General features: G+C 41.6%; 1 protein-coding gene and 5 long non-coding RNA genes across 10 annotated transcripts; 4 read left to right on the top strand and 2 right to left on the bottom strand.

Moving 5' to 3' along the window:
- Window positions 1-49317: 49317 nt before the first annotated feature.
- Window positions 49318-444011, bottom strand: LOC309531353 (uncharacterized protein). 3 transcript variants are annotated; one of them, XR_014219215.1, is made up of 6 exons: window positions 443924-444011; window positions 442548-442673; window positions 411997-412101; window positions 244609-244662; window positions 179710-182097; window positions 179105-179333 (listed from the first exon to the last, which is right to left on the bottom strand). XR_014219215.1 is itself a non-coding variant. In XM_082220827.1 (5 exons), exons 1-4 carry the CDS (start codon window positions 412021-412023, stop codon window positions 52624-52626), a joined length of 291 nt encoding a protein of 96 aa, XP_082076953.1. In that variant the 5' UTR covers window positions 412024-412096; the 3' UTR covers window positions 49318-50103; window position 52623. The 3 variants fall into 3 exon arrangements, 2 of the variants coding, with proteins under 2 accessions (XP_082076953.1, XP_082076952.1); XM_082220827.1 differs by lacking the exons at window positions 179105-179333; window positions 179710-182097; window positions 442548-442673; window positions 443924-444011 and adding exons at window positions 49318-50103; window positions 52623-52691; window positions 365228-365369 and having other exon boundaries at window positions 411997-412096; XM_082220826.1 differs by lacking the exons at window positions 442548-442673; window positions 443924-444011 and adding an exon at window positions 365228-365369 and having other exon boundaries at window positions 411997-412096.
- LOC309531635 lies at window positions 75795-87903 on the top strand. Its single transcript, XR_014219361.1, has 3 exons — window positions 75795-75886; window positions 78568-78674; window positions 87428-87903. It is a non-coding gene; the product is annotated as an uncharacterized lncRNA (long non-coding RNA).
- On the top strand, window positions 176133-184347 carry LOC309531398. The gene is made up of 3 exons (XR_014219294.1): window positions 176133-176228; window positions 177186-177302; window positions 183806-184347. It is a non-coding gene; the product is annotated as an uncharacterized lncRNA (long non-coding RNA).
- LOC309531150 lies at window positions 193639-198607 on the top strand. 2 transcript variants are annotated; one of them, XR_014219110.1, is made up of 4 exons: window positions 193977-194021; window positions 194061-194107; window positions 196391-196460; window positions 198472-198607. It is a non-coding gene; the product is annotated as an uncharacterized lncRNA (long non-coding RNA). The 2 variants fall into 2 exon arrangements; XR_014219109.1 differs by lacking the exons at window positions 193977-194021; window positions 194061-194107 and adding an exon at window positions 193639-193785.
- On the top strand, window positions 199582-205701 carry LOC309531384. Its single transcript, XR_014219280.1, has 4 exons — window positions 199582-199698; window positions 202662-202750; window positions 203849-203970; window positions 205527-205701. It is a non-coding gene; the product is annotated as an uncharacterized lncRNA (long non-coding RNA).
- LOC309531362 lies at window positions 385217-399660 on the bottom strand. 2 transcript variants are annotated; one of them, XR_014219250.1, is made up of 8 exons: window positions 399443-399660; window positions 399195-399251; window positions 397514-397653; window positions 394200-395406; window positions 392580-392664; window positions 388717-388814; window positions 386834-386877; window positions 385217-386143 (listed from the first exon to the last, which is right to left on the bottom strand). It is a non-coding gene; the product is annotated as an uncharacterized lncRNA (long non-coding RNA). The 2 variants fall into 2 exon arrangements; XR_014219251.1 differs by lacking the exon at window positions 397514-397653.
- Window positions 444012-516829: the final 72818 nt, after the last annotated feature.

Below are 516829 nucleotides of genomic sequence, written 5' to 3'. Positions count from 1 at the left end.
TTATTCACTGACCTGTGAGTTCAGTCAATTATGAGATGAATTACTTCACATGAGTAAAGTAAAACTTGTAGGGATTTTATATCATTAAATCCAGCAGAGTAAGTTAGATATAAATTAGGTAAATCAGCTGGTTAGTTCAGTCACAATACGCTTTTGAAGAATAATTTTTCCTTTTGAAGAAGATTACAGGACAAGCTACCAGCAGGACTTTCACTTCGAATGGGATTGCTCTTCAAGCATACAAGCTACTTAACTCCTGGAAATGCAGGTTCAGCTTCATGCAAAATTAAATATCAATAGGGCAATAGCACCAAGGAAGTTGGCTTTGTGGGCAGGTAAGCAAATGGAAAAAGGTTCAGGTCAGGTAAACTTTCTAAAATGGTTATTTATATAGCACAGTAAAAGTATCTGACATTTCAGGAAACCTCTGTTCAAGGAAGATCGCTTCCCTAAACAGTTGGAAAACAAATACAGATGTCATGAATTGGCGGTTATCTTGGATAACATTTTCTATGAGATAAGCAAACACCACTGTGCGAAAGCTTCACCATTATGTTAAGGAAGCAATAACATCAGCACAGCAACCCCAAACGCAATGGCATAGAGCTTATTAATGCAGCCAGTATAACGTACTTCTTTAGTTTTTTTTTATTGGAAACATTTATTTAAAACTTTTGAAGACAGGGGGTGATTATTTGATTTCCATGGTCTCCTTGAAAATGCTTGACAGCGACACCAGCAACCATAGCACAGCATGTGAATTTATTCCCTAGCCAATGCCTACTAAGATTTACAAGACTTAAGTTTAATCATGAACCCGTCAAGACAATACTACAAATTAAAGGATTATCTGAGCTACTGTTGTAACTATGACTCTGGGTACTTGTTATGTTGTCCCCATATTTTTAAAACCAAGTTTTAGTGAACTGTGACTATGATGTTCCTAGTATTTTACAATATTCTTAGCTGTGGGGGAATGTGCACTTTTTATTCATAATGTTAGAATCCTTTTGTGTCATTTAAAATGCTGCAGCTGTTATTATAGGAAATATAAATACTGCAATGAAACTTTTTGGTATATAAAAAGTACAGTATTATACTGAGGTTCTTGGTAGTACTAGGGTTCTCAAATGTTCAGACTTGTAGAAACCAACAAGATTCTAATAGGAATTCTAATAGTGAAATTATATATTGATGCTACAAAGGATAGTGGAGAGTGTTTAAAACTTAAAAATTGAAATCTGACTTAAATGTATTTAAAGCTTTTTTTGATAGATTTTTCTTTTTCTTTTTTACTGTAGCAGCAGGTAATGAGTTTTATCCAACTCTGATTTTAAATATATTACCAAAATGTTTCTAAATGTAGTTTTCTGCCCTGTTAAATGCTGAGGACTCAGACTTGGGTGTTAGTGTTGTTCCATATAAAAACACCTCCATGTCCTAAACATTCAGAGAGCATCAACTGGTCTCTTAATAAATAAATGTGTTATCAGTGTCATCAGTGTGCAAAGATATCTTTGTTGATTCACTCTGTATTTTTAATCTATAATGCAATTATGAAAGTGTTATGCACTGAAGTTCTCACCCTGGGCCAGCAGGGGGATACTGTAGATAGTTTTCACTCAGGTCCACATATGCAAATAAGGGATTGAAAGTGATGTTCAGTGATTGGATATTTACAGAAAGTGGTTACTGTTGCATTGTAGTGGAGCTCTATATATGCAGGTTGGCTGAACCCTTCAGTTCTGTTCTGTTCTGGCCTGTGAATAAACAAGAGCTGTTTGAAGAATAACTGTGTTGTCTGATATGTTCACCCTCAACTTAACAGAAAGTGTGCAAACAAGAAGACATTTCTGCGCTATAGACTGATCCTTTTTAAAAGTGAAAGTTAAATTTATTAAAACCATACATTAATGGCTTGAAGGCATTTAATTATTGGAGAAGCAATAAAACCTCTATAGAGACATTTCTTTACATTATTACTGCCACATCTCATTTTAGCAGATAAGCTATTTTGTGCAGTTTTCTTGCCTTCCCCCCTTTTTTTTGAATGACAAGAACTTTCACCTAAAAAGAAAGACAATGGAACTGGAGTCGCGGAGAGAGTGAGACAGACTGGAAAGTTATTTTCTTCATAAAAACCCATTGAATTGTTTATTCTGAAGGGTAGCATTTTTAGGGGAGGGGACTCAGCTCACTGCTAGTGCAGATTCTATGCATGCAGAAGGTTCCAGGTTCTGTCTCTGGGTTCTTCTAGTTAGGGCTATAAAGGCCCTAGAGAGTTAGTGTGCACCATTACAAACAATACAGAACTAGTTAAGCTAGGATTACCAGACATCCCAAGTTCCCAGGGACAGTCCCCAGATTTGCAAATCTCTCCCCAGGAAACGTGGCAGCGGCAGTCTCAGCAGCTCGGAGCGCAATTGGCTCTGGCTGGCTTCAGGATCTGCTTGCTGCTTGCTGCCAGTGTCACTGCCAAAGGGGAACTGAGGATGTCCGGTGGTACAGATCTCCTGCCCCCTTTGTTTTGACAGATTGGGGAGCCTTGGGAGGCTCAGGCATGTGGGCGTTGCTCAGTTTTTTAAAAAACTGCGCATTTATGTTTCACAGGGTGTGAAAGAAGGGCTTTGCACCTTGCCTGGCAGACAAACCACATTCCTTGTGCCCCTCCTGGGCAACGGCCACCCGCCCGTCACAAGTATTTATGTTTCACAGAGTGCGAAAGAAGGGCTTTGCACCTTTATACAATATGCACGTGTGCTTGGGCCCAGGGCCTTTTGCCTCAACATCTACGCTACTGACTCCCTGTTGCTATTCAGCTTCAAAAAAAAAAAAAAAAAAAAGGGGGGGGGGGAGAAAGTATCCCCGGATTCATTGAAAAAAAAATCTGGTAACCATAAGTTAAGCTAATTGTTCCAGTAACTGGTATAAGGTAGTTTGTTCTGTGGCTATATTTTAAAGGCAGCTTGGTACTTGAAATAGCATATTTGGAACATTCAGTATGTAATTAAGGCAATGAAGGAAAAAAGAAAGAAGAAATCCTCCATAGTGCTGAGGGAGCAGGAATTTTATAAACTGCCCTGCTAGCTGAACTGTTGCTTGTGACGTTTCTTAATGCTATATTTCAAATGCTATTAGAAGCTTCTCTTCCTTCGACTGAATGATCCCTGAGCCCCCTGAAAATGGAAACTAAGCATGCTTGAATTGTTTTTGGTCTATTACAGCAGACATGGCACAAATGAAACTGACTTCCAAAGTATGATTTGTGCAGCGCTATATAACATGCACACATAGGAAATTTATAGCATGCCACGAACTGCTTAACACTCAGCACTCAAACGACTCTCTTTCCACCGCATGCTCTAATAACTGGAGATTTAATACAGAACCTAATATTTGGACAGTTATTAACATTGTTTTCCTTCTGTTTTACTGCCTTCTTGTAAACAGCAGCTTATTTAAATATAGTAGTAGATCCACGGGTATACAATATTCAATTGCTGCCCCCAAGACAGGCGCTGGAGATCAAAAAGAAAATATATCTGAACTACAACAATGAAGCACTCACTTTTTACATAAAATAAAAAGGAATGGAAGGGAGAGATCTAAACAGGCTATTGATCTTATATATTTTTTCTATGTCATTTGGGAAAGCATTTCATTCTTATATTAATAAATAAAAGACAAAAATGCATGGAAGATATGAGATCTTTTTCACAGTGACACCTTAAGGCATTGAGTGACTGAATCTGCCGAACAAGCTGGTGAACTGTCACAGTTAGTTTGGTGGAGCTGAGGCAGCAGTTAGAGCATCCCATTCTAAGCACTTGTTTTATGACTGTATTCAGGTAGTCAGTTTCTTTTATGTGGTTTTTGTATAGCACCACATTTTCGAGGAAAAATTGCTTCTCTCTTGCCTTTTTGAAGGATTATTTTATCTTAGGGCTCAGCAAGATGGCACCCACAGATACCAGTATGCCCATCACTACCTCCTATGCAAATATTCCTGCTTTTACTGGCTCTCTAGTTTGGACCCCCACCCCATTAAACATGCCCACATTTCATGAGTTGCTAGGATTCTGAAGAGAGGAGCTTTTCTCTGTGAGTGAGTGCAATTGTGGCCAATTTAGCTGTCACATTCACACCGTTGTTGTGGCTCTCTCTCTTTTTCTGCTCATTCAGGTATAGCATCCATTTTATGTTATGCCATATGGGTATGGCAGCCATTTTGTGACTGGCATCCACACAACTTCCTAAAAATCCAAATGTGTCCAGTGGTCCAAAAATGTTGAGAAATAATCCTTGCTTTGTTGTAAGGGAAACACCTTAAGACTTCATATTCAAGGAAACATTGAATGGGTCATTGTGTCTGTTTGTTAACCAGAAGGTTGGTGGTTTGAGCCCATTCAGGGATGGCTGTGGACAGGATTAGATGTGGACTAGATGACTCTTGAGGTACCTTACAACTCTTCAATACTATGATTCTATGAATCTCAGATCTACACCAATGAGTTTGATAAGAGCAGGCAGAAGGGGATGACAGACATGAACCTTATGATTCCAAAACTTGAGGGAAAGGATAAACTGAGCTATGCCACTACCCCCCCCTCCCCAAGAGTTTGACTACTTCTATCTTACTTCCATCAGAGGGCAGAACTGCCTCAGACGGTCTCCTGAAGAGTCAGGCGCCATTGATTATTAGGACCCCTGTAGCTGAGACAGTGGTGTCCTTATGAGCTTTGGCTTTCTATCACTTGTTCTGTTGAATGGACAGTTGATTATGTAGGAGGCAAGTGCGCAGTACATCTCAATATAATTTGTGTGCAATGATTTCTTGGGCAGAAAAGAGAGGACAACAACAAGGGAACAGATATGCTTAAATCGCACTCAGTCTCCCTTTCAGCTATGCTGACAGGATATTTTGTTCCTTTCAGTCTCTGAATCCCTACTGTTGTATGTGACCAACAACCATATTATTTTTCATGAAGTTTTTCTCTGCTCCAGTGACACCGAGTCTGGCTGCAACAGCTGTAGCATAGGGAATGATTGTCACAGCATAGCCTGTTAACGATGAGTGTTTGTTCCAGGTCATGTGAAGCAGAGATTTGGATTCTTGCCAGTGGCTGTGGAAAGGCAGCATTTATTGGTTGGATAAATGTTTAGGACATAGGGGTGTCACAGGGTGTGTCACAGCAGGCTGCCCTATGCAAGGAACAAATTGTACTTGTCTCCCCAAGGTAGCTGGAAGAAACCAAAGACAGCTCAGCTACTGGGCTTACTCTTATTCTTTGTCTGTGAGCAGGCATCTTTTAATCGCTCAGAGACAGTAAACAACAGGGAAGTTAAAAATCTCAGGGTGGGGGGCATAGGTGGCTTCCCTCTGGTGCTAGAAATATAAATTAGGATAACATAAATGGTATGCTTTATCTGTGTGCACAGAACAGGTATCTTTAAGGGGGAAATCCAGTTAGGAATATTCCATTAGCCTATATTTTTAATTGAACCAACCTAATTTATACTTCCAGAACTGTTATACAGATTAGAAAGAGTCATCATTTGCTTTTTGCACTTTTCTGAATGTTGTCATGCATTTCTTGGTTTAAAAGTGTAAAAAAAAGAGTTTAAAGCACATAGAAAGCACATTAAAGTACATATAAAATATTTATTTTATGAATATATTGAGTAAAAACACATAAATGTGTATTTATCTCATTTAACAGAAATATTCCCTTCCTCTAAGTAATCCAACAGAACTACAAATGGGTTCAAGGGGATTATATACTCTGTGTCACAGATAATCCTGGGGACCCAGATACCTCAGAGTTTAGGGCTGCTGCTACTCCTTGCTTTCTTTTCTGTTTTCCTGTCAGATTAGAGAAGCCCTGCTCATCATAGGAAGTAGTGTAGCAGTGAGAGGATAAGTAACCCAGCCAACCACTCCCCGCCAGTTTCTTTATCTTATGGCAAGAGGCAACCCTCTTTTCTTCAAATCTCTTATTTCCATGAAGAGAAGAGCTTTTGCAACACCTTACCAGTCCCACCATTACCCACTTGCTGTCCATTCAGGCTGATTACTGATCAGCCTACTCATGATTAAGCAGTTTGTTCCCCACATGTTATAAAGGACTTCATGTGGCCAAGCAACCCTGCCCTGAATCAGATGATCTTAGGGCAGTTTTCCCCAGCTTTCTACCTTCCAGATGTTTTGACTACAACTTCAAAAATTCCAAGCCAGCATGGCCAAAGGGAGAGAAGGTCCAAAATATCTGGAGGGCAGCATGTTAGATAATACAGCCTTTGGGCAATACCACTAAGTAGGTAGATATGTTCCCTTGTTGCCACATCTCTTCCAACATTTATGAGGACATTTTTGGTCAATATAATGCATATTTACCTAAGTTTGATATGCATCTTGTCCCCTGATGGAAAAAAGAGAGGGTTTAATAACCTCATTATCTTCTGATTCTCTGCTTCCTCCATTTCTTTGTCCCGTTTCATTACAAATCAATTTATCTTATTCCAGGAACATGAATTGAGAGGTACGGTATGTGCAGAAACGAGACAGCACCTTTGGAGTTTGCTTCACTGAGCAGGCAAAAGCTAGAAATAGGAACAGAAACTTTATTATCTGTAGGAATTGTATTTATCCATTAAGGTGTTTTTATCTGTTGAAAGGAGAGTCTATGATGAGTCAGTGGCTACTCATCTTGATGCATATATATTACTTGAGGTATCAAGGCAGCATGACTCTGCATGACAAGTCACTGGGGAACCACAGCAGGAGAGGGACATTGTGCCCAATCCTGCTTGCAAGTTTCCCACTTCCATCTGATTGGTCACTCTGAGAAACAAGATGCTGAACTAGATAGGCTTTTTGTCAGATTCAGCAGGGCTCCTTTTATAGGAGATTCTGGAACAGGCTTATCTAGAGAATTTCTTTATGTAAAATGGGCATGCAAAAGCTGAAAAGCCTGGAAAGTTCAGGAATTAATGCACGTATGGTAACAATGTCTTAATAATTCATCTGGAAGCCCAAAGGCTGCTGCTAAAACTTCTGAAGAGGTTCCTGGCTAACAATCTTTTCCTTTAGGAAGTCGGAAACAAGACAAACAATTATAAATCAAATGTTTTCTGCATGGTAGATTGAGGAAACTCTTTGATCTTTTGATCTTGGAACTGCATTAATTCATAACCCGAATGCTTTTACTTCCTGGCCTGAATCCCAGATTCCAGATGCCATTCAGAGGATATGTTTTCATGATCTATTGTTTGATAGTCTACATCCATTTTTTAAATCTGTATTTGCTATTATCAGGATTACAAGGTTTTCCTTGTGGGACTAGAGACCATTTATTAGGCAAAACTAATTAAAATAACCTTTCCTAAGAAACTATTTCTCATGCAGAAATGTCAGGTGCTTTCTTTAAAAACAACATAGAAGTATTTATTTGTCTGCTTGTATGGCTTGCTCAACATGCAGGATTTGCCCCTGTCCCTGGACACAATGTCACTACACTATATCACAGAACAGATCATGAATACTTGATAAATCCACAGCAGCAGCAATGATGGTAAGATAATAGCTCCATTGTTATTTAAACAAACAGAATGCTTTAAGGATTTATATTGCCAGGTACCTTTTCTCACAGAGCTCGTTGCAAAGAAAATTCATATTGTCCATTACAAAATATTAGCATCCCCAAGTTTAATGAGGCTTTCTCCTTTTTTTATTTTTTTTGGCAGAATAAGTTACCTAGTTGATTAAAAAATCCCAAACCCCAAAGTTCATGTTAAAGCCTTTTCTGTCTTTTTGTGCACATCTGTTTTTAGCTTCCATGGCTGACAGCAAGTTCTGCAGATAAGATAACATGGATTTATTCAGCCAATCTGATATCACACAGTAAACAGACTGATGTTGCACAATGGCATTTGGCTTCATGACATCTCCATGCTTCGGAAAATCAAACCATGTAAATCAATGGAACTAATCTTTCCATTCCTTCTGTTATCCTGTGTCTTTTTGTCCTGTCTAACTTACTGATCAACAAAAGTGCATGTGCACATTGCTGATGCACAGCTCAAAAAGGAACCTTGTTGTGATTGTGCACACCACTGCATCAGCATTCCTGAAGACTTAGCAGACAGTCCCCCCCCCCCGCCACAAATTGCACATATGCTGCTGTCTTTATAAAGCCCAGAGAACAAAATGGGAGGTTTATAAAGATACTGCCTCTAAGCAAGAGCAGGTGATTCAGAACTCCCAAATTAGGGATGTTGTGTGCACTCAAACATGAGCACTTACAAAAACTAGTATGCCTATGTGAATGTTTGCAAGCAGCATTGAGGCCAGAAGGGCCCTGCAAGTTCCATTTCTATCCTTGGGGAGAAAAAAATACACTTTATGAGTTAGTACGGGTTAGTACTACCAGCTATGCACATTATTTCTGCTAGGGAGAAGCACAGAAATAATGCACGAGTGAAAATGATGCACACAGCATCAATTTCATGCTGAGAATTCTGAAACAGACAGTTTGTATCCTATTGCCAGTAGGGAGGGCCTGCCACTGCTGCTTGTCTTCTCCCCAAGGTTACAAGGCTTTTGGATGTTTTGAGTTTTAATAATAGTTGCAAAAACCTTGTCCCTTTTTGGGAGTTGGGGTACTTTAGTTCTAATACATGTGATTTTCTCTCACAATGATCCAATAAATCATAGGTGCAAGATGGCTGTGTGGGAGGCAGGGCATCTGTTTGCATTTGAGATAGCTATATTGTCTGCAGTATGTGGTGTAATTATTTTTTTCCAATTTTTCTTCCAGTGATTAGTAGACCCACATAGTTCTGCCAAAAGTATATCCTGCCAATGCTTTCCCTTTGTTAGAATCAGTTCACATCTTAGTGAATTTAAGGGATTCTAATATGATTTCAGCAAAGTGTTGTCCAAATTCCTAATGATATTTTGGTTGTCCAACTGGTTTAATACAAGTTAGATGAAAATACCACCCAGTGGATTCATAGCTGGTTGGACAACTGTATTCAAAGAATGCTCATCAGTGGCTCCCCATCAAAGAGGAAGGATGTTTTGAGTCTGCTCTTGAACCCAGCAGTCTGCAGCCTTTTTATCTTCTTTGCCATTCTTGCTCTCATATAACACCAAAAAGATAGATCTACTTAGGAAACTGATTTATACAAAGACAGACCATTCTAGATCAGAAGTTTCTATGCAGATAGGCAGCGGCTCTCCAGGATCTCCCGGAAGGAGTCAATCTGGATTTCTTAAACGATTCATTCCTGTAGATCATGCCATCAATGCAGTTGGCATAACTTGATATAAGAAGATATCCCCATTATGAACTGTCTTAACCCTACTCTACTCTTTATCTGAAGCATATCCTGTAGATTGTATGACTGTCCTGACCTCTTAACACTTAATGCAAAGATCAACACACTAATCCTGCATTCCAACATTCCTCCTGTAAGATAGAACTGGGTTCCACATAGACAATAGATTATTTTTCCAATGGTAAACTCATGATACAGGAAGTATATGGATAACCAGTTAATCATTTTTTGCTAGGATCATGTCCTTTCAAGTTCAAACTTAGCAAACAGAATAATAATCAGATAGGAACTTGTAGGAAATAAACAGGAGTACAATGGTTGGGTAGCTCACAGGTTCTAATGGGACCCCTCTCTTTACTCCTCAACAATCTCATGGATCAGCCTTATGCTTTGCTGAAACATGGACCAAAGAATGGGTGAGAGGTTTCTGTTGCTTACAGTAGCTGGTATAGGATTTTAAAGGAAGAGTTCTAATTTTGCAAAAGGCACAGATCTGTGACTCTGTGTTGTATTGGGCTTCAAGATCAGAGATACCCCACTATATTTTCTTCTTTGCTTTTAGTGTGGGTTCTGGAGCAAATTGGCATGCTCACTCCTCAGGCTTGGCTAATTGGAGACTGTTTTACTCTTTAAGATCAGTATGTGTTTGTGGTGTATGATTTGGTGCCTGCTATTTGCTGGCCATCCTACTCAGTTCTTGGTGGGTCTAGAGCACTCCTACACACTTTCTAGGGTAATGGTCACAATTGAGCCACTTTGTATTGTAGTCATCTGTTTTCCATGGTGGTACAATGTTGGCATTACATACTCCAATGCAGGTCTGGTGCCACTTGAGCACTGATTGATAGCTGCAGGGACTGAGGAAGCCCCTCACCAGTCTGACCTATCCACATGGCCACTCATTAGCTTCCTTGCCTGGTTCCTAGATGGCTGTTTTAGCAATAGACTAGTGTCGGTGATGCTTTAGAATGGTAACAAATATTGGCTGCCATCCACAGTGGCTACTTTCTATCTTAAAAGGTAAAGGTAAAGAGATCCATGACCATTAGGTCCAGTCGCGGATGACTCTGGGGTTGCTGCGCTCATATAGGCCAAGGGAGCTGGCGTTTGTCCGCAGACAGCTTCCAGGTCATGTGGCCAGCATGACCAGAGCAGTGCACAAAAACGCTGTTTACCTTCCCGCCAGAGCAGTACCTATTTATCTACTTGCACTTGATGTGCTTTTGAACTACTAGGTTGGCAGGAGCTGGGACCGAACAACGGGAGTTCACCCCATCGTGGGGATTCAAACTGCTGACCTTCTGGTTGGCAAGCCCTCGACTCTGTGGTTTAGACCACAGCACCACCCACATCCCTTACTTTCTATCTTAAGAGGACTATTACCCTGCTTCTTGGCCGCAGTTCCCTATCCTCCTTGGCTCATGCAAATAACTAACAAGATCAAACAAATTGGCCTAAACCCTGAAAATCTTTTTATTGGAACTTTGAACAAGGCAAAAGCAATTATCACTAGGAGACTTTATGATATCGAACTGCAACAAGAAGGCGCCCTACTCCCGGAGACGTATAAATGTTTAAAACCCTCGCCTAATTTTGCAGCTGCCCCTTACTTAACTAACATCACTAACGAAGCCTATAGATGGGCTTTCTCTAGAGCCCGCTTTGAGACAATGCCCTCAGCAGTGCTGTACGGCAAATTCACACGGGTCCCAATGCATGCGCGTCTCTGCTCTTCTATGTCCAATAAGGTAGAATCTGTCACACACATTCTTCTATTTTGTGAATTTTATAGTGAAGAACGAGTTCAACTTATTTTACCGCTTCTATCAAAATTTATACCCCTTCAATATTATTTGGAATCCTCCCCCGAAATTCTTCGAAAATACCTCCTGGAAGATTCCTCAAGCTCAATATCATATGAGGTGGCTAAATTTTGCACTTTAGTAATTAGGAAGCGTAAATCTCTTCTGTTGAATGGCACACTGCGAAGTTCCCTTGTGTAACCTTCTTTCCCTCCCCCCTTTCTTTCTGAGATTGTTGTTGATTTCCTGTTGTTTGATCTTGTGGTGTTTAGTGTCACTGGCCTTGGCCGCAATAAAACTTGGTACTTGGCATCTACTTTCTATCTTAATTTACCCCAAATGCATTGCTTGGGGCTATTGATCTGTGGATAGTTCGAGAAAAGCTAAGCACTTCATAGATATATAGACAAGGGGATTGTACTTTTGGTAAATTAAGATGATGGGCAGTTACCATGAATGGAAGCTGAGTTGATTCCCATTTTTTAAAAAGGTAACCATCACCTGCCCAGTACTAAAATACTTCCAGGGAGGGTGGTCAGTTCTGATGCTGCAACTGTGGAGACAGCAGCAGAAAAAATAATGCATCTATGGCTGTGTGGTGGGTCTATCAGTGGCACTGCACCAAAGGCTTCCTGTACTCTGGTGCTGGCCCTGCTCTGGTATCGCAATGTTCCTTTTAAGCCCCGTTCTGTGCCAAATTAGCATGGGATGCTTTTGCCCAGTGGCACTGTGGCCCATAGATTGAAGCAAAATACTGGGCAAGGTTTTGCTCAGAATCTTCTCTGTGTGATGTGCTCATGGGAAAAAGCTGTCCCATGAGCCCTTGCTGAAGAGCGGAGGGGAAAGGCTATATAAGGCTGCTTCCCTGGGAGTTCACAGCCATTCTGTTTGGACAGCTTCCCACCTGCCTACCCTTGGGTTTGAGCCTTCACTGAGCAATTTTGGGTCGTTGGTTGACAGGGCCAGAAATGATTCCCAACCCCCTCTCAACCTGGTTGGCACTTGGTTGGGATTTTTTCCGCCTTTCCCTCAGAGAAATTATGGCTTTCCTTTGTTAGGTGGAAGAACAATGCATGTAAGAGGGTGGAAATGGCATTGGTCAGGATCAGCATAGTATGGGGGGGGCATAAGGAGCCTGAGGGGAAAATTGACCATGGCAAATCCAAGTGTGGGTTCGGTATCTGCCTGGTTGGAATCTGCACCCTGGTCCCCCAGTGAGACCTTGCTTGCTTGGTGTCTACCATGGCAAGGTTCAACACTGGCCAACTCCCATCATACAGGTTTGGAGCAATCCAAACCCAGCGGATCCATTCCATCAATATGGGGCTTGAGGAATGATGAACTGATCCTGGGACCCAATGCCATGCCAACTCTTGCCCTGCCTGCTGCCGCCAAAAAAGATTTGGCCTGATCTTATCCCATCACTGTTGTACAGTCTGCTTATTTTGCTGCTCTTGTGGGTCACATAATGTGCTTGCCTGGGCAAGTGAAGTACACAGTATCTCAAATTTTGCATTACTGTTTCCTACTATGATAAAGCTATAGGAAACATGAACTGACTTTTAGATATGCAACCTTTTTATTACCCCAAGGAATTCCAAAGTGGAGAAATGTCTTTCAAAGGGCTGCAGGATTAGAAACACAATTCCTGGGCTAGATAAAGCCCAGGGATAAAATGTTCTCTTTACAGATAGTGGTCAGCACTGAGCATGCTTTCCCCCACTTATAAATCCTGGGATTCTCTGCATAAATTTGGTAGATTTTAGCATATAGAGGAAACTTTAAAATTGCATGTGATGTGACTCAAATTTCTAATTTACTGTTTTTATGTAATATCTGAAATGGGTAAAAATCGCAGATCTCATGTAGGATATGATTTTTGAGTTCCAGATGCCTCTGGAAAAGAAAATACATGCTTGAACTCTAACTGTTCCACTTTGACCATTGCATCAGGAGAGGTGAGCCAGAAACACTGATCATTTTCACTTCAACCATACACCTCATATAGTCTAAAATGCAATCTCACCCACAACTTCAGGCTCTCATACCAGAAAAATACCTTGGAGAGATCCAAGTGCACAAGCATCCAAACAGTATATATAGTGACCTGAATGTTTTGTTATTAAAGGTGTTGTACTGTAACCATCTATTTATGCAGCAGTATTGGGTATTTGCAGCAAGACATTTTTCAGCATTTTATGCTATATCTACAAGTTATGATAAATTGGAAGTGATTAGCAATGGAATCCAGGAACTAGATTTTTCTGATGCAAGTCACAAATAATCTAATTCAACTCCTGCTTAGATGCCAGTGAGGCTTATAATAATGGTCTCCCCAAGATAAGTTGAAAATTGGCTATTTTTCAAAGAAAATGGATCAGCTGTAATGATAATATACAGAATGCTACCGTGATGATGACAACTAGAAATGCAAAGAAATTATACTCATCTGACAGAATGAGATTTAAATAGGATCCAAAGATTGGACAAGGGGAGCTACTAAAATGTCATTTCACTCACACTTGCATTATCAATTTAGAATAATATGGGGGGAATTCTAAGAATATTTGTCTTAATAAAGAGAAAATGGAGATTGTTGTCACCGTCATTTTTAACACTCCAGACCTTGGAGCTTTTCTGTCATTGATTAATTGATTGTAGAAGTTCAAGTTCAATTTTTCAAGTGGCAATTTTAGGCACCAGAATCCTGGCAGAAATGGGAAATAGATTTTTCTGATGTTTTTCTGCCTTGCATTAGGTAGGGATCACTGTGGACAAAACACTGAATGAACAATGGATACACAACGATTCCATTCTTTCATAAATATAAATATAGAGTACGTCAGATGCAAACAAAGAAAATCTTGATAAAACAGAAGCTATTAATTCAGAATGCTTTTCAAGTCCCCGGAAAGGGACTTAATTTGAAGGGAAATAAAAAAAAATCCTTCCAGTAGCACCTTAGAGACCAACTAAGTTAGTTACTGGTGTGCGCTTTCGTGTGTATGCACACTTGAAGAAGTGTGCATGCACACGAAAGTTCATACCGATAACTAACTTTGTTGGTCTCTAAGGTGCTACTGGAATGATTTTTTTTATTTTGTTTCGGCTATGGCAGACCAACATGGCTACCTACCTTTAATTTGAAGGGATATTAATTTGTCCTGAGAAAAGCAGTTTCATTTGTTAAGTTACATTTCACACTTAACATGCTTACATGTATATTAACTCACAGGAATGATGTTGAGGGACTCCTGTTTAGTTATAGGAAACAGCCTTATACCAGGTTAGAGCACTTGTCTGTGTAACCTTGTATTATCATTTCTGATTGGAAGTAGCTGTCCAGTGTTTCAGGCTGAGGTCTTTGCCATCACCTGCAACTTGAGATCCTTTTAAATGAGATCCTTGAGGATGCCATGGATTGAATCTAGAAATTTGTTTAATGTTCTCTTTTACTGAGAGATGGCCCCATACTGTGTGTGTGTGTGTTTACTTCTAATCCACTTTGAAATACTTTTGCAGCGGCTCCGGCTCCCAGAACAATATATATAAAAAACACATTAGCATTACACTAAATATAAAATACATAAAAGCCATTCATCAATCAATCCGGGTAAGGTAATACATTTTGCTTACATGTACAAGAAACAGAAGAGGAGACAACTGGAACAGGTGCTGGCAAATAATTTATTATGATAAAATTTAGTAGCTTGACAGATTTTGCTTAAAATATCCCTTATATCAGTACGCTCAAATATTTGTACTCTCAGTTGGCTTTGCTTGTCACTAGAGATATTGCCAGGCGGCACATTGGCTACATAACACCCTGATTCTATGTGACACTCTCTAAGTCATGGAATTCTCTCGCTGTAGAAGTGCACCTGGCTCCCTCATTGTATGCATGCTGAAAACACTTCTCTTTACCAGTAGCAGTTGGCAGGGAGGCACAGGTAGGGCAGCACTAATCACCTAGCTGCCCAGTGCTGAGCATCACTGCCTGTTACTGAGGAGGGCCAAGGCAATGGGCGGGGGGCTTGGGGCAGTGTGGGTGCAGGTGTTGGATTGGCTCCACATCTGTGCCCACACAGCAACTGCACTACACCAAGCTTCTTGCTGCCTCACACTTCCCCCCTCTCCTTCTTGTTTACCAGCAGTGGTGATACTTGGTGTTGGGAAGCCAGGGGAACAAGGGTGCCCTGCCCACTTCTGCCACCCCACCAACTGCTACTGCTCTTTACCCTGACTTTTGACACCTGTGATCTGTTTTTTAGGGTCTAAAGCTCCCTGGGCTTCATCATTGCAGTGCCGAGCCTCACTCTCACCCTAGCAAATGCAAATACTGCTGCTATGAAAATGCCACTGCTGCTTTGTTCCCCACTGCTATAAACTAATGCAATCTACCTTTTCCTCTTCTTGGCTTATTTGGAGGTGCAAAAGGTGCATGCAAAAGACTGGCAAATAGCAAGAATACATCACCTTTCCTGCTGTGAAATAAGTTGTCTTTACCTCCCTCTGCTATACCAGACCTCTGTCACCCTGTAAAAAGGAGAGCTGGAGGAAAGGAGAGAGGGCGTGGGGTTCAGAGGAAGACTTGGGGAAGGAAATAAGCCCATCATGCTCTCGGTGAGTATGGGACCACAACAGTTTTTGGTTCATAACTGACTTAAATAATTGACTATTTGGGGTGTGGGCGGGGTGTAGTTCACTTTGCTAAGTGCAATTGGAAACAGAACTGGGATGGCATGAGGAGTTGCCTATAACTCTTCTCAACCTAATCTTCCTCACATAGTTGCTCTGAAGTTAATTTAAAATCATAAAGTGTGCTATATGTGAAATGTGCAAGAGAATTATAAAACACCTGAGCTTGAGCTTGAACTTGATAATAAGAATACAAATTTGAGAAAGTTTGTAGGATACCAGGAATATTTCATCATTACTGATACAATATGGGTGAAGAATTTATTTCTAGAGCATCTGTGCATTCATTAGATAATAAAGGACTGTCAGTCACTAGTTCCCTAAAATTTCTTTGGAGAGTAATGTTGTTAAGCTATGTCATCTGTATCCAGATACTATCCAGGTATTGCGCAGTTCCCATTAGCACCACCCAGCATACCCAGAGCATTCACTTATTTTATGTAAATTTTATATCTTACCATTCATTGCCAAGTGTCTCCAGGCTGGGTCACACTCTCTCTCTCTCTCTCTCTCTATATATATATATATATAGAGAGAGAGAGGTTAGAAAACCTTAAAATAACAGTTCTGTCATTAAAGCTTGTTGTTGAAGGAGAGCATAGCTAAAGAGTAGACTGTGAGTTTCTGCTACTAACCACAGTAGTGGCAGTTGGAAGATATATTGGTGAACTGGGAATATTGAATTGGATCCAGACTTTGGTCCTGTTTTGGGGAACACTCCCTGCATGCACACAGACAGAAGAGGGAGAGACAACTTTTACTAATTCCCCCGCAATCCCTTGCACTTTCCAAAAAGATTTCTCCAGAGGATTGAAGGAAGGGAAGACAAGGGGAAGATCAGTCAAAATCACCTCTTTTCCCTTCTGCTTGTGGAATTCCTCTATTGAAGCAAAAGCCCCTGGATCTTCAGTCCACTCCCCCCACCTGCTTGCATGTGGGAGAGCATGTGGGCATGTTTGAGAATGTGTGCAGGAGCAGCGTGTGTTCGTGTAAGTGGTTGAAGCGGTTATGCGGTGCCTACAGCAGTTTCTCTGGTTTGCAAATGCATCTACAGACCCCAAAAGGTTGCCAATCCCTGCCCTACACACTAGATGCAAGTTTGTAAGGCTTAGTTTCTCCTAAGGGCACTAAAATGTACTTGGGAGAATAACATACCACACCTATGCAACTGTGAACTGATGGGAGTGTTGTCTTCCGGTATAAATGTGCAGAATTCCTCTTTGTTCTGTTCAGTTGTAGAAAAGAAATGTATTGGATCCTGTAATTACTGTATGCTGCAGGAAGCAAAATCCTGAGGAACATTAGCTCCAAATAATACGTTCAAGACAAAATATTTCTAAAGATTGGCTATATGTTTTAGAAGACTGAAGGGTGGTATACAATATAGAAACACTGCTTTTGGCAAGCTTAGCTGTCATAAGTTGCAATTCAGTGGAAAATAACAGAACGGGAAATTTGCAAGAACACTAATATATAAGTCCATATTGTTTTGGCACTGCATTGCCTTTGCAATAAAAATGATAAGCAGATGCATCTGATAGCAATTTGAGTCTAGGAGGCAGATCTAGTGTTCCCTCCCATCCCTTGTTGACTGCAACCCCCCTCCCCTTTGTGGAACTTGCTAACTACATATGGTATGCCTGGGGTTATAACTTTCTTCCTTGACAACACTACACTGTAAATTACAGAAAAATATGGGTATAGGTTTGATCTAAATGCAGGGTGAGGGAGGAGAATCAAAGCTCTGTTTTATTATCAGCATAGCTGAAGTATTCATGCAACCTTTGAAATGGGCCATTACCAAGGTTAAACTAAACATAAACAGGAAATGTAGCTATTTTTTGTGGCCTCACTTTCTGTTTTTCAGACAAAAGCACTATTCAAGTCAAGCATCTGCTATGTTAATTTTCAAGATATTGCTGAGAACTCAATTTCCTTGCTGAAGTTGCTTTTCTGTTAGAAAGCTATGTCATGCCATGGATTCAGGAATATATCATGTGGGTAGCTGAATTTATACTCCATCTAAGATCCATCACACTATCCAGATGGGGTTCATAAAAAAGCTGTAAAGAAGGAAGCAAATTAAGACCCACAAGTATTGAGAACATACAAAATATCTGAGGAAAAGGGTCACCTGAAGACCTGCATGCAATATGGCTGGAGCATATGAGCAGTTGCACGGGCACGGTGGTAAAAGGACTGAGTAATTGGAGTAATGCCATGTGTGCAGCTGTGCTGGTAGAGAAATTAAACCCCAGCTGAGCAATAAATATTAGCAACCATTGCCATTATTTCTTTCCATATAACATGATGCGGAATCAAGAGGCTTATTCAACGTGGCAATGATACAGGTGAGGTAGAGAAATGAGCTATGAAAAGCAGGGATGGGAGAATCTGTTGATTTAGGTCATCTCAAGTTCAGTTCTCCACATTTACACATCAGTTTGCATTTTTTAAAGAATCCTCCTGAAAATGCACCAACATTTTGGGTGCAAATATCTCACAATTTTGCTCTCACCCCCCCCCGACATATGCATTGGAGCTAAATAAACATATCCTCCCTTCCCAGCTAGGACTTTCCCACATTGTTGTAGATAATGGATTAGAGCCAATATCTGCCTGCATTACTTTTGGCCATTCAAGTACATGGAGCAGAGAAGAAACTGAAAATCAAAAGGGAATCTTCTGCTCAGCTATAGCCTGTGTCCTAGGATAGCTGGAAAGTCTGGTGTCCACTGCAAAGGCAAGAAAAACTCCACATTTTCTGACATCTAGCAGGGAAGAGAAAATATAACCTAAATCTTTTCCCCAAAGGCTTATTGCATTAATCCTTATTCACAGTTGTCAAATAGCTTAAGTGTGCTTAGTCTGCACCTCCACCTTTTTTTTTTGTTGCCTCTAAGCTCATGGTGGCAGGGACCTGACAAATGTTAAAAATAAGTATCAGTCAGGATATTGGACTCCATTGTCCAAATTCACGGTCATGCAATTTTAGTAGCAATATAACAAGCTCCCAGCTTTTAAGAATTCCCTATACTACACTGCTTTCCAGTGTAATTTACTGCTATCCTACTGGGGCACTATCTTCATTTTGGCTCCAAAACATGCGCAAGCTTCCTTGATAATTCAGGTGCTTGAACTTCCAGATTTTTCAAAAATATACATAATGTGGCTTCAATCAAGATAGGTTCTATGGAAGTTACAAGGATAGAAGCAGCATAACCAGACAAAAAATTTCAGCCTGTCAAATCTAACTAGGCTCAAACAGCCAGGTTTAAATTCCTTGGCTCTTGGCTTATGTTTCTCTGTTAAACAGAATTAATACTTTGATGTAACTAAGAAAATTAGGAGTAATTACCGTAATAAAATGTATGCAACATGTATATCAAAGCTATGTACTTCAGGAATGTTACCTTTTTTCTAGAAAAGAAAGAAATAGCGAATTTAGGCTCATTAGTTTTGATGAGAGTGGTTTGATGTGCCTGTGAAAAGTATGTGCTGTGTGCATATTAAAAAACTGAATTAAGAAGAATTGCTTCCAGGCTAAGTCCTTGTATGCCAAAACCCAGCCTTCCACTGTTTTATAGCCAAGATATATATCCCTGGGAATGCACAGCTATAATTTGTTATGTGCTATGACATTTTGCAATCAGTGAATCATAGTCTACAGATTAGGGTTTAGTGCTTCCAATCAGTACAATCACGCTGCATTGGCTAAAACTTCAGCTGAGACCCTCATAGGTTGACCTTCTTTTCTAAATTCCCTTTGCTGATAATGGAAGTTTTGAATGTGCCATGAATGGGTAATCATTGTAAATAATAGAAATTTTACGAACTGAGATAAACTTTAGTATCTCTCTGTACTTCTACCTGTCTTGGTACTCCTGAAAATTACTTCAGGCAGAGTTTTCATTTTTCTAAGATTACAAAAGAAGGAAACAAGGTGTCAAATTATAGCCCAGATATGTTTTGACAGTCTGATAAAAAGGCCACATGATTGCTTTTATGTGAGTAAGTGCAATAGTAAGTGTAGCTTTTATACATTACATCTTGGTAAGTGAACGGTGAGAGAACATGGGATGTGCATATGGTTGTGTAATAGAGGGTTATAACGGGCGGAAGTTACAGCAATCGTGCTGGTCACCAAAACTTGCTCACCTCTTCTACATGAGGCATTGTGTGCATGTAAACATTGCATGTAAACATTTTTATTCTTTAAAAAGCAAAGGAAGAGGAGTAGGATTAGGATCATAATGAATGAGGAGCTCCACCCCCCGCCCTGTGCACCACAGTGATGCCAAAAATTAAACAAAAGCTAGTAGACGGTCCCCTTCCAGGACTAATATTTGTGTTGGAAGGGTAGGGACTTTTGGTGCACAAAACAGAGTTACAGTACAGTCGCTGCATGCTGCAGTACTAATTCTCTCCAGTTGCTGTATACGGAATGAAAACCATGCACAATAAATGCTTACATGCTAACTCTTAGCCAAAGATAGAGTGGAGTCAACATCTGTTCATGTATTTTGGATATAGTAGTCTAGTCAACTGCTTGCCTGGAAGGCAAACTGACTTCATTAAAATAAAGCTGCTGAAGTGCTTCAGTTCTGTGGCTAAGGTTGGTGCCAGACATACCTGGCTTCTCAGTTCCTGGTTCAAGTGCCGCTATTGAGTTTCATGAGGGTTGTTGTTCCAGCTGTTGCTTCTTGTGTAGCCTACAACCACCAATAATACTGTAGTTGTCCTTCACTGTTGTAGCTGGTGCTCTTATTCCCTTTCAATTTCACCTTCACATTTTACAGAATTCTTATATGTTCAAAACCCACAGGAGATATGCTTAACAAATGACACAGTGCATGTGGTATTAATTTCCAAGCCACATTATTTTGACATCAGAATCAGGGATCACAAGGGTCATCTAGTTCAACCCCCTGCAATGCAGGAAACTTTTGCCCAACATGGGGCTCGAATCCATGACCCTGAGATTAAGAGTCTCATGCTCTACCAACTGAGATAGGGGATTCAAAATGTTAAATTTTCAACAAGATATGCTGCTGTTATATAATATCGGTAATAGTGTGTTCATGACTTTCTCACAACATGTACACAACTGGATAAGCAAACTGAAAGGTGGTTTGAAAGAGAGAATTTGGTACAGTAAGAGAAAACACTAATTTTATATCATTTCCAGTGGTCCTAGTGATTATAGATGGATCAAACAACTATAGTTTTCTGCTAAATATGTTTCCTTTTTTATCATGTCATTTTAAAAGCAGATATCACAGTAGTCTACAGATGCAAGAGTATGAAGTTAAAGAAAGAATGAGAAAATATTATATATATGTATCCCTAGCTAAAAACTGCTGAAGAATTTCATCTTTTTCTTATCGTGATCTGATATTTAATGGTATTCCGACACTATTGATTGTAATACTAAAATTATATTGAATGCATTCCTTGAGTTAGTCAAGTCATAAAGATTCATAGGGCAGTGCCCCAGAGGCATATGTTATCTTATGGCAACACAGAGCTCTTATCTAACTCAGTATTAGCACTGTCCATTTGGAATGTACCATATCTGTTTAAAAGTAAGATTGGCAAGGTTTGTAATTTGATGCGATGAATGGTGCCAGAAGCAAAAACTTTGTTGATATTGTGATTATAATGTTGCATTTTTTACTTTGAGGATTATTCTCTCTGTTTACTTACACAATTCAGACTGGTTTGTGTACATACAGCTTAAATAATTGTGGTGTGTGTACACAAGGATTCCTGAGATTTCTATACACATATTTAATTTTGATGCACTGAAATGTGTTTGGGTATATGGTTTTTATTAGGAGAAAATGGTGTTGTTTGCTCGATATGCAGGAGCAAGGGCAAATGATTCCTGTCCCCAAAAATTCTACCTTCTCTCAATAAGTGTTTTATGGCTCTGGGTGTTTGGAAACTGCCAAGCACACTTCATCTGTCACCACAGGCACAAATATTGTCTGGGTTCTACATTCTACCCTACCATACATTGGAACTTTTCATTGTGGTAGAAAATATACCCTAAAAACATTCTGTGTGGTATTTTTCAGATTGTATGAAGGTGAATATATTTGTTATATGCTAAAAATCAATAAATTGATAAAATTCTCACAGATGAACAGTTATAGAAAAGTTAAAAAACAAATGTCTCTGAAAAACTGCATGAAAATGCCCTCATTTCTGTTCCTTTAATGAACTATTTTTGAATTTTCAATTGCAAACAACAAAAACTATCTTTTAAAATAAAATATTCTAAAAAGATTTTAAAATGTATAGAAGAAACCTCATTGCAACTAAGAACTAATGATTGCTAATGTTAATCTCCCCCCCCCCCCGTGTGTGTTTCTAATCTCAAGAAACCTACAAGAAAACAGTCCTTGGTTAGTGAAATGTCCTCACATAACATGATGTCCCCGCATGCCAATCTACTAACACTTTATTGCTCTTTTCTGAAGGAAAATGCTAATTGGTACTGGTTACAATTTAGGGATACTGTCACAAATTGTTTCCCATACAATGTACTAGAGGGACTACCCTGTAGATCTACCTAAGTGTAAACTGCACAATGAAAAGTGCACCTGGAATGTATTACTCTACAAAGTTGGATTTGGGTTAAACATGAAAATAAAGAGAATGAAAACTTTAAAGAGAAAATAAGAAATGATTGCTGATCCAAATGTTCACAGCCTAGGGACCGTTATCTCTAGTAGCTGAAGGAGAAGTTGAAGAGCTATTGAATCTATAATCTAGTCTTTGTAGGGATATTGGAGTGACTGGTCATATGCATAAATCTATACTGTAAAATATTAAGGCACTGCTTTGTCTTTTTCATCTAAGTATAACTGTGTTATGTTTTCAGAAATGCTGGGCTAAACAGCTAAAGAAATTATACTTCACAATGGCATGCAGTACTTTATTCTTGTCTTAACTGCCCAGCTATTCTACATAGCAATTAAAACCTAAAACACAAAACAACATGGGAATGCAGTAAAATGTTAAATAGCAGTAAACGGCATGTCAAATAGAAAACTAAGGCAGACATGTGCAAAAATCAAGTATTAGCTTTATATATTAAAGTGTTTTTAATACTGACAGCTGGGGTGGAGGTTAAATGTCAGGGGGCTCTCATTGCACTACTTAAAGAAGAGTTTCAATTTAAAAATACAGAGGACTGTAAAGATATTTTTTTACTGATCCTAGGTGATATCTTGTCCTTTCCTGCTAAGTGCTTTTTCTCCTGTATTTGGCACAGAGATCAATCTCTCATGAGATGCAATGAAATTTCATAATCAGCCCACTATTGTATGTGGATTTGTAGTCTGATGAAAGAAAGCACTTCTTTGTTCTCAGAAACTTCCTAGGAAGTGCAGTCACGCGCCTCAGAAAGTTTTTGGCCATTGCTTTTATTCTGAAAATGTTCTATTAATTCTAAAATCTAGCTTGGAGCACCATATTGTAGAAAATAAGAAAAACACATGCTATATTAACTTGTAATGAGATTATTTTTTGTTTGGCATGGAGTTTGAATTGACTTGCTTTCTCCCCTAACTTACTGTGCTGATTTCAAGATGTGATGAATGGGCCGTATCTAACATTGGGAGCATGGGGTTCTGCTTGTGTAACAGTACTACTTCTACCTTTTCATTCCTCTTGTGACCTCAAAATTTGCTCTGGGGAAGCTGCAGGTGAGAGGAGATGAAGGGAGAGTCCCATTGTGCAAGAAGAAGCCTGTTGTGCAAGTGGAATGATAGTGTTGGATGCAACCCAATACCTATACATATAAAGTTAGGGCTGACCCAAAAGTTTGAGTTGATGATTTGGGGGGGGGGCAGGGATGTTAAGTAAAAGTGAGAGAGAAAGAGAGATAGAACTCAGGCTGCTACCCTACTGCCAACAACAAGAACTCTCTGCAACAGAAATTGCTCCCACAGGTTTCTGGTATCCATATAATAGAATCATAGAATTGTAGAGTTGGAAGGGATTTCAAGGGTCATCTAGTTGCAGAGGTGTGGGGGGAGTTAGGGTAGGTGTAGTAGCTCTGGCGGAGGAACCGTCATGCTCCTTCTTGGGTAGTTTGTTCACCTTTAGTGCCCACCCTGGACTCAGCTCTCACCAATGGTTCCTAGAAGGTGTCAGCATGTGACATCAGCCACACCCCATGAAACGGCTTTGGCTGGCTGGCTATACCAGGTAAGGGTAGCTGATGGGTCTCAAGCCCTTGCACCTGCTTGGCTGCAGGAGTTGCTGGAAGGAAGCTAATAAGATGCTGTGAACCGCCCTGTTATCTATGGATGAAGGGCAGGACACAAATCTAATAAGCACAATAAATAAATGAACAAATAAATATGCCACCCAGCCATCTTAGGGACTCCACAACAGATTTGTGAAGGGTTTACTGCTTAGTGTTTTCTTCTCCCGAAGGTGTTCCACAAGGCAGCAGGTACATATTTTAGCTTGGGGTTTACTCCCAAAGGCTTTCTCACAAAAGAGTATAACTGCAAGACAGTGGAGGTTTAGGACCATTATCCATGGTGGCTGATGCTGATAGGACCTGGAGTCCAACAATATGTGTCATGAACACTTCTGCCTGAGGTATAAGAGCTCCAGAGGAGTTGGGAAGCAGCCAACAACAGAGAGGCTCGCATTCTTCCCAGACAGCTGCAAACAGTTGTTTATCAACTCCCTGTGAGAATGACAGGAATGCAGAGAGTGTGCTAGACAGCAACAGACTCTCTCAAATGACAGGAATGCAGAGAGTGTGCTAGAGATCAACAGACTCTCTCAAATGACACAGGCCATGTCAGAAGGCGGCAGGGAAAGCAGTTCCACACTGGAAAGGGAGTTAAGTCATCCAAAGAGCAGATGTATGGGAAAGGTCTTAGATAGAAAACAAAGCCGGAAACGGAAAGGGCATAGATTCCGGATATTCTGCCATACCCGGAATCACTCCTCAGAAGGGTCAACTGATTCATAAGTCATGGATGTACAGATAGGTGTCCAAAGCTGAGTGTTTTATTACAATAAATCTTCAAGCTAATTATAACTTGTAATCAAATTGTATCAAGACGGCAGCCTGGCTCCTGACAATATTCTCCACATTGGTTGCCCCTGATCTATGCATTACAAGTACGTAGCAACAAATTCCAAACAATAAGCTCACAGGCTGTCAGGTTTATTATTTTATTTTAAGATACTTAGTGTTTTTTCCAAGATGCTGTTTTGGATTTGCTTTAGTCTAGCAAACTCTGCAATCCATAATTGTTCCATAATCAATATAATTGCAACATATAATCAGTTTTAAAGTTACAGAATGTTGATGGTATTATTTCAAACAGATTTACTTTCTTTTTTCTCTCTATGAAGTGTGCTCCTTAAATGTGTCAATTCATATTCATGTGGCCTTGTCCTCCCTTCTTCTTTTATGTCCTTTAATGAAAAAACAAACCAACTTTACCATAAGCGAAACAATGTTATTTAAACACAATATTGTGCAATACTGTAGGGTCCACATTGTTCTGCATTCAAGCAAGGTATGCTTCATCCCCACTCTTCATCCCCAGAGACCAAGGAGTTGAGATCGGCTTTTATTTGGTTCTTAACACTCTGTGATCCTCCTGGAGTTTTTGCCTGAAAACATGCAGAGGGCTGGACTGCAGAAACACTTGACAGTAAACTGCTCAAGACATATATTACACTCAAAGCTTTTCAAGGTGCACATCAGAAAGATTAATAACTCTAAATTAACCACAGTTCAGGTCCTTCTGCTTTGAGTCACTTTTTGAAATGTTGATAAACGGTTCTGTTCAAACACTGCTTCTGCACTACTGCTGGTCGGCTCCCTTTGCCCTTTAGGAGAGTAGTTACTGTTAATATTAGTGTATCCTGCTGTGACCATGATACTGTTTAGTCTATGACAGGCTTTAAAAAATGTGGTTGGAGGCTGTGCAACATTTTGCTTTAGCATCCCTCTCTATTGCTATTACAGTATAGTGTCTCACTCGTACAGACACTTTAAAAAAAAAATTTTGGACTTACTTTTTGAGTTGCATTTTACATGCAGAGCTGGAGTGATTAATATTTCATCCTATTCCTCTGCACAGCCTGATATGGGTCTGCTTCTGTTCAGCTCTTCTGCCACTATGATGCCAGTGAATGGTGACGAATAGCTGGAGCTGGCCCTCTGATGGTTTTGTGAGATCTATTGTGAGAACAGAAACAAACAGTGGCTTGCTACACCATCAATCTAGACCGAGTTAATTAAATGCATTCCCTTGCATTTGAAATGCACTTCCTGCTGTACTATAATATCTTGGCACAGTTAGCAAATGGGTTGCACTTGATGTTAGATGAGCATTTTAATTTAAGGGAGATCCACAAAAGGCAAAAAATATACTTGGTGCTTCAAAATGTAGAAAAAGAGGAAGAATATTATATACCAGATTACCACCCACTTTGTTAATTTTGAGTGGTAAAGATGCAATACTTAGCAGTAGCCCCAATGCTTCATGTGTTTATTATGTTCTCATGAATTATATAAATGTTTGTTCTGATGGATTAAACTGATCCCTAGTTAGCATATTTAAAGAAAAACATAATAAAAAAATCTATGTTGCAATACTGGTTTTATTCTCCATTATCTACACAGATCTGCTTAGGAATATGTGTCTTTGTGGTAAATGTAGTAATTTATTTTTAATATACTGGGAAAGAGTCTGTCCATTTATTTTGTAGGAAATTAGTTTGAGTGGGAAAGTATTTCTAGAAAGAAAATAAAGACTGAACCCAGTGTAGTTAAATCTGTAAAGAAAGGAGACTGTGTTGATTATATTTGTTAGATAACCTATTTGAGCTAGTGTTTAATGGATAATCAATTTAAATGCTCTTATCAGTAGCCCTTTGGCTGTATGTAGTGTTCTCAAGAGGCTACAGTTATCCTACTGAAAATTCAATTATCAGATTTATTATAGGAGCAAAAAATAAGACATTTGTAGTTATAGGTTAAATATGTAAATATTCAACTTCACCCATTAAAAATAAGCATAATTCTGATCTCAGATACTCAGAATAACTGAACTGAAAACACAATGACAATTTGTTATTTACATTATTTTATTAATAATGCATATGGCATCAAAAATGCCAAAAGTACTGGTAATTTGCAATCCCTTCATTCAGCTTCAGAATACTCTTGTGTGAGAGAGGCTGCTATTAGTCCCATTTTATAGGTTGTCAGCCTATGAGTCCATTTTCACAGAGAGATGTAAACCAAAGGTGTGAAAAAGTGAACCTAATAGGACCAAGGCTCTAAGGCTTGATGGCTCAGTCTATTTCCAGTCTGGGTCAATTTCACATGTGTTCATAAGTTCATCCTGTAGCATACCCACATTAATCATATGCATGAGGGGACAAGCCTGCTAACCCAGAAAATCAGGTTCATCATGTAGGGGAGCCCACATGAGTAGAAGCAGGCTACCTCATGGAGGGCAACACCCAGCACATGGTGTGAATCTAGCAAGAGGGCTTTAGTTTAGTGAGATTTCCTTCCTGTTAACAGTGTCTAGCATTGCAGCCTTATCCTTTCACTACTTGAGAGCCTGCTTCAGTTAGAAGTGGAAGACACTAACTTTGTTTTCAGTAGTTCCACCAAGCTAGTCACCCTTACTTCAGCTGTTCCACTAAATATGCAGAGGGATTAAAATGAAAATTGGTATGCTGAAACACATCCATATTTTAGAAATCTTACTATCATGGTAAGGCGTCAGAACTTGATTCCCTCAGCAGTGAATGGCTGTATAAAAAAATAAGCCTTTGTATATTTAACAGTATACAACAGTAAATGCATAAATAGGTTTTTAAAACATGGAAACTGTATAAATATTTCCATACTTCATAACTCTCAAATGAAATAATTAACATAAACAGAGATGGGAATCTATTCCAAGTTGTCAATTATGCATTTATATCCATTACATTATTTAATATTCTGTAACAAGCACTGTTGCCATTGCATTATTATTTTTTGCAGCTGTATTTTTTGCCTTTCCTGTGCATTAGCTTACCTTTCTAGTATGATCAACATCAAGGGGGAACATAATATTTGATTCTCTACTTTTAATTAATAAAATCCACCCTGTTTAGTGCAGTCTCAGTGGTTGAGCCAGATTGGCACTGGCTAAAGCAACAATAACAGTGAATCATGATATTGAAGCTTAAGCCCATTTCTGTGTCTTGAAGCCTGGGAAGAAGCAGCTAAGGCTGCAGTAGGGGAACCCAGAGCCCTCCAGGTGTTGTTGGACACCAGCTCCCATCAGACCAGCCTGTACCTGCTGAGGATAATGGTAGTTGTAGCACAACAACATCCAGAGGAACACAGGTTTCCATCCCTGAGCCAAGAGGCTCCTGGAACACTGTGTAATGGGAGGGGTCCTACTTATTCCACTCTTAATACTGATCGCCTTGGAAAGGGTTTTCATAACCATTGCCCCATGAAAGAGCATGGTTAACAGTCTTTGAATGGCCCAGTTATACTTTGGCAGTTATACTTTGGCAGCCACCAGACCATGTCCCAGCTGTTGCTCATCTGCCAGGGTCAAGGATGGGGTCGGATCCCTGCTCAAGGACACTAATTCTGTCCTCATGCCATTGCCAATATTGTAACATCAGCATACAATCCCAGGAGTAACTTCCTCAATGTCAAACTCAAAAGATTAGGTCAGGACTCATTAGGGTATGTATATATCAAAACTAACAAAGAGTCCCATGGCACTTTATCGAGCAACAAATGTATAGTGGCACAAGCTTTTTCTAAAGCTACAACCTGCTTCTTAGGGCTCATAGCTCACATGCTTTGAATGTTAAAGGTCCTAATTTCGACCCCCAGCATCTCCCCAGGTACTGGGAAAGGCTCCTGTCTGAAAGCCCCGGAGAGCTGCCGCCAGTCAGCATAGACAATACTGAGATAGATGGACCAATTAAATGGTCTGACTTGGTTTATGGTAGCTTCCTCTGTTCATGCCACAACTCATTTGTTCACCTTTAAGGTGCAATCTTAAACAGTGTGCTACACTGAAATGGGCACATTTTGGCTCCTCTTCTGAGATTCACCCTGTCTATTGTATGTCTTGTGATGCACTAAATAACTTCTTATATATGATGATTTTGCTAACAAAATTATACAGAATTGCCTGAGGTAAAAAAAAATCTAAGAACACAAAATTGCATTTTGTCCCAGTCTCCCTGCACCACAAAATTTCTGTTTGTCATCTTATTTTCTGCATGTGTGAAGGAGAAAGAGACTCAAGAATGCTGGAGTCTCAAGCCCAGAACTGTTACCTGGATTCCTGGATTCTTAGAGATGTAAAAAATGAGGAAGTTTGTAGGAGATGGAACTAGGAGCTGGATCTTCTGCCGAAAGAATACTGGGAGATGAATGAATCACTTTTTTATTATTTTATTGTTTGGTTTATGTTTTTGCATTGTGGTAAACTGCTGTGATTTTTTAATGATACAGTGGTATGTAAATATGTTTTATAAGCAAATAAATATGGAAAGAGAACCCATGTTGTGGGTTCCACCTCATGCTAGTGTTAACTCCATTTAACTAGGCAGATAGCATGGCAAGGAGCTCCGCTACTGTAGTGTTCAGGAATGTGTATATTTACAAAGGCTCTAATTATACATACATACATACATACATACATACATATAGACAGACCACAAACAGACATTGACATCACATGAACCCAAACACAATATGTTCCATTATACCACAGATCAGGTCAAACATGAATGCAAACATATAATAGAATCCCTATTTGACATATAAGGGACTATGAATTAAATTCCAGCCTTTTGCCATTCTTTATCATGATTGTAAGGATTGTACGTTGTGTAATCCTGACTATACATAGCTTGATTCTGAACATGATTTTTCAAAGGTAAATCCCACTGCTTACAGGTGGACTTAGTTGAAGGCAAGTGTCTTTAGGACCAAAGCCTAAGACTATTCTCCCCACCCCTAAGTTATTACTATGGTCTCAAAAGAGATCTTGGCATCTTTTCACGCTCCACTTTAGTATTCATGATAGATGCTATAAAATTGCATTTGCTTTGGTAACAATTTCCAGAGGGGTAGTTTTGCTTTAGTAAATCAGTAGTGATTAACCTGCAGCTTTCTGAGGCCAAGTAGGATACAGGAGTATCTTTATGCCTACATAGTATTCCCCCAAAGTAATTTGAAACACAATCCATTCACTGACTGAATAGTAATGTGTGGTCTTGTTAGCAAGCTTCAACTCCTAAGTAATATTAAAATAATGACTTTAAAATTTGCACCAGTCTGTATGCCAAATATTTGTAACATTCTTTCTGGATAGCAAAGGGCCAAAGTAGACATTTACACCTTGTTTTTCCTTAGTTAAAGGTAAAGGTAATTTCCTTAGTAAATTACCGGAACACAGCATGGGAAGAGGAGGCTTATCTCCTAACTTCCCCACTTGTGATTATATGGAGATCACCCTCTCTGATAGGGAGATGTGCTTCAGTAACGATTTAGATGGTGAAAGGGTAAAATGCTTATCTGTTACACACACACACACACACACACACACACACACACACACAGCCCACAGCTGCTTCAAATTTTGGGAGATCCAGTCCCAGATCTCTTGCAGACCAAGACTTCTGGCTTTCTGAAGCAGAGCACAAGATGATGCCCTTGCTCCCTCCCTGCAGTCAAAATACAGCTATGCTACTCTGACATCTAAGGCAGAAAGCCCCACAAGTGCCCTTCCTCTTTCCTGGCAGTTTAAGTATGTTGATAAATTGAAATAGTGCTCTTTCATGAGACTCAATTAGCTGCCTGAGGGGGTTGCCTCATGCTGCTCAGTGATAGGATCAGCTGTGTGGTGCATGCTGTAGCGTCTGGTGAGGTGGGACTGGTGAGGCTGTGTTGTTTTCCTGGCTTCTAAATGACACGTGCTGCTACCGGTTACCCAGAGGGAGAGGGGCAAAATAGCTGGACCTTGGCATGGTGTGAGCACACCCAACCCCATCCCTCATTCTGTGCTGCTACACTGGCCATTGAATCAGTTAATCTTTGTTAACTATATCCCCGCAAAGCATGTGTTGTGTGATTGAGAGAGCTTGAGGAGGTGATTTTTTTAATTTTAATTTTTAAGGAAAGCAATTGCATTGGTCTCTGTGCTTTCCTTCTCTGATCCCAGAGTTGCATTCATGACAGCTACAGAAAGTGGATGTCAAGTGTACTGCTTCAGAGTGTCGGTGAAGGTCCACTGTTTAGTTCAATCAAGAACTGGGGTTACAACAGCAGGGTGCAGGAGCTCACATCCAGAGTAAACCTGGGAAGCTGAATTACTTCGTGGACTATGTCAGCAGCAGCAGCTGGTGATTTAAAGTCGACAGCTTAAATATATGCTACTCTGTGAGCCCGCTGGCCTCTCCATGAGACTCGGAATACTTTGGCCTTGTCTCTTTTACCACCCACTGATACATGTTGAAGACATATTTAATTGACATCCAAGCTACAATTCAAATACTCCCTCTTTCACTGAGTGTCACTGGAGATGGAACTGAATGTGCTGGATGAACTGCTTTCCTTTGGAACACAGGTCTGCCGTGGGCAGCCCAGGACTCACATATCTACTTCCCAGAATTGTGTCCCAGCAAAAACAATGTGGGAAGTAGCAGTTAAAAGTTACCAGTCATTGCAGCTGCAGCAGGCGCTGTGATTTTCCAGCTGTTTGGCTTCACTCCCAGAGGTGTACTCCATTGTCTCTCAAGACAGACTGATGCCAACAACATTGTATGTATGTATGTACGTACGTACGTATGTATGTATGTATATCACTCAAATGGACCAGACATTCTTTGAAAGTATCTGTCTTTTGCTGCTGCTTGGGACTGAAGAAGGAACTACATTAATAAAGATTGTACCCTCCTTACTGTTAGTTTGCAACCATCCTCTGCTACCACTTGTTAGTTTGCAAGCCCACCTCCACAGAGGCTGGCTCCTCTCACTGTCTTCGGAGCTTGCATACTGGTAACCTCCTCTGGCTGACATCCAGACAGACCAGGGAGATTTTGATAGGCGACATTTTCCCAAGCATGGGCAAAATGCACAACCCCTTCCTCCTGCTTGCGCAGGGGAAAGAAAATAAGTCAGAAATCTATTTACATGATGTTTATTTCTGACATTACAGCACTAGAGAAAAACATGTCCTTTCAGTTCAGTTCTTCTAGCACGTCTGACAAACTTCCTGAACATGCGCAAATGGAAGGTTTCAAATTACACTCTTCACAAAGACTTATCCAGCCTGTGAAAGTCCTGGGAAATTCTTCTTTCTCACAGATAGCCGCATCATGTGATGTCAACAATCTGGCTGTCTGCAGCAGTGATGTTTCCATATACTGACACTTACAACTTTTAGTTCTACATTCTACTAGGCTGCAGTTACAGATAGGTAGCCGTGTTGGTCTGCCATAGTCAAAATAAAAAAGTTCCTTCCAGTAGCACCTTAAAGACCAACTAAGTTAGTTCTTGGTATGAGCTTTCGTGTGCATGCACACTTCTTCAGATACACTGCACACTTCTTCAGATACTAGGCTGCAGCAAGCTTTCATTGAAATAATGTTAAAAGAAACTGATCGCCCCCTGTTCCATTGGGGCTCAGCTCTAAAAAAATATTTTGGGCTTAAATTCAGTGGTATTTTCATTGAAAGAAATATATGGTCCTTAAATTGTGTGGACAAACCATATCTCTTTAAAATATATTTTTTAATATTCTCCTTTTGAGAAGTGCTGAACATTTTAAAAAGTAACCCCAATGACTTAATAGCACAAAAATTAATACAATATATTTTTAAAAGAATATTTCAGAGGTGGAACAGAGACCCAGATGCTCTCTTTTGAATTACATATCCCTTTAAAAAAGAAAGGAATATCAAGTCATGAATAGAATAATCACAGAGAAAGGCTTCATAAATATATTTTTGGCAGAACTGCTTCATGAATACTGCAGAGTGGATATAATCATTCTTAAGAGGCTATTTAAAAATTATTCTCTGTAATGATAGTTCTATTCATTTCCACTCCTTATCTAGATCAGAGCAGTATCTTTCTCCTAAGTCTATTTTTCTCCACGGTGGTATTTTATTACCAGTATTTTTCAATTGCTTTTTACTTTGTCTTGGCTCATTCTCAATTTTGAAGCAGGCAATAGTAGAATTTCGGCTTGCATAGCCTATTGTAATACATGAATCTTCTATCACTGACCCTGAAGTGCATTCATGTAGTACAGATACACGACTGAAAATGCGTTAACCTTTGGGTGGCTGCTTTGAACTGCACCCCCCCAATGAGGAAGAGGACAAGATAGAAAAGCACAAGCAGTCAGATGGTTAATGACTCCAAGACACTTTTTCATGTTGCTCTAATTTTGAGCAAAAGTACATTGGCTTCCTGTGAAGCAGGGGATTGATTTTTAAACCTGGTATTTGCAGACCAAGCACTCTTATGGCTCAGGTCCAGGTTTTTAGAAAGACTGATTTTTTAAAAAAAGTCCCACACAATTTCTTTGTTCTTCTGAAAGCCATCAACTACCACAACCTCCTGTGGCAACTTCCTAGGGCTCATCAGCTGCTGTTTCTTTTATGTTCATGTCTCTCTCCTTCTTTTAATCGAGCAATTTATCATTTAATTGGTAAATAAAAATGCATTAAAATAAATTTAAAATACATTTAATTTGTATTTTTAGACAAATGTAAAGATAAAATTATAGGTGACCTCTTTATTTAGCTTAGATGCATGCATTCCCCTGTATATATTTCAGCCATTCCTTAATTGCCTCTCAAAAATTCAAAATGGTAAGCCTGAATTGATTAGCTGTTTTGTGGTGCTCTAATTTTAAGTAAGAATTTTGACAAATAGGAAATAAGTTAGGATAGACTCTGAGAATGTGGGGTTAACTTTTCCATGCGGCAATCAACATTATTCTGTTGTTGTTTTTAAAGAAATCAGCTTAGGACCACTGGGCATGTGCAGAGTGCCTTTCCTCAAAGACAGATTTTGAGAAATAAGCAAGACGTAGGTACACACAAGATGCAACGGTGTGCATTTTAGAGGAGTGGGGGAGAACCTGGCATCTCATGTACTACATTAGCTAAAATGACTGTGAAAGCATGCGTGCACAAAATGCTGATTTGGGGGGCATTGCGGTTCCCATACTGCAAAAGCCAAGATACACTGAGATTCACTGCAAAAATGAAAATCTGCAAAATGTCAAGTTTGGAATCAAGTTGAAATGACAATGGAAACCATTTAAAACTCTGCCCCCTCAGATAGCTCAGTTATTATTATTATTATTATTATTATTATTATTATTATTATTATTATTATTATTATTATTAGATTAAATGTTTATACCACCCTTCAGATCACTGGGCAGTTTACAATATAAAAATTCAAAAATACATACCATAATAAGAAACAAAACAAAACAAAAATAACACCTCCCCTTTAAAAGGCCATAGATTTTAAAAGAGGATTGGATAAATTCATGAAAGAGAGGGCTATCAGTGGCTTCTAGACATGATGGCTATGCTTTACATCCATTAAACTTAAGCTACTACTTTCAAAGTATAAAGGGCCTCTAACTGCAAGCATGTTGTATGGTATTGCATGTTGCCTATTCTGTTCTAAAAGAAGTAACTTCAACCTTTTTTTCCCATGCATCCATTCTATTTAGCTTCAGAATGACTCTTTGTTTCTTTTATTTATGTGTTTTAAAATCTTGCTTATCTATTGAAAGTGTTTCCAGTCAAGCCTGTCTACACTGTGGATCAGAAGTGTTTATACAAGATAAAATTGCTTTAGACATTCGTTTAGACTGAGTGCCAGAGCCTGTCCAGGTCTCTTATGATGGCCTCAGAGAAACTAATTTTCTGCATGTCTTTCAGAAGGCAACTTTTCTCCTACTCTGTCTTTTAGAAGTCAACCAGTGAGATCGATTTCATTTGGAGGATGATTTAAGGTAGGTCACTCACAGTTGCAGGTACACCGGGCTCTGGATTCAGTTTGCGGCATTTGCATCAACAGCTTAATTTCAAACTTTTCAAGCTTACCAGTGAGAAAAAAGCCGCACTTATTAATTTTAAATAATTTTCACCTTAAAGATAAGTATACACATTTTCAAGCACTCACAATTAAAGGCTGAAATACCACTGTTTTGCCATCCATTCCATGAGTTTGCCACTTTATAAGACAGAACACAATGGAATTGCAAATATGGGAAACTATTCTAAATGTTTCCACCTATATAATTAGCTGTTATCTGCCTTTATCTTTTGCAGAGCTATTATATACTTTACATAATTTATAATAGTACAACTAAGGGTTGCCTGGCAAGCTTTTACTCAATTTACTTATATTATATGAGGGAAGCAGGGCTATGAATTAGACAGTGGCAGAGGAATAAATAAATATCAGGGAGTCCTCTTACAAATCAAAACTGTTATGTTTCCATTTATGCTGAAGTGGATGTATGGGGTGGAGGAAGCAATTCCCATTCAGCTCACAAGCATTTCTAGTGATAACTAACCATTAAAATGAATAGATTATACATCATTTTAATTCTTCTGCCATTTAAACAGCCACCACTCTGAGAAAATCACAGTTGCACTGGGTAGCTTCATAATGAAGAATAGGGCATCCATCCAGGCAGGCAAGCAAGCAAGCCTCTAAACATTAGATTGCCTGCATGAAGTTATGGGTAATGTACACTTTAAATAATATTCACCTTTATAATAGGCAAATTGATTTTCAAGCACCCACAATTAAATGCTACAAGTGAAGATGTATTTTAAGTAATGGGCTTCCTTTCTGAAATTGCATCTGCATTGTGAAATAATCAGCTCTGGCCTCTTTTCTCAAATGATTTGGAAAGGAAATTTTACATCTCTCATTTTTATCGTATCAACCCTCATTTTTTTCCTGCATTTTCCCCAGCAGAATTTTTGTCCCATTTCTTAGTTAAGTCACTCAGACCTTAGGGTGAGGGTGAGGAAGCTCCAGTCCACTGGCCTAAATTAGCCCTGCAGGACTTCCCCATTTTGCCTATGACCCCACTTTGGCCTGGCCACACCCACATGCCCTATGCCTGTGTAGGTGTGGTAATGTTGGCGCTTGGATGAAAGGTTCTTTGCATCAGCCATCAGTGGATTTTTGGTGCTTGGAAAGTGGACAGGGCTTCCCCACTGCTAACCACCAGCTGATTCTTGGGTAGTACAGCACTTAGGGCTTCCTCAATCGTGAACACACTCTTTTGCCTGCTCAGTTTGATTTCAAATCATGCAGAGGGGAAAACAAACAGGTCATCTGATGGCACTGTGACATCAGATAATTGAGAGATGGGAGGTCTTGTCCATCTGTCAAATTTGGCTTGTGGGGGCAAGTGGAGATAATGATTTCTCCCACTAGGAAGATCCGGTTTCCTATGTTTGCCCACTTCTTAGCAGCACACTTACTAGCAGAATTAATGCTTGGATAGCCTTCATTTTAATGTTCAGCCAAAATGGCCCCCCTAATTTTGCTGCTCCATTTGCAGGTGGCAAAGTTGTGCGATTGTGAGTATGGTGGTTTTCATAATTTTAGGGTGGAGAAAAATCAAGAAAAAACTAGCTGACAAAATGAAAACACTGGCTACTTTATTTTAATAATAATCATAATAATAAATAAGCGACCATGTTCTCATAGGATTTGTGATAATGAGGAAAGAAAAATCTGAATGTGGTCTGACTTATGTCCTGCAGCTTGGGAAAGCTAATTTCAACAAGAATAAAGGCATGCTGATCCAATATACTCGAGGGGAAGGGACTTCAGGATAGATGTGGATTTCTAAAAATGAGATTTTGAAGGCTCATTGGAAGTCAGTGGAATGCTCACTGAAAATGGGAGACTTTTATTTTTTTTTAATAATTTCTTATTGCTTTTTTTTTTCAAGGTCAGAATACATCGTCAATAACACAACAAAAGCGATTTTACAGAAAAAAAGAAGAGATTATAATAGAAAATTCACTTTTTCAAATCTATTTTCATGATCAACTGGACTTCCCCACGTCCTCCATCCCCTGCTTTCTTTACAATGAAAATAAACAGCAAATTAATACCTTATTTTATGTGTTTTTGTACTTTCATTTAGTTATATAATCTGTAATTTATACTTTTCAAAATCATAACTTAATTTCCATCATTTACAAATCTCAATACTGAAGCATGTTTTTCCCAAAAGCTTAGCAAATTCTCAACATTCATATAACTTATAGTGTTTTTGTAGATAGTCCTTAAATTTTTTCCAATCCTCTTCCACTGCCTCTTCTCCCAGATCTCAGATTCTGCCGGTCATTTCGGCTAATTCCATGTAGTCCATCAGCTGCGAATGCCATTCTTCCAGCGTGGGTAACTCCTGTGCCTTCCAATATTTGGCTATAAGGATTCTTGCTGCTGTAGTTGCATATAAAAAGAAAGTTCTATCTTTTTTTGACACTCTCTGGCCTACAATGCCCAGGAGGAAGGCCTCTGGTTTCTTATGAAAGGTGTACTTAAACACCTTTTTCAACTCATTATAAATCATTTCCCAAAAAGCCTTCACCCTCGGGCATGTCCACCAGAGGTGAAAGAATGTTCCTTCAGCCTCCTTACATTTCCAACATTTATTGTCAGACAGATGGTATATCTTTGCAAGTTTGACTGGGGTCATGTACCACCTGTATACCATTTTCATAATGTTTTCTTTTAAGGCACTACATGCCGTGAATTTCATACCGGTGGTCCATAACCTTTCCCAGTCTTCAGACATAATGTTGTACCCAATGTCTTGTGCCCATTTTATCATAGCTGATTTAACTGTCTCATCTTGAGTATTCCATTTAAGCAACAAGTTATACATTCTTGAAAGCACTTTCGTCTTAGGTTCAAGTAGTTCTGTCTCTAGTTTTGATTTTTCCACCTGGAAACCAATTTTTTTGTCCTTTTTAAAGATCTCTAAAATTTGGGCATAATGAAACCAGTCTCGCACCTTTCCTTTCAATTTTTCAAAACTCTGCAATCTCCAGGTATCACCATCTCTTTCTATTATCTCACAGTATTTTACCCAGCCACTCTCCATATTACGTAGTTTTATGGCCTTCGCCTCCGTCGGTGATAACCACCTCGGGGTCTTTAGTTTCGAGTAAGTCCTTATATTTAGTCCAGACAATGAATAGAGCTTTCCTGAGAATATGGTTTTTAAACAATTTATGAAACTTTATCTTGTCGTACCACAGGTATGCATGCCACCCAAAAGCATTGTTAAACCCTTCCAGATCTAGGACATCAGTGTTTTCTAACAAAAACCAATCCTTCATCCAGCAGAAGGATGCAGCTTCATAATACAATCTTAAGTCCGGCAGGGCAAACCCCCCTCTTTCCTTTGCATCTGTTAGTATCTTAAATTTTATTCGGGGCTTTTTGCCCTGCCAGACAAACTTCGTGATATCCCTCTGCCACTTTCCAAAACATTCCACTCTGTCCACGATCTGAAGGGTTTGAAACAGAAACAACATTCTTGGCAATACATTCATCTTAACTGCTGCAATTCTTCCCAACAAGGAAAGTTTCAATCTTGACCAAGTTTCTAAGTCCTTTTTAATTTCCGACCAACATTTTTCATAATTATCCTTGAACAAATTCAAATTTCTCCCAGTCAAGTTGACCCCCAGGTATTTCACTTTTGTAACCACATTTAATTCTGTTTCCTTCTGAAACCCATCTATTTCTGAAGGTGTCAAGTTTTTTGCCAAAACCTTAGTTTTTTGTTTGTTCAACTTGAATCCCGCCACCCGACCAAACTCAGAAATTAGTTCTAAAGCTCTTTTTGTGCTAGTTTCTGGCTCCTGTAATGTCAAAACCAAATCATCTGCAAAAGCCTTCAGTTTATATTGTTTTTCTCTGACCTGTATTCCTTCTACCTGCTGGTCCTTCCTAATCAAGTTCAGCAACACCTCCAGGACAGAAATAAATAAAAGGGGTGATAGGGGGCACCCCTGTCGTGTCCCTTTTTCAATTTTAAACTCCTCTGTCACCACATTATTTACTATCAATTTAGCTTTTTGTTCTGAATAAATTGCTTCGATACCATTTTGAAACGCCCCTCCCACTCCCATCCCTTCCAAATTTTTCTTCATAAATTTCCAAGATATATTGTCAAAGGCCTTCTCGGCATCTATCAAAATCAAGACTGCTTTCGTATTCAAATTTGTCTGTAATAACTCCAAAACATCAACAATATTCCTGGTGTTGTCAGACAAATGCCTACCAGGGAGAAAGCCTGCTTGGTCTTTATGAATTACTTCATTTAAAACTTTTTTCAGTCTGTTTGCCAAAATATCAGCAAAAATTTTGTAATCCACGTTTAGGAGTGAGATGGGACGGTAGTTCTTAAGTTGAGTCTTTTCGGATTCCAATTTTGGTATCAAAGTAATGAATGCCTCTTTCCACGATTCTGGTGCCCCCTTCCCTTCCATAATTTGGTTACATACCTCCATTAGTGGCTGAACCAAATATTCTTTCAATGTCTTATAATATTTGGAGGTAAGTCCGTCTGGGCCTGGGGATTTGCCTAATTGCATGTTCTGAATGGCACTTTCAATTTCCTGTTGTGTTATTTTATAGTTCAGGGCTGTTTGTTTATCTTGTGTTAACTTTTGCAGGCCATAACTCTTTAGAAATTTGTTTATCTCTGTCTCTACTTGGGGTCCTTGAGTAAACAGTTTTTTAAAATATTTCTGGAAACACTTTCTAATTTCTTCTGGTTTCTGAATACATTCTCCTTCAACCTCCAGGTTGGTAACAAAGTTCAATTTTTGTCTCTTTTTCAGCTGCCATGCCAGCAGCTTCCCACATTTGTTTGCCGATTCGAATGATCTTTGTTTCATCTGTTTGATTTTCCATTCAATTTCTTGATTTATCAATTTCGCATATTGTGCTTGATGGAATTTTATTTCTCTTAAAATTTCTTTTGATTTTGGGTTTAGTCTCAGCTTTTTCTCTCCGCCTCTTATCTTCTCCATAATCTTGTCCTTTTTACCATTCCAAAGTTTTTTCTTAATAGTGTTCTGTTGTATCAGGAACCCTCTCATAACAGCTTTGCTCGCGTCCCAGATTGTTTTCTTTTCCACCGAAGTATTCAAATTTATTTCAAAATAGTCTTTCAACGTTTTTTGGGCCTTCTTCACGATCTCCTGATCTCTAAACAAATAGTCATTCATTCTCCATCTGAAGGATCCAGCTGGTGTAAGTCTCAGGTCTATTTTTAAGGCGTTATGGTCGGAGCAGGTTTTAGGGCAGATCTCTACTTTTTTTGTCTTAGGTGCCAGTCCTCTAGATGTCCAGATTTGGTCGATTCTTGTCCAGGATAGATGGGCCTCAGAAAAGAATGTTCCCTCTTTACCTAGAGGGTTCTTTGTCCTCCAAATATCAATCAAGTCCATATTGTCTGTAAGTTCAAAGAAAGTCTTCGGAAGTCTGCCATCTTTGGTCAAATTCTGATTTTGTGACTTATCCATGTATGTGGAGACAACCCCATTCATATCACCCATCAGGATGATGTTAGTATAGTCAATGTAGTCCAACATTATCTCATGCAACTTCTTATAAAATTCCGATTTCCCATCGTTTGGTGCGTAAATTCCTACTATCAAAAATTTTTCTCCTTGTGATTGAATTTCGATCGCCAAAATTCTTCCTTGTTCATCTTTAAAGACCAACTTTGGTGCTAGGCTCTCCTTTGCATAAATCACTACTCCTCTTTTTTTAACCTTGTCTGATGAAATAAATTCTTGGCCTAGTCTCTTGTTAATTAACACTCTCCTGTGGAGCCTAGTCACGTGTGTTTCTTGGAGGCAAATGACGTCTAATTGTTCTTTTCTCAATATATGAAAAATCTTTTTCCTTTTTTCGGGAGAATTTGCGCCATGAATGTTCCAGCTAAGGAGCTGCAGAGACATCTCGGACTAGTTTATTGGCCTGTGGGGATGTCTCCTTTGTCGTTTTTGTCTGGAGGTGGAACCGGGTTCAAACCAAACGAAGGAGGTGGCCAGGCTCCTGCTACTCCTTTCCGAAGATCCTCCCCGTGATCGTTTAGGAACTTTTCTTGCTCCTCAGCTGTTCTGATTCTTACCTTCTTCCCTTTCAAGGTAAAAGATAGTCCTTGAGGAAATTCCCACCTGTAAGGGATTGTGTTGTTTCTCAATAAGCTTGCCAGGTCTTTATATGTAGTTCTTAAATCCAGTAGCTGTTTTGGTATGTCTCTGAAGATTTCTGCCGTCTTTCCCTGAATCACCAATGAATTTTTAAAGTGCAGGCCGAGTATGTTATCTTTTTCTTGCTTAGATCTCAAAATGATCAAGCAATCTCTTGGTTTGTCCTTCTTGGCCACTCTTCCTAATCTAAAAGCGGTGACAATTTTAAAGTCCTTCTCTTCTGCCAAACCCCAGAACTTGGATATTTCTGTTGTCAAAAAACCAATCAAGTCCTCTTTTTCTGATTCTGGGATGTTTCTAAGCCTGAGATTGCTTTCCCTGTTTTTCAGTTCTGCCAGGGACAGGTACGCTTGCTGTTCAGTAACCTGTCTACTCAGTGGTCTTACTTCCCCTCTTAATTCCTCTATCCTCTTTTTATTTTCGTCTGCTTTTGTGTTTACTTCCTCGACTAACTTTCGATTTTCTGTTGTAGTCTTTTCAATGTTACCTATTGCCTGTGTATTTTTAGTGACTTGGTCTGTCAATTTATTAATTGAAGCTGTCACCTGGTCAAATTTAGCAGCTTGTTCATCAAATCTAGCTGCTTGTTCATCAGCTTTCTTATTCAATGCTGCCAGCTGGTCCAATATTTCTTTAGAGACAGGATCTAACCCTCCAGCAGCCATCTCCCCAAGAGCTGGCTGTATGGATTGCCCTTCTTGCAGACCTGTCACAATTGGGACAGATGATCTGCGTGGCTGCACAGGCAAAGTTGATTGCAAGAGTTCAGTTTGTTTTGCTTTCTTTCCAGCCCTTGTTTTTGCTGCACACTCATTCCACAGCTGTCCATGTGTCAAGGTCAAATTGTAAATCCCATGGGAAAGACAATCCAAAAAAAAGTAAACATCCAGACATAAAAATTCCAAATCAAACAGCAGTTCTCAGAGACTAATAATTCTACAATCCAGCAGGGGGAGCTCCTCAGAAATTAGGGAGAAGGATAGAAAATTTCCACCATTAAGTTCCCACAGAAAAAATTAAATAAAATCCAGAACAGGGGGGAGCCCTCCACATTCAGTTTTAACTGCAGAGAGTAAAAGTTCTTTACAAAGGTGCATGCAACAGTTCCTTTTTACAGCTTACAAAGTAGCCCAATGTGACTTTATATTTTTATATACAGTTACCGCAGTCCGATGTTACTTGTATCCAGACAGACCGAGAGCAGGGTTTCATAACTTTGTAATCCACAGGAAGATAGAAAGAGGAATCACAGTCTTTGTCCACTTATAAAACTGTTATAACTTTTCTTTAGCTTTTAAACAGTCAAAACCGAATTTGCAGAGTAAATTCCAACTTCTTTTAAACTCCTTTCAACGCTTCCGCTTTAAAGAGTCTTTGCTCGATACTTTAAACAGAGCCGGAAGACTGACTTCCTTTTTAGCGTCTCCCGCTTTCAGCCAAAATTCGCCAAATTAGGTTCAGATAAAGCCTCAGATTTCTTACTCACGAGTAAGTTGTTTCAATTCAATTGTTCAAAGAAGAAAGGTCAACGCTGATCAGCAGCAGCCGCGCGGCTTCACTTCCGCGGAAAGAGCGATGGATTCACAGCACCGCTACCCCCTCCACGTTCCGAAACCCCTTACGGGGTCTCTTCTGCGTTTCCGAGGTCGCTTCTGGTGCCCGCCGAACCCCACGGCCATGGGCTCACTCTACCCGTGGTTTCTCTAAGTGGGTCGTCGCTGTGCCGCAGCGCACGACCCTTTTCCGCAGAGCCCCTCTTCAGCAGCTGAAGAGGACCGCCATTGCTGAACACGCCGCCTCCGGAAGTCTCGAAAATGGGAGACTTTTAAAGAAACTGGGAAAGTTGCATAAAGAACTTTCTGATAAGTTCACATTTAAAAGGGAGATGTATAGTAATATAGAAGAGATGGTAAAAACATAAAAACAAGTATCTTTTGGGCTGTTGTTGAAGGCATAGCTCCTCTCCACTGAGAGAATAAGATAGTGAAATGTTAGCAGGTGATAAAGAGAAGTCAGAACCTACTTTGACCTAGTCTTCTCCCACAAGAAAAAATGTACTCAATGTGGCAAAAATAGATCAAATGATGACGTGAAGGAGCTGCAGCCCAAGGCAAAGAGGTGGTACCAAGAGGTGGGCAAAAGTCTTCATATTCACAAAGGTTGGGGAGAATCCAGAGACCTACCAATCAATCAACCAACTTGCTTTTGATGCCTGGAAAAGTTGAAGAACAGACTATTCATTTATAGCACTTACAGATAAAAAGGCAGTGAGCACTAAGAGAGCTTGAGTTTCTCAAGAGCACGTGATTCCAGTCTAACCTTATCTGCTTTTGTGAGTATTAACTAGGTAGATCAGGGGAATGCAGATCAAGAGAATGCTGTGGATTTAGTGTACTGTATTTTGGTTTCAGCAAGGCCTGTAACAAGATCCCACATTCTTCTCCTTCCTGGCAAACTGGTAAAATGTGGACTAGATGATGCTGTTGTTAGATGAATTTGTAGCTGGTTGAAGAGTGCTAATCAATATATTCTGCCTGTTTCCACCTGGCTGATCCTTGTTGCCCTTTTGAATGAGATGTCCCATTCATCCAGGAAACCCGGTCTGACAATGCCTTCCAAGAAACAGTCTAACAGATAAGTAAATAAATAAATCTTAGTACCCAGCTGAGCAGTTCTGAAGCTTATTAATGAAAACAATCTTGTAATATTTTTGGATGCTAATTAAATACTGCAATTAAGTTAAATGTCATAATTTATGCTGCAAGCACTTTTTTCATTTCCATTAGTGGCTGCATTTTATTTTTGTTGATATGTTTGTCATCATGAGAATGTTATAATTACATTCCATTAAGGATGTCAATGAAAGACTAAAAAACAACAGCCAATGCACGGGAATAGAATCCATTATCCATTATCATCTGCATTCTCAATTAATCACCTTGGCAAAGAACTGAATTGAATGCTTTGCTGAAATGTGCCATACTGAAAGAGATTGTGAACCTGGGATCTGCCAGACAAAGGTTTCACATACCTTGGGCATTATCACTGCTATGCTTGTCATGTTAAAGATAAGCAAAAGGCCTTCTTGGCCTAGCTGTTGCAGGAAAAAAAGAAGAAAAAAGATCCAGAAGCAAAACCTTTGTTTGGAGATAGGGAGGCCTGTGATTTGCAATGTAATGCACTAACAGAGATGGAAAACCTTTTTAACCCAGCCCACCTGTCCAAGTTTCTTCTGCGCTGCATACCAGGCATCTGACAACCAGGCATCATAACAGAGCACTGAACTCTCTCATACCAAAATTGTACCATACCATCCTGTTTCTGAAACAGTGGAGAACCATTGCTTGTTGGGCTGATGTAGCAGAAAGCAGCTTCCTAATGCTCACAATAGCTTCTTTTACAATATCTTCTTCTGTGCACCTGAGCATGCAGGAATATATTCCCCCTTATCCTCAATTATATTTGTTTATGAACATATGACAATATGTTTTTCTTCTGCTGTCTGTGAGTGGCCTCAAACTACTCAGCAGTCCCAAAATTTAAGTTTTGCCCTCCTTGTTCACCCTGCTGCCTGTTTTGCTTTTCTTCTAGAAAAAAGGTGCCTGTGCTGTGCACCCTTGAGTACAGTCAGAAAAAACCCTGGTTTTACTTTTCAAAACTGAAATAGCTGTATATCTGGGAGCAAATCCCTCATCATAGCCTGGAGCACATTATTTCATGCATATCCAACAATCTGAAAAATCTGAAGAGAGAATCTGTTTCTTTAAGATTGAGAGAAGCTAAAATGCATTGAAAGGCACATTCTTGGATGCTAACTCCACCTCTGCTATTCAGAATTTTCAGTCCTGCTACATAATATGGAGTGGGAATGGGAGATTATAAATATTTAAAAACCTGGATTCTAAGATAAAATTTGCTAGTTTGCATATGTATGTACAATCTAAATAGCTGAAACACTGAGACAACTTAACCAGTCCCATTCAATGCTGGGACTCCCTCATGCTGACAAAATCATAAAAAGAGACTTCTCTCACATACTGTACACAAAGAATGTAGCTAAGCCTCAAAATTCATTACCTTGGCTTTCTCAGAAAGGTGCTAGGTAATGAGGAGAACTGCTCATTTAGGAATACTAGGAAAACTTAAACTTCATCTACAATTGGGCCTTACTCACTTGTGAGTGCCTCATCTCATGTAAATCAATGCAGAAATTCCAGTTGATATTAATATATTGATATTAATTGAATTTCCCAACTTAATAAATAAGACATTTGTTTTGATGAACATATGGAGGAAAAGAGGATTCATCGCTTGGAATAGGTAGCTATCTAATCTCTTGAATACCTCCATGGTTATTAATAACTCTTCCATTGTACCTTCATATATTTTTTCTCCGTTTTCTATTTGGCACTGTGTTTTCTTTTAAATTTCCTTTGTTTTCAACACCATTTTATTTTCTTCATTGCTCTATATTTTCTGTCCCTGAGTTTCTTCCATTGCGTAACCAAAATCTTATTTCAGTTCATTCCCATATCATTCCTCCTTGTCTTTCAAGTCTCTTCCAGAGCTCATTCACCTAATTACTTGTCTATTCTGGTTAATTTTTAATATTTACCTGCAGTGTATTTGTTTCTCTGACCCTCACTCATCCTCTGTTCTTATTCTCTGTGAAGATTTTCTTTTGTTTCCTCTTTGTACTGGCTTTTGAAAACAGCCACTGTATATACTGCCAGACATCATGGATAGCAATTTTAGAAGCAATCCCAGCATAATTTTAGAAGCAATCCCAGCATGCCACTTTCTCATGCATAGTTATGTGTGACAACATTCTAGATGCAGTCATGATTATATGGCTCTCTCTGTGGTGCCGTTCCATTTCTATGGCAACACTGCCTATGTACCATTTTAGCGTGATGAAGCTCATCACACACTAGTGGTAGTTGAACACCTTCATCAGATCAAAGGGATAATAATATGCAGCATTCTATGAAGAAATTAGGTAGCACAGCTGGTATCTCCAGATCTCTGCAAGTTTTGAAGTTCTTCTTTACTGCACTTATCAGACATAATTAAAATACAGTCATAACAGTTTATTCTTAAAACAATATACTAATAAAACTAAGACACAATTGCATCTGACGGACAGTGTGTCTACCATCACTGGGGTGGCAGAAGATAGGGACAGAAGATTTCTGGATTTAGGCCTTAGATCATACAAGTTTAGAAGTTTTTCATATCAGTTTTGACCAGCAGTACAGAACCTGTGATACTCCAGGTGATGGCAGCAGGAGCCCCACAAACCCTGAAGTTCCACATACCATAGAACCTAAGCTTTGCCCTGAAAAACTGATAGTAAAAATGAACTATTTATTTAATTAAATCTTTTATGTACTGTTCTTCAAACAAATGGAAAGTCCAAAACTTTACAATATAACAGTTTAAAAAACAGCAGTGCCGGTCAAATTAACATCCAAGTATCCATTCTGTAGACATACCGTACTTTCTGCAGAGATTTAAGTTTTTCTGAACATTCTGAGGTTAAGTTTCTAAATAGTGGATCAGATATTAAATAGAAATTCATTTCACTTAAGAAACACCATCAAGTGTCCCTCGACAATTATTCTTCTGTAAGGGTTGATATGAAGATGGGGATGGGGCGAACAGACATACTTAGTTGTAAGTGATTGGTGGAAAGACCAACATTGAATCCATATGAAAGAAGCAGCCTTTTTGGTGTTCTCATGGGACTGAATGCCTGCATTAGTTTTGAGGCATCCGGTATACTTGCCATATCCATTTCCTTGAAAGATTTCAAAGCAAAATATTCTTGCTATGCGATGTAATTGAAATGAATGACATAAGTCATAAATTAGCACAGCTACAGGCAAAATTAAGGGGGAACTACAGTTTCCCAGCAGAGCTCTTCTTGACTTGTAATGTAGTAATGCTTAACTCAGCTCAAAATCTGATGAGCCAGTCGAGTTAATTAATGCTACAACTCCAAAGCCCAACTCCTTAAATGGGCAGCAACAGACTCCCACATAAGAACAGTTGGATGATGCATAATGCACAAGTCATATTTGTAGCGGAAATGTTGTTAAAAAAAAGTCATCCAGGACAATAATGTGCCCAGCTGACTATGAATCAGATAAAGATTTATAGATTCCTGCTTATTAAGATATGAATGAAGACTAAATAGTTGCCATGGAAACACAGACTTTGTGATTTTTTTAAATGCTGGGACTTCCCACATATGCTCAATGATGAATTCTCATTCCCTTGCTGTCTGATTATTCTGCCCAGTCACATCCCCAAGATCTTTTGATTATCTTAAAAATAAATAAAATCTTTGCAAGTGTATTACTTTATATCTCTTCATTTTCCAGCTTTGCTTGCCTCCAACTCCACCCTCTTATACATTTCAGTGTCTTTTTAGGATATTTAGAGCAGACATTCTAGAGTGTCATTTTGGCCAGTCAGGAGGAAGACCTGACACAGTCTTTAAGACTACATGTAGTTATTCTTCTGGAACACCCATAGTTCTGGCCAGCTCTGATTCTCTGTTGTTGTTGTAGTTGTTGTTGTTGTTGGCATACTGCCCTTCATCCATAGATCTCAGGACGGTTCACAACATAAAAATACAAGATAAAAATACAAAACACACAGCGTGATTACTATTTCATGAGACTAATTACTATTTATGCATACCAAATGCACACACTTGTGTCTGTATGAGATAATGTGTGTGTGTATGACTGTTTGCTCCTGTCTTGATTATAAAAAGTAACTGCATCAAAGACTCTTTTAAAAAAAATCCCCCCTCTCTCTGTAATTTAAACCTGGGGCCTCTGAACCTTGCTGTGAATCTTGTCCCTCCTTCACATCTGAAATGGCACCCTCAAAGACATTTCCTCAATGAATTGAGGTTTTAAAAATACTGAGTCAGCTACAAGCCAGACGTTTGGCTTGGCCATGAATTTCATGCCCATTAAAACAACCAGCCTTCCAAAGCTAGAAAATTGCTGAGCTATAATTTTCTGGCTGTCTTGTTCATGGTACAACTTTCCTTAAGATTAACAGCCCCTTCCAAGTCAGGGCTAAGTGAAGCTATGCTTCTCACAGGCACCTTAACTAATTTACAAATAATAGATATTGAGCTAGTGAAATACACTTCAGTCAGACATTACCCCAATAAAGAACATGAGGGCGAACACCCACCAAAGCACTCCAGCTTGTGCATAATGGAATTCCTGGTGGGTTGTCTGAGGAATCTATATAAATATCCAATGAAGTGATAATAATGATAATGACAAAGGGGATAAATATGGTGAATGTAGCTAGCAGGAAAAAATTTAATGAAGATTTACTGGCCTTCACATTAGGAAAAGAGAAGCTACTGTAGAGCTATAGATTTCATTCTAAATTTACCATCATCATTAACTTGTATTAAGCTCATTAACATTAAGTTTATATTACTTGGAACAACATTGTGGGGAATGGAGCAGCAGCAGCATGTGTTATGCACATACTTGGAAGCTGAACCTGCCTTCAGCTAGCCCAGAGAAATACAGGATATGTACTTGATTGTAGTAATCATGGAAACAGAGAATCTACACAATTGCAGTTCTTCTGCAAAGCAAGGGATCTGGCTGCAAAAGTGGAAAGTGATTCCTGAAGTTCTCAACCTTTGCTTTATTGCTTCTTTGGAGTGACTATAATGAGAACCAGGAAGAAATAATGAAAAAGCCAAACTGAATCATTCAGTGGAATTCATTGTGTGAACCACAACTATCAGTTTCCTGAACTTTTTAAAGGTACTGAAATAGCACCTAAAAGATGAAGGTGGGTAGTGGGGAAAGAGGGGGGAAAGACCCAGTCTTTCAGTACATCTGTTATTTGGACTTCAAAAGCTGCAATTTCAGAAGAATATAGAAACTCACTTACCCAAGTGAGTTTATGGGCAGTGGCTTCAGTCTAGAATAATGTTGAACTTAGTTCCTATTGAAGTCCTATACATGCCCACTCTGAAGCAAGTCCTAGTGAGGTTAGTGGGGTTTACTGTCAGGTTCGGTGTGTATAGGACTGTAGCATAATATAAAACTGGAATTCATTTAGTTTTGATCTAAGTCAGTTACCTTGTTTGGTATAGCTCCATATGTTTCATGCATCATTGCAGTAAAATTTCAAATTGTGGTGAATAAAATTGGCAAAAACAAAACAAAAACCCTCAACAAATTCTGTAATATTGAACTTGTGTCAAGTCTTTTACATTCCCTTCTACTTACATTGCCAAATGAAGGGTATAGGAATTTCCCTTCTTTTGGTTTACGGCTGGGATAATCACTAATGCAGCAACATATTTTAGCCAAGGAGTGAATGTATTCTATGTTAATGTCCAATGGTAAGTTCATACATGAGCCATTGCACAATGTGAAAATATATTTCTGGTGACACTGGGGGAAAACTTGTTGCTCAAATAAGCTATAAATGAGACAGGATTTCTTTAATGATGAGAAAACATGGATTAAGATCTCTAGGGATGTAATGGCAGAATCAATGATAACAGTCTCGGATAGAAAAGCCTATTAGGCAGATGGTATCATGCATGAAAAAGTGATCAAGCTGAGAGAAAGAAGGCCAAATCTGCTTATTGTGATAATTAGAAAAGAAAGAGCCCCCAAGGAATAGGAAGACAGTGAAATGCAACATCACAGCTAGAGAGCCAGTGGAGATGATAATATGAATCCAAGAGAAGGTCAGATTACCATAGGATGGATGAAGGCGTATGAAAATGAGTTGTCAGAACTTTGAAAGAGTTTGGTGTCACACTGTGGGACTTCAATTTGCTCTCTGTACGTCTGATCAATAAGATGCTTGATTGGCTGCCTTTTTATTTCCAGTGATAGACTGGTATTCCAATCTGTAGGAAAATGACACACAGGACAAGATAGCATTTTCAAGGAAAAAATATGTAATTTCATCTGAAGAAATATCAGTTCCCTAGCAGGAACAACAAGATAAATAATGAGTGTGAAAAATAAGCTACTGTAAATAAGCATGGAATTAGATACCTGCCTGTAAAAAATAATTAAATATATTCTGGGCCTGTTCAACTCCTGGGGTCCCTACTTTCTACCTCTGTGATTCTCTTTCTTCCTAAATACAATGGCAGGAAATCTGTTTTAATTTTAAACCAAACAAAATAACTCAAGAGTGGGGAAAACATACTCTGCAACTCCAGTATAACAGTTGCCAATTTATTGCTCATTCATAAGCAGCCTGTTAGATTAAAAGTTGTGAAAAAACCTAAGGGCATGATCCAGCCAAAGTTAAACAATTTAAATCTCATTACAGTAGAGATTTAAATGTGTGTTTTATTTCCCCACTGAAATCAATGGGGCTTAAAGCAGTTTAAGTCTATTTGGATTGTGCCCCATTTGTTCAAATTCTGCAGATTTATTATCTATAGTTATGTGAAATTAAATGAGCTATTTGTCCCAGAATAGTGTTAAAAAATCACACATTTTCTTACATTTAGCATGCCATTCTACCCCTTGTTATCACACATAAACTAATTTGGCTGTTAGAGTGAAATCCTTCAGATTGCTTTTATAGAAACACAGTGCAACTGTGATATAGGTGAGCTCAGTCATGGCAAAATATCTTTTGTGTGCTGTGTGAAAATGGAAGATTTGAAATATTGGGTTTTACCCAATGCTAATCCTACTCAGAGTTAACACATTGAGATTAATGGCCATGACTAGCGTAAATTTATTAATTTCAGTGTGTTTTCTCTATGGGATGTCCAAAACGTACTGGGCTGGAAAGGAAGAAAAAGGTGCTGAAATTTACTTGGAGTCCTGCAGTGATTTCATGCTCTTTATTGCAGCTTGTAAAACAGTGATTGAATCCCCCCCCCCACAAACCTCAGGCTTTTATATACATTATTTACACAATGAGTCCCGTCTGATTGGCTGATTCTGCTTCCCTCCTGGAGTCTGATTGGTCTTCTCCTGCAGGCCAATCAGTTGTTGCATTCTACAATCCTACCAGCCTAATAGGCTGATTAACTTCCTCCTGGAGCCTGATTGGTCTTCTCCAGCAAGCCAATCAGTTGTTGCATTCTAGGATCCTACCTGCCTATTGTTCTAGGGTCCAAGCTTAGTACATAACAGGTGCCAACTTGAGCAGGGTACTCAGCTTCCCCACAAGTCCTACAGTCGCTCTACCTGAATGATACATGTGACTGTCCAATCCTGTTATTCCACCTTTCTCCCAGTCAGTCTGGTGGTTTTACATAGACAAATAGGGACCGTGAGTAACCCTTACAGAGCTTCATCAAGAACCAAGGTGTAGACATACACCTATGTTTCCTGACCTCATGTATAAGGTTAGGACCAAACTATATGTGACATTGTAGCTTGCCATGAGTGCAAGGTTTCCCAGCTCCCAAATGCCAGTATGGGGCCCTGATGTGAAATGGGAGCATAGCATGGAGAGTAGGGGACTTTAATCCTTTGCCCTTATGCTAGGGTTTCATTGGAAAAAAGAAGCTTTTTATGAAGTAAATGTTACATGTACATTTCAACATGTATGTATAGTTCTACAACATTTATGAAAGAATGTTTAAGCTTTGTCTTAGAGCAGAAATGGTAACATAAGCTATTTGTCCTTATGCGGGACAATACTTATTTTATTGTAAATTGCCCTGAAAAAATTATTAAAGGACAGTATACAAATACTGAAAATAAACTAATGAGTGCTGATAGTTCCATACATATAGCAGCAGTTGAAAGAAGGTTTCTGCTTTGATTTTAGCCAGCTAACAAAGGAAATTAAAAGAAATGTAGCTCCTGATTTCATCCAAGCTGAGTTCAGAGTAATCTGAAACTATTTCTAATTCTCGTCAAAGGTACTGAATACTCATCTCTAGTTTGAGTGAGTTTCCTCTAAATTGTTAAGTGGGATGCCATCAAATTCTGTATTGTATTTAATGCATGCAGTGTAATTAATTTCCCCAACATTGTAAATGCCCTGTATAATTAATCATGCAAAAGAATTCATAATGTAATGTAGCTTAAGAGGAACTGTCCTTTCATAAGGGAGCTGTACAGCATAAAACAATGATCAGACTGATTAGTTAGAGAAGTCATGACCCAATGTAGGATTACTGTGATTCTTCTTTATGAACCCAGCATTGTAAATAATTTAGTATTCTCTCTAAATCAACTGAATGTGAATGACTACACAAAGGACAGTAAACAAAAAGCTATGTAAACACCATTATTTCCTTATATGTGAGCATAAATCTGAAATGTGTTTTGTTCCTGTTATATAATGTGCATTCATAGGTAAGTAAGAAATGAAAGTCAAATATAAAGACCACAAATTTGGAAGTAGCATAACGTATTAAATGTTAATCTTTTGTTTCAGTCCTACCTTACTGAGGCAGAATTTCCTCTGAAATGTGGATGTATTCAGTGAGATATTTTGCTTTCTCCATGAGACCTCAGATAAAAACATTAGAATGGATCAATTTTTCTGCTACCGACAAAAATACACAACATAGTAACAAAGAAAACCAATTGTAATGAACAAAGCCCACTGTTTAAAAGGCCATAGATTGTTTAATTAGCCAAAAGCCCGGGAGAAGTAGGATAAAAATATGGAACTCTTGATGAATTTGTGTGCCATCATTGTACAGGAGCCATGCTATTCTTCTCTGTATCATTCCAATTTTAGTTTATATGCTGCCTGAGTGAGTTTGCAGCCTTAGCCACTAATAGTACTTGTCTACCCAGAAACAAATGAGATCAGCAAACAACCTATGTTCCTATCCTGATCACACAGGGTAATCACCACTCCGTCTATCACAGGGAAAACCACACCTTTCAGACCACTGGGATTACTTACCATGCTTTCTCTGGATTAATTTTCACCTCCTCTAAACTCATAGCCATCAAAAACTGGTTTAGAAGCACAACAGTAGTTTCTGGATGTTTTGATAATAATATGAGAGAGCTTTTCTTTTTCTTAAGGGAAAATATGCTTATTTTTATTCCTTATCACTTCTTTAAACATTTTAAGAAATTACTCAGAATATGCAACAACTCATACAGCTGTTTTGCCTTATGTTGACTTTTCCATCTGCTTTCAATGACTTGTTTTGTGTCTGGATTATAGATGTTCCCTACTTTTGTGTATAATTATGGAACTGTGTTGCCAGATATCTCATATTTAGGCATTCCAGTGCACAATAGCTCTGGCAGTAAAAGATGCAACTCACTTTAGAACAGTACAGCTTGAAAGGAAACAAGAGAACGACATTCACTACTCTGATTAATGTTTTCATATATATTCATATTCATTCACAAGAGATGCTCATGTAAGCTAAAGGGTTTAATACAGTTCTTCAGTTTGCATAATTCAGTTCAGTGTAAGTGAATAAAACTAGGCTTTGATTCTTGAGAATTGTGTTCTTCAGCTTTAGATGAAACTTCTGTTTATAGGCTTCAAATAGACACAATATAACTAGTCAATCATTTCCCTTTGCACTACTGCTCCCATGTAATAATTAGAATTCTCTTTCATGTCAGTATATTTGTACTGTGTGCATTTCTCATGTTTCACCTGGCTGACTCCAACTCCCACATTTCATTTGGGAAGCACTAATATTTTTAATTTATGATGCTTACACCATCGCCTCTTACCCCTTTTATTCCTCATATGTTATTTCCATCATAGGCTTGTCTATTAAAATCTTGTCAAAGTTGTCTTGGTAAATTGAGATATTTGCCTTTTGTCTTTCTGTTAGGTACAATCTATGGATGGCATCTACAACCTTGCCCACAGAATGACACGTGTTTTTGTTCTCTGCTCTTTCCCCTCTTCAAATCCATCATCTTCATCTATATTCAATTGTCTTTGCCATCCATTTATTCTCAGGAGACTGATTTTCAAAGTGCTCCTCAGGAAATATGCGCCTCCATACCACTATTTATTAATATGATTTAGACCCGTTCTGCAGAGTACTTTCATGCCATTTTCTGAAAACATTCTTCTCTATGTGCTGCGTGTTTGCATATAGACCTAAAGATTGTTCTCCACTTAATGAAATTTGGCACAGTTCCTTTGAAGTCTTTATGATGAGTGACTGTGCTTTATTCTGTCAACTGAAACTTATTTCTCCTTCATATTATCATTCACATCACCTCCAAATACCTAGATGAGTAATAATTTATTAACATTTTGCTTTTTTGCTTTTGATTAGAATATAAATAAGACTAAAACAAAAGGAATTCAGGACACATTACTTTTGTCATCTCTGACAAATGCAGCCTTCTAACCCTCAGGTAATTAGAATACACTAATTAATTTAATGGGTACAAATTATGAATTTAGTCATTGCTTAGGTTACCAAAAATAGTCCCGTGATAGACAATAAAGCCAGAAAGCCAACTTAGCAAGCTTTATCATCAGTTCCCTGATGTTATTTATATATTTTAATTGACAGTAAAATGCTTTTTACATTTCTCATAGCGAATGATGCATTTTGGGCTATTCTTTTTATTAATTCTGAATTGCACTTTTAGTGCAACCCCATACATGTCTACTCAGAAGCAAACCTAACTGAGTTCCATGGGATGTATTCTCAGATAAGTGGGGATAGCGATGTGACTTTACTCCTTATCTTATATTTATAATGGAACATACTGTTATAAAAAGCTGCTATGCACCAATGCATTGCTAAAAACCACCATAATACCCCCATTTTCCACATGCTGTTTCTCACAATCTTGGACAGCATAAAGTAAAAAATAAAATAAGATGCACACATGAAGCTTCTTTCTTTCTGACATTTAAAAGGATCTCATGCATAGGTGAAGAATCTTTTCACTACTCCAGAACAGGATCCTGCTGCATCTACCACACCTTACTCAAGATATCTAGTGTGGCAGCTTTTATGGTAGACTCCATGAAGGACGCATCAAAGTTTTCAGCATGCTCCATGGCTGCAGGTGTCATAGCAAGCTGAACCTTATGGCTTAAACAGTGAGAAGCAAAGACTGCTTCAAAAATCAACTTCTCTACAGTGTCTTTCTAAGGATTGATGGTCTTTGGGGAAAAAGCACTCAAAGACATTCTTATTGAATCTAAAGACAAAAGAAAAGTTATTGTCACCCAGTGGGACGAACAGGCTTTATACCCTGCATCAGAAAAGAAGTCCTTTTGTCCCTACGGACAGCAAGGCACTCCAAATAAATACAGGCTAAAACAAATCTGGAACAAATTTGGATTCTTTTTTCCTCCAAAGGGACATCAGGGAGACAAGTTCAACATCTCCAAGCCCCCACACCAAACTGAAAACCACCAATGACTCCTTCAGGGTTCAAGAGGGGGATCACCTACATACTTGGCGGCACTCGACAATGGATCAATGGGTCCTCTATACCATCTCCTATGGTTACTGCATAGAATTCACCAGTCACCCTCAACATTGGTTCATCGATCTCCACGTCACCCTCCAAACACTAGATTGTGGTGGAATGTGTCCTTCATCTCCTCAGCATGGCAGCAATAGAGCCAGTACCCACAGAAGAACACTTATTAGGCATCTACTTGATCTCCATTGTAGTTCCCCCACAAAGCCTGGAGAGTAGTATTCTATCTGAGGTGTGACAGGGGGAGAGGGAATGCTGTTATGGAGGAAATGTGATCTGGGAAGAGTACCATGGGCTATGGTGGTCTGAGAAAACTTCCAAGTGCCATGTGACCGTGTTCTTCCTCAGAAGGTTTTCCATAATGCTCTGCACACAACATATTTTCTAAGCATTGCCGTTTCTTCCTTTGCCTGCTGATTTGTCCCATAGCAGTTCTTTACCCTAGATTGAGTCTTCTGAAGAGCATCTAATGTTGCCATGTCATTGTCACAGGCTAAAATAAATAAAATGGTTTGTAAACAGCACCATTTATCTTGGAGTGTTATGCTATATGAAGATTTCAGTGTCTAGCCATCTGCTTGGTAAGTTTGGCCACAATCTGTATGTCGAATCTTCATGTGTATGTTGCAAAGGTTATAAATTTTATCACCTTGATATGATAACTGTCATGTAGTAATGGCTCTGTTTCTGGTCTCAGCAAGAATCCAATCTATTTAGGCCTAATGGTTTAGTGATTACTGCAATGATACATTTATAAGTAGCTCTTCAGCTGCTATGTGGAAATACCTACAACACTTTTCCTAACCAGTATAATATAAAGTTGGTCAACATTTACAATCCTATAAAGTCCTATAAGTTGTTTGTGTCTCTTCAGCAAGTGTATCTTGATGTCTTAAAAGTACAGATCATTCTTCACTTTGTTGTTGCTGTTTTCACACAAAGCAATACCTGGTAATACAACAAAGCATATATAAGCTGTTTAAATTATCTCAGAATTGTCCTTGAGAATCTGAATATGTCCTTAAATTGTATTGTTGTCCCTAATGGACAGTGATACAGCTAAATGCCAAATGTGAGCAGTACATGCAAGAGTGTTTTAATAAATCATGTTATTAGGATAGAGTATACATAACCATGTATTTTTATTGAAAGAAATATAGATTTTATTTACTTTGTATTTTTCAACAGTATTTTTCTAATACTATTAGGCAGCAAAACTTTCAAGTCATTTACAAGGAGACCATTAACCAAGGTGAAATATAAAGTACTCTAGTAGATCTGTTTGGCTTGTCTCCATCTGTGCATTTTTGTCCTTTGTGCTATTTTTATTTAGTTCAGTTTGTCCTTCTATTTTATTCAGCATGTCCTTTTCTCAATGAACACTTGTGAGTGGGTTCAGATGAATAGCTGATATGGGGACTGATGTGGTAAAGCAATACATAGGGTGATTTGGGGGAGGATGTATGTTGAGATCATTTGTTTGAATGTTCTAAGGTATCACAGACCTGTAGTGAAATTTCAGCCCTCCATTTTCTGGTGGGGTGGGGGATGGGAATGAAATTTGGATTGATCCAGGAGTTGGTGAGCTACATCATACTATTTCTAGGTTGCATCAACAGAAGTACAGTGGTACCTTGGGTTACATACGCTTCAGGTTACATACGCTTCAGGTTACAGACTCCGCTAACCCAGAAATAGTACCTCGGGTTAAGAACTTTGCTTCAGGATGAGAACAGAAATTGTGCTCCAGCAGCGCGGCAGCAGCAGGAGGCCCCTTTAGCTAAAGTGGTGCTTCAGGTTAAGAACATCCGGAACGAATTCCCGAGGTACCACTGTATAGTGTCCATATCAAAGGAAGTAATAGTTTCACTCGATTCTGCCTTGGTCAGACCTGGAGAACTGTGTCCTGCTCTTGGGTCCTTCTAACTATACAGTTCCATGATTCTATTTGGTTGTGCCTTCAAATCATTCAAGTGAACTATCACAAAAATATTCTTGCTCAGCTGCCACCACTGCTATTTAGTCTTGTTGGCCGCATGACCCAGAAAGCTGTCTGTGAACAAACACCGGTTCCTTTGGCCTGAATCTAGATGAGCGCCTCACCCCATAGTCACCTTTGACTGGACTTAACCATCCAGGAGTCCTATACCCCTCCTTTTTTACCACCAAAGAATCCCTAAGAAAGTATCTTAACATCATTTAATGCTTCATGCAGGCCTCCAATGCCTGAAGAAAGACATCGAAAAGCAAATCACCCTTCACTGACACTTTACTAGGGAAGTAAGTAACCTAGAGTGACGATGACATCCACCCACCCTAAGTGAAACTAGTTCAATGTCAAAATACTGTGATTACACACTTTACCTTGATGGCCCAACTTAGAGTAGCAACCATTGTCTGACATCATTTTTTATTTTTTCAATCCCCCAAAGTTGGCTTTGCTTTGAAGATATACCAAGCCTGTTTAGCATACCTCTAGACAGCTCCTTCTCATAACTCGTAATACTGAAGGAAGTATCATATCCCATATCAGCATGGAACATCAGTCATGGGTCAGTTGAAGACTTCCTGCTTAACAGTACAGTGAGCATGTAAGGGAAATAGGCTGTTGTTGGGATCCTCAGAGAAGATAGAACTGTTATGAAACCTCAAGCGCCCTACCTGAGTTGAATCTGTGCTATACATAGGTGAACAATGATGGCAGTACAAGCAAAGGGTGAAAGTGCAACTTTTACTGCAAAAAAGGTAACCATTTTAGCTTGCAGCTTAACCCTTTACTGAGTGGGCAAAATGAAGAGGTGCATATGACCAGGAGGAGGAAAAAAGATGAAGAAGTTTGAGTTTTATATATTGATTTGAATCAGCCAAGCAAATTTTTGTTATCAGGCTTCTAGCATTTAAAGTGACATATTCAGTACTGATATTATAGTGCTGAAATGGGTAGAAGGTGGTGGGTGCATCTCTTTCTATGACCTGTTACACATTTCTGCATGCATTGGTTTCTCACGAAAGAAAGACTTAATGTATAGCTTCAGGTTATGTGAAAAATCCCTTGTCTCACTGCTAAATGAGGGTGAACCAAAGAACTGCTATATTTATGCACTTTTTTATTATGGATGTCTACAGTGATTCAATTTTCATTTGTGACATTGTGTGCAAGGTTTAATTTTTATTAGCTCCCAAATGCAAAACAAGACATGATTGATATATTTGTGAAAAAATCATATTCCCTTTGCTAGAAGTTGCCTTCAGCAATCTTTCTTGTAGTTTTAGATTTTCATAGGTATGTCCAAATGTTACTTGGTACAGAGGAGAGCATTAATGGGTGTACTTCAGTAGTGATGTACACAAATTTCCTACAACAGTTCAATTCACCCAAAAGATAGCACAGCACAGTCCTAAAACCCAATAGCACCTGGAATTTGGAATGTTGAAAAAAATGGTTTCAGAGAATATAATTTTAAAAAGATACATTATTAGGAAATGTATGTTAGAATTTCTTTGAGAATTTCTCTCATTCCAGCTCTAATGTACTCTTTATTCTTATTTAGGCTGCAAGTCCGCTCCACTTCCTCATGGGGGGGGTTGCGGTCAGACCATGTGGCCTCTCACACCCAGCGGGGGCTGGGCTTAGCCCCCATGTCAGTGGAGATCTCTTGGCTGCATCATGGACCCCGGCCAGCCAATCCTGGTGGCCAGGGGGCATGCCTTGGTGGAGTTAAGCAGCCCCCCACTAATCTCCCTTGTTGTCCAGATCCCAGTTGAGGTTATTCCTGAGCAGATGAACAGTATAGGATTGCACTGTGAGTAGCAATCATTACTGAACCATGTAATTGTTGAAGGCAGGGTTGTATGACTTGTTCAGGCAAATGGGACCCATATATTGTGCAAGAGAATTGGATGTAATTTTTGGTTATTAGCTCTATGCAATAACCATTGATGTTGGATGTTTAACCACAGGATGTATTTTATTTATTGTGTGGTGTGGTTTTGGATTTATGTACCACCAGGGTAAGATTAATTAACTCCTAGCACATATTTTAAAACCATAATGTATACTTTTCTTTATTTAACTTGAGATATTGAAAGTTTCTGGATTTTAAAAAATCCTTATGCAATTTACATTTTGAAGCATTATGTTCCACCACAATATTTATAATAAATTTAACAAAATTATATCTAGTTACAAGTACAAGCTAGGATACCATGGGATTTTTTGGGTTCTCTCTGCCTCTGCCAATCTAATTGTTTCTGTGTCACTACACAGCATTCAGACATAAAGATAGCTGGATCATTTTGGTTGTGCCAGCCTTCCTGAGTACACGTTTGAATGTTGAAGAGAATAAAGAGCCTGCCTGAATTCACATGCTGAGGAAGAATTAATTACTGAGATAGTTTCTCAGAAACACCATACTTTGTTTGGGCAGAAGCTTTTTCTCGTGGAGTAGGAAAGTAGGTCCAGAGATGGATTTCTTGCCTTCTTGGATCCCTTCCATGGTTATATTCTACCTTTCTTTAAGAATGTTCTGAATGGCCTTGGTTGGTTCTCTTAACGCCTTGGTTGACGGTTTTCAGTGAGTAATTGTTGGGAATAATTGACCTTATAAACATGCATGGCAACTATGCAAGCAGGATTGTGTGATTGGTGTAATTGTGAGGGGGGGGCGGGGGAGGTTAGTCATGATTCTAAATGATCCTTGCCCTTACTCTTGTTCAGACAACAACTGGATAGGAAAGACCAACATGGTTACTTCAACCTTGAATAGATACAAATGGAAATGGATTGTTCAGTGGGGAAGCATTTCTGTTTCCATTGTGCGTGAATATGAACAGGAACAACTGTACTATATCGATCATGCAACTTCATCGTCTATTTATTTATTTTATTTGACTTTTTAATTATTATTCTTCCTCAGTGTGGCACACAGTACAATTAAAACCATCAACGTAAAATATTGCACAGTACCATTGATGGTTTTAATGCCATTGATAGTTACATGTTAATGTTGTGGCAGTGTCTTTTGGCATGTTCATATTCAAGGAGTGTTGGACAAAATGATAACTATTTTTTTCTAAGAACCAAACTTTCTTTAAACATATAATTTCCTTACACATGCATTTTCCTTCATAGGTATAACCACCATGCAGGAGTATACAAGTGGAAAATATGCATGCACTGTGCATGATAAGGCACATGTATTCATCTTGCACATACTGTATATGGCAAAATACCAATGTGAGCAAAATCTATGCATGCAGTAAAGCAGATGTCCAATCTTTGCTCCCGATATTATACACATTTTGTGTCTTTTAATACATCCATGTAGAGAAAGCAATGTGTGAGAAACAGCTCTAAAATTCCCAGGCTTTTCAATGTATGTATTTTATTTTTGTAAATGGCCCTGAAAGCTCTGTTAAATGACATTATATGAATCTTTCAACTAAATATGTGAACTTGACAATGTGGTTGAAACACTGGTGTGCATTCTTCTCACCAGGATCTTCATCTTATTCTGTACCTCATCAACGGAAGAAACAAAATGGTATTTCATCAGGAAGGCAACATCAATCAATTAATTGTTCTTGGAACCATTATGTTCTCTGTAAATTGATTAGAGAGAATTGCCAGATGTGCATCTAACCTGGCATTATAACAAGATCACCCCTCTTTGTATTATGTATTTGTATTTCTTTTGGAAAAGAAAATGTTATTCATGTTTTTAGGGGAAAAGAACAAACAATTTGGAAAGAGTAAGTTAATTAGCCAAAAACAGAAGAGCAAATAGATCCCATTAACTGTAAGAGCTATTCAAGGGACAGATGGATAAACAAAGCATTCCCCCCCACCACCTTGGCTTTAATTTGAAATATATGGGAGAAAATGTGCACCCTCTTCCAACACACCATAATTTAGGGTGATATTCAAAATGGAAGAGTAGCACACAATGATGAAACTTTGGCTCCAGCTCCTGTGTACTTTGCCCCATTCTATATACTTATTACTACTGTTACTATCAAATGTTTATAAATGCCAATAACATGCTTGGCAGCAGAAGATAGTCTCCTCGTGGAACGTGGTGCTGTTTTTTCATTCCTGAAGGAACACATTTCTAAAATGAATATATATTCGTACATATTTTTTTTGGTTGGAGAACAGCATTGCAAATGTTAAAGAAATGCAAATTTCAAAGTATAGCTGCTTTTTGCTTAATGTATTGTTTCAGAAAGTGAAAACCAAACTGAATTTCTGCCTCATCTCTAGCATTCAGTAAATATGTGAGAGGAATCACTATCTTCTCCCACATTATCATCCACAAGTTGGAGGGTGGTGACTGAAGTTGGGTGCCTCCTGCAGCTTTGAGGATCTCTGCATATTTTAGGGTCCAGGAAAATCAGAGTTCTAAAACATGGAGAGTCTCCACAACTACAGGACTACAGAAGAGCACTGGTAAAGATGACCAGAAGTGGGGCAGAGTTGAAGCTAATGTGTTTGTCTCCACAGCCATCCCTCACATGTTTATTGATGGAAAATACAAAATGTCTGAAGGGGCCTACAAAGAGAAATTCTTTATGCATAGATGAACACCAAGTCTGTGGAATGGGGGAGAATAAGCTTGAATCGCTATAATTTTCCTTAACGTGAAGTCGCCCTTGTAGTTATCCTGTCTCCCTGTGGAGAGAATCCAATAAATGTCCTTAAAGGCTTGGGGAAATTGGTTGTTCTCATTGTTTGCACAGTGATGTAGAAAAGTCTTATGTGTCTAAGTTGAATTAGTGTGTAATAGCAAATAAGTGCTTTACATGTTTGAAATGGCAAAATATACCTTTGATATAAGTGCATAGTTTTATGTAGTGCTTTGTTTATACTTGAATTCTGATTAAAGCTGCATGAAATATTAATGGGTGGAAAGGGAGAGATTAGTTCATTAACTATAAATTAAAAGTTGGCATCCATTATTTAGTATGGCAGTTCAGGCTCCCAGTTGATGTCATTTATGTTGCTTTAATTACTATTCCAGTTTGCTAGTCTTACCACACAGGTCAATCAAAACTACATGCAATTAGAGTAAGTTTTAAAATCTTAGCTTAGGCCATCAGGCCTGACCCTGATGCATGCCAGTTTTGTGTGTGTGTGTGTAGTGTTTTTTCAGATGGAAAACTCTGGTGTGGGGACAGAAGGCACAGTAGGGGTATCCATGCATGCTCAGGCCTGGTGGGCACCTTCCTCAACCAGTGCTGGGGCTTGTTTTAAACTTTAAAAAGGAGGGAGGGAGGGAGGCATGGACAGGGGTGTGTGCTTCCTTTGCTCCAGAGAAGAGATTTTCTGAATGGAATGGGAATAAATGTCCAAGTAGCATGTGTGTGTGTCAGGGCTGGAGTCAGATGCAGGTCAGCACAAAGAGGAAGAGTCCGTTGTCAGGGAAGTTAACTCGTTATTTAAGGAAACAGCCTACAACTCAGCAACACTTTTTAAATCCTATTGCCAAAAGCAGGCAATAGGAACAGAAGATGTGGAACTGGTTGCATATCAATGAATACATTATAAGAAAAGAATTGTGGAATATTATTTTACTATATGATCACAGTGGAGAAATCCTTGTGTGGTCAAAGATGGAAGGACTTATTGTTTAACATGGAGGAATGATTGTTGAAGTTTTTGGAGACAAAGTTGATATGTTTATTTAAAGAAAAACTATTTCTGAAATTTATTAATAACAATAATTAGAGAACCCCTTTTGACTTCACGTGTAAAAAGGAAAATGAATTAATCTGAGACATTTGAGTTGGGAGAGTGGGAAAATATTGCCCAACAGAAAGGAGGTTAGTTGGATGTAATTTTAGAGTGACTATATTGAATAATTTCTTTTATGTTATGGATGGACAGAAAATTGGAGGTCCTTGTAATTTTTTCTCTTCTTCTGTTTCTTTTTTGTTTTCTTTTTGGGTCATTGGTTGACAGGGCCAGAAATGATTCCCCCCCCCACCTGATTGGCACTTGGTTGGGGGTTTTTTCTGCCTTTCCCTCGGTGAAATCATGGCTTTCCTTTGTTAGGCAGAAGAACATTGTTTTATGAGGGTGGAAATGGCACTGGTCAGGATCAACATAGTATAGAGGGGCCCCCAGAAGGTGCCTGAGGGGAGGATTGGCCACAGCAAACCCAAGCCTGGGTTTGATATCTGCCTGGTTGGAATCTGTGCCCTGGTATCCCAGTGCGACCCTGCTTGCCTGGCTTGCACCATGGCAAAGTTCAACACTGGCTGACTCTTGTCATACAGGTTTGGAGCAATCCAAACCCAGCAGATCCATTCCATCAACATGGGGCTTGAGGAATGATGAACTGATCCTTGGACCCAATGCCAACCCTTGCCCTGCCTGCTGCTGCCAATAAAGATTTGGCCTGATTTTATTCCATCACCATTGTACAATCTGCTTACTTTGCTGCTCTCATGGGTCACATAATGCACCTGCCTGGGCAAAATAAGATTAAAGGTGTTCATAGCCAAACCAAGATGATATGGCAAATGGGGGCAGGGGGATTGGCAGTAAACGTACCTCTCTGAAACTGCCCATATTTGCAATCTTGCTCCAGGAGTGGGCAAAGTCACACATACATGAGCTTGGATCTTCGTCTGTTTTAAACTGCCATAGTTTCAGTAAAAAGCAGTCATTTACAACTGGAAATTGACTCTAGATTTCCTCAGAAAGTCACAACAGAAACCCTTTTTTATCTAAAATAAAAGGTCTTTTTTTTTTTAGTTCTATCATTTTACAGTGATTGCCAAAATGTAATTTGGAACATGCAGCATTTATTGAATCATTCCATGAGCATATGGGGGAAATGTAATATTCTTATACAAAAGGTTAAGATTATTCCTTGTGTGTTCCTTTCCTAGTGCTTTAAGTAACACAATATGCTCAGAGTTCAGCCTAAAGAAATCAGATGCAATCATTACATTAAAGAAAAGAAGATCAATAGGTTTGACGACAGCTATTCTTTCTCCAAATGAGAAGGAGGCTTATAGGAGCACATCATGTGGCGGAATGTTCTTGGATGCGGCAGTGACTTTAAAGTATCAACATATCTCTTTTATGTAATGCTAATTATACTTTGTCCAGCTGTACAATGGAAAGCCTATCAATAGAAGCAGCATTGCTCATGCATGACCAGCTAATTCCTCCTGTATCAGTAGGTAGACTTTGAAATATCCTGGGGCACGAAAGGTGAAGACTGTTGTCACTTCATTAGCTGGTGGAAACGTACGGCACGTTTCTTGGGTCACACTTTTGGTTCTGCATATTCATCTACTTCATAAATGCAGACGTGTCTTCATCATAAATAATGGGGCAATTGTTTGGATTTCAACAGGCTGTTTGCATAGGAAAATGCAGCAGAGAACATAATTCTTCCATTCGCTTTTCCTGACTCTTTTTAAAAAAAGATTATTGGATTAGTTGTATTGCTCATGTTTTCAGTGCAGCATAAATTTCTAATTACCAATTCCCTACTAGTTACTGAATAACGAAGCTTATTGGACAGCATGTATTGTAGCAAAATGTTTATTCTTTTCTTAACCTTAATTTAAATGTAATATAAATTCCTATCTATTTTTACAATGATCTGATGGAAAATTATGATGACTCTAAATTTCCCAATTAGCTTTACAACCACCCTCAAGTAGTTGCGTAACTCACATCAACAATTAATCAGTGTGCTGTTGTTAAATCTGCAGGCTCTAAGCTATAAATGGTCCTAACACAATCTAGTTGGCTGATGAGGCTTATCAAGGGGAAATCTTATTCTGGTTAAAGCTGGTTTCATGGATGGCCCTTTCTCAAAAACTGTCAGAATGTGACTCATGCAGAATGCTTGGCCCCATCTTCTGATGGGACACAATGTTTTTGTGAGTCTTGCCACACCAGTTTTCCTTGCAACCTTACAGACATAACCAAATATATTTTTTATCAACACAAGTAGATGTCACATGTAGAAAGAAGCAGGATCCAGAAAGCACCTTGCGCATATTCCTAACTGAATGAGAAAATGGGTGCTACATACATGATTCTTCAGATTGGTCTTGCAAGTTGAGCTGCATGTGTGAGGTCCTGGCCTGCAAAATACAAGTTGCAATTGACCAGTCATCTTGTCTAAATAAGCAACAGAAGCTCCTTCCTGAAGCCTCCCTGACAATTCTCCCTGTGGAGGATCATCCCTGACAACAGGCCTGAGAGCGCCCCAATTGGAGAACAGCCTTTACCAAAGGTGTCACGGACTTTGAAGATGCTCAAACTCAGGAAGAAAAGGAGAAATGTGCTAAGAGGAAGGCATGTTTGGCAAACCCTCACCGTGATCCACTCTGCCTGGAAACCTATTTCCCCACTGTGGAAGGACGTGTTGATCCAAAATTGGCTTCCACAGCTACTTACAGACTCACTGTTCAGACCGTATTCATGGAAGACAATCTTACTCGGCTACGAGTGATTGCCAAAGTAGACGAAGAGGAGGCATAATTGAAGCTTATTTTACGGGACTGGCTGCTTCACATTTGCATAATTGGATTGCAACTTCTGTTTCTTTCAGGAGTGGCTCCTTACTTGTGGAATGTCCGCCTTAGGAAGGCTTGCCTGGTGCCTACTTTAATGTAGTTTTGATACCTGGCAAATAGGTTTCCTCACAGACCTTTTAAATTGCAACATTTTACCTTAAGACTATTTTAGGCTGTGATCATCTGCTGTTGGTTTGTTCCTCTCTCTTTTTTATTGGTCTCCCAGGTCCTAGAGAGCCAGTGTGGTGTAGTGGTTAAGAGCGGTAGTCTCGTAATCTGGGGAACCGGGTTCGCGTCTCCGCTCCTCCACATGCAGCTGCTGGGTGACCTTGGGCCAGTCACACTTCTTTGAAGTCTCTCAGCCTCACTCACCTCACAGAGTGTTTGTTGTGGGGGAGGAAGGGAAAGGAGAATGTTAGCCACTTTGAGACTCGTGAAGGGGAGTGAAAGGCGGAATATCAAATCCAAACTCTTCTTCTTCATATAATTTCAACAATGCCAACATTATAATATTTTAAATTGTACTACAATGACTGTCATCCAGACAGTAAGTGTATTTCATTAGCTGGTGTATTAGCTGGTCAGTCTTTCTTGAGAGGAAGTTCCTTTTCAACACCAAATAGGCAATGTATGGACAGTATATGGGTATATCCAATGGGAATCTTTTTCTTGGCATACTGTTCTCCCAATGGTCAAGCAAATGGCTGTGGGAAATCTGCAAGAGCAACAGCACTCTCCTAGCAACTTGGGATTCCCGGTAACTGGTATTCAGAAATGATCCAGATTACAGCTTCTTGTAGTGTCATTCTTAAAACTCCAGAGGAAAAGAGGGCTGAACCAAATAATAGGCTCCCAGAACCTTCATAATACAAATGATACAACTGTTTTTGAAAACAATAGTTTGCCTATCTAACCGCTTTGAGACTCCTGAAGGGGAGTGAAAGGCGGGATATCAAATCCAAACTCTTCTTCTTCTTCTTCTTCTTCTTCTTCTTCTTCTTCTTCTTCTTCTTCTTCAGGGCTATTTTACATTATGTAAATAGAAAATCTATTTCTCCATTAAACTAAAAGCTAAAAAAAACCCATATTCTATTAAAATCAAAGGAGTTGCACTGATATAAAATTCATGTAAAAACTGGAAAAGTCCACCCAAACTAACCCTGCTTTACAATAATTCCAGGAAACGACGCTGCAAAATTATATATGTTGTTTTAATACAGGCTGAAGAGTAGGTTTTGTATCCCTTGTTTTTGCCTTACTGAGGATTCATATCAGAACTTTTATTTTATTTTATTTTATTTATATACTGTCCTACACCATCAGGTCTCTGGGCAGTTCACAGAATAAATTTATCACACATCTCTTCTTCCCCTGAATGACATTTTGAAATTGTAGTACATTAAAAATTACCAATCAGTATCAATCCGAAATTGCTTCCAGAGTGTGGTAGGAGTCCATTAATATCTTCCATATGGACATAAATCCAAAGGCTTTCATTGCCAGAATCATTTTTGGCACAACTCTTAGGTGTGTGTGTGATAATTAATTATTCTCATCATCCCTTTTCTTTTTTCCTGCTTGTTTCCCATTCCTGATTTTTAATTATTTCTGGTTATGAGGTGAATTTTTTCACTGCCCAGCATATTGGAGGGTACATAATATAAGTAATATGTGGGGAAGGAATAGTAGTTCACACCCACGTCAAGGGCAGACTTTGGGAAATTGACCCCATGAACGAAGACAGAATTTGGTGCCCCCCCAAAAAAATTATTTCTTATTTTCACAATAATTTATTTGGGTATAGTTACTTTTATGGATTTTCTCAGTAGGTAGCCAGATAAATACAGTTGCTGCTGTTATTATTGTTGTAATAGCAGTGGTAGTTATTTTGTGCCCCCTCAGCTCTGTGCCCAGTTCAGGGGAACCACCTTCATTTCCCTAAATCTGGCACTGCACACACACGCACATACTGTATTCTGTATCCTATATGTGCAAACCTCTCCATTCTAAAGAATTTGTGTGTTCTCTACTCCCACCCTCCATGTTCTACCTTGCATGGTCATAAAAGACACTTGAAAAATACTATTACAGAATATGCAATGCATAGTGATAGGTATCATGGGAAGAATATGGGATTATTATACCCAACTGTACTCACATCTAAACAAAATCAATTTTATTTTATACCAATCTTCAGAACAGTATCCTAATTACTGCAGTGGTAATAGTTCTGCTAATTGCACGAGTGCTGTTATGAACACAACATAACTCAGACAAAAAAAAACTCAGTTTACAACTCAGTAGAGAATCACCATGCACACAATACAAAATTTAATTGGAAATTAATAAACAAATTAGTGGCACCTTTCTTCATAATAAGCCAGCTAGCCTGCAGGCAACCAAACTAAGCACAAAAGTACCCATCCAATTATGCAAATGAGTGCTGTCTAAATAGAGAAATAGTAAATTCAGATATTTAATTCCTGTGAGATTGCAATCCTAAATATATTTACTAGTAAGTAAGCTCCGTGGTATTTACTTCTTTACTGTAAGTCTGCTATGTCTCCTGTAATTTATAACATGCAAAATGTATGATATATGCTCTGGATGGTAATTGTTTGCAGTTCCACTTTTTTTTGAGAAACCCTCCTCCAATAATAATGAAAATGTAGTTTTGTATGTAGTAATTCATTTTAAACAAATGAATAAATAAATAAATGCATAAAACATGCATTCAAATTTTATTGCTATGTGTTAAGCATCAGTGAATCTCTGTAGTGGCTAGGATCAAAATAACACTGGAGAGATTCACAGACAGAGAAAGACAGTCATTCCAAGCTATAGGTATTTGTGCTGGAAGCCTACATTGCTTTACTTAGCTGGTCTGTATGACTTGTATTTTTGGTAAATCTCGTTGCCCATTTGTATGAGTAATTGGCCATGTGTTGTGAAATTTATGGCTAGTAATAAAATATAGAGTTGGAAAAGATCTTTTAGGTCATCTAGTCCAGCCCCTGCCCCATACAGGTTCTGCAAGTCAGGATGCAACTACACTACCCTTGACAAATGATGGACTAGCCTCTGCTTGAATATCTCCAGGAAAGGAAGGCCCATCACTTTCTAAAGCAATCAGTTCTATTGTTAGGCAAATTTCCCCTATGGTTACCTCAAAACTGCACCCTTTCAATTATCCAAACATTTTTTTCTGCTCCATCTTCTACATGACAACCTTTTTAGTATATGTGAAGACTACTGTCTTGTCTTTCGTTAACCTCTCTTATCCAGGCAAAACATGCTCAGTTCTTCTAACTATGTGCCTTACAGGACTTGGTTTCCACACATCTCACAATCCTGGTTGCCCTCCAGTTGGTCAGTGTCTTTGTTAAAATGTGGTACCTAGAATACATCACAATATTCTAGAACAGTGGTTCTAAATACTGTAGACCATCTTTTTTGCAAAAGCAAAGCTATGGACCACCTACTTTTAGAATTGTTGATATTTCTATGGTAGTTTGGTTATGTGAATGGTGCCATGGATCCCCTGAGTGGGTTACGAGGAACTCCTGGGGTTCATGGACCACCAACTGGGAACTTCTGCTCTAGAGGCAATCTGACCAGTGCAGAATAAACTGGAACTTTTACTTCTGATGGTCTGGAGACTGTTTCTGTTAATGCATTCTGAGATTGCATTGACTTCTTTAGCAACTGCATTGCACTGCTGGCTCATGCTCAATTTATGATCAACTAAGACACCTACATCCTTTTCATATGTCCTGCTGTCAAGCCAGATATCTCCCATCCAGTGCCTTTGATTGTTGGTACCTTAATGGAGGACTTTATACTTATTTCTGTTGAATTTCATCTTGTTGGTTTCAGCTCAGTGTACCAACCTGTCAAGAATATTTTGAATCTTGCTTCTGTGTTGCAGCTCCATTGTATGATAAATGAAAGCTACTAGAGTGTCATGACATAGTTGTTTTTCAACTTGTGATCTCTGTCAATTGCATAAAGCACTGATTGTCATTAGGCTGATGGATAGATACATTTTGGAATTAACAGGTCAATGTCTTTTCTCTATGTATGCTTCTAAAATATTCCTCATCTAATCCCCCCCCCTAGATTTTGCAGTTTCCAAATTCCCTTATCATATTTCATAAAGCCATTGCACTGAGCAGCTTCCATTAAACAAAACATACACACTTGTACAAGGCATACTGCATGCAGAGTTTACCAGCTTTTTCTGTCCCTTCATCTCTTTCCTTAGCCCTCCTAAATTAAATATGTGCATATGTGCATTGATTAAATACTGCCAATGAGCAATCCTTGTGTAATTGCACGTAAGGCTTTATCAAGATATGTGTGTGACATTTCACCAATGAGCAGTAGCAGACATGCACTTCAGTAGAACATTGAACAAAATATAATCTTGATGGAATTATACACATGGAGATTGCTTTTCCTCCCAGGTGTTTTATCAATGCACACATTTGCATTGGTAATGCAGAAGGGGAAAAGATGCAAATGAACTGAAGAAATGGAAGGCAGTGTCTAGCAGCTCATGACCGAACTCCAGAACTAACATTAGAACATCTTAATTAAACTAGAATTCAGAACGCATAGAACACAGTACAGAATGTTTCACAGAATAATTAAGGAATGGAATGGGGAACATATGTTATTCTCAAGCTTTCTCTATACTAATTAGACAAGCCACCTTATTGCTTCTTCTCAAAGCTCTTCTTTTTGTTCTGCTTCCTCCCTCTATCATACAGCCCCGATTGCATCCTTGCCCTCATCTGCTTTACTGACGTGCCTAAGGGCCCATATCCACTGGCTTTGATTTCTAAACATGGCAGCCCATCATGTATCTAAATGTGCTGTTTCTTGATTTGACAGTCTTTGCCATGGCCTATCAAAAGTCCGTATGAAGGCTGACTTGCATTTTTCTCTTGGGGTATTAGATTGGAAGTCATGAATCTGTCATTAGTGGTAGTCACCTGCTGTAGATTGAATATGGGTGACAATTTGCTAAGTAGTAACTTAATATGTTGTGATTAAAATTACTTGCATGCCAAACAGTGGAAAAAACCTCACTACTTTTCTGAAGGTGAAGCAAGAGACTAGCAAGAATAAGAACACCCTTACTACTTGGCAGGACAATACAGATGACAAATGATAGTTTATCATGGAATTGCATGCATACTATGGAAGGTTACCGCTTAGCAAATTGTTGTTTTGCATTGTCTGGTGTTCACACTATGGTTTATAGAAGCCTTCCACAACCAGGTGCCCTCTAGGCGTTTGGGAATACAACTCATCCAAGTCCAAGCCATCATGATCAAGCCTCCCATGACAATGGGAATTCTAGTCCAAAATATCTGGATGGCTCCAGGTTAGGGAAGGTTAGTTTACAGGAAAAAGCTGAGGTACGTGTGTGCTACGATGGGGTAAGAAGGTCAGAGATTCCTTTCTTAATAAGTAATTTGCTATTGTGTTAGTATGTCAGATTTCAGAGACCCATGTCTCCCATACACAGAGGTGACATTTAGAATTCAATATATCAGATATACAAATATGAATGCTAGGTAAAAATGAATACTGCTGGTGATCACTAACGTGAGAGACTTTTCTTATGGCAGATCATTCATAGGGAAATCTAAGAACATTTATTAGATTTAAGAGTAGGTAACTTAATAGACTCAACCAGTCCTGAAATATTTGGTAATCAGTTTTTAAAATTTATAGTTACTTTAATATAACAGATTTTCTAAAAATAGAAAATAGCATGGAGACACAATGTGTGTGTATATAATCAAGTTCCATGCCAACTAACGTGATAGAGCTTATTAAAAATAGTGGCCCCAAACTGCCAGAATTAACTTGGCATTTATTAGATGTCTAGGAATAAGCTAAAATGTAGAGTATAAGAGTGAGATTTTTGACTTCCAAAAGCTCTTGGCATCCATCAAAATGAATGAATGGGAATCTGGCAAAATAATGATAGCAAGCGTATTGCTGTTGGAAGGAGGGGAAAGAATTTAAAATGTTTGTGAGAAGAAATTTGACCTTTCATATAAAAGACATGATAGTTTTCTATGGAAAATTGGCCCATGAACCTGAATTTAAGGCACACACAGATCCTCCCTAAAATACACCTTCCCATTCTATTGAGAAACAATTTCAAGTTATGGTGCAGTGAAACGTTTCCTTACCTTACTTACATTATAATTTTGTGTGCCTGGAAAAGCACCTGGAATCAATTATGCACATAGACACTTAAGTCCAGGGTTGGTTATCTTCACAATTGTTTTTCTTTCTCTAAAAAGTAGTCTAATATCCTGATCACAGACTGATTTCACTGCCCGTATTGTTATGTACCCTTTCTCCACCTCTTTATCTCCCTGTTGTTGTTTTTTAAAAAAATAGGAGATAGAGAAGTGGAAATGGAATTCTCTTGTTTCTGCATTTCCCAAATATGTTGGGCGTGTGGAAGAAATCCTCATGTAAGAAACAGGGCTGTGCACAGCCTCCAGATCTGAGTCGGGGCCTAATCTATTACTTGGAATTAGCCCTGATCTGACTGGGGCCAACCTGACCTGGATCTGGGCCCCGAAGCAATTCAGGGGCTAGCACTAATGTGTAATTAGAGTTTAGGGTTTAATATGCAGACAGGAAGGCATGGGGGAAAGAAAGACCTCTGTGTTTGGGAGGAAAACACAACTGGGTAGTCCCGGTTTAAATAGGGTTGCCATATAAGACCTCATACTGATTTTAAGCTTTTGGAGCTGTTTCCACTGCTTTTTCCATCGCGTTGTCATACTTCTGGGTTTTCTCTGGCATTTTGCTGATTTGGCAAAATTCCTCCCTGACACCATTTTTGCACCTGAATACCAGGACTGTCAGGAATTTTCCTGATATATGGCAAGCCTAGGTTTAAGGGGGAAGAGAGAAAGCAAGCGGAGCACAGTAGTAGCTGCCCCCCCCCTTGACACCTCCTCCCTTCCTTCCCTACTTTCCCCTCTATTCATTATTAGGTTCCTGCCATCTCTGCCTCCATCTTGTGTTCCCTTGCTCTCTCCATCCTGCAGCCAGAGTTGTGCAGAGCTGGTAATAGGCCCAGGCCAGATGGGACATGTAGGTCCCATTTTAATAATATTTACCAAAGGGCCTCTTCCCCTTTGCCTCTAGCAAGGGAACTGTGAGTAGCCCCCCTCAAAATTGTAGGCCCATGCCAATTGGACCCCTGCCCCCCTCTCTGTTCTGTCCTGCAATGGGAACCACAATGGAAGGACTCAAGGCAGTGGCAGTGGCGCCAAACAGATTAGGAGCCATGGGTATGAGATGATAGAGCCAAGGAATAAGTTGAGCCAACATATTCTCTGTGGTCAATGGTACAAGCCCATCTGTTGCACAGAGGATCTGCCTCTACCCAGGAGGGGGGGGAGGCAGCCTAGGTAACATATGATACTTCCTCTCCCTCTGCCCTGCCTCCTTTTTGACAGCCCTAGATAACTCTTGATACCAGGCAGGTTATTGTACCGTCTTCCAGACTTAATAGCACAAACTGGTGAGGTTGGCATGATGTTTCTTTGCTAAAACAACAAATCACCCAGACTTCCAGTTTCCCTGTTTTTGAAACAAGGAGTGAGTGATTCAATCAGGTCACAAATTCATTTCCTGGCATCTCCAGTTAAAAGGATCTGATATGGCAGGGATGGGATAGACCATGGCTCAAAATGTTGGAGAGCCAAGCAGTTCTCTGAAAAGCCACCAAAAGTCATGCAGTTGAGAAAGTCCCACCACAACTGAATCCCATATTTGAACAGTCTCTGGCGCACTGCTGCTGTGTGTAGGATTATGGCATAAAGCAGAAATTCATTCAGAGCTGAAAGATATTCATATTAGGGTAACCCATGAATAAAAAGACTAGTGCAGGGAATGGAAAAGAAGCATGGTAGACTAATGTAATACAACAATGAAGAAATTGTATAGGGCAAAGTTGGTTGTGTGGGAGTGTATGATGAAGATAAGGAGGTGTGAGAAGTACACGTGAGCTTTCTATAGGAAGACTGGGGTCCAAGTATAAAACCCAAATAATGCAAAATATCAGAAGGTGAAGAAAGATATACTGAGTCTGAAAAAGGCAAATGAATTGTGGTGTATAAGTATAAAAGTGTTGAAAGAGCAACTAAGATTTTCATATACTCTGGAAAGTATGTGGGATAAAGATACCTCTCTCTGATCATGTGGTTTTTCTTCTCTTATTTTCTTTCAGAAAGGAGTGCAGTAATTTTCACAGCGCTGTGGTTTATAATAGAAGGGATTTATTAGAGAAGGTGTCCAGGAATAGCCTATTACATTACCATCTAATCTGACTCAATTAAAAGTACCAGGGAAAAATACTTCAGCTTTTCCCTCTTTAAGCCTTTTCTTTCTGATTTGCAAATGAGTTACTAAAAAATCACATCTGCAGGCATTAATGTAAAACTGTCATTTATGCTGTACCTTGCAATTATGTTGAAATTCAGTGGAATGAATTTATGTTAATGTTATTTGAAAAATAATGCACACAGGTCTTTCTCTTCTTGTTTTTGTGCCATCTTGACATAGTCTGTCAATCTGAGGTAAATGTGGTCATCTTGAAGTGGTGTAGTAGAGCAGGAATTCAGGGAAACACAGCTCTTACATTTTTCACAGTAATGACATAATCTTCGGGAGCAGTCTTGCCAGTATTGCTGCTGGTTGAAGGAAAGCTCTGGCCTGGCACATAGCCCTTTTGTTAGCTAGACTAGGCTGACAAAGTCTGCTAGTGAGCATCATGCTTGATCAGAGATGTGAACCCATATCTCCTCAGCTGAGAAGTCCAACATGCTAATTGCTAAGTTGGATCCTCCTAATTGAGGGTCCGTGTTGTGCGTGGGCCCGAGGCGCACCCCCATCCATGGGGTGGGGTGGGGTGGGGATGAGCTCAAGCCTTGTGGTGCCCCACAGTCGCGCCACGGCATATTGGCCAATCAGAGTGTTGTGATCGTGTGGGCCATTAAAAGCCAGTGGCGTGTCGCTGGGGCTTTACCTGGCTTCACGCTGCCGAACCCCCCCCCCCCCAGTGTTTTAGGTTTCTGCTTTGGCCTTGCTCTGGACTTCGGCTGGTCGCCTGTTTTGGAACAGGGGCTAGGTAGGGATTTTTTTCCATTTGGCAGATTGGCACTGTCCATTTTCACCTACCTCTTAGCAATTGTCATAACTTTGTAAGGTTTGGCAGTTAGGCATTGGCTTAGTGAGCTGTGGGGGAGGGGAGGTGTGGCCATCACCTGCCCCTCCAGGTACAAGGGTATTCTGTTAAAGGAATCTACGGGTCTGAATTTTGTCCAAAGTCTGCTTGTGGGGCTAGGGCTATGCCAGGACCCTGCAGGTGAGCTTCAGTTGGTCGCCATCAATGGAGCTCCCTCTGTTGGTGGTTTGCCCTTCTAGACTTCCTGCAAGGCGGGCAGGAGTCAGACATAGTTATTGCCAATGCCTAAGCCAATAGCACTCACATTGCTGTAATCAATAAAGTTGTGACCTAAATTTTGCCCATTAACCTTAAACTAAAATTCTGTGTCAATGTGTTTTTATTATTTTATTAGGGGTGCGTTGGGCCTTGTCGCGCAAATCAGCCTTTGCCAGTTGATGCCTTTTCCAACTCTTTTTGGGACTGCAGTTATGGACTCTCTAATGGTATGTGGCTCTGGAAGCCATTATGATAAGCTCCTGCACTTCAAAATTAAACACAACATCACTGGTGATCAATTAAGTGGTTCAGGTTTTTCCTAACTCTCCAATCAGTTAAGTTGAACGGAATAGCCTTTTTCAATTTCTATAAGATAAGAAACTTAAAAGAAATGGAACTTAAACAATGGCTTTATTTCTTGAAGGGCACAATTCCCCCACATAGTGCATGCCATTTAAATTTATACATTCTTGACATATTGTTGGATTAATTGAATTGTATTCTATTTAAACAAAGTGGCAGCCCTGTTTCTTGGCCTGATTAAAGTTATTGAGTTTACAGCATCGTATTCTTTGGCTCTGGTGAAGGAAGCATTTCTTTAATTGCTTCCTTAATGCACCCTGCCTGTCTCCTTCCAGAATAAATGGGTGAGATTGTCAGGTTTCACTCTATGTGTGTTTTAGAGAAATTTATATAATAGTCAATTTTGTATTAAAAGTGATTAGATCACAGGATACAGCTGTCCACAGATATTACTGCCATAATTTAAAACATGGAGTATCAGCAGAATTCTAACACTTATATTTTGAGGTGATAACAGTGTGAACTACTATTTCAGGAAGAAAAGAAAAGAAAGAGACTACTAAATGACATTGATATCACATAAATTTTTTTTAGCTTTTCAACTGAATCCAATAATACAGTTCTACCAAATAGCCCTTTTATTAAATCTAATTATATTCAATTATAATGTTCACATTAACTCTTTTATTTTCTAGATCCTTGACTTTAAAGACAAACCCATATTCCCATTACAATACCTCCCCCAAAGAAATGTGTTTACATGGTGTACAATTATTTTATTTTCATAAAAATTGAGTATTGTATTCCTTTACAGCTGTTATTGTAAAAAAAGAAAATAAAGCCTCTTTATTTTAACCACAGTTGACCTTGAAACGTGGTTGTGAAATGTGTCTTTATTAAATCTGTCTGGTCTAAGTGTCAAAGCTATCTTTTATTTAGAGCACTTCATAGCAACATTTGTAACAATCTTTTTTCTTCTTCAATTGGTTAAAAGTGTCAACTTTCTCCTCAGTCAAGACAGTCTTAAATTTGCACATAATCTTTCAAATGTTAGTGACTGCTTTTGCAACCAGAACTTTGTGGCATGGCATGTTGGCAAACTTATAACTCAGATTTGTCATAAAACCACAGCGGTAGACATAAAACGCTATCATGAATCTTACTGCAAAACTTAAAACTGTGCATTTGGAAGAAGCAAATACGCTATTCATAAGAGTGGTAAATGGCTGTACTGTTTTAAGATTCCAAATTAATTTCACAAAGCAGAAAGCATTCTGGTACTCTGGCTGAGCTCCAGTTCCCCAATCTCCTTTGAAGTTTTGATTGGATAAAGTGTTTTTAACTTCCTTTGCCAAAAACGCTTGCAGAATGTTGCTTAGTATTGTTAAGTGCACCACTGTGCTCTGTTCCAAGGATGGCTGCCTTTCACCTGCAGTGGAAGTCACTCTTCTGTATGAATAGTTTATAATTAGCTAAAGTGCTCTTGGCTTTGTGGCTTTATTATATAGTTCTTATGTTTAGTTCATGAGTGATTCAGTTATATTGGAAAAAGAAATATTTTATTCTTTCAGTTAACATAAGTGCTACTATTGTTTATTTCTCTCGTTATATATTTCTTTATTATGATGAGCAATTTAGCCTGCCCCTCATTTTAGGATCCCAAGTCAGGGTTCAAGATACAAATCACATAAAATTACACAAAACAGCCATAAATCATACAAAATAAGAAGTAAAATCACAGAGCAGGCTCCCTACCACTGTTAATGCTAAAAGGTAAAGGTAAAAAGATAAAGGACCCCTGGATGGTAAAGTCCAGCCAAATTTGACTATGGGGTGCGGTGCTCATCTCCCCTTTCAGGCCAAGGGCATTTGTCCACAGACAGCTTTCTGGGTCATGTAGCTAGCATGACCAAACTGCTTCTGGCTCAACAGAACACTGTGACAGAAGCCAGAGTGCACGGAAACGCCGTTTAGCTTCCTGCTGAAGCAGTACCTATTTATCTACTTGCGCTGGTATGCTTTTGAACTGCTAGGTTGGCAGGAGCTGGGACAAAGCGACAGCAGCTCACCCCATTGTGTGGATCTGAACTGCTCAAGAGGCTCAGTAGTTTAGACCACAGTGCCACCTGTGTCCCACTAAAACACTGAATATATCAAGGCAAACACATACACTTGGGATCACAAGGACAAAATAATTGATGACAGGTGGGGACAAATTCCACAGATGGGGCACCATTGCAGGGAAAGCTTAAACATTTTCCAAATTAAGTCAGCAGTAATAGGCAAGTGCTTGCAGATGCATTTGCATTTTCAAATGAACCCCTCATTTCATTAACTGGTAGACAACATCCAAATGCAAATTCTGTTATGTGTCCTTACCTGTAGATATGCTTATTGCAACATGGTTCCCCATGTTGTTGGCCTCCCACTCCCATTAGTCCCAACCAGCATGTTCAATGGCCAGGGATGGTGAGAGATGTAGTTCAGTGGCATCTGGAGGGCCACAGATTTCCCCACCCCAATGCCTAGGCTATACACTGAAACCAGAATTGAGATATTCATTTGTTCTTCATTTTTCTCCACTAAGATTTTTTTTTTCAAAAAGCAACCGCTCCAGAGATCTCTGGGTGTATCTGTGTCCATCACAGTTGAATCTGGCATCTAGAGTACTAATGGCTGCCATTAAGACATAGCCCTTGCTTCCAGTTTAAGGTAAAGGAACAGATGACATGATTATTTTCCACCCTTAATCCACAGGTTGCAGGGCAGTTCGCAAGATAAAAATACAGTATAAAAGCACAAAATGAATAGGTTTTTTAAAAAATCAACCCACTCCCACAAAGGATGAAGAGGAACATTTTTGCCTAGTGCCTAAAGATGCATTATGAAGGTGCGAGATGAAACTCCCTGGGGGAGAGCATTCCACAAATGGGGAGCCTCTGCAGAAAAGGCCTGTTCTCATGTTGCCACTCTCTGGACCTGTTATGGAGGAGGCACGTGAAGAAGGGCCTCAGATGATGATCCCAGAGTCCAGGTCAGTTTATATCGGGAGTAGCGGTCCCTGAGGTATTGCAGTCCTGAGCTATTTAGGTACACCCACCCATAGATTTGAAGGCAGAAAAGCAAAAACCTGCTTGTCTCTTTTTGCCCAACAAAAATGAATTAATGCAACTGAAAGCAAGGAAACCAGCACACCTATTCTGTTATACTCCTATGACTTTGATGCATATGCAGTTTGTTGTTTTCACTAGGCTCTGGACAGCTAATGAAGGTTTGGATGATCAGAAATTTAAGAATCTATCTCTGTTTTGTTGACATGGTTGGTAAGACAGCAGGATTATCGGTTATATTCATGAAGATTGTTCTTGTGAATATCAGCCACCAAGCTGTCTCAGAAATGATTACACTTATTATTTGTTTTCAGTTTTGCCCTGACAGTTTTTCACAAAATTACTGATGCTGGAAGGTTTGAAAAACATACTGTATCACTGACAATACATGGAGGAATAGCAACCCACTCCTGCTGTCTTTTCTTTAAAAAAAGGATATTACCACCGTCTGGTAGGCTGTAGGGAAAGGAATAAAGCAGTGTTTGAAAACAAAAGAATAGCACAGAGAGGTAGGTGGAAAAGATGCTAGGGGGAACAAAAACTGCTGCAAGCAAGACTTACCATAATCATTCAAGGAGGGCTTACAAAAGGATATTAAAACTACCTGGGAGACCACAGCCTAGGGCCATTTTGGCAAGGAAAGGAGTAAAGAGAGACTGTAATGCAATAATAGTGGAGGATTTGATCACAGACAAACATTTAGAAAGGAAAATGGGAGGGAATAGCTTAAATTCATTGAATCAACCTCACTCTGTTTGGGTTTCCCTACCTTCTTTTTGCCTATTGTTTGTGCAGGTTTCTTTTGTCAAATGCAGATATTCTCCCCCGCCCCCACCGGAATATCTAAAATTGCTTTAATACTTAGAAACACAATGCATTAAGTCTTTTTTTAAAAATATAATTTATATTTTCAATGGAAAAAGGGGCAAGGGGGAGCACCTTTCTCCCATTATTTTTTTTCTGTTTTGCCATATTGACCACAGCCAACATTGACCAGGTGTGTTTCTTGGACCTCACAGGCTTTTAGCAAATCTGTTGTCTTTGTTTTAAGGGAAAACTCCACTGTTCCACACTAAATGTTGCTAGTCCTTGCCTTACAAGCTTCTGTGTATTGTTTTCCCTATGTGTTTTTCATTGTGACTCTTCTAAATATATATAGAGAGAGCAGCTCATCAGACAGTACATTAAATTTGTTATTATGTTGTAAATAACCAGAGGTTACTGAAAGCTCAGTTGCATACATGCACAGTGTGAACAAAGGTTTCCCCACATCTATTTCAGTACCAGGGACAGTGAACACAAAAGTGAAGGGAAAGTCTTGATCACATGGGAGCTCTGTGCATATTCAACTGCTTTCTGCTCTAGGAGATACTAATAGAACAAATAAATAAATATGAAGTTGTGTAAGTTCTTTTCACACATAAATTCAGGAATGTCTTCAGTCGAAGTCTTGCTATAGGTGAAATGAATAACCACTTTATGTATTTAAGCTATAGAATTTAATATTGTTTCCTTTTATGATTACTTTCAAATATGATATTCCTATACCTGTGCACAGCATATACTCTGGATCAGATAGTAGTCTCTTGAGTGCAGTTGTGAATATTGTATCTGTTCTGTACTGATGCAGAAAGAAGTAGTTTTGGAATATTATTTGCTTTGTCTTAGATGATATCCAGAGGTCACCTTTATGTAAGTTCTAGATTCAAAGGCACTGTAAAAGAATTGTGCCTGCCTGCACTAGGAATGGGAGCCTTATCTATGTTGCCATAAAGGTGCTCCAGTCAGTGGAATTTTGCAATCTTTAAATTTCAAAAACCCTCATACACCTATTGATATTTGTGGTGTGACCAGATTATCTGTAAAGCTACACATGAACCTTGGGCATGTGGAAGTGACCACTGGCTATTTTGACCAACATTAGCATACAGTTCTCAAGAGAGTTAGCCAATATTCAATATTTCCAAAATTTTAGCCACCCCATCTTAATGGTTGATGGAGCATTAGAAAGAAGACAAATCAAATACGTCCATTTTGGGGAGGATTTCATAGGCCATAATTTGAGCCACAGATTGTATCTGAAAGATAATAAGTACCTTGTATAGAGATTGGAGGGCTAGCCATCATATTTTGTACCCAGGGTTGTCCCTATGGTCATGGGGGATCCAAGACAAATCATACTGTGAATCTTTCCATCTTTCTAACTTGCACACTGTGTATCACAAAAAAGTTCATTGCAAAACTCACTAAACACTAGTTGGCTGAATCGGGTGTTTTCAACTTTCCTTCCTTTTGTGGTGCCTTTTTACATTAATTCTAAATTGACCTTGGTTCTTTCAGCTTAGTCTGTATTTAATTATTTGTTTGAGCTCCACATTTATTCAATCTAATAGTGCTACTATCTTAACATTGCCAGTGAATGTTCAAATTGAATAAAAGCTCCATCTAGGTTTATATATATATATATATATATAATGCAGTGTAAAACAAAGGGTATCTTTTTTCAGAACTTCATCTCTGATTTTTTTCTAATTCTGAGCTGAGCTACTGTATTCAGTGTTTTAAATGTCTACACTAATTAACTTTCTAGCTCAGCTTCTATCATAGACTACTCAAAGATTTATAACATTGAGGATCAGAAGGTTGAATCAAGGATTTAATAAAATGTGTTGGACAAAGAACAAGTTGTATAGCTGCACAGAATAATAAGAGTTCATTAAAGCATTGCTGATGTGGACATAATGATAATTGCTACTCATCTATTGAAATTGATTTAGTGCTTAGCCTTACTTAAACATGTCATTAACTAATTACTTTAACTAAACAGACTTTGCTGACAAACCTTTGAGTAACATACATTGCTAAATGTTTAAAGAGTAGCTTTGCTGAAACAGATTATAACATGTCAAAATGGAAGCTGATTCTAGAGATTCTGTGTTCCTTTCTCAAAAGAGTATCAGGGGTCCCTAATAAGGGTGTGTGTACATACAGTTTTTTTCATGTATTAGATTTAACTCTGCTTTCCTCACTAGCAACCCCTTGTTGTGGACAGAACAATGGGATCTCGGTTCAAAATGTAGCAGCATGAATAAAGGGGGAGAATGTCAGGGTCTCAAAATAGCACAGTGCTTCCAGTTTACCTGACCACGGGTTTCCTGCAGGATTATTGTTCAAAAGCCAATGGGAAACTTAATAGAATAGGAAAAAAAACCCTTGCTTTCCAAGGAGAAAGCAAGAGGAACAACTCAGATAATTATGCACTTTAAAGTAAGTATCTATAGAAAACAAGGGAAAGCAAAAAATGAATTAGTTTATTCCAATAAAATAATCCAGTCCGTGGCTACACAGTCCCATTCACATTCTAGCTTTGGAGCTTAGGCTCTTTTTCCTCTATCAAATATTCATCTCTCCATTTCTGAATTTCTTCAAACAATTCTTCTTATAATTTTTTCAGAACTCTGCAAAAACTTTCTAAGAAAAACAAAGCCTTTGGTCTCCTATGGACCCATTGCTTCTAATTGCCAAAAAGGGCTTGGTTCCATGTGAATTTGTTCCCCTGATCTTTAACCAAAAGGCTTCCAGAACAGTTTCCACTTAAAACATCAAAATAAATTATTACATGAGGAGCACCAGCACAATCTCGGATTAAGCAAATAAAGCTGCAGATTAAAATAATTCTACAAATTGAAGCTAAAAGGACTGAGTGAATTAAAAAGGTCTTCATCTGAACTAGAAAGGCATCAGGGTCAACAGCAGGCAACATTCCTGGGGAAAGCCTTCTACAGCAGGACCCCATGAAAAATACATTTTCTTTGGTTACTTTTCACCTTACTTCAGAAGATGGAGGAAGTTTGCGGGTGAAGAGCCCTTAAGGATTATCTTAGTCCTATATCAGTCCACATTCAAGCCTTTCTAATTAGTAATGGGTCCAATTAATTAATCCTATGTGTCATGGAGAGCGAGTTATTATATATGTAAAATTATAATAGGGAGCACCAGAAGTGACAAGAGGTGTGTGAGAGAGCATGAGAATGAAAGAGAGTGCTGTTATAAGACTGCTGTTATAGTAGCACAGGAAAGTACAGAAGCCAGATTTGCTGGGAATATAAGGAAGAAATCAGGCAGGGGCTAGGCTATAGGATCCATGTAAGTATGTCCAGTGAGCTTTCTGTTTTGGGTGTAGCATAAGATCTAGTAAGAGATGCAACATTGCATTTCCATAGAGTTGTGAAGTTTCAGGGACCCCTGACAGGCCTCTGGCCACTAGAAGTTACTGAGGTACCGTAAATATCCCAGCCGTCTCCCTTAACTTCTTCCAAAATACGTAGCCACCACCTACTGGGTGAGAGAGAGCAGTAAGAATCTCTTCTTATAGGGTTGACTGCATAAGCCAAAACAAGCACATGGGATAATAGGTGCTCCTCTCCTATAATGTTCCAGTCTAGAAGATGTTTAAAAACAACAACATTCAGATCAAGTAGTCATTTGAAACAAAATAAGAGATAATGGTTCTTTTCAACACCTTAACACAGATTTCCCTCTTCATCATTTTGTGCCTAGCATGAAAAGTATAAATGGCAAGTGGCTGAAATTTGGGGGAAATTACCTTATATGTATGTGATATGTCCTAGAACAGGTGTGATGAACTCATGACCCTCCAGATGTTGCTGGACTACAAACTGCTTCACCCATGATAATCCCTGATTAGCCTGGGGCTGATGGAACCCAACAAAATTGGAGAGCCATGGGTTCACCATGCATCTCCTAGAAGGAATGTGCTATAGTTTTACATCTGAGTAAATTCTGTGGTGATGTACTGAGGTGTAATTTTGCCCATCAACTTTTGAGAGTGGGCAAAAATTGATCAAAAGGGGAAAGTGAATAAGGCACCACTTGTAGAGGGTGCAAGCAGGGGCGTAGTAATGTGGGGGCGTGGGGAGTGGTGTCATGCCTAAGAAGGGTGACAAAACCACGGGTGGATTGCAGTTGTGGCGCTCGCACGCCCCCGGCAGGCGTATTTTTGCGATCAGCACAATAGTTGCCGTGAAAATCTGCCTGCAATCGTGCAAATACACCCAGCAGGTGGCACTTTCACCCCTGGTGGTGGGCGCTTGCATCCCCGGCAGTGTACAGTTGCACCCCTTGCGGGCACTCCCCCAGGAATGCGGCGGTAGCCCCTGCGCAAGGATCGTGGCAGCCGCCCTGTGGGCGGGTCGCTCTGCCCCATGGTTGAGTCGCCCAGCCCCCACTGCACCGGGTAGCGGAGGAGCTAGCTACGCCCCTTGGTGCAAGTGTTTGTATTACCATGTTCATTTATTTGATACCCAGTGTATGGGAGAGGGGGATTCATTACAGCAATTTAACCAGACAACCCCTCTATCTTTCTGTGTGTATGTAACATAGTCCTTAGGCTTGAGATGGAACAAAAAATGGTTTTTATCTTTTGTAGGAAAATTAAAAAAAAATAAAAATAGATTTGATTTGAAATAATTAAAATAAAGAAAAAATAGAAAAAAAACATAATTTGTAAGAAGGCAGAAGGAGAATTATAAATTAACAATTGTACATTTTTTTCAGATGACAGCTGCATTATAGGAGAAATAATTACTTGAAATATTGCTGCGTGTTCCCTTAAATACGATATTGATTTTTGTTTCTCTTTTTGGTGTATTTTTAATAATGCTAACAGTTATTCCCCCCCCCCCATGCTCAGAAAATGCAATAATAGTTGCAGTAGCTGGATAAATGACCTCTCTATTATGAGAAAAAGAAAATCTTTTTGTATTGTGAGGAGGCTAGTAAAAATGTAACTTGTATGCCTTCCTGCAGCCTGTAGCTGAGGTCAATACAGTCATGCTAACATTGAGGCAGCTGTGTGGAATAGTTCACTTGCTCTATTTAGATTCCATTTAGATAGAGAGTCACTGAAGATGACAGAGATAATTGCTATAGCATACATGGAGACAAATTCATTCTTTTTCTTTCATTCACACTAGATGAACTAATCACAAAAAGGCCACACACTCTGTGTTGAGCAAGTGCTGAGTGTAACCTTGAGATGGACAGATCAGTCTATATCCCATCTGGGTCACTTTCACATCTGTTCACTCATTCAAATCTGTTTCCTTACTTATTAGTCAGCTCTAATCCACACAGAAATGTGACTTAAAAGATGTGTTTGAATACATAATGTTACACTATTTTCTCTCATAATACATATTTTAAATGCATGTTGACACATATTTTTGAGTCAAGGAGTGTGTCTCAATGTTCAGAGGAGTGAACTATCTAATTGATAGCTGCTTTCAGATCCACACTTGAGCGTGGGATGTGCGGATTAGGTCAGGTCATATCACGAATTCACAGAACTGAATTCCTCAAGCACCCCATACTAATCCATCACAAAACATTAACAAATTACAACTGGTACAAAGTGAAAGCAATTTCCAAGAATTGTTCACACTACAAAACACACTGGGGTCTCTTGCATCCCTTAAAGGAGCCTTGAATCTGAATCACACATTCTAAATCTGACAAAAGTGAAATATTTAATTGAATAATATGTGCATTGGTTGTATTACTTCTACATACTGGCAAACAGTGTGCTCATGTATCAAGTAAAGCTCACAGTCTTCACAAACTGCCACAGACTATCCAACCCTGAACCCTAGAGAGTCTTATCCCTGAATGCCAGCTGCCACAGACAAATGTACAGTACCCAAATAATGAAACCTATGAAGGAGAGGCCCTCTGTCTTCCATATATCAAAAGCAATCCCAGAGAACATGACCAACCATTTCCTTGATCCTACAAAATGCACAACATCCAGAGTCAATCCTTCCAGTCCTAAGAGCAGAATGCCGTGTCAAAACTCTGAACATATTCAGAGTGGAGATATGGGATGTAAATGTGATTTGTTGAATGAAATATGGCATTAGAATACAGAATTGCAACTAATGGGTCTTTTTGTTTTGTTGGGTTCCAGCTCATGTGCACATTTTGGGGAATGAGATGACTAGGAAGGCTCTAGGTCAGAGGGTCATTTATCTTGTACTGTTGTCTCATTCAGAAGTTAAGCATTTTAGTTTCTGATATGATGCATTTACTGTAACCTGTTTTGAGTAAAGCTTTAACCTTATTACAAGATCACCACATGTGAAAAAGGTGCCTTCTTTTTCTTTACATTTCCAGCACTTATTTGACTTTGGTTTATACATTTTTGCCTATCTACTAGGTGTTAGGTACTATTTATATAGCCCATGGGTAGGCAGACTAAGGCCCGGGGGCCGGATCTGGCCCAATCGCCTTCTAAATCCAGCCCGCAGACAGTCCGGGAATCAGCCTGGTGTTTTTACATTAGTATAATGTGTACTTTTATTTAAAATGCATCTCTGGGTTATTTGTGGGGCATAGGAATTCATTCATTCCCCCCAAAAAAAAATATAGTCCAGCCCCCCACAAGGTCTGAGAGACAGTGGACCAGCCCCCTGCTGAAAAAGCTTGCTGACCCCTGATATAGCCTTTCCATATAATTTTCTCTTAAACCATAACATGTTTATATCCATATTCCATAATTGTTCCCATGCTTCCATTCCTATATTATGACTAATGAAGATTTCACTTGTTCATCCTTTGTCTGCCATTCCAATAACATCTTGTACATTTTAGAAATCACTTTAACACCACAATTTAACAGGTCTCTCTCTAAGTGTGATAGTTGTTCCCCAAACCCCTGCTTCATTTTCTTTTTAAATATTTCATTCAAATGATGATATTATAATCATGTTGTTAAGATTCCTGGTACATCCTTAAATTCTTTTAATTTAAATTCTCTGCCCTCCAGTTAATCCACACTTTAATAATAGCCACAAAACCATAAGGTCCAGTCCCATACATGTCTAAAAAAGAGGATAAACAAGCCAAATACATCCACAAGAAAGAAAAAGAAAGGAAAGCTTCAAAAGTTTTATTTGCTTACTGTTAGACCCAATAAAAATAGCTGTTTTCAAGGTTTTTAGAATTAATCCCAGGCAATTCAGGGAAATTAAAACTATAAAGCCCACTCTTTCAATGTCTACGTCTTTTAACTCCCAGAGACAAAAGAAAAATAAAAGAGAGAGAAAAAAGAGGAAAAGCATTCACAAGACCCTGATTCTGCTTTCCCTCCTTCTTTCTAGAGTTCAAGTTTAATTTAAATGCTTTTGCAGCTAAGCAAACTTACTGGAAATAATCATGAAGGTGAAAATAAAAATATCACATCCAGATCTCCAATTCATGGTCTTAACGCAGTTCATTTACTGGTGTGCTAATATTTAAGCACATTAGTAGTTATTTGTTCTTTTATTTCCCCTGCAGATTACCTTCCATGCAGTTGAGTGCCTGTGTCCAGGGGGGCACCTCCTTTTTCCCTTCCTGGTGTGGATCCAATTAAATCATAAACAGGAATTTAAAAATGTAAGTCCTTTTACCTTTTCCAGATTGGTCCCAAATCCTTTTATTTTAGGGAGGTTGCCGCTTTAATGACGGATCTCAAGGCTTCTTGCCGTGGGGTCGTGATTGGGCCGTGTGTCTGTGCTCAATCTTGGAGCCTCCCCTGGCTCTCCCTGGAGCTTCGGGGACTCCATGAGAACATCTACTAACACCGCTGGACCCTCCAGAACCTGAAATAAAACCCTCCGATTTTTAAAGAGAAGGTGTGTTGCCCTCACTGCCTTCCCATCTCCTCACTGCTCAGTGCTACTTATCTCTGCTGTCCGCCATTGCCCACGGCAGACCCAGAAGCTTGTGGATGTAATCTCACAGCTTCTGTCTATAATCTTTGAGAATTTTTGGAGAACAGGTGAGGGCCCTGTGGACTCTGCTTCCTTGGAGGTTTTTAAGCATAGGTTGTATGGCCATCTGTCATATGATCTAGTTGAGATTCTTGCATTGCAGGGGGTTGGACTAGATGACTCTACAATTCAATGATTCTGTTATCATTGTATTTGCTTGCTTCACCTTGCCTCACCCAATCCTCTAGGAATATAAACTGTCATCTTTGTTTTTTCTTCTGTGTGATTCCTTCACTCCAGCAAGGGTGTTCACCCAGAGCCTAGAAACAGGCTTCCATGCATATATTCTGCTTTATGGTATGATCCTGTACATGGGAATGGGTGCTTCATGGCAGTAACAACACATGTATCCTACAGCAAAGTGTTGTGCGGATGCCTGATTATTGTCTTCCAAAGCAACTACTCTATTCTGAACTTAAAAATGGAAAGCGTAATGCTGGTGGTCAACAAAAGAGGTTTAAAGATTGTCTCAAGTAAAAAAAAAAAAAGTAGTATAAACACCGACAACTGGGAAACACTGACCTGCGAGTGCTCCAGTTGGTGAACAGCTTTTACCAAAGGTGTCATGGGCTTTGAAGACACTCAAACTCAGGATGCAAGGGAGAAACGTGCTAAGAGGAAGGCACGTTTAGCAAATGCACACCGTGATCAACTCCTGGCCCAGAAACCAATGTCCCCACTATGGAAGGACGTGTGGATCCAGAATTGGCCTCCACAGTCACCTAAGGATTCATTGTTAAAACTGTGTTTATGGAAGACAATCTTGCTCGGCTACGAGTGATCCCCAAAGAAGAAGAGGAAGAATAGAAACACCCACATGTAAAATGATTAATCATAAGTACTTAGACATCTCTGATTAGCTTTGTGAAGGGAAAGAATTGATTGTGTTTGTTTCCCAAGAAATAGTAAGCTCAGCCAATGAACAATGAACAAGTGCTCACCACCTTTTCAGATGGGATATTTCTCTCATGCAGCACTCTGGTGCACGTGAGGCTCTCTGGATAGGGGGCAGTTTTTATATTGAGAATAATGCTCTAAGATATTATGCTAACATTGCTACTGCTGGACTCCAGTACTGGTGGGGTCAGAGAGGGATAAAGATGGGTCTTAAAAGCCCCATCACACTCACATTCCCCCCCCCAGGTGATGCAGCTTTGAACTGTGTAGGTAAGCCAGAATTGCTTGACTATTCTGTATTTCTCTAAGGCTATATCTGTTACTGAGTGAGCTATCCCTTCCTACAACACATTCAGTTGGATCATTATGGCCTGTCTGGAACACCATGTGGACCTACTATTGAACAAATATTGGATTATACTATGCTTATAAACCCCAGGCATACCGCAATTTTGTCAGTTATTCACACATAAGCACTCTGGGGGATTGTACTGTAGGTTGATGGGAAAATGCCTTAAAGCATACAACCATGAAGTACTTTTATCTTTCAGTGGTGCTTTTAGACTAGATTTGCTTTGAAGCCACTGAAGTTTAATCCTAAAATATATAGTAAGTTTTGTCTTTTACAAAATTTTCGCCACATCACAAAGTTTATAAATTGCTCAAAAATTGCTAGAAGAGAATTTATGTTTTCCTTAGTGGCTGTATTCCTTCAGGAAACACAATCAGTCATTTTTTTGACCACAGGAAAGCTCTATCATAAATAATGATGGTTGCAAGTTAGATTCCTTAAACTACTAGTATTCTATTACTATTGCTAATAACACCATTTTTGCTTTGAGAAACTGTGGTGTGCCTCTGACAGACTGAAAGATGATCTGAAAGAAACAGAATATGTTGATATACATACTTCTTTTTATGTATGTGATGAACATTTAGTGATTATAGGTATATTAAAAATAAGGATAAAGGAATAGTCTATCATTGTCCAACATGGATGATCTATTTGTTCAATGCAAAGAATTAATGCAGACACAAGTTATAGACATGCTGATTTAATTATGGATACATTTTCCAAATACAAGAGCTCCTAATTATGTATCAGGTGCAGAACCATGTATTAGGTCCAACCCAATTTGAAATAAGGTTCCTCACACTAAAAAAAGAAAAGAAAAGCCCTCTAACTGGTCTTCTCTAGTTTTCACCAAGATTGCCTGTTAAGCACAACTCAGATAGTGGCTTAAAACCTGGTCCATTTTGTACTGTCATCAATAGGGCTGCAGTACAGACTTTCTGTAATAACTGGTGTTAGCTCACAGAGGAAACAGGACATCTTTGGACACCATTTGGTATTATTTTGGGGTGTTTGTGGTCTCAAGGGTTCCTCTTGATATAATATAGTCTGTGCTAGACCCTAGTTGGTTCTGCTGCTTGTTCCCTCTAACAGTGACCTCAGATGTGAAGTGCCAACAGAATTGTAACCAAAACAAAGTTGTGAAAAGAATAGGAAAATGTTATCATGCTGAGGAGAATCTGAAAGTTTGCAGTACAAAACAAATTTTGAAGGGAAAAGATCAAGGGCTAAACCTTCACTCCAAAGTCCTAATGGGAACTGAGCATGTTCAGGCAATCTGGTGGAGCACATGGCTAGCTGGCTGGAATCCTAAACAGAAAGCACTCTACTGTGCAACATTTTTGGCAGGCCTCACTTGGTGAAAGTTCTGTCCCAGCCATTACTGCAAATATTCAGTTCCAGGAAGGCAACACTCAAATTGCCTTTGAAAAAGATGTTCATCGGTAGAAGGAGAAATGCAATGTCATTCTACACTTGCCTGAACTTGCTTTGTCTGTCTTTTGGGGGTCACTGACTGGGTCCTGTGGGCATCAGTAAGGTGACAGACCACCAGCTGCTGTGATGTGGGAGGTGGAGATGACTTCACCCAGGGTTCATAGTAGATGCATAAATATATCCTGTGTCTTGTGAAATGATACGCCTGGATGCAGATGTCATTTGTGTCATATATTCTGCTATTTGAACAGCATATTTGTTTTTTTAACCTGAGATAGAAATGCTAAAGATGATTCTAAATAAAGAATATATGACTTTAGAAGATTTTTAGCCTGATGCTGCAAAAATACACAGCAAAACATACTAAGGGCACAGCCCAATCCCAGAGAATATAATATATAGATATATAGTAGATAAGATAATAGATAATATGAAAATATGAAAACATAAGTTAAAAAAATAATATTAATTAAGACAGGGCTAAAAACCTTCAATGGCGTTAAATAGACATTAAATTTGCAAAGGGCTAGATCCATTTTAAATTAAAAATCCTGACTGACTACAATGCTGCCTTGTGAGCACATTCTACAAGCATTAATAAAAGCATGATGAGTACAGATTTGTGTCAGTAGTTTTGTGGACACATCCACCAAGCCTCAATGGCTGTGTCATCCCATCTCCTAAACCTAGAAATAGCAGATCATATTTAACTGGACAGCCACAAGTTACATTTTGCTGCCTATCAAAAGAAGTCATGTTGTCCAGAAATAAAAGAGGAGCAAGACAGGTCAAGATAGCTGCCTTTTCCCCAAAAACCCTCAAGCAAGAGAGTAATTCATTGGTGATAAAGGCCATTAAAAGCACTGTGCCCACAATTTTCTTAGGCTGACAAGGTTAAGGGGATGGTTCCAGGCTTGTTGGATTCCATAATTACATTCCAGTATTAAGTTATAAAGCCCCACAGGAAACTGTGAGATCAAAACCATCCAATATCTGCTTAAATGACTTGACACATGGATGCTATGGAGAGCTATGGCATAAATGCCTGGAGAGAATGCTGGACAAATTTAAATATTCAGGCTGCTCTGTGGTAATTCTACACAGACTATTACGGTGACTGCTTGGACAGCTACTTTTAGCCAGTGAAACAAGAGAGCATACAAAATGAGTAAAGCGACTGAGTGGAATACTTTGGCAATGCAGCCCTTTTCATGTTTCTGAGTAAATAATCATCTGTGAGAATGCCAGCCATTGAAGAAATACCTTAATAAATAAATAACTAGATTTAGGCCTTTTCTCTCCCCATTCTCAGAACATATTATTTCCTTTTTGTGTGCAGGGCCGGGTCATAAATGACTTTAAATGTCAAATGTTTTTAAAATAGTGTGTTGTATTTCTTTAGGGGGGGGGGAGGCCAAATAAGCATGATAAATAAATTAGAGTTTTGCATAAATTCCTTTGCAAATACTTTGCGAGCCAAAGAGGTAAGAAGACACAAGTCACTTATGTGCAGAAATAAAAAATAAAATAAGTAAATAAAATAAAATATTAAAAGTATTTCTAAGTAGGATTCATTTGTCAAGAAGATCCAGGCAAACATAATGAATGTTTGATCAACATTAGCTGCGCTCTCTCTCTCTCTCTCTGTGTGTGTCTAATAACGGAAAACCTTCCAATGCAGGGAGCTGAGATAACTGGAGCCAATGTGAATGAATGACCTTGACTTTCTCTACATCCTCATTTTAATTCCAAAGGCACCAAGACCACTAGAACTTTTGAAGCACAGGTTAATGCTACCATTCACAATCATTTTTGCAGGTTATAAGGCGAGAATAAAAAGTAACTCTTTACCATGCTGGGAAAAGGCTCACTGGTATCTTTCAGCAAAGATTCCATAAGCGTAACTTAAGTGGTGACAAGTCTGGTTTATTTCAGTCATTTACAAGCTTCAAGAATCCACACACAGTTGCACCATTTAAATAATTAAGTAAGTATGACTATTCTAGTTATCGTGTCTTCCTTGTATTACATCAACCACTGTTTTTACACAGAACTATGTGTTATAAATCAGGGTTGGAGAACTTTAGCCCTGCAAATAGAATCATAGAATCATAAAATTTTAGAGTTGCATGGGACCCCAAGGGTCATCTAGTCCAACCCCTTGCAATGTAGGAATCTCATCTAAAGAAACTATGACAGATGGCTGTCCAACCTCTGCTTAAAAATCTCCATTGATGGAGAACCCACCACCTTCTGAGGGATGCTGTTCCACTGTCAAGCAGCTCTTACTGTCATAAAGTTTTCCCTGATGCTTAGTCAGAATCTCAGAAAACAAGCTTGCTCCATCTTCCATTTGCCAGCCCTTTAGGTATTTTTAGATGTCCATCATATCTCCTCTCAGTCTCCCCCTTTCCAGGTTAAACATACCCAACTCCTTCAACCATTCCTGATAATGAAAGCTAATTTCTGAATAAGCTCCTGAACTGTTGTGAGAAAGGTTAGTTTTATCATACTGATGATGGCCTGCTGCAATTATAATCCTCTGCACACATTGTAGCTGGTCAATATCCTTCTGAAAATGTGGGGCCCGGAACTGGGCACAGTTCTCCAGATGTGGCCTGACCCAGGCAAAATAGAGTGGGACTATTACTTCCCATGATTAGGACACAAGATTTTTGTTGTCTTAGAAGAGCATTAGCCTTTTTTTTTGCTGCTGCTTCACACACTGTTGACTCATGTTAAGATTGTGGACCTTTTCACATTTACTACTGGCAAGCTAGGTGTTCCCCATCTTATATTAGTGCAGCTGGTTCTTCCTGCCTAAGTGCAGAACTTTACTTTTGTCCCTATGGAAATTCATTTTGTTAGTTTTGGCCCAGTTCTCCAATCTGTTATGGTCATATTAAATCCTGATTCTGCCGCATTAGCTGCCCCTCCCTGTTTGGTCTCATCTGCAAATTTGAGGAGCATTCCCTCAGTTCCTTCATTCAAATCATTTATACAGATGTTGAACAACAACAGGCCCAGGACAGGACCCTGCAGCATCGCACTTGTCACTTTTCCCCCAGGATGATGAGGAACTATTAATGAGCACTCTTTGGGTATGGTCAGTCAACCAGCTACAAATTCATCTAACATTTACCTCATGCAGCCCACATTTAAACAGCTTCTCTGCAATAACATTGTGGGGGGCTTTGTGAAAAGCCTTACTGAAATCAAGATCCAGCCTGATCCACCAGGCTTGTAAATATTTAAGAAAAAGATCATCATGCTCAGAAAGGACCCATTGAAATCAGTGGATTTCAATAAATCAAGCCTCTTTGTTTCAATGGGTCCATTCTTTTCCTCAAATGGTGTTGTAATGTGTTAGGTCTTGCTTCAAAGTAAAGTTCTGATTAAGCTGAGCAGATTGTTCCTATGAACACTTGCAGAGAAGTATCAGACTTTTTTTACATGTCCTACAATAAATCTTCTGCCTGTGATGCTTTGAAAGAAAATTACTGCAGCATAGTAATTGAAGACTGTGCTACTATAACTTGTGAACTATACAAGGAATATAATTGCAGTACATGAAGAGCAAAAAGCAAATCTGTTCTAGAAATAATTTTACTACAAAAGAATTAATGCAACGGCCAATTAAAGTGTGCATTTGAGTGTGGTTATTACACTGTTTGTCATGCAGAAGTACATCAGCTTAGGCTAAAGGTGTTATTAAAAACATTAATTTAATTCCTTATACCTAACATAGATAATTGTAATAAAATACTGCAAATGATAATGAGAAGCACTATAATGAAGTCTTGGCTTAATTAGAGAGAGCTATAATGTATCCCCAGTAAAATTGCAGACAATATATTTTATTTTCATTATGGCACATTTAAAATGGTTTATTTAACAATTTCCAGAAAAACATTTGTTGTAATTTGCAGTACTTGCTATGTGCAGATGTGACAAATTACATAAATACATGAGAAAAATTACAGTGGACCACAAACAGAAACCCAATTTAAGTGGTGCATGTACAAACCAAAGGCTACTGATCCTTTTGTAGTCACTGGCAGCTAGTCTCAGGAAGAATCAAAAGGAGTCCTAGTTGTGTGTACATTTTAATGCAAACCTACCAGATTCACACTTCCCAAAGCAATATGCTATCCTTCAAATCACACACTTCTTTCAATTTTGTGATGTAGTTCTCCAACCAAAAAGGATATTTTAGAGGAAAGTGTGCTAAAGAAATGTGTATACAGTTGTACCTTGGTTTTCAAACAGCTTAGTTCATGAACTTGGAACTTGAACACCACAAAACCAGAAGTACCATATTGGCCCGAATATAAGCTGCACCTTTAAAATTCAAGGGAGAAAAAGGAAAAAATACAACACCCAATATAAGCCACTCCCTTAAAATTCCTCAGGAAATTTTCCACAGGAAAATCCTGTTCCATTTTACCATATGTCTGTTTCAGCATCGATGTCGTAAAAGCCCATTTTTGTAAGGTCGCGAATTTAAGCTACACTTTAACTTTTCATGATCGGAATTTGGGGGAAAAGTGAGGCTTATATTCAGGCCAATACAGTAGGTGCAAACTTTGCCTTGAAAGCCGAATGTCCGGTGTGGCTTCCGCATGCTCCTGCAGCCAATCAGAAGCCACGCCTTGGTTTCTGAATGTTTCGGAAGTCGAATGGACTTCCGGAACGCATTCTGTTCAAAAACCAAGGTATGACTGTAATAGTGAAAATACCACCCCAAAATGCATTAAATACAGAGAAATTGCTTGCAAAAGTGTATATGGTTGAGGAAGTGCACTTTAAAATGTATATGAATTTTCATGCTAAGAGTGGTTTAGAAACTGATAGGGAAATGGGAAACAACTGAACTCCAAGAGGAAAAAGAGAGAAACGGAGAGAAACCAACACTGAGAGATTTGTCCATCCTTGTGCATGTTTATTTCATTTTCATCATATAATGCATGAAGCTAGTTCAGTTAGCATCTCACTGTGGATGGGTAGGTGCACCAAAATGCACATTATGATTATCCACACATTTCCCTCCCTATTAGGTTGGAACACTTTTAATTAACAACCGAGAAGGTGTTCTCATGAAGGTGTTCAATGCATGAAGCGTAATGTGAATCTGTGTGCATGTAATAATTATAAATAAATAAAAACTGCTGTACACATTCTCTTGGTTGAAAAATGAAGGCATGCTATTGCATGCTATACTTGATATGTCAAATTTCAAAAAAGAGAGAAGAAAGTAGAATAATATCTAAGAAAGAAGTGCATTGTACCATTCTATTGGTGTCTGTCAACAGTTTAGACGCTTAGTAACAATGAGGTGTTTTGAGAAACATAGCCCTTTACTGAAAAGCCTAATGCATCAGGCTTAATTAATGAATTGCCAAATACATTGCTGAATAAGGAACATAGAGTATTGGCATCTACAATGTATTTTCATTATTAATTCAGATGCATTCTGTGAGTGCTACAGAACAAAGTTAAGTGGGTACACAGATATAGTGAAGTTGAGTAACTCTCAATCCTGCTCATTCATGCTTCCTTTAATCTAGATGCTACATATTGTCAAGCCATCCTCGTCTCCTCCAGAACTACCTGCTGATTAATATAAAACCTACCCAGTATTTCCAAATGCCCCATTTTTGCAGACCGTGGAAAATGAGTGATTCCATGATTCCTAGCAGGAAATGATGCTCCATCTTTCATTTGCAGGCAACAGATGCTTTCAAGAAACACTCAAAGTCCTAAATTTGCTTTTAGGATAAGGGAATACGTGAGCCACATTCCTAATTTCAAACCCAGCTACCCATGTTAGTTGTTTAGCACCCACAGGGTAATGTAGCTGGCTTTTTTTTAAAAAAAGTACTTACCGGTACTTAAGGTAATACCCAACTAAAATGTCCTATCAGTGCAATAATCTATGCTTGTGCAATGAAACTCACCCCCTACCCCAAGCTTCCTCAACCTCGGCCCTCTAGATGTTTTGAGACTACAGTTCCCATCATCCCTAACCACTGGTCCTGCTCGCTAGGGATCATGGGAGTTGTAGACCAAAAACACCTGGAAGGCCAAGGTTGAGGAAACCTGCCCTACCCCTGCAGGAGCCCAATACCCTCTCCAATCTGCTCTGGAGGGTTCGGGAAATCCCTTGAAGAGATTCAGGGAGCATGTAAGAAAGGAAGGTATGAGAGTTTCATAGTGCAGGTGGAAATCCTTGCACTGATGGGACATTTTTGTTGGATAACTCCATATTTCTATCCATATTTCTTCCTTTCAAAGACCTCTAGGAAGGCAAAACATTTCTTTTTGTTGTTGTTCATAGTTTAGTCCCACTTTGGCAGTTGTGGACAATGAAAAAATCTTTAAGGTATTGTTATGAAAGTTAATTCAACCCATCATTACAATTCCAGAGACACATAGAGCTGACCCAAAACTTCTTAGAATAGTTTTTTTATGGTAAAACCTGAGCATTGTTTTCACTGCACCTAAATTGCTGGGAAATTTCAGATCCTCTGGAGAATATTCAATGAAATGCCCCTTCTCCATTTTGTCACTCATTAACAAGGTACAGAATAATATTGTTTAATTTAATTTTAACATTATTTCAGGAAGCAACTGGTTTGAATCCTAGTGCTCCCGGTCCCCTTCTCTTAGTTAATTTCTCCAATTATTCACCAGCAAAAACTTGTGATTCAGTATTAACTGAGTTGACATTTTTCCCAGAAAGTTAATTTTTTTGAGAATTGTTCTGATGATTTTTTCCTCCATCCTCCCCTTCCCAGAATATATGGCAAATAACTGTCTAAAGTCTATTCAGTAAACTAGACACATATTTCACTGCCCACAAATAGAGTGGACAACCATAGTCTGTGGGGTGGACCTGTGTTACTCAACTGGCTTCCCAACATTGAGATTACTGCTGGTAAGCAAGAGGAGAAGTGGTAAGACAGTGGGTGGAGCCACACACTAGTGGAGCCTATCTGATGCTCTTGCCATTGCACCCACACCATACTGACCTGCCTGCTGCCTCCCACTTTCCCTGCCAGTTGCTGCCAGTGACTTCTGCATTGAACAGCCAGAGAAGCAACCTTTCCGATCTGCCCTGGTAACCATTCCCAGCGGAGAATTTTGAGAGGCTATTTTTTCCTGTAAAGTAACAAAGCGTGTTCTCCCTAACAGAGAGCACGTGTTGCGGTTGGGGGAACAAGCCACCCTGAAGTGACTAGGCAGATTTGGCAAGGAACCCAAGCCTTAAGGGTTAAAATTGGGTTGCTGGGGATTTTTGATTGTTGCCAATTTTGGAGGAGGGGTCAGAGGCTTTAAATATAGGGGCCAGACGTTGGGGCTTTCTCTTGGCCGCCCTCCCTCCCTTTTATTAGGGTGGTTTTTCTTGCTCGCTTGACCTTGCTATGCCTGTCATGGGGTCGTCCGCCTTGGAGCGGGGGCCTGGTAGGAATTTTGCCATCTGGCTGATTGGCTGGTGCCATTTGGTTTTTGCCTACTACGTAGCAAATCGTCACAACTTGTAAGGTTGGCGGTTAGGCATTGGTTAAATTGGTGCTTGGAGGGGTAAGTGCCTATCCCTCCAAATGATGCGGAAAGGGAATTCCGTTAAAGGAATCCAGGGGCTTGCCATTCTTTTCGTCCTTGTCCCCGGAGTCGGACTTGGGCCGTGCAAGCCCCACAGGAACATGAGGGTGAGAAGTGAGGGTCTGATTCCCAGCTTCATTTTTCACCCAATACTTGTTTCCCACGCTGGCTTCCGTTGGTGTCCGGAAGGGCCAGCTCTGTCCTTGAGGGCAAGGACAGATAGTCATAACCAATGCCTAAGCAACCACTCACATTTTTTGTATTTGAATAAAGTTGTGGCCAAAAATTATGCCAAGAACCTTAAACAAAAATTGATGTGTGAAGTGTGAATTTTTTGGTGGGTGGCATTGTGGGACTCAACACGCAAAAGGTTGTATCCCGGTCAGATTCCTTTATGGGAAAGGAGGCAATTTCTCCATTGACAGAAGCCTTCCTGTGCTGGAGGAAGTGTCTTTCTTTGAAGAACACCTATGAATCTAACTCACAGTTCACTAAACCACATACATCTAAACAAATTAATTTGTATCATCAAGAGCTTACTGTACTGATTATGAGAAAAGTATTTTGTTAATACTATTGTGATGTACTTATGTTGCTATATGTGACACATGCTGACTAAACCTCCACTATTATCACTAGCTGTTTGCAAATCAGGAATTCTGGACTGGAGGGACATACCTGTCTCTGCCAGTGAGGCAATTCCTGTGTTCCTGTCAATGTTCCCTTACCAGAGGATGTGCGTTTTTATATATACTTAGTTTAACAGTTCTCTTCTAAAACATCTCTTGATGCTGACATCCCAGTCAATTACTACCCATTGTCAGATTCAAAGGTAAGACACACAGAAGTGCATATAATACTTTTGTCAGTAAGCAATATGGTATAATTTTTGTGGCACATGGTTTTGAAAACATAGAACATATAAGACCAGGATGCTGACCAGAGATGGAGTGGATAGGCCAGGGAATCTTAATACAAACTATTTTTGTAGGTCAATAAGAAATCATATCTTTGTTTATTTGTCTGATGTTAAGTCAGAAATGAATATGGATTTTTGGGTTATCCCATTGAGTTGGTCATCAACACAAGGCATTATGTGTATCCCTTTCCTAAAACATTATTATTTAAAATATTAATTCTCTGAAAGCATCATAGGCTATTCCTATGGTAGCTGTCATTATATTACGGTGTCTTGAGTTTACTGGGTCAGAGATTTATCATAGATATTTCTGCTGCTTTGATTTTTCTGTGGTCCAGACTCATATTTGGCCTAGACAAGGATGTGGATTCTGCATGTTTATTACTTCCACCTTGTACAGCAGCTCAGTCTCCATCTGTAACAGTGGATCCCTCTGTCACAGCTGATCATGATCTGATTTTTAATTCCGAGATTCACTCCTTGACATATATTTGCTGTTTTAACAACCATCATTGAGTAGGTGTTTTCCTATTGTGTATTTGGAAGATTTACATATATAATTTCCATTATAGCTAATGGGATTTAAATACATTAATGTGATAAGCTAGTTAGAAAAAAAGGACTATTATTTGTAAAGTGGCCATTTAAAAACCTGCATGTAAAATGTAGACATAGAATACTTGCCAATTTGTATATACTTAATAATTTTTGGATTTATTATTTGACCAACAATTACAAGCATGATCTTTTTATTGTATTTTAACAACTAGTCAATGGGGGGATCTAATAAATTACAGACCAATTATAATTATAGGAAACTGACAGAACCTATGCCTGTTTAAATTAAGATGTCATAAATTATACCTATTCCAAATTCTATTTAGGAGTGGCCTAGGCCTTGGAAAGGGGAAAACAAGCATTTAAAATAGAGTTTGATATACATCACTCTTTTTGGTGGCCTAAGATTAGTTGGCTATAATCTCTCACTGCCTCTTTTTGATGACTACCCCCCTACCTGTCTTCTCAGGAGCTTTCCTCTCCATCTCTCTCATGCTGACTTGACATTGTTGCTGCTCTGACAGCAGTGGAAAGGCATTTTCTGATGCTATAGTAGCATGCAAGGTGTCAGATAAGGGAAGGCAGGGAAAGACCCCCTCCTTCATATTCCCATCACCACTGGAGCAGAAGAAAAGTAAGTGGGTTGGAGGGTTGGCAGCAGGAAGGCTTAAGTACCTCCTCAGGTTTGGATTTTAATTCAACATTGAGGAAAGCTTTCAGGATGTAACTGTTTCTTTGTGTTGAGGGAACCGCTATGAACTTGTCAAAATCACTATTTCTCAAGCAAAATATGATTTTTAGTTGCATCGGTAGGCATTGGTCATATTTGACAATGTTCTCACAAGAGACACTGGCAACATTCACATGGACATTTATCTGGTGTGTTCTGTTGGATAACTGACTGAACACAAGGGTTAAGATTCTGACTGCAGTTGAGGGATTCAAAGCAGATGAGGGTCTGACCGAAAATGGCAATGATTCAGAGGTACTGATGTGAACATTCCCAGGATTTAGGTTCTCCCCTTTGTGGCCTCTCACATAGATAGTTTATCTTTGCAAACAGTATCCTCAATGCACGGTTAGTGAGACACAGAACTTTCCCCCAATAATTATATTTGAAACATGCAATTTATGTGTGGATGGAAGGGAAATAGGATGCTGACATCTGTGTTAAGAATTGCATCTGCTAGATGTTAGAACTAGATAAACCGTGCAACCTGTTACGTGATATATAATTAACTTAGCAGCTTGACCTGATCTGGAGCACTAGAAAGCAATTTTCTACAGAAAGGCTGAAAAAAATCCATATTGATCAGTGCTAAGTAGTAAAAATTTATTGCAATGTTGTCAGTTGCCTTATTCCAAATCGATATAAACTTCACCCAAAGCTTCTTAAATTCAATAAGAGCCTGACAAGGCATTTTTTGTGTGTCACAGATTAGTGTTAGAACAATGGAAAGCCCCCTCTCAGGAAAACTGCCCATCTGACCAGAATGCTTTTTGTGTTTCTGTTGTTTCACGAGTACCTCATTTTGGAACAGAACATTTTTACTGGCAATTTGGAATTGGGAAGAGAAGCTCTGAAGTTTTATCTGTTATCCGATGCAAATGCCCCAGGAGCGTTTGCCAAGCTAGATAGAAAGCATAAGTAAAGAGATTTAGCTTTACAAAGAAAAATGTCTGTTAGCAATCAAAAGGAAAGAAATGAGAAGCATATATATTCATTTTCCAGTCTGGTGTGCTAATGAATAAAAAAATATGATCACAAAAAACCATGTGAATATAATTCAAGAAACAGAATCCTCTGCCCCATATTTCTATGTATTTGCTTCACACCAGAATGAGAAAATAATTGTCCTCTTTCTTGAGGCATGGGGAATAGATTTCAGTAGTCCGGCTGTGCTGTGTGCTGCATTCGGAATGATTTCAATTCAGCCGCAATCTAAATGTAGATTGTACAACACGAAGCAGCTACCTAAAGTCGTGAAATCTAATTTGAAGCTACAACAGGAGCAAAACAGAAGCCCTTAGACCTTTGAGACAAGTGATGTTTCATGAATCCTGATCCTGCCAAAATTTAATAAACTTGGCAGCTCTGACATGCTAGTTTGCATAAATGTGTCCCAGGGAGACTTCCTGTTCTGATGGTCATTTTAATAGCTTTTTAATTATTAGGGCAGAAAATGAAGACATATGTCTTCATAAAAACTGTACAACTGAAAATATGGCAATGCATTCAGGAAAATCAAATTTTCCCACCAAACATCAACAAAACAAATAGGTGTACAGATTAATTAATCATATAATAGTGTCAATGAGATAATTAATGAACACAAATCTTAATAATGGTCCATGCCAGTTTCTTGTAATATGGACAAAGAATAAGTAAACATATCTGATATTTCTTCTAGAGTAATTGACTATGGAAGCTATTTGTGCTTTTCAAAACTGGCTTCTTAAGGCATTCAGAATGTGCCGAGTGATATGCATGGCAAGTGCAAAAGATAATGCCTAATGAGAAAAACTGCTATCCATGCAGTGGGCAAGTACTGGTTGTAAAACAGAATTAAATGAGGATAATTCTGAATGGATTTCTAATTAGTTATTAAGCATTTATTTATTGATTGCATTATATCCCATGATAAGTATATTTCATACTCAAAACAACCCTGTTGGTTAGGTTGGGCTGAAAAGCAGAGATCTGAGAGAGGATTTGAACGTGGACCTTCCCAGTACTCTTGCAATACTCTAACCGCTACACCACACTGGCTCTCTGTAGCAAAGTTTGATTTTCAAAAGATTCTTCATACAAATCTCTATCATGACATAATAGCTCCAAAATTGAGCTTACACGTTTGGACAAGAATCTCCCTTCAGTTTAAATTACCTTGAATTTTCTGATTACCATATCAAATTTAAAACCTTGTAGCTAGGACAAGAATGATGAGCATAAAGTGTGATGAGAACCTGGCTTTATGTTTGTACCTCCAACATACATCTGTACATGAAAAGCTATCAGAAATTTGTTTAGCTTGAAAAGACATCACATCTCAATTGGGGAAAATAAATTACGTGGAAGGCGCAGTGTATATTCAGTGTACACTGAGTTTCCTACAGGACATATAATTGATTTTCATGTCAAACAAATTTCCTAATATTTTCTGTTTGTTTATTTATTTCATAAAATTTATACACCACTTGATTGTTTTTTTAAAAAACCCTCTAAAGTGGTTTACAAAAGGATTAAACGATAAAATGCCATCTCTATAGGAGGCGTAAACTGTCTGGGTTCTCAGAATTCCCACAAAAGTTGTGCTTAGGTTCTGTCTTACTTTAGTGTTTGGGGATTTATGCCATAAAGGATTTATTGGCCCAAGCCCTCTTCTTAGTTGTGACTGCTGCTAGGCATATTTCCAAGCATATGAAGCGTATGGCCGTGCCCATTACTTTTAGTCCCTGTAGAAATTTATGCTGGAACAATATGTGTTCTTGCATATTTGCATGAATCTGAAGATGACACAGGTTGCCCTTGTCCAATCTGCTACCTGAATGTTCCCCATAGTGCAAGTGCACTGCTTTTTGAAGCTCATGGTTCTGCAGAACGTAAGGAAAGGTAACTTGCTTTTGCGTGAAAGAAAGAATGGATGCATGGCTTTGTTATCAGGCATCTGCAAGCCCTTGCCATCTCTTTAGATAGTTTACTTACTTTACACATCAGATTACAGAAACATCCTTATGTTCTGTGAGGAATAAAAGGAAGATTTGCAGCCTTGGACAAAGGGAGTCATGCAGCCCAATACTAAGCAACATCTGCTGTTTACTTTAATGCTCCTTGTACATTGTAAAACACATCTCAGGGATCCATTAGAAAGGAGAAAGATTTCAAGGTCCAGAATGTAAGAGCAGATAACAGATGTCCAGGTCAGATGGTTAAGCTAAAATATGTGATTTGTAACAAAGCGTATAAAAGATTTATGACAAACTTTTTACTCTGTGCTGGGTTTGGGAAGTTTAGCTGGAGCGGATGCAAAAATACATGTTTATTTTTCCTGCTCAATTTGATTAAGCTACAAATTAATCTCGTGTTTTAGTTTGAGCAATACCAAGATTTTTGGTGCATATTTTGACTTCCAAGGACATCCATATTTGCTTTAGATCTCAAGAACATACAAAGCTATGTTGGATCAAGAGCATGCATCTATAGAGTACAGCATCCTATTCTCACAAGATGCCTGTGGGAATCCTGCAAGGAGAACCTGAATTCAACAGCACCCTCCCCATGTGTGAGTTCCATGCAATTTTTTCCTCTGCTTCTCAAACTTCAGGCTAAGATCAAGCATATTTCATCAAATGATATTCAGAGGCATACCACCTCCAACACAGGAGGTAGAACATAATGTACTAGTCATCAGAGCTAGTAGCTGTAGATAGCCTTGTTGTTGTTTAGTCGTTTAGTCGTGTCCGACTCTTCGTGACCCCATGGACCAGGGCACGCTCCATTAATTTGTCCAATCCTCTTTTAAAGCTGTCCAAATTGATGGTTCTCAGTTGGAAGCAAATTCCATAGTTTGCACTATGTAAAGAAGTTTCTCCTTTTGTGATCTAAGTTTTGCAATACTGACCGGTAAGGGCAGGCAGAGTGTATGTTGTGTGGTGGGGAACTGACTGGAAAGTCCAGGTTGGATGGCAATGACTAGAGAACTCTTCTCTTGAGCAGGACAAGCATTTTGGATTTTTAAAAACTTGTGTCTTGCTTGAGTACACTTTAAAGAACTCCTGAAGTTCATTTCTAAGCTCAGCTTAGAAAAACTTTACTAACCACTCTTAACATATCCACTAGTAGTGTCTGCTTCTCCCAAGCTATTATTTCTCTTCCTTGGCAGTGTAGTTCCCACCATGCTGTTTATCTGTCCTATCAGGCTGGGGCATTAGCAGGCTTTTCCATAGACCCTGCCTAAAGTCTAACAGGACAGTGGATTTTATGAGTGTTCTGCTTCATGCAGCACTTACTTCTGGGGAAAAGTATCTGGTCCAGGTGGGACACAGCTGGGTCCCTTTTCCCGGTGAGTGAAATGTCAAACACATCCACATCTAGGGTCCGATGAAGAGAGTCCAAGTAGGAGTGGAATAAGCAAAGACAGACCTTTTTTTCTTAAAGCTGTCATCTATACAAAAATAATTACATCTAATATTTCAGATTTCATTTGAACTCTGTCAGGGAAGAAGACAGGGTATGAATAAACACATAATAATAATAATCACAATAATAATATGATGGATTGTGAAGAGGAAGGGAGATATGCATTTGTTAACAGCAAAACTGTAAAACATATTTAAGATACAGTTGAAAATGTTGATGTGTTTTAATCAAAAACCATTCTGACTTTTAAATTTAAATTAAGAAACATTTTTAAGGTTACAATTAATGACATTCAATTCCTTGTATTGTTGTCTGTCTTTCTGTCTTGCACATCATGCCCTAGTAATAATTCATTTATGTCTGGTGTTAGACAACAACACTCTCTCACCTGGTGACAGCATGCTAACTCAGTGTCCATTATAATGTTAACATTACTGAGAATCTCTCACAAATAGATGAAGTCTTTTCCCTTTATTAGCTTTTTGATCTCACAGACTAAGTGCAGTCAGTAAAGGTGTCATTCTTGTTCTTCAGAAAGAAGTAGATTAGTCCATTTCCTCATGGGGGCTTGCAAAGTCCTTCAGTAGACGTGACTGGAAGAGGAAGAGGCTGGAGATAGTGGCCTAAGGGAATAAACTGCTGACTTGATAAATCTTTAGGTCTTAAGAGGTCATCTCTTGATGTCTGGAAGAAAGATTGACTTACCAGCAAATATGAACAAGAGCTTCTACTACTATGTGCATTTAAAACAGAGAGAGTGAGTGAGGTGGGGGAGAGAGGAGTAAGCGAACATCCTTTTTCGAGATGAACAGTAAAAAAACACACACAAGTGGAAGTAACTTCATAAAGGAAGGCAGCATTATTGTCTGACTTAATGTTAAATGGCATAATCTATTGGAGGTTTTCCTGATCCATTGAGATAAATGGGAGAGCACTATTCATTTAAATCAGGCTTGAACTGGAAAGACTTCTAGTGGAACATTTTGCGTTTTGCTTGCTCATCCTTTGGTGGAATAGTGGGAAGGGAAACTCTAGTTCTAAGTTCTGCTCTAGGTTTGAGTCTTAATATGAAGCCAGTGTAGATACTTACCATCAAGTTGCGTGTTTTTCTCTTTCTCAACTTGATGTTCAGCTTATTCAAAGTCTAGTTCTGGGTTTTTGCATATTTCACTGGGAACCTTTTCTCTGTGTAATTGAGAAGGCACTCATTTCTTGCCTTATAACGAAATATTGTACCACAGCCATGGCTGGAGTAGAGAAATAGGGATCTAAAGTGCATCCCTTGCTTCCAAACTAATACTAATACAACATCCCTGGCTAGCAAGACCAGTGCTTAACTTCCTTATTATGGCTCTTGTTTATATGGATCTCAGCAAGAACCTAGTGTTGCAACTGGACAGGCAGCTATGAGTCTGCAGCTCATAGTGTCTTTTACCAACTTTGGATTGTGTGCCAGCTGTGCCCGGAGATGATTGGGCCACAATTATTAATTGGGAACAATTAATGTTCTAGTCATATTACTCTAGTTAAATGTACATACTGCTCTGGTGTTATGTACATAGGGCTGCCTTTGAAAAGTTTTCCAAAACTGCAACTGGTATAGAAAACCAGTGTGAAAACATCTTACCTGGCTGCCAATTTATTTCCTGAGTCAATTCAAAGTGCCAGTTTGTCTTGACCTTGAAAGCCCTAAGTGGCCTGGGAATGAGGTGTCTACACAGCTGTCTTTTCCCACAAGAACCTGCCTGCCAATTAAGGTCTTTGTCAAAGGCTTTTTTCTGGTTGCTCTGATCCTTAGATGTGACATGAGCAGATATCAGAGAGAGGTCTTGATGGTGACCAAATTGTGGAACTCCCTTCTAGACATGCTTACCTAATGACTTTCTTGGTATCCTTATCGGAGAAATCCACTATGTTTTCTTGTACTGTAATGGCATTAGAGATTTTTTTAATTGCATGATTTTTTTATCTGAGCTTTTATTTGCTAGCTCAGTATATTATCTGCTGTTTTTATCCACTATTCTTATGATTTGTTTTTACTGAATTTGTAAGTTTGTGATCTACCTTGAAATTATCTGTCAAAAAGTGGGCTACAAATGCTATGCACAGAAAACAAATACATTTTTAAAAGGTCTTGCTAATAATCCTTCAAGACAAATGGGACTATTTTGTTCAAAGTTTTGTTCCTAATATATGCGATATGACATGCCCTTGCTTGATGTCATGCCACAGAGAAAGAATTTTACATTTTCCAATGTACAGGTCTTTAAACTGAACTTTGCCTGTAAGCATCAGTCCATCTAGAACAGTGTTTCCCAAACGTTTTTGGGCAACGGCACACCTGTTTACCGGAAAAAAATCTCGCGGCACACCACCATTAAAGCCCCGCCCCGTGATGTCAGCGCGCAGCGTCACGCCGGGAGGGACGCACAAAAGTGAACGTTTTTTCCCTTCCCCTTGCCGGGGTGGGAGGAGGCAGCAGAGCGAGGGACTGAGGGACGGCGGCAGCTGAGGCGGCGGCGGCTGTTGTGGTGGTGGCGGCGATAGCGGGCGGAGGAGGAGCCGTCGCCGGGAGTTGCTGCTGCTGCTGTTGCTGCTGCTGCCCGGACATGCCGGCCTCCTCCTCCTCCGCTGTCTCGCGCTCCTCCCTTTTGCGCGCGCTGCCCCGCCGCTCGGCACCACCACCGCGGAGCCGCCCCCGGCTCGACGCGGATCCTCGCCGCCGCCGCCTCTCGCCGCCCGACTCGCCCGCCTCCCTCCCACGGCACACCAGCCGGTGTCTCACGGCACACTAGTGTGCCGCGGAACACCGGTTGGGAAACACTGATCTAGAAAATGTTGGCTTACATCAAAATCTCACCTGCTACAAGATTATTTTCAATAAAGGTAAAGATATAATTTGAGTGATAATGAAATAACATTTTACTGAAAATCTCCAAAGAATCTGTATAATTTTTTTTTGGGGGGGGGCGAGTGCCATGTGCACCAATCTCCAAACTAACACTCTCAGCTATCAGCTGTATATATGTTTGAAATCCACTAGGAAGAAAATAGTAATATAATCAATAAGAGTAGGAAGCTAGAAGAATACAGTCTCGAGTAGTTGCAATAGGACTACATGAATCCAAATAATGTGTTTGTGCCATGACTTAGTGGATATCCAATAATTTGTTTGTAGCTTTTGAAGCAAAGTTGTAGGAAAGGAGGGAAAGCTTTCTGAAGAATACTGAATTTATATGAGTTTGGGTTCTTTTTCATTTGGAAGAAACAAAATTATGCTTTATATGCTTTATGTTCAGGACCGCAATACCTCAAGGACCACCTCTTTCCATATGAACCTACCCGGACCCTGAGATCATCTTCTGAGGCCCTTCTTCATGTTCCCCCTCCTTGAGAGGTCCAGAGGGTGGTTACATGAAAAAGGCTTCCCATTCTCTGTAGCGGCTTCCCATCTGTGGAATGCTCTGCCCAGGGAAGTTCACCTGGTGCTTTCATTATATACCTTTAGTCGCCAGGCAAAAATGTTCCTTTTTAACCAGGCCTTTGGTTGATCCGATTTACATCCTATGCCCTTTTAAAATGTGATGGGGGGGACTATTGGGTTGTTGTTTCATTTTTATTAGGTATTTTATTTCATGAACTGCCCTGAGACCCCCAGGTATAGGACGGTATATAAATTCAATAAATATAGGAGTATATATAGGAGTAGTGTAAATTTATTAACAGTTTGCCATTTCTACAAAACTTGTGAAGTTGTTTGAACTACAAAAATTATAACAAAAGCAATGTTCTCAGTTGGTTGCACAGTATGGAAAGAGAGACCCGGTTCTGGGCATCTCTCACACTCTGAAGCAAACGCCTGAAGTAAGGCTGCGAAGGAGAAACTGCTGATCTTCCCCGGGCTGCTCCATCAATTGGATACGAGAAGGGGAAAAGACATGCAAATCCCCCTTCACTTAGATTTATAAACTATTATATATATATAGCAATAAAATACAACCCAGAAGCAAAATAACAATTAAGGTTAGTTTGAAATTTAAGTCCAAATTGGGAAATCTCTGAACAGAGGCTGTTGAATCAAATATTATGCTTTACTGAATCTGCAAATGAATGGAGGCTTCCCAGAAACAGGCACTGCTTTACAGATTTCCTCTTCAGTATCCATCTGAGTGTCTTCTAATTTAAAGTGAACTCTGATCTCATTTGCTGAGAAAATAAACATGTAGGATGGCACCTGCATAGTGATTTGCAGCGATAACAGCTGTAAAATACTGCAGTTGGTGAGAAAAAGCTTGACAACTAATCGATGTGGACATTAGCAACCAGGAAGGACAAAAGGGACAAAAGGTGGCAAGCAGTTGAGTGTAAAGGGGGCAGTAGAATGTGTTCTGGTAAGCCAGAGATGTGGAAACTATGGCCCTCCAGATACTGCCTAACTTTCATCAGCCCTAGCCAGCATGACCAGTGGTTAAGGAAGATGGGAGTTACAGTTCTGCAATATCTGGAAGGCCACAGGTTCTCCACCCCTGTGGTAGACCTATTAGACACTAAAAAATTGTTACATTTAACTGTGATGTTTGGGTACACTCAGGCCGCATTCAGACAGCACTTTATTCTGCTGTCCCAACATTTCCATACCTGATAATTTCCATGTTTTATGTGATCTTTCACACAACGTGAAAGCCATTTCTGGAAAACTAGCAGAATTTAGTGCAAGTTTAGTGCTCATTTCCATGTTATTTGCTTTCAGTAAAAAAAATAAAATGCAACTTTGTTAAACCTGGAAGATTGTGGCAACATTTAAGGGAGTATTCCAGCATACACTTATTTCCCACAATTGAAAATTTAGTGTGACATGGTGGTACATTGCTCTGAAAGCCCCAGTTCTGTAACACAACCGGTAATGTAATGTAAAAGGAATGTTAGATCATGGGATAGAAGAGCTAGCATTGTAACCAGGAAAGCTAACATAACAATCCCCATATCTGAATGTATCCTAAGTAATACATTATCTCTTAAATGACTGAATGTGTTCTCTTTCATTATGGCTTCAGAAACTGGGAACTCAGGCCAGCTATCCTTTCAGGAAAATGGAAATGAGGCAGCACTGTTTCAGTTAATGCCTCCCTAGCTCTAAGAATTATATCCACCCCACCCGATCATGATTAGTCTAGATTACAGGCACCACCATAATAAAGCAAAGTATGGGGGAGTATAATGCTTCATTTCAATTATACCCTACAGTAAGTTTGTCATAAATTGGATTCACTGCTGTGAGCCTATGACTGCAGTTACTATGCATTTTCAGTAAAATATTTTTTGGGCTGTGTGTAGAAAAGGATGTGGTCCAATTTCATTCCTGTAATAATCTCCATAGGAAAAGAATGGTTCTTACACCAGGAAACGAGCTGGCCCAAGGAACTGACACAGTTGCTTTAAAGAGAGATGACTTTTATAAAAAGCTATTTTCCTCTTTGTTGCTCTAGTACTTACATATGTCTGAATAGAGAACACTGACAAAAACCAGCTGCATCTTAATGGAAATATGATGTGAAGTAATGTTAAATAACTCTGAAGCTTTCAACCCAAATGATTTGTAATGCAAAATATATCTCCCCCCCCTTCCCATATGAGTAAGAAAGTGCAGATGCATAGTCTACAGGAAATATGTCAGACTACAGATGTCAATCACCAGGCCTGTATCAAATGCCAAATACACAAGTTGATGCCTTTCCCCTCCAGATTAATGCGTATGATAACTATCATTCCTTGGCACACACCAGTGCAAATTAAAACTGCTCCACTCATACTCAAAAGGGTGACACCTATCCTTTTCTTCCCCATTCTGTAATGAGCACTTGACTATAAGTAGTACATGGTTGTTGAAGTGGGTTTAAGGCAACATATCTCTCTTGTCAATATGTGTGTGGGGGGGGATGTGACTATATGAAGTGATCTTGGGAATACATATATAAAAAGTGAAATCAATGCACTGCCCCATCTGCATATTTTGCTTTTCACAGGCTGGCTGCAAATTCTCTGCCTTACCTCTAATTACTGCACAAACATAACCAACTGACGGATCTGATCAACACTCAAGGTTGACGGGGAAATGGGAAATGCCTAATTGTACATTCTTTCCTTTACTTCTACTCTACAAACAAGTTTTGTATTGGAAAGTGCTCATCATGTGTATGGTATCAGGAAAACACAAAGCGTCACCAGATGCTAAATGCAAGACATTTCATCTTGAAGCCCCCATTGGCATGAATGAAGGATATAAGAAACAGGTGATCTATGTACAAAAATCAGTTTTGAATTTTTTGGGTTGGTTGAGTTCCTTTAATTTATCTATATGAACAGTGGGGTGTACAGGAATGCATAACGTATAGTACGGGTGTGCTTCAGCTCTGTGTGTCCCCAAAATAAATGAGGTGTATTAGGGTAGTATTTCATGTTGCTGAGAGTAGGGGAAAATGTCCCTTAAGTTAAATGCATAGCTGTCATTATAACCCTCTTCACATTTCTCAGCTCAAACCAATATAGCTATGGAAATACTAAGCGGGGATGAGTAGAAAGGTTGGGGTATTTTCTGATTTGATTGACAGGTCTAGCTTTTAATCACAGTGAATCATTCCCTTCCTCTCTGCCAGTGCAGTAAGACTTAGACCATTTTCTGTGATCTTCAGGTATCTGAATAGTTTCTGTAGGATTGCTGCCTAAATAACTTTTAATCAGAATGGGGAATATGTAGCCCTCCAGATGTTATTGGGCTCCAGCTCCCATCAGCCCCTGCCACTATGAGGGGGCACAGTTTCCCCATTCCTGTCTTACATATATTATTAATTGAGTATTTAGTAAAGGGACTTCCTTTTTATTCCAACAAGTTTATCAGATTTTCCTGCATAGATTTAGAATTATACTTGCATGCAGAGTGCATAAATCCTGCAAGAGACCTTTCTAATACCTTTTAATTATGTTCATAAACAATATTATTTCAATCTTGCAGGGTTTTCTCTCTCCACCTATTCATTTTACAAGTTGTGTGTGAAGAATTCACAAAAATTAAAAAGGGGTAATTATCTCAATCCCAAATTGAAATAAACGGGGCTTAAATCTGGTCTTCATTATACAGTGGTACCTTGGTTTAAGAACAGTCCTGTTTATGAAAGATTTAGTTTATGAACTCTGCAAAACTAGAAGTAGTGTCCCAGTTTGTGAACTATACCTTGGTCTAAGAACGGAATCCGAACGGTGGAAGGGCACTGGCGGTAGGAGGCCTCATTAGGAAAAGCATACCTTGGTTTAAGAATGGTTTTGGTTTAAGAACGGACTTCCAGAACGGATTAAGTTTGTACAATATGCTAGCCTGAGCCTTGTGAGAGTTTGGACCCTAAGGATGTGGAAATCAACTGTGGGAATTTGAACTTCAGCTGCTTTAAACTGGGCACATTTTTGTTAGCTGGCCTCCTTGTCACTGTTTTCTATTCATCTTCATTCCTTTCACGCTATTGTCAGCATTGTATCAAGATAAGATTTCTTTATCTCTGATATCAATCATTCACACACTTGGATACTTTCTCCTAGCAGATAGCTCTTTAAGGTTTCTTTCTCAAATTTATCTTCCTCTGTATAGTCCTAGAGTCATGCTGACACAATTGCTTCACACAAGGAACAGGAGGTTTGGCTATTTAAGCATCTTACAATTGTGTATCAATATTTACCTAACTAGGAATGTTAATGAAACTGGTTCCAGGTTGTAGAGGCCTTCCTCCTGTGTCCTATAAAAGCCCAATTGACTATTTTGCATGGAACTAACCCCAGGTCATATGTATTTTGCGATCAGTACCATAGTGAAAAAGAACAGTCTTTTGGCACTTCAAATACTAAAAAGAAAAATGTGGGGAGAAAGACTGTAAAAGATCATGGCATAAACTTTTGTGGACTAGAGCCCAATATGATAATATGCATGGAGTATTATCCTCAGAAGTTGAGAATATATTGTAGACATGTGGATTTAAATCAGCAGGGTGGCAGGGGGAGATAAAGGAAAGGCTGGAATTAAATGGCAGTGAAATTCAGAAGTGCACTCTGTGATAACTGAACTCACAGCTCCTACTGCTGCACCTTTCTCATTTCCTAGTTTTATCCCAGAATATTTTTCCAGTTTCTTCTGTTGACCTTCATGCATTTTACATTGTCTTTTCTTTTGAACATTTACAGTATAATCCTAATTCTTGGGTGGCAGCCATGGTGTTTGATGAAACTTGCAACAGCCAGGTCAGAAGGTGGGAGGACAAGGGAAAATGTCCACTCACTGTTGCAGTTCCCACGCTGGCACAGTGAAAAGCCTGCACAATATACAGGGTATCCTCTGCCACCACTGTCAACAACACCCTGTCTGGCTACTGACCTGCCAGCCATTTCTATGGGTACATTCAGACACTCACTGGCAGCACTTACCTGCTGATGATGGAATTCCCAGTAGAACCAGGCAGGGCTAGACAGAGGGACACCATTTAATTCAAACAATCTTCAGCATGTTGGATTGAGGATTTGGATTGTTCTGTTACTTACTTCTTTAAGAGAGCTTCCACAGAGCTTCCAGGGCAGTTTACAAAAACAATATAAAGTTCATGAAGAAAACCTGAACAACATGTTTTTTTAATAATAATAATAATAAAATACATTAAAATATTGAAAACGTGGAATAATATGGATTTTCTTGATGCTGAAAGGATAAGGATGTTGGTGCTGGGTGGGCTTCTCTTTGGAGGGAATTCCACAAAAGTGGCACTACTTCCTTTAAGACTCTTCCTCTGGACTCCACCTGCCATATCAAAGATGGCTTAGACACTTGGAGAAGACGCTCTGAAGATGACCTCAGTGCTTGGACAGATAGAGGTGGGAACAGACTTTCCTTCAAGTACCTGAATCCTAACCTGGATAAAGCCTTAAATGTGAGCATCAGAAATTGACTGAATGCCTCTGAAGTTATTTCAATACTGATAATTTTCTATCGACCAGTTCCAGTCATCTGCCTAGCAGCTGGATTTTGAATTAGCCGAAGTTCCTGAACATTCTTCATATCTCTTTGCTATGATTAACTTGTCATATCCTGGGGCGGTCCATGCATCATCTTATGTAGGGCCTCTTCCATCAGTCCTCTTACTGATGTGAGCATCTTGATTTCAGTTGATATTCTGATTGTTCAGTGATGGGTGTTATCAGCAGACACTAGTGCAGTTTGTAATCTATTTTAAATTGCTTCAAAAAAATAATCTCAACTAATGACCTCTTACAAGAGTGAGCCACTCACACATCACAACATCCTCTCCCCTACAATGCATATGTGTATTGTGCAAATGTTTGTAGAGACAGCAATATGCTTTTTGTAGGTGCAAATGCTCCTCCTTGTAGACATCTATGCCCTACTTTCAGGCACCAGGGGCCAGGGCTACTTGGAGGGCACTATGCCAAGGGTGAGGATGGTCTGTGCAGCACCACTCCCTGTTCATCCATTAAATTAATTCATGGATCAGTTCCCCTGAACATGGCAATAACCACTATTTATTATTTATTATTACCTGTTCACTCAAATTACCTATTATTTCTCCTGTCCTTCTCCTCCTCCTCTTTTTCTCAAAGAACATTTGCCCCATAACTGTGGAAGCCTCCCCCACCCACCACCAGCATCTAATATTTATCAAAGTGCAATGTAAAGCAGCATGCAAGATTCCATATAACCCCAAAGGAGTAATTAAACATTGAGAGATAGGAAGATCAACAAATACTTGAGCATAGGTTCTGATGCTTAAGAGTCTCAGTGCTGTATATTAAACAGACCTTAGGATACTGACCAGCCTTTAGAATAGTAGCCCAACACAGATTTAGTGCTGGCAGATCTCTGCTTATTGTGTACATTCATGCTCCAGTATGCATCATTACACTCTTATTTCATGTTTCCCATTTAGTGACATTCTGTTTCACTCTGTTGCATCACTGTTTATCCCTCCTTTAAATTATAGTATCATCCTAATCTTTCCTATTTGGAAGAAAGTATAAATGATTTCAAATGTGGGAACAAATCAGTATATTTAGGACCGAATCCTAGATATAATATTCTATGCCAAAGAGCTGCTGCAGCAGATTGTATGCCCTGGTATAACCAGAGATGTTCAGGTTAAAAAGCTGCCAAGTTTGGGATGCAAGCATTTGTAATAATCTAGCGTGTAATCTGGTGCTTCAGTAATGCAATTACTGGCTCAGAAAGGTTGACTTGTTCTTTTCTGTGTTGTAGGCCCAATACATAACTGCAACAAGCTGGCCAGAGGGGAATTGTGTCTACCTTCTCTGGCCTCAACCCTGACAACCTCCAAATCTCTGAAAACCAGCCTCAATTTATCAGTTATTCTGTTGGGTGGTAAATTTTGCAGAAACACAGTGTGTTGTTCTGTGTTTTGGAGAACTGCCAAGGTAAAAGTAAAATCTAATGCCAGATTTCGGCACAAGGCTACTTTGAATGACAGACTGAAGTGTGCATAAAAATGGAAAAACAGGTGCTTAGGGATGTCTGATATCAGCAGAGCATCTGGTCAATGAAGTGTGACTACATTATACTTTGCCTTGGTTATTCAAACCAGCATTAGTCAGTGAGCGAAATAGCTGCTACTGTCTCAGCCCTTTCATTTTTAAATATATTTTGGATATTAAAAATGGCATATATCACAAAAATATTTCAACCAATAATTTCTCCACATGATGTGGGTTTTTGGGGGTCTTTTTTTTTAAGGTGGTAGAAGCTTTAACATATTTGCATATGCCACACTATCTGACTAACCTGGTTCCAGTTTTATCTGCAAGTGGTGCTTGCTGTGTTATTATTCTCTTAATCTATTTGTTCCACTGTGAGTGACAAACTATGATTGTCACATCTCAGGCCTGGAGGCCAAACATGCCTCTGCAGTCCTCTCTATCTGCCCACAGGGCTTTCTCCAAGTCAGTCCTTAAGTGAATTGGCTGAAACATGCCCTTGAACTTGCTTCTTGCTTGTGTGCTGTGGGCAGACGTAGAAACCCAGTGGCGTAGCGTGGGTTGTCAGAACCCGGGCCAAGGCAAGTAATTTGCGCCCCCTAACCCGTGGATTTGCGCCCCCTAACCCTAACCCCAAGATGTTGCGCCCGGTGCAGTCGGCCCCCCTGCACCCCCCACGCTACGCCACTGTAGAAACCTCAGGTTTTTGACTGGGTAGAATGTAGCCCACAATGCAAATGTAAAAGTCACAATCATGCCCACCCACATTTGCCTCTGGTCCTACTTTGCATCTGGTCCTGCCCACTGCAGGTATATGACTTCCAGAAAGCTGCAGCAAGGAGGTTTGACCCTTGGACTGAAACACAGTCCTATCCCACCCCAAGATAAGGCAAAGTACATTTATTCCAGTTTAATGTTAAATGACTCTGCATTAGAAGATTTTTTTAAAAAAAGCACAATCTTTTTTTTTTACTTTGCAACTAGTGGTCACAAAAAGCAGAATGAAGTAAGAGCCTAGTAATTATATGTTATGTTTGTTGACAAATGAAATAGTTGTGAAACAGTTCAAAAGGAAGGCAAACTGTATTTCCCTTAGAATACTTGTACATGCCTGGCATGTTTTGATCCTCTGCAGGAAAAGTAATGAACTTCTGGACATAGAAAAATGCTGATGGCGCATGTATCCTTTGGAAACATCTGTTAGCGCTAATTTTATGTTCAGCAACTTGATCCTACAGACTGGTCCTAGTACAAAGCAGTTTCTTAGCTCCATTTGCAAAAATTATAGAAATATACATGAGCATCACTGACACATTGATATTGAAATTAATGTACTTACACAGTACCTAGACACTGGGTATGTGGAGGAAGAAACCCGCTTAATGTAACATCAGATTAGATTTGTTTGAGAGGTACCTGTAATGAATATGGGTTGCTCGTGCCTCTCCTGGCTTTGTTGCCTTGTTAAACCTTTCAGTCTGGACAGCCCTTCACTTTGTGGCTGCCTCAGTCGCTAGCAGAATCCATCAGTGGGCGTTTCTTAAACCTTTTCCAACATAAAAGTTGTTTGACACCCAGTCTCCTCCTACTCTCTCTGCGCGGAAGTCTTCTGCGCAGGGAGGGCGTGGGTAGCGGAGGACCCATGCTCTCCCCGCTGGTGTCCGGTGAAGAGTCTGGGAGCCCTCTCACCGATTCCCCCATCTGCCCGCCTTTATTCCTGGTGTTGCGCTGAATTGCTTCCCCATCTGCTGAGCTGCCTCTCTCCCTGCTGGGCCCTTCTCCAGCATCATTTGAGAGCCTTCCCTCCGCCTCAAGCTCCGATGTCAGTTCCCTGACAGTACCCAAAGGTGAGGAGGAACTTGGAGGAAACTATAGTGTGATAGAGGGCAAAGACTTTACTTCTGTTAGCATATATTCCCCAACATGATGAGTCCCAAACTGGGACACACATCTGTCCAGCCGTGCTCCTGCAGGAGTCACGTGACCTGCACACGCTCATGAAGCACTAAAGACACACTTTGGGAGAGACACACATGCTCTTGAAAGAAAGCGCTGCACTGCAAAATGTGTAATTAAGGACACTGTGTGAGATTGTGGTCCCAAAAAGTGGTTCCACGGGGCTAGATCTTGGTGTGAGATCATGGCGTCCAAAATGGCCTTTTGTGAAAAAACAGGATGTCCCGTTTTCCCAGCACATTTGCAGGGTATGTTATGGCATGGAGAGAAGAGATGGAGCATAGCACACAGCCAACAACATATAGCCCAAGGTTGATGAGTAGATTATAGTCCTGCCATGAAAATAAGTTACTAAATTCAGCAGGGATCCATTCAAAGCACCTGTGCTATTTGCCAGCCCACATTTTCACAGAAACTTCCCAGTCTGTATAAACAGCATCAAGAAGGCCTCTTGCCCTTCTGTGGCAACTTCACCTGTCATACTGCCTCAGTGGTCACCATAGTAACAGAGTTCACACTACTATATATTTGTCATGGAGGTGCTACAACTAGTAGGCTCAAAAATACAAGCTGGAGAAACAAAAATTGTTACATATTAAGCGCTTGTTCTCCTGAAAAGTAAATGATCCTAGACTCCCCCCCCCTAATATTAAATGTTCTCTTTTCATAAATAAATTGCCATACTTTTTTCATCTAAGAGCAGCAGATAAAGTTCAGCATCAAGATCATGAAGTAAAATTAGCATAAAGTGGTCTCCATTAATTTTGCTAGAACTGGGAAAAAAAGAATTAATCCTTACAAAGAAATTTCACATTGAGAGTAATAAAAGACTGAACCAGAATCTATTTTAGTTTCTAAATGAGATTTTTATAATAAATGCTAAATTGTAATGTCATTACAAAAAGGTTACCATCTTTTATTACACAAAGTTGGGAACTTAAATTTTACTAATGGTGCAATTTTCTCCCTAATTTATCTTCTACTTAATAGTGCATAATTGTTTCAATAATGTTTTAGTCCTTATAAAAAAAGAAGGCATTATTGGCATAGAAAATTCATGTTGCAGATGATGTAAAAAAAAGTATAGTTAAAAAAAATGGGTTACCTTACTGTTTCTGGAAATACTGTATTTTATTTACAGAGCACACCTGGTCTATTTTGATGTTCTATTTTCACACACATAAGTGTGTTGACTCTAAATGTATATTGAAATGTTTTCCACAGTGATTTTTCTCCCATGGACTTTTCCAGTGGAGGCATTGGTGCTAAGGAATGCTCTCCATGCCTACTTTACTCACCAAGGTACTTGTACTGTATGATTCACCCACTCCTATTTTTCACTGATTGTGTTACCTTGAGCTCCTTCATGTAATAAATAATTTTATTATTATTTATTTCAGTATTTTATATTTCACCCTGTTGATAGTCCAGGGAGACATATGTAAAACTTTTTTTTTTGGGGGGGAGGCAATAAAACACCCAGAAAGGTAGCTGTGTTAACCTATTGGAGCAGAAACAACAAAGAGTCTTGTGGAACCTTAACACCCAACCAATATATGTTTTTGTGGGCCAAAATCTGATTACAGACGTATCTTGAATCCCAAACTCCTTGGTACTTGGACATTTTGGCTCCTGGACGCCGCAAACCCAGAAGTGAGTGTTCCGGTTTGTGAATGTTCTTTGGAACCTGAACATTCAACAGGGCTTCCATAGCTTCCGATTGGCTGCAGGAGCTTCCTGCAGCCAATCAGAAGCTGTGTTTTGGTTTCCAAATGTTTTGGAAGTCAAACGGACTTCCAGAACGGATTCCATTCGACTTCCAAGGTACGACTGTACTTATATAAATGCATCACAACAGTTACACAAGATTCTGAGATACTATGAGGTACGAGGAAATGGTGCTCACTATCAGAATGCAGAAATGTTAAATATATGCACATTTCTTGAACATAACAGCATTTCTACGCCATGTGCCTTTTGCTGGCATAGTTGCTGAGGATCATGGCAATCAAATCTGATGTTGTGCTGGCATAGCTGTTGTTGCATTCCAGCCTAAGTCTGCATGTCATTAGAACAAATCTCGGCACAAGCAATACTAACCCAGAAAATGTTGCTTTCTGGATGTTAGAGCTTTACCTTGTGTTCCTTAAAGAGGAGCTGTTAAAATGATTCATCAGAGTGTAGGCTTTCGTGACTGGTGGACTATTTGCTTCATCAGCAGAAGCGCAGATGGAATCAATCACGCTTGTGGTCGAAGAGTACCCTGAGGCTTGTGTTGCTTAATTCCTACAGAATTCCTTAAATCACGTCCTAGATAGAGTGTTGGGGAATAGAGATCATACAGAGTGCCAATTTGTGATGTTTATTTCCCTGTTATTGAGTTTGGATTGCTTGAGAACAAGACATAATTCAAGTGCTGATGCAGAAAGGAAGATAGGAAGTTGCCTTTGGTTGAATCAGATCAGGTAATTCAGTGTTTGCACTGACTGGAAGCAGATCTCCAGGTTTCAGACGAGTCTTTCCCAGCTTGACCTGGAGATACTAAGGATTAAACCTGGAAAATTCTACTTTTAAAGCATACAATAACTCCCCATGTCAGTGTTGGGGTAGATCTACAGCATATGATAAAAGCTCTACAAAGAGGGTGCCAGGCATACCTCTGTGAAGAGGAAATTCCAGAACGTAGGAATGCCCTCTCTTGTGTCACATTGTCACCAAACCTCTGAAGGTGGTGGAACAACCCAGAGCCCTACCTTCAGATCTTAACACCCAAGCGGGTAGGGAAGAAGACAGCCTTTCATCTAGAAGGGTCTGTATCCACCTTGAATTGTGGCTGCTCTAATTCAAGCAGGGGTTCTCACATTCTTGAGCATTGGCACTTGGAATAATCACAGCATCTCGGTTTCTAGCATGGCTGACACTTCTGTCAATATGAATATGTTGCCGAAGAAATTTGGAAGACATTTGTTTTGGGTCACATATGTTAGGCATGTCCAACAGGTAGATTGTGATCTACTGGTAGACCACTGGACGCCTGTGGTAGATCACTGGTAGATCACTCACTGGCTCCCCTCCCAAAGAAGCTCAACAACTTTGGCTCTCCTAAAAAAACCACAACATCTTTGACCTGAACCCCCTGTGAGTAGATCACAGTCTCTTGGGAGTTGGCCACCCCTGATAAATGTAATCGCTCATATGCAAAATATTTCTAAAGTACACACGTATGAATTGTTTCTTGTTAAGGTTTTTAAAATGTGTCTTTAATTGACTTGAAATGTCTCTGTACCCTAATTTGGTAGAGTGTTCTCTCTCTCTCTCTGTGTGTGTGTGTGGTATGAGAGCGAGAGCGAGAGAGCGAGGGCACTCTTCAGCTTTACAGAACTGATGGTGAATTGAGCAGATACAGTGCTGTGTAGCTTCTTTTGTTGTTCAGTTTTGAGGTGGCAAAAGAAAACCTCCCCTTACCTGAAAAACTTTTAAGATGCCTCAACTTGGAATGCAGGCAATTAAAGCTGGTCCTACCAACAGGCAGTCTGAGTTGGTCAGCTGAGGCAGTTGATTTTGGGTGCCAGCAAATAGTTAGTTATTTAATTTATTATCATTGTGTTTTTAGTGGCTGGCAGGGGGAGAGGAGCTTGTGGGAGCACTGCCATTCAGTGTTATGCAACTTTTGTGGAAGAGGGGACACAATTTGTTGCCCCACCTCAGGCAGCAAATAATCTTGGACCTGCCCTCTAGGTCATGACCATCTGATAAATCCTGAACAAGAATGTCACAGACAGGATAAGCAGGTAAGTGTCTTCTTAGGGTTTTGAGTGACTGCTTAATATCCAAAGCAAATATTGGATGGTCACTGAACTTGAATATAAAAGCATATTCCTCTTGCTGACTCCCTCAGTTAAACTGCTCAGTTTTCAGCTCCGTCTCCTTCCAAGTCATTTTTCTCACAAGGGTGATAAATCAAAAAGGAAAGACACCTTCTTTGGTTTCATAAGCTCTTAATAATTGTTGCTGGAGGTGCTGCCACTTGAAGGTTCACTTGTTATTTTAAATTTCCTTTAAGTCTTGCCTCTCTATGTGGCATGAAAAGTCAATTCAGTAACTTCCTTCATTTATCGGTAACTGTCTGACACTTTGTCTCTGCCATGCATTCCTTTATTCTACTCTCTACTCAATCACATTGTTGGATGGATGGTGTACTCAAGGCAGACCAGGCAATGGAAATTTATTGAATCAGGCTTGGTAAGTGAAGATAATTAACAAACAAACCAAAAACTTGACCTGAACTCAAGTCACCACTTGTGTAATAAAAGAGATGGTTCATTGCCCTAATATAGTTATTTGCGTTTCAAATTACCTGAGATTATTTGGTATATCACCAATACAGTCTGTATCAGACCTAACACAATGATATTGCTCTGCTTTCATACAGTGGCAACTCCTTAGTGATTACTTCAGCTACTATAGAATCAATGGACCAGTTATTAAACACATATACAATTATGTTTAGAGAATATCAACAGATATTGAATAACTTATTCTCTCATACATTACCCATATCTATTTTTCTCTCATACATTAATAGCCTTAATATACAATTAAGCTTGCAGATGTAATTCCAGAGCCTCTGTCTTTGAGAATTCTTGGAGAACAAGTGAAGTCCCTGTGGACTGGAGATAGACAAATGTTGTCCCAATCTTCAAAAGGGGGGGGGGGAGAAGACCACGGGAACCATTGACTGGTGAGCTTGACATCAATACCAGGAAAGGTCCTAGAACAGATAATTCAACAGTTGGTCTGTGAGCACTTAGAAAAGGATGTTGTGATTACTAAGATCTCACACGGCTTTCTGAAAAACAAGTTATGCCAGATGAATCTCATTTTGTTTTGATAAAGTTACAAGCTTGTTGGATGCTGTGGACATAGTGTATCTTGATTTCAGTAAAGACAAGTTAACTGTTAGGTGGATTTGTAGCTGGCTGACTGACCGAACCTGACAAGGTTGGATGGTCATCTGTCATAGATAGTTTAGTTGAGATTTATGCATTGCATGGTGTTGAAGGGGCTTGGGATCCCTTCAACTCTACAATTCAATGATGTTTCTTTATAGCCATGGCCACACCAATGGGAGTCTGCAGCTCTTCATTATTATCTTCTAAAAACATAGGGGAAAATATTAGGATGTGATCAGACTCCTCTTGGATATATATGGTTTCCTTGAGTTTATCACGGAAGCACTTCGTAATGTTGGACTGTGTCTCTAGTACACTGACTAGAGAGCAAACTTCATTGGAGAGATGAGACTCTCAGAGGAGAGTAAATATGCATAAGACTGTGCTGCAGATTACTTCTCTTTTTTATTCCCAATACTATAGAATAAGCTCACTGTGCAGCACCAACAATTTTTTTAAAGAGAGTTAAAAGTAGCTGTGAAGGGAATCCTTTCCCATCACTCACACAGACACTTTTGTCTCAGTGTCACCTCTGGACAAAAAGGATTTTTGTGGGGTTTTGAAACAATTAAAATAACCCCCAGGAAATGCTGTTTATAATAGGTATATAAGTATATGCACCATAGGAAGTAACCTCTTTTTCAACCTGGCATCACCTCTCTGAAATAAAGCTCATCTATCTCCAGCCATAATTAAGGGCTGAAAAGCAGTTAATGATTATTAAAGAATTTGTGTGCATTCATGTGAATAGCAAATAATGATCACAGGAGAAGAGTAAAAGAGAACATTTCAAAGGTGCACCATCAACTTTATTTCATTAAAGGGGGAAGGGGAACAACTTTCCCATTCAGCTAGATTTAAGTCCCTTTCAATAGCATATTGGACCAATTGTATAACTATCCTAACAAGTGCAAAATGGCTAGGCTCTACAGCAGACACTGCCAATTTTTCACTTCCTGTTTGTTACTCCAGTCCCAGAGTTACTAGATACAAAATCTAAATTAGGCTTGAGAAAGAGGATTAACCTTTCCAATCACAGTTGAGGTGAAATTGCTTAACTACAATACACAATGTCATGCTGCAGATAATCCATGTCCTTGATTAATGCTTTTATAATCAATTGCTGTCTGGAAGTGACTCCTTCCCATCACCCTCTTCGCAAAAAGAGCAGATGGTATTTAAAAGGTTATGGCAAGAGGGCATCCCAGAGGTCAAATAGAACATCAATCAAGTGGGCAGAAAAATTGCTTTTTTCCTTCCCTTTCCCCTTATCCTCAGATTCCATAGGGGAACGGGGCATATGAATTATAGCTTGATCTATATACTTCGAGCACTAAAATGTTTTCTTGTTTCAAATTTCTGTGTTGTTTTGGGTAATGAACCTGGAAATTGAATTCCTTTTGTGCCAATAAAAAATGTGCCAATACAAGCATCTCGGCAGAATAATTCTTAGACCAAAAAAGGCTTTCTGGCCTCTATCCTTAAAGTGGCCAGGATACTGAAACTTAACAGATATTTTATATGGGACATAGATTAATTTTAGGAATGACGAGGGCATATTTATGAAAAGGTTGCATGCCATTTTGAAGATCTCTTCTACACACCCATAGAAAGTGCATTTGGAGATATTTTTAATAGTCTCTGGTTGCCATTCTGCAATGCAATTCAATAATTTATTTCCATGTATGTATTTGTGAACTTTTACAGACTACTTCTAGGTATCTCAACTTAGATATACAGTCATACCTCGGGTTACAGATGCTTCAGGTTTCACGATTTTGGGTTGTGCACTATGCTGAACCTGGAAGTACTGGAATGGGTTACTTCCGGGTTTTGGTGCTTGTGCATGCACAAAAGCGCAGGATCACGACCCGTGCGTGCGCAGACACGGCACTGCAGGTTGCGGATGCTGCGGGTTGCAAACGTGCTTCCCGCACGGATCACGTTTGCAACCCGAACGTCCACTGTAAATCCAAATAGTTGAACTGAGTATGTTAACTAATAAGCAAGGGAGCTTACAAACTGGCCAAAGAAAGATCTACTTGCAAATCTCAGAATTTTACAAACCATTCTGAAAATGCAGTGTCATCTTTCCTTTCTTTCTTTTTGTCTAATTCAGGCTGCAATGCTGGGGACATTTTGTTAGAAGTAACTGGGACTTGCTATAAGCAAATATAAATCAGATCAGGCTGATAGGTAAAAAAAAGTAACTGGTGTTGAGTACGCAATTAACATGGTTGAAATATCAAAGAATTTCATTATTAACAATTGTATTTATCCTTGCTCTGGTTTTTAAGAGATAAAGTGTTAGACAGATCCCTGAGGCAGTATAACTATTGTAGGCTTTTTATGAGACAACTAAAGCTGGGTGATTGACTCACAACCAAGTCAATAATGGGGTGCAACATAATGACAAGGCATAAAATTATGGCCACTTTTATTGACTAACTTTGGTCAGGATATTTTATGAGCTACAAATTATACATCAGGGTCAAACTTGCCAGACCTAAGCTTATGTAACTCATAAGAAACAACACCAAAGTCTTATCATGATGGGAATGCATAAGTTTCCAAAATTAAGATCTTTTATCTACTACAGTGATTACCAACTACCCTGTGTCATAATGTTGAAACAGTGAATCACTGACAACAATAAACCCAAGACAATTTCAAGTCCTACAGACTCTAATGATCATGCCAAAGTTATATTTGAATGATATAAAAAACCTAGAAGACTTTGGAAACTAGAGTTTGGCACATCCTGTTTTTAAACCAATGCTAACTTACAATAAAACATTGCACAATTGTGACCTAGGGCTGTTCAGCCTCAAATATTCCTTGGAGACATTATCCCATGCCTATAGCACATAGCTTCGTGCAATCTAGACCAAGTGATACAAGATGTAGAGAGAAGGGCTCACCCCAGGAGCCACCTAAATCTGCTATGAGGTACCTATTGCCCAATTCACCTGGACTGGAGCCCACCACATAATTTCTCTAATGTTCTCCTGCCCTGTCCCGGAACAACAATTTTTAATGGTCTTCCCAAAGCACACAAGTATTCCTTTCCACCTCTTTCACACAAAGCCAGGGGCACCATCACCTAGGGGCCCAGCCCTTTTGGATCCCTCCAATATTTGGGGGTGGGCACCCCAATTTTCTGATCAGTGACTGTGGAGCTGAGTGTGGCACAGTTTCAGTGGCTGGCTCTTCCTTGTTCTCCTCCTGCCAAGGAAGAAAAGACAGGTGAAGCCAGTGGCTGCGGCAGGAGGAGGAAGAGGAGACTGATCATGGAGTCAAACATGGCACAGCTTCAGTGGCTGGTGGCTCCTCCACTATCACTCAGCCTCCTCTTCCTCCTGCTGCTGCTGCCACTGGCCAGGCACTGCTACCTAAGTCTTTCCCGGTACCGGCAACAGGAAGAGGATGAGGAGGCCGAGCATGGAGCCAAGTGTGGTACAGCATGGCTTCAGTGGCCTGTGGCTCTGGCTCCTTCTCTCCTGTTGTCACTACCAGGAAAGACAGGGAAAGCAGCCCTGGGCTGGCAGCAACAGGAAAAGGAGGCTGAGTGTGCAAGAGGAGGAGCCATTGGCCATTTAAGCTCTACTGCTGCCACATTTGGTTCTGCCTCCTGGCTCCTCCAAATGTTGTGATGTCATGCGTACAATGTGACCCCTTCTAATCTTCAGTGCAGGTTGGCACCTATGAACAAAGCCCAATGATACAACAGGTCTTCCTTAGTGGTTTGTTAGGATTCGATGCTTCTGTTTGGTACCTGAAAACATGGTATGCAACATGCCCACCTAGGAAAAAGTAAGAAGGATTTTGGCTCAGATATTCAGTGCATGGCCAGGTGTGCTCTTTCATTTGTTGCTTCAGAGTCATTCGTAAGTACTAAAATGCTGCTGTTGATTTGTGTGTGTGTTGCCTTGATTAGAAAAGAGAATAAAAGGGCATGCATTTCAAAGCAAACCTGGGAAGCAACCAGGTTTCCTTTCTGGCTTTTTATTAAGGTAGTGTGTGTGTGTTTGTATGTATGCAGTTTACGGAACTAAAACACAAACATGGGTGGTTCAGAGACATACGTTGTGAAATATGCTTATAAATGACAACCTTCATTTCTCCTTTACACATTTCAAGGCACGCACCATACAAAAGTAAGTAGATTGTACCTTGCCAGGTGTTGTTTTTTTTGTAGTAAAGAAAGATATCTCCGCTTCCTTTCTTAATGTATTAAGTGGCATTTTGACTCCATCCCCCATCCAACTATGCTTTAGATTTTTAATAGAAAGTGTAAATAGCATTTTATAGTGAAGGGAGACAGGGCAAAATAAGAGCATCATTTACCATCAATCAAAAAATGAGAGCAGAAAACACAGAGAACATTAAAGGAGTCTTCCAACTATCGTTTTGCAGCTGAACCTATTACACCCCAGCACTCTCCCTTCTATCACTTTATCTCCACTCTGTCACTTCCCAAGCCATACTTCATTGTTATCTTTCATTACCTTTCATAACCATTCACAATCAGCCCACTCTTATTTCTGCCTCACAGCATAGTGCATGCAGACTTTTCACTCCCAACAGCTTAGGTTCCTGTTGTTCTTAGACACTGTATCAATCATAAGCTCTATTGCATATATCTGCCAGGCGATCATTCTTCTACACCCTGAGAGTATTTTCTTGGCCCAATTATATTCCTGGTTTAGCTGTCTGTCTCTTTCTCAGAAATCTATGACACCCAGTGTCCATTGGGGGGGACGGGACGCCTGAGGCTGCTTTGTTGTTGTTGTATTACAAAGTTTACATTGATACTAACCTCATAAATGTAACACTAACATGAATCTATAGCACCAATGTATACATGACTATTAAAGCGCACAATGTTATGGTGCGATCAATAACTTATAAGGAAACAACGCATTATGTTCCAGCTGTATAGAAACGCTTGGCTAATAAAGTTCCATATTTTCAAAGCAGACAGTTACCAGTCTGTGCAAGCAGGCATAGATCTTGCATATGTAAATGCCTGACTCTGGAAACCCGAGTCACTTGTACAAAGACAATAAATTTTATACCAATAATCTCATTAAACATACAAGTAATTATTTGCAAGACTGTAAGTCCAAACTTCTGCAATAGTAGCCTAGTTTGCACATCACGTTAAGCCATAGTGTAAAACAAATGATGGCTTAATTTGAATGAGCAGTGTGCTGGTGCATGCTACTCAGAACTTCCTACAGCACTCTTTCCTTGCACCCGCCATTCCACAAACAGAACCAGCCAGAGTTTGTTATGTTATTGGAGCTGGTCATGCGTGGTAATCAAGATTTGTTCTTGGCTTGCCACTCATGGGTTGTTTAAGGGAAACCAACCACAGGCCTGCATTGAGGTGACACAAGAAACCAGATTGACTTGTGTCATTCATGGCATGGAAGCAGCAGGAGGAGCACCATGGGAACTTTTGAGTAGTGTGGACCAGCATACTACTCAATCACAATAAACCATAGCTTGTTTTAAAATATGGCTTATGTGATGTGCAAACTGCACCAGTATGCTTGTACACATCTAATATATGGAATTGTCAGAAGTTAACCTGAGCTGATTTGGTATTGTTGCTGCTGGCTAAAGAGCAGCAGAGTAAGACAACTTTTTGCCCATTCAGGTTTCTGTGTTTGTGGCCAATAACTGGCAATGTCCAATGTACTGCAAATAAAAAGTGATACAAAATCCTAAAGACCAAATTGAAAATGGGCATGTCATGTCGATGAAGAACAAGAAAACTTTACTGCCACTAAGGTTGTCAAGTGGCTGGAAAATTACCGGCTCAATTAGTTCTTAAGATACTTTTCTTGTAGCCTATTGCTTGAAGTAGGAGATAAATTAAGCATTTTCTGCCTTTCCCTATATACTTTTAAATTTCTAAATGTAAGAACATAATTTGGACAGCATTCCTATTCTTGTAACTTCCAGATCACTCTTCTGTACATGTGCTGAATGACAACTACAAAATATCACATCAAAATATCATGTGATCTTGATGGTTTCAAATAAGTCACAAGCTTCTATAACTTAAGTTTAGGTCATATGCACACAGTTCATGGGAATGTTCATGTGCACTTAGTTCATGGGAATGTAGTGCAGAAAAATACCCAGACTCCTATGGGGAAATTCGTGCTCAGAAGCTTTCCTAATTGGCCTGTGTAGGTAGAGGCAGCTTTTCTGACAGGTTTTCCAACTCAAATACCAGATGTAGCCTACAGATTCAGCTCGGTGATATGAAGCCCTTGACATCTACCTTTTTCTTTTTCTTTTGGTACATACAGTCACTCCTATTAACAGGGGCCTGCAGAGTGCTTATACAAGGTTCGCTGGTCAAGAGTGCGCACTTAGCTTCTTGGTATGGACCTGCACAACAGAGTTGTTCTTTTGCTGCTCCTGAACACAAAGTGCTTACAGCATATCATTTGAGATATACCATCCTTTTCTTACTATTGCTTCAGAATTCCCCCACCTCCAGATACAGCTTTCAGGAATGACATTTGATTCTGATCCAGTTTAAATTAAAAAAGAGAGAATGCAATAACTGCCATGTCGACTGATAGACTATTGGCCGTCATTGCTGGTGGAGTCACTTGTAATGGCATACAAGAGTTTGGTGCTGTTCTCTCAGAAGAGCTTTTGAATGTCACTGATGTATGTTATCTACACAGCATGCTGCTATTTTGCAATTCAGTTTGAAATTGTCTGTCAGCAGTTTAAAAGGCAGCAATGGGATGTGTGGAAATAGTGCACTGACAAGCCCCTATTTAGCCTTATTAATACTTTATTGAGCCTACGAAAATATCACAATGATTTCAGTGGCATGTAGCTATTCTTTTCTCTGAGATACCAAACTCCTGATGTGGCCAACATATTCCTCGCACAGCAATGAATGTTTTTCACTGAGAACAGTGACAGTGATACTGAAAAGAAAATGAAATTTTATACTACAATCTAGCCCAGTTTCCTTGCATAGTTGTAGGCAAGCAAATTCCACTCAGGTGACCAACTGGGCTTTGCTTCCAGCAAATGTGTTTTGGATGAATGTGTTAAGATGAGAGCATATTCAATTTCCAGCCATCTTGTAGGATCTCACACCTTCCTCAGTGTTATATAGTGAAATCTTCAAACCCATTCTTGTGTCATCAAAACCACTTCATTATATTGTCGCACCTAACTTTCCACATGGAAAAAAAAGAAAGACATGTCTGTATTTGCTACTTTGTTATCTGGTCTGTCAATTCACACACTGTTGTTCCTGAAACAAAGCTAACTTTCATCTGTTCTGACTGGTCTTTGCTTTCATTAACGTTGTAGATTCATTTTGTATATAGTCAGTGATCTTCTAACCTGCCACAGATTTCTTTTTAAAGTAAGTTATTATATATATGAATGAAAATGTTTTGAATGGGTCTCAGGTGTTGCAATAACTGTTGACCCCCAGGGGTAGTAGCATCTCCCTGCTTCACCTTTATTGCTATTTCCATCACATCATTCTATCAATGCCCATATTGACTGGCCAGTTATATCCCCCAAGGGGTGGGTCTCCTTGCCTACCAACCAATAGTGTGTGACTTATACAACATTCTTAATTAGCCTCAGAACCTTATTGCCACAACAAAATTTGAACTAGAGATGTTAAATGCATCTCAAAGTCCAGCCTGGATAGCTGTTGGACATACTTGACATGAAAACATTGTTGTTAACAAGAGAGGTCACTTCATGTTTATATTGTTTGCAATATACCCCTTTCTTATTAAACATTTTAAAGGCCTTTTAGTGAGCTTGTATAATTTGCACCATAAATCTTCAAAATTAGAGATCGTTTGGACAGCATGCATTTATGAACTAAAGAAATGTTTGGATTTTATACTGAAACATATATATTCCATTGGCTATAAAATTAGTCACATTGTGTAGTTCTATGCTTTGATGATGTGAGATAGTTTAATAAGAACATAGATGTTAACACATCACTTAACTTTGTATACACCATCTGGGCTTATAATGCTGGCTATCTTGAGTAATGCACTTGAGAAGCCAATTGATCCCAATTACTTACTTTCAAGCATAACACCCAAGTTACCCCAGGAACCAGTTCATATGACCTTTACTTTCAGCCAACATACTTTTATCTAAATTTCTTCAATTGGCATAGAAGGGGAGATGGGAAGCATAGCCACTTGATTGAGTCTGCTGCGAGGCTGGCTCTTCCTCTCCCCGAACTGTTTAGATATCAGCTGGTCATCATCAGAAATTTGTAACTTTAAAAAAGTAGGGCTGCCATATGTCCCAGATGCTACTGGGATTTCAAAGGCGGAATTGACATGGGGGGGGCAGGATTTCCGAAAGGTGGTGCTGTCATGGCTAAAAATTGGCCGCAGTTTCTTTAATGCTAAAAGAACTAAGTCAGCATGAGTCAGCGGCCTACAATGACTCATGCAACCTTTCACCAAATTTTACCTGTATATATAGAGTGGTCAATGGTAGTGTGTGGTGTGGGTTGGTTGGATGGTAGAAAGCTGGTTGCGTTTGGTGTGTGTAAAAGCTGTTGGTCGTGGTTGAAGAAGGCTTTTTAAGAATAAAAGCAGCAACACTCTGTGCCAACTAAGGTCTGAGGACAAGGCAAAGAAGTAAAAAGGAGGTCAGAGCCTTTTCTTTTTCAAACACTGACAGGTACTTTGTCCTGGAGCTTAGGCACGTCAATCGAAAAATTGTGGGTTTTTTGGTGTTCAACAATTTTGGCGGTTTCCTTTTTAAAAAAAGCTTTTTGAAATATGGCAACCCTTTAAAAAGGGTGTTTGTGTTTGCTTTTGTCCCTCCTTCTGCCACACTTCTGTGCCCTCTGAGGGCAGAGACTCTCTTTTTAAAAAACAGTAACCTGTAAGCCATCCTGGGAGCCTTTTTTGGTAGAAGAATAGGGGGGAATTATTTTAAATAGTAAATAACAATTAATTGGTAACAAACCTTCAAATAGCATTCTATGGGTAGAACTAGAAAAGTTAGTGTAAATGTTCTTAAAAAGACTTAGACATCCAAAGTATAGAATTTGGTTTCAACATTTGTGGTATGTAAACACAAAATTTCATTAGAATGTTCATTAGAGGAAAAAAATCCCATGTACTTCTGGGTGACTAATGTAAATACTTTCAGGTCAGTGAACAGGTGAACTCTGTTGGTTTAAGTATATGACACCCATCTTGTTTCAATGTAAAATTAATCAAGTTTTTAATTTGCCCATAAGTAGCATGCACGTCCACTGTGCATAACATTGCAAGATAAGCAAAAATTTGAAATTACTTTCTTAAGGGTCAGTTCTCACAAATACCTCTTTATTCATGGGCTCTCCATCCTTCATAGTGTGTGAGTTGCAACTGAACTGACTCTTATGCAGTAGTTCAACAAGCACCAAAGGATATCACACTGAAGTAGATGTTCGGGTCCCATTGGCATAAAGTATAATAAGCTGCTTTGGAAACTAGGCTTTAAAACATTAAACTTTTAAATAAATAAATAAATAAGTAAGTAAATAAATAAGTAAGTGAAACTTCTCCTCCACCACCATGTTGGAGGGGGTTTGGATAGAATGGAGGTGCTCCTTCACCCAGACTTACTGGCTCTGCCAGCTTCTGATGGCAGGGGAGCTCTTTCCTTGGTGGGGAAGTCTATCCAAATGGGGGGTGACAACTACCACCCGCGACACTCCAGCATTTCAGGAGTGGAGCTGAGCCAGCACAGGATGGGTCTTGTGATGACAATGGGTCCAGTTTGGGCTTATTCACTGTACCAGTCTGGGATCTGGCTAGTGGATGTTGTTATTGCAGAGTCCTTTGCACAACGGAATGACGAACAGTACGTGCCACATGCTTAAAGTTGCTTTATTTTCAGTTCAGTATTGAGAAATCACAAACATGCATCTTGCCTCTGCTGGAGCAGAGAAGCAACCATCCTTCTCCTCGGAATGAAGAACACCGAGAGATACAGTGAAAAACAGGAAACCAGTGTACGTCACATCCAGCTTCCCATTCCCGTGGGAAAACCCAACAGTGCTCTGACTGTGGAATGTAAACATTGTCTTGTGACAAGCACTTCGCTGCACAGTGAAGAGAGCAGAAACCAACATCCTCCCCCTTTCCGTGAACATCACTGGGCAGCGTGTTCGTACAATATCAGTACAAACCCAACTTCTGTACATAGGTACAGTGTTGATCCCTTGATACAATCTTGGACAATACATCAGCAGGAATTTCATTACCTGGCATATAGGACACCGTTACGAGTCCCTTCTGAATATGTTCCCTAGCATGTTGCAACTTCAATTGCAAGTGCTTCGTGCTTTGCTTACAACCTTCCGAATTCAGCAAAGCCAAACATGCTTTGTTGTCCTGGTAAACCTGGATTGGACATTTGACAGGAATTTTCATGTCTTTGCACAATTGTAACAACCATTCACAATCCTTAAGTGAATAAGACAGTGCATTCAGTTCAGCTTCACAAGTACTTAAGCTAATTGTTGTTTGCTTCTTGCATGACCAATCAAATAGACCCTGATTGTACATGTAGCAAACTCCAGACGTACTTTTCCTGTCTGTAGTGTCACTTCCAAAACTTGCATCTGCAAAAATCTCAAGACCACCAGACTTCTGATTGTTAAATCTCAGTCTGTAATGCATAGTGCCTTTCAAATAGCATGCTATGCGTTTCAGAGCTTTCCAATCCTTAACAGTAGGATTGTTGACTTGTCTGCTTAGCAAATTACAACTAACAGCAATGTCAGGTCTTGAACATCTGGCAATGAAGTTTAGCTTGCCTAGCACACTTCTGTACAGTGTAGTGTCAGAAAATGCTTCTTCAGTGTCTTCTACCTGATAACCTGTTGTCATCGGTGTGTCTACAGGGTTAGCATCCATCAGGTTTAGCTTGCTTAACACATCAGCAATTTTCCTTGACTGGTGTACTAGAATGTTACCACTTTGATCTTTCTCTATTTCCAGAGATAGGTAGTTGTTTACCTCACCAAGATCTTTCATGTCAAAGTGCTCTTTCAGTTGAGCTAGGGCGTTATTGTACATTCTGACATCTTTCCAAAAGAATAAAATATCATCAACATAAAACAAACAATACAGCTTCTTTTGCCCCTCCTCTTTGACAAACACACATGGATCAGCTTTCCCTTGCTGAAAACCTAGAGAAAACAATGCTTCAGTGAGTTTTGTGTGCCAACACCGTGCACTTTGTTTGAGACCATAAAGGGACTTTTTCAGAGCACAAACAAATCCCTGTTTTACCTGTACGCCATCAGGTGGAAGCATATATAGTGATTCACCTAGAGATCCATACAAAAACGCTGTATTCACATCGTGGTGACTAATGTGTAGATTCTCCTCTGCAGCTAGCTTGAGCATAAGCCTAATGCTCTCATATCTCACCGTGGGTGAGTAGGTCTCGTGATAGTCTTCACCTGGTACCTGTGCAAAACCTCTGGCTACCAATCTGGCTTTGTGTCTGACTATCTTGCCATTTTGATCAGTCTTCGCTTTGAAGACCCATTTGCTTCCAAGCAGTTTCATTCCTGGAACTACGGGAACTAGCTCCCAAGTTTTGTTCCTTTCTAAGGAATCAAGCTCAGCCTTCATAGCATTTAACCATGGCTCAGCTTCCTTAGAATCCAAATCCTGGATTTCTTGGAAACTTGAAGGTTCAAATACCTTCTTGGAGCTTTTAACAGCTGCTACTGCTGTCTTAGCAAATTCATCAGCAAATCTCTTTGGAGGTCTGCCTTTAGTGGCTCTTTGTGACCTACGAATTAGCCTTTGGTCTTCAACACTCTCCTCTTCCTTCTTGGGAGAAAAGTGACCTATTGTGAACAATGGTTCTTCCAATTCCTGATCAGAGCTTTCAGAGGGTCGCATAGAGGCTTTCGCACTCTTGAAATCCTCTGAATTATCCGATTCAGTTTCAGACTCAGAATCAGAACCTTCATCAGTGGGTGTGGGTTGTTGTTGCTTATCCTCAGTCTCATCACTGTCATCAGGATAACATTGAAAAATTCCCACATTCTCCCCCCACTTGGCATTGTACTCAACACTTCTTGTGAGCCTAATTGTCTTAGAGTCAGACATCATTATTCTGTAAGAACCTTTCTGATAACCTAGAAAGATACCATGCAATCCACGTTTGCCTAACTTGGAGCTTTGTGGCGAGTGAATCCACATGTCAGAACCAAAAATTTTCATGTGTTTGATGTATGGTTTCTTGCCAAACATCTTCTCATAGGGGGTACAACCAATCGCTGAAGATAACCTGCGATTGTAACTGTAAACAAAACACGAGAGAGATTCGGCCCAATAACTCTCTGGAAGATTGGCATCATGCAGCAAGGTTTTTAACCCTTGAAGCAATGTCTGATTTGCCCTTTCGCAAAGTCCATTCTGCCATGGCGAGCGAGGACTGGACAAATCGTGTTGAATTCCTTTCTCAGTCAGAAAAGCTTCAAACTGCTGAGAAGTGAATTCTCCCCCGCGATCTGTGAAAAGAATTTTTATCTTCTTACCATGCACATTTTCCAACCAAGCACAGAATTCCTTGAACCTTGGAAAAGCCTCTGATTTCTGTTTGAGATTGTACACGTAAATATACCTGGAAAATGCATCAATGAGAACCATGAAGAACCTATTGCCACCCAAAGAGGGCGATAGTGGACCAACTAAATCAGCATGAACAATCTGGTATGGTTCTGTAGCTTGCCTACTAGACACCTTACCTTTTGCAGCCATTTTCACCTTGTTTGCTGCGCATGCTTTGCACTTCATGTGGTACCTGCAGGGTTTAATAGTCATACCTTCAACCAAGGTAGGCATTTTAGATACGGCCTCAAAATGCAAATGACCAAATTTCCTGTGAAAATCATGAATACATCCTGCATGCAAACTTTTGTTAGAACCTGCAATGCAACAAGTATCATTCTGCACAACATCATCATAATACAAAACAAACAAACGATCAACACATTCAGCATGCAATACATAATCGTCTTTCTTTGTGATGGTGCATTTCTTGTTCTTGAAGGAAACGTCAATGTTCCGTTCATTCAGCTGCATCACACTTAGAAGATTGTGTGTGGCATCTGGAACATAAAGTACATCCTGTATCGATAAGTCCAAACTGTGAAGAACAACAGTTCCGTAGCCTTGACTGGGGATCGTGTGGTCATCCGCCTGGTGAATCGCACCTTCCTGCGGTGTAAAAGACACGAACAGTCTCTTATCGTTGCACATGTGGTGGGTAGCTGCTGAATCAACAACGAAGAAAGATCTAGACGTCTTCTGGACCATTGCGACGTTTGGAGTGAAGCGTGAGACCATTGCCTTGTGCTGCGTTGTCCTGGACACTGGACCTTTGCCTTTGCTTTGGCCTTTTCCACGCGATGAGCTTCCGCTGCGCTGCTCTGTCTTGGCCCTGGGATATTTGCATTCCCTCTTCATATGGCCTAGACGCCCACACGAGTAGCATTTCACTGCCTTCAAAGCTTTGGCGCCCTCTGGTGGTTCCACTGCACTCTGGGATGACGTCTGTGAAGACTCCCCCTTATCCATGCAGCTAGCACCCCGGCGATCTGCTTCATTCTGGATCACGGCAGTAACATAGGCTACTGTGAGTTGAGCAGTTGGTTGAACAGCAATCTGAGTGGCAACGGACTCCCAACTTGGACCCAAAGAATGTAGTATCATGAAGGAATACACAGCCTCTGGAAAGTTGAGACCTCTCTGTTGCAACTCATGTCTCAGATTCTGCATCTCCATCAGGTGTTTACGCACATCTCCACCTTCAGCAAGAGCCATGCCATGCAGCTTGGCATAATAATACATTGAGGAACCAGCTTCTGTCCTCAAGTGAGCTTCTCTTAAAGTGTTCCAAATTTCTTTGGCTGTGGTCTTGCCACGCAACAGACAGAGCTCTTCTGGGGATACTATCAACGTAAGCGTTCCCCTTGCTTTGGAATCCTTAGCAGTCCATTCAGCTGTAATTGGAGCTGGGGGGTTGTCTGTAATAACATTAAACAGACCTTCTTTCCGCAGAATTGCCTCTGCATAAAGTACCCACTCCGTGTAATTTTTCTTATTGAGCTTAGGAATCCCAAAAGCATCAGCCAGCTTTGCTTCAGCCATCATTGCTGCTTTAAACAAGCTGTGTCACAGTACTGCAGCTTCTTCCAAAAGCACTTTTAAAAAGTACTTTCGTTTTCCCCAGCCATCCAAGCCTGTGAGCTTGTGCCTTAAACTGTATCGCGGCAAAACGGCTTTAAAAGTTCAAAGTCCAGCCATAAAACCATAAATTAGAAACCGGCAGGCTGCCAGGCTGCTCCGGGCAGCATGAGCACATACCTTCATCAATCAAACTTGACGCGCAGAGCAGATAACGCGATCCGTTCCTCTGTACCTCTGCCGGCATTCCTCAGTTTGATTTACGTCTTTCTGGGCCCGGAACCAAAATGTTGTTATTGCAGAGTCCTTTGCACAACGGAATGACGAACAGTACGTGCCACATGCTTAAAGTTGCTTTATTTTCAGTTCAGTATTGAGAAATCACAAACATGCATCTTGCCTCTGCGGGAGCAGAGAAGCAACCATCCTCCTCCTCGGAATAACGAAGACCGAGAGAGCAGTGAAAAACAGGAAACCAGTGTACGTCACATCCAGCTTCCCATTCCCGTGGGAAAACCCAACAGTACTCTGACTGTGGAATGTAAACATTGTCTTGTGACAAGCACTTTGCTGCACAGTGAAGAGAGCAGAAACCAACAGTGGAGGAGTATTTTTTCAGACCCATTCTTCAGCTCTGGGTGGAGGGAGCACTGGGGTTGTAGGTGCAGTCCTGGCACCAGCGCCATTCCACTGAGTCCCACTGATGCCAGCCTATGGAATTGCAGTGGGCTGGCTTTCAAAGGGGAAGCAAATGTAGAATAAAGTGGCATTATTTATAATGTAACATTGTACCTCTTAACATAAATATTTTCGTATGTTGTTCCTTTATTCTATTTCCCCCCTCACATTACATGTATGTGAAGTTCTGGAAAGGTGTCTCTTGTGCTAGTCACTTGCACATGCTTTCCCTGTATGCATCAGCATGGAGCAGCAAGTCATAAATTGTGATTAAAATTCACAATATGTTCCCACAAATAAAATGAATGGTAGCATATGGTCCTAAGTGATCATTTGGACAGGTTATATAAAGCAGAGGTTCCCATGAGAGCAATGGCTGTAGAGTGTAATAGCATGAATGCTGATCAGGAATGCAGGGCTGGTTGATATGTTTGGACTTATAGCACACAGTGGTGGTTAAGACAGGAAATTATTATAGATCCCTTTGTAGACTTGCTATTGAGCTTCTGTGTGACTTTCTTTAAATAGCCCCACCAAACTAGTTTGCCAGTTTTCAAAGAGGAAGTAATAGCAATTGATCCCTTCAAGATCAACCAAGGTGTTTTACAGGTGCCACCAAGTTTCACCTAAACTAAAAGTTGACTTTTGAGGGTCTTTCACAGGTAGAACATCTGCAGGGATTCTAAATTTGGAGGGCCTGGTGTGCTCTGGTCCATGGGCTCACGAAGAGTCGGACACGACTAAACAACAACAAATTTTGGAAAGGTTAAGCAAAAATTTCCCAGGAATCTTTCTCATATCTCTGTGGACTCAGATAAGTGTATTTTAGGCAATCTGGTGTGTGTGTGTGTGTGTGTGAATGCTAGTTACTTTACTGCCTCTGCTCACTATTTTAGGAAAGATGGAAAATATAAATTGTTAAAGGATTAGAGGATTTGCTGGATGACCTCTCAGAGTCTTTTTCAATGCTTTGCTACTTTGACTGTTAAAAAGAGATGGTTATCATGGGTCAATAGGACAAGTTTAGCTTGGCAGACCCCCCCTCCCCCAATTTGGATAATCATAGACCAGTGTCTTATCAATGACCAGCAAAGATATGTATGGGATTGTTCTTTCCCCCCATTCTCCCAGCAGTGTTTGTGAAGCAGATGGCACAAGAATAGATGGAGAAGAGAGCCAAAGAGCTGAGTTTGAAGAGCGCCATATCTTCCTACTCTACTCTTTTTATCTTTTGGAAGGGGTATGATATGAGAAATAAAATAGCAGTTTCTGCTGTGCTCAGAGTACAACCACCTCTGTAGAATCATAGAATTGTAGACTTAGAAGGGACCGTGAGAGTCATCTAGTCCAACCCTCTGCAATACAGGAATCTAAATTAAAGCAACCATGACAGATGGTCATCCAACCTCTGCTTAAAAACCTGTAAGGAATGAGAGTCCACAACCTCCAGAGGGTGATATAGAATACAAAGGAATTAACCCACCAGAAGACAACCTCAAATTTTGCTCCAAGCCTAATCCCTGTCTCTCACCCAGTGAGAGCTTTACAGTTGTACCCACATTGTGCTTGACCAAGCTGCAGTGCCAGACTCTTACTCTAGTCCACCTCTATCTTTTCCTGTTAAGACTATCTACCACAACCACATGCCTGGGTTCATGCCCCCGTCTCTATGGCACTCCCAAGCAGTGACCCCCCCAACCCATGTCTGGCCATGTTTTTATCCGTTTTACCCTAACTAGCTAGTAGTCACTGGAAACTGGGATTAGATATTCCCAGTAAGTCTCTCTGCCAGGTGCTCCTCCACAACTCTTTCTCTTAGGCTTTTATGTGATATTTTGTTTTTTCCCCCTGATATTTCCCTAACTGTTAATTTCTACATTATATAACACTTTTGCATGGTGTAAAAGCCACTACCAGAAATCTAGCATAATACAATACAATACAATACAATACAATACAATACAATAGAATGCTCACTTCTATGTTACTTGCATCTAGAAAAAAATCCATTTGCAACCCCATTAGCCCCAAAAATCACAGAAGTAAAGTGAGGAAATTTGGGGCAGTATATTGGCATGTGGCTTTTTCCTGATGTTTTCATGGGTGAATCATGGGGGAACAGAGGCATGCTTGTGTGGAAAGGGTAGGATGTAGCAATGTTATCCAATTATGTTCATTGATGTGTTACACCATGGCCAATGGTGTGAATGAAATTTAGTATGACATGCTGGTATATCAGTCAAAAAGCCAAGTTACATAAGGCAACAGGTAGTGTGAAAGGAATGTCAGAAAGCAGGGCAGAAGCATTAACCTTATAATGAGGAAACCTAATGCAGTATTTCCCTTGTCTGAATGCACCCTTTCTCTCAAGTGGACCAGGTGGCAATGACTGTAATCAGGAGCTCCACAAATAATAATAATAATAATAATAATAATAATAATAATAATAATAATAATAATAATAATAATAATAATATCTTTATTGTCATTGCCCCCTCTCGGGGACAACGAAATTACTTGGCTGCTCCATCCACCCAAGTAGGGCACCCATTCAGGGCCGAGATCGCTCTGGGGAAGAAGCTGTTCTTAAGATGGCTCGTTCTTGTCTTCATCATCCTGTATCTCTGTCCCGACGGCAGGAGCTCGAAGAGACAGTGACCAAGATGCGATGGATCTTTTACTACGTCCAGTGCCTTCCTATGGCACCTTGTGGCATAAATCTGCTCTAAGGTGGAGAGTGGGCAGCCAACAATGCTCTCTGCTGCCTTAACAACTCTGCACAACCCCAACCTGTCCCGGGTAGTACAGCTTCCGTACCACACACATAAGCCATAAGTGAGCACGCTCTCAATGGCACAGTGATAGAAGGCAAGCAGCAGTTTCTGCGGAAGATGGTTTTTCCTTAGAATTCTCAAAAAGTACAGTCTCTGCTGCGCCTTCTTCACAAGCCCCCTTGTGTTGACACTCCAGGACAAATGCCACAAGCCCCCTGCCCTGACACTAGAAGAAGAAAAAGAAGAGTTTGGATTTGATATCCCTCCTTTCACTCTCTTTAAGGAGTCTCAGAGCAGCTAACATTCTCCTTTCCCTTCCTCCCCCACAACAAACACTCTGTGAGGTGAGCGAGGCTGAGAGACTTCAAGAAGTGTGACTAGCCCAAGGTCACCCAGCAGCTGCATGTGGAGGAGCGGAGACACGAACCCAGTTCCCCAGATTACGAGACTACCGCTCTTAACCACTACACCACACTGGCTCTCACCACTACTGACTCCCTTTTGATCTGTCCCACCCTAGCTGGTTTGCAGATCTTGGGTAAGCTACACATGTTTGCCCTCTGCATCCTTGGCATTTATGGAGTAACTGCAGAGCTAGAAAATGCTTGGCAGAATTATACACCTTCATTTCCCCTTGGTTTTTGTTAATCCGTGATGGAATTTCAAAACACTTTGAATCAGTGAATAAACACTACGTCTCCTGTGCTCCCTTTCTACCTGAGCTTCTAGTCTTCCACCAATGTTGAAGATAAGATTGAAAACCCTGCCAGTATGCGTTATCTAGCTTGCCTATTATGTGCTATAAAACAAAGTTATCTTTCATATTTCCTTTCCATTAAAATGGAAACAGGTGATGATCAAGTGTGCATGAGCATTGTTTTTCTGCCTGCATTCCCACTTCCCAGTTTCTCCAAGAACAATGGGTTTTACTCAGTGAACAGAGACTCAGAATAAAGAAAGAAGAAAAGATTGATGTCTTTGCTCCATGTGTTGGGGCTTTAAAAATGCTCGAGTTTCTTTCTTATTAGTTTGAGATGTTGTCACAAAGTCAGGCACTCATTGCTCTCCATTTCTCACTGTCCTTGGGAAAGGTGGATAGATAATTTATAAACATAATTATGCCCACTCACAGGCCTAATGAAGAGAATTAGAGAAAGTGTATACAATAGCAGGGTGGGGAGGATCCATAATTTGTAACTATTAATCTAAGGGTGAGAGGCAGAGACAGGTAGGATGATTAAAACATGCCACACTTAGTGATCATTTGTGATAAAGATGTTGGAAATGATGGTGACAATACTTAGTTTGTCTCGACAAGAGGCAAAATTATACAATTGCAAGAGCAAATAAACTCAGTTATGATTAAAATTAAATACTGGATGAGCAATATATTATCTACCTCACAGCCTGAAGAAATACTTTGCAGTTTCCGTTATTTCTATTCTTTTCTTTTTAATTTCCAACTCCCGCACATATTTTAAATATCATCATCATCATTTTATTTGTATGCAACCTTTCCACACTTAAAAACAATGCTCAAGGTGGCTTACAGCATTTTGGAGCACTTTATTAACATTGTTGGGATACAAAATCTTATTATTTCAACAGTGCTAACTGCTTGGCTTCACTGAGTTTAATAAATTAAAATGTTATACTGATTCAACAGGACACTTGTTGCATCTCTTCCATGGCAGGGACTTAACTTCTTTCTTGGGGAGCAGCTCTGTAATACTGATATTTTAAGAGCAGGAAGAGCTGAGCAGTGGTTTACATGTGAATAAAGCTTGTGCCTTCCTTTTTGCAGAATCCACAATTTGCAATCTTATAAGGATGGAAATTCTTGCACGGGACAGTAGCAACACCTGCATCAGCAGGGCCACCACTGATCCAATCCTGCCTGAGTGCCTATCCACTGTCATGGATTAGGGTCACCCTGTAGTCTTATCCGAGAGCATCACAATTGATCCTTTGAAAGCTGAACACTTGCTCAGCATTGATTGGTGCCAATTGACTCTAATCACTTAACATCCCATAATGCAATGCTTTCGAGTGCCTGACACATGAGACGTACATCAGAAGTTCCAGATGAGGCTGTAGGGTAGGGAAGCTGATCATTGGCAGCAGCAAGAGACTTTTTTCTGAGGATGCACTCAAGACTGATGCATGCTATGGATGACCTAGAGCAGACTTTGCCAACCTGCTGCCCTTGAGGAATTTTGGACTACAACTCCCATTAACCTGATGGGACTGTGTACAGCAGTGGCAAAGCTGGACCACAACCATACAATAAAAATCTACATGTTTGTTCTGTTCTGTTTGTCAGCCTCTCCCCCCCCCCCCGCCCCATCATTTTCATCTCTCCGCATTCTGGTATATTCTTCACTAATGCTGTCACTGCCTCCAGTTCTTGTTTGTCATGGTGGGTTTTTGAATAAATATATAAAAACAATTGCAGAATGGAGGAGATACTCAGAAAGGACATTAGATGGCAACTATCATTACACAGTGGTGATCACAAAAAAATAATGGAGGAAAAAATCTGTCATGTAAGCCGTTTCTGGTTCTTTGCAGGGAGAATATTTACTCCTGTGAAAATAGGGAGAAAGTCATGAAACAAGAAGTCACATCTGCTGCTTTCAGATCATCAGCACCTTTCAGAATGAGTTGTGTGTATTATTCAGGCCACAGTGGCTGCACCTATATTTAGACAGAGAAATGGCTCTTGGGAATACACCTGTTTCTCTTAATTTTAATGCAAGAAAGCAGTCCATCTCCATGAGCTATACCTACAATGGCAGGTAGCCATCTGTGATCCAGGTGCATAGATCATAGGATAAAATGAAAGAAGCAGCTGAGTCAAGCGATGAAAGCAAAGGCAGCATGCACAAGGTGTAGGCAGGTGCAAGCACCAAACAGTTGCAGTGTAGGAAGATGAGGATATATACCTGCATTGCCAAGTCTCTGTAGAACACTTCCATGTCTTTCTACATTGAGAAGGAAGGCAGGGAAGTGTCCACAGGTTGCCAAGTGTAGTATCTTCCAATACTTTGCTTTATTGAAGCACAGAAAGACAACATAATATTTTTTTTAATGACGCCCCACTCTAGTTTTTTTGTCACTTTGGAAAGAAGCAAGCATAGCCCACATTGCCTAGGTATCTGGGTGACTCTTCTAATCCACCACTGAAGAAAAAAAATAAGGTTATTGTGGCTGTGAACTGTGGTCTGCTCAGGTTGCAATTGTACACTCACTCACCTGGGAGTAGGTGTGTCTGATCCAGCAGTGCTCTTACATTTTTTAACCAGGAGATTGGTCTGTGCATATATTTTTGTGCACATCAGGTTGCATTCAACTAAATCTTACTCATGGCTAAGTTAGGTCTTTTAATTTCAGAGTCTACTCAAAGTAAAACTTAATTTTATACTATCCTCGGTTCTTCTCCCTTCTGCCACTTGACATACCCATAGCTCTTGCTGTCATGAACATAGACTTAGGCTCCCTAAAGTGCAGCCATACATTCCCACAACACTGCCTAGTTGTATGCCTCATGTACAGTTTCCAGAGTAATTCTTTTCAGACTTGACGCTTTTATGTTAAAAGCATCAACCTTAGTATACTGAAGGCTCAAGCTAAATTCAGTTTTGTACAGTTGAAATTACAATGTTGTTATTCCCCACCAGCTGGAAAGGAATAGCAGATAGAATGACAAACACAATCCCTTAATCTCTTCTTCCTTCCCAATGGGTTTTTGTATCGAGTTCAGCTTTTAAAACCCATAAAAATAGCTGTGCATGTCCCATAAATGGACGTGCGATAGCAGTTCTGATGAAGAGAATGCTGCAAAAATTCAAAAATAGCTCCACCAAAAAGAAATCTACACAGTCTGATGTAAGCTCTAGACATCCAAAAGTACATGCTGTAATAATAATAATAATGTTAATAATGATGCTAACACTGTAAGTAATGATCTAATCTCTAGGATAACTCTTGCCATGTATTGTAACATGAATCATGAGGAACCCAAACACTCACAGAATAAATCTATTTGGCTCTTGTATGGATTGCTGATGAGTTTGAAACATAAAACCCATGCTGGGAATGAAATGAGATTGCTAGGTGTTGGAAGGCTGCTGCTCCCCTCCTTCCTTCGACCCAGAGTTGGCTGTCATTTTGAACTCTTCTTTCTTTTCTATTAAATGGCAGGTACAAATAGAAGAATTATTTTTGTCAGTCTTATTCTATTTCCTTGGATCTCTTTGTTGTACAGAAGAGAGCAAAACAGGTGCTAAAGCTCTGGTTAAATGAAAAGTAGACTAATTTAAGTACAGTTTTGTGCTTTTTCTTACAACTGTGCACATAAAAGAACCTGCCTCTAATTAAACACACATTCATAACACAGATTTAAAGTACATCCAATGCACCTTTAAAACACATGACTTTCCTCAAAGCTTCTGGATGGTGGTGGGGGGAATGGCATCTTTGTGAAGGGTAAAGTAAAGTTCCCAGGATTATTTGGGGAAACCATGGACTTTAAATTTTGCCAGAGTAAACAGTGAGCCAAATTCCATAGTTTTGGGCAGAAGATGAACTGCAATGGAAAGGAAACATTGCTGCATGCAAGAAACGTGGCAGAAAGCAAAATATTGCTGCTTACATACCCAGTTGCACCATAGACTTTTATTATCAATCCCATCCTAATAAATTTCCCTTTTTCAGAGCTGCCCCACACTGGTTCAATATCTTCATCAATTAATTAATTAATTAATTAATAATAATAATAATAATAATAATAATAATAATAATAATAATTTATTTATACGCCGCCCATCTAGATGGGTTTCCCCAGCCACTCTGGCAGGCTTCCAGACTTCAAACTCTCAAGGCTCCCATTGCAAATTATCTCCTAATACGTTTCTGATTTTACCAACCAACAAGATCAAGATAAAAACAATATTATTTTGATCCGTTGTCACGGGACCCCTAAAAGGCATGGGTCCCATAGGCCAGTGCCTACTCTGCCCATTTGGTAATCCGACACTGCATTTTACACTTGTGTACCTTGAATCACCTTGAATAACGGCGTTTCCGTGCGCTGCGCTGGTGCTGGCTCGCCAGAACAGCTTCATCACGCTGGCCACATGACCCGGAAGTGTCTGCGGACAGCGCTGGCTCCCAGCCTCTAGAGCGAGATGAGCATGCAACCCCAGAGTCGGACACGACTGGCCCGTACGGGCAGGGGGTACCTTTACCTTTACTTACCTTGAATCACACTTGTTTTGTTAATGTCCACTCAGTTTGGAAACATTCTTTTGGAGCTCCTCACAAATCCTCCCCCCGCTTAGCACCCGAATAATTGGATGTGATGCTCCTCAATGGAGAGGCTATGCTTATGATTGCTTTCTTGTAGAGAGAGATTTGTGAATGATCACATGGTTTTCCTCCATTATTATTTAGTGAGGTTTTACCCATTTTAATTATTACTCTTTTATCAACATGCTGTGTTCTTGACATCATGAGCCCAGACCTGTTATCTGTATTTAAATTATGCCAAATAGAGTTATGCATCAGCATGTTTAAGACATTGTTTCCATTGTTTCTACGGTTGGTGCTGAGAATAGTGTAATCCTTTGCAGTTAGACTTTTCATTCAAACCTCTTTTTTATTTTTAAAAAAACCGCTCACAAAATTAGCTCTCTGTTTAGCCACTGAAAGGTGACAATAATCTCTCCTATAGAAAGTCTCATCTGCATATCTTAACATATAATATACCTCCCTGATTGACATTCCCATTAATCTTGACATTATAAAAGACTGCCTGTTAAACAAGGTAAACAGTGCTTAATGTAACTGCTACTGATACTCGGGCTTTAAAGGACAGAATATTTAATAGCTGCTGTTTGTGGAGATGAATTCTTAAAATGAAATCGCCTCACTATGAAATTGATAGGAAGCCATTGTTAAAGTGTATGAAAGAACAAAAGTAATGATTCAAACTGAGATGAGCTCAGTACAAAGTAGATTCAAATTAAGGAACCATATACTTAAACTGGATCCCTCTAGCCCCACTTCTCCACACAATTCTTGTGGGATCTTGGTGACTTGGGGGCAGGCTAATCCGAAGGATTCTCAGTCAACTCGTTTCTTTTCCTCTTCAACAACAATGAAATACCTGCTGCCACTTCAGGAATTCCTGGGACAATGTCCCATGGAAACTATGTTGGCTGCTAGCCATGATAGCTAAGCTCTGCTCCTACAGTTGGAGGAAGCAATGCTTTTGAATACCATTTGTAAAAACCACAGGAGAGTTTTCCACAGGCATCTGGTTGGTCACTGTGAGAACAGGTTGCTGGATGAACTGCATCCAAGAGTATTAAAAGAACTGGCAGATGTGATCTCAGAACCACTGGCAGTCATCTTTGAGAATTCCTGGAGAACAGACGAAGTCCCGGCAGACTGGAGGAGGGCAAATGTTGTCCCTATTTTCAAAAAGGGGAAAAGAGAGGATCCAAATAATTATCGCCCAGTCAGTCTGACATCAATAGCAGGGAAGATTCTGGAGCAGATCATTAAGCAAACAGTCTGTGAGCACCTAGAAAGGAATGCTGTGATCACCAATAGTCAGCATGGATTTCTGAAAAATAAGTCATGTCAGACTAACCTGATCTCGTTTTTTGACAGAATTACAAGCCTGGTAGATGAAGGGAACGCAGTGGATGTAGCCTACCTTGATTTCAGCAAGGCATTTGACAAAGTGCCCCATGATATTCTTGTAAAGAAGCTGGTAAAATGCGGTCTTGACTATGCTACCACTCAGTGGATTTGTAACTGGCTGACTGACCGAACCCAAAGGGTGCTCATCAATGGTTCCTCTTCATCCTGGAGAAGAGTGACTAGTGGGGTGCCACAGGGTTCTGTCTTGGGCCCGGTCTTATTCAACATCTTTATCAACGACTTGGATGATGGACTCAAGGGCATCCTGATCAAATTTGCAGATGACACCAAACTGGGAGGGGTGGCTAACACCCCAGAGGACAGGATCACACTTCAAAACGACCTTGACAGATTAGAGAACTGGGCAAAAATAAACAAGATGAATTTTAACAGGGAGAAATGTAAAGTATTGCACTTGGGCAAAAAAAATGAGAGGCACAAATACAAGATGGGTGACACCTGGCTTGAGAGCAGTACATGTGAAAAGGATCTAGGAGTCTTGGTTGACCACAAACTTGACATGAGCCAACAGTGTGACGCGGCAGCTAAAAAAGCCAATGCAATTCTGGGCTGCATCAATAGGAGTATAGCATCTAGATCAAGGGAACTAATAGTGCCACTGTATTCTGCTCTGGTCAGACCACACCTGGAGTACTGTGTCCAGTTCTGGGCACCACAATTCAAGAAGGACACTGACAAACTGGAACGTGTCCAGAGGAGGGCAACCAAAATGGTCAAAGGCCTGGAAACGATGCCTTATGAGGAACGGCTAAGGGAGCTGGGCATGTTTAGCCTGGAGAAGAGGAGGTTAAGGGGTGATATGATAGCCATGTTCAAATATATAAAAGGATGTCACATAGAGGAGGGAGAAAGGTTGTTTTCTGCTGCTCCGGAGAAGCGGACACGGAGCAATGGATCCAAACTACAAGAAAGAAGATTCCACCTAAACATTAGGAAGAACTTCCTGACAGTAAGAGCTGTTCGACAGTGGAATTTGCTGCCAAGGAGTGTGGTGGAGTCTCCTACTTTGGAGGTCTTTAAGCAGAGGCTTGACAACCATATGTCAGGAGTGCTCTGATGGTGTTTCCTGCTTGGCAGGGGGTTGGACTCGATGGCCCTTGTGGTCTCTTCCAACTCTATGATTCTATGATTCTATAAGCAATTGGCCTGATCATCAGGCTTTTCTTATATTTTTATGCTATGGCAAAATGCATGGCAACCCCTATTGGCCTACTGGTTATTCCCAAGGGGGATTCTGAATCAGGAATGTAGCTGGGCTGCTGAGGATAGCCAAATTACTTCCTGGAGCAGTGACAAGGCTTGTTGTAAAAGAAAAAGAATGAATCTGTCACCTCATCTTAAAACAGAAGACTGCATCCAGAAAACAACATTAGAATTTGCATGCCCCACAGATAAAATATTAATGCTACTCTTATCACACACTGAAACTTTTAATATACTGATTCAGAAAATGCTATGCTTATTTTTTGTAAGCAGCGCTTCCAAAATTCTCCTCATCCCCAGATTTTGGACTTCCAAAATGCCTAGTCTTGTTTCCAAAATGAAACCAATGCCCGAGGAATTGTTTTGTGTTCATTTATATACAAAACATGGTGCATAGTTTGCTGCAGCTTTCTGTTCCTTAGTTCACTGATATCTGTTCACTCTTCTTTTTTTCCGGTAGCATGCCTAAAGTTCTATCAACATTTTTTATCAATATTCTTCATGTGTGATATTTTCTTAATATGCTGCAGCATGACTGAAATGCATGCTTCTTTCACTAATATTTTCATTTTTATGCACGTTTTCCTAGTTTATGCATTTTGTACACATTACTTGACTGTAGAACTGCATTGCAAATTTCAGGGACGTGCAAATTTCGGGTGTGTTTCATTTTGTATATTGTTACAGAAACTGCAAATTATGTAGGCTCACCTTTAAACAGGAAGTGAACTTTAGTTAAATACAACTGTGGAGAGAACCTTTATTTCTGGATTGCCTGTAGATCTTGTTGTACATAGAAATCCTTCAGTTTATCATTTATTTGTTTTTGAATCTGCACTCAGGAACAGTTCTTAACAGCCTGGGGAATTATATCAAAAACTATCATTTGCTGCTCACAGTTTGCTACCCAAGAAATCTCCCTTAATGGTTTCAGTCATTCCATAAAACATTTTTTATTTATTTCTGCAAACTTCCATATTAAGAGGTTTAATATAGTACATGTAAAACCGTTAAATATGAAACTATACTGACATAGTTTCAATCTCTGCTCAAATACAAGCTGCAGGTGTGATGGAGAGTAAACCAAGTCGTATTCTGAGGAATTTCTTTTGAGTAATTTGACTTATCTTAGCCAAACCCCAGATTTCTCTCCCATAAATCAACCGTAGCAGTACCTTACTAATATATGTTCTCAGAGAAGGGGCAATCCTATTGCCGCTTTAGTTCTGGTAAGACAAAGAATTGCTTGTGTAGGTGTGCTGTGAGGATAAAATGGGGATAGAAGGAGCCATGTATGCCCTGAGATCCTTGGAGGAAAGATGGAAAACAAATGATAATGATGGTGATGATCATAATGTATACTTGTGAAACTCCTTTCCTATAGCAGTCTTCCAAAAATCAGAACTTGGACCCCTTCCAGAACTGTTGTAAACTGGCATTCAATACCCAAGGATGAGCTGGAAAGGAGTTTAATTTTAATTTCTATATAATTTACATGTTAATTAGGTTTTCTGCTTTTCTTTTAAGCTCAGGAGCTCTTGGGAATGAATGGGATAGGCATTGAACTAAGCAAATATACTAAGAACTCTGAATTCATGAGCACAACATTTGCAGTGCCTGATGGTGTTTCTAAGGAGTCTCTGAACTTGGCAGCTGCCAAATCCACAGTGAATGCAAGCGAGAGGGGAAAAAAATCCAATATGGTAAAGGAAATCCAATATAAGAATACAGAACAAGTCAGAACACCTTAAAGGAAGTGCACTGTTCTCCAAAAATAACTTTTCTCTGAAAAACTTATATAGGTCTACTCAGAAGTATATCATATTGAGTTCAATGGTTAATCCCAGATTAGTGTGTACAGAACTTCATCCCCAATGCCAAAATAATTCAATTGTGAAGGTAAAAATGAGATTAGCAATCACGCCATGTGTTAATTAAATTAGACCCCAAGCATGGATAGGGGATTGTTATTAATATCAGATGCGGGGGAGGTAGGTTTAAACCTTCCCAGCTACAATCTCCCCACTGCCAGCAATAGGGGGAAAAGATTATATTGGCATTGCGAGAATTTCCCGGAGATTGCTGCTAGAGGGAAATGGCTTAAATCTGCCTTCTTCACATGCTGCAATCTTGATAACAATTGTATTTATTTATTTTAAAAAGCAATGGCATGATTCCTGATGACATCATTAACTTCAGTTAGGCCCTTGATCTATTAAAGTACCATTCATTCAAGTCTATGAAAACATGAATCAAAAACTGATACCTCTGAACCATGAATCATGACTTTGGAAGATCTTGTTTGGGTCTAAAAGTCTTTATCTTCAAGCAAGAGGTTGGGGAGTGCCATAGGTGCCAACTCCCTGGGGCCCTGGGTGCCCGAACACCCACAAAATCCACCCTGAAGGGGCTGGGCACCCACAAATTTCAGTGCCAGTGCCCTGCATGCTGCAAGGCACCCACAGCCCCAGGCACCCGCAGTCATGGGACCAAGTTAGCACTCCTGGAGTGTGCTACTGGAGAAGGCAGGCATCACAACTCAAATTTTTGTTTGGCAAGGCCTGCTGCATATGAATCAAGTTACAGTATGAAGGAACTACTCACCCCTTGATGATGTTACACGTGCTTCCAGACCACCGGTGGTGAATCGACTCAAGCAGGTAAATCTGTGCACAGAATTTAGGGAAGAGTGGTTGCCTGCCACAGCACTCATGTTCAGGCTTCCTATCCCAACCACTATTAAAGCTAGATGAATCGAGGGCACCAGGCATAGCTGTAAACTGTAGCTGGTTGCTCAATCACAGGACAGAGAAGCAACCTATACAGTGGTACCTCCGGTTAAGTACTTAATTTGTTCTGGAGGTCCGTTCTTAACCTGAAACTGTTCGTAACCTGAAGCACCACTTTAGCTAATGGGGCCTCCTGCTGCCGCTGCACTGCCAGAGCACAATTTCTGTTCTTATCCTGAAGCAAAGTTCTTAACCTGAGGTAATATTTCTGGGTTAGCGGAGTCTGTAACCTGAAGCGTATGTAACCCGAGGTACCACTGTACCAACAAATGTTGACCTTCTCTTTTTAATTATTTAGTTTGTAAGATTTCTTACCTGCCTTACATCCTAAGAGTCCAGGGTGCATTATAACAATATATTCAATCACAAGATGGAGGGAGTGAAGGGCTTTGTATTATAGCCAATGAAGTTAATCTGAGGCATGATTATTGCTAATTGGAAAAAAAAAAAACAGGTGGTATTTGAGATTTAATAGCTATTTATAGAAGATGCAGCCATGGTCATCAAAGGAGAATTTGTCTCTTTGAGAGGCTTTGGGAGCTAAAACAACTCAAACTGAAAAGTTTCTGGAGAAAGAACTCCAAACTGCACTTCAAAGGGCTGGTAAAGAACAGGTTCAAAAGGTCTTACGGATCTAAATGCTGCAATCTGCAGGCAAGGCCTTAGTTCCAACATGTCCATCACAGCAACCCTTTCCGCAGAACCTTCCAGCTTCATCTATTATGTGTTGAAGTGTGGAAACAATGGGAGCAAGCTGGAGAATGCAGTTCTGGCTGTAGATTACTGTGTGTTGCGGGTAGTGACAGCTGAGTCCTCATGTCACTAAGAGAAAAACTAGTGAAATAGCTATTGATGTTACGCTCCCAGTTATGGCATAACCAGACCAAGCTCCTTCAAGCAATCCCAGAAACTATCCATTCCATTCCATTTTTATTATTGTTAGTATTACTACTACTACTACTACTACTATTTTGCTCAATCTCCTACTCATCTCAAGCATATTTGTTCATGTATTGAAGTCTTTAGTCATAGGATTAATATAATTTTTAACTGTTTGAAAATTGTATTTATATTAACTCAGCTACATTATAAGCCACTTTATGAAGGCTTTCTTGCCTTGAAAAGCAAGGTATAAACCCGTAAACCAGCAACTCAATAACATGTGTTAGGCTTTTCTGACGCATCCCTTTCTTTGGGGAACTAAACAGCATGCAGGCTGCAAGGTAGTTTGCAGCTATGGAAGGTCATGCCACGTCCTGTCTTGTGCTTATGAAGCTTTCAACATCTACTGTACATGCTATTTCCAGTAAAATTGTTGATGTGGTTCATCCCACTTTAGTGTGTATCTCTATTTGTGTGCCCCCTCTCTCATCTTCCTCTCTTTTCATCTTTGCTCCAGGCACAATAGACTTCCCTTGCAAGGGTACTCTGATAAGCAGGGGATGTAACTTTCAAAGGAAAGGAAGAAATTGGATGCCCATGCGTGGGCAATCTCACCTGTACGCTAATAAATGAGCACATATATTTTGTCTGGTGAGTGATTCTAGAGATGGCAAGACAGTGCCAAGTAGCAGCTATTACAGCACGGTACTCATGACATTGGGAGTTCAGGGTCAGTTGTTTCCATTATAAACCCCATTTTTCAGAATTGATAATTTGGCTGCCTTTAAATCATATCCATCTGAAACTGGCGGATCACTTGTCAAGGCAGATGCAAGAGTTCCCTCCCCATTTCATCTAAAAAGTAGCTGCTGCGTTTAAGCAATTTTTCTTGAGTTTTAAGGCAGCCAGGAAGACTGTCAAGAGATTCACAGTTACTTTAGGGAAGACAAAGCAATAGATTTAAAGAAGAATTGATATTCCTGAAATAGTTTCTTCTAAATGCATACCACAGCTGAAATGTATATATACATATTGCAGGCTGGCAGCTACTCAAGAGGAATCAATGAACTCATGTAAACACTCTTGTTTCAAATATCAGGAAAGTAGGGTTTCAAATCAGCTACGATTGTGCATTAGGTAGCATCTGACCACCTGATCTTATTTGTAAGCAAATGCCTTTAGCTGCATTCAAACTGAGCTCCATATCTGCATATTAGACCTATAGATTCGTTCTGTGTCTTGCACAGACACTAAAGTCAATGTAGCTTGCACAGGAACGGCCTTTCACGGAATGTGCCCGTCATCTAATTCCAGGGTGTTTGCTTCACTCTGATGGGCAGTACACAGGGAAGCTGCTTGTGATAATCAGATGGTTTTCTACCTACATGAAACCATTCTTTTACAATCACACATATTTGACACGTATGAAAAATAATAAAGTCGAGCTACTTTGGGCAGAAATTCTATGCATACTGATTTGGGAGTAAGCACCATTGAACACAGCAGGACTTACCTTCTGAGGAAACATGCATAGGACTGGGTGAAATGATTGCAATACTGTTAAAGATGATGCTCTCTCCATTTTCACCAGCCCACTCTAGGTAGCAAAACTTGAGTGTTTTGGGGGGGGAGGCAGGAGTGGATGGTGAAAGGGTACAAAAAGTAAGTCTTTCTGCTGGAGTTCTATCATTACAAAGGTAATTATGAGAAAAAGGTTTTCTGTCATCTAGAAGGATTTGCAGTTTTTTAAGAGATGTTAAAACAACCCTATACAATTAATGGGTTTTTACTGTCTTTATGAGGATATTGCAAACAGGCAGCAGCTGAAAGTTCTGTAGAATGCTATTAGAGACATACACTCAAGACTTCGGAGCCTGAAGGATATCCTCTGTGAAAATATATTTGGGGCCCTTCAGGACAGGTGGTTGTAATCTTGACCTTATAGGTAAGAAATCCCAGGAGATGGCATCCCTAAAGTCTCTCTTTAATATTGTTCAGGTTTATTAGAGAAGAGCTGAGCTATGTATAATAAAAGGCCAGAACCCAAGGCAACAAAACAGACCAAATATATGAAGATTAGAGTATATGAAGAAAAGGTGAGAATTTTCTATTTCAATGCCCGTTTTTCTCATTATATGGCAATATTACAGCAATAACGTCTAAGGAAAATCCACTGACTTTTGTCTGACTTCTGTTTTTTGTTTTAATGGCATAACTGGACTCTAGGATGCTTATTCATAGGGATCACTTTCTGGTGAGTTTTGCAGATACCTGTCAGAAAACAGACAATATGAAGGTTAGGGCTTGTATTTATTCCAGCATCTCATGTATTTTACTCCATTGTTTCCTACAATGTATTGTTTGTAAATCCTACCGTATCCAAGGTATTAGTTATGTTAACATCTCCTGTGCCTAAGTGGAGAAAAACACTTGCATCTTTCTTCTCATTGTTCTTATTTATATAATTCCTACTCATATAAAATACCAAGGCAGTGCATGACAGCATATACAAATACTATGAGATGCACAAAAACAATATAAAATAATAACCAAAATGACTGGTTATACTAAAAAAATGTAAACAATTGAACAGACCTGCCTGCTGAATCTGCTGGAAGAGGATTCCACAATATGGGACCAGTAACATTAAATGTTCAGCTTGTAGTTGAGGCCAGTTGGACCTCTGTAACAGGTGAGACAAGTAACAGCATTCCTTTGGATGATCTCAGTGATGCAGCCAAGCTATATGGGCTCAGGTGGTCCTTAACATATCCTGAACCACCAATCCAGTTCAGCCAAAGATACACTGCCATAACTTGTTTACCCCAGTCAGCTGATCCAAAGGTGGCTGAGGTTGGTATAAGTCACAAAAAGGGGCCTTCTTGGGGGTGAGACGGGGGGAAGCTTAGGCCTGTACAGTTTGGTTATATGACCTGGAAATCTGGTATTGAAAACTATATTAAAGGTTTATTTTCCCTGTGCCAGGCTTACAAAGAGCTGCAGCATCTGTACCCACTGCTGAATGAGGTTTGGATTTGGTGTAACTTTATGCTGACTTAATTTACAGCAGAGACACCACCTTGCTGACAAAGGTCTGTATAGTTAAAACTATGGTTTCCCCAGTAGTGATCTATGGAAGTGAGGGCTGGACCATAAAGAAGGCTGATTGCCAAAGAATTGATGCTTTTGAATTATGGTGCTGGAGGAGACTCTTGAGAGTCACATGGACTGCAAGAAGATCAAATCTATCCATTCTTAAGGAAATTAGCCCTGAGTGCTCACTGGAAGGACAGATCCTGAAGCTGAGGCTCCAATACTTTGGACACCTCATGAGAAGAGAAGACTCCCTGGAAAAGACCCTGATGTTGGGAAAGATGGAGGGCACAAGGAGAAGGGGACGACAGAGGACGAGATGGTTGGACAGTGTTCTTGAAGCTACGAACATGAGTTTGACCAAACTTCGAGAGGCAGTGGAAGACAGGAGTGCCTGGTGTGCTCTGGTCCATGGGGTCACAAAGAGTCAGACATGACTAAATGACTAAACAACAACAAAACAACAAAATTTACACCGGCATGCTTTCTGCTAGCTTCCTGTGCACAGGATTAATCCCTAAATATGTAACTGTGGCTGATTTTCATAGTAGGCATGTCCTGCTATGGAGCAGAAAGCCAGATAAATGTAATAATTGCTTTGAAGAATCACATTTGGAAGAGAAAGTTTATCTGGAAGGCTTAATTCTAAAAATAGTGCTGTTAAGCACTAGGATTTGGCCTCATTTATGCAGATTTCTGTAGCTATGTATATGAGGAATCACAAACCAAAACCTAAATACCCTCAACATAATGATTTAACCACTACCAAAATAAACATGAATAAATATTTTAACTTTTAATTCCCTCCTTAAAATTATTATACATCAGAGATTTGCCTGAAATTATTATCTAGGCAAAACAAAATATCTATTGTGAACAAAAGAGCTCCAACCAAACATAGCAATTTCACATATAGTAAAATGAGTGTCAGATATAATTTGCAGTCATATGGGAAACTGGGATCAGTAGGGAATATTTCTCGACCATTTCTTACATTTCAAAGCAACATAGCTGTTAATTGTAAAACTCTACCATTCCAATCTTAATAAAAGTATCCCCAGTGGTCATGTTAATTTTTACTTCACAGTAAAAAATAAAATAAAATAGAGAGGATGAGAGGGAGAAGCAGTACCAAGTTGTAATTTGCTTAGAGAGGCAGCAACGCCATTTTGAAGACTAGGTCATTAAAACTTTGTGTCCAGAAGATCTAGAGATTTCAAATATGTACTATAAAATATTATGTGTGAATATTGGTGACATAAACCCAACAGACTTAATATTGCAACTATGAACTAATGAGGAGCTTACCATAAAATGGCTATGTTTAAGAATCGTGCCCTAAATTAAAATTTGGGATTATCACCACCGTTGAATTTCTTTCTATATGCTACAAACATCTGCACGTATGATCTCGAGAAGATGCAGTTTACTTCAGTGCATGAATTAAATCATTTTCGCACTGCCTGTAGGCTACTGGCAATCCAGTTTACTTCCACACTAAGCATATTAGGGTAGAATGCCCTCTAAAACTGAAGTGACTCTGACAAGAAGCTATTGCTGTGTGAGAGTATAGGCACAAATGCATCCATTATTTCTCCAACATGATTAGCTATTCATCTCCTACCAAATGCAATCTTTCCAAATGAACAGTGGTATAGCATTGTAACAATCATGTACATAGCAATTTTATGCTGTTTGTGGTGGGGGGACCCTGTTACTCTCCCAAAAGAAACTGTAAGGACTATATTTGAACCCAATTAAGAATCACTGAAATAAGGGTTTTGTGATGGGTCTCTTGGGGGACTTGTCTTTTGCATCTATGATAAATACATGATTATAAGGACAAATTATATGAGCAGCAATAATTCCCCAGTAATGTGATCATTAAAAGCCTTGCAACTGCAATGCATCAATATTAATTGGGAACAGATGATCACTTTAGCAACATGTTGAAGTCATTATCCATATATCACTATGCCATGAATGAAGTGATTATTTTTTCCACTAAGATTCTTTATCCATTGATCCTAATACTATTGTTTATTTATTTCAATAATGATGGTGATGGTGATAATAATGGCGCACTGGTGCAGCATTTGAGTGCTTATTTTACAAAAGCTTTAGCAAGTATACTTCCAAAACTATAACTGCTGGTAATATTTTAATTGAAATATTTGTTGTGTGACAGGAAATTTTTGTTGCTTCATTTTTAGCATTTTTAGCAAACATATTCATAAAGTTCCTGGCAACTCTAATTCCTATGAAAAGTATCTGTTTTAGTTGCGTTTCATATGCAGAACAACCTTCTCTACTAGATTTCTGTAGCAGGCCAGTTTCTTGATTGAGATTTCCCTATAGGTAACTTGGCTTTTTTGTGAATCATATTACTGCACATACTAATTCAAAATGCAGGAAGTGCTACTCTTCCAGTTTCTACACCCTAGGGGACTCCTATAGTGAGTTTTACAGCAAGGCAAAAGGCAATTCTTACATTTATTTATTCATATAAAGGTGCGGAATAAAGCCTACTCTGTAACCAAGATCTGAACTGTGTGGTTCTCTAAAGCAGTTTTATTCTAGCAGGCAACTGCATTTTTATTTTAATATTTATACTGTAACTCAGTATCTTTAATTACACAATTTGGATCATTTTTTTTTATTAGATACTTTGTATAATGCTGGTATTTCTCACACATATTTCCTCACTAGTCATTTCAGTATTTACTTTGTAGTGCATAATTCTGTGCTGTTTACTGTTCAGGTAATAATGATTTTTCACTTATTAATGGCTAAAATTACTTTTATATCCCAGTCTAACTAATCCTTTAAGATGCAAGCATAACTAAAGACATGTTACATAAACCCCCAAGACAATATATAAATAGATTATAGATAGATAATGTTCATTAAGATGAATGTATTCAGGTTCAATCCTCTGTTATGTGACAGGTACATGTAAACAAGCTACTCTTAGGGAGAAGGTAGATTGGGATCTACTAGGAGATCTTTGGATGATTTGTATGAGATCTGCAAGGCTTACTGAGTGTCTAATTGTTTAATAACAATGCTTTTCTCCTTGCTAAATTAGGCTGATAAAATGAAGAAAGTTGGGGGGTAGGGGAGCAGGCATGGTTTTTGTGAAAAGGACTGGGAACTTGGTTCTGAAAATGGAAATAAAATTAGTCTCTGGCCTGTATTCAGAGGCTTCCTGTTCCTTAACTTTAGGTGTAGGTATGCCATCCTGAGCCACTATTTTGCCCCCAGCTCCATTTGGTGGTCCTTGAGGTTCTAGTAGTAAGCAAAGTAAAGCCCTCAAGTCTAAAGACTGCCCAGCCCTACTCTGTAGGTGTTTTTCACCGAACAACATCACTGCCTCCCTTTTGAGTACATACACAGCTCCAAATCTAGGTTTTCCTCCGCGTAGTGTATAAAATAGATCATGTTTATTCACGCAGTGGGTCCTAGCAGCATCCCCTAGGACCATCTATCAATCATTCCTTTGTCATATCTTCCCACCTTGCTGTATGACTTTATAGACTGTCTCTTGCTTGTTCTATTGCAATTACATTTAAGGAAGCTTATATAATTGTTTCCCTAACTTAGGAAGGTTCAATTGGTATAATTCATCCTCTGTAGTTAAGGCATTATCAAATATGAATATACAAACTTTGTGATCAGGAAAATCATGAAGGCTACATAGACCCCATGCATTTAAAGCATCCCCACCTGGAAATCTAGGAAACTGCCATTTTTTAAGAGTGCAGGGAATTCTAGCTGTTAGGGGCAAATTACAGTTTTCAAGATTGTTTGGGTGTGTGTTTTAAATGTGTTTTAATTTATGATCTGTACAGCCATAAAGTGCATGGAAAAGGCTGCAAAGGAGTGTCTAGAGGTGCTGTCCCTTATGCTTCAGCTGCTGTCCCACATTTAGAGTGGATCAAGGCCATGTCTTCATTTCCTGCCCCAACTTAAATGTCACCCATTCCACAGTCTTCAGCCTCTTTGACATTTGGGAGTTTGGCATGTGTTTGCATGCGACACTTCCTCATGTTCAAGAACCAGAGGGAATGTGAAACCCATCAGATCTCCTCTAAGGGATCATCCACACTTCCCGTTTATCATCCTGTGGTAGTCTGCTAGTGGTTTGTACCAAATTTAATTCTGAAAATTCAGTTACACTGTTGTGTTCTATGCACACACAATTCTGAATGTGCTAGTAAAATCAAAGCCTCACTTCATTTATCCACTTATTTATAAGGAGATATCCGTAAGTAATCATTTATTTATCTCCCACTCTTCAACAATTAGACTCAGAGTGGTTTACATATAAAGAAACAAACAAATGCCAACACCATTGAACACTCAGGAAGCCTGCTATATTCTATATTGTAAAATACATTAGATGCCATCTCAGCATGAAGCTTACAAGAACAAAATAAAAAAGACTGACCTCCTTGTTGGGTGCTCCTCAAATACCCTCATACTCAATCACTGCTTCAAGCTTCATCTCTGAATAAAAGTTTACATTGAACTAGAAAAAAATTCTTTAGTTAGAGTCAGAACTAAAGAAGCCATCACTCTAGTAACAAAAAGAAGTTGATGGTTAAAGTCTATGTGATGTCTCCATATGCTTAATGCTGAACGATTCAGCTTAGCATTGTTGTTGTTGTTAAATTTATATACAGTGGTACCTCGGGTTAAGTACTTAATTCATTCTGGAGGTCCGTTCTTAACCTGAAGCTGTTCTTAACCTGAAGCACCACTTTAGCTAATGGGGCCTCCCGCTGCCGCTGTGCCGGCAGAGCACAATTTCTGTTTTCATCCTGAAGCAAAGTTCTTAACCCGAGGTACTATTTCTGGGTTAGCGGAAACTGTAACCTGAAGCGTATGTAACCCGAGGTACCACTGTACTGCCCTATACCCAGGGTCTCAAGGCGGTTCACAGAATTACTATCATTTGATAGATTTTATCTGTTTGTGTTTTATATTTTGTTGCATTGAACCTTAACAAAAGGAAACTAAAAATGTGATTAATAGCAATACTTTCTAAATAAATATTTTCTAAATCAACTTTCTGGAACCATCCCCAATGAATGTCTCTGTAGTTTTAAAACAAAGCATCTTTTCTAGGAAGGCTAGAAATTCAGAATAATGGAAATATGAGAGGTGCAACTGGTTGCAAAGAGAAAACATATATACTTCCTGCAGTGAAGAGAGGCCCACATTTTCACACAACTGCTGCGCATTTGCAGTTTATGTAACTGGAATGCAATTTTCAAACTTTCAAAAAGCATGTTTTGCTTTTCAGTTCCAGCTGAGAACATGTTTGTTCATTCCGGCATTTGCAGGATTTTCGTGCCTAGACCATGTATCAAAAGGTGGTCATCTGTGTTTTATAGGCTGTTGTTTTATTGATCTGTTTTATCTGCTTTCGTTTTATTGTATTATTATATCTATTGATGCTGTTGTTATGGTTTTAAATTGTTTATTATAAACCATCCTTGGATTAGTTGCAATGAAGAGGCATTTTATAAATAGTTTCAATACATAAATAGAAATAGAAATAAATCACAAAATTAGGCACCTTTCCGTTTTTGAAAAGTAGTAAGTGAGATGATAAGCTCTTGAGCCCTTTCGTCTAATAAAACAGAACACTTTGCTTCAAAGATAGATGTATATGAAATGTTAACATTTATTATAATCTAAACTATATAACATATAACGTAATATTCTAGAATGAAGGTCAAGGAAACATTGGCCTATGAGAAGAGGAGAGAGTTAAAACATAATATTTGCATACAGAAAGCATAACAATAATATAGACTTCATGGGGGAAAGACAAGTGAATAGCACTATACACATATTCATAATATTGTCTAATTTAAATAGGGTCCACAGGGTGCTGAATCTTTGCCATTGGTGTCACAGAAGCCTTAGACTAGCTGATGGGCAGGTAGAAGTGTGCAACAAACAGGAGCCCATTTCAACTTCTGACTGTTCCTTGGAAAACATGTCATTACCTGCCCCACAACTGGTGTCAAGGGTAGGAAGTGTGGGCTTGACTTTTCCAAAATGGCTTGATGGGCTAAATGGAGAAGACTGGTGGGCCAAGTTTTTTTTTTAATAGATATTTATTAGGGATTTTCCATTTTAAACAGCTTAAAAGAAGAAACAAAAAGAAAAATTAAAAAAATTAAAAACATATACAATTTGTAATCCTTATTTTCAATAACATCTTTCCCTAACTTCCCCACACCTCCCCTTCTTATATTCCCATTCAAATTATAAATCCAACAAGTTCTTATCCCCAGTTTCTAACCTTTTTATACTTAATTCATTTTAAAAAACCAATTTTACCTTAAAAACCTCAAAAATTATACCTCAGTCCTCATTCTTAAATCCTTTTTTCTAAAGTCGACCCAAATTCCCTTCCACGAATTCCCCACTTTTCGTACTGATATCAAAACAGAATAAAAGAAAGAGACAAATTATATTTATACACCCTTTGGATACCCAAATCCCACCCCATCCCCTTTCCCGGTTTCAATCCCCAACAAATGTCCATCAGTCTTAGTCTGCTATCAGCCTGGAGATCTCACATCCGAGGCCCTTAATTGTCTTTCAGTTCCTCTCTGCCGGATTTTTTGATAGTCCTTAATATTAGACACCAGGTCTCGGAGATGCTCTAATCCGATGGGGGCAATACTTCCTCCAGCCAGACCACCATACTTAAAAGTGGAGCCCAAATCTTGTTTCTTACTCCTTTCAAATCCAAATGTCCCCAGAGCTCCGACTTTCACCTTGAACAAATTTGTAATCCTTAGATCTTCAGATCTCCACCTATAGAGATCTCTCCATTCTTCAGTCTCAAATTTAGACCAAGTTTTCATCATCCAATTCTTATTTTCCTTTGTAGCCATCATGTTAGGACTCTGGCTCTCCTTTGTCATCTGCGAAACCACATCTCCTCCTTCCCTTTCCTCAGAAACAACATATGTCTCTATCTCCACACTCTCAAAGTTCTCAACTTCCTCCTCTTGTGCAGCTGCATGAACTTCCTGGATCAAATCCTTGTCAAATTCAATACACTTGTTTACTGTTAAGTCCAGGGTTGCAACGTTAGTAGCCAAAACATCAATTTGGCCTTGTAACTTTCCCAAGAGAAAGAAAATTCTGTCCAATTTAGCTTGAGTTTTTCCTCCTTCAGCCATTCTTGTAATGTCCCAAAACCCCCTCTAGAGGGATTTTGGTTACTTAGTATTCCATCCAGTTCAAGTCCAAAAATCAAGTTAGTTTGTATCAGTTCTTCCTTGTTTTCAACAAAATATAACCAGATTGTAACAAATATATCCAACAGAGATAGAAAACAAAGATCGCTTTTCCCTCTTGACAGCTAGTTTGACAGCTGTCAAGCTCTTCAATATCTTTCCAACAGGCTTTCTCGCGGATCACTCCCGGGTCCGGGGGGGGGTGACACTTCAGCTCCAAAAATTAACTCTTATCCTCCAGTAGAAATTACTTAAACTGCCAACTCGTGAAATTAATATCTTTTGCCCAATATGAAGGGGAAAAAACCTCTTGACCTTAGTTAGTTAGTCCTTGCTTTAAATTGTTTATAAGACGGGGAGACGGACTTCCTGTTTACATCTTCCCCGATCGTGCCTAATTCAACAAAAAAAATTCCTTTAAAAGTCCAATTTCCGTACTACTCACGGGTTGCTGCTTTAGGGTCCAATTATTCACAAGAAGAAGTCAGCGCTCTCCGACCATGGCATGCGGCTTCACTCTGTAGGAGAAGCAGTCGACTCACAGCACCGCACCACTCACCCCGTCTCCCGTTCCAAAGCCTTTAAAAAGGCTCCTTCACAAGTCGGGGGGCGCAAATGGTGCCCGCCGAGTCACCAGGTTCACAGGCTTCCCCGCCTGTGATTTTTATGGGTCCTCGCGTCGCCGCAGCAGCAAGACCCGATCCTACGGAGCCGATTCCCTCCGGAGCTCAGAGGGAATCCGCCATTAGCCGATCGCGCTAACCCGGAAGGTGGGCCAAGTTTGACCTATGGGCTGGAGGTTTCCCACACCTGCTTAAAGTCAGAAAGCTAGACAGTAACTTTATTATCACTCTTAACAAGAACAAAATATATGGAGACAGCTCCTGACCAATCAGATACAATTCCACCTAGTGACCAAGTATAGATAGATAGATGATAGATAGATAGATAGATTCTTTATTGTCATTACACTAGTGCAACATTGCACAAGTGCAACGAAATTGGATGCCATCCCTTAAAAACAACAAAGCAAAACAACAGCAACAACCAAACAAACCACCTTCCAACCACACCCACACCCATCAAACTCCCAGGTCTCACTATCGAGTTACAGCATTCAAAAAGGCCACAGCTCTTGGATAGAAACTGTTTTTTAGTCTATTTGTCCTTGACTTGATGTTTCTATACCTCCTGCCAGAAGGCAGTAGTGCAAACAGACTGTATCCCGGGTGAGATGGATCCTGCAGGATGTTGTTTGCTTTCCTAAGGCAACGGGAACCGTACAGTTCTTCCAAAGGTGGGAGAGGGTGACCAATAATCCTTTGGGCTGTGGTTATGACCTTCTGGAGCACCTTCCATATAATGACATTGTCCACACAGTTGCTAAGGTGGAGCAAATAATGTGACTTATGTTCATGATTTCTAGCCTTTCATCACTGGTTCTGTTGAAAAGCAGAATATGTTTTGAAAGAACAGCAATAGTCTGATGTATACTGTCCATTTATAGAAATTTACTTTCTACAGTATTCCTTCATTGCTTATTGGAGTTCAAAATTCACATGTAGGAAGGCATTGGTTAACAGAAGAAGAGGAGACCAAAAATGCCACAGAGCCCAACCCCTTGCTTAGGACCATCCGCTTAGCAGCTCCTACAGATTAATGTATGCAAATCTATGCTATGGACGAAGAGCCAGACCACTGCCAAAAAATATCTGTGATTAGGTTCTAGAAAGGATCACTTCTGACAGGTGAGATCAAGTCTCCTAGGAGCACTAACAAGAAGCAAGCCAAACTGCTTCCACATTCATTTAGAACCTGCACATTCTGCTCTGCTCTGACATACTAACCACCAATGCCAATATATATAAATACTACTGTGCGTGCTATTTAATCAAAGGAGAGTTAAATGTGGCTTTTCATTAAAATTCTTTTATTTCTTCTTTTAAAAACAAAAATCAGATAGGTATCTCTAGCATTTTATTTGTGGGAAATCCATGTATTGCACTATTGTCACCATACTGTGAGATTACTAATGGTTATTCTGGACTGCATTATTATTAAGGAGGACCAGCAAGAAAGAATTATAAAAGACAAACACTGCTGTTAAATATATGATTCAGCATCACTGACTATTAGAAAATATTGTCCTGTTTTAATTAAACAACATTAAAGCCAGATTAATGCAGAACAATTTTTGTCTCATAACAATATGAACATTGTGAGATCATTGTTCTCTACAGATATCATCAATTTATTTCTATCAAGTTCTCTTTTTGTTGTAAGACTAATACAAGCAGTGATTAAAACAGGGTCCCCTATGCTTTTTGAAGGAGCTAATGGCCCCCTTTGGAGATGCTAATTGGCAAATGCTGTATCTGTAGGCTTTTGAGGTATAGTTGCCATGGAAAAATTGCTTTGAAGTTGTCAGTTGTGAATATTTGACCACAGGTTTTCCTAGTTTTGAGTGTGGATGAAAAGCACAGTGTTCTGTCCCACAGGGCAGGAAAAATCCTGAGAAAGTCTGCAAAATGATAACCCATTATAGTGGGCAGAGCTGAGATGGATAGAAAAAGAAAAAGCAGGACTATCCAGCCTTTTATTATTTTTCAACCATCTTTGATGCACGTATTGGTGCCATGTTAGAAAAATATTAATAGGATCTGTTTAACTAAATATCTGTGAAGAAAAAGCTGCTGTATTTTAATTTTTGACCCACTGACATTCAATTTAGAATTGTAAATATACAGTGTTATGTGACATTCCATTCCTATGTAATAATAATGCTGAAATAATACTGATCATTCTTATCTATATCTACATCCGCACACATACACATTCACACATTCAGATACACACATGCACACACTGCAAATGCAGGATGATAGGAACAAACTCTGCTTTTAAGATGTTATGAAGGAAGAAAACAGCATCACAAAACAAGTATTTTATATGTGGTTCCTTAAACAGAAACTATAAGAAATACTGGTATCATTATCAAATGGAAGCATTTACATGCATCAGCAGAGAGCATTTTTTTAATTAGGTAGGGATCAACTATCAAAGGCAGCAGGATGATTTGATAGGATTTGCAAGCAAGACCCCCACACTGTGGGGCTGCATGCAAAAGCCCTGTGAGAAGGACTCCATCAGACTGAAACTACAGTGGTAATTCTGAGAATTTAAAAACCCCTGATGTAATATACATGTGAGACCTTCCAATGCATATTTATTTTAGTTCCTGTGTACACCAGCTAATTCTAGAAGATCAGTGTGTTTACCATCTTGAAGATTTCAGTGTGTGTGAGCATGAAATACAGACAAGAGTTGCAAAAATGGCTCCAGTACAAAGAGCAGAATATGTACACATTCTGATGGTTATGAACACTACTACAGTTAAGATTTTTTTTTTATGGTAGAATGATTGTGTTTACATCTCTTGTTGCTTCAACTGTAATTCAAGGCAAGACATAATGGGTCAGTCTGAAATTAGTGTGCAGGAGGCACAGGGTCGCAAAATAACATAAGCCCTATTGATTTTTCTTAAGTGCTATAGCTTTTAAGTGAATTCAACTAAGATGCATACTTACTGAATGGAAGAGGACTCTGTGCTTTTATCAATTTAGCTCACTGCTGAAAAGCAGAAAGTGACTGGGAAAAGTGAACAAATAGAGGGACCTCTGGGGTTAATAAAAGTGAAGGCGAATTTCTACAGAATCACTTTGCCAGCAATTGGAAAGGCATCACAACTGTTCAGCCTCACTCCAGTGGAGCACCATGTGCTGAGGACATTATCAACTCTCGTCATCAAGGGTAACAAAGAGAGGCTCAGATAGCTTGCAGGTAATGTTACGCTCCAATAATCCACAAACACAGGAGATATGGCCAGCTCACCAATCATGTTCATAACCTCGAGATCCACATCAAACATATGCATGACAAGAATATCACACACAACAGTGTGTTCACAAATACTGTCACGGAGCTAAATGATCAGATGCAGCTTTCCATTACTATTGCTGTTTCCTTCCTGACAGATTACTGTTTACAGCATCCAACACAGCCTAAAACCCATACATTTCCAAAGCTATTAATGGATCTGGATGGCAGGTCCATTAATGATTTCAAAAAAGTACTGTGATCTGATTATTTTTTTATTTACTTTGTTGGTTAAGGGGGAAAAACAATTATTGAATTGATTCAAAATCAATTCATAAAACATAAATTTCAGATGGAAGAGTTGCCTCTAGACTCTGGTAGGAACAGCCTAACAATGAGGAAAGGTTGACTTTCAGCAGCTAATGATAAAACACCATGAAATGAGAGGTGTCCAGGTTGATATATTCATAAAATATCAATTATGAAAGCTCATTATGCAAATAAGTACTTTCTTTTATTCTTCTTGAATCTGCTGCCAATCGGTGTCAATAGTTACTGCTAATTCTAATTTATTATTATTATTTTTTGCATTGTTAGTTGTTTTATCTTGCCCAGGGGAGCCCAAAGCAATTTACAACCAGCCAACCAAGCAAGCAAGCAGACAGACAGACAGACAGACAGACAGACAGACAAAAAGCCCCCCATTTAGACATTAGAACCGGAGGGGGGAAGAAATATATTAAAAACATTCAACCACTTCTAAAAGGCCACAAGTGGTTGAAGGTGAAAGGCTTGGTCATAGAGGAAAATTTTGCCTGGCGCATGAAGATATATAATGATGGTGCCAGGCGATCCTCCCTAGGGAGAGCATTCCACAAGCAGGGAGCCACTACAGAAAAGGCCTGTTCTCCGATTGCCACCCTATGGACCTCATGTGGAGGAGGCACATGGAGAAGGGCCTCAGATGATGATTGTAGGGCCCGCGTCAGTTCATATGGGGAGAGATGGTCTTTGAGGTATTGCGGTTCTGAGCCATTTAAGGCTTTATAGGTCAAAACCAGCACTTTAAATTGGGCATGGTAACTAGAGTAATTGGCAGCCAGTGCAGTCTGGGAAGTATTTAATGACAAAAGGAAAATGTTCTCTTTATTCATTTTCTCCATATCATTAACACTATGTTAATAGGTTTATCATGTAGTCCCCTGACCAACTTTTTTCTAAACTACCACGCCGCCTTTCACCATTCATTATGGGATGTTGCTTTATTCCTTTATCAGTTGTGCACTCCCCTTTCTGATCCCCTTTTCTAGCTCTATGACAGGGTTAACCAAATTTTTGCTCACTAGATGTTTTGGACTACAACGGTCATCAATCCTATTGGTCATGCAGGTTGAGAGTGGCTGAAGGTCACCAGGTTGGTGACCTCTGCTCCATGGTATAATTCCTCAGTTTGATTGGTTAAATGCCACACAGGATGATGGTGGGATGTTGGGTCCAATGTATACCCATTATCAAAATGATGATAAACAGATAATGCTTATTAGACGTTGTATCTAATACAGACTACCTTTCTTTCATAAACATCTCTCATATACTGTATGATAAACACTGACGTTGCCATGAAGATGGCAGCAGTTATGGTAATAGTGTTACTATATCTATATATTTTCAAATCCATTTCCTCATATATTTGGATCTGGCTTGGATTTAGTCTTGGTCTCTCACCAAATGTATTTTATTGCTCCTCTCCTTCCTTTGGACATTAATGCTTAACGGAATTCTTCAATACAATATCATTAAAATATGCTAAGTAAGGTAAATGCAGGAGTGGAGGAAGCAATGGCTTTTCTTTACAAAAAGAAAAAGGTTATGATCTGTGATAATGCTTTTTGGCTTTAAGCTGGCTTAACTGAATTAATTGTAGCACTGAAGAAACTAAAGAACAAAGAGCACCCTGACTCTGAATGTTTTAATGGAAGAGTTGTGACCTTTTCAATATGTTAGCTTTTGATTGGCAGACCATGCTATTGGTCTCCCGGAATTGTCATTTTAGGATGATTGGGCTTTTTTTTTCACTCTTGGAAAGAGCAGGGCCAAAATGCTGAACTACAGCTGATATGCTTGAATGTATGAAAGAGTGAGAGAGAAAGAGAGAGCGGACACACTATTCCCAGAAGGTGTTCTTATTCACATCTGTCAGGGGTTCAGGAGCAGAGGCGAGGGCAAGGGAGGAAACAGAGAGCGAGGGGGAGGAGGCAGAAGAAAGGATGAGTGATGACGACGACCCGAGATCTCCAAGTCTTTCCAGTGAATCAGAAGATTCACAAAAAGGAGCACCAGTGGCCAGGGCAAGGGGGGAGACTAGGGGGACACCCCAGGAAGAAAGAGCCAGAGGGGACTCAGAGGGGAGCAGTTGGAGATCGGGACCAACGTCACCGCCAGAGAGTAGGAAAGAGGAAGAGCGCCAGGGAGCAAGCGCTGGCAGCTCGCAACAGGAGGGAGGGCACGAGTCAGGAGTGGCCACACCTTCATCGGGGAGCGAAGTGACGGTTAGACGGAAAGTGGAAGGTTGGGCGCGCGCGCCAAGTTCAAATGCACAGGAAGGTGGCGCAGTAGGCAGCCCGGAAAGGGAGCCAGGTCCTAAAGCCCGGCGCAAGGAGACAGGAGAGTCAGGGGGGTCAGCGTCAGAAGAATCCCGGAAGGAAGAGACCCAGGGGGGCAGAGGGACCCAGAGGAGAACTGTCAGGCGGAAAAGGTGGAGCAGGGCTAGGATATTAAGTTGGTGCGCAAGGGGCGGAGACTCAGATGGAGCTTCGCCGATCTAAGCATAAGACGTAGGGTTGCACGCAGCAGCTCGAGAATGGAGACTGTAACTCAATAAAGACTTTTATTTAACGATCGCTGGCTAGCGTGATCCTCTGTGAGCTAGGATCTGGAAGTAACCCTGACAGTAAGCTCCGTCTCCTCAAATTGTGGGCATCCACGGCCTCGCGGAGAGGAGGGAAAGCGGGTGCCTACAAGAGAGCTCACGAACGGCAGACAATATGACGGCCGAACAGCAAATAACGGAACTCAGAGAAGCAGTTTCACGACTGAATGCCGAGGCGCTGGCGTCCAGGAAGAGAGAGGAGGAAGCAGCTGCCGCCTACAGGGATCTCCAGGTCAGGTTGGACGTGCTTACGAAGCAAGGGCAACAGACACCCAAATCAGAGGGGATTGGGTTGGGGAGACGCACAGGCGGTCTGGTCTCGCACTTCGATGGGAATTTGCAACAGTACCCCAACTTTAGAGCAGACGTAATGTGTGCACTGCAACTACTGCACAAAGACTTTAGAGATGAACAAGAGAAAGTGGGGTTCATCATGTCCCATTTGCATGGAGATGCAAAAGCATGGCTGCGCAATTTGTGGAGAGATAAGGATCCTGCGCTCCAAAATGCGGACGCCTTTATTAAAGCGATGGATGGCTGTTTTTTATCAATCATTGACGTGGATCTTGCCCGAAAGGAGGTGCATGGACTAAGGCAAGGGAGGGCCAGCGTAAGGCAGTATCATGCCCGCTTTTTCGCTTTGGTCAGTGCCCTGGAATGGGACAGAGATTCGGCTCCTGTCAGAGACCTTTTTTGGGAGGGCTTGCACAACTCGGTTAAAGATGAGATTGCGAGGGGGGAGAGACCCCGGACCACGCAGGAGATCGTTCAGAGGGCGCTGGCGGTGGGGGTGCGGCTGGAAGAACGTCCGTGGAGCAGGGACGAAGGGCGCAGCGGGCGCGAACCAGCCAGAGGCTCCTCCTTCCTTCCCAGAGAAGCAGCGCGTGCGCAATCCACGCCTCCAACAGGGGGAGGGGTGGAACCGATGGAGGTTGGGAGTGCAAGGGCTCAGTCAGCAGCCAGAGCCCTAGCACCGGCAGCAGTGAAAGCGAAGCCTCCTAGAGGGAACAGGAAGTGTTATATCTGCGAGGATCCAGGGCATTTGGCGAAAGAGTGTCCCCGGAGGCTCCACAAGCACACTGCAGCCTCAGCAATGGTGACTGCAGCAACGCAGCACGGAGAACCACAGCAGGGAAACGACGATGTCTGGCTGGAGGAAGAGGCACTGGGGCCCAGCCAGACGTGTCAGTGAAGCAGTCCCCAGAGATTTTACCGCCCATGGACCCCCTCCCGCCCAAGCCAGTAGTGAGGCTCACCGCATCGCTCCAGCTACCCAATGGAATCACCATGGACGTGCCAATCACCGTCGACTCGGGAAGCAATGCAGACTTCATAGGGCAGGACTTTGTCGACCGGCACGCTATACAGTTGCTGCCTGCCACGCTGCCCCTGCAGGTTGTCACGGTGGATGGCAGGGAGCTGTTAGGGGGGCAAGTGGTGAAGCAGACGCCACCTATGGTGCTGCGGCTTGGAAATCACAGGGAAATCATCAGCTTCAACGTCACTCAACTCTCGGACACGCCTATTGTATTGGGCATGAGTTGGCTGGACAAGCACAGCCCGACGCTGGCTTGGTACCAGAGGCAGCTGACCTTCGGCTCTTCCTTTTGTGCTGAACACTGCATCATGCCCCAGCAGGAAGGGGAGCAAGAGGAGTCACAGCTGCTGCTAGGCACGCTGCAAGCGATTCCCCACAAGTACGCAGAATTTTTGGAGGTTTTCTGCGAGAAGGAGGCAGACAAGCTACCCCCCCACAGACCATATGACTGCAAAATTGACCTGCTGCCGGGGGCGGCGCTGCCCAAAGGGAAGCTGTATTCCATGTCTGAAGACGAACTGCAGGAACTCAAAGAGTTCATAGATCATAATTTGAAGCGCGGTTTCATCCGGGAGTCCCAGGCAGCGGGGGGCAGTCCTGTATTCTTTGTGAAGAAGCAAGACACGCCCCAAAAAAGACTCGTAGTGGACTACCGCATTTTGAACAGTGTCACCAAGCCATCGGACTTCCCCATGCCCCGAATCGACGACCTCCTCGCAAAAGTACGCAAGGGCAGCGTGTTCACCAAGTTGGACCTGCGAGGGGCGTACAACCTCATTCGCATGCGGGAAGGAGATGAGTGGAAGACAGCCATGTTCACGCCCCTGGGCACCTACGAATATAGAGTTATGCCTTTTGGATTGCAAAATGGCTCCCACGTTTTTCAAGCTTTCATGCATCACGTGTTGGCGGGGCTCCTCTACAAGACGTGCGTCTGTTTCTTGGATGACATCCTGATCTTTTCGGAATCGCAGCAGGAGCATGACAGACACGTCAGGGAAGTGCTGAGCAGGCTACAGCAACATAGGCTTTACGCCAAGCTGGAGAAGTGCCAGTTCGACGTGACGGAGGTGGATTTCCTGGGCTACAAGTTGTCTGACAAGGGGCTCGCCATGGACAGCGCCAAGGTTCGAGCGGTGTTGGATTGGAAAAGCCCACGCAACCGGAAGGAGGTCCAACGGTTTGTCGGCTTCGCGAACTTCTATCGCAAGTTCATCAAAGGCTTCGCTATGCAGACAGCGGCCATCACGGACACGCTCAGTTCCAAGAAAAAGAAGTTCATCTGGACAGCGCAGACAGAGCAGTCCTTTCAGGCACTCAAGCGTCTTTTCGCGTCGGAGGAACAGCTGTTTCATGTCGACCCCAGCAGGCCGATGAGAGTTGAAACAGACGCCTCGGACAGGGCCGTCGGAGCAGTCCTGCTGCAGAAGGACCCGCAGGGAGTTTGGAGGCCCGGAGCGTTTTACTCCAGGAAGCTCAGCAAGTCCGAACAGAACTACACCATCTGGGACAGGGAGTTGCTGGCTATTCATGCAGCGTTCAAAGCATGGAGGCACTTCCTGATTGGAGCCAAGCACACGGTGCAGGTCTGCACGGACCACAAGAATCTGGAGCACTGGCGCACGGCACAGTTCCTGAACCAGAGGCAGATACGTTGGGCTGAGTTCTTTGCGAACTTCGACTTCCGAATAGAGTATGTCCCGGGGGACACCAACATCATGGCGGACGCGCTCTCCCGTAAGCCACAGTATCTGGAGGACGCCACGCCAGCGGCCGCCATGCACATCTTCGCACCAACAGTGTGGGCGTGCGCTGCGGCGACAGTGGACCTGGAGGCGGTGCGACGAGCGTTGCAGAATGACTCCTTCGCGCAAGCAAAGATGGCAGAGATGCAAAGGGGCACGGCAGCGACCGACGGGTTCCAGCTGAGAGATGGATTGCTCATCCGCAAAGGGGCCATCTACGTGCCGGGAGACGAACTTCGCGCCAAGGTACTGCATCAGCTGCACGACGCGCCCACTGCCGGGCACTTTGGCAAGGAGAAGACGGTGGAATTAGTCGCCAGGGATTTCTGGTGGCCCGGAATGAGAGGGGAGGTTGCGGACTACGTGGCGAGGTGCGACACCTGCCAGAGGGCCAAACCAGTGCACAGACCGCCGGCCGGACTGTTGGAACCGCTGCAAACTCCGGTCGAGCCATGGGAGAGAGTCGCCCTGGACTTCGTCACGGATCTGCCCAGCTCGAGGGGCAAGACGGCCGTGCTGGTGGTGGTGGACTTGTTCTCCAAGATGGCACATTTCATTCCGTGTGCGAAGGTGGCCACGGCGGAACAAACCGCCAAACTGTTCATAGACCACGTGTTCAAGGTTCACGGTCTGCCACGGTCTATTCTGTCCGACCGCGGGCGGCAGTTCATCTCGAATTTCTGGCAGAAGCTGATGGGCTTCCTAAACGTCAAGATCAACCTGGCGTCGGCGAGACACCCGCAGACCAACGGGCAAGCGGAGCGGGTCAATGCCATCATGCAGCAGTACCTGAGATGCTATGCGAATCAACAGCCTGCGACGTGGGTGGATTACCTGCCGCTCGCCGAGTTCGCCTACAACAACACGAAGCACGTGTCCACGGGGGTCACGCCGTTCTTCGCCAACAACGGGAGGCACCCCAGAACCTTCCCGGGACTGGAAAGACTGGTGGAGGGGGAGCCGCAGACAGCAGATGCGTTCGCGTCGGAGTTGCAGGAGGTCCACGATCAGCTGCGGCGGCACCTGGAGCTGGCCAAACACGCATACAAGGTGCAGGCAGACAAACACAGAAGGGTTGGCGAAGAGATCCATGTGGGAGACTGGGTCTGGTTAGCAGCCCACGCAGTGCCGGCCAGGTCGTTGGCCAAAAAGAAACTAGGGCATAAGCAACTGGGGCCCTACCAAGTCGAAGAGCAGGTCAACCCGGTGGCCTTCAGGCTGGCGCTTCCGGAGGGTTCCAGAATGCATCCGGTGTTCCACAGATCGGTGCTCACTCCCTACAAGGCACCGCACAGGTTTCAGGAACCCGGAACGGCGCCGAGTCCGCTCCGAGAGGGAACCAGGCAACGGGAAGTGGCACAGGAGGTGCGCCTCAACGAAGTCACGGAGATTTTGGACTCCAGATGGGGGGAAGAGGGGGTAGAATACCTTCTCGCTAAGGAGGGCACCCCGGCCAGTGCCAACAGCTGGGTGCCGGGCTACGCTTTAGATGAACCTCTGCTCAAGGAAGAGTTTCATGCCCTCTTCCCCCATAGGCCAATGCCAGCGGACTTTTTCGACGACTGGCTTTTCACGCCCACGCTTTCAGCCAGCACGTTCCGGGGGTTCGACTCGGATGAGGAACCGACACGAGACGCCCGTTCCCCGGAGGGGTCGCCCTTGGGATCTGCTTCAGAACCCTCGTATTGGTGGGATGATCGACCAGAGGAGCAGTGGCGCAGGAAGTGGCTGGAGGGTCCAGGACGAGCAACGCCTCCAGAAGGAAGCGAGGGAGAGACGGACATGGACGTTTTCGGGGACGACCAGGGTCTCGAGCACGGCGGCACAGAGATGGAAGCAGAGGTGACCGTCGTCGACGAGAGCAGGGAGGAAGAACCGGAAGACTTCGGATGGAGGCCCGCCACGGGAAGCGAACTGTACCCGACATTCGTCCCCTTGACACTGCAGCACCCAGTTCCCGCACCGGAAGGAGGGGAGGGGGGAAGAGGGGGCTTCGAGGGGGGGATGGATGTCAGGGGTTCAGGAGCAGAGGCGAGGGCAAGGGAGGAAACAGAGAGCGAGGGGGAGGAGGCAGAAGAAAGGATGAGTGATGACGACGACCCGAGATCTCCGAGTCTTTCCAGTGAATCAGAAGATTCACAAAAAGGAGCACCAGTGGCCAGGGCAAGGGGGGAGACTAGGGGGACACCCCAGGAAGAAAGAGCCAGAGGGGACTCAGAGGGGAGCAGTTGGAGATCGGGACCAACGTCACCGCCAGAGAGTAGGAAAGAGGAAGAGCGCCAGGGAGCAAGCGCTGGCAGCTCGCAACAGGAGGGAGGGCACGAGTCAGGAGTGGCCACACCTTCATCGGGGAGCGAAGTGACGGTTAGACGGAAAGTGGAAGGTTGGGCGCGCGCGCCAAGTTCAAATGCACAGGAAGGTGGCGCAGTAGGCAGCCCGGAAAGGGAGCCAGGTCCTAAAGCCCGGCGCAAGGAGACAGGAGAGTCAGGGGGGTCAGCGTCAGAAGAATCCCGGAAGGAAGAGACCCAGGGGGGCAGAGGGACCCAGAGGAGAACTGTCAGGCGGAAAAGGTGGAGCAGGGCTAGGATATTAAGTTGGTGCGCAAGGGGCGGAGACTCAGACGGAGCTTCGCCGATCTAAGCATAAGACGTAGGGTTGCACGCAGCAGCTCGAGAATGGAGACTGTAACTCAATAAAGACTTTTATTTAACGATCGCTGGCTAGCGTGATCCTCTGTGAGCTAGGATCTGGAAGTAACCCTGACAACATCAAAATATTTTTTAAACAGAAACTTTTTTTTTGAAAAAAGACAATTACAATATGTATTCTCAATATTCTTTAAAGCCAGCAGACTTTGCAGGCATCCAACTGGCTCCATACATTTGAAGTGAGTTTACAGTGGTGTTTACACAACTGATTGAAACAGAAAGGGCCAGGGCTCAGTGGTGAAGCATTGTTTGCAAGCAGATGCTGCTTTCGGTCCCTGGCATCTCCAGGTACGTATGTCCCCTGTCTGAAACCCTGGTGAGCCACAACCAGTCAGGGCAGACAAAACTCTCGTTCAGAGTAGATGAACTAAAGGTCTGACTTAATATATGGCATCTTCCTATTTTCCCCTCTATACCAGTTTTTTTCATCTCCAGTTGTTACCTCTAAGAATTAGAGATTATTCAGAAAATAAGGTATTTTTAAAAAAATTGTATTGATATCATGTCTTTCATCCAAGGAGTTCAAGACAGTGTGGATGATGTTGTCTGATTTTATCGTAACAAGACCACTGTGTTAAGTTTTGGCTAAAAGCCACAACTTGGCCAAGACTACCAACTGCGCTTCAAGGCTTTTTCCAGTGCAAGTCTAAAATCAATCCTATGCTACAAGCTCACTTTTCAAACACACACATCTCATTGTTAAAAGCTATTGAAGTTATATGTTTTATGTGAGCAACTCTTTTCTCATTAATTGATCTTGAATGGTTTTAAATAACCACCACCATCACCCAGGACCACTTTTCTTTTACACATTACTAATTAGTGGAGGGCAGTTCATGAGAAGAGAAGACTCCCTGGAAAAGACCCTGATGCTGGGAAAGATGGAGGGCACAAGGAGAAGGGGACGGCAGAGGACGAGATGGTTGGATAGTGTTATCAAAGCTACCAGCATGAGTTTGACCAAACTGCGGGAGGCAGTGGAAGACAGGAGTGTCTGGCATGCTCTGGTCCAGGGGGGTCACGAAGAGTTGGACACAACTAAATGACTAAACAACAACAACAATTAGTGGAGGCAGGAAAATGCTGGCTTGTTATGATTGTAAGCCACTGCCATCAGTAAGGGTGCTAGTCACTTCGCAATAATGTCCTTGCATGGTGCTAACTGAATTCTCCTCTGCATCTAGCAGTTCCTCAAGGTGGCCAGTGAGGATCTGGTTTGCTTACTCCAGTCAACCAATTCACAGCAGCAATTACTATTGGCAAGGTACTTCACTGGCCACTATTGTTCACCACTGGATTGTTTGCCTTGCTTATTCAGTTTTTCAACTATACAGTATAATCCAGCAATTATATTCGGCAACAGTGTCTAGAGCAAGGCTGATATCTTCTCTTGCCCAGTTTATATTAGGGCAGTCTTCATTTTCGTTATCTAAGTCTGGTAATTTAGAAACTGACTTCAAATATTAAATTAAGCCCCTAGTACAAATATTACTCCTGAGACACAATGCCAACCGCTTTGCTGCCACCCTGTCCATATCCTTCCTACTATAATTTCTTTTTGTTTATATGTTTTCTTTCCTAGCACAGAATTTGGTAGTGCACTGGTTAAAAGTGAGATGAATTAGCTCTGGAGAGAAATGCATTATGTCTGAAGACAGGACAGTGAATATAAATGGGGAGAAACCTCACATTCTTCCACTATACTATTTTGGCCTGAAATCATATGAATTGTTGTGTGAGTATAAATAAATTGAATCCAAAGCAGCATCAGTTTATGGCCTTGTGAATGTATGACTTTCTTCAGGAAAAATACATGGCAAAATGAAAGAGTATGAAATATGGATTAGATGGCCTTAAAGGCTCTTTCTTCCCCAAGGATTTACCTGCATACCTTTATTTATATTCTGATGTAACAGACATCTGGGGGAGGATCATCTGATTATTGGAGAGAGGGGGTTAAATCAATTTGAGAATTTAATGCTCATTCAGATTTAAATAGAAATCTGTGAGTTTAATGGCTTTTTATTTTGTATGCTACAGTAAACCAATGCAGTTATGTTATCGCTTCATTTTTGCCCATATTGCTTTTCATTCATAATACCCTTAGGGGAGCTCCTGCTGCCCAACATACCATTCAGAGTCCTAGAAATGTGATTTATTTGCTAAGATCTACTGTGATTTATTTACTTTTTTAAGCATAAGAGCATACTCCTAGTGCCTTAGCTAATAAAACCACTTCAAAATGAAATAAGAAAAAAATAGTCTCAGTAAAGTGTAATCTGTTCAAAATTACAGAACTATGACAACCATTCTGAACAGTTAATTACCAGTTACTTTGAAGAATGAAATATTTAACATTATATTGCGCTCCAAAAGTCTAAACATGCTTACTTAGAGACAAGTTTGATTAATTTGAATGGAATTGATTTGAATGTTGAAGGATTTCAAACACAGAGGGATTTAGATCAGGTATGAAATAATTCCATTGCATTCTGCACTGACCTTTGTTAACTCAGTGTTCATGCTAAAAATTAAAACAAAACAATGCCGTTTATCCTTCCCGCCTCATAGGAATTCCTCATCTTCTGTTCTTATAGGTATGAATTCTTCAACCCCTATTTGACCCATGTAAATTCTTCTTCTTCTTTTTACTGCTCCTTTCTCCTTTTATGTTATATCTTTATTCTTACAGCTACAGGCTGTCAAATCCATGTTCAGCTTTGCCTTGAAGCAAGATGCCCTGACACAACCTTGAAGGTGAGAGGCAAGTCACCGAAGTTATAAAAGTAGCACAAATAAGTGGCGAGAGGTAGGTGACGGAAATGAAGGCTTGATTGATAGCTAGGCAGTGGGAGAATCCAATTGCTAGGAAGTGAGGAGAATCCAAGCTCATTAGGAAAGTAGGAAGACGCTTGTAGACAAGCAGATTTTATTAACTGGAACCTCATACATTATGTATACTGTGCTTATTAATACTACAGTGGCTGTTATCAAAGAGCTACCAGGCAGACCTTCATGGTCTCTTCTCTACCTTCTTGGGTGAAAGGATATTTACAATATCACAGGCAATCTCTGTTCACAACACTATACAGATATTGAGTTATATAATAGATATGTTATGGTAAAAGTCAGAATGGTTTGGAGTACCAAAAGTTATGTGCGAGTGTTGACAATTGCTGGAAAATTTGGGGAATATCAGAATATGTGCACGTAGACCGATAAATGTTTACCATTGTCAAAAAGTGATTTTTCAGCACCCAGTTACAGAAGAACGGAAAGGTAGGATGTTAGGTAGGTAAGATTGAGTATATTAGCATGAATGCTGATGTGTGTAGAAGGTTGGGTGTATTGAAACCATCTCCAGCATCTGTTGTATGCTGGGAATGCCACCTCTACTCAGCCTTCATGTGTCAAGCATGAAGATCTACATGGGGCTTCTAACCACATAAAGCTGATTTCTGGTAGCTAAGGGTTCTTATTCACCTGGAGGCTTCCCATTACCTTCCCTCATGTGATTATCATTGCATGGTTATGAACACCTGAAGAGGACTTTGACTTCAACTCAGGATCTTTGGGATTCAACTTTACATTTTGTGCTTTCCCCATTGCACCATCTCTATGCACAACCCAAGGAACAGATCATAGATAGGTGTGTGATAGTGAATCAGACCATTGCTCCATCTAAGCTCAATATACTGTCTATGATGGCAGACAGTAGCTCTGCAGGTTTTCAGATGGTAGGGTTTCCATCCACCACAGAATATGCAGGATATGCTAGGGTTGGAACCAAGGCCAGATTTAGGTATGATGAGGCCCTAAGTTACTGAAGATAATGGAGCCCTTTATATGTCCAGCTTTGTCAACAATAAATGTCGCTGGTTTTTGTGTTGAATATATGCTATGTGGTAATTTATTGACCTAATAGGTATCTAAAGCCATTTGCACATAACAAAATGTGTATTTATCAAAGTAATTGTTGAACTGAAATACAATTAAGAAGAAGTATATGGGGGGGCAAGAGAGTGGGGGGTCTAAGCTATAGCTTGTTTAGCTTATATGTAAATCTGGCACTGGATGGAACCTGAAACCTTTTGAATGAAAAAAAATGAGCTATTCCATGTAGCTCCAGCACTTTCCTACCAATCATTTCACTTCACCTCAGGTGGCTGCTGTGGCAAAAGCAATGCTCATCCATAATAAGGGAAAACAAAACAAAACAAAAAACAGTTTCTGAAGGAATAACTAAAAAAGTATTTTGAGATTTCTGCAGTATGTTTGTGCAGCCAGGGCCTCAGCTACTCTAAAGCTATGTACTTTTAAGTGGCTTTGAGGGAAAGAGACTGAGGCACAGATCAATTGAAGACTTACTCTTGGATGTAATTCCAAATAAGATATGAGAGAGATATGGGAAGTACTCATCTCACCACCAGTCTGTCTCTACAAACCAGTTTTTATTCATATGTAATATCTGCAGTGAATCTAGAGTAATCCTCTTGGCTTTAAAAAATTCATTCAGAATGGACACATGGCTCCCAGAAACCCAAGACATTTTTAAAATAAATGATAGGCTCTTCTCCAAACCCTTATAATTGTCACTCCAGCAAGACAGGGCAGCATTTGGTAAAAGCTATAAAGCAAGTCTAAGGTAAATAAAACTTAGCAAGTGTTTCACAAGGTGAACTGGTTTTTATTTTAGTGGGATACAAGAACAGTTCCTTCCCTTTTGATGGAACTTTAAATCATAACTTGGATATAATCTGACACAAAATGAAATAAAAAGTACATAAAGAAACTTTTTATCTAGTGATTCTTCTGGGGGAAATGAAGTATTTGGTTCTTGCTATGCCCTGTGACGCGGACGCGGGTGGCGCTGTGGGCTAAAGCCTCAACGCCTAGGGCTTGCCGATCGAAAGGTCGGCGGTTCGAATCCCCGCGGCGGGGTGCGCTCCCGCTGCTCGATCCCAGCGCCTGCCCACCTAGCAGTTCGAAAGCACCCCCGGGGGCAAGTAGATAAATAGGTACCGCTTACCAGCGGGAAGGTAAACGGCGTTCCGTGTGCGGCTCTGGCTCGCCAGAGCAGCGTTGTCACGCTGGCCACGTGATCCGGAAGTGTCCCCGGACAGCGCTGGCCCCCGGCCAATAGATGTGAGATGGGCGCACAAACCCCAGAGTCTGTCAAGAGTGGCCCGTTCGGGCAGGGGTACCTTTACCTTTACCTATGCCCTGTGAAGACATCAGTAGGAGGCAACAGTGTTTCCAAATTTTAGAATTACATGCAGAAAACCAAGCTATTTTTTAATTATTATTTTTATGCAAATTCTGAATTGAACCAAGGAGAGTTTGCCCATTACTAGAATACCACTTTTGGTTTGGAAATGTTTAATATACAGTATTTTGATGTGGATTGATACTCCAGTTCAGTAATCGGTTTTGGGTGAAGGAACTTCAGTGTTCATACAGAGTTCCCCAGCCTATTAACAGCTTCCCCATTCACTGAAACTAAAGAGCTGGCTTATGTTCTCCTTCCTCTGAAATGAATAGGAACCTCAATTCATGAGCCACTAAGCCAAGATGGATATCTGGGTAGGTCTATCAGGATTCAGTCAAAATGTCAATTCCATTTTCCTGTACATATTAGCCAGTATCTGTGAGTTCTTTGTGATTCTTCCTCCTCTTCCATTTCCAAAGACAACAATACTATTGTGAACATCATGGCTTTTTAGGGAACCAAAGCCTATTTTAAAAATAATGGAGTCCTTCATCACTCTTATATGTCTCTGCTTGCACTTAGCAACTTCTGAGTCGCGTCACTTGGGGCACACTCGCAATCCAAATACCAGTTAGTGAAACAGAAGTTGATGCAGTTATATCTGAAAGGCTGGCCTGAGAAATTTAAATAGCTCTTTATATTCCAGGTTCATAATATTATGCAGTTTTATGCTCAGTATATTTAAGCACTGAAACCTAAGACATAAGGCATATCTGAAAAATTAACAACATCCTGTAAGGTAATGATCACTGGCAAGGGCTATTAAACTCTAAAATGATCTGTGTGGATATTATTATGGTTAAAATGTTTGAGGATTATTGCATTTCTCCTTACAATTACATTTGGAATAGCATTAGTAGGATTGTTTTAGAGGCCTTCTACTCTCATTCGAGAGAACTCATTCAGAGGCGGCTGGCAGTGTGTACACTGCTTTACATAATATCCTGCCTTGCAAAACACATGGTCAGCACTGTCAGCTTTGATCATTTGCTGTGGAAGGTATGTTGCATATATGGCAACATGTCACAGCAGGTTTTCACAGTATTGCTAATACAATATTATACAGTAAAACCACACAACAACCAGACTGGTTGCTGGTGACCACCATGTGGAAAAAACACAAGGCCATTTGAAGGAAATCTAGGGTTGTAGAAACTAGAGGGTGATGCAGAGGTTCTCTGAACTCTTTTGGGCCTCATATGGTCTAGGAGTTCCCTAGTGATAAACAATGCATTAATAGCTGTAGGTTAGGAAGTCTCATGCAGGTACTATACACTGATGGAAGAATCTATATCACCTTTAAGTTCTCAAACTACTGAGAGCAAAATGCTCCTGGTTCAATTCTGAATGAGCCCAGTTGAAATGTAGTATTTGAAAGAATATTCATTAGTTTTCCAAAAAACTAATCTTGCAATCTCTCTCTGCTATGGAATTGTGCAATACTAGGATCAAATAACTTGAAGGGATTCCATGGATCATTCGTGGCATATGACTCTTACAATCATCTCACTAAGACAAGATGAAGTCTATGGTTACAGTGCACAGAGTAGACCTAGTGATTTTATCAGCTTTCAGCATGCTTACCTCTGCAAAACCAGCGTAGTGTGTGCAGGGTGTGTGTGCGTGCAGTGATGCTATTGAAAGTGTAACTCCTCCTCTGAAATGTCTCCTTTTGCCATTTTTGGCTCTTTGGGTAATATTTGCCTGTAGTGGAGAATCTAAAATGACTGAGCTCAGAAAACAGTGAAGGCATATCTCAGCTTTAGAACAGCTGGTGTTCAAGGGCAAGTAGACTTTAGGTTGTATCCACTAGGGAACGAAGAAAGGAGGGACAATAGGCTTTATCGTAAGAATGGGATGAATCGACAAGCTTTATGTAAGAATCCTTGGAATGAGTTGAGCAACCAGGGGAAAATAAATGCTTGAGACAAAAAATGATCAATAAGGTCAAACACTGGATAACCTTGTGCTTTTGCATATCAATTCTCTGCTTATCCTTCCCATCTCTTAGCATCTCTCTTCTTAAACTGCTTCTCTCTTATTTTGCTTTCACAGGCTTGCAGAGAAAGGTGGCACACTGTGAATAAAGGCAGAAGGAATGTGCTCACAGGGCTAAACTGTCATGATGCATAATCAGGCAATTAAGATATTAAGAGAAAGTAAACAGCCACAGTCCTGATCTCCTGATCATTGCTCTTCAGGCTGTGATGCTGAGTACAGGGAGGAAAAATGAGCTCATCTTTCCCCTTATGTGAAAAATTGTTTGGAGAGAGATGGTGGTGGTGATGGAGTTCTGGTCTGCAAGTTAATCTTACTTCCTGGAGATGTTGTTCAGCTGAAAAAGAAGAACAAGGAATGAAGCACCACAAAGAGTTTATTTCATGAGTCTATCCCACTGTTGAGAGCTGAAGTACAGAGTAAACATTGGCTGCTACTAACAAATAATTTACTAGTGTTAGATGGTGTATCTGGCCCAGACTTTGTTGCTAGTTCTCCAGGGTGGGGTGGGGGGATGGACCCCTGATGATTGGCGTAATCTTAACGGGCTTGCCAGTACTGTACACATGTGGGAGAGGGATAGTTCCAACAAGGTGACTGAGGGTTTTTTTCTCCCTCCCATAATTAAAAACCACTTTTGCTGCTGCTTCAGGCAGTGACAGATCAGTGTTATATCTTCATTTTGATTAGAACACACCAATGCTGTTTTTTATTTTAGTAAAGTTAAAGGACCGCCTGGACAGTTAAGTCCAGTCAAAGGTGACTATAGAGTTGTGCCGCTCATCTCGCTTTTCGGGCCAAGGGAACTGGCGTTTGTCCAGGTCATGTGGCCAGCATGACTAAACCGCTACTGGTGCAACAGAACACTGTGACAGAAACCAGAGCGCATGGAAACACCGTTTATCGTCCCGTCACAGCAGTACCTATTTATTTACTTGCACTGGTGTGCTTTAGAACTGCTAGATTGGCAGGAGCCGGGACAGAGCAGCGGCAGCTCACCCTGTTGCGGGCATTAGAATCGTCAACCTTCTAGTCAGCAAGCCCAAGAGATTCAGTGGTTCAGACCATAGCGCCACCCGCATCCCTTTTATTTTAGTATTTATAAATGGCTGTACATTTTTTTTAAAAAGTAGCCAGACGGTATACAAAAAAAGACTATATAAAGCCTACGTATTACAAATCATAAAACAATGTTAAAAACATGAAGCTAACAAGAATTAAAAGCTGCAGAAACAACATTTGTCATGACATAGCACAACTTTTGCCAAACAGTTTTGTTGACTACAACTCCCATCAGCATGCTAACATAGCGTCACCCCTGGGAGCATTCTTGGGGGGAAAGATTGCTATCTCATTTAACAGGCAGGAGTTGAAATGTCCTAAACAAACCAATGAATAAATAAAACTTTCTGGAATATGTAAAATTCTTCCACCTTCAACCATTTGGCTTTCGACATGATCACTTTTGTTCTCATATTTGGACTCACAGAAAAAATGAAACATATATTTGAAATAAACCGAGCATTAATACTAGACACAACATATTTTATAGTCAAAAATGCTTCTGTTCAGCCACATGCAAGGTTATGCCTAGTGGTTCACATAAAAATGTCCTGTGTGTAAATTGTAGTCTTAATTTCTATTCATAGTACAAATAGCATATATTTTACCTAATATATAAAATGCCAAACCTTGAAGACATGTTCGAAAGGACGTTAGGGAAAGATAAGCAGCTCCAAATCCCAGCAATTTTATGGAGACTCATAAAGAACAAATGAGTGCATATATTTTTGCATTGATTATTGTTGCTCACTGGCCTTATCTGTAAAAGTTTCATATCAGAAAAGCTGGAACACAGCTCAAAAGGAAAGCCACATTGCTTTATTGTCACAGAAAAGCAACAGAGAACATAATTTTCTGTGTTATCTCTGACTTATAATTAATTTTGCAAATAAATTGAAATTAAATTGTACATTATACTTGGATAAAGGTTTCCTGCAGACTCTGAAAAAAGGTTTTGCTTGTTTTCTGTTTTGCTTTTGAAGGGCATAGATGCACCACTGCATGTGAACAGACCCCAATTTGAAGAAAAAAACATGACATTCCATCTCAATATAACACAATGAGAAAAGGTACAAAAGCAGAAATGGCCGTGGAGACCAGCTGCCTTCTTCCACTTTTGCCTTCTTCTGTGCACAAGCATTTCATAATTCACCAATTCATCAAATCCAAACAAATCCCTTTTGATTTCTCCACAGGTTCCCAAGCATTTTTGTGATTTTAAGTTGTTTTAAGACGTTTTTAATATTGTGTAATATTGTGTTTTCATATCAATGTATTTTAAGTGTTGTAACCTGCTAACAACTACTACTACTTTGGGAAAGTTCATTTCACTGCCTGAGATGAAATGGGAAAGTGCCATTGCTGGTACTCCACCACAGAATCATAGAGTTGGAATCTCAACTAAAGTATTGGTGGCCATGCAACCTCTGCTTAAAACCAGAACCTCACATACTGGGGTTGTATAGCGGTGGCTTCGGATGAGATCTCACTGGAAACTTCTTCTTCTTCTTGCTTTACTGGCAGGCACTCATCAGGGCATTGCCTCATGTGATCCTGCTACCCGAGGTGACTGCCTCAGTCTGTCTCATGGGTGGGCCAGCCCTGATAGGCATAAACATTAGGCAAAGCTCTCAAAACAGACTCTCACACTTTCAAAATAAAACAAATTCCCAATTCTCCAAACTTCTGCTCACCAAAACATGCACCTCTCAAATGTTTAATACAGAGCATCATAATCCTAAAGAAAAACATAAATAGGCACCTGCAGTCATAGATCTTCCAGGTGGCTGCATCTCCTAAGGTACAGCTTTGCACCGATGACAGAAACATGGTTTCTAAGAAATAGAATGTATAAAAGTGATCTGCAACAAAACTAAACTGAAATGTTGCAGCCTATTTCTATACCTAAGAGAACTGTCTTTGGTCATGATTCCAGGCATTCTGGTAGAGGCTAGTGGAGTTTAGGAGTTGAAGAGGTTGGTTCCCCCCCTTTCCTGTTCCGGAGGTCTTCTAATGTGCTCTATCATACTAGAGGGTTTAGGTGCGGAGATGGTGCCCAGGCTGCAACTTTAGTGTTTTATTGCTGGTAGAGTATGTGTGAGGGAATATGTTTCTGGATAAAATGGGGAAATAACACTCAGTGCTCCCACCAGAACTCTCCCTCTTTAGTGCTTGGAGGAGTTTATTTTTTATTTCCTGAGACACATCCCCATGTGCCTAGTTCTCTCTCCAGGATGCTTATAAACTGGATTTTTTTTTGAAAATTCAGGACAGACCAATGAAAGTGCTTCTTCACACAGCACATAGTTAAACTACAGAATTGCCTCCCAGAGTAGGCAGTGGTGGCCACCAACATGGATACTTTTAAAAGAGGATTAGGCAGATTCCTGGAGGTATACCAATAGCTACTGGCCACAATGGCTATGCTCTGCCTTTATGGTAGGAAGAGGTATGCTTCTGAATGCCAGTTGCTGGAATTCATGCCCACATCTTGCTTGAGGGTGAGAATAGGACCCTGGACCAGATGGCTCACTGGCCTGATCCAGAAGGCACTTCTTCATAGCTAAAGGACCGAAGAGAAGAAGAGTTCAGGAGCATTTCCTCCCTTCACTCAAATAATTTCTTTAATAAAGAAAAATTCAAATGCAAAGATATAGCACACAGCCATAGTCAAAGTACAAGAAACAAACAAAGCAAAATGAAAGGGAGGATTTATAAACAACTTACTGTGAAAGAAGAGGGATCAACATTGTTAAAGCAATTCTCAAGTTTGGTTGTTGTATGGAAAATGCATTTTTTGTTTTGTTCTAACTCTGAATAGATTCATGATTTTTTAAGGTCTTTACACATAATGTCAGGATGTAATGAGACTGTTATAATAAATTATAATAGAGGTATTAGTCTGGAAGTAATATGGATTTTAAAATGCTTGGATTGCTCAAAGCTGTCAGCGGTAATTCAGTATTTTGTTAGTTGCCAGCTAGAAGGAACTTGAGAATCTCTTGCATGGCATTGTTTGTGAAATAGCACCATTTTCTTACATTTTCTTTTAGTGTGATATGAAAGCACATCACACCTATTATTAAAACGGATAAATGAAAAGGTATATTTCCTTCTTTAACTATGGATTACAAATGAGGGCTTAGAAGATTCATGGAGCAGAATGGACAATGGTGTTCTAAGTTATTTTCTATTGCTCTGTGTAACTTCCCCACTCTCAGTGCTTTTACTCATTGACTGCAGATACCTTAAATATATTTCCATGTGCATTATGGCTTGGATCTGGCCACATTAGGTTTTTTTAAATAGAACTTTGGATCCAAACTATATAGGAAATAATATTCTTTGATTATTTTTATCTGAGCACTTTTACAGGTGGCAGCAAACACACCTGTAATAAAACTGGTTGTTATTTTAAAATAGATCTCTTACCTATACCTCATTCTAGCTGGAAAGGGTATAGGCATTGTATTCAGCCTAGTGGAGAGCCAAGACTCACCAACATATAGCCGCCCTGAGCCCGGGTTCGGCTGGGGAGGGCGGGATATAAATAAAATTTATTATTATTAAATAAATAAATTTATTATAGCACCCTTGGCCAGGTTGCTCACTCCTTTTATGGTACCCACCCACTTGTGCCTGGGTACAATGCAGACTTTGTCTTGTTGTTTACAGGCCAAGTAGGATTTTTTGTTTTGCCTCGTGAACTGACTGGCTGATATTCTGATATTTGTGGAGTTGCTGTTTCTGTTGCTGTTGGCTACTCTGCATTACAAGCCAGGTAGGTGGTAGGGTATATTCCATATACAGTGGGTTATGTTAGTCACCTTTTGAAGAAATGTTCAGGAAAAAAGATATACAAGCAGGGTCAGGAAAACACTGAGGCACATTGGGGAGGTGGGATTCTTGACATTTGCAACTCAAGGCTGCAAGACCCAGGATAAGGCTTCTATTTATGTCCAACGTATGTCAGAGGTTTAGGAGCAGGGAGGGAGTAAATCAGCAAGGCTTTACTTAATATCTGACCAGCACCTTAACACCCAGCTAAGTGGAGGGATTAAGGAGTCACACTACCCCCAGGTCAGGCTTGGCCTAATTTTGAAGGAGCATTTGTGTTGCACCTCTCGTTTGTTGAAATGTTGAACAAAAGGCGAATGAATTGTGGCCATTCAGCCAATCTGCACGTCTCATATCTATTTTAGTTGTTACAGGAAACTGCAAACAAATCATACAGGAAGGTTCAGAAATAGGTGTGGTGTATGTTTAAAATCAGAATCAATTGTTAATTTCATATATGGCTCTGTTGAAGTTAAATAAATTGGAAAAGAATGTCACACACTCTTTTGAATTCCACTTAAAATGCAAGTTGGTCTAGAGTTCAGTTCAGATAATCATCTGCAGTTTGTGGTCTAGAAGGCATGAAGTGTCTACTGTGCTATAACGCTAATGATTAATGAGGCTGGCCATGATTCCAGAGTCTTCCAGTGGTTCTGTACAGTGCATAGACTCTTTTATTGTCATTTGGAATTCTGCTACTGAAAACGATGATGATACATTGACATTTATTTTAAGGAAAAGCCAACCGGCCTTTTGAAACAAATTACCGCAGAACATTTGGAACACTACCACTGATGCTTCTAAATGACACAAAGCTTTGCCAATACCATTTAAAATGCAGGGACAATTACAATTCACTGTTATCAGCCACCTCAGTCTCTTCATTTTTTGCATTCACATTAGGGTGAACACCGCACATCATCTCTTTATACTTCCAGCAGATACATGTAATGCTGGTTTAAAATATGGGTATTAAATGCACCCAACCCAACATGATAATCACTTTTCACTGGGTTGGACCCCAGTGAAAGTGTCACTTGTGTGAATAGAAGGGCTACTCTGTTCATAGTAGCGACTGAAATCCAGTAGAAGGAGTGCAAAGGGGGTGCAAAGGCAATTTTTGCATACCCCCCCCCCACATCTCGTGCCCCCTCTTATGATGTTCTGGAAGGCCCTCAATCTTCCAAGGCAGATTGTGAGGAGGCACAAGTGACTGTAGGGAGAACAAAGAATTAGTAAATATCACCCCACCACCACTTCCTTCAGCATCAGCAGAACTCTGGATCAAACCCATTACCTCTATTCCTGTAAATATGATTTTGAATAACTAATGTTCTTTTTTAAAAAAAATTATTTGTAATAATAATGTTCCAGATGCCTTCAAGTGAGTGAGTCCATTCATAACTGTCTCTTGAACTGCCTCACTGCTGAGAGCAACTGAAGCACCATCACAAAACTGAAAGGGTGAAAACAGATATTGCAGCAACCTGTGATTTTTACACAGGGGGAAAAAACCCCAATTGCATCTGTTCCCTATGGACAGCAGCAAGGAAAGGTGTTTTAGCACCAGCAAGCAGTAAACCAATAGCCTTTGTATGACCTGCTCCCTCTTTGCATGCTTGAAAATTCCACCTGAGGGCGCATTCCAATGAAGGGTATATATTATATTAGTTTTCCTAATTATAATGCTAGTGCTTCTGTCCTGTTTTCTAATGTTCCCTTCACACAGCAGAATATATTGTATTAGGGAGCTATGGCTTTTTCACCAATACACCAGCATGTCATACTAAATTTCATTCACACCAGTGAACATCCTTCGACAATGTTGCTACTCTCCCAGCCTTTCTGCACATACATGATTCCCCCATGAAAACACCTGGAAAGAGCTATATTCTCCTATGCAACCTCAAATTTTGTCACTTTACTCCCACGATTTTCCAGGTGAATAGGACTAAAGATACCCCCCCCCCCCGAATCAAATAACATGGAAATTAGTTCTAGATATTTGCTTCTTTCCATTAGTTTTCTGGAAGTGACGTTTACATAATGTGAAAGTTCAAATATAATGTGAAAATTAAGTTTGGGAAACATTGGGGGGGATGGAATAAAGGTCCATGTCAATGCTGCTGAACAATATCAATTTGGACTATACTCAGAATTTGCATAAAGGAGGCATCAAAATATAGTTTTTATATAGAGAGAAAGAGAGAGAGAGTGTGTGTGTTTTTGGTGCCATAGTTTTCTCTGGCTGCTTTTACTTAGATACATTTCTCTGCTCTGTATTTTTTGTGAGTTCTTTATTATTTTTTAAAATTGCATCCTTCCTTTCCACCAAATGATGCTCCTTTCTTCTTTGGACTGATCACATACAGGCAATCTTCTGCAATGGTGCTTTATAGGGCATAATAGGGAGCTGCAGTTTGGTACGCCACCTTCCTCATGCAATCAGGTGCCCTTCCTCTCATAGACTTCCGATGCACGCTCTCCCTGCTTTCTCAGCTGAAGACACTGGATATTGTTATTGTGGCATGGACTTTCATGGAAAAGAAAAGTGTCAATAGTTTTAGGATTCATAGAGCAGTGACGGACCTCCGCGGATAGCACATGCTTTTAAAAAATTTATTTTATACTGAAGTACTCAGGAGAGAAATTCAAGGAGATGATTGGCTACTCTTGGGGATTCAGACTTCTAAAAGCACAGCGGGATAAAATGACAGTATCCCAGCATGTCTCTGATCAGTTTCAGCAGCATCTCAATAGATTCAAAGAGCATTCTTCTTTTGCCAGACCAATTGGCTTTTTGAAGTACTGATAGCAAGTTGGGAATTGCTGGAGTTGAAGGAGAAGGACATATTTAGAGCTTCAGGAAATGAAACAGTATTTTTTATGAGGAATAAATCATCATCGCCCAAAGTAGATGTTTCATTAGTTGTTAGCAAAGGTCAATAAGATAAAATAGCCTTGTAAATATGAACTGTTGAATGTAAAATCTGATCCTACTAGGAGCTTAATTTGGTAATGTGAAATGAATGGCTGCACCTATAGTCATTTATATGAGTGATTTATACATATAGAGTGAGATTTCAGTCTGCTGTTTTAATTAGTATCAGAAATATTTCACCACAGATTCTAAGATTCTATGAGTTGTAGAAATGTAAGAGAAAGGAAGGGTTGTGGAGAAGATTATTAGAATACTTAAAGTTGGTGTGGCAATGCTCTCTTGATGGTAAAAGATGCGTGAAGTTCGTGTTCGATCAAACTTGCCACAGGGTTGCTTTGACTGCAACCCTCTAGTATTTTAAAGAGGTACAAGATCCTAAAGTAATATTACTGAAAGGTTGTAATATTTCAGAAACAGCTCTGTGCTCATTTGCCCTGAATATGCAGAATATACTCCTCTACTGAAGGACATTACTAAATATGCCACATACCCTATGTCCATACATTTGAATGCAGTTTAAAATGATGAGCCTCCTTATTCTTGCCTATTGCTCATTCCAAAAACCTTTAAATTACTGCTGATGGTGTCATTCTTAACCTCATCAGCCTGCATTGTTCCTTAAGAGCATGTGATCGGTCCATTGACATATTTGTCTATATCCAAAACAAGGATGGCTTGGCCTGGATAAGGAATTTTAATCTAGTGCAGATAACCATGCAAGTATATTTGCTAGATTTTTTTATTTTTATTTTTTGCATAGGATTTGTTTATTCAGTAGGAAAGAGAGAAGCCATATCAGACACCTACTATAAAGTCGGGGGGGGGGAGATATCTTTCTGCATTTCTGATTCAGAACCTCTTATTGACTTTTTGGAGGTTAGGGTTTGGAGGCAGGTGTCAGAAAGGTTTACCTGAGAGACTTCATTTCTCCAGATCATGGTTTTGTTTTTGTTTTTTTTCTCCTTGTGCTTTTTTCTATCATCTGTGTAGTGTGTGCATTTTAAATAACAAAAGAGGCATAGTTTAAATGATCCAGAATTGTAAAGGATGACCTCTTACCTATAATGTTGCAAATGGCGAATCCTTTCAGAGTGAAATAATGTTGTTCAAGCCAAAGAATGCCAAGGCATTCTGACCTGCAATACCTCTGCCATTCCAACACTACCTTCCTTTTAATTAAACTGCCACTCATTGCAAATTAGGTACTAAAGTCAGACTAACACAGTCTTTCACTTTTGATCTAATTAGGATTTGAATGTAGATGTCCACTGGTGAAGCACTAATGCATCAACCCATCAGGGGCCCTGTAACCAGTACTCCGATAAAAAGTCTTCATTTCTGCCAGGTTCCTATTGACCTATATAAAATTAGATCTGAGTTATGCATCCGATTCCTAACCTCTATTAACCCATCCTGGGGAAAAATAGACACCAATATGCAGAGAGATGGCTGACATTCATTGAGCCTGACAATGTGAAAAAAAAACAACCTATGTTACAGAGATGTTTTCTAAGGGCTTGAACACTTTTATTAGCAATATGCCACCCATCTGTTTCAATAAGGCATGGTGTTGGTGGCAACATACACACGCAGTAGATAAAGATAGTGATGCCATTAGAGAATCCATAAAATGCTGAAGTCATATGCCACTGAGAGTGCAATTTAATAGTTTTCAAGAAAAGTAATTACTTGCTGTAGAAGTGAAAATTAAGAGAAAGGGCATCTTGTAGAAGAATTAATATCTGTGTGTCATGGCTGATTGCTACATGGGATTTTGTTGCTACTGATACTACTTACCTATGGCAGTGTAAAATACCCTTAAGATTAGTTTTCTGAAATTCATTAATGGACCAAATATTTGGTTCTTCTTTATCTAAAAATTCACAATAGAAATAAATTGTTGCAAATATGCTTACTCTCATTTCCCATTAGTGCCCAATAAATGGCTTATCATCATCATCATCATCACCACCACTACTGAGTACTGTTTCTGTCTGATTTGAAGGATATTTAGAAAAGCCATCACAGTATTCAGTGTTCATAAAATTAAATGATCCACAATTGTACTTGTAAATGCTGACCTCTTTCCTATAAGGTAGGAAAGACTTAATATATGATAGGTAAAGGTAAAGGTACCCCTGCCAGTACGGGCCAGTCTTGACAGACTCTAGGGTTGTGCGCTCATCTCACTCTATAGGCCGGGAGCCAGCGCTGTCCGCAGACACTTCCGGGTCACGTGGCCAGCGTGACAAGCTGCATCTGGCGAGCCAGCGCAGCACACGGAACACCGTTTACCTTCCCGCTGGTAAGCGGTCCCTATTTATCTACTTGCACCCGGGGGGGGGTTTCAAACTGCTAGGTTGGCAGGCGCTGGGACCGAACAACGGGAGCACACCCCGCCACAGGGATTCGAACTGCCGACCATGCGACCGGCAAGTCCTAGGCGCTGAGGTTTTACCCACAGTGCCACCTGCGTCCCTTAATACATGATACCCATAGCTAAAAACAACATACAAAAAAAAATCAGTATGTTGTAAGGATTGATTGCAATATGCATTATATAGAATTGAATTGTGGTTACATTATATAACTTGTGCTGTGTCCAAACTAAGAATATTGTGAAAAATATCTAGGGTCAACTACAAGTTTAACATGATTCAACAGCTAATGCTATTCTAGACTGCATCAACAAAAGTATAGTGTCCAGATCAAGTGAAGTGGAAACCAAACCTTATAAGGAATGGTTGAGGGGGTTGGGTATGTTTAGCCTGGAAAAGAGGAGGCTGAGAGGAGATATGATAGCCATCATGAAATATCTAAAGGGTTGTCCCATGGAAGATGAAGCAAGTTTGTTTTCTCCTGCTCCAGAGGTTAAGACCTGAACCAATGGTTTCAAGTTAAAAGAAAAGAGATTCTGACTAAACACCATTCATAACTTTTTGACAGCAAGAGCTGTTCAGCTCTCCTTCCTTGGAGGTTTTTAAGCAGAGGTTAGATAGTCATCTGTCATGGATGTTTTAGTTAAGATTCCTGCATTGCAGGAGATTGAACTAGATGACCCTTGGTATCCCTACCATTCTACTAGTCTATGACCTAATTCAAAAAATGGAACATAAACAGGTGAATCTGCACACTAGAATCCACCTCTTTTAGGCAAGATACAATGCTATTCCCCACACTTATTCCAGGATTTGGGGAAGGCAATGCATTAATACAATTAATGCCATCTCTGTTTTGTCCTTGATTTGAACAGTTTAAGATACAAAAGGAAAAAAAAAGGTGTTTGCAATGTTTGTATGCATGCTCAAAGAACTGACAATGTGGGACTGAAATGAAACAGACTCATAGATGCCCTTGTTGTTCTTATTTGGATAACATTTATGGACTGTTTTCAAAAGTTCTTTGAACAACATGTTTTCTGAAAAATTGTGTGATTTTTTATTTTTTTGGATTATGGCAGCAGGACTGTGGGAGGTGTAAAGATACCACAGTTTTCACTGGGTGGCCATATGTTTTTTTCATTCTTGCTGAGCCATAGTTTGGCTTAGTGGTATGTGCAAACCAGGCCTTATTCATCAGATTACAGTTGCATTTAAAGAAGGTGACCTCAGTAAGTAACCAAGAATGACTGAGATATGCATTTTGTGAATTGACATAATTTTGATGCAACAGTTAAGCCAGAAAAAAAGAAATGTATACCCTTCCTTTACAGGAATATTCCAAACCCATTCTGCTTATGTAATAAGCATAACATACATATTTACTATTAAATAAAACAGGTCTGTTATCCATAAAATTACTTGAATTAGTTCAAAAATTATATTCTTAAACTAGTAAAAACAGCAGAGCATAATATACTGACATAGCAAATGCTTTAAAAAGAATAGACAGTTGCAAAGTGGCTGTCAACTTAATATTTCACTTGGAAGAATTAAATCCTTATGTGTGTGTATCTGCTGAAGGATTATGATTTATTCTCAATTTCAAGAGGGCATTAAGGTTACTCATGGTCTAGAATTGATGTCAGTGGTGATAATATCCAAAATTATATTCAAAGTGTTCTATCATTTCCTATCATAAGCCGATTGAAACTCATTAATGTTCTTCTTTCTCGCAAGACACAGCTGGGCAAGAGGGATGCCCAGAAGACTCTTAACAGCAGAAATATCTGCATCATTAACAGAGGTATGAGTCTTCATAGTTTCTTGGAACATTCTAACTGGAAAATGAGAAAAGGAAAATCACAATATGTTTTCTGTAACTCAGTTGGGATATATTTTGCGGAAAGTTTGGATATGTTCAGTAACATAAACAGAGTTGTAAAGAAATTGTGTTCATTTTAACAAGACAGTCGTATTTATGTGACTGTGTCCCCAGGTTTATCACTATCAAGATTTCATGCAGAGACTAAGGATAAGTTAGTGAGTTATATATAGTTCTCAAGGATATACTTCTCAGAGTGGTTTAACAGTCCATCCCTATTCCAATGGAACTCTGGGAACTGAAGGTCTATGAGGGTAATAGGTAAAGATAAAGGGACCCCTGACCATTAGGTCCAGTCGTGACCGACTCTGGGGTTGCAGCGCTTATCTCACTTTATTGGGCGAGGGAGCCGGCGTACAGCTTCCGGGTCATGTGGCCAGCATGACTAAGCTGCTTCTGGCAAACCAGAGCAGCGCATGGAAATGCCATTTACCTTCCCGCCATTTACCTTCTACTTGCACTTTGACATGCTTTCGAACTGCTAGGTTGGCAGGACAGGGAGCGAGCAACGGGAGCTCACCCTGTCACGGGGATTCGAACCACCGACCTTCTGATCGGCAAGTCCTAGGCTCTGTGGTTTAACCCACAGCGCCACCCGCGTCCCATGAGGGTAACAGGGGTCTCCTAAAACTGCCCATCTCAAGCCTCCATTGTGCCCACATTACACAGCCTGAATGCAGCCTTTCAAATCATCAATGAATATAATGACTCAGCTGGTCTGCCTAATGGGTGGCTTGAATGCTGTCCTTGGAAAAAGCACACACCATGCAGCATGGACTTCTGACTTGTCACTTTATAATGCTTATAGCCTTTATCTTGATAACATTTTATTCATTGCTGACTCCTTATCTCATGTTGCTGTTTGAAACAAGAGGAAGATGGCAGGTTTTCATGGTGTTTTCAGGGATTTGAAAGTTCCAGTGTGTCTCATAAAAATATCCTATACGCAGGTGCATTCAAAGGTGCTTCTAACTTGTGACAAGAGATTGTGCCCATGGCATATGCACTAAAACAATTTCAAGTATCGATATAATTCAATTTTGTGTTAAACAGGATTGAATTATTGATTAGTTTAGTATAGAATTTCTACAAAGAATGAGATTCCTTAGACAACTGTTATTAAAGCAACATCTATCTTTTCTTTCTATGAATATTTGTTCTGTAGGACTGCCACTGTCCCAGAGGGGGAAATTTTTATGTGCATGGTTCTCATTGATTTAAATATGTTCCATTACAACCTTAAATCAGTTCTGGTATAGAGTTTAAAATAAGTTGAAAAATTGAAATGTCTGGGAAGGTAGGAAATCAGCAAACAGAACTTGTATGGCCAAAAAGGAAAAGAAAATAAAGTAAACAAAAAGGTTTGGTTAAAAGCAGCATTTTTTCTCTGTTGACAATGAACTGTTAACAGGTGTTACACTTTTTCCAGCTGCAATATACTTCTAAGTTCTAAGCAGTTTGCTATGATTTCTTCATTTTTCCACATGGATATTTACTTCAGAAATTCTAGCCAAAAGGAGTAAAGAGCTGAGTAAATAAGAGAACAGGCAACAATCCTATATGCTTACCTGGAATAGTTCAGTTAGTAGAGCACGAGACGCTTAATCTCAGGGTGGTGGGTTTGAATGGCACGCTGGGCAAAAAGATTCCTGCACTAGGGACTAGATGATTCTTGTGGTTTCTTCCAACTCTACAATTCTATGATTCTATGAATTAAGCCCCATAAAACTCAATAGAACTTACTTCTGAATAAACCTTAGCTAGTGCTACATATGCCTCTCCTGGATTATGCACATCAAATAATAGCTGGTAATCCTAAATTTTACTTCAACCTCCAGCTGTTTTCTTTGGTACTTGTACTGCTAACAGACTTTATAGATACTCAACTGATACATGTTCTAAATCTGATTTTACTCATAAGGGAGCCGAGGATGAAAGCCATTTAAGGGTCAAGGTCAGAGATTATTTGTGGCAAAATGAAGATTAAAATCCAATCAAGGGCAGCTAGAAATAGCTACCTGGTTACAGTGCCTTTCAGGAGCATAGTTTAACCCTTTTATGTATAGCCATTGCTTTGTGCATGTATGAAAATACCGTAATATATAACTATGCCTGACCACAGCTTGGCTCTTGAATATTTTCAAAACATTACTTACAGAGCAGATAAAGGTTTATATACAAAACACCACAATTCTGTCACCGAGTTAAACATGGTAGTTTCAAAAACATTTAAAACTCAAGAGAAAAAACAATACCTAAAATTCTGGATACTTTAAGAGCTGCCTGTCATATGATATTTCTTGAACAAGTGAGAACAAAATCCTCATGTACCACATTTGTTTTGAAGGACAAACTGTGTTTTCACTCCCCTCATGGGAGCAGTATTAGAGGCTACAGGGAAAGAGAACCATTATGGCACTGGGTCTGATCCCTTTGTATATGTCTGATGGACTTGCAGCTTCCCCTCTGGTAGAGGTGCCTAGCTTCAGGTATCCACATGACAGGTGATGTTTTGCTTTGCTTTCAGAAGATAAGCTTCCTAGGGCATCCTGGAACCATTTCTGGAAACACTTTGGGTGTTTGGGACCATCATACAGGTAGTACTGAATTTGGTCACCCCAGCCACCTCCCAATCTTATATCACAGAAATTGAGTCATTTTCCTGTTTTTTGCCAAGACGACATTCACCTCTTACAGTTGAACAATGATATTTGGCTGACTGATATCCAGAATTGCCTGCAGAGGTGGTTGCAGAGGTTAGGCGGTAAGTCAAACAGTGAAGCTGCCTGTTTTTTGTGGCAGGGGAGGTCACTAGCTTACAGGGGTCTTAGGCAGTGGCGTAGCGTGGGTTGTCAGCACCCGGGGCAAGGCAAGTAATTTGCGCCCCCTAACCCATGGATTTGCGCCCCCTAACCCGTGGATTTGCGCCCCCTAACCCTAACCCTCAGATGTTGCGCCCGGTGCGGCCGGCCCCCCCTGCACCCCCCACGCTACGCCACTGGTCTTAGGGTGGCACTTCAAGAACTCACCACAGTTCAGGAGCCAGGAGTGGCTGCCACATACCCAGGCTGCTGGCAGGTGTCAGGTGCAACCTGTGCCATATTGGGGCTAAGAGTCTAGTGACTCCCTCCTGGATTCTGAACAGGAAAGCTGGGAGAGGTATAGGCAAGCAGACAGGCTGCCTGATAGGCATATCCTTGCCTGATCCTATGTCAAACATGATACACTGTAATCAATAAAGCTGTATCCATGTTTAACTCCAAGTGTGTCTTCATATATTCATTGTGTTCCTGAGCATCACGCTTAGGTGGTACATGATGAAATATCATTCTAACCAGGACCTGTACTTCATGAATCACATTCATATCTGTTCAGAAATTCAAGGATCAATGTGAATGTTTATTGCTTTAAGTAATACAACATTACACACACAAGAACTGTATATAAAAGAGCAAAGACTGTGTAACTTTCAACTTAATGATCTGTCAGATCTGTCACTAAGCCATTTGGTTTGAAAGGAAAGCAATACAGCAATCAGAACTGTATCTGACAAGAGCCACGAAGTGTGTGTGTGTGTGTGTGTGTGTGTGTGTGTGTGTGTGTATATATATAAACACATACATAGCTCTGAAAACACAAGAATATGAAATAACTAGTTTATGTGGCCTGTGACATTACCATGTGATGAGCTCCTGTCTCAATACCTCCTCATTTTATGACTGGAGGGGTCTTAGCTCTAAAGTATTTATTGTCTGGAAGCAAACTAAAGAATTTAATCTGTCAAAGTGTATATAAGTATCTCTTATCTTTCTCCATAAGTACTTCAAAACATTACAAATCCTATTTGAGATATATGCTACAAATGAAAGTTCAGGTTCAGGTCGAATTTATTCTTTCATAAAACAAAATGTGAGAAAAACCATTTTTACACAGAGTTGAATCCAAAAGTTGCCATCCACATAAGGATGAACAAATCTGACAATTTTTGTTATCTCATTTTCTCATATTTCCACTCTGAAATTCAGTTTTCCACATTCCCACAGCAATTTGCTGATTAAAAAAAAAAATCCTCATGAAAATTCACCAGCATTTTTGTGCAGTGGGAAGCAGCCCAAGGTGAGTCGGGGTGAAGAACTATGAATTAGGTCAATGGTGAGGACCAATGAACAAGACAGGCGATGGGACAAACCAGGAGTTAGAACCATAGAGCAAGGCATGACTAGAGGACAAACCAGGATGCTGGGCCAAAGAGCAACCAGAACTATAGAAACACTATAGGTGACCTTATTGCTCAAGCAAGGCTTAGCTAGAACATGAAGTTCTATACTCCTGTCTGTCCAGAAGGATCCAATGATCAGTCTGGGTGGGTAGAGCCAGTCTGAAAGGTTCCCCCATGGAGTTGGGTACCAGCTGCAGTTCAGTGATCTGCCACACAGGTGAGGCAGATCTCACTGCTTGGGGAAGTTGGAAGAAAAGTAGCAATATTTTAAGCACTCCTACAAAAAATAAACAATTTCTTATCTAGAAAAGAGACGCTTCCTTTTTCATGGGTTTGCCTAAAAAAAATTCTTCTTTGGTAATTTTATTTCTTCACATAATTCTTTATAGAACACTTTATATATTACACGATCCTTCCCTGAAGACCTTGCAGCCTAAATTTTATCTGTGGAGATGAGAAAGGTAAGGAAAAGGGACAGAGGAACACATCTGTGTTTTCAAAACCTAACATTTCAGAGGGACTTCATTTGCATTTTAGTTAGTGCTATATGTTGTGATCTGAATACGAAGGTAATTTTGAGCATCCATATGTGTTGCACTGCAAGTACAACTGGCGTAAATACTTTTTAAAGCTGCAACACATTGTAGCTTCCCAGTACACAGAATAATATCTAGGTAAGTGATAATCAAACATGATATACTACACGTGAGTTACTATGATTTCACACACAAAAATGGCTTTTGTTTCTTAATTTCTGGATATGCTATTGCTTAGTGTCCTGAGTCTGTAGTCATTTTTAAAATATATTCCTAATAAATTAGCGCTCCATATTTTTTTTTCTTAATTATACTTTGAACACTGTTTTAAACTAGCTCTCGTGTAGTAAAGCTGCACCATATATGTAAGTGTCCAATTTTCTGCAGTAGCAGAGCAAGAGAGCTCAAAAGTCTTCATTCCCTTTGCCATGAAAACTCAAAGGGTGTAGATTTTCATTTCATTATTACCGTGCAACCTTCATATGCCACGGGAGTCCTGAAATGTGAATTTAATAGTGGTTGGATGAGTAGTGAAGTCATCATGAATTTTCATGACTAGTTCTTAAGCCCAGTTCCCTGGAGGACAAGAGGCTAATGTACTGGTAAAGTACTGGAGCAAGGAGTTATGCTAAAAGCTAACTTTCTGCTATAATATTTTGTAGAGTTTATATTCCCACCCCCACGATGGAGCTGAAATGTTTTCTTTGGGTTTCACAAAGGAACACTCGCCATCATGAAAGCATTTTAATGTATTGAGCCTCCCTTGGCTAGAAGATATATGTGCTGGCAATCTCAGATGCTTATTTTGACATGTTACAAGTTTAACTAGTACCTAGCCATACTGCAATTAAGATGGGAAAATCCACAGAGAAGGATATGTGAAAATAGAAGCAGTTTGTTTTGTTTGGTTGTAATTTACAGCAAATTCATTACATTGTGTGCTTTCTTTGTTATTCTAGGATAACGCCAAACAATAGATACAGTTTTCCTGTCCATTGCTTCTAAGCTGTTCCTTGATTTTGTATACATTGCTGAAGAAGTAATAGGCAACCTTTATGGCATATTGGACCACTTTTACAGGTATCTCTGCACAATTACCTCCTCTTAGGTAAAGGGACCCCTGACCATTAGGTCCAGTCGTGACCAACTCTGGGGTTGCGGCGCTCATCTCGCTTTATTGGCCGAGGGAGCCAGCATACAGCTTCCGGGTCATGTGGCCAGCATGACTAAGCTGCTTCTGGCGAACCAGAGAAGCGCACGGAAACACAGTTTACCTTCCCGCTGGAGCGGTACCTATTTATCTACTTGCACTTTGACGTGCTTTCGAACTGCTAGGTTGGCAGGAGCAGGGACCGAGCAATGGGAGCTCACCCCGTCACAGGGATTCAAACCGCTGACCTTCTGATCTACAAGTCCGTGGCTCTGTGGTTTAACCCACAGCGCCACCCGCGTCCCTTACCTCCTCTTATATATATATATTTAAAATATTTTGATTTATTTAACTGTTTCTGTCTTGACAATTTCTCCAAATAGACTCAAAGCAGCTAATGAACAGCTGTTAGCAGCTGGTGGGACTGTATTGCTCTCCAATGTTGCATATCACTGTTGTTTACTGAGTTGGAGAGCAAGAGGGTCATGTCAGCATGGAGCTCAGATGCGGAGCAAATTTAATGCTTCCAACACTGTGACTATACTGTGCTGAGCTCCCTGCTGCCTTGCTCCTCGCCTGCTCACCCTCTAGGTTTTGCTTCAGCTCCTTACCTTGCTATGGACTTCGGTTGGTCGCCTTAATTGTCCAAGGGGCCTGGTAGGAATTTTTTTCCACTTGGCAGATTGGCACCAGCCACTTGGTTTTTCACCTACCTCATAGCAAATCATCAGAACTTTTTAAGGTTTGGCAGTTAGACATTGGAAAAAGTGTTGTGTGTTGGAGGGGAGGTTGTGGCCAACACCTATCCCTCCCCTTGAAGGGTATTCTGTTAAAGGAATCTGGCAGTCATGGTTCTTGTATGATGCCTAGGTGGTGGGAAGGGCCATGGCTTGGTTCCCAGTGACTCTAGGCCCTGGGGTCGGCAACCCGCGGCTCCGGAGCCGCATGCGGCTCTTTTACACCTTTGCCGCGGCTCCGCAGATCCTCGGGGACCCTGAGCAGAAAAGCAGAAGCGCCAGAAAGAGGAGGGGGATGGAGCTGGGCGGCCGAGCCAGAGAAGGGCTGCTGCTGCTGCTGCTTCTGCTGCCAGAGGGAAGTTCTGCCAGGTGGCTTCATGGCTCATAGCTTCCCCCGGGGTAGGACGGGCGGCGGCAGTGAGGGGGAACACTCTCCCAGGCCATGCTCTCCTCAGCCCCGCGCGCGATGCACCTGAGGCAAGGGAGAGAGAGAGCGCGCTCTCTCGAGGGAAATGGCGGGGTTTGTGTGGGGGGGGCGGTGGTGCTTCGGGATCCTTTTCCGTGCCTTGCTTCTGAGTGGCCGCCGAGTTGAGGGAGAGCACCTGAGGTGAACCACAAAATGGGCCCGCCCTCCCTGTCAGGGAGGAAGGGGTGAATTACGTCAGTGACGAGGAGGGGGTCCAGAGGTAGCCAGCAGGAGAGGCGGGGGAGCACGAGAGCAATTGCAGAGGGAGGGGGGGCTGTTAGGCACCGAAATCCTGCATGTGGGATTTCCCCCGTTCTCTCGTGCCTATGCAATTCCTGCCCTTCTCCCTTCCCCCTCGAGATTTGCTGCAGAGACAAGCAAATGAAGAAGAAAGGGAAGAGTATTAGCTGACATGTCCCCAGATCCCATGGAAAGCACCACAGATTCCTTTGCTTACCAGCTCTTTTTATTTTAAGTTGGCTTCAAACCTGTAATTGTGTAGGTGTATGTATGTATACATATACACACATACATATTCATATCTCTTCCCTCTCACCTTCCTTTCACCCAGTTTCTCTGGCACTGGTTTATAAATGCTGCTATGTAGAAATGATGAGAAAGTTGCACCAGCAAAAGAAATGGATATGTACTGTTAGTAAAAAGAGAGGGAGTTGAACTGCAGGGAGGGACAGACACTTTTCTATGTATTAATTTGTATAATGCCCTCTATGCACATGGTGCTTTGCAAAAAATGGATATGAGAGGTACCATACCCCTCTTTGCTATCTGAAATAGACTCAGGGAAAAGAGAGAGAATGGGGGAAGGGGAAGAATGTGTGGTTATTTACATTTGGCTTGTTTTGCGGCTCCCAGTTTTTTTTTCCCCTTCGGAAACGGGTCCAAGTGGCTCTTTTTGTCTTAAAGGTTGCAGACCCCTGCTCTAGGGGAAAGCTTCCAGTTGATTAGCATCAGCAAGCACCCCCTACAGGTTGTTAACCCTTGTGTGACTCCCTGCAGAGTGGGCAGGAGTCAAGTATAATCTGTTCGGATCCAATGCCTAAGCCAATACCACTCACATTCTGTAACCAATACAGTTGTGGCCTTTTTTAGCCAATTAACCCAAAATGCTTGTGTCCATGTGTCTTATTTCATCACAAAGCAGGGAGCGGGGCCTCGACTCACAACTGGCAGTGACACATGATGATGTCAGAAGAGCAATGCAGCCCTACCTGTACTGCCTCACCCACCACTACTACAAACAATAATAAAAACAGAATAAAACAAAGCTTTAAAAAAACAGAATAAAACAAAGCTCAGCTCAAAAAGCTAACAATATCCAACCAATTTAACAAATTTCAGCTTCACAAGCATAACATAACTGAGTCAGCAAATTTTCCACCACAATCAACCAAGAGTCTTTTTTTTTTTAAGTCAGTGTTTGTCAGACATCTGAATCAGTATAGTAATAAGGTGGGTGCCCCAGCAGAAAAGGCCCTACCTTCAACTGACACAAGTATTGCCTCCTAAGGTCAAGGGTTTTGGAGCAGGGCTAAAGAGGATTATCAGAGTGTGTGGAGGTCCTAGGGTAACTAGGTTCTTTTTCCTTCGGAAATAGTTGTTCCATAATCCTTACTTGTGACCCTCCTTTCTATGCCTTAGGTTTTGTCACTCTTCCCCCTCTCTTTCTCAGGAAAGACTTCCAGAATTGTACTTGGAATACAGATGTGTCATTTGGACATGATAATGGAAAATCCAGAAAATAGCAAGAAATTAGACTGAGTTGAGTAATCCAGTTTAATAAATTCATGCATCAAGATCTTTTAAGGCATAACATGGGCATAGCCAGGCTTTTTGTTGGGGGGGGCAGGCCTTTTGTTGGGGGGCAGAACCTCAGTTAGCTATGTATTTTTATTGAATTGGGGGGCAGCTGCGATGCCCATGAGGCCTGACATCATATTTGTCAGGATAGATTTGAATCTAAAATATTGTAAAAGACATGCTATTTATAGCAGTGTCGGATGAAATTTAAAATGAATATAGAAATTAAGCTATGGATGTGAAATTCTGAAATTAGCTCACAGTGGCTTTTCAGAACTGTTTTTTAAAATGTCCCAAATAGAATGAAGTGAGAATCGTTTTATAGTAAGAAGTATACTGTAATATGATCATATTCCTACAAAATATGTTAGCTATCTTATCTTTCTCCCCCCCCCCACCCCATGATCCTTGGGAACATCAAGTTATTTAAGGAAGGCATTCAGAGAATTGTCATCACCCTAATAATATTGAAATCTGTTGGGTTTCTTGAGTGCAGCCCCATTAATTGTAGTTTCAGGGAGTAGGGGAGGAAGGTTGAGGTTTGCACTGTAGATTCCTCCATATTGCAGGACAAGAAATGACCATTTCATTTCCTTGTTTCCAAGTTAGCAAATAGCTCAGAGTGAGATTAGCAAGTGGCATTAAGCCTTCTAGCCTAGGCTGCTGTGCCTAGTGTAATAGTAGAAAGTCTTGAATCAGCCAGCCCTGTGTGAGTGAGCTCTGTGCCTCAATCATTGGTCTTGTAATGGCAGGAAATGGGACATTGCACACCAGTGTGCTTCATTTGTCTCCTGCATGCTGGGATTGATCTGGCTGTGTGCTTCATTTCCACAAGCATATGAAAAAGCCTTCCATTTCCTAGGACCATAAATCTATCTCGAGGTTCTGTATCTTGTTGCTGATAAGGAAGACCCTGTAGGCAATATTTGAACACAAGCAAGTTATTTGTTTATTAATATCTTACAGCTTTTGTCTTGTCTCTCTTCTCTCTGTTTCCTTTGTTCTACACACACACACACACACACACACACACACACCCTCTTCGCTTTTTCCTACTAGGGCTTCCTAGGGACAAATGCCTGAAAGTAAAACTGGGAAAGAGTTGCAGCTCTAAGGATACAACCAGAGGGTTTCAGTGCTGCTGTGTGAAATAACGTGGTTCCAAACCACCAACTGAGAAGGCAAGCTGAATTTTTTTTAGCAACAGGTTTCCTCTCAATTCCCCAAAGCTTCCATTTCCCTAAGTGATAAAAATGTATAGAGCCAAGTGAGGGGCTGAAATGGGAAAGATACAAAATATAATTACTGCAGCAATGAGGCTGTCAAGTTGCTAACTTCAGGAATGTTTTCTTTTTGTCACTATCACATAACCATTTCAAACCATCATGAGAAATAAGAACAAGTCTTAAATCTTAAACACTGTGGTGCAGAGTCTTCAAAGGTCCATTTTGCAATGCCCTCAGAATGACGGGAAGTGCTATTTTTAGTTGGCATATTATCCAGCGGAATTATCCATTCATCAGCTCGAAATAGTTGGAGGGAGGGGAGGAATCACTTTGCGTGTGATGTAAAGAAAATCTTTTTTTCATATTGGTAAAAAGCTTCAGCGAGCCTCCTGAGATGGATTAAATGTCTCAATCTATTAAGTAAAATGGCATTTAAAGTGATGAATACCAAATGAGACCGGGAAAAATCAGACACACACACACACACACACAAAAGCCCTACAAATCCATCTCTGAGATTACTGACACACCTTCTACAGCTCCAGAGAGTACTGTGAGTTCAACTTAGGCTTTCACCAATGCTTGAGTCATTTGGGATGTCGAACAACATTTGCAATTTAGAATAGCTACAACATTGATCTAACTTTTACTGGATGAAATGGTTCTCAGGAACTGAGCACCAGTCCCTCACAGTGCTCAAAGCCCACTTTTAATTAAACATCAGAGGCTGTAATTTGCCTAGGACTCTGCAGAGGCCTCTGGCATCACCTCTATGTAGTGGGTCACCAAAGTGCCATCTCCCAGGAGCAGTCCTTTCCCCATGCCTTGCTTCCACGCTGGTTCTTTCACCTCACCCTGCTCAGAGCCCGAGGCCCTGGTACATACAGGTCACCACAGATTACACAAATGGTGTATGCACTGCATTCGGGCTTATTTACCAAGGATCCAGAAAAGCTGTTTAAGTTGGGCTTGGTCTAGTGCGCCTTCCTGGAAAACGTGTTCTATCTATCCATCTCACTTCTGAAGGAGAATTGCATCCTTAAAGTAATGGGAGTTTTCAATATAGAAGTTGAAAAATTGTCACTTCCTTAGGAACTGGAAAATCTTTTTTAAATGTACATTCAAAATAAAACAGCCTGCCATAAAACCAGGACAGGAAGGCTGTATAAACTGAAAATCCCTATTCCTTGGGATCCCATTTCTGTGTGTTTAAAATATAGCCATGTGTGTCAGCCGTGAATAGGATGTAAAATCCAGAGGCTGTCATAGTCATGGGCTGCAAAATCTTGCATGCCCACCGGAAAGTTACAGGAAAGGCATTCTCTTCACATCAAATGCTAGGCGTGAATAGATACTTTCATTCCCATCTATAATGCATTGAATAACAGGAATTGTGATAGAGGGGATGTAGCTAATGCTCACTGTGAAATGTATAGGCCAGCTTCCCCAATGCACAGTGTATTCACAGGCAGAAGAAAGATAATTGAATCTGCCTTTCCTCCCCTGTGCAGGTTTTTGTGTGAGTGAATAAGGCTGTATTGCAAGCAGAAACTCCTACTATGTGAGCAAATGGGTGCAAGCATTGTGCTTAATTCTTCATTACCTTCTGATTGTGGCATTAGCTAGAATCTTAACCTAATCTTCTGGCAGCCTGGCCACAACACTAATAAAGATTGATATTTGACATTTGTGGTGTGCTCTCCCTATTGACTGCTCATTATTCTGGTATGCTAAATAACACAGTCGCTCACACACCATTTCTTAAAGGGGGCTATTGTTAACTGCTTATGCTTTTTTTACCAGCTTGCTTTCCCCCTCCTCTCTTCAGGGCTATGCTCAAGCCTATATACTCCTGAGTGCTGACATTTAAATCTTTCTATAGTTCAGCACATCCTATCTGCCCGATCATTTCTCAGATCCTGCAGTCCCCCTAGACACTATCTCGGCTCTTTTGTTCTCAGTCAGCAGGTCTCTGATGTGTTACTAAAGCTGGAATAAAATATCAGGAGGATAGCGTTTGCTTCTTGATGAACATGTCTGCAGCCATAATAAGTTCAAAATGACTCCCTGCCCTACATTCCATCATGACATCTACAGTCCACTAAGAGCAATACCTTGAAGCTGTGCTGTGCATGACAAGGACACATCTGACAGTACTTGTGGTAACTACTTACTGGTTCAGTAATACTTTTTCACCTGAACCTCAGCCTCAGCTGGTGACAACCAGTGAGCATACTGCTAAACAGTGGATTTCATGGATAGGAAAAGGGTGTGTGCTTAGTGGTTAGAGTTGGACAAAGGAATGTAGAGTCCAAATCTCCACTCAGTGAAGAAGCTCACTGGGTGCTCTAAGGCCTCATGTACACCATCCTAGGCTCATTGGAGAATGGGTGGCCCTAGCTGTGACTTTAACAATGGAAGGTGGGAGCAAGCTCACTTATTAAGAAGCTGTTGGTCAGGACACTTCTAGCACATTTTGTCTCATATATCTGATTCCACTACAGGTAGAGACTTACTTATTTTTAAATTGAAAGCTGGGAATCTAGGTCCAAAGATGCGCTAGGTGATAGGTCCAAAATGCAGACAAAACCTAGAAAACTGGGTCAAGTTGCAATTTGAAAAAAGAGAGTCTGGGTTCCCCACTAACCAAATCAAAGTAATGACTATACCACCCTGGTGCTGTGCTGAGAAAGCAAGTGAGCAACTATAATGTAAACTGTTCCGGCTGCTTGAGATAGAAGGGCATAGAATCTCGATAATATGCCTCAAGCCTAGTTTCAAAACCTGGTTTATTACAGCTCTGTACAGTTTTTCTGTGCAATCTGTATTATGGTCTCTTTTGGGATGTGAGCCAAGTTAGCAATGCTTGAAACCTTCACTGCATCAGCCTTCTGAAGTGTTGCTGCTGGCTCAAGCAGTAAGACACTTAATTTAATTAGAAGAGTCTGCCATAGTTGAAACTGCTGAATATACTATTTTTCCAGTGGAGCCAAGGTAAATCTAATTTATTAGAAGTTTTAAACTGTGTTGTATCATTGTTACTGTGATCTTTGGCTCTCAGCAGCTGCATCATTGAATGAAATGTCCAAGTCCCACTGAAAGCGGTATTTCATCTTTCCGACCTGCATGTACTGCTAATGTGCTTGGCATCTTTTCTTCTGCTGAAGTGATGGTGTACATTGCATTATTCTCCTCCTGCATGGTGACGTGATTTTCCACCTGTGGAACCACGCCAGGTTACTGGTTTATGGGACATTTGTAGATGCACTAGGGTCTTTTTGTGATGCGGTTATGAAGAGGCATAGTAGTCCTGCAGTTTGTAGCAGTCCTTATTGGTGCCCTGTACATGGTTGCATGGGGAATTGTTTGTTCAGGTTGTCATCCCATTGAGAGCTGAGTTGTTGTTTTTGGATTTCAGCCAGTATGTGAACTGTTTCACATCAGCACCCTGTTCTCACAGTGGCCAACCTGATGCCCATGGGAAACTGGCTAGCAAGACCCAAACACAATAACATTCTCCCCTCCTGTAGCTTCCACCAACTGGTATTCAGAAATATCCTGCATAGTCTGCAACACATAGCAAGGGACTGTGAGACACTGGGCAGCGAGCTGAAGGGACTTGGGTCACAGGTAGTCCTTCCTTTTGAAGGTCGTGGCCGAAGAAGAGAGAGGAAAATACTTGAGGTAAATCACTGACTGCGCAGGTGGTGTCGTCAGGAAGAATTTGGATTATTAGATCATGGTCTCCGCTTCCTTGAGGTGGGACTTCTGCCAAGACATGGACTGCACCTCAGCAATGAAATGCTGATTGACAGTTATGGGGGTGGCAGAGAAATCCGAAAATAGAGTGAGGAATGGGAATACAATGTCCCAGAGGAAGTGAGCTGACTTGAGGAGGAACACGGTGGCTCCACACTTCAACATTTTCTTGCAAGTGTCCCAGGACATTCAGGATTAAGATAATTACACCGGTTACACAGATTACGGTAAATTCTGGCTTTCTTTTTTCAGTGGAACTTCCACTATTTTTTAATGTCCATATTTTGGCTTGCTTTGTGCTATGCACTGTGACTACTTCAGAAATTGTAATGAATGAAGCTAAAACATGATGTTTAGTCCATCACACAAGAATACCTTATTCAAATACTCTACCTGCCACGGGATGCTCATCTTTTCCTGTTATTATCTTACAAAGGTGGCTGGACTTTTTCTCTCAGCACAGCGTGAACTCATCAGTGGATAAGCTTATTACAGATAATCTTATTTACTTTACTGCCTCTCTCCAGAATAATCCTGTTATAGTTCTCTCAAGGGCTTATCACCTTGAATCCATCATGCCACCATCACTGCATAGGTATACAAAAACCTGCATATATACCGCAACTGGCAAGCGGTATTGTTGTTTAACATTCATTCTGTCATTTCTAAAAAGAACTATATAAGGAGATGGCAACTTGGATAGCTTTAAAAGCAGATTAGGCAAATTCATGGAGGGTAAGGCTATCAATGACTATAGGCTATGCTCCTCCACAGTCAGAGGCTGTATATGTCTGAACACCAGTTGCTGGAAATCCCAAGGTGGGAGGCTACTCTTATGTTCAGGTCCTGCTTACAGCTTTTACATGGGCACCTTGTTGGACCCTAGGAGAACAGGAGACTGGACTAGATGGGCCATTGGCCTGAGCCAAGCCGCTCGTCTCATGTTCCTTTGTTCTTTATGACATTATTTTACCTGAACTGTTTGCCATTCTACCCATATGACAAGCATTCTATTAATATGAATTTTCCCTTTCAACTGAGGTCCTATTCAGGTGGGTGTGTTCCATGCCTCCTTAATGCATTTGCAAAAGTTAACTTTAAAAAAGTAGTATCCATAAGATCTTGCTACAGGAATGCAGTATTGCAGTAGAGACATGCATGGTGGGATGGAGCTGCCCTCCTGACACCACCAGCCCTGCAGCTTACCTGGAAAGGACTGGGGTGGGACAGGGTGATAGCGATGTTCTGGCTGCAGGGGCATCCATTGTGGTGTTCCTGCCAGCCTTCCCGTGCAGCCAGGACCTCACTGCTGCCCTGCCTCACCTCACCCATATCTAAGTATCAGGAGAAGCAACAAGGTGTTGCAGGAGCCCTTGAAAGAATTACAGTTCCCATGATCCTATTGGACCTTGAACTCTTGCATGCTGCTATTCAGTGTATCAGGACAATGAAACAGGCGTCAGGGAAGGGACAAAACTCACTTCTTACTTCTCTCCTTCCCTAGTGCACTGCTGCAGTTACTGCCACCTGCCAGGTAAGGAAAGCAAAGGCATGGGGTGTTTTGAAAGTGGGGCCTGTCGCAGAAAGCATTGGTGACATGTGGAAATGGAGGAGAAAAGGCATCAAGCCGGTGCAGAATCTGGGGGCTTTAAAAGGTAAGTAGGTGTATAGGGTGGAATCTACACACATGTTAAAAACATTGTGAAAATGCTTTTTTTAAAAAACCACCGTTTTGAAAAATGCCTTGAATTTGCTATAGCTTACTGTTGCCCTCTGGTGTCACAATTGTATATTGCACTTTACAAAACATTTTATTTGCAGCTGTATAGTTGAGCGGCTCAACTTGAGCCCCAGGATTGGTTTAGGTTTATTAAACTGATATACTGCTTCCTACTATCCAAGGTCCATTCTCTTATTCCCTTAAAAATCTTGTGAAGGGAATTGCATAGGCAGTGTTTCATGTGATGCTGTTAGTTGAAATACGGCCCTACCATTTAAAAGTACTGTTCTTTTCTCTTAGACCATGTTTAGTTTGGGACATGTATTGTAAACCACTGGAAACAAACAAACAAACAAACAAACAAACAAACAAACAAGAAATCCCTCTTTTTCTCCAACCCATTTTTATATGGTTTTCTCAAAAAAGTTACATATAAAACTCATTTAAGAGTCAGCATGGGCACATTACTTAAGATACAAATTCTCATTCATATATGGAGTACATTAACTATATTAAAATAGTCTTTTAAGGTATTGCTCAGTTAAAAAAAAACACCTGACAGCACTTTAATTTAATTTAATTGTAGCAAAAATGCTGTATTAGCTGCTGATCCATTGAGAAACATTGAGCCAGAAGGAAATGTGGCCATTCAGTAAAAACCTGGGCAGTTTCCCACTAAGTTCTGACACCCAACATATATACATCAAACAACCACTAATTTATTAGGCCATTCATTAAAAACTATAACAACTTAAAGAGAGTGGCAATTGTATGCTCTAAAGATTTTTGTGTGTGATGTAATAAATAAAACCACAGAAGGAAATTCATCTAATAAAAATTGGCTCCATATTTCTGCTTCCTGAAGAAGGTGCTCTCTTAAGTATTGCCAACCATTTTTCTTTGTTTCTCTCTAGTCATTAAAAAAAACTGGACATTTACAAGTCAAGCAACATTATGCACTCCATGAAATAAATTACTTCCCCTCCTGACTGCATGCTGTGTTGGCATAAAACTTGCACACTGTACAAACAGGTAAAAGTAAGTCTGGCAAGTGCCTTTCGTGGGCATCTTTTGCAGCGCTGAAAAATGCTTCCCTTGTTTGGATTTTTTTCTGCATTCCTTTCAACATGTCATGTAGATTGCTCTCATTCTCTGTCACTCTTAATTAATTGAATTTGTTCTCTGCAATGTTAATTTGATTATGGGATCATCTTGCTTACTACATGGTCCTGATTTCATGTGATTTCCTTTGTTAACTGATGTACAAAGCATCATTGTGAGTGATATGGTTATATACCCAGCTTTGATTGGCTTTATAACATCATTACACTATCCAATTGACTGTAGGAACCCTTCCTGACTACTCCAGGAAGAGAAAAGGCTACTTCCCCTTTCCCAGTGGGATCCCTCCACTGGATCAAAAGCCTTTTGGGGTCACTAGTCAAAGTCTGAATCCAACTCATATGACCCATGCAGTCTGAGATTTTGGACACTAACAATGGAATCTAGTGATAATATTTTGTAGGTAGACCTTCATCTTGGTATTTGTCAAGGCAGGAGCTGGGATCTGGTGAGCAATAACTCACAAGGTATCAAAATAAAAAAATTCCTTCCAGTAGCACCTTAAAGACCAACTAAGTTAGTTCTTGGTATGAGCTTTCGTGTGCATGCACACTTCTTCAGATACACTGAAACAGAAGTTGCCAGATCCGTCTATATAGTGAGAAGGTGGGGAGGGGTATTACTCAGAAGGGTGGTGGGAATGGGTGATTGGCAGATAGCTGAGATGAGCCTGTTGACGACTCTTAACGACTGCAATAGGTCTTACAAGAAAAGGCAAGGGGTGAGAAGGTGAAAAATGGCTTAGTCATGTATAATGAGATAAGAATCCAATGTCTCTGTTCAGACCAGGTCTCTCCATGGTTTTAAGTTTGGTAATGAGTTGCAATTCAGCTGCTTCTCTTTCCAGTCTATTTCTGAAATTCCTTTGTAGTAAAACAGCTACTTTGAGATCTTGTATAGAATGTCCTGGGAGATTGAAGTGTTCTCCTACTGGTTTCTCTGTTTTGTGATTCTCTGTTTTGTGACAGAGAATCTGTCTCTGATTTCTCTGTTTTGTGACAGAGAAACCAGTAGGAGAACACTTCAATCTCCCAGGACATTCTATACAAGAGCTCAAAGTAGCTGTTTTACTACAAAGGAATTTCAGAAATAGACTGGAAAGAGAAGCTGCTGAATTGCAACTCATTACCAAACTCAAAACCATGGAGACACCTGGTCTGAACAAAGACATTGGATTCTTATCTCATTATACATGACTAAGCCATTTTTCACCTTCTCACCCCTTGCCTTTTCTTGTAAGACTTATTGCAGTCGTTAAGAGTCGTCAACAGGCTCATCTCAGCTATCTGCCAATCACCCATTCCCACCACCCTTCTGAGTAATACCCCTCCCCACCTTCTCACTATATAGACAGATCTGGCAACTTCTGTTTCAGTGTACCTGAAGAAGTGTGCATGCACACGAAAGCTCATACCAAGAACTAACTTAGTTGGTCTTTAAGGTGCTACTGGAAGGAATTTTTTTATTTTGACTATGGCAGACCAACACGGCTACCTATCTGTCACAAGGTATTAGTTAAATTAACTCTTTATTCAAGGAAACAAAACAGCTCAGGCCTTGTGAACACAGCAACTATTCCCAGCAAGTCTTGCCCCAGAAAGTATGAACTGGGTGAGTTTAACTTTAAATGCAGACTTAATCAAATTTATACCCCATGTCTACTTGTGAGGCTATAACTGAAGCAATGGATAGATGAAAGATAAGCAGACTTTGCAGTAAGAAACTAGACTGTAAGGCCTAAGAATCATAGCTCAAATTCTTGAGTACCACTCTTACCTTATGTATAGAATATTTAGATAATAATTTGTAAGTATCATTATGTGAAAGGGTCACATTTAAATGAGAATTCTTATCTTTCTTGTGCTCAAGGGTCAGTTGCTAGCAATTTTGCCACATCTTATGAAATATCTTACTGTATTGATTTAAAGCCTTGATTACAACAACCATATCCTCAAGTAGAAAAATCTTTTTTTTATTGTGTTTTCCTTAGAGGACAAGTAACAATTATTTTGAAGATTTATATCTTTGGTAAGAGCACCTTGTCAAGAGAATTTTTTTAAAGGAAACGTCTCCATTGCTAAATTGATGTTTACAACCTTTCTACTCTTTTCACTTCTAGATTTAAAAAATGGTCTTTGAAAACCATAAATTAGCTGAAGAAAAAGATGCACTTTTCTGTGAGTAGGTCATAATTTTTACTTAAATTTGCATTAATAATTTCTGCAGATCTGTTTCTAATATTTAAGAAACCCTTTTACAGTGTTATTTATGAGTTGGCAAATAAATACCAATGACTTTTACCCACACTGATCTCCAGAATGTGAAAGCAAGGAGGAAACGCACAGTTGTGTCCATGAATATGTGCAAGAGTTTCTTCTTCAAAAACCTGACTCCAATCCATTGCCATTTTGAATTTGTCCAGTTGTATTTTATCTCTACAACAAATGTACACTTATATTCATTACACATTTCATTAAACACTAATAGAAAATGCCTCTCTTCACGTTATATCTTTTTCCCCACAACAACAACACCCCGAAGTAGTTTTGACTGTCCCCCTTCCATTTTTCAAGCTCGGGTGCTCTTCCTCTCCCTCTTTGCTCCTTCCTCCCATTCTCAAATTGCAATGCTTGGCTTGAGCAATCTGTAGTTTGCTGTTAAATCCAAACTGGCAAACTATGGCTTGTGCAAACAGAATATGCCTGTAAAATGAAAACTAATATTTGATGTCACAGTATATTCTTCATGGGTGAATTGCCTTCAATAATAGAACAGGTTGCCCAGAAAGATAATGGAGTTGTCTTTCCAGATGCTTATGAAAGGGTTAGTCATTACCATGAGTGACTTCAGCTTTATGGCGGTGTATCTTATACAGGTTTGGGCTAGATAAAGCACTGGGTTCCTTTCAACTCTTACGGTTTTTACAACACAAGGAGTACCTGAATTATGCATGTATTTTTATCATGTGATTTCTCTCTAGCACGCTTTGAAAAATAGAAGTGGATAGACTTTTTATATCACTTTGCATATAAAGACAGGTTCTGGAATATCGTGTCCACCCTAAAAGTGGGCACGTGTTGCGGTGAGACCTGGAGACTGACCTTCTGTGTTGTGGGTGGGTAAATTGGACAGCCACAACACCCGATTGGTAGGTCCCTCAATGTTGGGTTTAATCTGGCCAATGGGGCGCAGTACAAACAGATCGAGGGACCTATATATACCCATGCACGTGACCCAGAGTTTCCTCTTTCGGCTCGTGCATTCGGAACACCTGCCCACCTATCCCTATTTTTAGGACATTTTACGATTGACCGTGCTATGCCGTCGTGTGTCGTCTGTTGTTGCGGCAGGGGCACGGCAGGAATTTCCCCCACTTGGCTGATTGGCTGTTGCCATTTGGGTTTTGCCTGCCGTGTAGCAAATCGTCACAACTTGTAAGGTTGCGGATAGGCACTGGTTCAGGTGATAGGGATGGGATAACGGTCTCACCATCCCTATGTGAAGGGTATTCTGTTAAAGGAATCCAGGGACTAAACTGATTTGGTCAACACCTGTGAGGGGGTTGTGCCCATGCCTGAGTCCAGGCAAGCATCTGGGTGGTGAACAGAGTCTGTTCCCAGCTTTTCACCTTCCCAGGTATTCACCCTTGGCTGACCTATGCTGGTGCCCTGGGTCAGCGCTGCCTGCAAGGGTGCAGGGAGCTAGTCGAACCAGAGCCTATGCAACCACTCACCTTCTGTAATCAATAAAGTTGTGGCCTAAATTCTGCCAAAAACCAGAACTAAAATTTGAGTCAAATGTGTCTTTATTTAGGGGGGAGGTCTCTGGATCTGAACACGCAAAATGTGCAACTTGCAGAAGTTATTTTATAGCCCCTGTCTTTAGGTTTACCATGGAAATATCTTCAGAATATGCTTGATGATGATAGATGAGAGAAATTATGTTCTAATGATACTGTTTCTAAATCATAATTTATAAAATTTAGAGGTTACCACAGCAATTGAACCATCCATCTGATGCATACTCATTTGACCTTTCTTCATATTTGCAAAATGTGTGCACCTTTCAGATTTTCATCTTTTCATACACTTCATATCTTATTCTTTGAAAAGTTGCTTACATAAATCATTCTTCTTGGGTTTAGTCATCATACAGAAGACACAAGCAATTTAATGGCAATCTAATCCTATTTTGCAAGAATATGGAAGGCAGGTATCTTTGAAATCTGCCTGACCTCATTTAATTTGCCTCATATCAAATTTGACCTAATCAAACCTCCTTTATGCAACTAAGTATCAAACTGCTGCTCTTAATAGATGTTCACATCATGTGCATATTTGAAGCTGTTGTTTGATCTCGAAAGCTCTGCACTTTCTAATTTTGAGTCTTCCAGTCAAGTAATTGCATTATGAACTGCATAAGTAAATGGGAAATTCCTGCTTAGCACATGAAAAATTATTACCTATGGTCAATCTGTGGCCAATTTTAATTGACATTGTGAAATCAAGGATCCAGGTAGATCGTAACAGATCAACATTAAGGTTAAATGGTGAAGAACCTTGGTTCCTCATCCAATTTCAAGACTCTGCCCACTACCTAATACTTTCAAAACTTCAATAAAACTAAGATAAACATAATACTCACAGCTGTTTTTCTAACAAGTTAAAACTTAGCAAGCATATCATATTATTCAGTCTAAAAATAATTATATTCTCTATCCCCCACTGCTTCTGGCATCTTAATGTTAGGAAAAAACAGCCCCTCAATTTGCAATGAATTATTTTATTTGAGGTTGACAATGATGAAACGGAAGGGCTCACGCTACAAATTCTGTGCCTCCATTTGTCTTTGTTGATAAAGAGAGCACTGTCAGACGCTAGGGAGGTCAGGCTCACAGCAAATTTAATGTGACTGTTTATCTGTGCATTGAATAAGTTTGCACAGAAATGATAAATGCAGACATCACCATGACTTCTCTTAGCATAGTAACTTAAAAAGAAAGAAGGTTACATCCTAGCATTTCTTGATTACACCCTCCCCCACTCTGAGCCCGGTTTTGGCAGGGGAGGGCAGGGTATAAATCATCATCATCATCATTATTAAAAACTTTCAAATATAGTATTTCCTGTTCAACACATTGTCAATAACCTCTCTTCAAAATCCTACAGTGCTGAATTCTGCAAACAACACGGAAGTATTATGTGATTCCATTTTGTCAAAATCTTGATGAGCTTGAGGATAATTCTGGTTGAAACAAATTTGCCTGTGGAGATTCAGTGCTACTGGTGCTGACACCACGTCTGCCACTCCCAAATCCATATGCTCTCCCTCCAGTGATTTGCTGCCAGAACCACATATGTGCTTCATGATTTATGTGCCTACAATTCAAGACTGGGTAGGAGTGTGACTGTATCATTACATGCTGCTTTGCTGTTTAGTGAGCACTGAGGCACACACACAATCACTATTGCAACACAATTACAGACAATAGTGTGTGTGCAGTCCAGTAACAAAAACTTGCCTAGTGTATCTGAGAAATGGGCACACCGCAGGTGTGCAGTGACAATAAGAATAGTAATAATCAGGGCTTTTTTTCCAGGTGGAACTCACCAGAACTCAGTTCCAGCACCTCTCAGGTGGGCACCATTGCCATTCTAAGAGAACAAGGGAGTTGTAGCACCTCTTTTTCTAGAAAAATAGCACTGGTAATACAGTGGTACCTCGGGTTACATACGCTTCAGGTTACATATGCTTCAGGTTACAGACTCCCCTAACCCAGAAATAGTACCTCAGGTTAAGAATTTTGCTTCAGGATGAGAACAGGAATCATGTGGCGGCGGTGCGGCAGCAGTGGGAGGCCCCATTAGCTAAGGTGGTGCTTCAGGTTAAGAACAGTTTCAGGTTAAGAATGGACCTTGTGAAATCATTCACTCTTATTACAAGCTACACCTGTCAATCAGTATGATGCTATCCATCCCACCACTCCCATGGGTGCTTTGGGAGGTTCCTGCTTTGACTTAGGTTGCTTTTTTACAACACAGTGGGCGGCGCTGTGGTCTAAACCACTGAGCCACTTGGGCCTGCCACTCAGAAGGTTGGCAGTTTAAATCCCTGCAACAGGGTGAGCTCCCGTTGCTCTGTCCCAGCTCCTGCCAACCTAGCAGTTCAAAAGCATGCCAGTGCAAGTAGATAAATAGGTACTGCTGCGGTGGGAAGGTAAATGGCATTTCCGTGTGCTCTGGTTTCCGTCACAGTGTTCTGTTGAGCCAGAAGTGGTATAGTCATGTGGACCACATGACCCAGAAAACTGTCTGTGGACAAAAGCTGGCTCCCTTGGCCTGAAAGTGAGTTGAGCGCTGCAACCCCATAGTCACCTTTGACTTAACCATCCAGGGGTCCTTTACCTTTTACCTTTTTACACCTCAGCAACCAGGAATCTGTCTAAAACAGCCTACTTCTTCTTTGAAGGATTTGTCTGAGCATACTAATATTTTGAATACCTGCTTTTAACTATTTTTATTGAAAATTGCAATGTTTTTGTAAACTACTTCTTTTTCACAATCAAGTGGTATATAAATCTTGTCAAATTAAATTAAATTAAATACTGATTTGCCTCTGAGTCTTTATTTGAGGGTTGTTTGGAGACACTTTTTAGAAACACATTTTGGGAATGCTAAGTCAACACCTTTTATTTAACAACCTCTGACTACCTCCTTTTTTGGGAATAGCCAGTGAAGTTTCATTACTGTGAACCTCCTACTTCACACAGTTGAGGCACCTCTATTTTATTACTAATACCTCAAATGCTATTACAAGAATGGTTTTGAGAGGTTTCTCATCGCTGCTTAGATGGTAGCAATCTCTCACACTCTATTGGCGATAAATCAAAATTATTTCACAGATCAACCCTATTCCACTTTTGATTCTGAAAATGTGCCTCAGATAATACTTTTTGAACAAGCTGAAGAGAATAATCATTTCTGAAATCTATAATATCCTTCTGAAGAGAGCCAGTGTGGTGTAGTGGTTAAGAGCGGTAGTCACGTAATCTGGGAAACCAGGTTCGCGTCTCCGCTCCTCCACATGCAGCTGCTGGGTGACCTTGGGCTAGTCACACTTCTGTGAAGTCTCTCAGCCCCACTCACCTCACAGAGTGTTTGTTGTGGGGGAGGAAGGGAAAGGAGAATGTTAGCCGCTTTGAGACTCCTGAAGGGGAGTGAAAGGCGGGATATCAAATCCAAACTCTTCTTCTTCTTCTTCTTGAAGTGTGTTGAGTGCTTTTCTCCATTGTTCAGTGTTATTCTTTCTAAACAATCAATTTGCTCTATATTGTGGGTGGGGCATATGGGACTGTACAAATTGATATTTACATAAGATAATGACTATGGCAGCTCTGCTGCCACATTTTGATGTTCATTTTTAAACATGTGTGGGCCTTTAATCAATCAATTTGTTTGTTTGTTTCACAACATTTATATAGCACTTGCTTGTAGTAGCACCTCAAAGCAGTTTCCAAAAAGAATAAAACAATAAAATTATAAGTTAAAAACAAGCATTTAAAACATTCAAAAAAGAATTAAAATAACAATAAGCTAAAGCCAGATTATTATTTTTTTTAAATAAATTTTTATTGCATTTTTTTCCAGATAAAGATAACCAGTCAGATATACAAAGAAGCAAGAACAGCAAGAAAGAAAAAGAAGAAGAAGAAAAAAGAATTGTTTCCAAGCTTATTTCAGTCTTCTATCGAACTTCCCCACATCTCCCACACAATGCATTCTTAACAATAAATTTATCAGCAAATTATAGCCTTGTTTCATGTGTTTCTTTTGTACTTTCAAGTCATTACATTTTAAGTTTAAATTACTTATTATCCAACCTAACTTCATATATCATCCACTCTCGTTGCTGGGGCTAACCATTCCAAATCGTGCAAATTTTTATAGTTCATATAATTTATAAAATTTTTGCAAATAGTCCTTAAACTTTTTCCAATCCTCCTCAATTGTTTCTTCTCCCAAATCTCGGATTCTGGCAGTCATCTCGGCCAGTTCCATGTAGTCCATCAATTGCGTTTGCCACTCTTCCAGTGTGGGCAAATCTTGAGTCTTCCAATGTTTAGCAATAAGGATTCTTGCTGCTGTGGTTGCATACATAAAAAACGTTCTATCCTTCTTTAACACCTTTTGGCCGACAATGCCCAAGAGGAAGGCCTCCGGTTTCTTAGGAAAGGTGTACTTAAGCACCTTTTTTAGCTCATTGTATATCATTTCCCAGAAGGCCTTCACTCTTGGACAGGTCCACCAGAGGTGAAAGAATGTCCCTTCAGCCTCCTTACACTTCCAGCATTTGTTATTAGACAAAGCGTGTTCTCATAAAAGAGAGAGCATGTGTTGCGGATGGGGCCGAACAAAACCCCCAGTTAGTGACCAGGCCATTGATGGCAATGGGCTGGAGCAGATTGGAAGAAGTTGTTACTGGGGCAAAATTGATGTTGCCAATTTAGGGGTGGGGTCAGACCCCTTATATAAGCAGGGTCCACAGCTTTCTCTTTCTCTTTCGCTGTGGACATCGGATCACATGGAGCACTTGGACTGTCTGGAGGACAGTGATGCAAACTTCTCATTGTCTGGTTACATTTCTTTATTTCCCCCTTCTTTTAATCCTCTTTAGTCCCTTAAATAATTTAATTCCCCTTTTTCCTGTTCAATTTCCCACTCCACCCCTTACCCTGCCCTGTGAGAAGATTCTCCCTGTATCTGTGGCTTGCCTTTCTTTCGCAAAAAGGTTTCCCCCATTTCTCCTGTTGTAAATTGTGGGGCTAGTCAGGGCTGTTCCCAGCTTAGCTGGAATCACTTTCGTTTATAGCACCCCGAAGGTTGGCTTTATTTGAGTGTGTGCAGCGCTGTTGGCCAAATTTTAATCTAGCCTTGGGCGGGAGCACTATTTTGAGTTCCTTTAATATTGCTATGAGATTAAGATTCTCAAGAGCAGAGGCATGGAGCCCTATTCAGCCTGTGCATAACTTCCAAGCCTAAGTCTGCTACAGGTAGCAGTTAATTGTTAAGTCTCTGACCTCTCTATAAGAATGTACCTGCTTGCAGGCTCAGTTGCCGCTAATGTATATCTGAGGCAGACAGAGGGCGGCAGAGGCTCTCTGTGCCTCCAATGACTATGAGCACTCCGTATATGCTCTTGAACTATGCTGTTTCTGAACAAGTTTATTTTCTTTAAGTTTGTTTTGCCCTGATAGTGGCGACTGCCATTTTAGAGGCGAGCCATTGTGGTTTAGTGGCTAAAGTGTAGGACTAGGACCTGGGAGACAGGGTTCATATCCCCCTCTTAGCCATTGTTATAACAAAACAAAACAAACTGCTCCTTTTGGGCTATTCTGTTGCTGGGTAGTTCGGCCCATTTGTGATAAAAGAACTTTGGGTTTCTTGAAGGGGTGCTTCCCGCTAAAAGGGCAAGCAGGGGTACCTGGACAAGCTGTGGGCTGCCTCAACTCTGCTATTTCACTGGAAACATTTATGCCTGGCCTAGCAGGTGATCCTAGGGCTTTGCCCTAGAATTCGATGGCCTGGAAGCATTTCCGGCCTCAATAGTGTCCCCATGTGGTCCATGAAGCATTGGTTTCACCGGTTCCTTACATTGTTTAGTTTTTACGGACTATGACTGGGCTTCTGCAAATGCCTCAAGAGCTTGCCTCTCCTGCAGGGGATGACTTGTGGACGCCCCAGGTGTCTTCTTCCAGAAGGAAGCATCTTCGAAGGCTGCAATCCAGGAGGAGGGCAAAGAGGAGCAGGGATCATGATTCAGACATCACCTTGGACCTCTACAGGGGTCAGGGTGAGGCTGTCCTGGGTCTTTAGGGATCATCCTGGATAGCTCAGCTGGTCAGCGCATAGTGCTGGTAATGCCTAGGTTGCAGGATTGGTCCCTATATGGGACAGCTGCATGCTCCCCCATTGCTCTACCTGGACACTTAGGTCCAGTCTCGAGGGCCTTTTGGTGGTTCCCTCACTGCGAGGGATGTAACAGGCGCCACGTTTGCAATATGCAAGCGGGAGAAAGCACCTTTGTGTGCCCGCACTGCAGTTTGCTCTGTGTGTTGCAGGGCTCAGCGCTGCACGGGCTGCATTTGCATTGCATTGCGTGAGAGATTTGCATTTGCATTGCACGGAGGTTGTGTGCATTGCACAGAGGGTGTGTGTGCATTGCACAGAGGGTGTGTGTGCATTGCACAGAATGTGTGTGTATTGCACAGAGTGTGTGTGCATTGCACGGAGGGTGTAGTGGCATTGCACAGAGTGTGTGTGTTTTTGTGTTGTTGTTTTTTTTTTTTGCATTGCACAGAGAGTGCATTGCACAGAGTGTGTAGTTGCATTGCATGGAGGGTAGTTGCATCGCACAGAGTGCGTTTTTGCATTGAACGGAGTGTGTAGTTGCATTGAACGGAGTGTGTAGTTGCATTGCATGAAGTGTGTAGTTGCATTGAACGGAGTGTGTAGTTGCATTGCATGGAGTGTAGTTGCATTGCATGGAGTGCGTTTTTGCATTGCACGGAGTGTGTAGTTGCATTGAACGGAGTGTGTAGTTGCATTGCATGAAGTGTGTAGTTGCATTGCATGGAGTGTGTAGTTGCATTGCATGGAGTTGCAATGCGTTTTTTGCATTGCACGAAGTGTGTTTTTGCATTGCACTGAGTGTGTAGTTGCATTGAACGGAGCGTGTAGCTGCATCGCACGGAGTATAGTTGCATTGCTTGGTTTGTGTGTGCACTGCACGGAGTGTGTTTTTTGCATTGCACAGTGTGTGTCTGAAAAGGAAGCTGGCTCGGCGGCAGTTTTGTCGGGACTTTTTTAGGGGTTCTGGCCAGCGTCGGCCCTGTAAATTTACGTATTATGATGGCAGCACAAGATGCCCCCTGCCCAAGCGGGGCTGGAAGCTGGCAAGCAATAGCTCAATACCTTTTGCCCATATTCCATTTTATTTAGGGATCCAGTTGGATATCGTTGCTACAACATACCACTTGCCTATGGAGAAGCTGTCTGCCTTGAAGGAAGTTATTTTGTAATACTTCCTCTGTAGCAAGTGATGCTTCATCAGATCCGATCTTGCTGGGTCACTTAATTAATCTTGCATGCAGAGTGGTTGCCCCAGGCCGCCCCTTCCCTTCCCACTAGGCCAGGCTGCCTGCGGCCTGAGGTCCCCTTACCTTTCTCATGCAATGGTTGCAATTCCTAAATGTTGAGGTCCCCTTACCTTTCTCATGCAATGGGATCTCATGCAATGGTTGCAATTCCTATATGTATGCAATAGTAGTTGGCCATGGCAGGATACTTGCACAGGGATTTTCAGGTTCATGCTGATGCTGCTGGATCTTTCCCCTTTGGTTTTTTATTTCAGGGGCTGCTGGTGTGCAAAGCTATGGCCTCAAGCCCGGTATGGTGAGGCAATCATGTGACCTAACTTTTGAGTTTTCCCCATTGTAGTAGCAGTTCACATGTGGCCCGAGGAGTTTCAGTGACCATCGGATCTGCTTTTGGTCTAATAACCAGGTAGTGGTGAGCGTCTTGGCTAAACAGTCCTCACGCTCCAGCAGAGTCTCCGCCCCTCCGCTCACGCTTTTGAGCTGCACCGCTTAAGGTTTAATATTGTGCTTTCTGCTCTCCTGATTACGGGATCCTCAAATGATGTCTCTGACACTCTATCCCATTTTCAGATTGAGCGCTTCAGATCCTGGGCTCCAGACACTCAGCTATTGCCAGACTTTTCCAGACCACCTGTGGCATTTTGACAACAATTAGTAATTACAGAGAGCAGCAGCTTCCATTTCCCCTTCTGCTTTTAGCTCTTATGGGAAGGCCTGGATGGATTTCTTAGCCTTAAGCTGGCAGTCCTCGGCCATTCAGATGAACTGGCCCCCATCCTCTGAGCAGATCCTGCAGTATTTGGTCCACCTGCCGCAGATTGGGCGTGCTGTTATAACTATAAGAATTCAGTCCGCTGCAATGTCTGTTATACAGAAGCTTTATTTTCAGAGACCCTTGCATAAAGTTTGTAATGCGCAGGGCCTTGGAAGGTTGGAATAGGCTCCAACCTCATAGGACAGTGGGCAGGAAGTCGGTCAATTTTACCTATGCAGGATCTGCAACAAGTTAAAACTTGTCTGCTGGTAAAAGATCAAGGCGAGACTCCTTTCAGTATTCCATTGCATTTTGGGCACTGAGGGTTGGGGAAATGATTGTTGGAGCCAGCACAGGGCTGAGAGTCTGAAGGCTTATTGCTTCAGGACTTTTCCTTATCTGCTTTGGAGCTTGTCATTAGAGTTGGGAACTCTAAAACAGACTTAGTGGGCAGGAGTGCCACAATCAGGCTTCCCATTACAGATGAGGAGGGCCCTTGCACGGTTATGGATACCAGAAAAATTTGGCTTTTCATTCCCCTGGGGGCTGGCCCACTCCTAGTGCATGAAAATGGGTTCCCATTAGCCAGGCATTAATGTGCTTACATCGTGCACCAGTTATCACGGCCTGCGGCTTGCCTACCACTGGACACGCCTCATTCCTTCCGAATAGGGCTGCTGCAACGGCTGCACACTGGGGGCCTGTCAGTAGACAGGATTTTGAATATGGGTCATTGGAAGTCTGACGCTGACAAGGGTTATATCAGGAAGTGTCACAATGATGTCTGTGCTGATGCTTGTCTGTTATTTCCTTTTCTCATAGGAGCAGCTGTGCACATTTGGGCCACAGCATTGTAGACTGGGCTGGCAAGCGCGCTGACAAGTCTGGACTGGGGCGCCATCTCAGTCTTCCTGCCCATGTGAACATAGGCTGGATGTCCAGATGGGGAATGCTTTGGGAGGACGTCCTTCCTTTGGTGCGGTCGAGTATGACCTGTGCAGGTCCTCCCGCAGTGCTGGTGGTACAGCTAGGCGGGAATGATTTGCCGTCTTCCTCCAGCATAAGTTTGCATTCCTGCATGCAAGAGTGCTTGGTTTGAGTTGATGGCAGCTCTCCCTGGACTCAAAATAATTTAAGGCATTTGGTTCAAGGTGGTCTGGAAGGGGGGTTGGAGCACCTGTCCCCTCCAATGCGCAAAGATATTCCATTAAAGGAAACCAAGGATTTGCCATGCTTTGGCAACCCCCTTTCAAGGGGTAGGGCCACGCAAGAGTCCCTGGGAGCATTTGGGGTGAGCTTGAGTCTGATCCTGGTTCATTGCTCCCCCACGCTGTTTACTTGTTCTGACGATATGGTGGGGCCCAGTCGTCAGTGCTGCTCTGCTGAGGTCAGATGCAGCTAGTCGGGAACCAATGCCTAGACAAACTACCACCGAGCAGGCCAGAAAGCATGTTAATATGGCGGTGGAAAATAAAATAAAATAAATAAAGTAAATTAAATTAAATAAAATAACATATAAAATAAAATAACAAATAAAATAAAATATGTCCTTGCTTTAGGTGGTTCTGTGATATTGCACCCTGCTATTTTCTTCAAGACTGTTCCCCTCTTTGGGGCAGATGGGGGGTGCATCTTTCCCCTATGGGGAACGACACCTGGCGGGATGCGATTGCCTTGGGATTCATTGCTCCCCCACAATGTTGCTGGTACTGACGATATGGTGGGGCCCAGTCGTCAGTGCTGCCCTGCTGAGGTCAGGTGCAGCTAGTCAGGAACCAGTGCCTAGACAAACTACCACCAAAGAGGACGGTAAGCATGTTAATAAGGAAGTGTAAAATAATAAAATAAAATAAATAAAATAAAGTAAAATAAAATAAAGAATAATAAAATTCTTCAGGTCGGGCTGCTATCCGTATCTGGATAGTAGGGCACAGTATTGTGCATTGGGCTGCGCTCTTCAGTCTGGACTGGGCGATGGCCTGGGCTTTCCGCAGCACGTACAGGTGTCCTGGATCTCCAGAAGGGGGATGCTGTGGAGGGAATTCTTACCTCTAATGCAACGGCGTGTCCTACGGTTTGGCCCTCCTTCGGCGATCATGGTGCAGCTCGGGGAGAACGATATGGTTTCCTCTTCCTGCTATGGGCTGCGTGCTGCCATATTACAGGACCTTGGAGAGCTGGCGGCACTGGTGCCGTCAACTAAGCTAATTTGGTCACAGCTATTGCAACGCCACATTTGGCGAGGTAGTCCTTGCCCAGCCGCCACCGAACGTGTAAGGAAGCGGATTAATTCTGCGGCAAGCAAGCTGGTGGTGAATCTGGGCGGGTCTGTGATCCCTCACCCTCTGATTTCATTCAAGGCGATTGAATTTTATAGGGATGACGGGGTTCATCTCTCGCCAGTTGGGAATGATGTGTGGTTGGATGCTATGGTGTCCAGGCTGAGGGTGTGGCTTAATTTGTGAGTGGTTGGCGGCGAGCGTAAGGGCTCGAATGGCGGTTAGGCATTGGTTAAAATTGGTTGGTGGAGGGGTATGGATTGGCTGTGCCTGCCCCTCCAATGCTGCTGCAGACGGGTATTCCGTTAAAGGAATTCTGAAGCTTACCATCCCCCTCGTCCAAACCCTGACGGCAGGGTGCGGGCCGTGTAAGCTTCAAGGAACATGCGCGGAGCAGTGAGAGTCTGTGACGCAGCTCCATCTGACTCTGACCATGTTTCCTCCGGGACTGGCTACGGAGTCAGTGCTGTCCCCCCAAGGCGGGGGGGGGGGACAGGTAGTCATAACCAATGCCTAAGCAACCACTCTCAATTTTTATAAAAATAAAGTTGTGGCCAAAATTATGCCAAAAACCTTAAACAAAAATTACGTGTGATGTCTGAGTTATTGGGGTAGGGGTTTTGGGGGACCTCAGCACGCAAATGGTATATCTTAGCAAGCTTGACTGGGGTCATGTACCACCTGTATATCATTTTCATAATGTTTTCTTTCAGGGCATTACATGCCGTGAATTTCATACCGGTGGTCCATAACCTTTCCCAGTCTTCAAACATAATGTTGTACCCAAAGTCTTGAGCCCATTTTAACATGGCTGATTTGACTGTCTCATCCTGGGTGTTCCATTTAAGCAGCAAGTTATACATTCTTGATAATAACTTAGTCTTTGGTTCTAACAGTTCTGTCTCAAGTTTCGATTTTTCCACCTGGAATCCTGTTTTTTTATCCAACTTAAAAACCTCATGAATTTGGGCATAATGAAACCAGTCCTGCACCTTATTCTTTAATTTTTCATAACTCTGCAGTCTCCAATTATCTCCAATTTTTTCTACTATTTCCCAATATTTCGGCAAACCGACCTCCATATTGGTTTTTTTCCGAGCCTTGGCCTCCACTGGTGATAGCCACCTAGCTAAAGCCAGATTAAAAGACATGACAACTTCTATATATCTGAATATGTTTGCCAATTCAAACATGTTTTAGCAGCCACCAAAAAGAGAACGGAACTGGTGTTAGTAAAAGATTTATTTCTTACAAGTATGGAACAAGTATTATGTGGCATCTCTAATAGGACCAGTTCCTACTCAAGTGGACATATATGAGTAAAAATTATCTCAGGAGTTCCACTTTGTCCTTAATCAAGATGCTTAAATGGTGTTGTTTTTAATGTTGTTCTTTAAATATGGTTCAAGAGAGGCCAGAGGGAAAACCCAAAGTTCATTAATCCCATTAACATTAGGCCGTAAACCACATGTAGCTAACATGGTGTTGTGCAGAGATTGTTGGACCACAACTCCCATCAATCCCAGTCAGTTTGCCCAACCACCAGAGATCATGGGAGGTGTGGTCCAACACCTGAAGGGTATCAACATTGCCTGCTCTGCCTTAACCCTTTCACCCAGCAGTCTCTTCCAGGTCAATCTAAAGAGAAGCTGAAGGACGGAGGGGGAAACTCTCTGAGCCACTCTCTGAAGAACTGACCATATTAATGCACTTAATGCAAGCACCAAGGTAGTCCTTCTAACACCTATGAGAAGAAAATCCAGCCCAGTAGCCAACCAGGACCAGCAACCCTAACCAATATACAGTGGTACCTCGGGTTACATATGCTTCAGATTACATACACTTCAGGTTACAGACTCCGCTAACCCAGAAATAGTGCTTCAGGTTAAGAACTTTGCTTCAGGATGAGAACAGAAATTGTGCTCCGGCGGCGTGGCAGCAGCAGGAGGCCCCATTAGCTAAAGTGGTGCTTCAGGTTAAGAACAGTTTCAGGTTCAGTACGGACCTCCGGAACGAATTAAGTACTTAACCCAAGGTGCCATTGTACCTTGGTTCCCATGAATACTGACTAGTCAGAGATGGTGCATGTGCCTCACTCACAGGAGTAGGCTGTGATTCCTGCTTCCCCACGGATAATGCAGAATAGCAAAGAGGGTGATAATTCACTTACTAACATTAGCCTGTAACTGACCTTAATGTGGCCATCCTTGAACAAAGGAATTTTAAACCAGTGAATAACAGTACACCAATAGGTTCGATGTCGTAACTTTTGGATTGTATTAGCACTTTAAAAAGAATATCATATTTCATGTGCTAAGTGTGCTTTGCAGTCCACAAAAGCTTATGCCATAATAAATGTGTTCATCATTCAGGTGCCATGAGACTGTTGTTTTCTCAATAAGAACATTTTTTGGGGTGGTGGACTGGTCTCATCTTGGTCTACTTATGAGGCACTCTACGAGGGTACTCTAGTATCCAGGCTTTGATTAAAGGTTATTCCTGCTGCAATCATTTTGCTGTGTATTTGCTGTGTATTTTGGCAAACGTGCTACTTTCTGGACCAGTTCTACCTGACAAACAGCTAGCTGCCTTTCTTCTGGCAGAATAGAGTGAGTGTCACAGTAGAAAATAGGTCCCTTAACACATTTGAACTAATTCTTCTCAGGCATTCATATTCAAGAAGAGCTTATTCCCAGAGAGAGTAGTTTGCAGAGGCACACATCTTGCGCAAGTGGGGTTCGAACACTTAAATGCTAGTAAGCACTTGTTGAATCTGATAATCTACCAGCTGGCAGGTTTGAGTCCATCTGAAGTCTTGATTAAGCAACACATAATTGTCCACTCACACACTCTGTTTTGCTTCTTTGTATTCATTTTGTGTCTTAACATCAGTCCAGTTGCTGGACTTCCCAAGTCTCATTGACAGTCATGTCAATTACTATTGGAGTGAACGTGACTCCATGATATTTTTAGGGCAGGCATGGATTCTCTACTGTGCTTCAGCTTAGCTTGTGTCAATTGTTACAAACAGTTAAAATGATGAACTATTCATTGCTATTCCAGACTTCTCCTTTAAGGTACACACAGGATATAAGATCTGTGATTCAGGAAGCGAGACACATGTTAATTCCTGTACAATGGAAAAATCAATATTAAAATCAGAACTTCACTGCTGCAGAGACTGTGCTGTGGTGATAGCAAAATATTGACATACCACTCTCAGCCTGGAGCACAAAAAGGCAAGCATTTGAACTTTAATTAATATGCGCATAATACGACTGCAGATCAACCTGACTGGCTTCCAAAGATGTTCTAAAAGCTTTGCCAAACAGCAACCTTGATTTGAACTTTAGGGGAATATTAAATTAAGTTGCAAGCTCCTTGTGGCCTGAACCTTGCCTTATCTTCTGTCTATGGAGCATCATGCCGTTTTACGGCAATGTATAAATAACAATCATACTGTAAGCAGAGATGAGCCAGGAGTGCCGGGAACAATATCAAGGGCTTTTAGAGGTGAGAAGTCTAAAAGAGCAGAGTGCTGAATTAGGCTGCTATCTTGTGCGCATTTTCCTGAGAGTAAATTTCACCAAACATAGCAGAGCTTGCTTCTGAGTAAACAATTGGTAACGTAGTTAGATCAGGAGTTCCCAGACTGTGGTCCATGGACGACTAGTGGCCCATGAATGTCAAGTCACGTGGCCTGTGGCCTGTCTGCATTAAACAGGTTTAATTAATATTGGGTTAATTGTATTTTAATTGCTTCTTTTATTTCTTGTATTGTATTTTAATGCATTGCAATTTGAATTCTATGGAATGAAAACTGCAATACAATACAAGAAGTATAAATATTTCTTATACATGATACAATATTAAGAAGCAATAAAATACAATTTAAAATTTAAAACCATGCAGCATCAAAGGGGGCAATCCTCTTGCAAGATCTGGCAGGATGGACAGCTTAGGATACAGCAGATCTCTGGCTCAGCTGGCTGATTCCTGGCTTAGTCAGGCTCAGCTGGCATTAAGTCTCCAATCACAGATATGCCAGGGTAACTTTCTCAGCTGAGGTTCAATTGGTTGAGCCAGGGCTAATTTAGAACACTGTTTTAAAGGCTTCTTTTCCCTCTGCCAGATTTGGGCAGAGCAGCAGCAAAGTCTTACTTCTGAGCAGGATTTGGGACTAGTCTAACCTATGCTGGCATAATTTATACTGGTGTGTTTTATACCAGCTTGTTGTGCATAGTACTGCTTCCTGGCACAGTACATTACAGTTGCTACAGCAAGCAGGAAAATCATTAAGAGGTCTACCATGACCCTCAGCAATTGTCAGGTGGTCCTTGGGGGGTGGGATTTAGGGAAACACCAAATTACATAACTGTACACTCCTTCCTAAGTAGTCCTACTGGGGTGGGTTAGAGCTTTTTAGGTAGTTATACTCATTAGGTAAAGATAAAGGGACCACTGACCATTAGGTCCAGTCACGGACGACTCTGGGGTTGCGATGCTCATCTTGCTTTACTGTCCAAGGGAGCCAGCGTACAGCTTCCGGGTCATGTGGCCAGCATGACTAAGCCGCTTCTGGCGAACCAGAGCAGCGCACGGAAACGCCATTTACCTTCCCGCCAGAACGGTACCTATTTATCTACTTGCACTTTGTGTTTTCGTCCCTGCTCCTGCCAACCTAGTTACACTCATTACTTCACTTCAAAATATGGTTACCCAGATCTGTTGTGTTTGGGGCATTTCCCGATCTTCTGCCCCAATACACGTTCTTTTGTAAGAACAACATACTTACCGGGGGGGGGGGGGACCTTCTTCTAATAAGATTAAATATTTATAGTTGTCCTAATCTTTACACTTGATAATGAAAGTAGTTTTCAATGTGTCCCTTTTCACTTTTATTTGTATTTTTGTTCTTTCTTAAACCTTTCTTCTACTATCATATTAGGTAGCAGAATTTTTGTAGTCTGATAGCTTGAGTATTATTATTTTAATAAACGATTAACTCAGAAAATATCCCATTGCTAAAGGGTAGCTTCTCCACACATGCCCCCCTTGCTGGTTACATTTAAAGGCTACCAAGAAAGAGAGAGAGAGAGAGAGAGAGAGAGAGTGTAAAATATATTGAAATGTAGCATTTAAAATAAAATAAAAAGGTGGCCAGAAATAATTGATGAACTCAGTAATTGTTAATAGTGAGGGGGAGGGAATGTTTTCCAATTCAGCAGCTCTGAACTGTGCCTGAGACACTGTACTTCTGGAAAACATTAATGCAGACATTGCATTAAGATGTCTGCTGTCACCAGACCAGATGATTGATAAAAATGATTCTGGGTGCAGACAGCCATTGTACAGTGCAGAAAAAGGGAAAAAAGTGGGGAGGGCAGGACCTCTTTTAGACTGACCTTTAACTGATAAATTGATGATGTCCTCATTAACAGCAACCCTGCTGCTTGCCCTCAATAAAAGATAATGTCCCGCTGTTAACACTATTCCCATTTCTGTGATTTAATACTACTATTACAGTACAGATACTATTTAAATGGATTAAGGTTTAAATTAAGATAAAATATTATTGTGGCCAGCAGTGTTTGTCTCCAAAGCCAACTGTATCCTTCCAATACAAGCATTCAGCAATGGGGAAGATGCAGTGACAGCCATCAGTTGATGGAAATTGTGGAACTCTAACTATGTGCAGTCTGAACAATAACAAAGCTTTTTCACCCTTGATATATAGCAAGAGATGAGGGTTTTTTGTTTCTTAAGGTTTGGGCTGTTTACTGTAGTTTAAAGGGACTCGCAGTGGTGGAAAAATCTCACCATTTAAATGATGAATCTCAGATCTTTAATTCTTTTGTTACAGGTTGTTACACTTATAAAGGCTATTCAAATACGGAACAAGAGCAGATTAGTCAGAGTTGCTTATATAACCTCCTTTTCTAGCTTCCAATGAGTACTTAGAACAAAAAGGGGGGTTGGCAAATTATCTACCCCGCCCTTCAAATTCAGGAAAATGCAACTTCAAACTTTTTCACATGTGTTCCTTTCTGTATACCAATATACAGATTTGTGTGTTGCATTTATTGCTATTCAAAATTAACCATTTCTTCAACAATATAACTCAAGGCTACACACAAAAGTCTCCCAAGGCAATCTCCCATCCAGGTGTTGACTTGACGCAGACTTTTTTTTAACCTTCAGATCATGTCCTGGTCTATAAAAACTAAGAGCTCTGAATTTTGCAAAAATTATTGGTAATAAATCAAATGGATTGCATTTCCAATGTCCCATGTAGGTATTGTAAGTAATCTGATGGATAAGAGTTATTTTATTTCTGATATTTGTATCTGGTTCTGTTGGTTATATGAATTGAGACATAATGTTTTATGATTTTAATCCGCCCTGAGATTGTTAATCGATGAAAGGTAGGCTAGAAATTTAATTAACAATGATATTTCCAGATTAAAACTAATAGGATTCATTCATCCACAATAACAGTGTGATTTCCCTACATGAAAACATTGCTAGTATAGCGAGAAAGACATTCCAAAGTTATTTATTTAAAAAATTATATCCTGCTTTTTGAATAACTACCTCCAAAAAGCAGCTTACCATCTCCAATAAAAACAAAGTCTGCCTGAAAATAAAATGTAAGCATGCAGTGCAACTAAACAATAAATGAAAAAGATGTAATTTGGGAAGGCTTGGAGGGAAAGTGTTCAACAAACACAGAGAACCAAGCAATGTTGGAGCTTGCTTCCCTTCTAAGGTAAGAACTTCTGAGAACTGGAGATGATCTACAAGCAGCTAATGTAGTGAGTGGAAGAAAGTGTACTATATATCCTCTATTTGGGTCTGTTGGATGGTGGCATCTCCAAACAGTGGGGAAAATTATATATACCTTGCCTTCTTTTCATCTCTAGCTCTTTTTATCTCTCAACTAGGGTTGCTCACAGGTTCCACTCCCACATCTTTGTTCCCAATGAAGCTGTACCATCAGAAGAAGGGCAGAGAAGTAATTTGAGTTTTTGACTTTGGGGTAGTGGATGCACTTAGTACCTAAAACTCAATGACTTTTTATCTCTTCCTTCTTCTTTTCAAAGATTACTGAAAGAGGAACACTGATTTAAGCCACTCCATCATTTCCAAAGGGGACTAGAACATGCCTGGAAATCATGCTGCACGATAACATGCTGTTGTTTCCAGGATATTGAACAGAAAAAGATGATTGTCTCCATGATGCAACCCAACCTTATGCTGCTGTTGTAGATGCAGCAGGGAAACCAGGTGGCATGCAGCTCTTTCTCCTTGAACCCATTTCTACTCATGATGTTTCTGAAGTTTATAACTCCATGGCTTGAAATACAAACTATGGCAGTTCATAATGCTTGCTTTCAATAGTGAAGAATACGTTATGCTTCTGAAGTTTTAATCTGAGCAACAGGTGCCCTTGCTCCAGTTCTTCCTGTCCTTTCCTGCCCTTACTTGGTGGTGGTCACTGCTGGTATGACCGCACCCCTAGCCATAGCAGCAGGGAGGAAATTTGGAGTAAGGGATAAAGACCCCGTCTTCTCTTCCTGCCATGGTAGCTGCTGTAGTCATTGTGGACTAGGCATGCAGGGAAAACCAGCCTACTTGTTTCCTCTCATTTTGTTTTGAAACTATTAATTAATTCTTCTCCATGAAGCAAAAGTGGCTAGAAGCAAATACTGTGCCCAAAGTGTCAAAATCATATTAGATGAAATATAATTACTCATTTCATTATTATTTTTTAGTATCTTTGACTTAATGGAATTAATGGCAAGAGCTCAAATGATCACTGATGACTTCCTTCTGATCCTATTTAACAGTAGGAGGCTATTTTATGATGTTACTAACTTACCAGGAGGGAGAAAACATGTTTTCTTTATATTAATATTATAATCACCTAATCCATCATATATATTATTTAAACTTCATTTGGTAAGTGAAACCCCTCACAGAATAGATTTGAAATCCATACTTGCTTCGTAATTAAGACTGCAGTCATTTTATTGTTGTTTAAACTTTTTAAATGAATTATCTGATCCAGTTTCCCATATTCGGCCAATATATTTTTAGATCCTCAGCTCTGCAGTGACAATCCAGAAAAAGGTAAACACACATCAGTTCCAGCAGTTTCACATTTCTTAACTTTCTCTAGATTCTGGCTTGAATATTTTTCATTCCTTGTTCTGTTGCAATGGTTTCACTTGCACGGTTCCTTTTATTTCCATTCATTTGTCAGTCTGGTTTCATATAGTAATTTCCTGGGGTATCCTTGGCAGAAAGTGCTCAAGGCAGCTAGATGACTGGTCTACAGGACAGAAATAATTGTGGCGTGAAATCTGAAAAATTGGGCTAGTTGCTTCCTGGATTTCTAAATGAACTCCAAATGAAAGTTCCCCCAGGAAAATCGCCTGTTGCTTTAAATGTTGGTTAAATCCATTTGGACCCATAACAAGCTTAGCCTCAAATATTAAGCCAAATCAAGATGAGTGTCCTGATATTCTACCTGTCCAGAATGATTATCATAAATTATTCATGGAACAAGGAGTGTATGGACCACAATCTGACATTATGACGAATTGTATGCAGGGAATACCAAAGAGATGCTCAGATCATTTTCATTGTCCATGAGGTATTATTTTGGTAGGAAATGTTGATGTGGAGGTCAAAAGGTTCATATTTTAATAAAACTGCCTTTAATAACATTAAAAAGCCACACACAATTCACATATGCTCATGGAAAACTCCACACCTTATCTAAGAAAAATCTCCTAAGGGAAACTCAGTTATTTCACATTGCTATAATGATAGCTTGCCAGGCTCAAATTAATGACTTCCTTGGGGAAAAAAGTAATAACATTTTCTCTGATTAACCAACTGGCTGGAGGACTCTGCTATAGTTCTGCTCAGATTCATTGGCAAAACCATTTTTTCTTGAATTGGAGATTTTTTGAGTCAGAGAGCCAAGGGGGAAAGATGGCAATAGCTGGTGTTCTGCAGGCTTCTGTAATTAACTATGATCACAAAATGGATTTGCTCTCATAAGATTTAGCAAAGATATAAAAGTCAGTGATATGCAATAAAACCTCAAGCTTCATGATACAGTCTTGACTCTACTAAAATCGGGAAGAGTTTAGCATGTAATGCATTGACTGTAATGCATACAGGAAAGTTCAGACCTAAACTTTGTTTTTTCCTGAGAATTTACACTGTATACCTTTTCATGAAAAGGTGTCCCCTTTATTAGTCTAGTAAAATAATGATAATCCTACATTCTAAGAAATAAATTAATGGGTGTAGAGTGGAGATACATCTCAAGAGCAGTGGGCAAGCTATTTATTCATAGTTGTCTATATATCCTTTACCTTTACCAAAACCCCATCAAAAAGAACTGAACAAAAATCACCTTGAATATTTTGCAGAAAGGCAGCATAGTATTTTCATCAGTGAACAGAATTTTTAACACCAGAATTAAAGGATTGAGCTGAATGTAAAACAGTTCAACCACAGGGCAGAAATCCGGACTGTCAGTTTCCCACACAAGATGAGGGAAAGTTGTGATTTGCCAAGGGAAGTATTGGCAGGTACTGTTCATACCCAGTCTTCCAATATTCCCCTGCAGCTATGCTCCTAGCCACCTCTTCCTCTGAATTCCATACACTGCCCTGTAATTCTTGAGCTGTCGCTCATCTTGTGCTGTCACTCATTACTTAGAAAATAATAATAATAATAATAATTTATTATTTGTACCCCGCCCATCTGGCTGGATTTCCCCAGCCACTCTGGGCGGCTTCCACAGAAACCAAAAAACACTAAAATATCATACATTAAAAGCTTCCCTGAATAGGGCCGCCTTAAGATGTCTTCTGAATGTCAGGTAGTTGTCCATCACCTTGACATCCAATGGGAGGGCATTCCACAGGGCGGGCGCCACCACCGAAAAGGCCCTCTGCCTGGTTCCCTGTAGCTTCGCTTCTCGTAATGAGGGAACCGCCAGAAGGCCCTCGGCGCTGGACCTCAGCGTCCGGGCAGAACGATGGGGGTGGAGACGCTCCTTCAGGTATACTGGGCCGAAGCCGTTTAGGGCTTTAAAGGTCAACACCAGCACTTTGAATTGTGCTCGGAAACGTACTGGGAGCCAATGTAGGTCTTTCAAGACCGGTGTTATGTGGTCTCGGCGGCCGCCCCCAGTCACCAGTCTAGCTGCCGCATTCTGGATTAGCTGTAGTTTCCGAGTCACCTTCAAAGGTAGCCCCACGTAGAGCGCATTGCAGTAGTCCAAGCGGGAGATAACTAGAGCATGCACCACTCTGGCCAGACAGTCCGCGGGCAGGTAGGGTCTCAGCCTGCGTACCAGGTGGAGTTGGTAGACAGCTGCCCTGGATACAGAATTGACCTGCGCCTCCATGGACAGTTGTGAGTCCAAAATGAGAGAAGAGAGAACTGGTGTGTGTGTGTGTGTGTGTGTGTGTGTGTGTGTTGGGGGTGGTGGTTGCACCAAAACATCAATTGTGCTGTGGGCTCAGTTTGCAATCTGGTTTAGAGTGGGGGAATTCACTTTTGAGTCTGCAATCCATTCTGAACCTTGAAAGCATCACTAAACTACACAGCATTATCCTGTCCCCTGACCCCATGGTTAGGCTTCAGACTAGTTTAGAGTTCTGCGTTGTCAAATAGGAAGCAGCGTGAGCAGGCCAAATTCCACTTTCCTCCTTCCAGTGAGCTTACACTATGTTGTTTACACATTAACTCTGCATGCTAGGTTAGGCTTGTTAAGGTCAAATGGACACTCCAAGGCCAATGTATGAGTTTAATGGGTTCTCTCAATTCTGTGTCCTGTGCAAGTAGTATACTTTTATTTACCATTTATCAGAGTATAGACTGCCCAATGCCAAATTAGGCTTCTTAGTGGTTAAAAGGAGAGGAAATGGAGAGGGAAATTTGTCTAGATAAGCATGAAGCCCTTATTGGTTGCATTTGTCAAAGATTTTGGAGAAAACTCTTTCCCCCCTATTGCGCTCTCTCTCTCTCTCTCTCTCTCTCTCTTTCTCGGCTTCAGTTCATATCCAACTATCCCACAAATGGTGGGAAAAGAGCTGGTGAAAATGTTGGGCACATCTCTATTTGAATTTCACGATAGTATTTCAGACTGTAAAATTCTATCTGTTCAAAATGGCAGTTGTAGAAAAAGCTTGTGATGATTATTTTCCTTGCTCTTTTAATGGAATTACCACACATAGCAAAATACATTATTTTTCATTACTCTTTTGCTAACATACTTTACCTTCTATTGGCTTTCTTTATAAGCAGGTATTATGGCAATCCAGTAGGATTTGTAAAGTGCAAATACAACGGTAAATCAATTCAAGTATCAAACCATTTACATAACCTGAAAGCAGTCTGGATGGAAATCATTCCAATTCTACCTGCTTAATTTAAAACACTTCATTCTCCTAAACTAATACAAAGGTGAGTTAAAAAATATGAAATTGCTGTCCTTCTAATGGAATCGCCATCGAAATAAGGCTATTTCAGCAAAGAATCATTAAGTTGGGAATCCATGCTGAGGGGGGAAAGTGAATTACATATTTCTTGATAAATCATTCCCTGAGCTGTTATTATACCAGAGTCTTTCTACCCAACAGACTCATCATTTATAGCTCTACTATCACTCCAAGATCATAATCTTACTCCAGTTCAATTCTATAAAGAGTTTTGATTGAGGAAAAATAAAGAAGCATCAATATGAACAGTTTCTGAAAAGGGGGGAAAAGGCAGTGAAACCTAATAGCTTGTATACACTGCCCAATAGATTTTGTGTAAAATAATAATAATAAAACTTACTGCTATATTCCCTCCTATTTCTAGCACCAAGAGGACAACACTCTGCTAAAACCTCTAAAGGGCTGTGAGTAGAAGAAAAATTACCACTTGCAGAGCTACATGCATGGATGAACAAGTATTACTGCAAGATGAGGCAATGGAAGGAATAGCCTCTACATTTGATGAGGTAGATTTTGTTAGTGGGAACAAAAATTCTTTCCAGTATAAGGCTTTGTTTTTCTTAGCTTGCAGGAAGTAGGGGAGGGGCCTGCCATAGGAGTGGAGCATGGTATTGCAAGTAGAACGTATGTGGATCATAACCACCCATACACATAAGTGCAATTTTAGTATTAAAATGCCAATGAACAGTTATTTTAAAATAAATTCAGCATGATACTAAATGGTACTCAGAATGTACACCATGAAATAAACGTAATTAAATAAAATGTACCTACATTAAAAAATCAACAAGATATTAAATGGTACTCACTATGTTTAATTAAATAATTTTCTTCTTCTTTACTATTTTGTTTCATGGCTATCCTGCAATATTTTTTCTGTATATCTAAGTAAGAAAAATACAGTTTTGAATTTAGATTATATTTTTAACAAGACTGTTAGTTCTAGCAGCAGCTTCAGTGACAGCGTTATTAGCTATTGATCATTCATTACCTCAGCAAACAAACTAAAGCAGATTGATTTAAGGGTAGGAATGGTAAACAGCTTTATGAGATAAAGGAAAGGAGAGAAAAATAAAGAATCAGACTTTAAATACAGGTTTTCTTGGCTCAAGAGACAATCAATGAATGTATCTCAAAGCATTAAGCCTATGTTGCTTTGTCTGGATTTTGACCACTGGGCAAGCACTGAATCAAAGTTGCAATTAATCTATGCCACTAATGAATATTGTAACAAATAGCTATGATTACACATAGATTCAAACAAGTTTGCTGCTCAGGTCTCAACACAGTCAGAGGTATGGTCAATAAGTAGTTAAGAAAACCGGGTGAAACTGAGCTATTGACTTAATGTACGTATTGTTAGCCTATAGAAAAAATTGCAGCTAGTGATGCTGCCAGGGTTCAGACAGGGATAATTAGCAATACTGAACTCAGAGAGTTCACTCCAAAAGTATTATGAGCTGAGTGCTATATACTGATGACATCCACCTCTATAGCCTTATGTGGGCATTCACTAACCTCCCCAGGATCAGGAACACTGCATGGGAATGCTTTAATAGCATTAAGTTGAATTCGCTTACAGTCCTCTTTCAAACCTTACAATATGGTAGAGGACATGGTCAGCATACATGGACCAATGGTCCCTTCATAGATAAAATTAACCAACACCTCATTTTTACTTTCCATCTGATTCAGTGTAAATGTTGAACTAATGTCTGGAATCTATACTGGGCTGGATGAGCACTAATCAAATTAAGGTCAATATAAACAAGATGAACCTTCTGTTGGCCAGTGGTTTCCCTGCTTTAGATTATGCTGTTCAACCACTTTGGAATGAGATCACACTCCCATTGAAGTTTGCTGCACTCACTGATGCAGCTTCGTCACTTGACATCCAAATGGTCTCTAGAGCCAGTGGCATGGAAAGCGTTCTATCAGCTTATGCTGGTGCGCCATCTACAATTCTCTTTGTACAGAGGTAGCCTAGGCATGGTTGCCAGTGTTCTGGGAAACATAGCTGCTACTTGGAACTGGGAATTGGGAGCATATCTTCCCAATCCTTAAACAGCTAAAATAGCTTCCAATTCATTCCCAGGCACAGTTCAAAGCGCTAGTGCTGAGCTTAAATACTTTTGTCCCAGATGAATCCTGTACTGCAAGTAGAATACGTAGAAGGTCCTCTTGGTGGTGGTGCTCCTTTTCTGGAATGATCTTCATTGGGAAGGATACCTACCTTACTATTTTTTCAGCATCAGGCAAATCTCTCACCAAACCCCCACAAGCCAGGCATAAAGAGCCTTTGAAATAATTTTAATCTCAAAACGGATTGGTTTTATTGTGCTTGAATCTGATTCTTTTAATGTCATTATTATTTTATTATATTTAATCCCATTGCAACTGGTATGTTTTGACAATTGTAGTTTCCTTCTACAAAGGTTACAAAGGCAGGGAGGACTGGCAGGAAGTTTCCATGATTCCAAGCCTCCCTTGGCTGTTTTAAGCTGAAAATAGTTTTCCCACTTCAATAAAATTCTGAAAACCTGAGCTAATTACAAGATGAGCCAAGAACAGTTCTTCCCAAACAAAATATGATGCCAAAAAGAACAATGGCAGTGGAACTTAAAGATAAACTATAGCACATAGCACCAATATTCCATGCGCAGACACTCCTTTACCAAACTCATCTTTACTTGGTTCATATTAAGTACTGTGTTATATAGTAGATACTCATTAGTCACATGTACCTTAATTTCAACCCTTAATTGTGTTATTTGTAACAAAATTAGTGCAGATAAGAAAGTATTCTGCGACTTACCAATGTAAAAAGAGCATTATTATAAAGCAGTTTGCATAAATTGCCAACCCTGAGCTTTCTCTGCAGAAATGTGCTATTGAAGAGCATCAGCTGAACACCCACACTGTCAAAATGGCTTCAAAATAATAGCGCTTTTGTAACAAGAGTTGTATTAACTGTTGGGATATGAGTACTACGCAGCTGCGAACAAGCAGTTCGATGTTTACATCACATGATGGGTCTAACCGTGGGACAGGATGTTCCAGGCAATTCTCAGAGATTTGTTCTTTGTGTAATATGAGACCTTCCTGTTGTTTGTGTCAGGGAAGTCTGATGCAGTCGCTCAGTGAAATCTGAGTGAGCAGACATGCTTTTTGTACAGTGCACAGTCAGGAATAAAGTAGAGATGAAATAGAATACTTTCTGACTGTTTTCTTTCTCCTGCTGCTATGCAAGGGGGAAGGGGGTGTGCACCTTTCATCAGGGAGGTGTCGCCTATCAAGATCTCCCTGGGCTGCCGGGATGCCAGCCAGCGTAGGTCACCGGAGACAGGCCCCGACAAGCCTGGGAAGAGGAGTCAGCCTTACCCGAGGGGGCCAGTTTCCAACGTTAACAACAAGGCAGTTATGGTATTTTCCTAATCTTATACAGTGGAACTTGCTCTTATATTATACATGTTTATAGGACTGTAGTTTTGCAGTGTGAGTCTAAGTATATTTATTCAGAATTACGGTAAGTCCCATTAAGGTCAATTATTCCACAGTAGTAAGCAGTTAGGATAGCACGGTGAGACCTAAATACATAATAATCATTATTCAAGAATGGAACCAAACTGCTTTGGTTAAAAAAACAGTTATTTGTGGGTTTTTTAAAAAAGTAATTTCAATACCAAATAGTTAAAATGCAATTTTTTTCTTATTAATGCAGGCAGCCCCTATTTACACTGGGACTATGTTCCTAGGCACCTCGCGTTTAAATGTAATCAATTTGAAACACCATTGAAAAAACCTGCAAACACGTTGTTCTGCTCCCTCCACACCTCACCCCTTTTTGGTGACATTTTTGTCACTTTTGGGGTTACTTCCAGGTTTGGCACATGTGTGCGGTCATGCACATATAGAACATGTGTAAATGGGGGAGTTGTCTACATGATCGCTTAATGTTGGATAGCCAAAAAAGAACAAAGGAAGGACACAATAAAGTTTTGATTTAAAAGTTGGATCCTCCCACCCAAGGGTCCATGTTGTACACAGCCCCTGGACTCCCCCCAAACCGGCCTGGAGGCGAGGCTTTATCCTGCAACTGGCCGGTAGTGCTGGAACCACGACAGGGGCCTTGGGGCCAATCAACAGTGATGACGTGATTGCAAAGTAAGTATATATATGGCAGCATGACATGTGCATGTCTCTTGCTTCGCACTGCCGAACACCCGCCCACCCACCGGTTGCTAGATCGGTGTCTGGCCTTGCTTTGTACTTCGGTTGGTCGCTTGTTTTGGAATAGGGGCTGGGTAGGAATTTTTTCCAGCATGGCAGATTCACAGTGGCCACTTGGTTTTTGCCTACCTCTTAGCAATCATCACAACTTTGTAAGATTTGGCAGTTAGGCATTGGTTTAGGGGAATGTGGGGAGAGGAGGTGCAGCCATCACCTGCCCCTCCATTTGATCAGGTATTCCTTTAAAGGAATCCAAAGGTCTGGATCTCGTCTGAAGCCTGGGAGGGGCTAGGGCCATGCCAGGACCCCCGGTAACCCCAGGGGTGAGACCAGTCAATAGCCATTGTTGGAGCTCCCTCTGCTACTAGTTTACTCTTTGCAGGCTTCCTTCTGGGTGAGCAGGAGCCAGTTATAGTCATTAGATACCAATGCCTAAGCCAATACCAGCCACACTTGTGTATTCAATAAAGTTGTGGCCTAAATTTGCCCATTAACCTTTAAACTAATTTCTGTCTCCTTTGTGTCTGTTTCCATGGGGGCGGGTTTCGGGGCTTGACGGGCAACTAGCCACAACTTGAACAAGTGAATCTGTTTATGAACTGGAAAATCCCTCCTGTGGCCAGCAAAACAGACACAAAAAACAGATTGGGGAAATACATACAATAACTATGGTGTATGTGTGGTGAAGATGGGCCAATAAATAAGAAGATGGGCCTAAAAATAAAAATAATATTCACATCTAAACCTAGATAAAGGAAGAAATGAAATTTCCTTACAAGGGATTAAATCATATTTCTTCCACAGTCCTTCCTTTGTCTGCAATGAGTGAAACAGAGAAAGGGAGAAAGCCCCTATCATCAAGGTCTTTCCTCTCACATTGTTAAATGCTCGCTCAGGAAAAAGAACGTGTCAAAAATAAAAAATCCATGCCATATTGTTCCAGTTTCAGATAAGTATTTTTACCAAGATGGAAACTTGCCCTTGAATCTCTCACATTTTATATACTTCCAGACCTTTATGATTTCATCCACTTGACCTGTTGGCCCCAAGCTGTTCTTGCAATTGAACTTAAGGTGAGATGTAGCTCCTGTTTATAGTTTAACTTCCATTTATAGTGGCAATTCTTCCATTGGCCCTGAAATTTATGAAAGGAGCACTCAAAACAATAAAGTAGTAGGACTCACTATCTAAGAATACTCTATCGAAAGGTCAGAAGAAAGGTGGTGGCTTGATATCATTGGTCTAGACAGAATCAAAATGATTGTGTTTCTTTGTATAAGAGAGAGAATCTTACATTCATCGTCGATCTTCATAGCAAGTTTGCCAAGGGACTTTCCACCAGAAATATTGGCTGCATGAACATAGCATAGGAAGAAAGGCCCCAACCAAACCCTTATTCACACAAACCTTTTGTCTCATTTGATCATTACTATTTTTTATGACTCATTTGCTATTTTACTTACTGCTGTTTCTGTTTGGGTTTTGTTTTTACTGTAATGGGTAGTTTTTTTAAGAGAGAGGAGGCGTTCCAGCTTCACCACTCTACTTCTCCAAAATGCAGCGTTCCCAATTGTGTGAAGGCTTGTAAATGGGTTCAAATGAGCACACTCACAAGCCCCTTCAGATCTTGCTGCTGAAGGCAAGGACTGAAGAGGGCTACAATAATTAACTTAGCATCTGGTGCTGAAAAACATGAGGAGAAACTTTAGCTTTGGAGTTGTGGTATTGCCTCTCTGTAGCTCTGGAAAGTTAACTACAAATACTGTTGTACTAAAAGAGAGAGAGAGAGCACCATATTTTTCAATTAGCCAAAGTTCAAATGTTATAGATTTCACATTAAAACTCAAATAACACTATTTCTCTCCTTAGCAGAAATGCTGAGCTGATTGTAATTCCCTGATGTACAACTTCCAGAAGGGGAGATATTTGAAACTTTTAGTTTAGATGCTGTATATTAAGAAGCACACTGTTGAACAAAATTTATTATTCCTCCTGGTTACCCGCTCAGTGCATGGATGTTGAAGCTATTGCTACACAGAGACATTTCTGTCATCAATAGGCTATATCTGAATAAAAAAAATCCTTCCAGTGGCATCTTAAAGACCAACTAAGTTAGTTCTTGGTATGAGCTTTCGTGTGCATGCACACTTCTTCAGATACACTGAATAATTTATTTATTTTTATTTTGACTAGGCTATATCTGGACACATATACATTAACAGCTTTTTTATCTTGGTTATGAGATAATTTAAAAAGAAATCCTAATTTCCTCAGCATTAGTTTCTTATTGATATAAAGTTGGAGAGTATTTTTGGGAAGTGTTTACACACAATAAAATTCTGCATTCATTACCCACTACTCATCTTCAGTCAATGGACACCTGAGTGGTAGTTCTTTGTTTCATCTCTCTGAACAGATGCTGGAACATTGTAACAGGAAATTTGCTGAGCAGGAAATGATATACAAATGTTAACGAAGCATTCATTTGTGATACAAATTGCAAAGACTGCAGGAACAGCCTGCTTTTTGTGTGAGACGACCATGATATTTTAACATCTTTATTCTTGATTAAAAATGAAACTAGTGTTTGATCTGAAATAACTGTAGATACACTCCCTGCCCCCTGAATAATCTTTTTAAAATTTCATAATTCTGATATTTACTCAGATAGGATTTCTGAAAGTATATACTGTACTTTTTTTGACAGGGTGAAGGGAGGAAAAGCAGAAATAGTAACGGAAATCTTAGTTTGATTAAGGAGATTCCCTCATAAGTTAAGTCCTCCATTCCATGGTATATGGAACCCTGCAGGACACTTGGTAACCTCCAAGCTGGATTACCGCAATGCAGTTTATGTTGGGCTGCCCTTGAAGTTTGTCTGGAAGCTGCAGCTAGTGAATAATATGGCAGCTTGACTGCTCACTGGGGCAGGATATTGCCAACATAGCTGGCAATGACTGCCAAATCAGAAGAACCAGCTGCAGTCCTTTCCCCATCCTCATGATGATCTCCCTTTTCAAGTAGGAGGGAGTGATTCAAAAGATCCTATGCCTCCTAGGATGTCTTCCCAGAGACCACAGGATTGCAACTTCACCTGTTTTATTCTTTATATATATAAACTGCTTGGGAATGTGATTCAAGGGTGGTATAGACATAGTTTTAGCAAGGAAACAAAGAAGAGAAAAAAATCATAGATTCAATCAGCACACTAAAAGAATGAGACACTAATTTTGGTGGACTAAAATACTGCTACATTTTGTCTGAAAAGCCATATAGCACATTGTGTTTTCAAGATGTTCCAAACAGGCAGCATGAATAATAAGGAAAAAAATGCACTCCACAAGCTCTGCCTGTTCTTGCAGCCGTTGTAATGAAACTTCAACTCTCATCATAATTATAAAATGTATTACTATGCAAAATTAGTTGATGAATCTTGCACCAGTGATCCATAACAATGCAAAGACGATCTAAATATTTATTTATTCCATGATAAATAAATAATGTTGGTTACCATTATGCATTTATAAAAGATATATTAAATGAACCAAAACAAATTATTGCAAGATCCTGCCAACTTCCAGCTAGGGCACAATTAGCATTTAATTTGTTAGCCATAGAAACAAATATATAATTATTTTGTTAAGAATTGCTAGCTGCCAAACAATATCTGAAAAGTAATTCTAGATTAATTAGCAGCTGATAACATTCAGATCAGCCTGTCTCTGGGGTGGGAAAAAATGCCCTTTTATCATTAAGTTGTTATTTTTTTCTCAACAGTGAATTCATTTTAACCATATTGTGCAGACAATGCAAGGCAGAATATTATGATCAGTATGCACGTTTAATCTTTGCAGCACTGAATTTGGTTACATAAATGAAATAAATGCCAGTGGGGGGGAAATAAGCACATTCTTCTTTCCTGTGCTTGGAGTATGTTCATTTCTTTCACATTTAAAAGAAAAACCATATCCATTAATCAAAATAAAGTTTCCCCTGCAAAACATCATATCTAGTTTAGCTTTATTTGGAATATATTCACTTACCCGTCACTTCAATCTTATTGGCTTCCATGGAACTTCTTGCCAGTACAATTTGTCCTAAAGAAAAGGACAAAGTTAATATTATCTATAGGTTAAAAGAAAGTGGGATTTCAATGGCAGATACTCAATGAGACCAATGAAATGTCTCAGGGAGCTTCAAGACATTTCTTCAAGACATTTCTCATTTCTTAATCCATAGGTGCTTGTTACAGTAAAATTCTATGCATGGGTCCAATGGACTTACTTCCAAATAAGTACATAGAGGATTGCAGCCTGAGGCAGTAGAAAATGGGGCTTCCTTCAAGTGTTAGAAACTGAGAAATGAACACTAGGAGCTAAATGGCACCTTAATGCTAGGTTTATAGGCACAACAAGTGATGTTAAATTCTAGAGAATAATCTTTTGGAGAATATTCTCAAGAATATTCTCTATTAATGAGAATATTGAATGGCACTGCAAAAACCAGTAAAAGGTAAAGGGACCCCTGACCATTAGGTCCAGTCGTGACCGACTCTGGGGTTGTGGCACTATCTCGCTTTATTGGCTGAGGGAGCCGGCGTACTGCTTCCGGGTCATGTGTCCAGCATGACTAAGCCGCTTCTAGAGAACTGGAGCAGCGCACAGAAATGCCGTTTACCTTCCCACCGGAGCAGTACCTATTTATCTACTTGCACTTTGGCGTGCTTTCGAACTGCGAGGTTGGTAGGAGCTGGGACCGAGCAACGGGAGCTCACCCCGTTGCGGGGATTCGAACCGCCGACCTTGCCGCCAGCAAGTCCTAGGCTCTGTTGTTTAACCCACAGTGCCACACTAAATAAAAATATGGAAATGTCAAATGTTTAAATCAAGGCCACCTCACATGCTGTTACACATAATTGTTTTTTTTTTATAAAATTTTTATTGGGTTTTCACATTTTATATAGACAAAAACAAAAACACAAGAAACAAATAAACACATAAACAAAGAAAGAGAAAAAAAAAGAAAACAACAACAAACATATATACTTTCCCGAAAATATTATTTCCTAACCCTGGTCATTGACTTCCCCCTACCCCCTCCCTTGCATCCCCATTTCCAAATTTATGTCAGCAAATTGGCATTTCCCTGTCCTAATATTAGTCCTTTTATAAAAACAAACAAAATTAATTTTTTCTAAGTTGGACCTCAATTCCCTTCCAACGATTTCCCATTTTGTCTTGAATAATGATCTTTTTAACCAAATCCCATAATCATGAGTGTTGTTAGAACTTAATTTTTCCCTCCCTCCCATCCCCGGTTTGCGTCCCTTCCCAAAGCATGTCCAAAATAACAGTTCTTAGCCCGGGTTCCTCACGTCCGAGGCCCTCCAGTCTCTTTCAGTCCCTCTCCGCCGGTCTTGTTGGTAACCCTTTATGCCAGTCGTCACATCTCGAAAGAGTTCTTTCACCATCAGTCCAAAGTCTCTTCCCATATTTGCAAACAGCTGCTGAAGAGTTTCCACAAGGCATGAATCTTGAAGGTAATCAAAGTCAGAGTCTATGTGGAGGCCCCAATTATATTTCTTTATTTTAAGTTCCTTAATTTCATAAACTCCCAGGGCCTCCACTTTCGTCTTCTGCATCTTTCGTGGATTTATAGTAGATTTACTCCAATAGTCTCCTTGTTTGTATTCCACAGGCGTCAGCTTCTGCTCAGTATTTTCCCACATCACTTCTTCTCTTTCTTGTTTTGTCTTCTCCTCTGCTTTTATTATCATTTCTGGTTCAGCTGTGGATTCTTTCTCATTGAGGTCCTCTTTAAATTCAGCAGGACTACTTGTTTCAGAAGTCAAGGTCATCAATTGTTCACTCATAGCCGTAGTCTGCTCTTGTAAGATTCCAACCAAATAAAACATCCTTTCGATTTCTCCCAGTATCTTTCCATCCACAGCCATTGTAATTCCACAGAATTCCCTCTAGAGGGAATCTGGTTACTTAGTATTCTTTTCCCCAACAGTCCTCTGTCTTGTTATTGTTTCTTTATTTCCAACAATTTTAGATCAATTGTAACTCTTTTTAATCCAGAGGTAACTTAGGTAGCAATTTTCCACTATTAACAGTCCGTTTGACAGCTTTGACAGCTGTCAAACTCTGCGCTTCTTAAACCAGCTCCAAAGCAGGACGCTCCCGGGCCCGGGAGGGGGGTTGTTTACAGCAGAACATAAAACATCCAACACTCCTCTCTCCTGCTCAAAATTTCCAAATCTTGGAAGTTACTGTCTTTTTTAGAACTCACCCTTTACAGGGTAGGCACTCCAGCTTAGTTCTTTTTTCGTTGCTCTAGATCGTCTGCAAGGTAGGGGGTGCGGACTTCCTTTTAGCACATCCCCCGATCGTCTCAAATTCAGTGGATAAATTTCTTAAAAGCCAAGTCCAAATTACTCACGGGTTGTTTTTTCAGCCGAATTTCAAGGAAGGAAGTCAGCGCTCTCCGGTCATGGCTCGCGGCTTCGCTCAGCAGAGGTAGCGATGGACTCTCAGTGCCGCGCCACCCCCCGTATCCCCTCCGCAGCCTTTAAAAAGGCTCTTCGCGAATCAGGGGGGGCACTTAAGGCACCCGCCGAGTCTTCAGTCCGCAGGCATTCCGCGCCTGCGGTTTTAAGGGTCCCCGTGTCGCCGGCACGGCAAAGACCCGTCCCCTGCTGAGCCGATTCCCTCCGGAGCTCGGAGGGAATCCGCCATTCCCAGATCGCGTCAACCCCGGAAGTCCTCACATGCTGTTACACATAATTGTATACTCTTAGGTACTTTTAAGTGTATAAAGCATTAAAGCTACTTTCTGGGGGGGTAAAATCACACTGTATGGCCAAGGGTGTAGAATTGCTATGAATAAGATCACACCAAAATAGAAAAAAAGGCTATTATATATAGTTGAAATAAATACGATTCAAATGTTCATCAAATTAAATGAATAGCATTTTAAAAACTAAATATACAGTGGTACTTCGGGTTAAGAACTTAATTTGTTCTGGAGGTCTGTTCTTAACCTGAAACTGTTCTTAACCTGAAGCACCACTTTAGCTAATGGGGCCTCCCACTGCCGCAGCACCGCCGAAGCACGATTTCTGTTCTCATCCTGAAGCAAAGTTCTTAACCTGAAGCACTATTTCTGGGTTAGCGGAGTCTGTAACCTGCGGAGTCTGTAACCTGAAGCGTATGTAACCCGAGGTACCACTGTGCATATATGTGTGTGTGTGTGTGTGTTTTCTGAAGCTCACATTTCAGAACTGCCAGTGGTGAATGACACAATGCTCAGTAATGCAACTAGATCAAAAAAAAAATCATTCATTACTTACACTGGCAAAATCACAGCTTTACTTATTATTTGCTAGATTTTTAAAATGTGGGTTGTAAAACTGGTTCTTACATTAGAATTTACTGTTTGTGGAGAATATTCTCCAGAGAATTTTCTAGCAGAGAATATTCTTGAGAATATTCGCATTCTCGAGAATATTCTTCAGAGAATATTCTCACCTCAAGCACAACAAGCTGGAAATGAATGAACTGCAGCTAAAATATTATGTTCAATTTTAACATGGTCTAGTCCTTCCCCTGCCCACCCCCCTAATATTCTTAAGAGATTCTCTTCTCCAGTCTTTAAAGAGTAGTTGGAAGTGGGGAGGCAGAAAAAGGTCCTTCTTTTCTTCCACTCTGCAGTTTTAATCTGAAATCTTAGGTGCAATACTGTGCCCAGAACTCAGAAACCGCTTGCACTAATGAAATTCCATGTCGCAAAATGCGCCTAGAACAATGCTTCCTCCTGAGTAGACATGCTTAGATTACACTATAGGATTATTTTACACGCCACAGTAGAGATCGGCAAATCAGTCTATTTCTGGTCCATGTCACTTCTGCATTTATTTTCTTTTTGACATTTATAACCCATCTTTTCCTCCCAGGACCTCAGGGTAGCGCATATGGTCGTCCCCCCCATTTAATCCTCACAACAACCATGTGAGGTGGGTTTGGCTGAGAGGCAGTGACTGGCTCAAGGTTGCCCAGTGTGCTTTATTTATGGAGATTTGAAGTCTGGTCTTGCAGGTCCTGTTCTGTTTCTGCTTATTCTGTGGCTATTAATCATGCACTAACTAAAGCATCCATGATGTTGCATATCATTGTTCTATTCTCTGTCTCTGTTTCTCACACACATCACTATATACTTTTCATATTTGTTAACTCTAATGGTATTTTCTCGGGTCCATGTAAATATGCACCGATAGCATCTGCAGGCCATAACACTTGTTGTCCCTTTCCCGTGAGCAGGGGGTCAGGCGTAACAACACTGAAATGTGCTAAGATTTTAAAATCTCTGGTGCCGGTTTTCTAAGCATGATGGAAGGCGATGGTCTAATGAATTATTTATACAGTAACCTGTTGCTGTACGCCATGGTGTTGCAGAACAGGTTGCCAACAATTCAGGTTATGCATGCAAAAGTCAATTTTGAAGTTGAGATTTTAAGGGCAGATATTTGGCTAATGCTCAGAGTCTCTCTGTGTGTCTTGGCATAACCATTTCAAAAGCTAAGAAATTATTTCTATGCTGATCTTTACCCACCAATCTTCAGAAGGATCTCACATCAAACTCTGATCTGAAAGGAATTGTATTTACATTTTTCAGCCGTATTTTGCAAAACAAGAAATCTACTAAAGATTAAAGAAGGTTAAATTAAATATTGATGATTATTGATATACAATAAAGGAGGTCAGGTTTCATTTCAATAGATTAAAAAAATTAAGAGGGTGGAAAAGTGATTTCCCCAAAGCCAAAGCGCATTTAATATTCTCTTCATCTTATTTTCAAATGGATAATGATTCCCTGAAAAATTTCAAACAGTTTATATTCACCCAGAATAGTCTGATTATTCTGCCAGGTCATGAATGCTTAAGGATAATGTTGACAATGTTTGAAGCTTATTTTATTAGATACATATACAAAAAAATCATTAATTATATTTAGTTTAAGATTGTAATCTGAATGCCACAATCTTTTTAAGGTATATTTTCATCTGTTTTACAGAAGCAAGGCAAACAACAAATCACTAGTGAATTGTGAACACAAAGCAATAAACAACTGATGAGTAGAACAATAATGTGTATGCATGAGGCAACTATTGAGCTTTCCCTCATACATATTCATATGGGGGGAGAAAGAGAGAGAGAGAGAGAGGTTATTTTCTGTACAGTGTATATTAAGATGGTGTCTCTTTGATGGAAACTTTAAGCTGCAAGTCAAAGCATACCTACTCACAAGTACATCACTCTAAGCTAAGTAAAGCTCAGACCACAGATCAGAGTGCACGTACATCTCATGCACACCGTATATTAAAGTGCTCATGCCACTTTAAAACTCACTGCTTTCCTCAAAGAATCCTGGGAACTGTAGTTTGTTGAGGGTGCAGAGAGTTGTTAGGAGACCCCTCACAGTTCTATGGTCTCCAGCACCTTTAACAAACCATTGTCTCCAGGATTGTTTGTGGGGAGCTATGACTATTAAAGCTGTATAAGAATGTTTTAAACATATGGTATATATGTGTCCATAATCACCTCAGTATAGCTGTTGTTGTTGTTTAGTCGAGCTAAGTTCCAACAACTCCATCTGCACTCTTTTCAATTGGAGCCAAAGAATATCAGGCTGTTCAAAACTCTTTGTTATCCAAACTATGTAAGTGTCCATATCTGTACTGCTCTATGAAAATAGTGGTTTAAAAAGAAAAAAAGAGGAGTATTTCATGTCTACTCCAGTGCTGAGGTTCTTTTCATTTGAGGTCTAATATAAATGTAATGCCCGGTATGTGTAAAAAGCTAACATGCAAAGCAGAGTACTTTGAATTTGGTGCCATGTCTAAACCAAGTCACCTATGCATGTATGCTAGAGATTCATCCTCGTGTGTGTGTGTGTGTGTGTGTGTTGTGTCAGCATGCTAATGCTGCATGTGTAGTAGGCAGTGTCAACAACACGGCTTAGACATTACATGATACTAGAGGTGTGGGATTTGCATAGGTAGGATTTTTTAAACAGGTTTCAATAAAGCAGAACAACTAATGCATAGGACCATTTAGGAGTAAATTCCACTGGATTAGTCTCAGGGATATGGTGAAGTCTACAGCCTAAATGAATATATTGTGGAGCTGTTTGTACAATGCAGTGGTACCTCTGGATACGCACACCTCTGGCTGCGTATCCTTTAGGATGCGAACACAGCAAACCCAGAAGTATTTTTCGAGGTTTCGCCGCGCATGCATGTGCAGAAGCGGTCCCTCTGGTTGCGGAAACCTTGGGATCCGACCGGAGCTCCAGAATTGATCCCGTCTGCAACCGGAGGTACCACTGTACATTTATCATATTTGAGAGCCCTCCCTTATATGCATGGGGTCACCATACTTTATGGTCAGCAGACACATTTGGAATTCCAAAGAACTGACATGGTGCCAGTCACAAAATGGCCACCATGCAGGCATGGTGTATCAAAAAGTATCTGCCAAGCCTAAAAGAAAAAGAGAAAATCATGCGGATGCCCCCCCCCCATCAGCTGTCCCAGATGCCACATTGGCACCCCTTCTAGTAAGCCCCCATCACTTCACTCTGCGGGTATGAGTTCATATAGCTATAAAAACCAACCGTATCCTGGAGAAAGCTGGAGAAAGCTAGATTCTATATAGATACAGCGATACCGCGGGTTACATACGCTTCAGGTTACAGACTCCGCTATTACCTCAGGTTAAGAATTTTGCTTCAGGATGAAAACAGAAATTGTGCTCCGACGGTGCGGCGGCAGTGGGAAGCCCCATTAGCTAAAGTGGTGCTTCAGGTTAAGAACAGTTTCAGGTTAGGAACGGACCTCCGCAATGAATTAAGTACTTAACCCGAGGTACCACTGTATACATATGTCTTGAAATGCGGAAAGATAACATCTACATGTTTAAGTTTAGTGTTTCATCTTTCAACAACTCAAGACAGGTCACATAAAAGCAATCACATTAAATGAAGAGTAGCAATTTTTTGGTGCGGCCACCAAAAAAAGCACCAAAAAACAAATCAACCAAATGCTTTCTGGAATGTTCAGAATGTACATTTTTTACTCCTTCTAGAAAGCAGCAATAGAAGAACTATCTGTAGTCTTGAAACCAAAGCAGTAAAGACCCCAAGTCTCAGGGATTATGTTCTATTCTGGACATTGTGCCTTGACTAGCTGTGTGTAGGCAATATCAGGCCTTATATCAGCAGAGATGACCCGTAAAGCAACATAAGATTTAAATGTAACTATTAGCACTTTGAATTGGTCCCAGAAGCCAACAGTCAGCCAGTACAGATTCCATAAAGCGGGTTCTCCATAAATGAGAGCACGTGTTGCGGTTGGGAAATACAAGCCACCCAGTTATGAATGGGCAGTTTGGCTAAACCGGGACCCTAAGGGTTAATTTGGTCACTGGGGAGTTTTGGATGTTGCCAATTTCGAAGGAGGGGTCAGAGGCTATAAATATAGGACACCCAACGTGGGTCGACCTCTTGGCTTTTGCACCGGATCACATGGAGCACTGGGACAATCTTCTCATTGTCTGGTTACATTTCTTTATTTCCCCTTTCTTTTAATCCTCTCTAGTCCCTTAAATAATTTAATTCCCCCCTTTTCCTGTTCAATTTCCCACCCCACCCCTTACCCTGCCCTGTAGGAAGATTCTCCCTGTATCTGTGGCTTGCCTTTCCCAGTAGTGAGAGAGCCCCCGTTAGGGGCTTTCTTTCGCAAAAAGGTTTCCCCCATTTCTCTTGTTGAAATTGTGGGGCTAGTCAGGGCTGTTCCCAGATTAGCTGGTATCACTTTCGTTTATAGTATCCCCGGAGATTGGCTTTATTTTGAGTGTGTGCAGCGCTGTTGGCCAAATTTTAAGGTAGCCTTGGGTGGGAGCACTAATTTGAGTTCCTTTAATATTGCTATGACATTCTCGCTATAGGAATGTATCTGCTTGCAGGCCCAGTTGCTGCTAATGTATATCTGAGGCAGACAGAGGGCCCCAGAGGCTCCCTGTGCCTCCAAGGACTATGAGCACTCTGTATATGCTCTTGAACTATGCTGTTTCTGAACGAGTTTATTTTCTTTAAGTTTGTTTTGCCCTGATAGTGGCGACTGCCATTTTAGAGGTGAGCCATCGTGGCTTAGTGGCTAAAGTGTAGGACTAGGACCTGGGAGTCAGGGTTCATATACCCCTCTTAGCCATTGTTATAACAAAACAAACTGCTCCTTATGGGCTATTCTGTTGCTGGATAGTTCGGCCCATTTGTGATAAAAGAACTTTGGGTTTCTTGAAGGGGTGCTTCCCTCTAAAAGGGCAAGCAGGGGTACCTGGACAAGCTGTGGGCTACCTCAACTCTGCTATTTCACTGGAAACATTTATGCCTGGCCTAGCAGGTGATCCTAGGGCTTTGCCCTAGAATTCGATGGCCTGGAAGTGTTTCCGGCCTCAATAGTGTCCCCATGTGGTCCATGGAGCATTGCTTTCACTGGGTCAGCGGATAGTGCCGGTAATGCCTAGGTTGCAGGATTGGTCACTGTATGGGACAGCTGCATGCTCCCCCATTGCTCTACCTGGACACTTAATTCCTTTTGGTGGTTACCTCACTGCAAGGGATGTAACTGGCGCCATGTTTGCAATATGCAACTGGGAGAAAGCACCTTTGCGTGCCCGCATTGCAGTTTGCTCTGTGCGTTGCAGAGCACGGCGCTGCACGGGCTGCAATTGCATTGCATTGCATTGCTAGGAGATTTGCAGTTGCATTGCACGGAGGGTGTGTGCATTGCATGGAGGGTGTGTGTGCATTGCACGGAGTTTGTTGTTGCATTGAACAGAGGGTGTGCAGTGCATGGAGTGTAGTTGCAGTGCATGGAGTGTAGTTGCATTGCATGGAGTGTAGTTGCATTGCATGAAGGGTGTGTGCATTGCAGGGAGTGTGTAGTTGCATTGCATGGAGTGCGTGTGCATTGCATGGAGGGTGTAGTTGTATTGCACAGAGTGTTTTTTTTTTTGTTTTGGTTTTTTTGCATTGCACGGAGTGTGTGCATTGCACGGAGTATGTAGTTGCATTGAACAGAGGGTGTGCAGTGCACGGAGTGTGTAGTTGCATTGCATGGAGTGTAGTTGCATTGCATGAAAGGTGTGTGCATTGCAGGGAGTGTGTTTTGCATTGCACAGAGTGTGTAGTTGCATTGCACGGAGGGTTTGTGTGCATTGCACAGAGTGTGTAGTTGCATTGCACAGAGCGTACTTTTTGCATTGCACGGAGTGTGTAGTTGCATTGCATGGAGAGTGTGTGCACTGCACGGAGTGTGTGTGTTTGTTTTTGCATTGCACAGAGTGTGTGTCTGAAAAGGAAGCTGGCTTGGCGGCAGCTTGGTTGGGACTTCTTTAGGGGTTCTGGCCAGCGTCGGCCCTGTAAATTTACATATCATGATGGCTGCACAAGATGCCCCCTGCCCAAGCGGGGGCTGGAAGCTGGCAAGCAATAGCTCAATACCTTTTGCCCATATTCCCATTTTATTTAGGGATCCAGTTGGATATCGTTGCTAAAACATACCACTTGGCTATGGAGAAGCTGTCTGCCTTGAAGGAAGTTATTTTGTAATACTTCCTCTGTAGCAAGTGATGCTTCACCAGATCCGATCTTGCTGGGTCACTTAACTAATCTTCCCACTAGGCCAGGCTGCCTAGATTTCACCCCTCCCATATCCAAGAATCTCCTGAGGAGTCTGCTAAGTCTCCAGAGAGGAGGAGGCGTGTTCTGGTCTCTACTTATTCTGCTCCAGCACCAAGTCAGTCAGTCAGTGTCGGAGAGAGAGAGAGACTGAGTGTTAGAGATCATGTGTAGAGATAAGGTTGCTGCTAAGGGCAGCTGCAGATACTCAGTGCAGTGCAGCATTTATTTATGCTTAGACCTTTTAAGCTCTGTATATAGTTTGTATAGTTGTAGATAGAATAAAGAAGATATTCTACAGAGCTGCTCTCCGAGTTGTTTATATACTCTGCTATACTCTGCTGTGCGACGACTGTCTTTTTGTTGGAGTGAATCCGGTGCTCACAACTCTAAGCTGTGAGTCCACAGCACTTTGACCTGTTCATGTGCAGGAGGTGGTCTCTGGAAGTGCTACCCAGCTCGCCTAGCCCAGTTGGGGCTGAAGTGGATGAGTCCAGTTGGTGGCACTGGCTCAAGGGCGATGCTGACAGAGGTCCCCTTACCTTTATGTATGCCTACCAAATGTGGTGAAGGCAGATATCAGGCGATGGTAGCAATTCCTGAATGTATGCAATAGTAGTTCGCCATGGCAGGATACCTTGAACCCGCTCAGGGATTTTCAGGTTCATGCTGGTGCTGCTGGATCTTTGCCCTTTGGTTTTTATTTCAAGGGCTGCTGGTGTGCAAAGCTATGGCCTCAAGCCCGGTGTGGTGAGGCAATCATGTGACATAACTTTTCTTGAGTTTTCCCCATTGTAGTAGCAGTTCACGTGGCCCGAGGAGTTCAGTGACCATCGGATCTGCTTTTGGTCTGATAACCAGGTAGTGGTGAGCGTCTTGGCAAAACAGTCCTCATGCTGTAGCACAGTCTCCACCCCTCCGCTCATGCTTTCGAGCTGCGCCACTTAAGGTTTAATATTGTGCTTTCTCCTCTCCAAATTATGCTGACGCTATCCGATTTTCAGATGAAGCGCTTCAGATCCTGGGCTCCAGACTCAGCTATTGCCAGACTTTTCCAGACCTGTGGCATTTTGACAACAATTAGTAATTTCAGAGAGCGGCAGCTTCCATTTCCCCTTCTGCTTTTACCTCTTATGGGAAGGCCTGGATGGATTTCTTAGCCTTAAGCTGGCAGTTCTTGGCCTTTTGGAAGAATTTGCCCCCATCCTCTGAGCAGATCCTGCAGTATTTGGTCCACCTGCTGCAGATTGGGCATGCGGTTATAACTATCTGAATTCAGTCCGCTGCAATGTCTGTTACATTGAAGCTTTATTTTTCAGAGACCCTTGTATAAAGTTTGCAGTGCGCAGGGCCTTGGAAGGTTGGAATAGGCTCCAACCTCATAGGACAGTGGGCAGGGAGTCGGTCAATTTTTACCTATGCAGTATCTGCAACAAGTTAAAACTTGTCTGCGGGTTAAAGATCAAGGTGAGACTCCTTTCAGTAGTCCATTGCATTTTCGCACTGAGGGTTGGGGAAATGGTTGTTGGAGCCAGCACGGGGCTGAGAGTCTGGAGGCTTATTGCTTCAGGACTTTTCCTTATCCTTTGGAGCTTGTCATTAGAGTTGGTACCTCTATAACAGACTTAGTGGGCAGGAGTGCCACAATCAGGCTTCCCGCCACAGGTGAGGAGGGCCCTTGTCCCGTTATGGATAACAGAATAATTGGCTTTTTATTCCCTGGGGGCTGGCCCGCTCCTAGTGCATGAAAATGGGTTCCCGTTAGCCCGGCATCAATGTGCTTACATCATGCACCAGTTATTACAGCCTGCAGCTTGCCTACCGCTGAACACTCCTCATTCCTTACGATTAGGTGCTGCTGCAAAGGCTGCACACTGGGGGCCTGTCAGTAGACAGGATTGTGAATACGGGTCATTGGAAGTCTGACGCTGACAAGGGTTATATCAGGAAGTGTCACAGTGATGTCTGTGCTGATGCTTGTCTGTTATTTCCTTTTTTATTTTTTATTTTTTTTAATAGGAGCAGCTGTGCACATTTGAGCCACAGCATTGTACACTAGGCTGGCAAGCATGTTGACGAGTTTGGACTGGGGCGCCATCTCAGTCTTCCTGCCCATGTGAACATATACTGGATCTCCAGATGGGGAATGCTTTGGGAGGAGATCCTTCCTTTGGTGCGGCGAGTGTGACCTGTGCAGGTCCTCCTGCAGTGCTGGTGGTACAGCTGGGCGAGAATGTTTGCTGTCTTCCTCCAGCATAAGTTTGCATTCCTGCATGCAAGAGGGCTTGGATTGAGTTGATGGCAGCTCTCCCTGGACTCAAAATAATTTAAGGCATTGGTTCGAGGTGGTTTGGAGGGGGGGGTGTTGGAGCACCTGTCCCCTCCAATGCGCAAAGATGTTCCATTAGGGAATCCAAGGATTCGCCATGCTTTTGTCGACCCCTTTCGAGGGGTAGGGCCATGCAAGAGTCCCTGGGAGCATTTGGGGTGAGCTTGAGTCTGATCCTGGTTCATGGCTCCCCCATGCTGTTTACTGGAACTGACGATATGGTGGGGCCCAGTCGTCAGTGCTGCCCTGCTGAGGTCAGGTGCAGCTAGTCGGGAACCAATGCCTAGACAAACTACCACCAAGCAGGCCAGAAAGCATGTTAATAAGGCGGTGGATAATAGAATGAAATAGGATCGGGGCTGCCACGACTGCAGCACACTGGGGTCTGTCAGCCGACAGAATAAAGGATCTGGGTTGCTGGAAATCGAACGCGTTTAAAGGTTATGTTCGCTAACATTTTGGTATGCTTATATTTTGTTTGCTTGTTTATCCCAGGTTTAGCGGCTGTCCGCATCTGGATGGTGGGGCACAGCATCGTGCATTGGGCTGGCATCGGAGCCCGGCAGTCCGGATTGGGAACAGGTCTCGGCCTTCCTCCACATGTCCACTTGTCTTGGCTGTCCAGACGGGGAATGCGCTGGTCAGAGTTCCTGCCATTGATTTGGAGGCAGATGTTTTTGGAAGGGCCACCCACGGCTATTGTGGTGCAGCTGGGTGAGAACGACCTGGTTTCCATGGACTGTTTTTCTTTACGTGTGGCAATCCTGGGTGACCTGGAGGTGCTGTGGTCTATGATGCCGTCAGCAAAAAATTTTTGGTCAAAGCTTTTGCAACGACGCGTTTGGAGTGGCAGTCGTTGCCCAGCCGCCACCGAAAGGGCCAGAAAACGTATCAATTCTGTGGTGTCGAAAAAGATTTTGGAGCTGGGTGGTGATGTGATTTCCCATCCTGAGATTCCTTTTCAGGCTGAATCTCTTTTCAGGGATGATGGTGTGCACCTTTCGGCCTTAGGGAATGAGGCTTGGCTGGGTGCGGTGGTGGCTAAGCTGTGGTCTTGGCTGGGTCTGTGAGTGGTTTGGCGGTGAGCTTGGGGCTCCATGGCGGTTAGGCATTGGTTAAAATTGGTTGGTGGAGGGGTAAGTGCCTACCCCTCCAATGGTGTGCGGAAATGGGAATTCCGTTAAAGGAATCCAGGGGCTTGCCATTCTTTTCGTCCTTGTCCCCGGAGTCGGACTTGGGCCGTGCAAGCCCCACCGGAACATGAGGGTGAGAAGTGATGGACTGATACCCAGCTTCAACTTCTCCCCAATACTTGTTTCCCACGCTGGCTTCCGCTGGAATCCGGAAGTCAGCTGTGTCCCTGGGCATGGACAGATAGTCATAACCAATGCCTAAGCAACCACTCACATTTTTTGTATTTTGAATAAAGTTGTGGCCAAAATTATGCCAAAAACCTTAAACAAAAATTTATGTGTGATGTGTGAATTTTTTGGTGTGGGGGGCTTGTGGGACTCAACACGCAACACATTTCTCTATCTGTCAGGAGATGAGCTTTGTCTGCTAATTACTACTTCAGAGTCATCTTCAAATGCTGCCCCACATAATGCGCATTGCAGAAGTCAAGCTTGTAGGTTACAAAAGTATTCATAAGTGTGATTCTTTAAAAAAGGGCAGAACATAAACAATAAAAGGCATACCTGGCCACTGCTGCTACAGTACCTAGAATTCTTCTCCCTGAAATATTTGCCGTCATTGGAAAGTTAAATACAGAACTATGCCGAAAGAGAAGACATTCAGAAGTAGTGCAGATTAATATGATTATGAAAAAAGAAGACATGCACAACTCCACACTTGTTATGCGTTCAGTGCAGAGTTGTTACTAATTTGTTGTAGCAAATCCAGGCACCTATTCTCCAGAAGTACTTCAGTTTTGGGGACTGCACATTTTCTAAAGTATTATTTTGCTGTTGGAAACATGCAATTTTCCTCTCAGTCAAGCACATCAATTGTGACTCTTCATGCTGTGTGGAGTGTGATTGTATGACTGTCATGGGTACCTATTATACTTTGCCTGTGACATTGCAAGTGACCAATGACCTAGTCTTTTTCTTTTGCCAGCATCCTTTAAAAATGTTTTATTTTACTTTTGCTTTAGTTTCCTATAAATTTCAGACAGTGGGTGCTCTCTTGCCAATTAAGTACAAGGGCACTCATGTAAAACACAACAAAAAGAAGGATAGTAATGCTATTGCCTTCCTTTCTAGAATTCCCCATGAGCCTTTTGTTTGCTCCTATTTTTTGTTTTGTTTTTCCAAAAAATGTACATGTTTCTCTTTCCAGTACTAAAATCTAAATATCTCCTGGTTTAAACAACAGCAAACATCAGTACACCTGCCCTTCACAGCAAAATTAAGTCCTGCATTTAGGTATAAACATAAACATAGATCAATGGAACAAGTATAGAATGAGGTTGGCAGCAGTACACACGAAAAGGATCTAAGGCTCTTAGGTGATCATAAAGCAAACATGAACCAGTACTGTGATGTGGCTGCTAAAAGTGCTAATGCTATAGTTTGGCTTAGTGTTACGTGCAAACTGAATTCCTGGAACAATAAAAGCCACTTTTTGTTATTTTTATGTTTATTATTTGATGTGTATAGTTTATATGAGGACATTATTTTTGTGCACATGCAAACACACTTGCACACATACATATATAGCCTCTCATCAAATCTGCATATAGGGAATTATTCCATTGACCTTAATAAATCCACTATTTTATGTTAAGGATGGGATACGAAGACTGATATGCTCATTTAATACCAAATGAAAGTTTAGCCAGTGGCTTTTATTAAATCAGGCTAATGAATATTCTCAAAGAATTGGAGAGTGAGAGACTTGAAGAGAAAGGTTAGAAACTGACTTTAAATAATTCAGCATGAATACATTCCTTGGTAGGGAATGTTTGATTATGAGATACACCTTTTATACAGCAGAATCATTGCAGATGAAAGCAGAATTCAGGCCAGTTTTCCAGAATATGATTCTTTTTAACCAATGGAGCAATAAGGGAACTTCTGTGTAAACAGCGTACAACCCATATTTTCTTTCATGTATATCTGAAATGCTAGATTCAGGAGCCTTCAGTTAAATGGAATCACAGTGTCCTGGAACCGCATCACTATACAAGTTAAAGGTGTGTTATGCTCTTCTACTCCTCCTTGGCAAGTTACAGATCTATGAATATGAATAAACATGGTTGCAGAAGCATGCAGATATGCTAACACTAAAACATGAATATTTTAACACCCACTGGTACAAATTATAAGGGGGAGCACCTGCCACTGATGGCATAATACAATATTTTTTTCCCCTTTCTCTGGAGCTGTTAAATCCCCAACTAAGTAAAGTACTGTCTGGCAAGTTGTCCCCAAAGAAATCAATTTATATAACTATACAGTTTCTATGAAAGGAACTTGGCTGAAATTCTTAAGCTCACTTTGAAACTATGGCAGTTGACTGCTTGAGCCCTTCCTTGAGGTCATTTTAATCCTTTAGATTAGCTGAGTGCTTCGAAATGCAAGTATGGATTTTGCCTGCGAGACAACTTTTTTAAAAACTGAGTTAGCATCTATCTCCCCCCCCCCTTTGTAACTCAGCAGAAGTTAAGGAGATAGCAACGTAAAATCTATTAATTAGAAACAATTAGTTTATGTGTGCCATATAATTGCCTAACATAGTTAGAAAGATAGTCAATCCAAAAATATTTGTGTACAGTGCTTTGTACACATCTTTTCAGAGCCTCCAAAGAGATACCCAGTTTTCATAAGGCCTTAGTCCCATTTACCTCCCCACTGCCAGAGTAACTTGCACTGTATAACCTAAAGGCACTATTATTCTGTTGGTGGTGGTGGTGTTGTTGGTGTTCACCGCTCAGAACTAAACGCTTGGCGATATAATGAAAACTTCACATTGTCTACAGGTTTATAATATAAGCCACTGGTTCCCAATCTCCCCACCCCAAAAGACCACTTCGAAATTGCTGAGGATCTTGATGTACCACTGTATTTCTTATATATTGTATTTTCTTGTATGACAAGTTGAATTCTATAGAATTCAGTAGAATTAAAATTGTAGCTTAATAATATAAAATATAAGACATAAAAGAAGCACTACACATACAATTAAAAATAAATATGGATATTAAACAAATGCAGTTTGGTTGTGTGTGTGTGTGTGTGTGTGTGTGTGTGTACATCAAGTCTTGGAACTTCTTATCTACTTCCACATAGTGAAGAATGGAAAAGTTCAGAAGAGACTATAGAAATGCTGAACTGCAGAACGAAGAACGTTTTTCTGTTTGATGGAATAACAATGTTATTGGAACTGAAAATAAAGTATATTTGTGTGACCAGGTGGAGCCCCCCCCAGCCCCCAGGGACCACCAGAATGAATAATGATCCATGATAATGCGTTATGGAAATTTTGGCCACAACTTTATTAAACTTTCAAATGTAGGAAGACCTTGGCTTCGGCACTGGGCGTGTATCCCTCCCAGCCCCCCAATTGGGGGAACTGGAGCACATCAGGGTAAATGGGATATGGGGGTGCACTGCAAGACGTAAGTGTACACAGGCAGCCCAGCCCATATCCCTGCACACAGGGTAGTTCACTGACAATCTTTCAGTGTATGGCCAGAGACACCCATTTACAACCCCTTTAAGAGGGGACCCTGGAATTGCCACCGTGGGGGGGTGAGTCACCACTTCATTCCCCCCCCCCCATTTTAGGGTAGAAAAGATGCAGGAAAATTTCTTCCCGGCTCTTCAACAGCAACCAGTCAAAAGACCGTTGCAGTGCCCGCTAAACAGGAAGAAAAAGGTTAACCTGCAAAAAGAACATTAAACTAAGGGAGGCTTGGGTGGGTGGAACTCCTGAGCTGACTGCCTGGCTGCTCCCGCCTCCACCTCCTATTTATGCAACTGGCCCCACCTCTAGCAGTGCTAAATGACTAACTGGGGTTTAGTGGGAACCTCCAAAGAATAGCATTGAGAGGCAGGCCAGTCCAATCAGCCAGTAGGTCCTCAGGAGCCCGAGGCGCCACATGCGATCCCACAAAGGGCGCCCACAGTGTAAGGTGTGAGTGCTCATTTGCAGCGTGCCTAATGAATGTTTCCTCAGAAATAAGTCTAACATTCTTCTGTGGAACTTGGGGTCAAACTCGATGTGACATTAAATGTATCTTTGGAAGTCTGTTTGGGTTTTAGAAAATAAAAATAAAAAGCAGGTACGAATGCAATGCGCAAGTTCCTATTAGCATCAATGATAGCTTTGAATGCAAGGAGGCTAGCAGCAGTACAGGGTAACATTTTCATGAGTACAATGAGTACCATGGCCAGAGAGGAAATAGTTAAACATACATGTGCACACTCCTCCCACCTGTTGTTGTTTTTTTACTGCATGACATTTTTAATTGTGTCGTTTGGCCCTTAGGGTTGTATCTAACTAAAGCTTCAATCCTCCTAATCCTAGTTACCTGGGAGTAAGCTGCATTGAATTCAGTGTGACTTACTTCTGAGTTGACAGGGTTAGAATTGCACATGTAAGTCATATTTAGAGCAGACCCTCTCAAATCAATGGACTTAGGCATGAATAGCAATTTGCTGTTAAACACCTTATTTAACATACAGTGGTACTTCTGGTTAAGAACTTAATTCGTTCTGGAGGTCCGTTCTTAACCTGAAACTGTTCTTAACCTGAGGTACCACTTTAGCTAATTGGGCCTCCCGCTGCTGCCGAACCGCCGGAACACGATTTCTGTTCTCATCCTGAAGCAAAGTTCTTAACCCGAGATACTGTTTCTGGGTTAGTGGAGTCTGTAACCTGAAGCATCTGTAACCTGAAGTGTCTGTAACCCGAGGTACCACTGTACTCTAATGCATTAACTCTTACAATTTCTAAAATAATCAACAACAATTAAAACACACAAAACCCACCAAAGCTGTCAGTTTCATCATATAATTGAGTCTAACAAGTATGATGGATTAATAATAATAATAATATCAATCCAGTGGTTGGAAGGAGGAGGTGTTGGTTGGCTTTCAAAAAGTTGCAAGCCAGACAAAATTATTTTGCCAGGGCCATATTTCAAGGAGGAATCAATTAATCAATATCTACTAGTTTCCATCATATATATTCTTTGATGTCTCTAAAAGCAGATATAAACTTTTGCCAGTTGGAAATTTTAAAATGGATGAAACTTATGCTAATATTAAAGCTACCAAATAGTTTGAAAACTATGCTTGCATGGGAGAAGAAAATGCTATAATGTTTCATAGGTAACTGAGATCATACGCACAATTTCTTGATACTTTTAAAAAATAGGTGAATTAAGGATGCTATGAACTGGACATGTACTGCTTGGCTGGCAATATGTCAAGGTGGCAGACTATGCTGTCAAATTTAATGGTTTTGTTATAAGCCAAGGTATTAAGCTCTGATATCCTCTAGTGAGAGAATGGGATTTGAAAGCACTGAACACGTTACAGCATCAAGCACATAATGCCAATGCCTTCAAATATATCTTAATAATTTAGAAGCATGGAAGTCCTTTCCATGCAAGTTTTTGTGAAATTAATTGGCTTTGTACTGGCAGGACAGCTTAACATCAGCCAGATACCCCTTTTAAGATGGCATAAGCATTCAAAGCCAAAGCCATGATCCTACACACTGCTTCTATTGAAAGCAGTGATATTTGCATTTATGCAATGGGTTTCGGAGCCGAGTGCTGCCAGTAGAATTGATGAGCGATACTCAAAAATTCCAATCTGATTTTCATTCAGATTGTATGGAGCGCACTCCCATGTGCATCAGTTCATGTTACTAACAGGAGAGAGGTCTTGATCTCCCTATCTCCTCACATACTGCCTGTTGGTTTTTGTTTCCCATTTTTCTAATCTTACATACAGTTCTCCACATTTCCACACCAGTTTGCTCTTTTCCAAAAATCTTCATGAAAATCCATCAGAATTTTAGTGTACATTTCTCCTAATATGCACATCCGTATGCAATTTCCCCCAATATACATGTTTAGCAAAGCATTTCCCCCCTGACATAGTGGAATTTGTTATTTTTGCTAATATACTGGCATCTCCCCACTTACCTGGGGCTACATTCCCGGGTACCATATGTATACCATCTTAAAAGCCTGTGAACATCCTCAACGCCAAACTGCCAAAAATCCGCTAAACTCCACCATAATTGCTCCCTCTAAACCTCCTTTCTCCAATTCCAACTCTCCACAGGACTCAAAGGTCAGTGCAAAAGCTCATGGGATTGCAGTTGCAAAGGCTTCTGTGATTCTAGCAATTTCCCCACTCTTTCCCCATAATTTTTTTTGCAGTTTTCCCGCTCTTTTCGGGCAGTTTTTGCCCTTTTCGCACCATTTTGCAGTTTAAACTGATTTATTTAATTATTTCCTGGTGTCATGCGTATACACAGCCATGCGCAAAGTGAAAGTGCAGGAGTGCGGAAATGCCAGTATGCATTTTTTATGTAAACATTACCTTAGCGTATGCATTTTTTTGTACACATTTAGGCTGAAGATGTATTGCAATATTTGTAGAAGTGTGAACTTTGAAGGATGGCGGTGGTTCTGTATGTGTACTATTGCGTATCGAGGCCCCATGATCAGCTTTTTCCCTAAGGTGCGAATAACTAGACAACACATGGCTTATTGGTTTTGGGATCAAATAAGGCCACAATTTTATTGGTTACAGATGTAAGGTTTGACCATAGGCATTGTGGTAAGCAATGGCACATGTCATTCCTGTCCGCTGGGAGTGTTTCTAAGGGTGAAGCTGGAGGGGATTCCCCATGACCTACGTCAAATCAGGGCATCTCCCGAGCAGTCCCCTTTGGAGAAGTGGTATGGCTCTTTCCCCTGTCTGGGCATTGGACAGGACCCACTCCTTTGGGATCCTTTTAACAGAATTCCCTTATCCATGGAGAGGCAGGCAGAGGCTACAACCTCCCCTCCAACCAAGGCTAGGTTTACCCAATGCCTATCTGCCTTACAAAGTTGAGATGACTGCTATGAGGTAGGCGAAAACCCCAATGGCAGTGCCAATTAGCCAAGTGGGGAAAAATTCTGCCCAGCCCATTAAAATTAGGTGACCAAAATTGTCCACATTCATGGAAAAACCCCTGATCTGAGGGAGGGTGGGTGGGAGATCCGACATGGTGAGATAGAGGCCGAAAGGCCCTGCAGGCCAGGCATTTAAACATCCCCCCGACATGGTGGCAAGGGCTACAATGTTTCAGTTGGCCATGTGCCCAGGGGAGTGCCCCCTAACTCCTGCTGCCATTGGCTGATTTGGTGGCAGGAAGATGATCCAGCCTGTGATAGGTTGGCTTACCAGGGAGGCCCGGGCCCACCTGCAAAGGTGCCCGCCCAGTAAGGGGGTGAATGGATTCTGTAAAGTGTGAATTTGGTGTGTTGGCCTATAAAAGTGAACTGAATTAAATTGCCCCCTCCTACACCTTCTGCTTTACAAAAATCTGAGAGTAGCACCTGTGGCTGCTGTCGGCTGCCAATGATTTGAAGGCAGTGTAAAGCAGTGTTCCCCAACCTTGGGCCTCCAGCTGTTTTTGGACTACAATTCCCATCATCCTTGACCACTGGTCTTGCTAGCGAGGGATGATGGGAGTTGTAGTCCAAAAACAGCTGGAGGCCCAAGGTTGGGGAACACTGGTGTAAAGGATGTGCAGCTCTCAGTCTCTGCTCAGCTGGGGAGGCTTTGCCTGGATGCTGTGGCTTCCCCCAGAAAAACACAATCTTCCTGCATACCTCAGTGGTCCTAGAACCTCTGAAAGTCTTCTTGTGCCCTTCATGATGCTCAGAATATCTGCATGAAGGTCTTTGTGCAGAAATCCTCTTTCTGAAGCAGTGTCCAGTTTAAGCCCAGTTTGAAAACAAAGAACCTTAAGAGGGGAGGAAAGGGACCCATGGGCAGTAAGCACCTGACCAGCAGACAGAGCAGACTCTTTGATCACCTGTTCACAGTCTTCCCTGCCATGGTGATATATATTGATTAATAAATTTGCATCACATATAAATTGTCTAGGCCCTCTCTTTTGGTAGAATACCTACCCTACAAGCAGCGGAGTGATGGGCTGATTGCACTTACTTATTTGATGAAATGTCATAAGAGGAACAGACTGTTCAGAAGTGTTTCTGAGGCTCGCAGACCAAAGCACACAGGTTGGTGTCTGCATTTTCAGTGGTACATGTGCTTGCGGTGAACACAAAATGAACACAAAAGACTGTCTAGGGTGTTGCTTCATTCAGATCTGCCTCTTAAAAAGAAACAGCCCTGATTTGGGGGGAGAGTGCAGTACAGGAATACCTGTATACATAAATAAATAATTTTTACTCTCTTGTAAGAGTTTATAGCAGCCTTAATCCACACTGTGGTGTAATGAATAAAGTATGGATATGAGTGAAAAGTCCTACACCAAAGATACATGCACATTGTTTATGTGCACAGAACTGAAGAGAAAGGGGAGAATTAGTCGGGCTAGCATTTTTTTCTTATAGCTTTTCAGAAGAAAATGTTAAATACAATTTTAATTATTGCAATGTTGCTTATATCCACTTTATAGTTGGATGAATGCCTTTACACTCATGCCTATGTCTGGCATTAAATCTATTTGTTCATCCGTTCATGTTCTGCAGCTTCATTTTTTTCTGTTACAAAAGTAGTGAACTAACATATATGCATTTTTCATTCTTTTAAACCTAAAACCTGCAAATACTTTTTAAAAATACATAGTTATTCTTCAGCATTCATGTCCCTGAGACTGAATCCAAATGATGATAATTTTGAAAACAAGAATGAAGCAAAGCAGTGGAGAGAAAAACTAATAGAATTGTTAAAATTCACAACCTGTACTAGTGGACATGGCTTAAATATTCATACATGCTTCCATATGACCTTCAGTTGTAAACAAAGAATATTAAGCATTGTTATTTATCTTCTGGTAATGAATATATATTAGTCTGGAATCTAATGAATAAGTAGAACAACTTTTTCATTAAATATTTATTAAAGTAATATTTTCTAGGCTTACCAATTACAGAGGGCATCATATTAGAACAGCTCACTTTGAGAATTCCTGGAAGTTCAAGCCATGAATGTGCTAAACAATTAAGGAAGGTCTTAGATCAATATACCCTATTGACTCAATATAAATAACAGCAACGAAAGTAAACATAGGGCTATAATAAAGCAACATTTGTGATGGAATAAATAACCAGTCGACGTACTAATTTGGAAGAGTTATTGTCACTTTCTTTCTCTTTGTGTGATTATATTAGTCATTTTCCTAAATATATGCAATGCATGCAGTGGGCTTGATTCAGATACCTGGAAAGCAATAAATATATTATCTTAAGAGCAACAGCTCTGAGTGTAGCCCACCAGAATGTTCTCATATATGATCCCCACCAAAACAAATTGGAAAGGTGCAAGAGCACAAAGGTTCCAGCTTTTTAACTGGGCTTATGCAGGAGGTAGGGCTATGTCTACAATGAACAGTAGGGTTGCTTGTAAAGATATATATTAGGGGTGAGCTGAAGCATCGCCTACAAATTATTTCAGAATGAGAAATGCTCATTTGGTGGTTTGGGTGGTGCAAACATGCCTTTGGAGCATCCACTCCCACGAAAAAAGAAAAAAAAAAACCCTGTGTCTGTTCATAACCACAGTGTCATGTTTCCCCCCTATAACTTTTGTGCCACCATTTTATCCTTTTCCTTACTGTAAGATCTTGGCTAATCAGGTAGGAAGTGAGATTTCATATTACTTTATAGATAGTACAGCGGCATGAAGATAGGGGGAGTGCTATCCTTCCCTAGTGATGAGGAAGCATAATCCATTTCCCACCATGGCTCAAAGGTAGAGCATCTAATTTGCATGCAGAAGGTCCTAGGTCCATTCCCCAGCATCTCCAGGTTGGGCTAGCAGAGATCCTTATCTGGAACCTTGACAGAGCAACTGTTGGACTGTGTCAAGACACTACTGAGCTACACGTTCCTCCACTGTCCTGTAAAGGAAAGCAATTAAACTCCCACAGTGTAACTCAGGAAGAGAGGGGACACTTTGTATTTGGGCATTGCACTGAGGTTGTTCTGCACAATGTTCAGTGCCAGAAGAGAAAGAAAACGTTTTCCAGTTTCTAAAATGTTCTTTTCCCCTTTACATGTATGAACTTCATTCTTGTTCACATAACTCCACCATCAGTGCTTTTTTTCTGGGGGTACGCATACCCCTAGACATTTTGTGAATCTAATGGGAGAAGAAACTAAAATTTTAAATAAATTAGTTTCTTCTCTAGCACGGTGAATCTCATTTCCTGTCACAGTGTTTCCTGAGTTGCAGATGGAATGAGAGTACCCCTAAACATTTTTTAAAGAAAAAAAGCACTGCCCACCAAGTATCACCAACAGATGGATCATTTCACAGGAACTGTAGTGTTATGTGGCTAATGTGGCCCAGCCCTAGTATTTTCCTCCCAGATAGGTCATTGACAATATGAAAGTGAATGCTATTCAGCCAGCACACAGGCATGCAAATGAAGGCAAATCTATCTGTTCTTAATGAGGGGGGGCATTGAAGTTGTGAGACAACATTCACAGAGTGCATCTAGAGGAGTGCGGGGGGAGCGCACTGCCCCCGGCAGCGCGATCCCGGTGGGGTGCCATCACGGCTGCCCCCCCGCCCACGCTGGGCGCCACGCGCCCGCCTGCTCTCTGCCCCCTGGTGCCAGAGCATGAAGCTCCGCCACTGCCCTCAACACCTGGGAATGGTGTTGCATTATGCTCACTTCAAGGGGAAGGTATTAGATCTCTTCCTCATCGATTGGATTTTCAAGATACTGGTCAGACAGAACTAGAATTGCCTCACTAATTTCAGCTGAGACATTTTTGTTGGCCCTGAAAGATATTGGCCCTGAAAAGTGGCATGGGATAGAATAATTTCAATGATGGGGGCGTTGAATAATAATTAATGCTACATGGTGGTTGAGAGATATGGGTGTTCTTTTTTTAAGCACACTCTGAGGACGCTTTACAAAGACTCGTCAACCATTTTGCCCAAGCCTGGGTGGAGTTTGGCCTCACCATCAGCCTAATGAAGACCAACATTTTATATCGCCAGCTGAAGAAGGATGTGAGAAATTGATAGGTCTCTTAGCAGTGATGGGCAAAATTGAGCTTCCTGCTCAGATGCAGTGTACCTCTGAATATTATCTGCTGGGGAAACCAGGCAAGGGTTGTTGCCTTCATTCTCTGCTTATGGCCTTCTGAGTCTGTTAGAATAATTATATTGATGAGACTGACTCTCCTTGTGCCCTTCTGAAATCTTTAGAAATTGAAAGAGAAGTTTAAAGGATTTCAATAAGGTTAACTTGGGAAATTTGATTTCTGTAAATTCCAATGTGGCCTGTTCTGCATCTCCCAGACATGTCAGGACTGCAACTAAGATTTTTCCAAGATCTGTGCTATGATCTTTGCCTCAAAAGCATACAAAAATGCAATAAAATGTGTATTTTAGGATAAATTCTATTTAGAAATGCATACACTAGCATAACATACATATGACAATACACATTTTGTGATATTATTCAAATTAAGAGAAATATTTAAATACAAATGTTCATGAGTTGTTGTCTTTTAATCTCCACCCTACCCCCAGGCAGATTAATGCAGAAATGGGATGGAACAAATTTACGAAGGAGCACATGGGAAATTGATACAGATTGGAAACAAATTGATCTCCATTCCAAGATTAACATTATTTCTCAGAAATTATGAGTTCTGGGTAAAAAATATGCACATTTCTTATTTAAACCTACCTTCTGATTACTACAGACCAAAGGCTTTACAACAGGAGAAACATTCCTGTTCATGTGAACACTACCACTGATATCCTGGGTCTTTCTAAAAAGTTTCCAGGATGTATATGCCACCAATGCCAATACTTTGGCAGCTGCTGTGCTAAACTACTTTTTTTAGTCAATTTCAGAGAGATAAGTAATGTTTTAAAACAAGGCTTCCGTGAACATTTTCTTCCGTACTATTAAGTTTGACTTTTTGTAAGTGATTGCTTTCAAATAATAGGTTTTCATTGTTGCTTCAGATCTATGACTCACAAGGGGGATTACTGTATAAAAGATAAGTATAATTTGACAGTGCAGTAATTATATTTCAAAAATAACATGCAACATTAAGTCCTTATCATTAGGGATGTGTGTTTCGTGACTGTATGGCATAGCATGCTAGAAATCCCATTTCCATAAGAAATATGCTGGAGCACTATGCAAAATATTCAGCCTTACAAATATTTTTAAAGACCTTTTACTGTAGTATTCTTGCATTATTTCAGGAATCAGAAATGAGGGTTTAATGTTACAATTTACACAAAAGCTGCATGCTTGTTCTGCATTGTAGGTTACGGGTGCCCTCTGCTGTCTGGAAAATGCCTTTCAATTCCATTTGCTTTCTAAACTGTGGCAGCTTCCATTGTGCAATGATTTGTTTGATCTGAAATATATTTGTGCTTCTGTTAACAACTGGATAACATGCATATTCATTTATTTGTTTAATTTATATTCATTTGGTCAGTATGTTATTTTTAGGAATGACTTACACAATTTGTGTTGCCATTTGTAAATTGAAGACTATACAAGGTTTATTTTCCAGTTGTTTTTGGAGGATAGGTTTACTGCATTTTCAGCACCAAAGTGACTGCTCTGGGGTTCAAGCCTGGACAGTGTGTATTAAGGTCCTGGGCTTCCCAGATGACAAGACCCCCCTCTCAGCCTCACTGATGAGGTCCAAAGGGAAGCAGAGCAATACGTTTTGCACCAACTTGGCTACAGGAGTTGCCAAAAGGAGGTGTACAAGGCACCATGCAACTGTCTTACGGACTTCACTCTTGATTTGTGTAGGGTTTACTCCTTTGCCTTTTCTTCTCCCTAAGATGTCCTGCAATGCAGCAGGTACAGATTGTTTCTCAATGCTTTCCTCATGAATGAATGAATGAATGAGTACAGCCACAAGGCAGTGTAGATTTTGGATCAGAGTTTTCCTTCTCCTAGATGGGCTACCTTCCCAGGTTGACAAACCCTATCTACCCCTCATTTCCCTCTAAGGCAGGCATCCGCAAACTTGGCCCTCCAGATGTTTTGGGACTCCCATCATCCCTGACCACTGGTCCTGTTAGCTAGGGATGATGGGAGTTGTAGTCCCAAAACATCTGGAGGGCCGAGTTTGTGGATGCCTGCTCTAAGGCATATGCAGTAACTGCCTTCCTGACCATTGGACCCACTATTGGTCTTGTCCACTCAGTCTGCGAGAGTCTTGCATCAAGGCTCATCAAGAATTTCAGACTTTACCCTCACCTGATTTTGTCCACCAGTCAAAACCATTGCCTGGGTTGTGGCCACTGTGGTGTGCTGACAGCTTCTAGCAGCCACAGATGAGAGCTGGGGGCAGCGTGGGGACCATTGGTGGAGGAACTACCCAGAGGGAGCACAATGTCCCAAACCAGAGATACTGCCGCTCCCCTAATACCTCATACACCCGAGAGTAGGGTAGGAGAATGAAAAAAGCACTTGTCAGTTAAATGTTTCAATGCATATTTGTCTATTTATCACACTCTTGCCCAAACAACTTTCTGAAGTCCCTGCAGCTGAACATTTTTACAAAAGTGAGGGCACTGAAAAGACTGGCATTTTATACTGTGGATTCTTGCTGAAAATGTCAGGAAACATGAATTAGATCTCATATGTAGATCCCTGAAAAGGGATTTTGAGCAGCTTGAGCAAGGAAATCCACTTCAGGAGATCCAGGCAGGTAGGAAACTGGATGCATATTGGAAAAAGCTCTGACAAACAGTCTCTATATACCACTAGGGGCAAAAGCTTCAAAGCAAATTCCAAAATTGATTGGATATAGCCATCAGCTTTACCGTTTCCTATAACCTAGTATAGCCCTGTGAGTACTCAGCAGGATGGGCCCGTTCCCATCCTGATAGGATCTTGTTACTTTTGTGGAGACCCTTTTACACTGTATAATTCTCAGGCCGATATAATTAAATTAGACTCTTGATTAGTGAGCCCATCTCTGCAGGGGCACCCTATTGTAGTATTGGATTGATTGGATTACATGCTAAAGCCTGTGACATCACCTCTGTTGAGGTAATCCATTTAACTGGTTTGACATTTTTTTCATGATGTTTCTAGCCTTTCTACTTTCCTTGCAGAGGAAATAATAATGAAGCCATTTAAAAAGTATAAAGGCAATTCTGGAGTGGAGCATCCTCCAGGTTATTGTAACTAGCAGCCCAACAATAGGTTGTGGAATGGATAACCCTTCCCTGATCTTTTCCAGGGAAAGCTATATTATCTTGGCTTCTTGGTTTGAAACATTACGCTAAGAGTTTGAAGCTTTCTTTCTTGGTGTTGGGTGATAGAAAAAAGTACAGTGGTATCTTGGTTGTTGAACTTAATCAGTTCTGGGAGTCTGTTCAACTCCCGAAATGGTTCAAAAACCAAGGCGCGGCTTCCAATTGGCTGCAAGAGCTTTCTGAATTCAATCGGAAGCCTCGGCTTCTGAAAAATATTAGCAAACCAGAACACTCGCTTCTGGGTTTGTGGCGTTGAGGAGGCAAGACGTTCAACTATCAAGGTACCACTGTACTCCACTGTCCCATAGATATCAAGTGCAGCTCCTAGCTTCAGGTGTCAAGAAGTGCCTCCAGAATCTCAGGATAGATGCCAGCACATTCCAGAAATTCAGGTTTGTGTGGATTACAGTATTCTGTTATCCTAGGGGAACAAATCCAGTCTTTATTTTTTTTAAAGTGACAGAATTGCAGTGAAAAGTTTGGCATGAATAAGTGATTAATTGGAAGGGGTATAAACACCCCACAAGCAAATCATTATGAATGTTCATTGTCATCTAACTACCCACAAACAAATCAGAACAAGTGCTCAATTAAGACTAAACATGGTCTAACCTCCATATAAGCATTGTGCAAGCAAATCAGAATGAATTGCTTAGAATCAACTGGCCCCTAATCACCATACTCCTCACTCTGTGGTTCACCACTGGGAGATGTAGGTCAGTGCAAGCCAAGTAATGGGAAAGTGCCAAGTTCAAACATACATGTTAGGAATAAAGCATTCTTTCATCAGTCTCCCCTGCTCATAGTTCCCAATGGCATTATGAGAATGTCATTTTAGCAAGGAAAATTGGCAATCCCGTATTCAATTTATCTAACTACAGGTGCCTGAAGAACTTGCATGAGTTTAAGCATCTGCTTAGAAAAGAAGGGGGGAAGCAGTCCCTCCCCTTATCAAAAAAATATAGCATACCTGTTGCTCCACTTATACTGGAGCTCCTATTTTTGCTATGAAGACCATATCACATTATATATGCAAAGCATGCAGTTACTGATATAAGACAACTGGGAAGTATCTGCTTGCTTATTGATCTCTTTGAGTGCTTAAATGTTGTTAAGGCTGAATCTATTAGCTCCTCATTAAAATATCTGGTATGTGAACAGCTTACTGGTTGTGCTGTTTAAGGTTGATTACTTGCATAAGGTAAAGGTAAAGGTACCCCTGCCCGAACGGGCCAGTCTTGACAGACTCTGGGGTTTGTGCGCCCATCTCACATCTATTGGCCGGGGGCCAGCGCTGTCCGGAGACACTTCCGGGTCACGTGGCCAGCGTGACAACGCTGCTCTGGCGAGCCAGAGCCGCACACGGAACGCCGTTTACCTTCCCGCTGGTAAGCGGTACCTATTTATCTACTTGCCCCCGGGGGTGCTTTCGAACTGCTAGGTTGGCAGGCGCTGGGACCGAGCAGCGGGAGCGCACCCCGCCGCGGGTATTCGAACCGCCGACCTTTCGATCGGCAAGCCCTAGGCGCTGAGGCTTTAGCCCACAGCGCCACCCGCGTCCCTATACTGGTATGGAACTCAGATACCCATTACTTTCACCACCATATCATAGTACCGATTTAAAACAAATACACAAACACTAAGTACTCACATGCAGATATGCTGCCCATGGCAGATACTGGTTAGCAGCTTGAAGCTTTCCAGTGGAACAACAATAGTGGCATACTGTTAATTTTCCTTTATGCTGAAAGAAGAAGAAAAGATAAATAGCCGTGCGTGATTTTCTTGCTATTGAACCATATTTCCCAATATGTCAAATAAAATGTATACACCATGCCTCTTAATATGTTACATCACTGAGTGAGGCAAATAAAAGCTGTAATGAAAATAAAGCTATCTTTTGCTATTGATTCTTTCAGGCCATTTCACTCTGGCTTTTCATTTACAAGCCACAGCATTTGTTAATGCACTATTTGTTTTCATCACTCAGATATTGAATTCCCCAAGACATCCCACCTAAAAGAAGGTCGGTGCCATTTTTTTGTATTTGTACAAGTATCGCAAAGACACTTGTCTTGCTTTGTCCATAATATAAAGTACATTACAATGCCCTGCGCCTATTTCACTTGAAGATGTAGAGAAACAAAAATTATTCTCTGGCTTTTAGACAGAGGCACAATATGTCGTCCTCTGCTTCCATTACAAGGGGAAGAGACTCTGAATTCAAAACACATCTAATGGCTGTGGGAGCCATTCTAACTGTCTTTGTCTATCAGCAAAACTAATTAATACTTTCTCATATAAAGGCATTTAAGAATCTTTCTGGAGACACACATATTCTCTCAAACTATTCAAGAGGCAGAATACACACAGAGAGACATCATGTATTGCTATATTTTGTACCCAGAAATCCATATTCAAAACAAGTGTCATATTCTTTAGTTTTCATGTTAATTTGAACTGAAAGATATCTAACTCTGAAGGATACCTAGGTATTCCCACTTTCGCCTGAGCAGACCAGGTTTTCCCTTGCTCCTTATTTTGCATAACAACCAAGTGCCAGAAGAATTAAAAGTAGGTATTAATCAGCTGACATATCCTTAAACATTAAAGCTGATCAAACTTGGCACTAAATTATCATCATTTTATCTGTAGAATGTGCTTCAGTGTTTATACTTCCAGTATCTGTTGATAGTTGATCTCGTATGAAGGGATGAAGGCAACAGCAGGTGGTTTAATATGTGGTTTAAATAAAGCAGCAGAAAACTGGATCCTGTCATGGGCCAGGTGTGAAAGGTGAGAATGTAGGCAAAAAAGTGTGTCTGTGCTTCCCAACCAGCATATTATTGGCAAATGGACTTCACAGGCACTGTCAGTCCACTGAGCTCTGGTGCTGGCAAACCCCCTCTTGTTCAAGCCCCATTATTTACCCTACACCTGTGGAGTATAGCTGTAGAGCACACTTTATCTGCAGGACAGATGCATGTGGTTTGTCCAAAATAACCCCCCCACACCAAATGAGGAGAGCTAGTGGGCCTAATTAGGTGAGAGGTAAGTCTGGCCCAATTTCAGGTTCCTTCTATAGATGCAAGATGCATACATACTTTTGTTACTGCCCTGATGTTCCTGCTTATGAGCCACACTTACATTTAGCTACTCTTTCCAGGCATGGTCTGCAATTTAAAGCTCCGTATCCAAGTGCGCTCTCTCTCTCTCTCTCTCTCTCTCTCTCTCTCCCTCCCTTGCTCTTGCTCTGGAGCTTTCCCCGGAGAAATCCCAAATTGAGATCTGCTCTGATTGGTTGGGAAAGCTCAGACCAACATGGCCCACCCCCAAAAAACACCACTTGGACACAGAGCATTAAAGCATGGAGCTCTGCCTGGAAAGAGCAGAACAAGAAGCAAGTGTGGACAAACCCTTCTATTGTTTGTGCCTCTTGGAAGAAAGAATCAGTTACTAAAAGCTAGATAGTGGTTGAGACTGCCACCTTGTGGACATCTCCACAAACCTCCAGAAGCACTTTATATTCTAGTCTTTAAATGAATGAGAATGTGAAGAGATTAGGCAATCAACTTAAAATAATGATTAAGTAGTCATAATTTGTTTGTCTGTAGTAAACTGATAATAAATGTACAGTAGATTAATTGTTAACTCTTTCCTGGTATAGGGCTTGTTATTTGATGGTTCTTCCAAATCAAGAAAGGCTGCATCCCTAATACATTTCTCTTGCATTCACAGTCAGAATGCGGAGAAGCAAGGAGAGAATTATGCAAGTATAAGAAGTATAATAACTATTGCCTGAGCTTGTCTCCTTTCTTCTCCCTCCCCATTCCCTTATCCTTTTATGCTATATAATTTAGATTGTTTCTCATTGATCTGTAAAACTGCTCTGGGGACCTTTGTGTGTGTGTGTGTGCGCGTGTGTGTGTGTGTGCGCGCGCACATGCTAACGTTGGAAACAACAAACACTATATAAATAAATAAGCTGGTGTACTGTGCATATATTCCTAGTATAGTCTGACCAAGTCTTCATCTGCTACTTTTAGAAAAGTCACGAATTAAAAACAAAATATTTTTAGCTCTGTCACTAAGGGCGGGGGGGGGGGGAAGGAGTAAGAGAAGGTAGAAATAAGTGATGCAGAAAGAGTAATGCATCCAGTAATATTCTTATAGCTCATGTCCTCATCACAGAGGGCACGTGTTGTGGTGAAATCACCAAGAGTGATCTCACCGTTTGTGTAGGTGGGATCATTTGGATAGCCACAACAACCCGATTGGGTCCCTCGGATGCTGGGGTAATTCTGGCCAATGGGGTTGAGAGAATTTGCAGCTGGGGGACCTATTTAGACTGCTGCACGTTTTGTTGAGCTTCCTCTTAGTGCCTCATGCATCGGATCACCCGCCCACCCTCCCTATATTTAGGGTCTTGCTATGACCTTGCTATGCCACCGTGGGTTGTCTGGCTTTTGGGACAGGGGCCCGGTAGGAATTTTCCCATTTGGCTGATTGGCTGGTGCCACTTGGGTTTCGCCTGCCGCGTAGCAAATCATTACAACCGTAAGGTTTGGTGGTTAGACATTGGTTCAAGGTGTGGTGGATCCCAATGTGCGATAGGATATTCTGTTAAAGGAATCTAGGTGCTTGCCATGCTTTTGTCTGATCCCCTTCCAGGGGTTAGGGCCACACCAGAGCACCTGGGAACATTTTGGGGTGAGGTTGAGTCTGTGGTAGGACCAATGCTCCCCCAGTATGTTTACCCTTACTGACTTCTGCCAGTGTCCAGTTGTCAGTGCTGCCCTGCCGGAGGTGTAGGTGCAGCTAGTCAAACCAATGCCTAAGCAAACCACTCACATGTCAGGAGCTCAGCCTACTCTTGAGTAGGACCCTGGCAGAGACACATGCCAGACTGGCATGTTCTCTCCCTCCTGGTCGATCGTTCGGGAGCATCAAAAGCTTTCTTCAGCCAGAACATCACAGCGACTGATGCCAACAGACACCGGCACACTTAGGGATCCACAGAGTCTTTGCAGCTTGCGTAACAGACCTCAGCAACTCAGCATTTTGGCTAATCTACTTTATTTACATATAAACACACACAGAGCACTGCAACATGGCTACCTCTCTCCCTAGCATCAGACAGCAAAGAGAAAAAGAACAAAGGACAATAGTCCCACTTCACGGAACACAGTAACACAAACATCCTGTCTCCATCATGTCCCACTCTGTGGAGTCAAAACATACACCATCATGTGATAGACAAAAATCCCATGACTGCAATCATGGAGCAGGAATTCTAACATCACATTCTGTAATCAATAGAGTTGTGGCCAAAATTATGCCAATAACCTTAAACTAATATTGGTGTCAACTGTGTCTTTCTTTGCGAAGTCTTCCCAGGCAGCACTGGGAAAAATATCCACATCAGCATAGATCCTCTGAAATTAATAATTGTGACTAAGGGGTGGTACACCGGCTACAGTACTAGCTCAAAACCCTTCTCAGACATTAAATTCAGGGAATTTAGAAGGTTGCGCCAGAGTGTTGGATTTTCAGCATTTTGGCATAACCTCTGACAAACCAGGAACACCAGTGGCAGATGAGAAGGCGCACTGAGTTCGTCAGCACTCTGGTCCAGCACTCTACTGAAGAGCACAGCATGTCCTCCCATCCGTAGCTGGTACTTTGGGTTCGTTCATGGAGGAGGTCAATGGTTGAGAAGGCTGAGCATCAGAGGCCTCCTCCATCCCCACAACATTGAGAGGGCCGGCCCCTCTTACCCAGAGATTTTGAGGAGGCCAAAGACACCTCGGCTCCCAGGAGTTGGCACTCCTACTTATTGGGGTGTTTTGGGTTTTCACCCCTGTAGGCTGGGAGCTAGAGAGATCCACTCTTGCAGAATTAGTTTACTATTTTTCTGTTTTTAAAAAGTTGCTGTTTATACAAAGTTATTCTGGCACAGTCTGATGTGGAAATTTAATAGTTTGCTCCCAAGGAGAGTGGGAAATCAAAATAATGAGTTCAGGCTGTTTTGTTTTCTCTTTGTAAGGTTCTCCATCTGAATGCAGCTCTCTTTGCCGAGAGCACATGTATGTTAGAGGCTTTATTTAATAAAGCAGTGTGTGCGCGTTCACCAGGCTTTCCCCTGAAGCTTTTCATAGTTCTAAATGCATCTGTTAGAAGGAGGTGACACAGATGGCCTAGTGGGGAACAGCAAGCACATCAATTGCAGAGACAGCTGTTTGCCTCCTTTCGTAGACAGCGGAAAAAAGTTTAATAGCAGCTGTCAAACAAAGATAAAACAAATGAAAGCCAATAGAAGAAACAAACACAGGGTGCAATTATACAAAAAGCCACCAAAGAACAATCTTTTTATCTTGCATAAAGATTCATTTGTTTTCAAAGACTGTAGCTGTTTGATAATACAGTTTTGGTTTCTATTGGCCAATTTAAGTATGCATTCTTGAAACTGCAAAATCTCTCTCTTTTTTAAGGCTATAGAAATGATTGAGCCAAAGTTAAGCATCCTTGTCTTATTGATTGCATTGGAGAGAGTTAAATCCACAAGTAGACTTCTCATTGAAATGCTAACGTCTCGCTGCATCATATCTAACAATTAAGGAATATTTGGCATGTGAGCCATCTCATATGAGTTTTGAGTCCTGCCCTGAAGTATAGGTTCCTACATCCCAGGTCAAAGCCCCATTCAGCAGCAAGTGAAAAAACATCAGGGACAGTGAAAGCAGAGGAATAGATTTATTTACACATCCATAATATATGTAGGCACATAGCTCCAGAAGTGGAAGAACAGGGGAGAGGTATAGAATCCCAGTTCTAAGGCAATTAACACATGGCAACCTTGTAAAGTATTAATCCTCCAATACCACTGAATAATGCACCTGATCATTCATAATGCAAATGAATGTTTGAGATCTTATGCACATTCCACATCACCTGACTCCTTGACTAGGATAAAGAAGCAATAATGCTGAATTACTTAACATGTCACATTTTTTTTTCTTAGAAGGAAGAGCTTTGCCCCTACAGTATTAATAAACACAGGTTCTCACTTATAATAAAGCTCTTTCCGACCCTTTCCCCCAATGTTATTTTTGTTCTAAAGATCAAAACAGGATAAAAATTTCTTGCAGCTCTGGTTAATTTAAGACTAACTTGTTCCACTTATTTCAATGGGATTTAGTCACTGTAGTCTGATTGGCACCTCCGGTCTGCTGTAGATGAAGGATAATGATATCACTATCCTGTTTAACTAAGGATGGGTGAATCTGTCAGTCTCAGTTTGTCTTTGCTTCTCATTTTTCCACTCAAGTCCAGTCATCAATTGCAGACCAGTTTGCATTTTTTTATAATAAAAAACTCAAAAAAAATCTCCCAGTTTTTGCATGCAATTTTGCCTAATACATACATTTTTGCAAAACACCTTCCCAAATATAATGCATTTTTGTATGCTATTTTCAATAACATATGCATTCAGATACACACATGCCTCTAATATACACATTTTTGTACACATTTTTAATTGGGGAACTGTATAGCTAAATTTGGAGACGTATTAATTTTGAAAAAGAGATATATTTGGGTTCACATATTGTTCAGGTTAGCTTTCATTAAAATGTGAACCAAACCAAATTCTTCTTCCATCCTTGAAAAATAGGCAATCAAGCTTCGATTTGCAATAATGTCACTAATGGCCAATGGACTCAGTTGAGAGTACAGCTGCAACAATTAGTCACATGGGTGCCGATTACACCAAATGGTCAATAAACGTTAGTGGCAGGATATCACTGAGAACAAATGGAGTAGACAGAGAGTGCAACCTTCAGAAGTTAGGAAAATAGACAGGTAAATTAATATTTCTGGGAAATTGTCCAGAATGTGAGGCATACTTTGACACTGCTGTAATGTTGCTGGAAAACAGTGAGTCATTTTGGTTGAGGCCCAATAATGATAAACAGTAGGACAAGCAGTCTACTTCTAGGCATGAAAGCCCCCTTAGATTTAATGGGGTTTGCTCCCAGATAAATGTGCATAGGGATTCATCAGTAACATTTGTTGGGTATTTGCAAGAGAAGAACATGTCAGTAAACATGACAGTGTCATCAAATATGTGGTAGACAATGGTGCAGACAGAACGTCCTATTTTGTATTTTAAAAATCTAAATGTTAATCATTCTCTGTAATATGATTAAGGCTGCAGTCCTATGCATACCCCATTGAGCCAAATTACATGTATAGAATTTCACTGCATGTGGTGTTTTAAAATTTTTCTGAGATGCTGGAACTCAAATATTGATAAAACTGCCATGGGTACCAGCACAAAATGGTTGCTATGGGCACCAAAATAACAGACGTGTCAGTATTCCATACTGGTATGTTCTGTCAGAAAAAAGGCCTGGTTTCTGCATGTAATTTTGATTGAAGTTTACAATTGTTCTCACTTTACAACAGGGAATTCAGTCTGAGGGACTATGAATTGCCTAAGGGTATAAAATGACGTATATGACTGAGCAAGGAGTAAGTAGCATAACCTGATTTATTGCTCCCTTCAGTCGAACAGATTAAGTGAATAATTATATATATATATATATATATATATATATATATATATATATGCAGGTTTTGGTGTCTTCGGGTGTCTTCCCGTGTAAGAGTCGGGGTGTCTGTGCGACGTTTCGACGAGGTCTCACTCGTCATCTTCAGGCTGGTGCTTTCGGCTTCTTGTTATTGGAACAGAGCAGAATCTGGTGTTTGAGTTCCTATAAATACTGTTGAGGGGTGTGGTGTATAGCCTCCAACGTTCTGGGCAGAGAGGAAGTTCCTAGATTAGTGTGCCTTTTCTTCTTTTGTTCCTTAATTACTTGAGGGATATCTTGAGTGATTTCATGAGTGATATTCTGAATACCACTGGGTGGGTCATTAAGTGTAGATTAGTTGCTAAAGCTTTTGTGTCTTGACCTCTTGAGCTTGTGAAGAGTTTTTCTGAGAAGATGGCTGTGCTGCATTTAGTTGTGCTCTGGCTTGGCTTCGTGTATAGGGGCGAGCTGTGGTTTTGTGCCTTGTGCCAGCCAGATCTGTGTAGGGATTGCAGGGGGGTGCAGCATCCGGAGGTGCCACTATAGTTTGGCTACTGGATGGAGTCTGTAATATGTCTGTGGAGAGGGTCTGGGTTTGGGTCTGGTGTGGTTGATTGGTGACGGCGTTCTGTGTGCCTCTGGTTCTGGTGTCGGTTTTTGTGGGGAGGGCTAATTTCCAGATGTCTGGCAGGCGGGACGTGTCGTCACGCTTGTTCATGTTGTGAGGGTGTTTCTCTATCTCGATGGCTTCCATGATTATTCTCTTGTGGTGATGTTCCATGTTAAAGAGCAATTTGGAATCTGCAAAATTAATTTCGTGTCCTGTTTCTTTCATGTGTTGGAAAAGAGAGGAAGTTTTTTCTTCTTTTTTGACGGCATTCTTGTGTTCTGCGATACGTGCATTTATTCGTCTGTTTGTTTGTCCAATGTACGTGGCTGGGCAGACTTTGCAGGGTATTTCATAGACCCCTTGGTTTTCCAGCTGGATTTTGTCTTTTGGGTTTCTGAGGATATTGGCTATTTTTTGGTTGGTGCAGAAGGCTGTTTTGATATTGTGTTTATGGAGGATTTTGCTGATTTTGTCTGTAGTGCCCTTGATATAAGGAAGGAGGGCCATGCCATTGTTTTCTTCTGTGTCTTGGTTTTTGGGGGGTGTTTCTTTTTGGATTAGCTTCGTAACCCTGTTTTTCTGGTATCCATTGGCGATTAACACATTTGAGAGATTCTGTAACTCAGTTGTCAAGTGGTCTTTGTCAGCCAGGCGTTTGGTTCTGGAGATGAGAGTCTTGGCCAGAGCACAACTAAATGCAGCACAGCCATCTTCTCAGAAAAACTCTTCACAAGCTCAAGAGGTCAAGACACAAAAGCTTTAGCAACTAATCTACACTTAATGACCCACCCAGTGGTATTCAGAATATCACTCATGAAATCACTCAAGATATCCCTCAAGTAATTAAGGAACAAAAGAAGAAAAGGCACACTAATCTAGGAACTTCCTCTCTGCCCAGAACGTTGGAGGCTATACACCACACCCCTCAACAGTATTTATAGGAACTCAAACACCAGATTCTGCTCTGTTCCAATAACAAGAAGCCGAAAGCACCAGCCTGAAGATGATGAGTGAGACCTCGTCGAAACGTCGCACAGACACCCCGACTCTTACACGGGAAGACACCCGAAGACACCAAAACCTGCATTCCTGTACCCGTGAAAATCTACGAAAGCATATATATATATATATATATATATATATATATATATATATATAACAATCTTATAATAAATGATGAGGACTTGTCTCTGCAATCAGCTCTTGGTCCAACATTTTTTCCATCAAAACTTTCATTTAAAAAATGTTACATGTCTGGAATTTAACAATAGGGTGCAAATGCCTTACCTGTAGCCTTCCAGGTGTTACCCCCCCCCCCATAGGCTGCAGAGAACATGGCCAACACTTAGGGATCGTGGAAATGGTAGTCCAGCCTTTTGGAGGGCCACCTGTGCAATAGAGGAGGGCCACCTGTGCAATAGAGGAGGAATTTCACCTTTCGAAAGATCCACCCTGGGGGCTACCCAGCATTAGGGATAAAGTAAAAATCAATTTTAAGGATCCATCCAAGTGTGCACAAAAATTATATGCAAAATATGTATATTTATTTCTGAAGAAATTTTATACTATTTTATTAAAATATTTTATTTTTTAAATAAATGTTATTATATTATTTTATAATATTTAAATATATCTTATACACATATATGCATTTATGTATGTATCTGTTTTTTACATGTTCAATAAGCCAATAATATATGTGTGTCATATGCATATAATATGTATAAAAATGAATTGTTAGCATTTTTATTCAAACCTGAAAAATGGGGTGATATTGGGATTAGGGGGGGAAACACATACAAATAAGTTTGTTACTGAAATATGCAGAAAATTCCATTCCCTATCCATCATATTGCATCATCGTTGGTGGGGTGACACTGAGATTAATATTCATTAGAAATGTAGAGTAACCTTAAACTGAAGCTATATTTTGTTAATCTGCTGGGTTCCCATATTAAACATTTAAAAGCGTATGATTTATTCTTTATTTTCTGCATTAGTAATAGAATTTAAATGAAAAGTGAAAATAAGAGGATAACATGCATATTAATAAAGTACATTTGCATATACATGACAGCTTCTAAACTATAACAACGATAAGCTCTAATAACAATAATAAACACATCTAATTAATGTGGGAAAGCACATCTATGTTTGTATCAGGAGCATAATCTAAATGGTTTGTTAGAATCTTTATCTTTTTTTCTCACCTTGTCTTATCATCCTTCCATATAAGCTATTTAAGTGGGGAAAATATACATTAATCTGCTATAGCAAGCAATTATCAAGAAGAGGGAAAGTGGAAACCTAATTGTTTCAAACTGCCCAGAACACATTTCTAGTCTTATTTTGTAAATAAAAGTGTTCACATTCTAAAAATATAGACAAAGTGTGATATCCAACATTACTCAGACTTGGAGTAGACCCATGGAAATTAATGAATTTCAGAAACGTGTTCATTGATTTAAATGGGTCTGTTCTGAGTATAATTTAGTTAGACATCACACATAAAATGGACTCCATTAAAATGAATCTAATTGCAAATCAATCACATTCTATTGTTTTTCATTGCATTGTTTGACATATTGTGATGTTACCCTAGCAACAGGAGGTAATTAGAGGTTTCTTGTAAGTGAGAAAATGCTTTTCTTGCAACTTTTATTGAAACTGTGCACTGCTAACCAAAGTCATCAGAAGAGATGGACAAAATAGCAGTTTTAGCACATGAAAATACAATATTTTGCCAATCTTTTCAGATGACTTTTATTGGCTTTCCACATTTAGTTTTGGGGCTTCCTTTGAGAACCACCAAAGCAGGCCCGAACCATGCAGCAAAATAAATGTGTACAACATTCTGTTGTGTCTTTTCTTAACATACTAGGTTGGATAGAGACTAGCACTGGCCAAAGTATTTGGCCCACCCAGATTGCCTTAGTTTGTGATTTGGAGCAAAAGTATCTCCTGACTGGTATGTGTGTGTCTGTGTGCAAATATCAAGAATCAAGTACAGTGGTACCTCAGTTTTCGAACGTCTCCGTTAACGAACGTTTCGGTTTTCAAACACCGAAAACCTGGAAGTAAATGCTTCAGTTTTCAAACGCGCCTTGGAAGTTGAACTTCTGAGGCGGCTTCCGCAGAGTGCAAGATCCTGTCAGCTGTGGAGTCCTGTCGGCTGGGAAATCGCACCTCAGTTTTTGAACGTTTCAGAACTCGAACGGTCTTCCAGAACGGATTACATTCGAAAACCAAGGTACCACAGTATTATTATTTTTGTGGGGAGGTGTCCTGCATTAAGGTACAAAGATGGCAAGGGTTTTTTCTTCTTTCTCACACACCTCTCCCATCCAAAAAAACACTTCACCACTGTGTTCCTGGGGGAAAATGTGTTAGGAAGATGAGAGAGTAACCAAGCTGCTGCTAAAATAAAAAATAAAAATCTTTTGCCACCTCAGATTTTAACGAAAGACCTGTTGGCTTTTCCTAAATACTTAAAAGGTTTAGGGGATCATGGACTCCTAGTGGAGCCTCATTTTGAGTGAAAGCTATTTCAAAAGTAACTAATTTGAGCCCATTATTTTCTGAACTGCTAAACCCCCTCTCCCAAAAGAATTGAGATGGTTCAGAACCTCATACTGAGTCATACTGAGAAAATCAGTCACAAAATTTGTAATCTTACTTCTTTGGTTCTGACCCGGTAAGGCAGCTCTATGTGCAAACAAGCAGTAGTGTATTCTGCTTCCATCTTTCGTGAGCTGGAAAAGAAAGGAAGGAAGGTGAGCCGGTAATTCTAACAACCTAAGGCACTTGCATTTGCCAGGAACATAAAGTTGGAATGAGCTTCTGAGGCTTCATGAGAATACTTTAATGCACTACATAATCTTACAGCGCTTACCTAAGTAGGTCTGAAACCATTTTTGCGTATAGCATCACTTCAGAAATAGAGATTATTCAGTAGATGAAATTATCGTATTTAGTATGGAGCCATTTTTTATTGAAATAAAAAGCATATTCAAACCCCTGGAGTGTGGCATTAAGGGGTATATTAATGCAGCTGGTTAACATGCATCATATGTCACAGATTAACAGGCATGTACCAGAGGCAATGAGTTGGCCCATGCTTGCTTGGAAGCAAGTTTACTTAGAATCAATAGCCCTTACTTTCAATTAAAGTAGTTTAGACCAATTCTAAGTCATTTGATTTCAATTTGACATAAAAGTGTTCAACTTCCTGTGGGTTGTGTCCTATGGCTTTGCATAATGTTGAGAACAAACAGTTATGACATTTAATAAAACAGTACCCAAATACACCAAAATAAATGCTGAGCATCTACTTTGACAAAGCTGAATTTGAGAGTGTTTTTTTAAAGTGTGCAGTTGGACACAAATTGCACAAATGGGAAAAGGTTTGTGCAATTGGAAAAACGGGAGGAAAACACGATACATTATATGTATACAGTGGTACCTCGGGTTACATACGCTTCAGGTTACATACGCTTCAGGTTACACACTCTGCTAACCCAGAAATAGTGCTTCAGGTTAAGAACTTTGCTTCAGGATAAGAACAGAAATCGTGCTCCAGCGGCGCAGCAGCAGCGGGAGGCCCCATTACCTAAAGTGGTGCTTCAGGTTAAGAACAGTTTCAGGTTAAGTACAGACCTCCGGAACGAATTAAGTACATAACCAGAGGTACCACTGTATGTTTAAAAATGTCTGAGTTGAAAATGACAGGAAATGTCAGGGACATTATATATACAAATCATATTTAATGTGCCAGGGGTAGCCTGAGGCATTTCGACATCTGAGGTGAAACGCCCCACTGCTGCCCATGCTGGAGTGAGGAGGCATTTCACAGAGCTTTGCCACCAGTCCTTCTCTGCCCCTGGAAGCCAAGGAGACAGGGGGCACAGCTGGGTGGCAGAATGGGCGTGCTGGCTGAGGTGACTGTGTCAGACAGCCTCATGGGTGGGCCAGCTCTGTAATGTGCTCAGTTTCCATGGTTAAACTGCCCAAAGCATAATAAGCCACTTTTTTATTTTTGGCCAAGGCGTCTTCTACTTTACCTTCACCTTTAGGCAGGTAACACTATGTCATTATCCTTAAAGCACTCCCTTTTTTTGCACCTTAGGCCTATCTTGCACCCTATGATACTTCTTCTGCAGCCAATGCAAAACAGCTGGTCTGCGGCTGCACTCAGCCTAAGGTAAATGGAATTAAAAATCTCCCACATCCATAATCAAGCGAAGTGTGATAGGAATTTTGAGGTCTTAGATATATGTTAAATGTTCATAAGTGTACCAACCAAGCACTTACATAGATCAGCACAGGAGGACCGACCTGAAATCATTTTTGATTCCCAAATTATTTTTCTGCAAGGGGGGGGGGGTGTCAGGGAGCCTTCCCATTGTCTCAGGAATTGAGTAATCAGCATTTTAATGGGTGACAGACTATTAGGAAAGGCAATCAGGAAAGGCAGTCAGATAACCTGGCAGTCAGAAAAACAACACCTTTTCTGTGATGTAGGTGTGATGTATCTGGGGTGGGGTGGTGGTCTTGAGCTACACCCCTTCTGTGAGGTATGTATGATGTATGGAGGGGTGGTCTTGAGCTTCAGGGCAGGGAATTTTAAATGTCTATATAAAGCCTTGTGCACCATTGTTCTGGGTTCCTCCTCCCTCCTGCGTGTGGTAAGTGAGGACCCTATTGCAACAGATCAATAAAGATCAGGCTTACTAGCTGCTTTGCTTCTCAATATTCTCTGGTTGGCCTCTGTTATTTTCTCCTACCAATAGGGAACCTACGTAAGGACTCTATATGGGCTCTTGGATACCCCATAAGGGAAAAGGGCAGATTTTTGTTTACAACAGAAGGCACTGTGGAGTATCTTTGGATTTTTGCTTCAATTTTCATTTAGGGTTTGTTCAATTCTGGCAGCTGATATCAGTGAGAGCAGGGCTGGGATCTTGACAAGGAAGGGAAATCTCTAAATACACTTTCTTTAGACACTGTCAAGAGACCAAGCAGACTCAGCATGACCTGAAAAGGCCTGAGTATGTTTCCTGAATGAGAAAACTCAAGAGCCTCTATTGGGAAAACCTGAGAAGACTTCGGAAAATTTAAGGGAACTAAGTGAGGCATGAATGCTTTGGAAACTGGGACAAATGTGTTTTCCCACAGATAAACCTTTACACTGCTCATTATATTGCTGCAAATGCCTTCATATTACACCCCCTTTCCCCTCATGATTACCTAGCAGTGAGGCAAACAATCACATTGTTTATTGGATTCCATGAAGGTTTTATTATCCTTTTGTGTCCCCCCCCCCAGTTTCTGACCTGCAATTATCTCCAAACTTCAGCCATGGGGGGGGGGATATTATCCAAAATGAGACTACGCTAGTACAAGTTAAAAATAGATGGGAATAACCAGAGAACGAGAGACAACAAAGCGTGTTCACATCAAAAGAGAGCACGTGTTGCGGTTGGGGCCGAACAAAACCCCATGTTAGTGACCAGGCCATAGATGGCTAGAGGCCTGGGAGCAGTTTGGAGGATGTTGTTACTGGGGTAATTTGGATGTTGCCAATTTAGGGGTGGGATCAATGGCTTTATAAGCAGGGTCCACAGCTTTCTCTTTCTCTTTTGCTGTGGACACCGGATCTCCCGCCCGCCCTCCCTTGCTTGGGCTTGCGCCTTGACCTTGCTCTGCCTGTCATGGGGTCGTCCGCCTTGGTGCGGGGGCCCAGTAGGAATTTTTCCAATTGGCTGATTAGTGCGTGCCTATTGGGTTTTGCCTACTGCTTAGCAAATCGTCACAACTTGTAAGGTTAGCGGTTAGGCATTGGTTTAAAATTGGTTGGTGGAGGGGTATGGATTGGCTGGGCCTGCCCCTCCAATGCTGCTGCAGACGGGTATTCCGTTAAAGGAATTCTGAAGCTTACCATCCCCTTCGTCCAAACCCTTGGAGTAGGGTGCGGGCCGCGTAAGCTTCAAGGAGCAAGCGCGGAGTAGCTGAGGGCCTGTTACACAGCTCCAGCTGACTCTGTCCCTTGTTCCTCCGGGACTGACTAGGGAGTCAGTACTGTCCCCCATGGCGGGAGGGGACAGATAGTCAAAAAACCAATGCCTAAGCAACCACTCTCAATTTGTATTTAAATAAAGTTGTGGCCAAAAAATTATGCCAAAAACCTAAACAAAAATTATGTGTGAGGTGTGAGTTATTGGGAAGGGGGGGTTTTGGTGGACCTCAACACGCAAAAGTGCCACCATGTAAATAAATGGAAGCCCATATGCCAAGAGTCCTGTCACTTACAGCAGTAACAAAGGAAGCTCTGTACCCAGCAGTCAAAGTAGGGAGGATATTCAAACTTCCTTGATTGTCTTTTAAAGAAGACAGAACAAAAGTAGCTTAAAATCTGTCAAGCACATCATAGACAGAAGTAATAGCAGCTTGGTATCAGCCACACCACAGGGAAGCCAACTGGTAAATTGCTCATCAGTGAAGAGTGAGCAGTGGAAGAGAGAATGATCGGGAAGAGTAGACTGAACTAAAAGCATTAACATCCAAATAAAAGTAATGTCATTTAATGAGTGACATTAATGAGTCCTACTGCTAAATGACAGGGGTTATTATGACATATGCATAAGAATGTGCATTACTCTCTGTATTTTAAGGATATGACTGACTAATAAGATGAATGCTAACACACACACAAATGTGCACACACAAAGTTTCTCTTAAATTTATTAAAACTGAAATTTTATCCTAATTATCTTATCAGTTTCAAGTAGGGGGTGTTTTCCTGTGTTAGAAGTATTTGTATTCCTCCCCTGCTGTGCCTATTAAGTATGTTGAGGTTGCCTCAAACCTAATTTGTTGTTGTTGTTGTTGTGTTGTTGTGAGCAGGGAATAAGCTTTTCTTTCCAAACCAGAGATACTGTGCTCATCAGAATTAACAACATGCAGCTCCCTCTGTCATGCGATCTCTAGAGTCCCATAATGCAAGTCACACCTTTATAGCTATGGCCCCTGTAGCACTTTGGTTTTTAGAGGTTTACCCACTGAGGGCCACAGCAAACAGAACAAAGGGGAAAAGAAGACGAGAGAGGGGCAGGAATGAGAAAACAAGCAAAAAGTTGAAGAAAGGATATGCCTTATTAGGAAGGCATAGCCCATCAATGGGCTATGCCTTCCTGATTAGTCTCCTTGCTGTGTGGAGTACATTGTCCTTCCAGCCCAATTTCAGGTGTGCAGAACTGAAGTTCATGATGTGCACTTGAGCCTAAAGTCCTGAAGCAAGTTACCAGTAAGCGTTCTGAGAGGACAAATGTCATGGGAACACAGGAGCTCCCTTATTATTCACCAGGCATATTGTCTATCTAGCCTAGTATTGTCTTCTATGACTGGCAGAAAAACACCGTCGTCTTAGGCAAAGGACTTTCACATTGTTTGCTACCAGATCCTTTTAACTGGGTATGGATTGAACCAGTAACCTTCTGGGTACAATGCATGTATTCCTCAGTGTAAAAGCATTCCTATCCTACCAAGCAGACATAATTCACAATAGGACTAATATCTTGGGTATTGGGTCTGTAGAGGTTTGAGGGTGAGGTTATGTGTTTTTATTTAGTTTCTAGGTGCCTCTGAAATATGTGATGGCATGTGCTTCAGTTCACAATATCATTTCCCATAAGGAGACGGAGCCAGTTTGCAGATATCAAGCCAGGTTTGCTTGTCTAGACCAGGGGTGACCAATGTGGAGCCTGCAAAGGCTTTCCATGATGCCACAAGGTCTCCCCACCCTAAAATTAGGGCTGAAAGAAGCATTCTGTTATAGCCAGTACAATAGTCTGTAGTTTGCTGCAGTCTCTGTCTGATGCTTACAACCCGTTTCTCTGGCTTGCAAATGTGGCCACAGGCTGCAAAAGGGTGGTAACTCCTGGTCTAGGACATGACTCCTGACTTAGGCTTGATTTCCTGGCATCCTGAAGGAGAAAGGCCATAGGTTCTAGACTGCCCATTTTGTATGTACCAGGGCCCTATCTCAGTCCCTGGAAACCCCAGCAACAGGTCTGGAGACACTTCTGCCATTCAAAGTAAAAAGTATCACACACCATTGCAAACTGTAGATTAGAGAAAAGGTATTCATTTTTCCATTAACTGGCTACATGTACTGCATACACTATCTGGAGAGAACTCGCTAGGTTCCCAGGTAGGATGCCATTGCTAAAATCTGCAGGAAAACTGTTAAGAAGACTTCCCTCTTCAAGATGGAAAAGCCCTGTTCTGTTTGACCTGGCCATCTATCGTATGCTAGATTGATTTTATTTCGTTGCAAAAAACACAAACTTATCTTTTCACCACGTTGTTGAGCCTATCCTAGGCACCTGCTGCCATCATAAAGCAGCAACTGACTGGCTTGAAAGCCATGTTAATGTACAAGTGCTGCAAAACTAGTTTTGCAGCTGTGAAGAGGCAAAGATAACAGCTGAAAAAGGCAGCAAGACACACTAGACTTGGGTTTCATAAAGCACAAAATGGCAGCAGGTGCCACACTCGTGCCGTTAAGGATCACAGATTTAGATTTCTATGCATATAAGAAATACTTAACTGAAAAAGAAAAATCTCACTAGGAGAAAGAAACAAATACTTTGCCTTTGCCTTCATGTTATTTGCTGTCCTGAAAAGCCTCACCCATCAGTAGCGGTGTAGATTTTGCTGTGCAACATGTCTGATGTTGAATTCAGGGTATGTTTATACTGCTGGAGATAAATAAGAAGTGTAGATTCAAAGAAGCAAACTGTTGCAGCTTAAATAGCTATCCAGTTTTATAGCCGTTTTCTAGCAGAAAGATGTTCAATTTTTTAAAAAAGGCAATAGAGGGCACCAGCAGGCTGCTTTCTGTGTAATTCTCCACAGAGAATGCTTTTCCTGCTGAAATGGCATTTAACATGGCAGGCTTTTTACTATTTTACTTTCAAATTTGAGAGGAAAGGAATGGTGAGGGACAATCCATAGGAGAAGAATACATCAGTAATGCTTTAGGAGAAATAGGCAAGTAAATCTCAGCTTTAGGGAAATCTGTATTGTTATATAATTCTGGATCATTGAACATGCTTATTCAAAATAAGCACAATTACATTTTATACTTTAGACTCATCCAATGTAGTGTATCACTAGGGTTGATTTTTATCCCCAGTGCTGTTTAACATTTACATGAAATCTCATCCAGAGATTTGGTGTGTCTTGTCATCAATATACTGATGACACACATCTCTGCTTCTCCTTTACATTGGCAGGTGTCACAGTGGATGTGTTAGACCGGTGTCTGGCTCAGTAATGGACTGGATGAGAGCCAGTAAACAAACTCAATCCAGATAAGGCCGAGGCACTGTTCGTGTATGGTTCCCTAGATTGGGTTGGTGAAGTTCAGGCTGTTTTGGGTGGGGTTGCACTTCCCTTAAAGGAGCAAGTATACAGTCTGGGAGTGCATCTGGATCCACTACTGTCTCTGGAGGCACAAGCTGATGGTGGCATGGAGTGCCTTTCACCAGCTTTGGCTGGTGGCCCAGCTGTGACTCTTATCTGGACAACGGATAGCCTAGCTTCTATCATCCACACTCAGCTAACCTCTAGGTTAGATTACTGCAATACATTTTATCTGGAATATGCCTTGCAATACAGTCCATAAACTGCAGCTGGTGCAGAATTCAGTGGCAAGATTAATAACTGGTACCAGGAGGTCTGAACATATAACACAGATCCTGGCTAGACTGCATTTGCTGACAATTAGTTCAATATATGGATAAAGGTAAAGGGACTCCTGACCATTAGGTCCAGTCATGGCCAACTCTGGGGTTGTGGCGCTCATCTCGCTTTATTGGCCGAGGGAGCGGGCGTACAGCTTCCAGGTCATGTGGCCAGCATGACTAAGCCTCTTCTGGTGAACCAGAGCAGCGCACGGAAACGCCGTTTACCTTCCTGCCGGAGCAGTACCTATTTATCTACTTGCACTTTGACATGCTTTCGAACCGCTAGGTTGGCAGGAGCAGGGACCAAGCAACAGGAGCTCACCCCGTCGCAGGGATTCGAACCGCCAACCTTTTGATCGGCAAGTCCTAGGCTCTGTGGTTTAACCCACAGCTCTACCCGCGTCCCTTAGTCAATATATGGATACCATTACTCTATTATACAATTTTGTCGTGCAACCACATTTGGAATACTAGCTGTGATGGTTGTGCTCTACCTCCATGGTTGGAGGCAGTCTGCTTCTGAACATTAGTTGCTGGAAACCGCAAGAAGGGAGCATGCTCTTATGCTCAGCTCCTGCTTTTGGGTTCCTCACAGGCATCTGGTAGGCCGCCATAGGAACAGGATGCTGCACTAGATATGCAGTTGTTCTGATCCAGAAGCCTCTTCTTATGCTCTTTTGTCTGTTAGTGGCTTTTAGCTAGAATTGCTATTATTGGGAGAGTGTGTTTCTGTTTTTAGCTATCACTAGCATACTCTCCTTCTGGGCTTTCCATAGGTGTTTAGTTAGCCCCTGGTGGAGACTGAATGCTGAGCTCAGTTTAACCATTGGTCTTATTGTTAGGTATTACAAATATTCATAAACAAGCCTCTCTACTGAGACTGAGATGCCCTGCTTATTAATGTTAACAGCTGACCTAGCTTTTTGTTTTGTGAATAAATTGTTCAATCAAATTATCTCCGTTTGCAAATTGTCCACCAAAAAAAAGAGCTTACTGGCTTTTGCACATCTGTTTGCTGTTGACATCTCCCCCACCCACCCAATGAATAGCATATGCATATAATCTGAACAATGTTTTTGGTGAACTGAGCATTGAGTAGTAATTGTGTCTGCCGCATAAGAAGCCACATTGTAACCTTTCTGTTTTGTGATTAGGTGAGCAAATGCTGATAATTTTCACACAGAAAAGGGAACCCTGCAGTTTGTCTGTGATAAACAAAATTAGACAAAATGGAATAGACTAGTCTGGACATCCTTTCATTCTGCTATTATACATATATTTGCAGGCGTCTCTCTCTTTTGTTTTTGTTTAAATCCTGATGAATGTTCTTGAAAATAAACCCATTTATCTTAGTATTCATGAATAACAGAATTGGAGAGATAATGAAAACAGACAGAATTGGCAAGTCTATTCAGAAGCGCCATTTTATTGTTAACCACTATGGGAAAGCACTGCCGTGGAAAACACTCAGATTTTACTACCGTTAGGACATTTATGCACCTATATTAGTGTTGCTTTGACTCTCAGTCCTTTATCTAGGATGTTATAGTGTTGTTTAACAGTTTAAACACAGTGGGTGGAACTGGTGCCCTTGCACTCATGGAAGGACCTTTGAGGCACTTGAGGGCTCAAATTATCAGCTAACAGACAAGGAGAGGGTGTGATTCCCTCCCCCCCCCATTTCCCCTCTTCGTTGTAGCCATCAGAGCCCCCTGACAATCTGTGAGTTGGGGCACCAACCAGAACAAGGTGGGAAATGGTGTGGTGGGCATGCCTGTTAAATTGGCATGAAAAATGCTAAATGGCTCCAGCTGCCAATGCTGGTGAAGGAACTGTCCTGCTTGTTTCTACCACTGTAACAAATTACTTAGATGGGCCTTTGTGATCTTCTTACAGCAGGGATCTTCTCATGGCCAGAACACTGCTTCTATATCAATTTCAAAGATGTGAGGAAACAGCTTGCTGTTGTGTTTGGCTCTGAGCTTTAGCTCTGTTCGAGAAGTGGCTATGCAGGCCTCCCTGGGCAATACATGCCAAAGCTGCAGTTCTGCCAAAGACAGAGCCCTGCACCAGATCATGCAAGTTTTCACTTCAAGTAGACAAAGGAACCCAAAACAATGCCACCTTGGCAGGTGTCAGTGGGTAACTGCTATGAGAGGCCTTCAAGACTCAGGCATCTCCTGCTGCAGAGGTGCATTGCAGAATTGCTTGTGTAGTTCCACAAAAAATAATGGCAGCTCATATCAGCAACCTCACTGTCAAGTACCAGGGGAGTAGAATCATATACACTGCAGATCCAGCACAGCTCTCCTATTCCCCACAACACAAGAACTGTTAGACAGAAGAGATGTTGCAGGATATTAACAGGATGAAAAATAAGACCAGGGTTGGACCCATTGTTGAGCAACCCCAAAGCAAAGTGCAACCCTGTGGGCCTCTCCCACCCCTCATGCCTGACCTGAGTTCCCTTTTCAAAAATGTTTATTATTGTCTTGGACTCCAACAGTGCCTGGCTTTTAGCTATGGTCTTGGATTTGCATCCCCATCAATGCCCCAGAAGTTAAGTAAGCCTGGGGGTAGGGTGGAGAGCAGCTGTTGATGGCCACCACTACTACTCAACTCCAGACAGTACTCAGCTAAAGGGATGAACACTTATCTCCAAGAATTAATGGACAGCACAAAGTAGGAAAAGACGGCTGTATAGTTAGAGCATTCCCCCCACCTCTGCATTGATACAAATGCCCAGGGGCAGCTCTTTCCAAGTGCTGCCATAATCCTCAGTATAGCGATGCCTCTTCATTCTATCATTCATGCTGTAGTGGGCAACTATTTTCATTATATGAGGGCTGGGATTGTGGTCACTGCTTCTTTGTCATACAATGAAATGCAACAAGCTTCCTCCCCTAGGACTGTGATAGGTAATTAATCACACGGAAACATTCTCAAATGGAAACATATATTTACTGATAATGAGCTTGGCTGAAGTCTCGGAGGTGATTCACACAAGCAAGCATGTCACTTGGTAATGCATCCTGGAAGGCTTATCATGCAGGGTCAGTTCCAAGGATATGTGAATGGCAAGCTTGCACAAAACCACAGCTCATGTGAACAGATAAAGGCAGGGTAGCAAACCCATGTGAGTTCACCTGCTCAGTTGAAGGACCTGCTCACTGACATGGAAAATGGCAACATGGAAGGGAGGAGAAAATTGTCAAAAGCAACAGTGACCCACAACTTTCAGGACCTTCTGCTCCAGTGTTTGATCTGTGGTGACACATAGATGTTGCCACCTTACATTGCGGTCACCATGCATGTCTGTTTGACTCCTTTTTATAAGTGGTTAATCAGCCCTCCATTATGAAACACACCCATTTCAATATACAGTGGTACCTCGGTTTTCAAATGCAATCCATTCTGGAAGACTGTTCGAATTCCGAAACCAAAAACTCAATACGGATGCCTCAATATGGAAAACTCAATACGGAAAACTCAACATGGAAGCCGCGTGGCATGTTCGACTTCCGAGGCATGATTCGAAAACTGAAGCATTTACTTCTGGCTTTACAGCATTCGAAAATTGAAATGTTCATCAACGGAGACGTTCGAAAACCAAGGTACCATTGTACGTAGATATAAGGTGCACATTTTTGTACTTAATATATTTCAGCCACTCGATTTCCCCCCTTTCATCTGTTGGAAATTCAAACTAAAATAAAAAACACACTGGTTTGAAGCATGGATCAGACTGACACCCCAAAGTGAAGGGGAAGTAAATTACCTCCTGCACTTATGTTGCAATATATAATTTTTTATATTTACAGTGATAATTCAGAGGGTTTTTAAAAAGATGCTTAAATTATTAATTTATCAGGCATACACAGAATGTGAGCTGGAGTGTTAAAAGTACCACAACAGTGGGAGGTCAAAGCAATAAAAAAGAGTAGCCTTTTTATACACCTCAGTTAATAGCTTTCCCTTCCTATCTGTTTCACTATGAGACATCACTGCTCTAAGCTGGCTAGGTTTCTTTATTTTTTATTTTTTTACCCCAAGTCCTATAGCTCCCTATGTCATGCAGTAAGTCCAGGAGATAAAATTTGAGGATTCATTCATTAAACCCTTTCCTCTGAGGGATATAAGCAATTTTTATAATCTCCAAGGGGAGTTCAGTGATGATATTTTGTCAAACTGTGATAAGGGAGGGTTAAACTGCTTTCCTCTTCAGACTGCATTCATTTGTAGCACACAGCAATAGCTAAAGGGTTATTACTCAAACTTGGGAGAAATGGGGCCAAAAGGAAATCCATCATTCCAAGACCAAAGGCAAAAAAAAAAGCAGGGGGAAAAAGGACTCCACACACATGCACACACACGCGTGCGGAAGTCACAGACAATTGTATTAAAATAGGTTGTTTTTAGTTACGAAACAAAATACAGCTAGAGAAAACAGAGCCAAAAGCATATATGGTTTTCAAAGGAAGGGCCTAGATGATACGTTTGTTAAAAGACAAAAGCAAAGCAACAGAAATTCTAGTGTATCATTTGGGAAAGTAGAAATATTGTAATCACTACAATTCCTCCACTAAATAGAAAGTGCCATGGAAAGTGTGATAAAAAACAGAACAAAATACTGTTTGCTGTTTTCCATATTCTAACATAGTTACTGAACATATTCTAACATGGCTTGCTTTGTATTTCTATTACAAAATCTGATTATATGCTAGTACAGAGATACCTTGGTTTACAACCATAATCCGTTCTGGAGGTCCGGTTGTAAACCAAAACAGTTTGTAACCCAAGGTGCTCTTTCACCAATGGGGCCTCCCACAAAAAATGGGTTGTAATCCAAAAAAGGGGACACACTTCTGGGTTTGATATGGTTGTAATCCAAAACGGTTGTAATCCAAAGCGGTTGCAAACCAAGGTACCACTGTAGCAGACATTGTTTGAGAGATCTCCCTTCAGATAAAACACTAACAACTTTTACACTGAATCTAATAAACATTGAAACATTAATACCTATTTGAGAGGACAATTGCTTGGAAATTTACTGATGAAGGCAGTAAATGGTCTCCAGGAGGGCATCCCCATGGAATCTGACAAGCCTCCTCCTGCAAGAGCAGAGAGGTCATTCTTCAGAAAGGGGTGCCTGGTGTCAGATGCCTCCTCCACCTGTCAGAGCCAGTGTGGTGTAGTGGTTAAGAGCGGTAGTCACGTAATCTGGGTAACCGGGTTCGCGTCTCCGCTCCTCCACATGCAGCTGCTGGGTGACCTTGGGCCAGTCACACTTCTGTGAAGTCTCTCAGCCCCACTCACCTCACAGAGTGTTTGTTGTGGGGGAGGAAGGGAAAGGAGAATGTTAGCCGCTTTGAGACTCCTGAAGGGGAGTGAAAGGCGGGATATCAAATCCAAACTCTTCTTCTTCTTCTTCTTCCATAAGACTACAGAAAGATCCGCAGCTCTGAGATCAGAGGTGGTGAAGAGGAGGCATTCCATAGGGAAGTTGGGGGCATTCCAGGAGATTCCATCAATCCATAATTCCATAGTTCTCCTGTTTCCCCAATATGCCTCTGGAAAGTATGGGAAGACTATGCCAGCCTGGCACAGTTTATTTCCCTCCAATTGATTCCAATGGGAGCGAACTCATTTTAAGAAAACAACAACCCAGAACAGAAAACAAACAAAAAACAAAATCCCCACTTGAATAAAATATAGAGGGGGGCAGGTAATCCCCACCCCACATAATAAATCACATGCACACCATTTGAATGCTGATGCCCATCAACTATGGGAAAGGGCAGCCCCCGCAAATATTTTTTTGGGTCAATGAAGGGACTTTGACCCCTAGGAGTTGGCTCCTATGCCACATGGACGTGCTGGGGTGAGCTTGGCAGGACATAGAATTGGGTGGTTTGTCAGCCTTCACTTCTCTCTTTTCTATTCAAATCCCAAAAGCTTGAGTTAACAACAGATCTTAATCTTAAACACCCACCCATCCACTACAAAACCTCACTGAAAATAAAATCAAGATTAGTCAACTATATTTTTCCCAAACAAAACACAAAAATCCTCTGTTGTCTTAACCACCTTCTATCCCCAGCCCTATGAAACATTCTACCCACTAATATTTATTGTGTATGGACAATTTTCATGTGTAAAATGAAACAACATGTTCCAAAAATGACAATGATAGGGTTTTCTTTCAATAGAGAAATGTAGGTGCATTTATTTACCCAGTGGAAATTCTTAGAAAAGGATTGCTGGGGATCTGAATACATGTACTGAATCTCATTTTATATATTTTGGGATGCTGAATCCAATGTTTGATAAGAAACAGGTCATCCAAGATGACTTTCATTGGCAATAGGGCCAACCTGCAAAAAATGTGCAAAAAGTAAATAGGACTTTCCATGTGTAGTTAGTAGTCATCATCATCTGCAATTTATGATTGCAGATGTAGTTATGATTACTTCACTGCCATTATACCACACTATAATATCACTGTCATGAATATTGTCACTACAGTACTTCTGTAGTCACAAATAAAATCACTTGGGTAAGAATGTGGCGTCTTCTTTTCACAGTCATCAGTATTATATTTCCATTGCAAGTAATCTTGTGAAATCATCAAGATATAATTTTTTCACCTTTTAGGTTATCATTCTGAGTCTATAGTATGTGTTTTGTTCTACAGACTCAACAGACCTACTGTTGTAGAAAATGGACAAAGCCTAGCACAGATCTGAACCAAAAGATCCAGGTTTTTGAAGACTCTTGCCATAGAGCAGACAAATCAATTTTTTCTTTTGTAAAAGTTAATCCCAAATTTGTTCAGGTTGTAGTAATCTTTCTAATGCTTTTCTATCTAGAAATGTTGGAGAAATTAAGTTTGGTCTGCATTTCAGGGCAAACCTTCCCAACTCACACCACCCAAAATAATAAGTGAACGAAACACAGACTATCCTTTGAAATGAGCATGTGTCCAAATTTTGCAATTTTCCAACAAAAAAACGAGGGAAAGTGTGTATAAAATTGCATATTTCTGTGCTTGCAAAAATGAGTATGTTTGGCCAAATCACATGCAAATTGTGTGTATTAAGGAAAATGTGCATCAAAATGCTGATAAATATTTGTCAGGGCTTAAAAAATATTGCAAAGTGATGCTGAAGTGTGGTGAATTTAAGATTGTAAAACAAAGAGTAACTGAGCAAAAGCAGAAATTGCCAGATTGATCCAGCCCTGCTTCTATACATACACTGCACAGGCAAAGCTTTCTAGGATGTTGCAAGCCATACAGCCTTTTCTCCATGATAATCAACATGGAACAAAAATTCCTTAGCAACATGTAATTCTTTGACATTTGTATCTCTCTCTCATGCAGACTTAACACAGAAATAGATGTCTTCCTGCCTATTCTTGAGTGCACACCCAGGCATACAACTGTTGGTTTCTTAATGCAGGCGTTCCCTTTAGCTACCATGTGAGCTAAATCTTCAGAACATTTTGGTTCTTGCTGTTCCTGTTGTTTATTGCTACTATGGCCAAGAGCATGATCATAAAATTATCACACCACATTGGGAGACAGCTTGTCAGGTAAATCAAAGTTATCTGATGTCGGAGGGCATGGTAAAGGTACAGAAACCTTTGACAGCTGTGGGATATCCCTTCTCAAGACATTAGCTGCTCATTTCAAAGAATTTAAATCATAGCAAACCAATTTATTCTAATACAGACCGACTCATTCCCACCTGTGGCTTATATTTTGCCCAACAGTTACAAATGCTTATCACCATATGTTTGAACCAGATGATGTTTGAGTTTACAAATGTCCTCTTGTCCCCCAAGCCTGAACCATATGTTGAATTCAATACGTGCAGTGATAACTATTGTCCTTGAGAGATGATATTTCATCTACTACTCTGCATTTCAGTAAGTAACTTGTTTATAAATTCTATCATTGTTTATAAATTCGGCACTATATCTAGTATTATATTTCCCACTAAAACTGCCTTTATTTTAATGCTTATTTGGCTTCTGGAAACTCATTTACCATTAAGTAAACTTATATTTGAGTTTTAACTTTAAGCTTATCTTCTGCTTCTGCTTCTTCCTCAGTTGGTAGAGCATGAAACTCTTACTCTCAGGGTCATGGATTCAAGTCCCATGTTGGACAAACAGATTCCTGCATTTCAAGGAGTTGGACTAGATGACCCTTGTTTTCCCTTCCAACTGTACAATTCTATAATTCTTTTATTATATATTTTTTTCCTTTGTAACTGTGTTTGCAGCTGTTTCAGTGACAACTGCATTTGGCTTTAAAATTTCCCAGTAATGCTGACAATATACCGTAGTTGCCACAAATGTAATAGCAAGGTTTACAACCAGGGAGATGTTGAGGCCCACTAATGATGGTAAATCTTGCTGGGACCACTACTGACAGTGATACCTGCAAGGGCCTCCATTCTGAGTCATATTCTTGTGGCATTCACCTTTTTTACCCACAATGCCATAGAACAATAAAAAACCAGGGCAGTGTATTTTTGAAAAACCAGTATGGCCACCACAATTATTGAGAGCCAATTTTATGACAAACACCTTGCTACATGTCCTTATATCCCTGGAATCAGCACATTCTGCATCCTTTGAGTACAGAATCTTCTATTATTATTATTATTATTATTATTATTAGCTAGTGTCAAGACACCCCCTTTTTTAAAAAAACAATCTTTCGTTAAATGCTAACATCACTGTATGTGATATCTATGGATTTTAGTGTAAAACTGAGATATTGGAATAGTCGGACATTGCTTAAAATGTTCATTCCTTCCTGCAGTGAAAAGTCTTTCTATGCCTTCAGCAACTTCTTTGTGTCTTTTTTCATTGAGGAGTTAGTGGTGTTCAGATTCCACATGTCAGTGAACACATATCTGAAACTTTCCTCTTGTTTGCCATTGCTGCACAGTTCTCATATTCAAATTTGCATTGAACCCAAAAGGGTGCAAAAGAAAAATAAAACTTTAGAATTGTGCTGCCATTGAAAATATGATCTTATCAAAAATACAGCAAAGTCACAAATATGAACATCTCAAAGTAAATAAAATGATATGATTACTTTATAATACTGACAGTAACACTTCATGGAAATTGGCAAGTTACATTGCATGGCACCCCATAAACCTGCTTTTCTCTCTTCAAATATGGCAAGACCAGCTATTTTGACAGCCAATTAACACTGAGAATCATATGTAGCACCAGAAAGTCTATAACTTAAGATGGGTGACTATACCAAAGATGACCCTAGTTTTCACTTGTCATATGTTCAGATTGCTCTTCTGAGGGAGCATAAGTGCGTACATTTTTCAGCTCACTTCACTGAATTCTGAGTGATGGTGAGTGACAGAGCTATCACACCTTCTGCCAGAGCTGAATAAGTATTTACTCAGCCTTCGTCTGGCAGCAGCCAGGAGATCTTGTGAATGGCAGGAGGGTCTGCTTTAAGACTTGCCTTTCCTGTCCACTAGTCTTTACAAGATCAAATTAAATGATACACAACAGAATAGAAAGTGTGCGCTGCATCTTGTTTGGCATCAATTGCGGCTAGTTTAAGTCATAAAGATCCTTCAAGATGATGCTTGAAGTCTCTTACCAATTCTTGGATTCTGCTGGACCATCATTTTGCATAAGGACTTAGAACTTTGCTCGTGTATTGCTTCCCTATTCGCTATAAGCCTCTCATTACCTCAGGGTTTTTTATTATAAAAAACAGAAGAAAACAAAATTTGAAACCATGATTTGTTAATTAGGATCTCTCTAAACTAGGTGAACAGACAATAAAATTGTAAATATAATTCAATCTAAATAAGTGTAAAGTGGTTCAAAATCTTAATTTCACATAAACACTCCAGAGCTCTGAACTAGTCATGGCTGACCAGGAATGAGAACTTGGGGTCAGAGTGAACAGCTCAATGAAGATGTCAGCCCAGTGTGCAGGAGCTGTGAAAAAGGGCTTGAAAACAAGACTGCCAAAATCATAATGCCATTTTATAAAGCTGTCCACAGTTATGGATGCCTCACATCACAAAGGATATTGTAGAGCTGGAAAGGATCCAGAAAAGGCAACTAAATGATAAAGGGATGGAGCAACTCCCCTATGAGAAAATATTTGGGCCTTTTTTATCTTAGGGAAAACATGAGTAAGAAGGAATATCATGCAAGTGTATACATGATGTGGAGAAAGTAGAGAGAGAGGAAGAGGTGTCTCTCCCTCTCTTATAACATTAGAACCTGGTGATCTTCACATGTCTCTGGAAAGCCCACAAATGGGACAAGGAGACAATAGCCCTCTCCTAATGTTTATCTTCTGCAGCTGGAACTTTGAGGTATACTGCCTCTGAACCCTGGATATTGCATGTAGCCAATATGACTAATAGATATGTCTTCCATGAATTGTTCTAATCCCACCAACTTCCTTTAGTGGTCCAAGCTAGTGACCATCAAATCATATTACGACAGCAAATTATTTTCTTTATTTTTCTGTGTCTGTCCTGAATCTTATGCCAATCACACTTAGCAGATGATCTCAAACCACTCTGGGACATTCTTTTTATTGGCTGAGGAGCATGATAAAAAAATTATTTAAATAAAATAAAAGTAAATACTGTATTATGAAAGAGATTAAAACTTTCCCTCTGTTTACGCTCTCCATATCATGCATCATTTTATGAGCCTCTATCACCTTTCTCCCCCTCTGTAATCACCTTTTCTGTAAATAAAGGAACCGCTGTACGTCGGCTCCCTCGGCCAATAAAGCGAGATGAGCGCCGCAACCCCAGAATCGGCCATGACTGGACCTAATGGTCAGGGGTCCCTTTACCTTTTAATTGTGTAACATTGAAAGTCCCCCAGATTGCTTGCCTTCTTCCACACCTCTTACAGCTCTGTGAGTTTCAGACTTGGTGACAAGATCTGTTCACAGTAGCCCATGGCAGCTCATTCAGCTGTTCCATGGTCCAGAATTCATTTTTTTTAATAATAATATTTATTAGTTTTCCAGCAAATTGAACACAACACTACAAAAAACCAAAAAAGAAAAAAAAAATACAACAATACAATACAAAAAAACACTACAAAACACTAACATACAACTAACAAAACAAAACAAAAACCATTTAAAACACAGTCCAATTTCAATATCTTATCTTTCTTTCACTAATTTCCACGACCTCTTCACACCTCCCTTTTTGTATTCCACTTCTATTAATTGTTTCAGCAATTCCTTTCCATCTTCCTCTTTCTATCCTATAATTGTCTTAACACATTCTAACCTTATTTTTCCCTTTAATGCTCTATTAATCTATTTATACTAATTCCTTATAACATTTCTACTAAAGCCATATAACTTCATTCCAACATTTTTCTAACATTCATTAATTTTACAGTATTTCTGTAAATAGTCTTTAAACTTTTTCCAGTCTTCCACCGACTCTTCTCCCTGGTCTCGGATTCTCCCAGTCATTTCCGCCTATTCCATGTAGTCCATCAACTCCATCTGCCATTCTTCCCTGGTGGGTAAATCTTGTGTCTTCCAATATTTCGCGATGAGTATTCTTGCTGCTGTTGTTGCATACATAAAAAAAAAGTTCTATCCTTCTTTAGCACCAATTGGCCAACCATGCCCAGGAGAAAGTCCTCTGGTTTCTTAAGGAAGGTATATTTAAATACCTTTTTCATTTCATTATAAATCATCTCCCAAAATGCCTTAATCCTTGGGCACGTCCACCAAAGGTGAAAGAATGTACCTTCAGTCTCATTACATTTCCAACATTTCCATGGTCCAGAATTCAGACACTCCAAGTGGAAAATTACTTCAAGGAGCCAATTAGCTCTCCTTTTACACCATATATTGTTAACCTGACTTCTAAGTTTCTGTGCGAATTTTCTTTTCCCAAACAGTTGCTCACTTCCATATATTTGCTAGCAGCTTCAGGATACACTAAAAAATCCCTGTTCCTTTCTCTGAAATTAGATTTACAATCTAATTGAGAGATAACTGAGTGCTTTTGCTGTCCTACATAAATGAGCAGAAGCTGTGACAAACAAACTCGTGTCTTTTATAGCTGATGTGTATGATGTCTCAGTACATTCATACTTTATAGCTTTTGTTTTCAAATATCATCACTATCCTCAAATCATTAACCAAACAGATTTTTTTTAATATAAAAAACCAGCTCTGAAAATGTGATAGCACCATTAAGTTGGCAATATAGATTAGACGGTTGTTTGTGCTGTAAAAACTCCAGTGTTATTTCCTTGCTTCTGTTCTGCTTCACAAAATGTACATAGTGCCAATGCTTTAGAAAATACCTCTGGGGGGAGACAAAGTCCAAAAAGTGTCTGGTGTCTAATGCAAAAGGAGAGTTTTTGCATTTCCCAAAACGCTGCCAAGATTATTTTAACGCTGATATTGACACACAGTAGTGTAACCTAGTTATAATGTGATATTCCTGCAACCCTTCATTTACTCTTCTTACAGTGTGAGACTTGGAAGGAAACATCAGCAAGTCGGAGAAAAACCCCACAAGGTTTCACATTAGCCATTGATGTGGTTACTTCAACTGCAAAGATAAACCAAGTGATTTGAAAGATCTGTACAGTGGTACCTCGGGTTAAGTACTTAATTAGTTCCGGAGGTTCGTTCTTAACCTGAAACTGTTCTTAACCTGAAGCACCACTTTAGCTAATGGGGCCTCCTGCAGGTGCCGTGCTGCCGGAGCACGATTTCTGTTCTCATCCTGAAGCAAAGTTCTTAACCCGAAGTACTATTTCTGGGTTAGCGGAGTCTGCAACCTGAAACATATGTAACCTGAAGCATATGTAACCTGAGGTACCACTGTATTAGTGTCAAATCATTCAAGACTAACCAAAAATTACCAAATACATATTTAATGAGAATACTTAAGTTCTGATAAGAAAACCAGATGGAACTCGATTTCTTAAAAAGAAAAACAAACCTCTTTTAACCTGCTCTGAATCGCAATAAGCCATAGCAAGACTAAACCCTTTATTACAAACTACTGTACTCAATAGCATATCATGGTACATTGGGGTTTTCATTGGAAATGTAGAGAGAGCCCTGATCATATTTGCACATAGTTCAGTCTATGATCACCACCCTCAGGACCACATTTAAAACCTGCTTGGATCTCATTCAAATGCTCATTAATATTCTAAAGCTTCCCACAAATCTCTTATGTAACTTTGACATTTTACCAGATTTTATTCTGGTTTTCCAATAAAAATGGATTAAATTTATAAAACTCACTGTCCACTACATTGCTGTCTTGCTCCTGATTATTTTTTTATATAAAAAATAGCCTATGGTTGATCTTCAGATTACTACTATATGTTAAGCAAGTAATCTATTTATATTTCAGAAGTTTAAAACACACCACATTTCAGTAAATATCTACAACAGCTCCTTCATAAACATCTGTGATTGCGTCAAACCAGGATTCTTGTTTTTTTGAATGACTTTGTGTAATGCTGTGTGGATTTTTAGAAAAAGAGATACCGGTACTTAGAAAATGCATAAATATATCAGGTCATTTGCAATGCTGACTTATTAAATAAAGTATTCCATTAGGAATGTTTCATAGATTTAAGACCATTTACATAGAAGATAAAATCATTCTTTTCAGTCTATGCTGTGCCAACTGTATGTTGAGAACAAAAAATAAAGTACAGCATTCAACTAGTAAGTTAGAATCTTGTGAACAAAGGTATATTAGCAGACCTTTCTTTTAAAGAGGCCAGTCTTGAGTCAGTGAGAGCTGCAATCTCAAATTTTATAATAACCCAAGCAAATTTTTGATTTTCAAAAGAAAATAGGAAAGTACTTCAAAATGGGAGAAGGTGATGCAGGACATTCCTAACCCAGATGGATGTACTCTTCACATTATAAGATAACAAGACAGAATCCATCTCAGAAGTTATCTTACTTATCTTCAAATAAGAGAGCTCTTATGGCATGTACCTGAAGTAGTTTGTCTCTCCTTTTCTTTTTGTGTCATATTTTTGATAGAAAAGGGGAGAAATATAGAGACATACCAGAAGCCCATTGTCTAACACCACTTACCTATAGTACATAGGACTCTTCAGTACAAAATATGATGAATAAGACTATATGTGTAAAGTCAATTTTTTTAAAAAAAACAACACCAACACCACCCAAACCTTAGTATTCAGGAATGGCTGAGTGTGGTTCAGAACATAGAAGAGGTAAGCACTACATGACTAAGTACTGTATCCTGCCCCCGCCCCCCGGAGATACAAGGCAATCGTGCCCTCCCATCTCACCAATATATTCCACTATTTTGTGCATAGTTTCCTTGCACAAGTTTTAGTTGCTTGAGAACTGTGCATTTTCTCTTGAATAATAATAATAATTTTATTATTTGTACTCTGCCCATCTGACTGGGTTGCCTTAGCCACTCATGGCAGCTTCCAGCATATACAAAAATAATAAAACATTAAAAAATTCCCTATACACAGCTGCCTTCAGATGTCTTCTAAAGGTTGACACTTGAGTGTCAGGACTTAGCCTATGTCTGAATGAAAAGATCGCATCCCTCCCTAGTTCTCAGACAGAAGCCAACTGGACTGACAGTTGAATCCTACTTCAACACTGATGATGGAATAGCATCCTCACCACATGCTGTTTAGGTCCCCAGAAAAGGCTGAGTAACATGTCAGCTCCATCTTCTAACACAACACAATGGCTGGGAGGCTCAGAAGCAACAACAGGTAGCTGCCAGTGCTGTCTGCCCAGCAGCAGGTGTTCCCTTCATTCTACCAAATGGTACGGTGAGTCCTGCTGAGCACTAAGCTCCCCTAATTTCCTGTGAAATATGTGTGGCTGTTCCCATATAGGAGACAATCTCTCCACCACCACCATATGGGGATAGAAAAGAAATGTGGCCTTGATTGCAGCTAATTCAGATACATCACTAAGGAACAAAACTTTTTAAAGCCTCTTACATAACCTCAACAACTTCAGATTTTTGCAACAACTTTTTCAGAACTAATGTCCACAAGTAGGGCAACTATAGGGTGTGTGTGTGTGTGTGTGTGTGTGTGTGTGTGTGTGTGTCTCAACCTGGTGCCTTCCAGTGGTTTTGTAACCACAACTTGTATCATCCCTCATCAAGCTGGCTCCGACTGATGAGAGTTATAGTAAAAAACCACAGGTTGTTTTAAAAGCCAGTTTAAAATATTGTGGTTAAGCTGCTAACATTTAATATACACCACTAGGTTATTTTCTTATCTTTTCAGACCCAGTATTATGAGTGCTTATTTTGCTTTCCATGAAAACATAAAGTAGGTTTGAATTCATATGTGGGGCCATTTGCCTCAGACATGTTGCTCTTCAGTTGCATGAGATCAGAATGAGATCTAGAAAATATTATTACTTCTGATTTGTCACAGGGAAGCAATATTTGCCGGAATTTATTACTAGCACTTAAACCTGACAGGGGATCAGATTCTAGCATTGGTTATACCTGGGAAACCCTATTAACTTCATGTTAATGAATTTTTCATGAACGAATTTTGAAAAATTATCACACACACAGATAGGAGGGAAAAAAAACTTCTTTGTAAACTTGATCTAGAAACTCAAGAAGATTATTGAAACAAAATTAAGATACATATGCTGGCAAGTGTGTCTAAGGATAGTTAGCACTTAGCTCAGGAATCCATAGTCTTCAGACACAGAAAAGGGTTGCAAAAATGGTTTCTTTGGGATATATAACATTTTGTAGATCACTTAATCAAAAAATGGCCCTAAGAAATAAAATCAGTATTACCAAACTATAGCTAAAATACACTTAAATTACCAAACTATAAATAAAATAAGCATCCATAATAAAATGACATGTCTAGGTAGGTTTTCCTAAATTAAATGTTTTAGGAGGTATCAATATTAATAGTCAAGGAGTTCTAGAGTTTAGGTTATGCTGAAGAATATTTTCAGATTCATTGGAAATAACAGCTGGGTGTCTGGGAATTTAGCCTGAAGATTTAGAACATCCTAGTAGAGGGGCTTAGAACAGCGGAATCAAAAAGGTCAGGTAATTTTACATTTATCTGCTACCCTCTAGGTTCTTTATCCACATGCTAACCTAGTTAACAATAATACAATTATCAGTATATTGTGAGGGTGCTGTTTGTAGTGAATGACAAACAGGTGGAACCTGTGGCAGGTGTAGAAATGCAATTAATTCCACCCTATTAAAATATCCCATTAGCAGCAGTCACATCAATCCTAGCCTACTGATTTTCACCATGTTGAGTAGGGATGGATAGGCAATATGGTATTCTCTGGATGTTGTGGGATACAACTGCCATCAGCCTTAAACAGTGTGGCCAGGGATGATATATAGTCCATAACATCTGGATAGCAGCACATTGCTGTCCCGATACAGAGTTAAAAATGTTTTCTCTGAAGAAGCCCCGTTCCTTGCCCAATAAGCACGGGACGCCTTTGCCTGTTGGTACTGTGGCCCATAGATTACAGCAAAATACTGGGCAAGGTTTTGGTCTAGTATCTTCTCTGTGTGATAGGCTCATGGGGAAAAGCTGTCCCATGAGCCCTTGCTGCAGAAGGGAGGGGAAAGCCTATATAAGGCTGCTTGCTTGGGAGCTCATAGCCATTCTGCTTTGATAGCTTCCTGCCCAGCTACTATCAGGTTAGAGCTTTCACTGAGCAATTGGGGATCAACTGGGGGCCGGAAGGATTATTTTCTTCTTCTCTTCTCAACCTTATTGGTACTTGGTTGGGTTTTTTCCTGCCTTTCCCTCAGTGACATGATGGCTTTCCTTTGTTAGGCAGAAGAACATTGTTTTATGAGGGTGGAAATGCCACTGGTCAGGATCAACATAGTATAGAGGGCCCCCCAGAAGGTGCCTGAGGGGAGGATTGGCCATGGCAAACCCAAGCGTGGGTTTGATATCTGCCTGGTTGGAATCTGCACCCTGGTCCCCCAGTGAGACCTTGCTTGCTTGGCATCTACCACAGCAAGGTTCAACACTGGCCAACTCCCGTCATACAGGTTTGGACCAATCCAAACCCAGCGGATCCATTACATCAACATGGGGCTTGGGGAATGATGAACTGATCCTGGGACCTAATGTCATGCCAACCCTTGACCTGCCTGCTGCTGTCAATAAAGATTTGGCCTGATTTTATCCCATCACTGTTTTACAGTCTGGTTATTCTGCTGTTCTCATAATGCGCCTGCCTGAGCAATGATTCTTCATAAGACGGTAACTTGCTTTCTGTTTTTCTGGTGGATCGATGCTGTCCTTTTGCTCTCATCTGTTAATTTAATCAGCATATTGCCTAGATTTTGAAAGTGGGTGGATGGTGAAGCATGCTTCAGCAACATATGAAATCATGTATGTCTGTTCCTGTATTGGGATATTAATAACATCAATAATTCTCCCTATTTTCTTGTCTCTAATGAACGCCTCTCTGTCCCACCACTCATTTTGATAACAGAATGCTCTTTCATTAAATCTCACCACATGGAACAAAATCCACCAGCGTGGAAGGGAAGCAGCTGCTTTTCAGGGCTGCATCATCACTACTGATCCAACAGTTTCACACCATTTCACACACCAAGCTGAGACTCTCCCTGATGTCCTAAAGAGAAGAGACAGAGAAGAGAAGCAAAAAGCCATCCCTCCCCTGACAGCCTCCGCTATCCAGTGGTAACAGCTAATTGAAATCTCCAGGAACATGTAACACTGCTACTGTTTCTCAAGATGTTCAGTTTGTGGAGAGAGAAAAGTATATATACCACCGGACTGTAACTCCTTCCTTGCCAAAAGTGAAAGAATAACTAAAATACAAAACAAACAGGAAAAAAATAGTCCAAAAGGGAGAAATAATGGAGCAATCAGATCTAAAGAAAAGGCTTACAAGGTATCTGCTCTATGCTTTTCAAGCTCCCAAAGTATCAGGACCTCGCCTGTTACATCCACAAGGTCCTTTAGTATCATTGGGTACAGCACATCAGCCCCTAGAGATTTGAATTCATTTAAAGTAACTAGGTATTCCCACACCACCTATTTTCCTATCTTGGGCTGCAGCTCCCTCCTTGCATCATTTATTCTGTTATTACCAGGTTGGTGATAACCACCTGGAAGTTCTGTGAAGTGATTTCTCCCTGACAATCAAAATGGTGAGACTGCAGGCTTACAAAACCAGGAGGTTCAATTGCTCTCAGTCATTAGAATTCTCAGGAGAGGTGGAGTTTGTAGATGCTTGGGAAGATAGTAATGTCTACCGTCCTCTCACTAGCTGCTATTGCCACCTCACTTTCATGTAGGAAATAACACATTCCCACAACGCAGGATGCAAGAGGCGATTTGAAAAGGGTAGCATTGGGGGCATATGTTCCTCAGAGTTCACTTCCTAGTCCTTCAGGTATTCTTGCTGTCAGTGGAGAAAGAAACTGAAACAAATTGGTTTCTGACTCTTGTCCAGGAATATGGGATCATATTATACTGTAACTTTTAATACAAAAATACTGAAAACTCTTTCCATTGCATGAAACACAAATTGTGATTACAAAGCTCAACAGCAAGCATATATATATTTCAGGGAAGCAGGAGTCATTTTATTACTCAGTGGGATTGAATTACTGCATTTTTCTTACTAATGAACAAATTACTGAACTAATTTGGAATTATGGACAACTCCAGGTTCAATTACATTTGGTCATTAACAATCCCAGGGCACAATTCATGGACAAAAGATTAGTAGCCTTCCTGCTCTTGCCAAATTCCACCTCAAGTGATATTTAAATGTCACTTATTAATATAAATCATATAGTTCAGGCTGTTAGTGTTCTCTGTGTTGCTTTTGTGCCCTGTTAACAACACATTTTAGGGGTGGATTGTTGTTTTCTTCTACTACAGTGTATATTGTCAGACTGCCATAACAGTGTGGCTATTTGAAGTTGTCCACCTATAGGGTTGTATCCAGTGCTGCCTTCTATTCATGGAAGACTCTTTGATCCAGAGGAAGCTTCTATAGAAAGATGAGGGAAGGAGGTGGATTTCACAAAACCTCTCAATTTCTGTAGCTCCCAAAACACAGGGTCTCCCACAGTGTTTCAGAGGTTCCCCAGTCCTCGGGAGCACTCCCATCTCCAGGTATTGAGAACTTCAGAGGGAAGGAGCCAAACAATCACTTCTTCCCATTCTTTGTTCACAGAATTCTATGCTGCATCAAGGGACCTTCTACAATTCATTGTAATTCATTTTACCAGACAGTCATTTGCACTTAGTGTTAACCGCCATGACATATCTACACACTGAAAACAAGGAAGCTAGACTAGAACCCTACCCCAGTTAATTAATTCTATTTGTGGAGGAAATGTGTATGGGGAAACATTCAATCATGTAAACCATTATCTATAACTTGAAATAGTATAGTCCAGGCCCAGGTTTACCATCATGATAAGAACTAGCTAAAGGCAAAAGAGTACTCTAGAATCTATGTTGATTATGTTTTATGTTCACCAAACAAGATTTTAAGCATCTAATTATTGCATATGTTTTTCTTACCCAAATCTGTAAACAGTGATGTTGCCTTTACTGGTTGAAGTGCAATGTTTCAGGTCACTGTGGAAAACTTCAGCAGAGTACATTAGCTAGCTAGTACAGTGGTGCCTCGCAAGACGAAAAGAATCCGTTCTGTGATTCTCTTCGTCTAGCGGTTTTTTCGTCTTGCTAAGCAAGCCCATTGACGGATTAGCGGATTAGCGCTATTAGCGCTATTAGCGGTTATTAGCGGCTTTTAACGGCTTATCTGCTGATCGGATCAGCTGATAAGCAGCTTAGCGGCTTAGAAAAGGGGGGGAGGGAAAAAAACCAGCAGGAACTCACAAGACATTGTCGTCTTGTGAAGCAAGCCCATAGGAAATTCGTTTTGCGAAGCACCTCCAAAACGGAAAACTCTTTCGTCTAGTGAGTTTTCCGTCTTGCGAGGCATTCATCTTGCGGGGCACCACTGTCTTTAACCAAATGTATTTCAGTTCTAAGGCAGGATTACAGAAGGCCACCATCTTACATGTTTCGGGGGGGGGGGGGAGAGACAGCAAATTAATATTACCCATGTATCAAATACTTCAAACAAAAGAAAAAGGAACAACATTCCATTTTTTAAATGATTCTTGTTTGGTAACTAATTTTTAATCTAGTTTACATTGCAGGTATAAGCACCTGAACTATGTGGCTTAATTAAGATTAAACTAATGATCACTTACAGATACTGTTCCCATAGATCTGTGGAGTTGAGATAAATTCTTAGCATCACAGTGTGGAAAATCAATAGCATAAATAAATACCTTTCCTCGCTTCAGTTACAGGCCATACACATTATTGATCAAAGTAAAAAAGATTATATTTGACAAAACAAACAAATTAGTTTTTTTAAAAAACCCTTGGAAGGACAAGCAAGGCAATTTCTCTGTCATGCAACAGTTCCAGTATAGACCATAGAACTCTTATAGAGATATTAATACCTCATATTTTATAGACACCCAGTTATAGATTATTTATTCTAGTAGAAGAGATCTCTTTTCTTTGCTGTGTTTATATAATTTCTCTCTTTCCACTGGCAGAAACAAAACATTTTTTAATTTATTTTTTACATTTCACATGTTAAAATTACGTAAATCATAACACCCTCATGACTGGCAGAAAATATTTGGTTTGCTTCAACTGCGCTGATACTAAACAAATTAGTTTGGATATAAGCCACTAGTTTCTTGTAGAAAAAGATGATAAGTGATTTTAAAGTAAAAATTATAAAATGAGTATCCGTAGAATACTAATTTTATCTGTTGATGGATGGCCGCCCTGACTCGGCCCCGGACACACTGACCAGATGCTTGGAAGCTGTGGCTGGATGGCTGCGTGGGAGCCAGTTGAAGTTAAATCCTTTGAAGACAGAGGTCCTCTGGCTGGGACAATTCCCATCTCTTGCAGGGGCTCAACTAGTGCCAGCGCCTTCTGTCAGGAGCTTGGTTATAACCTTCAACGCCTCCCTTTCCAAGGAGGCGCAGTTTGCAGCCGCAGCAAAGGTGGCATTTTTCCATCTCCGCCGTATCAAGCAGTTGTTCCTTTACCTTTCTTGCCCTGATCTAGCCACAGTGATCCATGCAACAGTCACCTCCAGGCTTGATTATTGTAACTCGCTCTACGCGGGGCTGCCCTTGAAGCTGACCCAGAAACTCCAGCAGGTGCAGAATGCCGTGGCGAGGCTTCTTAGGGGGTCCTTGCCATGGGACCACATTCATCCAGTGCTTTACCAGCTGCCCTGGCTCCCAGTGGAGTACAGGGTCAGGTTTAAGGTGCTGGGTTTGACCTTTAAAGCCCTATGCGGCCTAGGACTCATGTACCTACGGGACCACCTCTCCTGGTATGCCCCGCGGAGGACCTTAAGGTCCACAAATAACAATACTTTGGCGGTCCCGAGTCGCAAGGTGGTTAGATTGATCTTACCTAGGGCTAGGGCCTTTTCAGTACTGGCCCTGACTTGGTGGAATGCTCTGTCACAAGAGACCAGGGCCCTGCGGGATTTGACATCTTTCCGCACGGCCTGCAAGATTGAGCTATTCCGCCTAGCCTTTGGTTTGGACTCAGTCTGACCCTTATGTTTCCCTCCCCTTATAGTTTTGATTTATAGGCTACTACTAAAATGAGGCTGCATTTTAAATTGTATTTTAACCCGTATTTTAACCCATATTTAAATTAACTTTTTTTTCTTTTTCGTTTACGTTTTATTGTAATTTTATTGGTGTTAGCCACCCCGAGCCTGGTCCTAGCCGGGAAGGGCGGGGTATAAATAAAAATTACATTGTTGTTGTTGTTGTTGTTGTTGTTGTTGAATGTACATGCCCCAGCTACCTGCTGACTATAAAATTGTTTTTAAAGGAGGGGGGCAGAGTGGTATGGAGTGTAGTGTCAGCTGTGGTAACTAATGGTGTGTCAGTGCTGGTCCAGGTGATGATGCTGAGACTCTTGGGGGGGTGTCTCTGGGCTGCAGAATTCTGAACTTCAGTCCAAAGATTTGGTGCAGTCACATTAATGAAACATTATTGAAGGGGGGGGGGCATTTAAAACAAAACAAGAAAACCTGAACCACAATTTTGCACATAGATGTGTGAAATAAATGCTCCAAATACACAAGAAATTAGATCTGGAACAAAGGTTAAGTGAAATTAACTTTAAATATCACTTTCTAGATTCTAAGGAGGCTATTTTTAAAAGAAAAATCAGTCATGCATTAGACTACATCCAACACACAGCAGTAAAGATCCTCCTCCTTAATATTTCATATACATAGGACAACTGCTAAATGTTCTGTCCCACTTAATAGTGGCTGAGAAGTTAAGCTTGGCTTGGCAGAGTGTGATGCAGGAAGGTTTTGCAAATGCAAAGCAGGGAAATTATTCTGGGGGCAAATTATGGGCTACTGCTATAAATCTGAACCATATAAGTGATTGATTGTAAAGCAACAGAAGTACAGGAAAGAAAATTGTTTTCTCAGAGCTTTCATTAACACCCCCCCAAAAGCTTCTTTAAAAAGAGAGAGAGAGAATGAAATCTAGAAATACCAGATAACAACTGTGGTGAGAAATTGTCTTACATCAATAAATGCTTTAGCAACTCTCCCAAGAGATATGCCATGAACTAAATGATTAGAAGTATTTCATACATTATACTTATCCTTGCTTGACAAAAATGCACAAAATACCACGTTTGACACAGATGCAAATTATGATCTAAGTTACAAGCTGCAGCCAAATCAAGGAAATTACAAAGTCTAGTTGTGGATCCATCCTATATTGTACTTATTGGGGTGCTAGAATGTGTAGAAAAGAAAACAGCATTATTCAAATACTTCACAGACTTCTTCCATTCCGTTAATAAACTTATTATTAGTGGAGGCCAGAAAGAATTCTCTAAAATGTAATTTATAAAAATGATTTAACTATACCTTCTGCGTGTCTGGAAATGTATGTAACTGTCAGGAAACAAAGTGGATAGGGAAAATAATAATAATCCTCTCTTATAATAGCACTCAGCATCATCCAATGAAGCTGCATGGTAAAAGTTTAAGGGCAGATAAAAGGAAACATACCTTTGCAAAGTGCATCCTTCAACCATCTTGGCTGTCTCTTAGGGTAGATCGAGATCATTATGACTGAGCTTCCACAGCTGCCCCCTACCATTTAACCACCATTGGAAGGATTAGAAGCAACAGCAGCAGATATGTTCTGTGCTTATGATTATATTCTCTTGCTAATTATGCTATTTTAAATGCACATTTTCTATTTGGCTTCCTTTAGTAATGTTTTCTTTTGAAATGCTTAATATAATACTTTAGTTTCCTGTTAATTATGTTGCTCGGTAAATATACTTCATATTTAATAACAATAATTTTATTATTTATACCGTACCCATATTTGACTTTCTTTATTCTAGATTGCTTTTACTTGATGTTTTAATGCAATGAGATTTTTCTTCCTTAAAAATACAAAGTGGTATAGAAATTAAATGAACAACAACAAAAAAACTATGGAGGAGGTAGAGATGGCCACCAACTTGACTGGCTTTAAGAAGGGATTATACGAATTCATGGAGAATAAGGCTATCAATGACTACTAGCCATGAAGACAATGTTATCTCCAGTACCATAGACAAAAGTCCTTGAATACCACTTGCTGGGGGGCATGCGAGGAAAAATGCTATTGCCAGAAGCATCTGTCTGACCATTGTGGGAACATAGTTGGCCTTTGGCCTGATGTCACAGGGCTCTTTTTACCTCTTAAAAAAATGATATTACATTGTCCACTTTTCAGTCCTCAGGTATGGAGACCAATAGTAGGGATAAGTTAAATATTCTGCTTAGAAGATCATTAATTTCTCATTCTTTAGGAACTCTTAGGTAGATACTGTCTAGACCTGGTGATCTGTTTTTAATTCACTGACAAGGCCCTCAGATCATGCATTTATTTAACATTTTAATTTACATCCTGCATTTTTACACCTGGCACTCAAGGCAGCTGAGTACAGTAAAATATGCTCTAAAACATTACAAACCTACATAGCAACATAAACATAAAAGAATAGCTAAAAAACATTTAAAGAGTCAGAACAAGAAAAAGAATAAAACACAGAACAGTGGCCAATTAAAATATATTGAGCAGCAGTACTGAGACCATTGGCCTTAATTATTCAAGACCAATGAATCCCTTGCCTTTTCTTTTGCGGAAAGGCTGGATAATCACCACATTCAAAGCCCTTGGCATTACAGTCTCATTTTAGGAGGCTTTTACTACTACATCTGAGTTTTGCCACAAATTCTGCATATAGAATCAGAACAAAATTATAATGAATACATATGTACACTCATTGATACAGATTTTTCCACAAATCACGTCCTCCAAATCATGGAGAGCCACATGTTGCAGTGAGATCACCAAACTGCCTTCTTGTTGCTGGGGTGGGCCCGTTTGGATGACCTCCGCACCTCATTGGTCGCCCCTTTGTTACTGGGGCAGATTTTTGTCGGTTGGGGTTTGATTGGCATATAAGGGGCTATTTAAGGGACTGCACATGGCGAAGTACTTCCTCTTTCGCATCGTGTAGCGGATCTCCCTCCCTCCCTCTCTATAATTTTAGGTTAATTTTTTGACCTTGCTATGCCTGTCTAGGGGTCATCTTTTTTTTTAATATGATATTTATTAAAAATTTTGAAATTACAAGGAAAAAACAAAGCAGAAAGGGAAAATAGAAAAAAACCACATTCAAAAAACAAAAATACACCGCAGACAAACAAAAATAAATCCATCATTCTCAGATCCTCAAGTCTCATTACCTTCTTTCTTTGACCTCCTCCTCCTCCCTTTTTTTTTGTATCCTAGTTATTAATTGTGCAGCAAATCCTTTCCATATTTCATAATATACTCTCATTACGTTACCTTAATCTATTTTCATCTTATCTTATAGAAAACCTTAAAAACTTAAAACTTAAATCTTATTTTTACCAACTTCTCACAACCATAATATTCTTGCCTAATTCTTTACGCATTTTTGCTAGAGCCAAATAATTTCGTTCCAACATTTTTCTAACATTCATCAATTTTATAAAACAATCCTGATAATAAAAAGAGAAATAAAAACAATCCAATCTTCATCCAGCGTCCCTTCCTTCTGGTCCCGGGTTTTGTCAGTCCTTTTTATCCCATCGATCTAGCGCATTAACCTGGCAGCCTTACATCCGAGGCCCTTAAATCTCTTCCATGTCCCTTCCGCAGCTCTTCTTCATATTCTCCTTTCACTCATGGGAACTCCAGCTTGATGATGTTTTTGACCCTTTTCAACAAATCAGCCCCTTTTCCATAGTCCAGACTCAACTCCATGTGGTATTTAAGAAGATGTTTCAGAATCCCTCCAAAATTGAGAGCCCCCACAGCTCCAAACATCTCACGGCCCATTGCCAGACTCGGAAAGTCCAAACATCCTTGCATGGGGGGGGGTCTATCCAACCCCCCATTTCCAAACCAATCCAATCTTTATCTTTCCAAATCTGGCTTTTTCCAAGTTCATTTGTCAAATCCAAAAGCTCTTGTTCCTGCAAGGCCGCAGCTCCCTCCATCTCTGGCGCCCAAGATTCGGCAACATCCTCTTCTCTCATCTGCTCTGTCAGGACACACTCCTGATCTAATTCCTGGGTGGGCTCCACATAGTTTCCCACTGCCTGTTCAAAAATTCTGGCCGCATTAGTCATCAAATCCATCTTCTCACTTAACTGTTCCAGTAGGGCACTTGTTTTACAGAGAGCACACAGCAGAGCCTCTGGATACATTGTCCCACAAGGTCACAAGTCCTTTCCCACGATTGTAATCTGAGACAGCTGCAAGCTCCCTGGAATTAGTTACAGTTTCACAGTCTCCCTCTAGGGGGAGAACTTCTATTTGTTCTTGCAACAAAGTAACTTTTTTGAGATATTTTGTCAATATTTGTTCCTTTAAAGTGCGAAAAGAAGCAATGGAATCACTATGTTTCTCTTCCTTTAACTATCTGTCAAAAACGTTTGTCTCTGGTCAATGAGCTTCAAAACGTCAGTCCTGACACCCCGCTCCAGGATCAGGACGGTGGAAAGTTACTTTGCTTTAAACTCACTTCTGCAGGTATAAACAGTCCAAAAAAGATCCCCCTTCTTCTCCTGCTACTGAAGGGGGGTTCAACAGTTTTAAATGATGAAAGCCAATCCTTTAGAAGCGATTTTCTGAGCTCTAGTTTACGTTGTCTTTGCTTTATTCTGTCTACAAAGAAACGGAAGGCTGACTTCCTGTTTAGACCTTCCCGTTTCAGTACCAAATTAAAACAAATTTTTAAGTCCAATTCCTTTCTTCTCGTAAGTCCTTATTTAAAGTCCGATTATTCAAAGTTTAAGTACTCACGGGTGCTTATTTTAGAAGCCAAATTGTCCCAGGAAAAAGGCAGCGCTCTCCGGCAACGGCTATGCAGCTTCGCTCCACGGAAATAGCAGTTGACTCACAGCACTACGCCACTTTCCCCTCTTCACTTCGGAGCCCGTTAGTGGGTTCTTTTGCGGGTTGGGGGGCGCTAAGGGTGCCCGCCGAGTCCCATGGTCACAGGCTTCATCCGCCTGTGATTTTTAGCAGGGTCCCCGCTTCGCCGTAGCGGAAAAGACCCGTTTCACGCAGAGCTAGTCCCTCCAGTTCAGAGGGAGTCCGCCATTACCGATGGCGCCACCCCGGAAGTCTAGGGGTCATCTGTTTTTGGAGCAAGGGCCCAGTAGGAATTTTGCCACTTGGCTGATCGGCTGGTGCCATTTGGTTTTTGCCTACCATGTAGCAAATTGTCACAACTTTGTAAGGTTGGCGATTAGGCATTGGTTCATTCTTTGGTGGAGGAGGTTATGGAATGGCTGTGCCTGCCCCTCAATTTTGTTACTGCTGCTAGGGAATTCCGTTAAAGGAATCTAGGGGCTCAATTTGCTCTGTCCGATCCCCTTTCAGGGATAGGGCCATGCCAGAGTTCCTGGGAGCATCTGGGGTGAACTAAGAGGCAGAAATCCACCTCTGTGCTCTCCCAGTATGTTTTCCCTTACTGACCTCTGGAGGTTCCAGTTGTTAGTCCTGTTCCTGCCGGTGCAGGTTCAGGTAGTCCAAACCAATGCCTAAGCAACCACTCACGTGCTGTAAACAATAAAGTTGTGGCCAGATTAATGCCAAAAATCCTAAACACATATTCTGTTTCCTGTGTGATTTATTTTGGAGGGGGTTTGGGGTTTCTTCACATGCAACAGAAGACCACCATGTCCATTACTGAATTTACTGGGACCTAGTAGCGTGCTCCAAGTAAAGTGTTGTAAAAGAGCAATCCTAAACATGCTTACTCAGAAATATACTATTGAGATCAATGGCACCTCCTTCTAGTAAATATACTTATTATTTCAGTCTAAAAAGAGGCTACAGTACATGCTTAATGAAACATATAACAGAAGCCTATCTTTCTAGAGCTGCAGGAAGATCCAATAATATTTCCTTGTCATAGAGGCTGTACTAAGTCAAGTTTGAAAGTCTTTGCAGTCGCTTGGGTAATAGCAAAATTCTGTAATTGACAGTTTCCTTGTGAGGCAATACATTTTTAAAGCTTTAAACTGTTAGCACACTTTCCATCTGAAAGGTGCAAGCACCCACGCTTGGTGGAACACACTGTTAACTGGGAAAATAATTACCTTTTTCTAACTGCCAGTGCTATAATAACAGCCCTAAACTCTTTGCCAAATTTGTTTTCTAGGGATTTAACTTTCTGTTCATTAGTTCTATGCAAATTGATTAAAGCAAATTCTTTGTCAGCTTACAGCTTGTCTGACTAGAAGACAATGTCTTTGTTACATTGTTTTCAAGGAATATTTTCAGTTTAAAAACATTTCCCCTTAAAAAAGTAGGTTTTTAAAAGCCCTATAATTTGTGGTTAGCTGTGGGATATGGGGAGGTTATAATCTCTCTCTCTCTCTCCCTCCCCCCCCCACTCCTGTACCATTCTCAGGGCTGATCCAATACATTTTAGCATCTGAGACAGATCCCAAAACGGTGTCCCTCTCCCTGCCAAGGAAGGAGGGATGAGGGAAGAGCTACATCAGGAACATCAGGCACCATTCTTGGTGTCTTCCAGCTGAAGGAGGGTATCTCTGTGAAGCAGAAAGCCTTGTGACTCCATAAAGTTAGGGGTTAGAATTCAAAGTAAGAGGAGTCTTCAGGAGAAGCGGGAGGCCCCCTGCTTCACAAAGTCACCCTCAATAAGTTGGGGGTGAGGAGGTGTTGTTCTTGTTCTTGTCTTCACTTGCATTATAAGTTTACCCTAAGTAATGTAGTAATTTCAGAAAAGAGCTGCTGCCCCAATTAGTGTGATTCTTCCCCTCAGATAAATAGAAGATGCCATGCTATTTGGAGCACAAATATGTACTAATTTATTGTGCAGAACAGGCACCAATGCCACCCTTCCAACATGTAAATTCTGATTTGTCAGAACTGATCGGCACTTCCTGCTGTGACACATGACACAAGCTAGGTGGTTAGAAAGAAACCTTTTTATTAACACTGAGGTCTTTGTGCATTGATTGGCTTTTTCCAGAATGATTGATTACTAAGTGTGTTTAACTGAGGCAATGCCAGTCCTAACATTTCTAGGATAAAAGCTGCATCTTGTGTGTGTGTGGTTTTTTTTTTACAGTTCAACTTTATTATGATAATTTCTTAGTAAAACTAATGCACTTCATCTTTAGCATACCATGCAAGCACATATACCCAACCTGCTTGAGGAATAGGAGTTTCCTTCATAATTGGAATGTTAAATTTATAATTATTTAGCGATAGCTTCTAATTTACGATAGTGTTGTATTTTCTGAGAATCCTCCGGAAAAACAATCTCCCAAAGGACCTGTTGATGGCATTTTACCATTGCACTGTGGAGAGCGTACTAACATATGGTCTGTGTGTGTGGTTTGGGAGCTGCATGGCCAGGGAAAAAACAATGCTATCCAGGGTTGTAAAGACTGCAGAGAGAATAATTGGGTGCACTCTTCCCACCTTAGATGAAATCTATGCTGCCAGGTGCCATAAGAAAGCGGCAGAGATAGCACAGGATAGTACGTACCCTGGAAATGATCTTTTTCAGCTTCTGCCTTCTGGAAGAAGGTATAGGGTTATAAAGGCCAGGACTAGCCACCTGAGAAACAGTTTCTATGTAAATGCAATTCTGGTTCTAAACGCAGCATAAGGGGTCTCTATAGTATAGTGTATTTTAAAATGGGGTTTTAGAGTTTTTAGGGGTTTTTGAATGTTTTATGTAGTTTTGTAGTAGTTTTATGTAGTTTTGTAGTAGTTTTATGTAGTTTTGTAGTAGTTTTATGTAGTTTTTCAATTTCATTGTTCTGCATGGGACAATGACAATAAAGATATCGTAATCGTAATGTTATATTTAATATCACCGTAACTCTCTATGACTCATAGATATAAAATGCAACAGGAGATGTAAGCTTTCATTTCCTCCCAGAGCCACAACCATTTCCCACATTGAGCCTTGTGCATCATGTGTATTTAATCAAATATTATAGTGACACCACCCTGTCTAATAAATCACATAGATATGTCATCTGGAACCGATTGTGTTTCAAATGTAAATAAGAGTAATAACTGTACATTTTATTATTGTCAAAATAATTAATTCAGAAAACAAATATCAGAATAGAAATCCAATGAAGGCTTTATGAATAATAAACCTTGCAAATATGGTAATGTTATTAACATTGCAAAAGGCAAAGTTGTTATTCCATAGAGGAAGAAATTAGAGGGAATTATATTCAGAATTCAATTAAATAAATATGATTCTTTTTTATTTAGCTCATCTATACATAGATTCATCTAGACCTAGCTATATACATAATTAATCTGTGACCACTAAAGCCTTACGGCCTGATGCTATGCATGTTCCTCAGAAGTAAGCATTTTGTTGTTATTATCTGGTAAAAAGTTGAAAACCAGGCACTAAGAACATACAGTGGACGCTCGGGTTGTGAACGTGATCCGTGTGGGATGCACGTTTGCAACCCGCAGTGTCCACAACCCGCAGTGGTGCATCTGCGCATGCGCAGGCTGTGATTCGTTGCTTCTGCGCATGCGCAACCACTAAAACCCAGAAGTAACCCGTTCTGGTGCTTCCGGGTTTCGGCAGTCTGTAACCCGAAGAAACGCAACCTGAAGCATCTGTAACCCGAGGTCTGACTGTACTATTAATAGTATAGCCTTAAAAAGTTATAAGACAGATTCATTATATAGATCATCACTTGCTGATCCTAATCATGATTTTCAACATTGATAAAATAGTTTGGAGAAATAAATATTGAGATAAAATAAGTGTTGAGGTTTTAAATGAATGTACTTTTCTCCCACAACAGTAGTTAAGTCTTCTGACATCAGTGGTAAGGTTCACATAGAGTTAATATCAGAATGATTAAGAATTCCCAGCATAAAGTTGGCAATCTTCATTTGTTATCCCTATTTTAGGCATATTGCAGTGAAAGTGTGGTGCATGGTTTCCATGAGTGGGACCAGGGCTTTTTTTACACCTGGAACTCACAGGAACTCTGTTCTGGCACCTCTCAGGTGGGTACCATTGCCATTATAAGAGAAGGCGTTCATGGTGAGGTCCAGTACCTCTTTTCTCAGAAAAAATATCACCAAGTGGGACCTAGTCATGAAGTTATTTATACATGTAGGTTCCAGTTGTCCTGACCATCTCTGTCCAACAATCTCGAACTCCCAATACCATTTCTGTGAAAGATCAAATCAGATCAGTATGTAAGGCAAGTTAAAGGTTAGGAGGATAGGCAACTACGTGAGAGGCTAAATGTATGCATAAGCTAAGGAGTTGCTCCATCAAGTGATATCCCCCCCACCTTCTTATTGAAACATGTGGCAGGAACAGTCCTTAGCGCAGCACACAGCTGGAGTCCCAGGACTTGGCAAGCAAATGGGTATTTCTCCTAGTGGGTTGGTTAAATGACATTTGCCTGTGCCAGCATCTCTGTGTATGTGATCATGGAGGTGGAATCAAGTTTGGCTTGGCATTAGAGTCACTTCCATCTACCTCCCACAAAGGGGAAGGCTCCCAAGTGACAGGAGGAAGTGCTGAAGGTGGCTCGTCAACAGAAGGCAGTGGACTAGGCATATCTGATGTTAGAAGAGTGCAACAGTCTTCTAATAATTTGCTTGAGCCCTTCTCATCCATCCCCCAGATCACTGGGTCCCTCTCTAGGATCAGACATATGGTGACACTCAGAACCGATAATCAGCAGCCCACCTGTTATATACTGAGAACAATAGGATCCAAATTGCAGCAGTCTGATTAGTCCTAGAACAATAGGATTCAGAATGCAGCAGTCTGATTGGTCCTAGAACAATGCAGCAGTATGATTGGTTGGCAGGAACCACCCAATCCTGCTCCAGATTGAAGTGAATCCACAACCTGATTGGCTTACAGTAGAATTCCGGAATTAGCCAATCATGTGCAGCCCATTGTGTAAATAATGTATATAAAGCAGATACTGTGAGGGGATATTCATTCATTCCTCCTCACCACTATGAGCTGAATAAAGAGCATGAAATCACTTTGCGACTCTGAGTATATTTCACTGGCGACGAGGATGGGATCCCGCTGAGCTGACTGCCACACACAGCACCGCAGCACCGCCACCTGCCGCACCGCTGCCTCGCACCGTGTATCCAGGCTTCAGCTCCGGGACACAAGGAACTCAGAATGGCAGCCAACAGCAGCTTCTTGCCATTCAACTCAATCACCTCACCCTCTCCCATGTTGAGCAGGGAGGTTTGAAAGTGATTTCTAAGCCATAGCTGTCAACTTACAGATTTGAAAATAAGGGACCAGGCGCCTTGAAAATAAGGGACCAGCAGCCAAAATAAGGGACCTGCAGCCTCACCTGTTCCAGGCACTCCAGTCTTCCTGTCCTGCAGTCTGGTCAAACTCATGCTGGTAGCTTCGAGAACACTGTCCAACCAACTTTGTAACCAGAGGTTCAACTGAATAGAATCTGAATCACATGCACCACAAGGCCTATGCAGCCTCAACTTACGATGGCTCCCCAGCTTGGCTTTGCACTGCAAAGTTTGAAGCAGCACGTGCACCAAAATGGCGCCCAGCATTCAAAAACTCCCTCAGCTTGCATTAACTAGCCACACACAAGGCATGCAAGCTCCACCCCCCAGTCATTCTTAGACTTCTTATTGGGTGAGCAACACAGCCAAGCAACACAGTTGGAGCCTCCCTCCTCCCTGGCCAGCAGGGAGAGAGGGAGGGAGGGAGAGGAGCTGCTTCCTTTGAAATTTAAGGGATATCATGTAAGGGATATCATTTAAGGGACATCCATCAATAAGGGACAGCAGTGGGACATGGCGCTGCAATAAGGAACTGTCCCTTCAAATAAGGGACACTTGACAGCTATGTTCTAAGCATGTTGTAGTCAAACTGAAAACAGTGTGAGAGCATACAGGACACCACATTGTGTCTTTGAGAAATGCAGGATCAATAATTTTGCTGCTTACGTTTAGAAACCTTCCTTTTCTTGATAGGCTCCATTTGTAAAGAAAACAAATACAATGACAGCACAAGTCTGTCTGAAAGGAAACCCAAACTCTGTTGCTAGGCTTTGGACCCTTTGCTTATTGGAGTAAATGAGGAGCTTATCTCATGCTTATATGTCATAGTAGTTAGTTTAAAAAGCAACAATCCTAAGTAGTGCATCTACATTTGTCTCTGTTCTTTTATGATATTAGATAGTGCATACTCTAACAATGACACAATTACTGGTAAGTGTATTCTTAACTATCATTTGACAAAGAATCTCATTTTCATAATGCCTTTAGTCCTTTGAGTATTTGAAGGGTGGGATGGGGAATCCAAAGCTTAAGAACTAATGACTTGAAATAGTAAAAGATTTAGAGAGGATTTTAGCATGCAAAATAAAAGTGCAGAATTCTAACAAGATTAGTGCTCCAGTTTTTCAATCTGCTCTCTAAATACAGGAAGGAGTTACAAATAAAATTAATCCAGGAATTGAAATATGCCAAGTTACCACATGCCATGGCCTTTTAGTAAGCCAAAGGCAGTAAGTGCCAGCTCTCATGCTGCCGTAAGCCAGTCCTTTCTACTGTCTAGCAGAATGTAGTATCGTGAAAAAGCCATTTTCTCATTGCGAGCTCAACAGTCAGGCTATGCACCCTGACCCAATCAACAAAGTGGGTCAGAGCCGACAGACTCATTTATGAGTTAATTGCTCAGCAGCAGCTTTTTAGGGCATCGTAACAGCTTCTGCCTCCTGTCATAAGATTGTCACAAGCCTTGGCTGTAGAAGTTGCTGAGAAAACTGACCATTTGTCTATTCCTTACATGCATACCCAATGAATAGAAAACTATATTCCCCCTTTTGTAGTGTGTGTGTGTGTGTGTGTGTCTGTTTTGTAGCATATATATGGTACTGTGTATGAAAGTCTTTCCTAGAAATATTTTTGCATATTGATCTAAAGTTGTATACATAAATATTACACTTCTTCCCACATTTATATCTTTAAAAAGGTCATCTGTTCTACTGGAACTGTTTTACCTGTTTTATAATTGTAATGAGGTGTCATATACACACACACACACACACACACACACACACACACACACACTGGTACCCCTGGTTACGTACTTAATTCGTTCCGGAGGTCCGTTCTTAACCTGAAACTGTTCTTAACCTGAAGCACCACTTTAGCTAAAGGGACCTCCCGCTGCCACCGCCGCGTGATTTCTGTTCTCATCCTGAAGCAACGTTCTTAACCTGAGGTACTATTTCTGGGTTAGCGGAGTCTGTAACCTGAAGCATATGTAACCTTAAGCATATGTAACCCGAAGTACCACTCTCTCTCTCTCTCTCTCTCTCTGTGTGTGTGTGTGTGTGTGTGTGTGTAGTATATTCTGTTGTAACTTGCCTTAGACCTTATGGTGAAGGGTGAGTAAAAGATCTTATAAACCTATATGCCAAGGCACTATTCACTAAGAATGACCATTGCTATCCACTTCCCTGGTGTTGCAGATCAGTAAATATTTGTCAAATACTTTAAGAGGCTGTATTAGGGATGGATGAATCAATCAATCAATCAATCAATCAATTCCTGGTCCATGTCGATTTCATGTGTTTATGTCTGTTCCATCCTGTTTCCACATTAATCTGTTATATACATATTTAAAAAACATATTTAAATACATACTTTAATACATTTTTAACACAAATACACATTTAAATGCACATTTTATCTCAATGTCTGCATTTCTGAACTATTCTAAAATATTATTTTTATGCATTTTGATACCTTCTTCTCCTTAGCCAAGAATTATACTGCAAAATCTTGAGAAGTACAAAATTCTTAATGGTAATTGTGTCCTGATTCATGTATTTTTCTAGGAGTGTGTATTAGGTCAATTCCCTTAAAAATGTAAACCAAATAATACTCTCTTATGCCTCCCTAGATGTAACAGGAAGGACTTACAAAAAGCCAATGAGGAACTTTTGCCCAGTAGCAGGTTTGAGATTTCAGATGGGAAGGGGGAGTCCAAAAAAGGAACCCAGAAAATACCCCCAGCAGATTAAGGGGGTGATATATAGCTACCAATTACTGACTGTTACAGATGGAAATGCACAAGAAAGTTGATCACACACATATAGTAGAAAGCAGTTGCTTAAAATAAAGAGGGTTATATTTCAGGTGCAGTTAAGATGACTAAACCAGAGCCCAGCACTTAGCAGAGCCTGTACTATCACTGTGACCTAATTGATAACTGAAAGGACAACTTCTTGCTTTGCTTGAGCAACGAAAGTATGAGAAAGAAAAACTATAAAGAGTGATGGATGAAAACAATAAAGGGAAGAACATTTTTTTAAAGGAACAAGGGGGCTAAAACCACCACACCGAAGATCAAGGAGAGAGATTTAATGAGACAGAACTGACAAGGAAGTTAATTATTTATTTGATGGGCCACTCAGACATGACCTGCTTCATTATCCCTCATTAAGGCTTGTACAGTGCTAAGATCAGCCCTGTTGCTCAGTATATTCCCACACCTCCATCTCTATCCAGCAGGGCCTCCTGATCAAATAGGTAACAAACTAATTAAAAGGAGCTGGGTTTCTCACCCCACCCCCGCCGCATTTTACACATATTGGTATTTTGCTGCTTTTTCAACTACATTAAGGTATCCTGCTGTTTTTGGCTTCCTTCCTTCCATAGGTCAGCCCTTCAGCCACAGCCACAACTTTCACTACTTCAACGGAAACAGATGCATAGCATTGGCACATAAAACTGTTAAATGTTCCATGTCTAATCTTCTACCTTGCTGTAGAAATGTACAAATATATTGGCTGAACTACGTGGTTCCAGAAATGGATTCCAAATGCTAGGTCCTTTGTATTATGAGACTAAGTTCTTTGAACAGTAGGAAAACATTCATTTTTAAGCTAGAAACAAGCATATCTCACTTGATTATATAGATTTTTCATAATGACCGCTCCCCGCTTAAAATGGGGGGCGCCCTTTGCGTGGACGCGTGCAGCCCCTGGGTCTGGAGCGGCCCCAACAGCATAGGCTTGGCTTTGCCTTCCCTCAGGTGGGATACCTAGAGGTCTCCGCCTACCTCAGTCAGTTGTCCAATCCCACCTAGGGGAAGCGTTGCCAAGGAGACCAGGTAGGGTAGGGATTACCTGCCCACACAATAGAGGGACGATCTTACCTAGGAATCCTCACTTGGCTCCAGAGCTTCTCCCACCCTACCCACCCTCAGTTAATGTCGTATTTTGCAGGTTAACTTTTCTTCACAGGTATGCGGGCGCTGCTACATTAAGGTTGCTGTTAAAGGTCCGGAAAGGAATTTCCCTGGATTGGCAGGTTTCGCCTTTCCCGTAGCAAAACGTCACAACTTTGGCGGTATCAGGCCTTGGGCGGAATCCTTTTGTCCATCTTCCTCTTGCGGCGGTGATACCAGGGTTCCCCGTTAAAGGGGTTTTCTGAAGGGAGGCTTTGGCCGTACACCGAAAGGTCGTCATTGCTCTCCCCTGCAGCGGCGGCGTAACGGGGGCGGCCATCTCTGCTTGAACATATGTTCTCCAGAGCCGGCCCATCCCCCCCCACACACTAGATAACCCTGATGCTCCCTAGGTCCCCGGCTGGGGACTGGGGAGGGAGAACGCCCAATGCCTGAGCCAAGGTCTACCCACATTTGAAATTTAATAAAGTTGTGGCCAATTTAATCCCATAGCACGTTGTCTTGAGTCGTTATTCCACATGACAGGGGGACCGTGCAGGATCTGGGGACTCCGCCTGTCCACGCAAAGGCATTATCCAGTTCTTTGGTTAAACACTCTGAAATGAGTCAAAATAAATCAGTATGTTTGTTGTGTGTTGATTCCCGTCATAATGTGCACAGAATTGAAACCTAGCAGTGCAATTCTATATATTGTCCCATCTGCACTATATTTTTTAAAGCATTATCATACTACTTCAGCTTCCTCCAATGAATGCTGAGAACTGTAACTTGTGAAGGATACTGAATGATGTTAGGAGACTCCCATTTCCCTCACAGAACTATAGTTTTCAGAGTGGTTTAACAGTAAATTTCTTTTCATGGGCATCTCAGGACTGAGAGGAGGAAAAGGCAATCTTAACAAACTACAGTTCCCAGCATTCTTAGGGGGGAAACCATTATGCTGAAGCAAGTATATGCTTAAAGGCATGTTTCTCTATATATGGTGGGAGTGTCCTTTGCTTAAGGTTTTCTGGATCCAATCCCTGGTGTCAAAGAAAAATGATATCAATCCATATGCTAAGCATAAAGAGTTGGTCTTCTTATGACAGCAGCAGGAAAAATAGCTGCTTCCAGTTGGGAAAGGATACCACCACAGAAACCCAATATGTGTGGAAAATAGCATTTATGGAATACTTAACTCACCATCAGAGGGTGATAAGAGGAAAACAAAGAAAGATGGGTTTGACTCTGCATGATATTGATTTATATCATTTATTAACAATACTAATCTCCCTTCCATCTTGGTCACAGCAGCCATGATGCGGAATTTATCTTAACGTTTTAGATTGAAGTTACTCTGTAACGTAAAATATTTCCCAAGTTCATTTTGATGCTATGTGGATGACTGTATACAAAACTTAACATCTGTACATGCATTTCTCTTGGAAGACAATACTTCATATTTGGTAATTGTTTTTAAATTTTCCAACAAAGTTTGTAAATGAATAAATAATAATGTTTTAAACAGTGTTTACATTTGAAAGCGTAGTTCACATGTTGATATAGAAGTTGCAGATCATTTAATTTTCTTTTGCTTCCTAACAACCTAATAAGATGTTGAATCCCATAATTTTCTGGAGTCCAGTAAAAGTCTTATGTAGCAAAACAGAATATGTGGGTGCCTCTGAGCGTGAATGCTGCCACCAGCAATGCTCATGGCCAATGCAGTCACTTAAATAACACCTCAGTGCTGTTGCTGAAATCTAGAAACAATAATGTAACTATTTGCAGGGTTTTATAAATAGCACAATTTATTTTTGAGAATTTGCTGGAACTATTTAGACATACAGATCTTATCACTTCTTTTCCTCTCAGCCAGAGAAGAAACATTACATTGCTTTACTGGTGATCAATCATATCAATGATACTTTGGGAGTCTAATCGCCTTTCTTTGTACAGTTACTTTGCTAGGTTTGAAAATGGATTTTTGTGACTGATCTTTTGTCCAGAATTGTCTATGGCTATATACCCCACCCCCCACTGTACGGATAAGATACTTTCCCCTTATGCAGATCCTTTGTATCTAACCCCACAAAGATATTGCTTTTTTCTGTGCTTTCTTTATAACAGAAAGTTTGTTTCCAGTTTTGCATGATTCTCTCCATTCTCCTGCAATGCTTGCATAGTAATTTGACACTGAATGTCTATTTTTCTGGAAGACAGGGATTCCAAATTACAGAGGTTGCATAAATTATGGAACTGGGGCTTAAAAGTCTTCAGCACAAGAAGAGGCATTAATCATGGCTGAGCACTCAAGGCACTGCTGTTGTTTTTGTGGCACAGTGGGCACAAGCAACACCACCAAGCATAGTCTTCAAGAGTTCAACAGAAATATGGAGTAGGTCAATTATATTTGGCTTTTTGTAGAACGTTTTCCATAAAATGGTGAGAAGGCAAAACTAGATCTGAACTTAATACACAGTAGGCTTTTAAGCCAGTTTAGAACCCATTTTGGCAAATAAGATACACACCCACCCCTACATATTGTTATAAGTTTGGTCAAGGGGTGGGGGGGGAGGAAGTAGACTGTATGGAATATCCTTCTAACTCCTGGATCCAGCAAGTGTTAAAATATAAGGCAGACTAGCTTCCTGTGTTGAGGTGATCAGCTAGGTGATGGGCCATTGAAAGTGCAAAGGAAAGGAGGCTCTGTGTGAGATGACACAACTTCAGAGAGCAATGTTTGATTTCTGTTTTAACTTCTTCATTGTAGGCTCAGGTTATATATGTGTGTAAATAAATCACATATCATAAAGACAGTTTATGACCCTGGAATGTTGCCCCCCCCACCTGATGAATTTTAGGTAGACTGTTAACTTTCAACACACAGTTATAAATTCTTGTCTGCAGTTTCTTATCTACTGTTAGTTTTTGCATTGCATGATTTTTACACTGTGAGCAACTTCAGGAGGTCTTTCTGTTGACTGAAAAGCAGGATTCAAATAACCATATAAAGTTGAGGGCTGCTTCAAGGCATTTTTAGAAGACCAAAAGTGGAAGGAAAGCTTCAGGTGGAAAATAGATTATTTTTCCCTCAGGGGCATTCCTAAGCAGAACTAATTTCAGCCTTAGTCACTTTATACAGTTGCAAAAAAACAATAAATAATAAAACAACAAATTATTTCTCAGTCTCATGCAGAATTTATTGCAGCCTCATCTTGTTGTCTCCCACACTATGCCTCTGCTACCATTGGAGGTGGACGGATCAAGACCACATCTTTGCTTAATACAGGACAGTGTATTAAGGGCCAAATTCTGAATTTACTTCATATGAACTAGATAAACATGTGCTATCTCTCCAAGACATATTTCCTGCTTGCAGATACTTCAGAACAGCTTTATAGATGCTTACATTATTTAACTTACTTTGATTAATTGAGAAGCGTTACCGTATTGTCAAACTAAGTGCCACATTGTAGATAGTTTATTGATAGTGATGTTGTCAATGGAATATGTCGTTCTACGCAAGGTTATGCTGCTTAATATTCTGAAAGGAGATACTTCTGCTGTGAGATGTATTCTATTCACATTTTGTAGTTTGAGGAAGATTCCTGTACAAAAACATCCCCCCCCCAAGTCATACAAACTGTATCTTCAACATTCAATATCCCAGCTATAAAAATCAATTACCTTGCCTGTAAATAAAGTCTCTCAATGGTCTAAATAATTTAAAATACGAACAGTATGCTACACCATGCTAACAGCAGCAAGATTGATTTCACCTGGTAGTATCTCTGCTCTACAGAAATGGCCTCTTTAGTTAAGTTTCCCAAAGTTATCACAATACAGCATGAGTCCAAACTGTGCAATGCAGGAAACATCTGTAATTCTCAAGTCTGATACATGACTCATTAGTCAAAGTAAAAATGGAGAAAACACTGTTTGGCTTCTTTTTATTTTTGTTCTGTTTTTCAGAACAGACCAGGGATGCATTGACAAAATGCAAAATTCCGTTTAGACACTGCTGTCTGAAGAAAGAAATACATATTTTAAAAATCTGTTTTAGATATTAATGGAGCAACTTTGAGCAACATGATGGTTAAGGTTGTTTAGTATCTTGAAAATACCTATCTTAAGGTGTAGTGCTCTGAGACAAATTTAAGAAGTACTTTGTGGATTAAAAAAAACCCAACTTATTCATTCCATTTTAGGGAGGGCATTAGAGTATATAGCAGAGTAGTTCAGAGCCTGATACCTGCAGCTTTTGAAATATGGATTGAAGACTTTCACGCTACAATTTTTCCTGTTCAATATTTTTCTACATTATCTTGGCTTGTTAAAAGGCCAAGAAGTTATTCATTTTATCTGGGAAATTCTCGATGTAGTTATTATACATGGGAGTTTAGATTAGACAAATTCATGAACTATAAGTCTGTCAATTTCTTCTAGTGACTATACACTCTAAGATCAGAAGTAGTATGTCTCTGTACACCAGTTGTTGGAGAATCACAGCAGGAGAAGGCTGTTGTGTTCATAACCTGTCCTCCCATGGACATTTAGTTGACCACTGGGAAACGAGATGTTGGATTAGATTGGCCTTTGGTCTCATCCATCAATGCTCTTCTTACATTCTTACATCTTTTTATGTGGAAAGCAATGTCCTTAGACAAGGTTACACATCTGCAAACTCCTGCAAATCACATAATCTAGGCTTTCAGTGCTTTAAAGATTTTATTGTGAGACCTGTTTTTCTGTGCTCAATTAGAAATTGCTCAAAAAAACTATAGAATTTTCTTTCATCTGCTTGAATGCCCAATTCAGATGTGTGATATATATATATATGACATGACATGACTGCGGGAAGACTGCGGGAGGCAGTGGAAGACAGGAGTGCCTGACGTGCTCTGGTCCATGGGGTCATGAAGAGTCAGACATGACTAAACAACAACAACTACACACACACACACACACACACACACACACATAATTGCCTTCAAGTGCGTTCTATAAATATTACAAATTTGACACAAATGCTCTGCAACAGCTACTATTGGTTGCTGCTGAGAAATTGATCAAAAAGTGATAAGAACAGTTCACTTAGGACATTTGTATCTTGAAACTTGCTTTATTTTCCTACTCTGAAGCACCAGGTCACAACAGTCATTCTCGCTGCTTGTGGTGCAAAATAAAAGGTTTTGTTTGCTGGTATATTTTTAAATCAATACCTAGCTATTCTTAGCACAAGTGGGATCATTCAGATTCCTTGTGACTGGAATTGTGCCATTTCAGGCCCATTTACACTTAATATCTCACTATCTAAAATACTTTACTTATTGAACTGGGTTCCGTTTAAAGTCATACTTGCCCCTCACTCCCCATCCGCAGGTCCTTCAATTTTGAGAGCTGCAGCATTGTTAACATTTTCCCTCAAGACTTTCTCTGTTTTAAGGAACAAAGGAAACATCAGAACTAAACAAACATGCATTAAATTCTGATCTGCCACAGCTACGGATGTGCAAATTTGTCTATTTTAGTTTCTCATTTTTGCAGCCTTAAGTTCTCCACAGTTCCACTCAGTTTTCAATTCCCTGCTTCCTGCCTGACCCAAAAAGATCCTAATAAAAATCCATTAATTTCTCATAACATTTTAAAAGTTTGAATGCCATTTTGCCTAATGTACACCTCCCCCCCTCAAGACTGATATAATGCAATTTTGTATGCTGTTTCCAGCAATATATGCATTTTTATTTTGTATGTAATACTTGGAGAACTGCAACTAGAAAATTCAGATAAGTGTGGAATTTTGAAGGATGGCCATATTTTGGTTCATGAATGTTTCAGAAAGTGTGTATTAGGTTGGTTCGCCTTTAAATATGATCTGAATTAGGTTTCTTCCCCCATCCCTAGCCACAGCACAATCACTCAGAAAATGGGCGGAAGGACTTGGTTTCAGAAGCAAAAGCATTGCAAGTGAAGGGACCTGACATCTTCCTCCTGCTGCAGCTTGCTTTCTCTAGGCCCTCTTCCCAGCCACGATTCTCTTAGCCCGGGGGTCGGCAACCTGCGGCTCCAGAGCCGCATGCGGCTCTTTAAAGCCTTTGCTGCGGCTCCGGGGCGGTGGCGAGGGGAGGAGGCGAGGGGAGGAGGCGAGGGGCGGAGGTGACCAGCCTGCCGCCCGGCAGGTTGGGCGCCGTAAAGCAGACCGCCCCCCTCGCCAGGCAGACATCCACAGCGTGGGGAGCCTTGCCGGAGGTCCCAGCAAGGCTCCCCACACTGCGGATAGCAGCCTGCTGCCCGGTGGGCGGGGCGCCCTAAAGCAGAGCGCCCCCCTCGCCAGGCGGACATCCGCAGCGTGGGGAGCCTTGCCGGAGGTCCCGGCAAGGCTTCCCATGCTGCGGATAGCAGCCTGCTGCCCGGTGGGCGGGGCGCCCTAAATCAGAGCGCCCCCCTCGCCAGGCAGACATCCGCAGCGTGGGGAGCCTTGCCGGAGGTCCCGGCAAGGCTCCCCACGCTGCGGATAGCAGCCTGCCGCCCCGCAGGCATCGGCCAGCCCCACAAGCTCGGGGGACAGCAGGGAGGCGCAGCGCCGCCATCCCGCTGTTCCTCGACCTGGTTCGGTTTCCCCGACCTGCTTTTGGGGGGGAAATAAAGGGAATTTTTTCCCCTTTATTTCCCCCCCCAAAAAAGTAGGTGCGTCCTATGGGGCGAAAAATACGGTATTTTTATAATGACGAATGCCTCATTATTAATTATTATTTACATCAGGCACTGATTATGATTTATGGTACACTGGGGCCCTGATTAATTTTCTATGGCATTTTGGGACATTGATTATTGGGCATAGCAAGTCGCGGTCGCGTGGAATTTGTGCTTTGTGACCGTTTGAAGTGGGGGTTTTTTCTTGGGAGGCTGGGCGGCACGAAGAGAGGGATTATTTTTATGACGACGAGGATGACATTGGGCCCTCATTATTAATTATTATTTACATCAGGCACTGATTATGATTTATGGTTCACTGGGGCCCTGGTTAATTTTCTTTGGCATTTTGTGGCATTGATTATGCAGTCGCGGTCGCGTGGAATTCCACGTGGAGTTAGTTGCCTGAAGCCCCTTTTTAGTTGCTTGAAGCCCCTTTTTAAACTTAAGCAGGTGAAAGTTTGATGAATTGCTGCCAAGGAGTGTGGTGGAGTCTCCTTCTTTGGAGGTCCTTAAGCAGAGGCTTGACAACCATATGTCAGGAGTGCTCTGATGGTGTTTCCTGCTTGGCAGGGGGTTGGACTCGATGGCCCTTGTGGTCTCTTCCACATATGTATGTGAGCAGGTCTTCTCCAACATGAACTATATTAAAAACAAGCACCGATCACGCCTCACAGATGACAGCTTGCAAGCCTGTGTGAAAATGAAGGTGACGTCTTACAGCCCTGATGTGCAGACACTGAGCACTGAGGTTCAGGAGCAAAAGTCCCATTAACCTGGTTACCTGGTTGTAAATTAAATATTGTAATTAGCTATTAATTTGTCCTTTTTTCTTGAGATTGACAGCTGACTGCACGATCCTGTATATATAGCATTAAGGCCAGAAACAATATATGTAGTGTTATATTTGTTTTAAATGTTGCAATGTTTTTGTGGCTCCCAGTTGTTGTTGTTTTTTCGGAAACGGGTCCAAGTGGCTCTTTTTGTCTTAAAGGTTGCAGACCCCTGTCTTAGCCAGACCAATTTTCAGTATCACAGCTACAACTGGGAAAAGGTGCTTGAGAAGAAGCCAGAAGAAAGGTAAACTATGCTTCATTTGGAATGTTCTGCAACCCTCACTTTCACATACCCTTTCTTCCTAAACTCAAAGCCCCAGTCCTCTTCTCTACATGATTGTGGCATATCCAGGTTTTTAAGTAAGGCTGAGCTAAAGTATCATCCATGAAAATAATGGGTGTATATCTTTTTATTTTATCTGGCAGTTTTATGGTATTGCACATGTCTTGGTGCTACCCATTTCCCCTTCACCATTGGTGACATCTTGTGATCTATGTCTCCGCACTGAAAAATTTCAGCAAAAATATGACTAAAGGGGAGGGGAGCATGCAACACCCCTTCAAAAAGAATAATCCCTCAACCAAACAACTAAATGGGCAATGCACTGCCCTCAATGGCAAATAAAAGAAAAAACAGCAATGCCTCACAAACAGCTGAACAAAACATCAACTGAGCCACACCATTGAATACCCCATTAGACATCATTTTTAATTAGGATGCCTATGTCTTTTGACTCAGCCTTGTGCGGGTCACCCCTCACTTCTTAAATGTCAGTTGCCAGGGATGTGAATTAATGCACAGATGAATAATGATCATTCGTCTTTATCATTATATTAATAAAAAAAAGGCTCTGTAGCAGAAAACAGTGGTAAGATCAGAGAAGTGTGAAGCATCCAGAACCTCTACAGCAGGACTTTCCTAAGGGGACAAGTTAATTGCTAGTCCAAGATGAATTAGTGTAACAGAGAGATGATACCACTTGAAGAAGAAAAAAAGAAATTGCGTACTAAGAAAAGTTTTGTTGGCTTTTTAAGGAAAGTCCTGATGATACATCAGAAGCATAAAATAAGAATAAGAATTATAACATTATTATTAAAACAGCATAGATTTTTAAGCGTAAAAGAGGTGTCAAAAATAATATGCACAATGTACTAATATTCCCATATCAACAAATATTTCCCCCCAGATCAGTTCATAAATAAGACACTGCAGAAATAGCTTGGCATTGTTCTGAGTGTTCCCAGGCATCAAATTTGTATCTAAAGCTATAAAAGATAATTTATAGTGTAAAATTTTAATGGACTGATTAATGAGCAAAGTTCTGATGAGAACAAATTATTTTGGGTGGTAAAGGAAAAAGGATAGGGAAAATAATAATAATAATAATAATAATAATAATAATAATAATAATAATAATAATAATAAAATTTATTTATATCCCTCCCTCCCCAGCCGAAGCCAGGCTCAGGGCGGCTAACAACAATAAAACAGTACAAAAGTGCAGCATAAACAACATTCTAAAATCATTCATTATAAAATTAATTAATTCAAGCCACTGGCAACCATTGGGCCAGAGCTCTGCGAAGATTGCCGAGGGAGGGAGTCAGGCTGTGCCCTGGCCAAAGGCCTGGTGGAACAGCTCTGTCTTGCAGGCCCTGCGGAAAGATGTCAAGTCCCGCAGGGCCCTGGTCTCTTGTGACAGAGTGTTCCACCAGATCAGAGCCACAGCCGAAAAAGCCCTGGCTGTAGTTGAGGCCAGCCTAACTTCTCTGTGGCCTGGGACCTTCAAGATGTTTTTATTTGAAGACCGTAAGTTTCTCTGTGGGGCATACCAGGAGAGGCAGTCCCGTAGGTACGAGGGCCCTAGGCCATATAGGGCTTTAAAGGTTAAAGCCAGCACCTTAAACCTGGTCCTGTACTCCACCGGGAGCCAGTGCAGCTGGTATAGCACCGGGTGAATGTGATCTCGCAGCGAAGACCTCGTAAGGAGTCTCGCTGCAGCATTCTGCACCCGCTGGAGTTTCTGGGTCAGTCTCAAGGGCAGCCCCACGTAGAGCGAGTTACAATAATCCAGTCTGGAGGTGACCGTCGTGTGGATCACAGTGGCTAGGTCAGGGCGAGAGAGGTAAGGAGCCAACTGCTTAGCTTGGCGGAGATGGAAAAATGCCGCCTTTGTTATAGCTGCAATCTGCGCCTCCATGGAAAGGGAGGTGTTGAAGATTACACCCAAACTCTTAACAGATGGTGTTGGCACTAATTGCGCCCCCACAAGAGATGGGAGTTGCCCCCCCCAATCCCATATCGTCCCAGCCACAGGACCTCTGTCTTCGAAGGATTTAGCTTCAACCGGCTCCCACGTAACCATCCAGCCACAGCTTCCAAACATCTGGTCAGTGTGTCTGGGGCCGAGTCAGGATGGCCATCCATCAACAGATAGAGTTGGGTGTCATCGGCATACTGATGGCAACCCAGCCCAAAACTCCGAACAAGGTGGGCGAGGGGGCGCATAAAGATGTTGAAAAGCATTGGGGAGAGTATCGCACCCTGAGGTACTCCACACACCAAGGAGTGGCGCGATGACAATCCCCCCCCCAGCGCCACCCTCTGTCCCCGACCAGAGAGAAATGAGCGCAGCCATTGAAGGACTGTGCCCTGGATCCCCACGTCGGTAAGGCGGATGTCCAGAAGTTCGTGATCGACCATGTCGAAAGCTGCTGACAGATCTAAAGAATCAGCAGCCCTGACCCGCCTCGATCCAGCTGTCTACGAAGATCATCTGTTAGGGCAACCAGAGCCGTCTCGGTCCCATGACCAGCACGGAAGCCGGACTGCAATGGATCCAGAGCCGATGTTTCATCCAGAAACCCACCAAGCTGTTCAGCAACCGCTCTCTCAATCACCTTACCCAGGAACGGAAGATTCGAAACCGGGCGGTAATTGGATAGATCTAAAGGATCTAATGATGTTTTCTTTAAGAGCGGGCGCACCACTGCCTCCTTCAGTTCCCCTGGGAATGTCCCCGTGCCAAGGGACAAATTGATGATATCCCCCAGGAGGGCCCACACCTTGTCTGGACACGCTCTAATCAGCCAAGACGGGCATGGGTTGAGAGGATAGGTGATGGGCTTTCCAGCTCGGAGGAGTCTGTCCACATCGGCTGGGGATATCCGGTCGAAGTGGTCCAATACTGGACCCAAGGACAGTCGAGGGGCATCCAGTTCCTTTATTGTATCCAAATTGGCAGGGTGGTCATGGCGGAGCAACAAGACCTTCTCCACAAAAAAGCTCGCAAATGCCTCACAGCTGTGTGTCAAATTGTTATTTAAATTTGGCTGTCCCTCAAGGGACGATAAAGACCTGATTATACTAAATAATTGCGCTGGGCGAGAGCTAGCGGATGCAATGGAGGCCGAGAAGTATGACTTCTTAGCAGCCTTCACCGCCATCTCGTAGGTTTTCATAAAAGCCCTATAAGATGCTCTTGAGGCTCCGTCATGGGCACCCCGCCATACTCGCTCTAGCTGTCTGAGGTCCCGCTTCATTTTCCGGAGCTCCTCGGTAAACCAGGGAGCCCAGTTTCTGCGGGGTCACAGCGGGCGCTTAGGTGCGATCTCATCAATGGCTGCCAGGAGCTGGGTATTCCAGCCCTCAACAAGCTCAGTCAATGAGTCACCAGGGGGAGCAAGGTCCCGCAAGGCTTGGAGGAATCTATCAGGGTCCATCAGCCTCTGCGGGCGAGTCCAAATCGGCTCGCCACCTAAGCTCCAAGGGGGTCTTTCCAAACTGGGAACATAGAAATTAAATTGACCGATATGGCTCAATGCAACCAAGAGCAAAGTGATCACACTGGGTCAAAAAGAACAGCATCAAAGCCCTCAATATATTGCTGAAATCTAAGCTGGCAGTGGATGACCAGGAAAAGGGTCTTTGGGTTGTGGAGGATAGGTTTGATGAAGGCATCAACTCCCTGTGTATGGTTACTGTGAAAAAGGCAAATTCTATATAGGGGGTTATTAGAAAGAATTCAAAAATCAAGTTGTCAGTATCACAATCTATGATGTGGTCGGATGATGTCAGCATTGGTGTCGGCTGGCTGTGGGGGCTGGTGGGATTGCCTCCCAAAATTTAAAATGAGCGCCCTGGTGCATGAGTGAAGCTCTGGTGACAGATCTGGCAGGGCCAGTCTTCTGTGGGGTCCGCCACCCAGGCACAAAAGCTGGCTGTGCCTCTAGAGGACAGTGCAGCTGAGAAGCAGTCATACCACCTGCCCACCCTTTTTGTTGTGGCTGGATGGAGGTAAGCAGGCAGCGCTTACCGGTATGTATGGCCTTACTGTGGAATTGTTTGGTCACCGTGTTCAGGGCCAGGTAGGAATTCACCAGTAATTATTTAGATTTTCCAAATCCAGGAAGGGTTTCTTGAGGAGTGGTTTTACCACTGCCTCCTTCAAGCAGGCAGGGACCAACCCCTCTTGTAAGGAGGCATTCATCACCTCCCTGCTGGTTTTTATCAGCCAAGAGGAGCAAGGTTGAATATGCACATGGGATTAGGCCATGAAAGTGGAGTTTATACAGAAAACTTTTCAATTTAAAAATGGCTATTTGTGGAGTTTGTGGTGCAAAAATGTCTGTCTTAGTCAGGCATCTTTGAGACTCTGATGTGTACCATTTATGAACATCTATTTGAAGGCACCCTCATGAAGCAGTTCATTTGAATATGAATTGATGGGCATTTCAAAAGCTTTCAGCTTTACCTTGTTTCTGATCTCTGCCTATAGGGATTTTTGGGGTGGTTTCTTTTTTCTTTTTTTGCAGATTTCCATTAATTTCACGTCTATTATTAAACTGGGCTTGGGCCTCAGTCTGCTGTGCATTCAGCTGTATAATTGCAAGGAACATCTGGTATCAATCAGAGCTCTTCAGTGTTAAATTCCAATAATGACAATGTCAGCAGTATGAACTTAGTAGAAAATGTATGATACTTGCGGTTCGGTTGATGAGGAGTCCTCTCTGCAGGGTAATCCCCGCTTACTGAATCCCATTCTGATGATCTCATAAATTATTTCAGGCACTTGGCGTTTATTTTTTGATTAATTGGCAATGGCTCTTCATTATTGTTTTATTAGGACTGTAATGTTGTCATATAAAATAGTGTGATATATATGGAACAATAAATTACTTTGCACTTTAGAGGACAAAACACACAAAGCACTATAATTTAAGACACTGAAAATAAAGAAATCTTTCTATTTTATTTTTTTGTAAGGAAGTAAGACCAATTTGATGTACCTAGGAGGTAATGGGATTCAGCAGCTGGGTGGTACTTAAAAAGAACTTCTGAGATGTGAAGAGATTCATGCTCTGTAATAACATACGTCTGTAATGCAGCTAGCAATATAAAATTACATATATAGAAATAATGCAGTAAAGTATTATTAGGGTCATGATTTATTCATATCTGCTTTCCAAATAGACAAAATGTTTTAATTTTCAGTTTACAGTCACCAGAGTCCACTTATATTCAGGAACATGAGACTATGAAAACCTCTCACATAAGCAATGACCCAATAAGGGCTCCCTTGTGATTAAAGTATTATTTCTTCATATTACAACAAATACAGTGGTAATAATAATATCCAGGATGCTTGTAGAAAGAGGCAGAAAGAACACAGAGTAATGAAATACAACACATAAAAGCAGTCTGAGTTCAGGGAATGACAATGAGGTTCCTTTAATGTTGAGGTACCTTGAGGTGTCTTGACTAGCAGAACACTTAATCACATTGTTCTAACATCTTGCCCCCACCTTTGGTAACAAGCGGTGCTCTGTGCCCTCCAGATGTTAAGCAGTTGAGCATTATAGCAGCCAATGCTACAAAACAAAGAGAGGGCGCATGTCGAAATGGAAAACAAACAAGAATGAGACACTGTAGGGGAAAAACCATCCTTGGAAAAAAGAAGTTTGTTTTTAAAAACTGAAGTGAGCAATTTTTGTGTGTGTGCACGCACACACACAAGTAGTTAGCTTTGCTTAGGGCACAACATAGCCTTGCTCCGGTGCGACTTCTATGTCTTCCAAAAATTTGTTCTGGATTAGTGGAGAACACTATGGAACTTGGGAGGTAGCACAAAGAACTACAGGGGGGAATGGTAATAATCACCCCTGCTCCTTTCCTGCAGTAGACTCACCCGGAAAGGAACTCCACTTTGGAGCTGCTAGTGGGAAGAAAGTCAGATTCCAACCCAAACATTTCTGCAGAATCTTCATGTCAAGGTGTTTGGATTGTTTCTTTGTCTAATCCTTACAACAATCCTGTGAGGAAGGACATAATTATTTCCATTTTACACATGGAAGAGGACAGGGGCTAAGAAATGCTGAGCTCCCACGTCATTCTACAATTTCAGTTTCAATTGAATTGCTGCCCTTGTCCCCCTCCCTTTCTAACCAGAATGTGCTGAATGTGCTTTCAGCAATGTGCTGAACGAAAGGGCAAGGGCAAGACCCTGAGGGTTAAGGGAAGAACAAGGCTTTCTTGTGCCTTGTGAGAATCGTCTAAGTATGAGTACTATTGCTTTCAGTAGGCCTGGACTGGGTGCTATTTGGGAAACCAGGCAATCAGCACCTGAGATTAATTAGCTGGGAGAAGACTGAGAGGTGATATGATAGGTAAAGGTAAAGGGGCCTCTGACCGTGTGGTCCAATCGTGGACGACTCTGGGGTTGCGGCGCTCATCTTGCTTTACTGGATGAAGGAGCGGACATTTGTCTGCAGACAGTTTTTCCAGGTCATGTGGCCAGCATGACTAAGCCGCTTCTGGTGAAACCAGAGCAGCACACAGAAACGCCATTTATCTTCCTGATGGAGTAGTACCTATTATCTACTTGCACTTTGACGTGCTTTTGAACTGCTAGGTTGGCAGGAGCAGGGACTGAATAACAGGAGCTCACCCCATCACGGGGATTTGAACTGCCGACCTTCTGATCGGCAAGCCCTAGGCTCTGTGGTTTAGACCATAGTGGCACCCACACTGATATGATAGCCATCTTCAAATATATGAAGATGGAGCAAGCTTGTTTTCTGCTGCCCCAGAGGGTACAACTTGAACCAATGCATTCAAATGACAAGATTGGGATTCCGATAAAATCTTAGAAAGATCTTTCTGACACTATGAGTGGAATGAACTACCAAGCAGAGGTCGGCTGTGATTCCTGCATTGCGGGGGTTGGACTAGATTACCCTCAGGGTCCCTTCCAACTCTTCGATTCTATGATTCTATGAGTGATGTGTGGTAGAATCAGACTAAATAAATTGAGTCATTAGAAAGCAGTATTACCAGGGGTATATGAAGGTTAGTAGTTGCAGTCAGCATCAACCTCTGTGAGAACAGCTAGACAGCTGGGGTGATTTATTTCAGGGGGAAAAGGGAATTTAATATGAGTAGGCAGAGAGTTTTAGGTATCCCTGTAATGCTTTCCTGGACAGGGGATGGCCACTGTGGAATAGAAGTAAATAGGTAAATGGCTACGAATATTTCTTTGCCTTTGGAAGCAGACACACATACTCCTGTAATCTCTTCGTTATATTAGCTTCTTCATATAGCCTGGAAGGTGTCATGTTATTTATATGGAAGGTCAACCAGTTCACCCAAATGCTCATATAAATTGGTTATGTTTGATTATTACACGTTGCACTTACTGCTCTCATCAGCATTCTGCACCTTACGGTGAATAGAAATGAAGAGAGAAAGGGGGGGGCGAAGAATAGGGAATAAAAGCAAAATGCTGAGCAGAGCAGATATATGTTGCTTTCTCCATCAGTGCCCTCAGAGGACTCTCATCTTACCTTTAGCAAAGCATCTTTCAAGCTAATTAAAAAAAACCCAACAACCATAGATATATTGGCTGGCCCCAAAGTACCTGACGAGTTGGGATATGCACTAGTTAGCAAGCAGTTCAATCATTTTACTATGCTGCTTTCTGAACTCTGAGCTTCTGAAGGGATGCAGGAGAGAGATGGTTCCAATTTTACCTTGCATTGCTTTGTTTGAAACTAATATAGAAGTCCACAAGGCCAGATTGGTTCCCAATCTCCTTTCTTGCGGTTTCTGTGTTTCGTGGGTTCAATACACCTGTCCTACTCTTGCGCTTCTTTAACAGGAAACCTTAAGGCACTGGAAGATGGGTGAAAGAATACAGCCATCGCACATGACACATTTCAGGTGTAGCAACAATGCTCCGGCCTCATTTTCCTTTGTGCTTTGGTACTGTATATATCCTGTTTTCGAGCCAAATGATTTTTCAGCTCTGTGACATTTCAGCTCATGCTGGAAATGATGGGAACAGAATTCATTTGAATACGCTTCAATTCACATGATGCATTGCCACCGTATACACACACAACAAAAGATATGTATATAAATTGTCATCTGCAAATGCACTACCTGGACGGTGTTCCCGCACTTTGTCGAGGGTGCGCGCTTCACAAATCATGTTTCACAGTTGGGGTTGATTTCATCTGCTGTGATGGGGCATATCAATGAATCATCTTGATGGCCTGTTTTGATATTGGATGGCAAGTGATGCACTCGCAGGAGAAGCTGGGCTGAAATGGCTAAGCCTGTTTATATCTCAGAGGAAGAACTGGTGTGGCATTGTCTCACCACCCTATCTGCTCAATGAAATATAAATTGAGTCTAATGAGTTAGCAGCCAGTGGGCTAAATCTAAGCCTGGAGCACTGAATGTAGTGTAATGGTTAGTCTGGTAGAGTAGCACTCACAAGGTCCAGGTTCAGCTCCCCCTCACACATAAACCAGTTACTATCTCAGTCTCACATACCTCACAGGGTTGTTCTGAGGATAAAATAGGCAGCAGTGTCCTGTGTGGTGGGACAGAGCTGTCATCCCTTCATTGCGACTTAGCTGGATGGAGCAGGACAGTAGCAAAGGTGTGGCCGTATCCTCTGATGTACTCAGCACTCTCCTCAGTGTGCTAACACAGTCCCAGCTATTTTCTACCACAGCCCTGACTAGGTAACCTGCAACAGCTCAGGTGCCAGGTCTCTGCTCCACCACACAGGCTGTTATTGGACAAGGTCCCAGTCTTCCATTTCTTAAAGAGGGAAGTAGCTGTTGGCAGCAAAAGGAATCAGACTGCAAGCAGGTTGTAGCTTAGTGGTAGAGCACCTGCTTTTCATGTTCGTTTACAGAACATCTCTCATCTGGCTCAAAAGATCATCTGGTTTCTCTCCATTTCATGCACATGTATGTATTACAGCTTTCCTAGCTGGCATGGAGGAAGAAATACGCACATGTCCCCTTCCCAGTGTGTCCTGGCCATTTATGAAGCATCCACTGGTTATTAAACTAGCAATTTCCCTAACAAAAGAAAGGTATAGACACACTTGGCAGTCAGTCTAAAACAAGTCTAAACAGCCCTTCTGGTTCCATTAAACCTCTACTGTCCAAATCACCAATTTTATAGCAGGAAAACAGACAGGTGATGCTTATATTCTGGAGCATTTGTGACATCTCTGTGTGAGCACCTCTTCCACTATGACAGCTTTATCTCCAATCTTTCAGGGTGGATTTAGATGACTACACTATGTATATATTATCTTTGCAAAGTGTCCTTCAAAGAGCACTGACAGTTGCAAGCCTCTCGAGAGGTTTAACGCGCCAATCTTGGACTTCACTATATTCACTAAAGTGGTATATAAAACCAGTTGTGTGTTAATGCAACCGTGCATGTTTGCCTCAGTAAGTTCGCTCTCAAACTTCTCTCATTGGAGAATTACCATATTTTTCGCTCTATAACACGCACCAAACCATAACACGCACTTAGTTTTTAGAGGAGGAAAACAAGAAAAAAAATATTCTAAACGAAACAGTGGATGTATGATTTTTGTGGTTCATGCTGTGGCCACAGACATGTGATCTGACAGTGAGTTTGGAGTAGCCCAATGCAAAAATCCTGAGGATCCATGTGAATCCATGCTTTGTAACCACGTTTTTGCACCACTGCGACCCCAGGCAACAGTGGATGCGTGATTTTTTTGGTGCAAGATGTAGCCATGGACATGCTATGTGATCTGATGGTGAATTTGGGGTGACCCAGTGCAAAAATCCTGAGGATCCATGTGGATCCATGCTTTGTAACCACGTTTTAAGTGGGGAGGGAAGGAAAAGCACTCAAGGGACAAGGGGCACGCATGGGGTGTGTGGAGAAGGATGCTGCTAATAATGCTATTTAGTGAGCTGAGTGGGGAGGAAAGAGGGACAGAGAGCCTGCTTGCTTTAAAGGAGCCAACCGGACAGGAGCCGCTTACACTCATGTAAGCGGCTCCTATCCTCTCCCGCTTTGCTCCTTTAAAGCAAGCAGGCTCTCTGTTCCTCTCTCCTCCCCACTCAGCGGCTCTTCTCCCGCTTTGCTGTTTCAAAGCGAGCCACGGAGGAGGGAAGGAAGGGGATCCTCTGCTCACAACTGCAGCAGATCCCCCCCCCGCCACCCGTAGGCATTCCCTCCATAACACGCACAGACATTTCCCCTTACTTTCTAGGAGGAAAAAAGTGAGTGTTATGGTGCAAAAAATACGGTACTGCTTGTGAATTCTTATTGTCAGAGGGCATAAGTGTCCAACAGGACTGAAGCCTAGCATGCCAGAAAGAAAGAAAGAAAGAAAGAAAGAAAGAAAGAAAGAAAGAAAGAAAGAAAGAAAAGGTTGTTTAGAAATGACTCTCCATTTTAGTCAGAAAATTCATATTGAATCATTTTCCTTCTCCAAATGACTCCTAAGAAGGATCATCATAGCTGCAGAGACAAAGCCAGTGAAACACTTGCAGAACAGCCCTGGCTGAGCTAGAAATGGGATTAACTAATAATAATAATCTGGTCCATGCATGCATTGATGATTACAGCCATGGGAATTGCACAATTGGAGGGTAATCAGTGAGCTCAATTGAATTTAAAGCGCTTTACAGAATTAGAGTTAGCTGCTCACTAAAACAGGCATATGTGTTTTCTTTTATTTGTGTTCATAAATGGGAAAAAATGATGGCAAGACAAAGAAGGCAAAGCAGCAGGTGGTTATCATTTGGTGGTTATCCTTTTAATCTATCATTTATTACGGTTTTCACATTGTTTCAATAAAACAGTACAGCTTCTTTTTCCCTGCCCCTCCTGATTACTCTCACTCCCTTAGCACTCATGCCCTGTTCTTAGTGTTACATTACTTTTCCTTCCTGACGTCCAATAGTTTTGAATATTATACAGGGTTCAGGCTCATGTGCTCAGAGAAGGGTTAGGACACGAGTGTCAATGCTTTGCTTGAGTCTCACATTAAAAACCATTAAACTGGAGAAGTTCCCATGACTGCAGTGAACCTCCCATTTCTTCTAGCTGTGGGTATTATGCAGTGAAGACTTCCAAAAATCCACTCCAAATCTCTTGGAAACTTGTCTTTTAATGTAGTTTATAGAGCAGAATTTGCTCATGGGCTGCTAGCTGCAGGAGGTCTTGTATGCAGTTTTCCATACTTCATGTGGCCTGGGCTTTCCCCCCATTGTGCAGATGTTACATAGGCTTCTAATTCTTGTTTGTAAGTGGCAGAAGACTTACTATCAGATTCTTGGAGAAATAATTAATTATCTTGTACTAGATGGGCTGGGAAAGTATCCCAATAATCTTGAGTAGTTTTGACTTCTGTTGTAACATTTTATGAGCACAGTTACAGCTTGAATTCATTCTAAATCCTTCTCTTGTATGTGCACACCCACCCACACCCCATGGTTTGTAAATGATTTCCTATCCTGGTTAATGCCTGAAATAATTCTGCATTTTTCTTCTTAAATGATCACCACAGTGTTGTTTTTTTAAGAGTCTAGATTTTCATAAGCCACAGGGTGGGTTTGTTTGTCCACTAGGAACATATGAAACTGCATTATACCATTGGGCCATCCATCTCAGTATTGTCTACATCGAATGGCAGCAGCTTTCCAGGGTTTCAGACAGCATTTCTACCCTATCTGGAGATGCTGGTAATTGAACCTGGAAACATCTGCATGCAAAGAAGATGGTCTGCTACTGAGCTATGGTCCAACAGCTTTAAAAAATTTTTATACAGTGGTACCTTGGGTTACATACACTTCAGGTTACAGACTCTGTTAACCCAGAAATAGTACCTCGGGTTAAGAACTTTGCTTCAGGATGAGAACAGAAAATCGTGCAGCAGCGGCATGGCAGCAGTGGGAGGCCCCATTAGCTAAAATGGTGCTTCAGGTTAAGAACAGTTTCAGGTTAAGAACGGACCTCCAGAATGAATTGAGTACTTAACCCGAGGTACCACTCTACCTGAAATGTTTGAGACCACAAAAAATTCACTAAATGAAAAGGAAAAAACATAACTTCACTAAAACTGCAGAAGCTTTACCCCAAATTAATATTTTTATATGTAATGTGACATCCATTTAGCTTCTGCAGCTTTCCTGCAAATAACCTTGAATGATCCACAGTTGCCTAGTCTTCTCTAGGTTGCAACACTTTTATCTCAACAACAGCAGTAGCAGTGCATAGACATTGCCCCATACAGATTTGGGGTGGATTACTGAAATCAGCAGGACTATGGTAATTCTGATAACGTTTCTCTCAAGTGATATTGGAAGTAAAATTCTTGTATAGGGTTTATTGTAGCTCTGGTACCTTAGCTTGAAATAAAATACAATTTAAAATCTAATTCAATATAAACCAATTTCCTGTCACTAGCTGGTAGGAAAAGCTACAATGTTTACAAACAAAAAGAGAGGTGATTCTTTCTCTTTTTTGGTCATTTCTACTTACTTGGGGGGGGGAGGTGAGGGACACAAATAAATTTGCTAACCACTATGAACCCAATTAAGAGTGGATGTTCTAATGATAGCCATAAAATCGCCATTATGCAATTGGCAATACATTAGTTGAGTTATGTGGTCTAACTTGCAAAACTGTACTCTCATCATTTATTTTAATGCTAATTGAGGGTCAAAGCCAAATTCGTTTGGAGTATTGCAAACCCTTTCTAAAACTGTGAAATTAAACCAGCTATTTAGTTGGCCAACTGCCTGGCTCATACAGAACACAGAATATCTGTAATCTGTCTAGACCAAGCATCTAATTTGATAACTTTACAGATGCAATAGGTTACTATGTAATGTTCTATGAAATCTAAGGGGAAGTTCTAATTTCCCTGTCAGATGAGCTACACTATTAGGGAGGTAAATCTTAGCAATTATATTACCTACAATCTAATATATTACCCATAGCCTAACATCTCCTAGCACATGGATGCATTGAATTACTGATAAACCTTGTCCAATAAACTCCTACAAGGTTGTACTTTTATTGATCGGTATTATGCCATCCATATCTCTAATAGCCCAAATTAAACGGAGACATTTTCGTCTACTTTCCTCCCTAAACTTCATTAAGTAAGCTAAAACCTATACTTGCCAGGTTGTTTTTCTCATAATTTGCATTGTACTTGCTATGTTAAGCCTGTCCTTCTAAACTGAGTGTTTTGTTATTGAAGAATAAACACTATTCAAGTTCCTTTACAGATGGCTAGATTTCATCTTAGTTTGTAGAATGCAAATAGAGGTTGGTGTTGTAATAGCAGTCAACAAATCATTCTCATACATTTCTTTTTTTTTTTTACCTAGTAAACTTTTATATCATGTGTATAAGCTCTGTGTCGGGATAGCCAATCATTCTGCATTTGGATTTCCTGATTTTTTTCAATCTCATCAACACTAGAACAATGTACAAGAGCTAGAAATGTCCCAAGGCAAACTGTATTTCTCCATAATAATAATCTTCTACCACCTGCCAACTCTGTGCCCCTGATTTTGGTGGCATTCCTCTGAAAAGAAGGCATCTTTCTTTTGTTGCTCTTGTGGGTCTTTGAAGTAGCAAATCCATTATGCAGCCTTCACCAACCTAGTGCCCGCCATGTGTTTTTAGCTATAACTTCTATCAGGCCCAGTCAGAAAGCTGTAGTTGGAAACACCTGAATAACTTCAGTTTGGGGAAGACTGCAATGATGCCATCTTTTTTTCTTGCCTGTCAGTCCAAAAAATAGGACCTTAGGAGGTCCTCCCATCAATCATATTACATCTCATTGTCTCTAGCTGCAAGTTAATAATGTAATAATCATTAAATAAGATCTTGAAGAGGAGAAAAATGACTTTTACCTCATTATACCTTCCAGGAGAGGAACCTTGTGCAAGTGACAAGCAGAGCTCCACTAGTGCAAGATCCTGCAAGCTAATTCAAGCAATTTCCTCCCTCCAACCCCATATGGCACAGCCCACAATGTTCAGTGGGTCCCCTTTGTTAAGGATAATTATTTAATTGCACACTAAAATGGATAATGGCTGTATGTATATTGCTGAAAGGGTTTAACATTGAAAAAAATTCCATTGAAGCATACTGAAGCTCTCTCTGAGCTCTAACTGAATTGATAATTACGGTAACTGTTGATGTTTTCTGCTAGCACTCATCTGAATGTTTAACCTTAGATCACATGATGGCATTCAGTTGAAAATCTCCATCTTACCTGTTAGTCTTACCAGGGGCTGCAATATGGAGGAGAGAAAGATGTGTGTGCCTGCTTCATCTCATGAAACCATTGGATCCATCCCTCAATACTCCGGGAAGATTCCATCCTGTCTTCTCCCAAAACACATAAGAGTCCTACAACTCTTGTAACTCAGTTTGTGGCGGCAGGCTTTTAAATAAAAGCAGAAACAAATGGGCTGTTTTAAGGTAAGTTTAAGGTGGTGAAGCTAATGCAACTAAACACCCATTTAGTTCAGTGTGCTACATACATCCAGGGCTAAGGAAAGATAAGAACTCTCTGAAAGACCCAAGGGGTCACAGAGCTGAAACTTTTTTGATAAACAGTATATATATTTTAAAGAAAACAAATAAAAAACAGAAATTCTGCCAGTCCCCCCCCTTTCTTTTTTGCTATGCTAGCTCCAGACTGCTGAACAGTAGCTCTTGGAGATCTTAAATCTCCCAATAATTAAGGCATTAAGGCAGTGGCTCCTTCCTCTCAGCCTGCCCTTTTTACAACTCCTCAGAACAACCCCCATTTACCTCTTCTTCTTTTGTTTTACCTCATGAAATACTCCACCCTTTCTAACCAACCCATTAACCTTTTTCACATATCTGTACCCACTCTGTGCCCACTCTAAATCCCTTTCATGACATTGCATGAAAGGTGCATTGCAGCATCCACCTGACTGTGTCTCACCCTGCTGCCACTATTTATGGCAAAGCCCAGAAGAAACCAATATACTAATGATACCAACAACAGTAAAATGTCTGGTAAGCAAACATGCTTGGCAAAAACACCCTGTAAAGCACATTGCTGAAATTAGGCCAAGATAGTCTTGAATCATCACGTTGTTTTAAAGGTCAAAGACAAGGAAATCGATAATGTGCTCATTTAGTGCACTGATAGTTACCACCATATTCTTCCTATTATTCAATTTTATTTCACGATGTTTCTACATTAAAAGGAAACTAGTTTGCAAATGCAACATGGTAAATATTGTTTCCAACGTTTAACTGCCAGGGGAGAAAGGGGTTGCATTGTCTTGATCATATTTGTGAATGAAACATGACCCACATTAGCAAGATAGCATGTTGCTGTTTGTTTTGTTTTTCAAAATCCATAGTCCTCATTTCATAGTAGCAATATGCATTTTAGTATGGATAACAATTCAGGGGTCAGCAAACATTTTCAGCAGGGGGCTGGTCCACTGTCCCTCAGACCTTGTGGGGGGCTGGACTATTTTTTTTTGGGGGGGAAATGATGCAGGAACACCACGAGCCCCGGTGACTGCTTACTTGTGTCTTGCAAGTGGCAGGGGTTGGTGGGACAATGAGTGGCGCGTGAAAGGGCTCCGGAGAGGGGCAGCATAAAATGGCAGCCGCTCAAGCGCTGCTGCTGCTGCTGGCACCAACAAAGCCCAGTCCCTTTCCTCTGCTAGGCAGGGTGGGGAGAAGCCAGGAGGAGGGAGGGAGGAGGCGCTGCTGCTGTGTGAGGGAGAGGGAAAGAACGTGAGTGCTGGCAATCCACGCGGCGATTCCTGGACCATCCGCAGGCCGGATGTAGAAGGCAATTGGACCTGATCCGGCCCTTGGGCCTTAGTTTGCCGACCCATGGATAACATCATCATGAAACAAAAAGAGACCACAACCTTTTGGAAACAGGTGTGTTCTTTTCTTCCATCCTGCAACATCCTGTGCCTCAAAATGTCTCCAGAGGATTAGGCTGCTCTTGAATGGTGGAGGTGTTTTGTATCAGCCAGCAGTTTTTAGCAGCTTAAAGCTCTTAACACTTCAGCCTTATATATCAAGAAGCCACACCCTGTCTAGAGAGGTTTTTTTCTTGGGGGGGGGGGTTGTTGCAAGATAAGTCTAAAGTTAAGTTTCAAACCCATCAAGCATTTCACCTAGTGTGGAGATTTTTGAATGCTTCTAAAGAGTTTAGAAAAGAAAATCTCCCTGACGCACAGCATGATTGGTGCTCTTAAATCCCTTAGGCGCTCAAAAAAAGTCTTCCTTGTTTCCTAGACATGGAAATGAAAACAATGAAACAGAAAATAAATAAATAACCAGGAGTAAGAAATCATGTTTGTGCTTTTTTAATAATCCAATATCCAGCCAAAGCCATGCAGCAGGAGAGAAGTTAACAAGCCTTGAGGTAACCCAATGAAAGAGCAGGTAAACAATTAATACAACTTGTCAAACAAGGAGCCTGTAGAGACTGCCTAAGAATGGAGCAAGAGAAGTAAACAATTTGCTGTTCATTAAAAGTATAGCCAATTAAGTCCATGGAAATTAGAGACAATTTGGAGAAATAGCAGAAAGACCACTCAAGATGAATTGTACTGTTTCATTCTGGAAGACATGGGGCTGTCTGTGTGCTGACAGGGAGGGTTGGTGTAGTAGTACAGTGATTGTTATGTAAGGAGGATTCTTTTATTAATGGTTTGAAGCTGAGATGATAGGCATTAGAATAGCAATTATTAAGTTTTTAATATTTTTTTTACCACATATATTGAACATTAATTTCCAAGAGTACAATTGGGGACGCGGGGGGGGGGGGAGGCAACAGATTAATAATTTTCTTAAATAAGGGCTCTAAATTAAATTCAAATACTGAAATTGGTTTCTATTCTACTACAAGCTTTTTGTTTCAACTGAAGAATTTTGTATTTGCCTCAGAATTCACGTGTAGTAATAATCATTTATTTGAAAGTATTTCCTAGGCAAAATCCTGCACTTGGAAATATAGATCTACATATCTTGCATTTGCAAAGCTAATACTATCTAAGGTGCTAGTTTTCTGATGGGGGGGATGACAGGAACAACCTTAGCATTCCATGTGGCTAAAGTCACACATGGAGATTGTGCCATATCAGACACTTTCTGTTCGAATGGGCTCTTAGGGCCTAAATGATTTACCATGTTCCAACTCCACTACCAGAGTCAATCTGCCTTTAAATACCAGTTGATAGGAATCAGAGGTGCGTAGTATCATAGCACTCGGGTCCTATCCTCATGCTGAGCAACAGTCTCCTAGTACTACTTTCTGGTAGCAGCCCTACTGGTAGGAACTACCATAATACTGTACAGTACCTCCAGCTCTCACCCCTCTGAGTTATTCCAGAAGGACATCATGGCCAATGGTGTCAAAAATTGATGAGAAGTCAAAGAAATCAAACAGGGTTGCACTCCCTTTGTCTCCTACTTAGGATCTTTTTTTCTTTTTTATAAATTTTTTATTAGTTTTACAAAGTTTTTTAAACAAACACACACATAAAAAGACATACAAACACGCATAGTTTCATAACAATTTTTCGTAAACCTCTTTTCTCGGACTTCCCCATACCTCCCCTTTCTGCATCCCAATGTTCATAGTTTTTTAACAACTTCCAAATATTTCTTTCCAACCTCTGTCATGTTAATCTTTTCTTTAGTCTAATCTTATATTACTGTAACCCTTTCTTTCTGAAAACCTCGACATTCTAGCATTCATCATGTTTATAATAGTCCTTAAGATATATTTTAAATTTCTTCCACTCTTCTTCCGTCATCTCTTTTCCCCGATCACGGATTCTGCCAGTCATCTCCGCCAATGTCATGTAGTCCATCACTTTGATCTGCCATTCTTCCAAGGTGGGTAGATCTTGTGTCTTCCAATACTTTGCGATAAGTATTCTCGCTGCTGTTGTAGCATACATAAAGAAAATTCTATCTTTCTTTGACACCAATTGGCCGACAATGCCCAAGAGAAAGGCCTCTGGTTTCTTAAGAAAAGTACATTTAAGTACCTTTTTCATTTCATTATATATCATTTCCCAGAAAGCCTTAATCTTCGGGCATGTCCACCAAAGATGATAGAAAGTGCCTTCAGTTTCTTTACATTTCCAACACTTGTTATCAGGCAAATGGTAAATTTTTGCTAGCTTGACTGGGGTCATGTACCACCTATAGACCATTTTCATAATATTTTCCTTTAAGGCATTACATGCCGTAAATTTAATACCGGTGTTCCACAACCATTCCCAGTCAGCAGACATAATGTTATGACCAACATCCTGTGCCCACTTAATCATAGCTGATTTAACTGTTTCATCTTGTGTATTCCATTTCAGCAGCAAATTATATATTCTTGACAAATTCTTAGTATTGGGTTCTAACAGTTCGGTCTCTAATTTTGATTTTTCCACCTGGAAGCCAATTTTCCTGTCTTGTTTGTAGATCTCCATTATTTGATAATAATGAAGCCAATCTCGTACTATCGGTTTCAGTTTCTCATGACTCTGTAATTTCAATTTATCTCCGTCTTGTTCCAAAATTTCCCAATACTTTGGCCATCTGGCCTCCATATTGAGCTTTTTCACTGCCTTAGCCTCCAAGGGTGACAGACATCTAGGGGTTTTGTTTTCCAACAGATCTTTATATCTTGTCCAAACATTGTACAAAGCTTTCCTGATAATATGGTTTTTAAAGGCCCTTTGCACCTTGATTTTATCATACCATAAGTATGCATGCCAACCAAATTCATTATTAAAACCTTCCAGATCCAAAATGTCTGTGTTCTTGAGGAGCATCCATTCTTTCAACCAGCAGAACGCTGCTGCTTCATAATACAGTTTTAAGTCCGGCAGGGCAAATCCCCCTCTTTCTTTTGCATCTGTAAGTACTTTAAATTTTATTCTGGGCTTAGGATCATCTGGGAAGGTGATCAAGGATGTTACTGGGCCTGAAACCAGTCTGGAATGGATCCAAACAGTGTGAATGCTCCAGGCATAGCTGCATATGACTGGCCACCACTCTCTCAATCAAACGCCCTGGAAGGAAATATTAGAGACTGGATAGCATAGCACTTCTCTCTTATTTCATAAGATTTTGCTGAACATGAGAATATTCATGGTTCTGTCAAGCAGCCAAATTAAAAGTTCATAATTCATTTGCTTAAGAAGACACAAGATTTGAATGGAATTTATTGTCACTTTATACTGATTAACACATAGAGTCATGTGAGCAACTTCAAAGTAAGGAATGCTTGGTTTGTGGTCTACTCATGAGCACTGATGGAAATGACAACAATCTGGTTTTTGCTGTGTTCCATGTATGTATCAGTGCTCATGCAGAGGACATTTGTTGGTCATTTTCTTCTAAAATGTAATTTAATGAACATCAAACCATTTACTTCTTTTTTATTTATAAAAGATGCATTCAATTGTTTTTAAAAATGTTCTTCAGATATGAAGAACAAAAAATATTGATATTTTGCCATTGGCTTCAATGAGGACAAAATAATCATAATAAATCTTCAAGCCTGTCCAATCCTTCTTTTGTGAATGGAAGCACCGACATAAAGTGTGATATGAAGAAGATTAGCTGTGTCTCAGGTTCCCCTGGCAGGACTTTATGTTCATGTCATGTTCCTGAATTTCATTTACTGATAAGCACTGTTGAGTAATTGTAACATACATCTCAAAATTGTAATCTGCTTTTGATGCATGGAAACAGAGGAAATGAGATTGAGAGCATCTTTCAAGTGACTTTGTATTATGTTTGACTTTAGTTTAGTAAAGCAGAGCTGTTTTCTAAATCATATGTAATTAGCATCATGTGATATCAACATATAATTCTCTTATTTTTAGTTTGTCAGTAGACAGACAAAACAGTGCTGATTTGTTAAATGACCAGGCATATTTCTTTAATGTAAAAAAGAAAACAAAAAATATTAATTATCCTTAATATTAATTTGTTATCTGATAAGCATGATGACTACCAGTACGTCCCCTTAAATGACTGCAATTACACTTTAACTGACAGTCAGCCCAAGAACAACTTTCCTTCCTTCCCCCTTAAAGGTATGGGCCACTCTTGACAGACTCTAGGGTTGTGCGCCCATCTCACTCAAGAGGCCGGGGGCCAGCGCTGTCCAGAGACACTTCCGGGTCACGTGGCCAGCAGGACATCGCTGCTCTGGCGAGCCAGAGCCGCACACGGAAACGCCGTTTACCTTCCCGCTAGTAAGCGGTCCCTATTTATCTACTTGCACCCAGGAGTGCTTTCGAACTGCTAGGTTGGCAGGCGCTGGGACTGAATAACGGGAGCGCACCCCGCCACGGGGATTCGAACCGCTGACCTTTCGATCGGCAAGCCCTAGGCGCTGAGGCTTTTACCCACAGCGCCACCCGCGTCCCCCTTCCCCCTTACCAGTGTTGCAAATCAATTCATTCTTCACTAGTTCTTCAAGTAGGTCTGAAGTGTTGAAACTAAATGTAACAACACATGTTAATTTGCTATCTCTAAGAGAGGCTGCAGAATAACGATTGACAGAATGCTACGATATGATACACTTTCTGATAGGATGTCATGAACTGGCTGGACGCAGAGGAATGGTTGGATGCCCCAGCTGGGAAACCTGCAAGTGAAGAAGGCTCAGAGCCATGGACTGGTGGTGGGACAACAATCAGTGGTCAGAGGGAAAAGAAGGGACGAACTAGGAAGAGGAAATGTCGGAAGCTGAAGCGGTAACAGGATTTAGTGAGCAGGAAGAGTCTGTGGCAGAGAGCAGTCCAGAACCAGAAGCAGAAGAGGAAACTGGAAAGGAGAAGGGCCAAGAGGCAGCAATGAGTCAGGCTGGTGAGGAAGCCAAGCTGTTTTCCCCATCTGCAACAACCAGCTCCCCTCCTTCCTGGTCTTCCAGAGTCTGAAGAGCTATGAAGAGGGTGGAGCAAAGACAGACGAGACTAAGGAGCCTCAAATTGCATGGGAAGGTACCAGGAGAGGAAAAGACTCAGGGAGCTATGTGAAGTTGGGACCATCAGTCCTCACAACTGCCTCATAGGGGCAGGTTCTACCGAGAGAGGTTGCTGTGCTCTCTAGCCCTGGCCTCCTGAGTTTTCCTGTTTCTTTGAATAAAGCATTAGCGTCACTGAAGCCATGTGAGTTATCACTGATCTGTTTTGGCACTCACTGCTGTCACAGGCTTAGGTTTGGGTTAGATTTATTACATTTATATATCACTGCCCCACTACAAAAAGTAGAAGTACAGCCAGAGGTGCTGACTCACACCCCAGATTGCATTGTGCAACATGACGTCATGATGTCACACACACACAATGCTGGGCTCCATGCTTGGCCTCCTGCTGATGCATGTGCAACATGGTCTGCTGCCTCCGCCCCCCTATCTGCAAACAACACTGTCCAGACCACCACCGCCCACCCTCTTCCTTACCTCCACTGCTGCTCCATTGAGGCCCGCTGTGGCCACAGACATACTTCTGGAAGCTGGGCCTCACTGAGTGTTATACAACAATATCAGGACTACGGTCTCCGAGAACCCTTGCGGTTTACAAACATCCTTCTACGCTCACTCTGCCCATTATAATGAAGGGCATTAATATATGTTAGTTTTTACAGAGGTTAATGGGAGTGTTCTGCTGCATTCTGAAGTGCTAATTTCCTCCCGTCTCACTGCAGTAGGCAAAGTCTGAGAGCACTCAGTATTGTGCTAGGTAAGACCTCCATAATCAACTAAGCAGGGTAGCATTTTTTCTTGTTGTCAAACACAATTCAAGGTTTAAATTCAAATGGTTCTCCAAGCATTGTGAAACGAATCGCAAGCTGATGTGAACCCTTAATGGCATTAGAAATGATGCTATGCAATGTGCATCTGAAATTCCAAATCTCATGCTGCATAACAAGCAGCATGGATGGTTTTGTTGAACCAGAATAGCAAGGAAATATCTGAGATGCTGCATTTATATAATTTTGCACAGAAATCCAGTAATGACTAGTCTTACACCTTTCTCCTTTTTCAACAGTTGGGTTGTTGATCTCCCAAATTATATTTCTCTTGGTAATGAAAGGTGTCCCACTCCCAGCATTTTCTTAGAAATAATGACACACTTAACTACCTCTAAGTGCTGACTGAGTGCTTCTGTCTTTTCTTCCCAAGGTGACTGTAACACAGATTGATGAAAGATTCCACAGGCCTGCAAAGGTTAAAGAAGCAGGCCCAGAGCAAAGTAGGCAGCCTTGACACTGATGGAATACAGTACAATGAGAGTGCCCACATTATTGTCCTCTCCTCTGATAACGGATGTAATATAAAAACTGACTACAGAAGAAAAGAACAAATTAAATCCATTAATCAAACATATCTGTGCTAAACAGTTGTTGTAAAGAGATGAACAAATGAAAAATTTACTGTTTGTTTTCATGCTGGCCAGGATTCAGGAAGAAAATTAATTATAAGACTGCTGCTACGCTATTAGTTAAATTTTTCTTGAGGAAACTATTTATTGCTTTGTCAAAGAACAAATGAACCTCATTAGTGAGATTAGTTTCCGTCAGTAGTTTTGCATTAGGAGAGACTAATAATATATACTTCAAAAGATATGTTGTGGAAAATAACTTCAAAGAACCCCAAGTCCATTTGTTACTTCTTAATTTATTAGACTGCACTGAAAAAAATCACCACTATACGGTTTGTCAACCAGTTAAAAAAAAGTCTTCCACATATGTAATAGCTCACTAAGCTGTAGAAACATTTGGCGAGGTATAGGAAAAGAGCCTGGACATCACACAGAACTTCTGCTAAATACAGATGATTTTGTAAGTTTTGAAGTTGAACCACCAAGTTCTTGGTGTGTATCTCTCCGATATCACAAGGGAGATAGATCTCTAAGAATAAATTATGATATAAGGCTTATAGTGATTTTACACCATCTGGTGACATTTCCCTCTTTTAAAAATGTAACAGGACAGGCATATGTTTATTTCAATGCAGGCATAATGTATAGAACCCTAGTCATATTCTATACTGTATTCTTTACTTTATAGAATTAGCACATTAGTTTTCTAATGACATATATTGATTATTATGGTACTTTTAAAAATTTAACCTATCATTGACATTTTTTTTACAATCAGAGGCACTAATACTTTATAAAAATATACAATTTCCTATCTTTACCTTTATAAGAGCTAGGAGTTAAGTATTTATATTGCTTTATAAATCTGATTGCATTTTTTAAAGTGCAAAGTTATACATTCTGAAATAAAGTCTACTGAGTTCAAGTGCGAATGAGACTGTAGTATTATGCAACAATGTTTGGGAATAATGTTGCTAGGGTTTTTTTTAGTTCATAGCATTCTTTGTGGTAACTCAACAGAACCTTTTGAACATGAAAAAAAGTTGCAAAAAATGACAGCATCCTCCCAATGTACTCATGCTTGTAATGAAGTTATAGTTCATTATTCTCAGTTTAGGCTCAGGTCAAGCATCACTGTGCCCCTAGCTAATATTATCTTCTGCCATTGGCTCAATACTGACTCACAGTCAAAATATCAATTTATTTAAAATTTATTTAATCTCTATCTCCTCCTAAAGTGTTCTTGGCACTTTCCTTTCAAAGTATTATTCCACTCAGACACTGCTTGCCTTTTGAAAGCTAAGAGCAGGGGTCAGCAAACCTTTTCAGCAGGGGACTGGTCCACTGTCCCTCAGACCTTTTGGGGGCCGAACTATATATTTTTTTGGGGGGGATGAACGAATTCCTATGCCCCACAAATAACCCAGAGGTGCATTTTAAATAAAAGCACACATTCTACTCATGTAAAAACACACTGATTCCTGGACTGTCTGCAGGCCAGATTTAGAAGGTGATTGGGCCAGATTCGGCCCCCTGGCCTTAGTTTGCCTACCCATGGCTAAGAGGATGAACTATTACATGGCTACTGATTAAAAGACAGCCTTATCCTCTATACCCTCCTCCTGTAATAGCTGTCCCTACTTAAGAAAACATCTCTCCTCAAGCATCTTACGTTCACAGTTCTGGTATCTGAAATTTGTTGTATCCAGTGGTGTCCCTTTGTTGATGGGAGGTACTTTGATTGAGTGGGCTTTTATGTCAGTGGGAGGACTGTGTCTCAGTGGTGGAACATCTTATTTGCATTCAGATGGTCCCAACGTCAATCCCCGGCATCTCCACATAGAGCTGCAAATTGCCTCCTGCTGCTGTCAATCAGATTATGAAGCTAAATGGCATCCCTGCCATATAAAGGGACTGCACCAGGCTTCATATATGCCACTTTCCTGGGTGTTAGATACCACTTGCAGAAGTCATTTCCTACCACACTACCATTGCTTGAGTTTAAAATCCATCAGTTCCCAATAACATCTGATACAAAGAGGTTATCTTTGCCTTTATCCACTCCACCAGCATACTAGTGACACCTTTCTTCAAACTCCATGTTGACTGCTCGCAATGGCTTCAAGTAGATGTTAAAAAGCATTGGGGACAAGAAGGTACCCTAAAGGACTCCATAGTGCAAATGTCAGGAAAGTCACCCAGACACTCTCTATGAACAGTCTTGCAGTTAGAATGGAACCACTAAAGTGTAGTGCCACCAGTTCACATCTCAGAGAAACAGTCTAGGAGGATACCATGGCCAATGGTATTGAATGGTGTCCCCTTCCTGATAAAGGGCATCCATCAGGCTAACTAAGGCTACTTCAGTCCCCAAACCACCCCTGAAGAAATGGGGCATGATCATCAGTATCTTCCAAGAATGCCTGTACTTGCGCTGCTGCTGTTCTCTCAACTGTCACATAATAGCATCTTCTAAAGCCAGATTCATCACCTCCTCTCATAATGAGGCCTTCACTACTGCCTCAACTCACACTGTGAAATCCCTCCAGCTAGCTTTAATCAGTCAAGATGGGCAAAAGTCAAGAACATACACTGTGGACGGACACAATGAGCAAGGACCTTGTCCATGTTCTTAGATTGTATCGACTGAACCTGATCCCATAAAAATCAACTTAGCTGGAGTATTGAACATCTCACCTGAACTTACTGTAACAATAGGGTCAATGCCATTGTGTGGGCAAGCAATTCTACCTTCAACATACCCTGGTTACAGCAGGTGACTGAAGGATCTACTGCTTCACTGATTGAGGTACAATTCAAGATGACCCCGGCTACCTTAAAAAACTCCACTCAAGGATGTGGTGGTGGTGAAGTTTCCCTACTTTCCCCCTGCTTTTTGTTCTTTTAAAAAACCCTTATAAATATTAGTGACTGCTATCTACAATTCACTCTACAACTATGCACCTTTTCAGACCATACTGAAATATCCCCATAATGCTTCCATATAAGCTAAAATTCATAGACAAATAGGAAGTTAGATCTCTCTGTTTTTGCCCCCAGGCATTCAATTAACTGAGCTATGCCCTCAGCTTATCAAGGGGTGATAATGAATATTTCCCCAAACACACACACACTAGTTAGCATTTTGGAATATCTGCTCATGAAACCTTCTACAACATAATTTTCACTATTAACTGCCAGAAATATGACTTGAAACACCAGGGTTCATTTTTTCAACACATAAAGATTTTCCGAAATCTGGTTCATTTGTCATGGGAAAGCAGAATATGTAGAAAGCATATTCTCATGCATGTGTCCTCAGAAGTGTATTCTGTGGAAACAAGACCCTGGGTGAGTGTCAAGAACCCCTGAAACCTTGCTAACACTCGGCAGAGATCGGGGTAGCATGTAGCATTATTAATATTCTTATTAATCATTTCATTTCCATACCACCTTATATTTTTAAGAAAATCTCAAAGCAGCTTACATCACATTAAACCAACATCCTACATTAGTGGTTTCATATTCTGCTTTTGATGTAACACCTAGACCAATTTCCCAGTTCAGATTTCATGGGAAACTGTACTTTCAGCATGACATTCAATGTAGTGCTAAGGAGATTGCAACAATTTGCCCTCTCCTTCCCACTATAAGCTATTCTGTGGGTTCATCTGGCCCTACAGAGTAGATTCAGGTGGAGTGTGGGGTGTAAAGGGTTGGCCAGGAGAATACTTGTGCTGGCTTCCTTTAGCATAATGGGTTAGGATATCTTAGCTGACTGTGTGAGGTAAGGAAGGAAAGGAAAGGGGTAGGTAAGCTGTCTTTTGGTAGCTACAATAAAGCTTTTAATTTATCCAAAATGTCAGGGTGCATCCTTTCTTACTCTGGTTGTATCTTAAGGTGTCATTTTAAAATCCAAGTATATTAATTGTATTGCACTTGCAAAAATACCTGATCAATCAAGTCTTGACTAGATTCTGGAAGATAAATATGTTACAAGATCGGAAAGGAGGGGATGATGGCATAAGGAAAGGTAGGGGAAAATAACACTATGATATGTTCAAGAGAGAGGACTTCAGGTGCTGACAAATAGCAATTTCTGGAATAACTGGATCAGTTTCATAATTAGGTTCAGAATGTGTAGGTATCATCCAACATATTGACAAGTGTTTTATAGATAAGAGAAGAAAAAATGTGCTTAATATACTGTGTGTGTGTGTGTGTGCGTGTGTGTGTGTGTACACACCCATTTTTTAAAAAAAAATCAAGTTAAGCCATCCTACAGTATATATTCTGTGCTTCTTTTCCAGTTGCAACACTTAAGCAGCAGCAAGCAGTAGAAAGAAAAGAGGTCTAGTGATGAGACAGCAGACAATATTCTTATATCTTTTTATATTTCCGCTCCACTTCCAAGTATGCTCCGATTTCTAATCTCACTGAATAAAATCTCTGAATTTCAGCGTGTAGCCATAAAGCCTTAGGCATCTCAATGGGAATCCAAAGAGCCCTAAGGATTTATTCACACCCACTGATCTCATCTTCATTCACATGCTATACAGACAGCAAGGAAGTCTGCAGTATAAAAATCAAGGAGTTATGATGCATCTTTAGCATTTACCAGTTCTTGTTTACTTCTATCAAGAGGAGAATCTCTTTTCAGGAGACAAAACTGAATGTGAAATCTAACAACAGCTAATATAGGTGGGGACGTGTATGATTAATTGCTTATTTCAAAAGCAATCCATCAAAAAAAAAAAAGGATAAGATGCAGTCATGTAACTATATGAAACCACACAGAGAAATTGTATTTACATTTACAGTGTAATACAAGAGGTAGTGTGTGCCTAGGTAAACTATACCCTTCCCCACAATTGTTTTTCTACAAATCCCCATCTATATTTGGGAACAGACATAAGTGTATGGTTTATTATTGTAGATTTCCCCAATTAATATAAAGCTATTCCCCCCTTTCTTTTCCGCCTGTCATTCAGTTTTATTAAACTGCCTAAAGCAGGATATCCTAACAGCACATGTATTTGACTATTAATGACTTCCCAGTGTGAAAAGTGGTACTGATGCTGTCTCTAACCTGTAAGCAAAGGATTCCCCCCTCCCCAATCATCTTGCTTATGGTTAGAAACAATTTCTTTTAGGACCCATTAATATGGAGATTGTGGGTTTCAATTTCATACTGATACTGATATCAGTGGCCAGTGCCAAGACCCAGAGCCTAACAAGGAACCAACTGCACACCCCTGTAGCCCTCAAGGCCTGAATTGTTCCTATGCCTTGGGGCCTGCTCATGTGCCTTCTCTGAGCACTTAAACAGTTGCAAGAGTGAGGGAGAGGGGAAGCAGTAGCCGCCATCTTAGGGCTGCCATATGTCCAGATTTCCCCAGACACTACCGGGATTTCAAAGGAATTGATGTCCTGGGGGAATTTTCAGACTTTGGGGTGTCCTGGTTTTTACTTTTTGAAATATGGCAACCCTACTCCATCTGCCTTTCCCTCTCCCTCTGATTGGTTGTGTGGATTTGGCCCAAAGGGCATGTGCAAGTGAATGTGCAAAGGTGGACCCACTCATGGATGAGAACACATTGAGGGCATCTTGCCTAATGGTGCTTGAGCTTTGAAAACTTCCAATGCAAACTCAACTGATCCATAACTCCCAGACTATTGAGCAGATTGGAACTTAGTTATCCACTGCTTTTTAAAATTCCCAAATGTTCTGACACAGTTTCCAGCTTAATAAACATATTGAAACATGGTTAGAAATGCATATTGCCAACATACCCAAGAAGATTCATGACAAGAAAGATGGGTAACAGGCTATATTTATTAAAATATAACAACTATAGAATCTGCGATCAGAATAATTCAACCAAATTGACCTAAACCAATGAGATTGTCGCGTATTCCACGCGGCGTTTCCAGCGAAACACTAAGAGTTCCAGGTTTTTCAGTGCAGTCCTTTTTTAATGTGAGCTATATACAGGCATTTACAAAAGAAACAGTCCATACAGAGTACTTAAAAACGAATACTCACCACCACACTACAGCACAACTACCACACCCCCTGTTAAACAGGCTTTCCTTTTTAAAACAGGTGATAGCCAATTACACTAATCACACTCCTGCTGAGTCACTCTGACCCAGCAGAGTATTGCATCATCCTGTTGAAGCCTGCAGACTTATCCAGTATCCTGCGAATCCCAACAGAGATCTAGGCTATGAGGTGGATTAAATAGAGGATTTCAACTCTCCCATCTAAGCCAGCTGCCAGCCGCATGCTGTAATCATACTAATGAACCTCCCCCCCCATCACTGTGTGTTCCCTGCGTATATGAACCAGACATGCACACCATGGCTGCATAGGCCAATGTTCACCTCCATGTGCCTGACAGGCCCAAAGACCACTCTGGCTCCAATATCAGTCAGATATTTTCCAAAATCCACTCATCCATTTTGAGCAACCAAAAGGCAAAGGAGGTGATCAACTTCTCCTAATTCAACTCCACACGCAAACACACAAAAACTTGAAAAGAGCTCTTTGCAGATCCTCTAGAAAAATACTGCTACAGGCAGATGAATACCATCATCCTTATATAACGTTGAATGTCAAACTTAATGTGACTGTGTGGAACGTAAGTATTTCCATGCCCCAGAACCAAAGCTTTAATGGTACAGTTGATCTTCCATCATGCCCCATCAACCTTCTTTGGGCCATCCTGCCACCACCCACCAGACCTGCCTCACCAAAAGCCCTGACCACAAAAACATTAATTCTGGGACGTGGAACTGAAGGCAACAAAGATTCTTAAGGATTTCTGCTAGCAGCTCCAAGCCTGTCCACTGAAACAAACCATTCTTTACCAAATGAATTATAAAAATATATGGAAAGGAACCCTTCTCACACAGGCGGTCCATGATGGGCAAAAACTCACCCCATAGCATTCTCCTTCTGGTCAGCCATTGACAGGTAGCACTGTTGGGCAACTGCATCCCAAACGCAGACATGGAAGCTTGCTTGTGGGCCCAAACCCAAACTGAATGGGCAAAGAACAGTATACTGGCAGGGTTCATCAGCTGCCACAGATGAGATGAAGAGAAGAAGATTGTTAACAGAAGTAGACCTATAAAAAAATGTAACTTGAAGGCTGCTGACTGCCAACGGCCAATAGCCCGAATCCCCTCCAGGCAATGCAGAAAGATGTTCCGCCTGATTATCACAACAGAACTTTACAGATCTGTTAATACCTTGACCCAGAGTGTGACTGCCACCAGCAAGGGAGAAAAATCCAGGAACGTGAGAGCCATTTTTCTACAAATCATTGATCTTGGAATATTACCCCAGTGCTACATCCACATGCAGTGTCTGTCATAATGTGTAGCTTGGCTTCAAGGAAGAGGTCCTGCCTCCAGAATGGCACAGCGTTATAGTCAGAGAGTAATTCAAGCCACATTTGTATGTCACCCCGAATGCCCATGGAGACCCGAACATTATGAAACTTTTTCCTGACTGCTACCATAGCATCACAAAAGTGGCACAAAAATGCCCTGGTTGTAGAGATAACCTTCGATGAAAAAGATTTTTTCCTCCACGAGGCTGGTTCTTCTGACTTCTCAGAGGCCAAAGGCACTCTGTTCGATTATTATACCTTTACAGAAGTACAACTGGAGCAGAACTACATCTTGTCTAATCCAGTATCCTGTTCCCATAGTGGACAATCAGAAGTCCGTGGGAAGCCCACAAACAGGAGAGTGCAAGTGCACCCTCCCAGCTGGTTGGGCTATAGTGCAGCTAGTGCCTGAAGCCTACCAAATATTGAAAAGTAGCATAAGGCCTTTTTGATAACTTAAACCCAGGCACAGCCGCACTTTTCTTCCAGCCAGCCCTGTATGGAAGAGTCCCCTAGAGTAGGGTTGGGGTATCTGTGACCCTCCGGATGTTGCTGGACTACAGCTCTGTTCATCCCTGACTCTTGCCCATGGGACTAATGGGAATTGGATTCTAAGAACATCTGGAGGGCCACAGGTTTCTCATTGCTGCCTCGTGTTCCCAGTCCCAGTGTGAGCTCCAGTTCACAAAGGCTGAACATGTTTGCAAGCCTCTGTGCAATTGAGCACCATCATAAAGCAAACTAGATTACGTATTCACTTCAGAGTTCCCTGCTTATATTGCTGGCAAGGTCAAGGGTGGAGCAGCTGCAGCTGTGTGAACCCACACCCGTCACCCAGTTTAAGCCCCAACATCTTCTTCTGAAGGATTGCAGTGTTGCTTTGGTTCCATTAGGAATGAAGAAAGCTTGCTCATTAACCATGTCAGGAAGCCCCATGCCACCATATAGAGGTGGAAACACGCCTTTGTCCATTTCAACAAAGGGAGGTTCAACAAGAATATCCAAGTGTATTTTGTCCTAGTTTGATACATCCTTGGCAGCTTGCCTTTTCAGACAAAATGGAACTTTTGGAGCCAGACGGAGATGAAATATGCCAGTGCCAGGCAAGTAGTGACGCTTCCCTATAGAATTGTCTGCAATGCTGGAAGGACGGACAAATGTTGTCTAGCCTTTTTATACATTTCAGAAATACAACTCATAAAACGGGGTAATAAGATTGCTTCTTAATAGTGCACGTGTGTGTGTGTGTGTGTGTGTGTCCTAGATCCTTCAATGGATAAGTAGAAAGCTTTGAGCTGAGCTTGGAGATAGCAGTTGAATCTGTAGGGCAAGGGTAGCTTAAATTCCCACCTTGCTGGTTTGCACTAAGTGTAATATTTCCTTGGAAAACTACTTTGACTAATGGGCTCATATAAGCCAGCCTCATGTTAGGAAGGCCAGAACTTTAAATCCATCAAGAAAGAGCTAGCAAAAATATTTTATAGGAGTCGAACCATTACCACAGTACACTATTATTTCATTTTTAAAAGACAGACACTAAGCCAAGGACAGGAGTACTAGAGGGAAGAAAGAAATAATGTGAATGGCTGTTAAATATGGGAGAAAAATAGCAGACAAAAACCTTATCTAAAAGAAACAAGGCATGTGGCATAGCATACATAATGAGCAGGCTATGCTACAAGAAACATATTGATGGCAATGTCAATATTTATTCACTCATTCACCAAAACAAACTAAAAAACATTCTACAAAAGCATAGCCACTGGCAATCTTATATATATTTCCTTGACTGCTTTTGAGATGACCCAGACAGTGCTATTTTGAAGGGGGGGGAATAATTCATTTGCAAATACTGCAGACATAGTTTGCCTCTTTGAGGTGTATTAACTACATCATAAAGCTCAGTGGCATCTGAAACCTGATAGACCTGGACTGGAGAGAAAATAAACATATTGGGCTGTATCCAGCCATGTTCTACTCAGAGTAAATCCACTTAAATTAGTAGAACTAAGTTAGCCCTGTTCTTTAATTTCAGTGGGTCTATTGAATAGATTTTATTCTGAATATGACTCAGATATAATTCATTGTTTTCTGAAATACCAAAAAGAGAGGAACAGCATACATTTTTAAAGAAATAAAAGCATTTTCCCTGATAACAATCAGTCTTGGTAATCAGTGAAGCCTAGCTTTATGTAATTTACTGATCTGTTTGTCATTTGGATCACCCGGATACAAGTGTGAAAAGACTGGAGCATTGGAGACAATTTGGAAAATTATTTTGACCCTACTAAAATAATCATGGGGAGGGTTGGGGAGCAGGGTGGAAATTAGTCTTCAAAACAAAAGTTAGTTGATGGTGGTATTTGTGTGGTCATGATACTGGGTAATCATTTTATTTTATTTTATTATTTTAAACAGATTTAGGGGGATTTGGGGGAAATGAAGAGGGAAGTCCTGTCGCAGAAGCAGAAATCCTTGCACTAACAGGACACATTGCTGAGTGCTACTCTGGATACAAGAATGGAATAAATCGTGTTAATTTTTTCATAACAGAGGTGGGGGATAGGTGTTATTGGAATACATAGTCTCTGACTGTTGGGCAGGCTGGCTGAGACTGACAGGAGTTGGAGTCTGCCTCCACCCCTGCTATATATAATAAACTATCTCCGAACACCTGTGGATATCCTCTCTTCTCTCATTTTTTATTCCAGAAGTGCTCGTTCAAAAAAAATTCTGAAGCTATAAGAACTACTAGTTGATTAACGAGGTGGATGAATTCGTTTTGTGAACAAAAGCAAAGATTCTAGCACGCTAGGCTAGTGAGTGAGAGAAGGCCTCAAATCTTTTGCTGGTTATTTTCCTGGTTACAGCACCAAATTTTTTTCTTTGTCTTGATTCTCATTTCAAAAATCACTGATGGGGGGAAAAAACAAATTAGTTACTGAACACAATCTCTCTCCTTAATAAGAGGAACAAAGTCTTTTCATTGAAATGCACACTTACCCTGTATGGCTTTGAATTTACCTCTAGATATGGTTACTTATAATTTCCATCATTAAACCTAATTTCATCTTCTCCTTTGTATGGAAATCAAATAATGTATTTAAATTCTGAAGAGTTTCTAAAGCCAAAAAGCAGAAGCCGAGACTTTGAGATAAAAATGAAACTCCTAAGACTTTTTAATGACAAAAAGGTTGGGGGTTTTTTTTTCTTAAAGGAAAGCATTCAGTCTAAATGATTCTGAGATCTGCAGCAGTGGAAAAAGAAGGCAAAGGACAGATTTATGGCTTCAAAAGAGACAGCTTTAAAGCACTCCATTCATTTTGAGGGAAGGTAGTTATTAAAAAGTAATCTAAACAAAATTGCAAAAACCCCCAGCAATGATAGAAAATGTTGAACAAGTTCATTTGTAGGCTTCTGTGGGGTTTCATGAAGGGGAGAAACAAGTGGTTATTCCAGAACACCCTGGGATATGATCATGGCGTGGGATAGACATGTGATTCCTGCCTTCCCCATTTCAGCATCCTTTCACCTTGCCTTAAGTTCCTGAAGGTGGCTGAGTTAATAATGTGAAAGAAAAGTGCAGGTGTTGAGAGGTTCTAAGTGCTAAGGATTTTTTGTCATTTGGGATACGGTAAAAGTGCTATCTTGGTGATTTTGTAGTTTCACAGAATGTGTGTTTTGCCTGTTCAGTATTGTCAGTATTCTCTCTCTCTCTTTGTGTGTGTGTGTGTGTGTGTGTGCGTGTCTCACACACAAATGGATCCGAAGAAAACCCAGCATTGCTACCAGGATGTAATTGATAAGCTCAGGCTAAGGAAGTTAAAAAAGGAACATTGTCATGGACTGGCTGGATGCAGAGGAGTGGTGTTGAAAAATCCAGGGAGTGTCCCCCCCCCCTATAATCAGCTTCCCTCCTCCCTGGTCTCCCAGAACATGCAGAGAGATGAAGATGGTGGAGCAAAGAGAAACAAGAGGAAGAAGCCTTAGGCTGCTGGGGAAGGAACTGGGGAGGAGCCTTTGAGAGCAGTGGGAAGGTGGGGACTTCCAATCCTTGCAACTGCCTCATTGGGGCAAGACCCACTGGGAAGTGTTGCTGTGACCACTAGGACTGAGCTGTTTTGTTTCCTTTAATGAAGTGTTAACTTTGCTGACATTGGGTGCTGTATTTGCTGACTTCAACTCCTGACAAACATATTTAAACAAATGGGAGACTACCTTACACTAAGTCAAACCACTGGTCCTTCTAGCATGGCATTATCTGGGCCAGAGGTAGCCAAGATGATGCTCTCCAGATCTTGTCTGTCTGCAGCTCCAATTAGTCTCTGGCAGCATAGATTTTACAGATGTTTGAATCTGCACTCAGCTTCTGGAGGGCACAAAGTTGGCTACCCCTCGTGTCCACTGACTGGCAGAGGCTCTCTAAGGTTTCCATTTTAGCCTTACCTAAAAATGCCAGAGATTGAAACTAGGATTTTCTGCATGTGAAGTATGGCCTTTACTACTGAGCTAGAGTTCTTCCCAAATAAGAAAGAAACAATAGAGATTTTTTCACTGCACAATGGTATGCACAAATGTGATCTTGCAGCAAATCCTAGTGAAGATAAAATGCCTCATCAATGAATAAATGTGCACACACCCTTTGGGGGCTTAGTTTGCAACATTTGCCTTTTTTAGGTTCTCCCTGCTTCTATATGTGTGGTGGTACTGAAACAGCACAGCAGGGCTTCAATATGTTATCTTATGTCCTGCTGAGTATGCAAAGTGCTGATTACTCTTTCAACATTCCTACTCTGGGTGGGCTAGGAAATCCTACAGGTAATCTGCTCATTTGCGAGGAGTCAAGCAATGATCTCTTTCAGGCTCACTCCTCTGCTTTGATGGTTAGAGCTCTGAAGCAAACTCTGAAGCAGAAAAAGTCAAGTGTCATCAAAGAGCATCCCAAAATTAAGACCGACCATTTCAAAAAGGTTAAAGCATCCTGTGCTGATTGAGGTTTTTGTTTTCAAAGGTTGAACTTTAAAAGGAGTAGTACGTTAAATCATGATTATGATATTGAAAAATTCTGAAGCAATGTTAGATCCTGCAATAAAACGTGGGATAGAATGGATAATCACAATCATTTGCAATGTATGTGGTGAGACAAATGTTTTGGCTCTGCTAGCAAATGACTTCACTTGCTCACCCCAGTTGACTGTGAGCAATATTGATTGAACCCTTGTGTGTAGAAATAATTTACATGTAGACACACTCAGAATAAGATTCAGTTCTACATTCATAAGTGTTTTGACTTGAAACAAGCTTATTTGATTGCTAATCAATGGGCTGAACTTTGGGAGAGACCAGGTGTGCTAAGAGATTCTGAAGAACAGTCCCACGGGGGGGGGGGAGTGTTGTAAACTACATAAAACTAGAATGTTAAAAGGGACCAGCACAGAATTTCAATTAAGGTGTGCATTCGGAGGTCAAGGTTTAGGTTCAAGTTGGACACGGAACCTAGGAATTCGGGTACATTGTGGGGAGTTGGGGAGCAGTAGCCACCTCTTGTATGTGTCTGCTGTCACTAATTAGAGCATTATCAGATGGCTGACAAAGTTCACACCTAGGTGCCAAGGATGTGGATGCCTTGAATCAGGCCCTCAAGTAGCTAGATTCTGCCATATGACCTCTTACACCAGCAGACTATACTTAGGTGGAAGGATGCCTTTGAGTTTAGAACTCCAGTTTGAAGAGAGTCATCTAACACATACACACACACCTTGTATGCATGCATAGCAACAGCAAATTGTTGGGGTTCAGCTATATTCGTTAAAATAAAACGTTATAAATGTGTTATAAAACTGTGACACCAGATGGTGCTGAAGACCCAAAATCAGAATTCTATGAAATTGTCCATTGTGAGCTTTAAAACGGTTTCCTCCCAGGAGTGTTTTTTAATAGCTGTGTAGATGCAGCCCTGGCCTGCTTCATCCAGTTCCTAATCACAGCCTGTCTCTGACTATATCCATTGCTTCTGGTTCTCACTTTCAAACAACCCCCAGTTGGAGCCTGTCTCAGAGCTAGGTCAATTTTATCCAGAGGTTATTTTCTAGGGTAGCCAACACATAGAATAGTAATATATTTGAAGGGCTCACCCTTACAAGTTCACTTTAAAGATAAAGAATCAAAAGAGGGGAGAGCAGGCCCTTGAAGTTGTCCATCAACACTGGACAGGAGACTGAGTGGGCACAGAGCTCGCCTGCTAATAGTATTGTTTTCCAGTATGGTTTAATGTATTCTATTTCCATTTAAATCATAATAATGATTTTTAAATTTGCACTGACACATAAAAATTAGCACATGCAATTTTTTAAGGCAAATCTGGGTGAGATTTTTTTCCATTCTTTGGTAAGGCCATTCTTCCTTTTCAGTGAACTATAAGTGTCCACTCTACTGCTCTCTTTCACCATCTTTTATAGTGCCTTCATCTCTTACAGCAGACACTGAGCAAGGCAGTTTCTGAATGCAGATTTCTGGTGGGCTGTTCAGTAATTTTAAATATGCAGACAGTGTGATTCTAATCTCTGCTCTACCAAGGGGTCTGTATTGCCTCACAGAAAGATTAATTACAGCTCACATCAATTTTGGCCTCTAGATGCCATGTAAAGAACATAGCATAGACAAGGAAGCTGAGGAATTTTGATTTTGTCCATCAGCAAAAAGAGTGAGAGGGAGGGAGTAGAATTTTAAAAGGGTTAGTTTTAATAAGTTGAGCACTTAAAGCAAAATACAGACACAGAGGAGAATAAAAATGGATCCTTGCTGAATAGGCAATCATTTCTATAGGTCAGTTTATAAGATTAAGAGAAAATAGATAGAGAACTAATGTGCTTCCCATCACTAGCCTTCAGCATTAGAAACTATATCAATCATAAAAGAGCAGTGAAGATGGTAACAGCAAAAATGTTTGCATTATTTTTCCATTTGTGCAATATTTTATCCTGCTTTTGCGGAGGATTTCCAACCCACCCCTATTTTCTGGTGCAACATTTTCTGAACACACACACACACACACACACACTGGAAACATGTATTGAAATAATAGGCTATAAGGGTGGGCTATTGTCTGTGCATGACTTTAGGCCACAGCAGTTCAGGGCAAAGGCTCAGCCTGACCTGGAAATTTTTATAGTCCCTTCCCAGATCAGGTGGGGTGAATGGGGTCAGAGTGGGCAAAATCACAGCAGAGTGTAAGAACACAGTACAGGAAATCTTCTAAAATGGAATCCCAGTGGCTCACTAGAAAGATATGTAGCTCTGAAGGTTCCTAGTTTTTACCTAGGTGCCTCAGCTAAGTAGGGGGTCAAGTAGCAACCTTCCTTCCATTTTAACCTTGCACCATCTTTTTCTTTTTCTTTAACATTCCTTCCACCAACTCTGTTTTAAGGATACCCTACTTTGTCTCTATTTTCATTGCTCTTCTCCCCTCTGTTTGCCCAGTCATTTTCATTTTTGAAAGCCCTAAATGATTCAGAAAGGTCTTCCAGTGGTCTCCTGTCCATGCACTGATCAAACTGATGCCTACCTGCTCCATTTAAACAATACTGCAACATCAGGTGTTCCCAGAGCATTTGCTGAGCCCATCCTAACCCTTGAAATCTACAAATAGTCGCAAAAGTCTTGTTTCAGTAAAAGAAATAGAATTTCTGTAGGGGTCAACATTCTTTTCTGAAGGAACTCAGATAACCCTAAAATGTCTAATATCTTCATTAGCAACTGAGAGGAAGAAATCACCTTATAGCATACAGATATTATGACTCTTCGTGTGTGAGAATACATAGTGAAGTTTCAAAAGGCACATAAATAAACATTACTTTAAAAGTTGTAATTTTTTCAGTTTAATCTGAGAGCACTTTTCATTTCAATGTAAACTGAATAATAAATGTAATTCTGAAAACTTTGGTCACCATTTATGTCTGGAAATTAATCAAATTAAAATCGATTTTGGACCTACATGATGCCTTTACACAGTTTAATCATTGGTTAATTTGATACCCCATTTAATTTGATCAAGACCTGAGGAATCAAATCTGTTATATTAAAACAGCAAAACTTTCACCCATTATTTTGATTAACTTTTATCACCTTAGGCAGGTAATATTGGATAATTCAATCACTGGTTATAGAAATTTGCCATTTTAATTAATTACGAAGATGAAAATTTTGAATTATGTGAGAAAGAGAAAGCCCAAGACAGAAAATCCATTTGATAATAGGAGCATGATTGCAGTTTAATATATTCCAAAGACAATGCTTGTAATAATGTTGGCGGACTTCATTTTTCTAATACAATGGACAAGTCTTTTAAAATATCATACCTTTTTATTCTGCAAACTTGGCTGTTAAAACATGTTGCCCCTGCACAGGAGACTGGAAAAACAATGTTACATTATTGTGTAGTTGGTTTTATTCATTTTTCCTAAATTCTCTTGTATCTTTATTATTTTCCTTCCTTCTTTCCATGTTCAAAGTAGATCCACTGAAATAAATCCATTTATTTCAATGGGTCTACTCTGAGTATGGCATCACCCTATAATGATCCTGCCCTTCACCATACTGATTCACATGGCAGGTTACAATCAAATGCAGCCTGTTCAACCCTGAATAAACATCAGAACATAAAACGAGCCTGCTGGATCACAATGACCCACTAGTCCAGCATCCTGCTCTCTCAGTCCCCAACCAGATGGATGCCTTTAGGAAGCCTGAAAGCTGGACAGGAGCACAACAGCACTCTGCCTGTCATTCCCAGTAACTGGTATTCGATTTTCCTTACATGATTTTTAAAATTAAATGTGTGTGGTTCTTTTATACAGCAACTGGTATTCAGAGGCATGATATGTCTGACAATGGAGGCAGAACATAGTCCTTGTGACTAGTAGCTGCTGGTAGCCTTCTCCTCCATGAATTTGTCTTACCATCTCCTAAAGCCATCACAGTTTGCACCCAATAGTGCCTCCTATGCGAGTGAGTTCTATAGTTTGTGTGCTGTGTGAATAAATATTTCCTCTTATCTGTCCTGAATCTTCCAACCATCAGCTTTGCTGGATATCCTTGAGTTCTTGTGGGGGGGGGGGCGGTTCTCTAGCCACTTTCTCCATATTAAGCATGTATGAACATAGAAAGCTGCCTTGTATTGAGTCAGACCATTGGCTCATCTCTGTCTGCACTGATTGGCAGTGGCTGCTTGGGATTCCAGAAAGGGGTCTTTCCCATCCCTAACCAGAGATGCCAAGGATTGGCACCTTCTGTGTGCAAAGGAGATGCTATACCACAGAGCCACAGCCCTCTGCTATCCTGGTTGTGGAGTTCGAAAAGAGAACAGGGTGCTTTCAAAGAAGTGTGAAAGGTTCCCTCTCTATGCTACAAGTAAACCCTGACAACTGGCTGAGCACCGCTGAGCACCAGTGTGCCTGTGGCTAAAGAGTGGGCAAGTTTGGAACAAATAGGAATGATTTTATTTCTTTTAGGCCATCGATGACTGTCGTTTTCCAACACCCAACTTCTAAATGCCTCACACCGTATTGCATGAATTGTACTTCAAGGTCTACCTGCAGAAACTTGTTATGGCAGACTGAACTAGACATTGTGACTTATGCGCATGCAAGTATCTTAACATTTGTCTTACCAACTCAGTGCCTACGGACCAAGTTCATGTATTTCATATAAAGAAACGGTTGTTATAAGAACTTGTATCTGATTTTCCTGCTTTCCTCCTCCCTTTGTATCCCCCGTTCCTTTTGTGTAGTGCAAGGACTGTCTTCTCTTAGAAGCCCTTCTAGGAACATTTTTGGCTGAAAAGCATAGTATACTATAAATAACAAATAAAAATTGAATAATTACTGTATGATTAAATAGCTAGCATTGTCGTCTTTTTTCTTTCTTTTTTACTGACGTTTACTGGCACTTAGAGTGATGCACCAAACACTTCAGCTGTGAAACGGCATTCATTTCAAGAGCATCTCCTTTCAAAATGAATGTTGGATGTGCAGCTGTAGCACTTAATGGATTGTCCCCTAAGCCTCAGCCTTAAATGCACTTACATGTATATAAGTTCCAGAGAACTCAGATAAACAGTCCTGAAATCAATGGGACTTACAAGAAAGTTATTGTCTTTCGAAATAGAGCTTTAAGATCCCTGTTTGTGCAGTGTCTCATTGATCCTAATGAGTCAGGAAGACTGTGCCTTCAGTATACACCAAAATATTTTCAGGACTGTTATTGCTAACATTTGGATTTGGATTTTTTTTTAAGGACAATTAAAATTGGTTGCCTGGAAACTATTTTAAGATTTTTCCTTTGAAGCTGTTTTTATGAGCTAAAATGCCACCTAGGTGTAATTTACACCTTCTAAAATATATCTTTATTGCTTTCAAATCTCATTATTCTCAGCACACTATCACTATATTAAGCATAATTACCTTCCAGTCATTTGGATTTCGTGGCAAATGTTTGTTAAAAAAAACCCTTAATATTCATGCAACATGCTACCTCCCCCTCTAATATCATCATATTTCTGGAAAGAAATTGTAATCCTCTTTCCTGGTTCAGGTTAATTCCAATAAAATATTAAATCCATTTTCTAATCTAAATGAGTTCATTAGGAGAGGCCTGGTATGGAGAATACCATACTCTCTATAGAGTTCAGCTTCATTACGTTTCAGCACTGTGCATCTCCAGAGCTGTTGTACTACATTTATGAGGATTTATCTGTACTGTTCCAAAAACATTCATCCTAATTCTGCTCCTTCTGTGTATGCTAATCATGAATATGTTAAGTGGAAACACTAAGCTTGCAGCCAGCCTCATCCCCAGATGGGTTCAAGGTATGATTACAGAAGCAAAATTGCCATAAGCACTCTTAAAGCAGTGCCAGTGAAGAGGAAATGAAGGTTTGAAGCAACACTAAAACAAATCTTCACAAAACAGCACAGGTAGAGAGGAATGGCATGTGATGCTTGAGGGCCTGGAGTCTTCAGTCTGCTTGAAAACAGTTATCGTTGACTAAGGACCAAAAGCACACACCACCACAGCAGCAGCAACGCATACATCAACAACGGGGACAAATAAATCAGAAACTTATCAAAGCCTAGGGTGCTTTCAGCTGACATTCACTGAAAGCACATCCAGAATCTGGCACCAGCTGACTTGGGTTGCTGTCGCCCAGCAGAGACCATTTAGGGGTAGTAAATGAAATTAATTTTAATAAGCATTGGGGCATATCCTTAAGCCCCATTTGGGCACCTAAAATCATATGAGTAAATCACTTGGAGAATGGGACTGGAAGAATCCTGAGTGGTCTTCACCTCATATTTCAACTGGTGTCAAAGCAGCATGCTAAAGCTCTCTTGGCCGCCCTGATGACGGCCTCCCCCATGTGTATATGCTGTAAGCTGAGGGTAAATTTTAAACCCAGGGTGGATAACCTATGGCCCTCTGGTTGTTGTTGGATTCAAGCTCCCATCAGCCCAACCAGCATGTTCAGTGGTCAGGGATGACAGGAGTTGTAGTCTGACAACATCGGAAGAACCAGAGGATAGCCACTTTGAGCATTACTATATCAGTATGTGCTGTGTTAATGTCAGTGCACTCCCTTTTGTGGAGTAAATAATATTTTAATATAATATTATACTTTGAGCAACTTGCAATAAGATTCTTAGATGTTTAGCCAGAAATTAGCCTTACTGAGTTCACCGTGATTTCCTACTAAGTATGATTAGGAATGAAGTCAAAGAATCATTACAATTAGCCATACTCAGGTAGCCATTGCTTACATTAATTGTGCATAGGGTACAAAGGGCTGTAAGATCTTCCAACCCCAATTATACTGTGTAGCTCCTGAATTTGAGATAAGTAAGTAGCTAAGCTATGTAAATGCTGCAGTACTGCTACTCTGTCAAAATGAATGAAGTCTGAGATGACATGTATTCATCAAATCCCATTCATCTCAAGGGAGATTAATCAAAAGACCTACAGAGTAAACCAGTTCCATAGAGAGTAATTCATTGTGTAGGGTGGGGTGAGGTAAAAACTAGCCACTGGTTGTCACTGTTGCTTCACAAAATATAGCCATTTAGGTCCCTAGCTAACAGGACCAGTGGTCAGGGATGATGGGAATTGTAGTCCCAAAACAGTTGGAGGGCCAAGTTTGGCCATCACTGCTTTAAAACAGTATACTCTCATAAAAAGTATCATAGTGAGACAAATGTATCAAGAACCGAAGATTAAAACTATCCAATCAATTCATCCCATTAGGTAGAATTCCACCTGCACAACCAGACTTCCTCTCCTTCCCTGTGTCCTGATTGCCTCCTGTGTGCCCCTCAAATAATAATTTATTATTTATACCCCGTCCATCTGCCTGGGTTTCCCCAGCCACTCTGGGCGGCTTCCAACAAAATATTAAAATACAGTGGTCTGTTAAACATTAAAAGCTTCCCTAAACAGGGCTGCCTTCAGATGTCTTCTAAAAGTCTGGTAGTTGTTCTTCTCTTTGACATTGGTGGGAAGGCATTCCGCAGGGTGGGTGCCACTACTGAGAAGGCCCTCTGCCTGGCTCCCTGTAACTTGGCTTCTTGCAGTGAGGGAACTGCCAGAAGGCCCTCGGCGCTGGACCTCAGTGTCCAGGCAGAACGATGGGGGTGGAGACATTCCTTCAGGTATACTTGACCCAGGCCATTTAGGGCTTTAAAGGTCAGTACCAACACTTTGAATTGTGCTCGGAAACGTACTGGGAGCTAATGTAGATCTTTCAAGACGGGTGTTATATGGTCTTGGTGGCCACTCCCAGTCACCAGTCTAGCTGCTGCATTCTGGATTAGTTGTAGTTTCTGGGTCACCTTCAAAGGTAGCCCCACATAGAGTGCATTGCAATACAGTGGTGCCTTGCAAGCCGAATTTTTTTCGTCTTGCGAAGCAAGCCCATTGAAGGATTAGCGGATTAGCGCTATTAGCGCTTTTAGCGGCTTATCTGCTGATCGGATCAGCTGATAAGCGGCTTAGCGGCTTAGAAAAAGGGGGGAGGGGAAAAAACCAGCAGGAACTCGCAAGACATTGTCGTCTTGCGAAGCAAGCCCATAGGAAATTCGTTTTGCGAAGCACCTCCAAAACGGAAAACCCTTTCGTCTAGCGAGTTTTCCGTCTTGCGAGGCATTCGTCTTGCGGGGCACCACTGTAATCGAAGTGAGAGATAACTAGAGCAGTGTTTCCCAACCTTTTTTGGGCAAAGGCACACTTGTTTCATGAAAAAAATCTCGAGGCACACCCCCATTACAGCCCCGTGATGTCAGCGCGCAGCGTCACGCCGGGAGGGACATGAAGTGCTAGCAAATTACATAATCACCTCCTTGAGGGCTGGCTCATCTTCTCCGAAGGCAGAACCCCATTAATTAACAGCACAGACTCACACCATAGCCAAGACGAGGGGGGAAAACCACAGTCATGCACATGTGGGGGCTAAATGAGGACGAAGACCGGGCAGAGAGCAGGGTTCAAATCACCCCACCTGGCCAGGACAATCCCTGGGTGCTCCCTTGGGCCACTCGCCTGACCCACCTCGCAGGGCTGTTGTTGCGAGGATAACACGGGGAGAACCACGCGCGCCCCCGGGAGCTCCTTGGAGGAGAAAGCGGGCGATGAATGAGAGGCGACCAGGTTTTGCAGGTGAGGGGCCCCCGCCAGCCTCCGCTTCCAACACCCGGCGCAACGACGCCGAAGTTTCCCCCCGGGCTCGGCTCGGGGAGCAGCGCTGCTCCCCCCGGCTCCCCTTCGCCCTCCCGGCTCTCTCTGCCGCCCACTGGGGACCCCCCTCACCTGACAAGTCCGGAGCGCCGGTGGAAGTTGCATGCATGCATGCAGGGCGCCGCGTTGCCATTGCATTGCACTGCACTCCATGCAACGCCTGCACGCATGCATTGCCTTGCACGCCCGCCAAGGGGTCTCCCCGCGGTCCGATGCATCCCCTCTGGCGCGGATGCAGCATTGCAAAAATAACCCCCCCCCCCGACACAGCCCTACCTGGGGGGCAGCCTCCGCCGCTCTGCCTCCGCGGGGATCCCCGGGCTCCATCCTGCCGCCCGATCTCCGTGGGGGCGCAGGCAGGCTGCGCAGGGTCTGCGCGGAAGAGCCCCTGCCCGCCCGGCCGCCGCTGCACTCATTCCATGGCCGGGAGAAGAGCGCTTCAAACAAAACACCCGGCCCGCCAGGCCACTCTGGGAAATGTAGTTTGCACACCCCGCGCAGGCGCAGAGCCCAAGGGTGAGGGGACTACGGATCCCGGCAGCCCCCGCGCCGGGGACAGAGGGGGAGAGGCCGGGTGCAGGGATGGAGGGACGGGTGGGCGAGCGAGTGAGTGAGTGGCAGCCGCCAAGCCTTGGCCGAGAGCCAGGAAGGGCCTCCCCGGAGGAGGAGGAGGGAGGCGCAGAGCGGGATGGAGGGAGGGAATCCCAGGGATCATCTAGTGACGGCGCCCCAATCAAAAATTTGACTTTAAAAAAAAACTTTCAATTTTTTTAATTTTTCCCGCGGCACACCAGGCAACATCTCGCGGCACACTAGTGTGCCGCGGAACAGTGGTTGGGAAACACTGAACTAGAGCACGCACCACTCTGGTGAGACAGTCCACTGGCAGGTAGGGTCCCTTGGAGCAGATTTGGGGTGGAAGGCATGTGAGGAGAGGAACTTCTTGCACTAACAAGGTTACTTTGTTAGATGAAACCCTATGTGAGAGTTGCGTTCCTGTTGTAGTTGAGATATTCTGCTGCTGTTGCAAGTTAAGGAATAAAAACTGATTAATTGACTGGTGTCCCATGTGCTTTTGACTTATTAACTTCCATTAGCACCAGCCAATGTGACCAGTGGTGAGGGCTGATGGAGATGAAGTTCAGCAACATCTGGGTACCACCTCTGCTCAATAAACCAGGAGCAGCACACCTAGCTGGAGCAAAAGGCTCTCAGAAGCTGAATGAATGGAGAGGGTGAGGTGGTGGCAAAGTCATCCTTTTAGTTAATTCTGTGCAAAAGGATATTGTAGTTTAAATGAAAGTATTACTGTAGAACAAATGCCAGTGATTAATTCATGAATAGGCGACACATTGAGTCTGTTTAATTGTGATCCCTAATCCCAGCCAGTGCTGGGACCTTGTTCACTTATTGCTACATAGCTTTTATTGTAGACTGGGTTCTCTCCTGACTCCATCTTTCTGGTTATTTATTTATTTATTTATTTGCTAAAAAGTCTAGACCACCAGCATGAAGAAGAAAATATATCATGGTGGTAACCAGTATCAAAACAACAATAAAACTGTTTTCTTAAAATAAATTCAGAATACATCACAAATCAGTAGATTGTGTACGCCAAACATTTTTTTTCTGTTCTGATGTAGAATTTATTTTTCAAGCAGTTTATTCCTTTGCACTATGCTCATTTTTCAAAAGCAATTTAATCAGTAAAACGGGAAATTTGCTCTTGCATTGTATCTCTATGAGCCCAGAGGATCACTTGATTGACACTATTATTTCCGTTTCTATTGAAAAGTGCCAATTAGCCAGATTCCTCAGTGAGAAATTCTCATTCTGAAAACACTGCAGCCTCCTTTCAATAAGCCTACAGGTCACAGAGGTAAGAAATGAATTTATAACATAAAAAACTCAACCAAAATAAATACAACAGGTCTAACAAGATGTTTGGACCCTGAAAATGCCAAGGGACCAGAAGAAAACAAGCATCCCTTTCCATCAAACAGAGTTCTGCCCTAGGACAAAATGTCAGCAGTAGTTTATGGTAGGGATGTAGCTCCCTCCAGAATCCAGACTAAGTAGAAGGGATGGGAGTTGTTGCTTATTAGGAAGCTGTCTAATACATTCTGCAGAAAATGTTCATGCTCATAGGAGACAACAACTCATTATTAGAACTGTCATGAAAATCACCCCAAATAATTTTGCAACTCAGGCTCAAATTTTGATGTGGTGTTTTATCACTTACACAAAGTTTTCATGGAACTGGAAAGTTAGAAGGCAAGAAAATGATTCTGTGGTGCTACACGATCTACATTATTTTGGAACATAATGGAAATAAAACAGTTACACACACAACTGTATCTTCATTCATTTATAGGGAAAGATACAGTAGAAGCTCTACTTACGACCGCCTCTTCTTGGGCCTGATCCAAGTTGCAACCTCGGCAAACCCGGAAGTAAATATTGGGTTTGCCATGATTCACACAGAAGCAGCTTCTGCTGTTTGTGCATGTGCAGAAGTGGCTGCCGCTGTCTGCACACGCACAGAAGCGGGCTGCCGCCAAATGCACCTGCGCACAACGGCGCTTCTACCAGCAACCCAGATCGACTTACGGACGGACCTCCAGAACTGATTACGTCCGTAAGTAGAGGTTCCACTGTACTGGTGTGGGAAGGCACACATGTATCCATGCATAAAGACACAGGGGCAGGTATACAGCACAATGAGTTATCTCATAGAACTGTTCCCATTCTAGCTGCAATGCAGATAAGCATGCATTTATTAAAGGGCAGTTGTTGTGTTCTTAGTTCCATCCTGTGTTGACCAAGCCCTACTACTAGATTGCAACCTCAAATCCTACCATTGTCCGTCTGCTAATATATTACAAACAGGGGAACCAGTCATGCTGCCCTAAATCCGTCTCTGGCTATCTTAGTCTTCCATCTGGTCACTTATCCATCCTGCAGCTCAGAAGGAGAGAGTAATTAAGTAACAACGCCAGCAAGTACCTGCTCCTATATGTTTGCTCACCAACTGACAGCAGTGGTTATAATGAGAATGGGGAGATGAGATCTACCTTGAGGGTGTTGGGCTTGAAAGCTTCTGTGGAAGCTTCTGTGGAGTCAGAATGCAGTGGACAGGTATAAAAATGATACTGTTATAACCAGAATGCTATGGTGGTGTGGTTACTAAGCTTTATACAGATAATCACTAACAAAATTTCCTTGAAGTCTATTAGCTGCTGGACAGAGGCATGTGCAGCAACCATAATATTTGCCTAGCATCTTTATCTATAGCATTTGAAAGCAACCAATCTGTTTTAGATAAGCTCAGTTCTGTCCCATTTAATACATTTATTTGGGTATGAATCTGATCTGCTTTGTCCCCTTTGACTATAATGGGGAATCTAAAAACACACATAACTCCCCCCCCCTTTCTGCATAAACAGATGACTCTTGTAGTCAAAGGGGTGGGATGTAATTCCCATCTTCTGTTTGCCCTGCCTGCTTCCTGCATGACCTGGACTGGACTGCTGGCTGCTAACCAACAGTCTCCCCCAGGTTATCTCCCATATGGAGTAAACCTGTTTGTACATGTTTGTAATTTTAAGCCTAAAGCCTGCCTTCAGGAATCACACTGTGCTCTGCCTGAGTGTGAGTAAAACTACTTTTTGTTACTTATGAATAAGACTGTGATCTCTTTATTCTTTTAGGAGGGATTCAAAGGGGTCTTACCAGGAATATTAGAACATATCTCAATCTGGGCAAGTCAGATCGAATTGTTTATTGTCTTAAGAAACCCACACGAGTTTGCAAACAGCTTTCTGCCACGTAAGAAGAGGAATGCACTCTGCTAAGTGAAGAAACTTGCTAGTGCAAGTTAGGAAAGATATTAATAATCAATATATCCTCTCCTGCCAACCTCAACATTCCCACAAAAGGATACCCTCTCTTCCAAAGTGGATTAAGCTTGCCAGTGTTTTTGTGCAAATTTCTTTGAAAGTTTTAACTTTTTTATTTTCTGCCACAATTGGATACAAATTGTGGGGATGGTTGCCTCATCAAGCTAGCTAAAGTTTATATAAGTGAAGTTTTCCTACAAGGGCAGGCTTTACCTCTTGGGGTGGAAAAGAAAACTCACATTCTCTAGTTTTTTTTGTGGGCAATCAATCTAAATACTGGAGACATGAGAGAGGTGTCCCTGGCTAAGAAACTTGCCAAAGTTCAGACAAACAAGTTCAGAGGCTACCATGCATGGTGAGTTTACCTTCAATTTAAAAACTAGAGAAGTCACCATTGTGGGGGTTTTTCAAGGCCTCTCCCCCTTCTTGGACGTATTCTCCATGAAAAAGAAAGAGAGAGCGCTATGATTTTTAATTGTTTGTTAGGAAAAAGAAAAATTCCAATAGTCTAACTCTGCTGCTTACACCCTCAGGGGAGAATGGCACAATATGTGAAGAACAACTCTGTTTATTCCTCAAATCACTGTGATTGGAGTACTCTGGAGAAAGAATTAACTATGATTGAAAGTTAGATATGTCCATCAAACCTCCACCTATTTGCTTCTTACTTCTCTCCTTTATGCCCCCTCGCCTTGTGAGATCTGTACATTTCTCCAGTTGGGAAGTTGTGAAAAACAAAAACAAGAACTAGCAATATAATATATAATAAAGATCAATAAATCTGATACCTTTTTCAGGACTAAAGTATTCTTCACTTGGCATTTGAAGGACAATAATGTCGTTTGTCTAGGGAGGGTGTTCCATAATGGTGGTGTCACAGGCAGGTAAGATCATTGTAGCTACCTAACTTCTCCAAGTGGGGACACCTCATGTTTGTATTGAAGAAGACAGCCCTTCAGATAAGTTGGCTGCATGTCCTGTATGGTTCAAGATCACCACTATGAATTGTGCCCAGAAAGGAATCAGAGGTCAACAAAGATCTTACACGCATACAAAACCCGGGAAAATTTTAAAAGCATTTAGTAACTGGGACGCTGTTTTCTGAATCAGCTGAAATTCTGAACCCTTTTCATAGCCATATCTACACATGCATTGAATTATTCTATCCTGTACATTACAAAGGCATAGAAAAAAATGTGGGTGTACTGATCCATCCACAGCAGGTACCCACAAAAGTAAGTAAGTTGGTGGTGTCAGCACCACATAAAGCCCCAAGTAGTCCTCTGGGCTGTGACAGTGTCAAGGCCATTTTGTCCATGAAAGGTCACAGCAGGCGCACCAACCAAGTTGATGAAAGGTGCTCTAAGCATCCATCATTAAAGGTATTGCACACACTATGCTATGTCACTCTTCTCCCACAATAATTCAGATGACCTTTTCATTTTAGAGACAGACTTGGTATTTATTTCTTTATGTGCCAATTTCTTTCTTGCTTCAAAAAACAAAATGGGCAAAGATGGACAAGCAGCCAAATATCCTAGGGTGTGCAAAACCTTAAGGAGGAGGAAAGCAACTTTGAAAAAAATCTTTTAGCAAAACAGGCAGTCAACCCCCTGCTGTGCTGCTTATCTACATCAAATCAAACCAACCCAAATTGTCAATGTCCTGATTATGAAATTGTTTCCACTCTGGAAACAGTTTGCCGTAGTCGAGAATGGTTCGCTCTAAATTGGGGTTATGTTTCATTTGAGTCTACAGAATGGTATCTGGAGAGCCCAGTCAGCAGAAGCTGAGCTGCAGGATGTGCATGAAAGTACCATTGCAGGTTAACAGGATAGACAGCGGAAATTGAACTAGTGCACACTGGAGCCCATGCTTCATCATTCAGGCAATGATTTGCTAAATAGGACTAGTCATTCTTGCTATCAATTAAAGGAGAAACTAATTTACAGTAGTTAAGAATGAAATCCCAAAGGATTCTTGATAGGGCTGGGGCTTGATTAGCTATAAAACAAGGATTCATTTGATAGGGATGCAGTGCATTATAGTTTTTTGAACATTGTTAAAGATCTTTCCCCCATCAACTCCACTGGGGTTGTTGAGGAAAGGCTTCAAATCTGTGGAAAGAGGCCCAAGACACAGCACACATTAATTGGCAAAGACCCAGGGCTAGTAGTCATTTTAATTGAGTGTTCAACCATAGTCCAGTGTGTATTTTAATATATATTCTCTTTGTGAGTAATTGCTAAAAAGTCATTTATGTCTATATTTTAATTCTTAAAGGCAGTTATTCTCTCTCTCTCTCTCTCTCTGTGTGTGTGTGTGTCCCCAAAACCTGTTTCTCGTTTCATTCTTCACAAAACAGGTGAGGTACGACTTCAAATATCCTGCTGCCTCTATCTGCCTCGGTAGAGTGTCACCTACCACCAGCACATGTCTCTTCTTCTGGGAAGCAGTAGGAATCATTCTGTACACTGTACCTTCCATAGCCTCCTTGATGTATTCTGAGTTCTGTAACTGCTGCCCTTGCTCCTCTGGCCCATAATCAGTGTCTGTGTGTCATGTTCATCCAGGGGTTCATCCCCTGCAATGGAAAAGCTTCCTCCTCCCTAGGGGCAGCCCAGCTGTGTCACTGTTCCAGGACAGTCCACTCTGCTTAGTCAAGAAATCCCTCATCTTGCTCAATAGCTTGAAGTGTGAATAAGTGGGCCTCAAGTCACTGTACCTTCTCTTCCAGCAAGGCAACCAGCTGACACTTGCTGCAAGTCTAGTTTTGCACATTCTCAGGCAGGAAGACAAACATGGACTAAGTGTTGAAATAAGCAGCTCCCTCACTGTTCATGTCTCTTGGTCCTATGTACACTGTGAAACAGCACTCCAAGCTTCCCCCTCAAAATGTCCTCACAAACCCCCATTTACAAATGCTGGTCACAAGCTCCCAGAGGTTGCAGTCAGCTAAACAGCACCGCTGATATAGCTGCTTATGAAGACTGGTGTTGGGACTGATGGCAGCTTCAAATGGTACACCCACCACAGATGATTTTCTTCCTTAATGTTATAGTTTTCATAACTCAGTGGTCACACTCAGTGGTCCTTGTCTAAGCAACTAAGAGAGATTGCTAGAGGATGGAAATGGGTGAATGTGGCATAGCAATTTAAATCCCTCATTCCCTGAGCATTTGGAATCACAGCATAAGGCCTGGGCTCTGATTCTGAAATCTTTCTTTGACTTTCAGTAATTCAATGAGTAAAATTCAGAAAGCTTACTCTGCAGCCCATGCAGCTTAATAATAATTGTGAGGAACTAGGGCCAAGGTGAACTAAAATGGAGATATTGCTGGTTTCAATTCACATGCTTCTTTTCTTGAAAAGAAAAAAGAAAAACCCAGAAAGCAACCTTTGTGGGAAGCATCAGGAAACTTGCACAACTCTGATAAGAAAAGACATATCATAAATATTCATTAAAAATTACCTTTTCTGGATCATGAATTTTTCAAACAGGCACTGATTTGACCTCTGCAGAGAAGAAAATCCAGACTATAAGGTCCAGTTTCAGTTTTTTGAGACATGCAAATGCTCCCCAAATCATGTTATTCTAGTTAAACATCTATTCAAATATTGTGTGGAAACTATTCACTTCAGTTCTGAGATCCGGATTTAGCATTCATTTTAATACAAGCTGTAATTTTACATTCTCAAAGCATTGCCTACTGTGGTTTGTGAACTGCCATTAATAACCATGGTTTGCATACTAAATAGTTTCGTAAACTACTATGCTTGGCCTTCTAAATGTCTTTGTTATTCTAGCCATTTTACTATATCAGTAATGTATTTATTTTCATTTTGTAATTATTTCAACTGTAGGGGTCTGGATTTTGAAAGCTATGGGATTACTTATCTGATTTTTCGAACATATACCCTTCATTTATGGCATTTCGTCAGAAATTAGAAGAAAGCTTACTTTATTGAACCAAACATTTAAAGAAAAACTTGAGTACTCCTTCCAGCCCTTTCATATAGGTAAATGAGCAGCTAATAAAAAAAAGATTAATGGTTTATATACTAAGTCTCTATTTGACTCATACAAAATTGATAAAATATGCAGTTTGGGGTTTAAAGTCACTGGTACAGCTGTTATTTCAGAAATTCACATTATTACCTCTTCCCCAAATTTGTACATGACAACAGGTACCTCTTTTGTTTCATCCCAGACTCTAATTATATGTGCAAAATGAACTGGAGTCAAGAACTGTCAATAGACTATTTTTAAGAAGTTTTATTGGATATTGCATGTATATAAAAGTGGCAGTAAGCCATAGTTTTTCCTCACTGCAGATTATCCAATACACTTCCAAGATCCATCTCTCAAAGAAGAGAAGGGAGAAAACTGAAGGTCTAACAGCTAAGAGCATATGAGACAATTCTTCTGCACGTTCAAGATCTAACCAAAGGCCAAAAGAACTCTTATTCCTAGTGGCTGCCTCCCTTGTCTTAGACATACTTAGAAAGCTCCATCTGGGTGATAAGGTCTACTTCCAGTGAGAAATCATCTTGAGTTAATGTGTCCCAGCCTGTTTCATTAGCCATTAACTCTGACCATAGCTCAGCTGGGTCTTCTGGAATGGAGCCTGAGGAGAGCAACACTAATTTTTCAGAATGGAGAGCTGCTGGCAAAATGAGATTCTCTTTTTCCGGAGCTTCTGAGTAAATGGGGAGATCTTAGTCCAGCTTTGAGGGCAAATACTTCTCCATTAGCATATTTTCTCCAAATCCCCAATCTAGTCCTCTGAAGACAGGGAGTCAGATCCCAGGGACATGATGTTAACTGGCATCCAATAACGTTCTAATATCTCCAGCCCACAACAAATAAAGGTTTCGTGTCAACATTATTCTCTCAATTCGTCTTTTTATGATGGACAATACATGTTATATAGGAAATGGAATTCTACATTTGTAATGAAACAGGTTCACCAGCAATTCTGGGGCTGGATTGTAGTCAAACTCTTACTCCCTGCTGTTTTTTGCCCAAGGCATGGAAGATACATGGCTGTAGTAAAAGGGTATTTTTGCTCATTCAAGGTGAGCAAAATTCCACCAGGAATTCTAACTTGACCAGGTCCTCCCCTCCTGTTGCTGCGCCCATCCCAAGCTGCCACAGGGGCTCCCATACTTCATTTTCAGGTGTTCACAACACATATACTAAAGAGCAGGCAGGTTGCTGGGAAAACTCCATTGTATGAGCCTGATAGCTTCTGCACTTTGCTGGCTCGAACAGAGCGTCAGCAGCCTGTTCCTTTAGCTTTCTTTGGTTTTCTTTGAAAACTCATTCTTGAAATGCTTGCAATATCTACTCACCTTGCAGTGTTTTGCTTAAGACAACTCTGTACAGGAGATATGAAAAGCTGAGAATATCACTTTGAAAACGACTGTCCAGTTTGATTCCTGCTGGTAGCCTTTGTAAATGGATTTTGAAATGTGAAGAGACTGTGACTAACAGGGAAAAAATGGGATCCGGAATCTCTAGATTTTTGTTATGTATAACATTCTGTTGACCACAGTGGTTTTCAAACCTTGATAATTCACTTAAGCACCTCCATGATTTGTTGGTCAAGATAAACATAAAACCCTTCTAGTGTGGAAATGTAAAAAAGAAATCTTAGCATGATTTAAACCCAGGCAGTAAGACATCTTTAGCATCAGGAATTGCATTAGAAAGCAGCTATCTTAGTTCATGAAGTGTACCCTTCCTAGGTTGTCAGGGGCTTAGGGCTGCTGCAGTCTGCAATGAATGAAGGGCAATAATAGCTACATTTAATCAAACACTAAAGCCAAATGATAAATATTAAATGCGTCCTTTAAAAATGTTAATCTTCCTTTTAGGCTTTGTTTTTACATGACATTTTAAATTACCTTCTGACAGATAAATTCTATATGCCTCAGACACTAAAGTAAGCCCATTTGTTTGGTTGGGAAGGCAGAAATCTGACAGTGACTTTTATTATGTTTTACATTTTAATGCACACATCCAGCACAGAGCTGAAGCAAGCTGCTTTCTAGAGATTTGAGATGTGGCATATAGTGTGCCCTTACCCCCAAAAGCAAGGTATATGCACACATACAAGCCATTCTTTATGAACAACATGATTGCTATTTGCCTATTTCAAATAGAATCCAAACGTGCCAAGCACAGCAAGAATATTGAGAGCAAAGAATGCTTAATATTCTAGCCCAGCTCACTAAAAGAAGAAGAAGGGGGGAAATTGAAGCATTGAAGTGACAGAGCAGTGTTCTGTAGAGCAACATGATGTGTCTGCTTTAAATGGAGAATAATGGATTTAAGTTTAGTGCAGAACTAAAGGGCTCAATTACTATTCATGAATTCTGAAATGTTCTACTTCAGAAACTCTTTTTGCATGAAATGTTCATCAGAATCAATGTGTGAAACTACAAGAAAGTAAACCTTTTCCACCCTTCGCACAATGCAGTTCTTAACTAGACCGGTACATTTACAAAAGAGCATTTCATTGGAATTCCTGAGTCAGTAAAACTAGCTACCTAAAATAAATACAGCGGATTGCAATGGCGGTTGTAGGTGAAGAACCCCTGCTAGCTCCATTTGCAACATGTGCGTTTCCTGTGCTAAATGGACTACCATTTGTCTTGAGGCTTCTGTACTTTGGAGGAGTCGTTGCCATGGGGACAGGAGGTAATCTTTTTGTTAGTGGAGACATTAATTTGTCACTCTTTAAAGGCAGCAGTAATGATTTTACTATTGAAGGAGCCCCAGAGATATTTTGTTTCATGTTCTGGGAACATTATTCACCATGAAACCAACACTGACACTCATCTTCCTACCCTTCAGCATTTCATTTGGACTACACAGTATAATCCTGTAGCTCTGAAGTCCCAGAAAATGCTATCAGGATTTTGCATGACTGAGGCTGCAATCCTAAGCACACTGACTTGGATGTAGGTTCCACTGAAATCAATTGGACTTTGTCAGCTCAATGTGCTTAGGATTGAGGTGCTGGGTCTGAGAGCATTACAGATAAAGCACAGCAGGTTTAAAGAACTCTGTAAGTGCAAGTTGAAAATACTGTGCACTTGCATTTTAGTAGTAGTAAGATGTGTGATGCACACACACACAAATCTGCACACATATACTCTTCAAATATCAAGTACGGCATATGCTTCTTGATAGAAGAGATGGACCAAACTTTGCCAAACTGGTCCTTCCAGATGTTTTGTACCACAAGTCCCATCAGCCCCCGCTAGTATAAAATGTAGTCTTATTTATTATTTTTTGAGAGTCTTTATATATATCCCACCCTTTAGTTGAAAAATCTAGGGTGGTTCACAACCCTATAGATACAATCTCCATAAAATCAATACATTAAAAACAATGAATACATCTACTTTCACAGTCGATCCAGTAGCACCTTAGAGACAAAACTAAGTTTGTTCTTGGTATAAGTTTTTATGTGCATGCACACTTCTTCAGATATACTGAAACAGAAGTCACCAGACCCTTATATAACTTCTGTTTCAGTGAATCTGAAGAAGTGTGCGTGCACACGGAAGCTTATACCGAGAACAAACTTAGTTGGTCTCTAAGGTAAAAACCTCAGTGCCTAGGACTTGCCAATCGAAAGGTCGGCGGTTCGAATCCCTGCGGCGGGGTGCGCTCCCGTTGCTCGGTCCCAGCACCTGCCAACCTAGCAGTTCGAAAGCACCCCCGGGTGCAAGTAGATAAATAGGGACCGCTTACTGGCGGGAAGGTAAACGGCGTTTCCGTGCGCTGCACTGTCTCGCCAGATGCAGCTTTGTCATGCTGGCCACGTGACCCGGAAGTGTCTCCGGACAGCGCTGGCCCCCGGCCTCTTAAGTGAGATGGGCGCACAACCCTAGAGTCGGACACGACTGGCCCGTACGGGCAGGGGTACCTTTACCTTTACCTTTAAGGTGCTACTGGACATTATATATATATATATATATATATATATATATATACACACACACACAGTGGTACCCCGCAAGACGAACGCCTCGCAAGACGTAAAACCCGCTAGACGAAAGGGTTTTCCGTTTTGGAGGTGCTTCGCAAAACGAATTTCCCTATGGGCTTGCTTCGCAAGACGACAGCCCATAGGGAAATCTCCAGGACAGGGGGAAGCGCAGCGCGTCTTCCCCACTGTCCTCGGACCTCCTCCCGCCGCGCGGCATCGGAACGAAGCTCCGATGCCGGGCGGCGGGGGGGAACGCCTCCTCCTACCGCGTGGCATCGGAACGAAGCTCCGATGCCGGGCGGGGGAGGGGGAACGCCTCCTCCCACCGCGCGGCATCGGAACGAAGCTCCGATGCCGGGCGGGGGAGGGGGAACGCCTCCTCCCGCCGCGTGGCATCGGAACGAAGCTCCGATGCCGGGCGGCGGGGGGGAACGCCTCCCCCTGCCGCGCGGCATCGGAACGAAGCTCTGATGCCGGGCGGGGGAGGGGGAACGCCTCCTCCCTTCGCGCGGCATCGGAACGAAGCTCCGATGCCGGGCGGCGGCGGGGGGAACGCCTCCTCCCTTCGCGCGGCATCGGAACGAAGCTCCGATGCCGGGCGGCGGGGGGGAACGCCTCCTCCCTTCGCGCGGCATCAGAACGAAGCTCCGATGCTGGGCGGCGGGGGGGAACGCCTCCTCCCGCCGCGCGGCATCGGAACGAAGCTCCGATGCCGGGCGGCGGGGGGGGGGAACGCCTCCTCCTGCTGCGCGGCATCGGAACGAAGCTCCGATGCCGGTGGGGGACACCTTCTCCCGCCGCCCGGCATCGGATGGCTTTCCTGAAGACTTGGGGTGGGAGGAGGGTTTTCCTTCCCACCTCCAACATTCAGAATGCTGTTCTGAATGTTGGCGGTGGGGAGGAAAAACCCTCCTCCCACGCAAGCCCCGGGAACAGAGGGAAAGCGCTGCGCGCCTTCCCCTCTGTTCCCGTACCTGTCCTGAAGGCTTGCGGTGCGGAGAAAAGCCCTTCTCCGCACCGCCAACCTGGCAAGCGGTTTCCCTAGGAACGCATTAATTGATTTTCAATGCATTCCTATGGGAAACCGTGCTTCGCAAGACGAAAAACTCGCAAGAAGAAAGAACTTGCGGAACGAATTAATTTCGTCTTGCGAGGCACCACTGTATATATATATATATATATTGAATGTGCCACACCAACACGGCTACCTACCTGAATCTACTTTCACAGTAAGCCAGAGAATACTACAAGGCTGGTATTATTGACCAACAAATGCTTGGGTAAACAAAGTCTTTAGCTAGTACCAAAAACACAATGCCATAAATTCCTGCTATTGAGCCTTGCTGTCATTTTAAGTATGCCACTATGTCCAGTTTGCCCAGGAAGGAATGCAGTGTGCCTAAGTATATAATGCAAAAAAGTGTTAGCATGTAATTGATCACCTCCACCCACATTCATTCATAATAAGGGAACCTCTTGCTTGTTATACACGTCAGCATGAGAATTCCAGAAAATGCAGACCTCTTCTGCCCCAGCTGACCTACTCAGACCACCCAAGAAACATCCTAATTTGGCTGGCTTAGAGCCCAGACAGAGGAAATACCATGCCTGAGGTGCTGCTACCACTCAGACAAATTAGCATTACATAAAAATTAGGACTCTCCACTGGATATATGCACAAAAGATCCTCTCTTGCTCACCACATACCTTTGAACTTATTACCTTAGGCAGAAAACTGAATCCTCAATGGATTGAGCACTTCAATTCCCAAATATTATAGACCGTTCCACCTTATTTGTTCTAGAAAAACCGTCACTCAGGTTACCAAGTGCTATCATCTTCAAAATGTCATTCTTTACTCTTCAGGTCAGGGGATCTTTCCTAGCCTAAATTGACCCATTGCAGCCTGCAAGTTTGGGGCAGAATCTAGTGGATAACTACAAAGGGAATGTGACCTTGTTGCTTCTCCAGGATATCTCAGAGGCTTTTTTAACCATTGATCACAGTATCCTGTGGGGCACCATTTTATGGTGGCTTAGCTCCTATGTTCAGGGTTGGTTTCAGAGGAGAGAACTAGGTAGCTTTGCCTCAGTCCTCTAGCAATGGAACTGTGGAGTACGACAGAGTATGATGTGTCCCCAATTTTATTCCATATCTGTTTGAATTTTATTCATATCTATGTGAAGGTGCTGAGAGAAGGCATTAGGAAATTTGGGGCAAGGTGTCACCAGCATAATACTGCATGAACTTTACTCACACTCACACCCACTTATGTTTACTTGGAAATGCAGGGAGCAATTCTCCGTACTGTTAAGTAAATCATCCCACCAGCACAAGAATTTCTATGGAATTATCCTCCCCTTCCCTGCTGCACTGTTCGGGGGAGGGGGTGTCCAATGACCCCCATGAGCCAATTTGGGGGATGTGGGACATGCAAGGGGTATAGAAGCAACAAAAAGACCTGTTGTGTTAGCAGAAGAGCTTGTGCTGGCTTCCATTAGCAGGACTCAATGGTTGAATCCAGCCCACAATCATGCCATTTCTCAATATAATATTCCAGTTCTCTAAACTCTACAACTTTCTTTTTTCTTTTTTTCTAGTGCATAACTATTAAGTATTCAAGACTTGGAGAGAAGCAAGTAACTCTACTTTCAAACCATAAACTTATACTTTCACATGAATTGAGAAACAGATGCAGAGCCATGCACTGTTATATATGGACATACGAAGTTGTCTTATACTGAGTCAGGGCATTGGTGCATCTAACCCACACTTATCTCCTCTGACTGGCAGAAGGTCTCCAGAGTCTCTGGCAGAGGTTATTTCCATTACCTGCTAGCTGAGCACTTCACTGAAGATGCCGGGGACTGAACTTGGAAACTTCTACATGCAGAGCACTTCATCTTTATATTGAGCTTTGGCCTTTCCTCTGCTGCTGAAACATCAGAAAATGGAGCAGTACAGCTCAACAACCTGAGACACCTTTTGCTACGTTCTCAGGAAATAAAGCAGAACAGATGAGAGAGGAATTACATTTCTTCCTAGCACAATCAAGTCGTCAGGTATGATCTTTCCTTAACTTTGTTGTGGTACCTACCAGGAGTAGACAAGGAACCGCTGGCTTAAAAAAATAATTAATGTGCTTAATGATATCTATAATTAATAAATATATTTGCATAATGTTCAAATGAGACTTTCTGGATTGGTGGACTGGGTTGTAGTGATGCTGTTTATTTTGGATGTTAGACTTCCGTGTTTAATAGATTAAGCATGTGAACTTGTGTCCCTTTTTCTATATTGCAGATTTAAGCTTGTACTTAGAGTGGTAAATCAGAAATTTTAATGAATCAACAGTGGCCAAGCTGCCCCCCCTTTTTGGTGGGGGGCAGGTAATAGAGAAATTTGTGAAGGTGATTTCTAAAGCCTCAGAAAACAAAGTTCTTTTGTTTGCATAGCCAATCCCTCAAAACAGCATATGCATAATTTTATCATCAGTGTGTGCCATCTGGAGTGTATTGAATGAACTACAATTTCAAAATGAGGTGAATGGTATCATTTAATTTCATGCCTTTGGAGCAAGAAACAGATATTACTCAAACAGATATTAGGTTTATTTGAAGTGAGGACAATCATTAAAAGATTCATTGTGAAAAATACAGCCATTATTGCTTTACCAGAAAGGAGAAAGATTGCAAAGAGTCCACTGTTATATAATTAAAATAGATATTATATTTAAGTAAACACTCCTCTAAATAGATCTTTAAATAGATAAATAATAAAATAACAAGGAATGTTTTGGGAAAGATTGCACTAGTTTTAATAAAGGGTATTGTTGACAAGGGACCACTTTGCTGTTTTTCACAGAGCTTTTATTTCATAAGGGGAGACAGTAACAAAGAGATGCAGTTAAGACTCCAGTCAAGAGCTCACAAAGTGGGAAATAGCATTATGAGCACCTGGGAATTGTACTGCTGCCAGAACATAGAATTTGTGGTTCACTTCAACTCGAGCGTTGACCAGTGGTGACCAATAAAAGAATCTGTAAGGAAACGTAAATATTGCAGTTCAGTCCTCCAAGCTGCAGAGATGTCATAAATTTCTACTAGACTTCCTGCAGCAGACTTCCAGGAAGAATGCAGGGGGAACAGACCAGTATTAAACTGGTCTTTGAAACAGAGAATAATGCAAATGCATTGTCAAAGAAGTAAGAGGCTTCCACAATAGCTTTTCACTCCTTTATATAACTCTCTCCTAAAATTTTTTTTAAAGGAAGTTATAAAAACTGCTTTATCAAAGAGCTATCTAAGCAGGGTACATAATAAAATTGTAGATCAAACACAGCTAAAATCCACAAAACTATTAAAAACAACATATATAAAATACTGATCATTAAAACACAAATAATGATAATTAAAACACATATAAAACCAGTAAAATCTTTGCAAGAATATAGGTAACTATATGTGGGCAGACTGGCTGAAATAAAAACAAAGTTTTCAGCAGGAATCATAAATATAGTGAGGGCACCTGTCTAATGTCATTATTCAGGGAGTCTGAACCCCAGGTGCTGCCACACAAATATACTGACTCTTCGCAAACACAGAACTTACATTGTGTATCACTTGGAAAAGTGCAAGTTCCATAGTATCTGCCAAATACGCACGGATGAGGTACATATATTTCAGCAGACTTGCAGCATATCTATTTTTCTATACAGATTTAGACAACCCACAAAAGAAACCATATTATAAGAAAGGAGTCTCTATACAAAGCATGGAACAGTGTGATGTTACCACGTGGCAAGTTTTTAGTGTGCAGAAGAACTTAGCACAGAATTTCCTGTGGGATTTTCCTCCACACTATTACTGCTTCCTTCCTTCTCTAGAGATTTGTGACAGTGTGGAGATTGCTGTGCATACCCACCCACACCTGGTCAGCAACAGGACACACTTTGCTATAAAGAGACAACTAATTCATGATAACCCTAGAAAAATATAGTGCAACTGTGGTGCACTATTTCATGATGACAATCCCACAGGGTCATTTAGGGATAGGCGAATTGTCAATTTTCGTTTCCCTCAGTTTCTCATTTTTCGAATCCTAAATCCAGTCCTCAGTTTGTAACTCCCTTTTCCCCAGAAAAAAGTTTTCATGAAAATCCATCGCCATCTTAGTGTAAATTTCCCCTAATATATACATTTTTGCAAAGCAATTTTCACTTATATAATTCATTGCACATATGTATGCAAGTTTATGCACACTTTATCTGGGTATACGCATTTTTTTAACTCATTACTTGGTAGGAGAACTGCAGTGCAAAATTCATGGGAATGCGAACTTGAAGGATAGCTTGTATATTGTTTTGGAAATCATGAATAAGCTATGGTCACCTTTAAATGCAAACTGAATCCAATTTCTGCCCCATCCCTAGTGGCATGTTACAGCAATTAGTGTCTCTTATTGTGGCAACTGGATTAATTTGTAAGCGCTTACCATGACTTCTAATACCAAAGTTCATTATTAGCTTGGAAGACTTTCCCAACAAGGAAAGGCTAAAGGATTTGAGGTAGGGATACTGTGGTAATCTGACAAATTCAATTTATACAAATTTATACAAATTCAGTATTACATTTCCACTGGTATAGACAATTATAATCATTCATTGCTGAGTCTATCCTATTTACTTTCTATCGGCAAAAAATATCTGCCACTGAATGACCAAATTTTTGTCCAACCTGATAAGAAGCAAAAACAGTGGCTGAGTGTACGAAAAATTCTGGCACAAACTAGATTCTTATTTATTAAGAATGTTCCCACTTCCCTATACAGCAAAGATCAATGAAATGCACTGACGAGTTTTCAGGAATTAATGTTGTTGTTGTTGATGATGATGTATCAGTCACTTTATACAATAAAAATGGTAAAATACAACACATAAAAGGAATTTTAAACCAGAAAAATTAGAACAATTAACAATCAATCAAAAATACAAAAAAAAGCTCATCCAGCAATATATTAATCAGGACAAGTTCTACCTCCCTACTAAAAGATAAGCACCACCATAGGATACAACATTAAGTAACCAAAGGCCTGCGAAACAAAAAGGTCTTAGTGTAGCATCAAAAGATTGATAAGGTTGGTGCCACCTGCATCTCCCTAAGACGGCATTCCACAGATGGGAGGACACCACTGAAAAGGCCCGTTCTCCTCCATGTTGGTGCACAGAGAAGGGCCTCTGATGAAGACCACAGAGATATCGGAGATGGTGTGGTGAAAAACTAGAAAACTGCAGGAATAAAGAGACAGGTTTTGCTTGGCCTAAATTGGAGATTTAGTGAGGGCTTTGGGGGGGGGGTAAGATTAAAGGGACACATGATAGAAGTTTATAAAATTATGAATGATGTAGAGAGATCGTGCAACATTTTCCTTTGATTTATAATACTGGAACTTACAGTTTCTTTCTGCAACTTTGTGCCCTCCAGATTTTTTGGGCTCTAGTTTTCATGATCCGTGATGTGGCGATCACACAGGGTCCCCGGACGTTTCACCGTCTATTGATCCCTGTGCCACCACTTTATTTCTCACTGCCACCACCCAGGCCCTACCTGGTACAATACTGAGTCCAGTCAGGGTTAAATTGGAACATAAACTTCTGTTTATTTATTGCAGTTTAACAAGCGTGTGGTTCCCTAAACTGTATCGGTCAATTACATTCATGGGGTGCCTATCCAGACCTATAACTTCCGCTACCTGCTCTCACTCACTAAACCACCTCTCAGATATGTATTTGTCTTCCTAGCCCCTAAATGTTCCTGACTCAGCTTATTTCGCTACACTAACTCAACCTGCCCACAGACTCTATCCCAATTCACTCCCACTCCAACCACCCACCCAACTCCCAACGAACTCCTCCCTTCGCCCCTCCCAGAGCTGGTTTTATAGTCCCTCTGACTCCACCCCCTGGGTTCTGATTGGGTAACCTGTTTAACTATTTCACCTCCAGCACTCCCCTATGTTAACGTCACACATGACCACTGGAACTCAATCCAAAACACCTCCAGGGCACCTGTTTGTAGAATGCTGACTAGGGCTGCAATCCTAAGCCCACTTCTGTACTAACATTGTTAGGATTGCAGCCTTAGAGCCACCCAAATTATTTGATTGCCTGTAGATTCAAGACAATGAAAATAAAGTTTTCTCTCATGCAATGTTTAATTAAAATATGGAAATCACAACCGCAAGACATGCTGATGATCAATAGCACTTTTTAAAAGAGGTAAACAATTTAACAGAGGAGAAAGCCAACCAACAGCTATTAGCCAATGAAAACTAAATGAAACTGCCACAATCAGAAATTGATACGGGTAGCTAAAGGGCAAAGCAAGGGAAGGCTTAGGATGTCCTGGAGGCATCTGGCTGGCCATTCTTAAAAAGCAGAATGATGAAACTAAATTGACTTGGGGTGCTCAGGCATAACTGTTTGTATTCTAATTTATGCCAAATGTAATGTCTATAATCATGTCCAAGTTGGATATAATTATTTTATACCAAGGTTTTGTCAAAGCTTCTGCAAAGGATCGTTAAAAGAAGACTCAGCAACATAAAGCATTATCTTTTTCACATTCTTACTGAAATATTCTGACAAATTATTATTCCCATATGCCAAGCAACATATATAATACTTAAAATATGAAGGAAAACATCATTATTTTTGAAGACACAAGCTGTTTCTGTTAATGCGCTTCTCAGCACGATTGGTAGTCTATAGGAACAATAAAAATAAGTCCTCGGTATCTTATAAAAATAATAATAATAAATAAATAGCACCTCATTTTCTGACAGCTTCTTTGTCCTTGAAAATCTGACTTTAGATAATAGTCTGTGCTATGAAAAATACAAAGATGTAACATATGTAGATTAGTTAAGTTGTTGTTGTTTAAGAAAAACCTCACTCTGTCAGCTTGTCTTTGCTACTGAGTATAGATTTCTGTAATTGTATATCTGTTATACTCAGAGGTTCCAGCTTATGCGGCTTGTCAACTGAGTCATGAAGAATATGTCAGTGTACTACTCACATTGGTTACATTCAAGCTCTAGGTTTCAAGGGCAGCAACCTTCTCAGAACCAGGTATGGAGGAGCAACAAGAGAAGACTGTTGTCTCATGAGCATCTGGTTGACATTCATGGGAAGCAGGATAGGAGCGCCCACTCCTAGGAGCTGAAACCCCTTGGGGCCCCCAATATTTGTTAGTGGGGAGGCTATCAACCTTGATGTTTGTCTGGACATCATGCGTGATGTCACGATGCCATGTGTGATGTCACAATGTTGTGTGTGACGCCTAGATGCAGCACTGTCACACAGGATACCTGGATGCAGCACTGTAGCGCAAGCCAGCAACACTGTGGCTTCTTCTCCTCCGCCTTCTCCTGCTGTGGAGAGGAAGCAGCCCGTGGCCCATGGCAGCAGCAGGAGGCAGAGGAACTGCCACCCATGGAAGCTGAACTGCCACGCAACACCCAGACATTGTGTGCAACAGTGTGTCTGGGCATCGCGTCCGACATCCAGGTGTCATGCACGATGTGACATCATGCACAATGCCTGGATGTAATGCTGTGACATCACACACAACCTTAGCCCCCTCAATTGCTTTCCTGAGTTGGCAGACCTGTAGCAGGACCTTTGATCTGATGTAGCAGGCTGTGATCCAGCAAGTGGCTCTCATTTCAGTTCTGGTCTATGAATAGAATTGTTGTGCTGGGGCTCCTCTGTATCCTCTGTGGTGAGGACTGCAGGGCCTGCTCCCTTCCAAGGCCTTTTCCAACTGGCCCAGGGGGCGGGGTCCAGGTCCTAACATTCCCAGCTACGAAAGGACTCCTGTGGCAGTGCCTAGAGAATGGGGCTGGACTCATTTGGAACAAACTCTTGGGGAAGTGCGGGGTTGTTCTGCTATTGCTTCCCTGTTTCAAGTGCCTAATGTGTTTTAAAATGTCCTTAAGCAGTTGGTGGCATTTTAAGCTTTTCCTTCTCCCCCCCTTTTTGATTTGTTGGGGGGGGTGGATGGATATCTGGTTGGTGATTAATTTTAGTATAACTGTTCTGTTTTTGTTTTTTGTTATTTTATTGGTTATTGTATAGTTTGCATTTTGTTTTTAAGGGGCGGGATCAGGGCTGCCTGGGAGTGGGCCCCAGCCAACAGAATGGCTGGGACAAGTTCCACAGGGGGGGATGCACTGGGACATCCTATCTCAGTGATCATAGGCAGGAGGAGGAGTTACGCTAAGACCAGACCATGTCATTACCGAGGAGGTAGTAATTACTTAGTCATTGTTTGAAGACTATCCCTGCCTCCGGGTCTGGTCTTGACTGGACCAGGGAAACCCACATGACCTGAAGGTATTGCTGTGCAGTGCCAGGTCAATGATGAATAAAACCACTGCCATCCGTGACTTGATCGTGGATGGAGCATTTGACCTGGCATGTGTAACAAAGTCTTGGTTGGATGAAGCAGATGGACCTGTCTTAGCTGCTACTTGTCCACCAGGTTTCTCTTACGCACAGCAACCCAGGTCATGTGGGAGGGGAGGGGGGTTGCAGTGATTTTTAGGAAGTCACTAGCTTGCATCAGGCATCCTACTGGGAAGACCCAGTTCTCTGAGTGCATGTTCTGGAAGTTGGACAATAGGGGCGGTAAAGGATTCCTTTTGGTGTACTGACCTCCCCGCTGCACCAAGGATTCCCTGCCTGAGCTGCTTCAGGTCATGGCAGATGTTCTCCTGGAGACACCTAGTTTGGTTGTCCTAGGGGATTTTAACATCCATGCTAACACGACCTTACAAAGGGCCGTTCGGGACTTCGTGGAAAGCATGGCCTCTATGGGGCTGTCCCTGAATAAGTTTGGCCCAACTCATAGTCACAGACATGCCTTAGACCTAGTGTTCACCTCTAATGATGTGGGTGATCTGACACTAAGTAAAAGTGAAACAAAGAAGTGCCATGGTCAGATCACTTCCTGGTGCAACAGGACTTCTCCATGACCCTTCCCCTCTGCAGGGAGGTGGGACCAATTCAGATGGTTCGCCCCCACCACTTAATGGATCCAAATGGTTTCCAGAGAGTGGTAGGGGATGCTTTATCCCATGTTGATGGCCTTTCAGCTGATTCCCTGGTGGCTCGCTGGAAGGCGGAGTTAACCAGGGCTATCGACTGTCTGGCTCCGAAGCGCCCTCTCCAATTGCATGGAGCCCAGACATCCCCGTGGTTTTCTTCGGAGGTGAGGGCAAGGAAACAATCGCTGAGATGGCTAGAGTGCCAGTGGTAGAAAACCCATTCTGAATCAGACTGGACACGGGTTAGAGCTCAATATCGAGCCTACAAAGTGGCGATAGAGATGGCAAAAAAGACTTTCTTCACCGCTTCTATTGCATCTGCAGAAAATAGTAGCAGGAGACTCTTTCAGGTGGTTTGCAGTTTAACAGAACCACCTTTACCATCGGGGCCTTGTAAAGACCCCAAGATCTCCTGCAACTAGTTTGCAAAGTTTTTTTGCAGATAAAGTCGTTCATATTCGGAAGGAGGCAGACACCATCGTGGGAGGAGGGACAGCGCGGGAGAGTGCTAGAGCCCTGTCTGGTCAAGTTGCATGGAATCAATTTCAATCCATTACTCCTGAGGATGTGGACAGGCTGCTTGGACAAGTGAAACCGACCACCTGTCTCCTTGATCCTTGCCCATCGTGGCTGATAAAAGCGAGCCGGGAAGGGCTGGGCGATGGGCTCTGCAGGGTAGTGAATGCTTCCCTCTGTGAGGGAGCCTTCTCAGACCCGCTGAAAGAGGCGGTCATTGAACCGCATTTTTTTAAAAAAAAATCTTTAGACCCGGCCAGTATGGCCAACTATCGCCCAGTCTCAAATCTTCCATTCTTGGGCAAGGTGATTGAGCGGGTGGTTTCTGAACAACTCCAGGCACGCCTGGAGGATGCGGACCATTTGGATCCCTTCCAATCGGGATTCAGGCCTCATCATGAGACTGAAACTGCCTTGGACGCGCTGGTTGATGATCTCCGGTGGGCTAGGGACAAAGGTGAGAGCTGTTTCCTAGTTCTGCTGGATCGCTCAGAGCCTTTTGATACCATCAACCATAACATCCATCTGGACCGTCTAGAGCAGCTGGGAGCTGGGGGCACTGTTATGCAGTGGTTCTGCTCCTTCCTCCTGGGCCATGTCCAGAAAGTGGTGGTCGGGGATGAGTGTTCAGACCCCTGGGCCCTCTCCCCCATGCTTTTTAACATCTACATGAAGCCGCTTGGAGAGATCATCAGGGGGTTTGAGCTGGGTGTCCATCAATATGTGGATGATACCCACAATTCAAAGCGTTGGGGTTGACCTTTAAAGCCCTAAATGGCCTCAGCTCAGTATACCTGAAGGAGCGTCTCCACCCCCATCGTTCAGCCCGGACACTGAGGTCCAGTGCCAAGGGCCTTCTGGTGGTTCCCTCACTGTGAGAAGCAAAGCTACAGGGAATCAGGCAGAGGGCCTTCTTGGTAGTGGTGCCCACCCTGTGGAACGCCCTCCCATCAGATGTCCAAGAGATAAACAACTATCTGGCATTTAGAAGACATCTGAAGGCAGCCCTGTTTAGGGAAGTTTTTAATGTGTGACATTTTAATGTATTTTTAATCTTTATTGGAAGCCACCCAGAGTGGTTGGGGAAACCCAGCCAGATGGGCGGGATACAAATAAATTATTATTATTATTATATTATTATTATTATTATTATTATTATTATTATTATTATTATTCTGATTAACAAAGTAGCAAATTCCAAGGGATTCCAAGCAAATTCCAATTTCTGATGTGTTATACGCCTATCAACAGGCTTCTAAATTTTCCCACCAAGTCATGTATTGTTTTCAGATAATGCAATGAACTAGTGGATGTATTAATTTATATACTGTCACAAAAACATGGTTCTGTGAAAAGAGCTATGCATTAAACCAAAAGGCTTCCCTGCATTACAGCTTCCAGAGCAAAAACTTGCATGCTGTTCCTTTGTAAAGTTTCTACCATGTTTGAATCTAAGCGACAACACTTTAATATATTGTTGAATTATTATTTTTATGGGGGGGCAGTAGGCTATTATTATTACTATCATCATTTTATATAGAAGCTAAAACAAAACAAAACAAGATATAACTGAGTAACAAACACCAAAAGAGAAAGAAAAAGATTTCCAGGACTAGAAACGAGAATGGGATTTATACATTTTTAAGCATTTTTAAGCATTTTATTAGATACCTCAAAATGATTATAACACGATTCGCACACAGACATACACTAATATAGAATTATTGGGTATATAATTGTTTTGTGTACCAGCAATCGCTGACAAAAGCAGAAGGGAAAAGCCGAAGGAGAGCTTAAGGATAGAGCAATTCAACCAAAAACTCATCATGTTTCTAGTTTAAAAATATATTCACCACCGAGTCTGTGATAAATTGAACTGTGCTGCTCTATTCCAAAACACAGCATGTTAGTATTAAGAGCCAGAAAATAATACAAAAGCAGTCCTGGATGTGAGTACGGTTTACATGCGAAGAGTTAATAAATTGTTAAATTTCTTACTTAGATTCTGACCTATACTTGTAAAGTATTTTAAAAAGGCACCATAAAAGAAATGCCATAAAATCCATAATGCCACAGAAATCCTAAGTCCACAGTCTGTCTCTTTAGCAGTTTTAGAGGCATTAAGGATGAAGAAGAAAGTCAAAGGGATTGGCCTGCGATATAGAAGTCAAATGAGTGGAAAATTCCCTCAACCATGGCTTTCGTTCAGAAATGGGAGCAGTATCTTGTTCAACCATGAAGTATCATGGGGATTATCTCTTTGAATGTTGTCGACTTTTTTTAAAAAAACAAAACGGGATTCTATACTCCAGTGCAGTTTGCCATAATTATTTTTCAGGTAAGCCATGGGGAGATGAGATGTGACTCAGATAATGCTATTGTTTTAGTCCAAAGGGGATTCTTGATTACAAAAGTGGCCTGATAGTGGGTGAAATGGAACATTCACTTATTTATAAAGAAGTTTGTTTGTTTGCTTGCTTGCTTGCTTGCTTGCTTGCTTGCTTGCAAAACCTTTTATGTCCTGAACTTCATATAGTTCTGATCCTCGTGGGTTTCTAACACAGGCAGCAAAGCAAGCATTAAGTTTTCATACTATATTATAAAACTTTGATCATTAAGACTTAACATAGCTTTAAAGGCGTTATCTCAGCTTTAATAACTTACTCACGTCCTTGTCATTTAAGCATTTTTTAGTTTGGGCGTGCATATTCTAGCACCAAATTACAACCAATAAACTATGAAAAGAAGTACCAAATTGAAAAAAAGGGTTTGATTTAACATTCAGCAAAGACACCCTATTATAAGGGTAGTATCACTTTGGTTATTATAATAAAGGATGAGAAAAATAGAATGAACTGGGATTGCGGGGAAGGAAGCAATAGTCCCTGAGTGAAACTATCCTCTGCTTTTTATCAATGCTAATAGAAAACAGTATATTTTGCCTTTCTTACCAGGCATAGAATATAGGTCAATCCAGACGATACAGGAAATGTGTTTGAATTTCTTGAGGAAAAATAGCAGCAGCGAGGTGGGGCTCCATTTCAGACAATGCCATGGCATGAAGAAGAGGCTTCTTCCCCATATGCCATTTTTTCTGATGAAAATGTTGTCCCTCAGAACTGCTTCTTTCACCTTCACTGGCATTAAGATTATGGTCTCTCTATGGGTCACCAGTCAGTGTTCAGTGAGCTAGGCACAATAGCAAAATGGTTTCTCTGAATAGAGTCGAACAATAGACTACATGAATATCCCATATTTTGATAATAAAGCCACAGTATCTGAATGTAATGGTGATTTTGAGCAATATGGCAACTCCTCACTTATCATATTTAAGAAGGATATAAATGTTCAGGAAAAATATGACTGCTCAATCAAATAAGGATATGTATTATACGGATTGTACTGCATTCTGCGCGTCTTAAATATATTGCATCATCAAAATTCATTTGCCTATATGTTATGCAACTAGAAGAATGATATATTCCGTACTGTGATATATTCCCTACTAGGACTGTATTCCTACTTGGACTACTGCAGCGCACTCTGCATAGGGCTATCTTTGAAGATGACTTAATTAATCCAGAATGTGGCTGCTAGACTGATGACTGGGAGCAGTTGCCAGGACCACATAACACCAGAGCTAAAAGATTTACATGGGCTCCCAGTACATTTCCAAGCACAATTCAAATTGTTGGTGTTGGACTTTAAATCCCTACATGGCTTCTGCCCAGTATACCTGAAGGACTATCTCCACCCCCTTGAGGTCCAGCTCCAAGGACCTTCTGGTGCAGGCATCCCCAACCTGCGGCCCTCTAGGTGTTTTGGCCTACAACTCCCATGATCCCTAGCTAACAGGACCAGTGGTCAGGGATGATAGGTATTCTGTCCAAAACATCTGGAGGGCTGAAGGTTGGGGGTGCCTGTTCTGTTCTGGTGGTTCCCTCACTGTGAGAAGTGAAACTACAGGGAACCATACAGAAGGTATTTTCAGTAGTTGCACCCACCCTGTGGAAAGCCCACCCAGCAGATATCAACCACTGGTTCTTAACCCCAGTCCTACTAACTCATATTCTTAGATCTGGTTCCCCCTTATGCTGGCAGAATTGTAAGGTATGAGGAACATATTGGCGTATGTGGTGGGGATGTGATTACATAAGTTTTGGAATCAGGTTGTAATAGAGATTGGTTTTATTGTTGGCAAACAGGTCACTTTGGACACTAAGCTATGTCTCATCCATTTTTGGTGATACTATTGCTGACTTTACTTCTCAACAATTAATTCTATATCTATTGGTTGCCGCTTGTCTAGAGATCTCTCAAGGGTGGAAGGATACGTATTGTTATTCTATGGATCTATGGTTTAAAAAAGTCATGTTCATACTGTTTCTAAAAAAACTGATTCATAAAATATCATCCTCTGACTTTGCTTCTGCTTGGGTGCAGTTTATGATTTATATGACCAAACAATCACATGGTCGAGACATTCCCATTAAATTTGAGTTTATTTCACAACATTCATGAATATTTGGTATGTTTAGTACATATATGAGCCTTGTATTCCATTGCGGAATATATTTTATATGTGGAATATATTTTATATATATTCAGTCTTTTAAAGCTTCCTATTATTATTGTGATTATTATTTGTTGTCATGACTGTTTTTAAGAATAGATCGTGTAAACCTAAAAAAAAAAAAATCAGCTTGCTGCTGCAATCAAACCTTTGGAACTTTCCATATCACATGCCCATACTAGCATATAATGAAGTCAAGTTAAAACGACATTTGAAAGGATGAATTTGCTGTTTTTATTCTTCAAGCCATAGGCTTTTGAATAACTTTTCCACTATTCTCATGGATATGATATGTTTGAAATTTATTGTAACAGAAGCCTTATAATCAATGTGGAAAGGTTTATGCCTTGAGAAAACTAAGGCTTATTTAAAGAGAGGGCTCATACCAAAATCACAGAGCAGTAATTGGAATTGAACTTTGATGGCCTCAGAATCAGACAGTAGAGGCACTGAGGCAGCTGCATTTTCCCTTGTAAGTAGACCCATAATATAACCAACACCAATTGCTTATTAGTAGATAAAGGTGAGAATAATGAGCCTTTAAGAACACTAAGGAGTCTTTGGAAAGCTAGAACCTCAGGTTTGAAGAGGTGGCAGGAAATAAGGTGGGACATAAGAAATCCCTGATGAGTAAAATGGAAAGCCCATTATTACTTTGCTCAATACTCTCATCATTTGCAGAGATGCATAGTGAATATTTCGAAAATGTTATAAATTTTACACAACTGCCCTCCCTTCTTAATTCAGAAACAATATATGTAATTTTAGGCTGGATCTAGACACATTAAAGAAGCATTTCAGAAAAATGCATTGTAACCTTTATAATGAGAAATCGTGTGGGCAAAAAAGGAACTCCACAATGCCATCTGGTGTCACCGTGTTGTTGTTTAGTCATTTAGTCGTGTCCGACTCTTCGTGACCCCATGGACCAGAGCACGCCAGGCACTTCTGTCTTCCACTGCCTCCAGCAGTTTGGTCAAAGTCACCGTGTTATATCGCATATAAAACGCTTTTTCTTTACCAGTCTGAGTCCTTAGTTCCCAACCCACACATACAAACACAGTTTTTTATTACTGTTTCCACATTTAAAGTCCAGAATACATACTGAAACTTTGCCCACAAAAAAAGAGAGATAAAGTCTACATTTAAAATGCTACTTAATTATTTACCTGTTTTAATGGAAGTTTTTGGTCACTAGATTCTTTGGGGGGGGCGGACGAATAACTCATCTTCAAACTTTCTATGCATGAGAATATTGGCTTGCATCCATTTTTAAACAAAATTTGTCTGGGTTGAACAGCATTCCATTTGATCAAAAACATACCTTGGAACTCCTACCTAAATAGTTATGAATGACCATCAAGGGAGTGTGTGCAGGGTGGCATTGGACTCCTGGATTCCCAATGCTGCTTGTTGCTGTCAGTTAAGGAGAGAGGGAAGCAGTGGGGAGCCTGGCACTGTGCAGAAGCAGTTTCAGGAGCACAGGATTGGTTGCACCTGCACAATCCCGGGGATCCCCACTGCTTTGCCCCTCCCCTTCTCCCTCTTTGTAATCAGTAGCTGGTATAAGATACAGTAGTGTATCTTACAAGTCCCTTACAAAAATGATATAGCAGAGCTTTAGAAGCTTGGATTTCATTCTGCACATTATAATTTTTTTAGGCATTCTAAGGGAAAGGGCGGGGCGTGGGTGGCACTAAACCACTGAGCCTAGCGCTTGTAGATCGGAAGGTCGTGGTTCGAATCCCCTCGATGGGATGAGCTCCCGTTGCTCGGTCCCAGCACCTAGCAGAAAGCACATAAAAATGCAAGTAGATAAATAGGTACCGCTCCGGCGGGAAGGTAAATAGCGGGAAGGTAAATGGCGTTTCCATGCGCTGCTCTGGTTTCACCAGAAGCAGCTTAGTTATGCTGGCCTGGAAAAACTGTCTGCGGACAAACGTTGGCTCCCTCGGCCAGTAAAGCGAGATGAGTGCAGCAACCCCAGAGTTGTTCGCGACTGGACTTAAATGTCAGGGGTCCTTCACCTTTAAGGGAAAGGAGTGCTTTGTTGACTTTGCAGTTTAGACATAATTGAGGGAAGGATCACTTTAGACCCAGTTTAGTTATAAGCATTCCCTGTCTAGAGCTGGTGCCTCTCTAGAGTTAGTCAAGGCATGGACTTCTTTTGGAAGGAATAGATAAGATCATGTTGACAACAAATTAGGTTTCCTTGGGTGATTTCCAGCTCTGTCACACTCAGAGCAAATCCACTGAAATCAATGAACTTGACCATTGTTTCCAAAGAGTACACTCTGATATGACTGACATTGAAGATCACCTACTGGAAAGTTTATGGGATATGAAGTGAAGTGCCCCAAAACCTTTGGTCATTCTTGTGACATTGGCAAAGGGCAGAAATATCAACCTAGGGAAGGAACAGGAACCTAGGAAGCTGCCTTATAGCATTGCTCCATACAGTTCAATATTGTACACTAACTGGCAGAAATTCTCAGTGTTTTTGGACTAGTGTCCATCCTGCATATGCTGGATGTTGCATTTGGGACTTTCTGCATGCAGAGAAGATGCTCTCCCCAATGAGATGGCCCTCCCCTAAATCCCATCACTATTAGTTTCTAGTTTTGTTTTTCATATGAACCTATTACTCAACTGTGGGGTTTTTTTAGAACTAGGGAGTTGAAATGCAATTCTATGGCTTCAAGTGAGTGAAAACATTTAATAGGTAACTATACTATCCAGGCAATCTCATATGTGCTAGTCAGACTGCAACTGGGGCGGCTTATGTGATCTATATGTAGCAGTCCTTGTTTGTTTCTTTTTTAAATAGTACAGTATAAGATGCTTTGTATTACCTCTACTTAAGGTATATTATAATGGAGAATAGGTATATTAGATATATAGATGTAAATTCAATTCCAGTTATATGGAAGCAAAGGTCAAATCAGTTTAGTGAATGAATATAACAAGTAAAACTGAAATTGCAAACAAGAAGAAAAAGTGAAATTTGTTGAACACATTATTATCCTGTGAAGTCACATCCATCTTTGTTTTCTGGAAATCTGATTTGTTGGAGCTCTTACTGAAGATTTTATCAGTCTAAGTGAAATTTGGAGAGGGTTTGCCCATTTGTTTATCTGTCACTGTTACTGTGCCATGCTATCCCTTCTCTAACCCCATATCTCTTAAGATAATCAATCAACCTAGTCATTTGAAGCCTGATGCTGCAATGACTCTCCTCAAGATGGCAGCAACAGTCTGCAACCAGTATATCAGCTATAGAACCAAGAATTCATGCTGCCTTTTCCTCTTGTGAGCTTGGTGTCTCACCTCATTGGCATGCCCAGCCTTTGCTTGATTACAGAATTATACTAACATCTGGAATATGGCAACTAATTCATACACCAGGCCAAGAAGATGTCCCATATGATCACCACCTTCAAAAATGCCATCCAGAGTGAAGCTTAAATAAATATCCCAGCTGCATCACTTTGTACCCTGATGACTTAATTAATATGAATGATGTGCACAAGGTAATAAAAATTACCCAAAAGGGAATCCACTCCCACAAGCTACACAAACGAATGAGATTTCTGCAGTCCTTGCAGATGCAAAAAAAGGGGGGGGGGTTGTACAAGAAGAAATTATATACTTACAAATTATACACACAGTCCTGCTGACAGCAGTGATTCAGTAGTGCTAGGCAGTAACTCTGCAAAATCATTCTGGATAAGCAGTAGAATCAAGTGAAAACTTCCCATATTTATTGCAGGATCCCCCAAAAATGATAAGACATACTATATAGGCTGGTGGCTCTCAATCTTTTCAGACCTGGGACCTACTTTCAACCCAAATATGGATTTGATTACCGTTTTATTCTTAATTTTTGCCATATATTTGTATGGTGGTAGTGCTGGTCTTACAACCCAACTTAGATCAGGCCCCAAACTGGCAGTGGTTCCAATTTTCAAGTTCTCCATGAGGCAAAAAGTTTGGAAATCACTGGAATAAGAAGTTCTGATTTAATACAAAAATAGGCATGTCTTATTTTTGTTTTGTTTTTAATAAAAAGAGGTGCCGGAACTCACAATGAACACCTCCCTCATTCTCTTAGAATGCAAATGGCGCCCACCTGAAAGGTGCCGGAATTGAGTTCCAGAGAGTTCTGGCTGAAAAAGAGCCCTGGACATGTCCACTTGATGTTGTAGGATTTTTGTTTGTATAAAAGTACTGAAGTCAAACTAACAAGCTATTCAGAGAATGATACACACAAATCCACAGAATATATGTCTTCTCATAATGGCATAAATACATTAAAGTGTAGGGATGGATGATAAATACCACAGTTAGAAATGTTCTCCACATATTCAGTACCCTTCCATATCTCAACGCTTGTAAGCGAAAAAGAAAACAGCCCAAACAGCTGATTGGAGGTAGAAAATACCATATTTTTCACCCCATAGGACGCACCGGCCCATAGGATGCACCTAGTTTTTTTGGGGGGGATTTTTTTCCTTTATTTCCTCCCCAAAACCAGGTCGGGGAATCCAAACCAGGTCAGGGAACAGCAGGATGGCGGCGCTGCACCTCCCCGCTGTCCCCCGAGCTTGTGGGGCTGCCCGATGTCTGCCCGAAGCGTGGGGCACTCTGCTTCAGCGCGCCCCGCGCTCCGGGCAGCAGGCTGCTATCCGCAGCCTAGGGAGCCCTGCGGGAACTCCCGCAGGCTCCCCAGGCTTGCTGATAGCTTCCTGAAGCCTGGAGAGGAGAGGGGTCGTTGCGCACTGACCCCTCTCACTCTCCAAGCTTCAGCGAAAGCCTGCATTTGCCCCATAGGACGCACACACATTTCCCCTTCATTTTTGTAGGGGGGAAGTGCGTCCTATAGGGCGAAAAATACGGTATATGGTCTTAAAGCACAATTCTTCACAGACTCCTTAGTGACTCAGATCACAAGGCCTACATGAGTGTAGTTCTCACACTTGCATAAACAATGAACACCACTGGGCAAATCATCCACTCATCAAGTACTATCATTAAGTTAGAGACATGGAAGTCAACATACTAGCAGAGGGATTATTCAGCAAACAATATTCTGGTTCATGACAAGAGGAAGTCAAGTGATGCAACAAAATACTATGTGTCCAGGGAATAAAAGAAACAACAAAGCATGCAGGAAACCAGATAAAATTCCAGGGGAATGCCTAACATTATAGAATATAAAACCATGATCAGTCACTTTCCATTGGTGCAAGGTTTTGGTGTCCCTAATCAGGCAAATTGCGTCTTGGGATCACATTTTGTCATTGGAAAAAGGCCACATGTCATAAAAGTCATTCAATGAGTCAAGGAAAATTCAGAATGCATTCTGCAAGCTACCATCTGTACTCATACAGAATTGTAACATGAAATTTTGTTTTCTTCATTGAAATGTCTTACCTTTATGGTTTTCAACAGGCAGCCCATGGGTCACATCAAGGCCACAGAACTTCTGTCATTATTTTCTTTAATGTTCCTGGTGCCAGCTCTTTTGGTTTCCCTCTTCTGGTTTGTAAGAGCGCAGCACAGACATCCGTGTTACCTTCTGAACTTCTCTGTGCGCTGGGCTGTTGTTTCTTAAAGGCTACACAGTGATGGATATTAATAAATATCCTTCATCACTACCATATTTGTTTATCATGAAGTTTTATGGAAGCTAAGTTACTTTCCCAATGACTAGTTAATTCTAAGTGAGCCATGGGCAATAATACTGCAACCAAATCCTTTTGTTTGAACCCTTGATTACTCCCAGTTGAAAAGACTGCTATCAGCTGGGCCCAGGTGGAATGGCTAATTGGGAATGCACGTTAACTCTGAGAACACCTCCTCCCAGAACATTTACGCAAAACAGCAGCTCCACCACATATGAAGCAAAAATCCCTTTTCTCCACAGCACCTCCAACATTATGGTGAAACATTCTTTGCCATATCTCCTGTGCTATCTCAGAATTAATTTCAGAGTGGCCTCTTGTGTTTTCAGAGATGTATTAACCACTTCACCTGTATTTTACAGACATTCCTAGGCCTGTTTGTATGTATTTATAAAAAGTGTGTACAATTTCATATTGTTGCACGCCACCCATATGGTTCCAAGGGTTCCAGGCACTTACCCGGAGTTCCTTTTGAAAATGAGACTGTGGTGTCTTTAGGATATATGGTTTATTTACACATTTATGCAACCTGAGCCTATGATGGAGGGGTTCACAGCCTTAACACCCAAAGAGGGTATCATTTCTCCCATAGCCACTGCCTTGGATTCAAGCAGAAATCAGCCATGGCTTTTCTTTCTGCCCTTCCAGCCTGCAGCTTTTTGCACCCGCTTTCAGCTCACACAACAGCAAAACTCTCTCCTCAAACTCCTGCTTTGTCTTGCTAACTATTTGAGAGATAGAGTAGGAACCAAACCCAGCACAGGGCCTCTTTCCTTGGTTCTCTCAATAGTCCATCCCCTTTCACTTTGTTCTCTTAATGGGTCATTGCCCCAGGCAATTACCTCATCAAAATATAAGCCAGGCTAGCTTCTTATAACACTTGCTTGATTTAAAGGTTAAAACATGGGTAGGTAAACTAAGGCCTGGGGGCCGGATCCAGCCCAATCGCCTTCTAAATCTGGCCCACGGACGGTCCAGGAATCAGTGTGTTTTTACATGCATAGAATGTGTCCTTTAATTTAAAATGCATCTGTGGGGCATAGGAATTCACTGATTCCCCCCCCAAAAAAATATATAGTCCAGCCCCCCACAAGGTCCGAGGGACAGTGGACCAGCCCCCTGCTGAAAAAGTTGGCTGACCCCTGGGTTAAAAGTGTCAGGAAAAAGCACCAAGGCAAAAGACAGCTCCAGATTGCTGGAATGCAAAACAGGATGTTGTGGTTTGCAGATGTACTGCTGGGGAAAAGGTGGAGCCTATTCTCTGTACTGAGCACCGGATGTTAGCTCAGAGTGTCATGTGACCTGTGCTGGAAGTACAGGGGTGGAGTTGTGACTCTTCTGATGGAGTCTGAAGGGTGCAGTCGCATTTCTATGTACTGCTGAATGACAGGAATAAAACATGTAAATAGGACTCCTGTCTGTCTCATTTCCCCTCCCTGGGGAGAATGCAGGGAGGGAGAGAGAAGCAGAGTAGCAGAGGGTGTGTTCTTCACGTCTGACTGATGAGGAGAATTGCCGGGTTTATGACCTTGCCTGCCAGGAGACGCAGCGGAGAGGTCATCCAGTATCCAGCTTAATTGCCTGGGGGAGGCCAGTTACCTCTGACTGTAAGCTGAGATACTGGCACCCACAAACTCATAACAGTATAATAAAAATGTCTAAGTGGTTTGCGCAATAACAAGTTTAAGACGAATCATTGTGAGGATGAGCACCAAGTCACTCTTGCCCTGCATTAATATTTTCCTCACACACAGATAGAAAAATGCAGATCAGTTCCCAGCTGTGCTCAGTTTTTGTCCTGTAAGCACATACTTAGCTTAGGATCTTGACATACTGGGAATTGATCTTTTTTTGCCATCTATGAGCTGTCAAACTTTTAAAGAGACTGTGGAAGGAAAGGGGGGGGGAGACATGGCAAAGGAGGTGGGGAGAGACCTGACCCAGCAAACAGCTATAAGGCATCATCTGTAACGGATACACAAGAGCCCTCGATGCTGAACTGAAATCCCCAAATCCTCCCTCCCCTTTTTCATCTGCTTCCCACCCGTTTGCTCTCCCCTCTGTTCTCCCATCTGGTGGCAGCTGTGTAGATCTGACAAACGCTTGGAAACTTTCAACTCGGCATTCTGCTTTGCTTTCCAAATTCATTTACTGTTAACTTCTTAAAAGCTCTTTTCCCCCCAAAAGCAGTCACTTCAGGTGACATGTTTTCAGATTTCCCCGATGTTAAGGAGGCAACGTTGCTACTATTTATGTTACTTGCCCTCCCCTAATGCATATCTTTATTGCTTCCAGATTACACTGATCGGCAGGCACTTTATAGAGTAATATTCATAAATGACCCCATTGTTCAGCATGGTGCAGCCCATGCCTTTACTCATGGCAATAAATTCAATCACATTACTCTGGCCATGGCAGATTTACACTGGCTTCCTATCAGTCAACGCATTGACTTTTAAATTTTGCTCTGAGTTTTTCATTACCTATCTGAAACTTCCCTTTCACACCTATCAGAATTGGTCTCCATTTATAGATGCCCTCAGTTCTTACTTTCTAATAATAAATCTCAAATTCATCAACCCCCTTGTCAGGTCTCTCATCCATGGGCAACAGAGCATTCACCTGTTATGCCCCTGAGCTGTGGAATTCCCTGAACTGAACTCTCATCTCTAAATCCCCTGAGCTTTTTAAATCCTTCTTTGATTCTCACTTATTAAAATTTGCTTTTAATATTTGATCCACTGCTGACATATGCTGGAGGCTTGACTGGTATAAAAATTATTATTATTTTTTACTGTATAGTCAGTGAAATGAAAGTTGCTAGTGCTAAGAGTGAGTGTGTGTGTGTGTGTATGTATAACCTATATAATATAAAGACCTTTTTACCTCAGTGAAATCAAACTAACAACAAGCTCTGATGTAACATTTTGCTTCCATAGGGTATATGTAATGTGAAAATACTATGTCAAAATAAGATATCCATGCAACTTCAAATATTAGCTCATGAGTTAATACTGCTACAGTAGATTTATCGAGTAAATTGCCTGATTGATTCTCATAGAGCAAAAGCTATCCAGTGGATTCAAAATGTGAGGTCAGAACTAATCCTCAGTGCTTTAAGGTGATCCTGCAAACATGTGTGTGTCTAAAGATTACATACAGATAATATAAAGAAAAAGAATTTTAGTACAACAATATTTCTAAAATAGAATGATAAGTAGAATATTAATATTTAAATAATTACATCAGTGAAAAATATGACTTTATTATTCAAATGAAACATTGATAATTTTATAACATTAAGCTTCCCCCAACAAAAAAAGATGGATTTGCCAAATTTTACACTTTATTATTGCAATAAGAGATAAACTCCCTTTCTTGATAAATTTATTTTCTCATTGCCTATTAGAAGAGTTATTTTTATGATTATCTACATTCATCGTTGTTATTTTTAGCTTTCATTCAGAGCCTCATTTATATACATACATAATGTACCGTATTTTTCGCCCTATAGGACGCACTTTTCCCCCTCCAAAATGAAGGGGAAATGTGTGTGCGTCCTATGGGGCGAATGCAGCCTTTCGCTGAAGCCTGGAGAGCGAGAGGGGTCGGTGCACACTTCGCGCAGCTCTCCCACGGCTTGCGGATAGCAGCCTGTTCTGGGGGCTGGGGTCGGGGGAAGCTCGGGCTTCCCCCGCCCCAGCCCCCACCTGTGGGGAAAATAATTTTTTTTCTTTATTTCCCCCCAAAAAAACTAGGTGCGCCCTATGGGGCGAAAAATATGGTATTTCTCTTAAAAGTGAGACACAGAGAACACCATCTACTGACAACCTTGATTTAAGGGCAGGTTGGTACATGAGCATAGCCAGGGGAGCGGGGGGCAGTTGCCCCCCTGATTCAATAAAAATCAATACAACTATGAGGTTCTGTCCCCTAACAAAAGCTTGCCCCCCCCCAAAAAAAATCCTGGTTACGCCCATGGGCTGGTATAGGAGAAGACATGCCTACAGCTTAGGACTTTAAAGGAAAGCACCTTGAACTGGTTCATTTATGAACAGGAAGCCACTGCAATTTCTTTAGAAGCAATGTAAAATGGCTTTATACAGGTAAACCAGCCAGAATCCTGGCAGCTGGAGTTTGTATTAGTTGACCATTTTCAAGGGCAGCCCCACATAAAATGCCTTTGAGTAAGCCAACCTAGAGGTTATATTCCTGATAAGGAATTAGCTATGGAAGAGGAAATGAAACCACCTTCTTGTATTTTTCTGGATAAATTTCTACATGAATAGTCTACAGCAGAAGCCCATTTTGAGGAACTGTGTGAGATGGATTCAGGACATAATAGGAAAGTGTCTACCCTTAGGAAGACCAACTACAGTTTGAGGCTCAAGGTTAATAGCAGAGTACAGTGTTCTATGAAATTTAAACAGCAGGTGAAGCACAGCAGAATGCATTTTTAGATAGTAGGGTTTTCCTACTCCCTTAAGCCTGGCTTCTTGAAGGAGCTGCTTTTTAAGATCTCCTTAGAAAATGAGTACAAACTGAAAGTAAGTTTTAGTAATTAAATCAAGAAATGCACAGCTTATTTCAATAAAAAAGAATTCTCATAGAATATATAGGTAAAATTCAAAGCGTTTGAAAAATTCTTAATGTTATCCTCATTTTCAACATAAGAGCAGTAAAATATTTTAAATGGATGACTCCTGATTGAAAGCAAAGTAGGGTTGAAAGGTAGTGTCCAGTTGGGAGCTGGCTCTTCTAAATTCCTGAGGTTCAAATCTGAGCTAGACTCAGATGAAATCTCATGTCATCCTTAAAAATAATCCATTTCTCCTAGGAATAGAGCAGAGCTGGGGAAGCATTTTATGCCTGGCAGGCCAGATAGAAAAGCAGCTACCCTCTATGGAGGCCACTTTTGATAGATGGGTGGGTCTACTTGATCGGCAAATCACCTGATCAGATGTGAACCCCAGTTCAGCCCCATTTGGAGCTGAATTAAAACATAGAAAAATCAGGAACCTACTCTCAGCTGTTGATCCTGATTGTTCCTTGGAAGTGGGGTTTGCATTCAGCCCTGTTTAAATTCAGCACCAAAGGCAAGTCCTGCTGCTTTCAGCAAGAATTGAGAGCTTCCAATCAGAGTTCCTGCGTGGATCTGATCCTGCTCAAACCAGTTGACTTGCATTTGGCACCAAATTTAAACTTCATAAACCAAGTCCTATTGCTAAGGGGCAATTGGAAAGGTACTCTTGCACTCTTGATTGTCCCTTAGCAGTTGTGACTTATTTCTTGGCAGCTCTGGCCTTACCTGTCCTACACCTGCTGTCATGATTTTAGGTGAGTGACATATAGGAGTGGCTTGCCAAAAATAATCACACAGGGCAAATTGGCCAGCCTGGTGGGGATAATTTGGCCCATGAGCTGGAGGTTTCCCAATCCTGGTCAAGAGGATGAAATGGTTATCAGATGAAGACCATTTTAAATCACTTCCTCTGGTGACTGTCTCTACAGGAGAATCCATTTGTGTTCAACAACTCACTAAACACATTTGGAAATGTCCTTCACAAGAGCTAAAAATGAAAGTCTGAACTGCTATGCAGAAAACTACTTACGGTAACTTGCACGCAGAGGCCGTCTGCACAAACTATTCATTACTAGTAAGTGTATCATTATTTCACAAATAGGATTTCTCAGATATGTTAGTGAATAATGTTATGTAATATGGCTCTGAGAAAAGACAGCATTTGGTTACTCAGTCATTTCTTCTAGATAGTTGTGAAACAGGTGTATTTTGCTGGCACAGGCTTACTTACTTCCATCTAAACCTGTAACAATCTGGTATTGGCTATGTCTCTCAAAATAGGAGTATATATTGTGCAATCCAATATTGTATTTATCCAATACCTCTTACTTTTATCATAGTTAATTTAAATACTTTAGCCTCAAATCAGCATCAGGAGTCATATATGTGTGTGTGTAGATGATTAACCATGACAAGTTTCAGTACTACCACTACTACTGGTGCTGCCAATAACATGCATTTTGATGCCAGCTTTCTATCAACAAGCTAACAAAGACAGCTAATAAAAAGATAGCTATAAAACATCAGATCACAGAATATATTACATCTGGTGAAACTAGGTCAGAAAAGAATATATTAAGAACATCTATATACCAGAAGCATTAAAAGAAGAAAACAAAACAGGAAAATAATTTAAAACAACAAATAGCAGCTGAATCACTAGACCACAGCAAGCAATAAACAGATAAACTATGCTATTTCACAATCTCTTATGGGTTGTTCCCAAAGGTGGCAATAGCCCTCTTCAGGAATTCACATCAAGTGTGAAGTAAACATGCAAGGGAGGTTTGGGGAATAGCCTATTCATTCCATCTAATCACTGTTCTCATCCCCCCCCATAAACTGGGTCTCAAGTTGGAAGACTTGCGTGGGGAGTTTCTCCAAGTACATATCTTAGAAGCCTGGAAAATCGCAATTTACATGTGGTCAAAACATAAACTCTAAAACAATGTGTAACATGGTCAAGAAAGCTTTGGAGAAGGGTTTTCTCCACCATTGCTGCAGCCATGGTCTTTTTCATGAAAATAAGTGGTTTTAGTTTGCATGAGAGGAGAAGGAGTATCAAACATCTTCTAGTAAGCTAGTTATGGGCAGACATAAGGTGGAGATTGTAATTGGAAGGATGACATAAGAATACCTCATGAAGGTGAGTGTTCGGTTTGCTGTGTGGTTGATCTGTAATGTAGTTTGCAGCCCTGTGCAGCTGCTTTGAAGTTACAAAAATCCAAAACCAGAGAAGTTTGGAATCAAAACTCTCTCACACTGTGTTTTGTTTGGGGGCACAGAGTACCCTGACAGATCTGAGAACCGCGGTGAGTTTCCTATCATGTCATAGATGAGTTTGAGTATGAGTTCATCAGATACCTGGCAACAACAAAAATGCCCTGTCTTACAAAATAATATAGAAAAGAGGTGAATACAGCCAAAACAAATAAACCAACAGTCAAATAAATGTCTTAGAAATCTTTCGCTGAAGAGTGTTAGAAGAATACAAATATTTCACAGGACAGCTTTCCTACTGCATTCCAGCTATAAGAATTTAGCTTCCTACTGTCTTTGGTCTAGACTCCAGCAGCAGAAGGAACAGCCTGCGAAATTGCTATGACGTGTTTCTGCATTCATTCTGCTAAACTGCCTACCTGCTGTGGAGGTTTAAAAGTGATTGTACCTTCCTTTATTCCACCCATGTTTAGATTAACCAAAGAATCCTGGAGCCACAGATCATGTTTAAGAAAAATTCAGGGAGGTGGGGTTGCTCAGGTTTTCAGCAAAACCATTTTAAGATTGTTTAGAGTGATTTTTGTTTTGTTTTGTTTTTTAAAAAGCAAATGAACAAACAAAAGGAAACATATTGGAATAAGCTGTGTCGTCTTAACAACACTGTCAGACAAATAAAAAGACAGGCACTTAAATAGCTCTGTTCCACGGACAATACCTGCTTAAAACAATGCAGAAAATACGGACAGTTTTTAACACAATCATTTTCCTTCTTGCCGTGGCTAACAATTCTATGGTAATTTGTGTGGCAGGCGGTGGGATGAATTTTTCTCCTGCAAATATCAAAAAGAAAGGAGGGAGCGGGTGCAGGGGTGTATAAGGCAATAGAATTGCAATGCAGTCTTAACCTCCTGATATATGTTTCTGAAGGGGATGAGGATATGTTGGAGGTAACCCTTTGGGTGTGGGTGGGTGGCTGTTTTCGGGGGCAGGGATGATCCAGCACTGCAGAGACCCCTTGCTGCAGCCAGTTGTTTTCCCACAGTGGTAGCCTGCAGAAACCCCCAAACTGAGACATTTGGAGTGAGGAAACTGCATCAATGGATCTGGATCTACTGGACACTTGTTCCTGTATATAGATTCTAGCCATGTCTGTTGGATCCAAAGTCCCACACTTCTCAGAGGGGCCCAAACCTTCAGGTTCCACAGCTGTGCCAGCCTGGAGACAGTGAAGCTATTTAATTATTATTATTATTTTTTAAAAAAATTACAGAGCTTCAGATGCTGTGGTTATTCAACCACCATTCCTCACGGCTCACTAGATGGGGTTAGGAATGCACTGTTAACAGCTGAAATGGAGACTGAGAAAAAGCTCAATAATCATCTTGTTGCTTTTTCTAGAACTCTCCCCAGACAATCTCTTGACTATATTGTGCTTTGAATACTGGAAATATACAAGATCTCATGAGCAGAAGTACCACATTGAGAAAGATGTATGGACCTCACACAGCTAACGGGAGTGACAGGTATATATTTTACTATGCTCTAAAACCGATGGTTTCTCCCTTTCACAAGTACTTCTGATGAATCTCTGTGGCTTAACACGTTAGCTCCATGTTAGCTGATATGCTATGCTTAAACATTAGCCTTAACTTGCATTTGGTGAACACATACAATCACTTTGCAGCACACATTCCTGAATTAGGCCATGTTCCCTAAATTGAAAAAGTGAATCTAAACTCTAAGAGTATGAACTTCAATGTCAAGCTGTGAATCTAAACTTTTAAAAAGTAGAAACAATTAGTAGACTCAATTTTAGCCGCCTGGAGGTGATTAGGGATGGAAAAAACAACTAGAGCAAATAGAAAGAAAATCACCATGAACTCCATTAGGGGCAGATTAAAACACTTTCACATTACGTTTTCTGTCTCTGTCTCTCTCTGCCTTTTGCCATATTAACCATGAGAGACCCAACTCAGTGTGCTGCAGCAAGACCCTATAAGCACCATGCATTTGCAAAGATGAAAGGTAGAAAAGAAACAACCCAATAACCACTAGTATTGTTCCCTTCTAAAGATACTTGGGTCCTTATAGTTAATTTTAGATGAGTCTATACCCCTACCCAAATCAGCCCTTGTTGTTGTATAATCAACTCTAACAAGGACTGCTGTTTTATATTATGATGCTCTGCACAGCCAGGATGGCTTTCATAATTCGGGATTACGCTTGGAAAATTGAGACACTTGGAGGGCATGATATAAGGCTTGAGATGTTTTCTTAGAAATAAGTCCCGCTGAGTTTTATGAATTTACTCTGAAACAAATATGCTTATCCCTGCACAAAGGCAGAGTAATACCATATCAGTAGCAGATACACCAAGATCAATGCCAAAAAAATGTAATCTCAGGTGCCAGCAACTGATCCCACAAGATTAGACAATATTTTAGTTGGGCATATCACCTTGGCTCTGTGGTAATGGTGGCATGGGGGAAGTGGTTTTATCCCCAATGTGCCTGGCAAACCTGCCACAGCAGGCCAGAGTTAGCATATGCATAGCCAACTGAGCAGGCAAACAGGCCATCTGGTCACACTCTTCTCCACTATGGCGTGTTATATTATATTTCTATTTTATTACAAAATATACATTTATACATATAAATTAGAATACAAATTAAGATGTTTGTGCTCTGCCTCCCTCCTCCTGCCCGCCGCAATGCATTTCTTCTTTTGGGGTAAACCACATCTAGTCACCCTAATTATACCCTGTCCTGCTCTGCTCCTGGTTCTCTTAATGGCAACAAAGCGAAGCTTAAGTTTCCCATGAGATCACAGTCACCTTTTTGTACAAAATCTACTTTTCCTGGGCTTGTTCCAGGTTTGTTAATACGTGTAAAAATAATGAGTTGATGGCTACTTCTTGTTCCAGTTGCTTCTCAGAAGCCTGATGAATTTGTAATTCTCAAGGCCTCTGTTGAATAGTTTAATGTGTCAAATGCAATCAATCTATTGTATGTTAGCAGTCATGTATAATTTCATTAGGACCAACTAGAAAACCCAAGGGAACATCATGTACAAACTGATCATCTCCCATAAATAACTTGCCACAGGTTAGTGCATGGACATTAAGGATCTTGACATCTTAGACTGTTCATTACCAGATTTTAAAGTCAGGAGCTATTACTTCTTTTAAGTGCCTTAAAAAACACCCAGTGCCTAAATACATGGCTGTAGCTAAGTCTTCAAAAAATGTTATATATATATATATATATATATATATATATATATATATATATGGAAAAATTACAAAAGCTACATTTGAAACTCATTCACCCAAATAAATGATTAAAGGGGAAGGAAAACGCCTCACTATTAAGAGAGGAGAAACCTCAGCCCAAATGCATTTGTGAAACTTTCATTATTGCCACAAATAATTAGCACACGCAAAACTGGTCAAGGTTAAAAGTAATAGAGAAGCTATTCATTTAGTAAACCAGAGTGGATGGTAAAATGTAATTATCACAACAGCAAACTTTACTAAGGGGATAACTGTCAGAACTGCTACAGTAAAAGGTCTCTGCAATTTTAATCCGACAGGCTAAGAGTTCCCTGGAGAAAACCAGGCTTAATAAAACCACAAATGTAAGAGTTCTTTTCAGCCTCCATTCCCTGCTGTGCCCTCCTATAACAGACTTATAATTATAAAGCAAATTAAACCAACTTGTTTGCCATACTGACCATGTGTAGAAAATGAACAATGGTTTCACTTGGGTATTATTTTACTAAATAATTAGATCATGGGTTTTTAGAGGATGAATTATGTTCTGCTTACAGGGTGAACCACTAAAGCAGATTTTCTGACGGCTTCCTTTTTGTGTTCTTTGAACATGGAAATGCTTCTAAGCTTACTTTCAGTAAATAATTTTAAAAGAGAATCATAACAAAACAATGCATTGCGTAATCAGTTCTCTACCCACAATATATCTACAGTGTCCACAGTAACATGCAAAACGCTGTTAAATCAAAAGTTCGAATTTGTGGGAAGCAACTTTCCTAGTTTAGAGTTCCTGAGCTATGCTCAAAAACTTGTTGATGTTTAAGGCCAAGAACGTAAGGAGATCCCTCTGGATCAGGCCAGTGGCCCATTTAGTCCAGTATCCTGTTCTCACAGTAGCTAGTCAGATGCCTATTGGGAGCCCACGATTCGTAGCTTATTCACAGACTTGTATATAAAGTTGCCAGACCTCCAGGGTTGACCTGAATTCTCCAGGTTTGCCTGGTTCTCTCCAGGTGGCAGGTGGAGGATTTGAATCTCCAGGTGGGCAAATGTGCCTTTAATTTTATTGATTTATTAAGGAGACTGTGCATATAGCTTGCAAGCATTAGTCCAGCAGGAGCTGACATCAAATTATACCTAGATTCTCTAGGTAGCCCGCCCCCCTTTATCCCCTCCTCCTCTATTCTCATAAACCTCTGCCTCTACAGCTCTGGGGGTTGGGCTCAAGAGAAGGGTAGGGTTATGAGTTTGCATGCACATCTGGTGTGTGGTGTGGGGCTGCAGAAGCAAGCAGAGCACATGAAGAGCAGCACAGGGGGCTGCCTCCAGCACTCGCAGCAACTCCTGGATAGCTTTTGTTCTTTTCAAAAGTGTTCGAGGAGGTGAGGAGTGGAGACTGGAGGACCTGGACTGCAGGAAGTATTTATTATTTACCTGGAGTGGAGACTAGGTGGATCATTTCGTTGTGGTGGTGTGGGGGCAGCCTCAAAGGCACAGGAAAATAACATAGTCCAATTTGGAATGGGCATAAGAAATCACTTCATGGACATCAGTCTGTGCCTTGACGTCCTGACTACGAGTATCTCCATCTAAAATCACCATGCTAGGCTCCTCTCTTCCTACAACAGTCTTCTCAAGAAGTGCCTGGCCTGATGGCCTTTAAACCCTTCTGGCTAGATACAAGTCAGCCCGATTAAATTTTTCTTGCCAAGGTTCCCTAGGCAGGTGGGAAGAAATTGTCCTCTCAGTTTAGTGGAACATGGGAACACCTGCTTTAGATAACATTTATATATTAATTTTCAGTCAGTGACATATTTGCTTATTTGTTAGACCAGTTTTTCATTTGAATGACATGCTGTCCATGACTGTGGTTAATGCTTAATGTGTCATGCCTAATGACATCATCTGTGAAGTCACCAGGGGCTCCTCCCATGACATCACTGGGTCCTACTTCCATGGCATCACCAGGGACTGACCCTATGTCTCAGGTTTGGCCCCTGACCGGGCAACCCTATTTGTATATTACTCCAGAAAAGGCAGATAAGAAACATTTAAATAAATAAGTAAAATAACTGCTCATCATTGTAATTGCCCCTCCGCCTTACTACAGTTGGACTACAGCAGAGAGGAGTCTGGAGATGGGATAACCTTAGGCTTGTTCACCCATTTCACTGAACATAGGCATAAGCTGTCTATACACACAACAAGTGTTTGCATGAAAGAGTTTATTTGTACAGCTCAGCTATTATTTATACAGATTGCATATCCATTGAATCTCAGGGTTCTTTGCAAGGAACATTTAGAACTGCTCAGTGATGTGCGAGTATAATTTGCAAACAAAGCGCACACCACTACACTAGACTTGTGCATTTTCTTGCTTTGAGTCACAGTCCATGACATTTAGAAGCCTACATAGAGTTGGAGAAAATCCTCAAAACTGGGAATTTGACAGCACTAAGGCAGAAGAGTGTTAAGCTTCACACAAGAGGCACCAAGAACTCCAAGAAAGCTTTATTTGGAGTATTAGATATTAAAAACTAAGAAGGCATGGTGGGAGGGGGAGAGACAGGAGTATTAACACAGCATAACAGGCCTGCACACCCCAGGAGACACCACAGACCTTTCAAACTCTGCAGCTTTAGGACTGGTGCAGTTTTCATTAGTGTAGATTTCCATGTAGAAACTTGCATTATTATTTTTTTGCTAGGAAGGATGTGCTGTTGAAGAACTAAGCAACCTGCTTGAACATCAAAAGTCAAGGGTGTGGCCCCCCCATGCTTAACAACTGCAGAAGAACAGCCAGAGCCTGTTGGCCCTGCCTCCACAATTGCACCCCCAGCCTTGTCATTCAAGTGTTAAGGGGGGGACGGGACATATGCAGAGGGGAACCTGTGCACATAATGTCTGCCCAAGATATGGAACCCTGCATGTGATGTATTTACCCTTCTGCTGCCTGTGGGGAACGGTGGACTGAAGCTTAAAACGAATCACCTCTGAAATTAAGAAAAGAATTAAATAGCAAACTTCTGACATCCCTATTAAAACCACACACAGGAACCAATAGCAATAATGGAGCAACAGCTCTTCCCAAATTAAGCTGCAATGTGAGGTGGGATACAAATATATATTCAATTTGTAGTAGTGAAAGTTCTCTTGTATTCAACCTCCAGCACCCCTTCACCCTCCTAAAAAAGAATTGAGAACTACTGCTCTAGACTTTTGATGTTTCTAGACTTCTCTTCATTTATAAAGTTTCAACAAGTGCTAGGTAATGTACAATGGTGGCATTGTGCATCCCCAGAGTTTGCCACGTATCCAGACGGTAATAAGACCAATACCAGAGATGCTCCAAGATGAATATTCTCCAGAGGCATCAGATTCCCACCCCCAACTTTTCCTTTTCAATATTTTATGATCTAAGATTTCACATAAGAGCAGGATTTTGAGAAAGGGAAGGCAGCTAAAAGCTCCTGTTACTTGGATCTCAAGGGAGCTGCTTTACAAATCACTGCATTGCATGCGAAATGCCATCCTGCTTCAAATCGGGCCAAAAGGTCTTTTGACAAGGACTCACAATTCAGTTTCATCTGATTAAGCTGTCCTCCTCTGAAGCAAGCACTTCTGAAGCCCTGAACACCACCATTTATATCTAACACTCCTGGTCTCTCAGGATCAGAATTCCTTTGAACTGGAGAATCAATCAATGAATGTTACCTTGGTGGTTTATTTAAAGACAATTTTGTTGCTGGCATGTTATCTTAGTTCTGTGCAAATACTGTGTGATAGGTAACTCCTCTGATCTTACCGCTTCCCATTTTATACCCAGTTCTTCCTTTTCAAACCAAAACTCTCACGGGAACTGATGGTTTTGTTACAACTGCAGAACCACCTCCCTGTGGCCTTATTTACATGTCACTTTAAACCATATTTAAATTAAGCTATGGTTTAATGTGAATGTGCTATGTATTGATAGGTGTTTTGCTCCTCCCCCACTCCTTGCTGCACTGTCAGGAAGTAAGCCATGGTCAGTTTGGTGTTCTTCCTGAACCCAACTTTGTGCTTTATTTTCCCCAAACAAACCATGAGTGGTAAACCAACCAATGAATTTTGTTTTATCACTTGTGAATGTTTGGAGACATATGAACCATGAGTGCAGGTTCAGATGCAAACACTAAGCCAAACCATGGCTTACTTCACACCAGCAGCAGGAGCAGGGGAGAGGACCAAAGTGATGTGCAAACAAGATCAATGTGTTTTAGCAGCACCCATGTTCTGTGAGTCTCTACAATCAACAGAGGAAAAATTGTGTCCCATGGACTATAACAGTTGTTTTAATATGAAATTTTCTTTCAGCATACAGAATTTTGTTAGAAGTGGGAAACGGAAGGATGGCTAAGATCCTTCTACAATGTTTGCTCAAAGTAAGATCCCTTTAACAAAAGACCCCTTGTAAAGTTCAAATGAGGATTAATTTAAAGCTTGCAACTTTCACCCACTGCATGGCTTCCTGTTCATCCCAGCTGAGGGATTAGTAATTGCCCCCTTGAATATGTTCTCTGAATTGCCTGAATGTCAGTTTCTGTTCCCAGTGAGGTTTCATTATTGATACAATATTTTTTTAAGTAGTGAAATAGTATGATGAAATAGCTCTTCTGAAGATAAATTAGAAAATAAAACAATGAGAGAAAATCAGTAATTAAAGTCTTCCCCTGCCCACTCACTCATGGGCCCAGAAACAAACATAGGGTAACTGAGGGAGGCTTTTGAGGGGGCAGTTAGTCATTCGCCAGCCTGACAGAATTGTCAGGGCACACAATCCTTGACTTGCCTCAGCTACATTTGCCTTGCAGGCAAAGAGCTGTCAGAGAGCTGTCAGGATGTGTGATCCTCCTTGCCTGCAAATGCAGCTGGCTGAAGCAGGCATGGGAGAAACCTCCTTCTGAGGAGGAGGTATTCCCTAACTCACCTTAGCCACTTAGTTTGTAAGCAAGGAGCATTGCATGGCCTGACAGAACTGTCAGAGTGCACAAACTGCCTTGCCTGAAAACACAGCTAGCTGAGGCAAGCCCAGAAATCCCTCTCTGAGAGTTTCTCCAGGGCTTGCTCCACTTTTCTCTGCAGGCAAGAGAATCATAGCTCTGACAGTTTGCTAAGGCAGAGTTTGGACCACAGGCACATGTCCCAAGCTCAGGCTGCCAGGTGGTGGTGTCTGGTTGCCCATTGTGACTGGTAGGGCAGAAGGCAATGAGACCAACAAGTAGGTGGAGCAAGACCCAATGATAGGCAGAGCCAGCTAACTCTAGTTTTGTCCCCACACTCTTCCCTTCTATGCTCAGGAAGAGGAAGATGACGGGCCGCATGATCCCTTGGACAGATAGTATGTGAGAAGGCAGGCAGGCGGGACCTGGCCAAGGGCTAACTCAAGTTGGTGGGGCAGTGCCCCATTTGCCCGAATGTACCACCCTCCACTGCTTATAGGAATGGCCAGTGGATGTCTTTTGCAGATAGCCTTGGGAATGTTTGAACTATGAGTGAATCTTTGACAGGGTTTTGCTGGCCCAAACTTGGAACCTGAAGTTTCCTTGGAGGAGGAGGAGGAGGACCCTGCCACCCAAGCAGATTGTTACACTGTGAGTGACCCCAAAGGCCTCCATGACCGGAGGCCACTGAACCGACTTCCTGGATTCCTGGCTGGTTCCCAGTCATTTTTGTTTCCCTCTAGAACCACAAGAGCAGAGGATATTGTGCACCAAGAGGAGCATCATGGCCACTAGCAAAGTGCTTGGCTAGCAGCAGACAAGGCAACTCAGGAGGAGGGGGAAATACATGGAAGCCCCTACTCAGATCAGGAACTGGCTGAGAACCAGACTGGGAGGGGGGTACTTTCTGCTCCTCTATAAACTCCCTGTCTTTGGTCGCATCCACACCACACATTTAAAGCACTCTTGTACCACTTTAACAGTCATGCCTCACCTCACACACCTATAATACCCAACACCCTTAATAAACTACAATTCCTAGGATTCTCCATGGCTGTTGAAGTGATGTAAGTGTTTTCAATATATGATGTGGATGTGACATCATTGCTGAAGCAATGGCTCCAAGCTCCAGCCTGCCTGAACCAGACTGGCCTTTAATCACATAAAAGGGGAAAAGGAGGGGGGGGATCTTCCATAGCCCTAAATAAATTATTTCATGTTTCTTAATTTCTTAAGGTCAAGGTGAGTTTCCTTGTAATGAAATTGTTAGGACAAATATCTCCTTGCTTAGAAATATAGATTGAATATGATAGAATGCAAGTTTGCAATGAAGTATTAGGTCACAGTGGAGGGAAGCAGGTGGCTTAAGGTAACTTCATTCACTCTTGGTTCATTCTTTGTTGGTACCATGTGGACTGATTTTTTAAAAAACTAGATTGACTTTAAGAGTGTTATGCCATTTAGCTTTCAGTTCTCTAAATACCTCGATTGACCTGGGTTTACCACCAGCAGAATCTCCGAGTTCACACAAGCAAAGGCAAAGAACTCTTCTTTTTCTACCACAACCACCCACAAGGTTTTTAAAGCTGTTTCTGGGCAAAGAAAGGTGTTTGAATAAATTGACAGTGCTTGGAGGTGTCCCTCCCCCCAAAAAAAGTCTAAGGGCTTTAAAAAAATAAAATAATCGCACATGGAGCCTTTGTGCAGGGTTCCCATTCAACCCCCGTACCGATTCCCATAGCATCTGAAGCTTTTACAAACCCTTTGCCATGAGAATGATCATTCTGCTGTTGTGATTTATCTTCAGTTTCTATGACTTGTTTATATGTTGAGGCATTCTCTTGGCATGCTGAGCTCATCCACCATTTTGTTCTTAAGAATTTATTTCCAACAGGCAGGGAGGCACACTGTGAAATCGCTCACAGAGATGTCACGTTTATTCTCCCTTGTTTTGTTGTTCTCAGTTTGAAGAGAGAGAGAGAGAAATAAAGCCATTCAAACTGAGTGGCTGCTTGCTCTGTGTGCACATGCAAAAAAGCAGCATGGTGGTTTCCACGCTTCCCTCTGTGCTTTCACCTGCTCTGCCTTCTTGCCCAGCAACTGTTATGCACAATGCAATGCAAAGCTACAGTCCATGTTTATAGTAACCATAGCCACCCACAGCAGGAAGTAGCAGCAGGTTTCTTCTTTCTCTGCGGCTGATGCTGGATGGTGCTCATGTCCAACAAAGGTGAAGGGATGTATTACCCCTAGCAATGGGAAAGAGTAATACCTTCTACTGTTTGAATATCCATGTAGTTCTTACTATCTGACACACAGATTTTCAAGCAACAAACAGCATATGAGGCAAAGATGAGAAAGTGCCTCGGGGGGGTACTTTGCCTTCATACCTGAGGGAAGAAGCAGTTTAGCTGGATTCTTTATATTATCCTGACAGCCAGGTCTACTAGGTGTTTGCCATCCACAATTTGTAGTCTGCTACAAAAGTATGCAAAATGGGAAAACTTAATTGTCAGAGCTGCCACCCAGTCCCAGCTCACATAGGACCAAGTCCGCCAGCGTTCACTTTATAAGAGTCTTTATTAAGTTACAGGTTTCATTTCCGAACTGCAGCGTGCAGCTCTACACCTTCTGCCCTAGGTCGGCGAAGACCCGTCTGAGTCCCCGCCTCTTGCACACCAGCTTAATACCCTAGCCTTGCTCCACCTCCTTCGCCTCTCCCTACGTCTCTGGGTCCTTCTGCCCCCCTGGGCCTCCTCCCTCCTACTCTCCTCTGACGCTGACCCCCCTGATCCTTCTGCCTCCTTGCGGCGGGCTTTGGGACCTGGCTCACTCTCCGGGCTGCTTACTGCTCCAGCTTCCGCTGCATTTGAACTTGGCGCGCGCGCCCAACTCTCTACTTTCCTCTTAACCGTTGCCTCGCTCTCTGAGGAGGGCGTGACCACCCCTGACTCGTGCCCTCCCTCCTGCTGACAGCCTCCGGAACCCGATGCCTGGCTACCTTCCTCCCTGCTGCTCTCAGTCTTGAGCGTGGGTCCCGACTTCCAGCTGCTGCCGCCCTCAGTTATGAGCGTGGGTCCCGACTTCCAGCTGCTACTCTCTGAATCTCCTCTGTTCCCTTCCTCCTGGGGTGTCCCCCCGGATCCCCCCCTTGCTCTGCTCACTGGGGCTCCCTTTTGGGAGTCCTCTGACTCACTGCTTAGGCTTGGAGATCTCGGGTCGTCATCATCACTCATTTTCCCTTCGGATTCCTCCCCCTCGCTCTCTGCTTCCTCCCTTCTCTGCGTCTCTGCTCCTGAACCCCTGACATCCATCCCCCCCTCGAAGCCCCCCCTTCCCCCCTCCCCGCTTTCAGGTGTGGGTGCTGGGTGCTCCATCATCACGGGAGGGAATGCCGGATACAGTTCGCTCCCCGTGGTTGGCCGCCAACTGAAGACCTCCGAGTCTTCCTCCTCGCGGTCGCCGACGTTGACCTGTTCCGCTTCCATCTCTGTACCGCCGTGCTCGAACCCAAGGTCCTCCCCGAACACGTCCATGTCAGTCTCTGCGTCGGTCGCTCGACCTGGCATCTCCAGCCACTTCCGGCGCCATTGCTCCTCCGGTCGATCGTCCCACCAATACGAGGTGTCTGACGCCGAACCCGCCGGCGATCCTTCTGGGGAACGGGTGCTCAGTGCGGGTTCCCCGTCCGAGTCGAATCCATGGAACGTGCTGGAAGAAAGTGTGGGCGTGAACAGCCAGTCGTCGAAGAAGCTCGCTGGCATGGGTCTGTGTGGGAAAAGGGCATGAAACTCGTCCTTGAGCAGGGGTTCCTCCAAAGCGTAGTCTGGCACCCAGCTATTGGCGCTGGCCCGGGTGCCCTCTCTGGCTAGGAGGTATTCGACTCCCTCTTCCCCCCATCTGGAGTCCAAAATCTCCGTGACCTCGTTGATGGGGTCTTGCTGCGTCACCCCTCGCGTCTCCGTCCGCTCCCGGAACGGACTCGGTGCCGTCCCTGGCTCCTGGAATCTGTGAGGTGCCTTGTAGGGAGTGAGCACCGACCTGTGGAACACCGGATGCATTCTGGAACCCTCCGGCAGCACCAGTCGGAAGGCTACCGGGTTGATCTGTGCTTCGACTTGGTACGGACCAATTTGCTTGTGCCCCAACTTCTTCTTGGCTAGTGACCTGGTCGGCACTGCGTGGGCTGCCAACCAGACCCAGTCTCCCACTTGGATCTCTTCGCCAACCCGCCTGTGCTTGTCAGCTTGCACCTTGTAGGCGTGCTTAGCTAGCTCCAGCTGCCGTCTGAGTTGATCGTGTACCGCCTGCAACTCTGACGCGAACGCGTCCGCCGTCTGTGGTTCTCCGTCCCCCACTCTCTCCCGTCCCGGGAAGGTTCTGGGATTCCTCCCATTGTTGGCGAAGAACGGCGTCACCCCTGTGGACACGTGCTTCGTGTTGTTGTAAGCGAACTCGGCGAGCGGCAGGTAATCCACCCAGGTCGCAGGTTGTTGATTGGCATAGCATCTCAGGTACTGCTGCATGATGGCATTGACCCTCTCTGCTTGCCCGTTGGTCTGCGGGTGTCTTGCTGATGCCAGATCGACCTTGACATTTAGAAAACTCATCAGCTTCTGCCAGAAATTCGAGACGAACTGGCGCCCGCGGTCGGACAGGATAGACCGCGGCAGACCATGCACTTTGAACACGTGATCTATGAACAGTTTGGCGGTTTGTTCCGCCGTGGCCACCTTCGCACACGGAATGAAATGTGCCATCTTGGTGAACAAGTCCACCACCACTAGTACAGCTGTCTTGCCTCTCGAGCTGGGTAGATCCGTAACAAAGTCCAGGGCCACCCTCTCCCACGGTTCAAACGGCGTTTGCAGCGGTTCCAGCAGTCCCGCCGGTGGTTTGTGCACCGGTTTGGCCCTCTGGCAGGTGTCGCACCTCGCAACGTAGTCCGCGACTTCCCCTCTCAGTCTGGGCCACCAAAAGTCCCTTGCGACTAATTCCACCGTTTTTTCCGTGCCAAAGTGCCCGGCCGTGGGTGCGTCGTGCAGCTGCTGCAGTACCTTGGCGCGAAGTTCGTCTCCCGGCACGTAGATGGCCCCTTTACGTAAGAGCAAGCCGTCTCGTATCTGGAACTCGTCGCCCTTCGCCGTGCCCTTGTGCACCTCTGCCATCTTCGCCTGCGCGAAGGAGTCGTCCTGCAACGCCCGCCGCACCGCATCCAGGTCTACTGTGGCTGAAGCGCACGCCCACGCTGTTGGCGCGAAGATGTGCATGGCTGCCGCTGGCGTCGCCTCTTCGAGGTATTGCGGTTTGCGGGACAGTGCATCCGCCATGACGTTGGTGTCGCCTGGGACGTACTCTATTCGGAAATTGAAGTCAGCAAAGAACTCCGCCCAACGTATCTGCCTCTGGTTCAGGAACTGAGCCGTGCGCCAGTGCTCCAGATTCTTGTGATCCGTGCAGACCTGCACCGTGTGCTTGGCGCCGATCAGGAAGTGCCTCCACGCCTTGAAAGCTGCATGAATGGCCAGCAACTCCCTGTCCCAGATGGTGTAGTTCTGCTCCGACTTGCTGAGCTTTCTGGAGTAGAACGCTCCCGGCCTCCAGACCCCCTGTGGGTCCCTTTGCAGCAGGACAGCTCCCACTGCTCTATCGGACGCGTCTGTCTCTACCCGCATCGGTCTGCTGGGGTCGATATGCAGCAGTTGCTCTTCCGACGCGAAGAGACGCTTGAGTGCTTGAAAGGACTGCTCCGCCTGCTCCGTCCAGATGAATTTCTTTTTCTTGGAGCTTAGCGTGTCCGTAATGGCCGCCGTCTGCATCGCGAACCCCTTGATAAACTTGCGATAGAAGTTGGCGAAGCCGACAAACCGCTGGACCTCCTTCCGGTTGCGCGGGCTCTTCCAATCCAACACCGCACGAACCTTGGCGCTGTCCATGGCTAGCCCCTTGTCCGACAACTTGTAACCCAAGAAATCCACCTCCGTCGTGTCGAACTGGCACTTCTCCAGTTTGGCGTACAGTCTATGCTGCTGCAGCCTCTTCAGCACCTCCCGAACATCTTGGTCATGGGCTTGCTGCGATTCGGAGAATATCAGGATGTCATCCAGAAAGCAGACGCACTTCTTGTAAAGGAGTCCCGCCAACACATGATGCATGAAAGCTTGGAAACAGTGAGAACCGTTTTGCAATCCAAACGGCATCACTCTGTATTCGTAGGTGCCCAGAGGCGTGAACATGGCTGTCTTCCACTCATCGCCCTCCCTCATGCGGATGAGATTGTACGCACCTCGCAGGTCCAACTTGGTGAACACGCGTCCCTTGCGCACCGTCGCTAGTAGGTCGTCAATCCTGGGCATGGGGAAATCAGAAGGCTTGGTCATCTTGTTTAAGAGGCGAAAATCCACCACCAGTCTTTTTTGGGGCGTGTCTTTCTTCTTCACGAAGAAAACAGGACTGCCCCCTACTGCCCTGGACTCCCGGATGAAACCGCGCTGCAAATTGTGATCTATGAACTGTTTGAGTTCCTGTAATTCGTCCTCAGACATGGAATACAGCTTCCCTTTCGGCAGCGTCGCCCCTGGTAGGAGGTCAATCTTGCAGTCATATTGCCTGTGCGGTGGTAGCTTGTCAGCCTCTTTCTCGCAGAAGACCTCCAGCAAGTCTGCGTATTTGTGGGGGACTGCTTGCAACGTTCCCAACTGCAGTTGTGATTCCTCCTCCTCTCCCTCCTGTCTGGGCAGGATGCAGTGTTCTGCGCAATAAGAGGAGCCGAAGATCAGCTGTCTCTGGTACCAAGCCAGTGTCGGACTGTGCCTGTCCAGCCAACTCATGCCCAACACAATGGGCGTGTCCGACAGTTGGGTGACATTAAAACTGATGACTTCCCTGTGGTTGCCAAGGCGCATCACCATCGGTGGCGTTTGCTTCACCACCTGCCCCCCTAGCAACTCTCTGCCATCCACTGTGACGACTTGCAGGGGCAGAGTGGCAGGCAGTAGCTGTATAGCGTGCTGCTCCACAAAATCCTGCGCTATAAAGTCTGCGTTGCTTCCAGAATCCACAGAAAGCGGCACTTCGATAGTGACGCCATCGGGTAGCTGGAGAGATGCTGTGAGCTGCACTACTGGTTTGGGTGGGAGGGGGTCCGTGGGTTGCAAGATCGCTGGGGACTGCTTCACTGATGCGTCTGGCTGGGCCCCAGTGCCTCTGTCTCCAGCCAGACATCGTCGTTTCCCTGCTGTGGTTCTCCTTGCTGCGTTGCTGCAGTCACCATTGCTGAGGCTGCAGTGTGCTTGTGGAGCCTCCGGGGACACTCTTTCGCCAAATGGCCTGGATCCTCGCAGATGTAACACTTCCTGTTCCCTCTAGGAGGCTTCGCTTTCACTGCTGTCGGTGCTTGGGCTCTGGCTGCTGACTGAGCCCTTGCACCTCCAACCTCCATCGGTTCCCCTCCCCCTCCAGGCGGAGGTGTGGATTGCGCACGCGCTGCTTCTCTTGGAATGAAAGAGAAACTTCTCGCTGCTTCGCGCCCTCCACGTCCTTCATCTCTGCACCATGGACGTTCTTCCAGCCTCACCCCCACAGTCAGCGCCCTTTGGACCACCTCCTGCGTGCTTCGGGGCCTCTCCCCCCTTGCAATCTCATCCTTGACCGCAGAGCTTAGACCCTCCCAGAACAGGTCTCTGACAGGGGGCGAATCCCGGTCCCACTCTAAGGCACTGACCAGCGCAAAAAAGCGGGCGTGGTACTGCCGGACGCTTGCCCTCCCTTGTTTTAGTCCATGAATCTCCCGTCGGGCAAGATCCACATCAATAGTAGACAAAAAACACGCATCCATCGCTTTGATAAAGGCATCTGCATTCTGAAGCGCCGGATCTTTATCCCTCCACAAATTGCGTAGCCACGCTTTAGCATCCCCATGCAAATGGGATAGTATGAACCCCACTTTCTCTTCCTCATCTCTAAAGTCTTTTGCCAGCAGTTGCAGTGCGCACATTACGTCTGCTCGAAAATTGGGGTACTGTTGTAAATTCCCATCGAAGTGAGCCACAAGCCCTCCTGCTCTCCGTGCCAACCCAACCCCCTCCGGTCTGGGTCCTGGCTGCCCGTGTTTAACCCATGCTTCAAACCTGGCGTGGAGATCTCTGTAGGTGGCTGCCGCATCCTCCTCCCTCTTCTTGGATGCCAGTACCTCCGCGTTCAATTGGGTAACTGCCTGTTGCAGCGCTGCAACTGTCTCTGCTTCCGTCATCTCTGCTAACCGTCGTGAGCTTGCTCCCAAACACCGATCCCCTCCTCCAGCTGCCTCTCTCTCCGCTGCGAGATATCAGGTGTCCGAAGCTTTTTTGAGACGGGTCTTACTGTCAGAGCTGCCACCCAGTCCCAGCTCACATAGGACCAAGTCCGCCAGCGTTCACTTTATAAGAGTCTTTATTAAGTTACAGGTTTCATTTCCGAACTGCAGCGTGCAGCTCTACACCTTCTGCCCTAGGTCGGCGAAGACCCGTCTGAGTCCCCGCCTCTTGCACACCAGCTTAATACCCTAGCCTTGCTCCACCTCCTTCGCCTCTCCCTACGTCTCTGGGTCCTTCTGCCCCCCTGGGCCTCCTCCCTCCTACTCTCCTCTGACGCTGACCCCCCTGATCCTTCTGCCTCCTTGCGGCGGGCTTTGGGACCTGGCTCACTCTCCGGGCTGCTTACTGCTCCAGCTTCCGCTGCATTTGAACTTGGCGCGCGCGCCCAACTCTCTACTTTCCTCTTAACCGTTGCCTCGCTCTCTGAGGAGGGCGTGACCACCCCTGACTCGTGCCCTCCCTCCTGCTGACAGCCTCCGGAACCCGATGCCTGGCTACCTTCCTCCCTGCTGCTCTCAGTCTTGAGCGTGGGTCCCGACTTCCAGCTGCTGCCGCCCTCAGTTATGAGCGTGGGTCCCGACTTCCAGCTGCTACTCTCTGAATCTCCTCTGTTCCCTTCCTCCTGGGGTGTCCCCCCGGATCCCCCCCTTGCTCTGCTCACTGGGGCTCCCTTTTGGGAGTCCTCTGACTCACTGCTTAGGCTTGGAGATCTCGGGTCGTCATCATCACTCATTTTCCCTTCGGATTCCTCCCCCTCGCTCTCTGCTTCCTCCCTTCTCTGCGTCTCTGCTCCTGAACCCCTGACATTAATGTTTTGGGTTCTTCTCGAAAAGCTCCATCTAGTTCAGTAACCTGCTTTCACAGTGGCCAACCAGGACCTGAGTGCAATTTTATTTATATATATATATATATATATATATATATATATATATATATATATCAAGATTTACCACTTAGGATCTCCTGCATTTTATGGGAATTTTTTGCATTCAACTTTAATAACAGAATCGCAGAAGTGTAGAACTGGAAGAGACCCCAAGGGCCATCGAGTCCTATCTCGTGTTGCAGAAATCACAGCTAAAAAATACTTGACCAATGACCATGCAATATCAGCTTAGAAACCTCCAATGAAGTAGAGTCTACCATCTCCCAAGCTTGGTTAGGAAATGCAGTGGATCAGGAGGCAGAGAAGAAAGTCTGGATGCCTACAAAATGTTTACAAAATGAATTAAATGGCACTCTAGAAATTAATCTATGATCGTGATCACAATTGTGATTTTTTGTCTTTAAATCAGAGAGTGTGTTACAGCAGAAAGATTTCACAGCAGTATTGTTAGGGAGCCCTGCCAATTAGGAAGCAGAGGACTATATGAAGACACCACCTAAGCAGTTCTTCTTGTTAATTTGCTCCACTGGGTTCTTAAAACACATACATTTTGCAACAGGTTGTGATGCAGGACTCTACCCCTGCTTGATTACATCAAACCTCAACTCATAATAAGGGAGCCAAATAGAAGTTAATAAAGTACTTTATACAGTGTCTGATCTTCATCATAAGGGATAAAGCACACTGTGAAGCCAATTCCACAACTACCTTGCGTAGTTGTTGTCTAAGAAGGGATTTTACACCCAGGCAGGTTTTCAGGTATTTCAGCAGGGGAATAGATGAGTAAATTGTTTTGCTCTGGAAAGATGCTCAGAATGCAGCAAACTCTCCAGTAAAACTTTCATGGGGATTTTGATGTGGCAGGCTTAGTGCTCACACATGACAAATGAATAATCCATGGATTTGAAAAAATTTGTTCATCTTCATTGACATGCTGCTGTAGTCCTACACAGAAATTTCTGATACAGTCTGTTAGGTCAAATATCAGCATTTGAAGAAGTCTTTAGATATAGATTTACATGACAGATCCAAATAAGATAGTTAATCAGATAACAACATGCAGCCACAGAATGAGAAACAAACAAAGTGGTTCTGCATCTATCTCAGTATTCTTTTTCATAGGCTGTTATTGATTGATTTGAGAATGTTTCAGAAATGAGATATGCAAACTTGGTAGCATCATAAGATACAGGCTTTATAAAACAAAAAGACAGAACCATACAGAATTGAGAATTGCTTTGTGTGTTCCCATGCCACACTGTAACTGCTCTGTTCCACTCTATTCAACCCTCTACACCGCTTATAGAGGTACTCATGCAAAGTGTATTTACCACACATTGCTATAGTATTTACTGAATGCTGCACCAGCAACCAGCACCAGCAGTTACCTGAGAGATCACTTCTCCTCTATCAAGCAGCCCATGATGACTGATCTTCTGGGGAGGCTTTGCTGGTAGTGCCATCTGCCAGGTAAGCTTGAGGAGCTATAATTAGATAGCAGGCTTCCACCCCAGTTATGGAAATCAGGTTGGCAGCAAAACTGGTAAGTTTAAGACGCCAAGTGGAAATGTATATTCTTTGACAGGTCTATGAAACATGTCTGGAGCACAGATTTTAGATACCTGATGGGGGCTTTTTGTAAATTATTTTACTATTTGATTGATAATATTTTGCTGTTTTGGCTTATCCTGAGGTCTTTATATCCATTATAAAAAGGAATGGACAACACAATGCCCGTGTACCCATTACTGCTCACTCTGCATCCAGTACATTTCCTTCACTGGCTTTAGAAGTGGTGGACCCAAGATGCTAGCCATAATCCATATCTGTCCTGTTTCTTACAATATACTGCCTTTTGACACAGGTGGCGCTGTGGTCTAAACTACAGAGCCTAGGGCTTGCTGATCAGAAGGTCGGTGGTTCGAATCCCCGTGATGGGGTGAGCTCTCGTTGCTTGGTCCCAGCTCCTGCCCACCTAGCAATTCAAAAGCATGTCAAAGTGCAAGTAGATAAATAGCTACCGCTCCAGTGGGAAGGTAAACAGCGTTTCCATGCGCTGCTCTGGTTCACCAGAAGCGGTTTAGTCATGCTGGCCACATGACCTGGAAGCTGTCTGTGGACCAACGCCGGCTCCCTCGGCCTATAGAGCGAGATGAGTGTGCAACCCCAGAGTTATCCGCGACTGGACCTAGCAGTCAGAGGTACCTTTACCTTTACCTTTAATGTGTACACAGCTACTGCAGTATCATGCTTTATGTACACATTCACTCCTCTGCACAATTCAATTATACAGAGCAGCAGTTGGGAATTTTTCTCATCTCAATGGGACTACATTTCCTAGTGAGCAATCTTCTGGGAGCCACATACCAGTGGTGGGTGAGGACAGAGGCAACATAGGCAGAGCAATAAATATGGCTCTTAACTTTGTGTGGTAGGCTTCACGGTAGTCACACAAAAACTCAGATGTTTCTATATATGCACACATATTATTAGCTCTTGATTTTCCATCCAGGCAAGAAAAAGCCCAGTCTGGGAACTTCCGGGTTGACGCGATCTGGAAATGGCGGATTCCCTCTGAGCTGCGGAGGGAATCGGCTCTACCGAGGACGGGTCTTTGCCGCGCCGGCGACGCGGGGACCCTTAAAAACCGCAGGCGCGGAAGCCTGCGGACTGAAGACTCGGCGGGTGCCTCAAGCGCCCTCCCTGATCCACGAAGAGCCTTTTTAAAGGCTGCGGAGGGGATACGGGGGTGGCGTGGCACTGAGAGTCGATCGCTACCTCGGTGGGGTGAAGCCGCGAGCCATGACCAGAGAGCGCTGACTTCCTTCCTTGAAAATTTGGACTGAAAGAATTACCCGTGAGTAAGACGGATTGGGACTTTAAAATTTTTACCCTGAATTGGAGACGACCGGGGGGGGGTGCTAAAAGGAAGTCCGCACCCCCCCCCCTTGCAGACGATCTAAGCAACGACATAAGAGCTAAGCTGGAGAGCCTACCCTTGGTGGGGTGAGTTAAAAAGGACACTAACTTTCAAGATTTAGCTAAAGGAAATTTTGTGCTGGAGAGTGGAGTTTTGGAAACCCTCTTTTTGTTTTAAACAACCCCCCCTCCCGGGCTCGGGAACGTCCTGCCTTTGTGCCTGTGTAAGAGCTGTGGAGTTTGACAGCTGTCAAAGCTGTCAAACGGACAGTTTAAAGTGGAAAAATCGCTATCTAAGACCCCTCTGGACTAAGACGAGTTATAATTGAGCCAAAATTTGTTGGAAACAAAGTAATAAGAATAAGTTAAAGGGCTGTTGGACAAAAGGCTAATAAGTAACCAGATTCCCCCTAGGGGGAATTCTGTGAAACTACAATGGATACAATGGCTGTGGATGGAAAGTTACTAGTGGAAATCAAAAGGATGTTTCAACTGGTGGGAATTTTACAAGAGCAGAGCTTGGCCATGAATAAACAACTTATGACTATGACCTTGGGAACAGGCAACTCTGCTGTTTGTATTGAGGACCGGAATGAGAAAGAATCCACAGCTGAATGGGAAACAATATTTACAGAGGTGGAAGAGACTAAACAAGAAAAAGAGAAAGTAACCTTGGGAAGCAACAACCAAAAGCTGACATCTGTGGAATACAAGCAAGGAGACTCTGGGAACATATCTACCACAAGCCTGCGAAAGACGCAGAAGAAGAAGGAGGAGGTCCTGGGACATTATGGAGTACAGGAACTTAAAACAAAGAAATATGATTGGGGCCTCCGTTTGGAATTTGATTCTGAAGATACAGGCTTTGTGAAAATTTTCCAGCAGTTGCTTGCAAATCTCCTTGTGGGAAGAGAATATACTTTGATGGTGAAAGAACTTCTTCCAGACTCGACGACTGACATAAAGGACTACCAACAAGACCGGCGGAGAGGGACTGAAAGAGACTTGAAAGCCTCGGACGTGAGGAACCCAGGCTGAGAATCTCGACTTTGGATTTCTATTGGGAAGGGACAAAAACCGGGGATGGGAGGGAGGGAAGAGGAGATTCTTAAAAACTCTTAAAATTTTTAGGTTTGGTTATTATGACTCTTAATTAAGATAAAATGAAAAATCGATGGAAGAGAACTTAAGTCCAACTTAGGAAAATCAATTTTTTTTTACTATAAAAGAGGTAATAAGATGAATAAGATGGTTAAGAGGAGAAATACCAACTTGCTGATATAATTTTGGGAATTGGGATGCATGAGGGGGGGTGGGGGGAAGTCAGGGAACAAGGTTATGAAACGAGGATTTGCTGAATTTATACATGTTTTTGTCTTGTGTTATTTTTGTGTGTGTTCTGTTTTTATAAAAGCGGAAAACCCAATAAAAATTTTATAAAAAAAAAGAAAGAAAAAGCCCAGTCTGAAGCTGGAGATATGGCCTGGGAATGATGTGTGCTGTGGGAAGAGTTTCAGGCATTGGATAATGAGGTCTAGAGGGCTGCATTCAACTCTTAATACTGAATTCCACACTCCAGATACAAACCTGCTTATTCTGAGTCAGACTGAGATATTGAGTCAGTGCTGGTTATGTTAACTGGCAAAGTCTTTCAGTATTTTAATGCAGGCGTCTAGAAATGTCAGGGACTGAAACTAGGGCCAGGAACCCAGTTGGAAGAAAGGCAGACAAACAAATAAATAAATAAATAGAGGTGAATGCAAAACATTGCTCTATTACTATCTGCAACCCTTTCCCAAAGTAGGGGATACCCTTTGGGGTACCAACAACATATATGATCTCAGGAAGTGCAAGAAATTGAGATAAACCAGAAAGATTAAGAAGTTCTTTCTCCCATGAAACTGTGCCACTGCAATCAAGGCATCCGCATGACTCAGACTAATTCTACAGCTGCCCTCACGTGAAGAATAAACAAGAAAGGTAACTGGAATGAGCTAAATTTGTGAGCTCTGTGAGTTCATTGGATATACATCTGTCACTCTTCCAAACTACTAATCAGCTGTGTCCTTGAAAACTAGGCAGAGGATTAATAAAATATCTTTAATCATTTCAAACTATTTCTCAAAAAAAGAAAGAAAAAAGAATTGCACGTGCTTCAAAGTTAGAGGCAAAAGAGAAGGTTAGTAAAATATGATAGCATAAAACAAACATACATAAAACGGTCATTAAAGGAACTGAACAATCAGAGTACCTGCCACTGAACTAAGGTTATAGAGCAGCAAACAAATTGTCTTTAAATAAACCACCCAGGTAATACCATTGATCCCTCAGTTCAAAGAAATCCCAGTCCCTAGGGACTATCTATAAATACTGCTGTTCAGAGCATCAAAACTGTTTGCTTCAAAGAGGTTAGCTTAAGCGGATGAAACAATTCTGAGTCCTTGTCAAAAGACCTTTTGGCCTTTTAAAAAGTAAGACAGAATTTGGTATGCAATGCAGGGATTTGTAAAGTCCCTTAAGAAGTACAGGCTGAAGCTCTTGGCTCCTTCAAGCTTAGTAGATCTGGGCTTCTGCTGAAGGTGGAGCTCAGCAAGACAATTTGCAAAAAATACTATACCTTGACACCAAGCACAAATGAATAAGGGGAAAATAAAATAACAGAATACAAGCAGCTCTAGAACAAGTTTTCTTTAGTGACGGACTCATTTTCAGATATGTATAATATCTGAGAGAAGTAGGCGGGACTGATAAAAGTGAGAGTCAATGATAGGAGAACTGCTGGCATATAAAACATGGGGAGTGAAACTGTGAGCCTTTCAGATGCCATTGGGATCCAACTACCATCAACCCTGCTTAGCATGGTTGATGGTCAGGGATGATGGGAGTCATAGTCCAACTCCCCTGCTGTAGAACCAGCGCAAGGTTCAAATATAAAGCAAAGAAAAAAGCTGACACCGTGGCCTTCATGAGGCCAGCAGGTTGGTTTCTCACTAAGGAGCCCAAAGCCCTGAGGGATAAAATTAGTTGAGGTTCGTTCAGACAGTATTCTGTATCTTTGGTTCTCTGAAAGGGAGGCTAAACATCTGGACTCTTTACCTGCAAATCTTGTATCTCACGGGCAGGGCTTTTTTCCCCAGCTGGAACTCCGTTCTTGCGCCTCTCAGGTGGGTGCTGAACCAGGGAGGCATTGATGCTGAGTTCCGGAACATTCCCTTCTAGAAAAATAGCAGTGTTCATATGAAGCGCTGATACAGCAAAAACTACTAACATAAGAGGGCGTGTGTGTGAACATTTTTGGCAGTACCATAAAGGAAAGGTTTTTCCTTTTCTGCTCGCTTTGCAAAAAATAATAATAATTGCATATGAATTTACATGACTGTCAATTCATCTTAGTGATATAATCACATCACTGAATCTGATTGGTTACACAATTATGACAGCCCCATTCACAACTACTTGCGCCATGCTTTCAGCCCCACCCTGGTGTTTCTTTCAGTAACCACACATGTTGTACATGTTTATGTGAGAAGACCAGTGTATGAGCTGATCTTCATGACCTCAGGCTCTGCCCAGTCAGGAATCTGGATTAGAAAATGACACAATGTCAATGGCATGGCACCACACTCCTTGCTCAACACACTTATGCAGCTTATGCCATTCATACAGTTAAAACAAGAACAGTGTTCTTCTCAACGTCTAATCTCTGTGCGATTTCTGTTCAGGTGGGATCAATAGCTCCCAGGGAAAATCGTACCAAAGCTGTGGTGCCACAGCAAATAATTGTGCCAACCAGGATTTTAAAAATGTTAATATTTACACGATCTAAGCAGTTTTGACTGCCGGAGATTACAGTTTGCCTCTACCACAAAATCAAAACTGCAGAATATTTGATGCAGGACTAGTTAAAATTCACCATTCGAAATTGCAATGTGCCTGATAATGCTGAAGCCCACTTTCCACACACATCATTTCCTTTTAACAGACATTAAAAGGGGGAAAAAATCTTATTAAACTTTATTGTACTCAATAAACATGAGTTCTTAGCCTAACAAACAGATGTGGTTTAAGGCTAAGAGATAGGCTTTGTATGGCTTAAATATTTGCATGTATCAATTGTTTGGGAGAGATAGGGAAGGCTGAATCCCAGTGGAAAGATGTGAGCAGGGAGGATAAGCAGAATGCTAAGTAGCATCATCCCCACATCTCGTCAGTATGTGTATGATCTCTAATTATCACTGTATATATACACAGTGGTGGAAGTAAAGCCAGGTGCTGTAACCAAGGTTTATTTATTTATTTACTTTGGCGGGGTGGGGGTGGGGGGAGAGAGATAGCGAGAGAGACTCACTCATTGATATTTTTATTTATAGAAGAACATTTTTCACACAACACCCAGGACAAATATTATTCACGTTACAGCCATTAGCAGGCTATGCAATCCCATCACACACACACCCGCTCTTACCTTAAGCTCATTCCTTCAGAGGAAAAAAAAATGACCCTTTTCTGTCTAAAAGCAAAGACTTCAATTGAGACAGCAATGTTCTCTGACAGACATGAGTTCTGAATACTAATTCTCAGCTACCATTCAGAGCTCATTAGTGTGGGGCTACATTTTCTAAACAGCACTGTATGTCTTAAAAGTCTACAACCTTGCACTAAAAGCCAAGAAAATTACATAGTTTCGAATGCCAGTGTTTAAAAGATATATATAGAAAGAGAAGAAAAGAAAAGGAACCCTGAAGTGTCATACGTAGAATTCTGCCTTTGGACAGAGCTGCTATGACAAGACTTATAATTTTACAGTATCATGAAAACCCTTCTGGGTGCAGATTCTATTATATTTTATTGCTCCCAAGTTCAGTGAAACTCCTTAGAAAGAGCATTTTACTAATCAAGCTAATGGTAAATCTGGGAAACCTCATATTAATTTGTATTTGTTTGTTAAGCATATAGCTGCTGACTAAACAACTGACTACTGTTTACTTCCACAAGATACCTCCTAGGCAATATTTGCTTTTATATCTCTTATTTAATTTGCCACAGCAAGGAAAGGAGTTCAGGGAATGAACAAAAAATTCACTGTAAAAGCTTAATTGTGCACCACCCACCAGCTGATTGCACCTGCAGAATGGTTGTAAACTTCCAGTCTTTTATTAACAGGGGTGTATATTCAAGTCCATTAGGATGCATTGCATTGCCCCTGCCAAAGCTTTCAACCTTTTCTGACACACAGTATTTGCTCATTTAAAAAATAATTGCTCCCTTTCCTTTTTTTTCTTCTTCTATGGCTGCTTTGGTTTTATACTTCAGAAATATTTTGATTGCTGTTGTTGTCATTGTACTACTACTACTACAAGCAGAATTTGTTTTGAGAAGTACAGCTTTTTCAAGGAATTCAGTGGACATAAGTCAAGGTGCCTGATTTGTTCCTGTCAATATATGATAAGGAATATGAGGGCTAAATTAGACATGGCATTAATTTTCTGAATCCAATTCGTGTGCACAGTTTTTGTTATGTAAAATGGGAACTATTGGGAAGTCTGGCCATGGAGTGGAGGGTGGGGTGGAGAAAGAGAGGGGGGGAATGATCTCTTTCCCTTTCTGAAATAGTCCTAGACAAAATAAAATAATAAAACCTGTCCCAAGCTGGTGTTTGCTAGGATTGTCCAAAAACTTCAGACAAAGCCATATCCTCACTTTGATGACCTTCAGGACACCTCAGAATTTGAGGTGACCTGGGTCCAAGGTGGTACACGGCAAAATGGAATTGATCCAAGATTTTGGAACCACATCATAAGAGGGTTTTAAACTTTCCCCCCTGGCAATCTGATACATTTTTGAACCCCCAACAAACTCTCCATGAGTATAAAATGCCAGGGAGGGTGGATGGGGGCACTGCTGGAGGAAGAGGAGTGTGGGGGGAGCGCACTGCCCCTGGCAGCGCAATCCCAGTGGGGTGCCATCGCGGCTGCCCCCCTGCCCGTGATGGGCACCCCGCCCCAGGACACATGCCAGCCCTGCCCCTGCCCCAGCGTGCTCTCCGCCCCCCGGTGCCGGACCATGAAGCTCCTCCACTGGATGGGGGTGCGGGTACAGTTCTGTGACTGAAATATCTAGCTCACAGCATTTTCAAGGTTTTTTTTCATTTTGCTTTCAGCTGTAGCGCTTCTGATGCTGAAGATGGGGCCTGTACAGCGTTTTCACATACTGAAATATGTTCTGTCCTCCGTAGCTGCTCCCCAACACACTTGCTCAGTGTTGGTAGGCAGCCAGGGGAGCCTTGGCTCTAACTCAGGGGTGGGGGACCATTCTCAGGCCAAGGACCACATGTCTAATAGTCAGTATTGTGGGGGCCACATGCCAGTGGTCAGTGCAGTTGAGGCCAAAGGTAGTGCAGCAATTAATGCAAATTTTACATCATTGCTACTTTCTCCACCCATAGGCGCTACCCTCTCCATCCTCCCTCCAGGCAAGCAAGAAGCAGAAGCATTATCAGAGTTCAAGGCTACATTTCAGCTATGCAAAAACACTCAAGAAGGGCATGAAATAGGGCCAGTAGGGGAGTTGTATGGAGAGAGGAGAAGAGACTCAAGAATGAGAGAGAGATGCTTGGATCTCAGCCTTTATCCACCGGACCTATTTTTCCCCATTCCTGCTCTAACCCATATTTTTATTTGCCCTAGTTTTCTTTTGCATGCCCCCATGTCCACCCCTACCCCCAGGTTTCGGACACAATCATTCAGCACACTCAAAATCAGGCTTCACGCCAACACTGCACTTTTCTCCCAGTGTTGGCTCAGACTCCACAAATTTAAAGTACATGACTTCCCCCGAAAGAACCCTGGGAAGCATAGTTGGTTAAGCATGCTGAAAATTGTAGCTCTGTGATTTGTAAACGACAGTTTGCAGGATTATTTGGCTGAAGTCATGTGCTTTAAATGCATGGTATGCACACAGCCTTAGTCCTGATTTTGTAAGCTGCTCCAAGAGCCCTTTGGCTAAATAAATAAATAAATAAATAAATATGCCTCAAATAAATGTATAATTTTAGAAGGAAAAAAACTATTTCACTAGCATTATGGAAGACTTTATATTTATGCCTTTGTGAAGTTTAGGCAAATACTCTGCCAGGATTCGACAGCTATTAGATGGATTGACGGCTACTGTGTTTGAAAATAAATGATAATTCTCCTTTGCATTGCTAAATCTTGATGACCCCTGAATGGAATTCAGAATGTGGGTGTTTCAAAACCTTTTTTATTATTATTAAATGATAGTTTTATAGCAATTCATTATCCAAAGAGACCTCTGAAACAACACTTCTATTGCCATCCCTGAATTTAGACCACACAATTTTTATGTTATGATACACTAGTACAGGAGGAGAGATTGCTATGTTTTGCAAAGCAGTGCCTGATGTCTCTCCCTCCATTTCAAATTAATAAACTTGGCACAGCACAGCCATTATGAAGATCATACATTTCCAACTAGAAGCCTGGGGACAGGTGCAATAAGTAGCTAATATCTGTTGCTGGCTAGCGTCAAAGAAATGGAAGAGGGAAAGTCAGAGCAATCATTCTTTTAAAGGCAATCCATTGGCCAGAGACCTCAAAAACAACATTTCTATTGCTGTCTCTGAATTTAGACCACACAATTTTTTAGTTTACAACTGAACCTTTAGACTGCTTTAGAAAATGCTTGAAGCTGTTTCGCTTCAATTGCTATAACATAATGCCGTAAAAAAGAATCATGGAGCATTCCTGAAAGAGCTTGAAACATAGCGGAATGCTCAGTCTGTTTCAAACCTATTAGAAGAGTTTAAGACAACATAAGAGTGTTTTTATTCTAACATACAAGACTCCTTCCCCAACTAGCAAGGTTATTAAAATGTGGGGAAGTTGGAGTAAGGCATGAGTTATCACAGTAAGTTTTTTGGGATGCTCTTGTGCCATTTTTTTAGTTCACAAAACACTCCAAGTATCAACTGATGATTTTCACAACATGAGAGTACAATGATAGGAGAAATTACTTCTGATGCACTATAAGCTCTGGATATTCTTTAGTTAATTAAAGGTACAGAAGATCCAGTTTGTTATCCAGATCACTGGTGTCCATTTTCATACTGATAGCAGCTGGTTGGATCTTCCCCTTCGTATACACCAAGATACATATAACAATCACACCCCATATGTGTGATCAATTAATTAAAGACAATCTGGAGATGTAGCTGTGCACTATGCATTAAGTGTAAGGTGTAGTTTGGCCCTCAAGCTAGCATTCTGCCGCCTTCTGCAAACAGATAGAAGCTGGAAGTGTGTAATTTCTGGTTCCAAGAATTTAATTCCTCTGTTCTTTGACATTGTTCATTTTTGTCAAAAGTCAGCACATATTATTGTAGCTTGTTGCCTAATTTCTCATCTGAAAATCTTCCCTGACATTATACGGTATGTGACCCAAATAAGCTAAGTGCTTTGCAAAGCACATTTTCCAGCATTGACAGATATATCAGTTACTTGTGCAGATGCTTAAAAACAGAGGACAGGCATTGGGAAAAAGTCATGTGCAAGCGAAGAGCAACTTAAAAGGGGAAATTGTTAGAAAAGTCTACTTCAGGTTTTTTTTAGATGTCACATGAAAGCCAAATTCACCTGCTATCTGACGTTTCCTGGAGTCCCCACATGCATCCCCACTGGCTTTTCTACAAAGTTGAGAAAGCCTGGAAAGTACAGCAGTGTCTGTCAACAATTGGATTAGTAAATGGGATCTGCCTGTTTTCCTGAAGTCGGGGTAGAGCAAGAACACAGGGTGCTTGGGCATTGTTGTTAACTGGGTCATCTCAGCTCTAGGCCATAACTAGACATCAAACCTCCCAAAGAACTCTTCAGTCATTCTGATGTTGTCAAAGTCAGTCTAATAACCCTGTCATTTTTTTTTATTATTATTCTTTTCAGGTGTCAGAATAATTGTGTGTGACCAAGAAGCAGCTAGGTCACTTGGGCATACCATATACCTGTAGCTTTTATTTTTTATTCTTTTGCCTCAGGGGCTTGTTCTATTTTACTGTTCTGCCATGTTCTATTTAATATGGTTCCCTAGAATAGGTTTTAAATAGATTAGAAGGCAGGCTGATATCACATGTTTGTTTGTTCATAAGAAGAAGAGTGGAACAGGTTCTAAAAGGCAAAGCAGCGGGATTACACTCACTTGTTTATTAGATCAGTAATTTCAACTTTTGTGGACGTAGGAACCTCTGTAACACATTGTTCTATCCAGAAAAGCCTCAATCTTCTCCTCATGTGCCCAATTAAAAAAAACAACCAAATAAAAACCAATTGTAATCTCATAACACTGCTATACAAATTTAAATAAAATAAATCCCGAACACTGAGCCACCCACCTATATATCTTGTGTCTGTTTTGTCACACCATTCACAGATAAAGTCTGGTTTGGACATTCACAGTGCTGAAGGGTTGAACATATATCACCAAACTAGACTGATACATGTGTTACTCGGGGACATTCCCACACTTGGAGTAGGGATGACCAGCCAGTGCAAGGGGCAGAAATGAAGTGTCTGAGAGGTTGTAAAATATCATGGAACCTAGAGGAAGACTACAGAATGAGACCTAGAGGGTGCTACTGAATGATACAACAGTGGTACAGGTTTTCTTTATAAAAAATAATTTGTTTTGACATAACTTTTGCCTAGGTAGCGTGATACATTAGCTAACTGAATGGTAAGGGGAGTCTTTCTGAACATGAACAAAATGTCTGTACAGCTATAGCCAGCACATATATGAGATCTGAGGTAAAATTTCAGGTCAGATGAGATGCCTTTCTTGCAAATGTGACACCCAACTCTTCACTTTTGAAAACTCAACTGGTTTGGTAAATCATGGGCCCATTATGATAGTGATAATGGTACTTCATCTGCATACTAGTGCCAAAATAAAAATTAAAAATTGCCCTATGTTTTCAAATAGCCACAGGTTTAGGTTTTCAATGATTAGCTGCTCTATCCTCACATCAGGTCTATTTTCTGTATTTCATTTATGCAACATCAATTCTGAAGAAAATGCAGGTCTGAAGGGATTTCAGAAGTAGCTCAGCAGTTCGATCCAGGGCTTCCACAGAGACAGATGCAGGGCTTAACATGAGGTTTGGAAGGCCTTTAGGATTGGGACTGACATGCAGGAGCTCTTTGTTCCACATAAACACAATATGGCAAACATCCCTCAGAGCAGTAAGTCTTCCTTCCTTGAAGATTAACCTGTAGTTTAAAACATTACCAGGGGCTCTCATTAGCTGCTGTGCCTCCACCATCCTGTGCTGGGATTCTTGCCAAAGCTTCTGCTCTTCCCCACTTTGTTGTGAAGAGCTGCTTGTAAAACAGAAGAGGCAGGGAAGCCTGTTACAAAGTCCTGTAAGAATGTATTTTATCAGTTCCAGGAAGCATGCAAATGGATGTGAACAACATTTTGGAGCACCAAATCTTTGCACATGTTTATCAGTTATTTCTATATCAACAAAGAAGACATTTCAAATCAGGGAAGTCTTTGACCCTTCAACTTCTTTACGGAAAAAAAAGAGAGGCCCAAACCATAAAGAACCAAGAAAAGGAAAGCTGACGTGAACAATCTTCGTATGAGTTCAATGAAGTCAACTGAGCAAACTTGAGGGACTTAGCACTGGCGGAGGAAGAGGAGTGTGGGGGGAGCGCACCGCCCCCAGCAGCACCATCACAGCAGGGTGCCATCATGGCTGCCCCCCTGCCCATGCTGGGCATCCCGTCCCCACAGGCGACGCGCCCTGCCCCCAGGACATGCACCAGCCCCACCCCCAACTGCTCTCCGCCCCCTGGTGCCAGAACATGAAGCTCCGCCAATGGGACTAAGTAGAAGGCTTATCACTTCTGATTTCACTTCTAGCTCCAGTTCACCATACTATATTTTTTCCTGGTGCAGTGGGTTCCATCCAAAGTAGTCCTAAATAACTCCTTGCATGAGCTGAAACATTTCTGCTTGGTCACTGAGTTTTCTCCACTCTCCTCCTCCACACCGTGGGCCCTTCAGATCTGTTCTGAGGTTTTCCCTGACCCTCCAGAGCAGATCTGAGAAGGGCTCTGGGCACATGCAGGTGGAGGAGAGGGTGGGGGAGGAAGTCTCATTGCACAAGCCAATGCTGTTCTGCTTGTGTAATTATTTGGATGGATACCACCCAATGGAAAGAGAAGAGGCAGCTCCTGCAGCCTTTAAACTAACTTGCCATGTATAGGAGGAAAAAGTAGCAAAGTATTGCACTAAAAGCTTGTCACATTTAATGTGCAAAGCAGAACCATGCAATTGAATCATCTGGCCAGTGCTTTTTCCCCTAAAAAAAATATGTTTAGGGATACTCTCATTTTGACTCAAGAAAATCACCATTTTATAGTTCAGTTTGGGGAAAATAAATGCAGTAAATGGACAAAAGTACAAAGATGTTCACAAAATGTTTAGGGGTATGCGTACCCTTGCGCACCCCCAGGGAAAAAAAGCACTGCATCTCCCTGTTGTGTGTTTTGTAGGCAGTAAGCCATCCTCCTCTCTTGCACACAAGAATGGCATCATTAGAAAGGAACTGCGGAGTCATAATGACTGAACCCACTCTTGAGATCATGCCGTTTCCCCCTGACCTGTGCAGCTACTCTGTGTGAGCAAGTGCCTGCATGCTGGCATCTCTCTGCAGAAAATGGCACACAAAATTGTGTTGTTGTGAGTATGAGTTGTGGCACCGGGGTAAAGGTAAAAGCATGGACCGACTCCACCATCAACACAGCTATGATCTGTATGCCTAGAGCGGTCTGTACTCTAGTTAATAAACCCTTTAGAGCAGATTTTAGGGGTGCACAGGGATCTATAGGGAGAGAAAGAACATGCAGCACTGGATTTAATCATAGGTGACCATGTCATCTGTTCATTTAGCCCACCTTAAGAGAAGTTGGTTAATAAGTTTTATGTCATTTTAATTTTAATGACCCCAATGAATGATAACTTTCCCCCATCAAATGGTAAGCCTTATGTTGTATCACCAAGAGATCCAGCATTTTACACAAAAATGAAGCCCTAGAATATGATTTGTTTTCTTTATTGATTTAGAGCAATAGGAATTGTGTTTTATAAATCCTGTCACAGCATCCTTGTTTTTTTCTGCGTTCATGTATTTTTCCTCTTGACAGATGGAGTTTACTTATAGCATTTCTAATACCGCTACCCTAAACTGATTGTCTCAAAAAGCAACATGATTGCTATGATGCTTGCCATCTTCCAAATGTGTTTTTCCCTCCTTCCCTTTCACATATATGGCTTTTTAAATGCTATACTACCCATTTTCTCCTTGAACAGTTTTGGCAGCCAAACAGTGATGCAAATAATCATCCTTGTTACTCTCGCTTCAGGGATCTGGATACACAGAAATATTTGCTGCTCTTTTTTCAGTGACATGCCCCAAATATGGAACAAAAAATGCTTTTTTCCTCCCCATAGTGTGTTACAGTAAAGTAATATGAAAGTCAGACTGGTAAAGATGTTAGCTATAGTTTACTAGGAATTTTGTTTTGCCTCACTCATTGTCTAATGCGAAGGAAAAGGAAACTTGTTCATATATTTTCCTCAGATAAATTATTTGCATTTATATAAAAGAAAATTATACCACGAGCTCGTATAAAAAATATCTAAGTGCTATACAGCAAATATAAAATCATAGTAAACATCAGAAAAATAAAAAAATGGAACTTTATAAAGAACTGGCCAATCACATAAAATTAAATGAACTGAAAAGGCCTGTTGATACAAGATCATCTTAAAAGACATCTAAAATTTGAATGGATGGAATCTTTTTTCATCCAAGGAAACTTCTCTGGATCCAAGCAGACTGTGTCCCTTGAAATATAAATACTTCTTGCTTAGACCTGTGTGCGTAGAGCTGTGCAGTTTTAATAAGTTTATTAATTTCTGCTGTTGTTTTTGTTATATAGAAAACAACCCTTTATTTATTTATTTACTTACTTACTTACTTACTTACTTACTGTGATGGGATGATTAGCTGCTTGTGCTTAAAATTGTGCTCCCTCAGAGTTTGTGCGGCTCCACAAACCTCTGTGTGTGACAGAGCTCCTCAGACATGTCTGCTCTAGTCACTCGTAGAGTCTGACAGTGGCTGTCTGCGGAAGCGCTTCCAGCAAAGAAGCTCCTTAACGGAAACGCGTCTCCTGGACTCACGACGTGGCAGCTTCCGGCGAAGCATGGGTCTCCCTATGGTTGCTTCTGACACCTCCCCGCTGTTTTCGCTGGACGTGTCTCTCACCCCTCCCTCTCCCCTGCTAGTTCCTGCCTTGGCTGCTGCGTCTCTCTCAGCATTCCTGAGATCCTCCTCCAGAGACCCCTCCCTCCCCCTGCTGGTCCCTGCTTTAGCTGCTGACTCCCTCCCAGCCTCTGGGAGCCCTACCACCTCCCTTTCCTCTGATGTCAGTTCCCTGACATCCACCTCCCCTCCAGGGCCCCCTTCCCCCCCGCCCATACTCTCTCCTCTGGGCGGTGAGGAGCTAAAACCCCGAAAGGAATCCTCTTCATCTTCAGACGTCTCGAACATTTCCCTCCATCGTTCTTCGTTCCGGCTCGCTGAATCCTCCTCCGCCTCAGAATCAGAGAACCCCTCCAACTCTTCTTCTTCGTCGGTGGTGGCAAAGTATTCCCTCCGGAACCTCGCCACTGGCTGAGGTTTACGAGGGAATCTCTGATGAAAAGTTTCTATTAAAACCTCGTCATCTACATCCTCTGCCATGACCCAGGTGTTTTCCGACTCCGGCTCCCCTTCCCACATTACCAAATACTCTACTTGATCTCCCTTCCACCTGGAATCGAGAATCTCCGCTACATGGTAGCTGTGTTCCTTTTCCTCCATAGCTGGTCCCCTATTGACCCTCCCTTCTCTGTCCCCTTTATACGGTGACAGCAACGACCTGTGGAACACTGGGTGCAGCTTCATGTGGTTCGGTAACCGGAGTCTGAAAGCCACTGGGTTGACCTGCTGCGTGACTTCAAATGGGCCCAGCCTTTTGGGTCTTAACTTCTTACAACCCCCTTTGAATGGTAACCCTTGGGTGGACAGCCACACCTGGTCCCCCACCCTAATGCTTTCACCTTCCCTTCTGTTTTTGTCTGCCTGCCTCTTATATTCCTCCTTCGCCCTGTTTAAATTAAGTTGGAGCTGGCGATGGATCGCTTCCATTTCTTCAACGAACTGTTCTGCAGCTGGAACGCTCCAGTTCTCCCCTTCCCCCCCTGGGAAGGCTCGGGGATGGCACCCGTGATTAGCCAAAAAGGGGCTCATCCCCGTGGACACGTTCTCTGCATTGTTGTAGGCAAATTCTGCCAACGCCAGCTTCTCCACCCAATCATTCTCTCTGTCATTCACATAACACCTCAAATATTGCTGGAGGACACCATTAGCTCTTTCCGCCTGCCCGTTGGTTTCTGGATGACGGGCAGTTGAGAAATTAACCTCTACATGCAGTAAGCTCATGAGCTTCCTCCAGAACCTGGAAGTAAATTGTTTCCCTCGGTCAGAAACCACCCTCAAGGGGGCGCCATGCAGCCTAAACACATTTTCTACAAACAATTTAGCGGTTTCTTCTGCTGTGACCGCATGTGAGCAGGCTATAAAGTGGGCCATCTTGGTTAACAGGTCTACCACAACCATGATGGCTGTTTTCCCTCTAGACCTTGGCAGATCAGTCATGAAATCTATTGCCACTGCTTCCCATGGTCTTTCAGGCGTGGGTAGTGGTTCTAATAAACCTGCCGGTGCCCGCCTCTCCCCCTTGGCTCGTTGGCATTGGTCACACCCTCTCACATACTCCCGCACATCTTCCCTGACCTTGGGCCACCAGAATTCCCTGGTAACCAGCCACATGGTTTTGTGTTGCCCAAAATGCCCTGCTGTGGGGCTATCGTGCAGTTGCTTGAGTACCTTTTCCCTCAATTCCCCTTCAGGTATATATAACGCTCCCTTGTAGTACAACGCCCCGTTTCTCTCCTCAAAACCCCCGGGTTTGTCTCCCTCCCTCCTGAGACCCCTGAGTTTGTCCTGGGCGTATTCATCCTGCACCGTTCCCTCTACCAGTTCCCTTTGCCCCACCAATGCCGCCCCACACACCCAGCGGTCCTCTGGAATGACATGGGTCTCTTCGGGTGCTCCCTCCCCCTCCAAATATTCAGGTTTGCGTGAGAGAGCGTCCGCCCTAACGTTCTCTGGGCCTGGCACGTAACAAATCTCAAAGTTAAATTTGGAGAACTCCTGGGCCCATCTCAACTGCCGTTGGTTGAGCACTCGCGCGGTTCTCCAATACTCTAGATTCTTATGGTCCGTGCACACTTGCACCTTATGTTGTGCACCAATTAGCAGGTGCCTCCATCTCCGGAAAGCCTCATGAATAGCAAGAAGTTCCCGGTCGTACACCGTGTAGTTCCTCTCGGATTTGTTCAGCTTTCGCGAAAAGAAGGCACACGGTCGCCACTCTGACTCCTCCTTCCCCGGCTGCAGAAGAAGCACCGCCCCTATGGCTCTGTCAGATGCGTCTGTTTCGACCCTCAGCCTTTTTTGTAAATCCACATGCAGAAGTTGTTCTTCAGAGGCGAAGGCCCTTTTCAGTTCCTCAAACGCTCGCTCTGCCTCCGCCGTCCAAACAAACTTCTTTTTACTGCTGAGACAGTCCGTAATGGGCGCCGTCAGGTGGGCGAAGTTTCGGATGAACTTACGATAAAAGTTTCCAAACCCTAGGAACCTCTGCACATCCTTCTTGGTTTTGGGTGTTTTCCATTCCAGCACTGCTTGAACCTTGCCGGGATCCATGGCCAACCCCTTGTCTGACAGGCGGTACCCCAGGAATTCCACCTCCTTGGTATGAAACTGACACTTCTCCAGTTTCACCCACAGCCTGTTGGCTTGCAGCCTGCTCAACACTTCTCTGACGTCTCTCACATGTTGCTCCTCATTCTCCGAATACACCAACACATCATCTAGGAAGGCCACGCAATTCTTGTAGAGCAAAGGCCCCAGTACGTGGTTCATGAACGATTGAAAACACGCGGAGCCTGCTTGTAATCCAAAGGGCATCACGAGATATTCAAATGCCCCCAAAGGGGTGAACATGGTGGTTTTCCATTCATCCCCTTTCCTTATACGTATCAGGTTGTACGCCCCCCTTAGGTCCAGCTTTGTAAAAATCTTTCCCTTCCGCACCCTGGTCAAAATATCATCAATCCTGGGCATCGGGAAATCCGCCGGTTCTGTCACTGCATTTAACCGCCTGAAATCACATACAAGTCTCGGCTTGTCCGTGTGCTTTTTATCCACAAAAAACACTGGACTACCCCCCGCTGCCTTGGACTCTCTGATGAAGCCTCTCTTCAGGTTCTTGTCAATGAACTCTCGCAACTCCTGCATTTCCCTGTCTGACATGGCATACAACTTGCCTACAGGAAGCTGTGCTCCAGGGAGTAAATTGATCTGGCAATCAAAGGGCCTATGCGGGGGTAGTTGGTCAGCTTCCTTCTCGCTGAACACGTCGCTGAGATCTGCATACTGTGGTGGTACCTTCACCTTCTCCATTACTTCAGTCCCTGCTAGGGTGGCTTGGGCCCCTGCTGAACCCTTTTCCCCCTTGCAGTGTTCTAAGCAATGTGCTGAACCGAAGGAAACCACTCTTTGATGCCAGCCCACCAGCGGATCATGTAGGGCTAGCCAGCTCATTCCCAAAATAATGGGAGCGCCTCCCAAGGTGGCCACAATAAACGCTATCAGTTCTGTGTGCCTTGCCACCCTCATTATCATTGGGACGGTCTGCAAGCTGACTTCCCCTCCCAACAGCTCCCTGCCATCGATCGTGGTCACCTGCAGGGGGTTGCTTAAAGGGATCGTCTGTATCTGGTGTTCAGCAGCAAACTCCTTGCTCATAAAATTGCAGGAGCTGCCTGAGTCCAACAGCGCCTTTATTTTTAGGGGGTGTCCATTTTGCAGCTCTAGCGACACTTCAATCACTAGAGCAGGTTGAGGAGCTTCTGGCACGGGCACTTTCACTGCTCTTTGGCCTGGCTGCAGTGCCCCGACTGTGGCAACCAGGCGTTGGCTTTTACCTGCTCCGTTTCTCCCTGCTCTCCTCCCTCAACAGCCCCCATCATCCCTTGCCATTCCTTCCTCTGGGGGCAGACTCTGGCAAAGTGGCCTGGCTGTTGGCAGAGATAGCATTTCCGGGCCCCCTTTCCCTCCTTCTTAGCCCCCTCACTGGGCTTTGAAACTGCGCACGCGCGGGCTGTTCCGACTTCCATCGGCTCTGCCGGCGGGAAAGCTGGCTCAGGAATGTCTGGAATGCGGAACTCCTTCCAACGTTCCCCTCTCCCTTCCCGCCTCTCCAAGGCTCTTGCCTCCTGGTGCGCTCCTATGGTCAGCGCAGATTTGGTCAGCTGATCCATAGACTGATCCCTGGGGCTCCGGGACAGTTCGTCTTTCACAGCCGAAGAAAGACCTTCTTCAAATAGCATCTGAATGGGTGCCGCCGATAAATCCCACCCCAATCTGTGAATCAGCATGGTAAACTCAGTCCAGTACTCACGGACAGATCGGCTTCCCTGCTTGCAAGCCATTAGCTGTCTGCGCACCACCCCCTCCTCAATATCGCTGGAAAACATGATATCCATTGCACGAAAGAACTTCATAGTGTCCTTTAGGATGTCATTGTGCGTTGCCATCAGGGGTCGAACCCAGTCCCGCGCCCCCTTCTCAAGATGCCCAATTACGAAAGCAACTCGCGATTCCTCATCAGGGAACTCATCAAACTGCACATTAAGGGCATATTGCATCTCTGTCCTAAAGGCATGGTAATCCTTGGGGTCCCCCCCAAACTTCTGCACCAATCCTGGTACCTTTCTGGGGAACTGCGTGGTTCTCCCCTTCTTGTCTGCATCCTGAGCCCTTCTCTCCTCGAGCCTCGCCGTCTGCAGCGCAAGTTGGACCTCCAATGCTCGGTATCTTTCTTCCAAGCTTGGACCAGCTCCACCCCCTGCTCCTCCGGCTCCGGCTCCGGCTGGGTCGCTCATGATGCTTTCTCCTGCACAGGCAGCGTACAGAGACTGTCAGACTGCTGTGATGGGATGATTAGCTGCTTGTGCTTAAAATTGTGCTCCCTCAGAGTTTGTGCGGCTCCACAAACCTCTGTGTGTGACAGAGCTCCTCAGACATGTCTGCTCTAGTCACTCGTAGAGTCTGACAGTGGCTGTCTGCAGAAGCGCTTCCAGAAAAGAAGCTCCTTAACGGAAACGCGTCTCCTGGACTCACGACGTGGCAGCTTCCGGCGAAGCATGGGTCTCCCTATGGTTGCTTCTGACACCTCCCCGCTGTTTTCGCTGGACGTGTCTCTCACCCCTCCCTCTCCCCTGCTAGTTCCTGCCTTGGCTGCTGCGTCTCTCTCAGCATTCCTGAGATCCTCCTCCAGAGACCCCTCCCTCCCCCTGCTGGTCCCTGCTTTAGCTGCTGACTCTCTCCCAGCCTCTGGGAGCCCTACCACCTCCCTTTCCTCTGATGTCAGTTCCCTGACACTTACTTATCTTTATATCCCACTCTTCTTTATCCAAAAATTAATTTGAAGTTGCTCACAAGATTAAAACAAGCATGAGCATTATAAATAAAACACAAAAGGTAAAACTAGCAATCACAAAATGAACAGTCGATGCAGAAAAGCAATTCCATAGCTTCAGGAAACAGCAGTAAGTGGCACTAAGCAACAGCACTACAATGAGGTCGAAGTTGAACCACAAGGCCAAGGGACCCTTAACCTTTACAAAGTCACTGCTGTTTTCATTTCATGTTCTTAGAACTGAAAGGATGAGTGTATCCTGTTGTCTGTTGGAGAGGCATAAATGTTCCTCTGACCTTCAGGGCATCAAAAGTTTGCACTTGGAGATTAAACTGAGGTCACCTGGCCTGTCTTCCCCACTGCGGTGAGATGTACTGTATTTCAATTTAACTTATAGGAACAGTTTTATGGATAATAGTATCTATATAAACCTATAATAGACATTTCTAAATGTGCATCTCTCTCTCTATAAATTAGCATACAAAAATTATATGCACAACCATCTTCTCTTTTGTCCTCTTTTTGTGTGTGGCAGCTTTCTGCTTTTCTGGTCATGCATAAGCAGACACCATAGCTTTGCACCAATGAGTAAAATAAAATTCTTACTTATATTTTTTTAAAAATGTTCCTTATGTTCTGCACAGCCCATTCCAGGAAACTTACAGTAGGCCAATGAATCTTCACTTCCACTTTAAAAGTACTTGCTCCCAGACTATTGGGAGGAGAGTAGCTTTAATCTTGGAAAGCTTTAATCAAATAGTTTTAATCTTGATTTATGGAGCCTCTCTATGACACAGTTTATGAACTCTAGAGCTACATAAATTGTATTTATTAATGAAAATAAAAATGGGATCAGGGAGAAACAAGTCACTACAGTGGTTCTTTTAATTGGGATTGAATGTAATTTTTCTACAACTTGTAGGCAAATGGGTTTTTGCGTAACCTGATTGCTTTCAGTGCATTGTTGAAATAATTATCCATTGTCATGGGTTTTTCCATGTAGATATTGGCTTTGTTATGCTACCAAAGCATTTAATTTGCCTTGTTTGTCTGAAAGTGGTGAATGGTGAGTGGCGAGATTACTGCAACTGATATTGTTGGATTGTTAATCAAATCAGACAAGTTCATTATTTCTCAAATGAATCCCACCCACTCAGAGGCATGCAAAATATTACTTTGTATTAAGAAAATTACATTTATCTCAATAATGTCACAAGCTAATAAAAAAAAGCCCTGAAGCTGGCAAACTCTTTGACATTGCTTGCTGCGGAAAGTATTGTCCACTCAGGAATGCATTAGCAGATCAAGAGAGAATAGTTCTTTCATGTTTATATTGAGATGAATGGAGGAAGGCAGGGATAGTTCATACCTCCCTAAAGAGCACTGCTGTTTGATAGTGTGTGTAGGTTGCATCCAGATTTAGGAAGGTTGTGTGTGTGTGTGTGTGTGTGTGTGTGTATTCCACTTTAGGGAAGTTCCATACCTCAGTGGTAGAGCAACTGCTATTCAAATGGTGTGGGCACACCACATATTGTGATCAATTATGTGGGACGAGGCTTACCTTCCCTCAATATTTTATTGGCATCCCTGTTCCATATAAAGGTCAGAAAGGTGGTTAACAATCTAAAAACCAAATAAAGGCCAATATAAAAACATAATCCAACCACAATTGATCTAAAAATATACAATGCAAAGGTATGAGGGGTGTTCATTAAAGATTTTCCCTGACGTACTTCCCATGGACAGAGACAAACGAAACTGGGCACAGTTATTAGTCCTTCACCACATAGCTACCAGCAAGAGTCACACACTTCTCCCATCGCTTTATGCAGCTGTGGAGACCTCGTCTGTAGAAGTCAGCAGGTTGCACCAGAAGCCATGACTTAACCTCAGAAATCAGCATTTCATTGTCTGGAAAAAGCTTGCCCTTCAAAAATTTCATGGTTGAAAAGAGGTGGTAGTCCGATGGTGCAAAGTCAGGAGAATAAGGGGGGGTGAGGAAAGATTTCATAGCCACAGGACCGTGCTTCTGACTGAGCAACATGCAAGTTGTGAACCGGGGCGTTATCCTGCAGGATGTTGACAACTTTGGTCGGCATACCATGCCTCTCGATCTTGATGGCTTTCCACAATTTCTGCAGCAATGAACCAAAGTATGTCCCGGTAATTGTGCTACCCTTTGCCAGGAAATCCATCATCACTACTCCATACTGGTCCCAAAAGACCGTGAGCATAACCTTGCCTACTGACAGTTGGACATGTGCTTTCTTGGATGGTGGTGAGGCAGAGTGCTTCCATTGTTTGGACTGGGATTTAGTCTCTGGGTCATAATGATGGACCCATGTTTCGTCCAGAATAATTAGTCTAGCGAAGAAGTCATCATGGCTATTGTGACACATGGCCAAGAGAGCCCATGAGCATGTGACTCATTCCTGCCTCTGGAAAGACATCAGGAGCCAGGGAACCCACCATGTGGACACCTTTCTCATGTGCAAATTGTCATGGATGATTTTTTTCTACAGAGCCCACACTGATCTTGACATCTGCAGCTAGTTGGCAAACAGTTATGGGGTGATCCTCCAAAATGCCGGCCTCCACTTGCCAGATGGTGTCTTCATCGATGGTGGACTGTGGTCACCCAGGAATGGGAGCCATTTCCACTGAAGTCCGACCACACTTGAACTGCCGATGCCAGTGCTTGGCTACGTCATACGATGGGGCATCCTCCCCATAAGTCCCTTTCATCTCATTGAATGTCTCCCGTGGGGTGCGCCCTTTCAAGTACAGGGGAAATATTTAATGAGCGACCCTTATAGTTGTGGGGGAAACATGTCCACATCATTAGTTAAATAGGCAACTTGAAAGTGAGTTAACAGAACCCAGCTCTGGGCTGCCGGCATTCTTCCCCATACTTCATGGATGAACAACTTATTGTACACAGGTTTTGTGGTGTTCTTTAATCATATATGAGTGTCATACATTTTTATGGTGCATAAGAAAAGCCTGCTGGATCAGGCCAAAGGATTACCTAGTCCAGCACCCTGATCTCATGGTGGCTAACCAGGTATCTCTCAGAAACCCACAAGACCAGGGCACAAGAGCATTATCTTCTCCCCAGGTTTCCAGAAGTGGTAAAATTTATCTGTATTGTTTTCAAGCTTTTTCTTGTTGAGTATTCTAGGTACTGTGATTTAAATTACTTAATTGTATTATGGAGCTATGTATTTTGAGTAGATAAAATTCCTGAAATGCAGTGACTTTGTTTTCTTGTTTTTATTTTGGTTTGTTTTTATTCAAGAGAGTCTGTTCTCTCCAATTCTCTGCTTAGATGCACAGTGGCAGCAATCAACCAAGCATTAATACTAAACAATCACAATTCATTCTAATGTGACTTACTTGAGATCAGCATCTATTCACAAAAGTGTGCTGTGCTCAGGCAGGTGCTTATTTCCTGTCTGGAATGCACATTGCACTTGGCAAATAGACCACACAGACGAAGATGAACACGGTCACGGTTTTGCTTACTCATGAATGTCTTCCAATATTGGTAATTTAAAAATATTTCAGCTTTATTGTGCACTGGTTGAATCTAAAATTAAACCTCAGACACATGAATCAAAAAGAAGCACACTAAAGATGAAATGGGAATAACAGTGTGATTGTACACATGACTACTCAGAAGTATGCTGTAATGAATTCAATGGGACTTACTCCCAGACAAGTGTGTATACAATTGCATTCTAAACTATTGATATGAGGATTTTTAAGTACCAAGAAAAAGCGTTCCCTTGATAGCTACAAGAAAATTTAATTTGTTATCTGTTAAATTAGTATACTGACAGTTAAAACTCTTTAGGCATATTTTAAGATGTGATCAAAGTAAGATGAATTCAGAAAAACCTTTGGAGATGTTATCCTTTCAGCCAGAGAATACAGACAATTATTGAAGAAATCTAGAATTAAACAGAATCACTGAAGCAATAGCTTGTATATAGGTGGAAAATGCAAATAGATCCACAACAAAATCTTTGTTTGGCTTATTGAAAGGTTTAAAGTAGGTGAGGCCAACTAGATATTTATTCTATGTTCAGGTACTGACCAGAAAAAAAACCTGCTTGAAACTACAACCTAACTTTGAATATGGCCACTGATCTACTGACAGTAACATGCATTGTGTCAGTTCTTCTTCCACTGCTATAGGATTCACAAGATACAGATACAGATATACAGATAGATATAGATATAATACGCACGCACACACACACACACACACACAACCTGACTTGTTGTCCTGATTGCAGCCTCTTGAAAAAGTTGTTTTGCAATCATGAAAATTTGTGTTGAATACCTTTGTCTTTTTCAACTACTCTTTCATTATATTATCTCATTCTCTCTCATAATGGCCAAGGGTAGAAACAAGACCGCAAAGTATTTCAGGTCATAGAAGCACAGAGTTGGAAGGGATCCTGAGGGCCCCACAATGCAGGGATATGCAGCTGGCCCTTACAGGGACTGAACCCACAACCTGGACATTAGCAACATCACACTCTTATTATTTAATGGAATAAACATGAATTCCTAAACATACTTTCTTAGAATAAAAACATGGCAGCTAAGCAACCATCACGGGGTTTTTGTGTTGTTAATGCAGAGGTGTGGAACATCGGGCTTGTGGGGCAAATGTGGTCCCTCAGGCATCTCTTTGCATCTCTTGGGTTCTCTTCCTTTGCCTACACTCTTCACCAGCCTTGTTTTACCCTCTTCTTGAGTGACTTGCTTGAGAAGCTTTAAGAGGTACAATGTAGCCACAATAGTATTACAGGTGACTGGAAAGTCAGTTTAATTGCCAATTGCATCCTGTCAAAATAAGGATATGAATATTTTTATAGACACAGTGTATGGAAGTTTGGTGAGTTTTCATTGGACAATACAGAGGACATTCTGCCTCATCCCATTGGACCAGAGTTGTGACCTGGTGAAGGGGTAGAAATTCCTACAATTATTGGTTTGAGGGAGACCCATCTGGAGCATAAAAGACAGGTCTCAGATCACAGTCAGTGTCAGATCTGAGGGTGTAGGACTGGTGAAGAAGACAGTCAACATGGGAGGAAGCAGCTAGAACAAGGAACCCAGGCAAAGGACAATGTGGCCTGAGGAAGCTTGGGGACCCTGAAAGAGCTGAAATCACTGGCTGGAGCTGAAGATGGTCTGTGAAGAGTGTGTGTGTATCCCAAATAAACAGCTATTGAAGGAGCTTAGAAGCTAATCAGCAGAGACTGAGTGCCCAAGGTTGCTATACCTGGTGAAGACATTGTCAGAGTCCAGACAGAAGCCTGAGAGCCTGCAGACCACAATAACAGCACCCTCAATACTCATCCCATGAGGGTACCACCTCAACTGGAACTGCAACAACGGCAGAATCCAAGGCACTAGTAGGGTGAACATATAAAGAGGCCATTTTGTCCTACTTCAATAAGTGCTCCCTTTGCCACTTGCCACACAACCTGCTCTTTCAGCTGATGTTAATGCTCAGGGAATCCATACATATAGTGGGAGCGATCCTGGTAAAAAACAAGAATTCAGAATTTCCTGAATAAAATGTTTCATAATAAAGTAGTAAATTAGACTAACTAACAGAGAAAGCCTGCTAAAGAAAAATCAGGAGATTAATTCTACCCAGAGGCATGGCTAAAGTGAAGAAATATATCATCTGTAATAAATTGTTCATCCATTTCTCCTTTAAGAATTCTGCTGGTAAGTCAGATATACATTTAATTAAAAAAAATACAATAAAACTGCCACAATTTAGTGAAGCGATTAGAGCATTACCAAATATATGGTCAGACAAAGAGGAAGTCAGCTAATTCAATAAAGAGCTGGTGCTGGGTAAGGCGCCAGGCTTAGCTGGATTACTAACAGAACTTCCATTTAGAATGGTAAGCTGTTTAATATACATGTTAACTGACTTGTCTTACTATGTACTCCTTCTTCCTTGTGATGGACTGGCTTAGAGATCAGGGTAGATCAGGCTGTGTGTGTGTGGTCTTCCCTTCCTTGGGATTTGGAACTGATAGCTGCTTCATTTTTTCCAACTCTGGACTGATCCACGCTTACCTTTTGCCCCACTCTTTCTAGGCACAAGTCTATGCTTTCCCAGTCTGTGTCTATGCTTTCCCAGTCTATTTTGCCCCATCACTTTCCCCAGTGAAACCTGCTCTTTAATGTTGACTCAGAATAAACAGCAGTTCAGGTTTTGCTGTTTGTTCTGATTCAGCAGTAAAGAGCAGGTTTTCCTGGGGAAAGCAATGGAACAACAACAACAAAAAGCCAAGCAAAAAAGTGCTCAGATGGGTAAGTTTAAGCCCAGACCTGTGCCTAGAAATGCAAATTGTGATGAACCCTCTGTGTATCTATTGCCAAAAGTGTATAATGCACTTCAGGTAGTGTTTATGCAATGCAGAGAAACTTGATATGAATTACAGTAATTTTCTTGAGCAAGCCCACCAAATGGATTGTAGGAAATACTTCATATGATAAATGACGATAAGAACACAATTTGTACCTGAGTTCTTTAACAGATGTTGAACCAAACAGATGCTAAGGCATAGCTGTTCGAAGGCTTCCTGCTGATAGCATACTTATCCAAAATGATGGTGACAATAGCTCCACCCTTATCTCCTGGATTTATGAAATCAAAACACTGATCTGTATTTAAAGATTCATGGGCCTGCCATTCATCTTTTGGTAAGCTTAGAAAACGCTCATCTCTTTACAAAGGCATGAGATGTTCCTGGCTGCTAATCTGTGAACAATGCCTATGAATTAATTCAATTGATGAAGGACACAACTTTGTTTCTTAAGAGCTGTTTGTACAGCTTTTGTTGGATCTAGTGTGCAGCATCTGCCAGATGACTTAAAACCCAGAAGCAAAAAAACAAAAAACCCCACATCCCCCCACCTCACAATGGAATTGGACAAGGGAATATAAAAGTATCCACTCCAAGAGAAGCTGACGAGGTTTCAATGAAATTCTCATTCTGAGAACCTGAATCTCTTACGGTTTCTTCTGTTGCACCTGCTCTCTTCAACTATAATAGGTTGTGGATGTTTGATGTTGTTCTGAACATGGCCCTGCTTGATATGGGCACCTGGCAGAGAGTTCTCATGGCTGGAAGCCACCAATGAATGCAGCCAGTTTATTCAGGTGGAATTTCAACAGTAACCAGAACTATTCATCCCATATGTTTGAGTGAAAGTAGACTTTTATCCTATTGGGTCCCATAGCATTCCCCCCCCCCCGCTTTGCCAACATCTTCTAAATATGATACTTTCTTTCCTTTGCTTTCTGCTACGATACTTAACTGATTCCTGATCTATAAGACACCCTCTGATTCTATGACTGCTAAGCTTGCTCACAAGTTTTCAGTGACATACTGTGTTACTAGTGAACTCAGCATTGGGCAGGGTGGGATGAGCTTCGCTAATTGCTTGTGAAAACTGAAGACGAGCAGAAGCTGGTGTAATACATGTGCAACCCAGCCAGATGGGCGGGGTATAAATAGCAAAATTATTGAAATTACTATTATGATTAAACCTAGACAGTATTAATCATGGCAGCAGGTGTGCCAACTTTATGGAGCCAATGTGTCTTCAGCTCCCTCAATATTTATTGGGCCTGCTCCTCAATGGGTCCCCTCCTCAATGCTGAAGGGGCAACAGGGGCAGAGCCGAGCATGGTGCAGCTTCAGTGGCCAGCCCCTCCAGAACACTCAGCCTCCTCCAGAAGACGTGAGGTCACAGACACACAATACGCAATGGGCACCCTCAATCTTGGGGGGCAACTTGGCACCTTCGATAGCCAGGCAGTAAAAAAAATGTAGTGAAACAATGAAGACTGTCTTGAAGTATTTCTTCTGGCTCTTAACCTAAGACGATGTTTAAGTTATTATGCATCTTTCCTGCTTTCCTTTCCAGACAAAGGAAAGCCAAGAATTTCATGAGGCTGGCATTATAGTAGGGCTTCATAGATTTCAAAATAAAGTTGTAACATGGTAGCATAATAGAAATTGGCATGGGGGGGGTAGCAGAGGGAGAAATGTGATATTAAAAGAACAAGTTCATGAGGGTGAGCATAAAACTGAAATGTATTTTTCAGAACCTTGGGCAAGTTTATGTTATACAAATACATTATTTGGCACTTTTTCATATTCTTTGTCCTCTTTTAATCTCTCTAGTATCAACTTTTTGGAATACATTTGACCATACCAAAAATGATGTACATAGCAATTTATATGTAGATTCCATAGTATTGAAAACCAGGATAAGATACTAAACTCTGTCATACAAAGGAAGTCCTCAGAATGCAATTATAAACTGAATTGGAAAGTATCTATGACTTCTGCCAGTCTATCTGGCTATATTATTATTGGGGAAAATATTAAGACTGATCAAAAGTGTTGTGAGAGTCAGTCTAGGGCGATATTCTAAAATCTTTCATCTTTATTCTTTTCTGATTTTTTATTTCTGATTTTTTATTTTTTTACAATGGTTGCTGGGCCTGTTTTACGAGGGATGAATGTCAAAGCCTGTTCTGTGAGGAATGAAATACTGACTTAAAAATGGGGGCAGGAGAAAAGCTTATAGCCTTGCTTGTACTCATTGATACTCCTTGCACATTCTATCTAGAATGCTCTCAAATAGACTGCATGGTAAAAAAAAAAGGGGAAAGCAGACATAATGCATTTCCAGCAGGGCTATGTGAAATTGGGAAACAATCACCTTGCATGGCACTCACTTTATTTTAAAAGTTAGCCAAGGTCACAAGCCTAAGGAAGGCTTAATTAAAGTTGCCAGGGAGTGCAGAATGAAAGCTGGGGAAAGGCATTGGAGAGGTGGAAAGGAAACATATATATTAAAATTGCATATTAAAGTAGTCCAAGGCCACTGACACTATCCAATTCAGAAATGGGTTAAATGAGAACTCATCTCTTTTCAAAATGGCAAATCACTTCTGGGTATGCCTCATTTTCAGAAGAGGTGCTGCATTTCCTAAAATCAGAGCAAAACTGGAAACCCATCAGTGCAGTCCGGCTTAAAAGTATGTCTCAATGAATTCACTGGGGCTTAATCTCAAGTAAGTGGTTACTGATTCCAGCCTTAAAGGTAAAGGGACCCTGACCATTAGGTCCAGTCGTGGCCGACTCTGGGGTTGCGGTGTTCATCTCGCTTTATTGGCCGAGGGAGCTGGCATACAGCTTCCGGGTCATGTGGCCAGCATGACTAAGCCACTTCTGGCGAACCAGAGCAGCGCACGGAAATGCTGTTTACCTTCCCTCCAGAGCGGTACCTATTTATCTACTTGCACTTCGTGCTTTCGAACTGCTAGGTTGGCAGGAGCAGGGACCGAGCAACAGAAGCTCACCCCGTCACGGGGATTCAAACCACCAACCTTCTGATCAGCAAGCCCTAGGCTCTGTGATTTAACCCACAGCACTTAGGCACCACTAATTAAGGATGTCAGTCACAACAACACTTTTTCATTTACCTGCTCATCCTCCAGTGTGTCCCATGCAATGATCTGCCAGTGATTCCTTGAATTCTATATATAGGACAAATAGATCAGACTCTACACAACAGAATAAATGGACATGGATCTCACATCAGAAAGGGCATTATCCTGAAACCAACAGGATTGTGGCAGATGCCGTGTTTGGGCTGCACTGCTCACCTGCATAGGTTCCACACACACCTTGGGGTTCCGAGCACCCACAAAATTTCCCATGACGGGCCCGGGCACCCACACATTTCGGTGTCAGGGCCATGCATGCTGCATGGCACCCATGGCCACAGCTGTGGGGCCAAGCTGGCACTCCTGCTTACCTGACCTCCCTCTGACTGAGTTGGTGCTGCAGAGATGGGAAAGGCCAACATGGCGGTGAGGTTGGAAGGGTGAAAATGCACTGGTGGAGCCATAAATCAGGTGTGCAGCACAGCCTCACCACGCCATCTACGACTGCAATAGGAGCATATTTTTACCTGTCAGGACACTTTTCCTACAAGGACACACTGTAACTGACACTAAAAGTGGTCATCAGGGAACAATGAAACTTCAAAGGAAAACTGCTACCAAACATCTTTACTAGGTCTCGCCACCTGATGACTCATCACTGGTGACTATTGTGTCCTTCAGAGAGGGGAGCATGTGGCATGAACAGCCCTTATGGAGGGCCGTAGCTCAGTGGTGGAACTCATGTATGCAGGCATAAAATTGCAGATCCAATCCCTGGCATTTCCAGTTAAAATAAGCCAGTAGTGAGTGAAGTGGTATATTTCTGTCTGAGGATCTGGAAGGCCTATTCTAATCAGAGAGTTCACAATCTTGGGCCTGGTTTCATGGACATTTTCTGGCCATACAGCAGCTTCCTATTCCTCTGAATGTATAAATGTATCTCGGCTTCACTTTGGACTCCACAGTTGTCCACAATTTCAGTACGGTGTGTAAGCTTCATGATTTCTTTTACTATTCCAAAAGTCTACTTTAGCTTTCTAGTACTCTCAGAATCCATTGCTAAACGAGTTTAGAAACGTGTGGTTTTCTGCCAAGAGCATTGCAATATTGCCGTGCTTCTAATCCTACACTGTCAGGTTTGGAGAGCTCTCATATCAAAGTATAATGTGAAAATTTGCCACTGGGTACTGGCCTTACATCAGTGTTGATAAAGTGTGTGAGAGACGAGCTTCCTTTTTACTTAGTCAAGCTGTGACAGCCACTGTGTAATCTTCAAATATCTGGAGATGTAAGACACAGTTTGATTCTAGAAGTCAGAGATTAATTGTTTTTGGAATAATGCCCAGTCATCTATACTATCATGCAGTCAAAGAGTTTTGCCCTATTAAATCTAAAACATTAGTTTGGTTAACATTCTGTTAACACTAAACTCACACTGGAAGAGTCACTTTGGCTCATTTCTCTGTTCATTCTGGTGCTTGGTTGGTCCCCTTTCTAGTGAATAATTCCACTGTAAAAATCTGCCTAATCCATTGTGGTTCTTACACTTTTGCATAGCTAAGCACTTTAATAACAGGGCCACAATTGCAACACATATCTTCCCCATTAATTAATTAATTAATTTTTATAATGAATGATTTTAGAATGTTGTTTATGTTGTACCTTTGTACTGTTTTATTGTTGTTAGCCGCCCTGAGCCCGGCTTCGGCTGGGGAGGGCGGGATATAAATAAAATTTATTATTATTTATTATTATTATTATATGAAAATAAAGACATGGTTCTCAGTTCTTAGATAACACCGTAGCAGACTGTGTAGTGGAGCTGTGCCATTCACCTGACATCCCTCCGGCTGAGTAACTGCTGCATACCGCAATAGAGGGTTGTAGCAGCGAGGTGGTGGTGATGGCAGAACTGTGCAAACATGCCAACAGATTGAATTTGGTGCTCCTGTCTTTGCACCACCCTGACCTTGGGTTACTCATCAAACATTAATGTGTATGTCATGAACATTCAGCACAGACACACTTCCACATGCTAAAGTATACTTGAAAAATGAATCACCACCTTCAAACATTGTGGCTTTATAGGACACAAATTTAGAACAATCATTAAATAGTTTACAGAGAAATCACACACATGTTTACTCAGAAGTAAGTCACATTGAGTTAAACAGGGCTTACTCCCAGGTAAGTTGCCAGAGGAATGCATCCTTGTTTCATAAATTCATTTAATGAATACTGATTCTCCCTAAACATACAGAAGAAAATGTGCAAGTGTTATGAGGATGTCTCAAGCTGACATTCTCATGATTTATTTATTTTTTATAAAAATGTGTTCAGTTAATTTTGGGGTGTAAATAACATGCTTATTCATCTCCTCAGTCACTTTAGAGTTCTTTTGGTTTATTTAATTGCTTGTCCTATATGCTCTACATTTTAAATTGCTTTAAACATTTTGTAGCTGCCTGGGACATGTTTTGTCGTTTATCTGCAATCACATCATTGTGCAGATTAAGGCAGACGTTTGATTACACCAGTGAACCTGTTGTAGGACTCAGGTCTTAGGCATCAACTTTTTAATCAATTTTACAGAAAGCAAGCAACAAAGACTTTGAAAAGAAAGTTCATGCAGGAGCACTTAAGCTTCTCCCTGCAGATCTCTTCAAACCTTCATTCAAACAATTAATGAATATTATCTGGCCAAACACTTCCCCTCTGACACTTGGTAATTCATTATAGAATAAGCTAATGTGACCATCATGCCACATTAAGAAAGATGTTAAGCCATTCACAAGACTCAGTAATTAGTGATTATTCTTATCAATGAAAATATAGACTACTTACTTCCATCTAGCTGGAACTCCACATAAGCCCGTATAAGCCTCCAGGCTGCATAACTGGTGCATTAGAGCTGAAAATGAGATGGAGGATATATAATACAGCCCAGGTAATCCTGCCTAGCGCTGAAATGGCAGTGAAAGCTTCTAGCATCCTGAAAGGTTATTGCCTTTAAGATTTTAAGGGGAAAATCCCAGCTACGACATGCTTGATAAAATTGCATTTCCACCCCGTCCTCAAACATTTTAAATATTAACAAAATAAACTTATAGCTGTGCTTTTCACACATCTGGATGTAGTCCAGGCCTTAATACTATGTGCATTCTTAACAGGAAGGCACTATTTTAATAACCCTGCCTTTCAAAGTCAGTTATCTTAAGTTGAAACACTGCCATAGCAATTGGAAATGCAATCAGAACTAAGATAGGGAAGGCTTCTGAAATTCTTCTCATCCAAATTTCTTCTCAAATTTTGGCATTCTAAAGTACTTGGTCTCGTTTCCAAAGTGAGAGTGATGCATTAGGAATTCTACATTAAAAATAAAAATATTGTACGTACACTGTGCATGGATCAGAGGCACCAGCTTCTGAGCATGATTGAGGGGCCACCGCATGACATCACAAGGTGTCAAGCGCCTTGAGCTGAATGCCCTCTGAACATTGAGAGGGTCCAGCCCCCTCCAAAGAAAAAGCAGAGGAGGAAAGTGCTTCAGCCCCTAAGAACCAGCACTTATGGCATGGATGTTTGTTCCAGCTTTCACTTCCTGCAGTTTACTGGAGTCCTTTCCTTCTCTGTGTGTGTGTGTATACACACACACAAACACAGCAAAAAACAAATGTTGCTGCAATTGTGTGTATGGTTGCACTCAAATTCCCATTGTATGGTGTTTTACTAATGTTCAAATGTGCATATGCACATCATTAAATTAACACACATGTGTGTAATTACTTTTTTGCAGTGTTGTACGAATGCACACATATGAAGAAGTGAAAGGCGGGAGAGATGCAAATGAAACTTAAGAAACTCTCCAAGTAAAACTGGAATTCAGAAGACAAGGAATGAAGAACAGAGCAAATCCATGGTACCCAAAGCAGAACACACAAAAAGGCAGATAAACGGGCAAATCCACCCATTCTTAATTGATATGCACATGAATGACATGTTTCATTCCACTACATCCTCTTCTGGGGAAAAATTATTCTGTTCCCTCTATCTGAGCCCTTCCAACTGACCCAGAAAGAGCCAACCACTTCAATGGTACATCGGAAGTTCTGTATGAACGGTTCCTACAGGGCCAGCCCAAGACGTTTTGCTGCCTGAGGTGAAGCACAAGCTGGATCCCCTCACATCCCCTGACTGATGTGAGAAAACATTTTTACAAACTCTGTTGATCCTTTCAGCATCCTTTCCAGCACCTGAGGGCAAAAGCTTAGTTTGACGTGAGAGAGGGCAGGAAAAGCCATGAAACACACACAGCTCTCCTCCAACACCTTGCCTCCACTTGCTCACCACTCTGCTTGGTGTCAACTCAAATAAATGCCTCAACGTAACAGCAATGGCACCAATGTGCCTCACATGAGCAGTGTAACACATGCGCACAATTGATGCCTGGTGGAGTGCATGGTTGGTGGCAGTTGCCTCTCTGGCTGTCTGCTTGGCTAGAGTCCTATCCCAATGGCTGTGCCTCTGACACGCTGGATGAAGAGGACTAGTTGAGATAACTACAGGCAGTGCTTTCTCTTTTGTAGACAAAGTGATGCTATAATGCACCTCCCTCAGAAGACCCACCCCAGAGCCCAAAGAGGATCTCATCGTGCTGGGGGGTGGGTCTCCTCTCCAGCCAGAAGTTTGTTGAGGCTCCTCAGCTGAGGTGAGGAGAGCCTTCCTTGCCTCAGCTGAGCGGCTTAATGATTCTCCCTGCCCCATTCCTCTCAGGCTCTTGTGAACGGATCAGTGTGGGGGATTGCTCAGCTGAGGCATGGCTTTCCCACATATCAGCTGTCAGTTGGGAGCCTCAGCAAAGCCCCACTGTGCCTCCAGCTCACGAGGAGACCTTCTCTGGAGCCCATAGAGAATGTCTTTCCTCCCACTTCTGGGGCCCACTCGAGAAGTGCAAGAATGCCGGCCTATTCTGGCTGATAAAATAGTCTCGGCTACAGGCAATAAATGCTTCCATTGGACCACTGGCTAGGGAAGATGAGAACAACCAGCTGGCTTATAGGGCACTGTCAGGTAAGGACTGCTGCTGCTGCCACCTCTCAGCATTTTGCCTAATAGTGTCTGATCCTGGACTCTCTCATTATAAGTAGCAGCAGAGCCAGTTCAAAGATAATTTCTGCTTCCGCTTTCCTATGGCGTGGGAAATAGGGATGTGCATTCATTTTTGGATGACTGGGGAAATGGAAAGAATGCAACCCTTTCATAGGAACATAGGAAGCTGCCTTTTAACAAGCCAGACCAATAGTCCATCTATATCCGGGGTAGTCAACCTTTTTATACCTACCACCCACTAATGCATCTTTCTTGATGGTAAAATTTCCTTACCACGAACTAGTGCTCAATGGCAGGAGGTTTCAGCTTGTGCCATAGAACCCCCTAATGCCCACCTAGGATCCTGAAACTCCCACTAGTGGGCGGTAGGGACCAGGTTGACAACCCCTGATCCAGATCACTGTTGTCTATATTGATTACAGCAACCCTCCAGAGTTTCAGGCAGGGATCTCCCTCAGCCTTACCTCGGGATGCTAGAGATTGGACCCAGGACCTTCTGCATGCAAAGCAAATGCATGCATTGATCTACCACCCTTCCATTCATCACTTCTTTTTCTCCCTGAAACATTCAAACAGCTTTTTGAAAGGAACTTGAGTTACTTTGACTGGGCCACAGAGCCAAGGATCTGAAAGCACTCAGATCATATGATATAGTTTGCTATAAGAGCTTGTTTTTATTTCCATAAATCATGGCTTCGTGTGTTCAGACAATTTGCTGTTCAGCCAGTATGGAAGTTATTGCTATTTTGTTTTTGTTTTCTGTTGTGTTTTTATATATAAAAAAAATACCTAGGGTTAAACTAATTCATTTTACCTTCGCTGTCTGGCAGGTGGCTAGAGATCAAATTCTCTTTAATCATAATGGGCTTATAAAGGCTTATGGAATAGGTGGGAAAATGGAAAAGCTTTAAGCAGTGATGACTCTAAGATCAAGAGATAAATTGAGAGCTTGTTAGACAGAGATTGAGGTAATACATTATATGGGGATTTGTTCTTTGGCATATATACTTCAGAAGGTGTTTTTTTTTTATAAAAAAGGGGGAATTGTGATACAGCACCTGCTGTGCACAAATCTGTGTTTCACACTGTCACAAAATGCCAGTGCAGTCTGGTATACTTAATCTGTACAAGCAAACAAAATAGTTGACTTGTACAAATTGAATTATTTCATCTCCAAGAACTGTGATAAGAGAGATTTAACGTTTCTGATAGAGGGCATTTCCAGATTGTTCCATTGCAACAGGGGACATAGAGTCATAATGAAGTTACTGAGGGAATCCAGCATATTTGGAGGAGATATAAGTGTAACAACTAGAGTGCCAGTTGCACAGGAATGATCTTCTCCCAGCATTTAACCTGCTAGTTTGCAGACAATGGGAGTTGTAGTCCAGATCCATGGGTTTCCCACCCCTGCTTTAAGGGAAAAGAAATAGGAACATACAATCAAAGTATAATTAAATAATGTTTCTCCCTAACAATCTGACTCCATATAAGAACCCCGTTTTCCTACAGCTATCTTTATGTAACTTAGATATAGATATAAATATAATTATAGGTAACTTTTTTCTACCATACCATATATGCACAGAAGATGGAATTCTGTCAGCTAGCTGCTTGATATAAAGGGAGATGGTTCCACAATTATAATCCTTGCAATGAAAGTCATAACTCTGTTGGATTTGCATAAGAGGGTGTAAAACTTCTTTGAAGGGAAGACTGGTATCAGCATTTATTTGTGGAATGTTTTATTTTAAAGAACAGAATTTAATAGAAATAACGAACTCCACAAGAAGTCCCATAATCAATTTCCAACATGATTAAACTCACATTGTTGCAAAAATGAAACAATCTAATCAGCATTCTGTGTTCTAATTATGTCTACCTGATCTTAAAGAGTATTTCAGAGTCTGTTTATATCCCCAGGTCTTTTTTATCTTGACGTACTGTAAAATCATTTCTAAAATGAGTCAGGTAATGTATTTCTCTGACTGTTGCAGGTACAGCATTGTGAGAATAGCAAAGTTCAGAGACATCTGCTAGGAAATGATGATTGAAAATCTCAGGTAAGTGTGAGGGTGGGGGACAAAGGAGGGGAAAATGGAAGTGCTCAAGGGGAAGAAACACACTTAGTGCGGGATACAATGTGGGGCGGGGGGCGGTTTGGAATTCCTATAAACAAACCTGGATCTGGAAGCCCAGCACAGGGCATAGAAACTGAAGGATGCAGAAAATGAAGTCAAGCAAGTAATAGAGCAAGAGGCATTTGAAAGGAAGAATGCAGATTCCAGATAAATTACTGGAGGATTAGGATATGTGGGTTGTTGTTTCCCACAGTCTTATTTTTTATAACTCCTAAAGGCTGAGGTTTGCCAGTAATAATGTTAAGTATAATTGTTTAATTGCACCCTGAAATGGGCAATGCCTGTATGTTAGTAAGCATTTAACATTGGAAAATTCCAATGTAGTATCTAAGCTAGAAGAGAGCTTTCTAAGCTTCTAGCTGAGTTGAAAATTAAATGTTGATTTTCTCTGCTAGCGCTCGTGAGTGTTTAACCTTAGATCATGTGATTAAGGTATTCAATTGCAAAAAAACATTTTGAAGGGAGTTGCCTTTGGCTTTTATTCCCAGGTACAGTCAGAGAGAAAGGATGTGATAACAAAGTCTCCCAAGGTATAGATGGAGAAACACAGCTTTGATTTTTGCTCTGATCATAATTTAAGAAGGACCTATGCTTGAATATGCATATGGTTTATACAACTTTCTGAATGTATCATTGATGGTTTTGTACCTGTTTTTGAAGAAGTTCTGGTCAGTAAAGCTTTGAATAATACTTATCAGTCTGGACAATTTTTATTCCAAAAGGATACAGTTTTTAACACACCCAATTACTTCAAGCTATGCAATATCAATACCTGCAATAAATACTTATAACAATTCTTCTAAATAATCTGTGGATGCAAGAGGGTGATGGAGTAGTATGTGGATGTGAAGATCTTTTGCTGATTTAAAGAGAGTGATGAGTGTATGAGAGAATGTGGGGGGGGGAGGGAGACAGGGGAGTGGAGATCCATGCATGAAGTCGGTCAGCAAGGAGAAGAGAAAAAGAGGATATGATAAAGTCTGCAGTAAAGGTGTAAGCATTTGGAGTAGTGGACTCACGCATTGGAGTAGCTTTATACAATAGAGCTATAGACTGCTACTACATTCCTTACACAGCCAGAAAAGTTATTTTGCGTTTTGAGCTTTAGTATCCTTCCTTTTGTTATGATTACAAAAACCTGGCATTTCATGGCCTTTTCTCCTCTTGTGTTTTGTCAGTTTTTGCATTCTACAGCAGTTCTTCTGTATACATGACAACCAAGTCCAAAACAGCCTAGTTGTTTGTTCAGTTGTGTGAAACAGAATGATGTTCCACACACACAAAAGGTCATCCCAAAGTAAACATTCGGCTGTTATTCAACCAGTGAATTGGGATCATTGAATATCACTATGGTCAATAGCCCAGGACATCAGCTACATTCATTACATTCTCAAAGATATCCAGGCAAGAAGGTGAGGCAAAGTATTCTCTCTACCTTTCCCACATATGTCAGTTCTAATACTGTCATGGAATCGGTTTCATCCAGGGTGGCATGTCAAGCTTCTAGGACACAGGTGGGCAACTTGTGGCCCGCCACCTAATTTAATGTGGGTCTTGGGAGTCTGGAGGGAGAAAAGTGACCTCATTAAAAGAGAAAGAATAGGGAATAAGGTGCCTATGAAATCAACCTCAGCAAAAATTCAAGCATCTATTCTTAAAATAATCTGGTGATTTTTTCCCATTTTAATTTTATTTATTTATACCCACCCCACCCATCTGCCTGGGTTTCCCCAGTCACTCTGGGCAGCTTCCAACAGAATATTAAACATAATAGTCTATTAAACATTAAAAGCTTCCCTAAACAGGGCTGCCTTCAGATGTCTTCTAAAAGTTCTTTATTTCTTTGACCTCTGATGGGAGGGCGTTCCACAGGGCAGGCACCACTACTGAGAAGGCCCTCTGCCTGGTTCCCTGTAACCTCACTTCTCGCAGTGAGGGAACCACCAGAAGGCCCTCAGCGCTGGACCTCAGTGTCTGGGCTAAACGATGGGGGTGGAGATGCTCCTTCAGGTATACTGGGCTGAGGCCGTTTAGGAATTTAAAGGTCAGCACCAACACTTTGAATTTTGCTCAGAAATGTACTGAGAGCCAATGTAGGTCTTTCAGGACCAGTGTTATATGGTCTTGGCAGCCACTCCCAGTCACCAGTCTAGCTGCCGCATTCTGGATTAGTTGTAGTTTCCGAGTCGCCTTCAAAGGTAGCCCCACGTAGAGAGCATTGCAGTAGTCCAAGCGGGAGATAACTAGAGCATGCACCACTCTGGCGAGACAGTCTGCGAGCAGGTAGGGTCTCAGCCTGCATACCAGATGGAGCTGGTAGACAGCTGCCCTAGACACAGAATTGACCTGCGCATCCATGGACAGCTGCAAATCCAAAATTACTCCCAGGTTCCGCACCTGGTCGTTCAGGGACACAGTTACCCCATTCAGCAGCCCTGTTCAGGGAAGTTTTTAACGTGTGATATTTTATTGTATTTTTGGTTTCTATGGAAGCCGCCCAGAGTGGCTGTGGAGGCCCAGCCAGATGGGTGGGGTATAAATAATAAATTATTATTATTATTATTATTATTATTATTATTATTCAGAACCTGGGAGTCCTCCACACCAGCCCGCACCCTGTCCCCCCAAAACAGTACTTCTGTCTTGTCAGGATTCAACCTCCATCTGCTAACCACCATCCATCCTCCAACCACCTCCAGACACTCACACAGGACCTTCACTTCCTTCACTGGTTCTGATTTAAAAGAGATGCAGAGCCTGGTATCATCCGCATACTGATGAACACCCAGCCCAAACCCCTTGATGATCTCCCCCAGCAGCTTCATATAGATTTTAACCCCGTCTTTTCCCAAAATGCTACTTACGGTGGGAGTGTCATTCAGTAGTAGCTATTGGGGAGATAGGTTCTTAGGAAACAATTTAATAACAAAGCAATAATAGATGCTGTCAGAGCTGCTTCTAGATCCTAGCTCACAGAGGATCACGCTAGCCAGCAATCACTTTGTAAAAGTCTTTATTGAGTTACAGTTTCCATTCTCCAGCTGCTGCGTGCAACTCTACGTCTTATGGGTTAGACCGGCGAAGCTCCGTCTGAGTCTCCGCCCCTTGTACACCAACTTAATATCCTAGCCTTACTCCACCTTTTCCGCCTGACTGTTCTTCTCTGGGTCCCTCTGCCCCCCGGGGTCTCTTCCTTCCTGGATTCTTCTGACGCCGACCCCCCGGACCCTCCTGCCTCCTTGCGCCGGGCTTTAGGACCTGGCTCCCTTTCCGGGCTGCTTACTGCGCCACCTTCCTGTGCATTTGAACCTGGCGCGCGCGCCCAACCTTCCACTTTCCGTCTGACCATTTCTTCGCTCCCCGATGAAGGTGTGGCCACTCCTGACTCGTGCCCTCCCTCCTGTTGTGAGCTGCCAGCGCTTGATACCTGACGCCCTTCCTCTCCCCTGCTCTCTGTTGGTGACGCTGGTCCTGATTTCCAACTGCTCCCCTCTGAGCCCCCTCTGGCCCTTTCCTCCTGGGGTGTCCCCCTAGGCTCCCCCCTTGCCCTGGCCACTGGTGCTCCTTTCTGTGAATCTTCTGATTCACTGGAAAGACTCGGAGATCTCGGGTTGTCGTCATCACTCATCCTTTCTTCTGCCTCCTCCCCCTCGCTCTCTGTTTCCTCCCTTGCCCTTGCCTCTGCTCCTGAACCCCTGACAGATGCTAACCTCTTTGTTAGCATTACTGGGGATATGGGATAGTCCAAATGAATATGGTTTGAACAAAGAACTCTTGGAACTGTTACTGGGGGCCAATTTGGAAGATTACAAATATTTGCTTGCTTGGTTCGGACTACCTATTGACCCATTTGCTCTTGGAAAGGTGTGTGTTGAGAACCCTCTTTAGGAAGAAAAAAATCATGTGCATTATTAACACTGTGATTAGCAAAGCAACATTAAGTTTCTGAACAGGATAGGGCTGCTATAAATGACAGTGGCATAGTTGTTCCTACAGCACCTCTGACTCAAATCATGCTAGCCCTGGTCTAGTCAGTAAAGGTAAAGGGACCCCTGACTGTTAGGTCCAGTCGTGGCCGACTCTGGGGTTGCGGCTCTCATCTCGCTTTACTGGCCGAGGGAGCCGGCCTACAGCTTCCAGGTCATGTGGCCAGCATGACTAAGCCACTTCTGGCGAACCAGAGTGGTGCACGGAAGAACCGTTTACTTTCCCGTTGGAGTGGTACCTATTTATATACTTGCACTTTGACATGCTTTTGAACTGCTAGGTAGGCAGGAGCAGGGAACGAGCAACGGGAGCTCACCCCATCGCGGGGATTCGAACCGCCGACCTTCTGATCAGCAAGTCCTAGGCTCTGTGGTTTTACCCACAGCGCCACCCGCGTCCCTGGTCTAGTCAGTAGCCAAGGTCAATAAATTGATTCCAGAAGTGGATTCATGAACAACCATCCATGGTCTAGGCCCAGCTCTCATAGCTTTCAGTATGAATGTCTTATTTCTTAGCAACCACAACCTCATTCCCTTTGCTGCTTGCATATCAGTCTCATGTTCATGGGAATTAAGTGGTTGTTGTTTTTTAATTTGTGCTGGCTTCATGACTCAGGAGCACTTCTGGTTGTCTCAACAAATAATTTAAATGATTCAACATTTAAAGTAAAATAAGAAGCCTCTTCTTTTTTCCCCCTAAAAAAAGTCATGATTAAGAAACCAATTTAGAAAAGTTTTCATTTTTCTGATAGTATACACAGCTGATAGCATTTTTTGAATTTTTGAGGTGGTCAACCTTGAATCAATTTTTATCCTATTCCCTCCATAGGACTAATCTCTCCTTCACTTGGAAGGATTTTTGAGGTATGGAATTTAATTCCCAATATGCTCGTGTGCATAGCAAGTGAATAAGATAATATGATTTCCTTCCTCTCCTGCACAAATGTACTTTGCAGTAACCTTTACTCCCCCTGCCTCCATCAAGGTTTATTTACAACTCTACCACATTCTGAGATATATCACACACAACTATATTTTAAGGTATTATGTCATATCAGCTTTTTTTAAAAAAAAAACAAAAAACCAAACACATGGCACTATGCACTAGAGGAATTTTAGACTCTCTTTTTGTTTTTAACCCAAAAAAATGAAGACCTGAGTGACTTCCTCCTTCTCTGATAATGGCTTTCACTCCAAGATTTTGTCCAGTAAGGAGGTGCAGATGGACAGTTTTGTAAGTTCCTGGCAAAATGGCTCATTAGTACCTTATTAATTCATATGCTACTCAGCAGTAACTGCACAGTCACTGTGAAGGTGCTGTGCAATGGCAGCATTCGGAGATCTGACACTCAGTCCTAGTGTGTGTTAATGATGTGCTAATGAGTGACTTCACTAGGAATGCCTGTGGACATGGCTTTGCTTGAGTGCACTACAGGGGCAATATATTCCCCATTAGCTCCAAATCACTCCAGGGGGAAAGGGCTATCAGTGGATTGCTGGTGAGTTATCTGCTTCTATGTGTTAGTGGAAGGAAACAGCAACTTTGCAACCACAGTTTTGCACATTCTTAAGTTAAGTTACTAAGTTCTGATAAGAACAGATCAAAAGAGGAAAGTGAGAGAGTGAGTCAGTTTCTGTGCAGATACCAAAATCAACGAGAAAGACAGGAAAGGGGCATGCCCTTCCAAAATATGTGTAGAGAAGTACCAGGCAGAGTTGCATTTGCATGAATAATAAAGCAGCCTCTGATTTTCAAGGTATTTTGGCCACCCACACCTGGCGGCCTTGGAAATCTTAAGAAGGATATTTAACCTAGTCCCTTAGGCTTGAGAGGTGGGTATTTGTGTTGCTGCAATGGTGAAGCTTCAGCAGCCCTGCTCTTTCCTCTGCCCAAGACTCCAAGGAGCATTTGGTCAAGAGCATTATGGTTCCTCCCCACCATGGGCATAGCCAGGATTTATGTTGGGGGACGAGGCAGGACCAAGCTACCTACAACACAACTGGCCAGTTCGCAGGAACCATGCCTATTATTCAGTCAGGTTGCCAGTTGTGTTGCCAGAATGCATCACAACTGCATCCGAGTGACCTCAGCGAGCATTTCAATTTCAAATATTCCAATTATTTCTACTTTTAGTTAAGTATTTGAATGTCTTTATTTGATGGGGGTGGCAGCTTCCCCCTGCCCCCTGCCTACGTCCATGCTCTCCACAGAAGCGTGAAGCCAAACTATCTGAGAACATTAGCATGGCAAGCAGCTTCATTAATTTGCTTCTCCTGTGTGATCGCAGATTTATTTTTAATTTTTATTATTAATTCCTGATGGGAATCAAGACAGCTTACATATAAAAGTGAAAGCCACTTGTAGGGCTTTATAGGTCATAACCTGCACTTTCAATTGTGTCTGGAAACAGAATGGTAGCCGAAGGAGCTGTTCTAGCAAGAGAGTTGTATGCTCCCTATAACCAGGAAGATAAGCAAGCAAGACACTAATCAATGGAAGTTACTCCTGAGAACACATGTAAACAACACTCTTATATTTTCTAACCCATATTGATGAAATGTGTGAAATGCTAGCAAGGGGTAAGGCTGGTACAGCATTCACATGACCACTTGACTGCTTGCCAAAATGAAATCACAACCTATCAGTCATAAAAAAAAATCTTGCATAATTTCTATGTTGAATGAATAACTATACACTTAGTATAGTGCAATGCTCCATCCAAGTACAGAAGTAACTTGGTTTTCAAACAGAATGCGTCTCAGAAGTCCATTCGACTTCCAAAACATTTGGAAACCAAGATGAGGCTTCCAATTGGCTGCAGGATGCCATGAAAGTCACGCCAGATGTTCGGCTTCCTAGGCAAAGTTCGCAACCCCGAACACCTACTTCTGGGTTTGCGACATTCGAGTTCCAAGTTGTTCGTAAACTAAGCTGTTCAAAAAGCAAGGTACGACTGTAAGCTCTTATTCAAAATTAACATCCTGAAGTGTATAACTCCAGAAACTCTCCTTTCCTTGGGAGCTTCTATTTTTAAGCCAGGGCTTTAGTTTATTTAGCATGCTCAACTATGCTTCCTCTCTAGTGAAACACAAGAGCTACTGGGAATACAAATCACCACGAGGTATTCATTCTGAACTCTTTGGCCAATTTTAATCACCTGTATTCAGCTGAAAATGTTTACCTATGACTTTGGAGTCATTTAATTTCACCACTGTGAAGATAGCGGAGAAATGTATAATATGCTGCACCTGAAGTGTCTCTTTATGTGTTGTGCCAAAAAGATTAGGAGAAGAGAAACTGAAAGCCGGGTCTTAAATTGAAGATTAAATTCTAAGATAAAAGACAACAGTTCCGTATGAAGCCGTTTTCCCAGATTAAGAAATGAGCATAGCCTCCTTTTTCTCTCTTTCCTTCACATTCCCTTTACAGTGGTAAAAGGGAAATCAAAACCAGGTGTAATTCATACCGCCTGCAAAGCTCCAGAGAGTGTTTGGCTGAAGCAAGAAGTTATTTCTAAAGTCTCTAAGACCTGTAGGTGGCATGCTTTGGCAAAGTTTTATGATATTTTTGTTATTTTGGTATCCATGCCCATTTAGCTCTGTTACTGCCAATGTTGTTTAATTCACCTGCAGTAATGACTGCCAGTTTAATGGGTTATTAAATGATATTCATGCCTTTACAGAAAGCAGTATAGAAAGAGTAAAATAAAAATACCCCGCGTATAACAAGCTTTCCTGGCATGAAATGTGTTTCCCCTCTGTTAACTGCATTGCAGATTCATGGAGGATAATACAAACAACAATGTTGTTAATCGGAAAGACTATTGGGGCAAAGTACATAATGGGTACTTTGAAGGTAGATGTGTTGTGGGAACTCTTTGAGAGAAGCTTTCAACGTTGTATTCTTTGTTTAAAGGTAGCCAAACTGGAAGGGAAAGACAATTGATACTTTGGGCTATGAAATTGTAAGATGGGGTTTAAATCTTGTGCAGTTTGCCCCTGAAGATGCTGCTAGTCAGTGTGAGTGAAAGTGTAGACACAAGCACAATGGGGGCACCTATATAGCAGGCTTCCTCAAACTTGGCCCTCCAGATGTTTTTCGCCTACAACTCCCATGATCCCTGGCTAGCAGGACCCGTGGTCAGGGATGATGGGAATTGTAGTCTCAAAACATCCGGAGGGCCAAGTTTGAGGAAGCCTGCTATATCGGTACCTCTCCTGCATCCACTGTCAGTAGCTACAGATAATACATTTTGCTGCTTGAAGGGAAAGACAAGAATTGCTGCAAGGAACCTACAGGATTGGGCAAGATGTTGTGTTAGACACCCCACCTGACTCTTTAATAATGGTCATATTCAATATGAAGAAGAGATTTTGTCCTTAAAGCATCTGGCAAACCTGTCACAGCAGAACTCTGATGGTTCCAACACTCCATTCTTGGGGACAGCTGTTCTCTCATCACATGGAAAAGCTGTGCTGGTTGGCTACAAAGGATGCATAGAGGCAGCAAAATAAGACTTATTTTATACCTTCACCATCATGCAATGTGTTTTAATTGTTGTAGCCCATCATTGGACCTTAGATTGAAGGGCAAGTAACAGCAGCAGCAGCAACAACAACAACAGCAACAACTGTAGCCTCTACCCATCCTTTTTCATAGCTTGAAGTTTCCTGGCAACACAGGTTACTTTGGGCTCCACATTGCTGAAAGAGCACTCAGGAGACATCATATCCACAGCCCAGTGCACCTTGCCATTTCACAGAAATGGATATGTTAGTGAAAATAACATACAAAAATGTTTGTATGGGGGGAAATGTGCCAAAAATGTCCTGGTGATTTTTTATTTTTATTTTTTTTAAATCAGCATGTTGATCTGGACATGTAATGAATTTGAAGACTGGGAAAATGAAAAACTGGGAGAAACTTAAATAATTCATCTATTCTTAACTTTAGAGGGTAGGAAAATGGTGAAGGTTAAACCTATCTTGCCTACATAACTGTGGTTCTGATCCAGAATAGGGATCTGCTGCTTTTTTCTAAAGAAAGAAACATGGCCTGTTTCTAAGAATGTTAGGTAAAAATGTCTAAGAATGTTAGGTAAAAATGCATTTAACATTATATGATTTAAGGTAACAAAACTCTCTCTATCTAGGTTATTATTACACAGCAGCATCTGCAAACTAACAGTAGTCTATCAGTCATGTTGTGTTGTGCTAGGACAGCAAAGCTGAAATTATGTATGTTTCATTGGCATTTCATTGCACACACTTATATTGCAATTTGACAAGAGGGGTTCTGTGGGTGATGTAGACTGTAATGCTAACTAAGTAGTTTTTTTTAAAGCACTTTTGAACCTATCAGAAATACGGATGCATGAATTGTCACATCAGAAGTACATTTCTTTTCAGCAGCAACAAATCAATTAGTATTCTTTTTATTCACTTGATCCAATTTTATACTGTAGTTTAGGTAGTTGGTGTATTTCAAATAGGGGAGGGGGGCACTGAGGGTGGACAGCAGGGAAGCTTTCTGCATCCCATTTTAAGACCAAATCTCTATGTAGCCTTAATTGTGGAGCTGCTACTGCATAACTATAATTACTCCTTATTATCCTCTAGCTTTATTAAACTGTTTCATAAAACAAAAGCAGGCTGAATGTCAATGAACCGGTGTGCCAGTTCTAACACACTGGATTGCTAGGGCAGAGGGAAAGAGATAAGATCCTTCAAGCAAAAAAGCTTGTTTCATATGGAAAGCAGCTGTTGGATAAGGTCCAAATGCTTCTCCTGGTGGATTTGCCAATTTTCAGCTTTGTGCATCTCTAATACAGAGAAGTAGCTCTCGCTGCATCTCCAAGGCAGTTCTTACCTTGATGCCTTCGTTGCTTGACTGATGCACTTAGCATTTGGAGGATTTATAATGGATACCTGACGGCAGGAGTTACACTGTTAAACGCAGATCATCTGTTCAGTTCATAGCTTTGCACTGTGGAGCCACTAGGGTGGCTACCTGGGAGGTTAAATGAATCACCTATTTCATTTTTCTTTTCTAACCAAAGTTAAGGCTTTGGCCCCTTTGGTCTCTTCATTTGGGAAGGGTGTGCTCCTTTTGTTTTGTAAAAAAAAAATTCTTTGTTCTTTTGCAAATACCTGGGTTTCTTTCAAATGTCTGATACATACCTCTTGTTTCTCAGAGGCCCTGTGATGCCTCTCAACTCAGGGGTATTGAGTTCACTCTTAGTGGAAATGATATTGTGTCATCAATATATATGACAACTTACAGACTAATGTAAGTCAAAGAAGCAGGTCCGTATTCACTAGGAGCTTACATCTAATATTTACAAGGAGGAGCAGAGGAAGGTAGGGGATGGTAGGATGGGAGGGCTATGTGCTCAATCTAATAGAGGTACATTTCAGGAAGGGATCTACAGTTCTATCTCGCTGTACCTTAAATCTCTTTCTATTGTCACTGGTGCTTGATGTCATGAAGCAACATACTGTATCTGGACCTTACCAACTACCCCTAGTGTTCGAATAGCCACCTGTTTCTTCAAAAAGAGTTTTGTTATCCCATGAAATGAATATGCTTTTTTCAGTGAGAGACAAATAGGTAAAAGTTTTCTGTCAGTTATGTGCTTGAAGAGGGGAAATGATAATTGGTGATGTCTACCATAACAAGGCCAACACTGAGTAGTACCTATTAAGACCACCCAAAAAGTCACAAAGGCTTGGCAAACTTTCACATCATCCGTAACTCTTCAGCAGGCAAGATATACACAAACAGCGGGTGTTGGGTCAATGGGGGGGGGGGAGTAGAAAGATCAGGCTAGATCAGGCATCCCAAAACTTGGCCCTCCAGATGCTTTGGCACTACAATTCCCATCATCCTTGACCACTGGTCCTGTTAGCTAGGGATGATGGGAGTTGTAGTCCCAAAACATCTGGAGGACCGAGTTTGGGGATGCCTGGGCTAGATGTTGCAGCCCAGAGGCCAGCTTGGAGACTCAGCACCTGGGAGGGGCTTACTCAGTCTGCCATCTCTGCCTTGGAAGTGAGTCTCCAAGCTGACCTCACAGCTGCAACATCTAGCCTAATTTTTCAACTTTTGGATGGTTTTTAAAATTCTTTACATCACCCACCCCCTGCTTTGTTTAAGATGATGTCTGATGAAGTGTTCTGCAGGACTCAACAACTGCTACATCTTTATGCTTTTGGGGGAGCAGAGAGGGGTTGGTCCTCTGACTCGCCCTCTGACCAAACCAGCTCCCTTTGCTTTTTACATCCCACAAGAAGCTATGCTTCACCTGAGAAAGAAATGCAGTAGATGTAGGTAAAATAGATTTCACTCTCTTATGTATGCAAATTATGCTTTTTATCCCATAATGCATGGGAGTGAATCTCATTGCATTTAGATCATGCCCCCTGCAGAGGAGATGGTGCTAATTAAATGCAATCTGCTTGCTGCAGAACTTCACCATCAACCTCCTTTGAAGAATTATACAAATGTCCTTATCTTTTTCTCTCTTTTTAGGTAAATATAGAAAATCAAATCTTAGAGCAAATAAGAACAAAACCAGTCAGACATAACCTGAATGAAGGATGTGCCAAGGAAATACTAGAATGGTTTGATGAAGTAGAACATTAACTTCTCTATCAACTGTACTTGACACACAACCCCCTCCCTCCTTGTAGTGTACTTTTAGCTCTGACTCCACCTCCTAGCTCTTTAATGCCCATACAGTTGTTTCCTGCTGTTTTCCTGGGAGATCATGGGGGAACAGGAAAGGGTGGAAGAGTAGTGATGTCCATTGTTGCCTACTGGTGTGCATGAAATTTAGTGTGACATGCCAGCATATTGGTTAAAAAGACACCATTCCATAACTCATGTACTGCAGTGAGAAAGGAACACTATAAAACAGGAAAGAAGCACTAGCCTTATAATCAAGAAATCTAATACAATACTTTCCATGTTCGAATGTGCCCTAGCTAGTCCAGCATTCTCTTCACACAGAGGCCTGCCAGATTTCTAATGGAAAGCCCACAAACCAGATAGGAACAAAAGAGCTCTGCCCTTCATCAGTCACCACTTTATCTAGCAGCACAAGAATTAATGCCTGCATTTCTTTGTTTTCCTGTTCCCTCCTCCATTCCTTTTGCATCCTACCCTTATATATTCTTAGCCAGCTGATGCTGTAAGAAGTATGAAAAACAATAAGTCAAGTTCAAACTGGAAAAATCAGTACTGGAATGTGGAGTAGCATTCAAGTGAAAATGTCCTTTGTATTTTAGCATAAGTATCTGAAAATGCCTTTGTGCAGACATGGGTGACCTATCACGCTTCGCTTTCCTCTTTGGTAACCAGGGAGCAGTTCCGGTTTGTGAGCGAATTCAAAATACTTACCTAGCATGAAAAGCAAAGTTACCTTGCTAGCAGTATATTGTGCCTTAGGAGCCTGTGGTGTGGCTCAATATGCTTGACTGATGCAATGAGAACTGGCCAAAGAGACAAACCCTATGAGAGGGAAAGGCCACAGGTCAGTGGTACAGCAACAAAATTTGTATGCAAGAAGTCTCAGGTTCAATCCTGGTGTCTCCAGGTAGGAATGGTGAAGACCCTTAAACCCCTGGAGAACCAGTGTAGTATTTCTCAACATTGCTATGATTGCACTTAATTTGTATGGCTGCCCAGAGAGCGTAGTGCGACCGGTTCTGCCGCACTAGGCACTGACACTAGAGGATGCTGCAGGCCTTTGCAAATATAAAATAGCAGAACAGAAGGAGAGAGGTGGGAGCAAGGGTTGGCCTCACACAGGGCTCTGCTGAAATTTTAAAGACCAAAGTCCACCACCGTAGCTGCCCATTGATAAAATTATCTTGGCAGTTTGCAAAACATATATCATGCAGTATTTAAAAACAGCAAGATGGCATTTTAAAGCCATTCTCAGCGATTTGGGCATGCTTTCTCTTAATTGGGCTCAAAGGGCACTTTCCTTGAGGTCTCTAGATGGTCTGTATCCTGGCACTGAGGTGAGTTCTGGAACAAAGCTCTGCTTCAAAGAAAGCCCCAAATTGAGTTCCAGGTTTTGGTTTATGTTTAACACTTTAAATTCAGTGCCAAGTGTGTTGGCAGATGACTTCCCCCAAACCCTGTACAGTGAAAATTGACTACTACTTTATCCTATAAATGGGACTAAAACACCTACACTTATTACCTACTACTGTCTAATTAGAAACTGTGGCCTATGAAAAAGAGAAAATCAATTCCTAAAAGCTGTGTGGTGTGCAGAATGGCTCAGGACAACTAATTTGTGCAAAACATTTTCAAACTATAATAGGAATCTAAATGGCAGCCCTGAACATTTCCATCATAGCACTAAGAATCAGCAGGCCCCTGTGCCTTGTTTCCAGAGGCCATCGCTAAGAAACATCATAAGGTCAATATTTTAAGGGGTTAAAAGATTTGTGCCTTTTATTGTGACAAGTGGTACTCAAAGCAACTGAAAATCAGGTCAACTTCCCACAGCTGGATAGAAGAACAAAAGCTCCAGAGAAATCTGTGGCTGACATTCAGTCAAAATCATGTCATTTGGCTACAAATGGATTACTCTGGGCATTTAGAGGATTATTTTAAAAAAAACAAAAAACGCAACACATTTTGGACAAGAGCACAATGGATTAGTGTTTATTGCACTCTAGGCAGGAGATGGGGAAAATGGCAGTGGCTCAAAGCGAAAATGCTTTGACAACATCGGCATCCGAAGACATGACATAAACCTTAGCTGATTTAATAGGGTATTGACAGGGCCAGTCCTTCCATACAGCAGAGTGAAGCTACATGCTATAGGTGGCTTCAGGAGGGAAGGATAGATGAAAGCAGGAACTGGTGGCTAAATGGCACAGCAAGACACAGGAAGATACCTTGTACTAAGTCAGGGCATTGGCGCATCAAGCTCAGTATTGTCTACCCTGAATGGCGGCCAGTGGTGTAGCGTGGGGGGTGCCAGGGGTGCCGGCCGCACCGGGCGCAACATCTGGGGGGGCGCGAGTCCAGAGGGAAGGGACAAGTTCCTTCCTCCGCCGGGCTCCCCGCCGCCACCGCCAGCCTTGCGCCCTAGCGCGCGCGCCCCCCGCCGTCGCTGTGGCTGCGCTCCGTTCACTGCTCGCAGGAGGAGCAGCTGCTGCAGCAGCGCCGACGCCGCCACCGACGCCTGGCCAGGCACGGGCAGCCTCTGCACCCTGCCGCCGCCGCCGCCGCCATCCGCTCGGCCCAGCCACAGGCGGCGGCTGCTTCTGCCTCCATCCTCCTCCGGGCAAGCAGCGTTGTTTGCGCGGCAGCACCAGCGGCAACTCGCAGGTTAGGGGTTGGTGGGGCGCAAATTACTTGCCTTGCCCCGGGTTAGGGGGCACAAATTACTTGCGTTGCCCCGGGTGCTGACAACTCACGCTACGCTGCTGATGGCAGCTGCTCTCCAGGAGTTTCGACAGGGTTCTCTTCCAGCTGTACCCGGAGATACTTCTGCCGACAAGGCAGATATTCTGCCACTGAGGTACCATCCCTCTCCTAGCCCTAGCAGAGAGTGGGTGCCATTTGGATTTTGCTTCAGCAGCCAGATGTCTTAGGCCCACGCTGGGTCTTGAGGATCAATACAGGAGCATATTCTAAGATAAATCTCTTCTACATAGGGTTAGGAAACAGAAGATGCAGCTTTGATTTAACTATTCTTTTCAGATTCTTCAGTGGGAATACTTGTTCATTGTGGTGTGGGGGTTTTTTTATTAAGTTCACTTGACTTTATTGTTAATCACAATAGAAAAGATGTATTTGTTTTACAACCCTAATATTTCTCTGATGTAGAAAGTAATTTGTTTTCTACCATTCTAGCGTTAATTATTGCCAGCCTTGCGGTCATTAAGAGCAAGTAACATACTGATGGGGTAACCATTTAAAATGATGAGACAGAATAATTATTAATCAGAAACTTAACATCCTTAGAAATAGTTATTTGGCATAAATACTGTCTGACTTCAAAGCAGAGAGAAGCTGGTTTATGGATTGCTCCCAGTTAAATTAGAAGCATTCTACAGAAACCTTTGCTAGGAAACTTGTCGAAAGAGAGAAGAGAGGGGATGGGGGTTTGAATCTGTGAGATGAGATGAGATGTGAGGGGCATTCAACATAAAATCTTGAATGCTGCCCAAGTACTTAATTTCAAATCTATTACGTACTACTGAATTATAATGTTTAATGCTTCACGACATGTATGGCTTTCTATAATTCTAAAGAAGCAAGAGCACAGTGTGCTGGGGGTGGCAAAAGCACCTTTGTTCATCCTGAGAGCCATATTGCCTGATAGGCAACCTCACACAGGGGCTATACCAGAGGTGGGTGGAGCCAGAGGCCAAAGTGGGTGGAGCTACAGATGTGAGCTATGAGTTAAGGTGACAGATGTGCTATTGGCAACCTAATGTATTCCTAGGGCTGTGACACAACCAACTGAAGTAGCATCTGGATCAGAGACTAGATATATTCAGGGAATCCAGTGGGGCCTCTTGCGCTTTTATACATTCATTAATTCATTTGTTTTCTTTATATGCCACTTTTCAACACCCACCCACACACCCACACAAAATCATACACAAAGTGCTTAAAACAAAGAAACAGGGATGCATCTCAAACAAACATTACAAAAACAATTTCGTAATAACATAGCTAAACGATAGCAATTATAACAACATACCCCTCAAAACCCCACATTCCAATACTATAAATCATAGAATTACAGCAAGATTACTTAAACAGCATGCAGCACTCTATAGCAAAAATAGCAAGGGTGCTTCACATCCACCTTAGTCCTAGAAATATACCACCCTTGAATATGGTCACAGACCGTCTCTTGCAGCTGCTTGCAAGGCTTCCATAGGCAAGGTGAGCTACATGGAAACACCCCTCCCATGAAGTTACTTGGGGATTTTAAACCACCAGATCCTTATACATATCAAATTAAGGGGCTCTAGTTCAGGCTACTCTGGGTGGTTTTCTGCTTGTTTTCCATGTGCAACATTTCATTTTGCTTTTGTGTAGAAAATCATTCCCGCAGCCCCTGACTGAAGACTAAAGAGGTGCAACCCAGACACCCAGGTTCACCGCCTCAGGACAAACAAGGCCAAAGTCTTAGGTTTTCCAGTAATCCATAATAGCAAACATTACTTTGCATTCTTCCTTTTCTTTTTTTTAATCTAAAGAGCTTTGTTGGAGTTTGCCACAATGCCGTGAGGCTTGCTCCCTGCTTATTTTTAATAAGTGTGCGGTTATCATGCTGTGAGATAGCACAACATTCACCTTCCGAGAGCATTTCATGAAAATTCTTTGCAATTTGCTATTTTTGGGCGCTGAACCCCCTTCTGCAGTTTGAGGAATTTGTCATTAGAACAGGAAGAAATGGCACCGTAGGTAGCTCAGCTTTATGTCGGTTCTGTACAACAGTTTCTAATTGCTTGGCTTAATTGAGTCTTGAGTATGCACGTTGGGAGACAATTTATTAGGCTCACTGAGATTGCTGCATAATTCTCAGATAAATAGCCCTTTTGCCAGTTAACTTTCTCATATACCATTTCAAGTATCATCAGTGAAACTTCATAATGAATCTGAGAAGCAGATAAACAGAGGTAGGCGGAAACGGATCAGAGCATGCATAAAAGCCTTCAATTTCTGTTTTCTCCCCATTCCCTAGTGGTCTGTGCTTTTATATATTGTAGGCCAATGGAGGTTTTTTTTTAAGACGTTTGTATTATTTTATCACTTGTTGATTGCAAACTTGGACATCATTGAGAGCTGTTTTGTTGTTGTTTAGTCGTTTAGTTGTGTCCGACGCTTCGTGAAAACTTAGAGAATTGTTAAAAAGGTAAAGGGACCCCTGACCATTAGGTCCAGTCATGGCCGCCTCTAGGGTTGCGGCGCTCATCTCACTTTACTGGCCGAGGGAGCCGGTGTACAGCTCCCGGGTCATGTGGCCAGCATGACTAAGCCACTTCTGGCGAACCAGAGCAGCACATGGAAATGCCGTGTACCTTCCTGCTGGAGCGGTACCTATTTATCTACTTGCACTTTGACGTGATTTCGAACTGCTAGGTTAGCAGGAGCAGGGACCGAGCAACTGGAGCTCACCCCGTCATGGGGATTCGAATTGCCGACCTTCTGATCGGCAAGTCCTAGGCTCTGTGGTTTAACCCACAGTACCACCCACAGTACCACAGTACCACAGTACCTCCCTGAGAGTTGTTAGGAGACCCCTATTTTCCTCACAGAGCTATAATACTAGAGTGGTTTAATGATTAATCCCTCTTCCCAGAAACCTTGGGGATTGTGGGTCTGGGCGGGGAATAGGGGAATAAAATGTTGCTAACTCTGCTCAGCAGGACCAGTGGTTAGGGATGGTGCAAGCTGTAGTCCAACAACATCTGACGCATGCCTAAATCTTTCCTTTGCATCTGTTCCAACGTACTATAAGGACAGACATTGACTCAAAGTTGCTGGTTTATTTCACTGCCAGGTTTTAAGATGTTATGTATAACAATATTGATCTCTTCCCTGCCCTCTGGCCACCCACCCTGCAAAATTAAATCATTAGTACTGAAGCTTTGGAATGTAAAGTAATACGAAACAAATTATGCCATATGGAAGAATTTGTTAATTGCACAGTGGTGACTAGTAAACATACTAATATGACTGGCCAGTCTGAAACAATTTATTTACGGGCATCTTTAGGAATATGGAACAAAATAGGATTTTATTCAAGACTCTTCCCCCCCACCCGCCCACTTTACAGATTGCCATTGCTACTGTACTACACTATTTCTCTTTAACAGGTCATTTGCATTTAAATAATGAACATATGATTGCCTCCTCCAATCACCACTTCTCTTGCTGGTCCTTTCCTCATATAATTCATTCAATAATACATTAATGTTTTTTTCTCATTTAAAAGTTGTGTTGTTTTTTTTAAAAAAAAATGCCACAAAAAGAAGGACCGTGTGGGGTGTTTAGGGAGAAGTAGTGGAGGGGTAGTAACTCTGGTGGGGAACACACTGTGCTCCTTCTGGGCCAGTTCATTTACCTTTGGTCCCACCCTGCCCTCTTACCTGTGGCTCCTAGAAGCTGTCAGGAGGGGAAGACCCCCTGGCTTCTTCAGCAGCCTGCCTCATCTCTGCCTCTTTGCCCCTCTCCTCCACTTCTGCATCTGATTCTGAACTGCTCTCTGCCACAGACTCTTCCTGCTCACTAAAACCTGTTACCTCTTCTTGATGAAGAAGAGGATTGATTTTTCAAATCATTGATTAAAAGTAGCTAGAGAGACTTTTATGGCTCTGTGTCTCTAATACTTGGATTGAACTGAGTGGTGGGCAGAGGCTGTATGCGTTTGCAGCCACGGACTTCTGCCATCTCCTGATTAACATCCTTGAAAACATTCAGCCAAGGCAAACAGCTCGCTTGATAAATGGAGCTTTCGTGCTGAAGGCAAGACAGCAAAGCTTGATAGGTTTCCAAGTGCAAAAGTAAAGGTGTGAAACTGACCTTGGTACAAAGCCCTTCCTGGTCTGACCTGCATTTCTGAGAGACCACCTCCGTCCCCTGTGCAATCAGTGGAGTCATTCAAGCAAATACAACTCACTTTGTCAGAGAACGAATTGTTGACTTTGTGTTCTCCATGAATGGCCCTGAACCTTTGGGTTTTGCTGTCCCTTCTTTGTGTCTGAAAGTGGTGAAATGTGAAAGTCAACGAGCCACATGTTAAATGTGTCTCTTCTCCCAAGTCTTGGGATATGATGAAGGCTGGAATATAAACATTTAACAGCTTTCCCCCTCCTCCCATCCCTAGAATAATTTATACATATTTTCATTTACTACATCTAGAAAAGGGGCTATTTCAGGAGACATAGGAGAGCAGCAATATATACTTCAGAAAACAAATCATTGGACAAAATTTGCCTTGTTTAGATGTTACACAGAAAAACGTACAACAGACTATACTACCCTACACAGAATAGCTTGTCCCCCCCACCCCATATTTGTTCAAACTTTGGACCTCACCATTTCCCACAAATCATAATCTGAAATGTTCTGCCTCGTCCCTCTCCCTTCCTAGTTCTTTTCAAGGACTCTAATGAAAAAGGTCTGAATGTGAGACCTCTCTCCCAGGCATCAAGAGACGGGGAATTGGAAGGCCTCACCAGTTCCCCTTCTCTTTATCAAAGATCTGTGTTCTTGGCTGAGGAAAGGGGTCAGGCGGAGCTGACTGGCAGGGGCAGTGAATGCTTTCCTAGCCCAAATCTAGAGAGACCTGAGTTTGACTCATAATATGGCATGGTATTCTGAACTGGGATCATTACATGTGAACATTAAAAATCCTATAAAAAGTTGCTCTATTTTGGTGGCTGGCTATATTTCCCAAGGGCTGAATTCCCTTGGGGAAAGTGTTTGGTGCTGATATCCAAAGATCACACATGTACACTCCATTCTCTTTTGCACATACACCCCATTCTCATTGTTTTCTCTCTCTCCCCCCCCCATTAAAGCATGATGGAAGGTGCCTGCTGGGTCAGAGTTCCCTCATGGTTGCGCTGTTGCATGTGTGCCCTGATACACTGCAATGTGCACATTTAGCTCCTGCTTACACTGTTTGTTTACTTCAGTCCAGCAGAAGTAACAGATCCAAGTTAAGCTGCTCCCTGAACTGAAAGGAATGGAATAGTCTTTGTGAACAGGACAGCTTCTCATGTGAATCATAGCTATGGCTCCTGTAGCAAAATGCTGCAAGTCATTATGCACCAGATGCCAAAAATAGGCATTTTGTTATGAATTTGGTTTGCTACGCTGTGCGCCAGACTCCTCTAATTCCTGGATCCAGCAAGTGTTAAAATCTCATCAATGCTTCGCATTTTTGGAACAGCCAGGCTAGCCTCCTGTTGAGGTGTAAGGCGAACAAAGGAAGGGGCTCTGTGGGAGATGGCAGGTGGGTGGGGCTCCTCCTCCCTCAACTCACAGATAGTAAGAAGGACAAAAGATGGAGTTTAGAATTCAGAGTGATGTGACTCAGAAGGAAAACAGCAAGCTGGATAGAGAGAGGGAGATCAACGTTTAAGAGCAATGTTTGATTTCTGTTTGACTCTAAGACAGTGGCTATGGGAGAAACAAGACCCTCTTGGAGTGTTGATGCTATGAACCCCTGCATCGCAAGCTCAGGTTGTATATATGTGTAAACAAACCATATATCATAAAGACACCACAGTCTCAGCTGTGCCTCATTTCCAAAAGGAAACACGAATCCTGGGTAAGTGCCTGGAACTGCTGGAATTTCACAGCACTGGGAGATTGTGGTGGCGTGCAATAGTATTTTAAAGAGAAAAGAAAGGTGGGTGTTTAATATTCATGCCATGTTTCCTTAGTGATTGTGGTATAGTGTCATGATGAAAGTGATGGTAGCACAGCATTTGATCCATTAAAAATATATATATAAAGCAAAGCAGTGGAAAATATTCTCTGGGGAACAATACTGCCTTGACATAGCCATGGAGTAAGTGAGCTAATAAATCAATTTCTAACTTGGAGGATATGATCAAAATTAATGGAAAGCTGGAATTCCAATTTGTCAAGGAGAAGATGAATTGCTTGATGGCCCAAGTATTTAAGCTCTTACTCCCATAGGTCAGAAGAATTAGAATATGAAGTTCATCAGATCTCTCCATGTCACAGGTATTACGGAGGCCTGAAAAGCTTAAGAGGAAGCAAAAAATTAATTATATATAACAAAGTAATGTGGGGAGATGAGATAAATTAAGTGCAGACGGCAAGCAAATTATTAAATATATTTTATAAGGATGGAATACATTAGCTTTCTTCCAGAAGAAGCCATTTGTGTTATTTTCCTTGCACCATTTCTTGAATCGTAATAGGGAAGAAGACCATCACTCACTGGTAGAGCACATGTTTTGCATACAGAAAGATTCAGGCTCCATCCCTGTGATCTCCAGGAAGGCTAGAAAAAAAGTCTCCTCTCTGAAGCCCTGGAGATCTGCTGCCAATCAGATGAATCTATGCCCTGATTCAGTCACAGATAGCTTCCTGTATTCCTAAAAACCTTATTAGGGGTTTAAATGTGATTCTTAACCCCCAGGCATTAGTCAACAAAGTAAAAATAAAATAAAACTTAATTCATCTATTATATAAATGGACATAAAGAATGAGAAAGGGGTTTCACTTTTTCACTTAACTAAGTAATGTATAATGAGGAGTGAACATTAATATTTACACTAAAATTATTATTTTTAAATATATATATTTTTTAATTTAATGATCCTTACACTATTTCATGAGGATAAAAATAAGACAGCTCTCAGCTCTCAATGAGTTTATATTGTAGTCCTAAAAGATATAGAGGGTTGCAGCAGAGAGTGAGGAGGAAGAGACAGAGCTAACTAGGTACTGATGTGAACCAATGCAGTTGAATGTATTTATGTTGAGGTCAGGATCAAGAAGCTAAACCAAAGGCTTAAAATAAGCAAATGTAGATGGATTGACTGACTGGTACCATGCGCATGATTGAGGGGGCTGGGGCTGCATGGTGTCAGTATGCCCTGCAGTGTGTGCTCACACTGTGCACGCACACCCACATAATACCATGAGGCATGCTGACGTGTCATCCCAGCTTGTGCGTGTGATGTGAAAACGCCCCTCGGTGTGCGTGCATGGCCGCTGCAGAACTTTGAGGGGGCCTGGCCCCCTCTTTGAAAATTTTCATGGGGGTGGCCCCCGTCTTCCCAGATGGGGTGCCTGACTATTGTAGTCATTTTTACTGAACACAATGGACCTATCAGTAGAGTTCAAGCCTAAGCTCAAGGTCAATGTGCACAGGACTGCAATTTAAGAAGAGCCTGAAATTAAATTAAATTTTTTATTTCCTGTAAAAAGGTTTATACATGACCTAAGATTTATTCTGCAACCATGTCACCACTTTGCTATGACACAAGCAGCCACACAATTGTATTTTCACAGAACCATTGCATCAGACTGTGGTAGAAGCAAACACAGGCAAACTGCTGTTTTGGGGAGCTGGAAACCACTAAAACAAGGCAATTTAAACATATATATATATAGTTTAAATTGCCTAGTTTTCCCCAGGTGCTGCAAAGCAACTAAATTCACTCATCTTCTAAAACTTAACAGAAATGTGGATTCGAAGGATACCCCACCACATACATTTCCACAGACATTATTTAAAATGTGTCCATGCATAACTTAGAAATCCAACTCATGAATGCCTTTCTAATGATATTGCTTCTTTATTTCCATATGTCTCAAGACAATTTGCAAACATAACATAAAACGGCTGAAAATAGTTTTCCGTGCCAAATCAGTAACAAAGCTGGCCCCCTGATATTCCTAGGGCCTGGTGAAACTTGAAGGTGGCATGAGTAAGATCTTTCACTGGAAGAAAAGCAGGAGCCTTCATTGGACTCTTTTTGGTGCTTGCTTAAAACGTTTACACAGATGCTTGAAAAGTTGAGGTAATTCTAATCTGTTTTAGGATTTTAACTTTCGTATGTTTTAAAGTATGGCTGTGCATTTTTCTCAATTTTATTGCTCTATTTCTTTGTAAACTGCTTTGAGGTTTGTTTTTTTACAATCTAGCGACATATAAATTTTATGATATAAACAAACAAACAAATAAGCATACAGACCCCCTTATATCTCTGTGGACTGCACAAGCTACGATACTACCCTTGACAATGTCCAAGCATATATAGGTAAAGGGACCCCTGATCATTAGGTCCAGTTGCGGACGACTCTGGGGTTGCGGCACTTATCTCGCTTTACTGGCCGAGGGAGCCGCCGTACAGTTTCCAGGTCATGTGGTCAGCATGACTAAGCCGCTTCTAGCGAACCAGAGCAGCACACAAAAACACGGTTTACCTTCCCACCAGAGCGGTACCTATTTATCTACTTGCACTTTGATGTGCTTTTGAACTGCTAGGTTGGCAGGAGCTGGGACCGAGCAACGGGAGCTCACCCCGCTGCGGGGATTTGAACCACCGACCTTCTAATCGGCAAGCGCCACCTGCGTATATAGATATGTCTGATTGCCAAACACTTCAATGTCATTTATGAGGATTCTCAACTTCTTCCGGGCCTGATCCCAGTAATTAAGGCTCTTCTGAAACTAACGGGTCAATTGTTGCACATAAGAACTCACACCACTCACTGGAGCACCCAGGCCTAGTTCCAGGTTTGCATGGTTCCCTTTCTGTCATGCAGCATCCACTGATCTACCTACATTCATCTTCCGCAGAAACTGCTGCTTGCCTTCTATCACTGTGCCATTGAGAGCGTGCTCACTTATGGCTTATGTGTGTGGTACGGAAGCTGTACTGCCCAGGACAGGATGGGGTTGTGCAGGGTTGTTAAGGCAGCAGAGAGCATTGTTGGCTGCCCACTCTCCACCTTAGAGCAGATTTATGCCACAAGGTGCCATAGGAAGGCACTGGACATAGTAAAAGATCCATCGCATCCTGGTCACTGTCTCTTCGAGCTCTTGCCGTCAGGACGGAGATACAGGTCGATGAAGACAAGAACGAGCCGTCTTAAGAACAGCTTCTTCTCCAGAGCGATCTCCGCCCTGAATGGGAAGCCCGGACTTTGAAAGTCATCCAATCTCCCTTGCTGTATTATATTGTATTGTTTAATTAGTGTTTTTATGGAGCAGTCAAGTAATTTCGTTGTCCCCAAAGGGGGCAATGACAATAAAGATATTCTTATTCTTATTCTTATTCTTATTCTTACCACCCTATGAAAGTGCACTATTGGTGGATGGGTGTGAAGGATGTGAGTTGCAGTGTGGACAGAAGAAGCAGAAACTTCTTCATGTATGGGAGGAAGGGACAGCATCAAAGAGGGGCTTGGGCATTGCCTGACCATGCCACCTTGTGCTAAGCAGGCCTGAGACGCACTTGGAGCTCACACCTCACATGGTGCACACACCTTGAAAGCTGCTGAGGCAGATTTTGGGCAAAATAATCAAACACCTATTGATATCCAAGCCAGGCCTGTTTGTCTTTCTGTGGAAGGAATACACTGTAGAGGGACTGCCTTACGCACAGCTGCTTGGCAGATCTTCTCCAGAGAGAAATGCTGTCTGTTCGGAGAAATTCTCAGTCTTCCTCGATAACAGAACTGACAGCTGGGCAAAGTATACACTCGTAGGCACAGCATGTTCTCAGCAGCTTGAAGTACAACATGCTAAATACGTTTCTTTTCCCCTGTGGCGATATCTTTCCTTATTCTCACGATGTCTGGTTGTCTCGGAGAAACACCAAACATACTTAAGAGAATTGAATGGCTGTGACACAGCAAAACAATTCTCAGGCCTGTAGTTTGTTTAATGCACTTGTAAAATGAATACATCAGAAATGGTGCCGATAAAAATGTCACCAGTAGCAAAATAAGCCCAGCAGATCAGTTTAGCTTTGTCCAAGTCAAACTCCCATGCCAAGACAGCAGCATCATGTATGGTTTTGTTGAGATTCCTGCGTTGCAGGGGGTTGGATTAAATGACCCTCTGGGTCCCTTCGAACTCTACAATTCCATGATTCTGTGATCTCAATCTGTCACTGGCAAAGGAAAAGCTGAGCGAGCCTCCCATGGCAAGAAATTCCTGATCCTGTGTGCCACTACTGAAGAGGACCCTTTTCAGTACCTATTCTGTGTACTTCAAATGATATTTGACTATGAAGTAGGGTTCCCCCCAAGGATTTCACTTCTGAAAATTAATGGCTGGAAGTATCAATGCTTCTGGATACATTAGGGGAGGGTTCTAGAGCTCAGATTCTGCTTGTGGGTTTCCCACCAGCATCTAGCTGGCCACTGAGAGTACAGGATGCTGGACAAAATGGGCCATTGGCCTGATCCACCATAGAATCATAGAATCATAGAATCATAGAGTTGGAAGAGACCACAAGGGCCATCGAGTCCAACCCCCTGCCAAGCAGGAAACACCATCAGAGCACTCCTGACATATGGTTGTCAAGCCTCTGCTTAAAGACCTCCAAAGTAGGAGACTCCACTACACTCCTTGGCAGCAAATTCCACTGTCGAACAGCTCTTACTGTCAGGAAGTTCTTCCTAATGTTTAGGTGGAATCTTCTTTCTTGTAGTTTGGATCCATTGCTCCGTGTCCGCTTCTCCGGAGCAGCAGAAAACAACCTTTCTCCCTCCTCTATGTGACATCCTTTTATATATTTGAACATGGCTATCATATCACCCCTTAACCTCCTCTTCTCCAGGCTAAACATGCCCAGCTCCCTTAGCCGTTCCTCATAAGGCATCGTTTCCAGGCCTTTGACCATTTTGGTTGCCCTCCTCTGGACACGTTCCAGTTTGTCAGTGTCCTTCTTGAATTGTGGTGCCCAGAACTGGACACAGTACTCCAGGTGTGGTCTGACCAGAGCAGAATACAGTGGCACTATTACTTCCCTTGATCTAGATGCTATACTCCTATTGATGCAGCCCAGAATTGCATTGGCTTTTTTAGCTGCCGCGTCACACTGTTGGCTCATGTCAAGTTTGTGGTCAACCAAGACTCCAAGATCCTTTTCACATGTACTGCTCTCAAGCCAGGTGTCACCCATCTTGTATTTGTGCCTCTCATTTTTTTTGCCCAAGTGCAATACTTTACATTTCTCCCTGTTAAAATTCATCTTGTTTATTTTTGCCCAGTTCTCTAATCTGTCAAGGTCGTTTTGAAGTGTGATCCTGTCCTCTGGGGTGTTAGCCACCCCTCCCAGTTTGGTGTCATCTGCAAATTTGATCAGGATGCCCTTGAGTCCATCATCCAAGTCCATCATCCAGTGTGGTGTAGTGGTTAAGAGCAGTGGACTCGTAATCTGGGGAACCAGGTTCGCATCTCTGCTCCTCCACCTGCAGCTGCTGGGTGACCTTGGGCCAGTCACACTTCTTTGAAGTCTCTCAGCCCCACTCACCTCACAGAGTTTTGTTGTGGGGGAGGAAGTGAAAAGGAGAATGTTAGCCGCTTTGAGACTCCTTAAAGGGAGTGAAAGGCGGGATATCAAATCCAAACTCCTCCTCCTCTCTACTTATATTCTTATGTTTAAAAGAATAATACTATATTGTTAAATATATAACAATAAAATTCTATTAACATAGTTTTGATGTTCTGTCCATATTATGTTGTTGCTACCTGTCTTGTTTAGCTGTTTTGGTACATATTTATGTTTGTAATTTGCTGCGTATCACTGTTATCATTGGATTGGATCCAGATTTAGTTATGTTTAGACAAAATCCACTGAAATCAATGGGACTGAAACTAGTTGTGACCAAGACTGGATCCATCCCAATGTTATTGTTGATATTTTTTATAAAATAACAACAATACCACCCAGATTTTTATTAAGACACCACAACTTTCACTTCTCTCTCAGAAACTGACTGAGAAAGGCTGCCCTTAAGCTTCCTACTCCAGGGAGGAGAAGGAATACAAAACCTCACTAAATTACTGTGCACCTTTTTATAGGAATACTTGATAGGGTCATATTAATGGCACTGAATGTATTCCATATTAGACTGGAAGTGTTAAATCCACCTTCTAGTGTAAAATTAACCCCAAACTGTGTGTATGTGTGTGCATGGGGTTGGAGTGGGGGAGGGAAGGACAAAATGGCAATTTGTTTTTGCAGTCCTACCAGTGCTTTTAAAAAATCATTATAGGATTTAATTTATAGATACAATTTCTTTCATTCTTTTATTAGCTCCATTGCCCACGGGAGAATCAGTGAGGCAGGCGTCATGTGTCTTTAATAATGAAGTAAACTCCTGCAGTGCTTGAACATGGGGAAGAATCCCAATTATGTGTACAGAAAATGCCAAATGTAGATCTGCAAATCTGTGGCATTCACAGGTCAGCTCCTATTGAAATGAGAGGAGAAAATGCTGACCAAAGTGATTTCAAGGGGGGAAAAGAGAATATATAATGCAAAATGTTTAGCAAGAGAGTTTGTCCCATAACTTCACAAAACAGATGTTCCAGTCCAGTACATACAGACTAGAACCATCTTTGCGCATCATGCACCTAATGGGCAAATCATAGGGCTTCTTTTGCATTATTCTGTTGTATGGGATGAGAATGTTAATTATATTTCCATCTATGTTTCTGTATAGATAGAATAGTAATGTCCTGAACTGTCAGGCCAACAGGGAGCAGGAAAAGGATCCCAGAGATGGGTGTAGCTGGGACTGGGACACACCAGGGCAAGTAAGGGATGGGAAACAAGTACTCACAGGCTGACGGAGGTTGGCGAGGGAATGGAGGTCAGTGCACAGGAACCAGAGCAGCAGGACCCCTCACCAGAGCCACGAACACAACAAGTTCTGTTATTTAAAATAATATTTATTACTTTTTTAAAACCTTACAAAAAGAAGAAAAGAAAAGAAAAAAGAAAAAAGAAGAAAAAACATACAGTACAATATATAAACAATACACAACACAACATTAACACATTAAACAAAACAAAAGCAAAAACAGTTCAAAAAACACACATCATACCATCTCAATATCCTCTCTTTCATCTTTTCTTGTTTCATCGACCTCCTCTCACCTCCCTTTTGTATTCCATTTCTATTAATTATTTCAGCAAATCCTTTCCATCTTTCTCTATTTTCTGTCATATGATTATCTTAACATATTTTAACCTTATTTTCCATTAAAACTATACTTATTTATGCTTAATTCCTTAAAACATTTCTACTAAAGCCATAAAATTTCCTTCCAACATTTTTCTAACACTCATTAATTTTACATTATTTCCATATATAGATTTTAAACTTTTTCCAATATTCTTCCACCGTCTCTTCTCCCTGGTCTCGGATTCTGCCAGTCCTTTCCGTCAATTCCATATAGTCCATCAACCTGGTGATCTTCTCTCCGAGGCTCTTAGCTCTTTTCCAAGTCCCTTCTGCGAGACTTCTTCATGTTTATACATGCACTTTACTTTGTCTTCTCCTGATCTTGTTCTTATTTTCCTTCCTTTGATGCTGAAAAGTAGATCTCAGGGAAATTCCCACCTAACAATGTTTTTATACCTTCTCGACAAATCAGCCAAATCTCCATAGTCAAAAGTAGAATTCAAAAGATATTTCCAGTCGTATTTCAAAGTTCCTCCAAGTCTGGCGGTCCCCACAACTCCAGTCTCCTCCTGACCCAAGTCCAGGTCCCAAAGGTCAATAAATCCCTGCATGAAGGGATCTATCCAACTTTCCTTCTCCGATCCAAGCGGGGCTCCAATCCTCAAAGTCTGGCTTTCTCTGAATTCAGTCATAAAAGGCATCAACTTGTAGTCATCAAATTGCATCCACAAGGCTGGGGCTCTAACAACTTTCTCCCCCGCCTTCTCCTCAATTTGCCATGTCAAAGTAGATCCCTGTATCGATTCCTGAGTAGTTTCTGTATTAATATTCACTTTTTGTCCCAAGTTAGTCACTTTTTGTTCCAAGTTATCAATTTTTATAATCATCACATCCGTCTTCCTATGGAGCTGTTCCAGTGAGTCATTAATCTTACATAATGCAACCACTAAGGCTTCTTCTGCCAACATTCTTAACGGTCCAAGGTCAATCCCAGATTCTCACGGTCTTGTCTTACAGCTGGAAATTCCCCCAGATCAGCTCATGTAACAATTTCAAAGGCTTCCTCTAGGGGAAAACAGTTTCTATTTGTATCAATCCTTTTAAGTACAGTTCAAACAATAAAGTTAGTTTCAATTTTCAATTACATTTACTCCTTTTTAAACGCAGAAGGAGACAATGGAAACAATGTATTTCTCTTCTTTAACTTACTGTCAACAAACGATCTATTCACAGTCAATGAGCATATCCAAAACTTCAGTCTTACTAGCAGCCCGTTTCCAGGTTCAGAGCGGTGGTAATTTGACTTTCTTCACTCCTGCAGGCTTACGCGGTCTGAAAATTCCCCCCTCTCCTCCTGCTTCCAAGGGGGGTTTGATGATTTTAGCCGATGGAAGTTTAATCCTTTATGAAAAACCTTCCAAGACTTTAGCTTGCCACCTTTTTGCTTCAGTCTATTTCAAAAAGGGGAAGGCGGACTTCCTGTTTGAAACCTCCCCATTTCGGTACCAAATTAAGACGTTTAAAAATCCAATTTTCCATTCTACTCACGGGTAGTTGTTTTAAAATCAAATTGTCCACAGGAAAAAGTCAGCACTCTCTGGCAACTGCAATGCGGCTTCACTCCGTGAAAGAAGCAGTCAATTCGAAGCACCGCGCCACTCACCCCACGTTGCTCCGGATCCCCGAAACCGGGTTTCCCCGCGAGTACGGGAGGCGCAAAAGGTGCCAGCCGAATTCCACATTCACAGGCTTCTCCCGCCTGTGATTTTTTGTGGGTCCCCGCCTTCGCCGTGGCAGCCAGACCCTAATTTCCACGAAGCGAATTCCTCCCGATCAGAGGAATTCAGCCATTACCGGAGGCGCTAACGCGGAAGTCCGAACACAACAAGCTCTGAGGCACAGGGAGCAGCAAAGTGTTGCTTTAGGAGACACTAGTTTTGGGAGGAGATTGTGATTCCTCAGCTGGTGTAGACTTGGAACAGGTGAGGTTCACATGCCTCATTAAGCCCAGATGCTGCAATCAGCATGAAAAAGGGGAAGCAGAGCTGAGGCTCCGTGTTTGCTCCACTGCCCATGTTGATGGACTTTGATTTGCATGCACCTGGACCTCTATGGGACTGTGCTTTGGGTTTGACTGTATCCTGACTGCTAGACTTCAGACTTGGCTACTTTGATTGACCCTGGACTGTGTTTCCTGACCTTTATATTTTGGACTTTGGTCTTTGCTTGTGTGGATTGACCCCCGGACTTTGGACTTGACATACTGACTTGCTGCCAGGTAGGCCAGGGGTTCAGGAGAAGCACATCCACACACAACCCAAGTCTACCGAGTGTATTCTTGTGCATTGGTAAATATAAGGTGGGATAAGAGCTCAAGTCTTCTCACTGTTGCTGTTTTGTTTTCTTTGTTTTTAAAAGTGCCAACATTTTAAACGTTTATTAAAGGAATGGTTGGAAGAAGTCAGTATGCCTAGGCTGGAGAAGAGCAAGAGGAAACATGACTGGTCTTCAAAGTGCTGTCTTGAAGAAGATGGAATACACCAGAATGAATGGGTAAAAATGACAGAAAACAGATTCTGGCTGAGCATGAAAAGGTTCCTAAAATCGGTATGAGTTATTGAATGAAAGAGACTACATGCCTCAAGAGGTGGTGTGGTCTCCTTCACGAGATATATTGAAACAGAGACTGGTTGGCCATTTGCCAGGGAAGCTGTAGTTCTATCAGTGGTGGCTGGTGTCCACTGGAACTTGTGGGGCAGGAGGCAGAGAAGCTGACAGGAGGTGGAGCCCAAGTAAATGAGAGGCAGAGCCAACTAATTCTAACTTTGATGTTCACTTCCATGCTGTGTTAAGGAGGAGGAAGCTGGACTGGTAAGGAGGTAGACAACTGATTGCAGGCTGAAGTTGGCAGGGCAGTATCCTAGTACCCCTAATGGACCCGCTTCTGCTCAGTTGTAACCTGCACTGCAGATCCTATACTGAGCACGGATTTAAACTATATGATATCACAGGCCCCTTCCAATTCTACAGTAAGTTCTTATTTCACAAGAAATTAAGAATAACTCCCCATCAAAGATCTAGTGGGTGACACGTGACATCTGTGCCTTACGAAATCTGCCTTTCGAATGGAAAGAGTGCAAAATTAGAGTTAGCAAATTAGATATTATAGATTTTGCTTCAGTCTGCAAATTCTATCACATTACACAGGGACATTATTTGCCTTAGCAAGCAGAAGAGCAGTGAGTAAGCACAGCTATTAAAACAGAATGCCATTAAGGAAACTGTAAAAATAATTGTAGATTCGCATCAAGTTTATGTAAACATTTTAAGCATCATTGCTATGGATTCATCTCAAGGTTCAATGTCACATCTCAAAGAGAAAAAGGCAAAAATACAGGCTGTGGTACAGTCAAGGAACAGAAGTAGCAATGTAAAGACAGACCTTTCTAGTTAGAAGGTGCATGTCCTATGCATTTGGCCTAGGGCTTGCTGATCAGAAGGTCAGCGGTTCAAATCCCCATGATGGGGTGAGCTCCCGTTGCTCAGTCCCTGCTCCTGCCGACCTAGCAGTTTGAAAGCACATCAAAGTGCAAGTAGATAAATAGGTACCGCTCTGGCGGGAAGGTAAATGGCATTTCCGTGCGCTGCTCTGGTTCGCCAGAAGCGGCTTAGTCATGCTGGCCACATGACCCGGAAGCTGTATGCCGACTCCCTCGGCCAATAAAGCGAGATGAGCACTGCAACCCCAGAGTCGTCTGAGACTGGACCTAATGGTCAGGGGTCCCTTTACCTTTTAAAGCCAAATGGGGCTTACAGACTTAATAGTCAGCTGCATTTGTTCCACGTGTCTCAATTTAAAAATTCAAGCAAATACCCTTAAAAACTTTTGGGGGGAAATATGAAGATGAAAAAACTAAATACCATTTCAAAGCTTTAAATGCTCCCTTTATCTTCTTTATAAAAAGCTCATTTCAGAGATTGGACTATTCTTTTAAATGAAGGAATTCTTCAGGAGATAGTAATGCTGGCAACATTCATGGAACAACCACATGGGGGTGTCTATAGAACACATGTAAATGCTAATGACATACTGATTTTGTATGCAGACAGCATACTTTTGAGGATTTCAAATGCTGCCTTGTTACAAAACCAGGCTTTCCAGAGAGGAGTATGAAAGCAAAATACGCCAAGATCTCCTGCTCTGACAGGCGAGGCTTGAGTGCTCAAGCCTTCTCTCTTTATGTTCCTATCCATCAGTCTTCACTCTGCTATCAGTATTGCCTGTGTGATGCAAATGTTAGCAGTACATGCTAGGGATGCTACGAAATGCCTCCGACTAGCCAAGGTAAATTTCAGCTGTGCTGCTGAAATCACTGTGTGGCTACAGCCCAACAGTCCAGATACAGGTTGGTGTTCAGCGAGGCCTAAGCGATTTACCCCCACACCCTGTCAAGCTCTGTGTGCTCCTTTTAAAGGAGAAGAAAGGCTGAGAAATATCCTTGCTCAGTTCTCTCGTGAATGAGAACAGATCTTCTTAAACCCTGAACTACTTAATCCTGAATAACTGCTTCCTCATTTTGTTCCTTTCTGCCTTCATAAACAGCAAATGTGACTATATTACTTGAGCTTGTACAGTCACAGTGCAGCTTGCCTATCTCTTATTTCTCCTTGAGGTCAATATTCCTCAGGCATGGGAAGCTACCACATTGCAGAAGGATTTAAGCCTAACTTCCTTGCCTGCCGTGCTAGCTTTCTAGGGGTAGGGACTTCTTCACCAGAAAACAAAAACCCAGAGAAATAATTTAAAACACAGCAAAACAGTGTTATAAAAACAGATAGAAACAGGAATTCAGCAATAATAGGGTTCAATCATATTGGCTGGACAATTTTAAAATATAATTTGTTTTTGTTGTTGTTTAGTCGTTTAGTCGTGTCCGACTCTTCGTGACTCCATGGACCAAAGCATGCCAGGCACTTCTGTCTTCCACTGCCTCCCGCAGTTTGGTCAGACTCATGTTTGTAGCTTCGAAGACACTATCCAACCATCTTGTCCTCTGTCGTCCCCTTCTCCTTGTGCCCTCCATCTTTCCCAACATCAGGGTCTTTTCCAAGGAGTCTTCTCTTTTCATGAGGTGGCCAAAGTATTGGCACCTCAGCTTCACGATCTGTCCTTCCAGTGAACACTCAGGGCTGATTTCCTTAAGAATGGATCGGTTTGTTCTTCTTGCAGGCCATGGGACTCTCAAGAGTCTCCTCCAGCACCATAATTCAAAAGCATCAATTCTTCGGCGATCAGCCTTCTTTACGGTCCAGCTCTCACTTCCATACATCACTACTGGGATAACCATAGCTTTTACTATACTATAATTTGTTTAATACGAACCAACAACAACCATACCCTTTTAAAAGATGAAGTAAGTTGGTCAATTGTCTACCCTGCATGCGAAGGAGCATGTTCACAGTTTAAGGGTGCTTCTGGATCCAACTCTGTCAGTGGAAACTTGGGTAGCCTCTGTGGCTAGAAGTGCCTTTTACCAAGTGCAATAGATATGACAGTTATGACCATTCCAACCTAGACTGGGATATTTTGGCCACAGTAGTTCATTGATATATAGGAGCAGGTGTTTAAGCTGACATACCTCATAGCACAGCAGACTCTTTGAGGTTACCCATCCACCATGCATGGAGTGCTTAAATCACAAGCTACTCTTAAGCCTTGGCTTTTTAGAATCAAATATAAATGATGTTGATAAAGTTGTTGAATTTTGGGTGCACCCTAAAACTTTTTTATTCCAGTCTGTTTTGGGGTGATTTTATGGAACCCTGTTTTAATAACTGTTTCATCTACTGCTGTTATACACTTTTACAAAAGGAAGTAAAACAATGCATTTGTAAATACTGTTGAGTCAAGACCTAAACCTATGGGGCTTCAGAAGAATCAAGTCTTTCCATATCTTGCATAGTCCCATCTAGGGTTCTGTTACTTAGAATCATAGAATCATAGAGTTGGAAGAGACCACAAGGGCCATCGAGTCCAACCCCCTGCAAAGCAGGAAACACCATCAGAGCACTCCTGACATATGGTTGTCAAGCCTCTGCTTAAAGACCTCCAAAGTAGGAGACTCCACCACACTCCTTGGCAGCAAATTCCACTGTCAAACAGCTCTTACTGTCAGGAAGTTCTTCCTAATGTTTAGGTGGAATCTTCTTTCTTGTAGTTTGGATCCATTGCTCCGTGTCCGCTTCTCTGGAGCAGCAGAAAACAACCTTTCTCCCTCCTCTATGTGACATCCTTTTATATATTTAAACATGGCTATCATATCACCCCTTAACCTCCTCTTCTCCAGGCTAAACATGCCCAGCTCCCTTAGCCGTTCCTCATAAGGCATCGTTTCCAGGCCTTTGACCATTTTGGTTGCCCTCCTCTGGACACGTTCCAGTTTGTCAGTGTCCTTCTTGAATTACGGTGCCCAGAACTGGACACAGTACTCCAGGTGAGGTCTGACCAGAGCAGAATACAGTGGCACTATTACTTCCCTTGATCTAGATGCTATACTCCTATTGATGCAGCCCAGAATTGCATTGGCTTTTTTAGCTGCCGCGTCACACTATTGGCTCATGTCAAGTTTGTGGTCAAGTTTGATTTCACTAGAGAAAGATGGGATATTGGAAATGACTTTCATATAAGGGCAATTTGGGGGATACTTTGAAGTGCCAGTTTGGACCATCACATGGACCCATACACTGTCCTACATTTGTCATTTCTAGTCAGCTACATCATGCACATTCTGTGCACATCCTATGCACATCAATTGTGGAGTCATTTCTCAGATAAAATCTGGAAATTAACTATACAAATGAGTCTATGTACAAAAGCTACATTTGACTGAACCATTCCTGCATGGATGCCCAGGGTTAGTTTGTCAACTTGATAGGATGGTTTATTCAGCACTTCAGCTTATCTAAGCTCTCTTCACTGGTGCAGAAGGGTCCATAGGTCAATGGTGGAGCTTATTTAGATACAGAGGTCCCAGGTATCTTCATTCAAAATGATGAGGTAGCAAGCAATGTGAAAGACGTCTCTTTGATTAAGACTTTGGAGGGCTTCTACCGATCAGAGTGGACAATACAGAGCTTAAAAACAAATAATCTGATCTGTTATAGCAGTTTCCCATCTTCTCCCTATGTTCAAACTGGTCTATAAAGCAAAGTTAAATGTAACTGTAGGTGTTGCATTTTCTGTATGCATCTGGTTGGTCACTAGGAGAACAGAATGCCAGACTAGATAGACTTTTGTCTGTTCCAGGAGCTCACTTCTTATGTCAGCCGCCAGAAAATTATCACCAGGCTAACCTAGCTTCTGAGCAGTTATGAAAAGGACTGCTTGATATGTTGTAAACATACTTTCTGAAAGTGCATGCAAGTTCTCTTTGTCAATGCAAAATTGCCCCTTGGTTGTTGCTTGCTTCTGTGCAGTGTGTGTTGTCCAGCTTACAGCCATCGTTCAAAGTTTCCATAGTAGCTCACAGCTTCCCATATCTGCTTCAAAAGTGTAGAAAACACAACATACGTTATCTGATGCTTTGCTATCACCACTCACCAGCCCTTCCCAATTGGGCCCAGCATGCTTAACTTGTTTTAAAGTCCTTAATTTATATTAACAAATGATTCCTCTGGGATTATTGAAAAGCAGAAGTCTAGTCTTACATGTTGATTAGTTCAAAGGGTCGCCGTGCATTACCGTTCTACTGCCGTACATTACATCAATTCATGGCAGAATTTTAAGAAGTCCTGGAGGATTTTGGGGGGAAATTAATGTGTACATGCAGTTTTAGAAGTGTTAGCAGAAAATTAATTTTTAATGATAAAATTGCACTCAGTAGAGAGTATTTATTTGTAAAGACTACCAAAGAATTACAAAGGAGTTAAACTGTGCCAGTCTAATTAAAATTAATGGGAGTCCATACAGATAAAGCTCCTTACTCTGCCTTGCATATTTAAGAGGCAGCAATCTAGAAGATTACATCATTAGAATCTGAGCAGAGCCTCACAAATCCATGCGGCACTCAAATCGCTCAAGGTCCCTCCTGATCCTTGTGATACTTGGTTGCCATGAACTCCAAAGGATGGTTTTGCTTGGAGGCTATGGCAAAAGCCACACATAAGGTAGCCAGTGATAATCATGCACACATAAGTCTTATACTAATTCACACATCTAGGGTAGGCATGTGTGTTGGCATTTTGCATTGCATGAAGCAGAATAACTCACACTGACTGACATTATTTTTGCCACTTTGCTATTGCGAGCACACATGCTGAACCCTGTCCGTGGAGCCTAACATCCCCCCCCCCCCAGAACGAGACCAGAAACTGAAGTATGGGTTCAAATTGGCCACAACTTTATTTAACTTCAGAATGTGGGAAACTTGGCATAGGCCTTGACATGTAACCCTCTCAGCCCGTACGGGACTGAGGATGTGCAGGGCAAAGAAGTGCAGTGGGAGGGGACTGTAAAGCACAAACTTACACAGTGTGCCCTCCCACCTTCCCTCGGCCGGGAGTTTGACCTACATGCCACCGCTCTAGGGCCAGTGACTCCCGCAATCAACCCTTTAACGGGCCCTGCAAATGCCGCCACGTGGGGGTGCATGAAATGCCTCCCCCACCAACTTGAAGATAGACTAAAGGATACCTTGCCAAGGCCCGAAACCACCAAAGTTATGACAAAATGCTACAGGGAAGGCGAAACCTGCCAATGCAGGGAAAATTCCTTCCTGGTTCTGGATACAGCAACCATCTTACGACCATAGCAGTGCCCGCTAACCTGGAACGCAAGATATTAGACTGCAAGAAAATAAAACAAAGTGAGGTTTGGCCGAAGGGGTCGGCCTCCTTTCCCTGGCCCTCGCCCCACCCCCTGTCGGCCATCCATTGTCCTCCCAGGCCAGGGGTGGGACGCTAGCCACCCTAACCCAGGTGGGAGGCACCGGACCAGGTAAGCCTGCTTGGTGTCACAAACCCCGCCCACTTGTTGGGAAGGGAGGGCAGTAATTAAGTGCTACACTGTTGTTTTTCAAGGTAGCGAGTGGGGGGTGGGAATGAAGTGAATCCACGCTTTATTTATTGTCTTTGTTGTAAAGTAGTTCCCATAAAGAAATTTGCATGCATAGGAACCAGCAGGGTAGCTTCCTATGTTATAAGTTGTCTGTGGAAGTTATTCCGAATTATGGACTGTATTTTTATGCAGCATTCTTGTTATAAAGATATGAGTATGGTCAGGTGGTCAATGATAATTCCCTATGTCTGGCATTCCCACACCTTTTCCACATGTAAATACATGTGTGAAACTGTAAATCCTTTCCACATTATGATTTAAGGGCAGGTTTTCTCAGTAAACATTGTGAATATGAGAGGCCTGCCAGCACCCTGTACTTGCCCCAATGTCATGCATGGTGATTCCAGTCAATGGCAGAATGGAAACTTCTGGATCCATACTTTAGACTGCATATACGCCATATGTTTAAATCACATTTAAAGTATACCTCAGCCCCCAAGGATCCTGGGAACTGCAGTTTGTTAAATATAATGGGAATCGTAGGTCTGCGAGGGGTCTGCTATAGCTCCCAGGAATCTTGAGCAGGTATGGTGCCTATGCAGCCTCATTCTTAGTCACTATACTTCACCCAAGCTAAGACCCAAGAGAGCAGCAAGTTGTCTGTCCATCCCCAGTCAAAGTGCATGGTACCCAAATTTTGAGGCAAAAATTTACAGAAATTTCACCACCACTACCCCGGCAAAAAAAAAAAAAAAAGTATAACACTTAGAGCATGAGATTCTTCATCTCAGGGTCATGAGTTGGAGCCTCACATTGGAAAAAAAGATTTCTGCATTGCAGGGGGTTGGACTACATACAAGACCTCCACGGTCCCTTCCAACACTACGACTCTTTGATTCTATAAGTGTGTGCTGCATTTCCATGACATCCTGCCTGAGATGGCTGGCTCACTCTGCCTAATATGGTAGGACCAGCCCTGATTTCACCAGCTCTCAAGTGTGCATAATTTTTATGGATGAGCCAGGGCCTGTTGCCTAAAATGGTCACAGGAAGTAGTATATGGATGTAAACAGAAGCAGAGGGGACACTACAGCACTCCAGGAGTATTGTGAAGAAGCCCACTCCCTCTTCCCCTCTCTTTTTCAAAGCTCTGGCTGGCAGAAGGAAAGTTTTCCATATTACTCTTAAAAGTAAGCCAGGCTACCCCAAAGCCAGGCTCACATCCAAAAGAAACGAGCTCTGTAATTAACTTGGCAATCTGTTTGGCCGAAAATCATGTTAGTAAGTCATAGCAAAACATGAGAAACATTTTAATTCACTTAAGCCTGGAAAGGGGTGGAAGTGGGAAACAGAGGAAATTATCTTTAAAAAAATGAAAAACACCACAAATCCCCCTAACCTGTTGTCTTTGATGTACTTCAGGAACAAAAACTCACCATTAGCAAACAAAGGAAAGGACGGGGTAAGTTCTGATTCTATTATCTCCTTTTACACTGTTAACTTCCTCCCACATCTTTTCTCTCTCTGAGGTAGCTGCTGTCAGGCTTGGGAATTTATCTGCAGTGTAGAAGTCTACAGCCCTCGTTTTAGAGGGCTGGGAAACTGTTTTCAGCCAGAAGGTCAGATATGGTCTCTTCTAGGCAACCTTCAGCTGAAGCTGAAGCTGAGGCTCCAATACTTTGGCCACCTCATGAGAAGAGAAGACTCCCTGGAAAAGACCCTGATGTTGGGAAAGATGGAGGGCACAAGGAGAAGGGGACGACAGAGGACGAGATGGTTGGATAGTGTTCTCGAAGCTACCAGCATGAGTTTGACCAAACTGTGGGAGGCAGTGGAAGACAGGAGTGCCTGGCATGCTCTGGTCCATGGGGTCACAAAGAGTCGGACATGACTAAATGACTAAAGAACAACAAGGCAACCTTCCGGGGCTGGACTCCCACATGTCAGTGACAGGAAGGGTTAGAAACAAAAGCGGGCAGGGCAACAGATGTTCCTCTTACCTTTGTACTGTAGGCTTGTTTCTACACAGACTCAGGCAAGCAAGAAGCATAAACAGAGTAACAGTAATGGTAGTGGCACATTCTAGCCAGGCAAAAACACTCAAGAACGATACAATCAGGGGTGCTGAGGGGTATGGCTTCGGGAGAAGAGGTCTGGCTAGGAAGTGGCTGTGGCCTAGAATACACCTGAGATCCAGACAGAAGAGGCTACATTTGACCATCAGGGCCTGAGATGCCCCATCCCAGCTTTAGACAAATCCCTCCAACTTTGTGGCAGCTATTTCTTCCCCATAAGCACATTCTGTAGGTCTGACTGACACAACCACATTTGTAGCATCAGTCACTTGACTTTTGCATATTGTTTGCACACCACCCCAGGGCGGCAAGAGACTCCAGGGTTTCAAGGTTTGTTTTCCTTGAAATTAAGTGGAGATTGTGCTATCTTTAGGGTATATTGTTTTATTTACACATATACCCAACCTGAGCATAGGATGGAGGGACTCTACCTAGCCTTAGTTTCAACACACTGTTACCACTGATGCAGAGTAAGTTCGAAAGCTGATGGCCACCCCCACCCCCGTGTCCATATTAATTTTGGGAGGTGGGGTTGCCAAAAACTTAATTGTCTAAAACCCTGGAAACAGGCTGCTACTCATTGAAGACCAGGGGTGGCTAGCTCCCAAGAGATTGTGATCTAGTCACTGAGTTAAAAGCTAGCAGTGATCTACCCCCTTTTTGGGGTTCAGGTCAAAGTTGTTGAGCTTTTTTTAGGGAGGGTGAGTGCCTGGTGTAGACAATACTGAGCCAGATGTAGGTCCATGGAGAGGCCATATGGCCTCACCAGGGACCAGCTGTTTTTTTGTTTGATTGAGTTTATAACTTTATTCCAACAAGACTCCTGCCATGGGCCCCAGTCAAACTCTGCATGGGCCTGGCTAGATGAACCGGTGGTCTGGCTCAGTATAAGGCAACTTCCTGTATCCATGTGTTGGTGTATGAGTAGCATACGCCTGGCCAATCAGTGCTATGCACACTTGCGGCCATTTGTCATTTATGAATTGTTCATAGGCGTGTCCATGACAGCGATGCTGACTTCCCTAATATGTGGCCTGGAGGCTTTTCAGTCAGTTTGGGATTGTAGTCTCTACAGGGCTGGTCCAATGTGTTTTGCTGCCTGAGGTGTAGCCTGGATAGCCCAGTTGGATAGAGCATGGTGCTGATAATGCCAGGGTTGCAGGTTTGATCCCTGCATAGGGCAGCTGCATATTCCTGCATTGCAAGGGGTTGGACTAGTTGATCCTCAGAGCCCACACATCACGGTTCATAGCATCCAAGATTAGCAATGTTACTTTGGTAGCTGAGGTAGACCATCCTGCAAGTGTTGCTTCTCCTGCCTGGTGGTGAAAATGCAACAAAGTAGGTAACAATTTGCTTCTGTTTCATGACACTGAAAATCAGTCGCTTGAGGTAGCTGTCTTGCTGTGCCTAATGGTAGGGCCACCCTGACTTTATGAGGTAGAAGAGATGCAGCCTTTCCCTGCTTTGAACTGTGTGCATACATCACTTATGCATTTTAAAAAATATACATAAATCAATGCGTTATCTCCTTATCACCATAATTAGTGGGCTAACATGGTGAAGTCTGACACAACCGTTAATTTTCTGAATGTTGATTCACTGCCATTAATTCCTAGACATTAACTTGAGAAGAAAAATAAAGAGAGGAAATTTAAATCTGATCATTATTACGTTACAAGCAAAAGAGTTTAATGTATTTCTTGGGAGCAAGGCCTCCAGCAAATGGGCTGCCACAACTGTGAATTAATTTCAAAGGAAGCACAGGCTACAGAGCACACCAGTAATCTATCCTGAATGCGATAGTGTCATGCAATACACTGTGAAGATTTTGGTCACAGCCCAGTGTTATCTGAACAAGTATAATCACTCTCATTTGGAAGGAGGAGTTTTCAGACTGCCTGCATTACATAAAATTGGCTGTGACTCTACCACCAGAGAGGAGTCCTAGTTGTGGTTCCATGCCACAAAGAAATTTCTAGCTTTCTGTCTGTTGTATTCCCCTAAACTTTCTCATCACAGAGAAAGTGTGTTCTCATCCTGCCTTCAGTGGGCCTGATTAAGAGATCTGCATAGGTCAGAGATGTATTCCTCCTGATTCTCTTCTGGAATCATAGGAGTTTGAAGGGACCCCAAGGATCATCTAGTCCAACCCCCTGCAATACAAAGCATCCATGACAGATGGCCATCTAACCTCTGCTTAAAATCCTTCAAGGCAGAAGAGTCCACCTACTCCTGAGGGAGTCTGTTCCACTGTTGAACAGCTCTTACTGACAGAAAGTTATTCCTGATGCTTAGTCAGAATCTCCTTTCTTGTACAGTGGTGCCCCGCAAGACGAATGCCTTGCAAGACGAAAAACTCGCTAGATGAAAGGGTTTTGCGGTTTTTGAGCTGCTTCGCAAGACGAATTTCCCTATGGGCTTGCTTCGCAAGACGAAAACGTCTTGCGTTTTTTGCAAGTTTGTTTCCTTTTTCTTAACACCGTTAATACAGTTGTGACTTGACTTCGAGGAGCAACTCATAGAACGTGGTATGGTAGCCTTTTTTGAGGTTTTTGGCGATTTTTGAAGCTTTTCCAAAACTTTTCCGACACCGTGCTTCGCAAGATGAAAAATTCGCTAGGCGAAAAAACTCGCGGAACGAATTAATTTCGTCTTGCGAGGCACCACTGTAACTTGAATCCATTGGTTTGAGTCTTACTCTCTGGAGCAGTAGAAAACAAACTTGCTCCATCTTCTGTGTGACAGCCCTTAAGATATTTGAAGGTAGCTATCAAATCTCTGTTTCATCTTTTCTAGGCTAAACATACCCAACTCCCTCAACCATTCCCCATGAGGCTTGGTTTCCAGTCCTTTAATAATCTTGTTTGCCCTCCTGTGCACACATTCCAAATGATCAATATCCTTCTTAAACTGTGGTGCCCAGAACTGGACACAGTACTCCAGGTGTGGTCTGAGGTAAGACAGAGAAGTGCTATTACTTCACTTGAACTGCAACCTAACTCCCATCAGCCCCAGCCGTCTTGACAAATGGTCAGGGATGATGGGACTTGTAGTCCAACAACATCTGGCCACAGGTTTCAGTCTTTGGTATGGGTAGTAATGGACTGTTCATATGACCGTCTTTTCAAAAACTT

This window comes from Podarcis vaucheri (genome assembly GCF_965113315.1).
Source record: "Podarcis vaucheri genome assembly, chromosome: 4".
Lineage (NCBI taxonomy): Eukaryota > Metazoa > Chordata > Lepidosauria > Squamata > Lacertidae > Podarcis > Podarcis vaucheri.
Note: the sequence above shows the minus strand (reverse complement) of the source record. Positions and strands in the feature narration are given on the sequence as shown.

What these genes read in the sequence shown, in the direction of transcription:
- LOC309531353 (XM_082220826.1), bottom strand. Translation starts at nt 412,023, where the DNA reads ATGGGCTGCCTGTTGAAAACCATAAAG. An exon ending in CAGAAGGAGAATGCTATGGG is followed by an intron (nt 244,663 to 365,227) that starts GTGAGTTTTTGC and finishes CCTTTTCTTTAG; the next exon opens with GACAAATTGTACTGGCAAGA. An exon ending in CAATAAGATTGAAGTGACGG is followed by an intron (nt 182,098 to 244,608) that starts GTAAGTGAATAT and finishes CTTCTTTTTCAG; the next exon opens with CTGAACAACATCTCCAGGAA.